Source organism: Aphelocoma coerulescens, chromosome 1A (genome assembly GCF_041296385.1).
Source record: "Aphelocoma coerulescens isolate FSJ_1873_10779 chromosome 1A, UR_Acoe_1.0, whole genome shotgun sequence".
Classification (NCBI taxonomy): Eukaryota; Metazoa; Chordata; class Aves; order Passeriformes; family Corvidae; genus Aphelocoma; species Aphelocoma coerulescens.
This window is the reverse complement of record NC_091014.1, coordinates 6,186,893-6,763,608: the sequence shown is the minus strand read 5'-3', so window position 1 is coordinate 6,763,608 and position 576,716 is coordinate 6,186,893. Positions and strand designations below refer to the sequence as shown.

General features: G+C 40.1%; 2 protein-coding genes and 1 long non-coding RNA gene across 11 annotated transcripts; 2 read left to right on the top strand and 1 right to left on the bottom strand.

Moving 5' to 3' along the window:
• The first annotated feature begins 9,425 nt into the window (after positions 1–9,425).
• USP6NL (USP6 N-terminal like) lies at positions 9,426–121,925 on the top strand. Of its 6 annotated transcripts, XM_069034783.1 has the most exons (16): positions 55,183–55,437; positions 61,735–61,808; positions 64,171–64,253; positions 80,853–80,892; positions 85,623–85,703; positions 93,825–93,932; positions 95,829–95,938; positions 98,173–98,221; positions 99,880–100,000; positions 103,257–103,351; positions 104,921–104,986; positions 105,074–105,173; positions 107,327–107,479; positions 112,479–112,524; positions 114,875–114,954; positions 118,335–121,925. In XM_069034783.1, exons 1-16 carry the CDS (start codon positions 55,380–55,382, stop codon positions 119,774–119,776), a joined length of 2,706 nt encoding a protein of 901 aa, XP_068890884.1. In that variant the 5' UTR covers positions 55,183–55,379; the 3' UTR covers positions 119,777–121,925. The 6 variants fall into 6 exon arrangements, with proteins under 6 accessions (XP_068890851.1, XP_068890871.1, XP_068890877.1 ...); XM_069034750.1 differs by lacking the exons at positions 55,183–55,437; positions 112,479–112,524; positions 114,875–114,954 and adding exons at positions 9,426–9,514; positions 14,562–14,651; XM_069034770.1 differs by lacking the exons at positions 55,183–55,437; positions 112,479–112,524; positions 114,875–114,954 and adding exons at positions 9,571–9,589; positions 14,562–14,651.
• A 48,287-nt stretch (positions 121,926–170,212) lies between these two features.
• Positions 170,213–176,239, top strand: LOC138121325 (uncharacterized). The gene is made up of 2 exons (XR_011156157.1): positions 170,213–170,298; positions 174,884–176,239. It is a non-coding gene; the product is annotated as an uncharacterized lncRNA (long non-coding RNA).
• A 600-nt stretch (positions 176,240–176,839) lies between these two features.
• Positions 176,840–552,381, bottom strand: CELF2 (CUGBP Elav-like family member 2). 4 transcript variants are annotated; one of them, XM_069034697.1, is made up of 15 exons: positions 552,136–552,381; positions 484,076–484,111; positions 307,253–307,449; positions 276,417–276,499; positions 253,171–253,219; positions 244,415–244,549; positions 233,929–234,008; positions 228,860–229,018; positions 226,570–226,633; positions 215,871–216,005; positions 197,374–197,505; positions 190,545–190,724; positions 187,627–187,770; positions 182,447–182,618; positions 176,840–181,152 (listed from the first exon to the last, which is right to left on the bottom strand). In XM_069034697.1, exons 1-14 carry the CDS (start codon positions 552,186–552,188, stop codon positions 182,491–182,493), a joined length of 1,575 nt encoding a protein of 524 aa, XP_068890798.1. In that variant the 5' UTR covers positions 552,189–552,381; the 3' UTR covers positions 176,840–181,152; positions 182,447–182,490. The 4 variants fall into 4 exon arrangements, with proteins under 4 accessions (XP_068890798.1, XP_068890805.1, XP_068890815.1 ...); XM_069034704.1 differs by having other exon boundaries at positions 197,386–197,505; positions 552,136–552,380; XM_069034714.1 differs by lacking the exon at positions 552,136–552,381 and adding an exon at positions 549,635–549,697.
• Positions 552,382–576,716: the final 24,335 nt, after the last annotated feature.

The following is a 576,716-nucleotide window of genomic DNA, read 5'->3' as shown; positions in this document are numbered from 1 at the left end:
CAAAAACAGACTGTCTAATGTTTTGTGCTCTGTATAAATGCCAAGTGTTTAACACATGGACACACAATGCTACCACCTGAAAACACTAAAATCTGTAAATCCTTGATTCTTATTTGCAACAGAAATACCCAGAATCTTTCAGTTTAAAGATTCTTTAAGAATCTTTAATGTAAACACTTTCTTTTCAGTATGGATGAACAATGACGAAGTGTGTTTTTTCTACTCAAAAATAGATAACAACTTTATAATCCTGAAAAGGACTAATGAGCCTGATCTTTTTCTACAAATGCAGATCCTGTTCTGGCACCTGATCAGCTGAGTAGGAGGTAAGTGTATATTTAAAGACTCGATACCACACAGACAGAGCAGATTCCTGTTTGGTTCTTGTACTGGTTTATATTCAGTTCTCAGTGCACTTGAGATTATATTTTCCAAACACTTCTCTCCATTTACTTCATCAAAGTCATTCAAATCTGGATTTTAAACCTGTGTTTCTAGCAAGTTGTCTGGAAGCAGATTCATTTACCTAATGTAAAGGTTAGACTCAGCACGCAGATTAAGACACCTAAATTTAGGTGTCTGCACGTAGGTGCTGACCTGTGAGGTGGCTGCGGAAGCTCCGGCGTGGCCAGGAGGCACCGGGGCTTGTTAGCTTGAGAGGGCTCCAGACTAACTCACTGGTGATCAGATCTGAGCAAGCACTTATGGAGCAATTTTCCAGTGTAATCAATGAAAGTCTGGACAGTGGGGCTTAGGGTGGCATCAGTCCAGTCACCTCTAAGTGTTGTATAATGAGCTGTCTCGTGCCCTCCAGCCCTTTGAGTGCCCTCCAGCCCCCAGAATGGGAGCCCTGACACCTGGTTTACACACAGACACATACATTGTCGACACAGGAACCTTAACCTAAGGTTAAGTGAGATCCATCCCACCCAAAGGGGATACCAGAGGAAGGGATCCTCTCTGCTAGCTTCTTGCAGGAATTGGGCTGTAGAGCAGAGCTCAGAGCTCTGGATAAGTAGTCTCACAAAACCAGTGGTTAGATTACACCTGTGGCCCCGTTCATCTACAGCTTGCCTGGAGCCTCTGCACATACCAGGCTTTTCCCAGCTCTCCCACAAAATCTAGACAAGAATTAAAAATGATTTCTTTATGGACAATAAGGGTATGGGGCAGGGGGGAGACCAATGGTTCCTTCTTCCCATGGAAAAGACCTGGGGGTGACTGATGCAGGACACAACATGGCTGTGCTTCTCTATCTCATTGCAGATGTTCCAGAACAAAATTATCAAGAAAAGGCTGATGCAGCTTGTGTGACACATTTTCTTGACTACATGGGAAGTCCAGGATGTATTTTAGGTGATGCATTTTGTGTCATTTAATTAACTGATACTGTAGCTATGTTTGCCCTGCCAGAGGATTTCTAAACTCTTTGTACCACCTAACTTTAATTGAGATACAGTACAATGGACTTACTCCTTTCTCTGCATTTTCCCAAATTCAGATTTCACCCTTTATCTTAACTGAGGCAGCAGCAGCACCATGTATTTTCCATTACCTCCTCCCCTGCTTCTAATAAAAATTCAATTGTGGGTCAAATCCTTGGCTGGAAAGAGCCTATACAGACCAGGATCTGCTGTGTATAAAAAAGTTACAAAAACAGGATGTGTTTTATTTGACTGGAGTGTACTTAATGGTCAGGGGTCGTTTTCATTTAAGACACATTTTTCTCATGGTTTTCAAATGTATTTTGTTTCTTAAATGACAGCAAGAATAAAATGCATTTTTCTCAGCATTTTTTCTTAAGGATCTCAAGGCACTTTGCTGGCAGTGAGTTGCTACATATTGCAGCTTCCCTACAGAGTGAATATGTCACTGCTGGCCTTATCTGCTTTCTCAGCTTTCAGGCTTATTTCCCTCCAGTGGGAGGGAAGACCCTGGGTGCTTTCCAATCTAGAATTATTAAGAGGACAGAAACACCATATTTTTATGTACTTTTTTTCCCCCTTTCTTTCTGTTACTTGTATTTTTCTTCATTTGTCTTCCCAAACTGAAAACTTGGTAATGAATTCTTCTTTTATTTCACTGGCATACTATTCTTCTTCCTTGTATTTAACTACTCCCCAGCAAGTCTCGGCTTTGCCCTGTTCCATTCATTCCCTCTGGAAGGGTTTTCAAGTTTTGGAAGTTCACTTCAGGAAGATTTCATAATAAGAACTTAAGGAAAATAATATAATCTTGCTTTAAAACACTTCCTTCCTCTGTTTTGCTGATAGATTATAACAATTCACAATACCATCTGGCCAGCAACTGCTACAGAACTTATTTCATTGTTTTAACTGTATTTGTTTCTTTTGGTTGTAGAGCCCATAACACAAGGTTTCCCCTGCTGCTGTTCTGTGATCAGACCCAGAGCACAACATGAGATCAAGACGTGCCCAAATGTCTGGAATTGGGCAAGAAATATCCTTGGCAAATGATCCATAGACTTACATGGAATTAGAACGTGAGTCCTATGGTGGAGGGCAAAATGCAGGTCTGCATTTTCCAGGTTGATCCATTTTCTAAAATTACAGGAAAATCTGAAGAGAAATCTGACCTTCCCCTCTTAGGGAGATTTTGTAGAAAATTCTTAAACTCATAGATTGAATTCAAAAGGAGAAAATAACCTGTTTTATGAATCCAGTTTAGACATAACTCAGAATAACGGAAATAGAACTGGACAAGACATTTTGAAGAACTTTCTACAATCCCAGTTTTGAGGAATCTCACAGAACAGTTTATGAAGTTGGGTAGTGCTCAAGTTCAAGTTTAGGAAGGACAGCCTCCATCCCAAAACCTAACTGACAAATGAAACATATTTTAGCTCTAAATTTGATCACACATGGGTTGGGAGCATTAGTGGTGATAGAGGGGAAGTAGAGCCTGCCCCCAGATCACCTGCAGCACTCAGTGAATGAGGGGAGTGAGACCTCCGGGTTTCTTGATCCTCCCTTCAAGCACATTTGGAGCACTTGTGAGTATCAGACTTTCAATACATAATTTGAGGCTTGATTCAGTGTGGATCACAAGGTGGTGCAATTTCAGTGAAACTACTGCTTCTTATCCTACAGCTGCTCATTTAATTCACTTGTGTAATTTTGAAAGAATGTGAAAATGAATTACTCAAAGCAATCTCTAGTGACTATGAATGTTCTTACAGCCCTTACCAGAAGGTGATTATGGTGTAAATGTACAGAGCACTCAGCAACAGGGATTCACTGTCTGTTCCATGAGCAGCTGCCAATCTTCAGGGTCAGTGCTGCCCCAGGCACAACCTGGCTAACCAGCATCATGATTGATGTTGCCTTTTTGATATAGATCTCTTGATCACCAGCTTTTTCATATAAGCTGTGGCCAGACAATAAAAGGCAAAGGCCAGTGTCACATTAATGACAGAGGGCGTAAAGTTCTTAGAATTTATTTTTAGTTCACCAAACCATTCTAGTCCTGAGGTTTAGATTATTTAAAGCAAACACTACTGTATACCCAACACATGATATTTTGTCACATGTTGCCTCAGTTCCACATGCTCATGTCACTTCCATGTGAACTACAGCATATTGCAAAGCTGTGCCGTATTCTTTTAATTTTTAGACTGAAGGATTTCAAATGGAACCTAACATAATTAGATTACATGTAATCTCTTCCCATTTTGATCCTATTCTCAAGAGTGTTTGCAAAGGAGCTTACTTGAGTCTTAAATGCACAACTTGAAATCACTCTGACAGAGATGAATGAGAGCAGCATGCTCTTAGGAAAACATCCTGATGTGCAGGACAAAACCTCGTGGCTTTATTCAGTGAAGTAGGTGTCTCCACTGGCAGTGTCTGCTTCAAAATCCTCAACACACAATTTTTTAAACTTCTTCACAAAACCTGTAACAAGTTGATTCAGAGTCTTCCCTTATCCATTTGCCTCCCAAATCAACACAGACTCCTATTAATACCTGCTTGTCTTGGGGCTTCCACAGAGCTGTGTAGTTTCTATTCAGGTGTCAGCTATCAAGATAAACTGCAGTTCAGAAGGGTTTTCAAACAGCCATCACCTTCCTGGGAGTACATTAAAAGAGATTATGCATTGCCAGACAGCAAGGCTTGTCAGGTCAGGGCAAAACAACATTTTAAGCCGATTGGCTCATATATCTCAAGGTATGTGTGTCCTTGCACAAATTCACTTTCCCCTCAACCCAGTATTTAAGAAAATCCACCTTTCATGATGTTGATCGAGCTGAAGTGTGGTCAGATTGAATCCTGCTTATTATCTTGAGGTTACAAAAGGAGAAATATCTGTGGATGTGATAGTAAATTACTGGATTGTAAGGAAACTTTGAGGAAAACAGCCTGTTATTTGGTAGTTGGTGCCTCACCTTTCAGAAAGCTCTTCCTTGCATAAAGAGGATAAAGCATGTTTACATTTCAAAGGTGTATGCTGAAAGTTTGGGAAGCTTCATCCTGCTTTACAGCCTCAAGCTGGCTTTCTTTGCCAAAGCTGAGGGGTGCCTTTATTAGTGCTGGTGGCTGTGTACAGGGACCTTGGCTTCCCTACAGGATGAAACGGGGCACCTGGTGTAAACACCAGCCTCAGCAGGATCTATGAGCACACCTTCTTCACCGGCCAGGAATGTGAGTAACCTCGTGTCCCTGTGTTTGGGGAGCCTGACCCTGGGAAACACAGTAATGGCCCTTCCCTGAGAAATGAACTCTGTTCCTTATGGGTGTGAAACAGCTTGAGAGAGCCTGGCCACCCTCTTGTTGTCTTCTTTCACTCTACGGTTGCCATATGGGCTTGGTTAGGGAAAAGATAAGCGCGATAGGACTTCCATGTCCCTGGCAAGCGATTCCTGCAGTTAAGGCTTCGTAGGAAACCTTCACGCTGCTTTACCCTGAACAGGAGGCTGACCGAACACAGATGGCTCAAGGCAGAGGGGGAAGAACGTGCTTGAATGCAAAGTCCAACTTGCATCCCCCACTTCACATTGTGCTACATAAATTCTACATGAAGCAGAGCTGGGAAAAGACTCTAAATATCACATTGCTGGAAAAAAATTATTTTGTTCTTTCACAAGCAGCTTTACCTGAACAAAGTGAATATATTTCTGCTCCATCAGTCACTCACACTTCTCTTTCTGCTGGTTTCAGCAGCAAATGGAAAAGGTCATAAAGATTTAACTTTTGCACTACATTAGACAAGTAATTACACCTTTTGCAGGATATACTATCACAGCACAGAGTATCGACACATTTTATTACAGGCTTCCATTTTCATTTGCTTGTGACTTCATGAAAATGATTTCCTTTGAGGCTTTTAGATTTGTTTGTGTCTAAGAAATTATTCTATTTCTGTTAACTTTGAGTTGCTTTTGACATTCTGGTGGTTATGAGTGAGTGATAATAAACTTTAATTGTGACTGTGCTCTGAATGCTGACTCTATAAACACTGTCATGAGATTCCTGGTTCCTTGTCTTACTGTAACTCTACATCAGATCTGCACTTTACAAAAATGTATCTTTCAGCTGCTCTCCTGGAAAATCACAATAAGGCACACAAAAGATGAAGCTGATGTTTTGTTTTGTTGAGCATCATTGCCAATAAGACCTAATCGTCTCTCTTATCTCTTCTTTTTCTTCTCCTGTTTTATGTTCTACTTTTCCTTGATTTGAAAGCTGTATGATTTGATTATAGCTTTTCCTCTCTTTCACCAAATCCCTTTGCATCCTGCTGTGGGAGCAGAATGAAATCCTGTTCACAAGAATCTAAAGCCCAGGTTCAGAAAAATATCCCGATTCATGTTCTAAAGCCCATCCCGTGCTCCAGTTTAGATACAGCCACACGTGCCTTCTTCAGCCAGGCTTTCTGGATTTTGCATTTGCCGTGGACAGCCAATCGTGCATTGTCTGTGTACTCAAGGTAGAAAAGGATATCTGGGAAGTTTTATGACATGGGATATACAGGTAAGTGACACATTTTTGGTGTTGTGATATTTTTCAGTTCACTGAAAAACTACTTGGTATTAAGACCTTTAAAAAAAGAGGTTTTGTACTGTGTAAGTGTATTAAATGTTGTTCTGTGTGTAGTTTTCATAGATAAAGAATACTGAAAGATAAATCAACATATAAAAGGAGAGAGAGAAGGAAATGAGAGAATATTGAAATAACAGAATAAGACAGAAGGAGGTGAATGGGAAAAGCAAGAAAATGCTAGAGGAGACAGAAAATTTGGGAAAAAAGGAAGGAGAATGAAGAAAATCTGTCTTGACAGACGAGGGGACAGAAATAGCCCCTTTCATCAGGCAGCAAGCACTGCACACATTCAAGTCTGATTCCCATGGCAGGAGCCACCAAAAGCAGGAAGAGAGGCCTGAATGGGTGAAACCTGAACCTCAACAAACCAACAGAGCTTGTGGACAATGGGACTGGCCGAGGGCAAGCGAACAATCCCAACTGAAAGGAAAACAGTCCTTTAGGCAGCCAGAAATAGTGAAGCAAAGGGCAAACCCTCCTGCTCCAAGTCCCACCCGACTCCTGCTTTTAACACAGCCCTTCCTATGTAATGCAGTGTCTCCATGGGGCTGATGTTCCCATGTAAGTGCAGGCAAACCTCTGCCTAAATCATCAGTTCTGCAAAGCTCCTGGAAATGTCGATGACATGATCAGGCAAGGGATGGGCTGGAAGTAACACCTGAAACCCACCACTTTCATTTTGGGGAAAATAAACAAAAGCAAACCCAGCAGGTGGTATAGCAGATAAGTGCATTTAAGCTTATAAAATATTGAAGTTTTGGAGCAGCTTTTTTGGGAATAAAGAAGTCACAGAGCTGCTCTGGTCTATTAAAATAAAGGCTTGTGGTCTTCCTGAAGAGACTGATAAAGGATTTAATCACTCTGGAGCTGCTGTAAATTGTGCTATCTGATCTGTGTTTAATAAATGAAAATGAGAGGAATTTACTACTCATATTGCAAATTTACTCCTGGTTGTAATGTTGATCCCTTGTTCTTCACCTTTTGTACAGCTCCAGGGCCTGGAGTTGTTACTCAGAGGCACGTGGCACTAAGTGGGTGTCTTATCCAGCTTGTGGGATGCCACCTCAGAGCTCCTGGTACCCCTTGGAGCTCTCTGCTCCCCACAGGTATCAGGGACTCTCCTCCTCTCACCTGGCTGCAGGTGTCGCCCTGGAGTTGTGTGCAGCTCTTCATGTTCAAGTCATGAAGTTGTCCTGCTGTGTTGTCCCAAAGACTCTAAAAATAACTTTTCTTGTAGAAAGAAGGAACAATTAAATGTTTTCCTTTACTTCCCTTGGCTGGGGCACGGAGGGAATTTGGAGCATAGGGAAAAGGGCCTGTCTGTGACCGTGCTGCTGGGAAGCATTTGGGCAGCCTCTCTCTTGCCTTGGGGAGCACAGAGAGAGTTTGGGATCATCATCCTGTCCTCATTCAGGACTGGGATGTCCCCTACTCCAGGAGGAACAGGGGAGGTTCTCCATTTCCATTCTGCGATGTGAAGCTGTGTTCTGTTCAACTCCATGTCTAAATCCTGCTTGTTTTCCAGGTTCCTGATGTTCTTAGACAACGGCTATGTGTTGGACATTGAGGACAATCTGTTGGCTACGTGAATGATCCCTGTCCCTCCTGGCCTGGAGAGTTTTGGACATAACACCGTCCCTTCTCTTGTGCCTGGGGGCTTGTTCACAGGAAACTGGCGTGGCATTTATCCTCTAAGAGCTTCCTGTGGTAGTCATTCCTCCTCTCAACTCACATACCCATGCAGCTAGGCCACAGGTGGGTTTTCTGTCCCAGCTCCTCATGTCTTCTCCACGCAGGTAAAACCACAGGTTACCTCATGGAATGTCCCCTCTCTCTCGAGCAGGAGCCTGCTCCTAATAGCAGAGACTCTGGTCTGTACCGGATAGGGCATGGAAAATGTCCTCTTTAAGCTCTTCTAAAAGTTTCTGGTGGCCCTCTTTAATTTCCTTTTTTAAATTCCAGAAATCCTCTGTCAGTCTTTCCATGGGTGAGATGTAGGCCCACAATGGGGCGGAGATAGTTTCTTCATGTATCTGGAGTCTGCCAAACCAGAATGCCCACTTTTTTTTCTCCCTTCTTCCATGCCAAAATTCCTAATGACTTGGCACATGACCACATGTTTTGTCTACACTGGACGCTGTCTGGATTATTAGAGAATCACTTGTTATCTGAAAAGATTATCTCCAGCACAGCTAATTCTCTCAGGCACTGGGTACTTTCCTCCATGGTGTTCCACTTGTCTTGGTGCCCTGAAAAGTCTTCCTTGCAAAGGTATCTTTCCCTCATACCTCCAGCCTCCAGAGGCTGAGAGTTCCTGTTCTTTTCCTGATCCTCGGGCCAACATCTGCATCCCAGGACAGGGATCCCAGTTACTTGGTTTCATTACCATCCAGTGCCACACTGTTGACCGCGATAAGTCTTGCCAAATACTCAAGGATTTAAGTGGAAATAATCTTGAAAGAAATAATTAAAATCCCTTCCAAAGGGAGGAATTTGTGGAAATTATATCACTTTCCTAATTAATTTTTTCTTAGTAATTGTTTTAATCAATCAAAAGCAGTGTATTGGTCTTAAGCAGTGTCATTTTCCGCTTTTGCCAGCACGTCACTAAGTTTCTTTTGGCAGACTTATTGTTAGATCATCAAAACTTTACGTATTGCTAAACTAGCCCTGATAACCTTCAATAAACAAAGGAAAGGATCCAAAGAACACCAAGGATCCAAAATTTATGGCCTTCCAAGGACATACTGGAGTAACCAGAAGACACTAGCAAAGACATTACAGTCTGAGCACTGTTGACTCTACTGGGGAAAAACTGATAAAAGGGCTGAAAAATGTGGACTAACTAGCACGAGGGGCAAGAAACCAATAAGTAATAGAATAGTAATTAATGAAGAGAATTATGCAATTTAGAAGCAACAAATGTTAACTTGTTTGCTAAAAATGTGTGAGTGAAAAGTTTTGGAAATGGAGTGCTTGTGGCTGGAGTTATCTGCTATGCACTCTAGCTGGGAATAAAGTAATGCCTGCCCCCCAGTGCTATAAAGTAAAAGTTTGCGAGTTTGATTTCTCCCGATGTTTTTGGTGTCATACTGAGGAGCCCAGAACTGGACACAGGAGAATGGGTGTCCATACCGAGGACCTTGGTAGCTCATGCAGCACAGCCAAAGAGTTTCTCAGCGACACGAGGCGTGTTTTGTGTTTTTCCCCCCTTTTTCCCCACAGGAGCTCGCAGCCCCGGCCAGCCACCTCGTCCCGAGCCCAAGATGGCGGCGGCGATGGGTCAGCCCTGTGGGAGGGGCGGGGACGGGGAGGGTTTCCATAGCGGCGGTGTCACATCGGGGCACTTCCTGGTCGGAGGCCGCCAGTCCCGGGGCAGCGAGTAGGGACGCGCCGCTGGGGAAGGCGGCGGAGGGAGGGAGGAGGCCCCGGGAAGAGGAGGAAGCCGAGCAAAGGTAGGGGCAAGCCGGGACTTTGCTCCGGCCGTTGTGTGGCCCCGGGGTGGCCGGCTGGACCCGTCCATTGCGGGGGTGCGCGGGGGGCCGCGGGTGTGTGTGGAGGTGCCGTGCCGGAGCCTCCATTGAAGCGGGCGGGTGCCTCCGGGCTGCGGGGAGGCGGGCACTACCATCCTCCCCCGGGGGGGGGGGGGGTGCGCACCCCTCGCTGGGCCGGGGAGGTGGAAGTGGCGGGAGCCGGCTCCCGCAGGGTGCTGGGGTGCTTGGATTGTTCCATTCCCAGCGGAGGGGTGCGTGCGTTTTTGGAGGTCCCCTGCTCTTTCTGCTGGGGAGGGGTCGGCGCGTGGGGGGCTGCGGAGGGTGCGGGACGCGGGGGGGCCGAGAGTGCTGGGGGACCCCGGGGGAAGCCCTGTGGAGATGCCCTTGGTCCCATTGTATGGTTGCAGTGAGGTTTGGCGGCGTGAGGGGCCGCAGTCAGAGTGGGGCTGGGGGAGCCTGTGTGTGTGTGTGTGGGCTTGAGGGAGTCACGGCTGTAGGTCGGACACTTGGGGCCTCCTTGGGGCCCCCCTTTTCTGTCCACGTGGGAGGCAGCAGTGCCGCCCTAGTCGGGAGTAGGGAGGATTTCGATGGCTGAACCCTTTAATGTGACTTTTTCGCATCGCTGCTCTCTCTGTACCTGCTCCCGCCTCTGCTTTTGGTAATACTTCAGGTATGTGGTGGGAAGTGCCAGGCTGGCAGCGGTGGGCTGGGGCAGAGGGCATCCTCCAGGCTGTGCTCAGCCCTGGGTCTCCATGGCCCTCTCCCACTTCTCCGTCTCCGCTGGGACTGCCAGCAAAGAGACAGTTATTATCAGGTGTTTCAGGTTCTTTCTGTGGCGTGGATGGCTGCCTGTAGAGAAACACCGAAGCCACTGAACTGCCAGTGAACGAGAGTCAAGTGGTGACTTAAAAGTCACTGTCTCCAAACTCCTTTACCAGTTGTTCACCCGTATATGCTCTAGAATAACTTTCTTTGTGCCGTTTGCTGCTTGGAGGAGGCAGCTGCACTGAAAGCTGGCTGTGAGGGGAGCTGGTTTTCAGCTTTCACTGAATTACAGTGGAGTGAAAACAAATCCACATCTGCCCTGTTCACAACAAATGTATCTTGTGGAGGATCATTTCAGTTAGGATAATTATATTAAATAATTGTTTTCTATGGTTTTCTAGCTTGCTGCGTGCCCTGCAATCTAGAGCTGCTGTGTGACAGTCGAAACTCCAACTCTGCCAGGCGTGTGTGTATTAAACGCAGCGGCCAATCAGCAGTGCCTGAAACTAAAGGCGATTTGCCTCAACGCTTTGTAGTGTAAATATTCCTGCTATGAACAAAGGAGGGTGTGTCGTTGGGCTTGTTTCATTTGTACTTCCATGTGCTTCCTCATCTGTGGCCAGTCAGTGATTCTGTGTAGGTTCTGAAACAGTGGCAATTTCACTTTGTTCTGAATTGTGCATTTGTGCTCTCTCGGGCATTTTGCTGAGCTGGGATGCTCAGAAGCTTGGTGCTATATTAGGGGGTTTTGTTATGTTCTTTTTAATAGCTGTGCTCTGAAGTGACTTAGTTTTGCTCCTTTTATACTTTTGTTGTTTCTGATTATAACTTTAAAGTTAATTCAGCTGAGATGCAGTGTAAAATAAGTAGTTAGTAGAACTGCCTTTTAACCAGCTGTTCCTCTGCCCTCTGATTATACAGCACAGAAACCACCAATTCCAGACTTAGTGTTTTGCCAGCCAGCTATCTGTGCAACTCTAAAACATAGTGCTTCTGAAATCTCTGTTTTCTGTGAGGGGCCATAACGTTTGGTTTAAAGAAGACGGTAAATGACACTAAAATACTGATTTGTGGAAGGCAGGCTGTCTTTAGACTGTTTTGTCTTTGTGTATTTAAGCAGTGCAGTTGCATGCTCCTTCTGTGATTCCTGGTTCTGGGGAACTGAGGGTATAAATTCTTAATGTTAACTCCTTAGCATCTAAGTTAAACAGATACTACAATAACACATACAGAGGCTAGACGTGAGCCTTTAATTGCCAACTTAAAGGAAAATCTTTTCTCTGGGTAGAGTCATACTACATAGAGTTACAATATGCTGTAATTTGCTTGCAATCTGGCTCCTGCTCATTATCCTGAAACAGAGTATTGGGTAAAAAAAGAGACCTGGCACCAGCTATGGAAACAGGTAGTTGAATATATTATGAGCATGTGTGAATTTGAAGTTGCAAAGAGCTTCACTCACTGGAGGTATTCCTTTCAAGTCTCAGCTGAAATGCCAGTAGTTTCACAGCTACTGAAGGTGAAACACCCAAGAGTGAGTAGTTGTGTCAGTAGAGGAAACATGGGATGGAATACAAGGGTTAGCTCTTCAGGAAAAGACAAAGATCAAAGGTATGTGTGGGTGGGTTGGTGGTTGGGTTTTTTTTTTTATTATAGCCTTGTTGATTGCAAGGGAAAGCAGAGAGGGTGTCAGGCACTGTTTTGAATTAAAAGTTTTTCCAAGATGGTGTCTTTCAGAAAGACACTCAACAAGTAATTTACTCTTTCTTTCTGTTTTGTAGTATTTGGTAGTGTTTCTGTACAGGAGAGAACCCTGCAAGCATTGAAATAAACCAGGTTGGCTGAGAAAACAAAGTGGAAACAGTTTGGTTTCTAACACACATCCCTAGGAAAAAGTGTTGGTATTGCAATGCAATAGATCGCAGGGAGTGTCTGATATTTGGTAGTGTTGACTTTCAATACTGCTTGCTATTGCTATAATCAAAATTACAGATGAAAGACAAAACTTTGCGCTTTTTAAAAACGTTATTTACAAGGGAAATGACATAAAACACACACGTAGGGTTATTTCAAAGAACAACGACTGAATTTACCAGAAGTCTGCATTGTTTGGTAAACAGATGCTAGCAATGGCTAAACAAAATATTTGGACACTGAAGGCAATACAGGAGTAGCACTTTATGGCTGGGAGTTGGAGGTCAGGTTGCTGTGGTGCACTGGAACATTCACTTTTCACACGTTTAGGTGGAACAGAGCTTCTCTATCATCCCCATCTCATTTCCTCAGTGTTACGTGACAAGGTTTTTATAAGCGACGAGGGTGCATAATTAAGCTATTATTAGCCTTAAGTGGTTTTCAGAGCTGCTGTTTTGTTTTTTCCTAATGAACAGCCTTTTCCTGTACATAGACTCAAAATGTCATGTAACACGATGTCTCAGAGGTAAAGTATTGTTAGTTCATATTTACAAAACTAAGGTGAGATAATGCCTTTGGAAAATCAAGTTGAATGGGAGACTCTGGTCTTCCAGTTGATTATGCATAAGATTCAAGAAGAATTTGGGCCCAAAGGTAGTGTGAAGCTGTGGTCAAAAGTGCTTTGGACCTGGTTTGAGGTCTCTCTGTTTGATCCAGTTGATATTCTTAACATAATAGGTGTTATTAGCCCAGTAAATAATTAAATGTCATGAAAGTTATATGTACTAATTTTGACACCAGTAATCAAGAGGAAGCTGACAAGGCTGCAGTTCTAATGATATGTTTTAACAGACACTTCATTTTTGATTTGGCTGTGTGTGCTTAAATATTTAATTTAGCAGACGTTCCTGGAAAGTTGACAGGACCTGCAGTTAAACTGTTCTTCTTCACTGATTGTTGCAGCTCATGGCTTTGTGTTCATCTCTGCTCGTTTAGAATGTTTGTGTGTGGATTTTTTTCAGCTATTTTCGTCCTCTACTGTGTCTCTTCCCTGTTTTACTTTTTCAGTACAAAAAAGTTGGTTGTAATTTTCAGTCCACAGCTTTACCAAAGGCTTCCTTTTGGCAGCTGGATTTCTTTTTTTTCGTGGTGTGTGTGGTTTTGATGTTTATGTTTTTTTTTTTAAATTGTTTTAGCAGTTGATAAAGGAATGTTCTTGTGCTGTCCTGTGGTTGTTCCTGTACTACTTTGCCATGTGCTGTAGATCTGTGAATGTTATGTGAAGTAATAATTTAGGAAAAGTTGCATCTCTTCTCATGTCTTTTTGCATTTTGCTTTGCTGTTTTTTAAGCAGGATCAGGAGAGTTGAGACTTGAAATCTGAGTCAGCACAAGATATTATCTGGCTGGATTAGCACAGGTGGTGTGGTTCAGCAGGTTCTAATTGGTTTTGAAAAATGGAAATTTATCACATAATATTCCTTAATTTACAGATAGTCTCTATTTGTGCAGGTATTAGATGAAAACTGGTCAAAGCTTAGTAGATATGTTGGATTTCTTCTTTTCATCTCAGCTGTGAGGTGAAGTTGCTTTTGTTTAACTGTTCTATCAGACTTGTATAAACTTGCTTTTAGCAGCAGGAGGGAGATTATATAATAAATTTTTCAAAATGTACTTGCTGTGCTGTCATTGTTGGAGATTAAGTCCTCTATATTTGTCTTTAGGGAGGGCCAGGCATATTGTTAGTGAATCCATATCTGCCCCGCTTGGGTATCCTTTTTTGAAATCTATGAGGAAGAGATGGAACTGTAGGTTTATAGTTGCTGGAAAGGGTAACTTTTTCAAGTTTTTTTCTGAGGAGGAAGTGTTGGATGTCCATGCCAACCTGTGCTTGTTTAGTAATCTCAATTGCATTTCTTGTGTTTTAAAGAGTGTTTTTCTGCATCCTCTTGCTAGCTGAGATTGTTGAAGGAAAACATTACTTTGGAATTTTCAGGTACTATACCCATATTGTAGTCTTGTACTTACTAAGTTTTTCACTGTTCCCAAGAGATAACAAACATTATTTTTTATTGCACATTTTTTGTGGCACATAAACACACAAGTTTATAATGTGATCGTTAGAAGAAGATGCACATTTTGAGTCAATAAACTGCAAAATATATCCATAAGCAGTAAAGCTCCTCAGTCATAGCAAACACATCTTTGTGTTCCTTCTTTAACAAAGAGGATGAAAAGATAGTAGGAAAGACTGTTTATATGTAAACATACATTCCAGTGATTTGAAGTTGAAAAAATTATTTGTATTTTTATTTTTCTCCCACCTTCAGGACATGTATACCTCTGAGAAACCTTCTCCAACAAAATACCTTGCTTCAAGACCTGTCTTGGATTATATACAAAGAAGTTTCCAGTCATGAGTAAGTAGATCTCTTTCCTTCAGAAGCTCCCCCTGTTGCCCCCCTTAGTTTGCAGTTTAAAAGAACTGTACTTCTGTAGAAGGTTTTGGGAGGTGGTTATTCCTCAAAAACATTCATACTGAGTTTTATGTCTTCAGTCCTGTAAAAATAACTGAATAAAACTGAGATTTGGCAGATGCCATTTGTAATCTGCAAACTTTTGATCGATGTGTGCTCTGTGAGACTTCTCTGTTTGTAGTCTGGTCTCATTTTCAAGAAGATGATTTCTGTAACAAGCTGATGTTTGTTTTATTCAGTATAAATAAAACATGTAACTCTGAGCGGAAAATGCCTTGGGTTTGCTAAGAACTCCAAAATTTGTGACTGCCTAGTGAATTAAAATAACTGGTAAAAATCCAACATAAAATGAATGGACTTCATTTTATAGGAAAAAAATAAATATCTTACTCAAATTCCAGTATAGAGATTTGATCCCAAAGGAATTTTGGCATGTATTGGAATGATCTGAGCCATAGAAAACTGTGACTTAGTATCTGTTATGGTGGAAAAAAAAACAGATGAAAGACACTGGAAGTTTTGGTTTAGGTCGTATCTGATGGGTAAGATAACCTCTTTTTAGTGAGCTCTTTTGAGTATTTGAAGGTCTCATAAGTTTTGCAAATGTGAGACTTCCTAATGCACCTTTTGTCAGCAATGTTACTTGGCCTTGCCTCATGTAGAAATAAGGATAAAACTTCATTTGCACAGGAACTGTATTTGTAATGTAGCTCAACTTCAACACAATTGTACTGAATGTGCTGAAGAAAAAGCATCTTGTTTGTAGGATAATTATATCCTGTGTTAGTAAAATAAGACCATTTGAGTTTCTGGGAGGAAGTGAGTAAAGAAAATTGTTGGTTAAATTTCTTGTCAAACTAAATGAAAAATGATTGTTCTTGACAGCTGGAAATAAAAAAGAATGATGAAGGACATGCTTGCTAAATGCAGCAGAGGAAAAATTACACCAAAAAAAGGACTGAAAGAATTGCTGAACTATAGGGTTCATGCTAGTGTAGACAGAACTATTTTAGTTTTTATAGAGATATGTCTCTACTTTCTTTCATATTGCTGCTCACACTTGTTTACTTTCTGATGTTTAAACCTATTTGCTGTATTGCATAGAGGACAATTTTCCAGGCAGTTATTCAAGTACCAGAATATCCTGATTTGTCAAACACTGTATATGAATCTTCATTTGTTTTACAGAGCTTTTCATGTGATGTCATTACTTTATGTAGAGTCGTAAACATAACAAATAACTGACTCATAGTTGCTGTGTTAGGTGTGACTTCAGGATGCTGCTGTGGTGATGTTGGTTTTACAGGCAGAGCAAAACACGCTTGGTTTTGGTCAGATTTTGAGCTGATTCCAGACTGGAGGGCTCAGCTGTTTATTAGGAAGAATGAAGACCCTTATTCAAATGCAAGACAACGTTTTGGCAGTACTTTTTGTGGTGGTGAGAAATGATGTTCTTCAATGCAGGACGCTGCATTCCTGTGGTAGAGTGGATGCTTAAGCCTGTGCTAAGTGATGGGCTTCAAGGGCACAACACAAAGTGCCACTTAAAAAAAAATGGTTTAGAGAAGATTAGATGTTTTATATTTGGCTGATGTTGAATTTCTTAGTTTATGGTTTACTTGAGAGAAACTTGAACTATAAGCACAGTCCTTAGTTTTATGTACTCTTTTCTAAATAGCTCAGTCGATAAGGTATATATCATGTCTTATGAAGCTGCATTTATTTGCATAGTTCTGTATATGTAAGCTTATCCACAAAATCTGTGGGCACCTGGAATAGCTAGATGTATTAAAAATGGTGGGAGTCTCTAGTATTCCTAACTTGTGCATCACCTAGTATTATTCAAACCAAAAATCTATCTAAAATGAAGTAATCTCAGCCTTCAGAAGGCCAGTAAAAACTCCAGAATGCTGTTATGTGCAGGCTACATTATCAAATCCTACTCATTATTTTCTTGTGATGTTCTTGATGCAATATATATTTCATTGCTCTTTGTGAAGGGCTGTGCTAGATTCTTAAGTCCTAAAATGATTAAAAATCTGTTTTCTAATATCTGTCCTAAATTTATTCACCGGCAGATCATACCTCTTTATTCACTAAGTAATTTTTACCATATAATATTTGTTGTTTACCATATAAAATCAGTTACATAAAACTTATTATTTTATTGATATAGCTTGTAGAATTAAATCTGCTAATATCCTGGTACTTATGAAGCACACAGATGCTTATTTTTAAGCCAATGATCAGTTTTGGTGGGTTTTTTTTTTTGAAAGTGAATGAAAGAACTACTTTTTTGTTTAACTTTTTAAATAGTTACCAGGTGTGTAAGTGCATGGTTTGGACCTTGTTGTGCTGGATTTTCCCCTGTGTTGGGGAAGAGCATTGACAGAATTTCAGAGTTCACTGTTTGTGGTGATAGTTTGTTGTAGGCCAGTACAAAAAATCTGTTAAAACTGAGGCTTTTATTTCTGTGGAATAGCTTTATAAATGTCTGTTTTCATAAATAAGTGTAAGACAGATTTGTATTTGAAATTCTGCTTTTTGATTGTGTGCCTTATAGGACACTGAGGTAATATGCTTAAAGGGTTTGTAATAGTATTAAGTGTAGCTAAGTGAAGTCGATTATTGATTTGTTTTGTATTTAAAGATAACTTTTCAGAGAAATCCTGGTGGATGCAGCCTGCCTAGAATGTCCCACCACAGAAAGAGTTGGTTTAATTTGCATTTTCTCCAGATGTTAACATTTAGTGGCCAGAAAATGTATAGTGTCATGATAAATTCTTAATATTATAAACTCAGCTCTTTATTTTTGGGAATTTTCCTGTGCTTTTCTCATTTGAGGAAAGGTCAGTACAGTGAAATTATTTGAGCTACTGCAGTGAAACTAAATGTTAGTGCACATTATTGCAACAAGCTGCTGACATCTTAATTTTTTTCCCCTTAAATGTATAAGATGCAGTGCCAACTTACAATACGGCATATTTATTTCCTGACTTTGTCTTTCTGCTTTTAGTTTTGTTTCTTACACACAAAAAACTTAATGCTGGCTGCAGTTGGAAGCTCACCTGCTTCTTTGTGCTTCACTCTCATCAATTCAGGTTTGCTTTCTGTTTGACTTGAGTGTAGGAGCTCATTTTGTGTGTTTTGTGAGATGCTGTGCAATGTAATCTTACATTCTGCAAATGGTTGGTGTGGCTTGGTAATGATGGGGGAAGTTTTTGCTTCACCAGTTCAAATCAAGCCCACAATGGTGTGATTAAAGGCTGCTTCTCTTTGATGGTTGGTTACATACCTTGACCTCTCATTACAGCTCTGGCTTTCTAGTTCATGTTCACAGAGGAACCTTATGGCTTTGAGATTTCTAAAAAAATAGATTTTTTTTTTCTTTCCTTCTGTGTTCTTGTAGTGTATGTAAAGAAATACTTTTGGCTGTCGATTTCCCTGTTCATGAACCATGAACTTGGGAATTAGAACAAATGTTAAGGTCAGCCATAACAGATAAAGATGCAGTGCTGTGGTGACTGCCTCAAGGCCAGGTTGGATGGGGCTTGGAGCAACCTGGTTTATTGAAAGGTGTCCCTGTCCATGGCAGGGGGGTGGAACTGGATGATCTTAAGGTCCTTTCCACCCCAAACCATTCTACATATTATTTCTGTGCTTGCAGCTCAGAAAAGTGTTCTGGGCATCTGTAAAGCTTCCTGTGCTAAGGAAAGTCTGTGAGTTAGGGCTGGCTCAGTTTTCCCCCCTCAACCCCGATCTCCCCTCCTGGTGTGTCAGAAGGAATCTGTAGTGAACTGAGGATCAAGTCAAACTGTTCATAAATACTGGGAAATAGACTTTTTGTTTGTTTTACCTGAAGTGTAGGTGGCTGTGCACTTTATGTATTGTGGGTGAAGTGTTGCAAATCATTTTAAAGCTGAATGATTTGGTTTAAGAGGCTTTGTAGTCATCACTTCTTTGCAGTGAGCTGAGATTGAATGAGAGAAAGGAAGAAGTCTAGATTCTGGTTCACCGAAACAACTGCATGCTGGGGAAGGAAAGCTTAGAAGTAAACTAAAATACTTCTATGATATATAATAATGAATAGGTAAAGGGTGTCAGATTGTTACACGCTAAGTTTTTGTTTTATTTTTGAATCATGAACCCTGAAAGCCATTCATAAAATGCAAGTTTGAAGCTACAGTTTGTGAAGTGTTTTCACAATTGTTGTGATTTCACAGCACAATTGTCTTCTAATCTTTATAAATACTGTGACTTGAGAAATAGAGAAGAAGCTATTGTGTCTCCTGGGTTATTTTTCCTGAAACTTGAAATAGTAATTCTCTATGAAAAGCTGAAGCTCTGAATAATAAAGAATTGCAGAATACAGGGGATAAAGAGCCATAATACAGATTTGAAAAAGGTTGCTTTAAAGACTTCTGATATGTTTATAAAAATTTTTAACAGATAAATAATAGTAACCCTCCTGCAACTCAGCTATGTGAAAAAGAAGGAAACCCACAAGACTCTTTAATAGTAAACTACTGTATATTAGTGATCCCCTAAAAATTGCTTCATTGATAATATCGGTATTTATTTAATATTTTCTCTTTTTTTTATTGAAGCTGTCAAGGGAATTTACCACTGTTACTGTAGTGACAGATGAGAATTTGGATCAGTAGTAGTACACTATTAACTTTTTTATAGTGGGATGTTGAAGCATGAAAAATACATGTTGTTGTTTGGCTCTGGAATCTTGTAGTAGAACTTGCCACTCAGTCTTGCTTCACTGTTCCTCCTCTGTGTTTTCTTAACTTTTCAGATCTGTTTTCTTGGGGTACTGCCCCTTTGCTGCTCTATCTCTTCTTTATGTAGTGCAGCTTGCACAGGGTGAGACTGTCAGCAACTGAGCTGGAGATAATATTCTGACTCAAAATACAGATTCAGAGGTCAGAATTAATGGGTTACAGAAACTTGTATGGTCTCGACAAAGAAGTTTTGAATGAAGTCTCATTAGAAAGATCTGGGCTGTAGGAGCCAAGGCTGAACTCAGGGTCTTAAAACTTCATGACCTCTTTAAAATGTTACCCATGCTGGTAATGGGGGCGGTGTCCTTTGCCTGCCTGAATTCCTGCATTCTTCCTTGCTACAGGAGCATTCATGGAGCTGATTGGAATTAGGTGGGGTCCCTAAGCTCTTGCCTAGGTAGCTGCATCCATGGGTGCACTGTTGCCATGCAGGGAGGGCAGTGCAGGGGTGGGGGTGAGTGATCCGTGGGTGAGACTCTGGTAAATGGTGTTTTTCCCTTGCTGGAAGTATGTATGGAACTATAGCTTAAGTTGTTCAGGAATGTAATAATCTTGGGCTTCCTCTATGCTAAGGAAGGAGAGGCATCTCCAGAGGACTAATCAGATCTTGGATGACCCAGTTTCTCACCAATACTGTAATTAAACTGCTCCTCTGAATACACAGGGTGCATGAATAGCAATAAAATATAAACCCAAATACTTTGCACAGAACTGATGCATCACATGGGGGAAATGCAGGCATGTTAGTAGAAACTTACTTGTTATTTTAATATTCACATTTTATTATGTCGGATTTCTTATTTATTCAATTGATGTAATGATGCAGCTTCTCAGACCCTGTGGATTTTTTTTTTTGCTCATAGTACAGCTATTTAAATATATCAGAACACAAATGAAAGGTTTTTGAAATTCATCTGTATTTAAACGGATTTTAAATTAATATTTAAATTTGTTTTCTAATCCTTCCTTTATTTTTGGTCACTTTTTAGGATATTTAGGGCTGGTAAGTTGTTGCCTCCCTTGCACTTAAAATTTATTTTTAGATCAAAGAGGCAGATAAGCAGTTTTTGAATTTTATTCTGTCATGTATTTACTTGAATGAAGTAAGTCTTCAATCTGTATAGTCAGAAGTGAAGCTGCATCTTTGCAGGCGGTTGCATTTACCAAAAATATATTCATCACATCCAGAAGCTGTGTTTGCAGGTTTTAAAGTCAAGTTCAGTAGTGTCCCTTTTTACAGGGCTTTGCTAACAAAGAGGTATTGTATAATATTTACTGTTTAAATTAGTTAATGTATAGTAGAGTTAAATTTGTAAAATTCTTTGCATACGTTTCAGATACATCTACTGAACATTTTTTAAAAGGTGTTATTTTTAAATTTATTTTTCCATAAAGGGAACTTCAAATCTATCTTCTTTCATTTGGGCTTTTTCCTGGCAGGTTGATGTGGCTTCTCTGTATAAGTTAGTGCAACATGACACCTACTTTTAAAGAGATGTAATTTCTGTAGACCAAGATGTTGGCACTGGCCAGAAACTATGGTTAATTTTGAGCTGACAGGAGAACTGTGGCAGGAAAATTGCTATCATTAATGTTGTTGGAATTGCAGTCTTTTTGTATGCACACACAGTTCCCCAAATGTGTCCTTTTTAGGCACTTCACATTTATTCTGTCATGTTTGTACTGGAAATTAAGGTTGGATTGTTTACAAATTATTTACTTTATGATATGCTAGCTGTGTGTGTCCAGAACAAGAAGGATGATAGAAAGATGGTTATGATAATAATTTATGTATATTTAAACATGCATTACATGTTCTGTTTGTGATATATATTTTATGTAATTATTTTCTCTTTATATTAGAAATTATATATCTACATAAAATATATTAAAAATTCTTTTATTTATGTGTTTATAAATAAAAGAGTCATCTTTTAACATTTGTCTGCCTCAGTGTTTTGATTGATGGCCAGTAAGGAGTGCTGAATTATTATGACTAATTGGCATACACAGGAGTACATGCCTTTGGCATGATAATATTCTCCCATTACATAGTTTTTTATTTAAACCTTAGTCTTTGGGCCTCTCTCTGTGCTCCCTTATCTAGAACATTGCACAATGATGCCTTTATCGTGGGTCTTTGGTACTCCTGCAGCAGAAGGAGTGAGTTGCACAAGAACACTGTAACCTTGTTCTCTGGAGTGAGTGTCAAGTATCTGCACTATGTAAGCAATTCATATTTCTGGGATCCTGTTCATCCTCTGATAAGTTGAGGGTGGTATTCAAGTACATTCCAAACGGGGAAGGATGCAGAAATTCCCAACTAAAATAGAGATGAAAAGCAACAGTTATAAATGTAGATGTTTGGGTGGCACCCCCTTCTCTGCATAAGGCACTGTGTAGTCACAGAACAATGTTGCAGTTACTGCAGGAGGACTTACAGAGGCTGCAGCTTTAAGCTCCCTAATGGTGGTGTTATTTCCTGTTGAATCAAAGAATTCACAAAACAGCTGAATCAGAGGAAGGATTAGAAATGGACTAAAAGAAGAACTTTCCCAACAGCAGTGTTAGGTGAGGTGTTCACAGGACTTTCCTTGCCTGTCGTGAGTAATGTTGATTCTCACTTTCCATACAAATGATTGAATAATATGCACCACTGCATAGGAAAAGGGAAGCACTGCTGCTCATTGGTGTAACTATTGCAGATAAGAAAAATAATTGAGCTGTAGTCTCATTTTATGTTGTTATTCATGTTCATATTCAAGAAACAAAACATCTGATTTAGAAGATGTGTGGTTATTTTAAGCTAAATTGACTGGGTTTCTAGAAAAACTATTCTGACATGCTTTACCCAACTTCTGATAGGAAACAACTTCTTTGTTTTGTAACACAGTTGGAAAATATTTGGGGTTGTTGCCAGAAGTGGGGTTATGCAAATAATGTCAGCAAGATTATTGGCTCCATATTTGTTTAAGTTTATGATCTTTTCTTTACTTAAACTATCCAGCCTGTTATCCTTTCACTGTTTACAAGGATGCTTGCAGATGTTTGTGGTAACAAAGCAGCTGCACTTAGGTGATACCCTATCAATCAGCTGATTTCAAGGCTTGTGTTAGCTCTCATTGCAAAGGACCCTCTCCCTTATAATTAAGATACTTTAATTCCTAAAATTATGTGGGAGGCTGGCAAGATAGCACTGGAATTTTTTCAAGGCTATTGGTAAACCTGGATGTATCCTGCTCAAAATTTCAGAAGCAAGCACAAAGCTGTGTAGAACTCCCAAGTTCTTCTGGTTTGGGAATTTGGTGTGATGTGTTGTTTTCTTTATTTTTCTTCTCTTCCTTTGTTTCCCAGTTTTATTTTGTGTAAAATAATGGTCTCCAGGACGGAAGGAATACCAACACGCTGTAGAGCCTCAGTGCTTTTGGCCAGGGCAGTCATTAATCTAACAGATCACTAATGTAAAAGGGCACTTTGTTTTAATAAAGCACTTTGGTTTGCCACAGGAGAGGATTCTTGAATGTGGTCTTTCTGTTTTAGCCTTGAAAAGCTCTTTGAAAACCTGCCTAATTCTGTGGTGGAGTGCTGAAAGCCTTACTCAGAGCTCTTTTGAGCACAAGTCAGACTTGCCAGAACTTTTCGGGACATAGGGAAGTAAGTCTCTCACCAGAATGTTCTGTTGCGTTCAACATAAAGCTTTTTCCTTCTCTCTCTTTTTTTTTTTTAGTAGACTTTTGTACAGCATTATACGAGGAGTTTTATTTTGTGATGCTACTGTGTCCAAGTTGTACCAATAGTACAATGGCATAACCTTCCTTCCCTGCACTCCCCCACATTTAGGTTTGGAGGTGACACTTGGGGACTGCAGCTCTGAGTTCTTGAAATGATGCTGTGCTACAGCTATGCTTGTGTTCAGGCTGTTTGACAGACCCTGCTTGCCTTGTGAGCTTCAGAGCAGTTACAGTTCATATTATTTTATATCTGGTTGCAAAATAGATGAGCTTTTGGCTTCCTTTCCTCCCCAGTTGCAGCAAGTTACTGTAAGAATGTTTGAAGGATGTCAGGGTTGGTCTTGGAGGACAGGAGAAAAGAAATTTGGTCTATTGCTTGATGTAAAAAGATGAGGCACAAATTGAAAAGTGACAATTCTGCTTTTTATTTCCTCTTCACTTCCTCCCCTGTGCCGACCCCCCCTTTTCTATGTCAGAAGCAGTGACAAAAATATTTGTAGGTATTGCTTTAAGTATGTGGTAGGAAAGTTTTCTTTTTAGAGCAAAGGCTAATGAGTCACTTTTAGTGACATTTCAATATTTATTTATTCCTCATGCATTAACACAAACTGAAAGAAATAATATTTATGTGAAACTCACTATAAGGCTCTTGAGTGGGTTTTTTCCCCTCTTCTTAATGCAATCAATCATTAAGTTGAACATCCATTTAGGAGAACTAACACAATCTGTGTTTTTGTTTTAACACCGTACATTCAGTGGACTTACAGGATGATTTAGCAAGGCCAGGTTACCTGGGTGTCATTGTGTGACACTTAACTGGTCAAGTTCAAGGATAAATCCACTGCAAGAGGGGATGATGGCACTACTTCTGTTCCTTTAGCATTGGTGTAGTGCCAGTGGGAGTTAAAATGCTGGGCTGCAGTGCCTGAATGTAATACTGGGTAGAGTGAGGCCCCTTCTTCTCTGGACCATGGCAGTTGTTGGCTGAAACTTTGCATGATTTTAAATTCTCTACAGCTACAGAGAACATAGAGAACAGGAAATACACTACAGTTTTCCATCTGCCAAAACTGGTACAATGTTCATAGGTTCCTCTGTTCTTTTCATGGAAAAAGTAAGTAAGGCATTCTTCATTTGGATAAAGTGATTGTCTTAAAAGTGAAGCTGACAAAAGAAGTCTCAGATGCCCAGGTGTTTCCACCATTTTTTCATTGATGAGGAAATAGGAGAACTCTTCAATAGTGGAAACGTGTATGTTTTTATGGGAAATAGGATTGCATATGAAGGAAGTGGGACCTGCTTGTTACATATTTGCACTAAATAAATCCAGTTTAAGAACAGAGGCAAAACAGAGATAAAGGTGGCCACAACCAGCCACTTAGTCAGAAAACATCTCAAATACAGCTCTAGCATTAACCTTAAGTAGTCACAGTTAACATGATTGTCGTATTCAAGCGCTAAGCTTGAATTTTTAAAATACGTTATTTAAAATCTGCTTTGAAAGACTGCATTTTCTGAGTGAATGTAGAAGGAGAGCAGGAGGCAGAAGTCTGATGGTGTTTCCCATTAGAACACAACTGCACGAAGCAAACAGACCCAGGTACACTTCCTTTTAAAGGAGGGTGGGTCCCTTCTGCTCTGTGTGACCTTTGGGTTAATGTCTGTTGGCTACTTTCAAAATGTTGAATTTGTTCTTCCTTTGAATGTGTCTCTTCATAATAGTTTTTTCATCACTAAGGTAGGCTGCATTTGTGGGATTAGATGCTACCTTAGTGTTAGATTAGCCTATTACAGAGTATTCAAGAACTTGTTTTAAAAGTGTTGATTTTTCTTGCAGAGACAGAAAGCCACACCATGTACTATTTGCTGCACAAACTATGCCTGCAAATACATGGGCTTAGTAAAAGTAGCGTGTATTTTGCAGTGGAGTAATAAGGTTTGATGTTCTTCCTGGTGCCTCTGTACAGCTGCATTTTATTACTTGGATTAAATATCAGTAGAAGTATACATGCAGTGAAGGATTTAATCACACTAACAAATAGCAGTGCATAGAATTTTCTAGTTTTTCTTTGCCTCAGGGAGGTACAAGATTATTAGTCCCATTTATATTCTCTTCAAAAGGAAGCCAAGTAAGGGTTTAAATTAAAAGCAAAGTTTTTATTTTTCTTCTTTCTTTGAATTGAACACACATTCACTTTTATCAGTCTTTGCCTGATTAATGAATGTACTTTGACTTCAGTATTAGCACATGTAGGATAGTAATAGTTTTGATTTTTGTTTAATATTGCAAAACTGAAAAAAAGTCTTTAATGACTAGTGTGGCTTCTTTCTGTGTGCCTAGGTTTGACAGAACATTTAATAATATCCTTTAGCTTAAGATAAATTAGTTGATTAGCACTACAGCCATGACCCAAATCCAGGCAGTGTAAAATTGCTGCATATTCTGTTTGAAATGCTGCAAGTGCAGGAAATCCTGCATATTATTGAGGAATATATATTTAAAATAGTTTTTGTTATTGTAATTGCAACTTCATTAATGTCTGACTTCTTTTTGAGACTTCTAGTATGGAACTTTTTTTTTGCAGAAAAATCTTCATTTGCACCTAAAACTGTATGAAAACTTGTCATCTAATATGAGGAAGACTGAGAAATTCTCTGGGGTGTGTGCATTCACTGAGATGAGATCTTGTACTACCATCCTCTTTCTTCCTCCTGTTTAAAAAAAACCCCACCAAACCTTATTTTATCAATTATTTGAAATGGACTACTTAGCTACAACCTTTTTGGGGGGGAGGGCGGGGCTGCTGTGGTGGAATTCCATATGCTTTGTTGGTGCTTTCTTGACCAGTTCATGAGCCTTAAGTGACCATTTGGCCTTTGAAGGGCATGGTGTGAGGGGGAGGAGAAAGCAATGGAACTAATTTGAAGATTCATAATAAGAATCTGTGATTCTATTCTTACTCATTTTCGTAACACTTTGTAGCTTGCTTAACACAATCCTAATCACATAGACCCAAAAGACATGAGTCTGTCCCCCTGTATGTAAGGAATTCTGCACTGCAGCCTGAGCTACTCCTTTTGCCACATCTCTATGGGTTAAATATCTAAGAGCTTCTGGAACCCTTTGAACTGTTGCTAAGCTGTGTAGTTTAGATGCACTTGTGTGTCTAAATCTGGTGGTACAGTTCTACAGAAAATAGGTGAGCAAAGACAAAGCAGTACCCTTACTTTTCTCATGGAGGTGACAGGTATAAAACACATTTATTGGGAAGAAAAAACCAAATTGTACATCTATACATGCTTTTTTCCTTTTAGTAGATTTTTTTTGGGGGGAGAGTGCATCAAGACCCATGTGAACACAAATTTCTGATACTGATCTCCATTAGTGTCTGGTGTCTGTTATCAGGGTGATAAAAGTGATCTACATGGGCATTGTGGCTCTCTGGGAAACTTGCTGTCTATCTTGTTATAGTCTAGATCTGCTTGCAGAATGTGTTGTAGCAAGAGCTGGGGGGATGAAAACTGATGCAAGAAGGGCAACAGTGAGAGCAACTGAGCAGGGATGGCATTGTGCAATGTGTAGTTTTCCTTCACTGTGTGCAGTAAGGTCTGTAGAATGTGGCCCTGTGTTTTTCTGTCTTCTCTATTTCCCAGTTACAGAATTTGTTTTTCTATTTTGGGTTTATAGGGTTTTTTTTCCTGGAATAGGTAGAATTAATTTCATTGACCATTTATTGAAGTTTTCCATCATCTGAATTTAATGAACAGCTTTCTTGTATGTTTAAAGTGTAAAGAAAAACAGACTTCATATTGCCAAAATATAACTTTACTTTTCCAGCCTTTAGATCAAGCTACTTTCTGCTCCCAAGAAGATGCCTTCTAAATAAGGCTCATAGATCTGCATCAGTTTCTTTTAAAAACTGCAGCCATAGTTTCATGCTTTAAAATTGGTAGCAAACCTGCTAGAAATGAAGAAAAAAATATTCCTAAGTGGATGCAAGTTCTGTTGGATTAAACAGTTACTGACTCTGAAGGACCATTGAGAAGACTGTGAGGATGTTTATCTATTTTTATGGATGCTTTGCAAAATGCATAGCCAAAAGCAGTTATTTTTGAAAAATGAGCCCCTGAACAATAAATTGAGTTGTATCACTGGTGCAAACATTTTTACAAGAGAGGCTATCACAATTTCACATAGGAATTGTTGAGAGTTGTTGAGAATTGTTAGATTTTCTTTTTTTTTTTTTTGCCTCTTTCATGCTTCAATGAATGATCTGTAGAAAATAATGAAGATTAAGAATTTAAAGTTTCAGAGATTTATGGGGACAGTAAGTTATTGATCTGGAACTCTAGAATTCTCTTCCAACCACAATAGATTATTTAAAACTTAATGAAAACTGTAGGCTTCAGTTCAGAGATTGGAAAATTAATTCAAAATATTAGTGAGAAACAATGGATAACCTACTTTATAGCAGCTGTAGTAATAATTTGTATTATGATATATTGCCTGTCTTAGAGCTCAATACCTAATTGTTTTGAGAAAATAATTTGAAGACCTGTTGTGACAGGAAAAGTCAGAGAGGAGTATCATAAAAAAAAATGTTTCTGTGGATAGTTAAGGTATTTGCCTTAGCTACTGGACAGACTTTATCTGAATTTATTGTTTTTGCAAAAAATAAGCTGGTTTTTTGTAAGGGACTATGCAAATGCTCGTATAATATACTCTTCTTTCTATTTGATATTTAAAGAATCTTTTCCCAGCTAATATGCTTGACGTGTATTTCCTTAATCCTTTTGTCTATTCTTGAAAACTTTTGTCCTGCATGTGAGATAGTTGATCCCGATGGGAAAATCATCTTCATTTTCTGAGCCCCTTTGCTAAGATGGGAGGGACGATGAAGCAGTTGTGCCATGTGTGATTTCTGAAACTGCAGCTTTTAAAGCAAACATTCCAATGAGTCATTAAGAGCAGCTGCCCTCACTTTGGATGGCACTGGAGTTTTTACAGCCCCTGTTACAGACAGCCCTGCTGGGACAGCCCTGCTGACTCCTACTGTGCTGGAACACCTTCCTGGTGTTACAGCCTAGAAAGGAGGGTCCAAAGTGCAAATGCACCCTGCTCTTTCGTAAATCCTTTTCTTCTTCCTCTAATGTCTTTGTTCTATCGCAGAACTGGAGACACCAGAAGAAGTGTTTTGTGTATTTATTTGCTTTCTGGAGGACTTACGGCTTGATCCTGCTCCCGTTGAAACATTAGTGACAGAACTGCCCTGGGCTGGGACCTTCCTGGTCATTTTGTTGTGGGCTCTCCATTCCCTGGGGTGTCAGGCCTGAAAGCTTGGCATCTTAACCACGTGTGGAGTCTAGCAGATAGGGAAAAGGACATAGTTCTGGCTATGGGGAACATAGGGTAGGGTAATGAAGCCAGACCTGCACAGGTTTCTGCAGAGATGTGGGCAATAATCTGTGCAGAATTCTGGACAGTTCAGGTTGGTATGAGATGGAAAAAGAACAGTGACAGTAACTTTATATTTCAGCTCAAATGTGTGCAAGGCTATTGTTCCTATGAATGAAAGCCCTCAAGCCATTGCAGTGGGTTGGGTTTTTTTCTGTTAGTAGCTTGTAAATCTTTCTGTAAATGAGGACACAACAAGCAGGCGCTTTTTGGGGTAGCTGCAGTGCTGCCTGGGAAAACCCCGAGGGTTCTTGATGGTTTTTTAATAGCCTAGACAGAATGCTGTGAATATATAAACATTACAGATTAGAAGAAGAGAGTAAAAGAGAAAATATTAAGTCTTCCTCAGACTTAAATTCTGATCTTCCCCACCCCCTGTCAAATACCTTTGACAAATACCCACTGAGCCATCCTTCTGCAGCATCATTTGTGCTGTAAATGTGTTATCTCCTGGCAATATGCTTCATGAAAAAGAACTGCTTCCAAAGATCAGTTAATTATAATTATGTTAACGGAAGCATTTTTATTCTGAATTATGATAGCTGACTAACCAGGATGCAGGTCATTTTTTTTATTATGCTTAGGAGAGATCAAGGGCTGTACACAGTGATCCATCCCATCCTGTTAACCGCTCCTTCCAATACCAGTGTATTTCATCAGGTTGATAACATGTGCATAATTTCTGTACTCCCTACAATTTTGAAGTCAAGGAAGAAAAGCAAAATCCAAGAACATCATCAAGCACATATTGCTTAGCAAGCTTGCTGTTGAAGAGGAAAAATGCTTGGCAGAGATCCATGTTGTATGCATTGAATATGTAGCATTACTTTTTTTTCCTCAAACAGAATCTTCTCAAATTGTTACACTAATTTTATGACATGGTTTCTTTGTGGTTCACCTTGTGTATCTGTGTCAGAATTGCAGTGAACTTCCATCTGGTGTACCCTTGCCCACAGTGGGTGTTTTGTCAGGATGTGTGGTCTGAGAGGTGGCAGTTGCAGTGACAGATTGTATGGAAGTATCAGTTGGTTAGTATCAGTCAAAGATAAGAGTGAACTATAACCAAGTTCTGACTCATGAATAACATATGAAATTACACAATTTAACTAGTTAGTGTGTTTTATTTCTAGAAGTCTTTTTGGTATTGCCTCTATCCTAAAGCACCTTTAGTGTTACTGTCTGGCTGTATGAATTGATTTGAAGAAAGACAAATAGCAGCCACCAAGCTTATTGTGTAATTCTTCAAGGTTTCAGTGATTTGTTGAAATTTCTTGTTTATCATGCCTGCTTCAGACTTGCACCATTTTCTTTACATTCCACATGGAATGTTGTTTACATTTTCCTGAATTAATTTTAAGGCTTTACCTGTTTTTTCAGTTTTTTCTACATGCCAATTGTCACAACAAAGAAGAGAGGGGAAACTACTGTGCATACCAACTTCGGAAACTGTTTCATGTTGAGGAAGGCAGGTGTGGGTGAAAATGACTTCCCATCTTGAAGTTCTTCTGTGTCTCTCTTTAAAAGAGAGGACAGGGACCTGTACCAGCAGGATAAGGGATAGTTGGGAAGAAAAAGGAATGACTTCCTTTTTGCAGTTGGGAATAGGTACTGAAGTGCTTAATTTCTTAATTTTAAAATAATTTTTGACAAAAGTAAGTACAAGTCATGCCTTCTAGTCCTTTCTTCTTTGCTGCCTCTGCTCAACTGTTAATCTTCGTCAGTCCACCATCCTCGCTTTGTTCCAGCACTTGAGAACGCTGCTGTAGAAATGAGATAATCAAGTTCATTTAAAAATCTGTTGTAGGATCTGTAAGGTGTATTCTTGCTTTGGAAGACCAAGTGGATGTCGTTACTGAATATTTTATTCAACCTTGCTCTCTTTTTTTTTCCTTCCTTTTTCCTCCTGTCCATAATATGTTTATATAAGGACTGTTGAAAGTTTAGTAGTTCTGTAGTAGTTGTGTTTTGTTCACCATGATTTTAGAAGGCAGTTTTTTAGAGAAAATTTGCAATGTAGTATAGTTGCAAGTAATGATACTCCTTTAGTTTTATATCTCTGACTTGAAAGTTGTTTGATTACCCAACTAAATAAAGAACAAACACATCATGGTAAGATAATCAAGGAAAAAGTTCTTCCAACAGCAGTTTTGAGCATTGGATTATTAAACAACGGACCTCCAGGTAAACCTTACTGCACAACCCTGCATTTTACATCTTATTTAAATGTTCTGAAATTATAGTTGTTCTGGAAGGGGCTGCCTGTAGTAATCTTCTCCAAACCTCTCTAGGTATAAAGTCGTTGGTCTTAAATCTGGAATTTAACTTTAGGTCCAGGAGTTAGAAATTATTCTTAATATAGAAAAGTTGAGGATTCTGTCTGTAGCATTTTGAAGAATCCTTTTTCGGGGAGGGGTAAGTCATAGTTGCACAGTGTGTCTACAAGCTTCCTCTTGGGTGGACACTTGAATGTTTGCAGAGTGGGAGAAGAAATCGGACAGCTTGGCAGGGAGAAGAATTTTACTTGTCTTTGTTTTGCCTAACCAAATATGATAGAACTTTGGGTTGCTCTTCCTTCTGGCAGAGATTAATGGGCAGGCTGCAAATGAGACTGACACAGCAGACATAGTTTGTCTTTCCTGTGCTCTGTGTGAGTCAAGAGACTGACATGGACGTGGATAAATACGCCAGTTAATCTTAAAATCTGAAATGCTCGTGATGAGCAGCTGGAAATGGAAGAATGGAAAGAGATGACCTCTTCCCCCCCTCCCAATCTAACACTTAAGCAATGGGAACAGAAGGTCTAAAGGCCGGAACATGTGGCCTGTGGTTTGTTTTAATGTTATGGTTTTCAGAACATGTATTTGGCTTCCTAAATTGATCTTGTGTGTGCAAGGCCTCGCAGTGCTGCGTAGGAATTTGGTTTTCTGAAGTGTTCACTGAGCCTCTTCAGGCCTGACAGTTATTTAAAGTGATCACATAAAACATGATTCCTCATGATTTTTTTGGGGGGGGTTAGCTCTGCAGAGGCTTTGACAAAAGGCACTTCTGAAGGGCCTTTGTACATTTTCCAAATGGCATTAAAAATTTTGCAGGGCACTTACAGCAGTCTGTCTGCCTAAAATTACCTGACAGAAGTAATGACAATACCTTTGCTGAAATAGTTCTCTGGGCCTCTGGTGGTGGGTGAGAGAATGCCTGAAATACTCCCAGGATTTCCGGCGTGCCTCCCAGTGTGTGAGAATTCCTGTCACGTACAAGGGTGTCAGAGGTTTCTGTTCGAGGGGGGGGAAAAGGAACCCAGTGACTGTCTTTAGCAGGAGCTTGCTTGTGCCTGATGGAGTTTTTGCAGGGTGGGTTTAATTTTAGTTCTGTCGGTGGGTCTGACGCTGGCTCTGCGCTGCACCGGCATCTTTCTTTAAGCATTATGTGAAATTTCATGAATTGAGACCGACTTGAAAAGAGGATGCAGCCACACTTCTCAGTTACTGAGCCTAGGGGAGCATGCTGCATCTGTCGGCAGTCGTTTCAAGGGGGATTTTTTTTCTTTAGCTACTTTGTGAACATTTCCTTTAAACTTTATTTAGAGAAATCGGTATGCGTTCTCTGCAGTAAATAACTCTAAAATGTTCTGTAGAAATACATTTAGGACTGCTTGTGTTTTTTTGCCTCCTTGTGCTGAAGTCACTTTAAATCCATCACCTCAGCCTGTAGAGTCATCAGGCAGAAATCTTCCTGTGAAGGTAGATGAGTTCTTCCTGCAGCAGTTTTGCTTGAGCATACTGAAGACAGCAATGTAATAAGGTGTAGTAATGAAACCTGTTGGAATTTTAGAGGAGCACCTTGTTCCTTTGATCTTGCTAACGAGCAATGATTCAAGTGCTACAGATTGTAAAGGATCTGGTGTCGCCAGCAAGACGGAGAACAGATGCTGCCAGGAAAGGTAAGAGCAGCTCTGGGATATATTCAGTGTTCTCAGTAACTTGCTGTGAATCAGAAATATTTTGGAGTTTGGTTGTACTTAAATTGCATACTTGATACTTAAAAATGTTCTTTGTTGTAGCATGTACAGCTGCCATAATTTGGAGTAGAACTATATTAAGCCTAATTATTATCGTTTTTGCAACTGCAGCTTTCCCAAAGAGAATCCCAGTGACGTTTATTATGGTGATAACTGAGTTTGTTGGCATCTGTAACTGTTACTGTTGTACTAAAGATTTCCTCTTTTTTTGTTTTTGTGGTAGAAACATTTTTGTTGTCAGGAGAGCTCAGGTTGGGAAAGTAGCAGCTGTGTTCTGTGTAATCACATCAAAATAGTTTTTAGAGTCTTAATGCTCTAAATGAGAATAAGAGCAAAAATAGGCTTGTGGAAATAAAGAGACTGGAAGTACACAGCTGCACTGCTGGTTAGGTTTTATAATTAGATTATATCTAGATTACAACTAACTTCAAAATCCAAAATGCCTCTTGCAAGTTTACAAAAAAACGGCTTGAGATAATCAATGATTGTTTGAAATTATTGATGTTAAATGCTGTTCTTGTTTACTTCAGTGTGTTGAACATTTGTTTTTTCTTTGCTAAAATAGTGCCATCCTTTGTGGTATCTGGCACATGTGTCTAATTAGGAACTGATTAAACACTTCTTTTGTCTTTCACATCTTAATATTTGCAACTGCTAAATACTGGGCTTGTAGAAGAACTAAATAACTTGTGGGGATAACTTAAAAATTTAATTCCTTTCTTATTAGAAGTAATTTTCTAAGACCAGTTTATTTTGTATTGAATAGGTTATGAATAATTTAAGATTTACAGCATCTGCCTGTTACTGTGTCATTTTTCTGCCTTTATGTGTAATGTGTGGCTATAGGCAAGTACCTTTATTTCCAACCACTCATCAATAACATGAGGCTGCTCTAATTGTAACAAGTCAGTTAATGAAACACCTCTGTAAGTAAACAAAAGGAGTGAATGTAGAACTGGGCTCAGCTGTTACCCTCTTAGACTGAAAGAAAAAAAGGCAAGCTTCCTAATTACTTCCTTAAATTCTGCAGTGATTGGTTGAACATCCTCTCCAAGAGTTGTATAATTTCATCCCAGTGAATTACTTGACCTCAGCACTGCTCACTGTTCATTTTTGATTTGTGCTGCCTCCAGAGAAGGACGAAGGGGCAGAAGTTCTGCTTGTCTGTTCTGCACATACCTCACTAACCAGGCAGGACTTTTATAGAACTACTGTAAGAACTGTTCAAAAAGATGTAACACCAAAACCCTTAAAAATACTTATTTTTAGGAACAGATTCAGTGGAATTGAAAGGGAAAGCTTTGAAAAACATGAGGAAATGCTCTTTCTCAGTTCTAAAGCTTTGAGGGTTTTTTTCCTGTTTTTTTTACTCCCTTGTTAAAAAGCATTAATTTTGGTCATTGTTTGGGTGGTATCTCAAGCTGCTACTAACTGAGCTAATTAGCTGTTAGCTCTTCTAGAAGCTGGTATTGCATTTTGACAAGCAATATTAAGATCTTAACATTAAAAACCATTCAAGTATTCTGAAGAAAACATTTACAAAAGGTGCAAAATGCTGACAGTTTTTGCTGATAAATACAGTAATTTGAGTAGACATTAGGTTTTTTTCTTCACACCATGCAGCATTAGGCATCTGGTGTACATGAAGGGCTGTATTCTGCAGAAATTACTCATTCTCAGTATTGTTTTCAGTAAATAGAAAAATGGACTTGTAAAAGAAGAGTTGCTAGGAAGCCCACTGTGAATGTGAGGTGAATCCATTGAGACTTGGGGGGGATGATGTGTGAAGTGTTTATGTTTACCAAAGTGTTTTCAAACTGGTGTTACTAAACTGTAAAGATTTTAAATCCCACTCCTCAAGTGCATCCTCCTCTTTCCCTTGAAAAAGTGTTTTAGTTAGAATATAATTTCTTGGGGGGTAAATGTTGCAAAGGAGCACAGTGTATTAATTACATATTTCATATATAGTATCAAGTTAAAAACTTCTTTAAGACTGAAGGTCCTAACCATGTAACTATTTTTATAAGTAGTACATAAGGTTGTGGGGGAAAGGATTCCTCTGCCCTCCAATTTTCCCAAGATTTATTTTCAGACTGAGGCTTAGAAGCACAGTTAATAGCCAAGAGAGTGTCTTTTTGCATCCATCATTCTACATCAGAAGCTTGTTATAAGGTCTGCAGTAAGCACAGCTACTATGGAGATGAAAATTCAATCCCTGCAGAAGAAATTCCTGCAGAATGCCATTTAAAAAAACCCTATTACTAATGCTTCATGGGTTTAAATGTGGATTTAATGGGGTAGCTGAACAGTCTGACAGAATTGTGGAATTTAATTTTGCTTTTTCATGGGCTAGTCTGTTTTCATTGTGGCTGTGACCTATGCCACAAGTTAAATTAAATTTAATTTTCTCTATCATAAGAGGTTGATAAATAGGTGGTTTACAAGACTAAATCATTCAAAGAGTTAGGCAGTGGGAGCATGAGTATCCACCTTGTCTCCCAGTGCAAGGCCCGTGCTTCTGGTTTTGTCTTCAGTTTGACTGTTGAGGCTAACATCCGAAAATCCCTCAGTAGGCCTGGGAGGCTTGCTTAGTGACCACATGAAGGGAGCTGAACAGTGTGTTTTGATTTATAATGTCTCATGTTTCCATACTTTTTTAAATGTTGTGCTGTTTAAAAATTGAATTACTCAATTTTTTTAGGAAAAACGTTCTATATTTGTTTTCCATAGTCTTCCAATTGCAGTGAAGCTGAGTGTGTAGAGTTTATTGTTTGGTTTTTATGGGTTTAATTTTTGGGAAACTAAGGGAAACTCCAGACCCTTACCATATTTAGATAATATCTGATTCGTTAGAGGAACAAATTACCACTAGTCATTTATTGTCAGAGGGTAACACTTTACATGCTCTGTAAGTTTAAAGGTGAATGTGAAGTTGTGAAGAAATATAAAAAGTTGCCATTATTTTATTTGTGAAATTGAAAGTCTGTGTTGAATAAAATGATAAGTCATGCCAGTATAAAATTCTCTTGACAGGCATTCTAATTCGAAGCTAAACATTTAATGAGATGTGAAACCTTCCTGAATTTTAAAAATAGTTCAAATGTTACTTTTCCTAGAGAAATCCATGTAGAATATAAATCTACTAATTATTTTCTTTTTTTTCCATCACTAAAATCGTGGTTGAAATCCAAGTTGTTTAAAATTAATAAAGAAATACTCATGTTTACTTCTTTCCTCCCTTCTTCCTCTTACAGATGGCTACAGCAGAACTTAATTGGCAACATCACCTTGATGTTAGGATATAAAAAGAGATGTTGTATTAAAACACTTCTAGCAGATGGGACAACTAAATTGAAATCACAGAATTAAAAAGGAATGCAGTATTTCAGTGTGAGAGAGAGAAATCTGAGAGAAAACTTTGGTTTGATACAATTTTTTTTTTTTATGGAATGCAAGAGGCATATGTGTGGTCACGTCACTGTTTGGGCCTACAAGATGTGTAAATTTTGGACCAGCCAAGGATAACTACATTTAAATTCTCCAGCAGTAAATGACACTTGGGAAGTTATTGCCTGGATTCACTGCACACAGTACCGTGGTGATACCTTGTATTTCAGACTTGACAAAAAATAGGCAGCGTTTTTTTGGTTTGTTTCTCTGGGCATGGACTAAGATGATTAGTTGCAAGATGGAGAAAACAAAATAAAGGTCCCACATGAAGTAGTCGTGGTGTTTTCTCTTTACCTTTGGTGATAGTAGGGGAAAAGTGTGCTCAAATCAAATGCATTCCCTTGAGGCATCTAGGGAAATATGGGAAACTTTCTTCAATCCCTTGGTTTTTCTCTTTGTTGTAACAACTTTGCATGGAAGGCTGAGAATTTTACCCCTTATGGGAGGCTCCAGGGTTACCCGAATTTCTTATTTTATTTCTTCATATAATACTGTTATAATCCAGGTTGAGTATTTTAACTGGTAAGTGCTGGATTAGAAGTAAAGGTTTCTCTAGACTCATAGACCTGTCCTTGAATTACTTCAGTTTTTAAAGGAGACTGGCTGGAAGAGCCAAGTTAATAAAAGTTAACGAGCTCTTCAGTGAGCTGCAAGCAGGGAGTTAAATGTCTTTTTTTTTTTTTTTTTTTTTTTTTTTTTTGTCATTAAATATGAAATTCTGCCCACAGCAGTCAAGATAATGTATAGTAGTCTGCAGCTCATCAGTACATGTACACAGCCTCAATTCATAATTTACCATGGCTAAGTTTCTACCAGTGTGACAAAATGTAACTGTATTTCAGCAGTTCTTCTCACATTATTTGTGTTAAAGTTTCAGCTGTGGTTTCACAAATAATTAGTGCCAGCACAAATGACTCCTCCTGCCTTGCCTGTGCTGCTCACTTTTCTTCTTCATCCCAGTTCAAATCCCCACAGTGCTTCACCTGCATTTGTGTAGCCATGCAGTGGTTTGGAGTGGGAAGTGGTACTTTCTGTTCTTGTTGAGTTCCTGTAACCTTGATCAGTTTAACTAATCCAGCTGCTGGTGCAGTTGCGCAGAGGTGCTTGTGAGCTCCAAGGAGGAGCCAGCAGTGGGGTGTGACTGAATCCATGGGGACAACCTTCTTTCAGTGTTCCCACTGGGTGAGGCTAGCGCGAAATGCTGGTGGGACTTCCTTCTGCTGGAGTATGAGGAATTCACCTCAGGATGATACAGACACAAGGAAATAATAATACAGTTGGATCACTGCACAGCTGGACACACAGTGACTCATCTAGAGTGTTTTTACCTAAAAGACACTCTTTCTGTGGCTGGCATTTGCTATGTCTCACTTTAAATAGTAGTAACTTTCATAGGATACACATACATTGTGGCTTTTCTGTTGAATTTCTTATCCTGACATTTTATTGCCTTTGTACTTTGTTTGAAATTTTATTCTTCTCCTTTGTGTGATGCCCACTACAGTGATTAAGAAAGGTCCTGGTACTGCTTCAGCATATGGAGCTGTTGTTAATGGCTTACTTTAGTGTCTGTGTATTTGGTTATTAGGTAGGTAGCATCATTAAACAAAGTCTTTAGATGCTGGATCTTGGGAATTGGTCTGTGGCATAACAAAATTAATACAGACAGTTAGAATTCATTTACCTGCGGAGGAACTACAGAGATAAGAAGCACTACTTGTTCTCTATTTGTGCAGTAATGTTAGTCACCTGAAGTGAGCTAATTTACAAGCAGGTAAGCACAGAAGAGCCAACTAATCTTCAGCTTCCTACCATGATTGTTATTCCACTATGTCTTGGGGTTATTTTTGGGAAGGTGTGACCCTAAACCCATGAATTCTCAACTGTAATATTCTCAATATTCCTGAAAAAAATTTTAGCGTTCTTATTTGTAGCACATGGGAAATGTGGGAGCTTAACATAAAATATTCCTATACAAGTAGGTTTGAAAAAGGAGGAAAAGTAGGGAACCAGTGCAGTTAGAGCAATAGAGAAGAGCACAACAGGTTTGCAGTGATGTTTCTGCTAGATGGGACAGAAATTCAGTTCTGTGTACATCAGCACAGCTGTTTTGGCATCAGTGAAACTGATCTGACTTGCTGTGTGTGGGGATCTGCAAACTCTGGCCTGGTTTCACTGCAGCAGGAGGGACCTGGCAGCTGGGTGGAAGGGGCAACTGTAAACAAAGTGCATCTGTTAGGTTCCTTGAAAGAAGAGGACAGTTAATGATTCATTCAAGTTTTTGCTTAACATTTGGGAAGATTAATGGGTTCCATGGTTTTGAGCTCGAGCCGGTAGGATGAGTATATTTGGCTTTCTGGTTTCAGTGATACTCCAGCTGTGACAATGATTCTGTGTTGCCTGAGGCATTTGTTCACTATGTTTGCAGTAGAGCCAAGATCTCAAGCCTGGATCTGAACATGGCAAAAAGGTGTTTGTGTCCTGTGCCTTTCCTTCTCTACTGGCTCTTGTGCTTCTATCACTGTGTGAATTTTACAAATAAGACATTTTAGTTTTCATTTGGAGACTTCTGAGAGAAGGTCGGGAAGCTCTGCCTGAAGGATCTAGAAAAACAAGCTTCATTCTCTGTCTTCCATTTTCATAATTCAGGCAAACATATTTTTCTGATCTTGACTTTTGGTAGGATGGCAATTGTGCATATGCTGTTTCAAGTCTGTACAACTTTTTTCTTCTTATTGACTGTCAAAGGGTAACACTGATGTTAGTTTACATGAGCAAGTAGTAACACATCATGTGCTGTTGAGATGTGCACACTTCAAGCAATGAGGGATCATCTAATTTTTTTTAATGCATTAAATTCTTAAGTTTTCAGTTTTTTATCATGCTTATGGAATTTGGAATCCAATCTTAAATATGAATGCTAATGTCCATGTTTGTTAATTAGGACGCTTGTACAGAATTTATTTTAAAAGCTTAAAAAGGTTACAGTTTTGTTTGTTAAATTGCAGTGGATACGATTAAGCAATGGTGCAGAGATAAATGCTAATAACTTTGCCTGTTTGTTTTCAGTAACTTAAAATGTGGTGAATATTTCAAAGTGACAGGGTCCCAGCTGGACATTTTCTACAACAGATAATTATAGCAGTTGGGTGGCTTAGACAGTGCTTTGGTGTATATTGACATTTCACAACTTCCCTGGACATCTTATCTGGCTTCTTCAAAGTATTTTTGTCCTGTTGAGCTTTTAGATCTTTTGGTATAGCTTGTAGGGAAGGCATCCAGCCTTCTCAAATCAGCTATCAAAGCAATTTTTTTTTAGTTAATCTTGTCTAACAGCAAATAAAAATATTGGTTTTTCAGTGGATTAGTTTCCACTATTTCGTCCTTCTGGTTGTAAGTCCAAGCAGTTTCTTCTAAAGGAAATTATCTGTCAGCATTAGTATTAAACTATCCATAAAAATGTTAATTTGAACTGAATTTCCAGATCAAACAGAAAACTTAATTCATGTCAGTTAATTAAATTCTTGGTGGAAATGAGAAAATAAGTACACAGATGCCCAAGACTGCTGCTGTCTCCTTGCTAATAAAGAAGCTAACAAAGCATTTTTAGCAGTACCTGGAGGGGGCAGGTCCTTGGTGAAAATTACTTCCTCAAGGAACAGATTCTACTCCCTTCTGCATCATGTCCCAGGTGATGCAGGTTTTTTCCCCTGCTGTTATTTTCTATAGCATTATTACATATCAACACACTGAAACAAATGAAAGGAAGTAGATGTGCAGGCACTTGATTGTGCACACTCCTCTCCAAGAGAAGAGCACGACCCCTGTGTCAGGTGTCGTGGTCACTTAACTCCATCCCCCAAGCCGGGGTATAAATCTTGGGACCTGCCAGCAATGAGGGCTCCATGTGTGCACGTGGGCTTTGGTGTAAGATGAGTCTGGGCTGACTGGCCACAGCTCCTGTGAGCAGGTTCTGACCATGTGGGAAATCTCATTGGTATTCAGCTCGTGGACTTTGGATGCTCTTGTTTGCCCGATACCACTGCTGCGTTGAAGGTGTTCTCTACTGCCACTGGGAACAGCTCAAGTGCACGCTTCACGTGGAATTGCCAGTTTGAGCAATAACTCTGCAAGATAGGATTTAACTGTTCCTTTAGTCTCAGGGTGTTCTGAAGACCTTGGGGGGTTTGTAGCTCTTAAGCCAGGTATCATCCTGATGCACACGGTTGAAACCGTACGTCCTTGGGGAGTGAAAGTTGTGTGCTGCAGTTGATATTTTTCCCTCCCTTCCCACTGTGTGTGTGGTAATTGGTTTTGTTGTTCGTTTGGTGTGTTGTTTTTTCTTTTTTTAACAGTGATTTTTTTGTCTGGCACTGTTGTGCTTTCTGAACAGCACATTATCACAATCTGGATGCTCCACTCCTATGGCACATTAGCTGTAGGACTATTACAGTCTAATGCAGATAGTAATGAAATGTAAGTGGAGTACTAGGAAAAGCAATCTCCTTATTTCCCTGTGCTTTAATTCATCATTGAAAAACAGGTTTCTATTGAAGGATTTAAAAATCAAATGTCTCTTTCTTAGCATTTGTGTTATAGTGGTGTAAGTGATGGCTGCACCTTCCTCTCCCTGCACCACTGCAGGCACCAGTTATATCTGAACATGAAGTGTTCAAATGTAACCTTTCTGCTTATTATTTTTCCAAAAGCAAATAGCAAAGTCCTGTAAATTTTGTGGGCAACTCAGATTGCACAAAACTTTCTGCATTTATCGACTGGCAAATATTTTTATTCCCTGGAAACTGAAGGGGATATCAGTTGTTTTTTCTTTTCCTAGTTTTTAGATGAGACTTTTTTTTTTTTTGAGATTTACCTAATATACCAAGCAAGATGAATATGTAAGCATTTGGAGGGGAATATGAATGTGAATAGGCAAGTTTCACCATATCACTATGTGTAAGTTTTTTCCCCACAATATTTTTGACTACAGGGGACTCTACAAGCCCTTTTTTATCTCCAGTTAGTCAGAAGTATCTTACAGAGGTTAAGGTTGAGTTTCAGGCTTATTTTTTAGAAATAGATCCTTCAGAGTTTTAATTAGTAATATTGGTTTACTGATTCCTGTCACATTTAGAATGGAAGTGAAGATCTTGTTGCTAAACCTCATTTTTGAGTGGGAAAGGTTATAGTGCAATTCATAGGTCTCAACTGGAATGTGAGAAATTGCCTTGATCTGAGACTTCCTCTTGCTGATAGAAAAGGAAATACTGTTTGTGCTAATGAAGGGACTTCGGTAACTTGAATATGCTGTGATCTCGCCTAGAGAAATATTTTCTGTTTCATTTAAAGTCACATTGTTTGGATTGGTGGAACAATTCTTCATCACTTTCAAGTGTTGGGTGTTTCTGGGATGCTTCCAGGGCTCCCCAGTGTGCAATATATTGCTGATTTCAGGCATTGCACTTTGCTGTGTGATATATAAATGGATGCACCATTGCTTTGTGTCCTAATTTTTCTCCTTCTATAAAGGAAAAACCTGACTAATCCTTTCCTTTTTCTGATGACAGCTGTACATTGAAAAGACTTTTAAATGTTTTGAAAAATTTCCCCATCTATGCTGCAGCTGCATGAAGTCTTGAAGCCACTGTGTCACATCACTGGGTAAAAGAAAATGTTGTGTTTGCAGACTGTAGTGTGGATCACACATTGCACAAATCAAAGATATGTTTTTGTCAATTCTGTGCCGTGAATTAGTACCCTGGCTAGGTTTTGAAGTATGTGGGATGAATGCTAGTCTGGAGCTTGCCAAATCTATAGGTGAAAAAAAAAATAAGCTACACAAACTCCAATTCCCACTTACTGTTTAGTTTTATAGGCGTTAGAACGACCTTCTAATCTGTGCAGTGATAATTGCCTATTTTACATAATATGTAAAACTTTGCAGTGGAGTGTTTGTAGTGATGGAGCATGTATTAAAAATCATTGTCTGGCAACTAATAAGAATGTAAAGCCATTCTATAAATAGTGCAGATAAGCTCTAAAAGGAGGAATGAGCAAATATACTTAGGTAAATTAAAGGACAACTGTGCTGAGGCCTGGGCTGGGCATTTAACATAGCAGTGGCTCATGGACTATGTCCATGCTGGCAGGGAGCGTGGCATTGGAGGCAGAGATGGAGAGAGGAAAGCTGGGAATTCAACATTCCTCTGCATTTGGCAGTTTTTTCCAAGGTAGATCAAACCTTGGCCTTATCCTTTGGGTAGACCATAACTTGGAGGTAGGAGTGCATCTCCCAGATAGTTGAACCTGGAAGGAATCCATCTTTGCATGCTTCTAAGTTGCTTCCCAGCACAAACTGGAGAACAGTAAATAGAGATGATCTGGAGCTTTGCTCCAAAGCATTCTTCCAATTTAGACTAAAATGCTATTTATAGGATTGCGTGGAACATCAGGAGTCTTTTATCCCAGATTTATGATCTTGGCATTGGATAGAATAGCCTAATGAGGTTTTTCTTGGAAATAACTGGAATTTCTGGTAGGCTTGATATTTCAGGGGCAGAAAGGGGATCAAGAGATTGTGTACCAAAGCACTGAAGACTGACATTTATGACTTGGGTTTTTATATGCTCTGCATCTTGAGATTAAGTGCTAAGTTAAAGGCAGAGTTTCTGTAGTGGGCTTACAGGGTAAGGTTTTGGTAGCTGGGGCTGCAGAGGTGGCCTGTGTGAGAAGAGGCCAGGGGCTGCCCCCTGAGTTGGACACAGCCAGACCCAGCTTGCTCCAAAACAGCCCCATCCTTGGCCAAAGGTGAGCTCATCAGTGAAGCTGCTGGCACCTCTGAGATAGGATAGTTAAGAGATGCTAAAAACCACAGTGCAGCAGTTGTGAGAGAGGAGAGAGAGAAAAATATGTGGGAATCAACTCTGCAGACCCCAAGGTCAGTGGAGGAGCAGGAGGAGGTGTTTAAGCATCAGAGCAGAGATTTCATTGGCAGCTTCTGGAGAAGACCATGGTGAGGCAGCTGTGCCCCTGCAGCCCATGGAGGTCCATGGAGGGAGCAGAGATCTACCTGCAGCCCCTGGAGTCCCCACACTGAGCATGAGGATGTGCCCTGACGGAAGTTGCAGCCTGAGGAGAGCCCATGCCGGAGCAGAAACTACGGCCCTGGAAGAAGAGCCCATGTCAGGAGCAGGTTTTCTGGCAGGAGCAGCAGCTCATGGGAAAGGCCCACCCCAGAACAGTTTGTGAAGGACTGTGTTCCTTCAGAGGGACCCCATGCTGGAGAATGAGAGCAAGTGTCAGGATTAAGGAGCAGCAAAAAACAAGTGTTCCGGACTGACCTATACTATTTTTAATTGCCAGTAAATTAGTTTCCCCAAGCCAAGTAGGTTTTTCTCATGCGGGTTAATTTGTGAGTGATCTCCCTGTTTATCTTGATCCATGAGCTTTTTCTTCGTTTCTTCTCCCCCTCTCCTGTTGAGTAGGAGGAGTGAGAGCTGATCAGTGGGCACCTGGCAGCCAGCCAAGGGTCAACCCACTACAGCAACACGGAAGATGTGGACAGACTTGAACTTTACAGGCCTCAGTTCCTGCGAGTTCTCCCCAGTCCAGGTTCCCTGAAGCTGCTGGTGAGGGCAGCCTGAGCAAACTCAGCAGCTGGGCTTTTCTGCCGTGGGTTGCAGTGCACTCACATGATCTTGTTTATCAGCTCTGCCCAGAGCAGTAACTTCCAGCAGGGCTGGAGACAAAGACCAAAGTTGTGGTCAACAAGCACTGTAAATCCAGGACTGGATGTCTGATTGATGTCCTCCTGCATTTTCCTTTATGCACCCTTAATGTACTCCTAGGTAAAATCTGTCTGTGTTAAAAAAAATATAAAAAATTAATAAGCTTTGTAGCATTTCCAGATACTGGTGTGTAGCAATTGGTTTTGAAACAGTATTTATTGGTATGCCAGTGGACTTTTTTTGAGCAATTTTGGCTTGTGTTAGAAATTCTAAAGTAATTGCTACCATTAGGAAACCTCAACAAATTATCCCTTACATCCTAGCTATGATATAATTTCAAGATCTAAGGAGCTTGGAGAAGAGATAATCGAATTAGAACTAATAAGAATACACTTGAATGTGAGGTGATTGCAGGGGGCAGGTGGACAAGGGGAAGCAACATTTATTTGACATATCTGAATCGTTCCTGCTTCTGTAGAATTGTCATTTAATAGTTTGGTCTGGGCTTTGTTTATTTGACTAAGCTGCCTTGGAAATTTCTGATTCTTTTTTAATTTAAAACAACTTTTCTGCAATATCTTTTATTTTTCCTCTCAAACCTATTTCTACCAGCCTTTTATCCGTTATGCAGCTTTTATCAGTTGAGCTCAGATTTCTGATTAGTGGAAAAACATTTGTTTCCAATTAAAAACTTAAAAAAACCAAAACAAAACAAACCAAAAAACCGCACAAAAGTCTTAGAGCTTCATAGTTGGGAATAATTTATATTAATACAAAGACATTACAGAATTGCTGTAACATGAAAACTATTTCAGACCTTTTATAACTTTAAACTATTTTTTTCCTCCACGATTAAAAATCCTGCAGATGAGCTTTTTTCCAAAGCATTCTTCATTCTGAGGCAAATGTGAGAAGTCCTTCAATTAAAATTTGGGCTAAATCCTTCAGTCTCATGTGAAAGGCTGTAAATATTTGGTATTGTATTTATATGAGCTAAGAAGCTTGAACTTAAAATACTGATGGCTGAATGATGTATCAGGGAACTGCCTGATATTGGACTAGTAATGACATACCATTTCACTGAGTTTTTGTGGTGTAAGAAATTTGCCTTGCTTGCCCTGAAGGGGCCATTGTAGCAGCTGTATCAGGCAGTCAGACCATCCCAGTAGCTTTTAAATATGGCAGTTCCCTGTGTCATATCCTCATATCCTTATAATTTGGAACTACCTAAAAGGGGACTATGAAGTTTTTAAAAATAAGCTAATTTATACCGTACTTGTATTCCTTTTGTGCGGATAAGTTTTTTCACAACTCTCAGTTCTGTGTTGGAGAATAACTCTGCTTTTCAAAGTTACTTGGAGTTCATAGACCCTTCACACTAACTTGTGCCACAGCCTATTCGTCTCCAACTTCTTCTGTTTCTTCTTTGTCTTTCCAAGAATGTGCAGTTGATTTGCATCTATATTCTGCCTCCATGAATTTTCCATTAGGTTCTTCTTTTTAAACTTCTTTTTTCTTTCATTTCAGCATTGCTTGTGTAAGCAGAGAGATACCAAATAGTGCTGATGTAATATACAGGTGTGAAGGAGGAAAACAGGTGCAAGATGGTGGGAAAATTGGAGCTCAGATTTGATGGAATGTTGTAATCCCATACCCTTTACTCATGATCATCCCTGCATGCTTCACCTTGACAGCTAGATGTATTCTAGCAATTTTATACATCACCCTCTTAGAATGTCGTTCCTTACCTAAAACATCACACTTCCTCCCCACCTCCACCCCTGGTTTCTGTATCCTCTTTTCTTGTTGTTTGCATTTGTCTGTCATTGGGTGTGACTTCTGAATTCTCGCTGCTCTGCTTCTCACGTCTCAGAAGGTGTTACATTACCGGAAAACAATTACACAGGTCACTGCCTCGCTGTGTGTCAGGGTGAAGTTTGCAGTGTCCAAGCTGAGCAGCAGTGCTTGGGCTGAACTTCTATCAGCCCTGGAGCTCTGAGTGCTGCAGCCTTCACCTGCATCCATAGCATCGGAATAGATTTGGACCTGTCAAGCAGGGGGAGCCTCTCATTGTATTTCATTCAAAGGTTTTTTTTTTTTTTATTTAGCAAAGCCTGATCAGCTGAGTTGCAAATCCGTGTTTTTGTCTTGTGCCTTTGCTTAAAATCCTGTTTACTTATCTGAAAAAAAAGTGACATGGTCTGTGTTGGAGCTGGTGATTCAGTGAAACATGGCCTGGGCTCAATAGCACCTGAAGAATAATGGCTGTTTGTGATACTGTTTTAATTGAGAGAGAACTTCCCCAGGGCATGCAGCTGACTCATTTTTCAGGGAAACCTGTCAACAACGTGTCTGAGGTGGCCTGATTGTTACCCTGGGATTAAGCAGCCTCTTGTACCTCACGCACAAAGTACTCTTTGATGCTTTTGTTTTTCTACGTTTATGGCACATGTTACCACAGTAATGTGAACCACTGTTCCTGTTGTCAATGCTTAGGTTTTGTGAGCTCTTCCAAAACAGTGGGTGTTGGAAATAAGAGTATGTGTGAGTAATTATATAGTGTTCAGTAGTTGCACCCCTGGAGTTTTCTCTGCCAGGGAATAAAGTGAGCTAGAGAAGAAGAAATTGTAGAAATTCTGCTCACTGTTTACGTGGAGTAAAGTTTGTACTGATGACTAATGCACCCTAAAAGCTGCTGTCTTTAGTGTGGATTATAGTAAAACAAACTTAAGTTGAAAATGATACTTCTTTTTTTTCCCCAACCTTAAGGGAGACTGAGTTGTTTGTAAATTCTTTCAAGAACTTGCTGTCATAACAAGAAGTTTGTCGTTAAACAGTTGCAGAAAACTCTAAAACAGGAGAAATATTTGGTACTTTCATTCACTTTCAGACTTGTGTGACAGCAGATGACAGCTTTACTTCTGCTGATGAGGTAAGCGTTGATGAGAGGCTGTTGAATTTTCATCCAGTTTGAAGCCCTTGGAGTGATAGCTCCTTATCCTTCCAAAGTTCTGTAATTGAAGGAGCATTCATTATGTTCATCCTGTTCATTTCCCATGCCATTGCTAGACTTTTTGGGAGTACCTTTGCAGAGGTGGTTTTGGTTTACTGAATAACAGTTCCTTGCTTTAGGAAGAGGCTTTGTCTGTGTTTGTAGTAACATCAGAAATGCAAAGTTGTCATTTTAACATGTGCTGAAGAAATGTCTTCAGTGGTAAGAGGGAACCACAATTCGTAACCAAAATATGTTTTCTCCCTTGCAAGTAATTTTGGGTTTAACTTCACTGATTAAAATTTCACTGATGAATTTGCTGAACTTTCATGTGAGGTCAATGGATTTCAGAATGAGCATTACACCTCATGGGAAGGTTTCCTGCCTGACCACTGTGTCTATCTCTCCCAAGTCAAAAAGAGGATTTAAAGGCCATGTAAGCATATGTAGAGCTTTGACCTCTACGTTTTCTCTCTGCAGCTGCTGGTTTTAGTTAGAGCTCCAAGCTGTTGGCTTGTGAAGGTTGTGATGTTTGGTTCATGCCTGGGTAACCAGTCAGCCTGGTTGCTCCTGGTCTGTCCAAGCTGCACAAATGAGAACTTGAACCCTCCCCAAAGTGCTGAATATCTTCGTTGCTTGTCTACAGGCACAGCAGACAGTGGGTGGATCTGTGTTTAAATCCCAGCTGGTGCTGTTCCTCCTTCTCTCTGATGGAGAGGACAGCTCATGTCTGCGCTAGGGGAGGGTTCTGCAGTGGGTCTGCTTTTCCCAGGGAACAGGACCCTGTTTGCCAGATGCAGCTCTACAAGCTCAACCAAGTCGTGACTCTTCCTGTGGATTTTGATTCTGTGAGGGATATGAAATTCGCAGAGGTTGAAAGTGATATTTTGGGAGTGAAATAGGTTATATGGGCTGGACTGGAATCCATAAAAGGCTTTATTTGTGTATTGTCCTAGAGCTAATGCTTGTAACCTGGAATAGGGATTTCCAAAGTATTGCATCAGTGTAGATGAAGTAGACTTTCTCAGTTTACTTAGTTTAAAACTGCTTTTTTTAATTTCAGGTAATTTTCTGCTGAGATATGAGAATCTGTGACAAATAGATTTTTCTGGGTTATGGGTGGTTTTTGTTTGGTTTGGCTTTTTTCTTTAACAGAGTTGTAGTGGTTATAAAGCAGATCTTCATTAGTAGGTTCAGTGCATTATTGACTTCAGCGTAAACAAATGGATTTTTTTGCTTGATGCCTGTGTATAAGGCTTAGACTAGAATTAACCTCATGTTTGTTTTGCAGTAGGAACTTGTTGAAGTATTCACAGCATGTGTTTGTAGTTCTTCCTTTTGCATTGGTACTGGAATAAAAGTACTGACTTCGAGAGAAGTAGCATTGAAAACTTGATGGTGGGTTTGTGTCACTGAAGTACCTCAGTGTTCATCTTCCTCTAAGCCAATAAAAAGTAAGTGTTACTGATAGTCCTGTTAATGCACTGATTATTAAAGTTACTGTTTCTGTGCAACAGCAGTATAAATTAATAACTGTCATCTTATGTCAACTCTGGATATTTGTAAAACGTTTTCAGAGTATCCACAGAATGAGCCAAATGGTGTCTCTCTGTGCTCTCTTACTTGAAGGAGATTTATAACCTCTTTGGAAAATTCTGATTAGCCTGTACTGTCCTTTAAAATCAACTATTCTAACAAATGCCTTTTCATTTTTCTTTTGTGGTCCTTTTCTGCTATGGCTTTGTGCCTGCCTCTCAGTGGTGCTGACATCTCAGTGTTGTCTGTACTTAAACTGGTGTCAGAGGTTGGGGAAAAAGAAAACCCTGACCTTTCTTGTCACAATGCCCTAAGTTTTAGGGATAGATTGCATCTAAAATCTACTTCAGTGTTTCCTCTAGCAAAAAAAATAAAGGTGATGGATATAATGAAGGCAGAAGGTTTTTCTGACTGGTGCAGTGTTCTGTAAACAGACAGAAAGTTTCTGATCTTTTTTCTTCCCCCCTTTTCCTCTGCTTTGGGTTGTTTTATCCAGTCTCTGAAGTTGTTTTATATTGACAAAGATTTTAACTGATGCAAACTAGATGGAGGCAAACAAATTCATACTGGTATTGCTAATTAGCAGTATGAACGTAACCTGATTGTGATTTGGTGGGTATGGCACTGGGATTTACTGCAGCCGCTCTGCTGGGTTTTCCCTCAGCTTTTGGGGCTGGGACCAGGCACACAGGACAGCCTTGGAAGCCCTAATTCCTGTTTTGCATGGGAAATGCCATGGCTGTTTACTTTGTTTTGTTTACCAGCCCTCAATCAGTGAAACTGAAAACAACAGAACTTTTTTGTCTACCACTAACTTCCTTTTCTTGCAGCAATGAAGAAACTTGCCCTGTTTCTGCTGCCCTTCGACAAACTTGTTTACCCTTCATCTGGTTGTCTCTTACTCTTCCAGCCTTTCCTGTTACTGCTTTATAAATATAAAAAACATGGATCTATTGCTGCCTGACACTTACGATGACTTCAAATGTTCAGAGGGGATTTCAGCATTTTTCCCCTCTCTAAAATGTCATTTTTGTTTTTATATAAATGAATGACAGATATTTTAAGTAGTCAATTATTCAGGGTTTGTTTTCAAAGCAGCTCTGTGCTATGTAGACATGACTAATACAAGCAGGCAGGTATCTAAATTTGCCTTGATGTCTTTCTGTGGACTTATTCAAACTTGCCACAGAGCCACCAAGAGAAGGTTTAGTGTCATATGAGCTTCTTGGTGCCATTCAGACTTTTCAGAGGATTCCTTTAGAGGATCCTATTTGTACTTAAGGTATTACTGCAGTTAAAATGTTTATTTTCTCAAAGATGAATAGCTCAGAGAGAGTAATTGAAGAAAGCTATTCAGCTACAGTGAACTGAGCATGTAACTCAGTTTTTGGGTTTTTTTTGTGAAATGCTTTAAGTATGTTAAGATGATAATTAAAGTCAAACAGAGAAAGGCCTTGCAGCTCCTCTCACTGTTACTGTGAGTTTTGATGGTTCCTTCAGTGTATCCCAGTGGTAGATGGAGGGATGCCTGAGATCCACACTCTTAGGTATGGATCACAACAGTCTGTCCAACAGCCTGTACTAAGTAGTGTAACTCATGTAACATGCTGTTGCTGGAATAAAGCAATAAATGCTTTTTCATCCTGCCACAACTTTCACAATATTCAGGATTTTGTTTTCTTGTTGTGTATTGGGGTGAAACTGAACTTAAAAGTATGAAAATGAATCCCGAGGTCTCCCCATGCAGAGGCTGTGCCCAGATAGACAGAGCAGTAGCTCAGCACCTGGGAGGCTCAGGTTCAGGTGTGAACAGAGGCAGCAGGGAGGTTTTCTCACGCTTGTGGGCAAGGACTCCTCATCCCTGTGTGCTTCATGCTGTGTCTTCCAGGAGAAGGCAGAAAAGTAGACTGGTAGTACATGTGCAGCTGGGGAGTAGAAGCTGGTGGTTTCAGCAGCTGCTCATCAGTTGCTTGTTTGTGAACGCTTCCTTTTCCATCTCATGCATGGGCCAGCGAGGTTTGGGTAGTGCCTGTTCAGCTGAGCAACAACTCGGTGCCAGCCCTGAGGCTGTGGGCACTGGGCAGATTGGGGGAGCTGCTGCTTCGTCCCCATGATGCTGTTCAAGTTCTACTCCTGCCACCTTGAGTCAGAGCTGGTGTTTTTCTGAGCTGGCTTGGAGCTCTTTAGTCTTGTTAAGTGGCAGAATAGCATCTATTACAAAAACAAACCCTCCTTTTCTTCCTGTTGTAATCAGTTAAATCGGCTGTGTAATTAAATGATGAGCTGGACTGTGGGTATGTCAGTGCATTCAAAGGTCATCTGTGTAGAAGAACAAACCTTTTTATTTTAGCCGGTATAAAATGATACCAATATAGATGAAATTTTATAACTAGAGAACTGTTGTAGTTTCTCTAGCCCTACAGAAGAAATGAACTGGTTCCTCAGAAATTAAAAGAGCTGCCTCCTTTTAAAAAACTTTATCTGGAGTCTGTATGAGTGTTGTCTTGGTGATGTTTTAAACTGGGAATAGATTTCACATCATTAATGCTGAATTTTAAAATATAAGTATTGTTTGCTTCATTAGTTTTGACTAATGCAGAGAGAAAAATGATTAATCAGGAGACTTAACATAATTAGTGCAGTGTGGCAACTGACTATTTAAATATAAGCCTGTTAATGTGGGAAGAATAGCTCTTGTTATGAAATGTTCTGCTTTGTGTCAGAATCTAAAATATTAGAACCATTTTACTCTTCAAATTGATACTGCAAATCTTACTGCTGTGAAAACATTCATATTCTAGCACTACTTATGATGTTTAAAACAGGAAATCTGAAATTATGTCAGAAATAATGTCAGAATTTCAGAGAATTTTTTAATGGTCTTTTGATTTATGTTGCTGGGAAAAAAAAAGATTTTTATATGTCATCCTGATATATGGCATTGGGAAAACGAAAAAGAAATTTATTGCAGAGAACGGCTATGTTCAATCTTACTGAAGGATCGTTTTGCTTGTTGTGTTTAGTAGCCTGTCATGGTTAAAAGAAGTATGAGCAGTGTCAGTGCACAGAAGGGATATTTTAGTTTTCAAAAGCCTCTGGGAACTGCAGGCATAATATACTTTTAAAGTACAAGGGATCAATAAAAAGACATTTCCAGCTAAATTTGCTTATAAATCATAACCAGTACCTGAAAAGCTATTGATGTGAAAGGATGCCTTGACTTATGTTAGGTTGAGGGTCAAATTCCTGAAATACTTCTGCTTTTTATCTGTCAATACTGCTTCTGAGGTCAAGCGTCTGATCTTACCATTTAATACAGCAGCTGATTTGCAGCACATTTTATTAAGACATAATTGTAAAGGCTAGGGCTGGTGCTGGGAAAGGTCATGGATTTCAGGAGAAGTGTGGGAGTAATACTCATGAGCCATAGAAGAAACAGATTATATGTTACAGCGGGATCAGTTTTAGACACAGTAGGAGTTCTAAGAAATGTAATCTTTTGGTGGAAGACCATAAAATGATTTCCATGTAGTAGAAAACCTCCTGTGTTTTTCCATGAAGGCTGTGTCTCTGCTGTTCCATGGCTGCTGGGTTATAACATGTTACAGACACAAGGCTTGCTGTGTCCCCTGGAACAGCGGGATGCAGATCTGCTCCCATCACCCATGGAACAGCTGCTTGGAGGGCTGACATGACTGATCTCAGCGCAGTGTTTGCATCTCCTGAAAGTGCTGCTCTTTCATAACAGTGAGAAAACAGAAAAATTGAAATGGAAAAGCCAGACACCAGCTACACCCTTGGGAAGAGGAGAACAAAGGATGATTTAAGCTTAGACATAAGACATTAGCTAGTTGTGGCACAAGTCAGACCAGTCTTTACATACTGGCAAGCCCCAAATTATACCCAGCTTGAGTTTTTACATTTAAGTCTATTAAGAGCTGCCATAAATGTTTCAGGTTGTGTTGACAGAGTTCTGGCCAGGAGGATGGGTTGTGCATTGGTTTTGTCCTCTTTTCCTTTCAAGAAAGGAGTATTGTTCAAAATTGGGCTTACTCTTTTCAGTGTAGCTTGTTGCAAATTGGCAATTATGGTTTCTTCTGGCTTTGCAGCTGATTATGTTAACCTTCATTAAATTAATTATCTTCTGGCCCATGACTACACACACAACACTTGGTAAAATGGAATTACAGTAGAACCCTGCCAGATCTTGTCACTCCACTTTGTAACCCTTGTGGGAGCTTGCATAAGGCTCAGTAGTGAGGTGATGACATGAGCATTCCAACTGCAGCTTCCAGCTGGTTAGGTGTAGGCATTGCTGATGGAGTGATCTAATTTTAAGGTGTACTTATTTACATGAAACACACAGAAAAACAAATTGCAAATTAGGACTAAGTAAATGGCCAAGCTGTATTTTATTGGAATATGTTCTTTTTCTGTTTTATTGTGGGTTTATTCTGAGTTTTCTGCTTTCATTGCTCCATTAATTAAAGGTGTTAGTAAGGCTATGTTATTAAAAATAAAATGATAGACATATTGCAATAACTGATAAATATTGGTAGACTTTCTGTAAGTCCTTTAGTCCATCATTGCTTAAAAGCAAGACAGAGTATTTGATTTAAATTCTATGCAATACATAGACTCCTAAATTTTCATTTCATGTTTTGATATAGGCTTCCTCTGGGGAATATCGCTTAGCAGGGCTGCCTGGTTTTCCCTGCTCTTGCTTTGAGTCCTTTGGGGATCACTTTAAAATTGATTTGAGTGGGTTTTTAGTAGCAGTTAATTATACTAATTTCCAAAGTGGCCATTTTCCATTGGTGACTGTGCAGTGTCTCATAGGGGATGTTGCAAAACTGCAAGAGTTCTGCCATAGTGAAACTTGATTTTTCATTAAGATGTGAGTTCAGTCACATTTCTTCAGGGAAGTTAAATCTTTACTTTCCTATTTTTTACCCATTACTCCTCATGTAAAACTACAATTTGGTCTACTCTGAATGGTAGTATTAGGGGGAGAGTGCATGTGTTTTGCTGTTGCAATGGGCTTTTTTGGTGCAATATATCGATTTTCATATGCATAGTGCAATATATTGTTTTTCAAAGAGTTTTACTCTATCTTTTAGCTTTTTTCTTTTCTTTGAAATAGAGAGAAATTTCGGTTAAGCCAAAATAGCTTTTCTCTGTGTAAGTCTATTTGAAAACACTCACAAAACCAGACATGCTAAACTTGAGAGATATAAGAGAAATACCAGAATAGATATCTCTAGTATAGCTATAGTGTGTGTATATATCTATATACATATATATAGATATGTACACCTGTCAGTAATATGGCTTATTGCTGCCTGGTTGTAGTGTGTGGTAGAAGAGCAGCAGTGATACTAAAAAGCAGGTTGTTTTCAAGTGGTGAAGGGGTGAGAGAGTTAACCTGTAAAAAGTGCTTGTGTTCACTCTGTGTGAGTTCTTTTCATCCTCACCACAAATATGCTCACAGATAAGGAAACAGAAAGTAGTTGGTTTTACAAAACCAGTTCAGTAGTTCTCTTATGAGCAAAGTGGAAGATTATTTCTGTGTAGCAAGAGGATTGCTGTTGTGTGTGTCAGCAGTAAGAAAATGCTGCCTTTGAGGGAAATATGCCTGGTGGTGGACATGGCACTGGCTTAGTCTAAACTCATACTGATTCCAGAGACCAAACTATTGACACCTGGGCTTGGGTGGGATCCATGGGCAGTAATCAGTGGTAAAGACAAAGGAGCTGCTGCTCATTTCCAGGCTTGGTGCTCTACCAGACGATATGGGGAGGAAGGTTAAAACAATTGAAGGAACTGTTCCTTTTTCAGTCTCTGGGGAGAAAAGAATTGTCTGACACACTTGCTCAGATCTCCTGTTCCTGGCATTTTAACACTTCTCTGAGTGCAAGAAAACCACAAAAGGGTTGAGGCTGGTAGAGACCTCTGGAAGTCATCTGGTCCAACCCCCTGCTCACGCAGGGTTGTGCAGAGCTGGTTGCCCAGGACCATGCCCAGCTTATGAATATCTCCAAGGGATGGAGATTCCACAGCTTCCCTGGGTAACCTCTGCCAGTGCCACGGGTCGTCTTTCAGCTGGCTTCACAAAGTGTCTGGTAGTGTATGTGCCCTGACTTGCTTAGATTAGGATATGGAGCTGGCTGGTTCTGGCTGCAGGCATCAGCAGCAGAATGTCTGTGTGAGAGAGCATGTGTGAGGGCTAGAGTCTGTTCAGGAGAATGGCTTCGTGTGTTTGTCCTGGGATATTTGGTATGGGGATCTGGTTTTCAGGATGCAGATGATTTCTACCAATTTGACTCCTGAATTTTTGCCCTTTTATCGTCAAAAGCGTTCTTGCCAGTTCCTGATGTCCTGGAGGCTTCAGGTCCCCAATATTATCTTGAGCAATAAAGGAGTTTTGATAAGAAAATATGTAAAATCTCCATCCTGCACATAGGGCATGCCAGTTACAGAAATCTAAACTGTATTTTTAGAGTTACCTAATTTCATGGTTTCTTAAGTAATAAGTCAGAAAGAGGGTACTTCAAGCCCCATTTCAAGTAAGTCCTTTCAGTAAGATGCTTTTCCTGCAGCACTTGGAAAACACCATTAAGAATTCTTGCCCAAGAGTATAACAGTGATGTGTTACAGGAGCCCTGGCCTCTGAGGCTGTTTGTTCAAATCCTTTTGTTTATTATGAGCTGGAATGCAGGGCTGTGGGCTGGGCTGGAGAACACCAGCGTGGTGCCTTCGTGACACTTGGCATTAACAAATGGCATCTTTGTTTGAGTCCCTGCAGCTCATGGAGCTGTAGAGGGGCTGTGTCTGGAAAAAGGAGCACGTGTCAAGTGGCTCAGTTGTGTGGAACAAATGCAGCAAGTGGAGGAGGAGAACTTTTTCCCTGGTCATTTTTGATAAACTGATTTAGAATATGGTCTAGAAGCAAAGAGACCATATTTAGTCTTCATGAAGACTAAAACAGAGCTCTACAAGGACTGGGAAGAAAATGACAGTCTAAAGACTGGTAAAGTGTTGTGTAAAATTTTATGTACTGGTCTTTAATTGTTTATATTGTGCTGTTTTACTTCTATCTTATGTCAAATTAGTGATAACTGAGTTTTAAATACTTCATACTGTTTATATAATTATGTGTAATGGGGAAGAAATGTAGCTCAGTTAACTTCTGGCAATACGTACTTCTGAGGAAGTGTTGCTGTGTAAAAGGGATTGCTTTTCTAACTAACTAGTTCACTTTATGTTAAAAGTTCTCTGTTTTAGAAGTTCTCTGCATGAAGAGAAAGTATAATAAATGATACTTAATGCCTTTTGTTCAGAGCAGGTTTAGTATCGATGGGCAGGTATTTACCAAGATTCTTCCTTTTGAACATCGTGTACCCAGAACAAAATACTATTGGGTGTACGTCATGGCTTTTATTTCGTTGTTTATGAATGAACTGGAAGGAAAATAAACAGCCTGAGTATTTAAGGGACTTTCTGCTATGACCAGAGACTTTGTTTATTGCTCTGATGTGTGCTTTGAATGTGTAGATGCATAGCATCTGGTGGTAGTGCCTGCAGACAGAAGTTTGTGCCAGTGCAGCTCTTTGTGCAATGGAATGTGTAATGTGCAAACAAGCAAGAATTTTAGTTAAGTAATGGGAAGGAAATTAACATCTTTAAATTTTTGGGTGGTTTTTAGAGTGCTCTGCAGTTGGAGAGACAGCGATGGTGAGTGAAAGGAGAAAAACAGGGAGAAATCTCTTTTCAGAATTTGGGATAAGGTTGCACAGGATGCTATTAGTATATTGAACCTCAGCCCCATGGAAAGAGGCATAGCTTCTGGGGGTGCTGGTCCACAGTGTCTGAACATGAGCCAGTGTGGGCCCAGTCGGCCACGAAGGCCGATGGCATCCTGGGCTGTACCAGCAATAGTGTGGCCAACAGAACCAGGGCGGTGATAGTCCCTCTGTACTCAACACTGATGAGGCCACACCTTGAATCCTGGAATCAGTTTTGGCCCCTTTATGACAAGAAGGACATTTTGGTGTTGGAGCATGTCCAGACAAGGGAATGGAGCTGTGACATGGGCTGGAGCTCAAGTCCTATGAAGAGTGACTGAGGGAGCTGGGGATGTTTATCCTGGGGAAAAGGAGGCTCAAGAGGGAAACTTACTGCTCTCTACAAGTCCCTGACAGGAGGCTGTAGCCAGGTGGGGGTCAGGCTCCTCTCCCAGGTAACAAATGATAGAATGAGATGAAATAACTTCAAATTGCATCGGGTTGGTTTAGACTGGACATTAGGAAAGATTTATTTCCCAAAAGGGTTGTCAAGCACTGGAACAAGCTGCACAGGGAAGGGGTAGATTCACCATCCCTGGAGGTATTTAAAAGATAATGTAGATGTGGCACTTGGGGACGTGGTTTAGTGGTGGGCTTGGCAGCGATGGGTTAGTGGTTGGACTCAATGATCTTAAAAGTCTTTTCCAACCCAAACAAATCTATGATTCTTCTTAAATTTATGGCACATGTGTAAGAGGCAGCTGATTATGCTGCTGCTGATACATGAGCACTGCAGTGTATCTCATACCTTCCTTGAGCATAAGGAACTCGCTGAGGCTCTCGGTGGAACTCATTTCATACTACCTCGATGAGGTCCTTGGCTGTTGTTACCTTTTCCAGGTGAGACACTGTCTAGTCATTTTTTAGACTGTTTTGGAGAGATTATCTCTAGTGAGTGTGAGTAACCCCAAAGACCCTTTCTGTAAGTCATATGACTACTTTTGCAGGGACTAGAGATAAGTGCTCAGTGGATTGCACATGGAGATCACTTTAAAAAAAGCTATGCCTTACTGGTTTGCAGTTCTGTATCTGAACAGGATTAGGAGCCATGTAGGATTAGACAAACAATTCAAAATACAGCTACTTAGTAAACCTTGTAGAACAGCAGCTTTTCTTTTTGTGGGAAAGACCAGTGTTTTACTGTCTTCTGGCTGTTTCTCCCTTGGCAGCAGCTCAGTTCTGCCAGGCTGTGATAAAAGCCAGGTGTAACTATGGGCTCTGTGTTAGCCACCCCAGCCAGGAGCAGCCGAGGTGCTGCCAGGCTGTCACAGGCTGTTCAGCTCCTCTTTGACTGCTGGAAACACAAGGGATAGTGCTGCCAGTTCGTGCTCCTTTATTTTGGAAAACTGAATTACTGCAGGAACTGCAGGAGGGATCCTCAGTGTTTAGCTCAGTGATTTAAGTGAATACTAAATTACACTGTTGTCAATTTTTTCCCCCCTGCTTTCTCCCTACCCCGACCTACAGATTTTAGGTGGATTACAGGGGGTCTTTGGGTCAGGATTCTCTGGTGTCTGTGGGTGCCTACATAGACACCTGCTGTTCCTCCCTGGGGAACAGAAGGGAGAAGATGGCACGAAAGCAAGAGTAAGGGGCAGGATCCTTCAGAAGTTTTGCTATAGTCAGAATTTAACTTTTACAACTATTTGTAGGCCACAACCTTGTTTTTTCTTTGCTTGTGTTTATTTTTACTTGAATCTGTTGTTTTGCTGTTAAATGTCACTTAGGGCAGTTGGTCTCTTCCAGGTAGTCTAGCATTCATTAACAGAGCATAGTGTTACGTGTTTTTAGTTTGCATTATATCTGTTGTTCCTGAGGAGATTCAGGACACTGGGAAATTTTCACAATGAGAGGAGCCATTGGAATAATCTCCCCAGGGAAGTGGTGAATTCCCAAAGATTGGACACTTAAAATTCAGCTGAACAGGGTGCCTGGACCATCTTGTCTAGACTCTGCTTTTGCCAAGAAAGCTTGGACTTAGAGGGTCCTTGAGGTCCCTTCCAACCTGTCATTCTATGATTGCTGCTGGGCAGAGTTTTAACCATACTGCTTGTGCCTTGTAAGCCTGACTGATTTTTGGGGGGACTTGAAAGTGCTGTTTAGCATCCCATCATTGAGAGATTTTATCATCAGGTCATTGCTAATATATTTCCCTATTTTTTAGTTCAAATCAGTTCTCCATACTACTTAATTGACTGTATATTAATGTCAACTTCAACTTAGATGGAATTGTTTCCTGTATAATCTGTAATGCTAACTTTTAATTAGTAAATTTAATCATACTTGTGTTGTATCTTTAACTGCTTTCACTGAGATAACACAATAAAACTGATAAGACTTTTGGATAGCAGTTATTTGTCTTCAATTTCATAGTGATGTATTTTCGTGCCGAAGACTTTTTTTTGTTCCCATATTTAGCTTTTACTTTATCAGGAATCACTGTGTAATTTATAAGTTTGAGATATTTAAATATTTCCTCTTATAAGAAAAATCATGTTTAATGCTTATCTCCCAAAATATAACCTCTTGTCCCTATCTCAGGCTGTTTTCCGGGGTTTCAGTATTGATGGATTAGTGAAGTATTGAACTATCTCAGTGCAGCTGGAAGGTTAAGATGATTCTGGCAGAAAGCAAAGAGGATTACTTTAAAGGCAATGAATATGATAATTTACACACTAAATGTAATTGAATTGTCATGAGACACAGAACATGCCAAATTTTGATTCACACATTGCTTATGCAGAGGAAGGGATGGTAAGCCATGGCCACGTTTTCAGCATATATCAGGAACTTGCTTTCTGGTGCAAATACAGTTTGGCATTCTTTTAAGCAAAAGTTCAAACTATTTTTGAGCTTGCACTCTTACTCTATCTGCATTGTTGAAGATCTGTGCATGTCCTTTTGAGCACATTTTAAAATAAAAATATAAGCCATTTTTAGTTTAAAAAATGTATCAACTACATACTATGTGAATGTACTGACTATTGTGTATTACAGTATTATCCACTTACGTTCAGCCACTCTTTCACTCTTTCTCAAATCTAATCTCTCTTTTGCCTGAAAGTTAGTGATAGGACTTTTCCCCTATTTCTTGAAGCTCAGCAGCAGGTGTACTTCAAACAAGGGAGCTTTTCCCCCACATCTGTCCATTGGAGAAGTGGAGATTAGGGTCAAGCAGTACTTAAATTTGCTGAAGGGAATATCAGGTTTCTAAGGAAGTTAGAAGTTTACTTTTTAAAAACCCATAATTGGTCTTCTGTAAAGACTTGTTATAAGCACAGATCTGTCTTACAAAAGAAAGCACAATTTAATTTTGGTTACAGTTCCTTTATCTTCTCACTATGAAAGTAAAACCAGGGTTCATCCACTGCGTTTTGTCACTGTTGATTTGGTAGCTTTAGTGGACATTGTCAGTTTAGTAGACACGCTATGCCAGCTAGTAAAGATTAGGAGCCAGATTGTTGTAGTTGTGCTGGAGGAGGAGATAGTGCTGAAATGTCCTGGCAGTGGTGTGAAGTTGTGTCCGTGCCCTTTCGCGGGACGAGGCTGGGGAGGGGCTCTGGAGGGCTGTGGGGGGGTGTGGGAGCTGTGCCTTGGTCAGAGCTCACGTGGGCAGCGGGGTCACAGAGCCCTGCAATGGCTGTGACAGAGCCCTGCAATGGCTGTGAAGCTGTGTCAGAGAAAGCACACCTGCGACCAAAATGCTTTGTGTCTTGAGTCCTCTTCAGGCTTAGGAATAAATGTGGATTTGGCACCTGGAAGCAGGGGAGGAGCAGTGTTCTGCTTGGACAAACCAAAGTGTGAGCGATGTGAAATTATTCTACTCACCTCATACCTTACAGGGAGGAAATTATTTATCTGTGTGGTGGCTCAGAGATGTAAAGCTTCCAAATATAGCAGATTGAATTATTTGTTTATTTATTTATTTATTTCCCCTCAAATAACTGTGTAAGTACATGTGTGCTGGTTCTGCCACACACTGGAAGAAATGACAGAGCTCTGTGTCCTTGCTAATAAACCAGGGGTAATATGATTGGGAAATGATGCTGGCCAGGAAAAGGGGACCAGGTGAGGGTAACAAAGTGTGACTTCTGGGGATCATAAATGAAAGATTTATAGAAGCAGCCAGATTTTCCCCTAGGGGAAGCTTGGGACAAGCAGTGCTGTTGTCTGAATGCTGGTGCTTGTGTCTGTGGTGGGTCTTGTGTCTGTGGCGGGTCACATTGAGGTTCTCTTTGCGTTCCCCTGGAGAAACTTGGAGTGAAAGGAAGCAGAGACCATGCTAAATCTAACAGATGTCTTAGAAGGCCACCTTGGCACAACTTCTTGTCTAAATGTGGAGAAATGTGTAGGCAAACTTTATTAAAGGAACACTAGGTTTGAACAAATAATTGTGTTGATGTCATACAGTAGAAAACTGTAATATCTGATCTGTTTTTCTGTTTCATGGCCCAGATGGTTGGTATGTACAATTCTTGAAGTTCGTTATGTTGCCATGAACTAGACAGTGAAGAAAAAAACACATGCTTGGAGTTATTTTTGTAACAGTGTTAGGTTGAAATATATTTTAAACCTTTTAAAATCTGTGCTTTATCTGAAGTTCATTGCTTTTTAATAATCAAAAGAAATCAACTCTTGAATCTTTCACAAACTTACTAATTAAGGCTGATTTACCTCATTGGTTTGATATAATTACATTTGGGATACTGAAGTACATGCTGTTGTTGGGTACTCGAAACAGCAACTTTTCCTTCCTTGGTGCTCTCTGATCCTGTCCATTTTCTAGAGATAGTCTCTGCTCAGGGAACAGGACTTACCAAAACTTGAACTCCACTCATGTACTAAGTGCTGCATCTGCAGTGTCCTCATGTCTAATGCTTACTCACACATTGTTTTTGTTCTTGCTTGTCAACCTTCCTGTTGTCATATCCTTACACTTCTTCCAGCTCGGGGTTGCCCAAGGTGCAGTTCTGACACTGTAACACCCCCCTTCCCTGTTTTCTGAGAAATAAGTTTTAGGCAATTTCTAAGAAGAAGCCATGCAGTATTTCTTCAGTATTCTAATACCTCTACAAATCCTGTAAATAGTTCACACATTTGTTTTAAGCCAGCAGTGAATGTTTCAGCTTTCTCTGACTATTAGAATGTGGAATTGCCAGCTCTAATGGCTTTTAGTACTTTCTTCAGTCCTTCATTTAGTGGGTTGTGCAGAATTATTTTTTTACTGTATTTAATATCTGCATTGGTGGAAAATCAGAAATATTCTCAACTCAGCAATTAAGATGCTGTGCAGTAACTGTACTTTGCTTTGAGCAGTATTCAAGACATGCACCAAGGTCATATTTTGCTTTGACACAATAGTTTTGGCATTTCTCCATTGAAGTAGTCTCCCTGAAGTTGAAGTTTATTTTTCAAGTATTTGGCTTCAGTTCTTTGTTCACAAGGGAGAAAATCTGAACAGCATTATTTTAATTCCTCTACAGGTGCAGATGCTGAGCAGGATGCTGCTATCAAACTTGCCCAGGAACGAGCAGAAATAGTTGCCAAGTATGACAGAGTAAGTGAACTTGTTAATAATTTAAAAGACATTTTATAATGAATTTTAGTAATATGTCTGTTTAAAAACTGAATCATTATTCCAGCTAGCTGTTGTTCAAAATACTCTGTCGGGTACTAATCTGATGTTTAATGATACACTGGCCTCTGGGTGAATTAAATTCTCCCTCCATGGGGGATATTCTGGATAATGACTCAATCAACTAATTTTTCAGGTGCATAGCAAGTTACTTTGGGACTATTTCAGGGAGTGTATTGTATTAGAAGTAGTGAAAGTGGGGTGTTTGAGGATGCTCATTGTATCTATTAGATCAGAAAGACTCTCATTTTACTTTTTATTTATTTGGTTATAGTAGTAGAAACACTGAAATCATTGCAGAAAAAGTAAAAGATGAGTGAGTTGTATGGTTTCTAATATTGTTACGGAGAACTAATGAAATGCCCTGGTCATGTCATGTTGTTCTTGGACCCCTGTCAGGACAAGCCTGGCACAGAGTATACCTAGACTGCTTACACTGTAGTCAGGTATTTTTGTACCACTTACAGACTTTATAAGTGTCATTGGAGTACTGAGCAATACTTGTGTTTGTAGAGTTCATGAAATGTTTTATTTGCCAGACTTGCTGGTGTTTGCACAGTGTGTGCAGGTGAGTGAGTGGATCACCTTGGAATAAAGAAAACATGCTCCTGTCTGGCCAGCTGACACCACACGCCCCTCAAAGCTTCTCTGTCACTGCCATCCTCAGCTGGGCAGGGGAGAGAAAATAGAACAAAAGGCTTGTGAGTTGGGATAAGGGTAGGGGAGAGATCCTTCACCAATGACTGTCACGGGCAAAGCAGACCTGACTTGAGGAAATCTGTTTAATTTCTTACCAATCAAATCAGAGTAGGATAATAAGAAAATAAAAACTGAATCTAAAACATTTTCTCTCTACCTCTCCCTTCTTCCTGGGCTTAACTTTGCTCCCAGTTTCCTCTACCTCCTCCACCCGAGCGGCGCAGGAGGATGGGGAATGGGGGCTGTGGTCTGTTCATCCCACGTTGTTTCTGTGGCTCCTTCCTGCTTGGGGGTTTGTCTCCTTAAACTCTTGCCTTTTTCCAGTGTGGGGTCCTTCCCACAGGCTGAAGTTCTCCATGAACTTCTCCAGTGTGGGTCCTTCCCATGGGTTGCAGTTCCTCATGAGCTGTTCCAGCACTGGTCCCTCCCACAGGGTCAGTCCTTCAGGCACAGGTGCTCCAGTGCAAGTTCCCCATGGGGTCACAAGTCCTGCCACCAAACCTGCTCCAGTGATGGGGTCACAAGTCCTGCCACCAAACCTGCTCCAGTGATGGGGTCACAAGTCCTGCCACCAAACCTGCTCCAGTGATGGGGTCACAAGTCCTGCCACCAAACCTGCTCCAGTGATGGGGTCACAAGTCCTGCCACCAAACCTGCTCCAGTGATGGGGTCACAAGTCCTGCCACCAAACCTGCTCCAGTGATGGGGTCACAAGTCCTGCCACCAAACCTGCCCCAGTGATGGGGTCACAAGTCCTGCCACCAAATCTGCTCCAGTGATGGGGTCACAAGTCCTGCCACCAGACCTGCTCCAGTGATGGGCTGGGCTGTGAGCAGCAGCAGGTCCACTTTGGAGCTGGCTGACTTTGTCTCTGTTGGATGTGGGGGAGGCGTCCAGCAGCTTCTCAGAGAAACCACCCCTGGAGCCCCCTGCTACTAAAACCTGGCCCCACAAACCCAGTACACTTCGTGTTCTGAGTGGTGGCCTGATTTCATACCCAGTAACCTGTGCATAGCCCATACCAGATGTAGATAGGGCTGAAATGGAGTTAAACTTCTGCAGACCTTTTGCAAGATTGGCAATTGGAATAGAAGAGTGGGACATGAATGAAGGCATCACTGAGGGGAAACTCAGTGCTGCATTGTTTGACTGCTGCTGCAAGTCAGCATGGACCTTAATTCAGGACTGTTGACAGGATGTGCTCTTGCAGGTGATTGTTCAGGAAAGATGGACTTTGAAAATGAAACGAGTAGAAGGCACTCTGTGGGGACCTTGATGGATTATTGTGGAGTTTAACAACAGGTGTGGGATTACTATGACTCTGGTTGAAATGTATTCTGTGTACAGCAGTGACCAAAAGATACTTCCTGTGATGAAAATTCTGTTCATAAGGGCTGGGAGAGGTGTGCTGCTCTCCTTTTTCCTGGCTGGTCAGTTTAGGACTGGTGTTCTCCTCCCCCTCCTCTAACTTCCTGCCACCATGTCCCAAAGGTTATGCTTTGAGTGGTTAAATGCTGTCTTAATTGTATTAATATATTGTGTCATAAAACATCATTTGGCTTCTTATTTTTTCCTTTCCCTTTAGGGACGTGAGGGTGCTCAGATTGAACCGTGGGAAGATGCTGACTACCGTCTTTACAAAGTCACAGACAGATTTGGGTTTCTACAGTAAGTAGCAAGCTTGGAAAGAAAATAAGATTAAAAGTTTGCTACTATTAATATTCAGGCTCTTTATTGTATTACCTATTTGGTGAAAGTATTATTATGCCTTTTAATAGATATTTTGGCAACTGCTGTGTAAGTGTTACTACTGGCTAATCTTTCACTGTGCTTTTCAGTTCAGTTTCTATCTGTTTTTTTATTTCTGTAATTTGATCCTGCATAGGGAATGGAATTCCTATTTTTAAAACAGGAATAGTTTAAAATAGTTTTAAAATCTTCGGGAATGAAAATTGATAGTCTACAAAAAAGATATTTCAAGCTGAATTGCAGATAAATTTTGGCTGTGAATAACTTAGTTGGATGTAAACAAACTTGAAGTTCTTGGAAGGATTTATAAAACTTTTGTTAAAATTTTTATTTTTCAAAAGATCCCAACACATTAAGGTTACTCAATGGTTGTATACAAGCAACAGTGTATCTCAGTCCTTCAAAGATCTTTTGGCTGTATGTATTTTTTAACCTTACTGAAATCTCTGCTGATTTGGGACCTAATGTTGAATCTTAACTTTAAGTCAGAAAATGCCAGAGTCCAGATGCAGTTCCCCTATATAGGTGCCTCCATTGTAACATAATCTGTTCCTTTTTGGCAAACAGAAGATTAGAGCATTAAATTGTATTAGGGTTTTTGTGTTTGGCATATGTAAATATCCAGCTTGCAGAAACTGAATACAAGCTGACTTGCTGCTTTTGATAATATTAGGACTCTCTGATGTTCTTGATGTTTGACATTTTTGTTTGAATACATGAAATGCAGTTTAAATCCAGAAAAATCAGTGATAAGTGGAAAACTCAGTAATAGCCATGTAATTTATAGTACTGAGAAGGGGGATGTGTATGTTCTGTTTTTTGGGGGCTTTTTTTCCCCTCTCTTCCTTCCTTTTTGCAATGTTACTGTTTTTACAAGCTGTCAGTTAAAAAGTCATCTTTACCTGCAGACTGCTTGTGCTTCATTGGGGTGAGTTAATCTGATGTGTGACATGCAGAGAGATGTGTTTTACACACAGAGGTCCTTGTGTTGGTAAACCACAGCAGCAGCACCACTGCCTGGTGGTGTAGCTGCAGTAGTAGCACTCCTAATAGAGAATGGATGTCGGAGTTACTTTATTTCTTGGGCAGAAGTAATGGAAGCCACCGCAGGGCTCACCTCAGACTTTGGTATCCTTGAGAGCTCCTGAACTTTCCCTGTTACTTGTATTGTGATACTTGCATTTTTATGTGTAAGGCATAGAAGGTTGTTACTCAAGTCCTCTCCAGTTGCTGCTGCTGTCAGTCATTACCCCAGACCTCTTCCCCAGGAACATCTTTATGCACCAACGCAGAATTAATTTTCTGTATAACAGTGAACTTCAAGGGATGAAAGCTGAAAGATTTAAATTACATAAAGACTGCACAGGTTAGCAGTGTATGCAGATAATCTCTTCACTAATTGTGCCTATTTGTAGCTTGTCCATGTCTTGTTACAGGGCAGACTTCACCTGGGAGTGTTCTCGAGGCTGCTTTATGATTGTTTAAGATAAATTCATTGCAAATGATATTTTCCTGAGAAGCAAAATCTCTCCTAATAGAAGAAATATCATTAGAATAAACATATCAACTGTCTTGCCCTGAAATGACAATTTATACTGCACTATAGATTTTAACTGTGGTCTGGGTCATCTGTGCTGTCATACTGGACCCTGCTGTGTCTGAAAGAAACTTCTGTTCTATGAGAGTTTGAAATGCAGCAGGACATACCAAAAGCCTCAAAAGGTTATCATCCCTGAGACCCACAATTCCTTACAACCTATCAGGTGTTTACAGTGTAAATTAGCAAACAGGCTGATGCACATTGAAAACAAAATCTGGGAGCAGTACCAAATTTACAGTGCCCTAGTTAATGTCTGCAGGGATTTGTAACCTTGCTTGTATTGACATCTTAAAATACTAAGTAGCTGAGAGATGTCTTTTATATCAGAAGGGTGCTGGGTGTGAGGAGCCAGACAGAAAATTAGGGCTTGTTTTCTCAAGTACAGTAGGCTTTGATTACTATCAGTAGTTTTCTCTTTTTCCTTGTCTGTGTCCCGTTTGCAGCTTTCCTTGGCTTTGTGAAGGGGCATTCAAAGTTCAGTTGATTGCTGATAGGGCAGAAAAGATAATTTTGAGGGAATGAAGCACTCAGGCTGCCTGTGTAACTTGCTACTGGGTAGAAGATGGGAGAATGTAAAGACTAGAGACATTAAAAGAGTAGTTTTGGTCTAGATCTGCAATTCTTCTGGTGTCCCAGTGTCCTTGTTTGTGTGTTAAAGTGGGAATTTGTAAACTTGAGGAACCTGAAGACTTAACACTTCTACTGTCTTCCTGCAATACCTGTAGAAGTGAAAAAATAGCTGAGTTAATACCTAATGAGTTTAGGGAACAAGAAAGTATGTTCAGTGAGAAGTACCAGAGCATTATAATAATGAGACTTATTTGAAATGAGTAAAGGGAAGTTTTAGGGGGAAGTTGGATGTGGGACAAAGGTTTTCAGCAAAGCTAAGCTGTGAAAAAACCTGTGGGGAGCCCAAGGGGACTGTCTCCTGAAATGTTTAACACCAAAGTGTACAGAACAAAATACAGCCATGAGGAGTTTGTTCAGTGGCACTGACTAAATTGTAGGAGCTATGAGCTACTCTGCTGAAAACATAAATTGTACAGTAGAGGCATGCAGGAACCAGGAAGAGTGAAACTCTCGTTACTGGCTAAAACGTAGAAAATTTGGCCTTTACCAACTACTGTTGTTGCAAGGCTATAAGAAACTGGTGGGTTGTTGTTTATTTAAGCCATGTGGTGTTGCAGGCAAAGCAGATTCAACTTGGGGATTTTTTTTTCATAACTTACTGCCAAATAACATGACATTGTGCTTGCTGATTTGGATGCTGGGTAGGAACACTCCAAGCTGTAACACTTGAACAGGCACCTAGAGGAAACACCTGTCTCCCCTCTGCCTCCAGGACAAATTTCCCTTGCTTTTTGTCATGGTTACCCTTGGATCACCCCAGTTCCTTCGGTGAGGTGGCAGGCAGTGCAGGAGCTCCTGCACACATTGACTTCTTTCTGCTGCTCCTGGCTTCTTACTTATTTTCACCTACTGCTCCTTGTCTTACATGTCTTTCCCCACCCAGGCATGGTGTGCCTCCCGCTGAGAGTACATCTCCAGTCATGCTCTCAGCATCCCCTTCCACGTGTCTCTTCTGTCTCTCCAATTAGCATTGTTCCTCTTAATTAATACAGTCTTTTTTCTGCCAAGTGCTGTTGGTCTTCCTCAGTGACACCTGGTATACATGGAATAGTATATTGAATTAATACAGCAATTAAGTAAATTAAATATTCCTATTACATGGAATAGCCTATTAAAACTTCACTCTTCACTTTTGTAATATTTCTTTCAGAGAATCCCATGTCAGGGAGCTTGTCTTAGTCATGACCACAAGTATTGACAGAGCAGACCAGCATATTTTATACAAGTGCAATGTGGTTACCAATAAACCTAAAAATATTTAAAGAAAAAAAAAAAGTCACTAATATCCCTTCCCCAGAAAACCTCAGTCATGGTCCTTATTCAGTGCAATTTATTTTCCAGTAAAAATCCTGCTGCTGATTTCATGTGACAGTGCAGGAATGCTGAGTAGTCAGGCTGATGTGAAAAGTGCCATTCAGTTTTAAAAGGAACATTTTTTCCTCTGAAGTCTAGCACCAGTGTCTGTATATACAATCTGCCACTGTTTTGATAAGATTAGATATTCTTTTCTAGAAAGTGCAGGAGATGGGTGCTTCGTGCTGTGCCTGTAGCTGATGGAAGTCTAGCAAACCATCTTGGGGGACTCCTGGTGGGCTCAGATAAGCCTTGGCCTGTAATAGATGACTTTTGCAATCAAGCATTTCAGGAATGGGAGAAATGCCGAAGATCTCTTCACAAATAGTCATAAAAAAACCCTGTTTTGGCTGTTTTTGGAAATGAAAAAGGCAGAATATGTTTGATATTCATAAAAAACAAGGGGTTTGTTTGCTCAGTTTTTTATTGTTTTTTTTTTCTTCTTATTTTTGGATATGTTGTATCTTTTTGGTCAGCATTGTGTGAATTTTGACCCTACACCCCCCAAAAAAGCAGTTCCTCTCTGTCCTGTCTTGGAACCTGGCTAAATTTTAAAGCAAATGTCATCAGTATTTTTACTGTGGACTCTTCTCTTGTCAGCCGTTTTCTTTACCTTGTAGATACTTCTACTTGCATTTTTTCTAGCAGTCATTGATAAGGGAATAATTTCAGGGAAAAAAACCTAAAGGAGTTTCTGAGTGTCTTGAAGCTCATAGCAGGCATTCCAGTAATGCCTCGGGATCTGGGATTTCCCCCTTCCCCTTCCTTGAATTCCTTAGTTGATTTTGGTGCTGCTTTGGAATGGTTAAAAAAGCTACTAGAATAAATACCTTATTCCTTTTGGTGGTGACAAGTTCCCTACTACACAACTAAGAATGTTTTAAAAGGTATTTTATTTTTTGAAACTGACAGTTTATGTAATATCTGTATTGATTTGTCTATTTAGAAGTGACAAGTTTATGAGTTATTTTTATAGCTAAAAAGTTATTAAAGGTCTTAAGACAGTAAAAGAAAGCAAGAAATTCAAATGACAGTCAATATTTTTATAAGTAAATAAGAATTTAAGCTTTAACTGACTGTCATTGAAGCACATACTTAAAGATGTATTTTTCTTGAATATATCCTTGTATTTATTTTTTGTGAAACTCTCCAGTTATCTACAAGAGCAAAACAGCTTTATTCCCTCCCCTTCCTCCCTGCCCCACATAATGTTAAGGTTGAATGGTCACAAGAGCATTGTCTGATTGAAGTTTGCAAAACAGCCCAAACTTTGTACATGATCCTGAAGTAGGGTAGAAGCTGAGAACAGCATTTTGCAATTGTGAAGGTCAACACCAGTTTAAAGAGCTGATCCTCTTCGGAGCCTTTCAACACCAGGCCAAAAGTCAGAGCAGGATAAGCCAGACTGCCTCAGTGTCTTCCTAGGATGGCACAGAAAGCTAAAATTTGAGCCAATCTGAACAGCATCTTCCTGCACTTAGGTCACCACACTAATATACCCCTGGTCAATGCACTCCAGGTCCTGAGAGGCTTTGGACTGAAATCTGTGAAGCATTAAACAACATCCCCCTGAGGAAGAAACATCAGCAAGGTTCATTTGTTTGGTACCTGTTGGAATTACTGATTTCAGTCCTTCAATCAGATGGTGGCCACGCAAAAGTATTTAAAAAAAATAAAATGTCCCACACGTTTCATTTTTAGCTGGCAATTAGAATTTACATTATAAGGTCTTATATAAGCATCTTTGTGTGTGTATATTCTTGGTGATTCTTTTATATTTCTCTCTCTGTACATCACCCATCTGTGAGGGAGGTGTTCAGTTTTCTTTTATAACAAAACTGTTCAAGGCCACAGTTTTGTTTTTCTAAGTAAAATAAAAATAATACTGGTTTTTGGAATTTAGGGCAGGTACAGCTCAAGTCCTCATTGGGAAATCTGGATTCTGACTCTGACTAATATATATTAAAGTGTTTTAAGTGTTCACACCTTAACAGTTACGAAGTAAAAATGGCAGAAGAAACTGCAATTTATTTACTGCAACTTTACAAGAACTTTTTGCTTTCCATTGTTCCCTGATGAATGCCAGTCACGGAATTGTTCTGGTAACTTTGTTGATGAGCTGTGAAAATCAATGCAGCCATGACATGATTCAAAAAATTAAAAAGTACTTTTATTTCTTCTGCCTGCACTGTAGGAGTTCTTTTCAGACTTCGTTATCATCAAGGTTTGTGTTAACTTAGAGTAATAATTGTTATCTTATAGCAGTAACCAGTATTGTCAGATTTTGTGTTCTGACTTGGGTGATTCAGTTTAAACATGTTTTTCCTTTTACTGCCTGCTCAGTAAATGGAAACTGGGGATGTATATTTACTGTGGCAGATGCTCTTATGGTGATAAATATTCCAGGATCAGCATAGTGAGATTGGGCAGATTGGAGGTTTATTTTGCAATGTTGTTTATGTGGGTTTTTATCCCCTAGAGAATAAAGAGTGGTACAATAGAACTACTAGTGGTAGAAAATACAGATGTGTTCTGCTCCTCACCCCATTCATGTGGCTCTCTCCAAAATTTGGGTTAGATTCTTGTGCTACTCTTACAGTGGCTCTGTTCTGATCCTGATGGAATTGTACCAGTTCACAGCAGCTGAGAATGTGACTCATACTCTTAGTCTTTATCCCATGAGCCTGTTAAAGCAGTGAACACGTTTTGAGAGTAGTTTGCTAATGATGGAGATTATCACATTGCCAGGGGCGTTTTTCAAATACCAGAATTTATTATTTCTTTTGCTGAGATAGAGACCTACCTGCTCTTTTCCATCAAACTTCACTCTTTAAAAAACCCTGCATTTTTATTAGCTCTAATGCATTTCTACAGCATGCTCCAAAAACGAATTAGGGGAGCAAGGAAAGGGAGAGCTCAGTCAAGGATTGAGATACTCCATTAAATGCCTCCAAATAAAACTATTGATTACTTTTTTCCTCCAGTGTTATTATTTTACCCTGAGCTTTTTGATAGGGAGCAATATGATGAGCAACCGTTTATCCCCTCTTGGATTCTATTTCTTGGTAATTTGAATGTGGCCTTGCTGGAAAATAGTCTTTATCTCTGAAGTATTCTGTGTGCATTCCTTAATATTTTTTTCCATGTGCCTGTTGAACCACATGTCCATAAGCAATAACTCTTGCACAGCACTCCCTGCTGATTTGGGTGGGTACACGAGTGAGTTCTCTCCAGATAAGAGCTGTAAGGACAGGTCTCTGAGGGTTCTTGGCAGCAGCAGAAGTTATGCTGAGATTTTGGGTAATAGCAGTTAAAAAAAGAAGCATGGTTAATGTAATTTGGCAATAATCAAAGTAGCATTCAAAAAATAGGCCTTTTATATGATTTTAGTTTCAAATTTTTAGTAGGAGAGACATAGAACCATCAGGGTTGGAAGAAACAAGCTCATTAAGTCCATCAGTACACCCAGCACCATCACTGTAACCCCATAACCACTAAACCACATCACCCAGTGCCAGATCCAGAAGCCTCTTAAACACCTCCAGGGATGGTGACTCCACTGCCTCCCTGGGCAACCTGTTCCAATGCCTGACCACCCTAAGAGTGAAAAATTTTTTTGTAATACCTGATCTAATCTCCTCTGTCTCAGCTTAAGGCCATTTCCTTTTAAGGCCATTAAATCTGCATCGGAGTTTAAGGAAGGAGCTCCAAGGCTGCTGGAAGAGTTGCAAAGTTACTGTTCACAGTGACATGGAACCACAATTCGTAATTTTCTAGGCACAGTAAATACTGCCAAACATGTTAAGTGATGTGGTGATGTGCTAAAATGGCAATGAAATGTTTATTCTGAAGAGTTCAATTATAAATGTGAATCTTACTGCATTTTATTTATCCTGGTCATTCAGCAGGGACTTGCTGTCATTTTCCTCTTCTCAACTTTGTGAGACAGGGTCAGACCCTCTTGTCGGGAGAGTGGCTAAACTCTTCCCTCCCTTGGGAAGAAGTGTGCCAAGTTCAGCCTCTTTCAGCTGCCAAAGTCAAATATTTATTAAAAAAAAAGTTCAGATCTCTCTTTTTAAAGAAAAGTTGTGTTTCTCTTCTCTTTCTCCTAAATATATGAATATGCCTCATTTTGACTGTCTAGAAGTTTTATGTGGCATTATAAAGATTTACCATGGGAACTCCAATGAATTCTCTTCTCTTCACTGGAGTTTTGCTTTATGTGTCATGGATTCTGCCTTCAAATATGTGATAACACTTGCCTTGACTGATTTTGCTGCGAAATATTCATTGCTAATCATATTGAGGAACTGCTGTTAAAAAAAACCCCAACCACAAATTTCAGCTCTATTTAACATTCGTTCCTTTTGCCCTAATATACCCTGAGGATATTATCTTTATTTAAGGAGAGAAGTGGTAGTTTTCTTGGGTTAGTAATTGAGATTCAGAATGCTTTTTTTAGGTCCATCTTCCTAGCATTAGACAAATCCTTTCTTTTTTTTTTTCCTTTGCATGCTTCCACAGGAACTACTTCTAAAATAATATTTTAATTGTATTTCTGTGTGACAAAACCTGTTTTGAAAACACAGCAAACCCACTGTTTTTCAGTTATGGAATTCCTGATAAGTTGAAATGAATCCCTGCTTACTATGCCATTGTGAAGTGGTGAGGCTGTGTCAGAGACCAGGGTAAATGGGTAGTTTTATTTAAACATCCCTGACAGTGGAAGAGTACATTGGACCTGCTGTAAAATTTCCTTAGTCCTGTCCATTCTGACTGAGTTTACAGCTCTGCTTCCTTGATGGACAATGAACATTTTTCTCTGAATCTGTCTGCACTCGTGGTAGTGGTTGTGTTGTGACTCTTCTCTTTGCATTAATGCATTTGAACTTGTGTTCAAAAGCATGAGATGTCCGTGGCAATTTGCAGTATTTTCTTCCTTAAAGCGAGGTCTTATTTTGCAAGAGCATGTGGTCAGAAGTGTTGCTTTAGAAGTTGTTTTGGTTACCACCAGGAACTCTTCAGTGCCTTTGTTGTTCACTTTTTCTCAGGCTTGCTACTTTCACAAGTATTCTTTGTCAGCCTGATGGTGAAAATTGGTTGTTTATTCAAAGCTGTTTCCGGAAAATTGTCTAAACCAGACCTAGCAAAGGGAGAGGAATCAGCCCTTCTCTCAGATAGTCACCTGTGAGCTTTACAGCTGTATATATTTGCACATCACTTGTGCATTTAGTGGTAGGACTTCACCAGGAGGAGGAAGTGCCTTGAAGTTACGTGTCTAGAAGTTACCAATGAATTTTTCTGTGATTTGGACTGTGAATTTAATTGTTTTTGCAACTGTATTTAAGATGATGTTCTCTTTATTTTTTGTCTTCCCTTTCCCCTTGTCTTATCATGGTGATCTAGTGTGTGGTTCTTCTCTTATATTCCCTTCATGCAGGTCCTTCCTGTGGAAGGAAGAAGTGTTCTGTTGTTATTTTGTGTAACTCAGAATGGTATGGTCTTGTTTTTCCTTCCTAAAACTGTATCACAGTGTTAACCCATTTCTTTGGCTTGGCTTTATTCTAAGCTTGTTCTTAGGACTAGAGTTGAAATTTGAATTTTATATCCATTCTTTCAGCTGAGGTAGTCCAGGCTGTCAGTGCAGCAATCCTCTGCAGATACAGAAGGAAATGAGGTGAATGCAATCCTGCAGATTTGATGGCAAACACAAAAATAAGCTGCAGGATAATTCCGCCAACTGAGGACAAATAATGTGTTTTTTTGTTAACAGCTGCTGCTACTTGATTTGAGTAAAAGATCACCCACTGTGTACTAGGAATTCATAAAGTACTTCCTTTTATGAAAAGAGCTATTAGGTAGCAGAACTGAAAAAAATGATTGAGTACGTTAATATAGTTTAATTTATACAACGTTCACAAAGCGATATGCAGTGGTTTTGAGTTACTGCTTAAGCTTTAAAACATAAGTATTTAGCATAATCATTATTACCTCGTATATTTCCTACTAAATTTTGCATTTATAGAAGATTAAAGTAACTGAATGTAGGAAATGGCCAGAGTGTGTTTAACTGGCACAGATTAAGGATGCTAAAAGGGGGGACAGTGTTTAGAAGTGCAAAGATGCTGCTACTCTAGACCCAATGAAGGACCCACCAAAACGGGATTCGAGACCACTGACGTTTATTTCCTGAAAGAAGCAAGTGTAGGTACATAGTGCTGTGAGCTTCAGCAGTGAACAAGTATATGTTGCTGGAACAATACCATCTTAGTTAATTTATGTTGGAATAAGCTTTGCATAGCGCAGGAATTTGAATGCAGATGAAGCTGCCAACATGCAAACCATGGATCGCTGTTAATTTATGGCGTAAGTGATCTGCACGGGAAGTAACCTTCAAGCGGTACTTCAAAGCAGGAGATATGTGTTTAAGGAGAAAATCCTAGGTGTTTTAGACATTTATCAAATGTAAATTAGAAGCAAGGCATTCTCTTTCATTTTGCCTTTTAGACTCTAGAGAATTTTAAGGTAGCTTAGACTAATTTTTTTCTTTCTAAAAAAGAGATTCTGAGAAGACATTTTTAACCTCAGTGTTCACTTATGTACAATTAAAGTGATATCAAAAATCACTAGAAATGCTGATGTGCTCAATTAAGCCTATTATAGATTTTCTCAAAGGTTTTCTGATTCCAGGCTGGGAAAACTTTCAAGTTTGCATATAGAACATGTCTTTTCACTAAAAACACAGGAAAACACATTTTTAGCATTTGGCAGTGAAAACACAGTTCTATGTTTTTTTCCTATGAATTTCTTGATAATTTTTCATATTGGAAGTAAAAATTTTACAGCAAAGTCATCTTCTCCCATGCAGCAGAGTACTTTACTAAAAAGTCACCATTTTGAGATTTAGTTGATTTTGATAAAACTTTTGATTTTATTTTATCTCTCACAGTGTGCATTGCTTGAGACTTTCTGGACAGGAGCTACATGTTCATGGCACTGTGCTGTGCAAATTGGCAGCGACATCCACAGAATCCACAAATAATAATTGCAAATAAAACCTAGTCACAAAATCACATGTGGTCCAACCTTTTGCCAGCATTAAATTCTTTCTTGCAGCATGTTTCCTGGTAATTATATTGTGGAATATCACATTGGCTTATCCCATATGTTAATTAATTGCTTTGGCTTGCTTATGAATTTTAATAAAACTTCTGAAAGCTGTTTTTTTAATCTGCTGTAGTCACTACCCCCATACTGTGCAGAGGTTGTTCGGTGAAAATTCCAAGTGGATGATTACAGTAGCAGAGCTCCAATTATTTTGAGAGACAGACTCAATCAAATTTGTGAGTTTGTAAGTAAATTGTGAAATACAAAGAAGGAAGCGAGCCACAGAATTTTGTATGTGAAAAACAACAGCTTTCTTACCTTCTCCTTAACATTTTCAGAAATCTTTCCCATATATTATTGGCTTTGAAAAGAACACTTTTGCTTTAATTTCCTTTCAAAAGCTGGAAGATTAAAGCAATATTCATAGTCAGGATTCCTCTGAAAATTGCGTTGAAGGTGTGATTCTGTTGCAAAGCGCTGTTGTACATATCCATAATACCACATATTGCCCAGACAGCTTTATGTGCCATGTATCAGACACTGAGGGGGAGGCAGACCTAATGCAACACGTTGTTATGTGTTTATTGCTGTAGAATTGGTTTCCTAGTGTGAATATACTCATTTTTTTTGTATCTAGTAAAGCCATAGATTCCTACAACTCACTCCTGACAAATCACACAATTTAAAACTGTACCTATTTGGGAAGATTTTACTTTTTCCTAATACATCTGGATACTGTAATGGTGGAAGTTGTTACTTAGCAATCTGAGTTTCTTGAGTTTCATGTTGTACAGCAAGACAACTCCATTTTTACTAAAGCTCTTTGTGTTCAGACCTGTCAAGTAGATTCTTCCCCTCATACCTTACCTGTGCATGATCACTCTTACGAATTTATTTCACATCAGTTTTGGTTTTGACTTTTATACCTTACTAATGTCTTTGTGGATGTTTCACTCAAAAATTTCTTGTTCATGAAAGCTTCAAAATGATACAAATGACTGGTTCTTAATTTTTTTTTTTATATTGCCTTTAAAGTGAGTCTCCTGGGTAATAGCAAATATGTTTTCCTCATGGATTAAGAAACTTAACAGTGCATCACAAATGACAAGCTGAATGCACAGCATTTGTTTCTTTATGGTTAACTCAGTGAGACCATGAAGATCAGTGTTCTGCAAAAAACTTATCCTATGTTATATTTAAAATGTGACACCAGATATGATTTCAAAATAGTTTTCATTTAAAATGAAACTCTGTGCAGTGGTACAAGGTGAAGCTATTGCACTTAGAGTATTTTGAGGACAACATGAGAAAATAACTGAGGAATAGTGTGAGAAAACTTTTTGCATAGGCACTGCTTTACAGGTTTTATGAGGATTAAACTTTTTTAGTGGTTGTTTTACACTGAGTTCAGTAATATAGAAATATTGAATGTAATTTACTTTTTTATTAGATGACTTGTGTATATCACAGTTATTCCCACAAATGTTTCCTAATATTGAGCCTCAAAGTTCTTCACAGTGCCCTGGCCAGTTGTGTCTGGGTTAGACAGACTAGAGCAAGTAAGAGAGGGTTTTTAAGCAAGTGCTGTGTTCTGAAATAGAAATTGAGAAATAAAAGTACTGTGTAGCAAAAGATTTTGAACATTGCAATTCTTTGGGCAATTAAGCTTTGTAGTATTTGTGGTCTTCTTGTGGTCAATTTTTGTCACTTATTTTTTTCCCAGTGAAAATTTTGTTGTCAGGTCTTGTCCAGCTTGTGACTATGAAGAAATGAATTGATCCTTTGGAATTCAGTGTTCTGGGGTGATTGGTATACCAAGGTTACTGATCATTGCACTAAATACCTTCCACCCTCAACTGAAGCTGCAAAGGACAGAGGAGGCTTTACATTTCTTAAACTTAAGCCGAACTAGAAACAGGAAAATTCTGTGATTTGAATCAGCAGGGAACATACTTGGGATTTAAATACAAATGTAGGAAAGGAATAAATCTGTTGAGTGTCTAATAGAAGAAAGTCTTTCCTTGTGTTTGTATTGAAAAAATACATCGAAGTGCTGTTTAAAGATGACTGATTTAAACAGCAGCAGTGGGTAGGGGACTGTAAGCTTGTTAAGTCTTAGACTTTTCAATTTATTTCGACTACCACTGTTACTCTAGGAGGCTAATTACAACACATACTGTAATGGTCAAAGCCATAGATCTGCATATGTAATGTTCTGAAGTGACAGATATTTATGCATTTGACATAGTTTCTTTTTTTAAGTTTTCTTGAAACATTCACGAAAAGCTGTGTTAGCCATCGTGGTAGGTTTAAAGATGTAAGATCCATTCATCCCTTACAATGCAATAAAAAAAGGCATTTTCATCAAGTCCAATAAATGAACTCTTGTGTCTTTGAACTTAGAGACCTTCTCACCAGAAGGTGGAAGTTGTTCAGCCTGAAAGATGGGAAGATGGCTTTGGGCTGGTGATGCAGATCACCACCAGTGAGGACCAAGGGTGGATATCCTAAGTTCCATTCAAACCTTGGAATCCAGTATTTACTTTCTTCTAGTGAGAGGTCTTTGAGGAGCCTCCTAGTACAATGACTATCAGGCAGCTTACCGCAGTTGTGATTTGATCTTGCAGTGTTTTGCAGCTCCTAGATGTGTGGACAGTATCTTCAGTCCTTTCTCTTAGTGCTCTGTCTCCAGAGCTGCTTGGCAGTGACAGGCAGAGCCCTGAGCTGCTGTTGGGATCCTGTATGGCTGCAGCTGGGAGCTCTTGTCTTGATGGCAAGGCACAGGCCAGGCGTGGTGATTCTTAATTCCTGGCTCGTTCAACAGCTGACTTGACCTAGTTCAGATTTTACTTTAGTGTGGACAGCAGAGTGTTAAGATCTTCTTTCTGCTAAGTGAGACCTTATATCCATGACTTCAGTTAAAAGCATCCCTGTGACTCCTCTTTTGGATATCCAGGATTGTATGGTTCCAAGCTAATTATGTTAATCAGTTCTGTTCTCTCTGTATCCCCTAAATGCATATGACTTGAGCTATTAAAGGAAAACAGTCATCTTAGGGCAGGATATGGCTATATTATGTTAATATTGTTTACTACTTCCCATTATTATTTGGTGAAGTATGCAGATAAACACCATGGAGAAATGCAAGTTTACATAGACTGGGAATGGTTGGAGAAGATTCATTTTTAAAAGAAGTAATTAAGGTGTAACAATATTAGATTGGCTTGGCTGGGCTGGGAAAGGAAGGGGAAGATGCATCATTATAAAGAAAAAATAGAAGGTACAATAAAGTAACAGATTCGTAGACATCAATTGATTTTGTGTCTGTTCCTACCTAATAATAAAAAAACCTTTTAAGATTCTTCTGCGTAGAAAACACATGCACTAAATGGAACTGTATTTATTTAAAATACCTTTAGGGGCTTGAGAGGGTTTGTGTGCCTGCTCTTCCTCTCCTTCAATCCTTGCAGGGTAGATTTTAATATTTACACATAAGAGTATGTGGGCATAGTTGGTGCCATCTCATTAGTGGAGAGGGAGATCTCCAGAACTCCTGCATGTCTGGCGAGTTACTGAGCAGCCCAGGGCAATGCATTTGGCTTCTGTGCTGTTTGCCTGGTGCTCAGCATTGTCTTGGGGAATAAAAACATGGATCTGCCTTAATGTGCTGCTGTGGAGTTTCAGTGTAGCTCTGTCGTATTAGTGCAGAGCTGTACAGCTCAAAAAATAACGAGCAATGTGGGCATTAATTTGATGTTGGATTAATTTAGTGTCTGCTTCCCAGGACGTGAGGGCTGCCTTTTCCTGCTCAGGAGGTTCAGCCATGCCTTTTCTTTGTGCATTGATGGTAACTCCCAAAATTAGCAGTGAGCAATTCCTTAATAAATCACTAAAACTCCTTCTCCCTTTGTGAAAAATAGGATTTGATTAATCTTTCATGTGATCAGCTTCCATGCCAGTGTGCAGATAAGCTGTCAAGTGGTACCAGTTCAGCAGAGGAGCTGCTGTGGCCAGTGTGAGTCTGCCGGGATGTGGAGCTGTCAGATCCTTGCCTTTCACGCTGCAGGCAGCACTGGAGGAAAAAGAGTTTGTTGTGTGCACAGCCAGCTGCTGGTGTGACCTCGTAGGGCTGCGAAGAATGAGGCTGCTGTGGGAGGCTCGTGGAGGGTAGGCAGGGCCTGCAACTGTCACTAAAGAATTGGAAATTTTAAGTGATGTGAGAAGGCCTAGCAGTCTTTGTACATCAAACCAGACACCAACCACCCCAAGCAGATTGTATTAAACTGAATTTTTTCTTCCCCTTTGCTTTTTCGTTCCACTTCAAATAAGCTGAATTTCTAGGTGATACTTGGCATATAAAGGGCCTGCTTTCAGTTACTTGATTTAGTTATATGAGACTGTGCACAAAACTATAATTTTGTTAACATTTACAAATAGCATTGACTAGAGGCTATTTCTAGTGTGTTAGATGTTGATCAGGAGTTTTTTTGATTTTGATGTTGTTCACCAGGAGAACTTTCAGGTATTAGTTAAGTGCTTCTAAATGAAGGAATTATGGTTTTTGCAATGCTGCTCAAAAGCAACAGTCTTTTGGTTTTAAAATTAATTTCTGGGCTGCGGACTGGAAACTTTGACTTGTGTTTGGTCTCTGTGAAGGTGTTGATGGGAGCAAGTTTTTCCATTGGATTAGGTGGTTCAAATGTATTTCTTTATTCTGTATTTTTTATTCAAATATAACTTCTGAATCTGAAATAGCATCTTATAAATAAAATGAGACTGAATACAATTCAAGCACTTTGCATCAGTGTTGTTGCACTGACTGAAGCATTAACTTCTGTAGCCTTCCCCAAGGTCACCCTTGCACAGGGTGGATGCAGGTCTAAAATACTGGGGTTTAATGGCCTCGCTATAAAAAGCTATAATGATGTAGGTATGAGGGTTTTTTTCATAATATCAAGACTCAGTAGGAATTTTTAAAAGTATTTCCAGTGTTTCCTGTGTTGTAGTCCCTTTTAAACATGGTTTTATTGGGTGTGTTATTTATCTGACCTCTAGAGCAGAAGGGAGTTGCTTCTTACGGTTGAGCTGCTGTGTTTTCAGAAGCTGCAGGGGAAGGCAGGCTCACTTGGCATCAAGATGGTCCAGTTACTTTTGAGAGCAAAAACACAAATTTCTTTGATAAGAAAAACAGAAGTTAGAGGCCTCAGAATGAAATGAAGGTAATGGAAAGTCTGATGATCTATCTGGTCAGTGGTTGCTTTTAAAGCTTTCAATTCCTAAACTGCCTTCTAGGCTTAGGGTAAGAACTAAAAAGACTTTAAATTTTAGTATTAATTAGGTACTTAGTAACAAACCAGATTTTTTTTCCTGCTACTTCTTCCTGGTTACTTAGAGTGAGTTTTGTAGTTTTGGGAAAATGTGAGTTAACTCTCCTAAGTCAAGCAAAGTCTCAGAGCCTTTCCTTGAGCACAGTGGTAAAGGAGGAAATACTTTTTTTTTTTTTTTAATTTGTAAATCAGCTAACAATAGTATGGTCAAATAAAACAAAAATCGTTTGGATTTCAGTTCAATAATACAGCAGAGGTGCTTTTACAGAAGAAAAAACCGTTTTCTTAAGCTATGCAATGTTTTTCTTAAGTTATGCAACTACTTTGATTTAAAATCCTAGTTCTGTACTTAAAAATATTAGTTCTTCTTTACAGTTCAAAATTCTTGTTCACTTGTTACTACAAATTGCTGCTGTAAATGATGACTTGTAAGAACCTATTCAGAAATGATTTTGTGCCAAGATTAACCAAGACTAATATAAACTTTATCTTTGTTTTCAGTCCAGAGGAGCTTCCTGTCCATGATGCGGTGATAGAAAAGGTAAGTCCACTGTCCTCCAGCTTTTTTTACTAGGAAGTAAACATTTACAGATGTGTAGCTTTTAACAATATAAATCATTGTGAAATGAGTTTTAGTGATTTGCATTTCCAAAGAAGCACATTCTAAGTCCTCTAAGAGCTGTTATCCTTGAGGCCACATTAACTCGCCCACAGATCTCTTGGGGCCCACTCATTCTTACATTTGCTCCTGTCAATGAGATGTGAATATTCCTTGCCCATTTTATGACCTAGTGAAGGAAATGGAGCTACTTAAGAGCTCACACCCGGCTCTGCCCTGAAAGAGTGAGAGCTGTGGTCCTGTGCCAGGAGCTGCCATCAGCTGTGCCGGGGGATGGATGATGTGAGCGAGGTGGTGGCACTGGCACTGAGGTGTGCACTGCTGTCCTGAGGAGTGTGGGGTGCTTTGCTGCTTTGGGAAATGGTGACAAGTATCCTGCTGCCACTACAGTGTGGTGACCTCCCTTGTAATGCTCAGTTGCTGAGCCGGGTGTGTTCTGGACATGCAGGCCCTGCTGGCAGCTGGCACTTGTCCTAGTCTAAAAATCCTGCTGCTGCTGCTGGAGGGTACTGGAGAAATAGTTTGACAACTGATGTGTTGGGAATGTGGAAAGCAATAAAAATAATGGGGAACTGAATTTCTGCCTGTCTGGGCCTAGTTACTGTTGGTATTTCCCCTTGGTCAGTTGGGTCTGTTGCTTTCTCCAAGACCAAATCAGATCAGAAAACTCAAGATAAACTATTTAAAGCTGTAAGTTTAAGTTAGCCCTCTTGGGTGCATAAATCAGTAGAATACATGGAAAAAGGATGGAATGACTTATTCCAAGGCAGCTCAGCTCCTTGAGTGTAAGAGCAGCAGTGCTTCGGAAAATTAATTATTTTGAGCTTCAATTATATACTGAAGCTAGTAAGAGATGCTTACTATAAAAGAATAGAACTTGTAAGTCTCTTTTGTTTTGCCTTGGTTCATGTGTGGTTTTGCATACACAGCCTGAAATAGTTGCATTTTCCTGCCATGTTTCATTACATTTAATAACACAGTGAGTGTATGTATAATTTCATTTCCATCAGAAGGACACAGCAGGGGGGTGAGTCTCTCAGCAGAAATATTAGGCAGCTTGCAGCTACTATGGTAAATGTATTTTGAAGCTCTGATTCACTGTGGCTTTGTAGTTAGCCTTAAATTACTGGTGGAAATACTGTCTCAGTTCTCTGTCCCAAATTTTGTTTGTGCTGTCTCAAAGTGTCAGCATAGAAACTGTATTTATGGAGTCAGTGTTAAATTGCAAGTCTAGTGTGGTTTTGTAATCATCCAGTGATGCTCCTGCATTAGACTCCTGGTTACACTCCTGATGGTATCCTGACCTCTGCTGGTCTGAGCTTTATCTGGCTTCTGTCAGCAGGGTTTGAATCTTTGCAGTTTTCGAGATACCATTCATAGGGATTACTGTGTTATGTTAATGTGGGCTAAGATTATGAGCTTTTGGTACAATGGCTTTTGAAGTCACTTACTCGGCAGAAGTATTTATGCTTTGCTTTTTTGCCTTGTGAATTTTAAAAAATATTCCTAACTCAAGTTTTTATTTCATTTGCAACTTATGTAGAAGGTTGATACCCTTGTGAATTTGGAATCTGGTCTTCAGATAAAAACAAACTTATGCTGGAATTGGCTGGGATTTCTGTGTTTGTTTTTGTGTGTGTGTATTTTTGGTCATAATACCTTTACTCTGCATTAATAGTTATAATTAAGGATTTTGGTGCTTCATTACTTTGCTGCACATTTGATGCCTTAAATGCATCAAATCAGTGTCCTTTGTTATGAACTACTTAACCTTGAGATGAATCATACAGCACATCTCAGCTAAAACAAGGGAGGAAAGGTTTTCTGGAGGAAAGGAGTCAGAGAACTGACCTCAGGAAATCTGGAGTCTGTGTCTGACTCTGATTTTGAAGGTCTGTGAAATGTTTCTAAGTCATTTTCAGTTTGTTAAGTTTTGTAATTTGATTTGATTTGGTTTACTTGATTATAAATTCTCTGGGGGACAGTTTAGCATGTTCTGTTTTTTTCTGAAGCTTCTGCTGAAGCACGCTTTAAGCCTCAGCCCCTGGCACACATGCTCTCTGGGAAGGTGGAATGCTGCACACGAGAGGGATGCTTGCCAACTATTTTTGCTTTCACTCATGCATTGTTTACTGACATGAGTAGGAGACCAACTCTGCTTCAATTAGGGATTCTGTTACTCTCAATGGCAAAAATGCTTCAAAGTGTAAAATGTACTCAGAAGACAGATAAATGGATTTTTTTTTTTTTGTGACATCTACATGGAACTTTTCTGAAGGAGCAGCAGCAGCGTCCATCTGCTCTGCAGTAGGCTGCCTCAGATCTGTCTGTGTTTTCAGTGTTGTACCTGTTAGACATGAAAGTGAACATAATTCAGGCAGGGAAAGAAGTAGCTAAAAGTTTTCAACAACTGAACACAGAAATAATTGCTATTTTGACTACAGTAGCATCACCTGAGAACAGGGATAAATTGACACAAAGACATAAAAGCTTGAACAAACATACAATTGAAGTGAGCTTCTGGCTCAAAAGACCAAAAATCTTGAAAGCAGATCAAACATACAAACAAAAAGACTATGGAAACAAAAAGGGTTTTATTTTTCTTACCAATTATCTGAAGAACTTGTTGAGGGCAGAGACCTTTCCTGACTTCCTGTTATTCCTGCAGTCTAAACTGTGCCTAGAGAACAGCTGCTTTAAGAGATGTTGAAAATGCTGATTCCTTAAAGGGGTTGCAAGTGTGAAGGAGAATCAGAAACAGTGTTGTGGTATCTGGGAAGCAATAGTTTTTCTAGCCTTCCCCTCTAGCATAACTCTTAAGAGACGTCTTTTAAATTTTTTTTAAAAGGCAAGTATTTGAGACAATACCCCAATACAGCCAGAACCTGAACAGGAATGTGGGCAGTTGATTGCAACATGAGTAGTTAGATAAGGTTGAAAGAGTAGGGGCACTTCTTTTCCCCATAACATTTTTATACTTGTGTCAGGCTTATATCATTTGAATTTAAACAAAAATAACTTGAAAGCCCAAACCAACTTATTTCCTGGATGTTTTGTGGACCTATCATAGTTGGGATGGACCTAAACATCATGAAGTTATACTCCTGCTAATGCAAGGCTTTGGGATCCTGGATTAAAGAAGTTCAGGAAGTTAAAGAAGCCCGCTTTATTACATTGATAGCTGAGAAAGAATGAACAAATTCTGATGGGTAAAAGCTAGAAGTAAAATTAGGATTCTGTTGGGACAGTAAGTAATAATTTTCTTTTATATTTTCCCCCAACATTTTGGATGCAATTGACTTTATAAATACTTAATGAAAGTATTAATAACTTTTCAGTATCATGCGGAGCTTTAAAATTAAACTTTTACATTGTTACGAGATTGGATCACTAGCCATGTGAATATCCTTCCTGTCTTTATTAATCCCTGGATTTGAAGTTGGAGGTAAGGGGGCTGTCCTTTACAATAAAACTAAATTCTTGCTTGTATTCAGCTTTGAAGAGAAAGCAATAGCCACACACATACATTTTTCTGCTTTAACCTTTCCAGTCTGGATCTTCCACTCCAAAGCTTTATGAGAGAGTTGAAGTAGTCTCATTAAAAAATGTAAAAACACACAGCTGACTATTAACTTTGTAATATAATCAGAGACACTTTCGAAAATGTAAAACTGAGCTGTAAAAATAATTGCAAATATCTTACCATTGGAGCTAACAAAATACAGATTTTTCACAATGTCATCCCAAAGCGCCTTGAAATTCTGTGGACTAAGGTGGCTGATTCCAAATTCTTGTTTGGTTCCCAAATTCGAGAAGTTGATGGCAACTGTAGCATATTTTTATAGACAGAAGGGCAATTTCTAAGGTAGTAGGGCTGTACTTGCTAGACTACTTAATGTAGCTACTTATTTTGAGAAGATGGGGTTTGTTTTTGTTTGATTCTCCTTCTATCACCTTGTTACTGAAATATTCTTGTCAGTGATAAAATTTGAGCAAATAGATCTTCAGATGAAATCCTGATGTTAAGTTACCTGGTAATTCAGGTGAAAATATGCCATGCCAAGGAGGAGAATTATGGCAAGGATTTCTAGCTTTTAATGTCTAGAATTAAAGCTTATTCCCACTTCTGCTCCTGCAGTGTCACTCTTGCATGCACTTCTTTTTGTTCCTTTTTAACTTTGTGCCTTTTAAGAAGGGATGGTTTGTGTGATCATCAGCAAACAGAAGCTAATTATGTTTAGAGCAAGTCTGGGTAAAGAAGATCATTTCAGAGACAACTAACTTTTAAGTGGCTTGCAGCAGAAATTATTTGCCTGAAATTTTACTGAGTATAAAAACAAATTGAAGTTGTTTTTTTTTTTTTAACTTGCCCAATGTATAAAGAAGAAACTTCTAGAAATCTTGTCCTCTTAACTTCCTCTTACAAAATACATTTCTTCCATAGTGCTGAAAATAAGAGTTTTTGCTTGGTTTTTGGTTGGCTGGTTTTTGGATGTCTTAAATGAACTGGTGTTACTCTTTGCTGTTCTCAGATGACTGAATAAAAAGTTCATAATGCTTTGTTAAACTTTTTCTTGTTATTTTGCAAAAAACATAAATAACTTTAAATGCATTCATTTTGGAGATATTAAAATTTTCTAATTCCTTTTCAGCAAAAGCACCTTGAAATTGAAAGAACTACAAAATGGCTTAAGATGTTGAAAAGCTGGGAAAAATACAAGAATAGTGAAAAGGTAAAATTCTGCATGCCTTTGTCATTGGCTGTCACTTCTGAAAGAATGTATAACCTGAAATTAGATTGCCTGTGTTTGATAGCTGAAAAAAAACCAAACCCCACGCTGAAAGAATAAGGTTTTTTGTTCTTCCAAAATGCAGTAATACCTAATAACCCAAGAGGAATTACCCAAAAAAATTGGTGCTCAAAAGCGAGGAATTTTGTTCAGTGTGTTCATGTGTGCAAAATAATCTGTAGGCAGAGTGGGTTATGTCAGGTGTGCCATTAAGTGCTAAGTACTTGTTTTAAAAGCTAGGTAGGGACTTCCATGTGAACAGTTTATTTGCTGGAATTGTAGTCTTGGTCATCTTAAAATTACAGAAGAATTTCGGCTGGAAAAACCTTCCTGGAGAGGCTGTATTCCCAACACTGGGTTCTTGGAGGGGGTTTCATAGCTGGTCTTGTGGCTGTTCAGTGGGTAATGCACAGAATCCCAAATTCAGATTCCTTCTTCTCTTCAACACAGCTTAAGACTTGCATTTTCTATCGGGGGTCCTTTTGATGCTGCTGATCCACCTGTACTGTGCAGAGGAGCAAGGACAGCTGTTACACATCCCAGGTTCCTGCCTGGATGACTGGCCTGGAAGACTGGCCTGGAATGTCACCTTACTGGCCTTCTGCTTAAGTAAATTATCTGTGTAAAGTTGAGACCTTTGAAGAGAGATATTGAGACGAGAATACTTGTTAGCCTGATGAGCAGAGAGCTGAGATGCTACAAGTAAAGTAGAGGGAGAAATTTACTTGGCATGTCCCCTGCTCATCCTGTCTGCTCACTACCTGCATTTTTTAGACTGGTGGCTGTGTCTTGCACTTTGCTTTTTGTTAAAAACCAAAGCCAGTGGTTGATCTCTTTCAGGGTATAGCTAAGAGTCTAGAAAGTCCATATCCTTAAAATATGATGCGAATGCATGAAAAATAGTTATTTGTTCCCAAAGTTTTTCTTACTATCCTACTTTCTGTCCTGCCATTTTCTCTGGGAGGAGAAACTTGGGGTCTTAACACTTGTGACTTTGTTTTGTTAATGTGGCAGTAAGGAGATTTTAAGATCAAATATGTTCCCAAGTCAAAGGGACAATAAAAAGCCTCTGTAACAGCTACTTTGCAAAGAGAGTGTTAAATATGACCTTTCAGGTAACACAATAACCACGTGTCATCTAAGCAGCAGTGGTTGTACTCTTCAGCCATTGGTGACATCAGTCCACGAGACACTGACTTAAATAAATAAGCCTCCCTTCACCAGGCATGCAGAAGGTATAGCAGATCAGCTGAGCAGAAAGAGTTTCAGTTCATGTAACAAATTATAGGCTGAACTATAAATAGTGGCTGAAATAATTCAATATGTTCATAAAGGGATGAACTTTGCTTGAGGCTAGGAAAAAATTTCACTCATTGTTGAACTCCAGTGGAGCACATGAGATTTAAAAAACAAGGGTGTTTTCCTTATTCTCTCTCATATCTTATGTGGTAAGTGAACCAGAACATACAGAATAAAGAATCAGCTGCCTCCTCCTCCTGAGCATCCAGTGGAAAGCCAGACATTATTTGTCACTTCTCTTTATGGAAAACCTGCCCATGTTCTTAAAGACAGTTTTTATCTGGAAGTGTGTTGGAAGAATGCACCAGCTTTCCATGCTCACATTCTTGAAACATGGAAGGAGTAGTTGCAGGAACAGTTCATGACTCTTGTTTTCTGTCTTCTCTTGACTGGATAAAGTGGTTAATGCTAGAAGAACAAATGGCTAAAGAAAATGAACAGCCTGTGTGTTACAAGACTCACTTCACCTGACACTGCCATGATTTCTGTGCACTCAGGCTGCTCCTGAAATCAGTATTCTTTAGAAACAGCACTGAAGGGAACATTGCAGCAACAACAACAGTAATAATGTTGTAGGATTATAGATTATAATTGTAGTGATGGCTTGGTTTTGGAAAATGGGATATTTGAGACACGCTTGTGCTCTTAGATAGGAAGGGAGACTCAGAGAAAGTGATGGTCTCAGGTATACAACAGGTATGTACAAAATACAGGGCTTTGGACAGGCTGTTTGTGTGAGCCTTCATAATATACAGCTAAGGGAGCTTTGCCTTGAAGGAATCTGTTCATACTGTACACATACTGTAAATGAATCCATATATTTGATTCCATTATCCCAAACTGTCATATGTTTAATTGAAAACTAGTTTTCATTCAGTACTCTTGCAGACCTGCCTATAGGCTGCTTCTCAACTTTTTTTTTCTGTCATAACTTCACAAAGAGAATTAATGAGAAAACATTAACACACTGATGTTGTGTTTGTGCATTTGAGATGCTTCAGTTTACATCTTCCCCTGATCTTCACTGTTGAAGAATATCTCAAGAAAGAGATGAAGCCTCTGGGAACTTCACACTGTTTTCTGGTTAGAATGCTTGTGCTTAAACCTTCTAAAAAAGAGGGGGTGGGGAATAGAGATTAGGAATGTATACCATGAGGAACTGGGAAAAGATGGAAGAACTGTCATATTGAGACCAGAAATCTGCGAGGCTCTGCCATGTTTGAGTAATAGTTTAGAGGTAATGAAATACGCCATAATAAAGTGTGCCCATGTACAGCTCTATAACAGCGTAGAATCACAGAGTCATAGAATGGTCTGAGGTGGAAGGGACCTTAATGATCATTGAGTTCCAGCCACCTGCCATACACAGAGGACACCTTCCCCTAGACTGTGTTCCTCAGAGCCCATCCAGCCTGGCCTTGAACACTTCCAGGGATGGGGCAGCCACAGCTTCTCTGGGCAACCTGTGCCAGGGCCTCACCAGCCTCACAGGGAAGAATTTCTTCCTTACATAGGATGCCCTTGATGTCCCTGGCCAGATTTAATCTCACCAGGTTTTAGCTCTCTAACCTGCTTCCTGGTGGCTTGAATGGTCTCTCTGTATTCCTCCAAACTGCCTATCCTTGTTTCCCCCCTGTAGGCTTCCTTTTTCTGTTTGAGATTGTCCAGGAGTTCCTGTTCATTCATAAAGGCCTCCTGATGCTTTGTCTGACTTGCTCTTTGTGTATAAAACTCCTTGATTCCTGTGTGGTTATTTAGGCATCTCTTTCAGTGGAGTTGTCATGGTTCTTATAGATACCACTCTGAAGTGTGTAACTGCCCTTGTGTCTTTGCATGATGGATATTTGTCAAAACAAAGCTTTCATCTCCCCATCAGTTATTTCTTATGCAGGAAGTGGCACAGAGCAGCAAAGTTTGTGTTTCAGTGTGGTCCTTCTCTAGTTTATGCTTTTATTTCCTATTTGTATTCTACTGCTTAGTGGTTCAGGGTATAATCAACCATCCACATAGTAAATCTTTCCTGGCTTAGTATGATCATAACTTTCAGGAAAGATTAAATAAAACTGTTACATGCTGTATTCCCATTTGAGTATTTCCACCAAAGTATTTCTGTCTTTCCCTGTTTGCCTTCATCTATCTGTGATTGAAGTTGCCTAAATTGAAGGGGAAAGGAAGAAGAGAAACAATCAGGGTAGCTGCCATTTCCAGCTGTTCTGGCATTCACACACAGTATAATAATCAAGTCTCCAGTTCGTTTGGAATCTGAACACAGAGCCTTAATGAAGAACCCTCTTGGCATTCCTGAGATTTTTGAATGAGATGGAACATCTCCTCTATTTGCACTTTTTCTTGTTTTATGCAACCCACAGAAGCTGAAGAACCTCTAAAGGCAGCAGGCTTTATAAATATATTTTCTTTTCATTATAAATATACTTTCTTGTGAGACTTCAGATTTTAATTCTTATGCTTCTCATCACTGATTCTTTTTGAGGTGGCAGAGTCCCTCTGCTGCTTGTGCAACTCTTCCTGACGCAGCCGAGAAAGTTTTATTTTCAAGTAAACCAGCTTTATATCTTGCAGGAGAAATGATGCCAGTTGCCACTCTTCAGGCCAGTGCTGTGTGACAGTGGCCTCATTTCTTGTCCAGAAACCAGTTGGGTTATGAGGTGGAGGTATTGGGGCTGGACAAAGGCAGGGGAGGTTGTATGTTTTCCAGGTGTTTTTTGCATGTTGGACATTATGGACCTCATTGAGACGATACTAATTTTTTTTTTGTCTTCTTGCTTTACAAGGATTTTAGTAAATTCTGTATATTCGATGTATTTAGAGGTCCAGTTTGTTTTTGCATGAGAAGCTCCTTTGAATTCCTGGGTGATAGGGCCTCATTTAGTGTCAGTTTCTCCTACCTACTTCAGGATCAACAGTACTACTAATAATTGCAAGAGTTTGACTGCTGTCCTTGGCTGAATATCAGCTTAGATGTGATACAGAACTTAAACCTGTATTTTTATGTATAGTTATATGTTTTGTTTTGAGCTATTATCTTAAGGAAGCTTTAATTCTAAATAATTTGTTAAAAATTAACTCTGTATTTCATCCTCCCTGAAGCAGATGAAAAAAGTAACCTCCTGAGTTTTCTATTTTCTGTTTCAATTATTAATTCAGAGATAGCAGAAAAGTAGATGAGAGCTTTGCAAGCATATAGACCCAACCAGCATTTCTCAGCAGATTTTTAACCTGGTATTACATAAGGATATAAAAGACAGCAGAGGGCACTAGAATGGTACTTATGGTAAAGACATTCAGCTAGCTAATAATCAGTTTGTTCATTTATATTTTCTTTAACTGTTTGGTGACTGAATGATTATCAGAAATTAATTTTGCAGTGAAGTGTGTGTGGGCTCCCCCCCACAGTCCCCAAGATGCAACACAGCCGTGTCATTTTCACAAAGCTGCAGCGTTGCACAGGGTCACAGAAAGGTTGGGGTTGGAAGGGGCCTCTGGAGGTCACCTTGTCCAGCCTCCTGCTGGAGCAGGACCACCTCCATCTGCCCAGGACCATGTCCTGATGGCTTTTGAGTATGTCCAAGGTTGGAGACACCACAACCTGACTGGATGACCTGTGCCAGTGCTCCATCACCCTCAGAGTGAAAAAATCTTTCCTGAAGTTCAGAGGGAATCTCCAGTGTTTCAGTTTATGCCCATTCCCTCTGGTTGTCTCACTGGGTACCACTGAACAGAGCCTGGCTCTGTCCTTTTTGCACCCTTCCTTCATCGTTATGCAAAAGACAAATTGATAAGATCCCCCTGAGCCTTCTCTGCTCCTGGCTGAACAGTCCCAGCCCTCTCAGCCTCTCCTCATGGCAGAGATGGTCTCATCATCTCTGTAGCCCTTTGCAATGTGTCCATGTCTGTCTCGTGTTGAGGAGCCCACAACTGGACTCACCAGTGCTGAGTACAGGGAAAGGATCACCTCCCTCAACATGCTGGGAATACTTTTGTCTGATGCAGCCCAGGATACCATTGGTCATCTTTGCTTCAAGGGCACTGCACTGGCTGCTGCTCAACTTGGTGTCCACCAGGACCTCCAGGTCCTTTTCTTCTGAGCTGCTTTCCAGCTGGTGACCCCTAGAATATTCTGGTGCCTGGGGCTGTTCCTTCCCAGGTGCAGGACTTTGCACCTCTCCTTGTTGAACTCTGTGAGGCTCCTGGCAGCCCATTTCTTCAGCTTGTTGACATCACTCTGGATGGCAGCACAACCCCCTTGGTGTATCAGCCACTCCTCTTAGTTTTCCATTGTGTATGAAATTTTTCACGCTTGTTTGCATGTTCTTCTTTGTGCAGTGGAACCTGTGCCATGACTGAGTGACATTTCTCTTCTCTGTATCAGATAGTGAAAGTCTTCGGTCTAGTGCTCTGCTGAGTCTGTAGGCAGGATCTAGTAATGACTTGGGATGACTGAGAGCTTTCCTTTGCCTCAGTAGAAGAATAGTTGGAACAGCAGAGTCAGATGAACACAGATCTAAAATAGTTTGCAAGAAGCTGTGAATGTTATTTGGGTTTATTCTGTCAGGTAGTGCCTTTCTGTCCTTTCTGCTCTTTTAAAAGTTATATTTGCAACTCATTTTTCAGACTTCTCTGTGAAAAGCACTTCCACAGTTCTGTGTCTCAGTTTTTACTTCCTGCTTTAAGGGCTCTTCTAGCATTTGGCTGTTTCAGTCTAGGCAGTGCAGGAGATGGGAAAATTGTAAATGCCAAGGACTCCTCTGAAACTGGAGGTTCTTCTCCTCCAGTTTTATTTTCCAAAAAAACCCTGAACATCTCCACACTTTGGATGGATGGTTTGAATTGTTTTAATTCTGTTTGGATAAGAAGCTATTATTATAAAAGCTTATTTCTGGCCTTTTGTATCCACCTGACCTTCTCTCAAAATACTAATTTATTCAACAGTAGTCTTGAGAGTTTATTCTTCAACCAGTTATCTTCATTAATAATCTTTTGCTCTTGGAGACATTTGCAAATGAGTTAAAAAATTATAATTAGCTGACAAAAGTGTTTGTTGTGAAGGTGCTCTGTTGCTGTACATGGGTCTGAGGAATAAACAGTACTACCCATCACTGAGGACATAGATCACTGCGTTTTTTTCCCCTAGTTTTCTTCCAGATTTCCAGAAAAGCTCCTGCAAATTTGGCTAATTTTGCTTTCCAGTAGACAGGCTAATCTCTTCCTAGGATGACTCCACTGCAGTTGGGGATGTCTGGCTTTCAAAAGACTTGAATTATTTCCCACAAACAGTTACCCTTGTGTCTGGGTTGACACACACTGGAATTCTGTGACCTGAGCTCAGGGTATCCATCTGTAGAGAAGGCTGCTTTGGAGCTCTGTATGTTCTTCTTCACCTTTACAGAAGAAACTGCACTGGCACAGCTATGCTCACACTACAAGTGTTGCTGCTTTAGCATTCTTAGTATTAAGGCAGCAAATTTTTCTTTATGAAGCACAACATTTTTTTTGTGGACAGTCTTCAGGATGGCTGCTGTATTTTATACAAGTTTATAATTTTCATTTGAAAAAGGAGCAAGGGAAGAAACTCATAACCTTACTTGTGCAAGAGTTACAGATTCTGCAATCCAGACACAAATCCTTGCTGGAATTAAAGACACCTTTAAAGAGCCGATATATTCCAAATGGCAGGAGGTTTGGAAATATACTGCAAAGAGGGGTTCATTAATTTTCCAAAACTGGAGATGTGAAATACGTGAAAAGAAAAAAAATCCTGTCTTTGAGGAGGACATTGCTTTTGAAATATTTCTTACTGCAAGCATAACTTTTTTATAAAAATGTTTAAAGGAAGTGGTAGCTTTCTCAACTGAAATTTTTAAGGTCTGACTTTCATTGTAGGATAAACACGAAGAAAAAATTGGAGAGCAATTGTGTGTGGTTTGTTCTCTTTTGAATCTAATTGTCTCCCCGTGTAATCATTAAAATAATGGTAAAAATATAACTTCAGAAGGGTTCATTTTCTTTGCCAGGGTTGCCTTTTTTATTTCCCTTGTCTTAGATATGTCTCCAAAAGATGGTAACACCTTTTTGTGTTTTTTGTTGTTTTTTTTGGAAATGTTTTAATATGCATGTAGGAGACTGATTATTAGTTTAGAAATAGAGTCTGAGATCTGTTAGCTTTAGCAATGGCACATTCTGTTTTTTTTGTGATCTCACAGTTTGTCTCCTTGCATAACATACATTTCAGCACACTGTCGCAGTTTTGCAAGAATTCAAAAATCAGTTCTGCTTTTGGTTTTTTACTGATAATTTTTAAAGCTTTGTGATTTTGCTGCTTGCCTTTTGCTATTTCTATTTATAGACCATAATTACAGTGAGTTATTTGTGGCTTATCCTGAAATAGTGTTGCTAAGAATCTGATTTTTGGGATCTAAATCACAAAATTTGCTCATCAAAGGTGATACAATTTTGACAGACCTTCCTACATGCAAAAGTCCTGACTTGAAAACATCACCTGGGAAGGTTTGGCCTGTGTGTCCATTTTGTCCCTGTGCCTCTGGATTCCATCAAGAGGTCCCAAATGGCGTTGCTGGACACGTTCCTCAAAACACATTGGAACACTTGGTCACCAGCAGGTCATCCCTTTCTTAGGGCAGTTGGTGTAATTGCATTTTTCTCTTTAGCATGTTGTGCATCACTATTCCTTTTATTCAGAGCATTGTGAATTGTGCTGCGTTTTTATCTTCTTTTCTCTTTTTGCAGTTTCATAGGAGAATTTATAAAGGGATCCCACTGCAGTTCAGAGGGCAAGTCTGGTCTTTGCTGCTTGATGTTCCTAAGATGAAAGAAGAAATGAAAGACTTTTATAATGTGAGTTTGTAGAATTTCTACTTAATTAAAAAATACCAGATACTAAAACTACACACTTTATTAAGCCTTTGCTGTTATGCAGTGTAAAAAAAATAAATTAGAAATTACATTGCACTCTATTGCTTGTTTCAGCTAGGAAAAAGGCTGTGTATTCAAAAGCTGAGCTGAGACTGAATGTGAATAGATGAGGAATCTTATGGAAGAAGATTGGTGTTGGGATTGGTGTTATCTAAATTTTGGTGTCTGTTACCTTCCTCATATTTCTCACTCTTTAGTCTAACAGGCTGCTCTTTCAGACTATTTTATTTTGTGTAAGTTCCTCAGTAAGAGTAGTGGGAGATCCAAAGTAAAACAGAGTTAATGCTGATTAATGTTGTTGCAGGGAAGAATGCCAAGTAAAATTAGAAGCATTTAAAAATAGGTGAAATAATCTTCAGAAATTATTAGTGTCATCTAATGCTCAGTACAAAACAAAGAAGTGTTTGTAGCTCAGATACAGAAGTAGAAAGAGTTTCTTCCATGTTATCTGATTTATTTGCGATACACTCATCTTGCTGCTCTCTGTTTTCCTGTTTCCTGAAATGATATTAACACTGCTCACTGCAAATGTCACAAACTGCACACCCTAAATTTAGAAGAATAATACACATTTGTTGTAGGTCAAATACCTTCTTTCAGTTCTCTTTGCAGGGGAAAGACCAGTTCTTAACCTTCTGTCCTTCCTGTTTCTCAAACTTTGGGTACCTTTCTGTTCTCTCACACGTGAAGCTGCCACGACTGCAAGGGCTCAGGGTGCTTCTTTTCCTATATTCCATCAAACCATAGGTGTTTAAAAACCAGAAATTTTCCTTTTGCTGCCTTTCTTGTTTGTCTGGGGGACAAATCATTCTGGGTGTTTAGTTTAAATTATATTGAAAGGTGCACATAGCTGAGATGTGGTTAGTGTTATGTTGGTTCAATGACTTACAAGTAATTTCTCATGTGCCTAAAGCTTCTGGTTGTGTTCAAACAGACTTGATGCATGTTACTGTTCCCTGTTTGATCCCTTTGTTATTACTCTTTTTGTCTTTACTCTTCTTTTCTTGCAACCAGAGTCTGTAGAGTTTTGCCTTTTGTGGTATTCTCTGATAGTCAGAAGTAATTTTCTGAAAATACCATATTGAATCCAGAGGCTTGCAAACTCAACTTTTACGGACAGAAGTGAGAATAAATGAATGAGTGTCAAGAGAAAATTATTTTAAGTGCAAAAAATAAGGTGTCAGTCTAAACCTGTGCAGGCTTCATAAGTATTCAATTACAAAAATGGATTTAATTATAAAACACTAAAGCAAGTGCTAAAGTAGACATACTCTACAGCTAAATTAGATTAGAACAGAAACACAGAGGAAATTACTAGAGAAATGTCCATTATCTGTACTTAGGTAATAAATGGCAGCTATGTAGCTGTTACTTCTGCTAGAGAAAACGACAGGGAAAGTATGAAAACCACACTAAATCATTTGCTTAAAGTCTAGACTAGAGCACTTGCATCTCAGGTTCTTGTTCCTGAGTAGCAAAATTAATTTTCTGTCTTTCTCTAGTCCTGTGCCTGCTTGAGAAATGGCAATAAGAAATTTGAAATGCTGAAACAGCCTTAAATATGGGCAGTGAAAAATTGTGTATTACGGGATTGGTCTTTCTACATCTTTACTCTGTGGCTGTTTCTGACTCACAGAATTTGTACATGTATAAGCTTATTTTGGGAGTTAAAACTGTTAATCTCATGAGTTGCTATTCTGTATTGTTTTAAATGGTGTGATGGCAATTACTTTAATATAGCTGTACAGTCAAACAGATTTCTGCTATTTTAGAGTTCACAACTTTAAACTTAAATTCTGTTCATTACCGTGTTCCCAGAAATTGAAGTGTCAAGCACGAGGGTCGTCGCCGGATATCCGGCAAATTGACCTTGATGTAAACCGGACATACAGAGACCACATCATGTTTCGGGACAGATACGGGGTAAAGTAAGTAAACTTCCACCTTCCCAGAGATTTTAGACTTTTAGACTTTTCTTTTGTGTTCTTCTTCTCCCAGTATCTAATTCAGAACCAAATAAAGCAGTATTTTTGTACGTGAGCATTTAATTATTTAGAACTGTAGGCCATAATGCTTTTGAATTTCTTCAGAATGGTTTGTTTTGTTATTTTTTGCTGCCACTAGATGAGGAATATTAGGCAGCTGGCATCTTTAAAAATGCTTAATAGTGAAAAAAGTGGGGATACAAACATCAGTATTGTTGCTTGTTTGCAGCATCAGCACCCTGCTGAGAAGAAGAGGGTATTTTTCCCCTTCTGTCTCTGTATTAGTTCAGGTTTTAATCTCCTTTTCTTGCCTAGGCAGATTTTATGGTAGTCTGCTGTTCTCAAAAAGCAGTACTCAGAGCTGTGGACTTCGATGTGATAATAAAAGTAACATTTTCTTCCATTGTTATTCTAGATGTTTTGTGGAAAAATTCTAAATCAGGGGAATTTCTGTGATGGCTGTAAGGAGGGAGCACAGAGCGGAGATTCCCAAGCTGAGACTATTCGTGCAGCCAGTGCAGTTCAGATCCATTTGTGCAGGGCTGTCAGTGCCTGTGCTGCTCGGGCCTCTCTTTGTTCTGTGCACACATTTTAGATGTCAGCAGAAGCTCGTTGCCTCATCAGTTTGGGGTTAACACAAACAGAGCCAGCTCCAGTCCCTGTGGCTGTTGTAACCGTGCCCTCAGAGTCCACAGGAAAGCCTTTGGCTGCCTAAAGCAATTTCACACTTGGAATAGATCTCAGAATTACTGTACATATATTATGCATTTCCAGCAATGCCTCAATGAAAAATTCAGAAATCATTTCACATAGCAGTGAAATAAAGTCCCCTGGGTAAGTCAATAGCTTGTTTGACTTTTAAGCAGACTCTATGTCTTTGAAGGGTCATTCTTTTACAGGTCTTTAGTGCTACCATCTAGTGTAAATAATACTAAAATCACCATTATTCTGTGTATGTAACTGTGAATGAGCTAGAGCTCCTATGCTCAGTTTCATATGGTCATCTGAGGGTACAGGAGGTTTGTGTGTACATTGGGGACCTGTTAGTTTGTCCTTGTAAAATGAAGCTCCAGCTTAATGGCTAGTACCTTGTTACACTTTTCTTTGGTTACTGAAGAATGGCTAAACTTCAGTTCTGCAAGAGGGTAAACCAAAATGCCATAATGTAGATGTTTTGATAAAATTCTCCAAGTATAAATCCTCTTCCCAAAAGAAAATAAGCACCTTCTGGCTTATGCTCTCTGGTTTTTAGCCTGCTAGTACATCTTTTCATTCATTGATTAGTAACAGGAAGAAAATTTCGCTGGACAGAAAAAGGACAATATGCAAAACTCAGCTGTTAAATTTTTACAGTTTTACTTGTAGATGAAAGTAGGCATTCAGGTATCCAGATTCTCTCCTGAACAGGTGACAAAAAGTAGCTGTGAGTTTAAAAGTTGATCATGAGAGCTCTCCACCATTACTTACATATACCACTTGGAAAGAGCAGAGTTGTGCCTGTTGGTTTGTTGTTGTTTGGGGTTTTTTTGTCTGGCTAAGGTTAGACTGTTTTACAGAAAGCAAAGGACCTCTACAAAGCTCTTTGTAATTCTAGCTCTGAAGTATCCAGAGATCAACAGAGGGCTTGAGTGCAAGATGCTGAGCCAGAGTTAATACTGTTTTTCTTCAGTTTGACAGTAGCAATCACTAGAGCAGACTCTTAAGTTTGGTGCCAAGATTAAGACACCTTTGTGGCTGCTTTGTGTATTTCACATCTTTACTTCTACATCTCTGTTTGGAATCAGTAACAGCTGTTAGTGTTCTGCAAGCACAGAAATCAGGTTTAGGGCGTTTAAATTTTGGCATTCAGAATAAATCAGTGTTTGAAATGTCACCCATGCAATGATTCACTTTACCTGTCTGTAAAAATGATGATGTGCCATCACTCTCTTCTAAAGTATTATTGATACTTTTTGAAACATTTCAACATGTAAAACATCTTAAAGGTGCTAATTATGAAATCGGCTTGAAATCAGAAGCACTTATCATTGTGAAGTGTGGTTTATCCTGTACTTTAGTGCTAGACAGGTTAAATTGGGAAAACATGTTTCCAAAATGCAGTTCACTGCTTCTATGTTTTTCTGTTTTTACAAAAGATAATACTATATTTTTTTCATTTTCTGCTCTTATTTCTTCAGGCAACAATCTTTGTTCCATGTTTTAGCTGCATATTCCATATATAATACGGTAAGTTGTGTTCCTTCACAGTTAAATCTGGTTCTCTGAATGTGCTGTAAGATAACTTGCATTGCTTCCTCCCTAGAAAACCAACAGACATTTCAGAGACCTTTGGAAGTACACAGAAATAAATAATCTGTTGATGTGTTTTGAGCTGAAGTTAAAATAAAGCATTTCAGTTATGAGTTTTATTGGACAGACTGAGCTGTGCTTACAATTCGGCTGAAGCCAAGGATTGTGTCTAATTAAAATAATGAATTTGTGTTGTGCTGGAGTGTTATGTGACTGATACTTCCCCCCATTATGTTATCTGCCTCCCTTTCATTTGAATGATGGGGAGGAACATACTGCAGAAAGATGCATGTTGGAGTCCACAGGTGTATTTCATAACCTGAAAGGTTCTAAAAATTTGAAATTAGTTTAAAAGGTTGCATCTTCTTTACATAAGCCCTTTGTCTTGGCTGCAGTCCTGGATGGGGATTTATTAGAGTGGGCTTTCCAGACTGTATCATAAGGGTTAGAAGCTTATGTGTTTTGCAATGTCTTTTGGCTGTATGCTAAAAATAGAAGAGAAAGAAACACCATCATGTCCACGTTTAACTGTGGTTTTAATGCACTGTCCCCTCATTCCTTGGGCCCATTTTGAGCATTTCTGTGTATCTTCCATTTTGTATCCATCAGCAACTCTCTAGAAGTCAATATCAATTATATTAGCTTTAGAAGAGGAAAGAGAAATTAAGCAGTTATTTGAATTAAATACTGGTTTGTTTGGATTTTTTCAAAGTTCTAGGAAATGTAACCTTTCTGTCTGGCCTTTTATGTCTTCTATAAAACATTGGACTTGTATTTTCAAGTTGCATGAATAATTATGCTTAAAATCAATCATTAAACTGTAATGATGAGAATATTATAGTGAAGTTTTTATTTTGCACTTCTGTTGTTGTGTTTTTCCTCTTAATGTGTAGCAGTTCTAATGCTTTGGTTTTATCCCTAGAACAAAGTTGTGCTAAGAATTTGTAAACCTGAAAAAACGTACTCAACAGTGAAGTAATTTTCCGTACAAATACTTTATTGATGGGGTTATCGGAACAGCTGAATGATAGTGACAGCTGGTTCCTGCCATAAAATTCAAAATTAATAGCAGAGGAAGTACTCAAGTTCAGTTTTGGAACAATAAAATTTTTCTTTGGGTTTATTAGAGTTGCTTGCTGTTGGGCTGATAAACTTGAGCAAGTTTATAGTTACAGGTCACTGTTGAAAAATCCTGCAGTTATCAGATGGTGCCCTGACTGTAAACCAGAACAAAGACAGATACTCTCACCCTCCATAAAACCCCCCAAATTACAGCTAAATGAGAAATGCATCCATTGGACAATAAGATGATACAGTAACTTGAAAATACTAGTACTGACAAAGGATTTTGTTCATCAGTAGTGAGTTCTAATGAGCAATCAATACTTCCAGGTTATTTTTCAGTTGGAGGGTTGTGCATCATCCCTTCTACCTGTCAATATTTTTAATGTTTAAATATGAAGTGTGTTTGGTGGGAAGCTTTGCCATCAGGACAGGCATCATCTTTCCTCCAGTACCCCAAGGAAAAGCTAAAAGCTCATGGCTATGAGGCTTTTGTTTCCAGCATTTTAATATTTCCACTGTATGGTTTTCAGGAAGTTGGATACTGTCAGGGAATGAGCCAGATCACAGCTTTGCTCCTGATGTACATGAATGAAGAAGATGCCTTCTGGGCCTTGGTGAAACTTCTCTCTGGTCCAAAGCACGCTATGCATGGTATGGAGTTTCATGTCAGTATATTTAGGTTTCAGCCTGTCCTATTTAAGCTGTAAATTATTTGAAAATGGAACTATACTGTTCTGATTGGTCAAAAATAAGACATAATGGGAGTTTTATACTTGAGGGAGGTATTGCATGTTACTGGAGCTCTCATCCGTAAGAGTAAGTAATGGTTTTTATATGTGATATCTTTCAAATAGTTCTTAATGAAAATCAGATGGTTTCCTCTTCTCTTATTCTCTCAGGGAATGTAACCAATTGAAAGCTGGTTATGTAGACATCTATATAGTAATAAAATAGTAGTGGAAACCTAATAGAGAATGTGTTAAATAATATTGCAGCTGTGCTATCATTTGGCAGGACAGGAATCTGCAGTAAAAAATGGGCTTTTGTCTAGGTATGAACTTCAGGCTTCTCAGTTTTATCTCTGCCTCACACAGAATTTCCTGCTCTCTTGGTAATGTTGTTCTTAAGTTATTGGTAGTTCTCTCTTTCCATGCCAGATTTATTATGATCTATGCATATTACATGGCTGTTGGTATGGAGGAAGTCCAGGAATTCCAAAACCTTTGTGATGTTACAGTTGTGGTGATTCACAAAAGCTGTGGTTCTTGGAAGGCTGCAAAAGTAAATGCCATCCAGAACTTGGGGTTTTAGCAAATTTCCAGCAAGCTCTAGCTGCTTTTCCCTGCTGAAGAATTTCTCATTCTGTGATATCTTCCTTCCCAGGCTTTTCAGTGTTCCTGAATGTTCTCCACCCCCAAAACAAAGGGATGGTTTGTTAGTTTGCTGTTTACAGTTCTGCAAAGCTATCAGCACTGGGGGAGGAAAAAAAGTGTTACCTGATGTCAGTGTCATTTATGAAATTTGAAATTTGTCAAATGTCAAAATATTTTCTTGGAGCTTTACACAATAAACACAGACTAAAAGCATCTTGCAAAAAATCTACAGATTTCATAATAATCCAAACCTGTGCAACTGCAACAGTGTAGAATATTGAGTTCCTCAAAACTCACAGAAAATTCTAGGTGTTTTGGGGGAAGTAAGTCAAAATCAGCTCCCTATTTACCAAATCATGTGCATGGTAAACAAAGATGTGATGAACAAGAGAGTGAACACAGACAGATTTGTTGCTTGAGATATTGCAAACCTCTCTCTTCTCCTCCTTCATTCCTATCACACACCTGCCAAGTGACATGAGAGGGAAGGAGGGAGCTTTGAGTTAGCCCAAGGCTTGATGAGCTCCTCCACAGGGCATATGAACCATTATGCCACAGCTTTATTAGACACATTGAAACTGTCTTGGCAGCTCCTGTTAGGCAAGTTTGCATTTATAGATATGCTGATAAAACTTTAATTATAACTCATGTGTTGCCAATTTATCATTTATTAAATGTTGCCAACTAGTCTAAGGTTCTGTCTTCAACCTGTTGGACTAGATAATCTCCAGAAGTCCCATGCAACCTGTATTTCCTGTGATTCTTAGAATGTATCTGTTTTAAATCAGTTTATGTCACTGAGCAGCTGTAAATATCACTGCAGATTGTGGAAAGAAAACTTTAAAACTGATTTAACTGATGTCATATTACAGTTTGCGCTTTCTGTGTTCTTCTTTGGAGATAGTAGCTTAAAGCACTGTTTGTCAACTCTTTAAAGCTTAAGTAACTTCAATTCCAATTTGCCAATATCTGTGAAGAAAAACTTTCCTAATTGCACTTGATGCCACAGACCCATCAGATGCCCAGAAATGGGCATCTCCCTATGGAAATCATGGGAGTGGGCTGAGTAATTCAATTGGAATCATATTGACGAGATTAGGATGGTTGAAAGCTCCTCCCCACAGACAAGGTTCTTCATGTGTTTTTCAGTTTTACCTGTGATATGGCAACCTGGAATACTTTTTGGGTGCAGCCCATTAGCCAGACTAATTTCTAATATAACACCACTTGAAATCAAGAGATGAATTTGGTCTCTGAGGTATTTCATATTGTATGTGAAGTCTCTAAATGATAAAAATACAGATACCTGACCCTGAAAATTATCTCCTTTTTTTGGAAGCTCTTTCCATTGATCTTTTCTACAGTCTTAAAAATTCAGCATAACGAGTTGGTGTATATAAACGTGAAAGAGCAACCTTCCATGGAAAAAGAACCTTTATTGTTACTGTTGATGGCTAATTAGCTTTGATGTAGTCATTCACTGTTTACAGTAAGAAAAAAACCAAATGCCTTGCCTGTGTTACTGAAATTTCCTAATATGCAACCTGACATTTAAGTATTGTAGAATTTGCATTTGTATCTATAAAATACTAAACCTGTGTGATTCTGAGGTAGTAAATCCTGTGTTTTAGTGACTATGCACTGAGTTACACAATTGCTAACTAGAAAGACTTTGCTTTTGGGTTTGGAACTTCTTTAGTTTTTTTGTTTTTTTTTTTTTTAAGTGGTATGGCTGCTATGGATCCATACTTGTTCTTCCAGTTTTCATACTGCTTAAAAGATATTTGGGTTTTTTTTACAACCTTTTTCATCCTAAGAATAGGGAACTGCTGTACTAGATCTATATAACCCAGTGTCTGTCTGTGATTCTTGGCCTTGTGTTATGTGTTTGCTCTAGGCCATTTTTTAACTCTGCTGATACCTCAGTTGGAAGGGGATCTTAGAGCTTTCCTTTTCCATGTATGATCACTAAACCTATTAGATGGGGTTTTTATGCCCATTGTTTCAGTTGTGTGAGCTTACAGTCTTTACTTATAGTATATAATCATGATATTTGTCTTGCTGGGATATCCCTCTTGTCTTTCTTATGGTCTTTTCTTCAATGCAGACAGTTCTAGTAGACACCTATGCTGTTTGCCCTTCTATCATGAATTTTCTGGGCTATAATTTCAATTTTAGTGGGTGTGGGTTGTGATTCGTTGTTTTGTTTTCTTTTAAAGAATAATTATAAATACGGTTTTCACATGATCTTATATTGGGTTGACTAATGTAGCACTGATGGATCTGCTGTCACTTGTCATTCTGATCTGATTATAGTCACTAAGTCAGACATCTAATAATAGTCACTACTATTGATTATAGCTATTTAGGCAGGAGGATGTGCATATCTGTATGGAAACATCAAAATATTGTTACGAATATCTGTTCAGATTCAGTGGTCTTATAGAAGGATAATGTTCTTGGAGTCTTAATGCCTTTTAAAATGTAATTTTTATAGTACAAATGCTTGTTAAACGGTCAACTTCTTTTCTTAGGTTTTTTTATTCCTGGTTTTCCAAAACTGTTGAGGTTTCAGGAACATCATGACAAAATACTGAAGAAGTTTTTGTCCAAACTTAAGCAGCATTTGGTAAGTATTTATTTCACTATACAAGCAACGCTACTTTACAGCTTTCTACCTTGTTTCAGTTCAGGTGAACCCACTAGATCAAGAATACTCAAACCTCAGGAAAAAATGAAAAGCTTTAAGAGGCAGATATGCTGTTGTTTTCATTATAGACAGAGTTATGGTGCACCTTGGCAGAATTATGGTAAAATTGGATCCTAAGAGTGAGTAGTTTGGATGTCTGTCTCACTTTGGACCTCTGCGTTAAGGACAATGTGTGGTTCTTCTATTTGGCCTTGTGGGAGCTGCTGTAAGCAAGCTGATGCTAGAACATTTTATCAAGGGCTTTTTGTGTGTTTAGCATTGTGGTTCATCTCTGGACAGAGGTGACTTTTATGAACAACCAGTTTTAATCTCTGTTTAAAAACTAACCTTTATAAGAGGGGTTAGTGGTCCTTTTAAAATACTTCTATTTTCATGAAGCTAAATGTAGAGTTTTATCTTTTCTGATACTCTTAAATAGAAAATAATATGCCTTTTTTTTTTCTAATATTGGCTATATTTATTCTAAGATGTAAATTATTTTTCTAATGGGAGAAAAATGTCCTTCCAGTAGTCATGAAGAATTTCCTTTTACAGTACATTGGTACTGCCAGAATTCATCTCCAGTTCTTAAAAGGTAGTGTTAGAGATGCTCACTTGCAACAACATCTTTTTCTTCATCTCTTCATGTGAGTGTCACTCAAATGAGCCAGTGTTAACTCCTGAAAGACAAAAGTAAAGCCTGCATGTAAACCAAAGGGATTTGGCCCGTTGCTTATTCAGTGTTTGTATAACTGAGTTCTTAAATTTGGTCCATAATTTTTGGAAAAGCTGAATCTGGCAAGCATAGAATATGATGTTATTCCACAGTTAAATTTAGGATTTCTTAACTTCTCAGCTTTTCCTTCAGCTTTTCCTCTAACTGTGCGAAGGACTTTGAAGAGCTCCATGAAGCTGCAGAGAAGCTTTACCAGTCTTTGAATGGGTGTCATACCACATGGATTATCAGTGCTCTAGGGGAAATTAGGCCCCTTAATTCAGAAATAAAATTCCATATCAGCCTACATCCTGTTTTTGAGTGGTCATAGAATTTGGTTGTTTTACAATAATTTCTGGTGCATATATATTTCTGTAACAAAGTCCTTTCAGCCTTTGGCATAAATTGGCAGCCTTGCTACAGAGAAATGAAAGACTTAATGGACCTAGTGCCTGAACTTGGGTTGCTCCAGAACACTGATTTATTTTCTTGAGAGAGGATTTTATCCTCTGCTACCTCTGTACCAAGAACATGATAAAAGTCTAGGATGTATTAATACCTTCTGCATTTCCAAGTGCATGTTCTTCAGGTGGTGAAATTGATGAAGAAAAGCTATAAAAACCAGAATTGCATCTGTTGGATTGAAGTAACAGTGTCTTATATAGTTTAATTAATTATTTATTGACTATTGCGTACATTGGCCTCACGGGGAAAATGTTTTTTCATGGACAATTCAATTAATTACTTGAATTTTTGAAAATGTTTTTCAACTTCTTTTGTTGTGTTGTTTGCAGGACTCCCAGGATATGCCCACCAGCTTTTACACAACCAAGTGGTTTTTCCAGTGTTTTCTTGATCGTGTGAGTATGTTTTTCTTTCTGTTGCAGTTTTCAATTGTGACTTGGGGTAGACTGTTTTCACAGAATTGCCTGATTCTGTCATTGCAGACTCCCTTTACATTAAGCCTCAGGATATGGGATATCTACATACTTGAAGGAGAGCGGATTCTCACTGCTATGTCTTACACAATTCTGAAACTGCACAGAAGTAAGAAATTCCTCAAACATTTGAAACCTAAACAGACGTTCAGCTAGTTTTGATCTGATTTTGTGTAGTTTGACCTTAATGTGTGAAAATCTTAGTTTCCCATTTGCCTTATGCTGCTTCTGAGGGATATTTTTCATTCCTTACGCACAAAAAGTTAAAAATCTTTGCTTTATTTTAATGTATGTATGTTGTGGATTGACCTTGGCTGGATCCAGGTGCCCACCAAGCTGCTCTATCCCTCCCCTCCTCCAGCAGGATTGGGGGAAGGAGAAAGCAAGATGGACCTTTCTAGACACCAGTGTGCAGCACAGTACTGTGAGGGCAGATGTGGGGAAAATTAATTCCATCTCAGCTGGGTCCAATGCAGTGTGATTGTCAAAGAAAAGTATTTATTAGTGTCAAAAAGTTATTTGGACCTGAAGTGAGTTGTATTGCTGACTAAACAGTGGGGTGAAGTGTGGTAGTTCCATGGTCTGGAAATGGCTTGTTAGCCCTCACAGGATTTAAATTAATTAAAAAAGCACACAAAGAATCCAGAGTGTGCCACTAAATGCTGAAAATCTACCAGCAAATACCTCAGCAACAAGGAATCACCAGTCTATGTGGTGATAGCATTGTTTGTCCAAGAATGTAGTTAAAATCCAGAGTTTCTCTAGTCTGCCTGTGTGACCTTCTCCATCTCTTGACTTCAGGTGAGGTAAAAATTGAGATTTTGGATAGAACTGTCTAAAGCATCTCTGCTTGGTTCCCCAAAGTGACTTAGCATCCTAAGTTCCAAAGGACCCAAAAAGATTTTGAAGGTGGATGTTGGCTTCTAAGTAGACTTGAGCATTTCTATGGATGATAACTTGTAGCTCGAGTTTGAGACCCTTCCTGTGGGATTTTGGTTTTCTGAGTGAAGTCACTTGACTCTCTGTAAATGCAGAGAGGTCTTCATGGGGCCTGCAGAATCAGTGTCATAATTTCCTTGCTAGTTTATCCTTCTTGAACTGTGGGGATGCTACCTCACTGTCTCACTGGGGTGTTCCCATGAGCTTGTTTACAAACTGCTCTGAAAAATGGAAAAGGTTACTTTTTACCTTACTGCACTTGAGAAAGCTAAATATTTAGAGGCAAATCATTAGGCTTAGCATTTTGGTTTTTCTTTATTTGCAAATAGACATCTACTTGGAAGTTTTTTGTTATTCTCCACTCTTTTAATGGGAAGGCCTGAGGAAAAAGTCTTGGGTGTGGATTTACTTGCTTAGTAAGTACACAGCAACTTCCTCCATGATCAAACACAGAGAACCTCATGGCAACAGAGGAGATGAGAAGCTGGCAGAAGACAGATTCTGATTTGTTTTCCAGTTTCTTGTCTACCCTCAAAAATGTGGATGGTATAGCTATCCAGTCAAAGTGTCATTGTGGAATACATGCCAAGAGCATTTTTATTACAGCCCCAAAACATTTTTTTATGGTTTCCATATTAAAATTATACATTCTGAAACTTTGAATGACATACAAATGATGGAAAAAGCGACATAGGTATGCAGTTACAGCCTTGCAATCCACATGACCTTACTGCTGTGTAAAAAGAGAAAGAAAAATAGTCTGATAACTGTAAAATGACTTTCAAAATGTGACCTGAATTTTCAGAGAGCCTGAAGCAACGGTTCTGAAGTGTGAGCTGCCATCATCATTTCATTGGGAGTTAATTCAGTTGTGAATGAGGGTACTGTAAACAGCGATTTTTAAAATGTTTTTCTGCTTTTCAGAGTTCCTAATAAGACAGATGATGTATGTTGTACTGATCTACAGCAGTGTTTGTAAGTTGAGGATGCAGGCTGACAAAGAAAGACCTGAAGCTGTTGGACATGAGAAGGCTGAAGGAGGATGACTTGTAGTTAGTTTTCTGCAGATGCCCTGTTTTGGAAAGCACTGTTCTAGGTAGAGAATAACATGTAGAAAGGATTTCCATGGTGACTTGCAAGTGAATTTTTAATGTATTTTTAGATCTCTGGTTGTAGAAATCTGTTATCTGCCTAATTAACAAGTGTTTTTCATTCTGCTTTGAAAACAAAAGCACCTAATGACTAAAGTACATTTAAACACATTTTTGAGTGTTCATTATCAAGATATCTTAATGTATAATGTACTGTTTTCTCCTTATATAGAGCATCTGATGAAATTACAAATGGAAGAGCTTGTAGAATTTCTGCAGGAGTCTTTAGCCAAGGATTTCTTCTATGAAGATGACTTTGTAATAGAGCAGCTCCAAAATTCTATATCAGAATTGAAACGAGCGAAGCTGGATTTACCAGTAGCTGGTAAGAAGCTTGCACATATGCAGAGTTAGATATTTGCAACTATTCACACATTGTTAATTTTTTAAATGTTAATTCATGCTGTTGAAAACTGTGCAAATATTTTCCTCTTCATCACTGCATACATTTGGGGAGTTTTTACCCAAAAATATTTTTACAGTGTAAAATCAGCACTTTTCCTTTCATGCATTTCCTCTTCTTTTGGTGTTTCGTTTACTGTTTTTAAGCTAATAGCAAAGCACTTTGAAAAATACCATCTTCTGGTAATTTTATTAACTTGAATTTATAAAACCTTTCAGATACAGGATTAAATATCAATGTTTCAAAGTGTCTGAAACACTACATTGTCTGAGAATCCAGACTGTTTTGTAGATTGATTAGATATGGACCAAACTTCAGGTCAGATAGGTTCTTCTGTTAGTCAAATCCAGATTTTTAATTTCTTGCAAGAGATAGACCTTCTGGGTGTTTAATTGAATAGTTTTCTTTGTTTCTTCTTAGCGTTTGTACTTTTTGGTTGCAGATAAGAGATGGTCGTTTCATATGGGCCCTACTTATGAAATGCATGGGATCTCTTCTTCCTCTTAAGATTCTATTCTCTTTTCTATCCCTATCTCCATAGTCTTTAATTAGAATTTTTCTTGTGATTACTCAGAGCCCTTTTACTTTATCCTTGCTAACTGTAGAAAAGTATGTGACAAAATGTTTTTTTAAAAATTACAAACATGGCAGAATTTACCTTGAATTAACTTAATCAAGCTGCTATGGTTAGCTTGCAGAAGTTAAGAAGTGTCAGAATAAAGATTGCCGATGTAGCATTGTTGTGATAATTTATTCTTTCATTAATGAACTTAATTTTTCTGTTTCTGTAGATATTATTTATTGTACACAGTATTGGGATGTGTCAGAACTACTCATCACAAATAAATACCTGTTTCATCTGCTTCTTAGCAGATCTGTTCCTATGGAGTACAAACACTTTCTGTATATTTGTTTCTTCTCTTGGTTCTTGTCAGCGTTTCCATTTCTCTTGCTCCATATTCCTGTGTTTTGCCCTCTTCCTGAACTTCTGTATAATCTGTCCAGCAGAATTTCTTCCAGCCACAGTAGGTGTAAGTCTTTTGCCTTTTAATCAGTTGCTTCCCCTTTCTCACCACAGCATTCCTGTTCTACCTTCTCTCCGTCTTTTTTCCCCAAGCTAAGTTTCAATCTCGACTTTCTCCTCAGAAGAAGTTGCTCTTTGTTGCTGCTCTTCAGCCATGTGCTGTCTCAGGCATCTTGTCACAGTGGTGACAAATATGAGCAACTGTGTCCTTTAACATCAGCTCCACACCACCACGTTACATAGATCATAGGAGTCCTGTCTCTTAAATCTTAAATACAGAGTTCTCCATGGTTGTGTTTGAGCAGTGAGGGGGTTATCCCAACTTCAGTTGTTTGTAGATGTGTAGACTTTTTTATGAATGTGTTAAAGTAAAATTCATCAGTGAAAAGTTCCACTTGAAACTGTGTAGGGGAAGAATTGGGAAAGATTTTTGTAGTTTGCTGCTTGATAGAGTTAGTTTATCTTCCAGCCTAGAAAATCATGTGCATGATAGGTCGTGCTGAGCTTTTCTGTGGAAAGTACAGAATTTACTGGAAATTTTCTTGATTCAGAAGGCAGAAAGTGTATTCCTAACTTACTTATGTTTTAAGGCCTTTGTTTTGGTAGAACATAAAATGCCTTCAAATGGAAGTTTGTTTGAGAATACTGTGGATTATCACAGAAAATTCAAGGAGGGATTTAGGTGACGTAAGTCACCCACCTTGTGACAGAAAATGTGAGACTCAAGGAGTCTTCTTGTGGCTACCAACAGCAAGGAATGGTGACTGTGTCTTCTTGCTGAGACACTTTGGCAGTGGGATACAGTTGTTTGATTTCATACTGTGCACACTTAGGTGTAACTTCTGATATGGTGAGCTGACAGGATGCTAATTGTTTTGAGCCACATTAATTTTTAATTTTGGTAGCTAAAGCAACATTGGTAACAAAATGTCTTTGTGTGTTGGTTTTTTTTCCCCCCTCAACATGAATGAGGGAAGTTTAATTTTAAAAAACAGGAAGATGAAAGCCAAAGGAAAGTGTATTTTGATGCTGGAATTGAGCTTTTTCCTTTTTGATTTCAAACTAGCCTGGACAGGCCTTTCTGTGTGGTATGCTTTTGCTAGGGGTAGAAGGGAACATTACTTAACCTTACACAGAATAAAAATAAAATGCCTTCATCCTAATCCTTGGGAATCTAGCTGATTTGTCTGCTCTTATCTCTGCTTGAGTGAGGCTGCCTCATTCGTTCTTCATATGAACTTCATAAGCCTTTGGTTTTATTTTATTTTTTAAAATTTTCTGCACTCTCTTAATCTTGGTTTTATTAATCACTGTCTTCAAGCAGTATTCTTTTACAGGTTCTGAACATTCTCTAGACATTCAGCTTTGCTCATGTGTTGTGGCAGGTTGATCCTGGTAGGATACCCTGTGCTGTCCTCAGCTGGGCAGAGGAGACAAAACAAAGCAAGACTTCTGCATCAGGATAAGAATAGGGAGGGATTGATCACTCAGCAATTGCTGTCCTGGGCAGAACAGACTTGACTTGAGGAAATGAATTGAACTTACCATGAATTAAATCAAAAGTAGGATAGTGAGAAATAAAATCTTAACAAAAACCTTCCCCCACTCTTCCCTTCTTCATGGGTTCAACTTCACTCCCATTTTTTTTCTACCTCCTCCTCCCCAGCAGCACAGGGAGGGGCAGGGAATTAGAGTTGTGATCAGTTCATCGTTTCTGCTACTTCTTTCTCCTGAGGTGAGGACTCCCTCACACTTCCCTTTCTCCAGCGTGGGGTCCCTCCCACAGGCTGCCAAAACCTGGCCATGTAAGCTCCATAGAGATGTCTGGCTCTACTGTCTTTACTACCTCGAGTCTTACTGTTTTTCTTCTAATTTAATCTAAAACATATGAAACTATTATATGTGGTACAGACACAAAAAATACTAGCCTGCTCATTTAAGTATTCACTGTAGCCTGAGAAAATAATGTTTATTTTAGTTTTCTCAGCTGAAATCAAAGCACTGCTTCCTGTCTTGTACGTTTTTTATTTTTTTCACTGAGCAAGAATTATACCTTTAAGAACTAAAGTAAAAATGCATGTTAGGAAAAAAGAAAAAAAATCTTCATCTTGCAATTGCATCAGTATCAGTCATCCAGGAATAGCAGTGAGCTAATTAAGCTCAGTGGAATTTTCCATCTGGCATCCTTTGTTAGGCTGTATAGATTTTCCTGCCCTAGTAGGGTAAGCTGCAGTAGGATATTAAAAGAGGTAATAACTTTCGTGTTACTTTAAAGTGGATGTCTGTTTATGTCTTACGTAGCTTTCTCTGGCTCACTTCCTCCATGGTTTCTCTCACTGAATTAAGGAGCTCCTTGTTCCCTTCAGAGCAGAGAAGGAAGGGACTTAGTTTAACATTTTCTCACTGATAAAGCCCCTAAAATGCTCAGCCAGAAAACATGGGTGTTAAGGGGATCTTGCTAATTTTGGATGTCAGTGAGCTGCTTTTGTCAATACCAGGGTTGTTTTGCATAAAGAAAACCATGGATTTTTCCTGCTTTCTGTGCTGATTTCTAGTTGAGTGCTGACCAGTGTAGGGTAGCCCATACTTTGCACCTGTAACCTCCAGAGGATGGCTTGGAACTCCAGTGCTTTTCCTACAGGAACCCAAGGTGGGTTCCCTCTCTTCCCATGATTCTGGAGATGGGGGCTGTGTGATAAGCACACCTCTTACTGGGAAGCTGTGGTTGTTGAGACCTTGGAATAGGGAGGCTGTGACAGCTGTACATAGAAACTGTTCTTGAAGGTACTTCTCTGACACACCCTCAAAAAGAAGAAAAGGCATTTGGTATTTTCTGGGTTGCCTGGAACATGATGAAAGATGTCCACATCGTGGCTGGTTCTTGAACAGCTCTCTCACCTAAATCTGTGTGACTTTACATATTCTTCTGGAGCCAGATCCAGTGTAGATTCAACAATCTCTTCCTTAATTCAAGGATGATGTTAAGACCATAATGAGAAGAACTTTCTTGGTATACACCACTGATTTCCAAAATTCCTCAATGCAAATTCTTTCCTTGTCTGTTATTTAAAACAGCAGCTAAATTCTATAAATGCTCACAAGATATGGATAGAATTTCCAGCTTTGCTGTAATTTTTTCCTGTAAGACTACATGAATAATGCAATGCTTAATAAACAATATTTATATATGGATAGATTTTTATAGTGTCTGACTTTAATAAACAGAAGTGCTTACCAGTGAAAGTTCCATATTAAAAATATGTTGCTGAAAACAGTTTATTAATCCAGTGCTTTGTAAACAAGACAGCCAGGGCCACCTTCAAGTCTTGAAGCCCCTCAGGTATGTTCTTGAGACAGTTTCTCACTTGTGTTTTAATATAAGGTGTCCTGAAAAGGGAAGGGCAGAGGGGTCCTGGGTTGGATTTTTAGCACTGGAAGTTTAATAGACTTTACAGCAGCTGAAAGCCTTAAGTCAGAGATAAAGGTCTTGTACCTTAATTTTAAAGCAATATTCGCAAATTTGGAATCTGTGTGTGTCCTTGTGATTAACACCAGCTTTAAACTGCAGTTCTTGTAGTTTTCCCAATCTTCTCTGTATTCAGGGAAAACTAGTAAAGTTTTAATCTTGCATTTGCCATAAATTTTTAAATGTTTATCTGATATTTGTCTTTGAAGTTAAATATTATTAAATTTATTATCAGTATCTTTTATTCACTTATCTATTTTACATAGTCTTCAGTGATAGTGGAGAAATGTGTACTACCTTAGTAATCTATTAAATATCATCTGGTCTCTCCTGTTAATGAGCCTTTTGACAGCCAAAACAATAGAAATACGTAATTCAGCTTGACTTCCTGTTACTGATGGTGTCTTTCTTTTGGTTGTGTTTTGTTTCAGAGGAATTTTGGATTTTTCTCTTGTACTTCAAGAATACACAAGTAGCTATTTCAGACAATGCACTTCATGTTTTAATCAACTAAACTATTTTTTTCTGCCTTGTTTCTTGTGTGATGCAGCTATTTTACAATACTGTGAACTAAAATAATACGTGGAATTAGACTAATATAGTTTGTATGTATCCTCAGCAGTTTTAGATGTTGGCTTTGCATCATTTAAAAATCTTTACTGTTTAAAACTTGCATGATCTTTAAACACATGATCCAGATGGTTGTGTTGCTCATTTCTAGTATTGCTGTTTAAAACTGACTTGTCAAGGAAGTATATTTTCTGGAAGAAATGTGGAATTAGGAATGTAAAGCACAATGGCTAATTTTACAAATTTCTTTTTTTGCAAGGGCACCTTACAGACATGCAGCTGGTCACCTGTATCTTCTGGCTGATGACTAAATCTGTTGAAATTTCTGTTGTTTATCTGAATGCAGATGTTTATAAAATAAGTTCTCCTTACTGTCAGTACTACAAAAGTGACAAAGCATCAGAGAAGGCAAAGAGTGCTTTTTGTTCTCCCTTCAAGTTGTCCAGCAGTATTTCGTTTAGCAACTCCTTTGCCAGTGATAGAGGAGGAGCAGAGGTTGACTTTCAGACAGCAGCTTGAGCTTCTAGTGCAGGCACTTAAATTTCTTTAAAATTCTCCTGGACTTGTAAACCGAAGAAGATGGGATGTCACTGGTGGAAAATAAACACAAAATTTCAAGATGTCATTTTAAGAGTTGTTTTTATGACCATTACCATCCTTGAAAATTGTGTTAGAACAGTCAAAGTGCATGTATTCTGGTGCTGAAATTAAGGACTAGACTGTTATTCACCGGAGAGAGCACTTAAAGCACTTTACTCCAATTACATGTCTGCTACTCGATGCATGAGGCTGTTAGTGCCTCCTGAAGCAATTATCTGTAAAAGTCTTGTAGTGGAGTTCGACTTCCACTGGGTGGTGGCCAAGGCTTGTTTGAGCAGGAGGAAGTCAGGAGGCAAACTTTCTTCTATATGACTTGTATTTCTTACCTTTTGGGGAACAGTCAGATCTGCTCATATTTGCTTTGCTCCTTTTCATGTCAGGGAATATGTTTGCCAACAACAAACAAGCATCTGATTGTTCTTGTTTTGCTTAAATTGTCTCTCTCCACTTCCATTACTCTCCTTCCTCATCCATTTTTCACCCTATTTCCTTTGTTGTTTGCTTATTTTATGCTATACTGCATAGAAGCCAACTAAGCCACTGCCTTTCTTTTAAAGGAAAAATAGAAAATCTATAGTTCCTGCTCGTAAATTCTGATACAAGCTATCATATTGCTTGTCTTTGGGAAAAGCCAGTAACTAAACTGTCTAGAAACCTACTCTGTTGAAGGAAGGAAGGAGAGAAGATGAGAGTAGAGATATTCATATCTCACAGGAATACTGGCAACTTGGGAAAAATCTCATTGCCCAGATCACTTCAGAGGACAAAGGGACATTTGGATGATTGTAGAGGTCAAAACAGTCACAGCTGAACTAGACAGCTGTGTCTTAATGACTAGTTTTAAAAAGCTTTCGATTCTTGTATGTAAACATCACAGATTGTATAGAAAAGCACTTGTCCCAAAAGTACTTCTTGTAGAAATCAGCAGTTTCTCCATTTCTCTGCCAGACAGATATATCCAGACAGTGAATTAACTCAGATCTTAGATCAACAAAACAAAGAGGTATTCAACTGAATTTCCTTGAAAACACCCAAATAAAATTTCGAGTTCAGATCTGAGGAGTTGGAACAGTGAGTTTAGTTGAAGTAGTAAAGGAGATGGTTGAAAATTGTATGTGAGGCTTTAGGCAGATTTGGAGTGGAAAAATGGTAGATAAAAGAAATGTGGCTTGAAGGAATTGGTGCTTTTGCATGCTTGTCTGGCAAGCTGTTTGTGTACCTTTTCAGGTAGAGATGCTTGTTGTGACTTGGTTTCTTTTGTTTGCATTTGCATTATGGTTTCTGTTCCTTAGCTTTTTGCTTTTACCACCTTTTTTCTTTCTTTCTTGCCAGCATGCAGCATCATGGGTTTCTTGCTGTTACTGCTGATAGTGGATGGCTTAAAGTATTCCCAACACAGTTGGCATGCTATTTGTGCATTGGAAGAGTGTCCCATTGTAGTCATGTGCATCGTGGTAATTTTGGTTATCCTCTACTTGTTTATTTTGCGAACTTTTTTGAACTTCTTTTTTTTTTTTTTAAGTATTTATTAGTTTCACTGGAATTGGCAACTGTTTGCGTGTGTGTGTGTATGGGCATTTAGGTATGGTTTGTACACTTCAATTAGAATTAAGTAGCCATTTTGCAGTTTCAAAAAAATTCCCTTTAAAAGGTGATTGGTTTGCAGGATGTCTTTTTGGTGGAGCATAATAGATCCTTACACAATTCTTTCCCTCCCAGTGCTTTTTATGGCAGAAGGTGATCAGTGCTGGAGCACCTTTGAACCAGAACAAGGCCTGTTCTGGTAGCCTTAATTCCTAAGTTGATACCTCCAGCAATGTGGCCTTGCTTGGTTCCACAAGCAGATGTGGGTGACTGAGCAACCAGTGCCACTTGTTTGTGTCCAAGGTCAAGTTAAATGGAATTCTATGGTAGTCCCGTGGCTAAGGTTCAACCTGTATTTCTTCTTTTCCCCACTGAGCCTCCTTCCACACGTTCTCATTGTTCTGTATTTTGTTTTCCCTGAAAGCACTAAGCTCTGGTGTTACCAGCCTATAAACATGGTATCATGCTGTTAAAATGTAGAGGCTTTCTTCTAAATGAACTGTTGTCTTGCACCACTTTCCTTGTTGCTCAGGATTTGAATTAGTGTTGAATTCTAACAATTTCACTACAGACATGGCAAGATTTCTCTGATAGTAATTTTGCAGCTGTAATTCGTGTTACAGAATATGTCATCTAGACCATGCAGCCCACATATGCCTGCTTGTAGGGTGTTCCTTTACCCTGAAATGAGTAGGAAAGGTGGTGCAAAGCAGCCTTGGTAGAATTCAATAAAAATGGCTGCAGTATTCTCACTTGGGTTTATTAGAGCTTAATTGTAATTAGGAAACCTTAAGTGTGTGAAATTAAAAACCAAAAACTCACACAAACCCCACCTTTATTGTGCAACCAAGTGTATTTAAAGGATCTCCTACTGCTCTGTAGGCATTTCTTAGAGTAAAAGCTGGGAGAAAAGAAATCAGTTCATGCTTTTGATGACCCTGGGCAAATGAAGGAAGCATTGCAGCTACCAGAGGAACTGGTCTTAAGATTTTTATATATATGACTAGAATATTTTAACTTCAAGTGTGGAAGAAAGTAAACACTTTTTCTAAAACATGTCTTGCATACAAGGACAGAAATTAAATAATTTAGAGATGTTGCAGAGCCATTTTCTTGTGCTATTGCATAACTACTTTGGATCTCCTGGAGGCTATAAATGGATTAGCAGCCTATAAAGATTAGTTTTGTATGATTTAGGTGGCAGGTTTTTGGTATATATTTTGTACATACCAGAGTATTTTTTCTTAATTCAGACTTCATGCTAATTTCACATTCAAGATTAGTAAGACTGAAAGCACTGCAATCTATGGTTTGAGTATCAGGAATATTTATTATGTGCAAAATGCACTTTTATTTAGGAGACAAGATCTTCAGCTTTGCCTAACCCTGTATTTGAGGATGCAGATGGAATTAAGTGATACAAATGCCTGTTGCCAAACAGAATCAAGTTCAGAAAGTGAACTCCTGTTCATAAAGACTAAAGGATAATTTTGGAGAGGCTGGTGCAGCAGTCAGTGTATTGAGGAGCTGTTAAATCACCCTTTTTTACAGCATCCATGCAACTCTTTCCGTTGTCCCCTCATCTGTTCTTCCAGTGGTGGAACACTCCCTTGCTGGCGAGTGCAGATCTGAGAGCCCTGTTCCAGATTTTAGCCTGATCTGGGAATAGTGGGGGCCCATATGGAAAGAGGCCAAACATCAGACTTAAAATTTCAGAGCTGCTCATTGGAGCCTAATGCTGAGGTTAGGCCCCACCATGTGCTATATGTGAAGTGAGGTTTCTGAAGTTATTTCTGAAGCAAAGGGTAGGTTTCCATATGATCTTTGGCTCTTAGGCAGAAAAATCAAGAAAACACTAGTTTAATTGTTTGGCAAAGCCAGGCTATTTCTATTAAGTGCTTTTATTTAGTTATCTTGTGGTGACACACAGCACCATTGTGTTCCTCTCTGCTGTCTTCCTGCTATGGCCTGGCTGGCTCAAACTCTGAGTTTTCATTTAGTTTATATAGCAACTGATCCGTGCTGGTAGTTTGTTATGCTGTTATAATAAATAACAGTGACCTTGGCTGCTGGCTTTCTTTAGTGTGTCTGTATCATGAGCCACTCATCATGAGCCTGCTCATGCCTGTATAAATGAACATAGCTCACTTGTAACCACAGCACTTGTCAGGGAAAGACATTTGTGTGTTTTCACTCCTGTGAACCCTTGTAGACAAACAAAAAGAATTTAAATTACAAATAGCTAGAAAGTGAGGTGCTAACTCAGATTATTTTACCAACAGCCATTTTATGTAATGTATTTTGCATAGCATTTAAGTAAGGGTAGCCATTCCTTTTTCCTCTTTACAGCAGAGCTTCTGCTGTACAAATAGGTACACAGTGAGTAGGATTTGTTTGGTAATGCTGACTTTAAAACTTTTTTTTTTAAATGCTGAACATCAAATGAATTAAATCTCTATTAATACATTTAATGGGAAGTGCATGACCTTTTCTTCTTATAATGGGACAGTAATGGATTACACAATTAAGTAAGTTATATGCAAGTAGATATGACAAAAGACTTTGGCTGCAATTATGAAGGGCGTTGACTGCTAAGGAGAAGGATTGCAGTAGAAGATTTGATGTGAGTTGTTTTGTGAGCAGCATCGAGTGCCATGAAACACTTCTTTATTGTTTCTGTATGTCAGTGTGGGTTGCTCTGGGTCCCCACACAGCTGATGTTTACCACTGGCTGTTACAATGTATTGAGCTCCAGTCTGGGAGAACTTTCCATTCATGTCCTTGTCCTGTAAATGATGTCCTTGTGTTTGGCAAAACCCGGCCACGGAACACTCAATTGAAACCATGACGTAGCTGGTATTGGTGTCAGCTGCTTCAGTTGTTCTGTATTGATAAAAAGCTGAACTGAAAAAAAAAAATTCTGTGTCTAGATTACTGGAGGTTTTTAATACTGAGGATGAAATTTTTAGGCAGGGAGGGTTTTAGGAGGAACAAGGTCTTAATTGTGCAGATGTTAATGAGGAGCTCCAGCTAAAAACTGAAGTGAGAGACAGTTCAAAGATGTCATCTGGGAACTTTGTGCATGTGAGGGAGGAGCTGATAGTGTAGCTTGCTAGAGGTGAACATTAAAAGATGAATGAATGGAGAACAGTCAGTTGGGAGAGGGATATTGGGAAGGATTTTTAAAGTGGACAAAGTAGTTTGCTTAATGTGACAATGTGAGGAGGCTTCCATACAGAGTAGGTACTGTAACCAGCATGTTAGAAAAATGGGGTTTTTTTCAGCAGTGTCATGACAGAGCAAAAGCTTGGTAAGATTGCATGAGCTGTAGGAAGGAAAAACTGGTTGGGATGAGAGGTTAAAGAAAATCTCTGTTTGATGTCAGTGTACAGAAGAACCTTTGAGGTGTCCAGCAGAATGGTGACCCAGAGAGAGGCCTAGTTAAGTTGTAGCTATTTTTGCTTACATGACTAAAAGGTCAAAGAAGGCTTCTGCGCAAAGGTGAATTTATGTTATTATTGGTCTTGTTTTAGGTAAAGAAGATGAATTTCCAAAGAAGCCATTGGGGCAGATTCCATCAGGACCTCAGCCTTCTGTGCTTAACTCCACTCCAGTGCTTAATGGACAGAACAGTACTGGTACACAAGCAGCAAGAAGGACAGAGAGAAGACCATCCACAGAAGAGGAACCAGAAAGTTCACCAAATGACCGAAAAAGAAACATTTCTGTGGAAAAGAAACCTTCCTTAAAACAGCAAAAGATTCAACCAATAGAGACACAAAACAGTTTGCCTAAGAGTGAGGTAGATACCAGAAAAAAGCCTCAACCAACAGAGCCAGACAATTTGAGTCTATACAATAATGCAGCTGCTAATCAAAATTCTAATGCTACTTCCAATACAAGAAGGGAATTTGTACCTAAGTGGAATAAACCGTCTGGTATCAAAATAATGGAAAAGACAATGCAACTCACTGCAGAGGTGAAAGGGAGGCCAGTAAACCATTTGGTTTTGGGCCCACCACCGAGTACTGGAGAAATGCAGCCTTTGAATGTAAAGCAAAAGGTGAGGGTTTTGGATGCTGATGAAGGTAAGCGAGGGTCTAATGCATCTCAGTATGACAATGTTTCAGATGATGAAACTGAGAATGAGAATGTTGTTGAGGAGATGCTTGAGAGAGCTCATCCACAGAGTCCTAGGCAGGTAGCATTTTCTAACAGTCCAAGAAAGCAAATGGAAAAAATACCAGCTCCTTTAAAAATACCCAATAATTACACCTTCACTTCACAACCCAGATCTCCAAAATATGCATCTCAGTCTGATGGCCCACCTCATGGACTGAATGTAAAACAGCCACTGCCAGGTTATAGTAATCCCCCTACTTACTATGGGAATTCTCCAAAGCATGTTTCCAGTATAGGCAGTGCAAGTTCTGCACCTCTGCATTACCATGGGAATCGACCCAGCCCCTCTGGAAGGCCATACCCTCCTTTTATATCAGTAGATTATTCCCCAAATAAACTGCAAATGAATTCCTATCCTGCCAGTCGCCAAAATCCTCTTTCACCAGCCCCTGCTCAGACAGAAGTTGGTCCTGTCGATGCTTACACCAGCAACTCGAGGTCCTCCCCAGGTGTCAAGTTCATAATCCCTCCAGCAGATTATTTACCAGAGGAGAGAAAGTGGCCAGATGCCACCTTTGTCTACAGACACGAACTCTACAGGCAGCCCTGGAGCCAAGACCTTAACAAAGGCCACTTGGATAATTTCCAGAAATACCAGCATTTTCAGTCAACACCTTTACAAGACCACAGTCTTCCTGCTGTTTCTGTGGATAGTCCAGTAAGATACAGGACTTCCCCAACCTTTGAAGAGAATGGTTCCCCACAGTACCAATATTCCAGCCCGTCAGCTCAAGCCCAACACTATCGGAACAGAACAGATGGATTGTCTATGCATGAATCTGTGCTTCTCTGAGAATCTGGCTGAGCTTAGTAAAATGGCAAGAACCAAAACCAGTTGAACAGTACTGTGTTAGTAGTAGTCCACCTCAATTCTCTGAAATGTGGATGGTTCATGTCAGTTCAAAAATAACGAGACTGTTTCAGAGATGTTTCAGACTTTGGTTGAAGGCTGGCGGAGTTCTTGGACTTGCATGGAAGCTACTGGAAGTGATCTAATGCACATAGACATAGCAATAAGCTCATATATGTCATGTGGTTCATGGTGTCATCACTCCTTACATTTAAATAACTTGTGTTACAATCCTTCTGCCTAAAACCTGTAACACACTGAAAAGTTTTATTTTGACTGACATTGTTAATGCACTGTACGGATTGTGTGTGTGCGCCTGTGTGAGTGTGCACTTACAGTACACAAACTCATATGGAAAAGAGCTAAAGAGTTTAAATGTAAATGCATTTAACTTTGGGCAAAGCTTGTGAAGTACTTTTATTTCATATTAATTTTTCTTTGTAATTTATTTGAGAAGCCATTCATTTTGAATGGGAATTTCTGTCATTTTTATACAGCTGCCTCAGCATCCCAGTATCTGTTCTGGGCAGGAGAGATGCTTTGGGATTATTAATTTAATCATATGTGAGAGTTAATTTCCTCTCCTTTGACTACTGTTTGTCATTTTCCTCAGCAGGAAGGAGCAGGCAGGCAAAAGCAGAAAGCCAAAAATGTCTCTCTAATCTGGCTAAGAAATGGTGCTTAAATTCAGGGCAGTGTTTAGGGGTTTTTTAGGTGCATCGAAAGTGGAGAACTTGTACCTTCTCACCCAAATCTACCTTCAGAATGTCATTCTATATGCAAAATACTGGAGCACAGTGAGACTAATGCCAGATACAGAAATGGTGCTGCACCCTTCACTTTTTGCCATGCTGTGCTGTCAGACTAAAACTGGTTGCAGGGCCAAATCTCACAGGTATCAGAGAATTGCACAGCTCCTTGACACCTCTGTGAAGTGCATGCAGGAGTCTGAGCTTTGCTCCAGGCTTGATATTCCCCAAGCTGTGTGAGTATGCAGTGTCCCCTCTCTTAAGCTTTGTCGAGTGGATTCTGTTGTGTTTTTGCCCTTTTCCCCCCAAATTGCTGGCGGGTTCGTGTCTGTGCTGGGCCCTGTGCTGCTGTGGTGTCGGGCTGCTCGCACTGCGCGGTGTTTTACACTAAAATGACGCTGACTGTTGTTAACAGGAACCTTAAACTCCTGCTAATATAAGTAATTCTAATTAGTGTTTGCAGCCTTTTCTACTTTGTGTTTTCCTTTCTTTGACTGTGAATTGGGGGTGGAATTAAAAGCAGGTGAAGTGGCACATGTAGGATGTAGTCCTGTGAGCTGCAGGACGCGCTGACCTCTCACCGGGAGCTGAGGCAGAGGAGGGTCTCTCCAGAAGAGGTCCTTGGAGTGCTGAACAGAGAGATTTCTCTAATGCTGAAGTACTAAACGTTGATATCAACACCAGTTTGATATGGTTTGGAAGGTTGTCCTGTTCCCTTTTGTTTTGTAAGGTTTGTTAACTGAAAACATAGAAATGGATATTATTTTTTTTTCCTTTAAAGAATGAGCTTTAGTGCCTATTATTGCTGCAGGTTGGCTCTGTAAGTTTTAAGGTACAGAAGTAAAACAATTTTTACAAGTGGAAGTAACATTTTCTTAGTTTGTTTCAAAACTTTTTTTTTTGTGTATATAACGTGTCTGGTGTAATTTTTAATAACTGGGCAATTTTATGTCTTAAAAATTGCAAATGGCAGTGAAGTAACTGTAGCCAAGCACTACACTGAAATCCTAAACTAAAATTGTGAAGATAAATATGACTTGGGCTTACTTTAGTTCTGATTGCTTACAGCAGCTTAGAAATGTATGTATATAATATTGTGGCTAAGTGTAATAATCTCAGTGTTTAATGATGGTTCTGTAATTCATAACGAGGCTGTACAATTTATTTGTGCAAACAACATAAGGCTCCAAAATATGTATCAGCATTAGTAAATACTGTAGATTTTTATATATAAAATATATACACACTATTTTCTTATTTCATCTGCAACAGTTTTATAACTGTGTACCCTATTTTGATGTGACTGTATTTTTAACATGTTAAAATAATAATAATTAAGCTTATGTTGTTTTGTCTTTATTCCTAATTATTTGATTAGCTCCAAACTGGACTTTTTCTATTCTCAGCACAAATAATTGCTTTTCATAAATGAATCATGTATATATATGATGTAGCCTATTTAATTTGTACATGTTTATTTTTATACTGAGCAGTGTGGATACAATCTATATAGTGCTTTTGCATTATTGCAGAAGCGGCAAGATCATTGATTGTAGTTTATTACACTGCTAAACCTTAGCCTATCATTTGCAAAAGCTAGGAGCATAAACTATGATCATAATTTACTGGGTTTTTTTGCTCTAATAATCTCACCCAATATCAGTTTGAAAGAGAATTGTTGGCATGAGGAATTTGCAAAGTTGCATTGATCAAGGTGCAAAATAATAGTCTGACTGTGGCTTCTGTCTCTCATGTGTTTGGAGGATGCTGTTGAGTTCTTTTTTTAAAAAGAGACAACCCAACCTTGTGTCATCTGTTCGTAGTACAAAATACATTTTTATTTTTATTTTCATTTAACTGGACAAACCAGGCTCAAGGTACAGCCAGACTTGAGTCTGTCATTCATACCAGTAACAAAACCCACTTGATGGAGTGAAGTGAGACACAGCTGTGCCAGTGCTGTGCTGATGGAGGGAATCATCTCAGTGTCATGGATTAGATATCCTCATAAGAGCTTTGCTGTCACTGTTTTCTTTGATCTGAAGACAGTGGAGTGGTAAGTATCAACATAAAATACTTGAGACATTTTTTTTCTTCATATGGTTTCATAATTTTCCACAATCTCTGCTTTGAGGTGTATAAACTGTAGGTTTCTTGTCCAAGTTAGTTTGTCACGTCTTTCCTTGTGTTTGGTGAGACAAATTCAGCATAGGGATTTGGAGAATTAACACAGAAGACTAAGTAAGGAGACATGTCTAACTTCTGTTTTGCAAAAATTTAGTGAAATTAGGCTAATTAGGATTTAAGAGGAAAAGAAAGGACCTTGAGTATATGTTGTGGTCTTCTGTGGTTGTTTATCCTTTCACTTGGATGCTGTGCTAGATTGGATCTAATGATCTCAGTGTTGGACTGAAGCGTTTCAGTCTTGTGCAGCGCAAATTGTTGTGGCCATGGAAGAAAGACAGGAAGGATCATGGTACTCTTAACTGTTTTGGTGAGTGGGATGTGATTGCATGATCCAGCTGCTTGCTTACCTGTATAACCAAGACATGTTAATGCACTGCAAGTGAAGACAGAAGCCATCCCTGCTCAGCTGATGCAGAGGAAGATTCTGGCATCAGATCTGGTGATGAATCGGAGTCTGAACACCCACTTGCTTGGGGACCTAAGGAAGAGAATCTGACCTCAGGAAAATTACCTTTCCTTCTCCCCAGATCCATCTGTGGCCAGTCTGTAATGCTTTAGGGAAGGCAACACTGAGGAAAGAGAAAACCTGTTTAGCCAGAAGTCTGTTAAGGAGGATATACCCTCCTAATCCTGCTGACGACTTCCTAAAGCATGATATTTGCCATTGTTTCAAAATTACCAGACTTGTGTGAACATGCTTGTTTTTCTCAGGGCCAAGATGTGTAAATGCCAGTTACCTCTGTTATATCTGTCAGCAGGATGAATCCCTTGTTGTAAAAGTAACTGTTCTGTTCTCACTACCAGTAGAAGTTTCAAGACAAATAGTGAGAGATTTTTAGAAATCATGGAAGATGCAGAAGTATCTTTATTGCTAGTCAAAGATACACCATTGTAATAAACCACAGAATAATTCCAAAATTAGATGCAAACAGTAAACAACATTGAAATGTCAAAAGACAGAACAGCCTTCCAGTGTGGGGAAGCAAATCCAAAACTTCCCTGAGGTACATACACGTTTTCCAGGGAGATTTCTCTCAAGAATCCTATCCTGAATTTCACATCATCCTCAATATGACTTTGAAATGGACTTGCAAATTGCAGACTTTTTTTTTAATCTCCCCCTTGGGTAGCATTACACTGCATGCACAAAGAAGAATACTATTTAAAATATGCCATCAAACGCCCACCGCTTCATTTCCAGCAGAGAACATTCCACTTTCAATACTTCAGTGAGAGGAAAATATAATCTTTTTTGTAGTCCTTTAAATACTGCATTTTTGTAAAGTTCTGTAAACGTAGCATAGTTACAGTTTAACAGCTACTTAACCAAGTATCATTCAGGCTCCTCTTTAGATGGCATGAAGCTACTGCATAATTTTCTGCAGTTTCTTTTTTTTTTTGGGCAATATTAAGACAGTCCAAATGCTTTTAGTGGCAGAGTTGCAATGAGGAGATGACTAGGCCAGCAATTGAAATTGGAAATACAATTGCAGTCATTTCAGACTAGCCTGTAAGTGGTTGCCAGATCTGGGGAAAGACACCATTTTCTGGGTTCTTCATGCCAAGAGAACTTCTTACTACAGCAGGGAACACGTAGGCCCCTCTCCTGAGTGATTTGATTCTCTCTGCTCACACCAGCTGCTTTTCTTCGTGCTTATGGAGTTAATATGTTAGTAGAAAATCAATGGTACCTTTAGAGTGAATAATCAGAAAACAAAGATATCTTGTTCTGACTTTTCTTTCTTCCCTTTTTTTGTTTGTTTTGCTGATTTTATTGTCAGCCTTGTCAAGGTGAGCTGTGCATGATGTGATTCTTTTGTCTTCTTTCTCTGATAGTGTGCCAACATGTGTTTTTCAGAGGCTTTGTGATGCCTTTTTGCTGCTGTTTCTGCTGTTTATATCAGAGGTTATTGCTTGCCTCTTCAGCTTTTCCTTTCTAGATTATGTGCAAATTAAGGGAAAAAAGAAATTATATTCTCAGTATTGCAGTTGGTCAGAAATTCTCCAGTAAGGTTTATTCCTGACAGAAAGCAATTTAATTTGGCCATTGGTGGAGGATGCTGTAGGGTGGAGGCTCTACAAGTCTCTACAATCCAAGGACTGAGGTTGCTTCTGCTTGGAGTCAAGCACCAAAAGCCATATTACACACAGGCCAAGGAAGCATTTTTTGCAAAATGCTGTGTTCTGCCACAGAAACATGCCAGCTTAGACTGGCAGGAGGTCAGCTGTAGCTCCAAAATGTTTGATTTGGTTAAGTAAATAACCCCTTGTTTCCTGGTAATACATTGCTTTTGTCAGATTTTTCTGCTGGAAATGAGGTAAGAATTGAAGCCTGGCCTGAGAATGGGGGGTGCCTGAGCACCTCTCCTTAATTAGGAGAACTTAAGTTGGCTTTTGGTTCAAACCATCCACTTTAATTGTATTTGCAAGTTCAACAGTATCTTTTAGAATAATTTTTGCTATTGTCCCTTAGAAAAAAATGGATCTTACTTGGGTTTTTTCAGTAACAAAAGTCTGTTAGATTACTTCATCTGATCTTTGCTTTCATTTTAAGCTTCCCTGTTCCCATATTTCCCCAAGGAAGACTCAGATCTGGGAATGACACCTTAGGTAGTCATCTCCAGTGCTACCATCAGGTGGATTGGATTGTATTTTCAGGCACGTTGGCACCCAGCTATGAGAACTGTGTTTTTGCAGCCCAGGTAAGTGGAAAAGTTTTACTGGTGGAAGGCCCCCCTTGAACCCAGTAGCAGTGTGTGTTTTATAGTAAAACTCACACAACTCTTAAGCAGAAGGGCTAGTTCAAACATGGTGACGCTTAACTGCCTTAAACCTTTGGGAGTGGAGTTCAGTACAAAGCCTCTTTCTAGCAACACCTGGGTTTTCTTCTGAAATTTCACAGAATCATGGAAGGAAATTCGGTATTCAAACAAACTGGGTACTGTGTTTATATTAAAGTGGTTTTAAAACAGCCCTCTTGGCTTCAGTGTTCCTTAGAGCCAGCTCGCCCTATCAACCTTTCAGTCTCCAGAGTAAGTGACTGCCTTAGAAGATCTTTCTTTGATGTCAAATAATGCTCAAGATGTTGAATATCCTTCATTTGTTCAGACTTTGTGTCTGGAACTCCCGAAACCTTTCACAGTGCTGTCCCTTTTTGTTCCCTAGGTTTTACAGTGTCAGATTTTTTCCATCAGAGTTTTTTCAGTTCCAGTAGAGATGTCCACCTGTTTGCTTCTCCAGTGAATGAGTTTTCTTTCAATTCTCATGTCAGCCTGTCACGAGCTTCATGCTCTGTGTCAATTCATTGCATTCTCCAGTCCATCTCAAAGGCTGGCTGCAAGTTGCAGCGCTGTCACTTTGCTTTGGAGAAAACACTGGAAAAGGGACAAGTACATGATTTGGAGATCATAAAACAGAAATTATGAGTGTAAAAGCCAATCACAAGCACTTTAGAAAGGCCTATCTGGTGGTTGTGCTGTGAGCAGCACCTCAATCATAAGTGATAGAGGTGCTTTTTTATTATCCCGTTAATTGGAAGGGCTGGGATGATCAGTGGCTGTGCTGAGCTCGTTCCCCCAGTGATACCTGGCTTGTGTGGGAGGTTGTGTCCATGATTTGACAATTTGATGCTGGTCAGCACAAAGGAGCAAGCCAGCCTTTATTGGATGGCTGAGCACAGAACTCTGTAAATATTTCACCACATACAGTGAATACAGAAGGAATAGTCTCTCCTTGCCATAGAATGAGTACACTGACAGCTATAGAAAGTAATTTGTGGCTGCTGGAGTTGTGCAGAGCTATACCTCCACTTTTTTGATGCTGTACATTGTGATTTTGCTGTGTAATTCGTAAAACTGCAGCATTTACCTCTGTTGTGGTCTTTGCCATGCAGGTACATCCAGGTGGGCAGCATCCATTCTGCCTGCTCCCATTGCTTTCCTGGTCTGCTCAGTTTCTCTTGGGCATACCAAGTCTGACAGGGAAAGAAATGAACCCCTTGTCTGCTCTAAGTATTCGTGGCTCCTCCTGGGTGATGGTCGCAGGGTTTATTTGGTTTGCGACAAAGCTTAGGAATATATTCAGTTTTCACATCTCCTGGTCCTCCCTGCTCTGTCCAAATTATGCCAAATACTAAAGGAGAGGCAAAAATAATGAATTCTGGAGTTAAACATCTGTGGACTTGACCTGCTGGAAGTTCTGCAGCTCTGTCTGCCTCACACAGAGGAAAGTTCTGGTAGCAAACTTCAGGCAAGGAACAAAATAGTTCTGCTCTTTAAATGCCATTATAAAACCCTACGATTTCTGTGACTGGGTGGGGTGTCACGCTGGCAACACATTTATCATTGTAAATGTTATGTCTGAAAGGCTTTGAAATGCTTTAAGAACGTGTGATTTTGGGCACATAAGCAGATCACTTTTATTATAACCTTCATGTTACACTCAATAGGGTTGGTCAGGTGATGTTTTTCCCTGTTCATTTAAGTGGTTTCTTACAGAGGCCTTTGAGTTCCAGAATAACGTTCTCTGCAACCCTGATAATTACTTTATTATTAACTGGAAGGCCAGACTCCCTTGTCTACCTCCCCTTTTAGAAGTGAATCATGTTCTGATATTAAAATGACCCTAAGCTGAGATCTCAAATTTCCTTTCCAGCTGGACTAATGGGGCTTGTAGGAGGGAAGCCAAACTTCCATGACTGCTAATTATCCTCGGATTGGATTAATAAAGGAAAATTACTTAACTACCCATCCAAAGATGGAGAGTTAGCTGTACCTTTGAAAAGACTTGTCAGCTGCTAACAAGGGAGTTGAACTGGATTTGCCCTTTTTAAAGATACCTTGGGTATATCCACTGAGAACTGTATGCAGAAGGATTCACCCTTGTGTGAACTGTCTGCTGGAAGGGCTCAGCAAAATCTTGGCTGATAAGTTGACTACCTCAGTGGGTGTCTCTGGAGCTAAACCAAGGACTGTGTTTCCATCTGTGAGCCTAACCCATAACCTGTGGAGGTCATTGGGGGTTTATCAGTAATTTTTAAGGGGTTTATCTTCAGAACAGGAAGGTGAGCTGGCTGAACTTCTGTCTTGCAATTCTTTAAGCAATAGAGTAGGAGTCCAGTGCTGTGGGGTTGGAATTGTTTCTGGCCATAAAAAACCCCACAATTCTCCTGCAGTGCTGAAGGACCACTCTCCATGATGGTGCTCCTGTGAGGGAATTGTATTTAATTGTTTTAAATTATTGGAGCAGGCCAAAGAATTGTGTCCACCCTCTCAAGTGACTTAGTGCTCACTATTCTTCACAGAATTTGAGGAGCCAATGTCCATGTCACTTAGAAAGGCAAAGAACTGTCTTTATATCCTAGGCATCTAACAGATGCTTAGTTTTACTATTAGCATAGCTGAGCTACTTTATAAAACCTCCCCAGCCTGCATCTTCTGTCTGACACTTCGTTGATAGTGTTGTTTATACGAAAAACCTGCAGCCCTTTTATTTTTAACTCCTGTGTTAATGATGGGGATGCTTAGGGAGAAATTCCCCCTGCTTTTTCGCCTTTGCTGTGAAAAAATAATAAATGCTTGTCAGCCTAACAAGATTTAAAGTGCCTCCCCTGCTCTGCAACATTTAATTCCTGAGGTGTCTTTGTAACTGCACTTTGTTGGGCTGAACAGAATTTCTCAAATATTTTCCATCTGATCATTTTGTGATAAGTGTAGTCTGACCTTTCGGACTTATTTTTGGCTCAAGGCATTGTTTTTTCAGTCACTGTCTGCTTCCTTTCTCTCCTAACTAGGAGCTGAATAGACCTGGAGGATGCTGGTGGTGCTTTGAGGTGGGTATACCTGAACCTCTCACTGCAGAGAGCTAACAAAAGAAAATGAGAATGGCTCTTTGAATTCAAAAAGCTTTATTAGAATGTCAGCTAGAATACTTAATTATCTTAATTAGAATTCAAAGCGATGAAGAGCATTCTTAAATATTTAAGCGCTCTCTGCCCTTGTCCATTAAGTCTCTTCCTGTGCAGATCTTTTCTTTCAATTCTTAAGTCAACCCAGCCATGTTTTTGGGGGTTATTGCAAGCTCTGAGCTGCCCCTCTTATCCACCAAGTGTTGTCCCCATGGGATGTTCACTCCCTGCCCCTCTCAGCAGGTTTTTAATCTCTGATGAGTCTTTCATTGCCAAGTTTCTGCTCTTGGCCCCTTCTGCTGCCAGCCCACCCTCTGCCTGTGGAGCTCTGTCCTGTGCAGGCTTGGGCACAGCCAGGCCAGGAACCTTCACCCTCTGCTGACTGAGCCCTGCCCACCCCAGTTTTTCTCTCCTTGACCATGGGAACTGAGAAACCATCTGGCACAGAACCACAGCAAAGGCTGGGGCAGATTTGGATGGGTCTTGCCTGGTACCTGCCCAGCCTTCCCTGCTTCTTGCTTGCAGCTGGAGAGTTCCTTCTATCCTGGGGAAGAAATCCTTCCACAGCAGATCAGCCCTACAAGACTGTAAATACGGAGTGCACAAGCCCACTGAGCTCAGCAGAACTGGGATGTTTATATGTGAGAGAATTTTCCATAAGCAAAGTGAAAAACCCATCAGTCTTTGCATGTTTGGTGCCTGATATTAAAAATTTTGGGCAGGTCTTCATAACTGTTACTGATACATTTCATGCTGGGTTGGCACTGTACAAACAGCTCTTCCTGTGTCTGATTTCCATTTTTCTTTTAAATTACATTTCTTTAATCTTTAATTTCATTCAGAGGTTTGTTTTCTTTGTTGCATACACACATGTGGGATGATGCTTTTATGTCTTCTCAGAAGTACTGAACTAAGTTGGTTCTCTCTGAGTTTCTGTGTAGGATACCAAATATTTTCCTCTCTTCAATATAGATGAACCTGTTGCTCTGCAATACATTTATTAATTCACAATGAAAACCTATTTTTTTATTATTGTTTTTATGGGAGTCTTTTCTGTAAAGATGTTGTTTAAAAGTATGTATTTGAAATGAGGCTTTTATTGTAGCTGCTCCAAGAGGACCCTCATAGCCTTGACATCTGAAGTCTTCCAGAAGCAGCTAAGTGGGCTGTGTTTGAAGTGGCAGCATAATGCAAAGATGTAGCAGGAGGGAAGTGTATTGTACTAATTCTAACAAACTTCAAGGAACTTATTATATCTATGAAAGTTATTCATATCTCTGGTTCAGAGGTCTCAGATATAAAGGAGCACTGAAATCAAGGACAAAGATGCCAACAAAAGCTTGTGGAAGATGGAGGACCCAGACCTATGAAAGTGAGACAACTTCTCTTGGGATTCTTTCAGAGAAATAACAATAATAACAATAATAAAAAGCCACTCAGCAACATCTCTGAACACAAAGGCTGAACAAGTCTCTGTCCTGTGAGACTGAAAGGATTATTTAATAGGTAATTAAACATTGTCAAGGACAGTTGTCATATGAGGTAGAATCTGTGTTTGTGGCTTTGGTTGCTGGCTCAGGTCATCACTTGTCCCTAGACAGGCAGGATCAGGCTGTGAATGCCCATTATATATAGAGAGACATTATTGACCTGCCTTGCCTGTGAGTTTGGGGTTTTTTAGCAGTATTTGATGTGGGTTTTATGAGTGACAGAAACTTTCAAGAATACATCTATTATTTGACTGTAAAAATGGGAACAAATAAAGGGAGCTTAGCCATCTTCCTGTTCTCTCCTTCTAGATTAATCTTAAAACTTAGAGCTGAAGAGCCTAAATATTGTCTAGAAGAATAAATTTCCAGTGTAGAGTGGATTTACAAAGGCACTGACTTCCAAAGAGCATTTGCTGTCTTGTCTCTGCAAACTATTGAAAATTTAACTGATGCTGTTTGATTGGTCACTATGCTACATATCACAGGTCTTTACAGGTTTTTAAATTATTTTTTAATGCCATATTCAAATACTTTGGCTCAATAAGTGTGTTAATATGAAGCACCCATGAAACTAAGCTTTTGTTCCCAAGCAAAGATCAGTGGAATCGAGACCTCTATGACAGACAAGAATTTGTAATGCTTTGGCTTCCAATTCTTTGTTGAAGTCTTCTTGGTTCCCAGAAGGATTTCTTTGTGTTTAGCTATGCTTGAATCAATTTGCCTGTATTGTGATCTTTCAAAAAAAACCCAAATCCAAAAGCCAAAGCAACAACAAAAAAACCCCATCCCCAAACCCAGCTTCTTTTGTAAAACTAATTTCTGATCATGTACTGCTCTCCCATCTGTTTGTCATCTACAGAAATTTTCACATGAGCATCTAGAACATAGATAAAATATTAAATAATATTGAGCTAAGAGTTAGTCCCTGGGGAAATCTGCTGGGAAAAGCCCCAACAATTCCTATCTCCCCCTAATGTGATTACATGAAGTTGCCTTTTGATATCAGTGTTTACAATTTTAACATTAATGTCCAACAATAAAGCTGTACCTGACACTTGGGATTTCTTTGTTTCAAGTTGCCTTCTTTATTATGCTGAATTCTTGAAGTTTATAAAGTTTTCATTGAATTTTGTACTCTCCATTATTATTTGTCTGTATTTTCAACCCGACTGAAACTCTTTGCCATTTCCTGCTCTGCTTTTAATCTTTTTTATTTTTACTGAAGTATTTGTACTTTTAACTATATGGATTTTTTGCAGATCACAACTTTTCATATGTCTGCTGGGTTTGGTTTTTTTTTTTTTTTTTTTTTGCTGTCAGGTGAAAGACCTTTATTTTTTTCCCCAGAAACTCTGTATTCTGTTAGGTAGCCACAGGCTATGTCCACAGTGCTGGCTCATGATAGATTAACTTTCCTTTCTCTACATCATACAGTGATTTTTGTAGAGTAGTTCCCTCTGTTGTCTCATCATATCTGGTTGTGTGCTCAGATGTCAGTGTTTTACTGATTATAACCCTGAGTATTCAAAGACCTCGGAGTCTGAGCCAGAATGTCCTGGAGGACTGAGCCATGGGGTGGGCACTTGCCCCTGAGGAGCTGAATTAAAACCTCATCATGATTTTGAGAGGAAAACAGCATTAAATACATTTCCTGTGCACCTGGGTAGAAGGTGTCTTTTCTGGCTCGTAGAGATATATAGAGATGTTATAGATGAGATACATGAAAAAAATTATCTATTTCTTTACCTATTACAGGTGTAAATATTTTAAAGACAATAGTCAGGTGTATGGCTCAGCTAGCATTTGTCTGGAAGGAGTGTCTTGCATACCATTTTGCATAATAATTATTTACACCCTCCTCCAGAGCTGGGAATGCACCTGCACTTGCCATTTGAGTGCACAGACAGTGCTAACAATAGTTGTGCCAGGAAGCTTTTCCTACCCTCATCATATTGCCAAAGGATTTATTATCCTTTACAGCCAATACTTCATGGACTTGTGTTATGAATGTTTGTTGTTTAGAATTTGTCACTGAGGAAAGGCCAATTCCAGACGTGACACTCTGGATTTGTGATGTCGTGCAAAGCTCAAGTTATTTTTCATAATTATTAATATTGCTTTGGTGACAGTCCAAAGGGGAGTTGTATCTGCTCATCTCCAGATGACCCTGTGGAGAATGAGCAACATTCGTAATGATTTTGGTCAGTGGCTTCTTAGCTGCTCTAAGTAATTTCAGAGCCCAGCCAAGGGATTTACCTTTCCATAAACAGATCCCACCCGCAGAAACTGTCTGAGCATGAGGGATCTGGAAGGACTGGCTGTTCCATCAGTGTGTCCAGAGTTTCCAGCACAGGAATCAGTACAGCCTGTCTGTAAACTGGGAAGACACCCCGGGTGGTGACATATAAAAAGGATGCAGAGCATTCCCTTTCTTTCAGAACATCTCTCTCTCCTGCTGGCATTGGGTGATGCATTATAAAGAGGTTGTGGGGTTTGGGTCAGAAGTTTTTCTGAAATATTATTGAATATATTTCACTGGATGAATTCAAATCAAAACAAGAGCTCAAAAAAACAACTGAAAAAGAACAAACCAGATGCTTTTCTCTTTTTTTTTTTTATATGAACTTTTAAAATTTCTTTTGTTCTGAGTCACTGAAAGCTTTGGATTTGCTATTTTTTGGGCAAGGGAGGGTCAGAGGACATGGACACAGACACACAGCTGGAGGATTTTAATTTTTAACACTAACCTTAAATATTACCAAGTTCAATAAAACCTTTTCAGTGGGGATTGCAGAATTTAAATGGGGCTTGTAGACCTGCAGCTGAGCAGGCTTCACCTTTGCTGATGGAAACAGCTGTGGTTTGCTCCTGCTCCTAAATGAGCTCTGAAAAGTAAATATTTCCATGGGGCAATAAAAAAAAAAGGTTTCTTGAGGGGGGAGAGAAATTGTCTAGATGCTCTTTTAGGAAGACTGGGTGATGTTTTAGCTACTGGGATACAAAAGCTTTAGGATCAGATAGCACCCACCTCTGGAGAGCAGACTGTGTTTGCCTGACTTGACCTCTGCACACACATCACCTGCTGACCATTGCACTTCTTTGGAAGTACCTGACAGACAGCCCCATTCCCAGAGGCCCTGAAGACTGGAGCAGATGGAGAATCTGTGGCATTTGTGGCATAAGAAGAAAAGCAGGTGTTGCTGCAGGCCTTACAGTGGGAAACATACCTGGAGTACTCCAGTATCCCAGGGAAACCCTGTATAAATTAATGGGAGGTTGGAGAATACCATGTGGGTGAGGAAGAATTGTTTGCTTTGGAGGTTACAGAACATTTAAAGCTTCCTCCTACCCCAAGCTCCTGGCATTTGTTGTCTTGCAGGAGAAAGTCCTGGGAAGAATATGCTTTAATACTGCCAAGGTAGGGTGATGCCTTTTCCTGGTCTTAAAATCAAGAGTCATACACGGTTAGAAGGGGAAAAGGGATTTTACCTTGGTATTTATTTTAAGAATCCTTAGGTGTACATGTCCAGGTTATATGCATCGAAATGCACCCCGCTGAATATGCCCCCAAAGATTGGGTATAACATTATAGGTTTTCCTAATTAGCATATCTATCCAAGATTCCCCAATGAGAGGCTCAAGTGAGCCCCCCCTCCCCAAGGAACCTTCCCCTGGATGGTTCTATCTTGGTTTACAGAATGTGTTCTGGAGAGGACCTTGGGCTCTGGGGCACACTGATCCCCGGCTACGAAGCTTCTAAAATGTTGAGTCTCTCAGCTTGACAAACAAGTCCAAGAATGTAGGCAAAAAGCACTAGGAATACAGAAGTTGTACAAGGGTATAACAGGGATATAAAAGAAAAGGCAAAAGATCTTCATGGCATCAAGGGGAAGACACCTGGACGGTTTCTTCAGGCTCCGTCCCTGAGGACAAGCCACAGAGTCAGGACAGCGATGTGAGTCCTCTCCTGTGCCAGCAGAATGATGGAGGAGGAGGAAAAAGGCTGTTCTGGCTTGCCAGTGGGGAGGAGGAGTAGGAGTATTTGCAGTGTGTGTGCTTAGGCATGCAGCAAACCTGGAGTGGCTCAGTGGAGCTGTGTTGGGAGCCACAGGCTGGTCCCAAGGCAGGCTGCTTTGGGAAAACATCTTCCCTGCAAGCACAACCACTCCACCAGGAGCTGGAGGAAAGCTGGAGGACATGCAGCAGTCAAACCACCTGCCCAACAAACAGAAGGAAGAATCTGGCACTGGATATGATGGACAGCCCAGGAAAGGGAGAACCTGTGATTCCCCTGACCCATTTGATCTTCAGATCTTTGAGAGGATTTTCCTTTGAAGACATTCACCCTAATGTTTATATTTGCTGTCACCTCATGTTTCTGCTTATGATTATTCACAGCAGCTCAAGGGTGACTCCAGCGAGACCCCTGGGTCCATGGTCACTTCCCTCAGGAGGTGTTCCTGCTCTTGGAGGCAGCTTTATGGTTCTTGGGGAGCTCAGCTATCTCCTCTAGAGCAGCTCACTGGGGGCCCAGGTGCTTTCTGCTCCTGCTCTGTCAGCAGGGATTTGAGGAGATGGGTTTTTTCCCTGGTGAAATAGATTGACTATGTTTGACATTTAAATTGTCATCCAGAATTAACTTGCCACTGAGATAACAGGAGGACAGAGCAGCTTTCTCTTCCAGCTATTCCTCCTTTCCTAGATTTTCCTCCAGAGATTTCAGTCTCTCCTCTGTATCCTTCTCCCTCTCCAACTTTGCATCAAGCCAGACCAAAAGAGCAGCAATTCCTATATGAACATTCAATTAGTCCCATATTTAAATCTTGTCACTGTGACCTAGTGAATTATGCAAGGGGCTGCATACCAGAAATCAATTGAGCTCTAATTCCCAGCCCTGGCACCAGATCTCTCAGCATATTGCTATAGGCAAGTTATTTCAGCACATTTTCTCTCTCCATTTCTTCCCTATAAATTGCACATGCTAACATTAGGTGATGCAGTGGCACCATAGATGTGCTGAGATATTTGGGTAGAGGAATTACAGCAGCACATCCCACTCTTACATTGTGTGCCCAGGTCTTTGAATCAGATGTTTATTTCAAAATGCATCCATAGCAAAACATTTGCCAAACACAGGATGATTCAGGCTTTGTCTAACTTCTATTAAAGATAGAAGGTCTGGGGAAAATCTTTCGAATTATCACATGAAAGACAGTTTAAGATGAAGAGAAGGTTACAAGAGAGTAAAATGCACAGTATTTTCTATCCCAAAATGCTAAGTTATCACTTACATGCAGTCCGGCACGATGGCAATTCAGAACCACAGGGGTCCTTATCTCCCATGGCTCATGCAGAAATTACTGCATATGTTGTCATCAAGAACAGACTGATTCCAGTGTGAGAGGATGCATCAGCAGGAAGGGTGGCATCACATGCAGGGCCTTAGGATTTTTGTGAAGTTTTTTTCCCCCTTGATTGAAATGTTTTTAAGAATGGCTTTGTAAAAAGCCAGCGCCAAGTCTACAGTGCTCTTCAGCGATGAATTCGTAATGCAAAGGAAATTTAAGTATGATAGAGAAAGAAAAGGTATGATAGCAGTTTACAAGCCTTTCATGTTGGTTTTGTAGAAACATTACTGGAGTACTTTGTCTCCTATTGCTCCTCTTGCTACCAACCTGGTTCTTCCCATCACACTGCACTCACAAGTTAATCGCTGCACTTTGGAGTTGTTATCCACTAATGGAGGAACACAAGTGATATGTGGCAGAAACTTAAATGTTATTTATATAAAAAAGTACTGGAAAAAAATCTGCTTGTGATCAGTGTTTCCTGAATGGTTTAAAATGTCATCTGAGACAAAGTTCTGTTCAGCTGTTCTCCAGTGTGGTATTTTTGTGGTGCAGCATTTGTAAGGCGTGGGAGAGCCAAAATGTGAACTCATGAGAGGCAAAGTCTTTAAGCTGCTTAGGTGGCTGTATGAAGTGTCTTGAAAAAAACACAGGGCAAGGAGGGAAGAATAAATCATGTGGTTTAAATGTCCTTAATTTTAATTAAAGATGGTAGCAGTGAAATTGGAAATGTATTTAGCCTGATAACTTCCCTTTAAAGAAGCATCCTTGGTGTGGCGTCCGGGGATCGAAGTTCACTGTCCACATTGCTGAAACCTCTTTGTGTCACACAGACCTTGTCTGAAATCAGCAGTTTATTCTTGGCTTCTACAGCTTTTGGCCTCTTTATGCCATCTTAATGCTACCTTGGTGAAGTCAAGCTGTTTGCACATCCTTTTCCTCCAGCCCTTAGTGGAAACTTTCATATGAATGTAAAATCGTTTGCTGTGAGGTGATTCATTGGTAGGATATGTAATGCTCTCATTGGTCTCTGAATGTTTCGGCCAACTGATAAATAATCAAGAACCTTGAATGTTCCTTTCTGTCTGTCTGCTCCTCAGAGTGCTTTGTTTGACCCTCAGTAATTTATGGTGAGTGCATTAAAGCCAATCACTGTAATGTCACAGACATGAATTACCACAGTATATTCTGTCATTTGGTGGCTTTTTCAATGCCAGATGACAGACTTATCCCAGTGCAGGGTGTGTTTGGGCTTGTTGTTGTTGTTGTTTTGATCCTCTGCATTTTTAAGTGTCCTGATTAAATAGTGAGATTGAACAAAAAATCAAAGTTTTAAATGTTCTTCCAAAATCCAAGTGCCATTCACAATGAGGGCTTTTTGGGTTATTGCTGGGTGGCTATAGCCCCTTTTTCATTTCCAACCTTGTAATCTTAAATCCAAACATTTTGACCTTGATACCTTTGTTACTGTTTTCTGATTGCCCAGGTGAATGCAATGTATGTCTGTGGAGCCAGGTCCTTGAGGGATAGTTCTGCAAATGGTGATTTTCTCCTGGAAGGTCAGTCACAGAGTCTCAGCCTAGGTTGGCCTCTCCTCCTTTTGCCTCCTGGCAGTGCTTGCATGCCAAATGATTGCACTCTTGAACCATGAACTCCAAGGCCTGTGCTCCCACTGCTGCTTGGCAGGAAGAAGTGATTTTCTGTATGGAATTAAAGAGCCTCCTCTCTTCCTCTGATTTAAAAAATCATTTTAAAAAGACTTTTCCACCCCACATCTTCTGAGGTTAGTGCTACACCCTGCAAGGCTGGCAGCCTCTGAAAACAATTAGAAAGAGACCCTTGAAGGCAGGATCTGGACAATCTTGCAAGAGACATACTTTTAATCTCATAGAAAGTCTTGGCACACTGGGTGAAAACAGGCTTTGTTCCTGGGATGAGAAATGATTAAAGCCAAATTCTATCTTGCAGCGATTATGGAACAGGCTAAAGTACAACGCAAGGCATGGCTAAATTGGTTGTCTTAATCCATGGTCTATTAGACTCTAAAATATCTCTCTGAATGGGGGAAGGAGAAATCATCCTTTTGGGTGTCATCTGCACACGTCATGAGCACCCTGACCTGACTTTTATCCCCAGGATTCTCTTTTTCCTCCGTCTTGACTTTGGCCCACTGCCCTTCCTGGCATCTGTGGCTGTCCAGCACCTGCTCCTGCCTCCACACACACAAACACACTTTTCACTGCCCACTCGCTTCTCTTGTGCAGCCTCTCCCTTTGCAGGCAGATGGCTTTGGGCAGGACATCCCACCCTCCTGTCTCCCCACGGGATGCTGCCTTATAATCTGGCTACACACCTACACGCTGCTGCCTCTTTTGGCAACCTTTCACAAAGCTCTTCAAGGACAAAAACCCCAAAATACAAGAGATAATCCTAAACAGGGAAGTCCCCCTTCCTCTCATTTAATCTCATCCTCACTACACATCAGAGCGAATACAAACCATTGTGCAGTAATTTTAACCTCTGCTCAGTTTCTGCCAAGCCTCATTGGTTTGAGCTGGCCAGCCCCCAGAGAGGGGGCACTGTGAAGAGCAGGAGGTTTCACACAGGGATCACATTTTATTTCTGAAGCAGCAAATCATGTTGCTCCTGGTTTTCATCAGTATCATTAGCCAAAACTATGGAATTTTGCAAAGCTGACTCAGGAGAGAAAGCACTGAAGATTGCTGGCACAGTATGTATTTACATATTAAGTGTACAGGGTCAGTTCCTAGGTGCCCAAGCAGAACCAAACACAAGAAATGTTCCTGATTAAAACTCCAGACCTCTCTTGTCAGCACTGCAACCCCAACCTCATACACTAGGTTCCTTTCCACACCTGAGAGTTGAGTGATGAAGGATTTGGGCTCCCTTAGCTGCCAGGCTCAGGTTTTATCCACCTCATCCTGCAAAAATACTTCCTAGACACCCAGAAAACACCTTCATCTGCTGTTCTTCATCCTCAAGAAGACTCAAACATGCCTTGGTTTCAGGTGAGGATATGCCTTTGTGTTGGCTGCAGGTTTGTTTGGACATCAGTAATGAGCGCATGCAAATCTGGGCAGTGCGGGGCATTTAATGTGCTTTATAAAACCATAAATCACTTAAGATGGGAACAAGGGAGCTGTTTTTCTAGCAGAGGACTTGACTGGCCCTTCTAAGTGGTAGTCTGTGCTTGCAGTCTGTCGTTCAGCCCAAAGCCATCTCCGCTTCACTCTGTAGACGTGGAGGTGAAATAAGGAGCAGAGGTACCAAAGGGCATTTGATCTGATGCAAGTCTATGTCCAAATTTTGAATGTGTTGGGTGGTTTTTTTTTGTGGTTGTTGGAGTTTTTGTTTTGTTTTCATTTTTGTTTGTGGTTTGTTTTGGTTTTGTTTTTTCTTAAGACAAGCCCACATACAGATCTTGGTCACTGAGATCTGTAGCAGTAACTACATGGGGACAAGCACGATGCAGAGCTTTGCTGTTGTGGCTGTACCAGTTTAATGTGGTCTGATACCCTGATTCAGGAGCTGTGGTGTTTAGAAGTCACTTGGCAATCAGTGGGTTAGTTTTCATCATCTTTGTGCCCGACAAGGGTGTGAGTGAGGAGGAGATGTGACAATGAGATAAGAAGAAGCTTTTAATTCATTTCATAGGTGACCTAAACTCAGCCCCTGTGGCCATCATGTCAATCCCACAGTCTTGTCTGCTAGATTACTGATGTAAGTAATGGTGACACATGTATTTATCGAATGTCCTTCTCTGTGGCTTCAGGAAGGACATCTCAGGGGGAGAAAAAAGTTACTTGTAGATTTAGTGATACTTGTCATCAGTTCTGTTTTCCATGAGCTGTGGTTTATCCTAGCACTGGGAGAGCATCTGATAGCACATGCCACAGAAATACAACGTATTTATTCTGTGAGGATCAGACATCTCTTCTGCTGCTGAGGTAGCAAATGTGCAGAATTGCTACATGCCTTACTGAAAATAATGAAAAATGTAGACATGGTGCCTGTACAGAGATTGGAAATCCCAAGCCTTTGTGCAGGGTCAGAGCTTTTATCAGGGCTGCACAATCGTGCTCACGCTCTCTCTCTCCAGCTTTAGATTTCCTCCCGTGCTGCAGCAGTTTTGGGAGGGGAGGTGATGTGTCCCATCTCCTGCTCTGAAAGAGGTGTCTGAGCTCCTGGGTCATGACAGAAAATCTGTGCAAAGCATCCTCCCCCGTGCTTCATACCTAAGGAAAAGCTGAGATTGATCAGGGAACTTAAGCACAGAAAGACCTAATTTGCAGATCCCAACAGGCATGTACATGACATAGATGCAAACCTGTGCAGTCCTGCTGAGATGACAACATTTCTGAGTGCAGCAGCAAAACTCCAGATAGCTGGGTAATTACAGTGGCAAAAATTATGTGTTTGTGGCCCTTTAGGAGCCTCAGGTGATAAATGTTCTGTGGATTGCACTCCCACATTTGAGTGCCCACACTTTGTCCAGGCATCCTGCGGTTCCTCGTGCTGTCAGTGACACCTTGGGCATGGTGTGTGCAGGCTGCTTTAGTTCTGAATTAACTTCTCCAAAGTAATCCCAGTTTTCCTGTCTCCTTTCCATAGGTCGGCCCAAGCTCAGCAGTGACTCAGCAGCACACCTGCCCTCACACACGTGACTGAACATCTCCTGCTGTTTCATCTCCAGCACTGCTACTTCCTAAAGTTAGAAGCAAATAAAAGTCATGCTTCACGAAAAATAAACCTTTATAATTTAGGTCTCTAGCACCACCTGGTCTTCCATCCTCTCCCCTAACCTCTTCCTGGATAACATTTCCCATGCTGATTGTATTAGTGTAGCATGGAGTGAAGTACAGTCAAAGGCTAATCTGTTCGTGATTGAATATTAGATTCCTCATTTCAAGAGGCTCTTACAAACAGCTTTTTTGTCAGACTGATGGAAGATGGCAAGGATGGAACAGGACTTGAGGGAAAAGTACATGTCTCTTCCCAAGGGTTTTATTCTCTTTTCCTTCATAGCTTTTACATTATGGCAAATAGTATAATTTAGAGTTGTAATTTCAAGAAAGATGTTCATTACTGAGAAGGCAGCTTGACCAAATCTTCCTCAGAAGGCACTTAATTGACAGTGTTTAGGACTGACAACACACCTGAGGTGGGCTGCCAGCAATTCATCCTTGAAGCAAAAGAAAAAGGAACAGAAGGACAAAATGGACAAAAAAAAAAAACAACCAAACCTGGAGGTGCAGGACCTAAAATGGAGTAAACATGCAACTGAATAATACTGATCCTCTGCTTCCTGAACCATCTTTGGAAGTGCATAAAATTACATATTAAAATCCATTAATTGCTAATTTTTGCAGGGTGAAAATCAAGGACAAACACTGCTTCTCCCCAGGCAAAGCCAGTCCTTTACCCCTTATGCAGAAGGTGGGATCTTTCCAAGGGACTGGTCCTTCCCATTCCTATCTTAAAACAACCCTCTGCTTTTTTTTCTTTTAATCACTTTTAATAGCTCTACGAATTTCTCTCCTCTTCCTACTCCCAAAAGAAAATGTTTGCATGCAGGGTAGAAAGGGTGGTGTCCAGAAGGGATCTGGCAGTTAAAGTTACACTGATTCAAGTAAATATAACAACACATAATACCTTTCTCCAACCACCACCCAGTTCTGGAAGGTCTGACTCTGATTATGTCTCTCCTTGCACTTTGTGAATCCTCTATATCTACATGTTTGCTGCTGCTCAGCTTCAGCAGTTGTGCTTTTTATGTTAGATAAAAGCAGAAAAAGATACACTCTGAATCCTGGTTATTTTTGTTTATCATGGGAGGGAGGATTAAAGATAAAGGTTCAGAACTGCCCTCTCCCAGAAAAGTAACTTGGTTTTGCTTGTGCTGCTGTCTAGAAAATAATGTGGGACTTGGGATGTTCATGGGAATATTGGGCCAAACAGTCGGCAGAGCAAAGGGTCTCTGCTTTGTCACCTCACAGTTAAAGCTCTTGCTGTGGATTTGGCAGGTGAAGGGGGGAGGGACCAGAACGTCTTCTGTTGTTTGTGTGCCACTTGTGTTTGTGTTTAACATAGGTTTTAACACTGACATCCAGGAGAAAAGGAGGTTTCTGTCCAAAGGCCCTGAGGAGATGGAGCTGCTTCCCTGCAAGCCTGGGTGAGGAGCCTCCAGGAGAGGTGAGCTCGCAGATGTGTCCCAGTGTGCAGCATCCTCTGTGAGCTTGCACTGACCTGCCTTTCTGCTCTGTGTGTGTGGTTTTTTGTGGGGGTGCCCTGATCCCTCCCTGTCAGCTGGAGGCAAGGCAGCTTCTGGATTTGCTCCCTGCAGTACAAAAGTCTCAAAACAAAACACGATGTCACCTAATTGTGAGAGCTGAAATTATTTATGGACCTGGCCTTTGGAGTCAGAGCTCAAACTTCTTTAATTACCTTTGGGGATCTGTGGACAGGATACCATGGTGATGAGAATAATATTTGGAATTCAAGTCTTGTCTAGTGTGCTTTAGCAGCTGGAATGGGCAAGCAGCTGATTATGACCATAACAGAAATAATGCCAAAACCCTGCATGCACAGAGTTTGGAGCATTGGCTTTTTAACCAGATGCATAAAACTCTGGTTATCTTTCTTAAGCTCTTCTGGAAACAAAATTTGGAAGGAAAGCTCCTGTTCAATATTCAATGTCCCTATGTAATGTAAATCTTTACCTATAAAGCTCTTCACCAAAGGAGGAAAGACTAGAATGTAAATTGTTGTCCTGATACTGCTATCTGGAGCATTAATATACATCCACTAAAACCCAAAAACTGAGCATGCAAATTATTCCCACTACAGATCCATACCAGCATTGCTGAAATTAGTCTGAATCTACCATTGCTTGATTCAAACTTTGTAAAATCTCTGGGGACAACTTAAATGTTTAAGGTGATTTGTTTCTCCAGGGAAGCCATCCAGATTCATTAGCAGACCATGGCAATTGTCAGAACTGATGATATCTGGAGGCAGTTGCTGTGTTCCCACTCACCTCTAAGGATCCACTGAGGCACAGCTACACAGGACTCTCCATAGGATGATGTAAGACTTGGAACCACAGACAGCCCACATTCAGCCAGATCATAGCAAAAATCTATCAGTCCCAGCCACGTGGGATTCATCTGAGCAAACAAACTGGTTGTCTAGTCTTGCTTTGGCACCACGGGGAAATTGGCACATTCAAGGCATGATTCATCTTGCCCTAAAGCTGATATCTAAAATAAGTCAGCTGAGCACGCTGTAAAAGTGCCTGTTTCCCTTCATGGTTACAAAGGATGGGAGGCTCAGTGAGGCACAGATGTCTCCAGTGTGGATGTTTTGAATTAGGCAAGATGAATCCTGTCTTATGCTGTATTTTTAAAAAATGCCTTGTGTGACGGATGCTCAGGTCTCAAATTGGAAGTACAAGTTCAGTTAAAAGGTACAGTGTCCTCTAGGGCCCTCGAAGAAATGCCTTTGCTCTGAGTTCAACCCTGACCCAAAGCCCTGATATATCTTTTCCCACTATTTAGTGACTATAACTTGACAGACAGTTCACTGTTTAGTCCTCTCTATCACTTTCCTTTAGCAGCTGAATTCAAAGATTTAATGGACATCTTTGGAGTTTACTCACATAACTCTAAAATTGTTTGGACCAGGTAGCACAGACATTTCCCCCTTCTTCCACAAAGAGTTCTAGGACTTGTAACAATGAAAACATGACTTTGCCCCAGGTTGCTGTTTTCTTCCTTTTATTTTTTCCTTTGTCTTGTATCATCCATAACACTGTGATTGTGCCACAGCTCAGAGGAGAAGTTTTTTTGAGTAGTTTGGAACATCTTGAACTTTGATTTCTAATCAATTTGCACTAACAGCTATGGAAACCAGTATAACAAGCCAGGCCTTTTCTGTCTCTTTCTCTTTCTTACATTTGGAAAAATAAATCTGAGCAGCAATGTGAGCCTTGTATAATTACTCTTCCATTTGTATTTCTAGACTTGTCAATCTGGCAAGCGTCACAGAGCAGGATTAAAAGCTTTCTCCTTCTCTCTCAATCAGAGATTTCATTTGCTTCCATGTTTTACAGTAAATATAATCAGTTCAGCAGGAGATGGTTTTGTTCTCTTCAGTGATGTCTTCCTTGTCGAGGGAATTCTTATTAGCAGCCCAGCTGGGAAGTCAGTTGACAGGAGCCCCCAACACCGAGTGCCATTGCAGCTGTAGGCAGAGTGAGCAGGGCTGGAGTCCCTGTGGGGCACCTGCAAATGTGTCTCCCCAGCAGGAAACTCAAAGATTTCTACTCCTCCATTTCTGGTTGGGGTTTAGGGGCTCCAAACGAGGGTTGGAGTCAGACCTCCAGGTGGGAACAGGGTGATGCCATATATCAGTTACTGCCAAGAGCAAACTGTGCAGATTAACCTTAGCTCCTGCTTAGTCCCAAACATGGGGTCTCTGGGAAGCTCCTCCAACCAGACACAGTCCACAGCCAGGGACACAGGGATTTTGCTCTTTTCCCCTGGGATTGGTCCCAGTTTGGTGGGAAGGGGAGGTGCTGGAGCATGGCAAGGCTTGGCTGTGGGATGGGGGGGCCTGGACTGAGGGCTGTCAGTGTGGATAGTGAATTATTTAACTCACTGTAGAGGAGAGAAATAAAGGAATTTTTGATTAGTGAAGAATTGTAGCGTGGGCATTTAGATAGCTCTGTTTAGACAGCAGCAGAGCAGGGAATTTAAATATTGCTTTCTGTGCATTTAAGCACCTGAATTCCACTGGCACCCCACTTAGTTTGTCCTTTTTTTCACCCTGACTTGCAGGCTCTGTGCCTTGATTTCCAAGACATAAACACAACACAAAATACAATAAAAAGAAATTGGAAACACTTTGGTTAAGCCTTGATGACAGCTGGTATGTAAATGCAAAGACTTCAGACTGTCTCTCAGTACAGAGCAACCCTTAGCACTTCATTGTTTATAACTTTTGCATGGTCAGACCCATGGATATGCCAGTGGTTCAGTGCTTTCACTGATTGCTTCATTTCTCAGCATCTGAATTCGAGAACAATGTCTGGTTTCATGTAGTGTAAGTCTTTTGCCAATCCTTCATTAAGCAAAAAGCAAACCTACCCCTAAGCCCCAAGGATTTGTTTTTTCCCCTTATATCTTTTCCAACAAGTTTAATCCCTTTATGAGGACAAGGTTGTGTATTTTTTACTTACTGACTTTGCAAAAGTCAACCTAAGAGTTGATATTTCTATTCTTTCCTGTTGTCATGACTAATAAATATTCTGTGGTGGGGCCTGAGCTGACAGTTGTGATGAAGAGATGGGGTGGCACAGAAATACTTGATCCTCTGTGGCTGTGCTGACAGCTGGTGTGGACTGGCACAGCTCCAGTGGAGATCTGGCCCCTGGTCCTGGATTCGTACAGGGAATCCATCTGCAAAGGCAGAAGCCATTTTACAAACTGCATTTTCCCTTCAGCCTGACAGGTTTTAATAGCTGATATCAAGGTGCTGTTGCACCATAGAAGGTATTGTAGAAACTCATAATTAAGAGCAACCTGACTTCATAAAGCTCTTAATTTAAGCCAAGAACAAATGGACATCAGAGGATGCAAGGGAAAAGCAGTCTGGTTTTCCAAGCAGGTGAGGTTTTCAGTGCTGTGCTGCTGGTATCCGAAGGAGAACGGTCGAAGTGAGGATCTCGGGAGCGCTCCTCTCCTGACAAGCGAGGAGAGGCTGCTGATGCAGCCGGGCAGCCAGCATCCATCCCGCCCAGCGAGGCCGCAAGCTGTTGCACAGCCCCTCGCCAGCCAAGAGCAGAGCGAGCCAAGCGCCAGCCCGGGAGCCAAGCGTGGCGATCCAGCTGCCGCTTTCGGGGAGGGGACGCGGGGCTGGGCGACTTCGCCGGGTTGGCAGCGGAGCCCGGCAGCCTTGGCCAAGCTGTGCCCCCGGAGTGCGCGGCCGCCGGCAGCGCTGCTGAGGCTCGGAGATAAAGAGGTTGTGCCGGGACCGCTTTCCACACAGCAATTAACAGGAAGAGACCGCACCGAGCAAATATTCCAATTGCGGATCCAGGAGGTGCCAATATGTTTTGCCGTTCCGCGATTGTGTTCTGGAGGCGGCAGCAGGGCTGCTGCACTGAAGGGTCTGTTCAGTTGGCATTTCTACTATAAACCTAATTTTTTAGGGGTTATAATTCGGCCGTTTTTAATTAACGAGGGGATTAAAGTTGGCACACGGGCACTCAAGCACTGTTTGTTGCTGGTTTAATTTATTTTTTTCTAATCCAATCTGTTAGGCCCATCTCAAATAATATTCTTTGTTTCCACTTGCTGGGATTGACTTTAAAGACCTTTAAAGATCTCTGTGCATATGTGTGTGCCTATATGTATGCGTAAGAGAAAAGAGATTTATCAAGGTGAAGAACCACATCAGAGAGGGTGAGCAGGTTGCTGAAAGATCCCACATTCCCAAAGCTACCATAACTCATAGCAACGATGGGCTGGAACAGGGAATGCAGAAGCAGTTGCAAATTTTTTTGCTGAATTTTGCAGAATGTTGTCCACTTGAGACATGCAAAAACTTTTTTCCAAACTTGGGCATCATTTTTATTCACTATACTTTGATAAATAAGTATCAGTATTGCACAGCTTCAAAAAGAACCAGGCAGCTTGCTGGTAAGTCACTACTAGAATACATTAAGCCATGTAAATGCAACGATACTGTAAGTAATGTAAATAGATGATGTTATTCTAAATCCAAAAAGTTATAGGGCCATAAACCTCTCAACATTAGAAAAATTTATTCCAGTTCTCTATTATCCCAGCCACTGGAAAATTTTTTTTCCTCATATTTAAACTGAATCTCCCTCTTACCTTAATCCTATTAATTGTCTTGTATGCCCTGGACCTGGAAAACAGACTGTCCCTTGTCTTTTTGCAGCATGCTTTTCATGTGCCAGAAGGCCATTGCCTCTTGCTCGTTCTTGCTTCTTGGGGCTTTCCAGCTTTCCCAACACAGCCTCTGAAAATTTGTCTATCTTTTAAAAAACTGTGTCTCACTTCTTTATAACTGGTCCAGCCTTCCTGGGAGTGATGAAGAGTTTGTGTGAAGTTTCAGCAGAGCCCTTGCTGCTGTGCCTTCAAGCTCAGCAACACTACACCTCTCAGTCCTTCTGCTCTTTCACAGATGTTTTCTCAAGCATCATCCACAGATGACCACGATACATGGAGTATGCTACTGGACTTGCCAGGAGGAATGGCACTATCTCTGCTTTTGTTCAAGTGCTTCACACAAACACCCAGGGGGAAGGGTCTGCAGCTGGCTGCATTTGAACCCTCGAGCTGGTGACTGGTGTGTCCTTTGTTGCTCATGAGACCAGAGCTCTGTGGTGAGTAGAGGGATAAGAGTGAACTTTAAATCCCTTGGACTCTAAACTGCTCTAGCAAAAAGCCTGCTGGCCATGTGAACAACACTTGCACAGTTGATAGAGCCCGTTCTTCACAACACAGACATCCTTTGCTCTTACCAAAAGTCATATTCTAGATCAGCAAGTCTGCAGGTTTGTCCCAGCTTTGGCCCTGGGGTCACTGAGCTGGTTTGGTAATCACCATGAACTACTTCCATCTGTCTGTGATGCCTGTCAGTTTGTTGGCCAGGGGCCATCCCAGCTGATGTCCATTTTCATCCTGTGGCTGCTCTCCCATCTTGGTAGATGGACCAAATGAAAATCCTCCATACAAAGCAGATGGGTAACAAAGGATTGTCACCTTTTAGTTCTGGAACTTAGGGTGGGTTTCAGCTTGGAGTGACACCTACATTAGCTCTCTCTGTATATGCTGAAGTCTTTAGTTCTCATTATTTTCAGTGGAGATGAAGCTGATCTAGAGAGCAGCACAGTCAGGGTGTGACTCCATTCAGAGCTGACACAACACCCAGAAGTCCAGAGCACTGTCCAATAAATGTTGCTGCCTTCTGCTCTCTGAATGGGAAAATTCCTTATGAAGCTTTGGGTCCTCTCTCAAATTCTTCTCTCCTGGTGGCAACTGGGTGGGAGGCAAAGGGCAAGAGTGGGGTGTTCCTTTCCTGTGAGGGCTATTTCTGATCTGGGGATTTGAGGAAGGGTATTTTTGGAGGAAGTGTGGCAGTTTGCACAGCCTGGGGGTTGTTTGTCTCCTATGAATGCTCTGCCCTGGAGCAGTGAGGCCGCAGTTTGAAGGGGTGCAGCAATCACTGCTCCCCAGTGTGATGGGTTTGTCACCCAGGGTAGTGCTGCTCCTGGGGTGTGTGTGTTTGTCAGTTGAAATTTTTCTGCAATTTTCTTGACAGGAGTGTTGAGTGACATGCATTCCCTCAGGAGATATTTCCATGTTTTTATTATTCTTCAGGCTTCTGTGACAATTCCCAAGTCCAGTTGTTGGAGCCTCAGGTTTGATAATCTGCACAAGGTGCCAGCAGGGATAATTTGGTCCTTCAGCAGCAATTATGTTGACTTCTGCAGCTCATGGTATGCACAGTTTGGGAGTGGGTTTCTCATGTAAAACCTTAAAACCCACAGTATAAACCTGTGCTACTGGGTGCTCAGTGACACCAGGCCTGGCACAATTTTTCTTTCCTGTGAATCCCAACAATGGCTTGAAAACGAAGATTAAAAAGAAAACGAAAACTGCTTTTGCCTTCTTTTTGGGTAGAGGTACATACAGGACTGAAATTTTCAAGCTTTCAGTGATACACAAAGTACAAAAACAATTCCAGGAATGCTGGCCAGTGGGAAAAGCACAACTTACTGTGAATTTCTTGGTAAAATCATGATAGTTGACAACACCAAGCAGCAAACAAAAGCTAGATAAAACAAACTGCTCTTCTGAGTAAGTTATCACTGCTTGCACTTCTCTGGACTGAATATTGACATGTTTTAGAAATACCTGGTTGGCTGTGAAAGTTTACTTGTCCCTGGACTTTAGATGTCTCTGATGACCCTGGTTTATAGTGAAGGGTTGTTGATGGATCATTCATGGAGTTGTTCCATCTTTATCACGGTGAAAAGAGAGGATGTCATGGTTTATCCCCAGCTTCTTGGGGTTTAGCCCCAGCTAAGTACCTCACAGCTGCTCATCCATTCCCACCCCCTGCCCCAATGGGGAGAAAAATTGGAAAAAAAAATAAAACTCATGGATTGCAATAAGAAGAGTTTAATAATTGAAACAAAGTAAAACGTAATAATAACAACATTTATAATGACAATGATAATAACAGTAATGAAGAGGAGAGAGAGAGGAATAAAATATAAAAAAGTGATGCAAAACACAATTGCTCACCACTCACTGGCTGATGTCCAGCCTGTCCCCAAAGAGCTGTTGGACCCCCCGGCCAACTCTCCCCCAGTTTATATAATGAGAATGGTATCCTGTGGTATGGAATATCCCTTTGGCCAGCCTGGGCCAGCTGTCCTGGCCGTGCACCTCCTCACTGGCAGAGCCTGGGAAACTGAAAAGTCCTTGACTTAGAGTGAACTCTACTTAGCAACAACGGCAGCATCAGTGTCTTACCAACATTATTCTCATCCTAAATCCCAAACACAGCACTGTACCAGATACTAGGAAGAAAATTAACTCTATCCCAGCTGAAACCAGGAGAAGCCACCTTTTTTTGTTGGTTTGTTTTTGGGGTTTTTTCAGCCTGAAAGTGCATCTACACCAATGGTTTGATTTTCAAGTTGCCCTGGGCCGTCTGTGCTGTGCCCATGGGTGCAGCTTCGTTTGTGTAGGTTCATTCCCCAGCTTGTTCCCCCCAACATACAGCTCTGAGGGTAGTTTGCTCCAGGAACTGCTTCTCACTTCTTCTCTTGACTCCACTGAGATTGGTCCTCTCTGTCCTTGCATCCCTCTATAACGCACCCTGAGGTAATTTTGAATATTTTCAGTAAATTGGGGTGGGATTAAATTAAGTTCTTCCTATTTCTGGCCAGAGGAAGAATGACTGATAGAGGTACCTGAGATGTGCCACCAACCACTATGGAAAAAGATAAAACCTACCTTATCTATTATTGTTGCTTTTGTTATTATTATTATACTGAGAACCCGCTGAGGCCCTCTTATTATGTTGTTAAAGTCAACGTTTCCCCTCTGCGCTTCATTCTCCAACTTGGGAAAAACACAGAATTTTTTGATAAAGTTATGCTGATAATGCTGCTAATTAGTTTCTCATCTTTAAAAAATATGACTGCAGGCAATTGGAGCGATCTCTTTGTTGCAGGACATTATAGGCTGAAATGTCTGGTTGCTTGATATCCTCTGCAGGGCTCTCACAACATGCTAATTTGTCCTTGCAGCAGAGTTCATTTTTATAGGTCTTTGCCACTCTATTTTGCAAATCCATTATGTCAAAATAGGATCAGTCATATGTGCACGAGATGCAGGCCTCCACCAACACATACAGAGATTTTTGTGCGCATGTTCACCTACAAAATACGTTAAAAAAATAAATCCACAGATATGTTTGTGTGCAGATATTTATGTACACACACTGATATATTTATATTTCATATTATTTAGTGAAATAAAATGTTTAATGAAATTAAATATGAATTTTTTATAATTATCTATAATATGTGCATACGCATGAAATTTGACATCTATTTAGGAACTCAGCATGTGAAAGGCTAATTTAACTCGTAGGGCTCAGCTCTTCTAGGGAACATTTCACTCTCATTTCACTTAAAATATATAGTTTACAGCCTCCATTCAACACATACAGATTGCAAGCTTAAGTTGTATGCTTGCCTATGCATTTCCTAACACTTCCATCTGAACACTCATTATAATTTACTTTCAATAACTATCATCTGTCATTTTTAAAAGTTGCATAATAATGTGGTTGGTTCATATGAAAAGTGATGTTTGCTCTAAATTTGGCTATGATTTTGACATTGCTGTTAGTATTTTTTTGTAAGCTTGACACCCACAAGCTGAAAAGACAGGTGGTAAGTTTATTTTTTTAAACTTCCATTTCAACACCTCCCCCCACAACTAAAAAAACAAAAAGTCACATAGAACATTTCCAACACATTCACTGGAATTTCTATATTCCTTCTCAGAAAAATTTCACTGAGAAAAAGGAGAAAGGCTGAGTTTTTTACCCCTTTGGATTAAAATTTGTACTTTTCAGTTGCTGAGAATTAAAAATATTCCTTATCCAATGAAAACCATCAGCTGAAAGATTATTTCTTCCCTGGTCCTGATGTATGTCCTGGCTTCTCCTTTTTGCTGAGTCTGTGCATCATTATACAAAATCAGTTTTTTTTCCTCTCTCCTTCTCCAGATGCTGGAGCACAGTAACAGAAGGGGCTCATGGTGTTGCATCTTCACACAGCTGAGAAATGGGAATATCTTGTTCTGAGCAGCACCTTGTGGCTCCCAGAGCTGCCAGGAGCTACATGTGAAATGTTCCAAACACAGAGTCTTGTGGCAAATATCCCAAACATGAAGTTCTGTGCCAAAAAATAAAAAAAATTCCTTTTGAAATGGCTGAACTGGGTGGTTTTTGCCTCCATCTTTTTGAATTTTGAAAATAGTACATGGAAAGTAATTTCCAGTGTTTGAAAATGTGTCTTCAGAGCATTTTCAAGAACACGCTTTGGAAAAGGAGCCATGACATCTTCCATTAAGAACAACCCCAACAGGGATTTTGAAAACTTTTTTAAAATTCAGTTTGTTTAAAGTTTTCTTTCTCTCTCCTGCCTTTGTCTTGGTTACTCTCCTGAAGAGCCAGCTGTGGCAGAAGGAAAAGTTTTGTATATCTTTTCCTTCTTGTTTTCCAAGAAACTTACAAGCTGGTTGTGAATCACACTGAAAATGATTCTGTTTTCATTAATGGGGCCAAAGCTAACAACAATCCTAAATGATGTTCTTTCTAGGACTGTCCCGGCCAAGAACAAACAAGCTTTCTTGTTTGGTTCAGTCCCTGCTCAAAAGTAGTTTCAGATCACATGGGAGCTTTTTTATCATTCTGATGGTATTGCTTCTATTTGGAATCTTCAAATTTTTTATGACAGCTGAAAATTAGTAAATCTCAGAGAAGGAAACATTAAACAATTGTGAACTTTGGGGGTGCTCTTTTTCTTCTTTTTTTTTTTTCTTCCCCTCCTTCTTCTGATTCCAAAATCTTTACTGGATTCTACTCAAAACTGTTACATCTTGTTTGCCCTTTTGAGGGTGCAAACTGTTCCCTTCTCCAAGCCCATGGTCTTGTGGTAGGTGTGAGGATGTGTGGGCAGGAATCTGGGGCTGGAAGGGGTTAATTTCTGTGGGGCCATGGTGAGTTCAGCAAAGGTTGGTTGTGACCTGGAGCAGTTGCCAGCTCTTCTGTCACAGATGTACAGAGAGTTGGTTGTGACATTTTTCAACTGTCAGGGAGTACATTATCCCAAATACCACAGGTAATTGCTCTTAGGCTTTGTTGTTTGTTTTTTTTTTTTTTTTTTTTTTTTTTTTTTTGCCACCAGTTTTCTGTTGTAAGGATAAGGATAGGGATAAGGAAGATCTGGTGCTGTACCCACATTGCCCTGGACCCAAGATGAGCTGTGAGGGTTGGGCATGTTGCTTTTTCCCAAAGCCTGAGACTCCCTGAACACATGGGAGCTGCAGGAATATGTCCCTTATCCAGGGGCACATTTGCACAGCTTGTTGGTGATGTGATGAGTGGTGTCCTGGTTGCCCAGCAGTGGAAAACATGGGAGCATGTTGAGTTTCAGGATCACTGGGCTGGCTTTGGATGAGATAGGACATGGACATTTGAATGCAGGGCACGCTGGAGAGGCTGTGAGTGGATAGTGATGGGAAGGATGACTTTAGGGAGTGCTGGGTTAGATAATAAACGGTGAGGCTGCCAGTAGCAGAGACAAAAGGGGTTTTTGGATGAAAAGGCAATTATTTAATCAAAGGGGAAGTGGAGGGGAATAAATACGAGGGGAATGACAGACTGGTGCTCTGGAGTTGCCTCCCTCTGACTGGTTGGACTCTGACTGCCTGCCCTACCTGTCAGCTACTGTCTCACACTGGCTGCCCTGCTGCCTCCACTGCTCCACTGCTCCTGCCTTTATTTCACCCAGTGGATTCTTGTCTTTAGATTGACTGGTTGGTTGGCTGTTCTTCAGATCACCTTCTCCATCAGTTCCCCCCCTCCAGCTTGTCATCACATTCATTATTTTCAGCCCCCACCGCCTCTGCTGCTTTTCTCCTGAGATGTTTCACTAGCCCTGGTTAGCCCTGAATTGCCAAATCCTGACTCAGCTTTCACCAGACAACCATGTTTTATATCTTTACTGGCTAATCATGTCCCATCCTTACATCCATTATGGCTGGGGATGGATGGGCAGGCACTGAAGGCCACCCTGGTTCTCCACAGGCATGGGAGGCTGGTTTGTGCTGAAACCCATCCCAGCTGTTCATCTTGGCCTTTCATTTTCACTCTGATACAGCTACAAGGACAGACCAACATCTCCTGGCCTCCATCAGTCGGGATGGCCTCTCCTCTGAGATCGTTAAGGGCCACTCTTTGTACCTCAAGGCCAGCCTGGTATAAAAAAGCCTTAAACAACTAAATCCATAATTTGACTTTAACTAAGCCCCCCTCTGTCCTCCTCTCCCAGTCTTGCTGAACTGGGGGCCGAGCCCACCTCTCTTCTGGAACAAAGGAAATGGGCAACGTCACAATGAGGGGAAGTCTACTGCAAATGATGGAAAACCTCTTCTAACAATCATTTGCATTTTTTCCAGGCATGAACCCCCCACCTTGGGCTCACAGGCAGCCCAGCACCCTGTGCCTTCTGTCTCACTCACCGTGGCCCTTGCACCACTGTGGGGCTGATTCCTGTGCCAGGCTGGGTGTCCCAGTGTGCCTGCAGATCTTCTTGGGCTCAGCTGGAGAGGGAGATGGGAATGTTATTTTTGCCTTATGTTGAGGAGTCTCTTTCACCTCTGACTAGTTCCCTTTGGAGGAGATTCTGTACATGAGGCTTCATCAGAGGATAAAAATCGATGCCTCCCAGCACATCTCCCACTCATGTACTCTGTAGCTGAGAGCTTCCTTGCTGGGGGATGTGGCAGAGAGCCTGGGCAAGACAGAGCATCCTTTCCCAGTGATGGGGGCCACCCTGGGCAGCCCACAGCCACCACCAGCATCTTGGGGTCTCGTCTTGGACCTGTCCTCCAAACAACTGCTACTTGTTGGTTATGCAGAGCAGGTAATTCTTGCATATCTATTAACAGCTAGAGGAAGGGCAGGAGATGCTTTCATCACTGAAGAGTGATGTGCTGTTTCTCCAGAGGGTTCCCTTGTGCAACACACAGAGGCTCAGGATTGGCTGACCTCCTTGTGAGCCCAGAGCAGGATGTTCAAAGGTCCAGGAAATCCTGGCCGAAGGGCTCAAGCTGTGATGTTGGGTTATGTTCAGAGGGAACTCAACATATTTAAACTGATCCTGCCATGCAGTTTCTCACAGATAAGAGTCCTCTTCCCTGGGCAATGGGTGCATGGGGTGGTTGGGTATTGCCTGGGTCACTAAAGGTGTTTTTGCCCAACTGCTTTCAGGCAGCAGGAGCTCTGCTGTGCTGGCTGAAAGCTGCCTAGCAAAGGATGTCTTTAATCTGTGCCACATTAACCATGGCCATGGGGCTTTGTTTTGTCAGGGCATGAATGGATGATATCAGGGCAGCCCACAGAACCATGCACTCAGCGGAGTCAGGTCTATCTGCAAGGCTGAGGGAGAAACAACTCCTCCAGCTCCCAGACTTGCATAATGGCTTTTACTTCTCTAAAGAAAATAGGCTGTATTTGCCAGGAAACTCACCTGAGCTACCTTTTAGGTGAAGGAATGAATGCCAAACACATTAAATACAAATCATTTGCTCATCTCTGGAAGTGTTCAAAGCCAGGTTGGATGAGGCTTTGAGCAGCCTGGTCTAGTGGAAGGTGTCTCTGCCCATGGCAGGGGGTTGGAACTGGAAGATCTTTAAGGTCCCTTCCAACCCAAACCATTCTGTGATTCTATTTTCATTTTAAGTCTGAGCCAATTATAATCATACAAAAGAATGAAGCATCAGGAATTAGAGCCTTACCTTCATGCCTGGCTGTGCAAGGTACCAGCTGAGAGTCCTTTGCAACTGAAAGCAAGGAAAAAACATCAGAAGGTGGGATTCCATAAGAGACACACTAGAGTGGGATTTGTGAGACCTGGACTAGCTGGTTGGTCTTTGCCATCTGTTTCCACTCTTTGCCTGACTCATCGCTTTGGGCTTCAGGTTCTTTGGGACATGGGATATCTCTTCCCATCCATCTGCAGAGTGTCTTGGGGCTCATCTCTGGGCTGTTGGTGTTATAAGCAGCATTTCCACTGCACTGAAAATACTGCACGTCCAAGAGTATTTTCAGAAATGGATGGAATCTAGAAGCAAACTACATTTCCCAATATTTAATCTGAACTTGGTGAAAACATTTTGCTTTGAACTGTTCCTAACTGGAAGAGGTCAGTCCTTTTAAAACAGCTATTTTTTATTTTACTTAAAAATTTCATGTAAAAATAATTTTCAGGTTAGGGAAGCTGCTTCTCTTTAATGTCAACTTCCATTTCTGTTGCACTGTGACCCTGGCACAGCCATTTCCAAGCTGCTTTTCTCTGTGGCTGCAGATGGCTGGGTGGCAGATGTGCTCTCATCTGACAAGTGGATGGATTTTAGTAAGGGAGTGAGAGATCCCCAGTAGCCATTAAAGTCAACGTTCATCACCAGTTACTTTATTCTAGTGGCTTAGAGAGTGCAATTTTAATTTCTTGAAGAAGAAACTGCTGTAATTCTGTGTCTCCTCTGTCATATGAGAGTGTGCTGGAGCTTTCATTAATCGCTGTAAGCTGCTGAGAGATCATAAGCAGGAAAGTGCTTGAAAGAGCAAAACAATCTAAACATTACAAATTTCAACAAGAAAAACTCAAAATCACTGTAAAAATCAACTTCAGAATTGAAAGTTATAATTATTTTATACTTCTTGTAACTGAGAACTTATGGATGGAAAAAAGAGCAGATTCAGCCTCTGAGGGCTCATGGCATTTGCTTGATTGCTCTCTCAGCTCAAGCCAATGTCATCTAAAATGTACCATCAAGAAGACATCAAAAGGGGCATTCTAATCAAAAGTGACCAAATCCAAGTTCAGAAATTACATCTGAATTCACATTTCAGCTCTGGGCAGCAATACTGTAAAACATCATGGTGATGGGACTTGGAAGATCCCTCCTGATGCTCAGTTTTTGTCTGGAAAAGACCTTTTAGAAGTTTCACTTCCATATTGAAGACGAAACGGGGGTGGAAATCCGAGTTTGCTTAAATTACCTAAGAATCCTTTCTTGGTCTTACTTCTCCTTCAGGATGTGGTTTCTAGTTCCAGAACAGCAACAGATGGTGAGGAAAACAGACCAGCCATAGAAGAATGGGAAACAGCACTACAGGAACTATACCCTTTATAACACCCATAAAGAGACCCTTTATGCTGCAAGGCTCCTAGGAGAGGGACATGTCATACCTGTTATTTATCTACTTGACCAGGACATTGACTTTTTTACTACAGGAGTCATTTTCAGATTGTTCCTAAGAAATCAGGAGGCTGTGGGCAGCACTGGATCTCCTGATCTGAAGGGTCTTTTTCCAGAAGAAAACTGAGGATAATATCTGGAGGCTCTCCTTTTAAGACCCCATGGCCAAAATCCCAATGGGAGAAGTTGGGCAATGTTTGTGGTTTTTTGGTGGCCTTTTCTTTTTCTTTTTTTAATTTCCTGTCCCTTGCTTAAATATGTTTGTTATTTGGAAGAATCTGCTAAATGGGCCTGTGCAAAACCCCCTCTTGGATTCAACTCCTGTGGTGCTGCTGAGTGCCAGGCACCAAGCACAAAGTGCACCATTTGTGCTGTGTCATCAGCTTCCTCTTTTGCTGGGGATTATTGCTTCTCCATGGCTGGATGCTTCTATCTTTTAAAGCAGAACAATCAGGAATAAAGTATGTCAAATGAGAAATGAACTATGAAGGACAAATATTTCAATTCCTGCGCAAACAACCTGTCCTTGCTAGCCCTAGATGATGGTCTGTGAGCAAAAAAGGAAAAAAAAAAAGAAAAACACATTATCCAAGTACCTGGATAAGCACACCGATTTCATGTTTATTTATGAAAAAGAGAGGCAACTCCTGGCCTGCAATCCTCAAAAGGATCATTGTCTTATCTAATTTGGTCTCCTCTGTAGGAAGCCTATTGTTTCCACCCTGTTTCCTGCTTGAAGTTTTGTCAGGTTTCCACTTCCCATCATGGCTGGTTCAACCATGCAAATGAATTCCTACAATTCTGCATGACATATCAGTTATTAAAGATTATGCTGGCAAGTCAGAACTTAGAAGATCATGTGTGTGGCAGGGTGTAAGCCTGAGCACAGGATCTGTGCCATCAGCTTGGTGGAGGTGGCCTGTCCTGTAAAGACCGAAGCCTTTTCAAAGACTGCAGGTCAGTCAGCCCTGATCACCAAAAACTTTGAAAGTCTTTGTCTCCTTGCTTTGGAGTGCCTGATGACAGGTCAATAGAGGAGATAAAAAGATCTGTCTGGGTCTCTGCCTAATTAAGAATTTACTGCTGCATCACATGCACTAAGTGCCAATGAGGGCGAACACAACATGTGTTTAGTTTATGACATTGGTTTTCTTTGTCATATATGAATACCCAGAAAATAGCTTAAAAAAAGATGAAGCAGTGATGCTATGAATAATTAAATCACACTGAACTAGAGGCTGGTAGCTATGTGACACTGCTTATGTTGGACGGGGTTTGGTCATTTGTGATTTGTAAATGCAAATATTGCTGACTCTGGGAGTCCTTTGTAAAGAGACCTGTTGCTTTTTTTGTGACTGAAAGAATAATACAGATAGATTTTGAACAGCTGGACTGAAACAGTTTTACCTGGCTCCCAGGCACAGGACGATGCTTCTGAAAGCTGCACTGCAGGCTCACATTTGAATGAGACTCTATTCTGGGAACAGAACAAACTAATTTCTCATTTTGCCATTTATTAGCCAATTGTGTGAAACCATTTTTCATGTTTTAATTCACTCTGCATTAGCAGGATGTTCATCTTTCTGACCCTCAGGCCACATTTTGCCTTACTACTTTCACCTCTTCAAAGAAAGGAGTTACGAGTAAAATCTACCTCTCCTCTGAAAATGGGGGACACAGAGAAGGCAAATGCCCACCTTGGTGAGCCTGGATGCTTTGTGTGTCTGGGGAAGCACATGCTGTTTTTTCTGCCCTCAGCCCTGGTGTACTAACAGAACTCAGCAACTGGAGCCTTTTCGCTCTTCTGCATTATCTGAAAGGAGTGATCATTAATTTCTAATTGTAGTACACACGGTGTAATCCCACTGCTGTCAGGCTGTGCTCTTGCTTACCCATGTGTAACCTCCAGGAGACACTTTATTACTCTTGATGGATGACCCTGGAATAGCTCATCTTGACTTTCAGATCCTAAGCTGCATTTACAGCCCTGGAAGATGAGAATCTGGCGGAGAAACATTTTGCTAGTAAACAGAGCAAATGAACATACAATAAACCTCTGAGACACAGTAATCCCAGAAACCCATGACACTGTTAGTAATGGGTCCCTTTCAAAGTGAAGCCACACTTCATGCCCCAAAGCCTCCAGAATTATGTTTGGGTAAACTGTAGACATCACATTCCTTGGAGGGCAATAGCTTGTATCTTCCATTTCTCTGATGCAACCTATTTTTTTTCCCTTTATCAGAGATGGATGTGGTTCCCTTAAGAATCCTCATTTAAGTAGCTTCAATCTTTTTTCCACTTTACACTTATTGATCTTCTGGGCAGAATGGGCACTCTGGTTAGTGGAAAATGTTAGGGTTTTGCAGTCAGTTTTTACTGTCAGGAAGGATTGTAGAATCACAGAATGGTTTGGGTTGGAGCGGACTTTAAAGATCACCGAGTTCTAGCCCCCCTGCCACGGGCAGGGACACCTGCTGCTAGACCAGGTTGCTCCAAGCCCTGATGGAGCTTTGTGTGCTTGGGTTCCTGGCTTTAAGGGCCAATGTAAGGTTTTGAGCTGTTTTATGGCATCCCTGGTAAGTGCTCCAACAGCACTGGGGAGCTGCTGATCTGCAGTGAGTTCTCTCACACTCAGTTTGATCTTAGAAACCAAATCACAGCTCAGCCGCCGTGGCTCAGGTTCACAAAGCATGTGGGATGCCCCCTCCCTGTGTGCTGCAGGGCACGCACCCAGGAGCTGCCTAGTCCTTCCTTGGGAGGAGGCACATCAGCATGGCAGAATCCATCCAATGTTTGGGGCTGCAGGGCCCACATCCCATTTGAGGGAGTGGGGTGGGATCTACTGCTGCTGCTGAGTCTTGTGCCTCGAGTTTACAGCTGTGATATCAGGACACTGTTGTAATTTTCAGTTTAGCAGTTTTCAGTGCTTTAATAGACTGTATTTCTGAAAATTTGCCTTCCTGATCTACAAGTGTTATTGATTATAATGTGTTGGATTGCAGCTGGAACAGTAATATACTCATAATGGATTTAAATTTTTTTTTATTTTTTATTTTTTAACCAGACTTGGGGGTTAAGTGGATACTACATTATTCTATTGTTATAGCTACAATATTATTTTTCTTTAACCAGGATTGTTTATTATGCAGGCACTGAAGCACATATGTGGAACAAATGAATCTGATATCAAATTAATGCTGCGATCAGGTTCCCCCCCCTTCCCTCTTTAGTTGCCATAACAATCTGTGATCTTGAAGCAACAATAAAATTAGAATTGCATTAAAGGTGTTTACATCATGTACACTCTGTATCCCATTATTGTTTTTCACTGTAATAAAAGTATTGAGTGTTTGCTTTGGAATAGAACACCATTACATCTCTTGCCTTGCCACGTCTCACATTGCTTTTTGCAGCCAAAACTTGTTTGTTTTTTTTGTTTTGAGAACAGAGAAGGTTATTCTGGGCTGGAACTTCTGGGGGAGGGATGATTATGTTTTTTAAGATAATGTTCATCTTTTACTTGTAGGATGCAATTCTGGGTGTGCTACCTTGGGATTTCAGAACTTCAAAGAATTGCATCTCTGCTTTTAAATGTGTGGCAAATCTCCACCCTGATGGTTGTGGAAAGTACATCTTCTAGTGGAAAGTATGTCTTCTAGCTCTTCACCTTACTGACAAAAAGCAAATTAAAGGAAGAAGATTTTGTCAGCCTGTGTGTGTGCGTGGGTCACATGCGTGAGTACCGATGTATGTATGAATTAACTTCCCGTCCTCACGACTGCACAAGCTTCTGCCCCTGGGGACAGAATGAAAGGAAAAACATGACAGATGTTAGTCATATTGCCTGGTGCATGACTTGAAAGTGCTCTGGTAGTTCAGCTATGAGCATTATGGAAAAACATTTATGGAATAAAGAGGCCGTTATCTCCAGATCTCAGCTGTGCTGGGCATCATGGAGCTCCTTTACTGCTGCTCCTATCCAGTTTGGCACATTATTCCATGCTGTGACACCTTTCTGTGTAGCCTTTGTAGATAATCCTTGTGATAAAGCTTCCTTCAGAAAAATGGAAGTTTTTAATTTTTAAATACATAACGTGATCACCTTATGCTGGACTTGAATAGAAATACCATGAGAAGATTTTCCTTCTCCACCTGCTAAGCCTGCTGTTCTCAGATGAAAACCACCCTTTGACTTTTTTTTTTTTTTGCAAGTTTAGCCTCTGTTAGGAACACAGGATCCATCTATTTATGAACACTGTATGTGATTATTTCCCTGATTAATCTGAATATAAGATGTACAGCAACCAGCTAATTCTAAAGCCTTTCCTAGTGGCCCTAACACACCTTTGAATCCTTTATTTCAGATTCCATATGACACAGAGGAGAATTCCTACACTGGGCACAGGGATTTGGTGGGGGGGGGGGCAGGATAAAAGAAAATAAAATGACATGTAGAATGAGAGAGGAATGTAGTTAGCTGTCATAAATCTCTGGAGACAAGATGTCTCCAGAGCTGGATTCATCTAGTGATCCCCTCACTGACTTCAGTCCTAAAGATCAAAGAGTGGTGGATTAAGTAGCATGTATTCTGCACTGATGTGCTGCTGTTTGCAGTGATGTGCTGCTGGGGATTAGCGAGGCAGGAATCACCTAAATAAAAGATCACAGCACCACAGTGCAATTCTGACTGGAAAGGACCTTGTGAGGTCCTAGTTCAACCTGCTGCTCAAGGCTGGGCCAGCTTCCCTGTTAGCTCAGCTTGCTTCAGGGCCCTGCGTACTTGAATTTTGAAAGTCTCCAAGGACAGGGATCTCACCTCCTCTCATGACTCCTGTTCCAGAGCTTAACTCCTTTCATAGTGAACTTTTCCTTTCTTGTATCTAACTGGAACTGTCCTTCCTGCAAATTCTCATGCCTGTCCTGTCCATGTAACTTTCTGTCCTTTTGTTGTAGGCTCCTGAGAAACAGCTGTCTCTATCTACTTTAGGCTGTTGAACGAAGCTGTAAGATCCCACCCTCCCCCGCTTCCCCTGAAGCTGTCTCTCCTCCAGGATGAGCAAACTCTCTGTCCCAGTATCACCATGCACATCATGTGCTCTGGCTCCCTCAGCATATCGGACAATAACCAAACTGGACTCACTCCAACCAGCTGATCACTCTCTTGGTGGCCCACAATTGTCCCCAGGGCTCCAGATGTGATCTCACAAGCACCAAATAAAAGTGGATAATCAATCCCCCTGGCCCGCTTATGTCGCAAAGGAGATACTCTGGGCTACCATTGCTACTGATACTGCAGAGCCTTTTGAAGCTGCTGCCAGCTGTCAGTGCCAGTGACCTGTATAAATGATGGCCTTAGGCCTGTTCTCACTTTATAAAGTTCATGCTGATCCAGGAAAAAAAGTCATTAATTGTTTCAAAAGAATCCAAAGACTAAGTGATACCGTCTGGGGGCTTTTACTCTTTACTGTGAACTGTCAGGATGAGGGCTAAGGTTTTTCCCAGCAGCTGGGAGTTTCCAGCTGCCAGTGACACTTCTTGGTCTGCTATGGTGACAGTCACTATGACCATACTCGTTGGCTGCAGAGGCTGCTGCCAGGGTAACTCAACAGAGTCACTTGGCTTTTGGGCATAGCTACCATGGTGACTCACTGTAGGTTCTGGAAATAGTATTGGACCAGCTCTCCCACATGTTCCTACCAGGCTTTGCACCCTCAGGCATCTTCTTATCCCTTGGTCTGGGGCTCTGACCTCACCCTCAGCATCATGCTGTAAGAGAGAATAGGAACAGTCTGAAATAGGAATGGAGGGCCCTTGCCCCACTAATGTTTGAGGGCTATGAGGCATCCCATAGGAAACCTGAGTCAAGTTGCTGACCAATGCTCACACTGGCTTCTGTGCTCAGGCAGTTGGGATATGGAGCAGTCTGCATCAGCTGCTCTTGGCAAGGGGAAGGGAAATGGATGGGCTTTGCTGAGGGCACTGGTGTAGTAGTGTGGCCAAGAGAGGTACTTCTAATTTTCATTAATGTGGCTGCTCAAATGTTTTTACAAATGTTGTCCTCAAGCTTTTCTTGGTATTGGTACTGGTGACTAGGAAGAGCCAGCTGGGGCTAGGAAAGGAGACAGGAGAGCAGAGGATGCCTTGTGCTGGCTCTTGGTTTGTGACCACACAGGGAATGTGCTCATGCTGTGTTGCACAGCAGAGGTGCCTCCACGGTACCTCCAATGTGACAGGCTGTAGCCCTGTCAGCGTCGCTCTGTGCCCAAGAAAAATCTTATTGGCCTTGCTTTGGAGAATGGAGATCCTTGTAGATGTGCCTATATTGTCTCCAAGACCTCAAATTTTGTTCTTGTGTGACAGATCCAGCTCCTTGGAGGTGTAGTGCTGGGTCACCTTGCCATCTCCCAGGGCATGGCAGACACATGTGTGACTATCAGACCTGTGAGCTTCCACATTTTAGAGCAATCCACATCATGAGCATTTATTGTTTTGAGAAATCACAGTAAGCCCACACTGACTACTTGATTACTTTGTTCTTCTGATGACCCAAACCACAAGGTTTGATGCAACACTTTGACATACTCAGAGCTGTACTTGTGCCTTCCTTTGGGTGACCTAGAGCAGCTCTGAGGGTACTCCAGTGATTTGTAACATGCCTTCTAGTTGAGGGCATGTATTTATTATGTTACAACAAATGAATGATTAATAGTTGCCATAGTGATAATGAGACCTTGAAGTCTTTGAGCACTACAGAGTCAAATGCAAGCCTTGGCACTCTTTGCTGCAAAGCATTCATGGTGGGGTCTTGCAAATAGAGGCTCAGGAACCACCATCACTTAATAACACTAACACCCTATGGAGAAAAACATTAAAAAAAATATCATATGCTTATTGAGAAATGAAAAAAAAAAATATGGGAAAGACTCAGTTCAAGTTTCTCACTGTAAAAAGACATTAAATATTTTCACAGAATCTACTTTTTCTTTTTCTTTTTTTTTAAATTCAATCGAAACCCACTGCTTTTTACTGCTAATCTTCCCCTTCTTCTTTCCCCCGGTACAACTTTGCTCACTGAAATGTTACATGGACAAAATATCTGCATTTGAAGATCCTGCCAAAGCTTCTCTTTAATTCTGGGCACATAAAAATTTCTCCAGAAATTTACTCACCAGCCACCAATAAGAAGTTTTTCAGGGATACAGAAGTTCTCCCACTGTTATTTCTTGATATTCTGTGAAGGAAAATGGCATTCAGACATCCGTGGGACACTGAGGTATATAAGCAGCTGCTGAAGATTACAGCTGTTTGTTCAAGCCCAGGTTGGCCACAAGCCCCTCTGTATTGGACAGCTTGTGCTGCACAGTGCAATGGCCAAAGAGGAGCTTGTTAGTGATGGCAGCTTGTGAAGTTAACCTGGGTGATATGTTCTGGCAGTCTCAAACTCATTCTCTAAAAATGGCAGTGTGCAGGAAGAGCTTTGGCTTGGTTATCCCCTACTGGATCCTGTCACTTTGCTGCAACATTTAGCCTGAAAATGAAGGATCAGCAGAAGTATAAATAAAATTTTGAGGGTCAGTGTGGCAAAGCCTTCTCCTTCTACAGGATGCCTCCTGAAATAATTTCCAAATGAGACTTTCATAACACACAGGGAAAAACAGAGACCAGACTTGGTGGCCATTAACTACTAGAAGAACAAATTAAATGAGAGGGAAGGGCTCTGAAACTACTGGGATGCACAGAAGCTTTGTTTGGCTTGTTGGTACACTCAGAAATTCCAGCTGAGGATCTGGAAGAGGAGTCAACTGATTTATCCAGGAGACAAAGAGCAAGGCAGGAGGTGTTGTGCCAAACTAAAGAACATACACAATATTGTTTGGCATCAATATGCAGCCATTACCCTCTGAGACAAAGGAGAAGTGGTGAGAAACCTTCTCCCTGTGTCACTTCTGCATCCCCCTGGTCTCTTTGGGGCTTTTCCAGCTCTGAAGCATCAGGATTCTGTACTGTAAAATTGATGTAAAATTGTCTTCCTTGCTTCCTTGGCCTGTGGTTGTGGGAATCTGAAGTTGCTGTCAGCTCTTTGGAGCACTGGAGTTTTAAAGACTGGGGATACCAGGAAGTCCTCACCTCAATATTGGAACGGGTTTTCCAGGGAAGTGATGGAGTCACCATCCCTGGAAGTGTTAAAAAACTGGGTAGTTGTGCCCTTCACAATGTTTTAGTGGGCATGGTGGTATTCAGTTGAAGGTTGGACTTGATGACCTTGGAGGTCTTTTCCCACCTTAATGATTCTGTGATTCTATGAAAATAATCCTGACACACGTAAACAATGTTTGCATGCTATTCCTGAGCTGTAAAATTTTCCAAGAAAAGGGCAAAACGACCACTTCAGTGAGAAGGTTTTTGTACAAGTTTTTGTTCAATTAGCACAACTTGATTTATTGGTAGCTGAACCCTCAAACAGCCTGTAATTACAGACCCACAACTGCATAGTAGGAAGATTATGAAGGTTAAACATATCAAGTCTTTGCATAAGAAGGAAGTGATCAATGAGAAAAAAAAAAGGAGAGTTAATGAGAGATAAAAGGATTCAGGAGTGTGGCAGATCAGTTTGTGCCAGGACACTCTGTAATGAAAGGAGACAGCCCAGCAAATGAAAGCAGAAAACCTTGATTTTGCTCAGAGTGCCATTAGAAACTTAGATGTAGTCTTCACAAATAAATCTCATTTTAAGGGCTAGTGCTCTTTCTTTTCTGTCCCAAATTTACCTGCTGTGTTAATGCAGTGTCCTCTCACATTCGTTGTTGAAAATTAATTACTCGAGTAATAAGGAGATATAAAAAAATCCCTTCAAACAGGTTATAAAAGGAGTTGTTTGTGCTGAAAGGAAGTTGCCCACTGCATTTTAAGTTTGCAGCATGAATAAATCTCTTTGTGTTCTCGTTTCAGTGCTTTCGCACACACTGTGTCCCACCATTGTGCCTAGAAGGGATAGGCAAATGTAGTCTTTTGGGTTGGCTAACCTTGTCCCAGAAGGATTCTTCTTAAAGACCATTTTCTGCTCTTTGCAATCTTAAATCCCATGGGAGGAGAAACTTCCTGTGCTGCCTCAGAGGCAGGCTTGCCCTCTATTACATTTCACTTTAAGGAAATATTTTCCTGATCTTCAGCCTTTATGTCTCACTTGCTTAATTCCTTCCCACTGCACCTAGTTATATTCCCTTGTACAATCCTAAATAATTAATCACCTCCTTCATTCATTTCAAACACTTGTTGAATACAGAGCAGAGACCAGGAATTACTCATAGGAAGAAAAAGAATGGGAACTAGATGAGAGAGGACAAGTTGAGAGGCGAGGAATGGAGAAAGAACAATGCTCCAAGCATAAAATCCAAGCTGCTGGTAAGAGTAAAAGGGATACAGGAGAGCTGCAGTGCCCCATGGCTGATTCATGCTGCTTACTTTTGCATATTAATTTGGAAAGGCATAACACAGTTCCTCCTGGGGTCTTGAAGTGCTGTGCTCAGAAGAAGGTACCCTTTGATGCCTGTCAGTCTGAAGCAGCAGCAGTGCACAGGCAGTTCCCCAGGCATGGCTGGGCAACTGAATGTGAAAGGGTGGTGAGTGCACCATGAACATAAACCCTGCAGCCATCTGGGTGCCTGAAAAGCCTTCAGCAGTGAAAACTGCCCAGGTTAATGCAGTCCTACATTTATGCTGAAGCAGAATTCAGGAGAACTTCCAGCACTGATGGTAATGCTCCTCACAAACTTGCTTTCCCAAGGACACAAGCAGATTTTGCTGCCCAAAATCCAGATTGAAGGGTCGTGTTTTGATTATTTATTTATTTATTTATTTATACCTTGAAAGCTGAAGATCACAAATTTCTAGGCAAGCACTGGAGTGCATTCCTAAGGCACAAGGGCCCCTTATCTGCAGAAGGCATGGCCCAGAGCACTGTGTCCATCCCAGTCAGGATGCTAAAGCCACGTCTCTGCACCAGGATCCCTTCCTCATCCTCCTTCAGCAGAGAATGAGCAGTTTCTTCCAGGGCATAATCAGTCAGGCTGAGGTCTGCCCTACATGTGGTGATACCTCTCCAACATTCCCAGTGTACAGAGATGCTCAAACAACCAAGAACTTCAGTTAACTGAACCGGAGGGCTGGCCATGCTAAAACTCTTATGTTGCAGTAGGCATTTTGGCACCAATTACCCCAGGCTGAACTCCACAGCCCCGGGACTGTAGGTAGGAACATGTCTGTACTTTGACAAGGACGTGAAGAGTAGTCAGCAAACAAGGGGATGGCCAACTGTTAACAGAACACAGTAAGGCTAAAGGAGCTGAAGAAAATGAGTCTGGAGGAGAAGGGGGCACTCTGAACCCTCCTGCTAATCCTGTTTGCTCTCCATGCAAAGCCACGATCCAGCTGGTTGGTGATGTTTCTATGAGTTGTGAACTTTTTATTTATTCACACCTGGGAACATGACCTCTCATCCAGGAGCTCTGTTCCACCAAGAGCGAATTTATGGCTGGCATCTGTTCCTGCAGGAGGCGCAGGAGGTGATTCATGGCAAAGAAATTACATTCTGACCCAGTGACAAGCCATTTTGCTGAGATGTTGAAGATATAAACAGGCTGTGGCACAATCACGGATACAATTTCAATAGTCGTGGTAGTGCTTACACTGCCCAGCCCACCCCCCAGCGCCACTGCTGATGTTCAGAATTTGGCTGCAGCTGTAACTGGAAGCAGGAATAATAAAAGGGAGATACATGGGCTGGGATGGGACTGTGCTAGGGTTTTCTTTTTATTAGAAAGTATATTTTGGCATAAAGGAAAGCTGTCTAGTAAGCAAGCATTCCCAGTCATGAAGAAGGTGCTTGGAACGGGATAGAGAAGTGGGACATCTCACATGGGAATTTGTGACAGTATTTACTGTGTAAGGCCCATGACCATGGGATCCGCTGGCTTGGAAGATGGTGTTTGCGAAAGAAAAAAGAAAAAACTTAACTGTCAGCAGATCTGCCTATGCCACCTAATTTTCTAGGCTTGTATGGCCACTGTTTGGGACAGGAACCTGGGATGTGGGAACGGGAGGAGAAAGAGTCCTCCATGACCTCTCTGTCTCCTTGCACATACACTGGTCAAGGTCTTTGCACCTTTCTAGCCAGCAGGATCTCAGTCCCTGACTGAGTGGTGCTGTTATTCCCCCTTTCCCCACCCACAAGTTTGCTGGAAACCTGAGGTTTGCTGAGAGTGTGTGGGAGAAAGGTGAACTGCAAGAAAAGCCAGGTTCAGGACAGGAGAGCAGGAGGCCCAAAACCTTGTGCCACATGTTGTGCTCATGCCTGTGGAAAGGAAGAATGTTTTTAGCTGCCTGCAGCAGACTGACAGTGGCTGACAAGGAAATGGATGGTTGTGCGGATTCCTGTTACTTGAAAGCACAAGGATCTTGGCCATCCTGTCAGAGCTGCAGCCACAGCTTTGTCATTATTGTGGACATACACAAGCACTGGTAGGTCTTTGGAGCAGTGAAGCATTGCCTGAGAGTGTTTCACAGCAGGGTGGTGAGCAGATATCACAGTTCTGATGCCCAGGTACTCAGAATGGCCTGTGTGACTAGTTACATGTGCCTGCTAGAGAACAACCAGTTTCCTTTATTAGCACCTTGTGGAGTTTGTTGTTTTATTTTCATTTTAAAGTGAAGGGAGAGGGGAGTGGGTGAGCTACCATAATGTGCTCTCCTCAGCCTCGACTGGCCTTAGATTCACCCACATGTAGAGGAGAAGTGCACCAAGGGTAAGTGCAACATTCACATTTCACACCACTCTATGTCCCATCCTAGGAATTTTGCAGAGGACCCAAAATTGATGAGGGATGACCAAGGATGGGGCTGTCACTCGGAGCAAGCTCAGCAGGCTGAAGGAGAGGGCCAGCAGGAAATGTGTGAAATTCAAGGACAAATGCAGAGACCTGCACCCAGGAATGAAGAGGGGCTTGCAGTGGTAAAGGCTGTGAATGGGGTGGGGCTGTGAATGGGCAGGCTGGGGAGGAGCTCTGCTGGAAGGGACGAGGGGTCAGCGTGTGTCCTGGTGGGAGGTCACCACAAGCCAGCAGTGAGCCCTGGCAGCAAACCAAGCCAACATCCTGGGCTGCATGGAGAGCAGCAGAACCAGGACAGTGAGGGAAGTGATTATCACCCTCCCACCCCACAAAAAACCTACCTACTAAGTCATGTGCTATACCACATCTAGATACTGCATCTAATTTCTGGTGCCTCCAGTGCATACAAGTAATGGACAAACTGGAGGGAGTTCAAGGGAGGACCACCAGCATGGCTGGGCAGGCTCAAGCTGTCACCTGCCAGCAGAGGCTGAGGGAGCTGGGCTTGTTCAGCCTAGAGCAGAGACAGCTTGGGGGCACCTAAGAGCAGCACACTACCCTTGTATCTTTGGGGAACTTCTCAAGAAGTTTTAGCAGGGCTTTTTGCAGTGGCATCTGGCAGGGGTGAGAGGCAAGCGGCATGAGTTGCAACAAGAGAGGTTCAGGCTGGATATCAGGTAAGACATGTTCACCATGAGGACAGTCAAATAGTGCAACAACTTGCCCAGTGAGTCTGTGAAGTTTCCTGCTTTTTATTTTGTTATTCTTTTGAACAGAAGGATCCATGGTCTGGGGGTATGGGATGCTAAAGTGTGTGGCACGGTTACACCAGGATCAGAGACCCAAGTATCACTAATTACGTGATACTTTTGCCACATCCACAAGAAATGTAAGCGATCACTTCCTAGGGATCCTCAAGGCCAAAAGCTGAATAGGATGAAACTAATGCCAGAGGTGCTCTATGGATCACGTAAGAACAAGTCCTCAGGGGTCTGGCTTTCCTGTCAGAGGGATATTCTGCATACATCTATCCCCTAAAAAGCAGTTCCAGTGCAGCTGGTGTTTTTATTGGTGTGGTACAATTCCCACTTAGGGCCTATGGGACATCACCTGGGGCTCATTTGTTAACAATAGGATTCACTGAATTTTACCTTCAGCTGTCTACAAATTAGACCCCTAGAGCTCAATTTTTCTTTAATAAATGCAGGAATCAATGCCATTTGAGTTCCCCTGGAGTATCCAACATGGCCCAGGTTCAGGAAAGTGAATATAGGCCTTAAAGTGGGATTCAGCTCACAGACTCATCCCTCTAAGCTTAGGGATCCTTAGCTGAGTATCTGGATGCACCAGACTCCTATGCCTGTACTATTTAGAGCCCTTGAAATGGCCTAGGAGAGCTGGAGGTCACAAATGCCCTATTCATCCTGCATCATGTCTGCAAGCCCTTGGAATCATAGAATTATTGAGGTTTGAAAAGACCCTTAAGATCATCGAGTCCAGCCAGCAATCCACCACCGCCCTTCTTTGCAGTGGCTGCAGCTAAGCAGTCAGCAGGGTATCCTTGGGCACTGGGGGCAATACTTGAAATCTCTACTGAGGAAACTCCATTTTGCTCCTCTTGTCCTCTTATAGCCACTGGAATGTCAGCAACACCTCCAGACAGCTCCCTCACTGCCTGGTCTTTGGCACACTACTTGAGGTGGGAATAATTCTCTGCAGGATGCATTTTGTTACCCTGAGTAGTGGAGATGGCTACAGGGTAAAGCAGCAGCTCTTGTCTGCTGGGCTGAGGTTGAGGCTCCTGAGCAGATGCATTGGTATCTCAACAGCTCTGTGGCCTGTGTCAAAGACACCTATGTGGCATCACCATGGGCTGAAACAGCACCTGTGCTGTGGCACAGATCAGCACAGCACCTTCCTCTGTTATTGCTGCTGCAGCATCAGGTCTGTTTGATTAAGGTTTATTCTGATTTCCAAATGACCTGTCTTCTCTAATAGGCCCCAGGTATCCCCCACTCCTCAGGTGCCACTGACTCTTCTCTGCTGCCTCCTTCAAAGCCACAAGGCTTGAACTCACATGTGCAACAATGAAAGCAGCTGTATCTATTCAGAGGAGGATGGTAATGAAAGGGTATTTTACCTTCATTCATGCTTCCTATTGACCTTTAGATAATATATCACATGTAAACAAACATGCACTGCCTTGTGGTTCCACACTAAATAGGCAGCTCTACCTGGGTGAGAAGGACAGGACAACTGCAAAAATTTCTTTAGGTATGTTTATTTTATCATTGAACTTAGGCTTTTGGAGATGGGAAAACTTCTAGTCATGCTGCAGAAAGAGAGGTAATATCTAAAATTCTCCTTTTTCACATACCTACATGCCAAGAGAAGGATAAAAGGGTTTCTGTTAACCTAACTCTGTAACAGTCTACTTAGCTAACCATTTTATAAAGCTGGGGCTGAGAAGAGGACAGAGAGTTCTGATCCACTGTCATGGACCTTCAGGAATATTTAAGCACACCAGCAGAATCCCAGATGGTCTGGGAAATGTGACATTCTCATGCACTGATAAAACACAAGAAGCATGGCCCAGCCCATGGTTGGCTAGTTTGACACTACTCTGGCAAAATAATGGACATATTGATATGGGTATAAAGACATTAAAAATGAGGTAAACAATTAATGCCAATCAACATGTTTTTTGAGGGAGAAAGGGTTGTCAAACTGGATTTCATTATTTGATGTGATTGTAGGTTTTGGCTGATAAAAGTAATTGCAAAGATGGAATATATTCTGACTTTTGTATATTTGACAGCACAACACATTCTGATTAAAAAATTAGCATTCTACCCTATCAATACAAGGCACATAAAATGGATTGAGAATGGGCTGACATGTCAACAAAGAAGCTGTCAAAGGAGACTCACTGTAGGAGAGTGGTTTTTTTTGGAGGGGGTCTGAATGCTATTGAGTATTTTCACTAATGACTTGGAAGTAAATATCAAAACTGCTGATGGCATTGGAAAATGTTGGAGAGGACTAGGAGTTGCACAAAAGTGCTCTCAGTGTGATTGTAAGGAAGCTTTTGAGTGGAAGAACAGGCAAGCAGGCCACACACACAGGAACCTGGAGTGCAATGCATCCCGGAGGGATTTCAGCATCCTAAAGGAGCAGCCCCAAATAATTCTGCCAATATGGTGTTTTGTGGCTTTTGCATGTTATTTTTGCAGGGACTGATGCAATCCCTGACTGTGTCATTCAGAGGAGTGGAGTAGGGATGAAATTTTTAATTTCTGCATGTTGCACCTCTTGATGTTGAAATAATGTTATCTGACTCTGGTAACCAGCCCAAAAGAGTGTCGGAAAAAAAAGAAAAAGTTGCAGAAATAGAGCACACGAATTATTCAGGGAGTGAAAAACCACAATTGTGTGTAGATGCTTCCAGAGCATGATATGTTTATTTTATGAACGAGGGATGAAAAGCAACTTGAGACCTGCTTATGAGAGCCTCATAATGGCAGATGCAGAAGGGCTCTTTAATGTAGCAGAACGGAGCAGAGTCAAAACCTGTTGCAGTGGCTAAGTCTGCTTTACACCCCCCAAGTTACCCTAAGAGTGATCTCTCCCTACAACACTGTGCTAGAAAGTTCTCCCTTTGTCTAGATTCTGTTGGTCACTGACCCTCTCCCCTCTCCCATCCCTTTTCCCACTGGCCACTGTTATGTCTCTCCTCCTTGCTCCTGCCCCCGAACCCTCAGACTATTGGCTTCTGATGCTCTGCCCGCCTTTGGGAGCTCTCGGGATAAAACCACGTGTGGGTTTTGTTCTTGGTTCTTTGTCCCTGCTCCCTTCGGGTGTGTTGGTTCCCTTAAGCACCTCAGAAGTGCACGCAGAGAACCCCTCTCACCTCTGTGTCTGCACAGACTGTGGGTGTGAGCGGCTGTGAGCGACCACCTGTGAAGGTGAGATCGTGTGGTGGGTGCTGGCAGAGCGCTGCCTCAGCGGTCCACGAGGGACCCCATAGGAATAAACGCAGCACTGATCTGCCAAAGCTCCCATTCAATAAAAACCTACAGAGAAAACATCTGCAGAAGCATGTGCAGGGATTCAGCAGATTGTGCACCTCTGGGAAGTGGTGGACTTCTGCCCCAGGTCCCAGTGCCTTCAGATTAAAACTGAAATGTTTTGGTTGTGTATTTGTTGATCAAACATGGGGTGAGGGAGGAACTTTGACCTACATGTGAAAGGTGAGATTTGGTGATTTACTGGTCCCCTCTATCTCTCTACTGAAAGCCATGGAGCTGTGAGGCCAATAGTTGAAGGAGATGACAGACCCACCAGTTTCTTTCCTACAGGGCTTCATCTCTGCTCTTCCCTGCCTCTTTCCAAATGCCCTCTCTCTGTCCCCTCTGTGGCCTCCATCCTGAGGCACTATGCAATGCTAAGAGTGAAATTTCTCAAGCTGTTGGTCGGAGGTACAGGAGATAATGCTGAAAATTTTTCCTGGTGTGTTCTCAGGCAGGTTTTCAGAAGGGAAAATGCCAGAAAAACTTTGTGCCAGAAGTCAGCCCACTTTTCAAACTGACACTGTCTCCTTTTGCTGGCAACTCAGGAATTTATGCATGTCCTGTGAGTGAGATGTCCCCAGAGCAGCCGGGGAGGCTGGGACATCACTCCCTGAAGTGCCGTCTTGAGGAAACAAATCTCTAAGATTCAAATGCTCCTTTGTTTATGAAATAAAGTCCACCAGACCTATTGCCAATTGTTTATGCTAAAGAGCACACTCCCATTAATGCTAATGGTGCTTTGGAGCATAAATCCTTGCTAATTGATATAGGAATGTATCCCAGAAGAGTTTACTTTACTGCTGATTTAGCTGATAGATATAAATGTGTGAGAGGGAAATATTAGCATTCATGTAAAACAATTAGGTTATCAACAGGGGCAAATGATTCAGAAAATGACTGCAACTTTCCAGTTCCCTTTAATGGAAAAAAAAAGGAAGTCTGCTAATGAGGAAAATCAGAGGGAATACAAATATGAGCTAATCACTGTGGTTACTTAATATTTGTGTTACATCAGCAGCCCTCAAAAACCAGGGCAGGGTTCTCACCTGAGCTCTGTGCTGATGTGGGATGGACAAGACCATCCTGCTGCCCACCAAGGCCAATCTTCCCTGTGACCTCTCTGGTGGAGCAGCATTTTTGGCTTACAAGGCTGACAAACCTGGCCACCAGATGTTGAGCTCAGTAACATTTACTAAATATGCATGAATAGAATGATACAAGCAGCAGATAGATTTCCACAATTTAATTTTTTTTTTCAGATAATATAATGGCATATGAAAAGTGAGGCAGTAATGCAGTTCAAAAGAAAAAAAGAAAGCAACCCCTCTCCCTCCCCTCCCCTCATTCTCCTGGATCTTTCTGCCAAAGGCTGACATTATTGAAAGTTTGATAAATACAAGAATTATGGGAATTTCCATAAAAATCAGATTGTTTAAAATCTACAATTTTGTGGCAAATGTACAGCCATTGAAGGAATAATTTTTTCAGCATACTCAACAGTTTTACCTATTCGATTCCCATTTAGTTCATGGGTTTTGATGTGAAAACGATTTTTTTAAGAGAAGGCTCAGATACAGGAAATGTACAGTAAGCCACACATCTTCCCCAAAAAGATGCTTTGACCTCCAGTGTGGAATCTGTGGCATTTTGAGCATATGGGTTTTCATTTTTTACTCTAAACCTATCTAGAATCAGGAGGAAAAAAAGTCATATACCAAAAAGTACAGTATTGTATTGTTTTATGGCATTTTCTGATTCACATAGCTATTTTTTGATTTTAGTGCAAAACGAAGCTCATCTGCTTATGCAATACAGAAAGAGATAAAAATTTCTGCATTTTAGAATCTTTTGTTGCAAGTCACTGAATGGCAAGACTTTTTCTCCCCACAGATTTCAGAAAGCCTAATTTTCAAAGTCTCCATTATTAATTAAATATCAAGCGAATTAGTTAACATTTGCCTGGGCATGGTTAAAGACCATGCACCCAGGAAGATTTCATATAACAAAAAGCGCCCAACCCTAGAAACATTTCTTTTTTCCATTTAATGCTCATAAAATTTTACAGACAACAGAATCCTTTCTTAAGCTTTATTTAAGAAATCGAATACTATTATAGTTCAATATATATAAGACACATCCAGTATTGTGTTCCTGATAGCAAGTGCATAGATTTTGTTAAGATATCATTTTTATATTTAATTTTTTTTTATTTGTTACTCAGTAGCACGTTTCATGATCACACGAAGGGATATTCCCAGTGATTTTGCTAAGAGCATGAGAGAAAAAACAGAACACAGCAAAGTAGTGAAACTACAACAGAGATGAGGAACAAAAACGATCAGGCAAACTATCAGTACAGTCGATTCCTGATAAGTGAATAATCTGATTGCTTGGTCACAATGCTTTATTCACTTATCAGGAATGATTCACACTACATTTTGTTAAAATGTTTTCCTTAGCCTAATACCTAAGAGTCACACTGGGCAAAGGCACACACACTCTGGCAGGCTATTCTTTAATCAGCAAGTCTTGTGACAGTTTGGTAATTTCCCATGGCGATACACATATAGCTAACAAAGAGACATTTTGCTAACACTGCAAGGTGCCTTACATAATTGAAATTAAAAGCATGTGTTTAAGCAGGACAAACTGTTCAGCTGCATTGCTTTAAGGAACTCATTTTTCCCCCACTGTTGAAATTAAAAAAAAAGAAAGAAAGAAAACCCTGTATCTTTCAGCCCTGAGTATTTAAAAGAAACCTAACTGCAGTATAAGTCTTTTTTTTTCAGCTGTATTTTTGGAAGAAAAGACCCTTCACAAAGCTCTAGTTTCTTTCCTAAGACCAAGTTTGGAGGAAAAAAAAAAGAGAAAAGTAAAAAAGAAAACATCCACAGCAAGCTAAAAAAACCCAAAGAGCAATTCTGATTCATCCATCATGCAAGTCAAGACTTACTTAATTGAATCCACTGGTGTCAAAATTATCCAAATCGAGATGATAAAATCTAGAGGTGTCAAAGACCCAGGATATAGTCTGACCATCGGGTTCTGCTTTCCTGCCTCGGCTTTCTGCTACAGGCTCCCGTGGTTTTAGATTAAACCTAGAGCTGTTTGGACCCCTGACAACAGACCCTGTGGGACGGCACTGGAGCTTGCTGGGGGCTCCAGACTCATCACTTGTTTGCTTCTCATGGAAACGGAAAAGTGAAAAAAAGAAAAAAAAAAAATTTAGAAAAATAGATCGAGCAGTAACAACCAGGCCAACTCACAAGCCACCAGAAAATTTCAAAAGTCTTCCAAACGCAGGAACCAACATTGCTGCTGACACCACACGGATACACCCAGTGCGCCAGGACCTTGTCGGACGGTATTGATGGGGCTGTGTGTGTGTGTGTGAGCCAAAGCCAGAGCGCCAGAAAGACCAGGGGAGAGGAGACAAGAGGGAGGAGTGTCGTTTGGGTCTCATAAGAGCACTTTTAAGTGGTCTTTGATTCCTGAGCATTACAGAAAGTGGGACAAAGGAAAGGGATGGGGGCGTATGGCTTGAATTCCAGAGAGCACTCGCCAGTGCTTCTCTCTCCTCCTTAGGTTTGGTTTGCTTGGTTTTGTTTTTTTTTTTCCCCCTCTCCAAATTGTAGGCTTAGTATCTGCGATCAGAGGAGAGAAGAGACTTTCTGTAAACCAGAACAACATAGATTTTTCTTTTGCAGCTTTTATTTCATCGCGGTAGACACCGGTTAGGGGAGAGCAGAGAGATTCTTGTGAGGAGGAAAAAATTATAGGAAATGAAAGAATAAAAAAGTGAAGAGCCAACTGTAAAAAGTAATGAGAAAAAAAGTGCTATGGTATTTCTTTAGTCCCTTTTGAGATTTGTGTAATACTATCAGCCAATGCTGAGAATGATCTGCTTTGTAAGCCCACAGCAAAAATATCACCCATTGGAACAACGGGGGATCTTTTTCCATCATTTATTTCTCCTTCTTTTAATTTTTATCTTTTTTTTTTTTTTTACTTCCACTGGCTTTAGTAGAAAGTTTTCCTGTGCTCACTTGGATTTTGTTATATTTTTAAAAGAATTATATGTATAACTGCACATAACAAGCTTGATCACCTGGTAGGATTTTGCAGGCTCTCCCAGCCCTAGTTAAGACGTGATTAGTTTCTAGGGAGAGTTTGAGTAACGCCATATGCCATCAGATTACTGTGCAGTTTGGAAGAAATCCCAAGGCTATATCCTCCTCTTCTTGAATGTTTCATATGCTTCTGTGAAGTAGTGGCAGAGTATTATTTTTTTTTAACAACTAGGAAGAAATGATCTCCATAATCCACACTTTCCAGACTGACTGAAATGTCACAGCAAAAAAAAAATCTTTTCCGGTGGCTTCTGTGTGTTTGTGTGCAGAAGGTTTTGCAGTTTGAAGGCTAACAAAAACTACCTTCAATAGGACTTTGCAGGAAACTCATTTAAAATGCTTCCTGCTCCAAGAGATTATCCAAGTGATAAGGCATGACTAGGGGGAGGAAGAGAGGAAAAAAAAAAATCAAAGAAACCAGAACATGTCTAAAATGTACAGATCCTCTTTTGCCCCCCAATCAGCTATTCACTTAGGTGGAATCGACTGTATCTTTTGTACACAACCAACAAATAGAGAAAAAAAAAAACAGGCACGTGAAACAGTGAGGTGTGCAGATGTATTACCAACACAGAATGACCACCAACAATACAACACACAAAGTAGAGAGACAAGTATTAGGAAAATGGTTTAATATTGGAGACAGAAGCAAAAAACTGCATCACACAATAACATACGTTACAAAAATAAGTCTGACTGTTTCAACTACACGGTTATGTTCACAATGAGGACAGAAGAATCAGAAAAAACTCTGATCTAAACAGCAAAAAAGCAAACCCCTAACGTTTTAACTAATACATTTATCCACGCAAAGTGACCGAGTACTCCTAATTCTAATTACCTTATTGTGTAACTGCACGATACAGAATAAAAAGTGAAACTTACCGCTTTTGTTAAGACAAAATTCTAAACACTAGATATAAGCAAAGGGAAAAAAAGAAATCAAGCCAAAGTTTTGAATTCTCGAAACAAAACCAACTCTCTTTCTACCATCCAGAAATCAAACTTGAAAATCAGTCATGATCGAGGGGGCCCACGAGAGTAAGCCACAAAAATTTCCATTTGTTTTTTAATCTCCAGTATAAAAAGTTCCACTGGTACAAAATGCATAAGTACAATCAAGTTGTAGAAATAGGAAAGCCTGCTTTTTTTTTTTGCTTTTTTTTGTTCTTTTTTTTTTTGGCTCAAATTCCATCAAACAACAAAATCCAAATGCATCAATAAAACAGAAACAATACTCAAATGGTCTTACAGTTTCCACTAGATTGCATTAACTTTGGCTTTTCTCAGACAATAGTTAAAAACTAGTTTGTAATTCTAAACAAAATGATAGTATTATTAATCTACAAACAACAATTCCCACAGCACGAAAAAAACACAAATACATAGGTTTGTTTTTTTTTTTTTTTGTATGACATTATCCAAAAAGGTAATGAAACTACAGGATATTTTTTTCCTTTTGTTAATTAGCACTTAAGATAATAAAAACAGAAACAGTAAAATGATTCCAGAGTAGCACAAGCCAAGGAACTGTAACCCCTATGGTGAAAGAAAGATGAACTTGTTACTCCTTTGAGGACTGCCATTTCATTGCAATTAGCTAATTTGTTTGAAAAAACAACTAGTCTAGTCTTTTGATTAGAATTTTGTAAAGCAATTTCCCTTGTTTTACTTCCTCTCTTATTAGGCCCTTGCACCCTTGCAGCTTTTTCCTTTCATTATTTTGAAAGAGAACTGGTAGATAATTTGCCTCCCAGGAGGCATATGTTTGGGTTTTTGGTTTTGTATTTGAATTTTATTTATTTATTTATTTTTTTTTTTTTTTTTTTTTTCCCAGAGATGGACACTTTTTCTAAGCAATGACTCATCTCAGTTGACTGGAAGTACAGAAACATTGCTCCTCTCCCACTGCTAAGCCAATGTCCCGTGGAGTAATTCAGGGCAGCCTGGTGCCAAGTTACACTGCCCAAGGACCAGAGGCATCACCGCTCTAGCTGGACTGGAAAACCCACAGGACACACCAGGGCATCTACAAAAGCTTTGGAAATTTAGACGGTGGGTACAATGAGAAAAATTAGTGAAACAGTCTCTAAACAATCCAAATGATGATCTCATATTATATATATATATATGTACATATATATAATATAACGTACGTGAGATGATACTTTGAATACGCACAATTGCTGCAAGTAGTACAAAATAGCCCTCAAAGGGTGTAGGAAGGCCCCAGCAGTAGTAAAAACATGAGAAAAGTATAGATCATTTATTTATAAGTGCATGTGCTATAAGAAGGAAACTTTTTTTGCATCACTAGAGGCTAGTCCTTTCCATCCCAGGGCTCTACATAAAGAAGCATTTAAGTTGGGGATGAGAGACAAGAGTGCACCAGCTGATGTTGCTTATATAGGGCTTAATTTTTAATTTTAGGTGGCTTCAGATATAACCAGATAGAACTAGGAGGTGGAAGAAGGTATGGCACTTTATGACCTGTAGCAGTTACTGCTGCTCACACACATTGGATTGGCAATGAATTCTCTAAACCGGTGGCAAAGAACCGAATTGGGTTGTTGGTCACTGTTTGTGCGGTAGAAACGCAACCTAATCAGACTTACAAGGCAGTGAAAAGGGCTACCAGCATTTCTTTTCTGGTTCCTTACAAAGAGCTTCCTCCAGCAAACACCCACATCAGTCACACAGATATTCCCATGGACCACTGGTACGAGTAAAGTTACTCCTCTCTGTACGAGTGTCTGCAGGAGTAAGCCAATATATTGCCGTGACAAATAATGGCAAATAACACCAAACATTACAGTGTATGTAAACTTTATCCATAAAAAGTAGTTTAACTGCAGTGCACACTGAATTTTCACCCAGGAAGATCTAGTGCATCTGATTTAAGCAAAAGTTCATTTATTTAAATTACAAAAATATTATTAATCTTTTTTATTTTTTTCTCCTCAAGATTTTCAAATGGTGGATTGACCGCTCCTGGCTGGGAGTGGCTCACACAATAGATAATTAAAGAATTGTTTTCTTTTTCTTTTATTTTATTAATACTGAATAGCATATTCCAGCAGCATATTAAAAGCTCTTTAAGAAAAGACAAAATCCCCAAAATCTAAAAAGGAAAACCACAAGTTAATTACGGTTTTAAATAATTTTAGTTATAGATACAGAAGAAATTTAGACAGCAGTAAAATATTTTTGTCCTTCAGATCTGCCCTGTGCATTGTTCTGATTTCAACCATGTATTAAATAAACCACAAAAAACTAAGTATATATATATTTATAGATATAGATATATATATAAAAATAAACAGCAAAATGGTGAATGTATAAAAGGTATTAACACTCAAGACAGCTCTGGGTGGAAAGGGTTAAAAGTTCAAAACTTTCTCACCTTAGAGGTTTCCATACAATATGAAGAAAATACATAGTGAGGTTTGCTTTCACAGCATTGATGTGTGCAGAGTGGTTAAAAAAGTGAAACATGGGCACTTATACAATGTTTTACAAAAAACATCAAAGAGAAATAACAAACAATAACAATTTCAGGCAACAAGACCACAGGATAGCAAGTTAACAAACTTTTTAACCTCTTTTTTTCTTTAAATATTAGGGATTTATACAAAACACATAATAAAATACCCATGTTATCAAATTACTTCACACAAGAAACACACTGAAGCTCTAGGAAGAAAGTACCTTTGGAATTTGGCACTATAGTTTCACTGATTTTTTTTTCTTTAAAAGAAAAACCGATCACATTTTGCTGAACACAAACACACCTAAATTGTTCACAATAAAAAAATGACATCAATGCGTCACAAGCCAACACAAACTTATTCTGGAATATTTTTTCATTTTCACATGAAATTTTTTTTTTTTTTAAGCAAACATCTTTTTTTTGTGTTTTTTTTTTTTGAATCTTCTTTTTGTTCTTGTTGTTCAAGTAAACCAATTTTAAACTTGTCTTTTTATAAACATAGAACACTTAAGACCATAAGACTCATGATGAAACCACAACTTAATTCACAGAAGCACCAACGTAACACATTTTACAGTAACCTTTCTTCTGTACATTGAAACAGTATAAAATATAGGTAATTTCATGTGCATTAAACCATGGATTGTCTAACTGTGAGTCAGTTCAGCAAAAGGTGACACAAGTAGGTAGCATTTGCCCTAAAACAGGGTAAATATTTTCTTATACTAATCTACAAAAAGTGGTTCTATATATATACTTTAATGAGAAAGTGAGCCACCTAAAATGGCCTTATCAAAAAACTTTACACTGCCTGAAAAATGTAAAAACTATTACAGACCTCTAGAGACTTAAAATCAGACAGTTTTATTTCTCAAACTGTTTTGGAAGTAGTCTGTTAGAAACCAACATTCTGTGCCTCTGGACACATATTGCTATTGTCACCAGTGACCAGGCAGAATGCCAATCCCTGTATAATACTTTCAAGTCTGTTTTTTTTTTTATTTTTTTTTTACGAAATGAAAAAAAACAAAACCAAAAACCAACCAAGAAAAAAAAAAACCCAAAACAAAAAACCCAAACAAAACAAAAACTCCAAGGAAAGAAGAAAACCAAAAACCAAAACTAAAAAAAAAAAAAAGGAAAGAAAGAAAAAACATTTTGCCACAGGTTGTTTTTAAATCCTATCATTAATTTATCTAATAATAAATTTCAGTCTTGCATGAATGCAGCAATGTTTTTTCACATTGACTTCCCAGAATTCATAGCTAGATGAGGTCACATGCAAATTTCAAAGGTCAAACTAGGTCAGTAGGAGAACCAAATATGATGTGAGGTCAGAAAGACATCAGAAACAATGACGGGACGATGAAACTTTTTTTTTTTTGAGACGCCACAGGGACATGCTAGGCAAACGATGGGCTAACGGGCATGGAGATGTCTAGGGAAAAAACAAGGAAGAGGAAAAAAAGTTACACAGAATCTATGCAGCACAAACAAAATCACTTTTATGGGTGCAGGAGAAAACTAATGCAAATCTTTTATCAGTAGAGCCTATGAGCCGTTCACATAATTTGCATTAACTTACAATACTTGTCAACAAGAACACAATGGAAACCCAAAAGAATCCATCTGAAAGAAGTCAGAGAGAATGGATTCCTCTTTGGGAAGAAAAGAGAGGAAAGAACCAGTTTCTACAAATGTAACAGAAAGGTACAGGGAGAGGGGGGGAAACAGGGTCAGACAACTGAACTTTAAACTAGGTAATGGAAACTACGAACAAAATAACCAGACAAATACAAACAAGAGGATAAAAGCATGAACTGTAAAGGGTGGAGGGTTCAACAGTGAAAAAGCGCCCATTCTTGGCACAATTACTCTAGAGACTACTTCAAAGGATCTAGCTAGCATAGAGAGCTGCTCTTTAGGTATCCAATAAGTTAACAATAGGCAATAAATAAATTCCATTATTTCTGAGGCAGTAAAAATTTTGTATAAAAATAGAAATGCTTTTTACAAATAAAATTTACAGGCCTGTGGCTTTCTTTTTTTTTATTATTATTAAATTTATCTCTCAAGAAACATCAAGTATTGTCACTCATTTTATTTTATTTTTTTTTATTTTAAACCCTGTAGCTTTAGAAACAGATCTCTAAATCTTTTTTACATTAATCCTTTCCAAAAAAACAAGAACTTAAAAAAAAATGAAATATAAAGACGACCAGTGTAAAATCAGACTAATATATAACAATATGTTGATTTGAACCGAAAAAAAATCAGATCTTCTCAAAAAACAAGTTGATGTAGTGGAAAGACTTGTTTCAATTTTTGTTGCAAAATAAGTGCTTCAACTGGCATGAGGCCATTTTGTTTAACCTATAAACTGCTGGTGCCACCCTGGTAAAATACGATCCATCCATAGAAAACAACTTTTATTGTGTGCTAATGGCACCAGGGTTCACAGAGTTAAATTGCACATTTTTTTGTGTGTGTGTGTGCTGTTTGGAATTTCAAGACGTTTGTTTTTGTTTCAAAAAGGAGATAAATTATGCTGCAAAACAAAATACAGTAACACAACTCAGTAATTACTTGGCAAGGAAATGGGAGCCAAGTGTAATAAGGACAAGTGGGGAGATGGAAGTGGTAACTGTAAAAATAACTGTCTCTTGGTGAAGGTTGGCTCTATGTTCTTTCTTAACCCCCCTGCAGAGGACAGGTTTGCTCATGGGACTTACCCTAAGAAAGCTAAAATAAGAGCAGTAAGCATCTGGGGTTAAGATCAGTAAGGTTTGCTGTCATTTTTGGAGCGTTTCAGCTGAACCTTCAAGCGTTTCATGCCAATCTGAAAGCCGTTCATAGCCTGGATAGCAGCTTGTGCAGAGACTGGATTGTCATAGCTAACAAAACCTGCGAGACACAGAACAGAGGCGGGAGAGAAAGTCAGCTCTAGGTTAGAACAAATGTCAGAAGGCATTTTGTTAGAATTTTATGATTGCTATTTATTCAACACATTTACCTCGCTTTCAATTAGTTCTTTGATCACATTTCATATCCTGTTTCCTTTTGCCTTCCTCTTTACCTTCATAATATTTCTTTACTAGCTGGGATGCAGTTGGCCAGTTTTGGTGCAATGCAGTTTCCATTCTGTTATTTATCTACCTACCTTAGAGACTGAAGATATTTATTACTGTGACACTTTTCAGTGTAGTTTCTACATACCTCCCACTCTATTAGGAAGTGCTATTTAGGCCAGTCTGCAAAAGGGAAGTGAAAACAGCAAGCCTGGTTACAGAATCAACCCCCAAACTGCCTAAACCCACTGGCAGACCTGGGTGTGAGTTCATGTGTGCTATGGAACACTCATCTCCTTGAAGTTGGCCTAGGACAGTTTCAATATTAGTATTTTGTAATTTTACAGCTCCTTCCAGTTCAAGATCTCAGGGTACCCTAGTGTTAGTTAATTCAGTCTCTTGGTCCTAAAGGGGTACGCAAACATCAAAATTAAGCAGTATCATAGAGACAATGGCAGGGCTTGATGAGAACTCCAGATCTTCTGCTCCTCGGTTGTGAGCACTAACTAGGAGGATAATGCTTGCTTGGGTAATTCAGAATGGCTGGCCTGGCTCAGATTTCTTTTCCCTGGGAGACTGAAAATGTTCTGTTCATAATATACTCGAATCTCCCTGATTCTGGAAGCTCAAAGTTCATTTTCATATCTGGGCCTCCCACTTGTAATTGCAAAGCTTGCCTAACTGCTGCTCTGCCTCAGCTCGGGCTAATTATTACTGTACTCAGCCTGCTGTTATGCATCTGCTTTGAAATGCTCCCTCTTCTTTCCACTTGAATTTGCCTTAACACATATCCCTTCACTCTCCTAAAGCATGGATGCCACACACTTTGTCTTCAGTCATAACACACAGGCTTCTTAGTGCCTCTCTTTCACCAACCAGCTTTATTCATTTGTGCTTAGTGTCTGTATACTTTTTGGATTCATAACCTCTTTCCACCATTACTTGAACCTATCCTTTTATGGTTCTTGCACTTCTACCCTCTTCCAATTGCAGTTTCAGAGTGTTATTACACCTTCCCCACTGAAAAAAATCCTCTCCCCTTATCAAGGTATCCTTGTCCAGCTGCTCTCCTTCATAGACCATCCCCGTGGCTTCTCCTTAAATCAACTTCACCAAACTATGTAAGTTAAGACTCTTCTCTGACAACTCACGCTAAGTTCTGTTCCTTCCACTCAAAACCACCTCTCACTTAAATTTCAGCAGACCTTCTCCTGGACAAAGCCAATATGTTCTATCCATTTCTGTGGTTGGTTATTTGTTACCACCTTAAGGGATAATAAATGTTCCTCCATACCTTCCTTGGTTTTAGTAACTCTTGTCACTTCCTCACTTTCTCCCGTAGATCATTCCTCTTAAGAGTTATTGCCAATCCTTCCTCCCTTCCTCCCTTCCTCTCCTCCCATTGTTTTCTAGGAGATCCTGTCTGTTCACATGACTCCAATCATTATCTTAGGTCTACATCCTGTGTCTCATTCTATCAGCTCTAGGATTGCCTCAGGGATAGAAAAGGGAACTACCACAAATTGGTAGTACTGTCCAGGCAAATGCTCCGCAGCTGAGATGTAGTTACTCCTACCTACCTTGACAATTCAGCATTTCCCTCTACAGCTTCCCTGAGCTTCACTTTATTGTCCTAAGTGCATTCAGAACAGTCCACTGCTATGAACTGCTCATCACTGTAGTAGCTTTCCTTCTTACCTAATTTTACCCACCTGGAAGTTAAGCAAGTGATCTAAACTGGTCACTTAGATGGCACCTGTGGATGGTGAATGAAGAGAAGGAAGCACACCCAGAGGTGGCTTTTCCACCCATCATCCATGTCACCAAATTAGACACCTTCAATGATGGTAGAAGGACAATTAGCTCAGGCTATGCTTACCTTACCTTCCAGGGAGGTGAGACCAGTTACCTCATTCTGTGTCTCTTTAACAGCTTCCTTGACTCAGACAGCAATTCAAAGATATAACCTCTGTGCTGCATCACTGGAATCAGCCCCTATCATTCAATTGTTATTCTGATTCACAATTTGTCTCTTTACACCGAATGCAATAGCTACATTAGCTTGTTACGCTCTCATCTTCTTCCTTATTGAGAACCTTCATTTATAAAGCTTACTGAGGAATCTGGCATTTCTTCCCTTTATTTGTATTTTTCTGATTGGACCCATTCATCACTTTTTGTCTGAATTTTAAACCACAGGTTACATGAGGTTGGGATGATGCTTCTTATCAATTCTCAAAGACCGTGTCAAGACAATTCTGATTTTTGTTTTAGATCTTTGGGTATCTCTATAATCAGGATAAATATTTTTAATCATTTGAGTAGCAATTTTGCTGTACGGCCAACTGCATTTCTGCACTGATGTAACTGGGTCCCCCCTCCTCTGCCTTACTTTTACATACCTAATTTTTCTTATTCTAAGGTTTATGAAAGGCAAGAGATAAGCTTGAAGAGTGAAACCCTTTGTCTGCTGAATCAACTAAAGCTCATGGAGCCCATGAGAACTCATGGAAGAGCACTTCCAGATGTAAACAGACTGTCCTGTCATCCTCATCACCATTTAATACTTCGAGCATTCATTTTGGGTTGGACAAGAAAAGAAAACATGCCAAAGTCCTTTTTTTGCAAAGAAAAGGAATTTTTCATTTTGAGAAGCAGTTTTACATAAAGATTATCACTGTGTATCACTGCCTTGTGACTCACTCAGAATGAACTTTCCCTTCCTATGTCTGCCAGTGGACAGACTTGGACAATTTTTACACTTTTTGGATGTTCAACCTGTTCTCCTCTGTAATTTGACTTCCTCCTCCTTTGGGCAGGAGATTGGAAACTCCAGAGTAGGAAGCTCTAAGCATGAACAAACTATTACTATTACTATGACTATTAATATTACTATTACTATTGGCAAAAAGACCAAACCAAACCAACAACTAAAAAACCCAAACCCAAACTGTACCATTAATGATTAACTGACCATTAATGATTCAGCAGAGAAATGGGTTCTTCAGCAGCACTATTGTCCTAGGTTTTGGGTGGGAGGACAGAGAAAATAATAAAGCTTTTTGAAACACAAATATGGCACCGAAACGACAAATAGATGATTCTTGCTAATAAAGCTGAGGAGGTACATACAGACTATGCCAGTACATTAAGCTAGCAGGACTAATTCTGGCTTTGCCTGTGATTTACAACATCACCAAGTCATCCACCAAATCAGAAAACTCAACTTCATCTGCCACTTCTACTTTTTATTTTTAAAGCAGAGCTCCCTCCCTGGATGCAGTGTATCTGGGAAGGAAGAATGAGAAATGGAAATAGCTGCCTAAAACTAAAAATACAGAGTATTCCTCCATCCATTGGGTGTTGACACCTCCATTTTCCCTCAAAGAAGATAATTTTGGTGCATCACTCTAAGTTAGGCAATGGTGTCCCACAAACCCAGGCAAATGTGTAAGAAGGTAATCAAAGAGTAAAAGAAAATGCACAAAATGCAAGTGAGGGAAATGAGCTGATTTGAATTGAGCCACCTGTCCAAACTAATTTACATTCTTTCAGCAGTCACCACAATTGCTGCATTTCGGTTAACGTAGCTTGATTTGACATTTCATCAAGATTCCTGGAGACCTCAACAACGATTTTGTAACCCCAACATACTAACAGAACTGGCTCCAGATCAATGGGGAGTCCATTTCAACTCCACTTTTCAAATCTGCAGGAGCCTCAGGGACTGCTTTAACCCAGAAACAGGCTGGACTATACAGGTCTAGATATGAATAATTTTTTGTAAAGCCCAAAGAGGTGAATGCTTCAAAAATGAACTGAAAGACTGTGGGAAAATGCAGAAAGAATGTCACATTCTTTCTATGAACTGAATCAACTTTCTAAGTGTACTATCCAGTCCTCTTTTGTCATATATACAGTTGCATTCCTTTACTCTGGGAAAGAATTGCCACTTTTAAGGAAGCTCCAATATTTTATGTCAACCCTTATAAAACTCATGTTTAAGAGATTCTTTCCTCCTCCTAGAACCTCCCCGTGTCTTGTTTAAGACCATAATTATTAGACCAATGTTTTAAAAGTTTGCCACTCACTTACATTCTCTGCTCCATTTCATCAAAGCACTGAACTGGTGCATCTCTGCTATTCCAAAGACATCGGCCTTCTTAATCAACCTGAAAACTATTTTTATACCAACATATCATCTCCTCTGCTGTGATCTAATTTTCTGACAGCTCAAAGTATTCTCTGGGAAACTTGACACTGATCTTGTGAGGCTCCCTTCATCTCTGCCCTAAGGTAAGGGAGATGCCACCTTCCATAACACACTGGAACCCATCCACAACAGCTGGAGCTGCATATCTAGACATCAACTGTCTGCAAAATATTCTGAACTACGTGTACACACCATTCAGTCACTAACTGCAAAATCTTGTACTTAATTCAGAAGAAAGAAATTCCTGTAATGTAGAAGTAATGGGTTAAACATAGAGCTTTTCTAAGTGGCTCAGCTATACAATAGAGAATAATTAGGTATCCATAATAAGGCAATTTAATAGTATACTAAATGACATTCCCCCACATAGGGCATAATTAGTTTCATGTACTTGACACATTCATGCGAGATGTCAGACTGGAAGATTATTATTGTTTTTTTTCATATCCAATTTTTAGTTAGAAGTAGTTTGTCTGTGTATCTTCCTGCTCATTTGAGGATTAACCGTCCATTATTTTTGGAATGAGTTTCCAGTATGACATTTCTCACATTGCTGTTAATTTTTTTTCCTGGCCCCTTTTCAGTACAGTGCATGTGGTTTTTACTATTTGATTTATTAAATTTGACATACCAAAGCACTTGCTCAAATTGGTCTGTTTGTCAATGAAGACTTTAGCAGAGATAACATTTCCAAAAGGCATAAACATCTGCAGAATGTCCTGGTCTCCAAACTCCTGGGGGAGGTGGTAAATAAAGAGGTTTGCCCCTTCTGGACCTTTAGGAAAATAAAATAAATAAATGAATAAAAGGAAGTATGAAAACAGCTATTACAAGTGCTACATTTAATCTGTTTTTCCATAATACTTACTGAAGCTGATGGTCAGAAAGCATTTCACTTTCCAACTTTGAAGGAACAAAAGCAAGTGGATCATCAAAGCAGCACAGCTGAAATGCAGCTCTTTAGAGCATCCCATCTTGAAAAGTATTTACTTTGAGAAGTGTTTATTTCATAACTCTACTACAGAAGTAATTAAATTCATTCTATTTCTTCAATTTACATGAGTGTCTTTCAGTATAATTGGGGTAAGAAAGCAGGTACAAAATGTATTGGCTCTCAAAATACTCCAAGAACTCCACAAGGAGTCCTCTGCTGCTTCCAACACCTGCATGAGTTTGTCAGTTTAATTCCAGTTGCAGGAACTTATGGAAATGGAATGAGGTGAGCTCAGATTTGAGTACCACAGATTTAAACTCAAAGGGCAAAAAATGATGGAGATAGGAATAAAAATAATAAGACAAAGCACACCTTGTGACTTGGAAGTCAGTGAAGTCAGCGAGAAAAAGACATTCAGAATTAAATTTGTACTGACTCATTTCAAAACGAGCTTTCTTCTTTTTTTTTTTTTTAAATATGAACTCCCCATAGAAAGCTCTGCCTCCTGGAAGAAGCTTTGTAAAGTGAGTCTTTTAAAATAGATCTAAATTAAGTAGTTGGGTTGAAATTAAAGTGGCTTTACACTAAGCTCAGTTTGCAAAGAAAGGTGTAAACTCAAAGGTGCTTTGAATACTTTTCTTACAGACAAAATTTGAGATATGTATTATTAAAGTTGTAGGTTAAAACATGCATCCTAGCACTAATAGGTTAATTTTTCCCCCTAGCTCAATTTTGCCTTTACAGCAACACACTGGAAATGAGCAATGGATGCCAGGAAGAGTGTGATATATGATGGAGCCAGACATGGCCTTCCCATGCAGGCTCCAGCAGCGTAAGCGGTACACAAATGGAACAAGCATTTCTGCTAAAAACACACCTAGAATAGCCTGATTAAGTATTCCCTTGCTTAATGGAACCTAAGCGTGCCTCAGATGTGATGTCCTTGGTTTTCTGGACAGGAAGAAGAAAGCGCTCATCAGATTTACAGAGTTCCTTCTGCAACAGAGCCTCACCTCTCCCACACAGAATCAGGCTGGCTGCTCTGAAGCAAAAGGTAGCAAAGTTTGCCCAAAGGAGGGGATAAATGAATTAGGTAAAAAAAAAAAGTTGGGGAGGTGGGGGAAAAAAAGATGAAAAAAACTTGTGACCTGGAACTTTTTTCTCCTTGTCACAAGTAAACTATCATTTTCAGCAAAAAATATTCTTTAAAAGTAGGGAAAAAATACTAAATAATATTTAAGAACATATGCACAAGGCAGTTCACTGTGCTTCAGCATTTAATATTTATACAGCATTTTTCTCTGGTACTTGTTTGTCCTCAACCACTCCAGACTCTTCACCATTCCATCAGAAATCATGGTAAGAGACAAAACATTGCTGTTGGTATTCAGTAGTGGAATTCGCTCACTTGAACTTAACTGCTTACTAACAGATACAAGATATATATCAAAAATACTGTATTTTAAAAAGGATACTGCCAATTCATAAAAATAAAAAATAAACCTAAAGCTGATTTGAATGCTTCTGAACAGGAAAAAATTTAAATAGTTGGAAAAAAATCAAACTCTCCTTCACTATGTATCTTGCAATGACACCAAAACATCAATTTTTTTCTGGTGTCAAATAGTCTATTGTCACTGAGCAAAAGGCCTGAGGTGAATGATAAATGCAGAAAACAAAAAAATATGGAAAAAAAGATTTTAACAAATCCCCCTTTCATTTTAAATAATCCAAGCTATTAGCAGAAAATGAAGAAAAGACTTCAGAGAAAATATACATTTTAACTCCAGTGTCCCTATACAATAACCAGTTGGAGGAATGCCAGATTTGTCTTCCTAGGAAACACATCCCATAACAGTACCAGATACCATTTCAAAAGAGGATAAAAAAAGATTTCTCTTGAGGATATTATACTAGGTTTATTTCCAAAGCTGATCCTTGGCAAGAACAGTAGTGACAACACAGATACAGTCTTAGAAAGCATGCAGTATTTTCCTGTCTTTGTAGAATTAGCTGGAAATTAGGAGGAGAGAAAGCAATGAAAAGAGAAGCAACCCCCCAAAATGCCAGGGAAGTATGAAGGGGAACGGAAGAGGGGAAAAGGGTAACCTCCTTTTTCCTAAACACCTTGTAATTAGTATTCATTTATTCTTAGCAATAACTTCCTGATGTTTATTTGCTGTTGGTGTGGGGAGAGGGGGGGCAATCATTCACTTAGCTGCTTCCCCACAAGACCCACAATTAAGCAAAGAACCACTCAAAGTGAAAACGGATCTTGTCATTAGCTCAAAACCTTAAACTTAATCAGATTAACTCCACTATGACAGAAAATGGAAATCAGAAGACAAAATTGCATCCACAGAGGGATGATTTTTGTTAGCAGCACCTTTTTATATGGGAGCTGGTAAATGCTTTTATATAAGGAAGGATGGGTGGCAAAGTATAACTTGAAGGACAGATGGTTGAAAAGTGAAACACATTAAAGGTTAAAGAAGGTGACAGTGCTAAGCAGGAGAAAACTGGAGGAAAAAGAAATCACAGATTAGACTGCTCGAGGCCTTCCACGAAGCCTCCATGAGGAAGCAGACGCGTGGCACCGCTTGGAGGGCGCTTACCTTCCTTCTGGCTGCCCGCGGCGCTCTGCTGCTGCAGCAAGCTCTGGCTGTAGAGGGTGGGCAGCGCGGCGGCCGCGTACTGCTGGATTCCTGAGTAGGCCTGGGTGAGCGCGTCCATCGTGCCGGCCGTGCCGTTCGTCAGGCCTGTTGCGCCGAGTCCTCCGTTCAGGGCCGCCATACCTGAGAGCATTTGAGCAACTTTACAAAAAACCCAACAATAGAGAAAAGAAATTGCACTTGTTCATTAGTGCTTTCCGAAAGTTGTTGGTATTATACGACACTGACAACGACAGCAGTGCATGCAGCTCGGCACTTCACCAAATGGGACTGAGGACAAAGAAACACGACTTTGGCATCAGGATCACTTCAGCACAAGGGTTGCACAGTCAAATGGACTCGCATGCAGCCTGCTACTGGCAAGTACTACAGCTCTGCGCTCCTGAGAGCCTCTCTGCTCATCCTCCTTGACACCTGTGCTTCTGCTGTGAGTGTCTGAGGCTGGCAGTGTGGGACCTATTTGACCAGTATCCTTGCGAGCTGGCCACTGGCAAAAGCAGTCTGCGAGGAAACCCACTCTCTCTGACCAGGGTCTTCAGCAAGACCACACCATATCAGAAATGTTTTACTTATACAGAGTGAGCAGAGAACCCTGATTAACTGCATTTTAAAACAGGTCTTTTTCAACCTAAATGATTCTATAATAACCCTCTGTACAATTACAGGCTTTGTCCCTTAGGCTTGTGGTAGAAAGATGGACTGCGATGCTCCTTGCTTCCACCCTCCTCCTCTAGTCACTCCAGTCACTCCACGAGAAATGAACAGAGTGACTAAAAATACTTCATCCAGACATCTTTCATGAAGAAACAAAAGCATTTGTTTCTAGCAATGTTTTTCTTCACACGGGAAGCAGTCACTTTTTTTTAAGTTACAGCGATTCTACATCCTGGTAAGTAACAGAGTAATTTAACTGGGATGGCTGTTAAAGAGGAAATTTCAGATGGGATTGCTAGCTGTGCAGAAAATGGCATCCCTCATCTATGCAAAGAGTGTTGTCTGCATAAGGAGTTGTACTACTCTGATTCGATGGTGGACAAACTCCCGAGTTAGAGCTTCCCTCCATTGCTTCTATTTCTCAGCGTGGCTCCTACATGAGTTATGTTGAAGTCAACAGTGCTAGCATCTTTCAGACATTCCAAAAAAGTAAATTTTCTGCTGGAAGTTGAAAACATGGCAGGGTTCAAAGCCCTGTTCATCTTCCACATGCCCAGCTTGTGTCAACCTGAGCAGTGACAGCCCATCAGGACTGAGAGTCAGGCCATGTTTTCTACACAATTAGCTATCCCAGTTCCCCAGTTTCCAGGTGAACAGCTCACAACTTAAGGGGCTTAATCAGGCCCCTCAAGGTACAGAAGACAAGTCACTAGAAAAAGGGGGGGGGGCACCCGGAATCACCAGCAATCATTTCTTAGACATTGTGTAATGTTTTGATTGGTAAAATGGTGGGTGAAGATGTGACTGGTGATGTCATATTAACACCCCAAAGCAAGGAACAGTAAAGAGGAGAGGGCTTAATTTTGTAGCAACAATAAGGGTTGGTATGTAAATTGTGGAAAAGTGGGGAAATTAAGCAGAGTACACTTTATAGTAAATTAATAATTAAATCTATTAGACTGGGAAACAATCTTCAAGGAAGATGGCAGAAACCTTATCACATGAGTAATTTAGAAATAGGAAGAATACTGCAGGGAATTATCCAGCATTGACAGAGGAGGATAAAGATGCTGACCCCAGTATCCTTCCACCTCTTATGTAGATTTGAAAAGCCTATTCCTATGAGTCTCCAATAATCAGGACAATTGTTCAAGTGGCACCTTTTAGGCTCCACCAGGGTCTGTGCCAATTAAGAGAATTGTACTGCATAAATTATACCTTTTGATCTTACTATAATTTGTGTGACTAAACACTTGACAGAGATGTGATATTCTTAGCCTTTCCTTATAAAATGTCTCACTCTGAAGACTTCTCTTTCGCCTCCACCCCACTTCAGAGCATTGCTGTACCCTGATGGGAGGTACTGGCTGCCACTGCTTTGAACAAAAATCTCTGTCAGAGCTCAACAGACCTGGGTATTTCTTGTTTAATGGTTCCATTATAAAACTGTATAGGGTTTGTGTGGTAGTGGGGGCAATACAGGGGTGGTTTCTGTGAGAAGCTGCTGGAAGCCTCCCCTGTGTCCTACAGAACCAAGGCCAGATGGACCCACCACTGCCCAAGGCTGAGCCCATCAGTGACAGTGGTAGCACCTCTGGGGTAACATGGTTAAGAAGGAGAAAAAGCCCTGTGCAATGGCAATTGCAGCTAGAGAAGAGAGGAGTGCGAATGTGTGAGAGAAACAGCTCTGCAGACACCAAGGTCAGTGGAGAAGGAGGGGCAGGAGCTGCTTCAGGCACCAGAGATGAGATTCCCCTGCAGCCCCTGGTGCAGCCCATGATGAGGCAGCTGTGTCCTGCAGCACATGGGGGTCCATGGGGAGCAGAGATCCACCTGCAGCCTCTGGAGGAGCCCACACCAGAGCATGTGGATGCCCAAAGAAGGCTGTGACCCCATGGGAAGGCAATGCTCCTGGCAGGACCTGTGGAGACGTGATTGCACTGGAGTAGGTTTGCTGTCAATACTTGCTACCCTGTGGGGGACCCACTCTGGAGCAGCCTGTTCCTGAAGGAAACACTATGGAACAGACCCACACTGGAGTAATTTGTGGAGTGCTGCAGCCTGTGGAAAGGGATCCACATTGAAGGAGCTGGTGAAGAACTCCCTCCTGTGGGAGGGACCCCATGCTGGAGCAGAGGAGCAGTGTGAGGAGTTCAACCCTGAGGAGGAAGGAGCTGCAGGAACAATGTGTGATGAACTGACTGCAGCCCCCATTTCCCCTCCTCCTGCACCAGTGGGGAACAGGAGGTGGAGAATTCAGGAATAAAGTTAAGCCTGGAGGAAGGTAGGAGTGGGGAGGAGGTGTTTCTAAGATTTGGTTTCATTTCTCATTATTCTACTCTGATTTGATTGGGAATAAATTGATTTGCCCAAGTCAGGAGTGTTCTGTCTGTGATGGTAGCTGGTAAGTTATCTCTCCCTGCCCTTAACTCACAAGCCTTTTGTTATATTTTCTCTCCCCTGCCCAGTTCAGGAGGGAGAGTGATAGAGTGGCATTCAAGATATTATAATAACATGAATAATAATAACAACAACAATATCAATAATAACTTTCATTATAAAGGATGTATAATATACAATATATTATATATTAGATATTACTACTACTACTAATTTGATCCTGAGGCTGACCTTAGTCTGCTCTGATGTTTTTGAACTTAGGTTTGTCACTGCTTGCATGGGTGTACACTCAGGACTGGTTAAAGTAAAGGCTCCTGATAAAGCAGCTTGTATCTCTCTTTTTATTAGTGTTGAAATAACTTGATAACAGAGGTAGCATTAGGATACCATGTTGTCTTTTGTGAGTCATCGGCCTATTAGATAAACATGCTTTGTGTTGCAGTGGGCAGCATCCTCCCCCTCCTTTCCCCTGGAATCAATAGCACCTTCCCACCAAGTGATTCCAGATCAGCCATCAGCCACACAAGCCGGCCCACGGCACTGCTCCTGGGAAGGGCACAGCTACTGCTGCCACAGCCCACGTGTGGCATACACCTCCCTCCCGAGCAAAACAGAGCTGCAGAAAGCACCCGACGCTTTCTCTGTTCTTACATTTTTATGAAATCTGCAAGGCCCAGCTGCTGTTACCTATCTTTGCCATCTCTTTATTATCTCTAGCAATGCACCTCAGTCTCACACTGAACTCTGGTCCCTTCCTCCCTTCTGTGAAATAACCTTTTGGAGCCTCTCATCTATGGCCTTCTACTTTTCTGAGTGTCTCTACATAATACAGAAGCAACAAAGCTTGGCAAGTCTAAAGGTCTCTCTCAAAGTGCTTTTCAAGCACCTTCAAATCGGTCATGAATAGTTTTATCTCTGTTTTACAGATGTAAATAAGGGGACAGAAAGGCTAAGTGACTGCCCTGGGGTCACACACAAATATTGTGTCATAGCTGTCCAGTATCCTGAAAGTATGGTCTTCCTTCTTAATTGCAAATAATAGCTTCCTTCCTCTTCAGTAATTTTTCCTCATAATTCATTTCTTTTTGTTACTTAGAATTCTTAAATTTACATGCTCAAAGCAGACAGTCTAATGTTTCAGCATTTAAAGTTTTAGGTGCTTCAAGAACAACCAAGAGAAGACTGAATCCTCACACTTAGGTACAGTTGCTGCCAAAACCTTGGAGACAGTTAAACTTACCATGCTCCACTTTATTTAAGGCCTCCAGACATCTTTTTAAAATGCTTCTCTCTACAATGACGGCACTATCAGCCTCCATAGTCCAGCTTCTTTTCACAGACCCAGACAAGATGGAGAAAACAGATGAAAGTCTTCTACTGAGCTCAGCATGGAAGACATTCTCCATGTGATTCTCACATGCAGAGACATGGCTTAGGCAAAAGAGCATCTCTTTGAACCTCTATTTAAATCAATGCCCAAGCCCAGTGCCACCTTCTGATTAATTTTTGGGTTAAGGTCTGCTTGACTTGTGCTTTGGATTTTCTAATTCCCCAATTAGAAGGATGTCCCTCAATTCCCAGTTTGCTGCACAGTTACTTCAGGAATGTCCATGTCTAGTGAATATTTTTCACTAGGCTGCTTATGACCATGGCATAAGCCATGTCAGCATGAAACATCAGACTTACTAAATGAGAGGTTTCCCAAAGGCAATCTCCCAGGTGGGTTTGAGTGTGAATAACTGAATCAGACATGGTCATCATGAAAAACCTCAGACTGTCATTAAAATAGACAGGGGAAATTATTGTAATTTGAGCAATGCTTCACTATCATCAGCATCATGAATACCAGAAAGTGATGATCAGTATCACCCTTTTGAGAGAAACAAGTGTCCTAATGCTGAGCTGTGTCATGGGGAAGCAGTTTCCCCTCTTTAGCTCTCTCTCATGTATGCAGATACATAGACAGACATACCCACGCACATTTTGTAAGCACTATACACATATCCATAAAAACATCCATGAAGAAGATTTGGGATTGCAGTCACTGTCAATACAAGTCCATGGAAGCAATGGTGACTTAAAGCAAACTGAAATTTGGTACCAGATTGTGAATACATCATTAATACTTCAAATGACACATGCAGATAAGTTTCCACACACATCACCTCAAAATACTTGCTGAGAAAATGTAAACTCTTTGCTTGCAGCCTAGCAAGGAGTGCTAAAAGGAGTGCAACAGAAGGGCTCCCACGCAAAGAACTCACAGGATTCACTCTTGCTTGGTCTTGATGAAGGGGTACATTATGTTGGAGTGCTCCAGTGTGTCTGGGTTCTTAGTACTTGTGGGAGGGGAGGAGTGGGATGCCATATTTTGCTCTTGATAATATGACCTTTTATAAACCAAGTGAAGCACAATGACTGTTAATCAGAAAGGACATTTAATGATGTCTTACTCATGACAGGGTTGATCTCTTACTACAAGAGCTCATGAGAGGAGAGGAGGTAAGTTAGCTTTCCATGCATGCCATGTCCAGTGGCTTGCTTTGACACTAATGGAATAATAAGAAAGGAAACTAACATTTGCCATTTTGGGACCTAATACTCACTTTTCCGCAGCTGTCCTTGAGCTGTATTTACAAAGAGGTTGTTTTGTGTGAAATGCACATGTCCTTGCCAGAAGCAAGTCCTGTTTTACACGAGACCCCATGCAACCATTCAACATTGCTACATGGACATCCATAAGCCCCCTTCCTTCCCAGCTCCCAACAATGCCAACCAGAGATCACAGAACAAAAAGATTGGGTGAGCAGCCAAGTAACAGTGACAGAAAGGACATCATGCAGAGCATCAGAGTGAGCAAGAGATACTGAGGAGGACATCCATTCCTGAGGGAGCATTATGATGGGTCATGGACTGGCAATGACCAAATAGATTCCTTGCATTGCAAAAGGAAATGCAAGGAGCAACAGCAGCTAAAGAAAAAAAAGAAGAAGGGGGGGAAAAATGCAGCTGGGCAAATCTTTTCAATTACAGGCAAAGGGGAAGTCATCATAGCAGAAACAACCAAAAAAAAATCCTTCTTCTTCAAGAAAATCTTCACCAAGGCTAAGAACAAGGAAGAATATTCTAACAACTACTGGCATCTACTTAGCTGGAGATGTCAGGGTTTGTTAAGATGTCATAGGATAGGTGTGTGTGCTCTGACTTTACAGGTGACTGACTGCATGTTCTCCTATACTTGCCAATTAAAAGCCAAAGACTTGCCTTCATTTTTAAAGCATGTTGCTCTCAAGTCAATTAGATAATTCTTACAGACATTTTAAAGGACTGCCTCCATGGCAAACATCTTTCTTAGCACTACTTTTCTGAGTGAGGTTTTGTACGATGGGGTGATACACCTGTTGTCAGACTCCCTCAATGAAAATGGAGCCTCTCCTATAACCTAGACAACCCAAAGCCCTGGTGACAATTCTTTTACCTTCCATATGTACTGCAAGAAGAGGAGTCTTTATGCAGGGACCCAAGGAAATTCACTTTGCAGAGCAAACTGTGTGAAACTAAAAGACTCCAGAACTATGCATGTACCATGAATGGAACTGGATCAATGTGACCCCCTTATTTGGTGTAGAGATTAAAAATCATATTATCACTTTACAATTGATAGTTTTTGTGGCATGATTATTGGGGAAGGCTGTCCACCACAGCAATAAATACTCACTGTTTACGGTACCTGCTAGTGCATTAATATTATTCAGTCCAACAGTGGCTCCAGCCAGTCCTTGGAGAGTACCCAGAGAAGTCAAAGAATTCATGGCCGCACCAGCTGTGGAATTAGCAGTTGATGCAGCCACTGAAAGGAAAAAAAAACCAAAGCAAAATTAAGGCCATAGTTTGTTTATTTTACTTAATCACAGAACAGCTTACAATAATGCAGAGCACAACAACAGGGCTACTTGCAAGGAGAAGGAAAAAAGAAAATGAGACCAACAAGACCAACCTTGCTCAAGGCATTAATAGTGTGATTGTTCATGGAAAGTGTTGATGAGTCTAGAACTACAAATATTAGATCACAAAATTCAGTATGGTACTATTATTTGCAAATATAATACCAAACCAGTATGTGTGGAATCAGACACTTTCTCAAAAGTTTGTCAATCAACCTAGCAACCCAGGCACATCAGCTAACCAGGCTTTTGGGATTTTGCCACACACCTCAAAGTCCATCATTGAACAAACAAGAATTCCTCAGTAATTTTGTCATACAACAGCTTACTGTTTTGGGCCACAAATGTTCTAAGAGTAAGCTTAATTATTCTAAGTGAAGACACTAAGCTCTAGGACCTTGTATGAATTTCATTTAAAGACCTGAAGATCAGAATGACCAGGAAAATACATTTTATTGCAGGCTTTTATCCTGGCCTTTGTACATAGCTAGTCATGTATATGCACCCCCATGATACTGCATGTATCCCCAAAAGCTCTGCCAGAGGGGCAAAGGTAGAGAAAATGTCCTTGATGCTACAATGTCAAGGGAATGATGAAGGTGGGTGAGATGAATCCATCTAAATTATGTGTTTAGGGAGAGAAAGAGACTCACTCTCTTGTCATAAGAAAGTAATAAAGAGTCATAATTTGGGATAGGTTGGGTGAACTAGAAATACCTGTCTGTCTCACAGAAGAGCCTTGAATAACCAGTGTAGATTAAACACTTAACTCACAGGTAGGTAAAGTTATACCAGATGAATCACGCTCATAAAAGCTGCAGAAGCAATTAAGTTTTTAGCTTGTCTCCTGAGCCCTACTTTCGTGTATCAGTCATAAAGCCTTCCTTTTTTTTCTGTTATAAAGTTGCATTATTTTATGAAAAGCGAACATTTAAAGTCAGAGTTTTGTTGATGATGTACTGGAGGCACATCATGTCTACACCATGCTTTTTTTGCTCCTATTCATTACCTAGCTATAAAATGGTTAAGACCACTTTTATCTTGATGTTTTTTTGGGCTGTCAAACACATCAGATTACTCAGTGAACCCTCAAGAAAGTGAAGTCTCTTGAGCTGACAGGATCCAGTAGGGAAAGCATGAGGTAACTTTTTCACTCTGTGGGTAAACCTTGAAGCTCTAACCTACAAATAACCTGCCTTTGCAACATTAAGACCCACCAAAGGCAAATTTTCAGACTCTTGGGGCCTCAAAGTACAAAGAACAGTCTTGCTGTGGGGGAAGAGAGATTTCCAGACTCTGTTATGCATTCTGCATTCCTTGTGTCTTAGCATCTGCGATGTTCACTTGAATAATTTTATATGTTGCAAATAGAAGCAGCTTTGATTATTCAATCTGTCCCCACAAAGCAATAAGAATCCAATAATGTCTTTGATTAAAAAAAGTAATAAAAGACAAGTAAAAAAGCCCACTTTTGTCAGATAATGTGGGCACGAACAGAAAGATATGAAAAAAATAAAGTGAATTCCCTTTGACCAACACTGGTCTGTGTTTCTGTCAATGCTCATTAGCAAATAATTTAAATGAAGTATAGAAAACTCACATCTGAAGGATCTGATTGGTTTTGACTGGACTAAATTGCATCCATTTTCTGTTTCAGAGGATCATTACCATTTTGTCTTGAGGAAACATATATTTAAGAAATGAGAGAAATGGGGACTAGGAAACTGCCTGTAAATTACATTAATGCTGGGGGCAAATAACTGCTGTGAACAAGAGCCATATGCTTATGGATTGCCAACACATCTGTTGGAGAAGGCAAAAAAAATCTGCTTAAAACCTTCCCTCTTGTGCAGCCCACAGTGAATTGTGGGGACTCTTACCATTGGCTGCTCAAACACATGCTCCAGGGATGGTCAGTATCTGGGGCCAACATCTCTTTTCTTTTTTCTCTATTCCCTCAGACAAATAAAGAGCAGGTGCCTCAGTGCTTCTCCCATTTGAAGCTGCAATGCAGATTATCTAGTTTGCCTGAATAAAGACTTGGCACATACTCACTGTACAATACTAGTTGCAGCCCTAAAGCACCTAAGGAACCAGTATTATGCTGTTGTGGTATTTCTTCTGCTTAGCAATGATCTGCCTCACAGATGCAGCAGGACAATGCTCTCTCCTCTTTGGCTTAATATTTCTTCAAGGAGAAAGAGACCGAACACATTGTGTGGTTTCCACTATCTTATTGAACAGGGGGTGAACAGAAATGAAGGGACCTCCTTTTTTTAGGGTGCTTGGAGAGGTCAAGCACCTTCTGCATGAAGTTTCCTGAGACACTCCACACTGATTGACTGAGACCTGCATCTCTGAAATGAAGACAAAGGCAGTGATGAGCTAAAATATTACCGTAAAAGGGCTGCAAAAGGTCCAAGATATTAAGAGGTGAAAATTTCTAACAAAATTCTGTATAAAACCAACAGATGAAAAAATGGTATGCCTTGTCCCCAAAACTGAAGGAAGATGAAACAAAAGTTAAAAGGTCCTACAAGACAAGTGTGAAGGCTTAGACCTTAGCTGAAAGTTTTACTTGATGTGCTCCCAGAATACATGGAAATCCATCTAGAGACAAGGACTATGCTTCTCCTGTCCTTTGCCATTTTCTAGTTCCTTTCAACTAAAAAATTGCAACATATATTAAACTGAAGGGAAAGAAGAAAAATCACATGCCTTGTGGTAACAGCAAATGACTGCAGTACTTTGGGGGAACCTGTATAACTCTCTTGTGTCAGCAAAACTCTCAGGCTCCACAAATGCTCAGAGTAATGGCAAAGGAAGAATAATTCACTGTCAGAATACTTTCTATATTTATGTCTTTTAGTTGTCCAGAAGACAAAAATAGATTGGCTACCTACATAATTTATAAATTGGGTTTTACAGGTTCCTCTGACACCAAATAAATGAAAAAAAAAAAAAAAAAAAAAAAAAAAAAAATCACAACTCCCTAACTCCTGGCCCTGCTGCACAGGACCATCCCCAAGCATCCCACCATGTGCCTGAGACCATTGTTCAAATGCTTCTTGAACTCTTGCTTCTTGAATGCTGTGACCACTTCCTTGGGGAGCTGTTCCAGTGCCCAACCACCCTCTGGGTGAAGAACCTTTTCTCTAATATCAAACCTAAGCCTCCCCTGGCACAACTTCAGGCCATTCCTTCAGGTCCTGTCACTGGGCACCACCAAGAACAGATCAGTGCCTGCCCCTCCTCTTACTGTGCTTCCTATGTTTAACTGATGAAATTTTTGCTATCAGCTTCAAGCTTCAAGCCAAGAAACTTGGCCTCTGGTTAATATATTCTTTGACAGAGTTGTTTTTCATACAGAGAAGACATTTTTATTTGGAGTGGTTGCTCTACACAATACAGATATTTGTGTTTAACTAGTAATGTTGCACTCATGGAGATTTTTAAGGCTGGAAGGAGCTGGCATTTTCAAATGTTCTCAAAACATTTACTTCTGCCTGTAAATGATTATAACACCTTTTAGGTCAGTGAATTTTTTTTTTTTAAACAGAAATATGAACTAGCAATGAGCCATTTCTCTTTTAAATTTTAATTTAAATAACACTTCAACACAATTCCTAAAAACTATGCCAACCTAGAAAAACAACAGGAATCAGCATAGAAACTTTTGGCCATTCTTTTGGCTAGCTTATGTCAATAGAGTCATAATGATTTACATCACCTGGATTTGCCTCAGCTGGAAAACTAGATTCAGGATAACAGCATCTAGGAAAGGCAATGATGTGTAAATATTTCTTTGGCTTTGCTACACACACTGTGGATGGAATTAATTTCCCCACCTTTGGCAGCCTTGTTGTTAGTTTAAGCTAGTCTAGTAAAAACTAGACTGTCTCTGAGATTTAAAGACCTCCAATTCAGACACCCTACATTTAGATTTCTATTTCAGGTTGGGCTGAATTGCCCTAAAGAGCATGCAGATGAGCTCAACTACCAGATGCTACTGATGCCTTTCCCAGTTTTCCCTCAAACTTCTTGTGCTTCCCTGGATAAAGCAATTGCTATGATTTTTGTTGCAATTTTGTTTTGTTTCTGCTTCTTCACAGTTGCTGCCTTGTCTCTTAGAAGGGTGTATCTTGGAGGCACAGGCACATTTTTGTCAGGCCTATTCACTTCCTGCACCTCAGACCAAGGAGTGCCCTTGGTAGAGCTCCTTGGTATACTGAAACCACAGACCTGTGTTTGTCTGTGGTACAGCCTTGGGCAAATCCCACCCCTCTCCTTGGGCAAATCTCACCCCCCTATAAATTGACCATGTCTCAGGGTCAATTTATAAAATGAATCATAGAATCAGAGAATGGTTTAAATTGGAAGGCATCTTTAAAGATGAGCAGTGAGTGATCTTCAACTAGATCAGATTGCTCAAAGCCCCGTCCAACCTGACCATGACTGTTCACCAGGGATATGGCATCCACCACCTCTCTGGGCAACCTGTGTCAGTGGCTCACCACCCTCAAAACAAAAACTTCTTCCTTGTATATAGCCTAAATCTACCCTCTTTTAGTTTAAAAGCATCGCCCCTTGTCCTATTTCTACAGACTCTGCTAAAAGGTTTGTCATGATCTTTCTCGCAGGCCCACTTTAAGTACTGAAAGGCTGCAATAGTCTCCCCAGAGCCTTCTCTTCTCCAGGCTGAACAACCCCAACTCCCTCAGCCTTTCCTCATAGGAGAGGTGCTTCAGCCCTCTGATCATCTTCAGGAATCCTCTTCCCTCAGTGGAGGTCAGGGTCTGGTAGGGCTGCCTGAGGATGAAGTACTAGATAAGCCACCCTCTCACTGTTGCACAATCACACATGTGCCACTATGATTTAGGAGAGACATGGTTTGCAGTGTGTAGTCAACCTCATTCTTTCCTTATTTTTTTTTGGTAAATATCTGAGTAAAAAAAGAATTCCAATGACTTCTCAGGAAAGTCGTATACCACAAAAAAACCCCAAATCTCTTGTAAGGAAACTCCCTGCTATATGTGCTAGCTTGGCACTATTTATGGGCAGTGTAAACTGTGCACTTCTCTGTTCCTCTCCACCTTGTCCTGTTCCCTTCCTCCTCTTCCAACATGGGCATGCTGTCTGGAAATGATAAACAAACTGCAAGTCTTGGAGTAAGATATTAAGCACATGAGGCATTACAAACATTTTAAGTGAAGTTTCTTATTGGAAACATTATTTTGGTTTCAGGGCAGGACTAACAGAGAGAATGGGCAAAGAAAAGCAAGGGCAGCTTCAGGTCTTTGCAGTCATGGAGAGTTGCTGTACACCTTGCCAACCCCATCCATGTGAAGAACAGCTATAATGTTTCTGGAGGAGAACCAGACTTCTGGTGCTGCAGGGCTTCAGGACAGCTCCAAGACTGGCTTAACTATGCTGGGACTTTGCACACAGAGATCCACAATTGTAACTGTGTCAGCCCTGCTGACAGCTTTGCTTTAGGCAGCCCTTGGTTACACTTCACAATTGCCTGTCACTACAAACACATGGCACAACAGGAAGCTCAGTGTTTACTCTGATATCAGCCACTTTCTTATCACCACTCACCTGTGAGCCTCAACTTTGTTCTTGCTGTTTTACTTAATGGAGAGTTTAAATAACTCTGTGTTCAAAGTACTTCTTTTGCTCCAGTTAAGACAAAGTAGTAGCGCAGCAAGGATCAATATTGCCCACAAATTTTAGGTTCAGCATCTCTGTGACTTTAAGCATGAGAAGTTGCAGAGAAAACACGTTCTCTTTTGGGACACACTCATGTCAGATCTTCATTGGCAGTTGTCTAAGTCCAGAATCCAAATACCAAATTTGGGTGTATTTTTGGTTTTCTGCTGCCTTCCTAAGCTCACTGACTGCAAGGGCCAGAAAAAATGGATCTGACTTACACTGGTGCTGACTAAATAGCTGCCATTCAGAGGGATTCAGATGGGCAGAACTGGGCAACATGAACCTTATGAAATTTAATAACGATAGCTGCAAAGTCCTACACCTGGGGAGGAATAATTCCTTTCAGTAACACAGCAGGGGATGGATGGGCTGGGTAGAAGCTGTACTGAAAAGGACCTGTGGGAGTCTTCGTGGGAGGTGACATGAGCCAACAGCATGCACTGGCAGCGAAGAAAGCAAACAGCATCCTGGACTGTGGAATATGAGATGAGCCAGGAGATCCAAGTTTCCTCTTTACTCAGAGCTTGTTAAATCACATCTAAATACTACATGCAGATTTGGGCTCCTTATTGCAAGGAGAACATTGATCAGGTGGAGGTGAGGTGGAGGTGGAGGAAGTTCAGTGGAAGGCCAGCAAGTTGGTCAGGGGCTCCAGCACTCATCCAGTAATGAGCTGGGCTTGTTCAGGCTGGAGAAGACATGGCTCCAGGTGAACCTAAAGCAGCCTCCCAGTGTTTAAAAGGAGGTCTACCATCCACTAGATAGAGCAATAGTACATGGTGGGAAGAGAAGTACATTGAAACAAGGGAGGTTCAGTTCAATATAATTAAAAACATTTATACTGTGAGGACTGTCAAGCACTGAAACAGATTACCCAGATTGCTCCATCCATGTCCTTGGACGTTTTTAAGACTGGTTTGGATCAAGCCCTAAGCAACCTGATCTCACATGAGCAGGGAGTTGGGCTACAGACATCCCGACTGACCTTCCAACCTCAATTATTCTATGGGAATTAGAGCAATGTAGGAGAAAAGTAGAGAAAGTCAGCTCACACTAAGGCAGAATGAAAGAAGGCTGAAGAATGAAGATGTGTTGAAAACTGAACAGTAGAACTGGTTTCTGTTCTTGGGTCTGTTTACAGAAACAGAGGATGACACTGAATATTCCACTTAACTCTCATCTGGGGTTTTGATTCTAGGCTGCCACAACTACACCGTGTGGCTGAGGTTTCCAGGGCCCAGTCTGCATCTAACAAAAGGAAGTTCTGACCTTGGGTTTTGCCTTGAGGTCTTAGATTCCTCTTAGATTCAGAAATGTGCAACAGAAAATAAAATCACAGTAGAAGAATGTAAAGAAAGGATATAAAGAAATTATATGAAGACAGTGAAGACAGTAAAAAAAAGAAAAGAAGAAACAATATTTCTAATAGCTCCTCAGTCAGTGACAGAAAAAGATTGTAAGTTTATAAGAGAATTATAAGGACAAAAGTAAAAGAAATATTAAACCTAAAGTAGAAATCTTTATTTCTTAATTTTAGCCAGATGAATTTAAAATCTTTGTTTAGTAGACAAAATCTCTTGGGTAAACAAAATATGCCTTTGTCCCTTTCTTAGTCCAAGAGGGACAATAAAGCTAAGAGACAACACTGGATTTAAGGATAATCAGATTAAGGCTGCGTTCTCTGTTTTCTTTCTAATCTTTTGTTGCAAAAACCAATGATGTTTGGAACTGTGTCTTGAAAAGTATATCTAAACATCAGGAACACCTGCTGGCCTGACTGAAAGACTAAAGATATTAGGCAAAGTTTAGTTGTGTTGGACAAAGTCTGTGCAAAGCTTCCGAATTTGGTTTATAATATCTTAGTTTGGGGGTGGTACTCTCTCAAACAGAGATGAATGGCATGTAGCTGGGAGTCCAACCTGGAATTAGGAGAGATTCTGGACAGATCTGATCTTATACATTTAAGGTCAATCGATTAAGGTGTGTTCTCTTTATGTAGCACTGACACCAACTGGTGGTTTTGAAGAGATGGAGGCCCCAGAGTCTTCTCCTAAACACAAATGAAATGTCTTATAGAAAAGGGGAATGATTCAAATATAGTAATGCTGGAGCTTATGAAACGAGAATTATAAACATGGTGTGGGGGAGAAGTAGGCAAGTCAATCATGGTGTCCATGTGACATTGCTCTCAGGAAATGCAGTGGTTTTTCTGGCTAAAATGAGCACATTCTATGGGCTCTGACTGCAGAAGGAACATTTTAAAGGGGAAGAATAATTAAGCAATGATAGAGGCATCATCATTATTAGATAATCACAACCCAGAGGCATTAGAAAACGTTGAGTGTCTCTAATCCCATGGGGTCTAATTATTCTGTGATAATAACCACACCTCCAAGTTTTAATTTATTCTTGTGGAGAATCTAGAGGGGGAGGGGGAAAAACAGGGACATTTTAATATTTTTGCTAGAAGAAGATGTAGTTGGCCTTTCACTAAGGCTCATAAGTATTCTAATTTAACTAGCATGTGTGATTGGCATTAAATTGTCTGCCCTTTACGGTGATCTCCAGCCAGTCGAAGTATTCACCCTCACACAAAATGGTGTTGTCCCTGTTGCTAGCAGGCACTGGTTCTGTTTCTCAGGGCAAATTTTGGCAAAGGTGAGATAGATTTTCCTGGTCTGGAGAGGTGTATTTTCCATAAGGTCCTCTGACAAACACATTGCCATTGGTATGGAGAAAGAAGTAAAAACTTGCACATTTTCTGGTATCTCGGAAGTGCTGTCTGACATGTCAGAAAGGAAGATTCTAGTAAGTTTAAGTGCTCTGCTTTTAAGTGCTCTGCTCTTGGATAGGATAAAATAAAAGTGACAGATGCACTCCAGGGAAAGAGCACCAGAAAAGCAAGAGAGCAGGAAAGAGTCAGGGGAAACAAGAATGACAATATAGAAAGACATATACCAATATCACAGCCTTTCTCTAATAAGTCAGCGTCCCTCTGCTTCTTCATTACTCACAGGTGAACTGTGCCCATGAAAGATTGTCTGTATCTTCTCAAGGAACAGGGAAAGAAAAGCAGCAGGGAGCAAAGGAGGAAGGGAAAGAGACATGCACTCAACATCTGGTCTTTTTTTTAAACTGTGTGCATGCATGTGCAAATGACAGCAAGCATGACAGAGAAGCAAGAGGAAGAGGAGAGGAAGAATCTTTCCCCATGGTGATCCTTCTGGTTCCAGCTTGCTGAAAACAGCTTTATATTTTACAAAGTCCTTTGTGAACATTGACTTATACATGAATGAAAAAACCAGAAAACATGAAGAGGTGAACCAATTCATTCAAATTCTTTGCAAATTCAGAAGCCAAGGTCTTCAACAATGGAAGAATAACTTTAGGCTCATAAATCTATACTATTCAGCACTGCATGGGTTTTTGAGAGCTAAGAAAGCTTGGGAGAAGTGAAAATCAGGGACACTCACTTTAATCACTTATTTATGTTAACACCTAACTTGACATTTATGATTGTCATGAAATTACAGTGTCTACACCACAGACCTTCCACAGCAGTGCAAAGAAGGAGGAGAAAACAGAGCATGTGAAAGTACTATAGGTATGGCAGACAAACTTATTAGCTGGTTATTTTTGTAGTTTTCTAGTCCTCTGTTCCCTAACTTTCCTCCAAACCTATCTATCTATCTATCAGAAGGGATTTTAACAAACAAGGGTTTATTGATTGTGAATCTAGGCTGGTTTTGTGAATCTTGGTGTTTAAGGGCACATTTTCCTATGAGATTTTGAAGATGGAGAGAGAGAGAGTAAAAAGCAAGTTAATATTCTGGGCCAATTCCACACTGATGCTTCTGTTTTGTTGAAATGCATTGCCCAATGAAGACCATCCACCTCTAGAGTAAACTACCAATTGTACCTCAATACTGTGCCTGCAACATGTTGTGCATTCTCCCCAGCACACCACAATGATGAATCGCCTTTGGTTTTGGGTGGGAAGTACTTTAGAGAGGCTTGGGAATATAATAATAATGCACAGTGGACTGGCTTGAGTTGAACTTCATAGCTGACCATCAGGTATTTGCAACTCTAACTGAAATCAAACCAAAATGAATCACCACAATATGAAGGAAACAAAGAAGAATTACTGAGCACTTACGACTCTGTTTTACTCAGTGGGGCCAAGGGCTGTGGCTGTGCTCATTGAAGCACCACTGAGTTCACATCAAAGCCATTTCTACAGGGAACTTCCAGCTGTGCTCTCATGTTTATTACAGCTATCTCACACAATTTGGAGCAGGCTATTGTTCCGAGACGCATGCCCTGATGCTGAAATGACCTGCATGTGGAGCCACTTCAGAATACAGCCACTTATAAATCACTTTCCAAAGAATTTCTGACCTAAAATCAAGAAGGCTCTACTTGAGGCCAGGGTCTCCCGCCTGGAGTACAGGTTCCTTCACACTGCCCCTGGTGTGCCTACAACATATTTGACACACTTTCAGCACTAAGCATTGACAAACAACACGCAGTAGCATCTCTCCATTAAACAGAAAGGAAAAAACAAGTGTCAGCAGAGTCCAAGGCTATCATTCAAAGTAAGCAATGTTTTTGTTCTACAAGTGCTTACCACATGCATATATGCCAATTCAGAATCTAGTACACAGGAGAGGATGGTCTGATTCATCTTCTTTTTCAACTCTCTCATATATCTGTCTTAAGATCAGGTAAACAGTCCTTGCGAGGTGTTCGTCTTTCCATTGCAACAAGATGTTTCTAAAAGACTTGTTTCCTTCAGACAGTTAGGAGTCCTATCCATGGTATTTTAGAATAGATATGAGCTAAACTATATATTGAAAATTTGAGTTTGTAAAGGAGTTATGAATCCTGAATGTGCAATTATTTCCATGGCAGATGTGTTTCTAAGTGGGGTGTGCAAGCACAGCCTTATTGCAATAGCACATCCACAAAATGCAGTTGTTCACCCCTGGGAGCTGCAGAACTCAAGGATTATCTTGCCTCATGTAAAATTACTCAGCCAAGTCCTTTGCAGAACACTTGTAAAGTCATATTTAGTTCACTGTGACACTGGTTCTTTTCATCCATATTGCACATTTTTGTTCTGCAAACAGCAAAGGCAGTTGAGGGTTTACTTTACTTGGTTTTAAACACATGCAGTTGTTGGAGATATTTTGTTTGTCCATCGCATAAAATAATTCAGTAGCCACATATTTGAGCAACTAGTTCTTTTGAGAGAATGTTGAAACAATTAGGTTAAGACATTAATAATAATAAATAGTAGAATAAAAATAAGTTTTTTTTATATTATTATTTTTTACTATTAATTCTAATTATTCTTCCTTAGGGAAACAGACCAGGAGTATCCATGGACACACTCACAATCCAGTACGATTGAAGGAACAGTGTTGGCAGTAGTCAAAAGCTCCTTCAAATGCATGAGTTTTTCTAAGATTTACATTATTTCCAGGGTATTATGAACTGCAGCATTATCTAGGTTTGTAACTTCTTGTAAGATACATTACATGTAAGCTCATATATCTACCTGTGTAGGCAAGCTGATACTATCATCTTTCTTTAGTAGAAAGCAACCCTGAATGAACTTCAAATAGTGCTTCCAACAGAAAGAAAAACAGCTCTTTTTTACAAACTGGGATTCTTGTAGCTTGAAATAGAGATTAAGAGTGGGGTAGAGAGACACTTACAAAATATAATGTATTGTACGTGTTATTTGTATACTGCAAGCAAAGTAAATCCTGAAATGTGCTAAGGCAATGGATTTAATACTTTAGGAAGATGATAATGTAATAATGTTTAAAAAACAAACATGTCTCCTGTTGAATTAGATCCTACTAATCCATGGTTTAGTACTGTCTGCTGCTTCCTAAAAGAAAAAACAAACCTAAAAGAATTAACTAGCACAATGCTTGACTGAAAATATCCATGTGTTTCTGTCCTTTGGTATTTATGGAATTCTGAGGAAACACCTGCAGATTTCTGTGACAAAAATTCATAAAATTGATAATGTTGATTCTAAAACAGATAAGAAGCTTTGCCAAAATGACTTCTGCAGTTGTCAGGCAGCCTCACACTGCTTCACAAAGCAGTTCTGCCCACCGTGAGCCCATTCAGCGCCTGAACCTCCCTGAGATCCTTCAGGCTGCACTGATGCACCTACTCAGAAACCCTTCTGAGAGGAGAATGTACAAAGACCTGTTACATTTTAAGGGACCAATATGCAACCAGGTCGTCCCAGCAAACTGATGGCCTGTCTGCTGCCATCAGCATCCTTCAGGTTATCACTGGCTCATTTTTCCAATGAGGAGACCAGGGAGAGACAATGCTGTTCCAGGGGGGCTCCATATGAATCCATCACCTCTCCTTTTACTGTACTGGGACTCTGGGAGATTCTTAGCCACAATTCCCACTCTTTTTGTCTTTAATTATTTAAGACATATTGAAGCATTATTAAAAATACAAATATAGGTCAAAAATACAAATATAGGTCAAAAATACATATTTTTGGGTCCAACTTGTGCTTGCATGCCTGCTTAATGGTGACCTAATTATCGGATGGGCTTAGTACCAACATATCTCTCCAAGAAGCAGCATAATCTCTGGGCACTAAGAGCAGTCAAAATCAATTCACTTATTTAGGAGCCTAACCACAGACTCAGAAACTTAACACCATGTGGGTAAGATCAGCTGACACACAACAGTTCAGAAATATCTTGTCCTGTCACAAATCTCCTTGAACTATGCAGTCCAATAACAGGCACAGGGAAGTGGGTGTGCTAAGGAAAGATTTTCTTCCATAGCTTCTTTGAAAACATATTCTTTTAAAATATTGGTGCTGAGATCAGGGTTAAGGCATTGAAATTCTCTGTTCTCCGAGCACTAAGGCAACAATGCTAATTATATCACTAGACTTAAATACAAAATTTAAAACCACACGCTTGTGTTGTGTGTGTGTGTACTGTACATACACTGTATTTTTAAATATTTATTTAAGCTATGTCTTATTTTTATCAACTGTATCTTTATCCTAAAAACAGTGAAAATGATACTAGGGAAGTTTTCTATGTTCTTCAAAACTAATAAAGCTTATTTCAAATGATTTTACAATAATGGAACATGCATTAATTCCACATGAAAAAGCACAAAATAATCAATTTGTACTGCAGAACGACAAGTGCCATTCTGCATTTTAAACCGATCTTTTCCTACATGAAACATCTACTTCAATTCAGTCTTTAGCAAACTGTCAGACCTTCCTACACACCTACTGGTAGGGTTATTTTTGGATCATCCTGGAAGCAAATCACAACTATCTCAGTGGGTGTACTGGCCTCTAACAAAATGTCACAGTGGCAGCCTTGTGCCACTGATTGGAGAAAAATGTATTGTACGGAAGCGAACAAAAAGCAAATCTTCTAAGAATGGATATTTGAACATTCTTCACTGCTTCTCAGCTGCAGCATCTTGTATATTCTGTAAAAACTCTACCTTTTCAACAATTGTGCTCACAACATGAACACCTTCAACTAACAAAGACAATCTTCATACTAGATTAGGGGGCAGAGAAAATAACGAGCCACGGATGATAGCTATAAGTTATAATTCTCTGCTTTGAGCAGAGGGAAAGAATGAATTAATTCTTACAGGAAAGACAGTGTAATCTTTTTTCTTTTTCAGTTTATTCTATACTTCACAGTCTTCCTTTTTTAGGGAGTGTTATTCTTCAATGTCAGCATCTGTCTGAAAATGAGTATTTTTAGACCTTTGTGCTTAGGAGAAATTCTTTTCTTCAACATTAAGAGTTAATGGCTGAATACTGATATACTATGACAAAAGTGGTGCTGGATTTTAAGAGGTCATTAAAGGAAAAACGTCTCCTTTCTCACTTTCTGCCCTATCAGTATTTTTTTTTCCAAAATATTTCCTCTCAGGTTTACATAGCAGATAAACCTATAGAGTTTTTTACTGAAGCATGAATAGCTAGTTCAGCTGTGTGAATAAATAATAGTTTAGAGAATCAAATAATCATGAAAATTTCATGGAAAATGAAGGCTGCTAAGTCTGAAACTGAATTAGCTTCTGGTTTAGCAATTCTATCCCCCCACAGCTCAGAAATTATATTGTGTATGTTCATGCAGATAAATTTGTATATATAATTAGATGTTTTGTCTCTTCATTTACACATAGTAGGGCTTTCCTAGTGGTTACTGAAAAAAACATTTATGTGTGAATTTGAAGAAACAAAATTGAAATGAGCTCACAGTAGCTGTGGAATCTCCATCCTTGGAGATACTCAGACCTTCACTGGACATGGCTTTCACCAACCTGCTCTGAGTGGTCCACATTTTACAGTGCTGTATTAGCCTTGTACCACCCAGGACAGTCAGAATACACATTATTACCCTAGGGAAAATTAGGGTAGTGGGTCAACTGAGGAAAATTAAATGTCAGACAGTGTTAGAGACAGATACTTTGATCTTGAGCTTTTATGTCCCTCCTTCCCACTCACCTCCAGGCATTCCCACCACCCACTGAATGAACCCTGAATGAATCTCCCCAGGCCCTGGAATAGCAGCCTCCCTGTGAGCTCTTTGCTCGGCGATCCATTTACAGGATGTGTCACGGACAGTCTTGGAGGAGAGAAGAAGGTTCCTGACACTAGCTGGGATTCATCCTGCCCAAATTGGGATATTTACAGTGTGGATACCTACAGCTGAGGTAGTCCCTCCAAAATCCCCTCCCAGTTAACAAGAAATGCAAACTTCCAGGTCCCCACCCAAAGGGAACTGAGACAAACTGGTTGAGACAAACCTGGAGTCAGGAAAAAGCTACCCCAGCCCAAATCCTTGTGTTATGGAATACTGCAGGTAACTGCCTTTAAAACAGTATGAAATGCTACTGGTACCTGTCTTTAAAACAGAAAAAGTATCCTAAGCAAGTGAAATGAAAATAAAGTGAAGAATTAATTAACTAAATAGAGGTGATTAAAGTAAATAAAGGAAACAATTATCATATCAAAATAAAAGACAAGAAAGATGATTAAATGAGTCTTCAAAAGACCCATGAGAAACTTGTGAAAGACGAATATGCATTTACCTGGTTTTTAGTCTTTCATGATTTCATTTTAATTTTTATTCACTACCATCTGATAATTGCAAGAAACAGTTACTTTAACCATAGGCAATTTAAACCATTTTAATTTTTTTTCCAGGGCCAAGAGACAAAAGAACCTATTTATTGCCTGAGGGGATTTTTACTAAAATGAAAGCTTAATCTTTCATGTTTTTTTAAGCAAAGGCTTTTAAAAAATCATTTCTAACAATGCTGTAGGGAGACACTTCCATGGGTATGCAAAATTGAAATTATAAATTTACAATTATAAAAAAATTAATAGTTTGGGGGATTGTATTGTCTCTGTTCTTTCTGAATGAATACTCTTTCAAGCTTAAGAGAAACTATTTAGCACATGGAGGAGAATGAGTGTCCTTAGACTCTCTTGTGGTCAAAGCTATTTAGTCAGAATGTATGAGAGAAAGATCATTGGAGTTTAATTTGTTTGGAAAGCCTCAAATATCAGCTGTCCTGCTGGCTCCTCACTTCATGGCCTATTTTTCTGTGTGGCCAATGCACTGAAGTTGGCCTGACCACTGTCTCCTCTGTACTAGCATGGTGCACTGATGGTTCCTAAACCTTATCTATGTAAAATTAACCTTCATGATGAATTTTAACTGAAACAACCATCTTCGGGGCCCTTATGACACATGTTTACAAAGGACAGAACAAGAGCTCTTGGTCAAAGATTGATTCAGGGAAGATCTTCAGGGGAGAGATATCTGGGTAGAAACATGGATATGATTTACGTGGCTGCCATGGTTCAAGGCATACTGGAAGTACACACTTATGCCCATCTCCATTCTGTTAAAGGCAGTATTTTGCCTTTAACAACAGCAAGAAAAGGATTACATTTAAGCATCTACCTTTGCACTGCCCCAAATTTGGGCTGTTTTTCTCAACTAAGAAATATTTATTTTATGCATTATCTGGAGAGACACAAACATTTCTTCCTGGCTTAGCACAGGCTTTGAAATCAGACAAAATAATTTACACTTATGAAACACAACAACTGAAGTGTTTTTTTAAAGGAAAACTAGACCAAAAAAATACCCTTAAGGCCTCCAAACATCCACACATTGAAAGGCAGACTTAAATGTTTTCTGCCAACATATTTCAAGTTTTAGTGGAAACACTTTGAGCTACTATGAAAAGCTTTATCAAACTAAATTCATTTTCCATGGAGCAGAGAAGAATCATTGAAGATATTATTCAGGTTTACAAAATCTGTAATAGGGTGGAGAATGTGGAACCAGATAAGGAAGGTTAAACTGAAGAACATTTTAACAAGGCTGGATTTTAGGTTGGTTGTGCAACATAAATAGGTCAGTGGACCTACTAGAGATTTTTCAAGCTGTCTAATATTAGAAACACTTGTGTACAGATGCCATCTATAAGACTTTCAAAGACAAGTGGCATTCTGAACGCACTATTTGAAAGGCTAAAGGTCCAGAATTTTTTGAAAATAACACAAGTTCAATGTGCTAGCCAAAATCATTAATCTCTTTGGAAAAAACCCTTGGTATCTGCACTACCATACCACCTGAGCAATAGGAAGCTCTAGTTACCCCAAAGATATATCTGCCCAGCCCAGTGGAAGCACCTGTCTACCATGGGTCTCTGCAGACCTGGGCATCAGATAAAACAACCTTCTAGGTACTCAAGGAGCCTCAAGATCAGGTTAAAAGGGAACAGCAGGTCAGACAGGCTGGTTAAGAAGACTGTGTTGGAGAGGGAAAGAGAGAAATGTGGGCCTTAAGGTTGAATCCAAGTTCTGTGTGTAGATGGCAAAACAAAGTGCATGACAGGAACATTCTGGTGCCACTTTGCGGCAGAGCAGCAAAGAAAAAAGGGAGTTAATTTCCAGCCCCCCTGCACCACAGTGCAGTGCACTGAGTTGCCCTGAGAAGTCTTGTCAGTATGGGTCAAGATATGTTTTGTGTGTCTTGGAAGGACAAGGCTGCTCAAACATTTATCAGCTAAACTGCAGAGATATCACAGAATATGCATGAAATGCAACATTTCTGCTTCTATAAATGGGTGGCATTTAGACAGGTGTAACATGGAAACACTGACACTGGGAATAGCCTTTTGCAAAGTGTTAAGTCCCAGCACCAGGACAGAGGGAAGAGATTGTTCAAGTTTGAAAGAAATACATCAGCAAGTCAGAATTATTTTCACCCAACCTGCTTCTCAGAGATGTTGCTAATGAATATTATTTTTAGGTAGAGATGAGGCTCATGCCACAAACCAGGAAAATTCTGCACAAACTTAGTATTAGTCAAGCTTCTTTCCATTTAACCTCTGTCCCAAACAAACAATAAAACTGTAATATAATGGGAGCCCTGGACAGCAGTAACACCCAGCACCACACGGTCCCAGTTCTACTGTGCAGAGAAGACTGTTTTCTTTACTGATGAGCTCAAACCATTTGCCATGAATTACTTTTTCATGGGGGATAAATACACACTTAAACAAGATTAAACACAAATGTTCTTTAGTGGTGTCTAAAATAATATGAATGTTTTTTAGAACAGCAATAAACACACTTTATGATGCAAATAATTACACCCTGCAGCCTTTATGTAACAATAAGTGGCCGGATTCACTACTCAGCTACATCACTGTAAACCCAGAGTAACTACACTGAATCAATATTTCTCTCTGTGGATTCTGGTGATCCTGAAGTGTTACCTAAGTCTGAATTTGCCCCAGTTTCTCTCTAGGCTTTTGTGGACATCAGACATGCATGGCTGGAAGTCCACGTGGTGGTCATGGAGGTACCTCCACCTCTTATCCTGTCCCTTTTCCCCCCATAAATCTGGCTTCTGTTTAGTGTAATGAAGTCAGAATCTGGCTGTGTATTCCTTGTGCATCTGATATCACTTCTGTAACTGTGTACTCAGGACCAGAAGAAAGCTCAACCGAGATCCAGGAAGAGAAGGAAAAAATAAAAAGGACTTTACAAAAATTCATGAAGGGTAAAGGCAGTACGTGCATGTGCTGGGAATCAAGCATCAGTATCTTGGGGATTAAAAAGAACCACCTCAGCTGATTTTCCTTTGGATGGGAAGAATTTGGTCATGTTCTGAATTTTTTGTGAAAAGTTAATTTTATCTTAAGTTTCCCATGCAAATGTAATTTTCATGCAGAGTCTGTAAGATGGGTCTGTTAGGCTTTAATGGCCCCTGAAACGAATCTGGAATGGTGAACATGTCCACATTGGACCACTTAAAAAAGCAGTTATTTGCTTAAAAATGACACCAACAAAAACGTATTCAGCTATTAAAGGTTCTTCACGATTTACATGAGCATGGAACATAAGACACAACATGGAATCAGCATTTTAACGACCATCTTCCCCTTGACTCCCATGTTTGTGAGTTGGAAGCAGGCACTCTGCTCTTACCGGGACTTGTGAGGGCTCCCAGAGCACCAGTCGTTGTGGAGAGAGGGTTTGCATTGGTGGTGGTAGCTGAGGTCTGGGCGGCAGCTGCTGCGGCTGCTAAAGTTGCCAAGTTCTGTAACTGTAAAGCGTTCATGCCTATGCGGAGAAGCGATAGGATTAATTAAGACAGGTAATCATCATCATCATAATCATAATCATCAAAAAGTGCTGTTATCAATGATCATGGAGCTTGGGGTGTACCTTGCCAATAAACTCTTTTCTAAATTCTTTTCACTCCCAAGACATCTATGATCTGGAACCACCTCTTACAGTTCCTGAAGAGTATCTCTCATCTCTCTACCTTGGAGTTGAGAGAATTTACCAAAGACACCAGCCTATACTTCAGGAAAATTAAACCTGGTTTCTGCCTCTTCTAAGGGAAGAATAGAATTAAAAGTCATTTAAACTCTGTGTGAAGCCCAGGCACAATATTATTTCCTGACACAATGGGGGATGTAAAGAAGATAGCTAGCATTTAAAACACATTCAGGACAGGGTCATATAATTGGGATGAATAAAATTTGTTTCCCATGTCTCCTCTGAATATAACTACTAAGGTTACACTGTGCAGTAGCCAGTAATTGTGTTCAATTTCCTTTTGATGGTTAATTTCTAAAAACATATATGAACTAAGTACATCAAATTAGTAGCAGCCTGACCACAGAGCCATCATTGAGACAAGGATTTTCAGGCTGTAGCTCTGGACTATGATATCAAGTCTACTGAGTCATCTGTCACTTCATTATTTTAGAAGATGTGGGGGAGATACACTGTCATTTTAGTGACAACCTTAAAGAAATGGAGGCATTTAAATAGCAGAGGTTTAATTTAGATGGCAAGCAAAAAAGGACAAATAATAAAGAGGACTTTTGTGAAATGGAAAAAAAAGATGATTAAGGAACAGCCAATGGCATACATTTGCTTAAATCGGAGGGACAGAACTTGGTCTCTCCAGAGGAATTCAAAAGAACATTCCTTTTACCTTGGACTAGATAAAGTACTTGGGAACTGACTCTAAGGTGAAATAGTTCAGTAACAGCTGAAGTGCAGATATAAAATGGGTGCTAGCATTAACCAGACTGGATCCTTCTCAGGATCCCCTGAGTAAGACCAGCTATCCCCAGGAGTGATGTTCAGACTGGGCATTTACACAAGGACGTGAGAAACATGGTTTGGAAGGTAGTGAGAGATCATGCTTTGGGTTTGGACACATGAAGGAGGTCTGTGAGGGCTTGAGCTCTCAACAGAGTTGAAAAAGTGCAAAAATGCAAAAGACTAAAAGAGTTTTATTATGTTCTTGTAGCCCTGAAAATACAAGTACACTCACAAAAGGTTAGGTAGGAAGAGCAATACCTTTTCTAGACTTAGTGATAGAGCTGGGAAGACTGCATGAGTGTTGGGGAATACTCAAGAAAAGCTTGAATGCCTAGAAACTTGTCTGATTTTTTCTGAATGTTAGTTTGCTAACAAGAGATATTACTTCTCCCTGCACACTTTGTATCTCAAACAGGGGAGCTTAACAACAACTTAGAGAAAATGAAAACAAGAGAGTTTAAATAAAATACTTGGTAAGTATGTTTGAGAAGAAAAAAAATGAAATGAACGAGATGATGCTTTCTCGGAATTCAGAACTCCTTCAGTAATGGAGAGTGATATTACTTTCAAACACATGTTTTGCAGACTCGGGTTAGTACAATCAACAATCTCCATAAAGAGGAATTCTTACTGTCACAGCATTAGGCACTGTGAAATGAACCTTGATATAAGCATCTATGTGTGAATAAATCCCCAAATTTAAACACAGCATGTTCCAACAGGCAGGTCAGGCCTCAGGTGAGCACCTAATTTGACTGAGGTTCTAATGTCGGTGTCTTGGTCAATGCACAGATTCAGTTCAGATGTTGGTGTTTTTGAAAATGTGACGCAATTACAGTGGTGGGAATTAAGATTTTAGTTGATCCAAGATACACCAATTCATAGCCTGGAGCCAGAACAAGACACTTGGAGAAATTATGTGACCAAGAAAGCTCTTTAAGGTTTCTTTTGGAGGCTAAGGACCATCTTAAAAGATAAGGGTTTTCTCAAAAACTACCAATCCAAACTATTTTGCAAGACACAGTTCAGGTAGAAATTCAGGTATGCAAACAACATTGTTTTATTTTTTTAAACTACTCATCTTACTTAATTGTTTACCTTGAGTGTATTTTTTTCCCACCAAAGAATTATCGTGCTTTGATAGTAAGACTGCAGACTATTTCAAACAAGATTTTGGGTATGAAGAAGACTTAAGCTGGGACCCAATTCTTTGAGAACAAAGCAGTCAGTAGTTCTCAAAATGAGACATGGAATTAATTTTCATCCTGGCCTGATACTGGTCCTCAATTATCATTTACCTTCCTGTTTCATAAGGAGCATAAGCAATTCAGCAAAGAATATCCAGAAAACACTGCTGGTCTTCACCGAAGCTGTATTTCGTGTCATCTGTAACAAGGACTAGGGAAAGCAGTGGGTTGCTCTCCTCCATAGGATTGGCTTTCTATCACCCACTGTTTAGTTACTCATCAAAAGGATCAGTCATAACCAGCTTATATTTCCTCTGTGTGGAGGTTTCTTTGGACTTTTAAATGGAATACATGGTAGGATTAAATACTTGTGGTGAATACAGAAGGGTTCTAGAGGAGAGCCTAGGCCAGACAAGGTCAACAGGCAGCAGAGCAAACAACTGCTCTCTGTACTCATGAATCACCCTTGCACCTCTGTGGATGCAAAACAAATACCATCATTGCCTCATCCCACAAAAACTTTTTTTTTTTTTAATAGTGGGACATTTTCTGTATAAGCACAGGAGGAACCCATCAATTTGGCAAATGAGTTTCAATGCCCAAAGAAGATGAACAAACAAGAACTTGGTGGTGATGAAGTTGTCTCCCCATCCAGTTTGTTTTACTGTAGAGGTGACTGTAAGACACTGGCCACAAAACAGCCTGCAGATGTTACAGGGTGTCAGCTCGGGTCTCTGCAGGACAAAAAACTGCTGACTGTTGTCACACTTGAGTAAGAGAAGGACAGCAAAGACCCCCACTGAATTGAGCACCCAAATGTGACTGTCAGCAAGAGCTCATGGCACACACTGTCACCCAGCATGCTCTAGAGTCCATTTTGTCAACAGTTTTATCACTTAACATGCATCCTCTTTAGGATCCTCTTTTGCTCAAATATCTGAAAAATAAGTCCTGTCATCACTGTTTCACGTTCCCCAGGCATTTTACCATTTCTGCTCTTCCTTTATTGGTTTCTCCCATCAACTTGTCAGGAGTGTCAACATCCCACTTGCTTGGACAAACTTGGAGGAAGGAAACCAAATGCTCTGAAGTCCAGACCCCAAAAGTACTTTGCTTTCAAATGGGGATTTTTGGTTCAATTGAACCTCAGCTGAGGTACAGTTCTGCAGTTCTGTGGGATGAATCTGCCCTCTCATTCTCTCCCCTTTCACACACTCTCTTCACACATTTCACATCCTACAGTTTTTTCAAAACAGTCCCAGATCCCGCAACAGAGCTGGACGGCAAATGAATAGATGGATTTTATTTGAAAGTGCTGCTCACTCAGCAAATGCACCTCTCTCTGAAGAAAAATGCAAATTGCTTAACGCTGAGGAACAGCCTCATAGGCAGAGCTGCACATGAAAAATGAAAATCCTCCTGTAGGGAAAAAAAAACCCCTTCTGGGTAAGGAATAACTCTTGATCTTCATGATGGAGACAATGTTGGGAATTAAAGGGAAATGATTAAAAACCTCAGAATCATAATACAGTTTGATTCCATTTTTAATAACATGTATTTACCAATGTGCTATCAGCTTGGCAAATATTCAAGATTGCAAGGAAATTCAACTTTCATTTTGTTATTTGGCAGATTAAAAAAACAATTAAATTATGTACAAAACAGATGCACAGTATGCCTTGCTTGAAACTTAAGATTTAAAAAAAAATTATTTATAAGGATAGGGGCATGAAAATTTAATTTAATGTTCACCTTAGGTAATTTTGTGTCTTATTGTTCACAGCAATTACCATAAATCTACATATCAATAAGCAAGAACAGATGTCAGTTGTTACAAGTGCTTGCCAATCAGGCCTGTTAAAAAGTGACAGATGGATGGTGATAGAACATTCTCATAAGGCCTATTAGCACATTCACAGGAAATTTTTGTAGTGCTGCACAGTCACAGATGCAGTTCTGTGAAAACACGGGGAAATTTGAGAGCACGAGATTTACATTTTACAACTTCTTGTGCTGCTCTGACACAAACTTTCATACAATGAAGTAATTTGCCTCGTTTCAGTCACTGCAGCTTTTCTCCTGTGATAACTGTAAATTTGGAATTATTGGATATTTGTAGAGGAGGGAACGGAGTCACAAGCCGTTCCTGAAGACTTCTTAGGCCTCATCAGCTCTTGGGTTTCTAAAACCATAATATAATCATATTAGGAAATAGCTGAGATTTGCTCACTGAACAAATTCCTAAAAAAGGAAGGCACCAGCTACATTTAGAGGCACCGTATGCATGGAGAGTTTCAAAGTCAGTGGTGATTATCAGAGCCAAATCTGATAGCTCATAAGCAGTTCCCACTGACTTGACTTCCTTTGCTTTGGAAATTTTATCCTTCTCAATTATTAGGATTTATTCCATCTGAATTAAATCCTGGCTGCAGCTTAAAAAATGTGGATTAAGGTAAAATTTATCATCTCCAGGCTAAAAAGCAACTATTTGCTAACACTGACATCAGCCATTTTGGATGCTGATGGTAAAATGTGTGGAAAGGTGTGGAGGGTGAGGCTATTCCAGCAATATTCTAAGAATTAAAATAGACAGGAGAGCTAAGTGCTACCTCCATCAAACCATGCATATTCTGTGGATACTTTTAGAAAGCTGCTTTGCTGAACGATGCTTGAGGTACCCTGACCAGTTACTGTTTGATTGAGCAAAGCCCTTAAAACAACTTTTAAGTCCAGAGTTGATTCTGCTCTGTTTTTTAAGAGTATGTGCTTAAATCTGACCGGAGGCTCACATAGAATGGTTTGAGTTGGAAGGGACCTTAAAGATCACCTAATTCCAACCCCCCTCAAGCTATGTTTTGACTTATGTAGGATAAAGTTACTCACTCAGGCTCTTGCTATAGTCAAAGAAGAGAGAGGGGATAATGAAATCATCTGATCCTAAAATAGAATCATAGAACCATTGACTCATAGAACATTTGAGTTGGAAAAGACCATAAAGACCATCTAGTTCCAACCCCCCTGCTATGGGCAGGGACACTTTCCATTAGTCCAGGTTGCTCCAAGCCCTGTCAGACCTGGCCGTGAACACTTCCAGGGATGGAGCATTCACAGCTCTCTGGGTCAGGGCCTCACCAACCTCACAGGGAAGAACTTCTTCCTAATATACATAATATTTTCCTAATATCCATAAAATAGATTAACCTCAGCCTTGGCAGGATGAATCATTACCTGGGAGTGACTCCCTCTTCACTGACATTGCAGGGAGATGGGATGCCTGCTTTCCAAACTGCTGAGGTTCAGCTGGATGAATTCCATCCACACAGGGGCCAAGGCAATAAAAAGCCCCCTCGCCCTCCGTTTACTGGTTATGGAAAGCCCACACAGAACTACAGATCTTGTGCCCAGACTTGGCCAAACAGCCAAGTCATGCACTTTTACCACCTGAATAAGCACGTCTCCTCAACTGCTGAGCACCGCTTTTTCCTCTCAAGGTGCCTCTCCTTCTCTGAGAAGGAGCAACGTATGGATTGTGAACGGGCTCACTTGCTGCAAATTCTGTCTCTCCAAAAATGCTGGAGTTGTTTAATTTATTAGTTAAAAGAAGAAGAAAAAAAGCTAATTTTGTGTGTTAAAATAACTAGGACTTTCAATGGAATTAGTGTTACAAAAGCTGAATGTTTTTGGTCCCTGAGGTCAGCATTTTCAAAACTAGAAGTTATCTTTAAGAAACAGCTATCTCCCTTGAGCTGGAAACAGTTTCTCGGTGACCTTTACTTTTAATATGATATCCCTAAAGAGGTCATAGCAGGAGAAATCCTCCTTCTGTATGGCTTTGCTGGAGTGAAGCCATCCAAGAGTCAGAGGATATAAAGGATCCTTTGGCCAATGCAAAAGTATAGAGCTTTTGTGCAGATGGTCCCGGCTTCCAACTGGTCCCTCCAGATCCAACGAGCCAATCCAACAATTAGAGGAAAATATTCAGAAAGCAGAACCTCACAGACTTTCTCTCATCCATCTGCTCCTACACACTCTGCAACAGGAGGAAATATGGCTTGGGTAGCCGAAGAAGGGTGGAATGGATTGAACAGGGCTCAGAAAAGGCCAGAAGTTCAACCCAAAACACAACCAAACTGTGAGAGAACGTGGACAGGACTGCAAAAAATATATACACTGGAAAAATATTAAAAGTCCCAGCTGCAGAGGGCTTAGGGATCTGAAAGACAAAGAAGAAAAGCCAGACCCATGGCTTCTCCTTGTGTTTAACCTCAGAAAGCAAAGTACACTCTCTATTCAATGAAATTAAGAGAAACCCTTTGTGTCTTTTATAAGTACTGTACATTTTTTTATGTCTTGAATGATTACACATACAGAAACATTGTTGTATGAACCAATATTTGTTCCTGCCAAAATATTTGACATTAATGGACAATAGAAAATCTTCCTTGACCTTATATTGTTTAAATATTGAAAACATTGAAATATTTTCTACAATCATCCTAGCAATAGTGAATCTGTTTACTCCATCTGTGTAGTAATTCCTGAGCTCTTAAACAGGCAGGTTGGCTCAAATAACTGCAGCCTTTAGGACCTGCTCCAGCACCAGCCAAATTCAATGCAAACATTCAAGCAACATCAATCTCCTTTGAACTAAGCTTCCCAAGCAATTTGTATATATTTGAAGGAGGAAATTTTGTTTGCTTGAAAGGTTGCTAGTGTTTAATGTAGCTTGCATTGTCTTTTACAGTAAGACAACCAAATCACATAATGTAATTAATCTACATTATTAGCCTTCCCCAAAGACAAAGTGCAGGCTGGACACTGAGGCTCGTGAGAGGCACGTGAGAGGAAACATTGCCTTTAAATTAGCATTAGCAGGTACCAGAGGAGGGGAGGAAAAGTGAGGAAGTGCTCACTATGAAATACACACATAAGGATGGCATGTCCTTGCATGTTTTACACAGGACAATGAAGCAGACTTTGGCAAGGTAGAATTAGTGCCTGTAATCAAGACCAGGGGATTACTGTAATACCAAAGGCACCACTGCCAGCTCTCCCAGCTTTATTACCAGTCTCAACATATTACATTGTTTTCTTTGGCTTGACTCATGAAGTAGAATGATTTCATGAAAATCTCGTTTTTCAATAGAAATGAGATAAAACTGAACTGGAGAATTAAGCACGGAACCTTAAAGCTTGGAAAGCTAAATGGCAAGCTACAGCTTTTTGTCTCCCAAATTTTAGGATCTCAAATTTTCATTAAACCAGTTTCATGATTTGCTTGGACTTCACACAATGCTGAATATATAGCAGGGCCAGTGGGCTGCTACAGCAAGAACAGTGTTCACTTTTAGACCTGGTGTTGTGTGCTTAATGTCTGTATGTTAGAGAGTTCTTGAGAAAAATTCCCATTTTTCTTTGGACTGTATTCCCAGCTTACAAAAAACAAACACACAAACAAAGAAACTACAATATTTTTCAATCACAAATGCCTAAAAATCCCACTCCTTTCACCAAAATCAAAGAACCACTGCTTTTGCAACATAAGAACTACTTTAGCCAGACTGAGGCATGGCATTAGGGAAAGGGAATTTAGGACTCCACACTGAAGAGCAGTGTCTTTGCTCTGCTAGCAAAGAAAATTGCTTTGATTTAAGAAATAATATCACTGAGCATAGAAAATAACTCTTCACATGTGCAGTGGGATGTGTGCTGTGCCTCTTCTGTTCTGTACAGAGACAACACAAGCTTTAGCAGTACAAATAAACACTTGCAGATCCAAAGGGCCCTAATTTTGTTCAAGGGGGTGGCTGTATCAGAAGTCCTAATGTAGCAAACCGTGACTTCATCAAGATTTAAGCACAAAAGAGGTGTTAGAGCCCTGACATGGAAGTTAGGGTGGAATTTCAATGGCTCATGCAGCTTTTGATCAAACTTTTAGTGTCTGAATTACATGGTAAGCACACCCATCGACTTCAAGGATAAAAGTTGCACCCCTCAAACACGAAGTTCAAAGAACTTGAAAGCTGCAATGACGGACCTTCTTTAGCACCTCACTCAATTGTGTCTGGATTTTATTCCTCACTTTGAAATGTTATATTAGTAGGCAAACTATATGCAACATGGAATTACATATTAGATTCTTTTTTGTAAAATGAACCTGTACAGCTTAAGTCAAAAAACTCTAGGCCTTTATAAATGTTCAAAGATAGCTTCAGCTGGTAATGCAAGCTCTTGCTGCAGACACAGGAATACTTTCTATTCCTTCCATAAAACATAATATACAAATTGTTAATACCAGATGCACTGCATGACACAGTACGGCCTGATTTCCAACGAGAGGATGTGAACTCTCAGTTCTAACAATGAAATAGTGCTTAGTCTTTGGCACTTTCATGTAGAGATGCAGCTTGGAGAACAATTTACCTTGTTACCTACAAATTACCTTACCTTTACTAATTTTACCTTGAACATAAAGATTTAAGAGTCACATGTTTTGGGGAAAGAAGTAAACTTCAAGCTGTTTTGATAACATGAATGTGAGATATAAAATACATTTTTTTCCAAGAGAGACAGTCAGTCATCAAATTATCCCACAGATGAGTGCATTAGCAATCGAATTTGCAGTTGAAAAAGTATGTCCCTTAAGTAACAATGATGTGCTGCTATGATTTCTTAAGATGACTTTCTTCTCGTCTCAAAACCCTATGATTTTCAGAGAATAAATCACATCCTGGATTGAAAGCCTATCCTGGAAATACTTGACTAAAATCCTTACTTTCAACAGAGTTCTTGAAGACAAAGCTGAAACTACACTAACAGCGAGAAATAGGCAACAAAAACTTCTAAGGTGCACATAACGCAATGAATATCACATTATTTTTCCTCAGTGTCCCAATTCTTTCATTTTGTAGACCTAACCAAATATAAAAACATTAAAACACAATCTTTGAGCTCAAAACCACTTCCAAAACTGCCAAGTGTAAAACTGTTTCTGAACTACTCTGTTCTGTTTATCATATTAAGATACATTATTTTGATGAAAAAAATGCTAGATTGCAAGTGTAACATAATAGAACCAGCAAGCACTGCCAGCAGGAAGGAAGAAGAGAGAATAATTCAGAGATATTGTCATCTGTAGGCCAATTTATATTGTCAGACAGTAGGTTCACATTATTCTCTGATGTCACTGCAATAATGGCATAATATAACGATTGAGCAAAGAATACCTGTGGGGTATAGCTATACAGTGTGGTGTGTATATATACTTGTTAAAGTGTTTCAGGCTTCATTCAAAGCAGAACCAGAAGCAGCAAAAGACCAAGATTAAAAAAAGAATGAGAAATGGTGCTCATAAAGGCTTCTGAATATTTTAGCCCTTGTTTTGTGATGATGAAGCAAGCATAATGTTGTATTTCATTGATTCAGTGGGCTCATGATTAAAATAAACTAATGTAGCAATTTAGGGGTTTTGTGATTCTTTCTTTTTTTTTCCTGTAACAAGAAAAAAAAGCGCTTTTTAACAGTTCCTCACGGCAGGCATAATGTGCATCTGTGCTCTGATTTACTGCACATGCTGCCTTCTCTAGCATCATGTTAAGTTAGGATATCAGCATGGTAGGTCACACAGTGGGAATGACCTTTTGCTAATCACTACACATCAGTTACTACTGGCACACAGCTCATTACTAAGAAACCCTCCAACTAGCTGGCTTTCAAATCTGCTCACACTTTGATTCTCTTTCCCCCTTTTCTTTCTTTCTTTTTTTCCTCCAGACTAAAGATTATACTTTTACATAAAATCTCTGTTGTGCAATTTTGCCAACTAGGGTTCCAAAGTCAAAAAGGCACCCAGTTAATTTTCTGTGATTATAAAAGGAGCCTGAAAATTCATACTGAAGGTAGGCCTGTAATCTTGGGTTTCATTAAAAAGGTCAGAACATTTTTCCTCACCACATATTATTAAAATGTTTGAGGGCTGCCATTAATTTGATTTTTCAGGACACAGAAATCTCACTGGAAATTAGAATGTAATCCTGCTGTTGCTTTCCTGACACTTTTCATAGGGCAGGATACGGCTGCAGGGACTAAGAGCTCTCCTGCAATTTACAATTGGTTACTTTGGCCAAATGGCAGGTGACTAATGCAAGACAAACTGTTTGCACAACCTGGGAGCACTGGGTTTAATTTCAGTCCTGAAAGAGGGGTGAAAGTGTTTCTATTGACGCTGAACCGTGAGCTGTCCCCTGCCAATACATCTGCCACATTTAATACGCAACACGCCCCCCACCCCCTGACAATGCGATTATTAGAGGTACAGAATTCAATAGCTTAAGAATACAAGACATAGCTGGAGCAAAATGAAAGGGTTTTTAACTCACCGGCCATTTGCTGAATGCCGCTGAAGGCACCCAAGTTACTGGAGGAAGTTGCTTGCTGCAGAAGCTGCAAATGAACAACACAACACAGCAATCTATCTAACAGTAATGTAACAAATGAAGATACAACTAAAATGAGCTATCATTTCACATTTGGAATATTTCTGCTTTCCTTTACATTTATATAGTCTCTTGCTTCTGTCTGCTGTTGGAATGAACATCCCTGGAGTCAATGCTGTAAATCCATATTAATGTCTAATCTCTATTAAGAAACACAGAGACACAAGGGAAACTCAATAACATGGCTGCTTTAAAACAATTAATCAATTTATTCTTTTTAACAACCAGGTGTTAAATCTATTTAAACCAACATAGTGTGACTAATTACAACCCTCTGTAGTCTAGTAGTTACCATAACTCATCTCTGTCAATCATGGTCCATTCCTCCCCACCCCTGTGAATTCAGTTTTTTCTTTATTATCTTTATGAATCAGGCACACAGATATTCATTAGACTGGTATTTGTATATATAGCAATTTAGCCTATCTCAGTATTAATTAGCCTACCTCAGTACTAACATATATTTTTAATTGCTGGGTAAATTGCTGTTTATATCACGATACCAAAGCATTGTATGCATGCAAATGATGTTATTTATACATACACAATACATATATATGGGCACATGTATTTCATAGACTCCTAGAACGGTTTGGGTTGGAAGAGATCTTAAAGATCATCCACTTCCAACTCCCAGGTCACAGCAGGGACACCTTCCACTAGACCTTCCTCAAAGCCCCATCCAGCTTGGCCTTGAACAGTTCCAGGGATGGAGCAGCCTCAGCTTCTCTGGATAACCTGTACCACCCACACAGGAAACAATTTCTTCTGAGCATCTAATCTAAACCTGCCATCTCTCAGTTTAAAATCACTATCCCTTGTCCTGTCACTAAATGCTCCTGTAAAAAGGCCCTCTCTAGCTTTCTTGGAGGCCCCCTTTAGGTATGGAAAACTCTAAGGTCCCAGAGGCTTCTCTTGTCCAGGCTGAACAGCTCCAACTCTTTCAGCTCTCTCTCCATAGCAGAGGTGCTTCAACCCTCTGATCACCTCTGTGGCCTCCTCTGGATTCACTCGAACATGTCCATATCTTTCCTGCACTGGAGGCTCCAGAGCTGGATCCAGCACTGTGGGTGGGGTCTCACCAGAGCAGAGCAGAGGGACAGAACCTTCTCCCTTGAACTGCTGCCCATGGTGCTGGGGATGCAGCCCAGGACATGTTTGGCTTTCTGGGCTGGAAGTGCACATTGACAGGTCATGTTAAGTTTCTCATCCACCAACACTTCCAAGTTCTCCTCAGGGCTGCTCTTGATTCATTCTCTTGTGCTTGGGATTGCTCTGATCCAGGGTCAGGACCTTGCACTTGGCCTTGCACTTTGTGAGGTTCTATTTGTCTTACTTGGAACCATGAGGAACCCCCAAGTTATCCAAAAGCTCCTCAACCAGACCTCTGACCTCCAGAGCCACAAAAGGCAGTGGCTCCCTCTCAGAGCTGTGATGAAGGGGAGCCTCTCTTGGCCATCCAGGACCTAAGACACGTGGCTGTGGATTTCAGATTTTCCAGCAGGGACAGCAGCTACCACCTGTTTCTCATCTTACAAATGGACCAAGGAAAATACCATTTTAAATTTATGGCTTTTCCTGGCCACCTTCACTTTCTGTGTGAGGGGATATGAACCATGCATGTTTAGCATTGACAGGACCATGCATTAAAGCAAAAGCCATTTCTAAATGAAAATGTGGAAATTTGCTGATTGAACCACAACATTCTAGTTTAGAGGCTGCACCATATGGATATGGCCCCCACAGTATTCAGTTGCCTATCTGTCCTCCCCTAAGGAAGAACTTAAATTTTATTCCAGCTATAAAAACCGGACTAACATTTAAAATCCCCAATAAAACAAATGGAATCAAATTTTATTTATGGCAGAGGGGCTGGAACTAGATGATCTTTAAGGTCCCTTCTAACCCAAGCCTTTCTATGAATCTATGATTTGTTTTGCAGCAAAAGGATACTTTAAATGTTTGCCTTTGACAACACGGACGCATCTTCAAAAGCTCATTCAGATTCCATTCTTTGTTATTTATTTTTAGGCCACGTGATAAACACACCCAGAAGAAGACACACTGTGTATCCTGGACAATTTAGCAGTGCAGGGAATTTACTAGAACTGATTTACCATGGTCCTAAAATAACTACAGTATAATACAGCCACCGCCTCTGAAGTGAACTTACAGCTAGATATTGTGGTGTGAGTCCTCCAAGACCTGTGAGGTTTCCCCAAGTGGCAGTATTGAGCTGTTGCATCTGCTGAGCCAACTGCTGCTGCAAACGCCGCTGCTCCTTGTCCTTTTGGGTGTCAGCAAACTTCACCACGATTGGCGAAGAGCAGCCCTGTGGTTGGACAGATCGGGAAAGACAGAAGGGTTAAATCACACCAGGTCACTCTCACCTTGTGAGCTCAGCCACGTCCTGTAGGGCCACTGGCACTGGCACAACGACATCGCTCACCCTCTCTTTGTGACTGGCATGTGTAGGACCACAAGGACTAAGATTTTCATGTTCTTAGGAAAAGAGGCTATGGAGAAATTATTGATTCCCCAGCTCTTTTTATAAAGCACCTTTCCTCAGGCTCTCTTTTCCTTCCAGCTATCAAAATTGCTGCCAGAGACAGCAAAGTGTACCAGTCCTCTTTAATTAAGCTTCACAGCTGATGAGATGGACGTGATGCTTTGTCTGCAGTCTGTTTTCGAGGCATCGCCAAAGGGAGAGGTGTCCAACCTCTGCGCTGCCAGGGACCACACAGCCAACACCGCCCTGCCACTGCGGTCTGGCTGTGCCGTCACGCTCGGTGCAGCTGGCGCGTGCCCCCTAAATAGACTGGGAGCAGCAGATTTACCTCAGCGCCCACCATCAGCGAGGCACCGGCCCTGTTCACACCAAGGACCCCCGGTCAATTCACCCACCTGCGGTCCGCTCCCAGGCACGCTTTGTATCAAGCACCCTTGAGATGTGAACAAAGGGCAGGATGCAGACCAAAAGGGACTAGTTCTGGTGATAGCAGCCCATTCCTGATTGCCACCATTTCTTCTATTGCTTCTATCAGCCTCTTGTTACATGGTATGGCAAGGCTGTAAGATGCCTTAGGAAATAGGGAAGCTGTAAGAAAGAGCTAGAGGTATGGTCTGCAGCCTACTCCTCACCCATGGCTGAGGGACCCTTGGGAAGAAGCTGAAGGTCACAGACCAAACGGACTTTTGAGGTAAACTGGAATTTCCTTAGGACTTCAAATTGGCCATTCCTGGGCAAAGTCACTGAGAGAATGAGACATGATTATGAAAGATGTCTCTGTTGATATCTCTCTGTTTCTTTTCCCTGCTAAGAAATGTTTCATATTTTAACCTTTCAAGTCTTCATTTTTTTCAGATCAAGAAAGAAAACTATATACTGCAATGATTCAGTTCTTCAAATTAATTCAAGCATTTTGTGAGTCATTGGAACTGTCAATCCATTTCATACTGCTTTTCAACTTCACAGCATCCAATGAATAACTTCCCTTGCCATGCTTTGTTATACTAATTTCTTGTCTAACTTCAATCTGAACACAATGGCAGGAGTGATAAGTGACTCAAGTCCAAAAAACAGAGCAGTGCTTTAGCCAAAGTGTATAGCGTGGGATGCAGAGCAGGGTTATACTTCACCTACTCTTCCCATGGCTGCTCTCACAACACTGTGAACATCTTCAGAAAAGTTCCTGTCCTCAATTCTTTACAAAAAGCAGCCATGTACCTTTTCTCTGAAGAACCTCACACCAGGACAAGTGATAAAAATATTCACAATAATGAGATGAAATGATGAAATAAACCGCAATAATAATAACAATAACAATAATAATAATAATAATAATATCTCATATAAATATCTCCCATCAACACTGTTCCTTTAGAATTATCTTAGAAAATCATCGCTTGTGGTTTATTATTCCACCTCAAATTCTTTTCCTGGGTGTTTCATTGTAAAAATGTCTTTCAGTGTTTCAGTGAGGAAGAAAGAAGATACATAACACTCCAGCAATCAAATAAAGATTATGAAGGAGTCAGCTTGTTACACAATTACCTCTCTCTAGTGATTTTTATACTAATATTAAAAATAAGATCATTAAGAAAAAAAGAAGAAAGAAAAAGGAGCCAGGGGGTAGAGGATGTGAGAGAGATTTTTCTGGTTTTGCTAATAAAAAAAAAAGGAAGCTGTTTCTATCTAATACAGGGTTTGGTAACACTGGGCTAAGAACAACTGGAACTTACTGCCTTCTGCCTGGATGTACAAGAGAATCAAGTCTACTTCCAAAGAAACAGAAATGAGTATCAAAGGAAGAAATATTATATGGTTATTCCAGTTTTCAGTTCAGTAGTTCAGCATTCAACACTACAGCTGACATATTTATGAATGCTTAAATGTCAGTAAATTGTATAAAAACAATATCTCTGCAATTTATGAATCTATAATTCATTTTTTCACCGCCTGCTCTATATTTCATCACTTCATCATTTTCAAGAAAGCAAACATTCTGAAGACTGAGATTATATCTAGCAAGTGGCTCTATATGAGAAAAGGGTTGTTATTGCTGCATCAAATTTACTCTGATAACAAATTAGTGTCTTCTACTGGTGCTGCATTTGATTGACTTAAACAAACAAACAAAAAAACTCCATAGAAAAGAAACAGAAGAGCAAACACTTTAGAGCAGCAATTATATTTTAAAAATCAGTTGATTTAACCAGGTCAGTAAGTCAGGTGGAAAGAGCAGTAAAAGAATGCGTTATTCTAAGAGATGTGTTCATCTGGACTTAACATCCCCATTGTTCTTTCTTAGCCCTCTTTGAAAATTCATCTTGGTCAGTGACGCATGCTAAAGAACTGAAAATAATAAAATAGGAAAAAAAATCTGTAGTAATTGGGTTGCAACGCAATTGTGTACTACATATCTTCCCCTAAGCCCACTTTTGTTTGCAAAAGAACAAGAAACCAAAGTGTCCAAGGATGACTGTTTCAGGCTGAGGGTTGACATGTAACACTAGTCAACCCAATTTAACTTTTCGCTAGAAGAGTATTGGCAAACGTGAGCAAATGTTTTTTTTTTTTTTTGCCTACAGGGTGTTTTCTGTATTATGCACTTCCATTTTCTAGCTTGAGGGGAAGCTTTCCAGCACACATACAAGGTGCATCTGCCTTCCTCATTCAATGGCTTCATATTTCCATGCCATTCAGTGCCATTTTCTCCCCAACAGCTGGTGCTGCCTTCATATTTTTCTGTGTGTTGTCGGGTTGAGTCCCTCCTCCATGGAGCGGGAGGTTGTATGGCTTCTTTCCAAGAAGGGACTCAGACTAAGCTCAACTGATGCAAAGACCCAGATGTTCAAAGTGCGAAATATTTGGAATTGCTTTGCCACTTTGGGGATCTCATTGATGATGTCTGTAAAGGTGTTGAGAAGGATTCTGATCCAAGGGTAACTATTCTACAGAACTAATCTCATTAAGAGTATCTCATCAAAATGCAGCCCCTTTTGGAGTGCCACATAAAACAGAAGAGTGGGAGAATTGTCTGGGAGGTGTTAAGTCTTTATTTTACCATCTTAAAGGCATCATTCGGAAGTAGAGCTGTGTAAAATTCATTTTGCTAGACAGAAAAATACATTAAAACACATGGAAAATATAGGTAAAACACAGTATTACCAATAAACATTTCCTTTTTACTTGGAATCAAACCCAGCAAAACATACAGATTGGAATTAATGGAGCAGTGCATGGCAGACAAATTACTACAGGTATTATTGCAGAGACTCAAAGAGGCAGTTTTTTCACAATAAACTGTCAGACTGCATAGACTGTATAACAGCAGCTTTCTAGTAAAGATAATTTCATTTATTCTCATCTCATTGGCAGATTCTCAACTAAAACTGTATACCCAGGGTCTAAAAATGCATTGCACTGAAAAGAAAACACATTGATTATAAAAGAAGCTCAACCAAATTCAAACGTGATGTTTGGAAAGACAATAGCTTTGCAATGCTGATATCATTACTTGTACTATACAGGAAACAGTTAGTGACATTTTCATGCACTGGCTTGAATTTTATCTTCTCCTCCTCCTTGTTCTCTGTCCACCCTCCCACCCCTGGTCTCCCCCCTTGGCTCGTTACACAAAGCAGCTCAACGACATGACGCAATAATGATTGTTTAGCACCCAGCATGCTTTGGGAGACTAGAGCATTGCAAAGGAAAATCACTGAGAGAAAAAAAAAAAAAATTTGAAAGGTCCTGGTGGAAAAAGAAATTTAAAAAAAAAAAAAAAAAAAAGAAACAAGTGCACATAACATCAATGCCACCTCTGAGAAAAATCATCACTACACGAAGATACAGTATACATAATACAGTATAACATGCACTCTCCAATGATAAGCTAGAAGATCCAGAGTAAGTAAAGATTTCATACTTGTGCCGTTTTTTGTGCAAAATTCTGAAAGACCATGACAAAAATCACAGACTGAAAAAAGTTTTGAGATTGCCAGACAAGCTGTGGCATTCGGTAACCACTCCAATGACCAGATCATTAACTAGCAGCTGAAGTCACATTAAGTGAACCAGTTTAAAGTTTTGAGTTGCTCATCATGATAAAATATGAGGCCATAGAGGCAGTTTGGAAGGGAATGAAGAGTGTTGCTTATGATGGGCCATCCACGATGGTGCTCTGCAGGAAGTGCCACACTCCAATATGTTCTGTCATCATTAGCATTTTTATTGGCTACATGAAGAAGGCGAAATAATATTAACTTAAAAAGAGATTCTATTTGCAGAAAAACACATGCACTAGTAACTCAGTGTGGCCACGTTAAACCTCTTGAGATTTTTCTCAGAGCAGTGCAAACCACAACACTTAGAAATCTATTTAAAAGAAGCTAAGATTTTTCTTTTGGGGGAACATGTGTTAAAAATAGAGGTAATTTACTCATCAGAGAGATACTCTGAGTACGAATGAGGAGTGGTATTCACAACATTTTTATTTTCAGCTGAATGCCACTGAAAACAGGATTGAGAGCTGTGTTTGGATACCACACAGCAGCCTTACTGTGCTCTTTCAGGTGATTGAGAAAAATAAAGCTTCACTAGACAGCTAGAGTGAACTGGTAAAAAATTTAAATCTGTGATTGTCATGTGTCTGATCTGATCCAGGAGAGCATGGCTTTACCATTCGCAATCATTTGCACAAAGAAAACAAAGAAAGGGCAAATGATACAGTACTGTACCTCCATGGTCTGAGACTGGTGCATGGCTTTGATTGCATTCTGTGCCATTGCCCTTGTAGAAAATGTGACAAACGCACAGCCTGTGGGAACAAGGGGACAGGGAGCAGGAAAGACAAAAAACAACAAGACAAAAGGGTTGGACGCTTGTTAAACCAACACAGTCTACGAGAACGGCCACAAGACGACACTGTTCTCAGTAGTACATAAAAATAAACAACTTCTCTAGTTTATTTATTGACAGTGCTGACTTGCTAATCTGACCATCGAAGAAAGAAAAAAAATTAGGTGGGGATGGGAGACAAGAAGGTTTTTTATTTAATTTTTTGGTTTGTTTTGGTTTTTCTTTCTTTCTTTGTTTGTTTTGTTTTATTACTGTTTTTGTTCTTTAGCCACAGGGTTTGAAATAAATAACGCTTTTATGTAGCCATAGTTAAATCTATTCAGAACATGCATTAACAATTGCTTGCTCTGGCTTTTGTGTAGGTAAACTGTGGATAGTGAATAAATGTCAGCATCACCGACAGCTGGACTGAGAATTTAATAAAGGGCTCCATAGCATCACAAATTACTGTGATGCACCAAGAATGATCATACAAATAAGAATGAGAAAAACTCCACCGTGTAGCCTGTGACTGTGTGTGAAAAGACTCAGACAAAATTCAGTAATGTGGGGGAAATCTCAACATTTAAGAAAATAACATATTAAAAATAAAAATCCTTATGGTTTTTGTTTCTCCGAGTCCTACGTACAAGTATAATTCTTTGAGCTGTGAAAGCTACCACCAGCTTGAACAATTCTGAAGCTATGCATGAATAACTGAAAAATCACTCCTTTTTTTTCCCCTCTTCAGCCTTTAAAATCATAATGAAAAGCCAGTAGGCTAATGCCTGGGCTATTTTCCCACCCTTTTACTATTGTCAGCCATACCTACACTGGGCATGGTGCAGGTCAACGTTTTTAGTGCATGACTCACTGCCCTTTTGCCTAATAAAAACATTTCCTCCTGAGATTTACATTTTATTCTTCATGCACCCTTGGGCATCTTAAAGAAAAAGACTGTGAAATTAATGCAGATTCAGGCTGATTTTGTAATAATACCATGGCACACTAAAAGCTTAGCTAAAGCAACACAGACTTATTTCACTTGTGATCTCTAATGACTTTAAAAGTGCATTGATTTTCAGCTCCCTTAGCCTTGCACAGTTTGAACTTAGGTTTCAGAGAATAATTTAGTGTTCCACTCAATTTCCTCAAAACATTATTATTATTACTACTTAAAAGATTTCCAAATGAAGCAGATCTAAGCACTGAGAGGCTAAAGCATATTGTCATTTTAGAGCTAATGCATGAAAGCTACATTCTGGCATCAAAAATACAATATTGTTGCCCCTGTGGCCAATGGGCAAAATAAACTATTTTGCAATCCAGCAAGCAACAGATTGTTTGGTTTACGCAAATCAATTTGAGGCATAGAATACCTTTTCTTTTTAGTTCTGTGTGTACCTGGTAAGATTATCAAGTCAAGACTGTATTCACATTTTAATCAAACAACAGTAAGAGAAAGCAATGCCTGATCATTACCCAAAAGCACTACATCTAGTCATGAAAATAAAGTCAATGCATTTTTGCATCATGCGGTATTTTTTTTTTTCTCTTTAATGTAAAGGCCCTTGATTCAAGAGAACCTAAGCTGGCTTAAGTACCTCTGGCTGATAGATGAGCATCATAAAATCAGAAATCAGAATGCTTTCACCCGAACTTCACCGCAGCATTGTGACTCTCTGTATTTCTTAGGTAACAAAACAGCTGATGATGTCTCACTACTGTTTAGCCTCACTACATGTTGCTATACTAGTCTTGTTCAGCAACAAATTTCTGTCAAAGAATATGATGTAACAAACCAGCTTTCTGTACAGCAACCTAAACAAAATGTGCAGTAGAAGGGTAAATAAACTACAGTACTTCTGCTAGATTCCGTCGTGCTGCGTACACTAAAATTAAAGAGGCACAAATTTACCATCAGTCTCAAAGTAACCTCTCTTAATACCATTTCTGTTATTAACATTAACAGAGGAAATAACACCAAGGGTTTTCTTTTCTTGTTTTGCAAATGCAGTTGGGGATGAGCACAAATAGAGATATAGTGGAGGGCAGGCAAGGAACCTCATGCAGAGCCTTGAATAATATTGTTGATAACGGTCAAGAAACTGCTTCATTCACTTCTTTGGCTCTCACTATCCAGGAGTGTGTATTATAGTGACAATTACTGAATGGAGGTTTCAAATGCATGAGAAGCATGTAAAATGTCAACAAAAATCAATAAGACACAGTTTATGCATTTATCACAATTTCTCCCCAGCAGTTCTGCTGTAAGTAACTTACTGAGAGATGTTGCAATTAGCAGGTCTCAAAAGCAATGTGAATCAGCAGAGAAATAAGGCTGCATTCCTCCCAAGATAAAGCAGACCCCCTTCCCTCCCTTAAGCTTTCTCTCTTTTTAACCACAGGACTCAGCTGTTGGGTACTTTCAGCGCCCAACACCACTGCAAAGCCTTCCTCCTCACTCCTCAGCCCAAAACCATTTGCATGGGTCTCGTTGCCTTTGTCATGGAGCAAAAAGACCTTTGTAGCAGATCTCTGTACCAATTTGAAAGAAACTTGTTCTTTGGGCAAGGGGAATGCCTGATGAATGAGGTTATGCAGCTTGAATATGAGCATTTGGAAGCATCATTCCACAGAGAGGATGGGACTGCATTTTAATTAGGGTTTGCCAGCCAGAGGCTACAAGGTTAGGTCCCCTTGTTATCTCCATTCAGCAGGCCATTTCCCACCGATGGACAGTGGCCATTTGCACAGCAAATTTCCAATTTACCTCAATAACATGGCAAAAACTCAGTAGACAATGCTATTTCTAAATTATTTGAAAACCCAGACTTTAAGAGGTTGCCAATAAATGTCCCAATTAAACATTTGTTACTTTACCCATCTTTCCAGATATTGCTACATGTATTCACATTCAAGGGTTATTTTTCAGCTACCAAACCTGGACACTCACACACAACATCTGTATATTTATTATGGGTGCATATGTATTTTATTATGCGTGGAATATGGGATCCTATATATTTTGTGTGAATTGTGGAGTCTTTTCCTTCATGACCAGACTGCCACACTGGAGGGAAGCTAAGCCTATGTCATAGGATTTGGTCTATTTAACTCAATCACTTTGCATTTATAATTTAGGTGTTCAGAAAAGCTGTTCTTCTGAAATGCTTGTATTTATTGCCATGGCCAATGGCAGGACCTTGATCTTCCTCTGTGGGGCACATATGCACTCGAAGAGGATGGTTTTATTGGGCACCTAGAATTTAATCAGAAGTTGGTGTCCAAGGACACTGGATTTCATTTATTTATGTTTCTGAAGGGTTGGGAAAACCCTTTCCAGCACACTCTGACTCACTGTATCACATGGGTGCAGGTGGTCTTTTGGGAACACACTGCCAGCTTTAGGACCGTAACTCACAATTATAAGAGGACAGGACTAATCAGATTTCATGCCTCATGGTGCAAGGAAACAAGAAAGATTTTTGTAGCCTCTTACCTCATCCTATGAAACATGGCATTGATTGGCATAAAATGGACCGAGGTCTTCTGGACCCATAGCTACAAGCAAACTATTCCTGTTCTACCCCACTGAGTCTGATATTCCATTATTCCGTTACTGGAGCTAGGGAGTTCTCTGGGAAGGAAAATATGGAGAGGGGGATATTTCTATAGCTAATGCCTGGAAATAACTTCATTTTGTACAACCAGCTACCTAGCTACACCAAAAAATAGATTGTTTTGTAAAAACAGCCAACCTGTAAGACACCTCGCACTTATTTATCAGCTCTGGTTTCAAAACGTCAGGGATCACTGACAGAAAGAAAAGCGGAGGGAGAAAGAAGATGTAAGAGTTTTAGCTGCTTCTCCAAGGCTGCCTTCTCACCCCCTACAGCAGATAAATGAGTGACTGGGGAAAGGCTGCTGGAAGCAATTTCCTCCAGCAGGCAGAACTGGAGTAAGGCACCCAGCCCTGGCATAGTAGAAATTTTAGAGCACATTATCACATCTGCCACATTGGCTGAGAGAACATCTAAACTCACAGGGTTGCTCCTTACCCCTCTCCCACAACAAAATAAAAGAGAATTTTGAAAAAGCAGTGAAATGTGATAGGCCTCCTCCTTGATCCTGGCCATCCCAGAACTAGGGCTTGCTGCTTGAGTGACTGAATGTTTGAAATATTTAAAAAAGCTCAGCTCTGCCCCATTTCAGCTCCTGCTTCATGTGATTCTTCTCATCTCAGGTTTTCCTAGACTGTTGAGAAACATTCAGTCATCAGTTCTTGCACAGCCAAGATCAATACCTGTGAGCTGCAAGTGAAGTAGAACATTTTTACATATGGAAGCCTCAGGTAAGGTTTATACCTAGACAGGAAAGCTCCCTCATGAAACCACCGTTGTCTACCAGAGGTTTTAAAGTGAGGCCAAAGGGAAATGCAAAATGCAGAGACAGTGTTTGGAAGTCTAAAAACATGTTTTTTACACAGAAGAAGACTCAAGAGATTTTCAAAGCCACCCAAGCAACCGCAGTGCTGCGAGTGGTGGCTGCGCAGCTGGTGCTGTAATGGTTGCCTCACAGCTTCCAAGTACACTGTAAACAAAGTTTTTCTTCAATTTCTGCGAAGAAACAAAAGTGAAAAGCTGCCAAATACTCCTGCAAGGAGTAGTTGGGATCCTCTGAGATGAAAGCTTCTATTTAAAGAGAAGATAAGGCTTGAATAAAAAGCTATGGAAATTGAAGTGTGATAAAAATAAGCGCTAGTTGGGTTAAAATGTTTCTAGCTGAGATTGCAAAGTAGACTTTTCCTTTTCTACACTGTGCTAATACAGCCCAGTCTGAAGGAAGGAACATCCTGGAAAACAGCCTTCTAATGAAGACATCACACAAAAATCTGTCTTGGTGGTTAAAATACATTTCATCTACAAATTAAATTGTACATCAAATTGTTTACTGTAGTGATATTTGGTTGTTAAGTATTACCTAAGACACACAATGACATGTCTGAGACCAAGTCCAACAATTCAGTCTAAATAAAATAATTTGAAAAAGCCACAGTGAAGCTCTTCAGTTTATACATATCAGGCACATAAAGGTTACAAGAGGCACGTCCTGTAACCATGCCTCAGCTCTTCAGCTCTACTGACTTGACTATTGACTGGATGACACGTTGTAGATTTTAAATTTCCTGAAGTTCATGTTTGCCTCAAGGCATTTCTAATTGGACATTCAATTACCCACCCTGCAAAGTACAGATCTCAGTAGGTGGAATTTACACAAACCCGGAATTACATGGGTACCAAAGACCACATTCTCTAACTGTGCCTTGATGATCTTCTTGCTGGAATAAAGCCTCTTGCAAATTATTTCATTTCAGGCTTCCCTCTTGGGAGGGATTGCTGCAAAACTGCAGTAATGGAAATCTGAGATGTAGTTACTGGCCAAAGGCCAGCAGAGACATTGGTCAGTTGGATGCGTTTCTTCCCTCCCAGCTGCAAAAGAGCTTCAGCAAGGGAAAACAAAATTAAATGTGCCATAGTGATTGGAAAAAATGAAAATGTTACCACATTGCAGCAAAGGGAATAAGACACTGAGGTACTTCTGAAGAGCTATTAAAAATACAGCACTTCCACTGTCCTCGTTTCCCACCACTTACTGATACACAATTCGGAAGGTGACCCCTAAACTAGGGTGTTCCCATAGCTGGCACTTCGTGTTAGTTTAGCTCAGAAGGGAGCAGTAAATATTCAGAGGAAAAAAAAACCCAGCATAAAAGTCTCCTCACCTATTCTTCCCTGCAATTAATTGGGATGCAAATACTAATTTTCTTTTACTAATTCATCAAGAAAACCCTTGAATCTCATAGTTCTGAATGCATTTTCAAGAAATTAAATTGCCTGACCATGGTGTAACTTGCTATTGCATTTCTAACCTGCTCTTAAAGCAAAGAAGAATGAAAAAAACAATCCTTGTAATCAATGTCTGCAGAAATGTTCACTCGTCCCATGTGCCTGGTGATGTTTTGTTAAAAAAAGTCATACAATTAGGAGCTTAGAAGATGTAGAAAAATGCATTTTGAGCTTTTTCACAATTTTTATGGTATAGCAAACTCTCTCTACATGTTATTAGCACATTTTTTCAGTGCATGCTATTAACCCAGTTGACTTCTTTCTGGTATCTGATATATAAATCTGCACTTAGCAATACAGCAGAATAATTTGCTATGTGGTGCTCCTATGATAAGGATAAGAGGATTTTTTTTATCATCATTATGGATGGTAATAATTCCTAGAGTGATACAGAGATATTGATCCACTGATCTAAAAAAAAGCATTTTACAAAGGCAGAGGAGCATCACTACCCTTACTTTAAGCACCAGGAGAACAGAGATGATTGAGTGACCAACTCACCTATGGTCAATATAGCACATCAGTGGTACAGCTACAAATCAAACTTGGGTATTTCTGGCTATTTTTGCACACTCCAGCTCTCATTGCCTGTCTGTCTGTGTTGGCATCTGTGGTCATGCAGACATTACATAGTGCTGGGAGTCAGGAGGTCTGAAAGTTTCCTTAAGCTGTTTACAATAAGTGATTTAAAATCTTAATCATCTGCGGCAGTTCACTTCTGCTTTTTCATGATAATGAAGCTTAGCACATGATATCACAATCATGAATTTCTGTAAAGCATACTTAGCTCTTCAGAAAAAGTGCTGGATTAAACAACCCTGCAGGCTGAATTCTTCTCTCTGAATAATGAATATCGTACAGGCAGTGGCAAGTTTCTTTAGATAGTCCACGAACCCTGCTCAAGAGGTGGCCAGCCCCCATGGCTGTTGGCTATCCCTGGTTTCTTTATCTCTACTACCAACAGAGTATTTTTATTTTTTAATACTTTTCACAGCTAGAAATTACTCGCTGCCAGCCAGCTAATTTCACAAGGACTATCCCAGAGCCTTTGGAAGGCAATACCTTTTGGTTGCTGCCTATTCTTGTAGCTGATCAAAATATAGCAAGTTACAGGTATAAACAATGGTTATTTTTTAGATGCAGGAGTGAGTAATAATGGGGGAAACATGACTCAAGCTAAAAACCCTCTCAGTTTCTTTAAAATTCTCTACCACTGGAGCTCTGTATCATTACTTTAGTCTCATTTTACAGCTGAGTTTCAAACAGCTGACAATAGGAATTTTGAGTGGAAAAGGTGATGGTCCATTATCAATAGTGACAGCAATGGGTGCAACTTTAATAAAGTTCTGTCAACTCTTAGTTAGGAACTACAACAGAAAGAACAAGTTCTGTCTCTCTCCCCCTCTCCCTTTATCTTAGCACTTACATCACACTCATCACAAAGTGTTAAATTTTCCCTTGATGCCACAGGATGGGATTTCTCCTTGCTACTGGAGCCCATGTGGTACAATACAACCCTAATCCTGCCTATGAGTTGAGAGCAGATTGTTACCCTACCAGTGGTAAGGTTGCTGTTGTAGTGTAGACATGGGCTAAAATAAAAGTCAGCTGAAACCTTTTTAGTCTTTACTAAGTTAAAAAAAAACCAAAACCAAACCCAGTCCAAACCAAAACTGTTCTACTGAGCAGTGGAACCTGGAGCTATTCCTTGCAACTATCTGCTGGTAATGCAGATTATTTGCCTGAACCTTTTAAGAAAGCTCAAAAGCTGGCATAAATACCAAGGAAGGTACTTTTCAAGCTCTTTTCATCTGAGATATCATGATGTGCACTTGTTATGCAATTGAAAAGAGATGCCAAACAGAGTTTACTGGACCACGTTTCCATCTCACTGCTGTGAGCACTGAACTGAGCTCCCAAAGGCTCTGGCATGGCAAGGTCAGTGTTTTCCTCAGACAGTGACTATTTTCCATTTACCCCTCTGCGTCTAGGAGGAAAGTACATCCAGACAGGTGCTGAGAAAACAAATACTGTTTGTGGCAAAGGGAATTAACATCTTGGAAATGGTAACATGAATTAAAATTCATTAAGAATTGGAACTCTTTACAAAGATTTAACAGTGTAAGTCCTTCCTCCTGAAGCAGTTTTTCACCTTGTGCTTTTTCAGTCAAGCTCCCTCCTCTGCAGATGTCCCTCAGCACTTTTCATTTCAACTGCAATACCAACCATTTTCCCAACGCTTTGCCTTATCTCATGGAGTGGTGGTTTTGTGAAGCTGATAAAAACCTGCCTGAAAACCTGGTTGGTGCAGCCAAACTCATTTTAAAGTGTGAACATGGGTGTGTAGAAAGCAATTCGAGTTTAACAAGGCATGAGGCATGAGGGCATGATAGAATATCAGTCGTGATTGTGACCGAAATGAACCCAAGTAGCACAGAGGATGCAGCTCTGCTGTGGTTGCTGGTGTGTGACCTACCTGCACTGAGATCTTCAGTCTCCAGCAGGAGAGAACAGCACATTAACTCTACAGCTGTGCTGGCCAGCACACAACACTGCCCTGCCTGATACATTGGAGACGTGGCTTAGGAATCTCAGCTCCTGATTGTCGTGAGATTGCTGTTCATAGCAGAACAAAACTACCCCACCAACCTCACTTACTCTGTTGGATTTCATAATCAGCTTTTCTATGCTCCTAATAAACCCAGTCTGTTGAATAAAAGCAAGCATGCAATGGGATTTTTATGGATCCCAGGAAAGATCCATTTCTTTGTTGGGTGATGCTGACAAGTCAATTAAATCTTTTTTGGGGCTCAAAACATCTGATGCTCAGATCTTGTTATTTCAGCAGTTAATTAGCTCCTTTCCCACTTGCGTCTTCCATCATCCCTTCCCTGTGCTGCTTACACAATGAAATCAGTAAAAATCAGAAATACTTATTTTGCCTCAGTGTTGGGTCTAGAAAGATAAAGGCAACACTCAACTCCATCAGTAAACATTCCTTACTGAGCTGCAGGAACCAACCTCAGACTCTGCCCTTATCTTCCCCAAGGCAAAAGCCATGATCATGAGGCTCTCCTTGCCTGAAGGGCCTGCTGCATCCCAGCCCCAAAAGTTTGGGGATCACAAAGCATAAATACACGTAATTTTCTTGGGGCTCCCTATTTATTGTCAGAGTGGCTTTTCAACAAGTCATTATTCAGAAGTACTACAGTAAGTGCTTTCAAGAAGTGCCATGAAAGATAGGAATACCTGCACTTCCTTTGCTGAAATGTATAGGTGTTTTATAGAAACTGGGCTGCCCACAAAACAAAAACCCCCATGCGCAGATTGTTGCACAAAATTCTGTGGATCCTATTGCCTACTAGAAACAAGTAGATCCAAAAGTAAAGAAAAAAAAAATCTAAATCTATACCCGTATCTATATGCAAAATGGGCGCTATTACTTTTTTCTATGGCTTTTGAAAATGTAATAAAATGCATAAACTGTGCTTTCTATGTATTTGTTTTTTTCTGTAGATGTGATGTTTTTCACAGCTCCACAATGAAAATTACTTACTCCCTGTGCCATTAAATGTCTGTGGCAGGTACCACAGCGTCATCCTGCACTGACAGATGGGACTATCCCAATTTCCTTTTCCACTCAACAACCCCTGGCACTGATGTTTTGAGAAGGTTCATGCTCTGAGAATAAATTCAGGTCCATATACCATGGAGTTAATATGTAGTTTGGGTCATCAAGATACAATTATCTTTCTTTTCAATAGGTTTTCAGAAGGCCTTTCCCTAAGGTACTTTTGCACTCAAAAGGGATCACTGGCTATTGAAGTCTTCGCTGCTTTTCATTTGCAAGTTCAGGCTGGCCACTTGACCACTCATGATGGTTATTCTTAACACCTCTGCCCTGGTTTTTGGGATGTGGTGGAGGCACAAGATTTAAAAGCTCTTTTTACAAACTTTTGTCCAGGCAAAGCTCTCAGGTCCAAGCTAACCTCTGTTTCTCAGATAAAGCAGACCTATGTTTTGCATATAGTTACAGAAAACACAGGAATGGAGGAGATAGTGCTACAACGAGGGCCAGTTCCCATCACCTTTATGCCTTCAAGCAGTCATTTGCGGTCCTGTCCTTTTCTTATTTTTTTTGGCCTTGTGCTACAAAGCAGAAATGGGGTCAGGGGAGCAACTTTGATTTTGTGAGAGCAGAAAACTGAGGGTGTTTTCTCAGGGTGCAAAGGAACCTTTGCAGCTGACAAACAGGGTGATAACACAAGTTAATATGTTGGCACCGAGACCTTTCTGACATTGGAAATAAAAGGTGATAATTTCAGTCACTGTGAAAAGTTCATGTGGATACCTTCATCACGTGGGACGTTTTACAGCGTAACCTCTCGCTGCAGACAGCAGCTCTGCCTACCTTGGCTGTGACATAAAGCTCCCAATTAGCACTTAAGGAAAGAGACTTTACAGACTGCACACTCACCTCGGCTCAGCCCATCTGGTCCCCGAAGGATTCGGCATTCTTCTATCTGGCCGAACGGCGAAAACATCACCCTGATATCATTCTCATTACACTTCTTCGAAACCATTCCTATGAACAATTTTCTGTCTTCCACAGCTAGAAGATAAAAATAATGAATGAGCAAAGGCCATTTCATCTTTTTCCTGTGATCAATGCTTCATTACCACATCAAACCAAGCTCCAGTCATGTGAGTCTGGCTCTGTAACTGAAGACAAGTCCTAAGGCAAACACTTTATACTTACAACCTCCCTCTCCCCCTCCCTCCCCCACCCCAAATATCTCGTTTTTCTCTCTTTCTCTCTCTGCTTTTTCTAGTGGTGCTCACTGTTTATATAACATATTAATTGGCTGCCTTAGTCACTCTGCATACACCTCCACTACATGGCTTCTAAAAGAAAAGTATCCTCTGTTAGAGACACTTTTAAAGATATCTTTGCATAGATTCTAATTCAGATAAATTTCCTCATCCCCTCATGTGTGAAAGAAATCATGATGGGGTGAGGATGAAGAAGGGATTGTGCACGTAATGATACAAGCTAATGAAAAATATTCCTGAGAAATGTTTTGAGAGCAGCTCCTATCTGAGCTTTCAATTTCAGCCAACTTAATGCATGGCACTGGAACGGCAGATGTGTAATGACTGCTCTGGAAAAAGAATGCATTAAATTTTTCTGCTGATTTTTTCAGTGCCACAGCCCTCTCCCCTTCAGGAGGACACAAGGCATATTCCAGGACATCACTTGAACACCCTTTGATGAGTGATGATGCTGAGTTTGCAAAAAAGAAAAAAACAACCATGAAAAAGGTGCTTTACCTGAATTATTGGTAGAATATTTCCTGCCTGTACTGTCACCAAAAAAAGCACAAGCTGGACTGCTGCAGCAGGATGCACACAGTCCTATTAATCAAACTCAAATTTACAGGTCTAAAGCTGAGGACTCTTGTCAAAATGAAAGAGGTCATCAAAACTTAATTCACTCTGGAAAGACTTAAAAATGTTAATGCAGCAACCCATCTATATTAAACCAAAAATCTAAGTGCTTATTATACAGTGCATACACCAGTGCTTTCTTCTTTGGAAATGGCATGTAAATCCAATTCCCTGTTAATGAGCAGACTGTCAGGGTTTGTGGGGAAGCAAAGAAGGAAGGAAAGCTTTACTCCAGAGAGTCTGCACTGCACTTACTTATTTCTATTATTGTGCAAATTATTTTTGTAATGAAGTATTTTCATTTCTGGGCTTACAAAAAAAAAAAAAAAGAAAAGAATCCTCCCTTGCTCTATAACTGTCTCCTGTATTAGTATGAGTTTGTCAAATGGAATAAATTGCAGCTGAGGAAGAAGGAACTGCGTCCATTTTTTTCTAGGACTTTATTTGTGTTATATTTCAACACTTCCAGTGCATTTAATAATTTCAAGAATAACAAGAAGAGGTTCATGTTTATTGATCATGAGAAGCGTTTGAAGTAATTTTCTCCTTAAATCGCTGACTTTAAAAAGTATTGGTAGCTTTTATACAAGCAAGCACCAAACCCATGCATTTTTCAGAACCCAAAACGGAGACCAGACCCTGCAATCCCGGCGTCTCACTCTACAAGCTTGCAAGAAAATTGGTGTGAATTTAACACCCAGGGGAAGATGTTTTCCTCAGCAGAGATTCTTCAAGACTGAACATTTTCATTCACACTTTATTTTGAGGTTCCACATGCAGGTGAACCCTTCAGAAAGGGTTAAGAAATGATGAATGCATGGGATGAGCCAGTTATATACAGATCAGGAGCTGAAAATGCATGATTGCAAATAAGACCTACAAATTGGGATATTTATATAGATATAAATATATAAAAATATATATGGAATTTTACATCTGATTCATAATATATAGCTGACCTTGATGCTGTTAATTATTATTTTAAGGGTGGGAAAGCTGAGTTGCCTTGCTCACAGCTACAAGAGGAGTGCAGGCAGCCACTTCTGCTGGTGAAAGGATGCCTGTAACTTAGCTGCAGACAATTCCTATATTACCTTGAGCAATCTTTTTGAGGAAGTCCCCTGGCCATCCTGTCCCCACGACAACAGCCACAGACTGTGGCCATGGTGCATGAAAAGTTTTGAGACAAGGGAACCACCTGGGCTGCCAGGTCTGGATTTCTCCACACCACAGGCTGAGGTCAGGCTGGGTGAAACCTTGGTGCCAAGCACATTTCCAAGCATTGCCTTCTGCTCTGTGTTACAAACCTCTCATTTTGTGTCTCTGTGTCAGCTAGGACCAGCCAGTTTAAATTTGGGTTGATCTTAGGCTTGAAATACAGTGTGCAGGTCTACCCTAAGGGTGACTAGGTTCCAACCTTCTTTTAAAAATAGCTGTTGGCTAAGTTGGACAAATGCCTGCCACAGGAGGCCCCTTGGGTCCTGCTTCAGTGCCAGGACACAGCCTCAAACCAAAGAGATTCACATGGACACTCAAAAGAATTGAGATGCAAACAGAAGGCTTTGTTTTAATTTTCCAAAAAGTAGCAGGCGACAAATTCCCCACTGGCCTCCTTCGGTTTCGCTAGTAAACCTATAAATATGCCATTTAACTAACATGATTTGCAGGTTTGCAGCTTGAGGGTGATTTTATAGTAAATTAAACATCCAGCTCCTGTGTACTGTACGTCTTAAAAATGCAGATGTCATAAAGAATGCTCAGAGTACAGAAAACATATTGATACGATGACGTGCTCTGCATTCAGTGCCATTAGTCAGTGCTGATCAGTGTTGAAGCTTAAGAAAATTGCTATTCTTTTTCTGGCTAGGGGCCCAGCATAAAAAACATTTAAAGTGACAATTGTCAAGATCAAAATGCCATGTTTTCACTCCATCTGATAGAACATCTGATATTATTAGGCTGGAAGAGTTTTTAACAATATATTCCCACACAGAGAACGGAATATTTTTCCACCTCAATAAGACTGATTTTCAGGATTTATTTCTGCATTTTTGGTCAGCCACTTCTTTCTTTCTAAAATGAATTCTTACCTGCCACACAGGCAAGGTTTGAGAATCAAACAGACAACAGAGTACAAGAAGTGTTGGTCAAATGTATTTAGATGTTAGCAAACTTCCCTTTGCATCTGCCAAGCCTGCGGATTTTCCTGTGCATGTTGGGTTTCTCCCATGGACTGCAAAATGAGGAGCCCAGCATTAAATACATTAAATAAATAAATAAATAAAGCACTGAGACTGGGACAGATGCTGCTGCTTAGGGAAAGGATGGCAGCCTAAACCCATCTGGCCTAACTTCAGTGACCTACAGTTTTAGTGTCAGCTCAACTGGCTGCTGGCAGTGCCAAGAGATCAGCTCCTCCAAAGAGTGACAGATCTCACCTCTCCCAGCGAGGTGGATGGCCTTTGTCAGGGCAGTCTCTCCCCTGCTACTGACAGATTACAGATTTTTTACATTGACTGAGTAGACTGACAGATGCTGTTACCTTCCATCCAACTCCCAGATCTTGGGCATCATGATAACACCTAGATGTCCTGAGCTCCAGCTGCAGGGACAGAAGGAATAAATGAGCTCTGAGGGACTGGACAAAGCTTGGGAGCTGTGAGTGCTTTGGGCAATGAGAGCAGGCAAAGAAGAAGAATGGGAGAAGGGCAACAGTGTGCATGGGCCAGCACTTGTGTGCACATATAAGCATTTCACTGCTGCTTGATAACTCTCTCCCACCCTTGGGGCAGGTTTCAACAATCCAAAATCCAGAAAAATCAAAACTTTTTTGGGTGTGTGTTTGATATCATTATTTCTGAACCTCACTCATGGGATTAGTTGAACTTTCTGACTTCTTTGCACCACTCTGTGGGAATGAAGTATATACAACAGTTTGGAAGTAGCAGGTAGGATGGGGTGGCTGATTGCCCCTCCTTAATGGAGCAGAAGCAGGCAGAAGGTCACAGTAAACAAGGCCTGAAATTCTATTTATAGGAAGGATGGCATGAAACTGCACAGTTTCTTGATTAACACATGATGGGGTTCACCTTTAATCCATCCTAACACATTACAAATGCAGGTGGGCTGTGCTGCCAGGGCAGTTCGAGTGACACATCCACTGCTAAGCCTGCTGGATTTGGGGTGGGGTTTGCCAGAATGCAGGGACCCTGAGTGATGAAGTGCAGATACCTGTTTTAAAATGAGTTGCTCTTGTAACCCTGTCAAGCTCTGCCACCACTGGCATGTGTGTCTGGGCATCATGTTTGAACCTGGAACTCTGCATTAGCCATCAAAGGTTATCTGAGATTAAGTCTGTCTCTGCTGGGGGGGGGAACTTTTCAAACTGAACTTCCTGTCTTCTGACAGCACTACATCCAATGTGCAGAATAACATCCTGAAGGGTTTAATTTTTTAGCTTTACTCAGTTTGCTTCAGTGAGGAGCACTTCTTGCAGGCTAAGCCAGGAGAATAAAGGAATAGAGATTATTTTCTGAATGCTACAAAATATTTAAACTCTGTAATAATCATGGGAAATCTCCCTGAAGATCCAACAAACTTTTCACTCTTCTAAATCTCCAAAATTCTGAAATATCAAAATTATAACTCTTTATTGTACATTTCTGAGGAGTCCAGTCAGATAAAGAGTGCATTTTCTCCCCAGAAGATGCCTTCTCTTTTAAGAAAATAGATAAATAGCTAATTATGTATAAATGGTGTGGAGGGTTTTTTTGTTTTGGTTTGGTTTTGGTTTTTCACTCCCATATAGAAGGGAAGGGGTGAAGCCAGACTTTTCATCCCTAGCTGTAAGCCTGTGAAAACCCCTTGCATACAATCTGTCAAAGTCACACCTGAATCTGGAGCTGCCTGCATTAATTATCAACTTTTCTATGTGTTAGTGCTAACATATGGCATCTAATTACTACCTCCAAATCGGCAAAGTTGTGCCACTTAGAATTTCAAAATTATTTTTTAAATTTTCCACTAATAAAATAAATAAAAACAAATTATAAGATTACTCAGTTACCCTCCTCCCTACTTTAAAACTTTTTTAAAATAGAGGATTTTGTCATTTTCCCTGAAGCAGTGATGCTTTGATCCATTTAAGAGCATACTGTCTGCAGGATATGTGCCTGAAAGTACTGACTGTGTTCAAATCCAGATCCAAGACATATTTAAGCATTTGCAAATTGTAGCATGTTAATGGCCACAGACAACTTAGAGTCAAGCAGGTGTTTGTAAGTTTTTCAGCATTAGACTGGAGGAACCCCCTTTGTTTGAAAAAGGGAAAATATCCTTAAAAGGATAAATACTGTGAGTGATGAGTCTGCTAATGGTGGAAAGTCAAAACCATGCTTTTTGGCAGAAAATCCTTAACCAAAACTTTGTAGATAGGTTAAAACAACTTGCACAAAGGTTATCAGACCAGACCTACTGGGTGATCAGACCAGGACACACTACAAAATTCATCATCTGCATATTTCAGAGATGCTACATTTGTCAGCAGTAAGAAGCTTTTCAGAATCCTCCTGGGTAGACAAATCAATTAAATCTGAGGGCAAGTCTTGCCCCATCAACTCGAGCTGCTAAAAGTTTGGTGGAAGAGATCAAGCTTTGCTTCATCTGCATGAGCAGAGAAATGACTTATACACATTGTAGGCAGGGAAGGACCTGCTGGAACAGGGTGCCCAGAGAAGCTGTGGAGCCCCATCCCTGGAAGTGTCCAAAGCCAGGTTGGATGGGCCTCTGAGCAACCTGGTCCAGGTAAGTAACGTGTGCAGGAGGTCTCCCTTCCATACCCATCTCCCAGTTTCCATGAGGTGAGTTTGGCCTTTGGTGCCAAGGGACAGAAACCTCAGGTGATGTAGACATCTAAGGGCAGGAACAGTGATGGAAAAGGAGGAGCATTTCATCCTGGTACTCTCTGGCTTGGTTGCTCATTCAAACCTTTTGCACAAGGGACTCAATATGGGGAGGGGGCATTTTATCACACAGCAAATACTGTTCTTTAAAAACCTCTGTGAGTTGAATGAGAGGACCTCTCCTTCCTCCCTATGGAACCTGAACAGGTCTATCAATCCTTCACACATATGTACAAGCTCAGAAGAATTGTAGAGTGTCCAACTTGTCCTACACATCTTTCCACAAGAAATTTTTGACCAAGAAAATTTCTTTAACCTCTTCGCAAACTGAGAAACACCACTTTACCTATAAAATCCACTGGGATCCTCCTGTGACTCAGAAATCAAAGAGATTTGAGTATTCCTCAAAAGCTCAACCACCAGGGATCATGAAAACCACGATGCCTTGGCATGTCTTCTTTCTTTTCCCCTTTGAACTTACCAATCTGGTTGAAGAGGTACAGTTTACAATTTGCTGTTGGCATGGATAATATACCTCCTCAGATGGATAGCCTGGAGCATATGGGAAACATGTGCCAAACAAACCTCCACATCCCCCACGCTGCTGTTTTTTCTCTTTCTTGATCTCCAAGCTGCTGGAAAGCTGTCATCCACTCCACGAACCCCATGCCTACGCCCTGCCTTCTGAGGAGCTGTACCATTATTACCATCATTGTGGTATTATTTTGCTTTCTGTTTCTCCAGTCAATTAAAAAAAAAAAAAAAAAAGTTCACAACCCCTTGAACACGCCTATCAAAAGTTTCCACATCCTTCATGAGTCTAAATTTAAAAAGATGTTTAATTTGACACCTGGAACCCCTGAACTGACAATTTGTTTTCCTCAAAAATACAAAGAATGGCAAGGAAAAAACCAAGAAAAAACCCCAATCCCTCATGAATTTCATGCTTGGAATAGATGCCAGAAAATAAGAGAGTATTCCCACAGTACAGGCAGGAGTTTCATGCAGATAACCCCAGACTAATAGCAGCAGCCAGGAGCCAACCTACCCTGCTTTCCAAGCAGGTGCTACTTGCAGAGAAAGACAGAATTTGCACAATTCCCCACAGTGTTTTTCCAATATGTTCAATCTCCTTTAGAAAGAAACACTTCAGGCAATGAAGAAGTAACTCACTGGGAGTCAATTTTGGCCCATTGCCTCTTATTTTTCTAATTTGCCAAGGAAATTGAGGTGAAATTTGTCTTTGAAAGAAGAACCCATAGAGGCCATACTTAGTTCAGAGGGTTCAGGCCGGTGTTCCTGTGCCTAAGGGATAATTGTGCCCACTGCTAGCACTACATACGAGGGACTGGAATTTGGATTCCAAAAGCAACGTTCTCCTTGACCGCAGCGGGGCCTGAAAAGTTCAGTTCTTCTGCCCATCCAGGTGCCTTGGCCTCTATTCTGAGCACACAAAGACAGCAAGAAATCACTGCTAAAACTCTTTGGGAAAATGCTCTTCACTCAGAGGGTATCTGGGCACTGGAACAGGCTCCCCAGAGCAGTGGTCACAGCACCAAGACTGACAGAGAGCAAGGAGCATTTCGACAATGCTCTTAAGTACATGGTGGGATTTTTGGGATTGTCCTGTGCAGGGCCAGGAATCAGGCTTTGAAAATCATTGTGGACAGATATCCATCCTCTCCAACTCAGAATATTCAATGATTCTATGACTCCAACCTGAGAGAGAGAACACCCCCTCCTGTACAAATCGGTGACAGCTCATATTTCCTGGGCTCATGGCCACTTTTGTTTGGAAAGTTATATTGGGAAACCTAGCATAATGTGAAGTTTTAATTTCCTTCCAAACTTCATAATCCTTGGAGAAGCCTGAAAAAGGGATGCACTACAATTAGCAAAAAAAGAAGCCTTAAAAAAGCCTTGCGGAGAGATTTAGAGCCCAATCATAATTTACATTTGCAGGTATGTAGATCTCTAAGTGCACGGCTTCTGCCCTGATTACTAATTAATGAGGTGCAAAGATGCCTGTTGGAGGAACCAGCTCTGATTATGTGGGCCTTATGGGAAAATGAAGCTCTTGCAATCTAAGAAGGCAGATGATATCTTTAACATATATTTTAGAAAATTACAGGAACAAATCAAGGGACAAAATATACACGTATATATTTTTAAAGAATCACACGCCTCCAAGTTGCGCTACCATTCGATTATCTTATTTCCCTGAATATATAAACCTGGCATGTTTAATAGACTTAGCCTGCCATCTATTTTGCATGTCATATACATCCACTTAGGCAGTACCCTAGTATTCCAAGTGGATATTACTGTCTTTATAGCATTCATTTTTCAATCGTTTTGAGGAATAAGTATACAGAGAGCTCCAAAGTGGGTTTCCCAGCTCATAATGAAGCATATGATTAAAACCTAAATTTGGCTCAGATTCAGAATGGCATCATTCTATAAAAAATGTAGTTTTGGCAAATGTTTAAGGCTGATCATGTGCTTACATAGTTTGTTAACACAGGTATGACTTTTTGCTTATTTTTAATTTTCAGCATTGACATTTTATCTCCATCTTATCGATCTCAGGTGCTCCCACATTAGCTCACTGTTAGGAGAACTCAAGGGAAGAATGGATGCAGTGAGGTGAGTCATGATGTACAGCAGGTACAAGGAAGACCTTTTTTGAGGACATTTCCTTCCTTCTTTAAAGCAGAAGATAACAGGGAGTTCAGAGCAGCTCAACACCTTCCCAACATGTCAGGTGTAGGGAAACTGCCTATCATTTTCACCACAAAAGAAGTAAAGTAATAACTCTCACAATGTTGTGCTTACTTTAGTTTAGAGAGAGACACAATTAAGTAAAAATAAATTAAACACATACCATTTGACTTTTCACTATCTGCGGGTTTCATCTGAATAGGATGATGCATCTAAAAACAAAAATGAAAGAGAGTAAGGCAGGTTGGATAGTTATAAAAAAATCAAGAGTCATGTTTTTAATGAAGGGCTAAAAAGAGACACAATTTAATATTAAACATGTTGAAATTATATAAATTCAAAATAACACTGTATTATATGCTTATAAGAAAAAATAAAATGGTAAAGGAGTATTTTATAATGAGGAAGATTAAAAAAAAAAGATCATTGGGCCCATAGGACTCATATAAATCTTTAATTTGCTGTATCTAGTTTCAGAAGACCTCTAAAGTTACAGCCCTCATTAGTTTATGGCATGCTTGGTTTCTGTTTTACCAACTTTTTTTCCTTGAGCTCAACCACTGCCAAAACCAAGATGGAATTTTCAAGTAATTTAAGAACTAGCAAGCATTTCAAACATACTCAGAGGAGTTGAGTTTGACAAATGAACTTTGCTTGTAATTAAAAAACTGTGCTGATTCTTCCAGGACTAAAGAAGAAGAGACCTTGATTCCTAAAATAGCTTCCTATAATTATTTAGTATCTGATCTTTTTGTTTTAGAAGACATTATACATTCATTCATAAAGCTTCCACCACAACATGTAACAATTCCGGCTTCCATAAAAACTCCAAATCCTCTTTCCTTTTCAACCTCTTCCTCCATTCATGTCCCTCTTACTGCAAAGGAAACCAACCCCTGTGTGCAGCTTCCCCTGCTGGACATTCCACCTTGGCACACTCCGTCTGGTGTGTCCTCAGCATTCTCTACTAAATAATTCAACACTGAACTTGTTGATAGCTCCAATAAAATTTCTACAAGTGGTCTTTTTGTTCTCTCAGGAGTAATAACACCACAACAGTTGGGCTCCCTCATGATCAGAGTGTGTGAGTTTTCCACAGGACATTGGTGATAGCCAGCCCTGTGGCCACTGTGGTGTGTTCAGGGAAATTTTATTACAGCTTCTCAAAAGCCTCCAGAACTGACCTCACATTGAGATTAAATGTGGGAGACGTTTAAGCTTGCAAGAATCCCCCCATTTTTATTTTCTTTCATGGGCTCTGCATAGTTGCTGGGATTTGACTGCACAAACCTCCCAGCAGCAGCAGAGCCACCGCCTTTTCTCTCCTCAGCAATTCCTTACCAATTCAGGTGAACAGGTGAAAAAATGTATGCTCTTTCTACTTTTGTATCATTTTTCAACACAGTGCAGCTGAGTATTGCCTGAAAATGTTAGAGGCAATTCCATTTTTTTAATAAAAGACTGGTATGACAAATTCCGGGAAACAAAAACAGCTGAGCAGGAGAGAACATCCATGCCCTCATAGCAAATGTGCTTTCAAAGCTGCACAGAAACCCACATCTGCATTACTTTTGGTGAAGTAACTTAACCACCAGGGAAAAAGTTGCTGGATTCTTTAGAAAATATAAAATATAAAATATTGCTGTGAATGTTTCTGTTATATTTACTCGAAGTCCAGAACGCTCCCTGGCCTTAAAAATCAATGTATTCCCTGTGTTGCTTGCACAACTCCCTGTGTCCTCGGGAAAGACATAGCCACAAGGTAGATGTGGTTGCTGGGATGCATAAATTTGCTTCAGTTTTAATAATTCTGTTCTCTTTGAATCATTCATTTCCTAAATGGACTTTAATAGCCCAGCACTTGTCTGCCACGACTTTTATTCGATCAGTTTTAAAGAAAAAAGGGAACTTCTATTGTTCTCTGTCTTCTTTAGTGCTTAAGATTTTTCCTGACATCAACAATACACTGGGCACTGCAGGAGACTTAAAATTCATGGGAATGTGAGGCAGCATTTCCACTCAGCAAGCACAAACAGAAAGAAGAAAAAAGGTGTAACTTGTTCCACAAGGCCATTGCAGGTTACTGGTGTCTCTGAGGAGCAGTGGATTGGTAAGAAAATAGAGGAAAGAAAGGCAAGTATTGAAAATTCAGGAATATGCAGAATATATGAGAAAAACCCAACCCAAATTCAGGCCTTTTGTAAGCAGAGGATCTATTGCTCTTTACAGCTGCATTTTTATGCCCCTAAGAGGAGATATTTTGAATAAAGGCTATTCAATTTTAAAAACCTCTCCCTTTTCAAACTGCCTGAACCAGAGAAGCCAACTTTAGACCAAATTCATGTGAAGAAGTTAGTTTTGCAGCCCATGGTCACAACACAAAGATCAGTTACCTGACAAGCACATTCACTGCATATCCAAAATCATCCTCTTCTGTTACACATAATTACCCCAAGTTCATTAACTCAGTAATCTGGTACACTCACGAAGCAAGAGGCAAGAATTTCACATGATGCTTCCACTGGGTTTTGACTTGATTTCAAAAGTTCCTGCTAAAAACTCATGGTCCAAATTCTCTTCACACCATCAAGCTGAATTTGGGAGTGATGCCATTGTGCTTAAAATTATATCGGTGCAAAACTAATAAAAGATCCAGCTCTGACCTGGAGAGTTTAAACTGCAGAACACCCCCAGAAAAATGGATGTGATACACAAACCTGGCTTCAGCAAAGAGGAAAGTGGAAAAATACCTTAGTGACAGTTTCCTAACATGAGAGGGCTCATGTTGAAGCTTGTTTAACCCTGACCATCACCAATTGATACGTTAACAACCTTTAACACTAGATTCAATAAAACATGCCATTTATAACCTGAAATGGGTTTTACAGAGTCACTGGTTCGCATCTCATTATTAAACTCATTGCTGACCTCTAGAGACAGCTGCCGTGACAATACATATTATAAGCTCTCTACCCATAAAATATTTAAAAGTAGGAGAAGAGAAGAGAAGAGAAGAGAAGAGAAGAGAAGAGAAGAGAAGAGAAGAGAAGAGAGAAAAGAAAAGAAAAGAAAAGAAAAGAAAAGAAAAGAAAAGAAAAGAAAAGAAAAGAAAAGAAAAGAAAAGAAAAGAAAAGAAGTGTGCAGTGAATAAGAAAATTAAAGGGGCAGAGACAAAAGCTAAATAGGTACTATCCTTTCACTCTACAATGAGCAAAAGAGAAAATAATCTGTGCATTTTGTATTTTCCCTGTATAACTGCAGGCTATAAAATAATAAAATAGCTGTGCTTTCCCAGGCCCTCCAAAAGATTATAGATGATATAAAACTGTTTCAAATTAGATGCCACTCACTAGAATCATGTCATCTACCGAAATGAAGGATTTCCTGTCTTATCAGAAAGCTGTTATTGTAGCTATACATCACTTATGGATCTCAAGGTAAGTGATTTCTCAGTATGTCATGTTGTCACGCAGAACAACAAGAAAAATTTTCTTCTTTTCTTGGAGGAATCTTTGCTTATGAAAATACAGTATTTATGAATGCACACTTACAATTAATAAAGAGGCTAGAATAAGAAAAATAACCTCAGCAAGTAATTTATAGACTTGAACATCATCCTGTGCTCAGAACACACCATAAAAGAGAACAACACAGCTCTCAGGCAAGTTGTGTCTAAGCGTGGGCAGCTTCCCCTGGCAAGCACGGTGCATGGGGATATCAAACCCAGGCTGGAGTCCGGGCTGTAAGGAACAACCTCTCCTCATCAATATTACAGAGAGTTCTACTGAACACACTTGTGCAGCAAGCAGGGCACAACCTGCCTTTCCTACAGGCGCTCTCTGTCCATTGGTCTCAAAACACACCATGCCACTGTTTTACAACTGAGAGCAGGCAAATGCCTGTTGCCCAGGGTTTCCAGTGCCTTGTGGCAGTGCTGGCAGCAAAGGGGGGGGGGGCTTCACTGCTGCCTGCACTGTCACAGAGGCCACCCAAAGCTCGGGGCCAAGCACGTCACTGCCTCTCCTTGGGTGCATCCCAAGCAGGGGTGCTGAGGCAGTCCATGGGAACCAAAAAGGCAAAGAAACAGTTGTCAAACATGCAACCCTGAAAATCCCCCTGAAATTAATGAGATTCTGGCTGCTGGCTATGTCCAGGGCAGCAGCAGGACCACACCATGGCCTAGAATTACAATTGAATAGTTACATCTTTTTCCCCCCTTTTCTTGAGTACATCTTGCTGTATGTAAACATAACTTCATTAGAGAAAAAAACCACAGCAAAGCAACCCAATGCATCTCAAAGGCATGAAACCTCTCCAGCTTTAGAGCCTCAAAGTCATCTTTTCAACAATAATAACAGTACCTATTTACATTCTTGTCAAAGCCATGTGACATCTGCATGGGAGAAAACAAGCCGACTAAGAGTCTATTTCTGGCAAAAATATTGCAAGGAAATTAGATTAACCTGGGTGGAATTCTATCTGGGAATTTGGAGTCTGTCGTGGTGATTAAGTCATCATTTCTGTCAGATTACTCTAATCGGCTGTCAAATACGATTCCACAACCCCATCTGTAACTTGGCATCCTCGTTATTCAGTCGATGTTACCTTCTGTATACAAAACAAACACCAAACAAGGAGGTGTGTGCAGTCTAGCATTTAGCAGAGTCATTAGCTGTGATTACTATTGTGTGGTTGCACATTGCACGAGGCGATCAGCTCATGGTTTGTTTTGTTTAGTCGGGGGATGCTTCAAATCAGGTGTAATCTTAAGCCTGAGGTGCCAGGGGTGAATGGGGAAGAATGGTCTCCAGGCATGGATGAGCATGGGATTGGCACACTCCAAGATACCACTGCATCAACAGCAACTGCTTAAATCACATTTCCGAGTTTTCAATATATTTTCTGGAAAGGCTTTTGGGCACCTGCTTTCCACCAATTTTCAGAAGAGAAATGGGCATTCAGATATTCTGGGTAGACTAAAGACTTCCTGTGAGCAGCAATTTCTGTGAGGGAAGCAAGGTTTGTAGGAGGAGGCAGTTGGCACTCTAAATGGTCTGTATTGGCTACTTTAGTAAGAGGTATTCTGTTAAACCTGAGTGCGTTAGTCTTACATAGGACTTTGGTGATTAAAAGCAGGAGATCCCTTTCAGTGAAGATGAAGGAGACTATGGGCTCATTTTGCTGCAGCTGTGTTGAGTCTGTGACATTTGGATACCCTCAGCACCTCTGAAACTCTTGCCACCTAGACTGTGAAAAATCTTTTTTTTCATGGTCCATTGCAAAAGTACCTTCATACATGATTACTACATCTATTAGCAGCTTTTATTCTCCATTCCTGCCACTGTGGATGCACATGCCTTGCTCCTGTCAGTCCTCGTGCCCTGAGGAAGGAAAACCACTCCACAAGAAAGGACTGTGAATGCACACAAACCTGCCCCCACCTTCACCAAGCTCAGTATGGCAGTCAAAGACCACCTCCTGACAGTCCTCTAAAGTTAAGCAGAATGTGACTTTTCACCATCAGAGTTGAGGGATTGTGTGTGGAGAATGTTATCCATGGCTCCTCACTCCTTACCATTCCTGTCATCATCTTTCTATAATCCTTTAAAGCAATCAGCAGATTTCTAGAGCTCTTAGCCCTTTTTTAGACCTGTCCCCTTCCTCCCTTCCCTGAAACCTGTCCTGGCAATAAGTTTCTAGCCATGACCCAGCTCAGTTCGTCCCTTACCTGTCACCCTCATAGACCACATTGCAGAGAAACACCATACAAAATGGAGCTAAACCTTCCCCCAAGCTAAGGGTAAATTTGAAGAACATGGGTTACTTGGGTAACATCCAAACCAAACAAAAAGCAATAGGATTAAATTATGACAGCTTGCATGTATCTTGTCATTTCTAGCACTTTGGGACTTGCTTCTTGCTAGCATTAATCATTGCTGAAGCCAAAGGGGATTTCTTTCATATTTTCTACATCTCAGAATTGTAAAATGTCAAGAGAGAATGTGGGAGAGAGAAGAAGAGACATTAGACTTTAATTAAACCCTAATATTCTTTTTGGGGGAAGGATTATAAATTCAGAGACTTTTTGGAATCAACAGGAAAACCAAAGACGAAGGAAATATTAAGGAGCAGCAGAGACAGGCAAAGAGCTCAGAAGAAAAGCACCTAAAGAGGTACCAGCATGAAAAACAGTGGGAAAAAATTATGCCCTTTGCCTAACTCTGGTCTGGAAATTAATTCAATGCTTTCTCCAAGCTCCTCATCCAATTAGTGAGTGAAGTTTAATTCGACCAGCAATCCAAGGAAAAAACAACACCAACCAGATCCCTGAGAACCTTTACTGAATCTGGAAGTCAGGAGGGAATGTATTGACCTACCAGAAGATTGGGGGAAGAAGAGAAAATACTTCACAAGAACCAGAGAATTAAATGATTTTCAGTGTCTTCAGAGACCACTGTTTTTCTGGACTACTATGTGCAGATACCTCTACACACACCCCCCCAGCCCCTCATTTCAGCTTTTAGCACCCCATTTTTCCATAGGATCTATCAGAAGAGCTCTTGAACACTCATTTCTCACATCATTTCATTGCCAACTGGTTTTGCTTTTTAAACCCCTGTGACTCACAAGTAATACAAGTTTCCCAGAAGTGAAAGAGGTATATTTTCCTATTGAAAAGAACTGTTTAGAATGACTTCTCTAGGGTCAAACTAACTTGAATTACGCAGTCAATATCTGGCTAGTGCTTTGGGAACTTCTCTGGGAACTGGGGATAATCTCCAAAGCCAAATAAATACTAGTGAATAAAAGAGGCAAAGGACAGCTCTCTGGCTCTCAAAAGAAGTGGCGTGGCACAGGTTGCATTTACACAGCTATACTTCTCCTTCCACCTGAAACAGGATGTCCATGTCCATACTGCCCAGTGGGAACGGTGTCTAGCCCATGTTCTTCCCCCAAATATGCCCACACACACAGGCAGGAAAGTGCCAACCCACACCATGCTCCTGTTGCTTCATCAGCACAGGCAGAGTTTTGGATTTCCAGCATTGGTTGAAGTCATTCACCTTCGTTTTTTCATGGGTAAAAGGAGGACAAATGTGCATTCATCACTTAGACTCTCACAAATAAATGTAAAGCAGTTGGTGTAACTGCCTGAGCAATGGCACAGCTAGAAGATTGTTTGCTGTCATCCTTTCATAAATCTCAATTTAAGGGATTTAAGCTGTGTTAGGCATTCATACAATTTTAGTAATAGAAGAATGTGATCTGTTGCTTGGCCTCCTAGATTACTGTCAGACATATATACATGCTTTTTTTTGGAGTGAGAGAGAGAGGGAGAGGGAGGGAGGGAAGAAGGAAGAGAGAGAAGCAAGAGAAAATGAGTATTGCTGGTGGGTGCCAAATATAGTTCATGCGGTAATGCATAACATCATTATTTTCTATTTAGAACACAGAAACAAGCATACAGCTTGCTTAAAACACATTGTTTTACCGGAGAACACTAAACCCACTGAAATTCAATGGCTTTTGGAAGCTTTCCAACTCAGTCATTTGCAATCCACTACACTCTGTGGTTTAAATTCAAGTTAAATTAAACATTAGTTACGGAGACTACAAACAATGCTGTGCTTTAAAATAATAAAAGAAAAAATAAAAACAATAATAGTAATAATAATAGTAATAATAATTAATCTAGCGATCCCTTCCACAGTCACCCCCACATGCTGCTGTTTGTCCTGTACACTTGCTAATTAGGCTGTAGCACTCAGTCTCTTTTAAAAGTTGTACCCTGATAAAGAAATTAAAAAGCTGGATATCTTAGAATTGACAACTTCACTTCCTAGTGTACAAATAACTACTGTTGCTCTTTTAGCAGTTCTCCTCCATTTATTTAATTCCTTAATTTCTTACCTCCCACACTAATGGCAACAACTCCAGGACACAGGCGAGCCAAACAGAGTGGAGATAAAGAAGGGGAGGTGTGGCCAAAAATTGTCTCTTCAAAATCACATGGAAAGCAAAGTTTTTAACTATCTTTTCTTCAAACAAATGAGCCTTTACAGAACCTATTCAATCCTAAAAATAGACATTAAGTGGGGTTCTGTAAATTGTTGGGAATAATGCCTTGGGGATATTTTGCATCATCCATGCTTAAAAAGCAAACCCATTAGACATCTGAGCAAAACATCAGATATTATTTTAACAGCAAGAGTTATCCATCTCATCGGCAGCAGCAATAACTTCTGTTGACATTTTGCCAATTGAAGTTTGCATGTCAATGGGGTGGGGCGGAGAGATAAAAGAAGTCTCGGTGACATTAATTGACTGGGTTTTAACCCCCATTCAAGGTAATTGTGAGGGGCAAAAATCGCTGTCCAGGTTTGTGAGCAGAAAGTGAAGCGCAGTGAGGCGGCGCCTTGTCCAGTGCCACGCAGGGAAGCGCTGCACGGCCCGGAATGACGAGCCGAAGGGAGGGAGCCAAGCTGTCCGCACTGCATCAGAGCCCGAGCTCCTCACGCTCTAATTGATTCCTGTCCTAACACCACTGCAAGGTACTCACTGCTGCTATCCCTTTCAGCAGAAAGGGCGATGGGATAAAGGCATAGAGGCTCCATGGGATGCATCTGGAGTTATTCCACAACTGAAGCCAAGGTTATCAAGCCAAAATCTTGTAATTTTATCATCAGGTATAGGTAAGACATAAATTAGCAGGTGTACTCTACACAAGCAGGGTTTTTTTTACAATACTACTCCCTAGGTACCCTACTTGAGAGGTAATGTAAGAACCTGAAGCAGTGATCCAGGACTGCTGGAGGAACCAAATGCCAGCCAAGCTGTTGTGGCTTTGGGATGTCAGCTAATAACTAATGTAGCCTTGTGCTGCATTGGGTGGATTTGCCCAGCATGACCTAAAATGCCAGGACTCAACTCCCAGCATGACACAAGCCTTCCAGTCAGTGTCCCACTGGACATGACTCAAGTGTTCTGAAGATGTACTTTCTTCCATCTCCCCAGTTGGGTGTTAGTTTCCAGAAGTCAACAGTCAAGCCTTTAAAGGGAGTACTTTCCCTTCAAATCTAAGAACATCCCCCCTCTCCCATATTAGTATTTGGAAAACAGAGCCAGAGTAAAGCCAAAACATGCTACCTATTAAGTCATCTTCTATGTAAAGTCTTCACATGGGAATAAAAGAGAGGTCCCTCAACCATCTCAAAAGGGGAAGGCAGCAAAGCAGAGGCTTGTTCTTGCTTGAGTGATTTGCAAAGGCAGATTTCACATTCCTCCCAGAAAAAGCCAGATTCCCTGCTTAGGGAGCACTGACTCCTGAGGGCGTATTCAGGGAATTTTGCCCTTCTCAGAATCTGTGAAGGCTCAAGATGAAGTCCCCATTTTAAAAAAAGATCTTTCTTGCTGCCCAATGAAAATATTCAAGTAACTCAGTCTGTGGTCACCATTTTAGGGTGCCAGTGTTCAAGCCTGATCCACAGGAAACCCCTCCCTTTCTACATAAATCCCTCTGATTCCACATCAACTTCTAGGATAATTTTTAGAACTTTGTTAAGAAAACGAAGAAATCCTCTACCCTATTGTCCTTCTTTCCCATAAACACAGTCCCAACCAAAAATAAAAGAAATTTTCTTTCAGGCTACCAATGATTGTGAAGACATTTAGTTTAAATGAAAGATTTTTAAAAACATGCAATGGCTTTTGTAATGCAAAACATAAACTCGGTTCTGAAGGAGGCCAAAGCACCCAGGATATCAAATGCTTGTTTTGCAGGAGTTTTATTTTAAGACTTATGCTGTTCTGTGCTTGCTTGTTCTCCTCTGTGAACTATGCTCTGGGAAAATACCATGTGATTATGCTCATCAATATCCTCTACCTTTGCCAAGCTGGAATTCAGGAGATAACCCTTTAAAAGGAATGACTAGCAACAGCAACATTTCAGAAAGACAAGAAACCATAGTCAGGGGATCCTCTGTTTCTTTCACAGTGTTATCTCATCTACACTTATCTTCTTAATTTTTTGCTTTCATTCAGTAAGAGAAACCAGCCTCAGCCACTCCCCTAGTTTTACATCACAGACTTTTCTGTTCATTTGCTAAGTGGATCTTCTGCCTGACTCTTTCTGCAGCATGGAAGGTCACCTTGATCCAACAACGCTCTTGGGCTCCTCGTCTAACAGAAACTAGAGTATTATTTGGTACAAAACTCAAATTCTAGGCTATGGGATTTTTTTTAATGTAAAGCTTTTTTAAAGTTCTGTTGGAAAGCTCTATTTGCATTACAATGTACCAGCAAGAACCTCTTATACCTAAAAAGTGTGATTGAGGCAAGTCTAAAAGAAGCCCCCAAAGCATCAAAATTATAAAATCTATTGAAATTCTACCTTTTAAATTAGAGAAAAAGGGTACAATATATAGAAAAAGTTGGCACTGATGATGTGGGGCCACTGCCGTTTTCACTTTTCACTTAGCAAAGGTACAGAGAAGTTCTGGGTCTGGAATACATGTCTCGATTCACAATTCCCTCCTCTCCAGAAGGCAGACAGGCAATTAAATTCCTCCCTGTTACCAAACACAGACCAAATCCAGATTTCTTCAAAGGTCAGACGTGAGCCCCAAACTACTTGTCAACAGGCATGCCTCTAAATATTGCAGGGAATAGCCAAAGCATTCAGGTAGAAAACAGGTTTTAAATGAAGACATCAAAAATCCTACTCTCCTGACTGAGATCAGCTGGCCTAAGTAGTACAGTTTTATTGTTGTACCAGCAGAGCCATAATATTTTACGCCAAATGAGGATATGGCTCATAAATTCTATTTAAGCTCTCCATGAGCTGGAGTTACAGGAATTTTCCACGACTATCCAATATCAGCATCCAAATAAAAGCTCTCAGTGTTATGCCAATAATTTGCAATGGCGAAATAATCTGGCTGTGGAGAGAGAATGAAAAAGATAGCTCAATATTTAATCCATCTTTGAAAACAGAAGGATACTGCCACGAGTCTCCAGCCGCAAGAACACACAAACACACACTGTCCACGTGAAAATATGAATGTCTAGTTGTGTATACATACAGTTACAAACACCAGTAAGAGTCACGTTGAACAACCATGTTATTTTTAACCACCCGTCGTATGAACTCATTCTCTTTAATTTTTTAGCATCTCTGTAGCTAATGTACTCTGCCAGTGCTTTCTCTGGGATAAGGAAAGTGGTTTGCATTCAAACTAAACATGCAGTATATATTTATAATGCTAATCTTTAGGAATTCCAATGCATTTGAATATTTCTGCCAATAGGTGTTTGGAAAGTTAAACAAACAAAAAATAAATGGACAACATTAGCAGAAACATATATTTTTGAAGAATGAGTCAGTTCCAGCTGGCTGTGGTGTTTGGATCGAGCTGTGATTAAGATTTCATTAGTAAAAGGGACAGTGCTAGGAAGAGTAAGGCCAAAATCAACCTGCCTCCACCCATCTGCAAAGCTCCAAACCAGCATCTGACCCAAAGCATGAATCTTAATGCTTGGGTCCAGAGACTGGGGCCCTTGATTCTCTTGAAAAAAAGCAACAACATGCTTCATTTAGTGACTATAAACGTCAGTATGTGAAAAGTTGTCTTCTCTTACTTATTCTTTACTGCTACTGTACTCAATTAGAAATTTTCTCTGTGCTGTGCCCCGTGAGTAACATCTTTATGTGCAACTTGCCTAAAGGTCAAAGAAATCTCTTTGCAGAGATGGCTTCAGGTGGAACAGCTGGAGGCCACGGAGAACTATCAGGAAGGTCCTCTGATAAAATCAACTGAGCTAAAAGCTCTTACATCATTCATCCTACCTGCTCCACAGGTAGCATTTAGAGCTACTGGGAAGTCTTGAACTCCTGGTTTCTTGGCATATGCTGCTTTTTCTGAGAGAAGCTAATGCAGCCTGAGGGTTGTTGCAGTGTCAGTGAAGCTAGCAGAGGGCAAGGAAAGCACAGGGGAGGAGGAATGGGTGGAGAAAAGAAATTTTCCCCATATCACACCCTCTATTTTTGGCTTTTGTGTCAACAGGGAGTAAGACAAGTAGCAGACAACGAGGGCTGTCAGCTTTCAGGCCACTTTTAAAGTGGGATAAATCCATGTCATTCTTTGCAAAATGAACAGGGTCACAAGAGGCAAGAGACACGCCTGCCTGAGCAACCCCCAGAGCCCTCCAGACACAAGTGTATAAGCACAGCATTTAGACAGACTGTAGCTCTTACTTAGCAAGATCTTTCTTTTTGGTTAATCATATACTTTTGTACAAATAGGAGGATTCTATATTTACCCAGCATAGCAATTTCTTTCACTTCTTAGCAATCGGAGAAATCAGAGATGAAAAAATCCAGCAGCTTGTCTTGAATGACTTGATGCCAACACAGGATTGCTGCCTATCCCATATTTTCTAATACTTTCCTACCCCAAACACCCGCAAGGACTGGGATTTAACTTTGTTTCTTTTAGAAGATTATTCTAATTGAACTGATACTGGATATTTTTTCTCGATACTTGATCTAATCTTTACTTCACCTCTTATGATGGTAAACTCTTGGTTCTGTGTACAACCAAAAATAATTCCCATTTGTCACTGGCATTTGGGCAATACTTGGCCCTGGAGGAAATAAATGCACCATCTTCATGGATGCTGCTGTGGATGCTGAGTGAGGTGCTCCCACAACAGCACTTATCCTCCTCTGTATTCTCTGCAATATTTGAAATGAATATCCTGTATAATAACACAACACATTTTCCTCTAAGGTATTGTCAGGAATTTGCCACAAAGTAATATTAGTTGCTGTCTGGTGGATACTTGCTCAAGTGATGGTCTAGAAAACAAACTCCCTTCAATCATTTGAGCCATTCACAGCTGAATGGAAATATAAAGGTATCACATCCCTCACATCTCTGCACAAGGCTGCAATCCCTCTGAGAGATTCTGGCAGCGGTAAGGAACATTGAGTGTTGTATTCTTGTGCACTTCACTTGTGGAGGTACCAGATTTTCAGTTCATAGGATCATAGAATGGTGTGGGTTGGAAGGGACCTTAAAGCTCTTCTCATTCCAACCCCCCTGCCACGGGCAGGGTGACCTTCCACTACACCAGGTTGCTCAAAGTTCTTAGTTTAAAACTAATCTTATCCTCTGATTAGCATCTTATTTTCCACAATCTTACTTTCTTCAACCCACAATCCTATGTTCTCTATCTTGAAATCAGTGATAAGCCTCTATTCATACTTTCTTAGAGACCATTACAGACTTCTAGTTATTCCTTTCAGACATGAGCTTCTTTTTTAGTTTCTTTCTCTGCTTTCTCCCTGTTTTTCTCCTTCAGAAGAGAAAATTTCCACTCACTGCAACTTGTAACAGTTGCAAGTGGGAATGGGTGAGCATTCCTAAGGTGAATGATTGAGGCAGTGTATTAATGAGATTCCCTGATACATTGCAAATTCCATTTGCAAAGAAGCAAAGTTCCTTACTCTAAGCCCTGCTTGCATACCCACCCCCCCGCCCCGTCTGAGTTACAATGGGGCAAGAGCTGGGATTGACTGCAGACTGCTTTAATGCCACTCTTAATGACAACTTGTGAAGATTAGGAAGTTGTCAGAATCAGATATCAGCAAAAGCTCCAGCTTGCTTTGTGAAGTCAGTCTGAATTAATTAACGGGTAGCTTTCCTTTGATATCGCTTTGATATTTGGCTGCAGCTGGATAAAAATCAACCACAAAGGAAGCTACATTTTGTTTACCACTGCTTAAGACTCTGTTTAGCTCAATGAGATTTTTTTTTCTTTTGCAGTTTTTGCTTTTTTAACTTCCCTGGCACAAGGCAGTAGATACAGGCTTTTGCTAATAAGTGGAGTTATGGTGGGATCTTTTTCAATGACTGTTTCCCTCTGCTCCTGCAGATAGTCAGGCTACTGTCTGGTAACAAAGCCACTACTGATGTCAGCTAAGCTAAAGGAGAAAAGATGGGCCATTCCAAAAGTGAGACAAATATTAGCTTTTCCCCCTCTGTTACCTATTAAAAGGTATTTGACACTTTAATTGTAGAATCATACAAAGGTTTGGGTTGGAGACGACCTTAAGGACCATCGAGTTTCAAAGTGCCCTGCCATGGGCACTTTCCACTATCCCAGGTTGTTCCAAGCTTTGTTCAACCTGGCTTCGAACACTTTCAGGGATGGGGCATCTACAACTTCTCTGGGTAACCTGTGCCAGTGCCTCGCCACCCTCACAGTAAAGAATTTCTTCTTAATGTCTAATCTAAACCTACTTTCTTTCAGTTTAAACCTATTCCTCTGTGTCTTATCAATAATTGTATTTGCCCTCTGCTTTACAGGGTGCTGATCACTTGCTCCACACACTGACAGCCTAAAATATAAGCTCTGCAACTATGTGTCTTCCATGACTTTCCAGGGTGGGAATTCACAGCCCATTTGAGCATCTCTAACGGTTTTGGATGTCTACCAAGACAATCACATTAATATGTCTCTACCCCAGATTGGTGCTTGCACCCAAATGAATCCCCAAGTATTTCTACCAGCCCCAGTGACCCTGCTGGCAAGAGGAGGAAGGATTTCTCTGCACACCACAGGGGAAGAGCAGACAAAGAAGTGGCTCTTCCAACTAAGTTAATGAAGATGATAATTTCTTCCAGAAAATTAGCAAAAAATCAATTATCTCTCTAGGTCTGCAAAGAGTGTTTTTAATTAGGCAGAATATGATTGTCCAAAGTGTGTTATTAGAGCAGGAGACTCAATCAGAGCACCCACTTTCACCTGGTTTTTGTAGTATTAGGGGGTTTTTGAGTACCACAGAGAAGACAGAACTTTTCCTCTCTTACCATGTACACTGTCCCATTCAGCAGCACGGTGCACCTGCCCAGTGTGGTTCATTACCCAGCTGAGATGGGGGAGAGCTGGCTGGGGCTACCTCAGCTTCCTGCACCACCACAGGAGTGCAAACACACAATGAGCCAGCATTACATCTCTTCAACAGCAATGAGCCACAGAGCAGAGGTGTTTGAAGGAAGCAGCACAGCTCACAGGGTGGGACATAATGGCAGGAGGATGCTGAACAAACAACCTCTCTGTTATAAACATGCCATGAGGCCCAGGCTCCTCAGTCATAACATAACTCAGATCCACAGGTGCCAAACATTGCTATCCAGGCAGGTATATGGCATCCAAGGGCACCTCTAATGATGTTGCTTCCTGATGCCTGCAACACTGTTTATGATCTGCCTCTCTAATTTCACTATTGTAGGAATAGACAGACAGCTAGGAAGGCTCCCTGAACTAGTTTTTCATTATGAAGACAATTTTAATAGCTCGTGTTGTGGTGCTAATGAGGCTGACTGAAGCACCTGTACTTTCTGTTCCAGATAACAGAAAACAGCTAACACCAGCAGGAGGATAAATAGCTGTTTAAGAGAGTGCCTGGGCTATTATCCTTAGCTAAGCACCCCACCTAAATCTTGGTGAGCTCTGCAATACCCTCGAGTACTCCAGTGATGGCCTCTCGATTTTCTTCAGAGATTTCCGTTCTGAAGTGCACAGCAAAGAGTTCTCCAAGTCAGTGATTTTTGGGTACCCAGCTTAAAAGTGATATCCTGTGAACTGATCCTCCACCCTCACTGAGTAAGATGCTCTAAGTTGGACAAAAAATTCTGGAGGGATTTTGCAAAGTGATGACCTCAACTGGTCAGAGTTATGGAAACCAGAGGTCTCCCAGTGACACATGCCAGAACTGTTTGGTCTTTAGGGGATGGGCTTCACATTAGTGAATTTTTCTGAGGTCAAGCCACTATTATGCATTACTTACTTTCCAATCCAATATTATTATACTGCAAAGCTGTGCAAAAAGAAAAAAAATTCCTGAACTACTCCCAGAGTTCTCTAAAAAACCTAGAGTGTATCTAACTGCTTTTGCAGCTGGGCCAATGTGCTCTCGCTTCCCAGCAGGAAAAGCAACAACCTGATATGGATGTTTAGGATCTAAACCACCTCACTGATGCCCATGCCCTGTGCAGCTCTGCACCCTCCTGACACAGCACAGGGCATCACTCCCCTGAGTAAGGCAGGTTGAGGTTTAGCCACCTTCTCTCAGTGCCTCAGCAATGAATCTTCCTGCACTTCCCTGTTCTTGGAGAGTCTCTTCCAAATCTTTGAAGCTTTTCCAAAGAATAAAATACTTACTAGAGCATGGACTCATTTCCAGATATCACAGTACTTGAGTCACTGCCCTCAGTAGCAGGCAACCAAGTGCTGTTCCTTGCTTTCTCTCACTCCCACAAGAATTTGACACTTTCATACAGCTGGACCAGCTTCAAGAGGAGAAACAGTGACCCCTAATCTTAACTAAGTCCAGTGGTGAAGGCTCTGTTAGGTCGATCTAAGCTAAATCCTTTCAACATACAAGGCACAGAGGATATGAACTGCATTCTCCCTGCATGCCAGAAAGTTACCCTAATGATGAGGCTGTGAATTTGGTGAAGGTGAATTTGACCCTCCATCCTTCAATGAGAAAAAGGGACAATGTAATTATGAACTAAATGTTTTGCTCGATTTAGAGAAGCTATTTTCACTTGGTCAATATTCTCCTCTCCCTGTGCCTGCACAACATCCACATTCTCCCACTAAGCTCCAAATTCAGCTACTTACAGAGATTTCACTGGGTTTTTAAGTCACTTTTTTCCATTTTATAAATCCAGGGCTGGTGATCCATTCTGTGTTTCACAGCAATGGTAGGTCCAAATCCAACTTTTCTACTAAGGTACCTGAACTTAGTGCAAATATTGATTTTCACTGAAGTGGTAGAGTCAGTGCAACATTTTTTTTTGAGGGGAAAGGGCAGGGGTAGAAGTGGTGTTTTTGAATAAACCCCCCATATTTCTTCTAAGCTGGGCAAAGTGTATCATTAAGTGGGTTTATTTGCATAGTACTTTAAAGGAAGGAATGGGCCAGATTCACTTTCTCAACATCATTCAGTGTATTAGAGCTCCCTTCCTAGGAACAGATGCTCTCTGGGAATTCTCCTCTTTCCCATCTGGTTATTTTTATCATTTAAGCAGTTCTATACTCTTTGGATCCTTCATTAAACAGCATTTGGCCATACTATATGGGTACTGAATTAGTTTAATTTGTCATCATAAATCAATCACTGCAAAGCCTTAACTAAGTTAATTGCTCTTTGAATTCCCTTTCTGTTTGTCAAAATCTCTCAGAGTCACTGATATATCATATTCAGGCTATTATTCAAGTCATATTGGATGATTACCTTTTTATTACAGGTAATTTTTACATAATGTTCATATCGTACTGAAAAACCATAAGGCTTAAAACAGAGAAGGGAACTGGATTTTAAAACACTGCTCCATAAAGGAGAGTGCCAGCACAGTCATCAGAAAGTGGCTCATGATGTTAAGTGAGAACCAGAAATATATTTGGGTTTTTTTTGCTCCTTGTTGGACAAATGGTATTTTATCAGAATGTGAATGAGGTTTCATAGTAAATCATCATGGGTGCCTGCATTTTGAACCAGATTATTCTAAAGGTTAAAAAACCTGCTAACCCAATTCTGCACAGCCCTGAGATTTCTCTCCCACGTTGACCCTCAAGCCCCAGGTCCCCAGACGGTCTGTGGCACTTCCTTGACCATACCAACACTGTGGCACTGAGCAAGAACAAATGTGTTTTACCTGAGCTGGCCCAAAGGGGGAAGGGAAGCCCCAGAGCAGAATGGCATCATGCCAGTGATTGCCAGCCTGGTGTAGGGTAGAACTGACCCTACTGTGAATGGGCACCAAAAGAGAAGAACAGCCCAAGTTCCTCTTCAAAGTTCATTTTTTTCCTATTCTACACCCCTAAATGGACTTTGAGGTTTCCTTACAGCCAGTACACAACCTTTGGGCAAAGTTCCCTCTAAGCCAGTCCTGTTTCCCTATGACGTCAAAAAAGTTTAATAAAACCAGCAGTGATTCTTATAATGTAAAAATTAAAAATGTTTCCCTTGACAACATCTGGCAAAAAAGGAAGCCATGAATATTTTACAAAAAGAAGTTCCTACGAACTCCACCTTGCTGTTAAAATATTGAGAGATTTCTCAGAATGGTATTTCTTCCTTGTTAAACCCTTAATCAAATAAATTCATACAGCTAATGTCCTAATTTCATGCCAGAACTTTAATACAAAAGGTTTGCTGCTACTTGGAATATGTATATCCCACTTGAAATAAGAACCACGTAAACCATGACTCTGTTAAAAGCATGGGAGTGCAGAGTGTGGGCTGTTAATTATTTTTGTGATAACCTTAAGTAGGAGGATATATCAAAAACTGTACATAAAGACAACAAATAACCCTTACCATGTCCAATAAATCTAACTTCAAATACAGAACAAAGACACCAAAGAGTTTTAGGCGTAGATTTTACAAATGGATGCCCATTGATTTCTGACTTCAAATAACCTCTGCATGACATTAAAGGTGCATTTATTCAGCTACTTGGCTCCAAGAATCCAACCAACATATAGTGCTCTTGTGTTACCCATCTGCACTTAACCCTTGCCAGGAAATCCTACCAGATTCACTTGTCAGCAAAAGAGAGCACACTGTTTTTAAAACAAAGTGTGTTAAAATTAAAACAAAAACCAAATGTCAGCGCCATGAAGGCAGTTAAAGCAGTCCCTGAATACAGCTCTTTGAGGTTTGCCCTCTATACAGAAGCCAATTTTCACTAAGCAGCAAATTAGAGCATGGGGGAACCAAGATTATTACATCTAACTGATGGTACAGTATAAATTTAGATGGGTGGAATTTATTGGATTACTCTGTTTAGGGAATAGAAGTTAAACACCTCTAACGAAGCCATGAGATTCTTAATGAAGATGAGACTAGTTAAGGCCTCAGTTCTACATCTCATCCCAAAGAAGCCCATTTCTAAGATCATTATTACATTCAAATTGAGTTTTTCCCTCTTCTCCCTTCTGCCTTTTGAAACAAAATCCAAATGAACACTCCAAGAAAACCTGACTCAAAGCTGAATAATATAAACCACATCTCTATGAGCTGTGAGGGTATCAGCAACCTGCTCCAATGCTATGTTTGAAAAGACACATCTGAAAATTCATGTTGTTCATTTGCAAGACATAAAAGCTACTTGTGATGCCAGCACCAAGTAAACAGAAGAGAACTGTCCCTATTTCGTTGATCAGTATCATATATCATAACAATATGCCTGTATTTGTCAAACATTGCATATCTTCTTCTCTGCCTAGTAGCAATCCTACATAACAAGTGATATCTAAATATTTATTTTGGGAAAGATAAAAGCTCCAATATATGACAAGGAATATTATGACCGACAGAGAGATTATATTAATCATGAGTAAAAAGATGATGTTTGATCCTACTTGTGCAGAAAGTTTTAAAATTTTTTTAAAAAAAATCTTTTAAATGAATTCTATCCTCAGGAAAATGATTAAAACCAGAAAAGCCTTGAAATGTCAGCTGGTGACATGTTTTTCTTCTTTATCTTTCTTTTTTGTTGTTGTTGCTGTGAAAAAAAAAAATCTGAGAGAATACAGCAAAGTGCATCATTAACTTCTTATTAATTTTATAATACAAAGGCAATTCAGTTAAAATAGTAGTGCTGCAACTTTAAATTACAGAACTAGCTTGGTATTTAATGAGAGATTTAGCACAGCGGGGTTTCTGTTAAATTAAGTTGTGCCTTCACATCACAGTGGGAAAACAGGTGTATATTGGTTTAGAATTATGGAAATGTTGACTAATTCCAAGGCTTGTAATCAAACAGCAAGGCACCCTGCAATATTTTCTTCCAAGATTCTGCATTAATCATTTATGTCTGGTCTTATTTTCTTCATGTCCACTAAAAGGGTGCAGCTCAAAGGAGCAGATCAAGCGCTGGTGTTTTCATGTCTGCGTTAAGGATGAGGTCCAGGCAAAAAGCAGAGATAGAGACATAGCACTACAGGCTTTGCTCAAAAACCTACTTAAATTAAACTGAACATGCAGCCTTGGAAAGGCGATAAATTTCACACTAAACCCCCACTTTTTTGGCTTCACCGGTGCTGATCCAAAACCTGCTTACCAAGCCACATGGAGCAAGTCTGCATTTAAGAAATGAAGATACTAAACCCAGAAATAATCTAGGCTCTATCATTAACACAGAGTTATTCTCCTCCATGCTTCTGCAGCAGCACGGGTTACACCTGGGTGCAGGTAAAACACAGACAAGTTCCAACAGCCACAGCATCCCTGCAGCGCCCTGCTCCTGCCTCTACCAGCTTTCCTTACCTTACACTAATAAATCACCTGCCTTTCCCTCAGATTTTCTCCCTGGGCTATTTAAGGATGCCTTATCTGATGCACGGTGGTATTACAGCAAAAGGGGAAGGCACAGATTCTTTTGTTTCCAGGAGACACCTTATTACTGAACCTCCTACTGATCATACCTCGCTTACTGGAAGCAAGCTGACATTGATGCCCAAATGAACCTGATCCAAATTCATCCCTTGTTGTAGCTCTGCCAGAATATTGCTTCCATTTGCTCTGAGAATATTTCACACACAGACCTATCCACTACCTATTCCTGCTCATTCGGTAAAAGCTGCTTAGCAGGCAAGAGGAACAATACAGAAATTGCAAAAATTCATATAAGGAGAATCCTGCTAACGTGAAGCATTTCCAGCATGTGTGCTACAACTTTAAAGCGTGCTTAAATGAAGTTATTTTGGGAATACACAGATGCAGCATAACAGTATCCCCATATACACTGAATGTCAGCATAGTGCATGTGCAAAATATAGAATCTGTTACATAATATATGCTGAATCATTGTGAAAGACAAGCACTAGAAATGCATTCAAGTTGCTTCTTTTTATTAGAGGCTTCCCTTTAAAAAGTAAGTATAAAAATTTATCTCATAGTAAAATCTAAACACCTCTGGCTATATCAGGAATATTTTTAAAGCCAAGGCCCCAGAGTCATGGGAATCCAATTTCCATATTTCCCTAAAAGAAAACTTTGTAACCTTACAGTCAGGACAGGAAAAAACAGCTTGGAAAGATAAATTTTAAATGACAAAGAGCTAGAGAGGGCTTTAGAAAAAAACCCAAATTTTGAATGTTATTTTAAAAACATCAAAAGGTACACTAGTGTCTTTAACTGCGGCCTGCTCATTAGCTGTGCAGAAGTGGAGGAGTGCTCAAGTAAGATGTAATGCAGAGCTGAGCCAGCTTTGCCACCTGTTTGTGAGGAAGTCAGAGAAGGAATCTGCCCCTCTGAGTTGCCCACTGGGATAAATAAGATCTCTCAAAACATAGCAACAAGCTTGGGGGGGCTCAGGGAAGAACAGAGAACAAAAACAGCTGGGGGAGCTGGGTTTGTTTAGCCTGGAGAAAAGGAGGCTCGAAGGGACCTTATCACTCTCAACAAGTCCCTTACAGGAGGGTGTAGCCAGTTGGGGGTTGGGCTCTGCTCCCAGGAAACCAGCAACAGGATGAAAGGACATGACCTCAAGCTGCACAGGGGAGGTTTAAGTTGGATGACAGAATGAACTTCTTCACTGAAAGGGTGGTCAAGCATTGGAACAGGCTTCCCAGGGAAGTGGTGGAGTCATCGTCCCTAGAAGTGTTCAAAACACAACTGGATATGGCACTTTGTGCTGTGATTTAGTTGACATCATGGTTTTTGGTTAAAGGTTGGACTCGATCTTGGAGGTCTTTTCCAACCTTAATGATGCTGTGATTCTAAATGGACCATCTATTTCTTAAAGGGGCAATGAGCAGATATTCTGGTAGAGCTTCAGAGATGCTATCTGGGCAGGGTGCTGCTCCAGCAGCTTGGGATCACCTCCATCCTACCCAGCCAGTCCACAAAGCCATTTGACTCAGCACGATGGAGACCAATTACTCAGTGAGTTGGTTTAGGTGCAACATTGAATGGGATTAGAGAGCACTTGTCCAAGGGCTCGGCCTTTTCTGGCGGTGGGGATGGGAACCAACAACTGGGGTGGCAGAGCCAGGGGATGCTGAGATTCAGCCTGAGCTCCAAAGGGGTCTCAAAGGGAATCGTCCCTCAGAGCCCTCCTTTCTCTCTCGAGGATGGCACAAGTGCCGAGACTCCCACTGGGAGGCCTGCAAGGTCTTGACACTGTCCCTTGCAAGGGCCAGTGGCTGGAAAACACCACTTGAAGTGCCTCAACTTTTCTCCTGTTTTCCTGTGGCTGGCCTACCTTTGCAAATGTCCTACCACCATTCCCAGCATTTTCATTACAAATGACAGAGGAATCCCTTTTTACCTTGGTGGCTTAGCAGGGCTCATGGGTAACTGTCCAACACACCTCTCTACACTGGTCATTTCCATGACACATGAGTTGGCTTTCCTAACAGAAAATCACTTGTGTAAAGTGAACTGGCCATATATAATTTTTCAAACACAGTGTCCAGTTTCACACACAGCACATAGGAAGTAAAGGAGATATTGGCCATATAACTGTCAGTCCAGTCAATGCTCTATTTATTTACACAGTGTATTTATTTATTTTCATGTCTGTAACCAGACACTACACATATACTTGACCACTTCTCCTACATCAAGAGGGAATATACCTCCATCCTTTACATTTTTTCTCTTCCATCCTCAAAGTATTCAGCAGAGAAAATGAAAACAGTGGTACAAGAAGATTTCAGAGTTAAGACATACAATTACCAGTGATATACATCTCTGTAGCCCTGTAATTTAAATATAAAATACCATAGGAAAACACCAAAGATACGGTTTGTACAACACAACCACAACTGTTCTGAATGCTGGTGCCAGTGGGAGTAGGCGCTGAGGAGAGGTGATGTCAGGGGACAGGATGGCACCGTGCAAAGAGCTACGTGGTAACACACTCCACAACATGCTGAGATGTGCAGCCACTGCATTCAGGTTGTTTAGAGACCATGAGGATAAGGGCTACATTTAACAACGCTGGCTGTGTTTTGTCTTTTCGTCTTCTCTCCCTTTTCAAACGTGAAGCCCCAGTGGTGCAGTGTTTTCCTGCCGTATGTTTTGTCTCCTTCCTCCCTACCCCTTAAGTAAATTTAAAAAAAGGATCCAAACTGCTCTTTGGCCACTGTCTCTAGTCAGCAGGAATCAGCATGCTTTCCAGCCAAGGGACTTTCTAGAGAACAGCAACTGCCTTTGAACATGATGCCATTGCTACAGGACTGGCACCAATACAGGACAGACCATCAGCTTAGCCACTTTCCTTGCAGAGATCAAGGTCATTTGGGGCACCCAGCAGCATTGAGAGCAAAAGGGCTATTTTTCTGGCAATAAAATAATTAGGATCGAAAAGTAAATGTACTCACCCCAGGTAAAGTTTTAATATTGTGCAGTGCATTCTGTGCCTCAAGAGCAGCTTTTCTTGTATAAAATGTTACGAAACAACAACCTATAGAGAGAAATGAAAAGCTTTCAGAAATTAGTGAGTATGATTTGTGAGAGTACAATAGGGAGAGAGAAAAAACAGTGGTTGAACAACACATTATGAAAGCTAGAAAAGTGAATTATCCTGAGGCGCCTCAATGACATGAATAAAAGAAAGCTTGTATAGTTTAAAATAAAAAGTCCCCCCCTGTGCATTGCATCTATAGCACACCTGCATTGTTAGTGAACTGTAATCACTTAGAAATTGTTAACCAAAATCCAATTGGCTTTGTACATTGTAAATAAGGTTATATTTTTCTGAAGGCTCCTCATTATACTTTGAATGTAAGTAACATGGCAGGCTCAAGCAGCAGGAATTCATTGTTACATCCCAAGCAGAAAATCAGGTTAAAGCAGGACCCTATTTAAAGGGCCTTATACAAAAGAGCTAAGGTTGGTTCCCCCCTTTCTTTGAAACCAGGCAGTACTGGAGGCAGGACACTCATCTCAGTTTCAAGAATGAAAAACAACCTACAGGTGAATTTGCCACTGCTGGGATAGTGGAGACTGCTGATGGTTGACAGCATTAACTCCCTGCATGTGTCGAATTTTCAGTAAAGCAGGTGGTTTTAGTTGTCTTAATCCTGTGGTTTCCCTTTTGACAGCATGGTCCAGCCAGGTGGTCTGTGGGACCAAACATGGGTTGCTGTCACTTTCTCCACTGCAAACGTGTGAAGTAGCTTTTGCTGCAGCACACACAAGCCAGGCAGCTCAATACCAGCCCCAGGGTCAGGTCAGGGCTCACAGGCAGATCCTCAGGGAAGAACTATAACGTCACAGGCATGGGACAAAAAGCAAGGACCAGCGTTTGCCTGTAATGCCCCATGGCAATGAAATCTGCTCCTTGACTTCAAAGATGAGATGTTGTCTGCAAATGGGGTGTTTGGTGACCCAGCTGCTATGGGGAGAGGGGAAAACATTCTGAGCAATGCTGGTTGGGGGGCAGAAGTGGCTACTGAAGTAAAACCTACTTCACATGAAACAGGATGATGCAGGTCTTACTGATGAATCAGAAAACAATCCTGCTCTCTTAATCACAGTCAGAGGTTTGTTACAACTCCAGAGAAATGTCAAAACCAATCAGTAAATAAAAGAAACCCTGGCTCATGAGCCTTGGTTCTCCCTTGGAGCGTGACACAGATAAAATAATCTGTGCTTCAGGCGGTGAGCAAAGATGATGCTTGTATCAGCTGCCTAATGTTGACCAAAGTGAAACATCCCAGCCCACCTGACATGCTTGCTTGTGTTCAACCCTGCAGCATCCCTGTAATAGCAAAGGACACGAGGAGAAGGTGTGCACAGCAGCACACAGCAAACCCTGGAAGTAACTGTGTGGAGGTGGCCCATACCACACCTTGGAGGGAAGGGCTGAATCCAGAATGACCCCTTCACTGCCCCTTGCTTGGCTCAAGCTGTGCATGGCACTGTGAATGCTCCCTCTGGCTCTGCAGCCAGGCCAGTGACAACCACTACCTCTGTAACAAGAAAAAGTGACCATGTATTCCCAGATGGAACACACAAGTTTATCCCTAATGCAGAAAATCACTTGCAGACATAGAAAAACATGGGCAGTCAGGTAATGCAGACTTAACACAGCTGAGAGAAACATTTTTCATACTGCCAACAAGTTCTTCAAAATTTCACACTTTACGATGGAGATGGTTTAGTAATTATTTCAGTAAGCAGAACATTGTTCGCAGGGATGTGTGCTAGAGACAGGCACAGCCTGTTAGGGTTTGTGTTTCCTTTAAGTGTTTCTAAATCTCCCGTTTCACTGGAAAATTCTGAAAATTTGAATTATTTTACCCCAGATGAAAATGAAAAAATAATCCAAGTTTGTGACATTTAATAGTTCAACTTTGAGACAACACTGCAATATTTTTCTATCCTGACAGCCAGCCCCAAGTCTATCTCCTATTGTTTCTTTGTTTGGTTTATGAGCTTTTTAATATAAAGTTTTTTAACCAGGAGAGAAGACTCAGAGGGGAAAATATCAAGCTGTAATCACAACTTTGCAATTTCCATGTCCTTTTCCATGGGCCCAAAGAGTTTCATTTTAGATTTCAGCTCTGTGGGTTCGTTCTGATAAGAGGAAATTTGAAATCTATTGGTTTATCATTCTTGGCACTACTTGAAAGAACTGCACTTGAAAGATGAATATGCTGTGAAATACCCTTTAACTGGTCATTTTTGGGAAGTAATAGCTCAGGAGAGAAAAATGTTTCTGTGAATGAGGGTGGGAAGAAACAGTAGCTTAATGGGAAACGTGCAGATGTCTCAGGCAGGTCATCGGACCCTGACAAAAACAGAGACTTCTAAGCTCACAGACTTATACATCTGAAAATGCACATGGATAAAATTTTTCTCAGGATCCATTTGGCTTATATCTTCTTAAATAAAACAAACCCCACAACAAGAGCTGGTTTGCTGTGGTTTGAGTAGAGTATGGACACTCACTTGTGGACACCTGAATTTGAAAGTATTTGCTACAGCGGTCAGAGCTGGACTCAAAAAGGAAAATAAGAGAACAGAGAGTAACAGAAAAGGCCATAGTCCATGTTTACCCAAGGAAATGCTGTAGCTTAGCCTGTGCATTTTCCAGAGGTGCTGCATCCATGTTACACAAACTGCACTGAAGATGTCTCCAGTGTAAAATCGTTTTAGGTCAGTACATAGAAAAAAGTACCTAATTCAGTTTTTTCTGCAGGAATATTGGAGGGGAAGATGCCTGTGTAAAAGGACAGGGCTAGTCTGTGTTTTAGGACTGGTAGCTGTCCCCTGCTTAAAGGCAAAGAGGCAATGATCTTCCTTCCTCCATTTTACTAAAGAAAATTTGATATTCAAAGACAAACAAGTGGCCCAGCTGGAAAAGAAAGAGTATGTTTCCTACTGAAAGAAAATAAAAAAAATACAACCCTCCCCTTCAGGCCCCATGCACACACAGTCTTTGCTTCATCACCGACAAACTCGACAGCAGCTTGAACCACAACTAGACTTTTCTGACACGCAAATAGCTCAAAGCCTGGCAGTGATAACCTTCTCCCCTCCTAGTCAGGACAACTTAAAAGGTGAATTGGTTAGTGGACATGGTTCTGCTGTTCCTCAGCAGCCCGAAATACAGCCCAGTTTAACTCCACATGGGTTAGTGTATTCTTGCCCACAGGCAGAGGAGCTCGTGCTGCCTGTCAGTACCTCCAGAGCAGCAAATCTCCCACGCTCTGCTGAGCTGGTTGTGCTCTACTTGGAACAGTATTTACTACAGCGTAAGGCATTTCTTCTTTGTACCTTAAAAAAAATGCTGAATGAATCATGCAGATCCCTACAGTCCCTTAAGGACATCGGCAACAACTTCATGGCTATCCTGCCAGATGCTTGAACAGACTGAATAAAACCTGCCACTCTGTGCTGCTCGGCGTTTAATGGCAACAAATGGGATTCCTGAGAAACAACAGCAGAAAACAGCCCCACTTCTCAAGGCATCTGACGAGCAAACGCTGCAGTGTGGACACTACAATGCTCAACTTCAACACCTCATTAAAAAAAGGGAAAAGATCTCTTACTTCAGCTTGTTTTCACTCTCTCTCCTCCTTCCCTCCCCCCTTCCCCTTTTTTTCTTTTTTCAAAGGAAATTTAGTGCCAGAGAAAGACCTCAAGGTCCCAGCCATTGGGAGAGAGTTGACACATTCAATTCTCCATGACACATTCAATTCACAAGCCCTTGCTCGGGCTGCCAAAGGCACCAATTAGCACCAGTGGTGGAGATTTTATTTATTTAATTTCTACAGAAACCTGTTTAGCAAGACAGTGACAGGGACAAACAGCCTCGTGTATGGCTAGAAACAGCTTTACGTGAGTCACTGTCAAAGATGGCAGCAATGGATTACAGGGGAATCAAGCCATGGGTTCACTGAAGCCCTCATTTAGAAGGGAGGAAGGGGAAAAAGTAGATCAAGTGGTGAAGACTTTCAGACTACTGTAGCCATGATTTTCTGCTGACAGTGAACTTGGGTTTCTGGAGGACATTGTGGAATTATGACAAATTGCAGTTTTCACCATGAAACTTCAAGAAATGCCATTCCTCCTGTAAGCAAGAGGATTTTTTCAAAGAGCTGTTAGTGACCCCATGTAATGGGGCTTCTCCTCCCTTGTGACTTCTGCTCTATGACCCAAATTTACTTCCCAGGAGAGCAGCCACAGCATTAATAGGCTGCAAGATCCAGCTCAATGACATCTCCAGGAGCTCTGCCATACCATTATTTCCTTCACTTTCTCCCAATTCAAACACAGACTAATTATGCCGTGAGAGCTGTTTACATTCCTAATTTTGAACAACTAACAAAGGGAAGCTCTCCTCCACTTGAAGATGTGGCTTACACAGTCCTCGCTGGCATTTAACGGCACTGGGATCTGTGTAAGAGGCTTAATCTCTCAGCCAGGATTTCATGCCTGAATGAATACGGCAACCTCCATCTTGCTTCGGGTGAGAAAAAGTCTTTTACAGCTCCCTAAACTGAATAGACAATTCCTGTGTTAAAGTTACCAAGAATTACACATGTGCATCAAGATGAGAAAATAACCCTTGGATGTGGACAGGAATTAAAACATGCTCCACAAGATGCTCTGAGGTTTTGATTTGCTTGAAGAAAAACATTCTGCAATCTCCCAGGCCTGAAAATTTAACTCTTGGGAATTAAAAGAGAAAAGATACAGGAGGAAAAAAACCAACCTATATTTGCTGGTCGGATTTATTAGTTTCTTTAGTTTTCAACTGTCAAAATTTGTCAGTTTGGATCTCTCCTGTGTTGTGCATATTATCACCTGCTGCCAGTATCTGAACCCTAACCATGGGGTATAGAAATACAAGAGCTTATCAGGGTGCCTGCAAAGCCTGCTACAACTTAAAAGTATGAAATTTGCTTTACCTTTTAGACTAATAAAATAAACACTTCAAAACAGCTATAATGATTATCTGATGATTGAACTCTGTATTCTTTTAGCAAGTAATGGAATCCTGGCAGACAAATTCAATTCAAAACACATTCACATTCAGGACATCAACAAAGTCATCATGTTGTGAATTGAAAATTCCTTTAACGGCCGCGTTTGAATTCTAAGGGGCTGACAGATCAAGGGACTGAAGGCCCTGGAAGGCTAAATGAGTGAAGTCCTGCTATGTTTCTTTCTTTCTGTGAATGAAGCTCACTTTTGTGTATGCATTTGCAAGCAGAACAGGTGCTGGCTCCATACAAGCCTGGAATCTCAATGGGGACAGTAGCTTCTTGTCAATCCAGCACAGTTCAAGCTAGTTTAAGTTAAGGAGGATTTCTTTTTCTTGTTTTCTTTCCCCATTCCAAATGTTTCTCTCCTGATTTCCACATTCACTCATCCACTACCAAAATTTAAACACTACACTAATACAGGGCAGGCTTTAACAAGGTCTCTTGCATTCCAGCCATCCACCCAAACTCTGGAATACGTGCTCTGTAAATCACAAACAGCTGCCTGAACAGTGTGATTTGCAACCAAACACACCATGACCTGTAATGTCATTTTCCAAAAGCCAATGAAGACATTAAAAGCTCTTTTCCACTAAAGCCACTGAGATGACCTGTTGCTACAAGGAGTTCAGGTGTGTGGTTGGGCAATGAGAATTTTCACTTTTGTTACATTTGGTGCAGTGCAATGGGAACCTTGCCTGGCATTTATTCTGTGCTACAGATGTTAGTGCAATTAGCTAACCTGCACTGGAGATGCTGGTCTAGTATTAGGAGAGGTATTTCAAGTCTTAGAGATTTTGATTGGGTCACTCCAGACAAAACCAGAGAAAACCGTGAACTGTCTGAATAGCAAACACAGCCATTTCTGACCAAGGAACCCAGAAATAAAAATCCAACTCTTTTTGAAACTCTGCTTATCAGAAGAAGGTGGCTAAGGCAGGGATGTGTTTTGGTTCCTACTTGCACCATCCTTATGCTCTATTGTCTATGGAGTCATGGGAGAGTAAGATGGAAAGGATTCACTCCCGAAGCAATCCCTGATAGAATTGCCGAATACAGCAGAAATCAACTTTTAATGATGCCGCCTCCCAATTAGCTCAGGTTTGCTAATAGTTTGATATAATTGGCACCCTGATGGAAACCGTATTACCAGTCCTGTCACCAGCCAGGAAACCACATTGCCACTCTAATGACAGCACATATTATAGCGATGCCACTTCTAATATTAATACATTAGCTGAATGTAGGAAAGGGCTCACATGTGAGAAGGATTCACAACTGGGACATGCCAAATTCCACCCTGTGCTCTAATTTTCCTCCTGGTTGTAGCATTCAGGGTGGCAGTGCCCCAGCCCCAGAGTGCCCCTCATTGCATTGCTTGCATTAAAGCACAAATGCTCCAGGCCGGTAACAGCCCCGTAAATGGCCAGTGAAAAATGATCCCATGGAGCTCAATTTTTTCTCTCCATGCCTTGCAAGTTATGACGGCCTTTCTGTTAATTGGCCACAAGTCCTAGTTTGCTGTCAGCCTTCAGCTGCACCGGGGAGCTCTTTTGGAGGAGTTGCACTCTGTCATTCCCATACCCTTGTGAATACAAATGCTCTCTATAAATGTCCTCTGCCTACAAAATGGGTTTTTTTTCTTCTTCTTTTTTCTTTTTTTTTTTTTTTCCTTTTTTTGACCTAGATTAAATTTGCTGCATTTTCAAGCCTTTTGGGAAAGCAACTAAGAACTAATATGCACCAGTTCATGTGCCACAACACTTCCCTACCCATTATTATGTAAATTTTGACTAAAGTGCGACACAGATAGAAAAGATATCAAGGGCAAAATTGCCAGAATCTACTTTTCTTGCTCTCTGAAATAAGCCACTTATATTAAACAGTTTTAAATGGCTAATAGCTGTACAAGTATCTGAAGAATTTCAATGTACAATTTTTCATATAGGACAATGACAGCTTTTGCAAATTCCTGAACTCTCCTGCTGCCTGTATAATGACTGGGAAGTGCATGGCCAGCATCCTGGAACCCTCTGTTTTACTTCTGAAGGATGTGGCCAACTTCCACACCTGCAGCTTGGCAACACTCATATGATATCTGCACTAGATGGTGATAAAGGAGTAAAAAAAAGCAGATGCAGAATTAGATTCTATACATGGTGGCAGGGTAAATAAATACACACAAATCAGGTTTATAGTATCAAGGCAATTTTATGTCATTACAAACTAATCTGTCCCTAAAGAAACCATCCCTGCGTGCTGGGATGGAAGCTGAGCTTTATTAGTCTGGGCTGAGTAGTGGATGAGAGACATTGCAACACAAACTCAGGAAGTGCTGTGAAGACAGAGCTGAGCAGTCAGGGGCACTGAGCCTGCACATCAGCACTGCACCAACACCCTGATCTGCAGGTGGCCTGGCCTGGAATGCTCCTCCTTTGCCAGCCTGTCCAAGTACCCACCCAGTGCAAATCCCTAGGGAGAGCCATTGAGATGGACAGCTGTCACCCAACCAACATCAGTGGGAAAATCAAAGCAGCAGCTCAGTGCCTCCTGTTGAGTTCATGTTTGGTGGGTGGAGAATGATTGGGATCTTATACATCAGTCCATATGGGTTACAATAAAGACTGTTGGTCAGAGCTTTTGGAAAAGAAATTCTCAAATAAATAGGACAGCAGGGGGAAATGGCATTCCAGCCTCTGCATCTATGAGGGGTGTCCCATGGGAAGTCACTGCACTTCCTGCTTGTAAAATACAGAAAAGAATATACACAAAATATGAGAATTTTTTTTAAACTGGAAATAGTTTTAAATAAGTCCTGTCACTATGTATCTATATTGTATCAAGAAAGAAATCTTGAAATTGGGGGGACATCAAAATGAAACTACAAAAAATGAAAGTACAAATAATTATTTCTTATGCTGCCTTCTTGTCATTTGCCCTTTACCTTTTCTTCCTTCTTTTCCTTCTTATTCTTGCACTAATGCTCCTTAATCTTTAATTCACTTTCTTCTTCCCTCAAATAAATTCTTTTTCTTTTCTTCCTAGCTGATGGTTATTGTTTCCCTTTTCTTTGGCCAGGTAACAATTGACTGGAGTTTACTGGCTTGAATTTACTGGCTTTAAAATGAATTAACATGTCCTCTGTGCAAGTTAACCCCTAAGTTTGACCATCTGCTAAATACATCTTTGGATGCAGTAGAGAAAGAGGGTTCAGAGAACAGATGCTAAAAAAAAAAATGGAAATACAAAATTAAGATGTCCTCCCTTATGAATCCATTCTTGCAGCAGAAAACTGCTGTAAAACTGTATTTCAGTTCAAAAAGACTCTAAAAAGATCATGTTTACATAAATTAACATAGGCAGGGACACATCTTTCCCTGATGTCATTTCAAATGCCCTATTGTCTCCAACCCTGGCACTCAATAGTAGCAAATCAAACTTCCTGCACATACATCTTACAGTCCTGATTTCCTTTTGTTTTTTCTTTCACTTGAATGCTTGAGAAAGATCACTGAAGACTGGCTTTTCCTGATAAGACTTCCAGATCACTGCTCTAATGAAACCTCTAATTGCACTGTGACTCTTGAGAAGCCATTCAAGTCCTAGTTCAACTAGGAGGCAACTCTGTAGTGAAAAACACTTGGAATAGAAGAGCTTTACTATAAAATTATCCCTTCAAAATAATCTTTGAGATTATTTTGATATATTTTGATATATTTTGATTTGATATATTTTGAAATAACTCTTTGAGAGTTATTTGCAATTTATAAACTTTCCCTGTCACTATGAAAAACCTATGTTTTGTACTGGAAATTATCTTCACTGGTTAAATGCCAAAGGCATCCTGGGCTGCATCAGGCAGAGCAGGACAGAGGAGTTGATCCTTGCCCTCTTCTCAGCCCTGCTGAGACATGTATGGGCTTCTGATCTCCTTCTTTTTCCCCAGCAAAGACATGTGGACATGCTGGAGCCTGTCCAGTGAAGGACCATGAAGATGAGGAAGGGTCTGGAGCACCTCTCATATGGAAAGCAACTGAGAGAGCTGGGACTGCTCAGACTGGAGAAGAAAACACTGGAGGGAGTAAAGAAGGTAGAGCCTTCTCACTGGTCCAGTGACAGGGCAAGAGGCCGTGGCCACAAATTAAAATAGAGGGAATTCCATTTAAAAATAAGGAAAGACATTTTTATACTACAGGTCATCAAACACTGGCATAGTTTGCCCAAACAAGTTGTGGACTCTCCTTCCCTGGAGATATTAAAATCCTGCCTGGACACAGCTCTGACAAACCTGATGTAGATGACCCTGCTTTTAGCTGGGATTGGACAAGATGAATCCCAGAGGTTCTTTCTGACCTCAGCCAGCTTGTGATTCTGTGAAATGGCAATGAAGGACTTTAACCGGCTTCTGACAACATCCCTCCTAACACAGCTTAACTTCCCCAAAAATACATTGCAAGCTTATTTAACTCTAGCAGACAATATCAGTTAAATTACTGTTTTATTGCTGTACCCATCAGATGGGAACCAGCTCTCAGACACTAGCAGATTTCACACACAAGATGAGTTTTTTCATAGCAAGAACACGGGAATTAATGCCTTTTTCTTTTTTTAAAGAAACAGAATCTGAAACCTTTTAGCATCTTCTAGTACCTAAAGGGGACCAGGATTTGGCTGGAGAGGAACTTTGCCAAGGGCATGTAGTGGGAGGAAAGGGAGAATGGCTTCAAACAGAAAGAGGGCAGGTTTCAGTTGGGTATTAGGAAGAAATTCTTTACTGTGAGAGCAGTGAAACAGAGGAACAGGTTGCTCAGAGAAGCTGTGGATGACTGGAAGTGTTCAAGGCCAGGCTGGATGGAATTTTGAGCAACCTGGTCTAGTGGAATGTGTCCCTGCCCAGGGCAGGGTGGTTGGAACAAGGTGATCTTTAAGGCCCCTTTCAACCCAAACCATTCTATGATTCTAGGATGATTCTATGAACATCCCAGCATGGCAGATATTTGCCATAGACACACAAGACAATAAAATGTCTTGTGTCATACCTTGTTTTTAGAAATATATCAATACATTTATGAATTCATGATTTGCATTTTTTTAAGTTGCGGTTTATCCAGTCCTGTTGTATCTGACATGAAGTTTTGTTTAAACCTCACTGACAGGTCTAAACCTCCGAGCTTGTGTTTTCTAAAGACAGCATCTAAAGCCAGAACTATCAGTACTAAGAGAAAAAAGAGGAAGAGGTCCAGAGAGAAGGAGTCATAAAAGAAGGTACACAGAGGAAAGACTGCTATTGCTGACACTTCACTCATTTACAAAACAACAAAACCTCAACCCTACCCAGAAACTTGGCAAGAATATTGTGCATGGGGTGTTTTCAACATTTAACTGGATTTGGAAGAGTTGGATACCATTTCTACAAGAGAATCTAAAATCTGACCTTGAATAACTCATTTCTAGGAATAGGGTGTTGAAGCTCTTCTGAAAATAATGTTCAATGCCCATCTGAATCTTTCGATGCCTAAATGCTTTTGAACAATCTGGCCTTTCATCTCCCTATGCTCTAGCTTTTCCTTGTAAAATAGAAAGAATAAAATGTTCTGAGCTCAAAGGAGTACTCTGAAGAAACCATGAAAAGATAAAAATTGAGGTAAAAAGACACAGCCATTGTAGTGACAATGAGTAACAGCAGAGCAGTATGTGCCAGCGCTGCTTCCATCTGACTCACTGCAGTCTGTCACACTTCCTCCAAAAGGTACCTTATAGGAAATGGAAGAAATCAATACAAGACATTTGAGATGGCTTAAAGGATGCTTGAGTAGCATGGGAAGAAATTCTATGATAAATGTTGCCTCTAAGTGCCCTGAACTTGAATCAACAAATAACTGTTTCCACCAACATCCCCCCTGCCCCGATTTGTCTGCTTTTGGCCAAGCCGCGGAATTGGGGGCTCCATTCTCTGCTGGTGGAAGAACTGGCAAAGCCTGCACTCTGCATCATGATTTGCTTCAATAGACACACTATTTTAATTGAGATAATTTTCAACTATCTATATTTTTTTTTTCCCCCTGATAAATATGTTTCCCCATCTCTAAAATTCGGGTCTAAATCCATTGTCTGAATCCGTCACACTCCCTGCTCCCTTTGCCCAAGATGCAGTCAAACACTTTCAACTCTTTCTCGACTTCAACATCATGAACCCTTGCACATCTTGTATTGATTTCTAGGCATTCACAGCTTCACTCTCACAGGGTCACAGCACATGTCAAATCTTTCCTGCATTGCACCTTCAAGCAGTGTTTCAACTAAGGAGCTTCGCTTTGCCTGAACTTGTTAGCAGTGACACATTTGTTCCCCAATTAAGCTTTCTTTATAATAATAATAAAAAAGAAATAGAAGTGATTCCTGGCAACTTTTCTATCTTTCTAGTCAGTTGAAACAATTTTATGCAGATGAAGATGCAGCTCCACCAAGCCTTTGAACTTTAAGCATCATCTTTACTTGGCTTTGAACTCTCAACAGGGCCCATGATCTTTCAAAGCAATGTACTCTGCTGTGGAAACTTCAAAAAAGAGAGAAAAAGGCATGGTTAGAAAAAAAAATGCAAAAGATAGGGGTTTTTTAAATGCTTGATGCTCCTGGAAATAAATAAAAAACCCAACTGAGTGGTATCTGAAGAAGTGTATTCGGCACTCAAGTGTTTCCCTAATTAATTGTTTAGATGAGTGCTAAAATAAATGCAGCAGCAGCAAAGATAAACAAACCACTTTAGTAATAAAGCCATATATTTGTGCAGGCACACAAAAATAAATGGCAGCACTTAATGAGCACAAGCAATGAGAACGAAGAACACACTTCATGTGGGGGACCTATGCTCAGAAAGCTCAAGCTCAAAGGTATTTGAGAGGTATCTCACAACCACTTCCCAACCTGCCTCTTGTTTGCCTCTTGCACAGAACCTTGTTTGGCACAGACTAACAGTGTAAAAATGCAGTGTCCTGATGAAGAATTATAGGTCACGTTTCACCTTGCCCGGGCAGCCTCACCAGGGCAAGGAAAACACTTCTGGGGAGAGACTGCTTGCTAGCCTAGTTAATTATTATTCCTCTTTATTTTTGTCTGATGATTAACTAATGTAAAATCAATGAAGGGAGATATGGAATAGATGTGTAACACGTACTTCCAAAATGAGAGAGAAAAGCTAAGATGATTCATACAGTCTTTTCCTTCTGACTGGAAAATGAGCTAGCAAAGTATAAATACTGGCGGAAAGTGTTATCTTGTATATCTAGGAAAGCAATTTTAATAGAATTATAAGACTGTTAGAGGCAGGAAAATTCAGCTAAGCTACTCTCCCAGAGAGGACAGCATTACACTTCCACACATAATTCTTCCAAAGTTTTATCATGTTCTATCTGTAGATTTCCCAGAATCAGATTTCCCATCATTTCCTGAAAAAAACTATTTTGAAATCTCACAAAAAATATTTTAAATATGCTTTTCACAGTAAACACTTTCAGTTTTGCTTAATTTCCTATTGCTATTTATGCCTTGAAGACCTTATGAAATAGTGCTATTACTTATCTTTGTGTAAATGATTTGACAAGCAGACAAAAACATAAAACCCCACATGCCATACAAATAAATATGTTATTCTCCTCAGAAGCCTTCATAGAACTGACTATTTATTTCTTGCAACTATCACCATGTATGTCCCAGAAAACTGATGAAAAAAATCTATTCACGAATGTTTAACATCTGTTAAAGGAAGGGAATATTGAGACCGTGTTGGATGATGCATAGGACATGTTGTAAATCTGTTAGTTAATACCAGCTCAGAGAAGTCCAAACAAGAGTACCATGATCTATAGGTCCTATGGCTCCCCAAAGATCAAGATGTGGCATTTAAACAGACCAAGATTTAAAATAAACCTCCAGCAGCCTATTTTCAAGTTACGACAAGAGAAATACCTGGCTCTAGAGGTATAGGCTGTATGACATTATTGGCAACTTATCAGGACAAGAAGAGAAAGAAGCTGGATGATTGGCAACTTAATCAGAGGGAGAAAGAAAAATAGAGAAAAGAAATAAAACGAGTGCCTAAACAGTGGTGTGTTGGCTCCTGCGGCTGTCAAAGGTGGCCTTGAGCAGGCAATGGCAGGAGGGCTTGCACTGAAGCTTGTCTGCAAAGTAGATGAAACTATTCAGTGTTCCTTGGCATCAATAGCATGCGGCTCCTGAATGTATCTAATCACATTTGGAGAAGCAGGATTCTGCATGGTGTTCTCTGCAGGTCACCATGGCAGCCACAGGAACATGTCCAACAAAATATCACGGGTGCGCAGCTTTGCTACCACAAAACTCAGAGAGTTTTAGAACAAAGTCCCCAGTCTTAACTGCAAGCTAAAAAAAAATACAAAATAAAATCTCTGAGTGATCGTATTTTGGTACCAGAGGTTGTTTAGTTAACTTGACAGTGTGACCTCATCGTTTATTCAACATGTTGTTATTGTGTAAAATATCTCTGCTGAGCATAAACAATGCAAAGTTTTCCTGGATGGGAGCTGAGAAATGGTGGGTTACAGGTTAGATTGTCAAACAAGCCTTGCAACCACAAGTTCTTACAGGGAACAAGCATCGCTTGCTCTTTTCACACAAAGCCCTACTCATAGGTTACTTGTATTTATCCACAGAGTACAGTGGATCAACAGAGAAAGTGCAAAATAATGCCCTAAAAATGTGAAGTTTCTTTTCCCACATGAAATGGGATACGGGCAAATAAGGATGTGGTTGGAGGGCAGTCCTGTTAATATTGAGGCCCCTATCTATTACAATGTTTTGGCTCCTGCTAAGACTTATTAGGCGAAACTTAAAGATAATTCCAAGCAATTTGAAATCCTCTATCAGACTCCAGAATTACTCACTCTTGCATTCTGTATGCCAGAAAGATAAACCATAATGTAGAGCAAAATTATTTCTGGAACTGCATATTGCACATTTTCACTATAAAGCATATCACAAGCTTTGACACAGAGATAACTAAGTGATTACTTGTCAACCTCCTCTCATTCCATCAGTCTTAAAAATTAGGATAAAAAAAGCTTTTCATGTGCAACAACAGGCTACATATTAGTCCTGCAGAATTGTAAAAAATGTGGAACTAAATATCAGACAAGCCCAATTTAAAATGATGAAACACTTCTGAATTCTAAAACAATTAGGCTAATTTACAACACATGGCCTGGTACACTGGAAGTTTTAATCCTTTTATTTTCATTTTTAAAAGAGGGGACATTTTTCCATGCTAGTCATAAATTAGTACAATCAAGACTTATTTATTTTTTTCTCTGAATACTCTTCAGGAGCAATTCTAACATCCCCTAAAGAGGTTTGTAGAAGATTCATATTTTACCTGGGAAGATATACATGGAAATAAATTACAGAGTTAGGAAAGGCAAACCATGACTCTAACTAAAGAAGAGCACCACCTCCTTTTTCTGTGTCTTTTCAGTGATGCTGTGATGCAAATTTACTCAGTTTTCATTGCTAGGTTCCTCATTTCTGCTTGCAAATCAGGGATCCTGGGGTGCTCTGAGGATTAATCAGATGAGGGTTGCAGTTTTCTCCTCTACTCTTTATGATGGTTCCTCCCAGAAAACACATGCATCTTAAATATTTCTGATCCCTCTGGGGGTGAAATTTAAACAAACACTGACATTGGCAATGCAGCCCTGCTTGATCACGGTACTAAAAAGTCATTATGTGTGTTTCAATATCCATTCAGTTATTACCAGTCTTTTAAAACAAAGAGAAAACTGGAGAAACTCTTTTTTCCTTACCACAAGGCAATGTTAGTGATGGCAGCAACATTGCTCAAAACCTACTCTGAAGAATATTTTGGCTCCTTTATTGCAGAATACTGACATTTAAAGGATAAAACATAAAACAAAAGATACAGGGCATTCACAACACTTTCAAGGCTTTCCCTTTTGCAACACACATGGACAATGGATTTTAAATGAAAGTTCTGTTTCTCTACACTTAAGGGTATTAATATTTTAGTGTGACTGCATCTGTGAATGAAGACATTCAAAAAGCCATTATGTTTTCAACTTAGGTTAATAATAAGGCTATTTTTCCACCCACTCTCTGGCACAGCTGTAATGTTCTTGGCCTCAAGTGGGAGGCAATGTGGAACAAGGATTAGCAAGATGGATGATATACAACATACAGTGCCAGTTCATATAAAATATTACTAGATTGGAAATGACTGTTTACTGTCTCAGTGATTATATGATCACTTTTTTTCCTTCCAAAGAACATACAGGATGTGACGCTCCTCTATGCCAATAAAGCTTAGTGCATAGCACCTGGGTAACGACAAATTAATTTTTGAGCTAAGCCTGATGAAGGGGTCAGCCAAAATCCTAGGCAGAGTTTATCCCCAGTACTATTTTACATGATGGAAAACGCATCCCTCCAATTCATCAATATTAGCACAGAAGAGAGATTATACAACAGAAAATAAATAAAATGGGGGCACTGAAACACCAAAAAAATGTTACGACTGTGTGTGTTTACAGTACAATAATAAAACATTTAATCTTGGGGGTTTGGGGGGGAGTTGGAAAGAGCGTCCCATAGCCCACTTCCAAATAAAATCAGTCAAAACATTTAGGAATGTACTAAACAGAACAAGCATAGGTTTGGCAGACAACAGGCTGGATAAACCAGCAGGGCTTTTTTCATTCAAGTTAGGTTTCCAAACCTGAGACCTTTGCATCCTGGAACTCAAAATGTCTCGCCTGATCTAGTAGACCCACCCCTCTTGACAAAGGCCACAGTGGCTCTACCATGAGCAGCCAGGGATGCTGAGCCCTGGATTCTGGCATTTTCATGTACAGTCTTACCTCAAACCAGAAACCATGTGGGTCAAGTGTTATGTCTGATCCAGCCATAAAACTTCTTTAACCACAAAGTCAACATGAGTTGTTTAAATACCAAGTGCTCAGCAGTTCCCACCCCTTGGACTACTAGCCACAGCCACTGCCAAAATATCAGCAATACTTCAGAATTGAAAAATGTTTTCTTTAATAATTTTAGTGAGAGAGCACTTTCACATGAAAGAGAAACAAAAGTGTTTTTAAATGGCAAAATCATTTCTCGTCCCTAAGCAAAGATCCTCTGAAAGCTATGTGCACAACCCAAAGCACCTCCATTTTCATGTGGTTTACTGATTTAATAAAACACATAAACAGGCTTATATCATTATTCTGCCAGCTGCAGATGATCTAGATTCACTGAGCAAACTATTCCCACAAAAATATTTTAATTGAAATTAATCTTAATGTTCACTCCTCCTTCCCCCACAAGCCAACATTGAGGCACTTTGAAATGCACATTAGCTACTTCAATAAATAAGTGAGCAATTCTTGGTTTTCTTAACCACACAGGGCATAAGTGGATGATCTCTTTGCATGCCGTGGATGATGAAAAAGACATTAAGTATTAGGATTTTTCCTGTTTGGGTAGCCCTGTGAGAGCAAGCCAAGTTTGCAAGCTTGCTCTCCCTATCATTTCCAAAGCATCACAGTTTCCATGAGCAGTGCCTCTCCCAGTCAGGTCACCAAAACCTCAGCCCTGTGTGCCCCAGCCTTTTCTTTTCAGGGCTTTGTTCCAATACTTGGAGCAACTATCCAAAGTTTGAAAGTCTGCTCCTTTGACACACTCGATTTGGCAAGTGTAGAAGAAATGCTGTTAGATGAGAAAAAAAAAAAAAAGAAGCGAGAAGTAGGCACATTCCCTTCTCCTACTCACTCTCTAATGATCTTTGTGCTATTTTCTTTTAATTCTTATTTAAAATTTCAGCCCTTTACAGTAAGATCAGCAAGAACAGACCTTTGCTTCACCAAAGATGCACAAAGCCCTTTTGTTGAGGACATGGGCCCAAAACTGGCGTCTGGGCCATGCAACTCTCAGTGCAGGCATACTGTCAATCCTTCTTGTTCAGCTCTGCTGTCAGTGTTTCAGGACAAAGATCATTCTACCAATCTGTTTGTACAGCATATTGTACAATCTGTTATGTGCATCTGCAATACAAACAGTAAATGATAATAAGAGCATGTGGACAAGGCTGGAGCCCCAGATTTAGGGTCCCTTTGTTATCTGTGGCTCATGGACCCTAGTCTGCATCTGCACTTTTGACTTGCTGCATGCACACAATGTACCATGGGCACTCGCCATGAAATCTAAAGACTGCCTATTCCCAATTAAAAATACCCAAATGGTGTTTTTTTTCCCCTTCCTCCTATTTCAAGGGAGTAATTCAAAAGTTAAAACCATACCAATGGGAATGAGACACCAAATTACCTTTTGTAATATCCTTCTCAAATACAAAACAAAGCCATGAAACTTAGGCAGAAAGAGGAACAGCTCATGCCAGATGTTACCTAACGAATGTTCAATCATGAACACTACATACAAATGTATGAGAAAAAAATGCCTACTCTTAAACAGATTGTTCCCCGAAATCACATCTGACTGCAACAGTAATAATGTTTCTTATCCTTACTAAATATTTGTCTTTTTTTTTTTTGAAGACAGCAAACCCAGCTGACATTTCTGCACAGAACGTGGCACTCTGCTCCTTGCAGCACAGATTGCCAGGCTGCTGCTTTACATGCTGATTTCTCTTTTGTGAACTGAGACCTTGAGTACTTTCACGGGGGAAAAGCGGATCAATGATTTTTTAAGAGAGCTAAACAATTCTGTGTAATGAACATCAGTTAACACGGGCAATTACTCTTTCTTTTTCCCCCCCAAAACAACACCACAAAAAGAAAGAGGAGATTGTAACTCCTTTGAATGGCCTCACTGACTGTACCAGAATGCCACCCGCACACAGAAATATGGGTGGGTGAAGCTCAGGAGTGACATGTGGCTTGTTAAAATATAAGATGCGTAGGTGAATAAAAACTTTTGCCATTTGATTCAGCCAACAATAAAGAGACTTGTTGTAGAAACTATTTTACTGTTTCCCAATTTTCATAAAAGATTGGTTCAAGCCCTCTTTCTTTGTTGCTTTTTTTGCTGAATGAATGGAGAATAAAAGAGTTTTTTTCTGCTAGATTTCATGTATTCGCTTTTTAGAAAATGCATGTGAAAGGAAAATAAAATAATATCAAACATAAAGGAGACGCAGGCTTCAATGGGATTTTTTTTTGACATTCAAAAATATTCTGCTAAAACATCCAACATATCACATTTTCTCCTTAATGGTTAAAACATAAGAGTCGGAAAACTATGGATATCTTTATCCATGGTTTAAAGCATGTCTCTGGCTATGTCCCTGTGTTTCCACACGTCTGAGTTTTCTGTTTATATCATGTGAATATGTAAATGCAGTTCATTTGCATTTCTGCTTTTATGTAGGAAGTCACACAAAATACCTCTCTGGATCTCATTGTGGCACATCTGTATAATGTAAGAGTGAGAGTCCTGAATTAATAACAGCATTAAAAATATCACCAGGATTATTCAATTAAATCCCTCTGCCATCACTGCTGTTATTTGTGGAGGGCTTCCAAGCCCCAGGATGGATCACCCTGAGTCTCTCTTCAACACCCAGACAATGCTTGGTTCCATCACTGGTACAGCCATGACCCAAACCCACTGCACTCAAGCTGGAAAGGACACTCATGCCAAAACCACACCTCTATGAGACACTTGGGAAACCATTGGTGAGAGGAATCTCCATAAAGAGCCTTGTTAAAGGGCTTGGTGATTCCATGCTCTGTACACACACCAGTGCCTGTTCCCAGCTCCCAGCCTGTTTCTGTTCAGCAAAGCAGTAAAGGAAATGCTTTCATTTTAATCACTTGCTGAAGTCATCAGGACTGTGTGCTTAGTTGAGCAGGGGTCTTTATGAGCCAAATATTATTCTTAGTAATAAGGAGACCTGGCAATACACTAGATGGAGCTTTTGATAGTAAGTAACATTAATTCAATTAAATCCTCTTACAGCACACACTCTCCAGCTAATGCAGTTTACAGTGAAATTTTCTCTGGCACTCATTTAAATATAATTGCTGCACTTATCTTGTCATGAGGAAATTTCTGAAGGTTACTTGTACTGTGCATGTGTAAACCTACAAGCTACACTGACCTTTAGTTTTGAGATTTTTTTTGAACTACTTAAACTGCAGAATCTAAATGATGATGATGATGATGATGATGATGATAATAATAATAATAATAATAATAATAATAATAATAGTAATGATTCTTACTTTCACACAGCACCTTTTAACTCAATATATACCCAAGCGAGAACTAGCAAGTAACAAAGCACAGAAAGGCATCACATGCTAACTGAAAAGGAAAGCTAAAACTGTTGGAAGTGAAAAGGTTGGAAGATGACACATTTGGAAACCTGAATTTTCATAGAGTGTTTTGCACAGTTCTTCTGAAAAACATGAAGGCGTTCTCCATGGAGACAATTTCATATTTACCTTTCATACACAAGCTGGCATTATTTATAGCTATGGGGCACTTGAGCACCACGCTGTGGCATCATCTTCTGTCTGAATCAGAAAAGAGGTTCACATCCATTGACCCAACAGACTGGTTTTGGTGACAGTCCCAGCTGTTTTCCTATAGGTAGCCAGTGATATACTGGAAAGCAGTCTCAATCACTTGCAAAACTGGAAAATGGGAGGTATCAGCCAAAAAACCCCAGTACACAAACCAAAACCCACCCAAACATGAAGTAAAGCTTCAGTGTGTGTGCACAACTACCCATCAATCCAAAGGCTTGAGAATTTAATGAAATATGGGAAGGACAAGTGTATAGATAGGAAGAGAAAACTGCTGAACATGATGGAAAAGAGCATTTTGGAAAGTCCTACATATACACAGCAGACATTTCAGGCCCTTTTCCAGGGTAAACCTTCCCCAACAGCTCTTTTTCTTGTCTTCTCTTTCTCACAATGAGAAGAATCCTCAAATTAGAGATCTACTCGATTTTACCCTTTGAAATAGAGAAGAAATAATAATTTTGGGTTGCTCTGCATGAAGCAGAGCACAACCAAGCAATGCACACCAAAGTGCTGACAGCCATGGGAAATGGGAAATACAAAATCTAAAGGGGAAAAAACAACTTCTGAGGCCACTCAACCTCTGTCCTGAGCTCAGCACTGCAAAAGGAAACCCTGCTGCCTAGTTTTTACTTCTCTTTATGCATGGGCAGGTGTTTGGAAGGGTGGGAAAGATTCGACATAATTTTTTTTGGCTGCCAAGTCTCACAAAGACTTTTTAATTTTTTTTTAGTATTAAATAAAAAGAGGGACCAAGGACCCTGCTTTCCCCATTTCCATCCTCCTGCTCAGACTCAGATGCCTGTCACATTAAGAAACATCAAGCGATTTTGTTCAGCTCTTATGGCACACAATAGCAGACGTTCAAGGGAGAATGGGGGACTGCAAAGCATTTTAAAACTCTTAAATAAAATGTGGGCTACAGTAGACTCTCATTCAGAAGCAACATTTTCCCTTCCACTGAGAGTTCCCCCACACTCTGGCGAAGTGAATTAAAATTGACACTGAGAAAAATCTAATTGAGCCAGAGACAACACAACACTTTTCACTATAGAAACTCAAGTCCTGGTGGAATTACTTGGGTTAATATAGTCCATTTTAAATCTACAATGATTTTTATATCCCATGATCTGCAAATAATAAAGGAAGATTGTTGTTTAAGACTCATTGTATTAATTAGGGGGAGCATAGGAATAGTTAGAGCTGGTGCCTTTGGGTCTGCTCCACACTTGTTTTCTAACTGCAGTTCTCATCAGATCCGATTAATATGTAAATAAACTAATGCAGATCTCACCTGGGCAGTGTTAACATAACAAAATTTTTGTGTCAACCAGCTCAGAGATTCACGCTCTGAAAACGAAGGGAGCAGATTTGATGTAGGCAAAATGACACCAGCACAGACATTACATTATTCTCTGCCTGCTCAAAGTGACTCAAAAAATTTGGGAAAAGTCCCCCCAGGCCTCTGTATCTCAATTCTTCCAGCTGGTAAAAATGGAGTGATGCTATTTGTCTCCCTTTGCAAAACACTTGGAGATGTCTGGCTGAAGCAGCAGCGCTGCTCCTTACGGTGCCACACTCATCCTTGCAGCAAAAAGTTTCATGCAGTATATTAAATTAATCTACTCCCTATTGTGGTACAGCTCCCTAAAATTGCAGTTGAAGGCATGACATCTTGAGCTACGAGGAGATTTTAATTATTGTTTGAAACATAAATTTTCCCAATTCAGTTGGGTGAATAAGAGACACGGTTTATTAGAAAACATCTTCCACCTCTTTACAGCTCTTCTTAGCCCTCTAAAAGAATGCCTGACTCGGATGCAGTAGTTATTTTAAATTAAAACCACAAGGTAGTAGACACTGAAGTTTTCTCTTCCACAAATAATAATGAATTTATGCACCACAGAGTTTAATCTGCAGAGTGAAAGTCTAACGTCCCACTTAAAACTGCATACTCATGGGCATAGATTAGACAGTAATTAAGTTCAGTGAGAAACTGAAAAGATCCACTGGAAACATTCAAATTTAATTTATTCACTGGCTTGTCTCAGAGTGTTTTTATAAGCAATTAGAAAGACACAGATTCCTGAAAATGCATTCTTTCCCAAGACAGATGGACCAGGAGATTTATATAGCATTCGCAGCCTTCCACCCACAGCTCACTGGCTTGAGTTAAGCTCAAACCAGGCTTAGAAGCCACTACCAGACTTTATCCTTGGGGAATTATTTGCTATCCTTTTGAAATATGCTGATGGTTACAGTGCACTATGAAACTGATATCTAAAAAAAAGTAATACTACAACTGGCACAGCACATCCTTTTATAGCATCTGTATCACTGAAGTCTGACACTGAGCAGGTTGTGGATCCTGCCAGACCCAAAACATGCCCAAATCTGCCCTCTTGCTACCCTGCTCCCACAAAAAAATATACAGGGTGACAAGGTCTGGTGCAGGGAAGATGGAAGTAATGAAATAGTAATTAATTTACACTGCTATACATATCTGCTTTTAATGCATTTCAAAATTATAAAGAATAGCAGACATCCTTTCAAGGCCCTCCTGGGGTTTAAATTTCATGTTAAGGACTAGGAAAATTGATGACATATTTATGCTAAAATTTTAATGTGGTCTTTAGCTTTTTATTGTGACCCATCATTGTAATATTTATGTCTCTCACATCATCTCAGCAGTGACAGAGAAATTCTTACTGCCTTGGAGTCTCTCCCTCTATCTTTTAATAAGGAAATCTTCCTTCATTGTGGGTTTTAATTTTAGGCTATTATTTATTTGTGCATATATGTGCACAGGCACTTGTGACTGATTTTTGTGGGGTGACAGGAGCAGAAGATAAAAGCAATAAAATGCTGTTTTTGCAGTGGAAATGAGAGATTTGGAAGATGCAGTACAGCTGAAATCCATGCTCATAAGGCTACTCTCCAATTGCACTTCATTTTTGACACTTCTCAGTTGTCAAATGTTTTCTTACTTGGAGCCCCTTGACAAAGTGTGTGAAGATTTCAGACCAGTCCTCAAATCCTTTGCAAAACCTCCTCTTGTGTTAGAACCAAATGATTTTGATATTAGAACTGAGTAGAATCAGGAACACTACGTAACAAGAGAAGGGTTGTGTGGTTTGTTTTGAAGCCATTGTCCTTTAACAAAAACTCACATAACTTTTTATGTGACGAGCAGATTAATACTGTATGTTTATTCATGTCATAGAAAATTGGAAGAGGAAAGAATTTCAGTGCCACAACGTCATAAAATGGTCGAATCTCATTGATGTGAGCGTTAATATGCAACTAAAGAAACTGGATACCATGAATATCAAACTGACAGTATCTGGAACTTTTATAGATGTATGTATTTTAAACGTAGGCAGCAATCTTGAAAATACTTAAACATGCCTGTGTTTTATGTCTGAGTATTATATCTATTGATTAATTCCTGCGTGCGAGTGTGTGCATGACTTGACTTAGATTTTTTCATGCATTACGATTTTCGCCTTTGAGATTATATATTTGAGAAACTGAGGTTTGGCATATTATTCACATTCAACAAAGCAATTTGATTAGTTGTTTTTTTCAATTTTGCTGAAAGCTCGGGCTGTTTTAACTGCCTGCCTACGTGTTTTTTTTCCCCAATGAAGTGATGTCATTACAAACAACAGATTACACATTTATATTTTAAGAACATTTGGGACTCTCTTTTAAAGATGTTCTAAAATATTCTATAAATAAATGCTGAATGATGTGCTGAAGTTGCCAACATAATAGCATGCCCAAATTGAAGTTTTAAAAGTCCTTTTCAAACACCGCTTTACTGAACTTGCCTTTTCCCCAAGTGTTTATCAGACATGAACATTAGAGAGAACTACAATTGGAATATGAAATCCTGCTCTTTTCATGGCTGGTCTGCACATGGGTTTTCTACCAATTCACCTAAAAAAATCCATGTAGTTAAAGTTTATGCATTTTTTTCAGCATAGATGTAATTAATAATGTGCTTACACAGTCTTAGCTTAATTTTTAAAATTAATATGCAGTTGTAAATCATAGTTAAGCTGCTATGAAACTGCAGCCAATGAGCCCCAAAGTGATCTACTTTAATCCCTTCGAGATGTATTGTTTTTATTAACTTCTTACAGCAATACCTAGAGTCGTCATTTCTGGACCAAGCTCCCACTGCGATAAATACCATAAAAATAGGGATGGAAAAGATACCTAAAAAAAAAAAAAAGCTTCATTCTGCTACAGCTCCAGTCATTCATATGCTGTATACAGGAACTTCAGAAACAAGGCTTAGGCAAGGTTTGTGTGCTGCCTCTATATTTAAATACTACAGCTGAAAAATCCTCTACCCAACTCTCCCCACGACCCTCTACCCTTTTCAACCTGCAACCACAGCCCCCTGCTCCTGTTACAGTGTCTTCATTAATATCTTCCACTACTTCTGCTCTGTCTGGCTGGGTTGGGTTTGCTGTGATAATTTTTGCTATCAAAGGGGCTGACTTTCTTGCCATTGTCAATGAAGGGAGTATACAGTGAGACAGATTTATGTGGGCAAGAGGTTTGCAGTCAAGTACGCAATGGGATGTTATCCTCATCCGCTCCCTCTCTTCAAAGCAATGCAAAAATATCAGGGGACACCAATCTCAGCCCCTCTTCATGCTGGACATAGCTAAGCCACTGACAGCTGTGTCCATTGCAGCCTTGGCATCTTGTCCTGTTTATGGGGTGAAATGGCACTTGGACACGGGGAGTGGTCGTGTCACGTCCTGTTCCAGTTGCATTATTTCAAAACAATAAATGGAAGGGAGCAAAAGAAAAGTTTCTTTTGGAACTTTTCTCACTGCTTCTTCTGGAAGCCATTCTCTGCTCTGAAAGTGGAGAAAGAAAGTTTGACTTGAGAAGTTGAATTTTTTTTCTGTTGGCATGCTGTTCCTCAGTCTTAAGTCTACGCTGTGCAGTCCCTGGGTTTAATATTAATTGAAAGAGCTTATCTATTCCTGCCTTTGGTATGCACTTCAACATACTGCAGAAACTTCAATTGTATCCCCTTATAACTTTTTCTTTCCAAACCAAGGTACAATCCTGTATTCTTCCTCAGCTTTTCCCCTTTTAGCTTTCTTGTAAGTCAATGTTTGAAGCCCTTTACAAGTTAACCTTCTTAGACCTTTCACCATGGCTCAACCCTTCCTGACTTCATACAAAATCATGCTGCTCTTCTCTGGACCTCTGCCCTTTTCTATAGAATGGTACTAAATATTGGTAACTGTAGTTTAAGCATGATTAAAAAAACCCTTCTTTAAGTGGCGCAGTATTTTCTTGAAAGCTCTATTCAATGCTTCCATTCAAACAGCGTCGCATTTTCTGTGCCTTTTTGACCACACAGACACAAAACATCATCTCAGTCCTTTTATGAAATGTGCACTCTTCGAATCCTCTCCTGCTCTCAAATCTTTGAAAAACACACTCATTCAACACATATGTTCGCTCAAAATAAAATTTACTCTTGCTCATGGTTCATTTTACCCAGCAGAATCTCTTTGTATTGGATTGTTTTCTCCAGGTTATCAGGTGGCTTCTCCCCCATCTAGTCCCGTCTTCATGATCCAAAAAGTTGGATAACAAGTTGGTGGTTCATTCTGTCAAAGCCATTTACATAGAGAGTGAAAAAGTATTGATCTCCAATAACAGTCCCTGTTGCTCTCCAATCATCATCCCCTCTCTTCCCCTGGCCCACAACCTTTCCCCGTTCTAATCTGCCCTCGATCATCTACCCAGCTCCTTTCTCCATTTCGAAATGGGCCCTTCTCTGCTTCACCAGCAACTGCATGGATTAGTCTCCCATGTGACACTGTGTGAAATGCCCCCGGGAAATCCAGCTTGATTAGATGATTTCAAACCTGTCTACTTTCACAGAAACTTCTTGAAAAACTCCATCAGATTTGTCGAGTAGGAATTACCTTTTATAAAAATTAGCTCACATCTGGAATATATTCTATAATGCTACTTACAACCCATTCAAAATTATAGATTTAAGATTCCTTAAGGTTTAAATTTAAACATCCTACAGTAAGAAACTTTAAGTTAAAAATTCAACTTTATCATTCACACTTCTTTCCCATTGTACTTGTATTTAATGACAACATCTGGATTTTGCCAGTCTTTGTTGCATGAAATTTCTTATAGTGCACAACGCACCAACTAAAAAAATAACATGCAAGGCACTTTTTAATACAGTGCAGGAAGAGATTTCAAGTCTGCATAGTAAAAAAATATCTGTCAGCCACCTTCACGGAAATTTAGTCTAACACACAGATGCACAGTGGCTGTGGTCACATGTTGTGCCATTTCAACAGCAAATGTGCTCATGGTGCAACTCATCTGATCTCAAAAGCTAAACACTGTTCACGTGGGCCAGTGAGAGCATTCAAAACACAGAATAAGATACAACGTGTAAAGAAACCCTGGCCCCTGGTGTGCTGGCTGAAGGGAGCTTTTAGAGAGCATCTAAAATAATTTTGCCAAACACAAGGTATTGAAATTGCCTGAAGGAGCAGAGGGTGCAATTGGCTGGCTGGTGTTGCAAGGGCAGGCAAGGAACAAGGAGCAGCAGGTCTTTGCTGCAGGTTAGGACACTCAGGGTGGGGCCGTGTGACAAACCGAGTGCCACAGCTCTGCTGCTGTGCAGGACTGCCCAAGTTCCCTTTTCTCCTACTTTACTGGGCACTGTGAGAGGGACCTGCTGGAGGAAAGGAATTGTCCCCCCTGCCTGCACCAGACTATTTTGGAAGGGCTAAACTAAGGCTGAAATGGTGCCCAAGCAAGCAAGGTAACTTCTGCCTCCTGTATGCATATCACTCTCTCTCTCTACATACACATGACTATATATACCTATATGCCTCCTTGCCCACCCACTCTCTCCTATATGCAGCAGATTCCTCTGCTCGCTTCCTGGTAGACTTAAATTACCATGTTAAATAGGATAATAATAAACACTGGCCTTTAACTACAGTACATCCTTGTTCACTCAGCAGCCTCCCTCTAATCTGATAAAGGGACTGTAAAAGGCTACAAGCAAATACAGAGTCAGTTGTCACATGGGTGCCTCTCCCTGCTTTCTGCATTGTGATTCCTATGGCAGCAGAAAGAGATTCAGGCTCACAAAGATGGTTTAGGGGATCTTGATCCCTACAAGAATTATCAGGTATTGAAACAGGGGCAAGGTGCCAAAAGGACATAGTGGATCTGGCCCAAGACTCTTCTGCTGTGTTTCAAAAGGCAAAAGCAGCCCTGTGCCATCTGCTTGCTTCAGCACTTGGACTCTGAAACCAAAGTACCCAAGGAAATCTTTCCGGCTTAGGAAAACAGCAGGAAGAAGAGAGATCTCGGTGGCAGTGTGTGCTGCCTGCACACAGAGTTTGCTGCATTTGAGGCATTAGAGCAGCTCTTTTTAACAACTACCCTGGAAAAAAGTCACCTACCCATCCAGAATAAATTATATAAAGGGAGCAAGGTGGATTGGGAACAGAGAGGGCTGATCATCTGCCCAGACTTTGAATCCCCTTAGCCCCCAGAAGCCAAAAGTGACATTTATTTCAGTGGTACAGAATTTCCTGCCCTGTTTTTTTTTTTTTATTTTTTAGTTCTTTAGTTTACCTAATCCCCCGGATTTCTCTTGTTGCAGAAAGAGGAAGAAGCCTTACAAAACAACAGGGGATAAAAACAAAGTCAAATTACTTTGCTGAGGTCTTTCACACATCCAAAAGAAGCAGAGAAATGCAAACTCTGGAAAGCATGAGCAATTTCCTAGAATGCACCCATTCCTGAAGCTCCCAATTAATAAAGCCAATCTTCAATGTTTGCATTAGTATCAATACATCTGTGGAATTAAGATGGCTTTCCTCTGGTTTTCCAGAGTGAGGTAAACTTGGCTTTCTACCTGTCTTCCTCCAGCCTCAGCTTTGCAGAGCTGGCAAGCAATACAAAAAAGGAGGAAAGACATGAACTAGGCCGTCTGTCGTTGGAGGGTATGAAAGACAGTCTGAATAACAGCAGGAGAGAGAGAAGCAGCCTATGGTTATTTTTGACAGAATTGGGAGAGACTCAGATTGCAGCTTCATAACCAGTTCATCAGAGAAAAACTCTGTCCAAATTAGAGGAGCCCCTTTGGCCAAGCTCACAGAAATACACAACCCTTGTCTGAGAGGAGAGAAATCTTTTGAAAATCAAAATGCTTTTCTTTAAAGAGCAAAACTGAACTGCTCCCCGCCCCGTGTGGTGTAGTAACACCAACTTGCATTCCTGTCATTGCAACTCGTGGCTTGCAGCATAAGCAGAGAAAATATCTGTGTGACACCAGGCTGTGAATGTTCTGCCTGACACACAGTCCCAACCATGCAATGAAATGAAAAATGCACTTTTTTCTACCTTACCCTACCACATGGTCCCCTTGATGGACTGTTCTACACAACTGGAGGTGATACAAAGGCTGAGCAGGCAGAAAAATGCCTGGCACAACCCAAATCCACCCAGCTCAAATTAAATAAAAAGGGTTGTTTTGTGTGGGTATTTACACATAAGAGGAGCATGGAATTTGACTCCACCTCAGACATGTGATTTTTGGTGTTGTCCTGTACAGAGCCAGGAGTTAGACTCCATGATCCTTGCAGTTCAGGATTTTCTATAATTCTGTTATCTCCAAACAAAAAATGAAAATTCAGTTTCATTATTAAGTGCCAATTAGATAGCATACATGAAGTATTTCTCATGCATTGTGATGAAAAGAAGACTGTAAGATGTTCCTCAGGGCAATATTTTGGTTTGTTTCTAGCATTCTTAACAATCTTTCACACAGAGTCCTTTGTGCTACTGGATTAAGAAAATAAAGATCATTCCTAGTCAAGAGATAGCCACAAGAAACTCAAGAGGTTTCTAGAAACCTTGCTGGCAGATTCAGCCAGGAGGAAGGATAGAGCCAGCATGGAGATATACTCCTCCAAGGCTTCCGAGGGAAAAGCTGACCACCAGAGGAGCTTGCTGCTGGTACCAGAGAAAAGCAAGTCTGAAGGTTATTCTGCCTGTCTTCAGGATTAATTTCATTTACTCATTAATTAACATATAATGCCTGAAGTGACAAGTATAATCTCTGCGTGGCTGAAAAGAGTCCAAGCAATAACCATCCCCAAAATCTAGCCACCTTTCAAAAAGGATATTGTGTATGGAGACTACAAACATTGATAATTCTACAATGATTTGCATGACCTATGCTTCATACTTATGCCTTTCAGCTGCCTAATGGACAGGTACACTGATTTCCAGAAATGGGAATCAATGGGTTTCTTCTGTCTGACCACAATATCAGTCTCACTTCATTTACTGCTTAGTGGGAAGGCATTGCTGTGACCCAGGAATCAGCTCTGTCCAAATGGATGAGTCTCAAAGTTCAGCATTTTACTGGTTTAAACTAAGGAGGAGTTTGCTCATCCATAGCAGCCTGGACTGCAGAAAATCCAGTTGTTTGACCTCTTAAAGCATTACAAGAAAAAGACATTTGGTGAGGGCTCTGTGCTAACACAGCAGGGGGGTACATGCTACAATACATCAATCCTGGGCTGGAAGCAGAACTACACTGAAACACTCCAACCAGACATACCTTCTGCTTCTGAATCACAGAATCATGGAATGGTTTGGGTTAAAATGGACCTTAAAGACCAACCAGTTCCAGCCCTCTTGCCATGGACAGGAACACCTTCCACTAGAGCAGGCTGTTAACACAACATAGCCTTGAACGCTTCCAGGGATGGGGAAGGGAAAGAGTGATCTAGTACAGACACTTGATTAGCAGGAAGGTACAGTGAGCAGGACCCCCTCCCTGACACTTCCGTGAGACCAATGCACCAAGCCTTTTAACCAGAAGTGAGAGATGCAAGCAACCCAAAATGGACCACGGTCACTCAAAGTACCCGACTGCTTAAACTGGGCAGCAAAAAGAAGGCACTGAGAGGATCCTCTGCCTGGTACCAGGGCAAGGGAGATATGCTGAGCCCTGGCAGTGCTTTACCCAAAAGCACAGGAGCGCCTGAGGTTGTGCTGTGTGCCTCCCACAACGGCAGCCACCTCTCATCTCCAGTGAGGGCTGTTTTGCATTGTTAACTTTGCTGCGAGCCCACAAAATTGTTCTGTGATATTCTCCATAGCATGTGTGCTCTGAAGGTTTTTAGAGTCAGTGGCAGGAGTGCAGTATGAAGGAGCAACTGTCTAGCAACCTTACAGCCAGGCACACACATGCACATCCAGGTCTGCCTCTGAGCTACGCTAATCATTTTTAACGGTAGCAATGCTCTCAGGTACCAAACCTGAATGAAAATACACAGCTAGGTAGGGAGAAAAATGCATTCTGTGAAACAAAATACTCACTTTCAGTTTACATGTAAGCACGTATCACACTTAAACAGCTATAATACACAAAACTCTCCCACACTTAAATAAGCACAGATATACGTAGTGAAAGGAAGCAATATAGTTAGGGCCAAATACTTTAGATGTGTATAGGGGAAATGCAGGTAGGAAAACTAACCCTTTCATTTACAACAGTATCAGTGCCAAAAACCAATCCTTTAACGTGACTGCAGAAAAAATTTTGGAAAAAGAGCAGGGTGACTGTAATTTTTATTGCTGCTGGAGCAATGATGTGGCAGGAACCCACCACTATCATTTTTCCCCTTTGTATCCTTAAAATAATTCCCACCTGGGGTGCAAAGAGAGGAAACGAAAGGAAATAGAAAATTATATTTTTCATGAGCTAATCCTGGGAAGAAACTGCTCAGATTTCCACATTTCTTGGCAATGATAATTTAAACAAGGAGAGCGATATTTTGTTATTTTTTTGCACAGTTGGAATGCACGCTTCCAGAATACAGACAATTAAACTTCAATTTAAGAAGAGGAGGGAGGCAATATCCGATAGGATTCAGGAGTCCTTTCCTCTTAGGACTGCTGCATAACTAAACACAGCATACTACAAAACAGAGAGCCCAGATGCAAACCTCTTTGGAAATGCTGAAGGCAAGCAAGATAATCGGGAAAACAAACAAACTGAAAGCAAAGAGAGCTTAACTACTGTACCTTTACTTTGGGGAGGGTTCTGACTTCTGTCTCGGAGAACATTAATCTGGTAGACAGCTCCATAAGGCTCAAAAAGTTCTTTTAACTCTTTTTCTGACCACGAACGGGGAATCTGTCCAACAAACATCTTAATGGCATCTGGGTCTGGTTGGTCTGAATGATCCAAAGCTCCATTCATCTTGTTAGCTGTGCCGTTACTAGAAAGTGGAAAAGAAGATTAAAAAGAGAAGGCAAGTTAGGAGACTACGCAGTTTTCATGTGCACTAGATGCAGAAGATGATGTCAATTGGCACAAAGCAGAAAAAAAAAATCAGTATTTAATTAATAGCATAAGTATTACGAACAAAAAACAATGCTATTACATTTTTCATTGAGTCTGGTTTTCTCTGCAGGCTGCTGCTTAATGTCATTATATAAGATGAGAGCGGCACAACACAACCCGGGACTTCTGCATTTTAAAGCAGAGGATAGTGGCAAATAAGTGCAGATTTCTCTCCATGGCTGTTGTAAACAGAACTGCAGTGAATTCTCACTAAACTGGCTACTGGCAGAAACAAGGCAGTGCGTGTGTCTATGTGTGTGTGTTTTGTAATAAAGTCACATGAAAGGAGTATGAAACACTTGGCAATCTGTCAGATGACTAATGCAAGATGCCAGCGATGAATCTGCAGATTGTGTGAAGCATCCATGTGTGCATCAAATTAGTATGATATTGCCTAGAATGGAAAACACTCCAGCTATGTGGCTGGTTGCTGCCGATTAGTTGCCTACGCTCTTTAAAAAGGAAAAACAGTCTGGAGAGACCCAGTTTAAAGCACATTGTTTATTGCTGCCATAAAAAAAACAAAATTCAAAAAGAGATGGCAGTGGCAAAACTGCCTACTTCATTGTGGAAATTAAAACGCTGCTTCAGAAAGTTTTTTTCCCCTGCAAAAGGAGATCAAATTTTTGAACACTTTCACCCCCTGTAAATTCTTAGTCTATCTGATCTCTCCAGATGTACATCCTACATCCAAGTTCAAAACAACCACACTTTTTCAGGGGAAAAGAACTTTGGAACAAAAAATAATCTGATCTGGGAGACAAATGATAGATCACGGTTTAGGAGGATTTGTACTCTTACGCAGAAAATAAATAATTTTAAATACTGAACAAAAGTAAAAATAGATCACTCCCTTTGCCCCCCTTGCTCCCCTCCTTGCATTATTGATAATTAAGGACAGTAGTTCCAACTAATTACTTGGCTAGAAATTCCATAAATGCTGATGATTTTTGGATGCTTCAGTTTCAAGAAAGAACACTAATGATGCATGAATTTTCCAGCATCCCCCACCTTTCCACCAGGGAGAGGGGGCAAATGGCCTGTATGCAGCAATGTCAGAAGCTGATCATGGCAGAATTCAGGCATTTCAGAGCCACCTGCCACTTTCAAAAAACTTGGCTTTAATTAGAATTTCTCCGTTTGATGATTGTTCAGGAGTGAATGCCCACCGGAGGACTTGGAAGAGCTCAGAATCTGCACAACCAGATGAAAATCATATTTTACATGTGAAAAAAAAATATCTAAGAGTGGTGAGAAGAAAACAACCCTGTGCAATTCCCCTGTCTCACAGCTATAACCTGTGTGAGGACAAATTATTTAGTTTCATGTGTTTCATCTCCTTGAAAGCATAATTCACCTAAACACATTAATATGCCCGTATTAACTTTAGCACTTTCCCTGCTTACAGGCAGGAAGGAGAAAGTTATATTGAAGGCACATTTTACACCACCAGCAAGAAGTTTGATCATCCCTTGTGAAGTGCTTTCAACACAGATCAGCAGACAACAGCATTTATCACACTCATAAATAGCTAAAATTCCTATCTATTCTAGTGGGAATCTTGCCTGAGGAAGAGACTCTAAGATTTGGTCCAAACTTTTATATTACATTTCATGTACAAATATCTTGTCTTGCAAATGCTCTTCATTTTGAGTAAGTTCTACAGGTCACAAGTACAACTGCAGAAATTGTGACTTAGAAAAGACAATACTTAAGCCAAACCAAGCCAACCATCCAAACAACCACCCCCTTAAAATTGCCAAGAAACAGAAAAACCATGACTGACTCGAGTGATACTCCATGGGAACAACTTTCAAGACTTTCACGGAGCAGTAGGCACCTACGTGACACTTAAACCTCTCGAAAATCACTCCATTATTTCTTTGCAATTCCTATTCCTTTACCTAAAACCCAATCTGTCAAACAACCTCCCTAGCAGGGAGGTTGAAAAATCCCTGACCCATAGCTTAAAATAACTGGGGAAAACGCTTATACATTATTTTGAAAGAAAAGGTATAAGTTTAGTTAAGCTCCCAGCTCTGCCCTGAGCTTGGTCAACTTTTTTCTTTCAGAAATTGACTTGACTTTTCACTTCATTTATTCTCTGTGTTGTTTGCATTGAGAAAATGTATTGAGTTACATTTTAAATTATGCCCTTCATCTGTTCTCTCTGTTGGAGCCCTTCTTTAAGAAATCCATACACAATTGCTACTTCAGCCCAAAATTACAGCTAGGGTCATGCTTAATAAAGAATAACAAGTTTATTCCTTTGTTTTTTCCTTTACCAAAATCAGCTTTACAACCAAGAGCCCCAGAATTTCCATTGCTAATCAGCCAGCTTTTTAGGAAACCACAAAGCCAAACACCAATACCTGTTTTCTCAGGTTAATGGCCCCATTAACATCAAGTTCTTGCTTTGAGCTAAAGGTTTAGGCACAGGCCAAGCTCTCTTCTAAATTCACAGAATGTTTAAGCCCTTTCTTTACTTTGTTTGGGACCAAAGTTGAATTGATCAAATTCTTTAAATGCTTTATTGGCTGAAGTTGGTTGAAGGCTCTAACTCAAGGCATAGGTACCATAAACTATGATGCAAAGCTCCAGGGGACAGGTTTTGTCACTCACTGCCTGCATTAACTTGAGTAAGTCATTAAAACTTCTCCAGACTAAATTCCACCGTCCATTGACAGCTCTATCAATCCACTAACTCCTGCAGAGTTAGGGAAAAACCAAGCATAATTTAGGCTTTTCTTTATAATACTTTTCTACCACATAGTAGGGACTTGACTGAGCTGCCAACATTTTGGGGGTTTGACAGACAAGTTCAGGCCACAGAGAGGGCACTCATTTCTGCAAACACAGCCGGGCTCCTTCCTAAATTGTATTTCCTTTGATTTCAGTGCAAACTAAGGCTCTCAGACACCTCATAGGGGGAATCTAAGTCTGACTTGTTGGGATTTTGAGGAGCCCATGAACACTGTTGCAGCAGTGACACTTGCAGAAGTATCCTCACCCAGCTTTGGCAGCTGGAGTAGGACTAGAGCCAGTGCAGACAAAATGAACAACTGAATAAAACAGCAGAGAGATAACAATGGGAAAAAACCACCTATTGTATAGATTTTATGGATCTGATCCCTGCAGTGTACTTGAAGGCTCCACTGAGGAACAAAACTATACATCATACCTGCCTGATGGTTCAGTTGTTACAGAGCTTGTTGGTTCCATACAAAATTAAGCCAAATATTCTTGATCCTTTGTAAATGATCTCTGCTAAAGATGAATTCCATTATCTTCTCCCAGCTTTCATCTTCACCCAGTGGACATTACTGCTCTGCACTAAGACCTCTTGGCTGCTAACAGCTGTAGGGTTTTTACTAATTTCTCTTTGCCAACACAGTGGCTCTCAGAGGAAGTGTCTTCTTCCTTCCCTCACCTCCCCTTCTCCTGTACCCAAGAAGTTATAAGACAAAAGAGAACTACATGTAAAACCTTCCAGAAGGAAGCAAAGCAATTCTTGTGAAAGCTTAGGACTATTTCTTGAAAGCACAAGTGTACAGAGATAGCTGTGTCTAGGGGACACTAATGAGAATGGGATCCCTTGGCACTTACTGTCAGTACCCAAATGATGACATAGATTAAAAAAAAAAAAAAAAAAAAGAAAAAAATTAGATTATTTGGCTTGCTGGCTCTACACTGTAGCAATCCTTCCCTCCATGGCCAATTTAGCCCACTGGACTCAGGGGTGACCCAGCACATCATCTTCACTGACAAGGTGTCATCTGTATCACAGAGAGCAGCCTGAGGGCAGAGATTAAGACACTGAGTTGCTGGCTGCTTGTGGTTGCTGCCAGAGCATTCTCTCTCTCAATTTGTGCCAATTTTTCTTCTAATAACCTAACTACCATTCCATCATTTCAGCAAGCTGACAGGGCCACTCTTGAGGAGCCAGAGATTGTTTTAATATCCCTGCTGCTTCAGCAGGAGCACCGGAAAAAAACCTAGTAGATGCCCTCTCGGTCTCTCCCATTCATATCTTTAATTACTGCAGGACTGCTAAAAGTGAACTGACCACTGAGGACAGAGAGGTAGCCTTCCAAAATAGCGTCTGAATCAAAACAGACTCTCTTAAATTCATCACCATTAAGAGCTTTGGCATTAATCCACGTTCATTTCCATTAATGATCCCAGTGTCAAGTCAGGTGCTGAAAAACAGCTGTTAATGGGGCCAAACGGAGTTACATGAGACCTGTTTTCAAATCTATTTTTAACCCTACCCAGAACCTTCATACTGTTCTTTTTTGGTTAATTTATATTGCAATCCTCACCCTATTATTGTGGTTTTACCATTTTGCTGAGGATTTGCATTTTTCATGTTCCATGGTCTAAGACATTCAAGTTCCCTCTAAGAGCCAACAGAACAAGAACATGATAACAAACGAGTTCCAAATGTAATGACAACTAAATCCAACCCAGTGCAGAGGTATCTACAGGCACCAAGGTTTTATAGTAATGAAGTATTTACATCTGAGCTGTGGCATCACTGCCAGGATATCACACAAGCTGACAAAAGAGACAACACCCGTTTGAAGGCTTCTGACTGCTGTCAAGAGAGACAGCCAAGCATCATCTTACTGTACTCCAAAGATCATAATTGCTGGTTTATGAGCAAATTTTATCTAGAAGGACCCAAAAGGGCTTTATAAACTCATTGTTTAGAGAGGAATGACTTCATCGTAAGGTGACAGACGGTAGCTGTTTAATGACATGGAGCATTATCACACAACAATTTCAGCCAGGAAGGATAGAACAATACCGTACACAATTGAAAACTGCAGGGGGTTGCAATTTATAGACACAGAAGGTAATTACCTACATTGGATTTTGGCCAGCAAAATAAGGGCCAGAACCTCTGACAAATAGAAAAAGAAGCTGTGCAACATTTTTAAGCCGTAAATGACCAGGTCTCTGTGTTTTGGGGGAAAAAAAAGTCATCTCCAGATGCTTTCTGGCCCATCAGCATTTTCGCAGCACACTTGCTCAAAAGCAGCTCGAAGGAAAGATGATGTTTCAAAAATCATTAACTGCTTCTGCTGTAGCGTGTTGTCGACAACAGTTTTTGGCAGAACTGTTAGACTCTAATAACACTTATAATTATTATTAAGTAACACATATCCTAAACAGCAATTGCTAAATGACCCTGAAATCATGCCCAATGAAAAAAACCTCAGGATGTTCAGTCCTATGTAGGCAGTAAAGTCTACAAAATAATTATCACCAGGCTTCCCTGCACCCATCAGCAGGGCTAACAACTGAGCAGCTGTAAGACTTGCAATCCATCTCACAGCCCCATAAAGACTTTAACAAAGAGATGAGCAATTCTTCATCCACCCAGCAGAGAGCAACCGCACTTGCACTCACACACACATGAACTACACGAAAATCCTGATGGCTTTAATACCTGACATACAATGCTCAGATTTCATTCTTCTTGGTAGTTAACAATACTCAAGTGCTCGTGTAAGCACTCAGTGGTAAATGTAAAGATGTTTTTCCCTGTGTTGCCGCCACATTGACAGAAATTATCTCTAAACATGTAATTTTTCTTAAGACAACGAGCTACTTTTTACTGCCTTGATAATTCAAAATTTACAGTCATTTTTCTGGTGAAATCAGTGATTTCTTGTAGCTCAGCTTTGCTAACTCTCTCCATGTAGTAGATCATACAAACCATAGTAAACCACTGTTAGTATAGGGAATACTTGTTTTCTGATTAATTCCAAATTTAGTACATGTGATCACTTTAACACCTCAAATGCAAATCTTAGGTAAGGTAAGGAGGCATCATTTTACCCCAGAGGGAAAAAGATCTGAAAATCTGAGGGGAAAAAAAAATTCCTACCTTGAAAATATTTTTATGGGTAAGAAATTTGGGCTGGGAGAAGGAGCAGCAGAGGGAAGTTGCCTTTCAAGCAGATAGGTCAGACTGCATGATACTAAGGGCAATATGAATTGGAAAAAGTACTGAACAAAATACAGACTAGAGAAACATCAGAAGGGAGCTGAACCCACCTGAGATAAAACATGTTATTTCTTAGAGGTATAGATGCAGATTCCTCACCACTATCACAGAAAGAAATCAAGGATACAAAAGGAAATCATAGTAAGAGCTACATTAAAATGCAGTTCCCTTTTCAGCTGGAGGTGCACATACACTCCTTTGTGCTTAAAGGCTTCTCGACTTCCTAAAATTAGCCCACAGAGTTCTGCTCACCAAACTTAAATATTCACCTCCAGAGGTGGGTGGCTCTTCAGGTGTTCAGCCTGTGTTCCTGCACTGCCTCTATTACAAACCAGTTTGATTTAAGGCAAGGGTTTCAGCCTAAACCCTGGATACTCCTTGTGTACATGTTTAAACCTACCAAAAGAAGTTATTCTAATCTCGTGCTGTTAGTAATTCTTCCTGAAACCATAGAGTCAAGCAACTTTGCAAAAGCTTTGGACATCTGGTATATCACACCTTCAAAAAAATCCCCCTTACATGCAAACACACCTTAAGAAAAAAAAGTCCTACATGTTTCAGACTATCTCAACTCTTACTGCTGCTGTATGGACCTATTTTTTATTCTTTATCATGCATATTATTTTTTAGAACATGCAGTAGTGCTTAATGATGTGCGTGTGCTGTGAGTGGAGCAACTCATACGAGTTAAAATATATGTAAACAAGAGTGAACGAGCACAGAAGTGAAAGCAAACAGGGAGGGGAAGAGGTTTGTTTTTTAGAGTCTTCTATTTTGGAAACCAATTAAATACCACTGCTAGTTCATCTAATAGCGGAAGCAAACAATTAAACACACCATCTGTACACGTCTGAACTGGGCAGCATCTTTTTGTTTATGCTGATAAAACTTACAGTGGCCTATTTTCAGTACCTTTAAGGATTTGCCTACAGTGGCCTATAGATTTTACTAAACTGAAACTAGTAGAAGCTCAACAGCCAGTGAAAGATGCCTGCCCTTCAATGGCTGAAGAAAGTCAAAGCCACCCCACCCCGACTGCTTTGAATTTGTTTCCCCTCTTATTCAAGTACAGACAAGAATCACAAATTTCTGGGACACATGATAAGAATGACTAAAAGTAAGTACTTGAAGATATAAAATAAGAGCCTATGTAAGCCCCAACCTTTGTTCTTCCAGGCTGCTGTAGGCTTTGGGATATAATTAGTTCAAGGTATGATGAGGTCTGCTAAAAAATAATGTTCTGCAACATAAAGCTCAGCTTAGGCAATCACCCAATAATTCATTTTTGCTTTCTGGGCAGAATTTGTTCTATACATGAAATGCTTAAACAAGATTGGGTCTATCTTCATCAGGTGTAAGGTAGGTGCATTTCTAAGGAAAGTCCCATGAGAGTTAGGACAGAAAATCACAGAATGGTTTTGGTTGGAAAAGACCTTAAAGACCATCTACTCCAACTCCCCTGCCATGGGCAGGGGCACCTTCCACTAGACCAGGTTGCTCTAAGCCCCATCCTGTCTTTTCTTGAACACCTCCAGTGATGGGGCATCCACAGCTTCACTGGGCAACCTGTGCCAGTGCCTCAACACCCTCACAATGAAGAATTTTTTCCTTATACCTAACTAAACCTGCCCTCTCTCTGTTTAACACCACTCCCCCTTGTTCTATCACCATACGCCCAGTGAAAAGTCCAACAAATACCTAGGTCATGAGTTTTAAATATCTGTTTTCTGTTGACCAACTCCCAGATGGGCACCTGCACATCTGGTTTTGACCTGGAGAGTTTAGGATTAACAAAGGCTTCTAATTTATAATTTGTCTGTGTCTAAACTAACCTCTGTTATGGTGACTACTGCAACTTACTGTTCCACTCTTCTTGTGCTCCTCAGCAACTTTCTCATTTGTAATCTCTTTGAGGCATTAATATTTGTGCTCTGTCTAAAAGGGGCTCTAATTGAAAAGGGTTTTTTTCTATCTGCATCACTGTAAGCTGGACAGTAACATGAGAGTGAGCTTATGCACCTGAACAATTCCATTATAATTTTGGAGCATGGATTGATGCACTTTTTCACATGAAGTTGAGCCTGGAGTAGCTGACTACTCAGTATTAATGGTGTGGATTATTAATGCCTTGCCTTGCTGATTACACACATTTGCAACGAAGCACTCTTCTTCCTTCTGTGTGGCAGGAAACATTTATCAGTATTATTTTTTTAAAAATCACAACAGTTATTTGATTACACCCAAATGCTTATGTATTGGTGACATGTCAACAACTGAATTAGAATAGTACCAGGCTTTTAAAATTCAGGACATGTAGAACCATCTGTTTTCTTGTCAACAACCTCAGTCTCTCTCTCCCTATTCCAAACACTTACTGCTCCAAATTTACAAAGTTGCTACTCAATTCCCTTCTTTCTTTGCCCTCCAAAAAACTTCAAAGATAGCAATGAAGGTTTCAAAGTATTTTTTTTCTTTTACTTGATAATTACTGACATGACTATTTCACCAAGTTTTGTAGCCAGGCTGGCAATTTTCTGCACGTTTTTATGAAATTTGCAAGGTCTTATTAGTTCATGGCAAACTCTGTCCTGGAGTCGAGATGGAGGGCATAGGAAAGGTGTTCTCCAAACATTTGTTTTGAAATGAAGCCATTTCTGTGTGCTAAAATCAACTGATTATTGCAAGAAGTCATTTACAGTCCAGTGTTTTTCAAGACTGGCACTCATGTGTGTACGTACACAAATGCTCAGGCCTGGTTCCAGCTGAGCTCTACAAAGTGCAGGGAATGATTTTCATGGGCCCAAAAGCCCTGTCCAAAGAGAATGAGGCCCGTGGCTGCTTTACCTGAATAGTTTCCTTAAAAAGGGAATGGAAGATCACAGCCCTGCTTGTGTTAAGGGCACAGCCAATTTTGTTTAGCCAGTTTTGGTTAGATCTCAAATAGACCATTAGAGCAAGCTGTGACATTCAATTTTCTTCCTTAAAACAAAAAATTCTATCAAGCTCAGCCATGCTCTCCCCTTTTACAAATCTGAATATAAGAAAAGATCATTGTCCAAAGTGTGATGCAATTGTGATTTCAACAAGTTGAGCATCATTATAGCAAAATCCCCCTCAGCTGATTCTTTTTTTTTAAACCATTTCTTCATTTTTTTGATGCCACATCTGGCATATAGAATACAGATGATCATTTGTTTATATATCTGTATAAATGCCTCTTCCAAACACAGCCAGATGGAGCCTTTCAAAATCAAATTAATTTCAGATTAATTCACTCTGGACCCACTCCAGTTTCATGACTCTTTGCTTTGAGGCACCATCTAAATTGATTTAAAGTCACGAACTTAAGAGAGCTCAAGTCCTTAGGTACAGAAAAACAGAGATCCTTCTTGCATATTGCAAGAGTCAGCAAATCAAAAGAGTCCATGATCCTAAGTTTTGTCTCCTTAAAAAACCCCCAGCAAATCAACATAAGAATGCCTTAGACTATACAGTGCCAAATTCATATATAATAAACTTCATATTTCATTCCAGAAAAATCACTTCATAATTTACATCTTCAGTGCCTCCCTTGCTGAGTCCAATAAAATTTATTGCTCTAATTAAAAAGCAAAATAAAAAAAAGCGCGTTACTCTAAACCTTGCAATAAGCAGTAGTCATGGAAAGATAGGAAACAGGTAATAAAAATCTTCACTGCAAGGGATTTATCTAAGGAACTATAAACAAATGTAGCCTGCAAACACTGTGGACTTGCATACTGTCAATCCTCTGTGGATGCCTTTATTATCTCACTTGTTTCAATTGCAATTTGGGTTTCCATGGAGATGTAACAGTCAACTCTGGAAAATTATAAGATAAATGTCAGGCAGTGATAACAGTGTTAATGAAGCTTCATTGACAAGCAGAACTATGCTTCAAATAATAGGCATATTTCTATTAGCATATGTATAACCTGTCCAGAAAAAGAGAGAAAAAAAATCCCAACAACAGGGAAAGACAATATTAAAAAATTAAAATGAAATTGTGTATATAGATGATACAAGACACACAATGGAACGTCGCATCTATGTGAAAGGATGAATCCCTAACAAACAGAAGAGATGTGTATTTGAAATTTAATTTCCTGATTCCTCTTGAAATTTTTGCACTCAGCTATCAGGCTGAAAAGGCACTTTGCTGACACACGCAGACATATTCCTGCATGGTGTGACTCTTGTTTCCTTACAGCGAGGGGCTGCAAGGATCTGCTTCACCAGGCACTTTGAAGCTGCGATTTCATAATGCGCAAATACAGCTGCAGTGGGCTGTTAGAAAGATGCCGACCTCAGTGGAAACACGAATAGCGCGCAGACCAGCGCGGCCTCCAGAGCTCTCGGGTGTCGCTCGTGCTCAGAGCGGGGTGGCTGCTCCACCACATCTTGATACATGATGAGTTGAACTGGGGCAACAGCCGTGAGCACTTCAGATGACAGCATGGTGTGGTCTTGATCTGCTTCTGTGCTAACCAAGCCTGTAAAAGCTGGAGAAGCTGCCAGTCATCTCTGAAGGGCTGTAGCCAACTTTTTTCTTCTGACAGATGGAAAGGTTTCGGTGAACTGGAGGTCAAAGAGGATTTCTGCAGAACAGAAGGAAATGCAGCTCATCCTGCTTTATTTCAATGAGTCAAGCTCTTCATTTGGCCAGGGCGGACTTCCACCCTGCCAAGGGAAGGCAAAAGAGTTTGGCTACTCCTGTACTTGAGGGTTCATTTTGGCAGTCTATCAGAGGCCAGGAATAGGGCAGGAGTGGGGCAATCCTACCCCAGAGAACGACACAGAAATTTTTGCAGGTGGATAAAATGTGCTAAGATATTCACTGCCTATTAATGAGGCAGTATTGCCTCTGTCTGGACAACCAAGAGGTGCTAGAGGTTGGTCCTCTCTCTACTCATCCCACTATCTGGCCTTGGGAATTGTAGTCCCTTGCCTGCCTGTGTAACTCTTTCAGGTAGTGTCAATCCTCCCATCTCCTCCTCCTCCATCTTTGAAAACAAGGTTCTGGTATTAGAAGAGTGTTAGAGGGGCTACAGATTAAATGCTGAAACTGAAAATCAGGATCAGGCTTGGTTCAGCAGTAGAGGAAGGTGAAATCTTAAACATACAAGCAAAGAAGAAAATCTTCTTCCCTCCAAAGGCTTGATGTTAAAGCATGTGAGCAGGAAAAACTTCAGGAACTGTGGGGAAACTCTCAAATGTAACTGGGAAGTATAACCTGATGAAGCTGTAGCTCAACCAAAAATCTGTATGTAGGACAGGAAACAAGCTGACTTTGCCATTTCAATGAAAAATATAGCAAGGGAAGCGGGACTGCAGGCAGAGTTGTTTTGCTCTTTTTCCCCTCCTCTCCTCAAAACACCTCTGCTCCTCCTACCTCGTCTAAATTCTGCTTGTTTAGTAAAGGAAAACATGAATGTTGTCTGGAAAACACTTCCCAGGTCTTCAGGGAGAAGTCATCTTTATTCAGACAGGTTTTAGGGGGCAGAAAAGGGAGTTGTAGAAGTGCCCAGTCTTTCTGCTAAGCAGATCTCAGCTCTGATCAGATTGCTGGACAAATACAAAATCAATAGAGGGGTTTTTTTATAAATTGCATTACAAGGAAACTTAAAAAAATCCAAAAGTTTCCCTTTTTCTGACTCTTTTCTAACTGCTCCTCAATATAACAAATGAGAAAAATCTAAGTACCTCATTAGATTGCCACTAAAATGTCAATAGTTAGAAAGTGATTTTCCCCAGTGAGTTTTCAATATACTTATAACTCACTCTAGTGCTTTCTGGGGGAGGGGGAAAACATCTAAAACCTCTAGTGGTAGTTGATTCTATGTAGCAGCACAAATATCCCTGCCAGCTTCATGGAAGACAGAATAATAAGTAAAACTTGAGTCCGGCTTCAACTTCAGATGGGCAAGGCTTACACGCATCTGCCAGGGTCAAATGGTGGCAGAACCAGCTCCCACCAGACATGCAACCACAATATGTAAATTAAAGAAAAGAAACTGGATGTGAAGGCAGAATACTGAGCAATTTTTAATGGAAAAAACCAAACGTGTGCCGTGTGGAACGCATTGTACGCACTGCAAAACAGGCCAATTTGTCTTAATTTCTCACTTATTGAAATCTCTAAATTCCACTGCAATGTGTTTTCTAGCATCTTCAAAGGATTCATTTTCCTTTGTATTTTGGGTTACAAACAGTTTTACTTTTACATCCAAAGAGAGCCCTGCTATACAAGAGGTCAGTAGCACCAGCAGACAAGTAGTCAACAACAAATCTGAGCTTTTAAAGTAAACCCTCATTATAGTTTAAGATTTAATTTAGTCCCTTATTTTTTCTCTATTATTGCAAATAAGATGTTTTGCTCTGCTGGTTGTGCTGTTCTTTTGAAGCTCACAAGAAAATAAACAACTACACATAATTAGGAAAGGAGCAACTCCCCCCTTAAAGGCATCATTCAAACAAACAAAATGAGAAAAACTGGTTTAAATTTTCCTAATAAACATATCCTGAAAAAGCCTAACAAAAATACACCCTAGCACACACACATGTACACAGACTTCCCAAGTCATATGGCAGTCATTTATGGGGACACATCTGACTTCAAAGACCTTTTAATTGTGAGTTTGAAGGGCACTCTGTGCAAATGCAGCATTGGGAAAACATAGAAAAAAAAGAGAGCTGCCATTCTGAACTGTTTTGCCAAATGGAAAAGAGAATACAGCTTGAAAAGTTGCCAAAAGTCCATGTTTTTAAGGTCATCATAAATAATTGCAGAAGGAAAAAATTAAAAGGTTGAGATAACTTCTAAAATGTAGTCTTTGGACAAAATCTAATCCTAGTGGATATTTATTTGCTCTGGAGGTTTTATTCACAAGCAAAAATGAACCCAGGTCTTAGGGATTTGCTGGCACTTTTACAGAAGAAATGGGAAAAGAGGAGATGGGGAAAAAAAACCAGAAATACCATCCACATAATTTTGACGACCCCATAATATACAAAGACTCTTAACTCCAATACCCTTGTCCAAGAGAAAAGGTAGTTAAACAGTTGTGGATATATTTTTAAGCTCCTTGTAACATGCTCGACCTGTGGAAACTTGGCCAGCTCAGGTTTGGCTGGCTGTCAGCAGCAGTGTGAAACGCAGTGTGATTTATAGAAATCTCTGTCATCACACCACAGGGTTAATTTCTTTCCTTCTTTTTTCTCCTTCCCTCCTGCCCCTGAAAGTGGAAAACTCTTATTTGTGATGACAAGTCTTTGGAAAGCTGGAGGATTAGTAACACCATGTGGTTCCCTAAGATCTCTAGCCCTTTTCCAACTGTTTTTTCATATAAACCTTCTCTGTATGGTCATCGGCACCTTCTCTCAACAGATGGGAAAAGGGAAGAACCTGCCCCAGGGCAGTTGGAGGGACCAGGATGCTGGCAATGGAAGAATACAGACTTGAAGCTCACAGGTCTCAGCTGCCTGATACAAGAAACCAAGGGGAATCCAAGCATCAAATATGGGATTGTAATAATATGAGCATTTATTTTAATGATTTGAAGGCTGAACCTGCTGGGCTTGTCACTGTAAGTAAGAGATATGGAGAAAGAAACGATGAAGCCTGAATTTTCATTCTGACTGCCACCACCGGAGAGCTGTGGATTTGTGCTCCTTCTGGTCTAAGGCAGGGAAGGATATCTGTGCCCTGTGCCCACACAATAACTTAGGATAGGCAGCCACCAGCTGGGCAGCAGGTCAGCTCTCAACACCGAGCACAGAGCTTCACTCGAGCAATTTCAAATTCATTGAGAGGGGTATTACTCACAGATTATTTTAAGGCACGTCAGTTTTCTTGCTATAACCATCCTTCAGAGAAGACGAAATCTAATAGAAGAACAAAGCTGGGAAGTGTGTCTAATGGTACAGAGCAGAGAACTATGCAACAAAAAAACCTGTTTCTCAGCCACACTCTTTCATAAGTATCTTCCCTTTGCTGTGTTTATCTCCCTCACCTTTGAATTATGATCCCATCCCAACAAAGAATTCTAAAACACTCAGAGGAAACCACTACATAAATGCCAAACCATTATGTTATTAAAGGAAAAAAACAACAACCCTTTCATGATATATTTTTTTAACTTGATGCAATTCTAATTTTTCTTTTAAAGGCGGTGTTTGAATATTATGAAATACAGCAGAAGTAAAGTACTTTCCAAAGCCACTACTACTATTTGCATTGCAGGAGCGTCTCTGAGGCCCCAAACAACGCTGCCTGCTTTCTAAGTAGCAGACCTAATTTTATTTGTAAGCCCAGATTTTTTCCTAATATTTTCATATGTTAGGAAACATGACAGGAACTCTCAGACTATCTTAATAGACAGTCAAGAAATAAAGGGGAGAAGGGGACTGTCAGAGACTGAAATATTATATTTTATGACTTAAACATTTTCTTAAAGGACTTTTAAAACTGTATTCCAAAAGCTGCAGAGAAGGCTACCACACCCTGAATGGGGCCCTGACTGAGGCCTGACACTGCTCGATGATGAAGATAAAGTAACAACTCAGGGCTGGGGACATTCACAAAGCACAAGCTTAACACCTCCAGGATGAGGACCACAGCCCCAGGGCTATCAGCTGCCAGGCTTGCACAGACTATCCACCAAAGGGCCGAAGGGAGGAGAGGCTTTGGGTGTGTGTTGGAAAAGCCTCTGGTCAGAGGCGCAGTGACTGCCCATCCTCCAGCTGTGCAGAGGAGCCCAGCTGAGGGGTCCTCACCGGGGGGAAGGAAACTTATCTACAGCAGGAGGGGGTGACATGGCCCATCACAGGGGCCCCCCTCAAAGGGGGCCTCAGACCCTGCACCAGAGATGATGCAACAGACCCTCAGTGTTGCAAGGGACAGTGTGTCAAGCTAGCCCCTGTAAGAAAGACACGTGGGCGTGCCCACCTGGCACAAAGTGTATATTAATCCATGGATTTCTGTACTCTTCGGCGTGTGGCGGCGTGTGGTGGCGTGTGGCACCATGTAGTGGCGTGGCCACGGTGGCAACAGGTGACCCTCACCACCAGCAGACCAGATGGAGGGGAGCAACGAGACGTCACTGGGACCCTCGGATGGGTGATACGCTTCCACCTAACCCCTGTCACCTCTCCCTGTTGCCCCACCCCCCATGCACACTTCCTTTTTTCCATTTCTTTCTCTCTTTCCTCTTCCCTTATCTTTGCCTCTCTACTATTAAATAAAATACATCAAGTTTTTGGCAACAACATCTAACCTCGTTTGGTTTTAATCTCATTTCTGGGGATATTTTGAACCTTCTAAGTTCTTTCCAGTTTATGCACAGAGACAGCTTGCTTTGCTTTTGTGGGTTTAAATCGGATTGCAACAGGGACGCAGCAGGTCTGAGTTCACTTAGCCTATAATGTCTGGAATTTTTAATTTACTGGTTTCTACCAAGCACCTTCATTAATGAGCCCAAGATCTTTAATGCTTCTTTAATTGTCTGTGCTTCCATCTTTCCATGATTGGACTGAATATCAATACAGTTGGCTGAAACAGTTGCCGCTCTACTAGAAGGTCAGACAGTCTTGGGGGGTTTCCTGGGCAGAACGGGAATGTATTCCCTGAAATTTCAAGGTAGAAGGGAATGCAACTCTAATGTGCCAGCTCACATCTCGCATTACGCTGTATTTTCTAGGCATTTATCCAGTAGATGCCTTGCTATCCTTTCTTATTTAATTCAATGATGCATTCTTCCATAGACTTGCACTAGGGCTGAGACGTTAATTAAAACTACCTTGAAATATTAGCAGCTACATAGCATTTGATTGGTAGGAGAAAAATAGTTGGGTATGAAAATTAGTATTAGCTGTTAAATTAATTATTATAAAAATTAAAATAAATTCTTATTCAATAAATTTTAATTGCCTGGGGCATTTTTATTAACAACAGGGATTAGCAAATATAATATATACAATACATTGTATAAGTAACAGAGAGAATAATCAGGGCTGACAGAGTACTTTTGCTTGTTTCAGAACACATACACAGCTCACATGGAGAAGGAACAGATTACAAGGAGCTTCCCCGTAGCCACACGCAGCTGTAAAAGCTCGGAGTCAGCAACGGCAGCGCACTGACAGCTAAATCAAAACTATACATCCTTGAGGAGCCATTTCGTCTAAATCACAGCTTCTGATTCCTCATCTTATGTGGTCAATGGGCCTGCATTTCTTAAAAATGGGAGCACTGGTGGAGGTAGGAATGAGGCTTCAGGAGAGCTGTTTTGGTGAGCTCTGTTCCACAAGTGCTGCAGAAATGTACACAAAGCTTTACAAATGACCTCATTTTTACTAGGAAAGGACAGCTCAGCTCTGTTCTACATTTTCCTGAACTGAAAGGAAGGCCCCACAGCCAAACTGTCATGTCTAATCATTGTGTTGCTGGAGAGTGTTTAAAACAAACAACTTTTTTCTGGTTTTTTCCCTCTCTCTTAAAACAAAGCCACAGAGCAATTGTTGTGTTTTCAGAGAGTGGGAGCTGTGTTTTTTATCACATAGCCAAGACACCAGAACAGCAATTTTTCCCAGTGCAATGAATGAGCTTTATAAGGATAAATTTTCACCTCATTAATGATCTGAGCTGATTATTCCCTTCCCCCACTTTTCCTTTTAGGTCATGGATCAAATGTGACCCACTTTCCTTGAATGCTTTCCCACCATCTATTTTTCCCATTAGAGTAGAAAGCCAGTTGCTAAGGACACATTACAAAGCAGCCATGCAACCACTAAATATCTGCCCCCCAAACACACACACACACACACACACTTTTCTTCTCCCCTGCCTTTATGATATTTCCCCCCTCTCATCATCTACAAGATCCCACTTTACATTCAGGAAAGCCAACAACAGAACTGCTTATAAGGACAGGCTTAGCACGAGAATAGGATTTTCTAATGACTACAGAGACTCCCGGGGCCCTTCATATTTAAAAAAATATAAAGACAGCAGCCTTGGTTTTTAATTACTCCTAATTCTAAATCTCATGGCCTTAAACACAATAGCTCTTTCAACTCGGAAAAAAAATGACACTAATCAGTAACAGAGTCCCCTGTGCAACCTGCTAGTCCTCTGCTGGCATTGCAATGCTTGCACTGCTTTGATTTTTCAAGGTTGACCAATGAGTCAGCAAAGCCAAGACAACCTAAAAGCATTAAATCATGCAACTAAAATGTTTCTTTCCAATACAGCGCTGGATGGATTGCAATTAGCAAGGGGAATCAGTACAAGGCAAATATTGTAAGAGCAGAGAGAGAGAGAGAAATAGGGAATTAAAGGAGATGGTGTTCATTTTGCAACAAATGAGCCCCAGAGTTAAGGTATTTGTGGTTTAATATAGCCCCTCTTACCAACCAGGTAAGGAATGTAATTAAAACGCATTAAAGTTCAGTTGCTGAAGCTCAACAGAAACAAAATGAAGATTTAATTCATCTGCTCTACTTCCCTCTGAGTAGCCAACTAATATTCCTACTTGGTGCAAAGTCCTGTGAAATGGAAGACTTGTGTTGTTCTGCAGTGCTTTCTAAGAAAATCCTTCTCCTTGGCATTTATAGAAGAAAAGATGTCATTCCAAGTGTCGCATTGAAAAATTAAACAGAACTATGTAACACTGCAGCTACTTGGATTTGTCTGACTGTTTCAGCTTTCCATGTCATTTATTACACTTCCCAGTAGGATTGTGCAACACCTTGGAGTTTCTATAACCAATACCTCATTCCTTTAGCAAACAGAGGTACACTATATGATTAAATGTTTCATGTATATAGATTCACATCTAAATTACAGTTACACAGTGGACAAGATTGAGGATTTGGTCACAGCTGTAATTCTACTTCATGCCACCCACTCTTTTTCCACAGAACATCCACAACATACTTTCTCCTTTCACAGAGATGACAGAAATCATAACTGCAATGGGATTTTCCATTTAGCAGGACGATGAACATGTACATCAGACCTGAATTGCACCACTGACACTGTGGAAAGATTAGAGTCACGAGCATCCAAGCAAAATGAACCGTAAATACAATTACTGTTGAACTATCAATGAGCAAACTAAGCATGGATTTCAAGCAGTGGCAGTCTAACAGCCTCCTGAAAAGAAGAATAAAATTCTGTTGATTGCAGGAGTCCCTGAATTCAGACAAAAATCTCCAGTTTTGGATTGAAGGAATAATAGTCTGAATAACAGACTTTTGCTCTCAATACCAAGTGAGTTGCCCACAAGAAAGACAACCCTGACATATGGCTGAGGCTTCCAGACACCTCAAAGAGAAAGTCCATCAAGCTCCTTAGATGTGTATTGAAAGCATGGAAAGTTTCCATTCCCTGGAGGAAACTGAAGGGAAAAGCCATCATTTTTCCATCTGAAGAAAGCAACCAAAGCTATTTTTCTGGACATTGGAATAACCTTCTGTAAGTTTGACCAAATTTTCTTCTTTACACTAACCCCTATTCCTCCACTTCCCTTTGTATTCACAGGGTTTTTTTCCTATCACTTCTCTTGAATTGTCCTTAATACACCTTTTATTTGCATTTAATGCATTTGTTCATCATTAAACTGATGATTCCACTAAAAATACACTAATAAGAAAGGCAACCATGGCATCTGGCCCTTATTACTGCATCATTTCTAGACAGGATTCCGAAACCAGATTAAGTGACAGCAACTTCAAAGTGTTTGAACATCAGGTTCCTAGCACCATGTTTTATCATTTCTGAACACTGCTTGAATTCCCAACAGCTCCCTTCCAGTCCGAATAACTGTAACCCAAAAATAAATGTGCTGTAAACTGTTGATCTCTTTTCTCTTGACTGTTTTGTCAAATTGCTTTCAAGCACCTGTGATATTCTCCAGCTGCCACTGCATGTTGCTCGTTTGCTTAACTTTGTAAGAAGAAACGCATGAGTCACATGCAGGAAAAAGTCATCTTATAATTCAATCCTTCCAGTAGCCAAGGCAGAGCTGTCCTCTGGAGTGAACTGGTTATCTGTTTACTTGATGAATTCTGAAAGACACTCCACTTCCATATCCCCCAGTTGCCAACAGTGGCTGAGCTCCCACCAGAGCTCCTGTGCAAATCAAAGTAAGGACAGCGAGGCATCAATTTTGCCACTCAGTTCTATTCTGCAAGAGATGCCAGGCAGCAGCATTCAACTGCTCTATTTTGTTGTTTAGTGCCTTGCATCATCATTCCACTGGTATATACAAGCAGTGACTGTTTTCCAAAGGGAGACATAGGGAGCCAGGTTACAATGCAGAGAAGAACACTCATTACTGTAAATTAAAATCCTTAAACAAATCACCAACAGTGAAACAATCTCTGCTTCGATTACACTGTTAGCTAGCACATCCCGGCTTTTCTTGCTTTGGCCAGAAACACTGAAGCCATGATTGATCTAATCTGTAATCATGTTGTTTATTTCAAATTAGAGATAATATAAAAAGCATAACAGTGAGTATATGTATATTCATAGCACCACTGCACACATCCAAGAGGAACTCTATTTTATCCCTGCTGCTTTGCATTTTAGCCTCATTTCTTCCCTTCCACTGTCTATGGTAAATACAATATTTGCTTTTAGAGTTCTGACTCTCCAGGGATTATAAAGGAAAAGTACTTAACAGAGAGATTATCTTTCTGGTGTTGCAATGTACAAATGAAAATTGTTACATTAATGGCACTATACAGTCATGTTCAAACACCATTAAGTACCTCTCCAGAAAACCAAAGGAAAGGGAATGATGAACTCCAGCATAGTTCTGCCTTGACTTGCAAGTATATTTGTGTTTCTCCCTCCTCTCCATGCAAATGACTCTCTGGAAAGGAATTTCCAGACTTTCTTTTCCTTTCATTAACACTTTATAGCCTGCAATAAGAGTAACAGGAAATATTAATACTTAGGAAGCACAGAAAGCAAATTCTCTGAAGAATGCAAGGTCTGTAAAACTGAAATCGAAATTCTGCACAAATATGGATTTACATCATCAGCTCAAATTGAGGCCCACTTTCGCACATACAAACCCCAACCCTGGGTGTCTGCTTTCAGTTTAAAAGCATGCAACAAACTGCCTTCAAGAACACATCAAGACACACTACTTTGTTCTGTTGTAAATTTCTCTTCCTCCATGGGTTTAAGGCTTATTTTTAGCTGCTTTAAATCTGAATGGGTCAGATGTATATCTGCTAATGAGTATTGGTAATTAAGGTTTCAAACCACACAGCAGCAATCCAACACTTTCATGTTGCTGATATCTCTCTATATTTGTGTATATTTTCAGAGCAATGTCTGAGAGTCCTATTTGATTGAGTTTCATTAAGTTCTTCAAGGCTAAAGTTACTTGTGAAAGCTCAAAATATAAGTAAGCATAGATTTTTGTCCTTTTATTCTTTGCAAACCTTTGCAATTGTTCTATATATTAGTCTTTCACTTAGCATAAAAATTTAGAAATTTATATTCCAAGACTATAAATTCCAGTTATAATTTTTGTTATATTTTGCCATGCATTAAAATGGAAAACATAAAAGATTATTGAGATCATTATTAATATTATTTATGTATTTGAGTGCTTAGAAATACTACAGCAAGAACATTTACATGTGCTGAAGAAGCTTGATTATAAAGCTTGGCTAAACTTATTGGAAAAGCTGCAATCATAGCTCAGTTACTTCCGAGAAAACGTTTTGGGAAAACTCAGCATATTTCATTTTTCCCTCTTATAATTTGGAGATATGTGTCTAGCTTTGTCAAGTGCTTTGAAAGAGCATGTGAGAAAACTGGGAGTTTTACAGGTGCGAAATATGTCAAGGAATGCAAAAAGAAATGCTCCCCTTTCCCACAGATTTCAATTTCAGTCATTCACAAGAACTGGCCAGGCCTCTGTGAGGTCTGCTCAAACATAATTTCATTTGTATGTGTCTGCTACCCCCTGCACAGTGTAGGAAATAAAGAAGAAACGAAAGAAAGCCTCAGCATGTTCCTGAAATTAATTTTCATGATAGGAGCAATTGAGTCCATCTACTAAGGTACTTATAATTACATTACATTGCTACTTGGAAGAAAAATGGCCAGCTATATTCTAAGAAAATATTAACCCCATCAGCCCAATCACAAATCACTACATTTAATGTATTCTTCCTTTTATTAAGACCCACAAGGTGCCCATTAGAGGCACCTTCACTGCCATCCTAAATCACTTCTAATTATCAGACGAGCAAAAACACGACGGAAATGTTATTTCACATCTTCGAATGAAAGGCTCTTTGCTCCAAAAGACATGTCAGCACTGGATGATTTACTCCATGATTTTGTTTACTGCCTTCAACTTTCATTAGTGTTAAAAGAGCTAAGATTGTTTTTCTGACTGCTGAGATTTCCTAGGAGATAAGAACCACACAAACACTGAACTCTCCACCGCCTGCAGTGGGCCAGGGAAGATAAAAGGTGAAAGGCAGGGTGCAACCTCCCATGGCTTTGCTGTTTTGGGTTGTTTTGTCACAGTTCTGGCTTTCTAGGGAATGGAGATGGAAAAGGGCAGGAGCTGTGCCATGGTTTCCCATGCCTCATCCTACTCCTGCCTTGCCCTCTTGCCCCTCTCCTGCGTCAGGTTTGCTTCAGACTCGAGGCTTTTCGTTTATCCCACATTCCTGCCGTCCCACAACAAAACAAGCAAGAATTTTGAACACATTAAGTGCCTGAACTTGTTCTTTTATTCCTGGTTAAGTCTCTCATTGAGGTTTTTGTGTTCTTCTAAAGAGATTGAAATTAATGCTTGATAGATTTTTAGCAAAATATGTATTGCTACCTAATTTTCACTCTAAGATTTTGACTAAGCTTTCAAAAATACTAGGAGCATTTTTCAGGAGTAAAACCTTCTAGCTGAAGAAAACAACTATTTCCTAAATCATCCGTCACTGCAAGATTTATACATGTTTAATCCCATTCAGACACATTAATACCCTCTCAAACTAAAACAAAGCAGCAAAGTATGACAACAACATATTACTAACAAGAGGGAATTAAAATAATTAATCTGGTGTTTCTCTCCTGGAATTTTTGTGTGTGATGGCATGACAAGTCCCTGAGCATCCTAATCTCATTGGATCTGCTTTGATTTAGGGTTTGGAGCAGATGATCCCAGAGGTCTGAACTTACATTACTTAGTGGTCTAGATATCAGCACCCTGCAGAAAATTTGAAGAAAAAGGAGGAAATGATTAAGGAATTAAAGTGTATTTCCTTGGAGGAAAGGGATTTTTTTTTTTTTTAATCAGACTTGATATGATTTTTTCTTTGTAATATTGTTTATTCCCTAGGGGTTTATTCACTATGCCATTATGCATAAGTGAAGCCTGATTCTCCCACATAGAAAGGTGGTACAGACATTGATCCCTCCAAGCCCAAAAATGCTACAAACTTCCAACACTTTGCATTTCAGCTCTGTGCCTGCTGCTTGCTCAGTACACACATATTGCAATGTGTGATCAGGAAGCCCATGATACCCATTCGATCATGGGAAGCAAGAGCTGGAATTTCTGGGGATGGCACTCATTTTCTCTGGCATTGGATGAATCATAACTCTTCAATATCTAGAAGAGCTATGATCCTATCTATCCATATCAGAGATGTAACATACACCTTCTATTTAGAAGCTCTGTACATGATTCATTACCATGACACAGATAGATAAGAGAATCTATGGCTTTATTATCCAGGAATTGTACTATGGTATGATATTTTACTAGAGGAAATGCAAACATTGTTCTGCTAAACCTTCTCTGTGCCATTCTGCAATGTTGTTATTAACATTCACACACAACAATAAAAACTTATGGGCATTCACAAGCAGTTGTTATATCATTTATAATACAATGATAAAGCTGAACACTATAATTGTAATTTGTCAAAATAGAAAAAAGGGAAATAGAAACAAATAGAAACCAAAATCAATTTTTTTAACCATGAGGTACCAGAAAAAGAAGTAGTTTGCCATTAAAATGATGCAAGTGGTGTGCATAGAAATCCTGAAATCAAAAAGCCAAACACTGAAGCCAAGACCGTTGATCTGCATCTCCTCAGCCTATGTTAGAGTGAATGATTAAAAGCTTCTGTTTGAGGTGACTTACTACAAAACAAAGTACATGAAAAAATACTTTAGTGCTTCCCACTGTGACCGCCCTCATATTGGTGGGTCAGGAAAAGAAGGAAGCCAGATTGTCCAAAGCTTCTCATTTCGATTGCAAACTAAAAATGACTTCCACAACTTCCTTCTAGCTTTTGGCCACTTGTCAATACTTTACATTTATCATTTTTGCAAGAAATGATGAATGATTTCTAGGCTGAAATCATCCACTGAAAACAGTAAGTAACAAGCTATGAAATTTAGTTAACTCTCTTTCACCGCTCTTTCTCCAGGGCTGGCCCTGAGCAGGAAAAAAAGCAGGTTGCCAAAGAATCAGCTTTTCTGGAGCCTGTGTACTACATGCAATTCAAGCATCAGTCCAGAAAGGGAAATGCCTCAGTTCAGAAAGCACCGTAAGGGAATACATTTCCTGGCCTCATCTTCTATTTCAGCAGCTTGGGAGCCAGAAAAACCATCATACTGGATGTCCTCCTTATGCACACAAACAGAATGGACAACTCTTATGTATATATAAACAAAAGAAGGGTCTATAAATCATGTTTTCTAAATATCATTTTGTAATCTGCTTCCACTTAGAATACACAGTACAGTCCAAAAGTGAAAAGATATACCTCATTTTTCAAAAATGAAAGGCAGCGATAACTTATTTGTATTTAATCTGTTGCTTAGATTTTTAAAACATTGTGAGAATTATATCCAAATAAATATTTATCACTGTAGTACACCTTCCTCTTGTTGGTTAGCCTGTAAACCCAAACCATACCTTAGAAAGATCTTAACTACGAACAAGCATCTCAGCAGTTCACTACACATGGAAGCAAGTCAAGCAAAAACCAAATCAAGCATCTCCCATCTGAACAAAAATCTGGTGCAATTCACTTCAAACACGCTTCTCTCTTGGCTTCTGAAACACCACTTTGCTGCTCTCTTCTTGGTCCCCAGTTGCCTCTTTGCCAAATGTTACACGTATTTATAAGAGGTTAAAATAGAAACAAAACACTACCAACAACCAACCAAGCAACCCAACACCGCATAAGGGGGAGGACAAACAGTGGAGCCAGACGCAGCAGCTTGCTTTTACTGTCTCTTTGCTCTTGGGAAAATGCAATAGTGGCTTCTGAATATTAATTGAATAAGGAGCCGTGTAAATTCCAGCTGTTGCCCTTGCACTGGGGTCTGGAAGACGGGTGTTTTCTCAGCCCCCCGTTTCATTCCCGGACTCCCAGAAATGCTGCACATATGTAGCCCTGGAAGTTGCACAATTTAATTCCGTAATCCGTCTGCGACACTCCAGCTTCTCTGACTCCAGTGGCACATCAACATTGAGGAAACTATAACTGGGATAAGAACCATATTTAGGGAGGCTCTCCCCTACAAGCTGTGGGTACATAAGGCAATAAAGGGACCAGGTTGTTACAGAAGAATGTATGATGCAACCCCCATTTTTGGGGGAATGTGTTTAACCAAGCTGAAAGGCCATCAGGGAAGTTTGCTGGACAAGCATTGGCTCCCTTGATTTTCATGGGTTTGCTACCGAGTTACTCAAACATAGGGTGCTCCAACACAAGTCATCACTGCAGATGATGTCCATCATACAGGATCACCTGGAAGGACAGGGCATCACAACTGGGGACCATGTACATCCAGACTCAGGATCTGGATGAGGCGTCAAACCTGAGGGAGCACGAATCTCTTAGAAGTGCTCACCACCCTGCTTTATGGAAAGAAGGAAAGGGGGAAAAAAAAGACAAAAGGGGTTCTTTTAGGTGTCCCATGGTGAGTCTTTGCATCACTGACCAGGTTGAACTTTAAAGGACATGTGGAAGTACCAGTAAGTGAAATCAGGAAAGTCTTTAAAAAGATTTTTTAAATGGTCGGGGTCTTTATCATGTCACATTTTCTGGGCACTAGTACAATTTAATTTGATTTTAAACTGTACTGCTTGATGAAATGTCCTGTTCTTTAGTTCAGTGAAGTCAAGACACAATAAATGGATTTTTAATGGACGAAAGTTCAATTTCTCTGGCAGCAGAGACACATGAGGAAAAGGGACACAATGTACAAATGATGCACTCTGTGCTGACTTCCGACCCTGACCATTTCATGACAGGTATAAAAATGAAATACTGGGGGTGAGAGGAGAGGGAAGAAAAAGGAGAAAGCTTTAAAAGGCAGCAATGCTAACAGCCAAACAGCATATAAATTGTTTAGGAACAGAGGCTGATTTTCGGTTACAAAAATAGTGCAGCCGAAACAAAGCTAAGAATGTTATTTTTCTTTTTCTTTTCTTAATCTTCATTTTATATGTTAGCTACTATTTCTGTTCAGTGTTTGGCTTTCTATTTCAGAGTGTGTGATTTAGTAAAGTCAAGAAAGGTGTTCGGAAGGGGGAGAAATGTAATGATATTATTAATCTCTGTATTATGTGGTAGAATCCTTGGTAGAATATATGCAGATAATTCTCTTCCTTGTTTTTATTCAGCAGGAAATTAGTTCACCATTAGAAACATGGTTCAAGGCCATGTTTCCTCAGTCCTGTTGGAGAAATGAATCAGGACACAAAAATAGCTCTGATGGTGCTCGTATTTATCAGGACTTGACTGAGCTGCAGTAATTAAATAATGAATCTTTGGAAATATGATGCTCTATATCTAAAGCTCTGAAAGACCATTACAAATTATTTGAAAGCTCCAAAAATACTTCAAAAATCAATTAAATGTTATTAAAACTAAATACAAATTAAAGACCAAAGGACCAATTCCTGCCTATTTACCTCAGCTAGTTCAACTCCAACTTCAAAACCTCCACTCACTTGCCAGATACAGATTGTGGCTTTTAACATACAATGTCAACAGATTGCAACTGCTTACTCCTGCTCAGTGGCTCTGGGATAGAAAATGCTATTTTCAGTGTTTTCCCAGAGAGGAGGAAACCATCAGCGTTTAAAGGTATCCCCACAAATGTTTATGTTTGAAGCACTGTCACTAAATCTGCCATCAGAGGACTTCCCACAACCTCACTTACTCATCATGAAGCAATATTTATCTTCCAGCTTCTCCTGGGAGGAGATACTCTCCTGTTCCTGTTGTTGAACACCACTTGTCTCGATAATTAATGAATTTCCTATCACCCACTGCTCCTGCCTGCTGCTCTGCCAGATGCCCCTAGCCCTGCTGCTCCGCTCCTCCTGATTCCAGCGGTTGTGGGGCTTTGGCGTTGGGTTTTTCCATCTCTGCATGCAGCCAGTGCCATTTCTCTCCCTCAAACACTGCTAATTTATTTCAGCAGACAAGACATTGGGCTCACCCACTCCTGGGAAAGCTGACCTGGGGCTGGCATTGGCATTTCATTGGCCACATAAGAGGCAGTGGTGTCTCTTGCCCTCTTCCATGAATGCTGATGGCTTTTAAGGCACCTTCTCATCAAAACTTGGTGATGAGGGAGAAAATTTGGTGCTCTGAGAGTGTTGAGCATGTCAGATCTGGAATGAACTGGGACTTTCAACAGTGAACATCAATAGCACAAAACCAATTTTGGGGAGTTTCTTTTCATTGCCTTAGAACCCCCTGATTACTCAAGATCTTGTGGTCTCACATGCCCCCAAAGAATACCCCGAGGTTCCTATTTGTTTAAGGACCTGTTTTCTCTATTTGATTAAAACATTTTTGAGCTTTTCAGCAGAATAGTCATATTTAGCCTTAAACCTTCATTTCCCTAACAACTCCTTCCTCCTTCAAATACATACTGTGCTCAATTACAGTAAACCCACAAACATGAAGTTCCCTTTTCAGATGCATTCATTTGCATCTTGCATTAAATGGTTTATAATAGAGCCACATCATTCAAATGTTAACTGAAAATTATCATTCTTAATTCTCTCCCACCTTTATAAATTTTTCAGCTCACCTGTCTTCGATTATGAAATGTAGTCTGGGTACCTTTATTTTATTTATAACCAACAACGTGCAGAAAAGCTATGCATAAGCTCTGTCAATATTTTTATGAGGTTTGGTGTCTCCCCTTAGAGAACTCAGTGAAGTTTTTTCGTGTTCGCAGCTAACTTCTTCACAGAAACAGTAGTGTCTTTTCCCCTGCAGTCAGAGCCAACAGCAACCTTTAAATTGCTGAGGGAAAGACATTTTGAGGTTTGAGAAACACTGTGCAGAAGGCACAAATCGCTGCCATCCTTAGAATATCTTTGTATATCCTAACCACAGGGAGTTCAATCCTGAATTACCGCAAAAATATTGTGCCAGGGGCTCCCTGTGGACCTCTAGTCCAAAAATAAGTATTGATGTAATGTGCACCTAAGAGTTCACAAAATGCAGGAGCTAGAAGTGTCTGGAGCAGTGGTGATTCTTAGAGATGCTCTGGCAGTGTTGCAATATCTCTGTTTCCAGGTAGAACGAGAGAACTGCACAAAATGAAATAAAATTAATCATTAGGCTAAGTTATGCAGCAAGTTCTAAGCCTGTTGTAGACAATATTGTGCAGACATTATTGCGGTGTTTTATGTTAGTACGAAGTGTGGACAGAGTCAATGAATCCACACTCGTCAGCAAATGCTAAAGTAATGCAGAGACAGAGCACTCTGGTGTGCTGCTACACCAATGAGAGAGGAATTGCCCATTTTTGCTGCAGTGCAGCACTACTGCAATCCTGATATCCTTAAATTCTAGACAGATGAAACCCACGGACATCAGAGGAGACCACAGTTTTACAGAAGACCGCCAGTCTTTGCTGTCACCCTTGATGAGAGAATCAGCTGGGAGAAACATCAAGTAGCTCCCCAAGATCCAAACTATCACACATTTTTGGTTTAGAAATAGCTTATAGTGGAGACTTGCTCCATTATTAGTCTCCTGTGCCATTTCAGTTTAAAGATGATGGGTCTCCAGAACACTTAATCTAGAAAAGGAAAGTGTAACACAGTGTACTAAATATTTCACCCCCTTTAAAAAATAAACAGATTAAAGAAAACCTTCACATCATTACTTTGGACCTAAATGAAAACCAATTCCTTAAGAGCTCCAAACATCCTTTGTAATGGTATGTTTTGCTTTACATCTTAAACTTTCCAACTCTGAGATGAAGGTGGGAATTGCACATCCAGGAAAAAGTAAAAGGGATAATATACACACATTCCACAAATGGATTCAGTTATTCCCTTTTCTTTCAAATGGGCAAGTGTTACTCTTAACATTAGCAAAGCCAGCAATTTCTACAGAAATGCAGCCAATCAGTACATTCCCCACTCCAAGAAAAAAAAAGGAAATATTGATGAATTTAAAGTGCATTTTTCTCCTAGTTAAAGGCTGCACGTGCTCAGACCTTTAACATCTGCGTTTCCCAAAAGGACTCATTTTCTCTGGACCATCAGATTTTGGTCATATGTTGTGCCATCTAAAACATTCAGAGCACAGCACTGCGTGTATTCCACGACTGGGTTCTCCAGGCAATCAGGTGTAGTTCTGACTCATATTCTCCCAATTTTAAATGAGTCTGCTTAACCAAACAGTACTGATGTAGTTAACTGCTGGAAACTTAAGCTCAGATCCCAGTCCCACTAGTCTTTAGATCAAATAAGAAACAGGTTAAACTGGCATCCTCGCCATGGACCAGACAGTGATAAAAATTAGTCTTAGGATTTCTGTCCAGATACATTCTAAACCCTGCCAGACATAGCTGTCTATTGAAATACATATCTAAGAAAGTAAATTAAACAGAGTATTCTGCTTCCAAGCTGATGTGCAATGCCTATCCTAAATCACATCTCTATCTTAATTCTGCCCACTTGTCTTACTCCTGACTCTCACACTTAATCCCTCAAAGTAGCTGAGTTGGTCTCCTCCCTGCCCAAATACCACGTCTCAGAACACATGCTGACATGCATAAAAAATACTAAACTTTTTAGCTCAGAAGATGATGTATGGAGCTTCTCAGAGGCAGTAAGAACTGGCTTTGGGGCTGCTACTAGGAAGATGATGGAACCTTGACAAAGCCATACAAACCAAACCCATTAAATCTGGGATGCTATGAATCCCAGACTCCCTCTCTTCCTTCTGCAATGCAAGGTAGGACTGAGTAGTTTAAAGTCAGCACCTAACACATGGTACACCCACATGAAAAACCCTTTAAACCTTCAAAAATCCAAGTGTCTGTAGGCAAGAGCCTCTTGGAATTACAGTAATGAAGACTGTGACTGGGGTCATATTCTCCCAGCATAACTTCTGCCAAGAATTTACTGATATTAGAACGTTGTTGGAAAGAAATTTATGGAGGAATTGCTTTTTGGATTAATCTTGAATTAATAAATAATAGGTACCTTTGTGAGATAGCTGTTTAGAGCTGCATACAGCTGGATGAAAACTAGCACTATGGTCCAATTTATTTACCATTAGTTCCTTTCTCTCTCTCTCTCTCTCTCTTTAAAGTCTAACACACAATTTCAGAATACTGTGAAAGCCTCCTTAATTTGCTTCTGTATTGTGTAAAACAGATGTCCTGCCTTTGCAAACTGATTAGTAAGTGGTTTATATTATTCCAGTGGTTGTCATCGTTATTGCAGAAATGTTGAGTGAGGCTGCTGTCTGCTGCTTTTAAAAACATCTAGAATGACAGACTGCCTCTTTCAGAAGGGATACAGGTGTGCAAAACACACTTTTCTGGCGAAAACAGACCAAATAAAATTCTACAAATCAGCCCATCATATTTCAGTTAGAGGGGTATCTTCAGGATCACAGTAGATAGAGTATAAAACCAGCATATATAAAACTCTGAACCATGACTCAAGACCTGGGTCTTATTCCAGGTCCTTGTACACTACTAGAAATTTGGTCTTTGACAAATCCTTTTCCTGGCAAAAAATCTCAGATGTGTTGTCCTAGTAGCACCTAAAACATTTGAGGCACCCTTCTGTAGAGCCAACTCTTCTTCCATCAGCTGTGAAAAGCCACTGATGGATGAACATTTACGATCGCTACAAGTGTCTACAAGGTCCAGCTGGGTCCAGCTGGGGTGGGTCTTGTCAGGAGTTGCTCAGGCAGCTTAACAATCAAATTAATTGTTTTTGTTGGAGAGGGTGGAACAAAGTCTGGGTCTCTTATGTGTGGACTGAAGTTGATTGAGCTCTCTGAATACTACTGCACTAGAAATTGATGCTAATTATAGCTTTAAAAGGTTAGATATGTTAAATATGCTTCTAGATGTCCTGACAGTTTGAAAAGCAAAAAGAAAGGTGGGCATTTAGTCATTCTGAAGACATACTTCACTGCTGGCTCATCCCATAGGAACCAACGAGTTCTTCCTTTTCCATGTCCAAACTTAGAGTGCAACGAACGTGGCGACAAATACTTATATCCTGCAAGAACCTCAAATTACTACTTCAGTTGTTGCAAAATACATCCATGAGGTTTTTGCTTCTGCATGATGTGACAAAAAATTCTAACTTGCTCACTTTGGGTCCCAAGTTATGCAAACCTCAAAACAAGGGCATTTCATTTGGGGTTTTTTGGTTTAACTTCACACAAATGGTTCTTAAAGCAGGAAGAACTGACCTCGGCCCTTTTGTCAGCATTCAAATTTCCTGACTGCATTGTTAAACAGAGAGTGCCTGTGTCAGCACACATTCACAGGGTAATTTTGGTTGGAAGGGACATCTTGAGGTCACCTGGTCAAGTCAGCCTCACAGCAGGACCAACTAGATCAGGTTGCTCAGGGCTGTCCAGATACTTCAGTATCTCCAAGGACAGTCAGTCCCTCTGGGTTCCTGTTACAGTGTTTGACCACACCATGGTGAAAATATTTTCTTGTATCAAAATTTGCCTCTCCATGCTAACACCTTGTGCTTGTTGCCTCCAGTCCTATGTACTCTGTGCACCTCTGGGAAAAAAAAGTTTTGCTCTGTTGCATTTGTAACCTGTCAGTAAGTAGTTCAGAACACTTTTAGGACTTCCCTTTCCCCTTCTCTGCCAGGATAAGGCAGCTCTTTGAGGTACTCCTTCTACATCATGTATTCCAGATCCCTAATTATCTTGGTGTCCCTCCACCAAACTCCCCCCAGCAGGCCTTGTACAGTGTCTTGTCCTGGGGAGCTCAAAACTGGACACAGTGTATAGATGTGGACTCACAGGTATCAAATGGAGAAACAATCCCTTTTCCTAACGTGTTGGCTACCCTTTTAAGACACCCTAATATTGTTCTTCTGTGCTGCAAGGGTGCAAAACTGACTCCTATGCAACTTTCTGTCCAGTCAGACCCTCCCACAGGGCTTTTCCTGCAAGGATAATGATATTTAAGTCCTGTGGAAAGATAGACATGCACAAAAGGTTGGACTGCTTGCAATCATTGTTAGAATCAAAATAAACCCGTAAGCACAATACCTAAATGTCTGTATGATGAGATCAAGGGCAGAAGATCATAGAATCATTTAGTTTGGAAGGGACCTTTGAAGACCATCTTGTTCCAACACCCCTGCCATGGACAGGGACACTTTCCACTAGCCCAGGTTGCTCAGAGCCCCATCCAACCTGGACTTGGACGCTTCCAGAGAATGGGTTGTCAACAACTTGTTTGGGCAACAAGACGCCAAACCAAAACGAAGTGTCTCAAGTACACAGCACTAGATAATTATATATTATAAAATCTGGACAATTTTTTTTCACCAAATACCTCACACACAAAAGATACAATTCAATTATCTTGTCTTAGCCTCTAATTTGACTCAGAAATACACAGACTCTATTATTTCAAAGTCACTTTAGGACAATAACATTAAGACAAATTATTCATCTCAAGACAAAGCAGAAGACACTCTACATCCCTTATGCAGACGTGAATCAAAGGCCCAGATTCTGATACACTCTCCATCTCTGCAGATTTTCAAAGTACAAGCACAGAGCCAAACTTGGATTTTAAAATGAGTCACTCATAACCAGCAGTTCACAGAATTTTCATCTTGAAGCCTTTCAGAAGTATCTTTAAAAAAAAGAAAAAGCATTTTCTAAAATACTTTGACAGAATTTTTATCTTGGGACTCCAAGAAAGCATTAGGAGGTAAAATCTCAATTTTTCTACCACTACAAATGTTCTCCCAATTTTAAAGACAAACAAGCTTTCCAGTTACATACAAACACAAGAATAACTCTAGCTGCTAAATCAAATTTCTGATACAGAAGAAAATAATCTTCAAAATGTATCGGAGCAAGCCAAATGAATGCAGTCCTGCCTGCAGAGAACTAGAAAAATTCAAGAGCATTGTTGTTTACCTCAGATTACCAATTTTCTTTAGAAAACCAATTTCTCAGTGAGACTGCAAACTTGTCCATCTACTGGGATAGACTCAATAGGGGCAAATATAAATTTTCAATCATTCCTTAATCAATTGAATTTTTGGTGTTTTTTTGGTTTTTTTTTGTACTTTGATGCATGTTACAAAATTATACCCATGAATTATTTTTGCTCTTCCCTTCTGTTGTTAGCAGCTAACCTGAGCTAAATCACAGGACTGACACCAAAATCTACCTCCTAATATTTTCCTAATCTAACCTGTTCCAAGATCAGCCTCTCTGCAGATGCATGTACACATGTGTGTGTATGTGGTATAAAATACACTCAAACAACCACTTCCACAAAGAGCATACACCTTCTTGGCTGCCAAAATTCTGACCCTTTTTATTTCAGACTAGGAGAAAGAAGCTTTTCTCTAGACATTCTTCTACTTGTAAACAACATACCTTTAATAAAAAAAGCCCTGAAATTTAAAGGCTACTATAAAAAATGTCAACATTTTAACTACCCTTTTGTTTCAAACAGCACATGTAGCCAGCCTAGCCATTTCCGTGCAGCCATTAAAGCCGAATGCCTTTTGAGGCAGAATTCTATGAATGCGCTCTGGCTTATAAAAAATGTATTAGATGATAGCTCTGAAAAAGGCTCTGAGGCGTAACATGGTCTATCATGTTGTGCATGCATGAGTTAGCTTTTACAAGATCAGAACCAGAAGCGAAGATGAATGCTATTCATTGTAAGCCCAAAGCTTTGGAAGTTCAGTATCGCAGCGCTCGGGGGTGAGTACTAGAGCTATTCAAAAAAAAGGACATTCTTTAAATGTTTGGCACATTTGCCCATCCTTGGTTCTTGATGGCATGGAGCTGGGCTGCAGCAGAACAGGCAGAAGGCCACTGCCTGCTGACCACTTCTCCCCGCTCCCCACAGCCCCACTGAGCTGAATTTGATACGAGAAGGTCAGCAGTGTTCTTGTTAGTAGGTTTTAAAAAGTCAAATATCACTTGACAGAAGAAAAGCAATGACTTCACACCGGGTGTAAAGAGGAACAATTCTGGCAAGGACTCATCCACTTACTGTCAAAGAAAATTACATACAATTTACTATTTTGACATTCTGGAGTGTGTTCGACACATTATTAGGATTTGGAGGTCTTAAAGAGAAGCAAGTCAAATGAGCATTAAACTAAATGGATTTTCTTTGATGAAATAATGATAAATAATAATACAGATAACTTTGGTTGTTTGCAAAATAGCTTGTTCATAGTCAGCTGCCCACATTATTTTGAAAATATCCTGAAGATCAGGACAAACCTTTTTTCAGCTGCTGGATGCTTTAAGAAGCTAACAATGAGTTATTATTCTTATTATTCAAACTATTACATGTATTAGGTGACAACATACCTGGACAAAATTGCACAGAATCCTGAGAAAATGTACCTTTCAAAAATTATCTTTGCATTTTGCTGCTGACTCCAAGTAACACCGGACTTCAGCTGACGAAAGCCTCAACGTGGCAATGTCCCCACAAATATACCCTCCTTAGACGTCTCCTCTGTGTTTTCCCTTGTGAGCCAATCGCTCTTCTTTGCCACCAAGCTGATGTGTCAGCTGTGACTTTCTGAGTAGCTCTGAGTAATGGGATCAGCTAATGTGCGGCACATGGAGAAATTCCATATCATTCTCCTCTCTAAAAATACCACCGGCTGCCGCTAGAGCTACTCAGCAGTGATGAATAGCTGAAGGGACAAGCAGGTCTCTAAATTTGCTTCATATCTGACAGGCCTTCATCAGATATGGGTAATGGATCCTACTTACTCCAAACTACTGTATACTGCAAGGCACTTTCCCACCGCGTGAATACATACACTCAGTATGGGCTTCCTAATGATCGCGATTTTTTTCTTCCCCATTAAGTCAAGATGATTACACATTAAAAAGCTGTTAGTAAATTTTGAAACGTTACTAATTCAGGCAAAAAAGGCATGTTTGGTCTTCAAATGCACCTCCACGCCTCTATCAGAGAAGGTCTCAATTGACTTCTAGGGATTTGCCTCGAGTGTTGAAAGTGTGCGCATCTTATAAATGCACACAGCTAATTATCTTCAATGACTTTAGCAGATTCACTCACTTAATACACGGGTATGTCTTTCCTGGGTATACAGCATTACAGAATTTTATTTCCTGAAGGTCATTTGATGACTTTATGTGATTTTTTTTGGTGTTTGTGTGTGTGCATTTTTAATAAGGTCCCATTTCTGAATCAAGAAAAAGAGCATTCAGTGAGACAAAGCGTATTTACTGCATATCTAGGGATCTCCAGATTGGCAATTATATCATAATTGTTTTTAAATTCTAAAAAAGGGGGTGGAGTGGGGAGGTAAGAGATAATTAAGTCACATGAACAGGACCCAAATTGCATTTGCTCTCATTTTTATTGTGAACAATATCAGTTTAATTGAATCATCTGTAATTCTTCTTACTTATTTTTTTTTTTTTTTTCAGCCTGCAGGAATGTACACGAGACATTATGAGAGGCTGGCTGGCAAATGTCTTGAGAGCAGAGATTGCAAGTATCCATAGGATTTGCCAGAAATCAGCAGACAATCTGTGTGTGTGAGTGCACAAACGTGCCAGGAAGGCTGGAGAGGAGGGATGGCCTCTGGCAAATTGATGTCTGTCAGCTAGCAAACCTTGATTTCACTATTATGTTACGGTTCACCACACAAAAGCTTTCAGCGAGCATCAGCTGTGCTACACACACACACACACACACACACACACACATGCATACTCTCATACACATATTTTTATATATATATACACACTAGCTGCCTTCAGTCAAGCTGGCCTGTCATATTCAATGCATCACTGAAACAATGGAATGGGCAGAGTCTCTCCTAACTTGATTAGCAAAGCATTTTTTCGGTAATAATTGATTGAGTAACATTCATTTCTGTGTTTTTAATAAAGAGAAAATCTTCATGATTTAAATGGCTTTGGTTAATGGAAGGGACCCCTGCTGATCTGAAATCTGAAATGGTGCTTGCAGTTAATGCTAGAACTACAGAAAAAGCTAAGGAAAGAATAATAGCACCTAATCCGTAATCTTTCTAGAGCACAATGAAGGATTCCAGCATTGAACCAAAACACCATCCTTAAAAAACTGCATTGCTGAATAAGAGTGGAGCAACTGATGTCATCCACCTGGAGTTGTGTAAAGCATTTGACACTGTCCCACACAACCTCGTCTCTAAACTGGATTAGATGGATGGGCCCCTCAGAAGATAAGAAACGGGCTGGATGGCGGCACTCAGAGCTGCAGTCAATACCCCGACGTGAATGGGGACCAGCGACGAGTGGCATTTCTCAGGTATCGGAATTGTAACAACCATCTTGTTTGGTGACAGGGACAGTGGATTGAGTGCAGCCTCAGCAAGTTTGCTGCGGACACAGAACTGTGCGGTTGACGTGCTGGAGGGAAGGGAGAACATCCAGATGGACCTGGACAGGTTGGCCCATCTAAACCTCATGGAGTTCAACAAAGCTGAGTACAAGGTCCTGCATGTGAGTCAGGGAAATCCCAATCCCAAGCACAGGCTGGGCAGAGAATGGATCAAAAGCAGTCCTGGAGAGAAGATGTGGGGGTGTTGGTGCACAAGAAGCTCAACACAACCCATCAATGTCCACTCACAGCCTTGAAAGCCAGACGTGCCATGGGCTGTACTGTAAGGACAGGGACCTGCTTGAGCAAGTCAAGAGGAGGCCATGAAGATGCTCAGAGGGCTGGAGCACCTCTGCTATGGAGAAAGGCTGAGAGAGTTTGGATTCTTCAGATTGGAGAAGAGAAGGCTCTGGGGAGACCTTAGACTGCCTTCCAGCACTTAAAGGGAGGCCACAATAAAGCTAGAGAGAGGCTTTTGACAAAGCCTTCCAGTGACAGAACAAGGGGTAATGGCTTTAAACTGAATGAAGTAGGTTTGGATTGGACATCAGGAAAAAATTCTTTATTCTGAGGGTGATGAGGCACTGGAATATATTGCCCAGACAACCTGTGGGTTCCCCATCCCCAGGGGTGTTCAAGGCCAGGTTGGACGGGGCTTGGATCATTCTGGTATAGTGGAAGGTGTCTCTTTATGGTTGAAACGAGAGCATCTTTAAGGTGTCTTTTAACCCAAATCATTCTATGACACCCTTACAGATAGCCATGCATAATTCTCTCTTTACAAACTGAGTAACCTGGCCAAGGTAATAACGTAGGTCTGAGGCAAAGGACTGAAATTAATCTGGGTCTGCTGAGTCTCTTAATAGCCCCGTAACCACCAAACACTCTGTCCCTCTCTCTTTTCATTACAACTCACTTAAAGTGCAAATATTCGACATTGGGCTGTGGCATTCTTGGTTCCCCAGATAGTAAGCAGCAACCCAGTGAAATCTTTAAAATAAAAAGAGCATTTCCTTCCTTTCCCTTGAAGAGCATTAAAGATTATGGGAGTATTTTTACTTCCCTAAAACACTTTTATGAAAATTTTGCTGGTCATTGGATAGTTTTGTTTCTTATTCAGTTATAAAATATGAGGCCAGATTTTGCTCTCCTTTACACCAAAATGAATTTAATATAATGCAAAGCAGAAGAGGAAATTGCTACCAGCTCTGCCAGCGTCACTGCTCAGGTAGATTAACATTGCTTCTGGCAGTCCTAGAAAACTGTGCAGAGCCAAAGTCCACACCATAAATAGCTTCTGTGACAAAGGCATTTTGTAAGTGACACCTTTAATGATCTGGCTATTTATAGGTTTCAAACCAGGACAAATGATGGACTCCTTGGCAGCTGTTTATCCTTACCCTTGCTTAGCGTATGGGGAGGGAGGAGGAGAAGGTCTAAGCATATTTTTTCACTTTTAGCCTCTGCTATCAGCTACTGAGCAAGGACTACCTGCAGAGTGGACTGATGGTGAGCAGGATGACGTGCAAAGCCTAGGAGCCTGCTGGGAGCACTGACATGCGTACCAACAGGCTGCACTGGCAAAACAAGAGATCCTGGAATGGGTTTTCAGTGGTGTTAAGCACACCCAGCCCAAGCTAGAGCCAACATGGTCAGCTCCCAATTAGCTACCTGGAAGATGCAGTCAGGTATCAGAACTGTTCAACATAAACAATCCTGACAAAATCAATGGAGTCTGCTGGATGTCGAATGGCCTGCAACACTAGGTTGCTCATTTAGGTGTCTAAATGCAAACCAACAGATGACAGGCTCTTTTGAAGCTGAGTCTTTTGAGTCTCATTCCCCAAACCCTTAAAGAAATGATTTGACATCTCTTTAGTTGCAACAAGGGAGCTCGAGATGCAAGGAGTAAACTCATGAATGCTTCTGTGCTCTGAACACCTTGAGGGCTGATTTGTACAGATACTCCAGCCTATCAAACCCCAACATAAAACTGCTGCCAGAAAATATTCCTTGGCTTTCTACACTAGCAACTATCCAGTTGTTTCATTAGACTGGTCACAGGCTAGAAAAACCTCAAAGGCCATTGCTATAAACACTCCTGAACAAACCTGTAGGATGGACAAAAGTGGTTCTTGTAGAAGAAATACTGGAGTGAGTAGTAGTTAGAGAACAGCTGCAGAACAGGACATTAAGTCAGCTCTACTGCAGTCGGAATGAACAAAGGCTTTTTGCTACACTCTAATACGCACACATAATATGACTTGCTGTATTAGAGTCTTTAGAAATCACGATCCTTCTTATATGAGGCAGTGTTGCTCGGTAAGCAACGTGGACAAGAGCCCAAAAATCAAACAAGCACGCTTCTAGATACTCCAGTAATTTGCCATTTTACTTAGCTTAATGAATTTTACAGTGCCTAGGAGAATAGAGATGATGGGTTACGAACTCAATGATATATCCTCAGATGCCACTTAGAAAGGCAGACATAGAGCACTCTGCGCTGTTCTATGTTTACGGACATGCATAAATGTGGTGTATATATATACACAAACACATATGTGTTACAAATGTAGATATGTGCATATATACTTACGTAAGAAGCCAGGTTCTAAATTCTGAAATAAAACGTCATTAGGCATGGTTACAGTACAAGCTTGATCTCCCTAAGATACTGCAAACAACCCTCAAATCACTCCCAACTCTGAATAGCATTGCTCTTTTCAGTGTAATATTTAATGCAGTTTAAGCAGAGCTGGTAAGATGAGGGTGCTACAGTGAAGAGTAATAGTGGACAGGATACACAGAATATCAAAACAAAGTGAAATCAGAAAAGAAGTCAGCCTGTAACAAGCTATGTTAATATTTGCTTCTGCCTTTTTTTCTGTAGGCAGATGAAGATGCTGATACAGATCATTAATGCTCTTAAATTGTCATCATGTTAAGGTCAGTAGTAGTGTATTAGGTTGTTGGATCATGTCATCGTAAAATGCTCCTGAAGTGTGCTGTACCTTTTTTCTTTTCTAATGTCTGGTTTCATTCACCCCTGACTACCTTTGTTCTATTCCAAATTATGACAGAGATGGATTGAAGGAAAATGAAACAAAGTCCAGGGCACACCTGCTGCACCAAATCCTTGAAAAGTGTTGAAGAGAACATTTGCAGAGGGCCCTTAACTGCAAAAACCAACAAATATACCAAAGCCCCATATATTCCCCCTTATTCCCCTTTTTTCTCTCTGAAAACAGAAATTGCTTCTTGAGAAAACCTTTTTAATCTGTGGTAATGGGGTTCCAATGATTTATGGGCTTTGCAGACTGCTGCAAACCCCCCAAATCTCACCCAAGAAGAAAGAGAAAGGAGCCAAGTCCAAAGGTGATCATTGGCTACAGAGAACCTGGGCATTGCACTGGGTGGGGCTGGAACAGAAGCCCCTGAAATGTTCAGGGAACCAAGGAGGCCAATTCCCAGCACATGAGAGTGGCAATGTCTGAAACAGGCTACATGTGTGCTCTGAGGCTGCTCCTGTGCTCCTGTAAACAGGGAGACATGGCTCCCTTGGGAAAGGGCATGCTCAGGAGAGATGCTTCTAGCCATGGTAAGAAGCAGTCACAACAAGGGACCAGAGGGACAGCAGAGGACCACTGGTAAGAGCAGGCTGCAGACATGATAGAAGGACACTGAGAACCCAGAGGGTTTCTTGTCAGTTTTCCAGGAACCCAGAAACCTGTTGCCTGAAAGAACTCAGCCCTCAAAACTCATAGTGAGAAATGGAAAAGATGTTTTTTGAACATAAAATTCAGATTTTTTGGAAGGCTTGCTTTAAACAGACAACCATCAGATCCTGATTGACTTGGGCTCACAGCAGAGCAGCATTAGCTCAGTACTGAACTCACTATGTGTTGCTGGCTGCCATCAGCAGATGTATTTCACAGGTGTTTAGATTTGCTCACCCACATCTAAGCAATTTCATGATTTAAAAATCAAAGCCGATTGACTGAAACAAAAAGTTTGAAAAAGTCTCATTTTTCAAGCTTATTGCAGAAAAATACTTTGTCTGCTAGGAAGCGACTAACAATATGCAGAAATGATTTCCCCATTTCAGGAAAAAGGTGAAATCTCAAAGTGCTAAGAACTGCTTCTGATGGTCCAGACGGCATCCCTTCTAACCCCATATTCACTTTCAACTGTAAAAGCCTTAATGAGTAAAGCATCATAATTTCCAATTTTAACCTTCTTACTCTCTTCCCTGAGGTAAGAATGCAAAAATAACATCAGCTGGCTTCATCCAATGTCTAGAATTTCTGCTTCTCTATATAATGCTTCTCCATATAATGCTGTATCATGACAATATTAATTCACCATATTTGAACTAAAAGGTGGTCACAGTACCCTCAGGAACCCTAGGAAAATCCACAGTAAGATGAAGCACCACTACAATCCAATCTGAGAAGGATCTGTCCAGTAATATTGTACATCTGTATCTCAGCTGTGGTTCCTCACTCTGCTTAATTAAAATGCTCATTACCTATTCTTTTAGAACTTTCAGCATCTCTAGACTGGCTCTGTACAGTATAACCTTGGGTTTGAGAGAAGATGAAGGACTGTCATAACTTCAAATATCCCAGCAGAGAAGCATCCAGTTGTAACCCAAACCACAGGCAGTCTTTGCATCCAGTGCAGTGGACAGACAACTTCAGCATAAAATGCACCACCAGTGATGGCCCTATCTGGTATTCAGCACACAATTTTATGGGGTGTATAAAACAAAATCTGAAGCAAAGAGGTAAATACAATATTGAATTTATATTTTCAACTAAAAGGTTCTTTCTAATTTGATACAGAGAAACAAGTGACACTGGCTGTCTGGCAGCTCCCAGTGGTTTAACCACAGCTTCATTACTAGGATTGGGACGCAGCATTGTTGGATTAAGCTATTTCCAGTATTATTCACTTCTGCTACAGAACTTTGCATGCAAATACACTGTCTTGACTGTTATGTTCTTAAACTACTGTTGTGATAAGCTCTAATTCTTAAAACTTGATGCAATTTTCCAGTTTGCTCCTGACACTGCTCCCATGTCTCCAGCCTCTAAGTTCATTACTCATTCTTGTGATGTTTCTTTTGCTGCCTAGGATTATCCCAGAGTTATTTGGCTATAAGAAAGCAAATGAACTTGAATAAGAGGTCAAAGGCTAAGACTGACATAAGCTGTCTTGGGTAAATGACATAACTTTACCTAACTAACTCTTTCTCCACAAAAATGCAGTCACAGCATAGGCAGAGCCACCTCTTCCCCTCCAGTGTAGCTTAGAACAGGCACACCAGACCCTCTCAGCAGTCAGGGAATCCATTGCTTGGGCTCTACTTTCTTTCCTTGACTTTACTTCTCTTGAGGTTCAACGTTTGCCAGGCTACAATAAAAACCATCCTGGGTCTGCTCCCTACGATAACTATAAAGAATCCTGCAGGTATGACCAAACATAAGAAAAATGAATCAGAAGTTACAAATCTGTGGATGATGCTCTGAGAAAGGCTGAAAAATGGTTTGGTTTGGGTTGTGCTTCTCTTTGCTAGATAAACCCTCTTCTCTCTTTGAAGCAGCCAGCAAGTAACTCATAACACGCAAAAGTGTCTGACTGCGGCGGAGGAAGAACTCGACCCTTGGTCCAGCCAAGGTGGCTCAGCTTTGCTTGAGCCACATTGGAAACAAGCACAGAATTCTCTCAGCCTTTCTGACTCAAGCTCAAACTGTTAATTTTAAAAGACCAGAACCAAAGATCTTGTTCGCAGATGATTTTCAGCTGGAGCCAGCAGAAAATGGTAAAGGAAAATAAAATGTCAAAACTTTTGATTCATGTCTCTCAGTAAATGTGTTTTGCTGTAATATCACTATTTTATTCAAAAATCCTGAATTTAACTCTTCCAGCTTCCCCAAACTGACACAAGAAATAATGATTTTCCTCCTAAAGATTTGTTCTTTAATCACTTTAGTTGCTATCTTTTGCACACTCAGGAACGGTGTTCCCAGCACTGACATCAAAGAACAATGTAATTGTTGTTTACAGAATATTGTTTCTCAGCAGAGAAATCTCTGGATTTAAAGAATCTGTGTGGATTACAGCATTTTATATGTCTTCTGACTGATTGGCAAAAGTTTATAATGGCTTGTAGCATTGTGAAAAAACAAATCAAATGGAAGAGAGCGGGTGCTCAAATTAACTCCTTAGACACCTTGCTTTTAGAAATCATTCAAAAAACACTGAACACAACATTATCTGAACTTAAATACAGCCTCAGTATACTTTGTTGGCAGTGACAGCCAAGATCAATATTGGAGACCAAATGCCAACAATAAAAGGGTATGTCAGTCAGTATTTCACTGACTAACTGCCCTTATCTGAAGCTCTCATGCTTCACTGGGTGAAAATACAGCCATTGATCTTAGTGTCACAACTCAAATTCTTAATATATCAACTAGTTTACCCCCCTCTCCCCTCTGCTTCTCAGCTGAAATTCTGGACCACTACTTATTTTTATGATCAATATTTCTATCACTCTCACATGAACTAAACTTCTATTATATTAACCTTTAAGCACAATTTTTAACATATCTGTTTGGCATAATGTCATGTGTTTTAACTCAACATCTCTTTTACAATTGCCAGAGATAGAGACGAAGTTCAGGTTTCTTAAAGCATTTGTGGCAAAACTACTCTGATTAGTAGATAAATCTACCCCGTGCAATGCCCGAGGAGCTCTCTGTGGCTGTGGAGGTGTGCTTTCAAGGATTCAGCTTCCCTTTCCAGGAATTCACAGCTCAGCTGTAAGAATTTTTCTCTGAAAAGTTTTTCTTAGCAATTGATCTGACTGCTTTACCTTAAAGCATTTAAATGCTGGAAATTAGCATGACAAAAATCCAGCCATGCAAACAGTCCTATGTCTGAAAGAGACTGACTGTTCTGCTATAAACAATCCCGAGTTCTAGGAAAGATGTTAAAGTATGCAGTGCATATGGATCAGGTCTCTGGCTTGCTTGGTGGTCTCTGAATTTCACTTTTCCTGTTTGCAAATTGCAAATATGAAGTACAGCCTACTTTGGTTAATTACTTTGGATTTACGAATCAATGAAACCATATTCCAGAAGTAGTAAATGTAATTCTCTGATCTACATTAAATGCTCTGTGAGATTACTCATTAATAAAGTAACTGAAGTTAAATGCTCCAAGATCTTTAAATAAAAAAGCATTAGATGGACAATAAAAAATATATAGACATTGTAAGATATATTACTGTCTTAGGGAATAAGTTTTAAACTAAAAAAATGAGGGAAATTGTTAAAAACCACAATAAAACTCTCTCCTTGTCTGTTACCGTAACATAACACTCCTCACTAGCTCATTTACTCAACTTAGTGAAAATTACAGCAAACTATTACTCCTGTCTATCTTGGAACTATTACAAACAGGGTAATTCCTTGATTATTTGATTATCAGAGGCAGAATCCTTGAGCTATGTGTGGGTTTTACTGCTCCACAGACCTTTTCAATCTTACTTTAAGAACTACCAGAAACTAAAATCAGTGAGAGACACTAAGCAATGCAGTCAAAGACTATTTTATTTTTTTTTAATTATTATTATTTAAAGGTTCAGTGTATTATGTTAGGACTACAATTTTAATGCAGAAGTTGATGTCTCCCAAAGGAAATCATTCTACCCCAAAATGTTTCATCAATTATTGCATTGTTCCATCATTATCCAAATTGTCAAGGCAATTTCATTATAAATCCCACATAAAGTAGCACTAAGGGGTAATGGCAAAATGGCTTTGGTCCCTGTAGGACCATCTCAAGAAAAATAATTTCAGGCAGAGTGGAAACAGCGCTTTGTTCTTGTGCTGTGGGAGGGAAGTTTTTCTTTCTTGGCTATGCCTCCACAACACAAAAAATCCACACAAACAGGGACTGCTTTAGCAAGAAGCAGGGAAAACTGCATGCTACACACAAGTTAGTTCATTTAGGGATCCCACAGCAATGGTTTAATGATAACGGTGCTGATTGGAGATGGATATGTAAAGAGGCTTAATTTCTCAGCTGCAGAGAGCTCTTCAAGGAAAGAATGTGGTGGGAGGATAGGAGGGGAGAAGAGTGTGTGCCCACGGGCCAGCGTGCACAGACGGGTAGGATGGAGACGCCCGTGTGCACACAAAAAACCTCTCAGTTAGAGTCAAAATTTTCCTTTATCTGTCCAAAGCTGTGTATTTAGCATTAGCACACAGACTTCAGAAAGTAAGATATCTGGGTGGCTTTCTCCAATGGAAGATAAAAAGGTATAATGAGAGGATTTCCTTCATAGCGGGGAGAAGTAATGAAAATACTTACGTTTTTTAATTAATTCTGAAAAATTAAAATATTAATTGCACAGCATTCTTGTACATAGGTCAGGAGGAAAAAACACATTGACCTTGTTTATGGTTAGAAACATCTTTTGGGTGAAGGAGTTGCAGAAAAGGTGCACAGTCAAAAGGAAATATAAATAAATGAAAGGGTAAGGAGAACTCTACAGACCATGAAATACCCACTCATGCACCAGATAAAATAACCCATCTCTCGACTGCAAACAGTTCAGAAGAAACTCAAAACATAAATATACAAATAAAGTGATCCTGTTTTAACTGAGGAACACAAAAAGAGGCAGTAAAGTGGTTGCTGGTTGGGGGAATTTTTGTTCTATTTCTGGCTCTTGTAGAAGGAAATTTACTTCGCTTCTCTGTGCCACAACAGAAGAATAGGAAAAATGACTACAGGACTGCCCAAGGGAATTTTTGAGGCTTACTTAACATTTAATGAAGGGTTTGAGGTTTTTGTGTGAACACCATCACAACATCAACTAATATTAATTAAAGGCCAATTTTTATATGGCTGAAATATGACCTTCATCCAGCTATACTTACTATAGTTTATTGCAAAGATATCTGCTGCCAACTTTACAAGTCACTCAAGTTCACTCCTTTAAAATATTTTTTTACTAAAATTCACTAATTAAATTTGCCAGATTTTTAGGCCTTTATTACTAGTTATAAATAAAAATTCCTTTTATTTCAATGTTCCATGCTGCAGAAAGCCTCATGACATTTTAAGTGACTGGATCAATGAACACTAGATTCTTAAATGATTTCTGCAGTTCTGAAATTTCTGTGCCTTACCAATTCAGCCTCTCTGTCCTTCTGCAGTACTCATATCCCATGATATGAGTAGGAGACACAGGATTTAAACCTCATATTAGGGGCAGCACTATATTCTGGATATAAAATACATCATCAGTGGCCACATCAGTATATCAGGCCATCTCATCAGCAAATACTAAAATAAATAGTAAAAATTAAACATGTAAATGGAGTAGTGATAAAAATTAGTCAGCTTGCTTTTCTTCCCTTTCTAGATAAAAAATTCCTAATATGGAGAAAAACAAAAAAATGTTGTATCTGAGAAGAAAACTCTTACATTTGCTTTTCTATCCTGCTGTTCATCTTTAACTGCCAGTACAGGAAACATCAGTGCCTTGGTCATACTGTCCCTTAGCCTGCTGTCTCTGCCAAAGGCAGTGCCACCCCAACCAAGAGAATTACACAAAAGCTCCTGTGGTGTTAAGTCCAGTGTGGCTGGACCTTCAAGAGGACTGATAGAAACTTTTCTGCCTTCCACCTTACAAGACAGGCATTTCATTTTGGCATACAGATGTAGATTTAAATGGGAAAAAAAGAAAAAGAAGAAGAAAAAAAGGAAACAAAAAGACCAAACCCTTTCTTTGCCCCAGTTAAGTACAAGTCCTACGTGCCACTGTGCACACAGACCAACGTCCTCGCAGCCTCCCTTTGCTTTCAAGTTACTCTTCCTGTTTACAGAGAGAGCACAAGTATGAAACCAAACCTCAGAGTAGGATGTTAGAACCACACTCAACATTTTGCAAATCAACTTCAGGTCAGCTCTTGTTTTTTTGAGTCATTAGGGTTTTCCCTTACTGTGCTCAAGGCCTTGGAGCTTGTTATCATTGACTGCCATAAAGAAAAATACTTAAAAATAAAATATACACATTATAGCTACGGGTTCCATAATCAGGGAGCAGATTCCTTGTTGGTGGTAAAGGTTCATCATGGACCTGGTACCACATTCTCAGTTGGGCCACTCCAAAACACCACGACTTCTATGCATTTCCAAATCTCTCCAAAATGTCCACTGCTCTGGAGCACCTGAAAGCATCAACCTGTTGGAGATTTTTCAGCATTTACAGCAGCTAAAGAGCACCCTGATGAATACAGTTTAAATATGGGATCACTGAGGGAGAGAGAGGAGAAAATAATTTATATTGAACCAACTGGCACTGTTCATCAAGATGCTTCACGTGATCCCTTAAAAGCACTTTTTAAATTTTAATTTGAATCCAATTTTAAATGAAAAAAGTAATACATGCAGCAATTAGATACCAGTAGTGTGTGACAGGTCACTAATCAAGAGCAGATTGCAGTGAACCAGGGAGAGAAAGGAAAGACAGATTACAAAATACCAAAAAAACGAATGTGACTGTCATTGATGGGATTAACTCTCTCAGATCAGAAGCTGAAGCAAAAGGCAAAGTTGATATTTATTGTCAACTCCCCATCCGTACTTGTCACATGAAATGGTTGTTTTGCCAATCTTTTTTTTCTGGAAAAAATATTTTGAATAACTAAGAAACAATACTTCAAAGGGATAAAATCAATTCTGACATGGTGAGACAGGCCTCTGTCACAGGTGATAAGAAAAAGGACATTAAAAAATGTAGATATTTATATCACATGACACAAAGCACTTTTCTACAGACATGTCCAATTTGAGTTACTTTATTGCACAGTTAAGGTGATGGCATATGTTATCATTTTTCCCCAAGAGCAGAAAGAGATACTTACATTTCAGCATGTGAAATATGCTATCACCAAGCAGGTTGGAAGGAACTGTATTCAATTTCTACAACCACATTTTCATGAGCTGGCATTTCAAGCACCCTAAGCAAAGGGTGAGCACACTGAAATTGAAGGATTTCAATTCTCTGGTTACAGGTTTTCATATTTGTTTTAAAGAAGTGCATAATGCTTCTGATAACTTTTGGTCAAGTGGGGCATTGAATTTATTAAATTTCCTTTTTTTTAAATAAAGTGAGTTTAAAACCTACTCTCATGCTTATATCTAGGAATACCAGAATGCTGGAATGTGGAGAATATACTCTATTTCTAAATGCAAAGCATTGAGAGCAAAACAGAAATCCCTTTAATTAGTTCTTAACTTGCTTTTTGAGTAACACATATGCACGGGTTTCAATTGTATTTTCTCTTATTGTTAGTACTTGTGAACACTTGTGGTTCATTGACTGAGCCTCATTACCCCTGGAGATTGTTTGTTCATCTGTTTGTCAGAATTTAATTACTGGAGCACAACCACTGGTATAAGGATGTTCACGGAAGAGCCCCTAATATTTTTCTCTTCTCCATCTAATGTAGTCTATTTTCTCTCTAAAAAATTGCTCTTAATCAGCTTGTCACTGTGCAGAACAACACATTTCTTATGAGAAGGAGGGGGTCTATCAGAGGCACAAATGCTGTTCTGCAGCCATCTCTGAAAATCTACTTTCTCAATCAGATGGATGAAAAACTCACCAACTCCTGACTTTTTTATTCAGAAAGTCAATGGCTCTGCTGTACTCTCTGATCACAAACTCTGCTTTCTAGCTGCATTGCTGAAGCAGAACTCCCCTGAAAAATGTAAGGGCAACACTACAGGTGACAAAAAGGAATCACAGCTGATTTCTTGGAGGCAGCACTGTACTGCCCACTTGTGCTTCACCAATAGTCTCCTCCCACAGCCCCCAAAACAGACTCCTTACAAATTTAGTTTGCAAGACACTTTTTGTGCAATTCTCTCATATCTCTACAGTCACAAAGATGGCCCTACTGTATCTCTGAATGATACACGTGCATCTGTATATTCAAACAAACAAGAAACCAAAGCTCACAGCTTCACCCTTTTTCACCTCAGAAGAAAACCACAGGTTCACATTTCACTGGGCTGCCACCCAGCTTGAGTACCTGTAAATATGTACCACAAAAATGAGGGCAAAATAAGTAAGAACCTGCATAATATATTTCACTAATGGAATGGCTTTAAGGCCTGAATTTCCAAAATCTAGACAAAGTATGAAGTTTTGCCAAATCCCTTGAAAAACTATTTTCAAATAGTTTCAAAGCCTTTATTCATAAGCATTCAATAAAAATATTGTATTAACTTTTTCCTCTTGGACATCCTCAACTAATGAAACACACTAAATCTTAAAAGACATCAACCTGTAGAAAATGAATGGTATTTCAGTAAGACATAACTATTCTTTCACCACAGTTCTGACTGTCTTCTAGGTAGGAAGATCCATTTTTACCCTTTGCTATCACACATTCAAGCTTAACAAAAAAAAGTCAGAGACAGTATTAACACACGTCAACAAGTCAAAGTGAACCATTTTATATCCACAGAGAGTATAGTTTAATTCTTCATTTTCTTTAGCACTTATTGTGGAAACATACCTCTCAAACAGAATCCGAACCGGTGTCTTGCCCCTATTTTACAATCACCATAAATGAGAATGGTCTCCTAGTATTGCTGTTTTAATGGCACTACTTAGCAGCATTCAAGGGTGTAGAGTAGGACTCAAGAGGCTGAGAATCCTATTTGAATGCATAATAAAGAAGCATCTGAAGTTTTACTAGGTTTATTAAATTGTTTATGGCTATTTTGATAGTAGCTGTTAAATTAATCATCCTAAAATAAAATAAAAAGGAGAGAGAAAAGAATAGGTAACACTGGCTATTACCACAATTTTAATATGAGTCTAATAACAATGCTACACTTTATTTTAAAAGCCCTGATTCTTGGAGTCTTATTTATATGAGTATCTTGGCTTTCATTTTCATATAAAACAGCCACTGAATAAAGCTCAGAGTGACATGAATTGTTAAGGTTCAGATATCAATAGGCAACTAAAAAGGATGCAACTATTTAAAAAATTTCTCAGTTTTTAAGCCTCTGAAAATCTTGCGATGTCTGATTCATGAATTTCAGAGTGGCTACACTGACATCTCCACTTCAAAGCTTTCTTTTTTCACCATATATCTAGACTGCAAAAATTAATTTCCTGAATCTTCTGAGTCATTTAATTTAACAATTTAAGAAGATAAACAATGCAGGCGGCCCTTCCACTGCCCGCTGCGGCGAGTCAAATTGTGCAGATAAACAAAATGATTACCAGGGCATGCAGGAGGGAGAGAGTCAAAGAGTTGCCTTTACTGGTTGGTTAAAAACACAATCAAATTATTGCCAAGTAGCATTCTGCACTGTCTGGTCTCAGGGCAATTTGGAAATACAAGGAAATACCTGGTGCACAGGACACACACACACCTGTATGGGCATGGGAGGAGATGGAGAAGGAAGGGGATAGCTCAGGTTTACCTCAGGCTTATTTTCCATCCCAGAGCCAGAAAAGCCATGGTCCTGCAAAGGTTCATTGCAACAGCACAGATACACCTATCCACTCCTTAAAGGTTTGGGTTTTTTGTTTTTTTTTTTTTTTTCAGGCTCATTTGTTTTCTTAATAATTCAACCCACATATTTGTGTTTCTTCCAAAACAAAATGATATAAACTGGAAACATTTTTAAAAATTCTCCTCCACAGCTAATTACTGATGCTGAGGATTAACATTCTGTGGCACTTCAGCTTTAGTTACTTTCCCTAATTAATGTCATATTTGCAAAGATCTATAAAAACACTGTTTAGGTAAATGATGTGCATTCATTAACTATTTAGAGCCTGTGTATATTTTTTTTAAAGTATTTGGAATGCCTCTTGAAATTTCTACTAACCTTTAAAACCTCAAGGGATCTGTAAGGGCTTTAAGTAAATGCCAAAATTTCATTAGCTGATCAGACAAAAGGTGCTTCTGTCAGGCATGTTAACAGCCCTTCAAAAATGCAAAAAATGCACACATGTATTTATTTCTAAATATTTACATGTGAAAAATTTGATCCTCGCGTGCAAAATAAAAACTGCTGTGACAGTGTCTTAAGAGTCACCACACAGTAACAACATCTAAGCTGTTATTAATAGGAGCATTTGGGTAAGGGTGGTTTCCTTGCTTTGGGTGGGCAGACAAACCATCTCTGGTATTCTTTTCCTGCACCACAGAGCACAGCCACAAGGTGAAGGCATCTTTTCTGTGTATCTTTGTGTAAACTGTGAAACATGGAGCAGCTTTTTTGGTGACAGAGGATTTTCTGAAAGCTGAGACATACAGATATTGCCACTGCAACAGAGTAAGATGTTTTTTTGAAGGCTACCTGCCTATTTACAACCCTTGTGTGGGCTTGGCTGTTACAGTTTGAGCACTTGTCAGTAAGCCAGCTGAACCACAGGAAACCCTCAGTACTTGTCCTGGCCTGTTCAGCTTAAAATAATTGTTGACATTTCAGTAAATGCTTTTCTTGAGAGGGTTAGCAACCAGCATCACTATGGTCCCGTCAAGGCTAAGGCATCCTTGGGATTTTTATAGCAAACATATCTTTTTGACCCTGGTTTTTTTTTTCAAAATGCATTTTTACCATTGTGACAAAAGACAGTGCTGAAAAGGGAGAAACTGCACTAGGCATGAGGAAGGAGATAACAAATCCCATCCAGACCAGATGGTGTCAAGCAGGCTGGTTTTTAAGGCTGTGATGATGCCTTTGGGTCGTGGAGCCAGACAATGACCACAGGTCCTCATGCACATGTCAGCATTGCAATCCTGTGTGATGGTTGTGGGGCGTGTGCTCAACACTGCACAAGTGAAATACCAAACTGTACAACAAACTTCTTCTGTTTTTTAGGTTTTCTGGAGGAAAAGCTGTGTGCAGTCCTGACTTCTGCCTGGAACAGGGCACATACACAGAGGGAGGAAAGTCACTCTAGACAGGTCCCTCTGTCCTCTCTAACTTCTGCCTCCTTGCAATGGTTAACAAAACCTGTTACTGTTTGGCAAAGAAGAAGCTGTTTTAAAGACAAATTTTAGGACCAAGTTCTCCATGGAGATAGACTGTAACTGAGAGTAAACCCACTTGCCAGTGCTACCACCAAAGACAAGAAGACCACCATGAGATTAAAGAACATCATAGTCCATCTCCTACAGATTAGAAATACGTTTTGTGATAACTTGTAAAATAAGCATCATAGCAGGACAGCTGTGGAAACAGGAGTTGTCCCCCCTGCTGTCTTCCCCTCCAACTCAGTGCAACTCCTTTGGTTCATCTGAGGCCCCACTACCACAGCTGGTTTCTGTGGGGAAACTCAGCCAGTACAAACCAGTTACAAACCAGTCCACATCCCTAACACCTTATTCTGACTGTACACCACGCTTTGTCCCACGTGTGCATGCTGCTGTATGTTGTATATGTTGCAAAGCAGGTCCTCTGGAGATTGCAAAAAGCAATGGCAACAAAATCAGTTCTGATGAGAAAAATTAATCACATGCATATTTGTAGGACTGAGTCTCACACAGTACAAGCTGTAGCTAGAAATGAAAGAAAGTTAGTGAAAAATATTAATTTATATAAGCGTGAGTAATTAAAAACAAACACACTCTTAATTTTCAACCTTTGGAATATGTGGAAAATATTCTGTAAAGAATGGGAAAATTTAGCACATCATTTACCATCTTAAATGCTTTCCTCAATAGAAACAAAGGACACTGAAAGGTATTTTAAAAGACAGCAGAGCTTGTGTCTGACCCAAGAAAGTAGGTAGACCTCAACTGCCTGTTAATCAAAGAGAACTAAATGAGAAAAGAGATAACTGTAGCAATAAGGGATAGATAAAATGAAGAGCCTGAAAGATTAAAAGCAGATCGAATTCAGTTATTACTTTTGCAGAAATATCAAAGCTTAATTATGCTGTTTTCACACAAAGTTATTTGACTTACTGTGGAATTTAAATGAATGCAATTAATAAATACAAAGTATTCAGTTAAAACTGAAGCATGGGGAACCTTTCTACAACTGCGGCTAAATTGTTGCAGTGCTTTTCCACCCTCCTATATAATTTGTATCTTGAATATATTAGCTTTGAGTTAGGCATAAAGAATTTCATTATTATCAGTCACATTATAAAAGCAGGCTCTGTATAAACATGTTGGTTTGCTCTGGCAGATGCATGTAAGATAGGCTGCAAAAATTCAAGTGCAGGATATAGAACAGCACAGAGCAATCTCCATAAAACATTCCCCTCTTGATCACCCTTTAATCACAGTGTCTACTTGGTTTCCTTCTCAATTTCTTTCCTTCTTCCATCTCTTCTACTAAAACCCCCAGAGCAACACATGGCTGTGATGGTTTTAGTGGCACATTACTTGGCTGGGACCCATTTCTAAGTACTCAACACTCCAAGGGACAGCCTCATCATGCCCAGGAGCTGATTTTCACCTTCTTCAGCAAACTGACACCACATCACCACAGCATCATACCACCTTCACAGCACTATAAATAATGAACTGCACAGAAATCATCACTCTGTTCTTCTGTTGTACTCTCTCCTTCCACTGGAAAAAGCAAACATCACACCTGACTGCAAAGCAAGACAGCTGCAAACCAAAACCAGCCTTTAAAAATATCTAAAAATTAAATTTTATTAGTCACTTGAAACACATATGATCCAAAGGCATCTTCCAGTACTATAATTGCTGTCTTATTTAAAATCATTGAGAGGTCAATCTGACAACTGCAAATCTACTTTTGTTTTTCAAAATGACTCACAGAGAGGGGGGGGGAAAGGTTGAGGAAGAGAAAAAAGTTAAACCAACTCTACCTAAACTCCTTGCAAATCTCTAAATACATTTTCCTCTGCTCTACTTTAAAAAATCTCATTCTACTTTCTACACTACAATAATACTTTCTTCTTGCCATTAATATTGTGTTCAGTGAAATGCTAATATTTTTCAGTTCACTGTCAGAGAGAACTAAATCTACAGCAAGCTAATCTGCCATAAAGTCATGTTTTATACACATGACTACAAATTGAGTTTTACACTCCATGGAAAGCAATCTTCCATCTTTAAGGGTATCATGAGACAGAGAATTAGATCTATTCTTCTGGCATTACTAAATCATAAGATGAAATATAATTTGACGTGCAAATGATATTGTAAACCCAAGGCAATGAAGCACTGAGAATGTTTTTAGTACTAAACTTACTTGTTTGCTCAGTATTAAGAGTCTTTTTGAGAAAATTAGCATCCATTTATAATGGAAATAGCATTACATAAACTTTTTTTTCCGTAACACAGGTCCTAGTCTAGAGACTGAGAGCTTGTATAAATTTATTTCTAAATTGGGCATCTGAGTTTAAACATGTGTTTCTCATCTTTTAAGCTCCTGAGATGTGAGCACTGGGAGTCTGTCACAACTACAACTTCTATTTCAGACACTCAAGGTAACGTGTTTTGAATCTGGATGTATTTAGAGCTGCTTTCACTTGTCAAGTTTCCAAACAACTTAAAAATAACCATCTAATGTATTTTTCGGTTTACACTGGCAACAGGGTTTTGGTCACTTAATCCCACTGAAGAAGGCACAGGAACACTGACAAAGTGCTTATGGAGATGATTTTTCAGGTAAAAGGAGATACCACTGGAAGGGCTGTTAAGTGCTGCCTCCCTACAATAGTAGATGTTATCTTGAAAGATGGAAATGATCCCTCCAGCAGCAACCTTGCCACTAACTTAGTTGTATTTATAATCCCATTTTAGCAAGATCTGGAGGGGGACCAGTTTCTCCTTGTAACCCTTTGGGTACTCGAACTCAAAATGCCTTAATACAGTGCTGTCATCTTCATCATGAGTTAAAGAGATGCAAAGATGTCCCAATATTCATATTCTGGCCTTGCTTAACTCTATTCTTTGCCAGTTTAAACCCAGTAATCCTAGTTTAAACCAGACAGGTCAGTGTCCCCTTTTGTACCACCATATCTGCATAAAAATGAAAGAAAGGAAAAGGCTTTCTAATGCTTTTTCATAAAAAAAGACAATAGTATCAGACTGTGACTGTTAAAACAACACAAATGTTGTCCTTCAGGAACTATGTTATCCATGGTTACTGGTTACTTGTGGTGTTCATTCCTTTTCAAGCCAGACGAGGGAAAATTACATCAAGTCCACCTTCTATTCTACTGTGGTGACGTCCTTACATGTTGGTGTTCTCTTCCATACCTCCAGAAGAAGCAAGTGGTCAACAAGTGTCAATTCTTACCTGAAAAAGTGGCTTTTTGCATTAACTTCTAAAGAAACAATCCCCGTATTTTGATGATCTCCTTCAACAAAAGACAAAGACACTCCCACTTTTGGAGGTGATTGCAAGCAGCACAACCTGAACTGCAAAGCTCCAGCTGGCCTCCAGCACTGACTCCTGGCTCTTTGGGGAAATCAGCCAGGCAGGGCAGTGGAAGGAGAACTATTATAAGTGACTCCATATCACTCTGCATCCATTGCTATGCTAATTTGTATACAGAATAGGAAATTATGGCCAATGTCAAACACTGCATTTAGTTTGCTGCACATATTGACATTGATGGAATTGTATCACATGGCATCCACATCACCAAACACATTCCTTTTCCTGGAGAAATGAATGAGAAAATATTCCTAATTGAGACACACGAGCACCTTATGGCATATTAAACACTTGGTACAAACAGCTCTTTGATGTTTATATAAAGTGTTTTTTCAAGAATAAACAAGATCATTCTTTCACTAAGAGTAACACTTTGAACTTAAAATAATTCCTTTCATCAGAAGACTGTGGAACATTTTATAAAGATGGTGGAGCATTATAAGTATAGTTTTATACAGGCAGAAACCGAGGCCAAGAGAGATTAAGGGAGTTATTTGAATTTTTCTCAGACAGTTAAGAATACAACCCATTTATCCTGATTCAAAACTGTATTTCAAACAAGACTGTGCTGATATAAAAGAAAAAATTTAAGCCAAAATGCACCTCTCTTTGACATTGTCTTAGAAAGTTCTTTGTAGAAGTCTGAAGAAAGGTCTAAACACAAAAGTCAAGCATACAGCATCCTTTGTCCACTTGAACTTAGATGATTGTGAACATTTTTTTTCCTCCACTTTCTAAAACTTCTTAGAGGCAACACCCATTCTTCACCTCTTTGCCAGAAGGTATTTTGCCTGTGGATATGATTAACATGTATGTATTTAGGAACAGAGACACAACACGCAGTGTAGGCTATTAAAAGACTGTGATACTTTATAGATGGGTATTATGCATTCACATGCAAAACAATTACAGAAAGAGAATTGCTCAAATAACAAGCACGGCAGATCTTGAAAAAAGAAATAGATCCAAATTTCAAGTTTTTCTTTTTTCAGCTCTGAAAGATGATGCATGTGTTCTCTTCTAATAAATTTTAAGGAAAGGAATCCCGAATGCTTGGTACAAAGGGTGGAGGAGGGACAGTGAACAAGAAGAAGAAACACACCCTAAAGCTGTTCAGTTGTTACTTTGTTAAATCCTTTCCACTCACACAAAACTGCTATTTTGGTGCCCCAGGTCACAGAAAAAAATCCTGGGGTTTTGAGAACATTTGGACACATGGAGGGAGGAAAGGAGGGCGAAGAAAGGTGGCCAAATGGGTATGTGGGCAAAGATGAGGGCAATCAAATCTTACGCTTTATACTGTATAAGAGGAAGGCTCAGCTGTGAACAGAGCTTTACAATTCTGAAAATTCAACCAGCAGAACCCACTCTTAAGCATCAGGTTAAGGTCACTACAATTACAAAGATATAAAAAGTACTGGCCCACTTCTGGCAAAAAAAAAAAATCTTATTTTCCTCCTCCCTCCACTTGCTTCTCCTGTACTTTATCCTTTATCCTCTAAAACTGATTGCATTTAAACCATAATATTTTGTATATTTTTAAAAAAACTTAATATGTCTCCCATATTTTCTGTTGTTTGAACAATCAATTTTAAGGTAATCATGGTATTTGTGAGCTGAAGCACAGCCTGCAACTCTGAATATTAGAGCACCTCTGCTATTCTTACTGAAAGGATCATATACAGTCTTACTGTAAATATGATGATTTTCACAGATTCTTATGCTGGCATATTTAAGTTGTAGTTGAGAAAAGTTGATAAACAGGTGAAGACCATGTCAAATCAGAACTAGGGTTTTCTTTGATAACTCTGGTTTCAAAGGATGGCTTTGGGAAGATACAAGAAAAAGAAGGCATCAGTAGCATAAATTATAAATATTAAATTGTTTGGAATTCAGGGTATTTCTTAGCTGCTCCTATTTTTCCCCTGTCTACATTCCTTAAGGAGCATGCATGAAGGCTGCAGCTGCAGACTGCTTTATGTCTCAGGCCAAAACTCTCAAGAAGAAAATCCCATCTACTTCAGGCTATAAATAAATGAATTTCTCGATTCAAATAGAGACATCATAAAGTAAAGGGAAACCCCCCCACAAACCAACAAACCCAAACCCCATCTCTTCACAACAGTTACTGCCCAACTTGTTTCAGTCCAGTTCATTGTTATTCACACCCATCCTTTTCTATAAATATTTGTCTTGCATTTGTCAAGACTTATATTTAAAAAATGAAATTCTATTTGGGGTTTTACAGTACGGGAGGCTATTACATATACATTATCCTTATGTGCATGATTGGGGAGAATAGATGATTTGTGAAGTTATCTATTATGGGGAATAATCAAGATTAATGAGCCCTATGGCACTTGCTGAATGCCTCCAGAGATTTATTACTCAGGTCGTTCGTTTTTCTTGTTATGTTGGTGCTGTCAAGAGTCCTATAACAAATGCAAACACAGACGTGTATTAATTGCAAATGTGAAACAAGGCTACTGTGATGTTGCTAAATACTCACAGCTCTGCTGTTTGTACAGCATCTTTACTGGCTGTAGGATTTCTTATCTGCCAGGTTTCTGATTAACTTTCTATTATGGTGTAAAATGCATTATTTTTAAATGCCTAAAAAGATAGTGGGAGGGAATTAAAGAGGAAAGGGAATTCTGTTTCCATCTTGCTCTTAATAATGCAAGCTTTGGGCAAAACTGAGTGACAGGACCTGGGCTTTTCCTGAAAGGCTCTGCAGACAAACCTGGAAGACCTGATTTAGGTACCTTTCAAGACAAGACTTTTCAAACTCAAGTTATTGTGGCAGAAAATAACTTTCTTAAGGGGCATGTGAGCTCTGTCTGAAGATGCCTTTATAACATGCATCTGTCAGGATGTTAATGCTGCTTTCATCTGCTGACATTCCTGTTTTTCTGAGGAGGTGTCAGCTGCCAGAAAACTCCATAGTATCAACAGGAGGATCACTGTGACCCCTGAGCCTATTAAGATATTTAGTAAAAGCTCAGTGTGTTCTGGGAAATTGAAGTAGATGCACTTCTCTGAATATAAAAACGCTCAAGAACTGCTCCTCATTTATTTTAAACAGTCTTTTTCCTGTACTGTATCTCCTCATCAATGCCATGGAGCTGCACAGCCATCAGGAGTTGCCACGCTTAACAGACCCCATCCATCCTGAATGGACAAAATTACAATATTAAAAAAAAAAAAAAAAAAAAAAAAAAAAAGCCACTGCTGGGGAAAATACAATAAATGGCAATAAATGGGAAGGATAAACATTACCTTAAATATTCCCAGCACTGCATTTAAGTTCAAGCAATGCAACACAGACTTAAATGAATGACAAAGTAGTTCATGAATGCTGAGGAAATAACAGCATGTGTATCCTGGTGTCACAACATCCGCAGCTTTACTCCCAGCGGAAGCAGTCGCTCTGCCAGTTTTCTTCTTCATTAACACTGATGTGGACAGACACCTTATCCCTTCCAGCCTCCTCCCACAGGATTTGCACAAGGGCCAGTTCCCAACTGCAGAAATTCACAGGTCTCTCCTGTGCTCTCTGGTGTGAGTTCAAACCAGAAGGTGCAGAATTTTCATGTTTATGCATTCATATACAAAAACACGTTTCTACCTCCCAGGCAGATGTTTTTCTTATTCACCCTGCTGGCATCAACACAGAATGTGTGGGATGATGCTAATAACTCAGCACTATTAATGTACAGGAGGGTATAATAATGTAGCAGCAAACAGTGATATCATGAAAATATATCTAGTTCTCTCTCAAAATAGCCCAATATATGAGGACCTAAAAAGACCCGCCAAATTCTTCCTGGTGGAAAAGAAATTAAAAAAAATCTATTTAAAACAAACATGTAGATGCAACTTCAGGTTTGGAAGTCACCATGTTACAGTTTGAAAACATCTGGGAAAGGCTACAAGAAAAAATAAAATCTTTCAACACTCACTATTGTTTTATTTTCACTTACATGTTTTCTCTGGGTTTTGTGGAATCAGGCTACTAGGCTAGGTCAACATTCATTTTGGCATTGTAAAGCTGTTCACATACTTTTACACAGCTAGTGCTGTAATTTAAGTAGCTGTTAAAAAAAGATTTAATCCTCTTTATTAGTCATATCTTAAGTTAAAATGCATCATAGTCTAGCTACTAAGCATTGCTCCAGGAAGAGAAGCCCTCTGTCTGTCCCTTGGAAAATAATTTGCCATAAAATCTCAAATCCTTCTCTTTCTGTGCTCCCTACTCCTTACTTTCACAACCCTCCAGATTCAGAAGACAAACGTTTTTGGTGAAGAGGTTGTTATGCTTTTGTGAAACCTGCAGGGGTGCTTTGGATGCAGCACAAGAGGCATTAGCAGTAGAAACAAACACCTAAAAATGAGAAATGTAGCAAGTCCTTTAAAAGGACTGGAATATTCTTTTCATTAAATATCTACAAGGACTAGTTTTAATTTGGATCAGAAGCAAAATATAGCAAGGGTTTGTTTAATTTAGGTCTGAAGTTGGTACCTAAGTAATTTGCCATGCTAGGGGAACAGGGTCATGTAAGATTTAGAAATGCAAATTAGAGAGTCAGCGCTGATTTGTAATCTGCTTTCATTTCTCTTTTAAGATTATGAAAAAAATGCAAAAGCCTAGTGATATACAACAAGGAAATAACAGCATAGTCCCAAATGATTTTTTTAAAAAATTAGCTCAGATAGATGTGCATTTATTGTCAGATTAAAAGAAAACAAGAAACAAAACCAAAATGCAAACAACAAACAAACCCCATGTTATTAAACAGCTCAAGAACACCAATGCAGTTCTTTGCCTTTGGGTGCTACTCTGCCTTACAATGAAACAAATTTTTGTGTACTTGCTCCCCAGACTGATAGGTACTGTCTGAACAGCAATTTCCCCATCTCCTTAAGTGTTAACCATTTGCAGCAGTAATTTGTATAACTTCAGGCAGTAAGTTAACATGAGGCAGCTCTTGCAGAGAAAATTCAGGTATATGGAAAAATGGAGACAACCATTCCTACTTTCATGTACACAGTGTTAGCAATCCAGGGGAAAACCTGTTCTATCTGTTTAGAAATCCTGGAGCAGAACTGCATCTATTAGCAGGCTGCCAGTGGACTGTGGACGCCCAAAGGACTAAGACAGTGGCAGGCAGATTTTGTCATGAGCCAGGCAAGGTATCATGCAGTGCAGATTGGATTCCTGAGTCAAAGACGAGAAGAAGGGACAGAATCATTCCTAAAATTCACACTCATTGCCAACTGGCAGAAACGAGATCGTTTCTCTTTAAAGCATCTTCTTTCAAAGACTTCTCAAAGTGTGAACAACTCCAGATCAACCTTCCCTGATAAATTGTTATGGGAATATCTACCAATTTAAGATCTTGTCCCTATCTTCTCCATATCCTCCCGTAAGTACGTGGAGGTTCCTCTGAAGCCTTCTCCTCTCCAGGCTGAACAAGACCAGGTCACTTGCATGGCACAACAGGAAGACAAGAAGCAACATATACAAGTTAAAAGGAGAGTATCTTACTGGATAGAAGGAAAGATATTTTCCCCATGAGGACAGTCACCCATTGGAACAGGCTGCCCAGAAACACTGTGCAGTCTCCATCTTGGGAGGTTTTCAAGACACAGCCGTATCAGAGGCTGGAAACATGGTCTGATTTCACAGCTGACCAAGCTCTGAGCAGGAGGTTGGACTGGAGATCTCCTGAGTGACCTTCAAACCTCAGCTACCACGTGATCCAACTACTAGCAACAGCAGGAGCAATACCTTATGAAAATGAGAAGTGACAACAGGAAGCCATCAGATCATGAGGGGATGAAACCGAAATATCAGAGAGTATGAAACAAGGGAATTCTTCTTCCAGGGGCAACACAACCTTATCTCATGCACCTCAGCAGCAGCTGGGTCTTATGTGACAGGATAGAAAGTATCAAAGTTTTTTGATTTTAATAAATTATACACTACTAGCAAAGAGCAATTGTCTTGAAGAGGCTAAAGGTCATCAGATCATCTTAGATTTAATTCAAAAAAACCTGTCCCACTTTACTACAAATGGTGATTTGCAGCAATTAGGAATTGAGATTTCTTTTTGTCTGAAAATGCCATATTAGATGCAGGAATGAGTGACGGATATTTTGTAGTGCCTGATAACCTAGGCACCCTAAGAAGATACAAAATTTCCCTGTACCTAGAAACAGAGGAGAAGCCTCAATGTAGGTTACATCAAATTGCAAACTCAGCTCACACTTTAAATATGGTAAAGTTATTCTGGAAGAGCTGATATTACATATGCATGACAAAACCATAAAAGAGAAAACTAAAACAAGCTAACATACATTTGAAGGGAAAAGTTCTTCCACAGTAGCACCCTCCACTCTTTAAGATATGCAATTAAATATGCAGTTATAAAAGTAAGAGTCATCCCAAACATCACATCACAGTAGTTGAAGCTACAGAAATATTGTAGCAGCCCCCAAGGAAGTGCAGTTAGAGTAATTTCACATTCACAGTAGCATCTGCGAGCACCAATGAGGTCAAATTTTTGCAGACCCTTTAGTTCTGCTTCCATAGGAGAAGTTACTGCAGACAGAGAAAGGAAAGCCCCACGAGTGAATGCTAAATGTGTACTTTGGAACCTCTTCCCATTCAAATGACTTGCAAGACAGAAAGTAAATTATAAGCAGCCTGAGATAATAGCTTCTAACTTGTAGCTGTCGGCCAGTTTGATTCCAAGGTTCAAGTACACATTTTAAACACCTTAAAACCCAGATAAGCTGGTCAGACACCACCAGAGTATCTTCACTCTGATGTGCTTAAAAGTCCAAGGGCCATCGCTAAATAGCTCAAACTTACGAATCATCTCCAATCTACATAAGTCAGAGTAAAAAAAGTAATTTTTTTTTATATCCTCAAACTATTCCCAAAATCTAATCACCGTGTTACTCTCAATCATTTTAACTATGTCAATACTTTCACTACAATTCAAACCCTATGATGGGGCCACACAGCTGGCAAGACTGACCATGGAAAACATGAACCACGTGGCACTGGAAGTGCAGAAGGCTCATACATGCCAGAAGGGAGCTTGCTGTGATTCCAGAGATAGACAAATCGATGACAAGAAGACATGGCTTATTCAGCCAGGCTTCATTTCATAAAAATGTTTGGAAATTCAGAAATTTTATAACATTTGTTATAATGTTTGTAACAACATCTCTGCAGGCTGGCTGACTGCTGTCTCTGACTCCTTAACAATGCATAATAAAGCCGTATTTAGTATATGTGTATTTTTCAGTTGAGAAGTTGATGCAATTAGCAAAAGTGAGCAACTAAAGATAAAGAATAGCAAGCCAGCAGATGCAGAGGGACTGTGCACACAGCCCTGACTGCTTGCAAGTATTCAAATCATAAACACAGGTCCCTCCACCTTTGCTGTGCACATTAAAATGGATATTTACAAGACTGACTGGAAATATTCAACTCCTTTCCTGAGATACCTAACGACACCACCTAAAAGCACTACTGCACAAAGAAATAAGGCTTATAAGCCATCTAATGCTAATTTATTTTTCAGTGCTATCCTTTTCATTCTGTGTATGTCCACATCTGTGCTATACTTTCAGGCTGTGTATTGCAGTTTTCAGAGCAAACATCACCCTGATCAGAATATACCACCTTATCTTTTAACTTTGCCTTCTTTCTCCAGGCATCCTGAGCACAGAAGCAGCAAGGATCATGATTCCACTGCAAGACATAACCTGTGTTTCACAGATGGGAAAATTAAGGCGCTAATGCTCAGATGGGTTTCACCGCGCTACAGAAGCCTCAGTAAATGCCACATTAGAAAACCAGACACTTTCCCTTCTTTCTACAGTCAATAACAAGAAACAAGGGGACCAGACATCCCTGCCAAAGATTTTTAGGTAAATGGACTTCTCTTTCAGGTTCTGTGAGGTGTGGAGAGTATTAACCCCATTTTACATACCTTCTGCACAGAAATGCCTCTAGGGAGAGTGGTAGCATCAACCAGACACTTCTTTAACCGACCTAAAAATGTGACTTAGCCCCTGCAGGACTTTCCCCACTGCTGTGCAGTAGGACAAAAAAACTATTAAATCTGTAAACACACCCCATCAGAGAAGAAGTGCTAGGTCACCAGCAGATAAAGGAATAAAAGCAGGATTCAACTCCCAGGCTTCAGTTTCAAATGCCAGATCATGTATTTTTTAAATCCTCTTTAGCTTCTATATTCATCTTCATGCCAAATGGTACAGTCTGACTGACATTGACCTTTCATGTATAGGAAGCTACAGAGAGAAATGATGTGGTCATTAAATTCCTAGTTTCTAAAATTTTGGGTGGAATTAAGATCCAATACTAAGTCAGTTAAATAAGATTGTCAAAAAGAATGAAAAACTGACTAATATATATTAAATATCTGTCCTTTTCTTCCATTTTTTTCCCCCCAAGTTTTCCCATCTATTCTTGGCCATTAGAAAAAGGTGGTAAACATAATTCACGATTTTCTCAGCCAAATCTATGTTCTCTGTCACATTGTGAAGAAAGGACATTTTTTTCTTTCTTTCAGGTAGTTTGATGGAATAAAGAAGAAAAAGTCTTAGAAAATGTCTGCCTAGAACTGACAGAGGTAAAAAAACTGTGGGCAATCCAAAGAGAAAGAATATAGTGAAAGTGCTGCAGAGCCTTTAAATGGGAGCAAGAGCTTTGAGCCTGGTGCACACAGGTCAGTCAGCACTTTCAGAACTTAAGAGAAGTATTTTGAGAGAGATGAAATAACTGTACAATGATGCTGTGGCAGGCACTATCTGTTTCATTAGAAAAAGAGATGAAAAATGTTTTGATCGAAGTTGTTTCATCTTTCTATACTTGCTATAGCAAGTATAGAAACACAGAACAGAAGGGGATGTAGTCCCAGCTTGCAGCACTACAAAACTGACTGGAAGCATCAGTAAATTTGGATGATTTGGGGTGCTTTTCTGTTATTTTGTTTTTCTGCCTTTAAGTATCAAATACTACCTACGGCCACAGTCTGTGTTCATCTTGAATACAATTCTGCTAAATCTCATGGCATATATAACATTGGGATCTTACATGGTCTTAAAGGTACCACAAGCCATGCAAAACCCCCCCACAAACAACAACAAAATAATTCTCAGAGGACCCTTGGGGCTTTTACCACTGTCCATAAGTAAATTGAGGCACAGACACACAAAAAGTCCTCCCTAAAGGATTGTGGACTCTGCAGGTGGAGCTGCAGCTACAACTCACCAGGCACTTCTCTCCTGTTCATTATCCTGGAGGCTTCACCTTACAGGTTGGTTCCCAAAAAGTAATCCTTCAAACCACAGATTTTCATAGCTTTTATTAATTTTTAGGGCTGGATTCTTTACAAACAACAACTGAGGCAAAAGATAGATTGGCAGCCTACCATACTGAGCATTCACTGAAGCAATGGTTAGAGTGTCTGGGTGTGGGGCCACTGGGAGATGCAGACCTGGGATGCAGTATCCACCCCAATCTAGAGCAGAATAGACCCAAAGTGATGGAGATGCTGGGTCTGGTTTCAGTGCTGCACAAGGAAGGGTTATCATATAATAGAATCACAGAATGGTTTGGGCTGGAAGGAACCTTAAAAATCATCTTGTTCCAAACCCCCTGCCATGGGCAGGGACAGCTTCCACGAGACCAGGTTGCTCCACGCCTGGTCTAACCTGGCATTGAACACTTCCAGGATGGAGCATCCACAAGGTCACTGGGTAACCTGTTCCTTTGTCTCACTGCTCTTACAGAAAAAAATTCTTCCTAATATCTAACCTAAACCTGTCCTCTTTGAGCTTAAAACCATTTCCTTTTTTCTTATCACTGCATGTCCCTGTCAAAAGTCCCTCCCCAGCTCTCTTCAGGCCCCCTTTAGGAAGTAGAAGGTTTAATAAGGTTTCCCCAGAGCCTTCTCTTCTCTAGGATGAAAAAGCCCCAACTCTCTCAGCCTTTCCTCATTGAGAGATGTTCCACTCCTCTAATCATCTTGGTAGTCCTCCTCTGGAATCACTCCAAGAGGTGTAGCATGGTACTTCCCCTCATCCCATCCTTTAAATACATGTAGTTCTATTTATTTACTACCCCAAACCCCATGACTTAATTCCTTTTGTCTGTGCTGCCCAATACAACAAGATCTTGATCCCTTGTTGGAGCCCAAGAGCTGTCGTAAAACAACAGCTTTAATCTGTTTTATCCAGTCCTAGTGAATGAAGTTTTAGCAGGTATTTTTTGCCTGCTCTGCCAACTAGATACTTCATAAAGTGAAACAGAATCTCTGATTCCTTCAGGGCACCTGCTTTCAATTACAGGAAACATACGGCACCTTCAGATTTTTCAGCTTTCAACATCTGTGCTTCGCAGGTACGATTTGTTGCATTCAAATTACTGCTAAAGCTGCAGAATGATGTCGAGCTTTCAGGGACATGCTTGGGAAACACTAGAGATGGACAGAAAGTAATGGTTATTTGCAATTGCTTTTTAATGACTGATTAATGCCTGTTCTGAACCAAATCCTTTTAAACTGTTTAGAAATCTCACCTTGTTCCTCTTGGAAAGTCCATTCAGCCTCAGCTTGATTAGAAACATCACCTCTACCCTGTAGCAGACAAACATACTGGCACTGCTATCCAGCCAAATGCACCAGTCTCACACCTCACTCTGAAAGATAACGCTATAAATAATACCCCTAAAAGGGAAAACAGCCTGTTCTATCAGTCAGGCACAGCTGGTCACCACGCTGGGATGAGACAGTGACAGCTACAGGTTTAATTCAGCACTAGGTTAAATATGTCAGTCAGGGACACACACATGCACACAGATTTATACTCTCCCACCTTTTCCAAACAGCACTGGTGTGTACAAACCAAACCAGCTCATCTGAGCAACCCCTCAGGACTTCTCCAGGCTGGTGCGGTATGACTTAAACCTGAGTGTCTGTTCCTAGACACATCCAGGTGCACTGATGGCAAGAATCTCATATTAACCAACACCATGATGCTCCCTGCTCCTGCTGCCAGCCCAGCCTGCTGGCTCCTTATTTCACTTATTATCACATCATGGCCAGTGCTTGCCAAATCACACAAGCTAAAATAGAACTTCATTACTGCTTCTACTGGGTCTAGCTCAGGAAAAACTTGCTGGTTCTATGGAACACCAGCCAGCAGCCCCAAGGTCTAACCAGGAGACAGGAGGAGGTAAGGAGAAGCAGCAGAGTGAATGCTGAACACTACTGTTATGAGGAAAAAACAGGGGGAAGCATTTTCTAATCTAGACCTGAAGGAATGGATTTTCATGGATGGATGGATGACAGATCTGTGGCAGAGCAGGACTCATGGGAATACAGTGTGGAATATACCCTCCAGGACCAAATCCAGTTGCTTTACTATATACTAAAGGCTACTGGAGTATTTAGGTATTTATACTCTTTATGTTGGTATTCTTTTATGAATTAGAACTACATTATATGATTTCATGTTTATTTACAAGGATAATCTTTCTCCTTAAGGTGAATTTAGATCCAGTGGAATTTCACTGAGCATAAAAACACAGGAGATTACTATGGAGGTATCTGTGCTGAAGGAGTGCCCCTCCTTCACCTGTTCACTGTGTAAGCAGCTCATAGGGCTGTGTATGTGAGAGAAACTAGGAACAGAGAAGAAATCAATTATGCTTAGAGAAACCATGTCTTAAGAGGATGCTTTTAGACTTGAAAAAACTTAGAAAAGGAAACTAGAAAACAACATGGGTTTAGCTAATGTAAGGCAAATCTCCCAAATTAATGCACACCAAATTTCCAGTCCGTAAGTCTTTCCTCTTAGACCGGTTAATTTTGTGTAGGTTTGTACACAATAATAAGCAGAACACTGTGGCACCTACTAGTTTGTTTTACACCTTTTAACTTGGATTCAGCTCTGGACTCCTGTTTCCTCCAGTTCTATTTCAGGAGACTGAAGCAGTAGGGTGGGATCCAGGCTCCTCTTTGCATTCCAGGCAGGCTACACCTCCTACATTTGGTTCAGGACTTTTTCCTAATTTAATTATGTTTGCACTTGGATGTAAGTTAAGTCACAGCTCAGCCATTAACTGTGCTCTGCTATGGCACCCACCCTCTATATTTGACTTCACTAACTGCCTAATGTTTTGCAGTGAGTTTCTGATAAGTATGTGTTTGCAGATTTTCATGACAGACTAATAACACCAAAGGAGGCTCCAGGAACGTTTTAAGTAAATATTTTGTGTATATTTTCTCAACAGTGTCTGCCTACCAGCACCTTCAGAGCTACATAATCTTATCTAGAACACATTTGCATTCTGTTTGCACTAACCAATGTGGTCCATTGCTACTAAGCAAACTATTACTTGATTAAAACATTATGCAGAATGTAGTTCCACGACAGACAGTCATGTGGTTCTGAAGAGGCAGCAGTTTCTATTTCTGTCTTGCAAAATTCTGCTTGCCATCATTAGGTATTTCTTCATTAATCATAATGAATAATGAGTAGACGAAGGCCTTTACCTGGGCCAGGAACTTCTTAAGGTATTTTGAGAAGCTATTTGTTCTCCTGCCTTTGTCTTCTCCCTTCTCTATTGTTATTCCCTATTTAGGCCTAGGATAGATGCCTGGAATGTAGGTCCAGCTGCAAATGATTTGAATTTGCAACAGCTTCAGAGCAGGCATCTTCTCTTACTGTGTCCAGAGATGACAGAACATCAATTCAGGGAAGATGCTCGAGCTTGGTGGAGAGCAGATGTTAGGCATCTTTACTTTTTCTAGTAATTTATTATATTGTCATCTTTTCGGCTGCTATCAGCAGATGGTTTAACAGTTTGGAGTGGTAGCCAAACTGAAAAGAATTGAGTAGTGCCACTGAGCACATCAGATAGACGAGACCTGATCAGGGCATTATCTTCTCATCCAAAATATGAAAATAGAATTCCACACAGCCATTTGGACATGTCTAATTTGGTGTATAACAATGGTACAATCTAAACTATAGCAGTCACCTATATATTCCATATATGAAATAAATTTAAGCTAAGCTAGTTACTAGTAACAGCTGTGAAAGCACAGGCTCTGAAACTCATCTGCTGCAGACAAATCTCTAATCTCTTTGGCTCAGATTTATTAAATTTATGTGTGTGGGATTTCCTGTTTAGTCCGTGAAGAGAAATAATCATTTTAGAGGGCAATTCAGACTTCAGGTGGACTAAAATGGAGGTAGAAATGTCTTTCCATTGACTATAGAGGCATCCTAGGGCAACTGCAGATAAATACTCTCTATCTGTAAAAGAGGATAACAGCTTTGTCACAGCAATATCATGAAGATGAATAGAATACATATGGCTTAGAATAATGATAGCAATTATCTACCTCAGTTAGATAAAATTTCTTGTATTCTGTTCAACTTGCCTGCTAATACTACACCAATACACACCTGCTCTGTAAAGAAAAAGCACTCCCTTTCTATTTCAACAGTTTAACGTGTTTCTACAAACCCAGCACCAGAAAGGACTCCTGTGTCACCCAGCCAACAAGGGTAAACCCAAATAGTGATCTCATTCATGTCCTGTAGCCCAGTGATGCCAGTAATAGGACACAGACTTTGTGCTGAGCTTGCACACCCCCAGCCCCAGGCATGTCAGGTTTGCCTACACTTGTATTGCCCAACCTGGAGCTTCATTTCAGCTGCTTTAGCTGTGGCAGCAATTTCCTTAATGGTCAGGTGGCTATTGCCCAGTATATTTTGCTTTTGCTTGTTGTCGTATAATGATGTGGTTTATGTAGTAACTTGAAGTTACTCTGCACAGGATGAAATATTTATGATCCCAACAGGTAACAACAAAGTGCAGAGGAACACAGACCTGGTATCCTAACGGAGAACTTGGAACAAGCAACACAAGGTACAGTGCAGAGGAGTGGAGGCACAAGCAGGTATCAGACAGGGCACAGACTGATATTCAAGACCCCAGGGCTACAAAAATTCACCTAGAGCTGCCTAACAAAACGAAAATCTGTGGTTTTAGGGTAAGACAGAAAAAGCATCCAACATATATAAGACAACACATACATACTGAATGTTGCAATCCAAGGGAGAAAGAGTAAGGTATAAAAGAATGTTAGGAAACATAAAAAAACCCATTAAAACGGCCAGAAGTAGAACTCAGAATGGGTATTAGGAAACCACCAACATCATGCTCATCATGGCAAAGAGGAAAAAGAAACCCCCACTATCAGGGTACCTCTCCCAGTGAAGCCCTTGGTATCTGCCTACTTGCCCTATCCACTTCCCAGCTCCAAAAATTAAAGCTCATTGAGTAGGGGTGAGCAAAACACTTTGGATAGGAGTAGACACTCAGAAATGTGTCTATATTCATTTCAAATGTATTATTGAAGCTTTCCTCCCCCATAACAGTGTTCTTTCTTTTCTCTTAATAAGTAGATCTGGATTAATAATAATAATAATAATAATCTTTGATAAGACCATTAAGATTTCAATTACACTAACAACAAGTTTTGGCCTCTTACACAGGGAGCACATTTCACTTGACTGTAAGAAGATCTTGAGTCCAAAAATGTTCAATATTAAAGCTAGCCTCTTGCCTTCATTCCTCTTCCAAGACAGCCAGACTAGAAATTCACAGTTCTGACCAAGAAACGAAAAAAGCAAAAAACCTACTAATTTTTTAACATGAATGTGACCAGTTTCTATCCATTACTGTCTTGTGCTCCACTGTAATTATTTACTCTTTCCATATGTACTTGCACAGTGATCACACTCCTGGTTAGGCACTGCAGAGCCTAATCAAGACAAAATCTTTCTAGCCTCAACTTGTAGGAGAGTCATGGCCTCTTACATATATATTTTTTTTTTTCCCCACAGAGGAAAACCCAGCACAGAAACAGAGCTTATTCAGGAAGTTTACAGCAAGACCTGATGTGACAGTTAGGAGGAAAAGCACAGCCACGACAATTTTATGCTGATTTCAAACATTTGGGTTTGCTGGAGTAGTTGTTGAGTAGTAACAAAACAAATTGAAAATACTATAACAATCATGATAATATGTTAATAGTTTTAATTGAAGTAATTTCTGCAGACAATAAGAATTATACCCTAATGTGTTAATTAATATGATTAGGAAATGTTGTGAAAATGAGTATGTAAAATGATATCACACAGTATCTGGAAAGGCCTGTACAGGGGCTGGCTCCTCTGAGCTCTCCTCGAGGTGAGATTTATGGACATTAACACACAAGGCTTCAGCAAGGTAAACAGCTGTTTCGATTTTAGTTATAATGAACATTAACTCCACATCCCCATTTCTGCTTAATTAAACCTCTGCCTCTGCAACCGATCAAGAGCAAACAGCAAAGGTAACAGGCACTAATTGGGCCCTGTGCAATTTCAGCCTCAGCTTCGAGCCCAAGTGGTCTGTCTGAACCAAAAAACTCGTGCAAAATATAAAAGTTTCTCTGCTGCTCCTCTCTCCAGCATTTCCAGCGATTTATTCACTCAAAGCCAAACAATGTATATGCATCATAAAAAAAACCCAACCAAAACACAAAAAAAACAAACAAAAAAACCCATACAAAAGCACTGCAAAAGGTACAATGTGAAAGAATAAATTAAATGCCTTTTTACTGCTGTGGAGGTTGTCACTTCCTTTTTATTTCTTATACAACGTAAATTAAAAAAAAAAACCCAAACCCCTAAGAAACTCACAAAAAGGCTCTCAGGAAACCTCCTGCTGGACATCTGACAGCCAGCTCCTTGGCATTTTGATTAATCTTCACCCTCCCCAAGAGGTGATCACCACTGCATCAGCACAGTGTTAACCACAGAACCAGCTCATGGAAGAGAGAGAGAAGGAGGCAGCAAGTAACCTGCTCTTTAAATGCACATAAAGCCCCCACAGGATGCAAAGAGAAAGCCTCAGGAACCATGGTGCTGTGCCCCAAATATGTTTTGAAGAGCCCACAACCTCCCTGTACAAAATGTCCCCCTGTCCTCCTCGCAACGTGTGTCAGTCAGCACCGAAGCGGCTCCATCTGAGAGAAACTGGATGTGACAGAGCATAGACTGCTCCTACCACACTTACTGAGGGAAAAAATTAAAATAGAAGAACTTATGCCCCAGAGGACACCAGATAATTTCACATTATTCTGGTAATGAATCTTTAAGACAAGATAGAATAAGAAAATGGTTGAAATACCTCAGCCCCTCAGATGTGGAAGTGACAGCTGCAGCTTTTCTTGAAGTGCCTCACTTCACGAGCATGCTCCTCAAGGTTTCTTTTCGACCTACAACCTTTATCTGAGCTTCCTTTGTGGCTTAGCAATACAAAAACTGTCGTTTAATCGTTACGCTGAAACCATTCGCTCCCTGGTTAACTTTTTTTTTTCCACAGCTGAAAGCTGCGAGTTCACAAATGTAGTAGGCAAAAGCTAGGGAAAATACCCTGTGGTTCTCTACAAACACACAATAACCTTTAATACAAAATACATTTTAACTTGCGGTGCAGTAATAGGCAATTGGGATTTACATGCACAACGAGGTTCATCTTCAAAAAGCACCATTTTGTAGCTCTCTGAAGGAAGTGGTAAATACTGTGCATGCTCTCGCCCCTACACGGGAGGCTGGCTACCTACGCCCTGAACTGAACGCAGACCTTAAGCATAAATCCCTTAATTGCTCATTTTATTTGATACCCAAGTACCTCATGCTAATAAAGTTAAGCATTAAAGAATTACAATGTGACAAATTATACGCCCATCTCATAAAAAAAAATCTCTGAAACAGAGCCGGGTCTGAAAGGCTCTCGACAACGTACAGCATATGGCTAATTTTAGATGATTCCTCAATCACTGGAGAGTTTGCAGTGTACACAGCCAAGCCAGCTCAATCAACTGGCTTCTATCTCCATGACTCCAGGTCACATTATCTCATGAATGAACTGTTATGTAGGTCAGTCAAGAGTCATCTAATTGAATGCACGTTTCAGCCTTGGCATTTGTGCTCTAGATATCAAAGCTGTAGACAATTGGGTAAGTCAAAAGAAAATATGAAGGAAGGGGCTGTTATAATTAGGCTTTGTTTCAGACAACAGGCATGGGAACAGATGCTAGCAGAAACTTGCATTTAGCCATTTTCGTTTTAACTGGATAATGCAGGTGGAAAGTGCAGGAGCAACAGGCTCAGTGGTGAGGAGCTTTGCTGGGTCACAGGTTGGAATTCAGTCACAAATCAAGCGCTGTCCTGCAGACGTCCCTCAGCTTGGCTGGGAGGTGCACTGGTCTCAGCTGAGGCATGTGCCAAATACGTGTCTGCTTACTTGCAGTAACTGAAACCGCTGAGTCTCTTCACAGAGGCCCCTGAGTGGTCAACAGGAAGGAATATTTTTGGTTGTTCCCAAATCAAGGTGGATTCTAGACAACAACAGAACTGAAAGTTTCCATTCTCCATCACTAATCTGAGTCATGCTTGCACTTACACATTTTAAAGAGCAAGGTCTTCAGGGAAACTTCCCAGAATGGCTCATGAACTGTTTATTTAGCTTTGCAAGCAGAAAGCTGATGTAAAATACACTAGAGTAATAATCCTGGTAATATTTGGGTAAAATGAAGACTATCAGACTGAAGATGCATGATGAAACTAAAGTGAGAGTTCTTGCTTTATAGAAATGCTTTGACAGACATTTCTTTTCACTTCCCCTTCAATCCAAGCTATTCTAATTTAGACACAAAAACAAAATTGCAACTGATTAAAATTGGGTTGGCGGTAGTTCCCGTATGAGGAAGTACACAGCTCACAAACAGATAAAAGCCAAGCTGTCTAAATGCAGCCCTGCCTGTACTTTATAACAGTGACCCAGCAGCTATTTACTACTTATTTGTGTATTTTCAATTTTCAGAAACAGCTCACAAAGGATTTTCTCCTCCTTTGTGCTCCCCCAACTTTAAAAATAATTTCTGGTGTACAAAGGGTTAAAACTACTGAAGTGAAAGCAAAATGCCCAAGGCCAAGTTTTCCTGCAGCCTGTGTACTTGGTTGCATTTTCATCTCCTGTGTCCTGACAGCTGTTATCTTCAAGTGTGCTTCGACATGCCCACTGCTGTTCCAGCAGTTTTTTTGTTCAACTCAGAGCTTGCTTTTAAGAGCTTTAAAACCTTGATGCATGCAGGTTGTAGAAGGGGAATGCAAGAAATAACACCTGTTATATGGGAGGTATCTTTTCCTGTGCCCCACCTGCTTCAAAATGTTTTTTTTTTTTAAAGATTCCGAAGTATTTTAAAAAAAATAAAGTAACCCCCCATATAGCCCTTTGTAACCTGTTCTCCGTCTCCAAAAAAGCCTTTGCTCCAATGTTCTCATGTCCCAGCAACAACTGCTTTGCACTCACACAGGGTGACTCCTAGGAGGGCGTAAAAGTAGCTACAAACATCTGTTAATTAAGTTTCAGTTTGCACAAGAGATGGGTAACACACGAATTTTACAAATGGATATGTTGAAGCACACAGCACTGGATAAAGCTGGCCAACTTCAGTATGAGACAGAAGGAGATTGAGTTTCCTTGTTCTGGCTACTATTCTTGCAAATAAAATAAAAATAAAATAAAGGCTATATAAGTGCACCTGAGATGTTGCTTTCTGCTTTGCAAAAGACAAAGTCAGAATAATTTTTCAGAAAATAAACACAGCTATCCATACAAACAAACCCCCCCAGAAACTATTTATTGATGAATAAAATTGCATCAGGTCCAATTTGCAAGACAGAGTATTAATGTATTTTTAATAGCTGAACCAAGGGAAGGTCATTATACAAAGTTTTAATTCTAGTACATTAGTGTTGCATTTATACATTAGCAGTTAATGTGATAATGTCAAACTCTCCACTAGTTGTGACATCATAAAAAATACAGGCTGGTTTACATTATTTTGGTTAAAAAAATAATGAGAGCTATTATTAAGCTTTCCTTCTCCAGCCATTGGGAGATTGTTTATCTTGCTGTATCAATTTTACATGCAAGATGAAAACTATAATGGGAGGGCAACAGATGTGGAAAATGTAAATCTTTGGTAAACTGCACAATCAACAAAGGCAGAGAGGATTTTGCTGTTGTTTTTCAGTTGTTGTTTTGTTGGGTTTTTTTTTGCAAATGAAATAATTTTAATGCTCCTTGACCTGTAAATGCCATTTTTAATGGAATGAAGGAAATAAATTAATAGCAGTGAAAAATCCAAAAATGAATGTGAAAGTCAGCTTGAGGAAACAGCCTCTTCAGCAGAGATGTTTTTTGGATTCTTGAAAAGTCACATGCAAAGTTCTGACACTCAGCACTGTGGCAGTAGGCTGATACTGCTCAATGCTAATTTTGGATAGTTCAGGATCAAAATTCAATGTGTTGAGTCCAGTATGCAGACATTGTGTATATCCACCAAAGGCAAAGTATCCTCCTAGGATTAGCACTTACAGAACAGACTATTTCCCTGAAGATCACACCTAGATCTTCCTACACATAGCTTCTAAATCAAGATGGTTGTTTATTATACTATAAAAGTTTTAGCTTCCCCCCTTCAGCCTGTCTTCCTCATTCACTTTCTATAGATTATCATTTAGCAACATGATAATTTCCTGAAGGTAATTACCTGGCTGCAATTCAAGACATTCATAAAAATTGCAGTTTCCTTTGGCAAGTGGCTGGGCTTGTGAGGGGTGGAGGCACGAACACAGGGCAGAAGAACCTGTGCAGGCTCTTGCTCTTCTTTTGGTTCACTTCTTGCTTCCTAAAAGTGCTGTTGCCCCACACAGAGGTTTGGCAGAGGCCCTGCGTTTCTCAGGAGTTACCTGCTGCCTCTGGGACTGATTTTTTTTGCCCCCAGAGCTAAGGCAGATGATCTGTAGTGCAGATGATGCAGGGCTCTGCACAGCTCAGCTGTTGGGAAGCCCTATGGTGTGGTTGGGGCTCATCACCTCTGCAGGCACATGGTGGCAATTTTGCTAAACCACATCCTAATGAAAAAAGAGAAGCTAGGTCACAGTCTTTGCTTTCACTAGTAAGCAGCTGGGGGTTTTGTTCCTTTCCTGACATTTTGTCTTCCCTGTAACTCTGTCACCTCTTCTCAGTGGTTGGCCTGATTCACCATTGCAGCTATCCCAACTGAAGGCAGGTTTAGCTTTGCTGTAGTCAGACTGAGAATAGTAGAGAATTTTGATCACTGTGTTCAGGGCAGCATGAAGCTGATTAGAGCAGAAATCCTCAAACATTCCTGAGAACAGTCACTGGTGACAAAGATGCCACCAAAAATGGGACCAAAGCAATGTTGGATCACACCTGGGTTTCTTCATCTTCAGATGGCTGCATCTGTGGCCCTGACTACCACTGATCACTGCCTTTATTATTTTATTATATTATGAAATGGCTTTTCCCCAACCCCCCTAAAAGCTATTCATGGAAACCATGTAAGTTTTCATTACAGTTTACATTATCTTTCTTATGATTTTCCTGCCCCATTTCTTTTACTCACACTGTTAAAAAACTGCCATACCTTCAGTACAGTAACTGTTTATAGTTGCTTTATCTTTCAAATACTTTCTATTTTCTCACAGTTTGGTTTTTTGTTTGTTTTGGAAGCAGGTGCTTATAGGCTTACAGATACAGTGAAGTTGCATCAATGTTTTGAGGACTGTTTGAATCTCTAGTCACTTTAACTGCATAGGTGAATGGAATATTTCAAAGAATTCTTCCTTTTTAACAGACATCCAGTGTTATCATCCCTTCTTGTAGGCACTGAACTCATGTCGCTATCACTCTGGAAGAGATTACACTAATTCTCTTGTCTGAAAGAGTATGTAGGCTTATGCAAAATAAAATAAAATTTATCAGTAAAGAAGCAGCTAACATATTCATGGTGACCACTAAACTATTAACTAAGCATGCAAATGGACAGCATATAATGAAAGACCTTATTTTGGAACAATTTATGCAACTATGAATATGTAAGTTGTGTTCTCATGTTTGACCTCTGCTTACTGAAATGTTGACAAGGACACATATTCTGACTGCAAGTCATGGTTTTGATGCATACAAAAATACTCAGTACAAATCAAAATCAAAACTGGAAGGACACAACCAATTAGATTGCAGGGGATCCTTGGGTTTCCCTTTTAAAAATGGGCAAAGTAAGTTTTCAGTCTATGTGGCTTCAAAGAAAAAAAAAATTAAAACATGAAAGAAAGTTCCGAAGACAACAAAATATATATGGTTAGATTTTTAAATTCTTTTGTGTCACAGAAATCTTGCATTTCTCCATCAATTTTAAGACTTCTAAAGGCATGATACTATTTTTAATCACCTGAACTTTGTAGTACCTTCCCATTTTGCAGCTTGTTTTAGGTTTCTCTAAGCTCTTTGATTGTTTTAATTTGCAGGGACACATGAATAAAAGTTTTCTTTGCTAAACACAATAAGCATGATCCAACCCAAAGATCAGTGCTAAGAGCTGTTTTATGTCAAAGTCTGACAAGGAAGGTGCCCTGGTGGGACTTATTATGGAAGAATTGTGCATATTTTAGTTTATATAGCTTTTAAATACACAGCTTCATGGAAATGCAAAATTGCCCCCTGCATCCCTCCAGAAGGCAGCCTGAGGTGACTGCAGCTGGGCTCCCAAGGCACTTGCAGGCAGGTGAAGAAAACATGTAGACAACAGTGTATGCTACAGAATGGTGCATCTCACAGCTCCTACCTCCAGTACTCCAGTACTGAGACAAGCAAGGTGATTAATATCATGAAAAGAAATCAGAGAGCAAGAGGCTAAAAGGGAATAGAATAAAATAAAAAAAAATTAAAAAACCCCAAGCTACATTTATCTGTCTAAGTCCCATCCAAACCCAAGCTGCACAAACTTAGTCCTGGCTCCTTTTACCCTGAAAGTTTTACATCAGAGCTATTTGTTGCACTGGGGAAAATGCAGCTGGAAAAGAGATAAGAAAGGCATGAAAATGGAAGGCCTATGACAACCAAGCTTGGCTTTGTATAAGGATCACGTTACACTGGATAAATCAAGTGTAATGGTATGCGATTGGAGCAGGTAAAGACAGGAGCACTAAGGAGTACAGCTGTGGTTTAATGCTTTCCTTGGCACGCTGGCAGCAGGGTTTCCTTATCAGCCCAGGCTCGCTGACTATCACAAACCTGAGCTAACCGGGAAAAATTTCCATTAACGAATATTTATAGGGCAAAAGGTTAACTAATACAGAAAAGTGGGGCTTAACTCACTGCAGAACACAGGCAGGAAAAGAAATCTGGAAAAGTGGAAAAGGCTGAATTTTGGTACAGAGCAAATGCTATAAAAGTTTACAGAAAAAAATAAATCACTTGGACTCAAAATTGAAACTGAAAGCAGGAGGTTGCATGATGACTTCAAGAAAACACTGAACATTTCTAGTGAAAATTGAGATTATTGAATATCCAACAATGGCCAGCAGAACTAGGTATTTTAAAAGGCCCTGAGATGAGTCTGAGCACTGGTTACTTGCTGTATGAAAACTGAAAAAAAATATGTATCTTTTAAAGATTATATATTTAAGCTCCGCATTATTTTGGGAAGGACGGAGATAATAATGGTGATTGTAGAGAATTATATTGGTAATTCCTCCCCATAACTAACAACTTAGATACAGGACACAATGATCAACTATCATAAAAGGAAAAGATTCACAAAACTTTACAAAACTAGGATACTTGGGATTGGAAACCTTTTGGAAATCAGTAAATTGATAAAAAAAAATTCTTACTTTAAGCTTTTAAAAGCACAACTTGAATACAGTGCATTGAAGGCTATAAGATTTTCCAATTTTTAGCCCAAGGCTTTTGACAAGTTAATAAAGAAAGGGGAAATACCACATTTCTTTTTTTCATTAAGGTGCTTATGCACTTGAAATAAATACACAGCACATATCAAACTTCCTTTTCACTCGAGTATCTCAATGGTTACTTTTTTTTATAAAGCCTATGATCTTGCAGTGAAATTAGTAAGCAGAAACTCATTACTGCATTTACCAAAAGAAAAGTTCTAACTGATGAGGCCCAGATGGGAAGCTTGACATTCATACTGTAGTTTAAATCTAAATGCTAAAAGCAGGAAATCAACTGAAAACTCAGTTTGGTTGCGTTTTTAACACCTTCTTGCTAAGCCTAATAGTTTTGCACTGTGCAACACAAATTACTGGGCAATAACTGCTCCACCACTGCCTGAATTCTGACAGATGGATTGAAGTTCCAACAGCAGTATTTAAAATTCTGAATTTTCAAATAGTTTACATATTGCTACATTGTCTCAAAGCTACTGTGGTAAACTGAGAATTAGGTTCGTGTGTGAGTGAAAAAATCATAGAATTGTAATTGGAGATAGCTGTATTCATAGGAAAGAGGTAGGATTTATGTGAAAATACAATACTTTTGGAAAGTTGGAGAAGGATAAGCTGTTTACACGTTATTAGATTCCTGAGGCTTTGACACAAAAATTGTCATTTTGCAGGGGTTCTGCAAGGCCTTCCCACCACACCAGTGCAGTAACAACCTCCTGTCCTTTTCACCCAGCTCTGCAGACCTTAAAGCTCAAAACGAGCACAGGTACCAAGGAAGGCACATGCTCATGGTAGCAACCACCTGTGCCATGGTGCATTCTGTCTTCATGCTGGAACAGAGCTTCACACGTGAAGGTGAAGTACACAGCAGCACGAGACTCTTGTGAGTCACCACCACAGCAGCACTCTCCTTTTTTTGACCCCAAAACATTTAGATTATGGGAAAAAGAAGTTCCCAGTGTATTGCACCCAACAAAACTGCTCTGTAAGCTGATCCAACATACTTTGAACAAGGTTTTATGCAGGAAAATGCCCATGAGCTGAAACCTAAATCTTCCTGGAGGCATGCACCAGGTCTTCCCTTCATCTGCCAAAAAGCCAGAAAGGTTTTGAAAGAAGGGATAATGCAGGTGTTTTCTAGTTCTTTATATTTTCCTGTTCCTTCAGCAAGATTTTGAAAAAGACTGAGGCTTTTGCTAGCTGCAAGAGCAAGAAAGTCTCTGGACAGGTCTTTAGGAAAGAGAAGGCATTCCATTCACCAAAGTCTCAGCAAGAGCAAGACTGTCTCTCTCAGCCACGCTGCTGCCCCTCCCTGGACTTTCTCCTGTATAATTCTCACACACAGAAGAGTAGAAAACTTTAATCTCTCCCATTGCACAGCACCATCAGCCCTGAAAGACCCCCAAAAACATCAAGGAAAAAAAAGAACCTGAAAGTGCAGAAATATAAAATGAATTAATTATTTCAAAACTTGAGTATTTAAAGCATCACTCACTTTTTCCCCCTCCAGTTAATGAAGGAACAGGCAAGGTGAGCTGCCCCTGCCAGAAGATGGAAACCCAGCAATTCCCCTGGACTGTCCCTTCACCTGCAGGGTCAGAGACAGCAGAGACAACCCTGAGCTCAGGGCCTGATCCAGCAGCTAATATTGCCTCATCTTAACAAAAACACCCAACAACCGACAGACATGAACTTTTTTCTGACATGCATCCCTCCCACAAACACCAACCTCAGGCCTACTATGACTCCAGTTATCTGCCCCGAGCAGTGAGTTTTTGTAAAAGTCCACTCTAATGCATCACGAAGCAACAATTTTTAGCACAAGAGCAAAACTCTTCACCCAATCTGGTCCTTCTTAAGATTATTTCCTCCTACAACCAAACCAACTCATACACCCTCATGTGGCTACAACCTCCTGACACAACTTGAATGCTACTGCAAAAAGTTTGGCTGCCTCCACAGATCACCTACGACACTTGTGGTGGTTGATAAATAAGAATGTGCTGCACATGGCCCAACAACAAACCCAGGGACCCTGAGGAAGAACAGCAGGTGCAGTGTGAAAAACAGAATAAATAAAGTAGCAAGTTTTATATTGAGGTTAAAATTTAAAATGTCTATTTCAGAGAGGCTGCATTAGGTTTATGCTGCAAAGCAAGTGCCTGATGTTAGTACACTGGCTTTTCAAGAACTATATGTAAAAATAAATTATGTGATTCAGTTTAACTGAAAAAGAAACAAGCACAGAGCCACAAAGAGACACAATCGACCAGCAAATTAAATATTCCTTGGTGAGGTAAACACAGAATATAAAACACAGCCACCACCCCAAACAAGCCCAAGGAACTCTTATCTCAGTGAACCCAGACAGCAGCATCCGTCCTCGTCAGGAGCTATCAGGAAATCTGGCTCACCCTGGTCCCTACCTGGCGGCAGCAGAGCAGACACATGCAAGGCATGGCAGACAAGAGTTCAAGAAATCATACTCAATACTACTCACATCCAGCCTTCCAAAACCTCCCACTGCTTCCCCATAGGAAACCAGAAGTATGACACTCACTCCTCAATTTTTTTTTCCCCCAATAACGAAGTTTAGCACTTCTGAGAAAAACCCAGAATAATGTTGCTGCAGAAAGTGCAAGTAAATAACAAGCAGTATCTTCCAGCCCGCAGGGTAGTAAGTTACACCCAGAATCCTATTTAGCACTTTACATAATTCACAGTTTCTCTGGTTACATACTTTGTCAAATATGACATCCAGCTGGGAAAGTTGGTCCACCTCATTGTCATATGGCAGTTGCTTGCTTTATATCATCCAAATATCAATTAAAAAGCAAAAACAGAATTGTAAGGCTGCTATCTTCGTACTTTCATGTCACACTTGCATACATGCACACAAATACTCGCTGTCATTCAAAGAGGAAAAATAACCCTGCCTGAAATGTAAACCAACTTTACAGTGTTAGGCAGCAAGTGTAATTTCCAAAAACCTTGAAAAAGAGAACAATGAACAGATATGCTTAAACCCTGTGTCAGCTATTTTAATGGTGTGGTTTTTTAGATAACAGAAATTAAATCATAATATGCTGTCAAACAACAGATCTAGATCTCAGAAGTCAACATGTTGGCATTTAAAAAATACAGCATATGGATATAAAGCCTTGGTGGATACATATGCGCTTAGCAAATATTAGAAAAATCAATCAGAATCAAAATGCAAACTTGCTGAAATGACTAGATGCGTTGTGTTATTATTTTCTAATTCTAATTGCTTGATTTCATTCATCAGCATTTATATATGCACCAGTACACTACTGAGGCAGTTAAAATTAAATAAATCCCATTCTTTTCCTCAGAAAAGTAATGGACTTTAACAGTTGTTTTATTGCAATGAGAGATATTAATATGTAATTCTGCTCCTAACTCCAGGTTATAATCTAAGTGGATCCATTGATCACTTGCAAAAGGCAACAAAAAGAAAGTTTTGTTTGATGCTGAGGGCAAATGAAATCCTGACCAGACTGTCCATTAGTGTCAGTGGAAATCCATCCAGTATCCAAGTACTACACAAATATTTTGCCAATGGCTAAGTCAGAATCGTGGCATACAAAAAGTAAAAATATACCAGGAAAGGCCACGTAATGAATGTACAACAAACCCATGTTGCTCTACACGAATGCAGCAAATTCACTACAAAGGATTTCACAAAACAAAACAAGCATAAAAAAATCCAGATGAAAAGATATGTATCAGAGGAGTTACCTGAGGTTTCTATACTATTTTTCATGCCTAGGTCTCACAGCAGGTTACAAGTGTAAGTGGAATCATCTGTAACCTACAGATGGACAGAATAAGGTTAACTAGGGCAGCAGAGAAAGTCAGCGATGTATTCCACTGTAAAAAACTGCCTCTAACATGTGCTGTATTAACAAACAGCCTTTGGAAAAAGTAAATTTGACACCCATGGGGGAAAGAAAAAGTTTAATTAATTAGTGGGGTGTACCACTATCCATTTAACGCATGCAGATCCCCATGGTTTAAATTTGGAGTTACATACGTGTATTGTATACACACAGAGTGAGGCAGTTTAGAGGGAAAAAAATGGAAATTAGATGATGAAAAAAAAATGTGCTCCTCAACTCATGCTCTAAAATGACTACAAAAGAGTAACAGCTATGAAGTATTTAAGAGTCAACATTAATATCATTAGACTTCAAAGGATATCACCTTGTCAGTGCCAGCTTCTTGCATTGATCATCTGCAGAATGAGCAGCTTCACATCAGTTTGTTTGCAGAAGCTTCTTCCCAACCACATCAGCCAGAAATGAAACACTGGAATCCTCTAAAAGCCATAAAATGCCCTTGCAGAGATCAGCTCTGCACCTTCTCAAGTCCACCCCTGTATTTCTCAGGAACCTTGTAAATAATTTAATATTTCCATGGGGAGAATAGGAACGCTCTTTAAGAACAAGAAGATATTAAACACTAACAAGGAGGTAAGAGGCTTTTGAACATGAAAATCATATATTTGTAAAGCCTTCTTCCAGTTTTCACATACTCTTTTCTCCATCTGTAACTGCAGTTGGTGGAACAACAGTAAACATTTAAACTGCATTGCATTATTGTGCATAATAAGAGCTTGACATTTTTATTTTCTCCAAGGAGAAGCACTGCCTATATGCTCTCTAGTGGATGAACAGGGTTTTTACAAGGTCCCTCCTTCCCCCTCCTTTAAATGTGATCAAATATGAATTGAAAGGCTTTTATTCTGCCAGAATCCCAGTCCAAGGTTTTGTGTTTCTCTAGCAACAATGACACACTAACAACTGAAGCAGGGCAGAGAGCAGCTTCTCCTCCATCTCTCTACTGCATCAGGTGCCATTTGTGTCAGGGGAGTGGGAACACCACACAACTTTTGACCTGCACATTGTCAAGGACCAAGGGTAAATGTATTAGTATGAAATTCTTTTAAGACATGTTTTGAAGTGTATGTTTGCCATGGGTATCCATACAGAGGCAATTCCAGAATAGCACAAGTAACTACATTCATCCAGAAATCAAATATCAAGTTACTATGGTATGAATTCACCCAGGAGGACTTCTTTCCATGCTCCCTGCCTTGCATCCCTTCTGCGCCACACTTCTCCAGGGCTCAGAAGTCCCAGCTGGAAGGAAGGAGGCTGTTAGCAAATTGTTTCCTAGAAAGAGTTTGTTTTCCACACTGAAAGCCTGCTGGGGAGGGATGCAAGGAGAAGGGAGTCAACTGTGACCTAAATAAAGGCCACCACGGTTTCACAAAAAACTGCTCCCTCACACAACGTAGCCAGCAGTTGGGAAGCTCATATGACGGTTCAAGACTAAGCACTGCTGCAAAAATAGGTATCTTTGCTTTAACCATCTCTGGGTAAACTGAAGGCTTTAGGCTCCAGGAGCAATGGCCTTTCCTCAACAGTCTGTTAAAACAAGCTACCCTAAAGATAATTAGAGTTTTTCCCATTTTAGCAGAGGAATTCTGCAAGAAATCCTCTCCCCTCCCAGACAGCAGGTGCACAGCCTGCAAGAGCCCATTTTCCTTTAGATTGGCTGTATGCATCACTTCTTAAAAATTTATAAATCACTTAGCTTTCCAAGAGCCAAATTCCCAACAGAGTAACTGGAATTACAGCCACGCTAGCAGTAAAGGAGGAGAGAGTTTGTTAGAGTTGGCATAATACAGTGAACTATACTATAAATTACTTTAGGAAATGGCTGCTAATGCCCTTTCTGTGCAGGCTTGGGGGATACAACTCTCTCCGCAGTCCACTTCTGTGGAAATTAAGGAATTTTAGTCATCTGAATGGAGGATATAGGCTTCTGCTCATCTGAAAGCATTTTTTCCCACCTAGAGGGCATAATCACCAATTACATCTAGAGAACATAAATTTAATTATTTTTATTAGCTAATATGGTTTCTATCAGCAAGGAAAGAAAATGCACTCTCAGAACTAGCATCAGAAATTAGCATGTTCACAACAAACAGCCAATCCTTGCTAGAGGAGGGCACTTCTTGGGACAGGTCCTTAGAGCTCACTGATGGAGAGGTCCTGAAGGAGGCTTTGATGAGCAGTGAAAAAACCAAAACTGCAACAACAAAGAAAACCCTGAAACCCTTCTTCGTTCCTTCTCATCTCACCTCTTCTTTTCTTCTTGACTCTGATTTCTGAATTTTAAATGTCTTCAAAAATATATTTTTATATATTGTGCATTCTGCACACTGAAAGCCATGTATCTCCTCCTTTTTGGCTTTTGAAGTCTGGCATTTTTGTAGACTGCCTTACTCCAGGACTTCAATTTTGTTTTGCTTTGAAAATATTCATTAAAACAGCACATTTTTAAAATGCCTCTCTCTCTTGGTTTCTACCCACATCCCTAGGTCTTTCCACAAGTCATCTTGCCCCATCTCAGATGCCTGAGGCTATGTAAATCACACTGTTGGCTCCTCTAATCAGTGGACAGAAACTGGTCCTTCAAGGCCATTTTTCCATCTGCTGTACACCAGTGGCTCAGGAAGAGATGAACATCCAGCCCTGGGGTGCCCTTTCTCCTCGACCAAGGGGCACAGAAGAACCCAAGATTACAGACTCAGATTTCTGAGTTGGCTGCTTGAGCCAGGGCCAGTAATTCCTATTTTAAGCCCTAAGTGTCTATGAGCCACTGCAATACAGGGATCCATATGCAGGAAACCACCTCTGTAGCATAACCAAGCACAGCATTGGGTGAATACCTACAGAGCTGTGGGGAGATGGTGCTGCAGCTGGGCAAGATGGAGTTCTGCTAATTGCCACCACAGTATCACCCAGAACAGCAAAGAGACATCAGTGCTGGTATTCTGCACTAGGCACGGCTCTGCTGGGGCCAGGCATGTGGGTGGTTCACTCTGCAGCCCCTGCCATTGTGTCTTTTGTCAGCATGACCCATGGCAGCCAGGATTAAAGCCTCTGAAAGCAGCACAGACACAACCCTGGCTCTATTAAGTGCCAGGAACCACTTGTTTTGCATTGCATTCTCTAGAAAATACAACCATCCATCAGGTTTGTCTTTTCCTTGCAAGCATCTCTAGGGGAGAGGTAGAAACATGAGTGCTGCAGTGTGACCTTCCTCCAGCTTCAACTTTTTCCCCTCTCTTTACTTCTCCCTAGCTCTGCTCCGGAGAGGTGCTGCCCAACCCAAGAGCTGCAACCAAAGCTGTGCTGCAGCACCTGTGTGCAGGGTGAATCAGCACCTTTCCCCCCAAGAAGAGGCTGCTGGGAGAGCTGGGGCACTTACATAAGGCTGCAGTAGCTCAGGAAAGTTGATGTCAGAGAGATGAGGCAAGAGCAGCACTGGCAAAGCTCATCAGGAGACGTAGATGCCTCTCGCAGTGGCCTTGCCAGGTAACCCTTTCTGGTGAAGTGCACAGGCCATGCTGTCCTCATCTCTTTACAGCAAAGCCCAAATGACTTCCAGCCCTGTGTGAGGCAGTGGAGTTGGAGCTCCCTTTCCACTCCTGGCCATGTGCAGGAAACAGCCGCTAATTGTTGAACAGCTCTGGGGTGATAAGGGGGGCTGACAACCCCTCCAAGGCATGTCCTGGCTCCTCCACACACCACTGAAACTGAGATGAAGGGAATCAGGCTGCACCTTGCTATAGGAGCTGTGTTACTCCTTAAGCATCCCTGAAGGCATCATTATATCCACCGTCATTAGGGCTCTCTCTGCTCTATGGGAAGGGAAAGGTGACTAACGACTGCCATAGGAGAACATCCAACTAAGTGCTGCACCTTACCCACTGCACTCCAAGCTAAAGCTGGATCATTTGAAAACACCCAAACTGTCAACCCTCTATCACATATTATTTTAATTGACTGCCATTTCGGAAACATCTTCCAACATGGGAGTTTGCATCCTACTTCCAGTCTGCAAAGTCATCACAAATCCTCCTGAGCGTTTTCCATTTTTCATATTCCTTCTCGGTTTTTAGGTTTTGCATTTATATGTATTTCCAAAACCTCTCTCAAAGCTCCCCTCAAAGGGGGCTGGAATTTGCTACTCAGAAGCATGGCATGCATATTTGTATAGAAATGCTGACCCCATTCACAAGGGACTGCTTGTGATCACTAAGACAAGAGACAGGAGGATTTTCCATGTGACTTCTTCTTTTTTGGCTTGTATTGGTTTTGAGTGGTTTTGTATTTTGTTGGGATTTTTTTAATCATATCGTAGTAATCACAAACCCTGGGAGGAGATTTACTATCTGCATTACTGTCTCTGAGGCTGCCCTTTTTTACACCTTTAAACACATCCAGAAAACCTGTTCTTCACTCCCTGACAGGATCTTTCTGCTTCACCACTCCCAACATGTTCCTTTTTTATCACTCCCTCCCCCTTCCTGCTCATTTATTTTAGTACTGCTTCCCCAGGACTCTGCAATTCCTCAAACTGTTCCTTTTGGAGGGCAGCACCTCCTTGACTACACTAAAATCCCTCTTGAAAACACATCTGCTGAACTGCTTGTAAGAAATTAGTCCTGAAAATTGTGTCTCTCTTTACATGCATCTGTGTGCCAGTTTTGCAAGCCCAGATTCACCTACCCAGGTGCACCCTAGACTTCAGCTGGGAACAACGGATTGAGAGTGGGGGGAGAAACACCTCTGGTGGAGCATTCTGAACACCTAAGGTTTAATGTAATAGAACTATTAATAATACATAAGAAAAGAATTATCCAGAGCTTCTTAGAAAAATCTACAGCTCAAGTCCCATTTGAATCAAAGAAAGATTTTTTTTTTTCCTGTTCACTGGGACATGAATTAATACCAAGTACATAACCTACATTTCCAGTTGAACGTGCAGCGTAGCATACAGCCCTCGCTTTATATTTTAGTTCCATCTTCCAAGTATAATCGTCTTAAACTTGCACTGAAATGCACTTGTCATTTGCTGCCCATTGTGACAACCGTCAAGGCTTTTTTTTTTTTTTTAAATCCTGTTCCCTGTTCTGTTGTTCTGAGTCATTAACCCCATCTCCAATTTTAGTATTTACAGCCCTAAATTGGATGGATGGCTTGTTTTCAGCACAGGAGCCCAGATCGCAATTGCTGGTGTCTCTCGTTCTCATCATTTTCAGCATGATGTGCACAGGGTTGAATTCTCCAAGTGGTGGGAGGCAAAGTGCTTAATGTACAAACTGGACCACATCCTCAGCCCTGGACTCAGCGGGGCCCTACATCATTAATATCAGGCACTTAGTTAAACGCTTTGCTGAATCAGCGCCAACAGCCCAGAGCCTAAAAGCCCTGAGCACCTTCTTTAAGAGCAGATCTTCTCCCCACTCCACTCCAGTGCAACTGAAAAGTTTCCAGCACACATGAACTTATCTTTGCTCTCTCAAATGGTGTCTAATTCAAGCTTCTAATCTTGCAGCTTTTTATCTTATTCATTGCTCCCTGAATGTGGAATTCACTATCTGTTTTCAAAAGGGAAGTAAGTACAACCACTGTTTCCTAGACAACAGAAGAGCAAAATTAACTCTTCCCCCACCCCTCCCAAAAGAGAGACAGAAATGTTAAGTTTTGCTATTAACCACACGAAAGAGGAGCTACCTCTGAAATAACTGAGGTTATAAAGCAGTGCATGGGGGGAAAAGAGAGTGCTGTGATGCTATGTCACAAAAACATACCTTGCCTTTCACTCCACAGATTTTCCCAAGCAAAACACAATTAGCCTCAGCTACAAAATCTACAGACTCATTTTGACATATGGTAATTAGAGCAGAGAAAAGAAATTCCAAAAATTTTCCTCATCTAGCATGGGTAAAAATTCCTGTTTTTCAGCAGGGTGCACAAATAGAAAATTACAGTTGACTGCCTTTGCATGACATTTCTATAGACACCAGCAGTGATCTCTTTTCTGACTTCACCTGTGACACCCACCAAGGGAATGGCCTGAAGTTCTGTCAGGGGAGGTTTAAGTTCGACATCAGGAGAAGGTTTTTCACCCAGAGGGTGTTTGGGCACTGGAGCAGCTCCCCAGGGCAGTGGTCACAGCACTGAGCCCGACAGAGTTCAAGAAGTGTTTGGACAATGCTCTCAGGCACCAGGTGTGACTCTTGGGGTGTCCTAGGCAGGGAGAGGAGTTGGACTCAATGTTCCTTAAGGGCCCCTTCCAACTCAGCATATTCTGTGATTCTGAGGTGTAAACCACAGAATTGCAAAGAAACAAAGTGCAAATTAAGCTGAATCTACCCTGTTGGTAACTCTGATGGGTATTCATCCAGCAGGATTACTAGTCTGGCTAAACTTCTCTGCCTTTATAACCTGGAATCCAGTAATGCCTCATGCTGGGGAACCTGTACCTGCTTTTATATTACTACCTCATGAAACTGCTGGTCTGCACTGCTCTGAGGTGACAGTAAAGGGGAATAAGCATTTTTAGACACCAATAAAACAAAACTATTTCAACTTGTTTTATATTATAGTGCTTTGCAGTTAGTTTTATGGAGCCTTGAGAATCCTGAAGTCCTTTCATTCAGGTTGTGTTCTGTAGCCATTTGCTTGGGTTGTGCCTTACAGCCCAGACCTGAGTGATCCTTGAGACAAGCCACAATCAAATAAAGGCAATTTGGGGGAATGTTTATAAAAGACATGAAGAAGAGATTAATTTTCTGTGTCAGGGAAAACTCTGGAGGCACCATACAAGTCCTCTGCAGGTATGTATTGTGCAATAGCACAGTCTGCAAGCGTGGTTCATGTAGCTCGTGGATGTTTTAGAGGAAAACATCTACAAGATAAAGAGCATATGCAGAATGACTGGAACAGGAAACATAAGAATGCTCTATAGAGTTGTCTGGTTGAGAACTTGGTTATATCAGCATCTCTTGAGTTTCCCAGGAGTCAGTACCACATGGTGTCTGGTGTGAAGGGAGATAACATCTCTTCCTCTAATACAGACATATTTGGGGTTTTTTGCTCCCTTCCTCCAGCCCCAGTGTACAGCACAGAAAGCCATCATGCTTCCCAGCCTCTTTCCCTTTACCAAAAAGGTTCTTGCTTGGGTAGAGCTGCATTGGTAAAGGAGGAGAAAAAAATAAACAACAAAGGAAAAAGAAAAAAAACAAGTGTATGTTGTGAAGGAGGGAAGAAACAGGTTTCTTAATAGTTACTTACTCATGTGGTGCTTAAACACATGCTTGGACACAGCACATTCACTCATATAAACTGTATTATAGCACTTGTACCTGTGTATGTTCAGGCATATTTTCCTCCTTTCCAGGCCATGCAGATCTGCAAGCTGCCCTGAATGTCAGAGACATCCATGGAGGGCTGCAGATAAGAATTTTAGACTTAAAAGTACAACTCACAAAATGCATTATTTGGCTGTCAAACCAGGACTTGCTAAATTAATGAAGCATTTTAATTCCCAGATCAACAGAAGCAAAGTTAATTTTGTGAAAGTGTGCTAGATTCCAAACCTATTACTACTAAGACTAACTTAAACCTCATCTACATTCTTCAGGGAACAGGAGAGGAGAATAAACAGAGGTGAAATTAAGCACAAATGTGAACTGGTATTTTTTTTGACTGCAGTAATTTTGAAGAAAGAAACTTAGAGGCCTGTTAGCACTAATTCCTAATAGACTGGTCCATTTTCCTGCAGCCTACCAGATGCCATTTTCTTTATGGACATTTCTCTTTTTTTCCCTTTCACCCTACAACAATGAACAAATGCATTTGGTTTTGCAGAGGTTAAGCCTATATTTGCCAAATTATTATTTGTCTTGTATGAGCTGTTCAGACCTTTCATGGATCAGGGTCCCCAGAATTAGGTTTTGTACAAACACAGTACAAGGAAATGGTCTTTTTTCTACAGATCTTGCACAGTCTCAGGTCTCAAATGAGTCTGAAATGAGAAACAAATCTACTGAGTAGAAGAAAGAAATGCAGAACTGGATGTATAGCTTTCCTTTAAAGGAGCAATACTTTATAGGTAGAAAAGGTATGAAGAATTTGGTGTTCTAAGACAGATGGTCGTGAGAAAGGGGGGCAGTGATGAGATGAGATGAGACATATGATCTCAACAGGCCAGGAAAAATTTAATTTTGAAGATTTGCCTTGCACTGTCCTTGTGAGTCCTGAGCTCACTGGCTTGGAGATGGAGGGATGGAAAGGCCCTACTCTTTCCAGCACTGCACAGGAAATCATCAGACAATTTGGCAGGCAGGAGACTTGGTTGACATGAAGACAATGAGGTTCAAGTTTCTCACTCAAATCAGGCCAGTCCAGACAGTGACACACTTGGTAACTTGCAAGCTCACCTAGATCCATCTCTTTTTCACCTGCTTCCACCCCTGAGCAAAGCACTGTTCCTTGACAGAAAGCTGGTGGACTTCTACAAAACCAACTGGGTAACACAGACTTGACATTTTGCAGTGAGAATATTTTCACCAGAAGTTCCCAAACCACATAAACTCTAAGTCTCCATCCTTGCTTCCAGCATTTGATAAAGAGCTTCTGAGACAAGCCTGCATTTGGGATGCTCCCTTTGCTGTTCCTGAGCCTTCTGCTTTGTAGGTGGCTCTAGGGCTCAGCCTGGACAAATGGATCAAATGGGACCAGCCAATTAACACTACATTTTTCACCTAGCTTGACTCCTTACACAAAAATCTGGTCTCATTTCTGTGCAACACACGGGTGTCCCACCAGGCCCTTCAAAGGGAAAAGCCTGAGTAAATATTTGACAAAGCCAAGATTTATAAGCCCCACTCAGGCATTTTGATCAATGGATGTCTCTAGATAAGAAAAAGTGGGACCTGAAGAGACAAATGTCCTTCATGTGGCAACCATGGGAGAATCATTATTCTTTTTACACTGCATTAATCCTACAAAAGAAGGTACTCACAAAGATACTTTTAGGCATAGAAATCAAGATCTGGATTCCCTCTACAGACACCAGACAAAAAGCTTCTCAGATAGAATGCAGAGCACCAACATTTTGCTCCAATAAGACATTTCAGAACTGGAGCCTCTCATTCTCCAGTGATTATGGAGGATGCCAAGAAAGATAATCCTCCCTGCAAATACCTCCAAAAGCTCCAGGCTGGGTTGAAAGGACAGTTTTATATTAATATGAGAGCACAGATTCAACTTTGCTGTGCTTCAATATCAAATTTTCTTTACCAAGACATTGACATACTTCATAAAACCATTCAGAGCTCCTCAGAGAAAAAGCACTAAGTTAAAACTAAACCATCACTACTCCCATAGAAAATGAATATGAGACTTAACAATGTATTTCTGTGCTTGCAAAAATGGGTAGGAAGACTAAAATAATTGTCCTGATTTTCAGTGTCTAACTTTAGACACCCAAATTTGAAAATATAGGTCATGTGACAGTCTATACTATTTAAATCTCATCCTCTGGATTACTGCAACATGAAGCCACCTTTTACTGTTCCTGTAGTTGTGATTTCAAAATGAAACCTGTTCATGGTAAGAAGTAGATTTTCCCTGCATTAAAATGTTCTGCAAACTCATCATCATATTCATCAGCAGTAAGAACGACAGCAACTTCAAACTTGGTGCATTTTATTTTGGAGAATTAACCATTAAGAAAGGCCTCTGTGTGCCTGGAAATGCAGAACCTTTGCCAAGTTTATCAATAGACAGAGGCAAAATTGCTGTCAACCTGACCTGGACAATTGCAAAGGGTTCATTATTCATGCTCATTCAATTTCTGGCCGTTTTGCTGAGACAAGGATGATACTCGGTGCCAGCTGAGATGGTGGTTTGGTGATGGACACTTTCCCACTATAAACTGGACCACATCCACTGGCTTATTTCATGCACTGAACAGCTGTTGCAAGAAAAAAAATATCCTGATCCAAGCCAGTGTCCCAGAGGTAAGGGATCCTGTAAAATAAAATGGCATGCAGATGTAATGTTCATAAAATTACGTTTCAATTTAAATGGTGGCTTGGGAATAGAGAAATACAAAGACTCCTTTTAACCATTTGCTTTCTAGCTTTGAAAATAGCCAAGCTCATACAACCTTGACCCCAAAAGCCCAAAAACCTGTGCTCTCACGTGGTTTGCTACATGAAGTTTCAAAGGAGAGACAGACTTTCCTAAGTGTGTAGCTAAGATGCAGAGGTAAGCAGGAAAAGCTGCTAAAAACACCCCTTATAAGTAGGTTTGAATGGTACTCTTAAAATTGCATTTATGGTGAACCATAATATTTTAAGGGTGTGCCACTACAATGTGACCATAATCCCAACTCTTTTGTATTGATTGCATAATAAAGATATATGACAGCTTCTTGCAAACATTTGCACTCATTATTTCCCACTATTATTCAGGTCAAGTGTCTTTATCACTAAAGCTGTAGAATAAACCTTATTTATTTTGGTTCATCTGTTTGCTCCCTAGAGAGAAAGCGGCACACACAATTAGAAATTTAGGAAAACCTATTTTGCTTGCATTTTCTATGCATATTTAAAGAACTTTCCAAGAATACAACAGCCGGAAAATGGGAGAAATCACATTTCCATTGAATCATTCATGTAGTTCTACGCCTTGAACATAAACAATTTCTTCTTTAGTCATTCTTATTTATATAATAGACCACCTGTCATACTGCAGCAGCATCACAGTAGTTTCCAGAAGTCCAGTAATGTCAGAAGCACAGGAATACAAGAATCCTCAGCTTGCCTATTTACCTTGATTTTAGAAAGCTGAGTACATATGACAGAAGCGGAAAACACCCGAAGTGAGTATTGTCATGCTGGAAAATGCCTACCCTGTTGTGTACATCCTTCTTACCACTCTGGTTTTCATACACTTGCCTGGTCACTCATGTACAGCTGCTGAGGTACAATCTGCTCTAAAGTTACACCTAAGGTTTTGCCTTTTTCTATGAATTTTTAGGGATAAAGAACTCTTGAGCAGCTGAACTGCAGATGGACTTTCTTTGAAAACATCTTAGTGATGTCCTTGCAGATATCCTGGAACTCAGAAGCCATCAAGTGCCTTCTGAAAATGGGGTTGGGCCTCCCACGTGGTTTCTGAGCTCCAGAAACACAACCTTTATCTAAGTGCAGTCACATATGGTTGTAACTGTTTGTACCACTTTGCAAGGAAAAACGACGCAAGAATGCTTTAATTACCCATGCAGCATATTGCATGCTTATATTAATGATGCCTTTACATCTGCAGCACAGAAATAGGAGGCACAAAGAGGTTTAGAAATGCTGTAGGTTTTCGTATCACAGCATCAGCCACAATGTGGTTTCTGAACGGACCAGTCTCCAGCTCCTCAAAAATCCCACTCTGTGGAGTTTCATATAGTGGCATCCAAAACTCAACTGAAAGGTTCTTATTCCTTCTGAATCCAAAGACCTGTATAGGACATAATTTTGAAATAGGGAAAAAACCCTGAACTCAAAAGACATTCCCTCCCCCAGCATCTGCTAGTTTGTTTATCTGCCTCTGCTTGAGCTGCTTGGCAAAATACGAGGCATATAATCCTGTCAAAAAGCAAACCAAAGTCCAAGTCCATTGAGATGGCAAAGGACCAAGAGGCTGGGAACCAGCCCTCTCCTGGCTTCTGCCAGTGCCATCCAATGAGTCTGGATGCATCTCCTGTCATTCAGGTGTGCTTTATATATAATTTTTCACATTCCAACAATTTTTTTTTTTGCTTGTTGTTTAGACTGTATGCTTGCTAAAACAGGGATTTGTGGGTCTTTGTAGTATGATTAGATAGGGTGAAGAGGAAAAGCAGCCCATAGGCATCCTGTGGCCATCAACGTGCAAAAAAACCAATAGTTTTCAATAATCCAGTTCACCTTCACCAAGTAAAGATAAACATCAGAAAATTAAGAGAAAAAGAAAACTGCTGCTCTTGGTTGCTCTAAAGCAGTCACTGAAGACAAAATCAAACATATAAGGTCCTGGCTTTGCTAAGATAGGGTTAATTTTCCTCCCAGTAGCTGGTACAGTGCTGTGTTTTGACTTTAGGATGAGAATATTGTTGATAACTCACTGCTGTTTTCACTTGTGGCTAAGCAGGGTTTACACCAACTCACAAAGACTTTTCGGTTTCTCACACCTCCCCACCTGCCATGAGGCTGGGGGGGCACAGAGAGCTGGGAGGGGACACAGCAGGGACGGCCAAGTGGCCAAAGGGATCTTGCACCCTGGATGGTGTCATGCTTGGTGTATAAACTGGGGACAAAGCTGGTTGGGGGCTGCAGTTCAGGAACTGGCTGGGCATCGGTCAGGTGGTGGTGAGCAATTGCACTGTGCATCACTTGTTTGCTATATTCTTTCATTATTGTAATTTCTTTTGTCCTGTTAAATTATCTTAACCTATGAATTTTACTTCCACGTCCTCATTCTCTCCCCCATTCCACTGGGGGCAGAGAGGGAATGAACAAGTGGGTTAAACCACACTCTCTAAGTTGTTCTCTCTTAGATTTGCAAAGTGTATGGATCTTCTTAAACTTGGGGAGAGAGAAGAGAAGCCAACACACCCCAGAAGTAAAAGATGCGCAGGAGCTGTTGCAATGCACATAATATTGGCTGGATTATCTTTAGGTCTCATATACAGTCAACACAAAAGGAATACATCTTCCACAAAGGCAAACATTCTCTTCCAGGGTTGTACTTGTTTAACATCCACTGCTGAATATTAGTTGTTCCCCACATATTGCAATGACACAGTGCAGTTAAGCAAACACTACTACTGCACAAGAGGGTCAGTTTTAATACAAGCAAATGAATTAAACTAGACATAAGCAGGTTATGAAATAATGAGATAGTTGCCAAGAATCAAAGGAGAGATTGAATTTAACCATTATTAAAATGACAAAACTTGGGATCACCAACTGTAAACAATTTTCACCACCTAATTAAACAGCCCATTAGTGTTTTCAAAAGAGATGGCTGGCGGTGGCCACTCAGAAAAACTGTTGACTTTGCAATGGTTTGTGCTCTGAGTTAATGGAGTTGATTTCAAAGAAGCACTTCCCCTATGCAATTCATTACAATCGCATCAAATCCTCTGTGTAATGCTGTTCACTCTGGAATCCAACCTGAGCCCATAGCGGCCAGCACTGGGGCTGCACCCGACTGCTGGGTAGCATCAACCACCCTGGGCATGCAAAGAGCACAGGAGGAGGTGAGAGCACTGCCCATCACCTCAACAACCCTGCTGAATTAAGATTACTTACTGTGCAAAATAATTTTATATATATATAAATATATATATATATATATATGCATATTTAAGAAGCTGGGCTTAGGGGCAAGGAAGAAACAAGGAGCCACCACTACACATGTGATTTTGATTTCATTCTTACACTGAGTTAAATAATACTAAATGACAAAGCAGAATCTAAAGTGTGTGTTATAAAGTTACACTGCCAATGAAAAATGAAAATCCCTAGAGAAAAGTTAAATTCCCACTGACAGGGCATTTTGCAGTTGTGGAGAATGCTCCTGTCCAAAGTTTCTCAGAAGTCTCTAACCACCCACTGGCATCAATTTAGAATCAAACATAGAATAATTTTGGCGTGAAAGGACCTTAAAGATCATCAAGTCCAACCCTACTGCCACAGGGCAGGGACACTTTCCACTTGCCCAGGCTGCTCAGAGCCCTATCCACCCTGGCCTTGAAAACTTCCAGGGATGGGACATCCATGGCTTCTCTGGGCAGCTTGTTCCAATGCCTCACCACCCTCTCAGTACAGAATTTCTTCCCAATACCTGCATTCCCTCAAAGCCATTCCCCCTTGTAGTCCTGTTCAAAGTCCCTTGTTCAAAGTCCCCCTCCAGCACTCTTGTAGCCCCTTTTGGTACTGGAAGGTGCTAGAAGGCCTCCCAAAAGCTTTCCCTTCTCCAGGGTGAAGCACTTTCTCCACTTGTCTTCTAGTGAAGGGCTTAACCAAGACATCCCGAGTATGTGTGCAGTCCCAGTCGCCGAATGCTTCAGTATAATTTGTGGCAGAAAACTCAAGCAATGCAATTCCCTTCTGTGCCACCACCCATGCCAGGAAAGATGAGTAGAGCAAGATCTGCCTGTGGCTCGAACAAGGTATTGTAAAAGTTCCCTGGCTATCCATAGAGAACAAAAAATTAAAGAGGGTGAAGATTTGTTGAACTGTTCTAAATTATTGCGAGTCATTGTTTAGAACAAGCTTTTTCCTGTCTTTATCTCTCTTAAATAGAACTGTATCTGAAAATATATTTGTTTATGCAAATTGGACATCCTTCTCCTATTTGAATTAGCACCATAAGTACATTCTGTATCAGTGCAGACATACTCAGTGTATTTAATGTCAACACTACTAGCAATGATGGAGATTGGAAATATTGCTCTGCTTGTTGGCCATGGAATAAATTTGCCAAACAGAATCACTGTAGCTCTAGAGTTTAAATTAATGCAAGCAACACTGTTATCAGTCGTCTTTAGCCTGCTGCTCTCAGCTTCTAACAGAAACATTTAGGAATAGGAAGCATTACATCTGGCTACAGCTGCATATTACATGGTCCATTGAGACTTAGATGCTGATGGCTGAACTGAATAACAAACAGCTGGGTATAAATGCAAAGATCAGGGAATCATAAGAAAATGCTTGTATAGTATCTTTGAAGCCTCAAACACAATGATACTGTATTAATGCTATTAGCATCACAGAATGGAATAGCCTGAGGATCAGCATTCAACTCCTTAAGTGTGGGGAAGCACCAACTTTCAGGCAGGTAGTGGCAGACTCCTTTCTGACTACTGTAATATTTATATTCAAACAGTGTACTTTATTAAAAATTTCGTTGTGAGACTAACATCAGTCCTGTCTGCACTGCCTGGCAAAAGTTAGCCTTCCTCAGGAGTTATGGGACATAATTCCTCTCCATCCTTGGGAAAGTCATGAGAATCTTTTAAAATTAGCAAATTTCAGTGCCATTGGAAATTTATGATACAGATATCTGAAATGGGACAAGCTTGATTCAATGCAGGCACAAGCCAATTTATTGAAAATTAAGTTTCACTCCCCCATATGTCTAAAAATTGCTAAGAAGGAAAACCAAGTAGAAGAGTTTTGGTGTGGCCACAGCGATGGGTCTTCCCAACTGTCCTTCAGGTGCTCCCAGAAGCACAAGCTGCCATGCAATCCTTGCAACTCAGCAGCTTCCACTGGAAGAGGATTTTATTTTTGAGATAAAGAACAAATGAGTGTCATTCTATTAAATTTACTATACAGACTGCACGTTGTCAGGAGTGACACGAGACGCGACTGCCTGGCCTACAGAGCAACAGTACAGAAAGCATAAAAAGACCTCTCGAAGGCAACTGAAGAACAAAGACAAAAGAAACTGAGTGTTGCAGAAGAGAAGACCTAAAAATTGTCACTAATTGGCAAAAGGGAAGAAAAAATAGCTTGTAGGCTCTTTTATAAATAGACTGCTTGTTCAGTAAGTGAATGTGAGTAGTCTGGACTTGTAAAACCTAGAAACCTGTTTTCCTGCCTAATGGGACATCCTACAGCCCAAAGGGCACTTTGCTAAGTCTTGTCCATCTCTACCAGAATTAGGAGGGAGGGGAATGCCTGGGGAAGGGGATAAGTACACAAGAGGAGCGAATATAGGTGTATAACAAGAAAAAATGAAGAGCATCTCTCCTTGTAGCTTCTCTCATAGAACACGTCTCCCTGTACTGAAGGTCTTTAGTGGATGTTCCCATCTCAGGACAACTGCCACTCACATTTCTGAAGTAGTTTAAATGTCAAAGAGATCTCCCCAAAGACTTCCTGAAAGCCCAAGGAGACATAGTTTTGATTCCTCAGACAAGACTGAACAGGCTTGAAACTGCTTTTTGGATTCCAATGGAGGAACAAATATTCAGGAGGATGCTGGAGATGATTTGTTGAGCAAATGTAATGCTGGGTGGTGTTGCAAACAGAGAAAGAAAATACCTTTCTAGTCCGCCAGAGTTAAGATGGCAGACTTACGATGAAGAAGAAAGAAAGAAAAAATGATTCTTTAAAGGGAAATGGATAGTTATACAAACAAATCATAGTTCTTGAGCCTCAGGAGATGACAGAAAAGGTGTGAGGTGACATGGCATAGAACACCACACATAAGAAGCAGGCAGAAACACAGAACTTTACATCTTGACAGAAATCCATCATAAAATTAAAAGCAAAGTGGGTTATTTTCACTAATTGGAATACCAGCACCCTTTGATCTGTCTGGGTCTTGGTATTATTATGTAAGAAGAAATTCCCACCACGATGCCAAAGTGGGTTTAACTTCAGCAAAGAAAGTTGCTTCAGCTTCTCTACTGGAAACAGCCTCTGCCAATGTTGAAGACAGCTCTGAGAATTCAGAGCATTAAAGAGGCTAATGTACTTGAGCTTTGTTCTAATTACTTTTCTTAATAAGTTTTGCTGGACCACTAAGAATAGATGCTGTCCTGGGAACTCCAGCACTCAATCACCACCGTGTTCTGTGCATAACTTGCAGCAATCAGGGAGCAGAACGTGGAGGCAGAATTACCAACTTGGGCAGCAACTGCATAAAGTATGTGGCTCTAGCTGCCCTTATTGTCACCTGACTGCAATATGATGTTGCCCAGAGCCCTTTCCACAAAAAGTTAGATGGTCATAAACAGATATCTAATAAGACTCATACTATTTCACCCAAATTATTTTTAAAATTGATTTTAACAATAACCTAGGAAGAGCAACCAAATTATAACTTACTTTAGAATAATAAAAAACAACCAGTTTGAAAGGAAAGCAGTGAATATACACTAATTTTAGTCCAGACTATTTCTGCTTCTAACAATAAATTCCTACATTCCTGCATTTATTCTCATGGATTTAGAGGCATTCGAGAGCATCCCTTATTTATCTATTTATTAGCACTGATGTGATCATTCAACACCTCTGTGCACACTCCTCAAAGCAGTAAATAATAGAACCAATAACTGCATGTGCCTTTCTATCAAAAGGCATTTATCTCCCTAGTATCAGAGAGAAACTCCACTTTCAGAGAACATTCAAATGCCCCACTTGTTGGAGGGAAAACCCCACTCAGAACTGAAGTTCATAAGAGGGAAATGAATGCATGGGTGTTATGAACACAGGTGATTGATGCACTATGATTTCATTAATTTCTACTCTAAAAACCATACTACAGGAGATCAGGATTAGCTGTCTCCACCTGGAAACTTTTGTATAAGTTTCCAGGGCTTGTTTTACACAAAAAGTCAAGGATGTGTGTTCTCCTTTCTACTTCCAGTTCTTCAGCTACTGGAATGAAGATGGTAACGCTGATGTAGGGAAGAGGTCCTTTAGTGAGATGTGCAGTTTGAGCACCAGCACTAAAACTCCTTGGTGTCCAGGAGAACATCATGAAAACAGAATTTTCAGTACTGTTGTTTTCCTCCTGAAAAACATGGCTGCTCCACAGCATGGTGTGGTAGGATGTTTCAACACCCATGTTATGATCTGTCTAATAAATCTTTTAATGTTGTCACCAATTGTGAATAAAATCTCAAATCCATGAAAATATTGTAAATAAGCAAACAGAGTAATTACTCCAACTTTATTTATACTGATCTGAATTACAAATTTTAGTTTGACTAGTTTCAGTGGCAAACCAGTAGAAATAACAGCACTAGCTTGATTATCAAAAGGCCTTAATTTTCAGTGAGAAATGCTTTACTGCAGACTAACAGTGCTGGTTTCCTGTATCTGAAAGCTATGGTACTGGGCCTTATGGTTTGATTTTTATAAGCCTTATAATGAGGGTGGAGAGGATATACATTCCATTCTTCAGCTGCATTTTTGTTCCACAAAGACTGCAATTTTCAGTCTCTTGAAAATGTAATTATAGATAATGTTTGCATCAGTGGGAAGAACACAATGAGCACATGGGGCATGAAAACTCCACTCCAATCACATCCTCTTAGGTTACGAAGCTTGTCTTCTGCCAAGAGTGGAGGCATTTCAACAAGCTGATGTTCAGTATGAAAAGGATTGTGGTTTATACTAACCCACACATTCTGCTTTTACTTTTCCCATTATTCTACTCTTTGCATGGGGAACCTAAATAAACCAGAACAAAGATTAATTGGAGCTATTTTGAAAATTTGAGGTCTATAAAAAAATTTGAAATACAGTAGCTGAAAATCTAGAGGTGTACACCTCAGTACACCTTGTTCAAATGATCATGCCTTTTGCAGTTGCAAAAGTGAATTTAGATCAGAACAGATAGAAAGTGAAAAGGTTGCATGAGGGGAGGTCACTTTGAGACAAACTGACCAGCTTCAGCTTAGAAATGAGACTGAAGGCTGCTTCAAAGCTAACATGATCATGAATTTCAGAAAGAGAAATCAAGTATTTGATTTGTTCAGAAGATCCAGAAGAGTAAACTATTTTAGGGTAAAATATGTATCTGATATTAAAGAAATAAATCTGTATCAGAGTGCTGCTTCATGTAAGTTAATCACATCGTAAGCAAAAGTGATTTGTCTTTCTCCATTCAGCATCTACCTCAGTAGTAAGCCAGAATAAGTCTGAGATGCAAGTGACCTTGATGCTACTGTGGTGTTACTTTAAGCATATCCATCCTTTGGAGTGCATTGAGCTCCTTGACTAAGAAAATAAACCCACTTTCTAAACAAGGCTTTACACAGAGGAAGAACCTACGCAGTGTTCCAAAGTCCCAGAGGTGTGAGGGCAGGCGGACCCAGAGCTTGATCCCACAGAATATTCCACCCAGCACAAGGGATAAGAACTGAGGGCATTCAGCCAGCAGAAAACCTCCTCTCTCTAAAGCCCACAAGTTAGATACAAGTGTTTTGATGTCATTAAACTTACCATCGTAACAGATCAAGATGACTTTTTAAAAAGAATTAAGAAAAATAAAAATAGGAGGATAAATTAACACCTTTAAAGCCCTGAAGGCAAATCAGGATAACCCCAAAACACATTGTTATCAGCCATAACTTTCTCTCCCTTTCCATAACTTTCTCTCCATTTCGTAGAGCACTGTGATTCTTAGTGCTAGGAGCCAGTGCTTGCACTAATTGTGAGTCCTAGCATGCAGCTACCAAAATACTTGTCTTCCAGCAACCCCGGGGAGAAGCACACAGTTGTGTTTCATAAGCAAAGAGGAGAATCAGACTTAAGCTCTTGTCACACTGAATATGTCCAATCAACATAAATTCTTTGTCTTTATTTGTTCACGGTGCGTTTGGATCACAGATACAGAGCGCTTTGAAATCAAAGGGAGTCTGCCCATTGACTCAACAAGCTTTGGATTCAGTCCTTAATTTATTTATAACAACCAGTCTTTCTGGAACCTGAGTATTTGAGCTGATTCTAAACCACTTGTTTTCATTGAGTTTTACCACCAATTTCGTTGTATAAAAAGTCAAGTGCTTAGAGAAAAAGTTGTAATCTACTGAGGTCTTTGTGTCTTCCTGCTGCATGTATTTATATACACCTTGGTGCTGTATATATTTACTGTAAAGGGGAATGCTGTTAATAATAGAAGTCTCACCTAAACACCTCAATGTTGAAGAAATTTCTCACAAACAAAGTTTGTCAAAGCTATAATTTAGGAGGATTGCTTAAAATTTGATTAAATTTAAGTCCTACTGAGCCTAACCAGGTCTTTCAGTGCTCAACATTCCTGGCTGAAACTCCCCAGCTTGTCACACAGAATTAACAGATGCCCTTGAGAAAGGCATGTTACGTTGATCCACAGTGATTTGCATTGGGTAAGTAGGGCAAATTGTGGTTGTGGGAAAAAAGAAAACAACATGATAGTATCGTATCTAGTTCACAACTGTAGTACAAGACTGTTTAAAAAACAGAGCTGAGACAACCTACTAAAACATCCACTACAAAAATGCAAGAAAAAAACTACTATACTTTGTCAAGCAACAGATCCCCAGAAGACCTAGAAAATCACAGTCAGGGCTGATAATTCCAGTCTGCTGGGTCAGTGAACACAGACCAAAAAGGTTGGTCATGCTTTCTGGGACTTTCAAAATTTGAACCACTGTCTGGATAGTAGGAATATAAAATCATTAAGCACTTCAGATCTAAGTTCTAGGTGGTTCTCCAGGTTCAATAGGTTTCTCTTACTTATCAAAGAAGGAAGAAAACAAAGTAAATGTTTTGCAGATATTTGTAGGAACTTCTTCCACCAGAGAAGCAGGGAAGGGATCACAGTGGTGTTTTTGTGGCTATTGAAAGGATGATGATAAAGGAGAGCAGAGCAGGGTGGTTCTTAACTTGCAAGGTAGGAAAGGGCAGGGAAAGCTTCTTGCTTGCAACATGGATGGTCAGAGCATGCTGAAGGCTCCCAGCATTTTAAATAAACATAAGCAGGGAAAATTGCATATTTCAGGGACAGAGAAAAACATGGCATGAAGTGGTAAGTGACTGGAAAAAAGAGTCTTAGCTATACTGATGGATTTTTAAAGTGCTACATCCTAAGCTTCTCCACTGATAAAAAAAATTCAGCTAGATCTATGAGGGTTTTCATTATTTACAGCATATTATAGAATTGAATAAAAAGACTTTGTTTGCTGTTCTTGGCAATGTGATTATTTGCTGTTAAATATTTACACCTTTTTTTTTTTGCCCAAAGAGTTTTGGGAAAGGAGAGGGAAGCTGATTTATTTCTAAGTTTCCTTGAAGCCTTCCAGGTTCACATCCAGAAACTATCAGCAGCAATTTTGCATTTTCTGGGATTTGGGGCTTTGTTAAGCTTAGAAATAAAACCTTTATTCCTGTTAACACAAATGATGCTCCACTTTTTAAATACAACATTAATTTTAAATGATTATTTTCTCTGCTAAGTAATCCTGAATGTGCTTCTTATATGAAAGCCTTGCCTAAATACATACCTTTTTCTGCTCCACAATATTCATTTTACCCAGAGGCCTGGCATCTCTCAACTCCAAATTCACTCTGTATATGTGGCTTCAAACCAAACAGGAAAATCAGAGGCCCGACTGGCTGAAGTCAGCAGCAGTCCTCTCCACTGCCTTTCCCACTTGAGAAGAAATGGAGAGCCTAGGGGTGCTCAGAGACTTTCAAATACTCTGAAGGCCAGCAAAGTAAAGAAGTCTAAGCATCCCCTGATGTGGAGGTGAGGACAGAGAGAGCAAAGAGGCACAGAATCAGCCAAATAGTCTCTAGCTCCTGCAGAGATTCCAGGTAGCAATATGGGCATCTTAGCAAGCTGAAAATTGTTCCTTTCTGAATTCCAGCGTGTGTCTCTTGCTAGGATTGGCCTGCTGTTCATCAACACAGACACACAGGCAGCAACGAGGCTGCTGCAGGACCTTTTCCCAAATCCGATAAACTGTGCATGCGGGGGAAGAAGTGACCTGAAAGAGCCTGGAATAATACTTGGAAAACACAGAGATCAGACAATGTTCTTGAAGACTCTTTGGGCCACACTGAGCCTTGTAAGCAATATTTCTTGCTGGAATACAGGTTTCGCTCCTCTGCGAGTGTTGGTTTCAAAGGAAGGCTTTGCACAGGACATTGAAGAGTTGCTGCTGTCTTACATTCCAGTTAGAACTCTATGTCAACACCTACATGGCTACATTGAAACAGTCACTGCAGAAAGAAAAAAGTCTCAGAAATACCCAGAATCTGACCCTAAATCATTTTGTTCTACAATACATACTAAAGTATATATAAAGCTTCATCCTATTCCAGTGAAATACCCCAGGAACAGCACAGACATGAGAATGGCAAAAAGAAGATACTGAAACTTTGAGATTTTTTTATTCTACGCAGCCTTGTCTTGAAGATAAATATATGTGGTCTACCAAGCGAGATACTAGGCTGCATTTAGGGGACAATGAAATCAGGCAAACCCAATTGTTTTAAAAAACTGTAATATAGTGCTAGTCTTTCTTCGACTATATCTGAGCATAGTTATGAAGCTGCTGCATTTACTCTCTGCTCCACAGACAACAAACCAACTTAAAAGGGGAAGTTGTACTCTATCTTCTGCAGCCAAACAATAGAGATATCTGTGAAAGCTGAGAGCCCTCAGGCGTTGAGATGAATCCTTCTCTCTGGCAAAGGGGAAAAGATTTGAGAAGAACAGTAGAACCCCCCTGCCCCAACCTGAGATGTGTGAACATGCCTCAAAAGAATACCTGCCAAACTAAAACTGACTTACCTTCCACTTCATCATCGAGACAGAAACCCTGCTAGCAAGGTAGAACAGTATCTGAAAAGTCATTTGCCTCGTGTTTCCATGTTGAAGTTCACTCTGAGTCGAGCAATGAGAAAAAGGCTGCAAAAACCACATCCACGACTGCAATTCATCGTTCAGAGCTGGACAGCCTGGCACGGGATGCAAAGCCCAGAATTATGCATTCCTCATTCAAGCCAAGCTCCTGGAAACCCATCGGAAGTTTGGCTTGAACACGGACTGCAGGCTATAGTTGGTAATAAAACATCAGATAATAGTGCTTTACGTGTCCAGAGAGGTTCTCTTTTTCTAAGAATTGCTTCACTTGTCATTGATTTTTCCACATCCTGAAAAATTAAATGCTAATTTTATTCCTTCCTCTTCCCCCTGGTGCCCTCCCACTCAATACTGATCTCTAGGAGGAGCTGGCAACACTGAACCTGCTGGAAAAAGCCAGTGCTCACCTGGCAATCCTAAAAATTCAGTGCTTCGAGGAAGAAGTTGAATGACGTGGGTCAGTTTAGGACAAGGGGAATGAGTTCTGCATTTTTTTCCTGGAGAGATCATCTAGATTATCTGTGGTTATTCCTTAATTTGGCATTTCTGATTTTGTCATCAAGTCTCAGAATATCTCCCCAGTCAAGATATTTACTGGAATCAATTTTAAAGACTAAATGCTTACCTAAAGTAATAGTCACTGGGATTTCCTGAACTCTTTTTTTCTCTCTCTCTCTTTTTTTTTTCTTGTTTGTTTGGTTTTTGTTCTGGACAGCAGCAGTTAAAAGTAGTTTGGAGGGCCATTAGAATATGAGAAACTGGTTTCTAAAGAATAAGATCTTGGAAAAAGAAATTCAACTGAATTAAGAAAAAACCTGAAAGTTCATTCACTGACTAATGAAATTATCAGCTTTTCTATATGTTAATAGAGAGACATTGCAGATAAAATAAAAGATTATTTTTATTCCTGTGGAAGACACAACAAGGAGATCAACTTTTCTAAAATTCATGGTGAAATCAAGACAAACCACAGCCATCTGACTTGCAATTTCTAGAGCATCTTGTACGAAAACCAGGTATAGAACAGGGTTTTCTTTAAGTGATAGCCACTGGGCATGGATTGTGTTTGACAACATTTCAAACTCCTAACGCTTGTTCTACTTTCCATCTGTGGTGAAATATAAAAAAAAATATTAAAGCATTTATTGATAAAGGGCAGAACCAGATGTCTCTCTCACTAGCAATGAATTGCAGGCAAAGGCTGACAGAGCCAAGCAATTGAATGAGCCAGGAAAAAAAAAATAATAAAGAGAAGAAGGGAATAGATCACTTGATTTTGTAGATTTTCAAATGCAGTTATCCTCTCCCAGAAGCTAATAATTTTCAACTACTGGGTCTGTTTCAGGCAAATGAAGTGCACTTATCTCCCACTGGGCCAGGCACCATCACTGGACCAAGTGCCCCTGGAGTCAACAACACAAGTGGTGCATCAAGCAAGCTGTAGATGTTTGGGGTTTTTTGCATCTCTGAGCAATTTAGTGGTGCAAAGCTTTTGAGGAGCAAGAAATGGGAAGAGTGCTTACATATTAAGCAAGAAGACATTGTCCTGCCTTTGGATAAAGACAACGATAGATTTTCATTATTTTTCAGGGTTATGAAATAAAAACTATCTCTTGTAAGCTGTGACTTGCAATCAGACTGAAACTGCTTCAAAGCATACAGGAGGTAGGAAAGCACAGCATAACCTGGGATTGAAAGGGTTGTAGCCCTCCTGTCATGGAGATACGCAGCTAGACACACCAGCTGAAAGGTGTTTGTATCTGGATATCCCTCTCAAAATCTCCACTGTTGTCTAGGAGTGAGTACATTTAAGTGGAAAGACACTGAAAAAGCTGTAAATTAATGTTGCAATGAATTGCTACCTTTGACTGCTGGGTCAGTGTTAGGCTTTTCTGGCAGGACTACATTTTCTTTGTCATGTTAACCCACAGGGAAAAAAGAAAACAACAACAACAACAACAACAACAACAATAATAATAATAATAATAAGAAGAAGAAGAAGAAGAAGAAGAAGTAAAAATCAGTAAAATCAGTAGATAACTAACATCATTTTCCTGAAAAAGCAATAGCTACATCTCTGGAATAACCATGGTTGTAAACTCTAAAACCCCAGGGTAAGATCCACACAACAACTGAAGAAATGAACAGGGATGTGAGAAACATAAACTAAAATACTCAGGTTGCTGTTATTGTTTCCCTGGCAAACCTGAAGTGGCTCAGTATGCATAGGCTGAGGGGAAATCAAGGCCGTAAATCCCTGCATGCTCCTTTGCAGGGGATGAGTCCATCCTTGATGCAGTGGGGAGCAAGGTGAGCTGGACACAGCTGGGCACGGTGTCTCCTTCCAGGGTAACCTGGACACAGCTCTCTGCTTCCAGACTAAGCTGAGCAGAAGTGGGCAGGAGCACATCCCTTCGAGCCTAACTAAAGGCTGGAGCACTCACAGGCATGGACTAAGTCTCTCCACAGTACTAAGCCCTAAGTCCTGCCCTCAGCTATGACAATATGATGTCCCTGATAGTAAGTGATGGGTAAACTCACAAAATATGACTCAGGAGGCCAGTGCAGGGTCTTTCCCACAGCTCTTACACCAATGTTTGTTTTGGAGCATCACTTTTGAACTTGGCTTTAAGTATTGCCACCATTTGGCAGGCGAGGGAGAAGCTGTCCCAGGGCAGAGAACACACTCAAGATACACAGCCTTCTTCAGCTGAGTCGTAAGAGGCAAGAGAACGCAGCTGTTCTCATCCATATAAACTATTTTTTTATATTTGTGTAAATTAAAAGGAAAAAAAAAATCACCAAACAGGCACTATTGGTACAGTAGGCAATTCCTTCGTGAATTGGCTCATTTAGGCATTCATTTAAATACAGTAATTAAGATTTAACACAAAACAGAAGCTGCTTTCAGATGTCATTTTGAAGGCCAGATGATCTCCTCTTTATTAATATTATAATTTTAAACTATTGTCAGCTGAATTTTCAAGAATCAAGCTGTGAGCAAAGAGAATACACTACTGAAGTGTGTCCTATTTACGTAACCCAGACTCAATGAGAATGCGAGATTGATTATAAATCTGTGATACAGAGGATGGAGAAACTGCAGAACTAAATCCCAAGGTGCTTTATCTGGACGTTAGGAGGGAATTTATACCTTCAGCATCTGCCATTCACCTTTTCTATTTAACACTGTATGGAAGAACATAACAGCGTTTAAGGCAACGTATTTCTGAAAACCTTTATGAAAAAGCCAGCAGCTTACTGCAAATGAAAAATGAAATCCTGAAGGGAACACAAGCACTTCTCCTCCTTTCCACAGCCATGGAGAATGCAGGAACATGTTGGAAAGCAATTAAAGTATGATGATTCTAAAGGGGAATAATTATTTCACAATTACTTGAGAACATTACATTTATTGCTCCAATTAGTTTTTATTTTCCAAATAGGCATTCTTGTTCCTGCATTTTTCTTGTACCTATGAAGGTTTTTCTTGTTCTCCCACTTCTTTGCTCAGCCTTGCTTTCTACATGTATTCCCTATTTTCTGACTTTAGCCTCTGGTTAACCTTGCCCTGCCACCAGTTTGTTTTAATCAAAGGAAATCATGTTAGGAGATGCAATATACTTTGCAACTATATGAACATACAAGAAATAATCCACTATAGGAAACACAGTGTGTGGAAATGGAGAAAAAGAAAACCAAAACATCACCTCTCCACTTTAGAAGGAAAGTTTTTTTTATACACTTAAACCCTAAAACAATGATTTCTCTGTAGAGTGTTGTCTTGCCAAAGTGTACTTTTTGTATTCCAGGTGCTTTTAAAAATGAAAAGATTTTGTACACCTTTCCCCTGTATCGGTTTGGCCAAATATTTTTATATTAATCCATGAATTAATCATGAAATTTGAATAGTCCAAATGCTTGTAAGATATCAAACATCCTAAAATGCCAATGAAATATTTAGAGTTATCAAAGTTGTTAGAGCAATCATAACTGATGATTAATTTGGATGATGAATACGTGTGGGGGAGGCTTAAAACTTGTGAGATCGTATCATAGGAAGTGAAAGATATATTTAAATATTGATGTGCTGAGAGTTATCGTAGGTTAACTTCTGAATGAGGTTCTAGAAAAGATGATGGGGAGAAGGACACCATGAAATTGTAATTACTTAATAGACATCCAAAGATTTATTTTCCTTTCCGAAGCTTTCTGAAGCTCCTTGGCAACAGTCAAAAATTTTCCTCTTTTTTTTTGCTTTCCTTTTCCTCAGTAGTGGCCCAAGGAATCTGTCATGCAAGTAACTTAATTAAAAGTCATAATACTTAAAATAAAGCTATTACTGAATCAAAGTTAGAACAAAATACTAGTATAAGGATGAGACTATGGTCTTAAAAATACCCAACTATCTATTTTCAGTTAGCAAACCATGGTTTGATATTCTAGATACAAAAAAGACCAGATAGTGGAAAAATTATTTTTGACAGGATGTTGAGTTTCCCTGCAATGAAGTTTAAAGACATAAATTTGTTATCTTCAGTTTTTTGCTAAAACAAGTCCTATATTGCAGGTTTAGTGCAGAAAAGGAAGTTCTGGATTTTAAAGTGCAAGCATGCCCTGTGAATGATGGCATTTCTTATTTACTAAAGAACACGTACAAACAAAAAGTATCAAAAATTGATCTTCACTGGCTTTTTAATCAGAATATTGCACGTATATCTGATTTTTCTCATCTTGGATTAGAAGAGAAAGAAATTCAAAGGCTAAATATTTTTTTACATTATTGCCTTGTAACCCATGCAGTTGCATGAGCACTGTTGAAGCACAATGTATTTTACTGGCATTATGTCCAGCTACCAAAAATTAAAGTAAAATTTGAGTTTGTTTCATTATTAACCAACACTTATACTCATTTACATTAAAGATAATACCAGACACTGAAATGTGGAACATGGAATGGAAAAACCTTCGTTGCTACTGCGGAAATCAACATGGGGGGGTTACAACGATGAGTATTTAATCCTCAAAGCAACCACTTCACAATCATACAGTTGGCATGTACATGTAAGCCAGTGAAATCAGCAAATTACACTGAACTCAGATTTTATAACCTCACTTAGTAACCATTAACCCTCTCCTACCCTCTCCAAATACACACACACATTACATCTATATGTTTCACCTACATACATCTGTGTATTTTCCTCAGAACTGCCTCTTCCCCGCAGTGCACAACAGCAGTCAAACAATTCCTGGTACTTCCCAAAGCACTAACCAAGCAGGGCTCTTTGCAGGCATTTACCATGGTTAGAGCATCCAGCTTGCCATCTGCCCTCAAGAACAGAAGTTCATGCACCTTTATGCTTCATATTCTAGAGTATCTATTTTCCAATGCCATGTCACTAATTAATTTTTTCTAGTAAATTGCCATTCAGTAACTAACCAGGTACACTGATGCCATGCATACCTTTTAATTATATAGTCATGCTCAATGTATCTGATGTTCTATTTTATTTCCGTTTAGCAGTACAGTAACAGCAGGAAAATTTGAAAGGAAGCAACATTTAAGAGCCATTAACATTCTCACAGAGGTAAAAGCGTTTTAACTTTGCAATTATCAAGCTCGTAGTTAACTTCCACACTAGGTATGCACTGAAAGTTATTCCTGGAAAAATTCCCTTTTTCTCTCTTGTTGAAAGAATGGATGATTCTGAAAATAAATCTCTTTCCAAAGAATTTTTAAATGTGCAAAGAAGAAGTGCAAGTGATATTGTATGCTACCAATTTCCCAAAACATCTGATATGCCACCGGCATATTGAAAAAAAAAAAAAAAAAAAAAAATCTAATTTTGCCAATTTGTGCTGTGAAAGAGAAGTGTTATACATATATTTTGCTAATTGCCTCACCCTAAAATAGGAAATTCCTTTCTGCTAAAGACTGAACTGAGCTACATGGAATGGCTGGAGCAGATGGCGAGGTTAAAAGTTTTGTGCAGCATGGTAACTCAGAGCGTGCTCTCGGATGCTCCGCACCAGCCCGCTAACGCTGCTGGCGGCTCGCCGCTCGCCTGGGGGGGCAGCTAAAGGGGAAGGTGCTCGTGTGCCCCTGACCCCTGATGCGTAATCAAACTGCATCCTCGTCAGCACTGATTAGTTCAGAGAGCTAGGGACTTGCAAATAAATGTATGTCACCACTTGGCTAAGAAGGACAAGATAAAGATGGTTTCAAACAGCGAATGACAGAGTTTTAGAAAGACAGTGTAGCAAAGCTCCCACATACAGCATTTAGTTTCAAGACTATTTTTGCTAGGAATAGAAGCTCCCTGAGTTATTGGCAATTTAGCCTCAATATTAATTTGCATGCATGACACATGATCCCTTCATACCATCTCCACAATTACTGAGATCAGCAGCAAAGCAAGGTCTGGTTAATACGAGGAAGCACATAACATCACAACCACTGCTGATACAGGAGGTAAAGTTTTTTCCTTCAAGAGATTACTTAGTCACCCCTCCCCTGAAAAATGCATGAGCAACCAGCACTAACCCTACAAGGATGTGTGCGTTGAACAACTCCATTATCAAACTTCTGTATTTTGAGATCCATTTAGGAGCTGACATTTCTCTAGACTAATTTTTGTATCTTTGGACACACATTAGGATCTGCATCTAATGAACACTGACTGTGTTTCAAGCTGTGTTAAAATATATTACAGATGCTTCGCAGAGAAGTGGAATATGAAGAGAGTGATGCAGAAGAAAGAGTTTGACGTGGTACTCCCCCACCTCGAGGGGCAAGTTGGAGATAAAGTTATATAAGCTTAAGTGACAACAGGGCATCATCAGCGATAGTTAATAGTGCCTTTGAGCTTGGAGATGTTTGTTAGCAGGATCTTTTCTGACTGCCTGGAAGGACAGCAGGTAGAAAGTCTAATCAAAGCTGAGATGATGAAGACAAGACAATGCTCGGTTGTGGCAGGTCCCTACAGACGGCTGCAGAGCAAGAGATACCAAGATTCAGCTGCTACTTTGTACCCTAATGGTCAACCCTCTGCAATTTTTCTGCAAAACGGGAGAAACTGACAACACTTTTACCAAAACTGACTAATGCCAATAAAACCCGGGATTTTACAATGGGAAGAGCAAAACACAGCACAGAACTCTTTCGAATTTAAGATCACAAATTTAAGACAAGAGGCAGCATTTACACGCTTCACTGTCCTTCAAGGACTGTAAAAATAGTGTAAGTCATCTGCACCAAGTAGCTTCCCCCCTGACTCCTGCTCCTCTCCCACACACTCGCCAAATCTCAGCTGTCTGAACAACTGGCCACGACTGAATGTCTCCATGCAGAACACTGCTGGTGCAAGGGAAAGCATTCCACCTTAGAGAAAGTTTGGTTGCCAGTAAAAAAGGCAATAAAAGTCTGAATAGTCTCAGATGGGGGCACAGTATGCAACTTGATTTGTGCGAATTGCAGGTGACACTCTCTGCTGCACACACGGGTTTATTTACACTTGTAACTTAAGCGCTGCCTCAACCAGAACAGCTTCAGTACAGAGTCAATGCCAAAGCCTCTCGCTTCATTCTAATGTAACTTAAACCACGTTTGTTATCCTGATGAAAGAAGAAAAAGCAACAAAATAAAAGATATTTTGGATACTGTAAAAAAAAATGCAGCACAGTCCTCACACTTCGTATCTTTCAGCAAATGTCTATTTCATAATTTCTAGCTTTTACTTTTTCATACAAGGCTTAGATTACCTGAAAATACCTGTCAATTGTCAATGCCCAAGAGGATGATAACAGAAACTTTCAGATCGAGATTAACAGAGCAGAGCCGGGCTAGGGGAATACTTCTCCTTCTGAAATTCCAGCATTCAGCGCCTTCCAATACATCTCATCCCCACTTCAACTGCACGTAAAACAACCATCCTCACCCTAATTAACACTCGCTGTACCAGGCAGCTGTCGGGGACGGTATGAAAAAAAAAAAAAAAAAGCCAAATCCTTGCGTTCTGCCTGGTACTCCCAGTGGATGCTTAGTATTTCATCTGAATTTGAAAACTGATGAAGCTTTTGCAGGGGCATTTTTATTCTTCCGGGAAGGGGTGAGGAGACACGGATGGGTCCGGGCTGGGTGCAGGGGACAGGTGCCTATGGAGGGCTTCGCTGGGCACGCAGGGGAGAGCGCTCAGCTACGCGCGACCGATGCGCGTTTCTCCACGTTGCATCATCATCAGCGGCAGCCGATAACCCCCCGCTCTCGCCCCGCGCCCGCCGGCACCGACCTGCGGGACACCGCGGGAGGGGGCACGACACGGGGACCACCAAGTGACCTGGGAAGGGGGGGCTGGGGGTACGAGTCCCCATTCCCCTCCCGCGCAAGGGCGGGCGGTGCGGGAGGGACCCGGCCGGAGCTCCGCGCCCCGCGGCGGGGGCTCGGTGCCGGGCGGTACCCGGAGCCGGGGCGGGGGGGGGGGACCCGGCGGCAGCCTCGCCGCCACTTACATTCTGTCAGAGACCAGCAAGCGGCCGTCGACCATCATCTCCGGAAGGAAATCCAGCTTGAACGAAGAAGTCATGCTGGGCTCCGGGGGCGCCGCGGCGGTCGGCGGGAGGATGCGGCGGGGCGCGGCGGATCCCACAACTGCGCCGGGCGGCGGAGCGGCAGGCACAGGTGCGGAGGCCTCCCCGCGGCAGCCGCCAGCCCCGGCAGTTGTCACATTTCTCTCCCCCTCTCGGTTTTTTCCGCCAATCCCCTCCGAAATCGACTGCTGAGGCAACTGTCGGTGGAGCGCCAGGTGCTGAGCGGGGAGGCGGAGCCATCTCCCCGCTGCGGCTCCCCGTTAACCCCTGCGCCCCCGCCGCCCCGGGAGAGGCCTATTGCCGCCGCCGGGCCGGGGGCTGCCCGCCCGGGGCTCTGCGGCTCCGCCCGGCCCGGCTCCGGGGGCGGCGGGACCCGCCCGGCGCCTCCGCAGCGCTGCCCGGCCCCGCGCCCCCGCGGCCGTGCGGGCTGAGCCGAGCCCCGCCGGGCAGCGGCCCCGCGCCGCGGACAGCCCTGGGCGGGCACTGCCGGCCGCACACGCCAGCGGTTCGCACGGGCACGGCGCTTCCCAGTGCGGCCGGAGCCAAACTGGGAGCACTGGGAAGGTTTGGTCAGGTTTGGTCAGGTTCTGGGTGCACGTTGTCTCCACTCAAACTCCTGCCATTCAGACCTTGGCAGTCTTTTAAATGCTCAGAGGGATGTTACTGGCTGGCGAGAGGCTGGTAGTAACTCTGTCCTCACTGATCAGAAAGAAGGATTTAAATAACTAATGACGGCAAATCCTTGCTCATGGCTGTAACCTCCCAAAAACCCATTCCCAACCTCGCTGCTCTAAGAGTTGGCCGCACTCAGAAGTGTCACCACCAAGACGCACACAAAATTCCACACATACAAATAGCTGGAGCACCCCCCCCCCCCGACACCACCGCCCCCTGAAAATCTGTATAAATTTTCCTTTCCATCTTCAAGACCTACTTGCTTCAATACAAAGCCGCTCCAGGCAAAAGAATATTAACATATTTACGAAGATTACTGGATGATCTGAGCAGTCTAGACAGACAGAACGTTCTTCTCCATTGTGTGTGCTTCTCCATCTGAATCTCTCTCTAGGTTTTATAATTTGATTTGTTATGGATAATCAACACTTGCAAAAAGTAAAAAAAATGCAAATTAAAACCTACTATGCTTAAACTTTTCAAAGAGCATGCTAATATAAAAATTAAATTGACCCATAAAAAATGTGTTATCAGTCAGGCCACGTTTTATTTAAATTTTGACCAATGTTGATTTCATAGGAAAAAAAATACAGAATGGGCAAATGTTTAGAGTCCAGTTTATTGCACTAAGAGATTTTTCAATTTTAAACAGTTAAAAGAAAGAAAAAACCCTCAGGCTGCTAAAATTTTTGCCTACTTTGCAAGTCTAAAGAAAGAAAAGGTTCAATTGGCCCTCAGCATAATCCCCGTAGGACAGCTGCAATCCTGAACAGATATCTATAGTGTTATTAATCTGCTCTGCTCTATATGTTCGCATACTGTCCTCATCACCATGGCACCTAAACATCCACGTAGAAAGGCACAAGGCAAAGCTATGGCTCCTCTTTTCTAAATTCATGGTAATTCCTTTATGCCACCCATCCATCACAGTGTAGGACTGACTATACAGTGGATAAAAAAATTGAGAGCAAAGTCCAAATGAAAGGAAAAACCAGCACAACTTTCTCCAGCTGGATGTAGCCACCTGGTTTTTGATCTGAGGCCTCCATGGTGGTTAATCCGGCCCAGAGCAGAGTTGGATTAACTTTCAATTTCAAAATCTTGCCACTGCAGAAGGGACAGGTTTCAGCTCAGGAGAAATACAGGCAGCTCAGTGAGGATGAAGATATTCTTTTAACTAAGAAGTCTCCACCCCCACTTCTCCCTGTGCGGCTGGATCTGCACCTCTTCATCATGAGTTTTTTTGGTACATGCTAAATCTAAGGGACTTCAGTCTTACCAGCCTGTCGCTTCTAAGGACCACAGTCCCACTGCTGCTAACTGAAAAGTAAATCCACGCTTCACACAGGATGCAAAGAGGGAGGAGGAGAGGATCACAAATAATTTTGCTTAAAATCTGCATACGGAATAGAGAGATCCTTATAAATTTGCCCCATTTTGCAAGGTGTAAGTGCTTAAAAATGCTTCATTAAAACGTATGTTCTTTTGAAATATTTATTTTCCTTTTAATTACATGTGAATTAGCTGGAAGAAGCTGTAGGGAAGCCCTCTTACTGACTTAAGCCTTCTCAGCAGTTTGTTAAATTCTAGCCTCAAATCCCTTGAGGGAATAGTGGATTCAAAGCAGCTTTTAATCATACTATAAGGAGGGTGAAGTAGTATGTAAGTAGGTCATAGAGAAAGCATTACAAGTGCATAGGTTATTGCTTTATTTAACAACTACAGTGTAACACACTTTTCAAAGCACATTTGCTTTTGCCATTTAAAAGTTAGAAGCAGGAACAGGGTCAAATGCAAAAAGAAACCCTCTCCATGAAAGATACCGAGATACGGAGAGCTTAGAGGGAAAAAGTTCATTCGAATAATTTGGTTCTCAAACATAAATTATGTAGTGTCTACGTATGAATTAACTCTCGATGGCAGAGGGTAAGTGGTAAGAAACAAAAAACCCTGAATGTTTCACACACTGTTACAGGCTCAGCTCTGTTATTTGTTACATTAATGCCAGCTTCTTGACCAGCACATGTGTGCAAATAGCAACTTTTATTAAAAATTAAGGGAAAAATGGAATCTCTGATGTGTTGCTACAGTACGGAGGGAAATGGGGAGCGAGAGTGGCAAGTGAAGCTGCATTAATTTTCACAGCATAAATCAGACAATGGCTCTAAACACTGGCCTAGAGGAGCTGCATTATTGCTACCCGCCAATATTAAGCTTTTTCAACTGGTGGAGCATATGGCAGTTTGAGGGAGGAACCAAGAATTTGGAATCATCAATTCTTGGGCTTTAATCCTATTCCAGCTACAAATGCTGCCTCCTATCCCTCCTCCCCTCATTTGAGAAGCCCAGACCCTGTTTGGCTTGTTTACCCTTTATCCCTCAGTTTCTCCATCCGAGTGGGGCAGATGAAGCAGCTCCACCTCACCTTTGCAGATTAGTCACTGTTCAAGCGGCTTTTCAAACACAAAGCTACACGCAATTTCTCCAAACAACTCAACCTTTGAAAATCACACATCTCTTCAGAGAAAAAAGAAAACAAACCAAAAAATCCCCACAAAAATTTCATCTGCAGAAGGCCAGGACTGAGCAGTGACTTGTTGTGTGTATGAGCTCACTCTGACATCACTGCCTGTGGCTTCATACAGCAAGTGACAAAGAGAGCAGACACCCCCTTCCCTTCCAGATCCTTCCAGAGCCAGATCCAGTGTGGAGTTCACATCACGTCCCCTCTCCACAACCCCTCCTCACCCATTAATTGCCATTCTTCTAATCAACTTGCCCCCTAGTTTTGGGCCAAGGAAATGCTCCTGTTGGAAGCACTTCAAGGGAAAGTTTCTGAATGACTTCACTCTCTCCCAAGCCTGGAAGGCAGTATGAAGAGAGTTCAAATGCTCTGCTTTATTCCCCCCTAAGCCAATGAACATGCTCGGGATTCAGCTTATCTCTGGCATCAAAGCAAGTTTCTAACAGAGGCAGCAGAAGCAGAGCTCAGCGATGGCAGTGTAAATTTGGAGTGGGCTCAAATTACTCCAGTGGAATCACTCAGGATCTTCCACTAATGCGAGGGGGAACAGGAATCTGGTCCAGCTAGGGTTAGTGAATGCAAACGAGGTGTTTGCTATCTTTCACAAAGAAATAACCTTCTAGCCAAGCCATGAGCCTGGAAGTAGTGGCGTGACTAAGAGCAGGCAGTACAGCACTTCGGTTTGTGTAATGGGATGCGAGCCTACCTCCCTATAAGGGAGGGAGCCCATCAGCTTAACTCTTAGTAGCAGACTTCTGGAAGGGCAAGAAGGGGAGGGGGCATGAAGAAAAAGCAGAGCAAAGCACAAGTGACAAGTGGCTTCGTCAACATGAGCACAAGTGACACAAACACTTAGGCAGAACTATAGAATGGTGTAAAAATCATTAACAACTAAAGCAAAAAGTGGTGCATTTCTTTGAGTCATAAAAAAAGTAATGGACCCAAATTCTATGCCATCTTACCATCTGTGAAGGTTTTGATTAGCTGGAGTAAAACTGTCTTTGTCAGTTATGTCTAACATTGGAATAAAATTTTGCATTATGAAGCCTTAACCTTTCAGTAGGGATTTTGTAAAATCCAAACACACAACAGTGTTCCACTCATTCTGAGAAATAAAATAACTTGCATATAACTGAAACCCTTTTAAAAAGAAAATTAAAATATTGGGTAAAGCTGATCAATGAATTTTAAGTATTGAAATCTTAGCTGCTTGTGAGGCCCCCTCCGCTTCCGTAGGCTACTGTAGCTCATTGGTAATCTTCAGAAATAAACGTCATTTAAAATTATCCCTGTGAAAAGGTACCTCAAATTAAGCATTTCTAGAGCTTTCACTTGAAGCACATTGATATTATGTAAACTTGGTTGCTATAGTAAAACTTCCCACTCACTTCTCCTTTTTTTTTCCCTTCCTATTTTATACCAGTGATGAAGTGATTTCATCCCACTGTGGGTAAAGGGCCTTTGTTCCATTTTGTGGGTAATAACTCAATCTTTCCGAAAACAATTAGGCAACATATCACGGCACAAAGCAGATGCTACAGGGAATGGAGGGGTTTTTGGAAAGGCCTTTAATTTGGAGGAAAACCCTCCTTTGTGAACAGCACCAAGGCACATGGGATGGTCAGTCATCACCCTCAGGTCCAATCCTGCACAGGTCTAGTGCTGAGCAGAAGCTGCCCAGTACCTTCTGCTCCAGTTGGACTGTTCATGAGCTCAGCACTACATTTAGAGAATAGTGAAGTAAAGCAGTGACAAGAAAAGTTTTGCAAGACCAAGTCTTACTGTCCTGTTATTTATTTGCAGTCCTGTTGAAGAGCATTGCTACTGATCCACAGGTGTTACCTTTGTGTCAGTGCCTTGTGCATATAGACACAAGACCAAGGCTTTTGTCAGCCCCGTCTTATCTTGATTTGGCAACAGACATTGACTTTTTTTCATTTTTCTTCTTTATTTTTTTATGAACTACCTTATCTTCTCACCTGCTGACTATCAACAACCACTACCCGAAAACGAGAGAAACTGTGGTACTGCAAGCACTGGGCAGACCTGATTTCCTGCTAGAGAGCAGACATGTTAGTTATGGTAAAAAAAGAGACCTTTCCAAACAACTCTGGAAGAGGGAACTGAATATTCTTGGATTTGGCTATTGTATTATCTTCATGTGAAAACCCATAAGCTCGTATGATTTAGGATAGGAGAAATCACACATCTCGTGCTCTTGTCTGTGTTGCTCCATCCACACAATATGCAAATGCCCTACCTATGCCTTCAAAGAGCAGAGGAAAAATCCCATTGTAACAAAAATCCTTCCTCCCTGCCAGCTACACCCACAGGAAGAACTAATGGAGACTCAAAAATCTCTCTCATTTTGTATAAATTTGAGTTTTCTGGACATTTTTGCCCATCTGGAGAGGCTGGCTTTTGGGAGAGATGCAGGACTAGGGAAGCGGATGGTGAGGATGGCCTGGATCAGGAGGTGATGCTGGAGGGTATCTCCAACTCCAAAAGCCACGGGCAAAGGTAAGTGTGAAGTTCTAATGTGGCATCAGCAAAGAAAAAATGTGGGTAAGGGACATCAAAAGAGACAAGAAGCCGAAAGGAGACTTATTTTTAAAAACAAAATGTAAAGACATCTGAGGGGTTTATTACAATATCTGCATTAACCTATTGCACTCCATTTCTAGCAGCAGGATCCTTATGAGCTTAACCTTCTTCCTCCCTTCTCATTCACTTCTACCACGTTTTTCTCTCTTTTGTACTGCAACTGATTGGATTTCACCTTTAAACTCAAATTGTGGCATCTTTAAGGTAGGAAATTTCACAGGACTTCTTTTTTAATTTGTTCATGAAGTGCCTAGCTTACATGTCAATCCTCAAAAACAACAATCGCCTTGAAAATATGCAAAGTAGCTATCTTTGTTTCCCAGACAGAAACCATTAAATATCAGACATGAAGGACATAACGAGAAGGCTCCTGCAGTAATTGTAAGGTATTTGGATGTGCAGAAAATTGCACCATGCCTGGTTTTGCTAGTTTGGGGTTTTTCCCCCTTAAATGAACAGTGTAAGAACTGCCACATAAGCCAGATCAAAAGGTCCACCTAGTCCATGACTCTGCCTCTGATAATGGGTGGAAAGAGAAAGAGCATGAGTATGGCAAGTGCACTGTGATCCTTCACACCTTCCAGCAACTGGTGGCTGAGGGACTTCCTGGACTCAAGAATGGAATCTGAACCTAGATGTTTAACAAGCTCAAGTCACTGATTCAGTTTTTCCACAAATGTCTGAAAGGAACATTGATGAAGTCACATGTTTATTTCTCCCAGAGATACCTGTTAAATGTGGTGTTCTTAACAATTTCAGGGATTTGGGGCTCAGTACAACAAGCAGGAACACTGATTTTGTTTTCTGAACCAAAACATTTAACCCAACTTAGTGTTTAACATAAAATGTTTCACTTTGAAAGATCACAATAATTCATCTGCAGCTTCTAAAGAAAAACTCAACCCCTTGATCCAAAAACTTTGTAAGGGGAAAATGCTGGAACCATGAAGTTCCTGGGACAGGCATCTAATTTGGCATTGTTTTGTTAGAAGGGCTCTTTAGGAAAAATTTTTGTCACTTTGGATTGCTTTATTCAGGGGTGGGGGTTAACTGAGTTTAATGTATGTTCATCAGCCGTGCACAGACAAATCTCCATATGATTCATTGGAGCAGCACTGCAGAACACCTGGTGTTGCCAATGCAGTTCTGTTAGTGTTTTGTTATTTTTAAAGGGGGTTATATAACTCTCTCATTAAAATTAAATGTGGGCTGAAATGATGCAGGCAAATTCTCAAGCTTCAGAGTGAGCTTCTTCCTCACAGTTTAGCAGAAGATAGATCTTTTTTAGGCAGGAGGAAAATGAAATCAAGAGGTTGTACTGTTGAATTTAGAGTCTCTAAAATTTTAAGTTTTCTGATAATTCTCTGTTTCTTCTCTAGAGGCCCTCAACACCTCAGATGCTGACCTGCAGCTTCTAGGGAGGGCAGGTGCAGGATTTGAATTTTAAATTCGCTCTGTAGCACAGCTATGCTATCATCCACAGGTATCTACTCGTGCAAGGCTCAATTTCCAGATGATCTGTGTTTGAATACCCTTACTTTTCACTCCTCTATTTGTAATTTCCCCTATCCTCTCTCTGATTTTCCAGAATTTTTTCCCCCTTCCTCAAACTCTCTGCTCTCTCTTCCTTCTGGTGACAGACTGTTGTCTGGCATCCTCAAAGGCTGCTCTTGAGGCTGACCTGCTGATTTGCTGCCATGGGAACTCAGGAGCAAGGACAGCATTTACCCCTCACACACCGAAGGGCACAAGCAACAGTTCCCTGTGCTGCCCTTCTCGCTGGTTAAAGTTTGCCCTCCTCTCTTTCACAAGGGACATTGGAAGGCTGTGCCTTAAATATCAATAGTGTTGCAGCCTCTGCAGTGTCCAGCAGCAGCTGAATTATTCGGAGGAAGGTGGAAAAGTCTAATAGCTGATGTGAGCATGCAAATTGCTTTTCAAAACTAGTGGAGAAAAAGCTTGGGCAGCAAAGCATCAGAGTTGAGAAAAACCCTCTCTCATGTAATGGCAAAAAGTGTTATATTCATATAAGTGCTGTATTTAAAACTTCCTGAGCAATTTTATTGGTAATCTTATTCCTTTGAATCAGAGAGAGTTAACTTAAAAATATGTTGTTTTAACCCAAATAATGGATGCAGGGTAACACATCAGCACACTGAGTATGTTACAGGGAGAGACAAGCAAGTAGTTGTCTCCATCCCCCACCCCCAAACAAAATTTTGGGTGTTTTAAATGAAATAGAAGGATGATTTTTACTTGGCTGCATTTTACAGGGCAGCTTGTGATCCACGCTGTGTCAGCCTTGTCAGTGCACTGGCAGATTTACAGCCCCATGGTCCTTTCCTACAAGCACAGGCTCATAACAGCCTAATCCAGTAATGTGGGTTTAATGCACAATATAATTTCACAAACCACCTAGAAAGTGAGTGCAAATCTGGAAGTCGGTGCTTTCCGGAAATGTCATTTTAGTCATTAGTTTAGAAATGCTGAAGATGGATCTGATTGATATTAGCCCACAGAATGGTCACTGATCCTTACACTATCAGAGAAAATAAAGTTGTGCGTGAGAACAGCTGAAATCCTTTCTTACATCCCGCTTGAGCTGATTACTAGTTATGCTATCTCAGTCTAAAGACTGGAGTGAGAGATGAGAAAATTAGAGTCCAGATCAAGATTTACACAAAATTTGGGAGAATTCCTGCCCACTTCCATCCAATAAAGATAGTTAACCTTCAGTGCATCATTAACTTGCCAAGAACACTACTAAAGCGGCTTTAATTGACACATTTACTTCTGCTGCAGGGTGAAATAACACAGAAGCAAGAAGCAAAACAAAACATTAAAAAAAAAAAAAAAAAAAGATTTTTACCACAGCAAGACTCTTAGAGGGGGAAAAAACAAAAAATCCCGTTTTTATTTCCTCTGTGAGGATGCCAGCAGTCTTGTTTCATAAACTCCAGTGATTCATCACCATCCCAGGCAGCCAATCATTCCGCAGGTCAAGTAGAAATGGGCTGTAGAGCCAGCAACTCCTGCTGCCCCGATAATGCATGTCATTCCAGGCATGGCGACATGCTTTCTCAACAGCTGCCATTTTCAGTTACCTTTTCTATGGCTGACATACAAGTAAATGTGTTGGAAGCAGTAAAACAGTCATAGGAAAGCAGTTGCAAAGATAAATAGCACCTGCACGTGATAATCTCTAATGTCATTAGAAAAGAAAGAGGGATGTGTTTTGAAATAGCATTTCTCTCCTCTGAAAGCATCCCTTGACTTGGGGGGGTTATGTGTGTGTGTGACTGAGATGGGCGGTTCTGTAGGTTTGTTTTTTTTTCTTGAATTAACATCCAGACGTTTGTCTTGGTTATAATCTTAATAGATAGAACTAGGGGAAAAGGAAAAAAAAAACCCCAAAACCTAACAACAACAAAAAAACAAAGCAAAACCCAAACACCCAGCATTAAATATAAAATCTTTTTGCAAGTCACTTGTGAGAAAGATTTTGTACAGCTGGATTTTTTTTTTAATTCAGTAATGCTCACTTTAAGAAACACAACTGCTCTAATTGAGGGAAGAGAAAAAGATTTTCTTCAGTCATTTCTTTTCAGTCTTTATTCCTTATCATCTCACTTAAATTTCCTGAACTACTTCTTCAGTAACTGTCCTCTGAATCATATGTAGTTGAATACTGTTTTGCAGATGGAAACCGAGTGGGAGTTTTGAGGGCACAGGATTATAGAAATACACACCCTCAATGAAAAATGTTTAAATTTAAGTGCACACGTGTATGCGTGCACACAGATATATGTGTGTATTAGAAACAGAGCACGTGTAATTTATGTACATGTACCATGTAAAGTGCCTGTGCCTGGACAAAAATGGAGAAAAAACCCCCCAACTGATCCAAATAACAGTGCTGGAACCAGATTTCAAATGCATAAGATTATCCATATTAATTTATGGTAATCTACAAATGAATGCAGCAGAGACAGTACAGGTTATCCAAAATTGTACTTGCATTTATTGAGAGACTACCACAAAATATCTTCATGACAGATTTAGTTGCATCTTCTAATACCCTCTGAATTAATATCATGCAAAATACAAAGTACAAGCTATGTTTCCCCTTTGAAATGACTGGCTCTTGAAATGCCAAAGGAAAGCCAAACGTTTCTCTCCACACAAAGTCCTCTTAGACATCTTGCTTTCAGATTTCATCAACTTAGGTGTTTTCAGGGCTGTAAGCAGTGAACTTTCCATCAGCAGCATCTTCAGCTAATTAACCCTCCTGATTACAATAATTAGTATTGATTCACTCCTGAATGACTTCTTAAGTATTCAAGCACAATCTACATTTGCAGTAAAACTTCTAGATATGAATATTAATTGAACACTCGCTTTGTTTTTCAGCCCCAAAGGTATAGTTTGCAATCTTATATAGAATAGAATCATAGAATGGTTTGGGTTGAAAGGGACCTTTAAAGGTCATCTAGTTCCAACCCCCATGCCATGAACAGAGACAGCTTGAAGTAGATCAGGTTGCTCAGAGCCGTGTCCAGCTTGACTGAATGTTCCCGGGGATGGGGCAGCCACCACCTCTCTGTGCAACCTGTTCCAGTGATTCACCAGCCTCATTGTGAAAAATTTCCTCCTTATATTTAGTCTGAATCAACCCTGTTCTAGTTTAAAGCTCCAATCCCGTGTCCCATTGCCACAGGCCCTGCTAAAACTTTCCTATAAGCCCCCTTCAGGTACTGAGAGGCTGCTCTAACATCTCCCTGGATCCTTCACTTCTCCAGGCTGGACAACCCCAAGTCTTTCAGCCTGTCTCTTTAGGGGATGTGTTCCAGACTGACCATTTTTGTGGACCATTTTTCCTCTGGATCCAATCCAACAGTTCCATGTTGAAGACTTGTTGAGGACTCCACATGTGGAAAAAGTACCACAGGTGGAATCTCATGAGGGCGTGGTTGACCTCCCTTGACCTGCTGGCCACCCTTCTCCTGATGCAGCCCAGAATACAATTGGCTTCCTGGGCTGTGAGTGCACATTGCCACCTCACATCCAGCTTTTCACCCCCAAGTCTTTATCTGCAGGGCGGGTCTCAATCCCTTCATACTTAAATTTGATAACAGAAACACGTCAGTCTCATTCTGTTTTAACAAAGAAAATATTAGCATGTTGATGATTGTGGTTCATGAATATTAAAGTAAGTAAATAAATAAAGAAATACACACAAAGACTCCAGGCTAATAAATGAATATAATTCAATTCCATTTCCCTATGGAAGCATGGAAAGCCAGGTCCCAGGCTAAGACTTATCTTGCTGTTTCTCTAACAGGTAGGACTGAGGGTGTTCGTTTTGACATCACACCTGGTCATTGCAAGAACAAATAACAACTCATGTAGAGCCTGAATTACCTCTCTTAGCTCTGTTGTGGAAACAGATGTTGCCAAGTTTGACAACTGCGAGGCACCACATTGCTTTGTGAATGGGTGAGATTCAAAACAGGCAGCACTGAGGACACCTCCGATGTTCAGGCATAAGATCTCTAAACCTACACAGTCTTTCAAAAGCCAATACTTTTGTTAAACAAGCTAAGAAATTACTTGTGTTACTGCTTTGCTTCACCTTTGATGTTAATAATAATTTTTATGGCTCAAAAAGCAATATTTCAGTAAATATGCATAGAGGGTTTTTTTTTTTTTTAGCAAGATTCACACAAACTAATTCAGAAATCAGTCTTTGATGTGAATGCAATGTCAGAAAATACCCTTAGAAAAGAACAAAGTAATTTTCAATCCAAGACAAAAAAATCATAGTATATGTATTTTACGCAACATTTTATCTGAAAACATAGAAACTACGGCAAGTTTGGTAGGAACTCACCTGTGAGCAGAGTGCTTAAGGAACAATTTTAGTATTGAATAGTCCTTAAAAGTGGTGGTTGGTTTTGCTGCCCAGGTGTCTGTTGGTGGCTGCTACAGATGTGGCATTCATGCTTCTCTGGGCCATCACTAAAGGGGCATTTCCCCGTAACTGAGAGTGAGGGATTCACTTTATTGTCACTCACAAAGGGCAGTAGCTGCTAGAAAGCTCAGGCTGCTGCAACATGACATGATAAAAAAATAACTTTGTAAAAATATGCCACTGTTTCCCCCCTCCAGTTCTGGTGGAGCAGAGCAGTTATGAATGAGTTAATGTTTGTCTCAAAAGAAGTTCTCCCAAGGAAGTGAATTATGTCATGGTCCCATTATATTAAACACCATCCTTGCTTTCTTCATGTTTATGTACAACACACAGCATGCAAGTACTACCTGATAATCCATAACCTCTTGGCTTCTCAAGTATTTTATGTGATATTACCTTTTTGTTCACATAAACTCTTTGCTATTGATTTACACCATCTCAAGACTCAAGGGAAGAAGATACAATGACAAAAAAAAAAAAGCAAAACAGCATAGAAGTATTTCGTCTCCCCACAAAACATTTTTGTGCTGAAATACATGCTTTAGAGGGCTCTGACAGCTACCGATATATCCTTAATGTCTTTTTGGTTTAAGTAAGGGGTCCAAGAGACCCCTCAACCCATATAAATCATGCTCTAGAGTCCAGTTTTTAAAAAAACACAAAATCTCTACTATTAATTGATCAAAGCAAAAACCAGAAGCCACTGATAAATATATCTTTTCTCTCACAAAATCATTAAACTTATTACTAAAAGCAGTACATTTGCTTAACATGTAAAGTATTTGAAGACTTTAAACAGTTTAAGAAACTCCACAGAGTGATGACAATTCATTTTATTTAAGACACAAGCTGCTGTCCAAGTAGTAACTCAAAATTTTTCAAAAGCTTTGTAACAATTTCTTCTCTCAATGTATAAGGTTCACGAGCATTTTGCCAAATTCAAACCCAAAACTCTTAACTGTTTTAGTGCTAAACTATGGTTCTCTAAACAGAAAGATAATTTAAGAAATGTCATATGAATAATTTGTTTGATTTGGGGGTAGGAATCATTCAGGTAAATTATTCTGTGTGACCTTAAAAATTCTAACATATGCTAATAGCTGGATTATAAAAATGGAAAGTAGCATGGGCTTTGAGATCTGATTTATCATTTTTATTGCATTTTCATTACCTAAACAGAATTCGAAACAGTATCTTCAAAACAGCACTTAAAGTTGATACGATCGGGCATAAAATCAAGCAAGGGCACATTTGGCAAGTATGTATTTGCCAGATTGACAGCAGTATTGTAAGCTTTCAGAATCAATAAGTTTTCTCACCACAGTTAAAGGAGAGATTAGTAATAAATCTGCAACTTAATGCAATAGCCATAATTGTAAGATGCAAACCTCCCCCTCCCTGCACTATTAGCAGCAGATATCAACTGAAACAACCACCACAAAACAGGCAACACACTTTATATTCTACTGTACACACAAAAACATTAAGGGAAATGAAAAAGGGGCTGAGAAAAGGAAAGGAAAATCCCCCGAAACAACCCAAACCACCCCATCGCCAGACACACATTAAGCTAGTTTGACAACACCATTGTTCAGCTGTCCCATTGTCAGACCAAAAGATGTATTCAATGCTACAATGTCTGCTAGCAAATAAACAAAAGACTACATTTTTCAAAGCGGGGTGCCAATTCCAGCGTAATTCTGTGTGTGTGTGTGTGCGTGTGCGTGTCTGCGTGTTGTGTGCCTCTGAAAAGAGTAGTCGATGCTGGCCCCCCGCTAAACCTGGGAGCATTATTAGCAAATAGATGTGTAATCCCACATTATAGGAGTATTTAGGTATTTTTAAAACATCTTCAAGCGGTAGAGACGAGGTAAAGCATTAGTAACTATTTACATAGGCTAAGTGAAAATTAAAGTGGTATTTAGGGCACTAGCTCTAATATGGAGTCTCCCTGAGCTTTTTCCATGCTTATTCCATGCCCAGTGCATAATAATGAAGCAGGCAGAAATATTGCAAAGGAGGTGATAAAAGAAATACCAGCTCTCTTTTAAGGGGAGAAACAACAACAAAAAGAGAAAAGATAAATATATTTATTTTTCCCCTCCTTGCCCTCTCCGTACATTTGTCATTATACATGAAATGTGCGACCTGAACTAGTGAAAAATGCTACTTGCACCCAGCAATGCCTGTCTTTTCCTTTAAATAGGGAAACTACTTAATACACAGCACGGTTATAGTTGCAGCGGGCCCAGGCAACTCGAATGCACGCGTTAAAACAAAGGAGACAACATACCTTAAAAGCAGCTCCTCATTTCTCATAGTAACAGCGGATTTGGGACAGCGCATGCTTTCTGCACCGATATTCTCAACAAAAGCCAGTTCAGAAGTGCGCTCAAACATCAATGCCACAGTAGCTACTCACTAATGGCTACTCTTTCTCTCTTTCTCTCTCTAGTCAGACGCTGAGTGGTGGAGCAAAGGGGCCCCTGCAGATTCACTAAGCAGAAATAATCCTCTCTGACAAGTTATGTTGTCTGGGCATATTTTACATTAATGCACTGTGCTGCCTATAGGGGTCTTGTTTGCGTTCACTCTAGCCTAGCTGGTGTTAGCTCTCTTAATTACCATCCAAAAAAAAAAAAAAAAATTAGCAACATTCCCCCCTCCCCCATGAAAACAAAAATAATAATGTGTATGTATGTGTGTATATATATGTATATGCACATACATATCTCTATGTATAAAACTGAAAGAAAAGGGGGGGAAATCTATGGGCAAATGAGGAAAAGCTTTCCCCCTCTAGAAAGATGCATGCTTGGTATGGATCTTTTGTTTGCCCTGCGAACTCAGTGAATACAGTGGCAAAGAGATGCTGTGGCTCGTGAGGCTTGTGCACTTTAAGGGAATTGGGTTAGAGGCTCTTTCTGGGGCTCTGGAGTCGCAGCTGGAGCTTTTGCTGTCTCCCTCCTTCCTTTCCCTGTTCAAGGCTGAGTGGCTTTATGGGACCTGCCAGCTCACATCAGAGGGACTGGGGAGTATTAATGCAGGCACCTGGGGATCCTCCTCAAGTTTTCAGTTTTCCTTGGCAATTTTAACCCCCCCAGAAAACAAGTCAAAAATCCCTCCAATTTTAACCCCTCCGAAACACAACTCGGTTACCAAGTAACTGAGTTTGCTTTAACCCAGACCCTTATGCTTGGCTTTGGCACAGTTCTCGCAGACGGGGAAGGATGTTGCATTATTCAATGATTTACTCACTTCCTATGTATGAAAGGAGCTATAGTGTGACACAGATTTCAGGGAAACAGCCTCTTTGGCCCTATTTGGGAGATCTGCCATGTGATTTGTAGGAGCAGGTTGTGGTCTTCCCAGTTGCCAAGGTAGTCAAAGAGAGGCTTCTTTTCACATCTTGGTTTCAGCTTCTGCTGGGTAAATCTTTAAACTGTGCAGCTACTTTTGAGGAAGGAGAATGGTTTGCTTATTTTTTAAATTATTTTAATTTTTTTTTAAATGTACATCAGATACTTGAGGAGGCACTTATTTAGTAGACTGAAAAAGTCAACAAGTCCTTGATGCTCTTTTCAGTCAAAAGCTTTTCTGCACCACTGTGGCAGTAAAATGCATCTTAAAAATGACTGTAATTTCCTCTCAGGTCAGGTTAACTTAAGGAGATGCAAAACTCAATAAACACGAATTGTCCAAAATTGACAACTTGTCAAAAAGTCCAGTCAGGCTAAAAATTGATCTGGACTTCAAAATTTGAATTCAACTTTCACGGACTTTTGGCTATGTCTGTGGCTGGTCTGATGCTCTTTTTCTGCGCTATATACTACTGCCTTAAAATAGACTGCTACCATATCCTGATGCAGTGCTACTGCTGTTAATTCCTTAACAGAAGTTGGTATTTAGGGACTTGATCTTTAAACTTGAGTCTGGGAATGAAGGCAAAGAGAGAGCAATCACCAGTATAAATACACTGGTAGCAAGATCTTGCCTTTCTGATGGCAGCTGTAAACTTCTATTAAGGTCATAAATTGTTTGCAGCAGAAACAATCCTTTTGTTCTACACTTCTCATTGAGCACTGTGAAACCTTGGGATTAGTTTCAGTCACTCTGATATAATATTTGTCAAATGACTAAAAGACAAATTAAAAAACAAACCAGGACATAATCTACTTTTAGTGGTGTAGAGAGAGAAACGGCAGCTTGGGAAACATGGGTATCATGAAGGACTGCAAGTCAAGGGAAGACAGGTTTCAATTTGCTTCCCTTTTCATCTGCAAAACATGACCGGGATTCTAGTTGCTCTTGCAATAAAAAATAATAAATCATTTTAATGATTAGCAAGTCAAACCAATTCCATGTTAAAATGTCATGCTCCAAGGTCAGCTGGGACAACATAGCTTGTACTTCATGCTAAAAATATCTGAACAGTCATGGAAGGCGGCCAGGAAAATACTCAACCAACATGACAAATCCCATACCTCCTGCCCCAAATACTAAATCCATTACTACCATTTCAAGCATGGCCACCAGCACTCCAGATTTCAGCTCCTTTACTGTTCACCTCCAAATGACTTCTGCCCAGCAAAACTCACCGTGGTGCCCGGGCTGCTCCAGAGCAGTCTCAGGCTGGTGAGGCTGATGTACGAGCAGCAGCAGCAAATACCAGGGTATGCTACAGAGTACACAGCTGAACGGGAAGTGTCAAACAGTCTGATGAACTGCTACAGTTTTCAAAAAATATGGCAAGGATCAGCATCTTAAGACACTACCAGCTGAGGGAACAAAGCTTTCTTTTCAGGCTGGAGCAGAATGGCTCACACAGAGCCCTTTGGTAGGGAATCAATGGGCTTCTGTTGGGCGGCTCCGCGCAGTTGCAAGTTCTTGATCATTTCTGCACTTAGAAAGAAGGAGAAGCGGCAGCAGTAGGAGATAAAGTGAAGTATTATGGAAGGACTCATCTACAGCCAAAAGAATAAATAAAAAAAAAAAAGAAAAGAAAAATCTACAAAGCAGTAACACAGACAGACAAAAAGAACCTATGCTTTCTATCACATGTAATGAAACGTCTGACACAACAACATCTGCAGAGGGATCACAGCTGCTGAGGATGAGAGGGAATATGAGTATTATTTTTCAATTGTAAGATGTACTAAGCAGGAGTGCCTTTAAAATAATATGGCTGAAGGGAAGATTAAACCAGATGCACAGGGCTATCTGGCTTCATTCAGGATGAAAGTCCAGCTGTGGAGTTTAAATCCAACATTTAATATGAAAATTGATTGTAGATTCATAACTGATATGCATATATTGCAGAATGCTCTGCACAAATTACATACAGTGGAAATTTAATAATTTCATTGCCCTGTATTTAATGGAAACCCAAGCCTTCCACGTATGGCCAATGAGTTTGCTAAACTAATTATGTGATGCTGCAAATCCTTGAAAGGCCACAGGAATAACAATCATTTACACAGGAAAATGATCAAAACTTCAGAGGCAAGCCAGTAACAACAACTGATTATACCAATTAAAAATATGCCTTCTGCTCTCTACTTCTAGTTCAAATTATTCCTTGACCATTCCATTTGCTTACAGTATTTAAAAAATATTGAGAAGCCCAAAACATAGTGATGTTTTGCTACACTAAAAAAGTGTTTCTACCAGCCAAGCGACGGACTACATTTTGGGACAAAGAAATGGTGGACAAGTGTCCAGGACAATGGACCAAAAATCGTGAGTGCAATTGTGAGAGGAATAGAAAACCTTGATTCATGTGCCCATTTTACCAAGTGTCCCCATGTCAGATCTCATGCAAACCAATTAACCTCTTGCTCACATCTCCATCTTTAAAATGAAAAAATCCAATAAACTCCAGAGCAGTGTGACCATAATACAGAACACTGCAAGATGCATAAATCAGTGCATTATTGTGGGTTGCACAAACATTTAAAATACGTCTTCTCCTCACAAGAGGTACTTGCAGTCTAAGTTGGTTATCTGCTGTTCTGTGCAGTTACTTAGGCTCAAATCACATTTGTTTTGTATAGGTGTGAAAAGCTACACTTTAATCTGATAGCATTTTACTGTTTTAGGTGGTTAAATCCCACCTTTGAAGCTGAGCAATTAGTCTAAGCTAGTCATCTAGGGTTTCTCTATTGTCACTGAGGGGAGATTAGTTATACTAAAGAGCATTACCACATCTCTCCATTGACTGCAAAGGGATTAGATCCCTAACTTTTAAATGCATATATTAGGCAAGACGAATCCCACCTAAGTGCCTAAAGCAAAGGTGAGAATTCCCATGTTCCTGTTTCAGCTTCACCAGCGTATATCTATCCCTGTGCTCCACAGCACTGCCATTGCCCTGGGCACCCTGTGGCTGCTGTGAAAGTGCAGCTCAGACACCTTGAGCCTGCCTGGCACTTCCAGGTAGCTGCAACCTGCCTGCAGGATGTCTGTAGCAATCAAGTTATACGTGGGCAAGACTGCCAGGTCTGAAACAGACTGGTCCAGAGGAGGGGCATGAAGATACTCAGAGGGCTGGAGCACTTCTCCTATGAGGGCAGGCTGAGAGATCTGGAGTTATTTCCTCCTGGAGAAGAGAAGGTTGAAGGAAGATCTTACAGAACCTTCCAGTGCCTGAGGGGGCCCACAAGAAATCTGGAGAGGGACTTTGAACAAGGGCATGTGTGATGGGACAAGAGGGAATAGCTTTACACTGAGAGAGGGCAGGTTTAGATTAGCTATTAGGATGATATTCTTTCCTGTGAGGGTGGTGAGACACTGGAACAGGTTCTGCAGAGAAGCTGTGGCTGTCCCATCCCTTGAATTGTTCAGCTTGGATGAGGAAGAACCTGGTCTAGTGGAAGGTGTCCTTGCACATGGCAGAGTAGGATAATGATTTTTAAGGTGCTTTCCAACCCACACCATTCTGTGATTCTGTGACCTATAATATGTTACACCTATGCAAAATTTGAAGTAGAAAGGAAATTGGCCTCAGCTTCAGAAGTGGAGTCTTTCCAGCACGCTTTCAGAAAGCAGACAGTTCATTTAGGTATCTTCTCCTAAAATCTAGAAAAATGAGTAACTCATTGCCTGCAGCTTTTGTGTTATTGGAAACACAAACCCAGGTATTGTTAGGATAATTTTACTCTAGACCACTTAATTGGTGAATGTGAATAGCAAGGAATTGGCTGTAACTCAAAAGGCTCTATCTCATCAGGCTTTACCTCTGCTCTAATTGAAATTTTTGTTCATTTTTACCTAGAACAAATTATCAAACTTTTGTCTCTGCTTCCTCTGTTGATTTTGGTTTTTGATTATACAGCCTGTAACATAGTTGCAGATGGGAGATCAATTGTTGTCCTCAGCTCCAGCAATCTGACATCCAGGATACTATTTTTATCAGGAGAGCAGAAACACTGTGACATTTACTATTTGTATTATGCACATACATACAGGTGGAGATGTTTCTTTGCTGTTCCAGGCTGTGAAAACACAAGTCACAGAGACTCAGTTCCTCACATCTAAGTATCTAAATACAATTTCATGGTGAAATCATATTGATCAGCTTTAGAGCCATTCATGCAGATGTGGACAGGTACTACCTCTGTATGCCTTGTGTGTTTTAAACATACTCACAGGATCTTTGTGCTCAGGAGAAGGAAGATTAGTTTCAAACTCTTGCAGTAGAGATACAACAAATCACTTTTTTTTTTTTTTTTTTTTTTTTTTTTTTTTTTTGGTCAACAAAACCAGTCTAAAAATTTGCCCCATCTCCTTTTGTCTGTTTTGGTAGATATTTTAGATTATATGCCTAGATTTTCTGTCTGTGTCATAGGGGCGGCAATTACTTACAGACTGTTGGTCTGCATGATGCAAAAGGTCTTTTCTAACCTTTTTCACTTGGGAGTATCCAAAGAGTATCATGAAAATTAAATAGCAGAAAAAATAGGCAGAAAACACAGGAGTACAAAATGTTGCATAAATGCTGAAGATTAATACTTGGACAGCAGGGGAATAAAAAGTTTTGCATTTAAAGTATATAGCAGGACCGGTACCCACTGCTTCTCTGTGATAGAAAAAGTGTGTGCTGCCTCCCTCGAGCATTCAGCAGCACTGACTCTGCATCTCAGCATCTGGGAGACAGAAGGAACAATCCCTTCCTTTTTACCTAAAAGATGTGCTCCAGTGCTACTCCCACCCTTAACAAGGAAGGGGGCAAAACTCAAGGCTTGTGCAGTTCAGAAATTCTAACAGAGAAATACACTTCAGTGTATTTTTAAAAGACAATAAATCACTTGAAACAACTTACAACTGGCCAGGCTGTGGTTGCAGACATGGCTACTCTACAAAGGAAATAAAATATTTGGAAAGATCTACATGTCGTAAGAACATCTGGCCTGCAACTAAAGGGGAGGAGGAGATAGCTGATCAAAAGAGTGAAGAGTAGCAGAAGAGGCAACAGAGCACCAGATCTGAGAGAAAGAGAGAGAAAAGGCAGAGAGAGAACAAACACAGCTGGTTACAGAACCATTTATTTTCTACTTTAATTTAAAATCTATTTAAAGCATAAGCAGAACCTGCTCTGTCTAAACAGGAATATCTTTATTTTGCACTTGTAGTAATGCCAAGATCATGACTTTAATGATGTGGGATATCAAGGACCTTGTGTTCTTGGGAGCATAATGCAAAGAAAGTGAACTTGCACAATATATACAAATGTATGAGCTGTTTGTGTTAACATATATCAATGAACATGAAAAATGTTAATAATTACAGATGAGAATTTAATGGCTACTCATCCTCTTAAGCAAAAATTAGAAATAGAACCACATTTAACAGTTCTATTGAACCTATTTTAAAATGATCTTATGGTGCTCTACACAGAAGGTTCATTTCACACATCCATGAAATGCATCCAACAAGGAGGGATGAAAGTGGATATTTAAAAACAAGCTCTCACCAGAGAGAGTGATGCTGACCAGAAACTCACATGCAACTGAAAAAGAGAAAGGAGTTTAATTTCTGGGATCCAGAATCTAGATGAGTGGATGCATCTACCAAGAGAACATTAGGCAATGAATGGGATGTAATAAGTGGACCTTACTCCTACCCTATCCAAGATGAAATATAGGCTTATGGGAAAAACTCCTCAACCCCCAAGTTTCCTGAAAAGGCAGGTAATATGGCATTGTCCTATATGGAAGGGAAACAAACTGAAAGTTGAATGATTCAAATCAGATTAAGTGATCTTTGGTTATAAATACTGGTTGAGAACTCTTGATTCATTATCTGATAATAGATTTTCTATTTAAAAATGCTCTGAAGGGAAGGAAATGTATCAGTTCTATAGAGTTGCCATAAAAATAAAACTAATAGCTACAAAATAATTTTTACTATTTTAAAAATGAATTAGCACAGACACTTGTTTCCTCAGCTGTTATCCTCACTAATTAGTTTTATGTCAAGGTTGAAAAATAAAATCACCACACTTTTTTAATACTTTAAACTCTCTACCTAACATCTTTTGTTCAAAGGATACTCTTCCTTCCTTTCTTTCTTTTTTGTCTTTAAAAATCTATTAGCATTGATTAAAATGGAAGAGCTGGGATATAAATCTTCAGTTAGATTTACAACACATTTTTCTTTGACCTTTCTCATGTCATCTGACACTTGACAGTTTTGTGCATGATGTTAAAAAATGACTAGTGATTTTTCGTGGTTCTAAATGCCCAAACTCACAGAGTTTTGTAGGGCCTGTAATTCAGTGTTAAGATCTTGGTTTGTGGGAAGTAAGAAATAAATCAGATCCTGTGAAAACACCTAGGAGATGGATGCATTTCAAAACCTTTGGTGAAAATTCTCCACAAACTGAGAATCTAGGCTAAGGAATTCCTTAAAATGTCAGAGCACAAATTTTTGAAGAAAGAGGTATCTTTATTAAAAAAAAAAAAGTGTCTTTAGCAAAGATCTTTACAAGGGGATTGAGTGCACCCTCAGTGCAGGTGACACTAAGTCAGATGGGAGTGTTGATCTGCTGGAGAGCAGAAAGGCAGAGCCTGGACAGGCTGGATCAGTGAGCTGAGGCCAGTTGTTTGAGATTTGACAAGGCAAAGTGTGGAATTATGCCCTTGGGTCACAACAACCCCACACAGTGCTACAGACTTGGGGAACAGTGTCTGGAAAGCTGCCCAGTGGAAAAGGACCTGGGTTTGCTGGTTGACAGTGGCTGAACATGAGCTGGAATGTGCCCAGGTGTCCAAGAAGACCAAGGGCATCCTGGAATGTGCCAGCAATAATGTAGCCAGCAGGACATGGGCAGATTGTCCCCCTGTACTGGGCACTGGTGAGGCCACACTTTGAATCCTGGGTTCAGTTTTGGGCCCCACACTACAAGAAGGACATTGAGGGAGTGGAGCATGTCCAGAGAAGGGAACAGAGCTGGGGAAGGGTCTGGACCACAAATCCTATGAGGAGCAGCTGAGGGAGCCGGTGGTATTTACTACAGAGAAAAAGAGGTTCAGAGGTGACTTTCTCACTCTACAACTCCCTGACAGGAGGGTGAAGCCAGGTGGGGACAGGCTCTGCTCCCAAGTAACAAGCAATAGGACAAGACAAAACAGTTTGTACCTGGGAGGTTTAGATTGCATATTAGGAAAATCTTCTTCATGGGAAGGGTTATCAAGCATTAGAACTGGCTCCCCAGGGAAGTGGTAGAGTCACCATCCCTGGAGAGATTTAAAGGACATATTGATATGGGATTTGGGGACATGGTTTGGTAGTGGGCTTGGCAGTGCTGGCTTAATGCTTGGATTCAATGAAATTTTCCAACCTATGTAATTCTATGATTCTAAAGTCAAATTTGCTTTATTAGTCTGTCATGCAACTAAAAATTAAACATACATTTTTTTAATAGCGAGCTAACTAGGGAGTATTGCTTAAGAATATCTTGCCAATGTGGAGTGTCTAGATACCAAAACCTCGCTGAAGCAATGGGAGCAACACAAGGAGTCAGGAAAGTCCACTCACAGACACCTTTTTGCCACAGCAGGTAGGCTGTGCACAGTAGCTCGAATCTTTCAGTGGATGATGTAAATGTACCCTCAGCCACAGAGGGAGAAAAGCTCAAGCAAAACTAAGCTGTCTCATAAAGATACAATCCCAGTTTGTGATCAAACTGGATCTTAATTCTGAGTCCCAAAGTGATGTGCTTTGCATTCCAAAACTCCTTGCATAGCCAGTTCCTTCAGACATGCTTTGGCCATTTAAGATTGGGAACTTAACAAAAAAGCCCAAAAGTATAATCAGTCTCCTTTGACTTCCAATTCAATTCCAGTTAAACCCACCATGGATCTCCCTCTGAGGAGGCAAGAAGCATAGGTGAACTAGGGTCAACCTCAGCATCTCAGCTGAGCATAAATAACTGGATGTGAGGCCTCTGTGTCTACTTTGTCCAAAAATTCTTTTGCCAGAATAATATTTATGCAATGGCTGCCGATATGGCAGTGGCCTCCTGTCTTAAAATGGGCTGTGCAATGCTGCCCTTGGTTCTTTCTAACCCTGCTGCAGAAAAGAGGTGTGTGAACTACAGATGGACGAGTTGCAGCTCCAAAGAGCCTTGAGATTGCCCTCTGTGAAATGATAGGAAATGCAAGAGACATATTCTCAGACACCTTCCACACCACACAAGTGATAAATGCTTTTCATTCAAAGAAAAAGGCCTAAGATCAGCCATGAACATTTTATGTACCACCTCAGCATAGCCAAACACCACCAGACTTCTTACCATCTCGTTTCCCATAACCAGATGCTCAGACAACATTTGTCAAAAACAATTTCTGTGTCATCAGCAGTGGGTTTCTCACAACACTTACCATGTTGCTCACCTGACAGGCTCGTGGAGCCCCAGGAGAATTTCTGAAATGAAATGGCGGTGGAGGGAATGGCTGGAGGTCTGAAGAGGCACACAATAAAATGAGTAATTTGCCTGATCTCCTTCCAGTAAGGAAATACTGCAAAGCTGCAGGGAGATCTGTGCTTTTGGGATACCTGGCTGTGTTGTTGAATTATTTGGCACAACCCATGGTCAGTGCATGCAGCCCTGTGGGGCCCTGACCACGCTCAGCCAGACAGGGCCCTTCAGCGCTAGCAGAGTGCTTGGTGCTTCAGCAAAACCTGTGCTCTGATCTTTACAAGTGCCAAGAAGTCTGTTAAAGTGTTTATGTATTGCAACATTAAATGCTTGGTAAATTGCCACATCATTTTGTGCTTTCAATGCTCCCAAATCCACATCATTCATCTTTCTCCTGCAAGGCCAAGCCACGCCAAACTTGCTGAATGCACTTAGCTCCAAATTAACACCCTGTAAAAACAGTTCCTCCCTTCTTCTCAAATGCTGTTATATGTAAAATCTACACCCAAAGTTAATTTCTTGCTGACCTTGTGCTGATTAATGCAAATTAAATTACATGCTAATTGCCCCAAATGGTTTGCATGCAGCCCAGAAATCAGTTCTTTTTGATGGTGGTAAAACATATTTGTGATTTTTTACACAATGGTTACATTAAGTCATTGTTAGTCTTACAGCATCTTAAAAAGTCAGATGGTTTTCTGGCATCTTTTAGAAAGCAAGAAAAAAAATAACCTAGAAAAAAACATTATTAAGTTCTGATCCAGTCTTGTAGAAACCTCACTTGTACCTCATGGGAGGAATTTTATGGCTCGTTCAGAGCTCAGACTCCAAGATGCATTTTACAAAACCTTGAGCCAGTTTTGTTAAACCCGTCATCCCTAATCCCCTTGTGCTTGTCAGCAGAGCACACAGGCACTTGATTTTGGACGTATGATTTGATAAGGGGTAGGGGAAAAAGGGAGGGAAACAGGGACTGCTATTTTAGATAGACCTCACAATATTCTTGCAATTTAAGAGAGAACAAGGAATATTTCAGTGATGCTGGTGATGCTGGGCAGAGAAGCTCTTAGAAAGGGTTTGTGTGTTGTGTTCCAGGGTGTCAAGGTTGTTTTGGTACCAAGTCGAAATCCCAGTCATCAGATCTGATGTTTGATGGTTTTCTGGGGCTCTGGTTGGCATTTGGCAGGGGGATCAAATGCAACAGCTTAGACCCTCAGTAGTCCCAGGAGTGGCTGACATCTACACTACAAATACATTTTGCATTTACATCCAGCAGTGGGGATAAAAAGTAAAATTTGATTGATGTCATGAGGAAGCTAGGGAAAAAAAGAACCCCAGTCATGGTGTTCTCCAAGAGAACAGTGTCTTCTTCACAAGCTCTGATATGAGTTGTCACATTCCACTCCATAATTTATCCCAAAGTAGGTATACAAGGTTATGCCCATTTTATAGAAGAAATGTGAAAATAGATTGCCCACATGCAGAATGAGGCAGGGCTGAAAACTGATTTTGCTGAGAGAAGATGAAAGCACTCACCTGAACACTCAAGTCTAAGGAGGATTTAAGCCCCCTCTGTCCTATCCATGGGCAATGCATGCCCAGACCATAAAAGCACAGACCAGCTACTCCACATGCTCCCAGCCACGAAGAACATCCTTAGCTTGACAACAGAACATGAGACGTGGCAGTAAACAGCCCAACTTCCACAATATCGAGGCTATGAACATTAGATCATAGCAAGGACAAGGGAGGCTAAAGACACACACCATGGTTATTCCTATTCTAGTCATCCAAGGAATGATCAAGTAGGACAAACTGATAAAAGATGACATATATGTGGTAAACCTTAATGGATCTGACATCTAAGAATATTCACTCACTTGGTTTTTTTTTGTAGTCTTTTCCATTATTGTTCCAATTTTGATACAATTTCTCCCTTCCTTCCCTAATACCCGTGTCCCTGTTTGACCTGATTTTGGTAGCAAGTCTCCTCCTTTCTTAGATGTTCTTGACTTTGTCTTCTATTAGAAGCTAAGGCTGCCAAAATCCCTGCCCCCTGCACTAAAGAGAGTACAATTCACTTGATTTAAACTATGAGTTCAAAGAAACTTAATATGCAATACCTGTGCAATTCTCCTCAATTCAGAGATGAAAGTGTGGCCACCACCACCAAGAGCTCTGCTCCACAGCACCAACCCTAAGGGGTCTGTGCTGTTGAGTAATAAAAGTATTCCCTCTCCAAAGTGTCTCCTGAGCAGAGATTGTCTTGTCACACTCTGTTAAATTATGTGTGATGGGTCTGTCTCTAGGATTACTCTGTAGAAGAGACAGCTTGGAGGCTGCCAGATTCATTAAACATCTTCAGTGGGACTTCATGGGGGCCTTTCACTTACCCTGAACAAACAACAAACACACCCTTTGTGCTCAAGAACAAAGGGAGTTTTTGCACTTTTGTTTGATGTCAGTCACAACTGGAGATTAAAGCTTCTGCTCTGTGGATTTCAAAGTTGTCTCCCCCCTCCAAAGCTGCTCCTCTCGCTTTTTGCTAGGCACTTCAAAAAGGTTTACAGCTATAAAAACCCAAACGGAACAATATTAATAACAATCAGCTTCAGAAACGCTACGTATTTTTGGCATTTGAGTGCATTTCACTCATAGATACGACTGAGAAAACAAAGTGCAGGAATAATATATGCAGGAACTCTGTTATTCTTAATCACATTGAATCGGGGACTGGAAAATTGTATTTGTAAAAAGGAATTTCTGTGTTAAGATTGAAGCATGGTAGGCTCTGACCCACTGAAAAAAGATTCATCCCTTCTGAATCAGGATTTGGGGAATAACTGTTTTTGTTTTCCTAGCAAAGGATGTAAATGGGGAAAAGTATTAAGCCCCCACAAAACCCAAGTCATGGCTTCTGTTAAAGCCTCTATGCTCTGATGAGAGTCAGAGATGGATGATCACTAGCATATCCTACAGATGGCTTAATTTTGGATGCCATTTCTGATCTGTGCAGTATGTACCTGTCGCTGAACATCCCTCTTTCACAAAAAGCATCCTAAACTAAGCAGGAAGATGTCTAGGGAAAGCTTACACCTCTTGTCATCTCAGGGACAACCCAACAAACATTCCCATCTAACAGAGGAACTTCAGCAAGAGTCCACCACCCTCATGTGTCACTCCAGGATATCTAAAGGGAAACAAGGAGAGCTGCTATGAAAGGTGAAAAAATAAGAATAGGTATTGTCCAGTCTGGGAAAGAAACAAATCACATCAGGAAACCAAAAGAACTCTTTGGAATGAACACCCAAAATTAATGCTTTGACTGTATAGGAACCTCTTTCTCACCTCTGGTCTTTAATGCTTAATAATTTTTAGAAGTAGCCACAGGAGAGAGTGACTGATGGAAAATTCCTTTCAAAGCAAAGGACTAAGTGTTTCTAAAGTTTATCTGGGCAAGAAGGTGCACATTTTACCTCTCCTGGATCTAAAGCCTCTTTAAGGACTGCATGAGTATTATTTTATGGTTCTTATAATTTTGCCATCATCCATCAGCAAGGAAAAACGCCTCTGCTTCCCACCTAAAACAACAGATTTTATGAAACATGGTTTGTTGTTTTTTTACCCCTCAAGTCATCTTTCTATACTGCCTTTGAACTAGGTGTCTGTTCAGTCTTCTAGATCTTTCTCACATTGACACCACACCCCCTGTATATTTATTTCTTAGAGAAGTTGAGCTATATGACTTGTTACACACTTTTAACCAGATGCCAGAGTACGGCTGATCAGAAAACATATAAAGATGCATGCAGTGATTTAAAATATGCCAAACAAGAGGTTAATAGAAGCACATGTGGATTTGATTTCTCATTTGAAGTCCTTTCTGTTCCAGTCACGTTTAGAAGTGTTGAAACTGTCAAAAATTTTTGATATTTAGAACTTCTTCTGGGGCCTTACACAACTCTTTCAAGAAATACCATAGGAAACTTTATAAAGTTGAATGATTAGGGAATGACTGGGCAAATCCTATGAGGGCATGATTTTTGCTTGCCTGTTCTTGCACTGGTCCATCTGATGGCACCCAAGTATTTTATGTACAGCGTATGGGTTTTCTGATTATGCTGTATAAAAAAAAGGCTACAAAACATATTTAAAGTTCTTCATTTTTGATTATTTAAGATAATAATAAATATAAAATTATTAAATATATTAATTTACTAAATAGGAAGAATTAATTTATTATATATATTAATTTATTTAGTTAAATATAAATTTAACAATTAATCAGAGGCCCACCTTAGTTCAGTTGTTTAGTAGTTCCAGTATGAAATGATCTAATTATCACAAGCAGCAGTAAACATGGTTAAACCCTCGATTTTGTGTCAGCATACTCTCCTTTGGACATAAATTATGCAGAAAGCCTCACCAAAAGTTATGAGCTGATGTGTATTGGTAGCACAGTGCTGTAATGCACAGCAGCCCCATCATTAATATTAGGCTTGCTTTAAATAATGAAACAAAAATAAAAATGTTTCCCAGAGGACACAAACCATAAAGATGTAAAGTCAGAGTGTAGGCAAGAAAACAAGTTGTGTAGTTCAGAGCATCTTCATAAGCATTAAGCAAGCAGCCAGGGGATGTACTCGAGGGGTTTCTATTCCACAGGAGCTTTCCCATTCACTTCTGTGTAGTTTAATACTGGAGTTGATCATATTGAAGTTCAGTTCATTGGTACAATCTAAGGCAATTTTACAGTATGCAGGTCACTCTCATGCTGCAGAATTCTTACTGTACCAGAGTGTCTTAATCTCCTTTCTCCAGTTCATAAAACCAAACTGGGAGGGAGAGAGGGAAAGACTCAGAAATGGGGACAGCTGTTATAGGTATGGGGCTAGGAAATGACCCTGGACCCAAGCTGCCCACTGATGGCAATTCAGGGAAGGGAGATGGCAAGTGGAAGGAAAAAATGGGAACACACACAGAGTGAGGGTCATATCCTGACCAGTCAGGATGAAGCCAGGGAGGGTAGACAGATCTGGTAGGACAGAAATGCTCAGAGACCCCACCATTTAAATGCTTGCTGAGGTGGAAGTACAGGAGTGCCAGTAGAGATATTTTGCAAGAAGTTTTCCAAGATCATGTATGACTTCTCTCATCAGCTTCGTCAGCTCTCATTGTTTCTACCCCACTGCACTGCTAACCATGAGCACAGGATACTCACACAGAATAGATGAGAGCTGGCACCCCAAGTTCTGTGTATCACCAATGCTTGGGTGGCCTTCAAGGTTGGCCAGGTGACTGTCCCCCTGGGCTGAAGTGCCTGTGGCTAGAGGGTGTCCAACTGCTCTCTGTTTTATCAGCTCTCAGGGCTGGAAAGAAAACCTTGCCACGTTTATGTGCTTGGATTGAGGCACACTGCAAGGAAATAGGCAGACAACAGCACAGCATGGAAAATCCAAACCTTGGCCTTAGTGCCAGGCAGGATAAAAGACATCCTATGCTTTTCCAGAGTCTGAAATTCATACACCAGAGCTCACTTCAAGAAGTCAAAGGGTTGTGGCCTCAAGGAAAGGGTTATCTAACATTTCATAATAGTAAAAGAATCTATTCCATATTCTGCCTAGCACAGTTCAACTTTGCTTCATTGCAAAATTCTTTGAAGCCCTTGACCTCTGCTTTCTGAAACAGATGAAGAGTAGGCAAACATACATTCAAAACAGATTATGATATTCAGCTGCTCCTAGAAAATTCTCTATGCAGCAGCAGTTGATCAAATTATTTTCATTATATCATTTGGTCACAAAGAATAGTGACATAATTAGGGAGCTAAATAGCAACAGTTTCCTTCTGGTAAATTTGCTGTAGCTAATTTTGTTAATAAGACTGATAATTGTTTTACGCTTGTTCGATATGTTAAGTTTACCTAATACTAAAACCAATCAGAAACTTTAAATTAATTTTTGTTTCATTTCCAAAGGAATCAATGTCATTATTAATCATGAAAGGAGTGCCGAGTCAGAGGATGATAAATCTCCTTTGGGCTTATTTGACTTTCATATTTATGGTTTGGATAAGGTTATTATGAAGGAATTTTCAAGAAATGATTGAGGAGGAGAGTGAGCTAGGAAATACTATGCTTGGAAGCTGTGCTACTATCAGCTCCAGGAAAATGCATGCAACCAGTCTGATTTCTTTAAGTTCTGCAGACTTAAGCGTGGCGAAAGTGTTCAAAACAAAACAAACTGCTCAGACTGCCAGGCTGCAGAGCTCTAAGATGTGCAATTTTCAAACCAATATGCTCAAGAGTGTATTTACAAGAAAGCAGGAGAGGAGATCTGGGGCATAGAACTGATGGGATTTTGCATGCCTGGCACTGGTAAGTTTGCTTTTAGAGCATTTTGAAAAACATTCACTCACACTACTGTTGCTTTTGTTGCATTTCTAGCTTCACTGCAAAAAAATTACCAGGCAGCAGCTATTTTAGCTACACTTCTACAAGTGACTCTGTGGTAATGCAGTGAAATGTCCTGGATAAATGTGTCCAGTTTTCACAAGGCCAGTGCTGCCCACATCGCTTTTTACATGCTTTGACAGGATAAGGTCAATGCCCACTGGCTCTGTGAGGAGTGGAGGATGTCACTGGCATTGCTGCTGTCACCCTAACGCTCCCCCTCGGCTTTGGGAGTGGCGGTCCTTGGTCCCTGTGCCGAGGAGCTGCACGCTCACCCACTCACCATTAACTCCATTCTTTAAGAGACAGCACAAACAGTGCTCTCAGTTTAAGTGCACTACTGGCTTTTACTATTGTCTTGAAAGGGAAAACACATGGCATGTTGTGCTGGGATGTCGGTAATTGGATTTTTTTCCTAGAATTCATCATGCTTTCTGCTGAAAAAAGGTTTTTAATAAAACCTGAAAGCAAATCATGCTTGAGTTTCGATCTGAATTCTGCCTGTATCTTTCTTTGGTTATTGAAGTAATCTCCCCAGCTTTAAGATCCATGAAGTGTGTAGCAAGTTCTCTTCTCCATCCGTCCTGCTTGAAAACTGTGCACACAGAAACAAAGCAACAAAACCCAGACACCCCCTTGTCTCTTACAACTGCCTGCCATCAAACCAGCTTTCAGCAACCTGGTTGGTGGATGGTGTCCTTGCCCATTGCAGGAGGGTTGGAACTAAATGATCTTTAAGGTCCCTTACAACAACAAACCATTCTGTGATTCCACCTTTCTATGAAGCACCAAATAAATGTTTTCTGAACATATATAATGGAACACATTTCACTGATAAAAGAACAGAATGTAAATTATATTAAAATAGAAAAAAAAAATCATCAGGAGTCTTACAAAACCATCCTTTGTCTTTCCTCGTATCTTTTAAGAGACAAACCTATCAAAGAAAAATGTTATGATAATGTATTACCATGCTGAGTTAATTGTCAGTTGCAAGTTACTTAAGTGTACCTTAATGATATGTTTAAAGACTTATTTTCAACTCTAATAGCTATTAATGGTAGCAAGAGAAAATGAAACCAATTTTCCCTAACTTAAAGTGGAGCTCTATTAAACATAAGTGAACAAAATTCTAAATATAACAAATTCTTTAGCTAATGGGAACCCGCACTGTCCATATTTCAGTCTAGCTACATACTACTTCCCAACATCACTTACATAGAATCATGCAGTATCAAGCACCTCAGTGTCACAGAAGTTGGATTCCTTTCTTCAAAGGCTATGAAATCATTCCCAAAGACCAAAATGGCTGAAGGGAGAATGAAATTCCCAGAGGATTAGTTCAAAAATGAAAACCCAAGGAGACATTAAACCTGGTTTTGAAGGATTCCTTTCTCCACAGACAGAGAACAGAGTTTTACAGGTAGTTGACCTTATGGACACAAAGCCAAATATAGCTTAAAATTCCTAATAGCATTCAGAACATCCAGAGTTTAGAAACTCATCAATGAAATATTTTTGGGTGCCACAAAGTCCATCCCCAAATAATTTCTATTTATTTCAATTGCTCTGCTACACTCTTCTATCTGCTTCCAGACAAATGAGTGGGTTTTGCTTGTCTTGTGTGATTTAAAAGAATATTACAGTCTTGAATCATTTTTTGTCCCATAAGTCGAGCAATATGACCAATTTAAGACAGAAAAATCATCAACCTAGCTGGACCTTCTGTCCTGGAAAAGCCATGGGTGTGAACAACTAATTGCAAGGTGCTTGCACATTTTTCTACAAAAGATGTTCTTTCCTAACTCATAAATCAAAATAATTAAGATGGAACCTTTTCAATGGGAAATGGCACAGATGACAGCATGACATCTTCTGCACTATCCCATGCTGGTCTTTCAAACCTGATAATTTTATTAAAGTATTTAAGTGTCCAATAATTTCATAATAAAACACACAGAGAAAATTGTTAGTAATGTGAAAATCGGCCCTTGCCAGTCATTACAGGTTCAGCAACTTTCCTTTACATGACAAAAAAAAATTTTGTACTTTCATTACTGATTTTCTTCTTGCATTAGCACTTCTGAAACAGGCCTGTGAAACCTAATTCCCCCTATTCCATTTTCATTAAGAAAAAAAATTGCAAGTCATCTTCTGTACCTTGGGAGCAAGGTACTCGTTAGGAAAAGCTGTTTCACTCAATCATCAGGTTTCAATATTCTTAAATTAAGCTACTCCTAAATCTTACGGCTATATACTTCACTTCAGTAAATTCACTCAAAAGAGGGAGATTTTTAATGCCAGAGATGCTGCAGTGTTAAATCTTCTTTGTGACTATTCTGTTGTGCAACATCCCAGAAATGGGGTACAAACCTCCCAAATGACAGCATATGCTTTTTTTTATGGATTTTTAAGGCTCAATTAGTTTTTTTTTTTTTTTTTTTTTCTTCTATGGCATTTAAAATCAACCATCATATATAAACAGATAAGCTCGATAACCAGATGTCTCTACATGTACACATCTGAAAGAACATACATGTAGTTGTTTGTTGCTGCCCTCTAAACAAACAACACAAATAGAAACCCATGGTAGAGTCCCTCTCTTACTTTCCCAAAAAACATCCAAAGAGAAGGTGAACTCCCCTGAAACTGAACAATCCTACCATGTGCATGTGGTAGGAGGTAACACATGCTGGAGGCAATGGTGACTGGATGAAAGAATAAATAATGAATGTGATTCCTAGAAGTAGGGCCATACCCATAGTTTGTTTTTTTTTATTGGGAATAGAACTCTGTTATTTTTTCCATGTAAAAGAGGGCAACATATATATGCTCCCAGTATTCATTAAGATTGATGAAGTAGATAGTAGTCGAGCAAGACTTCCAGCATTACCTGCCAAATTGCCCTCCTCTTTGAAAGGAAGGTCTCACCTGAGCAAGGATTTGAAACTTGGATATTCACATTAAAAAATCTGATGGTTTTTTTAACCAAGCTTTCCAGGTCCATTTGGACTCTTGCTGGTGTGAGGCTACAAAAAAAAAAAAAAGGATCAAAGTTCAAATGTTCTTTCCTATGGAAGCCTTTAGTAAAAGGAGTGTGATTTATACAATTTCAAGACAAAGCAGCGTTCACACTCACTACTGCTATTATCTTTAAACCCTTGCCAAAAAAGCTGCAGATTTTCACTCGTGAAGTGAAAGAACAGAAGAGAGGAAGGAGGAAATGTTATGCTATGTAAACAAATACTCTACCTGAAGGGGAATAAAAAAAGCACCAAAACTGCAGTCAAATATTTACACTTGTGAAGATTCAGGCAAAACATCAAATCAAGCTGTACTGTTAAGAGCCCTGTTCTCTTCCTTTCTTTTTTTTTTTTTTTTCTTTTTTTGTTTCCTTTTGTATGTCCTTTCCTGCTGCTCCTTTTTGCAGTGAGAGCTGCAAAGAAAGATCATCTACAAAGTCACAGAGATGGAGCTGGTGACTGGCTGTGGACTCACACCAAAGTGTTTGGCATCCTAGGTCTTTGTTTTCTTTCTTGTGTGTTTTATAAACTGATTTAATTATTTGGGAAGCCTCATCCTTCCTTTAAAGTAAATAGTTTGTAAGATCTAATTTTTTTCATTGATTTTTGTTTTGTGTGGAAAACTAAGTCCCAAACCTTTGGAGGTATGTCAGGTTGTATTTCAAGTAGACATTTAGTGCAGAAAAGGTCTGGAGTGAAGGTGCCCAAAATACTATAGAGTGTTCTTAAGTTCATTCTGTAAAGTGTCTGTGTGTCTGATAATCACAGTAACACAAACACTCTCCTGCTGGAGTCTGTGTCTACCACCTAACTTCAGAGTAATTGCTCCTCAGCTGGGGGGAAAAAATGAAGCAAACAACACGGTATTATTATTAACACAGAGGCACTAAAATCAATATTTCATAATGATATCAAACAGTTCTTGACAGAGGGTTATACTCCTCTTGACCAAACCAGCAGCAGTATTTCAAAATGGCCAAAAGAATTTGTTTTAAATATGTTTCGGGGAAATAAAATAATAAACAAGTATTTCCAATTGTTTTCCATCACAATCTATTTATTTTCCTTATCATTTCTATTTTTAAAAACATCACCAAATAATTAAAACATTCAAAAGAATATATTTAGAAGACTGTCACATAGAGGATGACATCTTACAGAAAGGACTTCTCTGTATATACAGATAATTGAGAGTTTCCATACCACCACGTCTGTCTGTGTGTTTTACTCTGAAACAAAAACTAATTTCATAATAAGCAACTGGAAACAAGTTTCAGTGGGTCACACTTAAACCCCTTTCATCTCTCACCAAATCAGTCACTTGCTTCAAAAAATACTTAATTGCCAAAACAAAACCATTAGTAATGTCAAACATTGTCTGTCCACACTCTCCTTCTGGTGCATCAGCATTCATCTGCCTGTCTCACAGATTTTCAGATGCTCTGACTGTCCCCTCCTGTTAAAGATCAATGAAAGCTACAATCCCTCAGAAGATCTGAAAAATCTGAAAAATTAGGGCTTCAATTGGGCAGCCCTAATTAGTGGATACTTCTTAAATATTGGGCATTTCAAAAGTTTCACAGGAGCTGTGTGCACAGTTGCCACACTTAAGTATTTTTATTTTTTTTTTACTTTTTATGTTTTAGTATAGGAGAACTAGCAGCTTTATCAGCACTAGAGAAGTTAAGGATGAAATGCCTATCAGTGCTGCTCTGCATAGAAGAGCTGCAGACATAGACTGATCTGGTTTTTTTGCAACATAATAGATGGGATTTTCCATAGAGCCCCAAGAGGCACGAAAGCAAACGAGGAGCAGTGACACCAGCTGCCCTACACAGTGCACACAAGTGCTCACAGCAGACATTTTGCCCCATCCACATTGTCTGGCCTAAAATCTGAATCCTTCCCCTGCACCATCGTCAGATGTACCTATGGCAGAAGCTCCACACCCCAGATTCCTCTTTGCAGAGAAAGGGAGGCCACTATCCCTCTTCTGTCTGCAGCAAGGAAAAGGTTAGTAGATTTTATTTCATGCTGCCTTGAATAAACCCACTCCTAGAAAGGGCACCAGCACAATTTGAAAGTCACATGGGCAAAGTCCTGTGAGCTTCCCTATGAGCCCTGCAAAGTAGAAAACCCTATTTGGCACTGAAATATATATGGGCATTGCTCCCACTCACACACATATCACCTCTGTGTTCCAGACATCATGTGCAGGGAGCTGAATATAGGTGTAAATTCTTTCCTACAGCTGCTTTATATTCCAGAGAGACATAAAAAAGACTTTAATGTAGAAGATAATCACCCTTCTCATTCCCACACTTGTGTGCATATTATGTGAACAAACTCCTGAGAAAAACGTGTTATGGATGCTTTATGTGTTGAGCAGCTTTACTGTTACCCACAAAGCAGCTTTACACCAGTGTCAGTGATTTTTTTTGGTATATTAGTTTTATTATTGTAGCCCCCATTGTCCCTCCTCATGCACAAGGATCACCTTAAAGACCAAAGAGCCTACAATCTTCCTTAATTATATCAGTATAAATAAGATCAGAATTTTGTTCTGTTGCTTCATTTCCCAGTGCACTCTTAGTGTCGGTTTAGGTAACTTTTCAAGCGATTCTTCCACAATGAAATTCAATGGATTTATTTAAGTTCAGTATGTTTTAATATTATACTTTCAAGAAAGGAGCAAGCCTGTTTCCTCTGGTGGGGTTTATTTTGTAGTGAATGGGCACTCTTTAACATCTTTGTTGGCAACACAGACAGTGGATTCAGTGCGGCCTCAGCAAGTTTGCCAACAACACCGAGCTGTGTGGTGGAGTTGACACACTGAAGGGAAGAGATATCCCAGAGGGACCTGGATGGGCTTGAGGGATGGAACTGTGCAAACCTCATGATGTTCAACAAGGCCAAGTGCACCTGGGTCAGGGCAATCCCAAGTACAACAACCACAGGCTGGTCAGAGAATGGATTGAGAGCAGCCCTGAGGAGAAACTGGGGGTGTTGGTGGACAAGAAGCTCAGCATGACCCAGCGAGGTGTGCCCACAGCCCAGAAAGCCAAATGTGTCCTGGGCTGAATAAAGAGAAATATGGCCAGCAGGTCGATGGAGGTGATTCTTCCCCTCTACTCTGGTAGGGTCTAGCCCTGGAAGAAGGACACATCTCACCTTCCCAAAAAGGACAAGTCCAGAGGAAGCCATAAAGATGATCACGATGCTGGAGTACCTCTCCTATGAAGAAAGGCTCAAAGAATTGGCATTCTTGAGTCTGGAGAAGAGAAGGCTCCACGGAGACTTTACAGCACCTTCCAGAACCCAAAGGGAGTCTATAAGAGAGCTGGAGAAGGATTTTTTACAAGGGCATGAAGTGACAGGACATGGGTCAATGGCTTCAAACTAACAGAGGACAGATTTAGATTAGATATTAGGAAGAAATTCTTTACTGTGAGGGTATTGAGGCACTGGCACAGGTTGCCCTGAGAAGCTGTAAATGTGCCATCCTTGGAAGTGTTCAAGGCCAGGTTGGATGGGACTTGAAGCAACCTGGGATAGTGGAAGGTGTCCCTGGCCATGGCAGGGGTTGGGAACTAAATGATCTCAAAGGTTCCTTCCAACCCAAAGTATTCAGTGGTTCTATGAATTACAACAATGTGATAAATGCAAAACTTTCACTTTCTGTGGAAAAAACCCCAAACAAATAACCCAAACAAACATTCCTCCCCTGAAAGCTCAGTTCCTCATCTCAAACCCCAGGATTTATATTCCCCCAACTATTCAAATTTTATCCAGGTATCCCGATACTTCACTACCCATGAAACCTAAGGGAAATTATACAGTGATTGGCTTCACAGTTATTGCAATTTGACATTGTGCTTTTCAACCTCCAGGGTCTCAATTCTTATTTGAATTACACAGATTAGGTATAGTGGCACTAGTGAAATCACTGTCAATTTATAGAGATGTTAAACTGAACAGATTCTGCCTCAAACCCAACTGGTACAGAGACATGACCGTGTCAGTGGAGGCTGAACCTCTATTTGTACACTATTGTTATTTGGTGGACTAAATTGCTTTCAAATTGCAAAAACTCTGTTTTTAATTTTATTAATTTAGATGGATGTAAACATTTAGGCAGTAAAGAGACATTTGAATCATTAAATATTCTCCATTTTCTTATAATCGGATTAAGAAGGAGCATTAGATCTTTTGAAGCTGCTCTGAAGTGAAAAAAGAGTTATATATGTAATGCATCATCAAACCTGATGGTTTATATAATGCAGCTACTCATTTCTTCAAATTATCATGAAGTTAAAAAAAAAAAAAACAGTCAGTCTCCACTTTTTACTACCTGTCTTAACTGCTTAATACTTTCAATAGTCATTCGCTAGATCTTCTCATTCCTACCCGCAGCAGTGAGGAGCAAAGCAGCCTATATTAATCTCATTCAGGCATCTCTTACTGCCACTTATGTAACTGCATTCTAGACAAGCAAAAGGCTTTTGGAGTCTGAAAGTCATCAATATCTCATTTTTATCTGTGCTCCAGACATGAGGAGCATCACTATGTACGGCTAAGAATAAAACCAGCATGAGAAATAACAATCTGGCCTTTGATCTGTTGCAAACTCTTCTCTGCTGCAAGGCCTGATTTTTGCTGTAATTCTAAAAATAGGTCTATGAAGCATGAACCCCAATTAGATAGCTAAAACAAAACCCAACAAAAAACCTAAAAAAAAACCCCCCAAAAAAACAAACCCAAAAAAACCACCAACGGAAAAAACCTTAAAAACAACCCAAAACCAAACCAAACCAAAACCAAACCTAGCCTGCTATAGAACAGCTACTGCAGATTATTGCAGTTATTTCATGAGTAAATCCAGCACCAAGAAAGTGCAATTCTGGCATAATCACAGCAGGATTTGTTTACTACATCCCTCTCTGCATTCTGATGAAAATAACATGGTAAAGTTCATAGAACTATCAAAAAACTTTATACTTTGAAAACTGGAAAGTGAGGGAGCAGTCGCAGGGATTGTCACTGACTTAGTAAAGCCTTCCTTTCCCCTGAAGCGTGTTGACTTCACTCACTGTGTCTCACTCCTCAGGCTTTGATCCTGACAGCATCTCTCTAAGCCAGGCTCCCTAATTTTACCGGGTGTGTGCATACATTCATCTTCAAACTGTTGATAAAGTACATGACTGTTGTCTGGATGTGATCTTAGATCTGCAACTTCTTTGTAGGGCAGGTTCATATTATAATCATGCAAAGCAGCTTAGAAACAGTGTTTTGAAGAAAGAGATCTTAATAATTAATTCTGTCTACATAAGTCCCCTACATCACTTGTAAAATCAGTATATTAATTAGCGCTGTTTGTGGCAGTTTTACAGCAACAACAGCTTTCTCTCCCTGGTGCACTTGTAGGAAAGCCTTGTGTCTCTGCACATCCTTCTTTCCTGTGATTGCACCCCCAGAACACCTAATAATTTTGTTTTAGAAAACCACAGCATTTGAAAAGCATTTCAATGAAGTTTCAGTGCTCAGTAATTGGTAAAGACTCACCAGGGTTTAGTTATATTCCTATGCCTACACCTGCATCTCTACCCAAGACAGTAAGAGTCACCTGAAAGACACTTGTTACAATACAAACTGGTCAGCAGCTAAATCAAAAATAGCTTTTATTAACTGTCATTTCAGAAGGATTCCATTTCATCTGCAAGGACTCTCATGTTTATGAACGTACCACAAAACCCTGAAACAGTTTATGTATATTTATGTCCATAAGTTGCTATAAATAAAAGAATTGGTTCTTAGACATAACACTGCAACGGCTCTTCTCCAGCAGCCTTCAAAAATCCCCATCATTTTAATTGAAGATGCCTTTTTTTTTTTGGTTTGAGTTTCCTTAAAGCTGTATAATGCAAGAGAAAGAAGTTGAAGGAAAAATGTTTGCTCAGTTCAAACAGCATCACATGATGGTACGTTCAGGATGGCATGCCTTTGAAAAGGCACAGTCAAAAGTCTGAAGGCTTCAGTATATTCTTCATCTAATATCTGTTTTGGATGGGACTTACAAGAGACACTCTGCGCTTTGATCAGGGAGTTATATTTAGAAGAACTACATGAGCCAAATTATTTTTCCAACAGATTCATGCCTTGTTTTCTGTCCACTGACTACCCCAGTAGGTCCCTGGATGGTGATAAATGAAGGCAGTTGCTTTAAAAAGCAGGGAAAAAAAGAAAGCATGGCCCATCACTAATCAGATAAAGCAAGAGATTATTTATACTGAGGATGTACTGTTTTCACATAGCTTCAGAGGCCTCAGTTTCTCAAAACACTGCGCTCATCTCTAAAGGCAGTGAGACTTGAACAAATGCTGACATGCTTTGCTGAAACATGGCCTTGAACCAACAGACAAATTAAAAAAGTGCAGAAGACACCAGGCATCCTTTGAATTTTATTCCTACTTAATGGACAGACAGGCAGAGGAATAGATAAGATACGTGACTGGAATGTGTGAGGAGCTGGGAATACGAAACAGAATCTGGTTCCAACGTCTTTTGCAATACTACTGGGATGCACTATTTTTTTTTTTTTTTTTTTAAGATAATATATAAATCTATTATGGTAAGTCATGAGTTTTGTCACATTGCAATGACTAGCAGGTGATTCTCATGGAAATGAAAGAAGTATGTCTTACATTTTTAATCCAATGGTAAATGGCCAAGCTACCATTTTACCCTGTTCTCCACGGCCTGAAAGTTTTGCAGAATGTCAGGACTGCTGGAGTTTTTACAGTCAGTTGTCACATTGCTGACTGTTACAGCATAGAAGGACAAATTCTGACATGACAGGGAGTCATCTCAGATAGGGTCTTCAGAGAGCTCATTGTTGCCTTCTAATAAACAGAATGTTAAAATTTCCTATCTACCTCTACATGAACAGAACCTTGTCTTAAAACAAGGGACCTCTTTCAGCCTATGAATCCTTGGATATATTTTTACTTTGTTGTCCCTCTTTAGTCTCCTAATTCCATGGATTCCTAAAAAGACAGTTTTAAAAGATCTGGGGATTTTTTGTTTTAATGTAATTATTTTTATAACCATATTAAGTAAAATGAACGAGCTCTTAGAAACTTGTCTGAACCACACATTTAACCACAGGTCAGAAATGTAAAAGTGCAAACAACACACGTACACACAAATTGTTCAAAGTCTGAGTTGCAAGAAAAATTGACAGCAATTTCATACCATAGCTGACACTGAAATATGGTAGTGATTAATAAATTTTAAAAAAACCCCTTCAGTAACTCTGAAAATCAAATTATTTTTAAAATTATCTCGAACATTTACTTGAATTTCTTGGCACAGAGAAATCACCTGAACTATTTATTTTAGTGGAGCAACAACACTTTAGAGCAGCCTGAGGATGTGACAGGTACAAGGTCTATTATTACACTTGGATTTAACCAGATAGAACAGCTTTCAAAGTACATTACTGATAAGGGATGGTTTGATACGAACAGCCTAACTTTATTAGAAGCTCAGCTGATTCTGAGGCCCAGAAATAAGGCAGCTGAAAATCCCCCCTGTTATCTTTGATAACTTCAGCGCTATATAAAAACAGGAGACTGATGAGATTCTGATAAATAACAACCAGCATTAGAGGAAGGAAATCAGTTATGTACATTGTCATGAACAGATTTCCCAGTTGTTGAGTATGAGGATATTAACTTTCTAAACATAGGCAGATTTGAAATCCCAAAGCAAGGAAAACTTAAATATTTAGAAGCACTGTAATCCCAATATGATATTAAAAAAGGAACAGAACCCCCTCTCTTTGTCTCAAGCCTTTCCAAGCTTTTATGACAGACCAGCTGAGGAGTTTCTTACCTTGCTGTCTTCACAGCATGTACTTGGAAGCTCAGTTGGATATGGTTATTAAATGGTTCCCACCTTTAACAATCAAAACTCCAAAGATCCATTAAACAGATGAAGTTAAAGACGACAACCTTAAGTGTGAAACATTAAAAAAAAAAAGAAAAAGTTGCACTCTTGACTAAAGCAGGCAGAGTTACTTACAAGGAAGGCTAATCCATTCGACCTGCTAAAGCTATATTTCACATTTGATTAAAAACATGCCACTCTAAGTACACAGAAAAGGCTGGAGCATGACGGAGTCGGGCCACTCCTGCTCTAGCCAATATTTTCTGTGAACTTGCGGGGAACTGGCAGAAACATTAATCTTCTTTCCATCCCCTCTCTCCCCCCGTTAAATCTGCTGCTAGGAAAACACTCTCTTGTGAAGCCCATGGGGAAGATGTCCCCGCTGAGACAGGATAAAAGACTCTTACATGACTCTTACTAGCCTGTATGGGTTCATCAGTGGCTCATATCCAGGAAAACAATCTTATAGTCTGTTGATCTGTGAAAGAGCCCTCCACAGACTGCAAGCAAGGAGCCAGCCCCATCTAGTTCCCACTATAAACACACCTTTGCAAAATAAATATGTGACTGGCTCTTTGTGGCAGTGGTTTACTGGATTCTGTTATCGCTGTGATCACAGAGAGGTAAAAAGATAAAAAGGATTGTTGAAAAATATATCTTCTTTTTTTTAATGCCCTGTACATTCTTAATTCTCTTTTAAATTCCCTGGTGTTGTAGGATGCTAAATGCACTGAAAATTCAAATTGGCATCTAGCATCCAAATCACTGAAAGAAGAAGTGCAGCAGACTAGAAAATGAAAGAAGAAGCCAAAAGGCAAAAAATTCTAAGCGCAGCTGCTGGCATATTTCCCCCTTCTCTCCCCTGTTTTGCAAGTCACACTATTTTCTAATTTGCAAGGAAAGAAATTAACCTGTAACAGAATGTCACAGTCTCTGCCACACAACAGGGGTTTATTGCATTTAAGCTTCAGAAAAAATTAATTGTAACTTGCAAATAAGAAGTGTATTCTCTTAATGATTTAATGGCACCAACTCCTTTTCTTGTATTGTTTCTGTTGAAAAATGGAACCTATTTTACAACAACTAAAGAAAATTTTCCCAACACTTGAAATACATGTTTTTTCTTTTATTAATGGAGTGTATCTGGGCCACTCCATAATTTAATCTCTTCTTGCATTGCCAAAGTTTCACATCCTTTAATCTGGTGTAGTAAGAAATGAATTTATTACTGGATAGTACTGTCTTGAATAGAAAATGACAGACATTGGAGCATTTTGGGGATCACAGAATCACAGAAAATTTTGGATTGTAAGGGACCTTAAAGATCATCTTGTTCCAGTCCCCTGCCATGGGCAGGGACAGCTTCCACTAGACCAGATAGTTCAACACCACATCCTACCTGTCTTTGAACACAGAGTTGAAGGGATGTATCTCAAAATCAAGTTTTACATATATTTGGCCTGCATTGTCAATTTAAAAAAAAAAAAATAGTGAAGATCTCAGCAGGCTGTTGAGATTGCCTAAGAGAGAATACACCTGTTTTGAAATGGAGCTGATAAGACTTTGAAAACATGAATAGCCTATAGACACCTAATTATCCCCAATGCTTTTGGTCAGATGCATCTTTGAAAGGGTAAGATTCTACTATTAGATGTGTGTTCATTTCTTAACAACGATTCTGGGAATTTGTAAGAGTACATACAAACCCCAAAGCAACAAAAAAACCACCAAATCCTGGCACAAGAGGACAAGATTCGATTGAAAGGAACTCATGGTCATCCTGTACTACTTCAGGACAACACTAAGTTTTTGCAGATTCTTAGAGCTGGAATAATCTAGATTAAGGCAGAATAATCCTCAATTTCAGCCCACTATTTAATTATGCAAACATTAACAGTGGGACCAAAGAAAGCAGTGTATGAGGAATCTCAAATATGCAAACCATATCAGAACTGCAAAGATCTCTGTTCTAGGCCTCCACACTACAAGCAGAAAAATAACACATCCCCCATGACCCACCCTGAACAAAACCAGCCTATTTTGTGCGTGTCTGATGTTTCATAGTTATTTGAGGTAAATTTTTCATCTGTCAAAGGGATCAGTGATAGAGAAATGGGGCAAAACTAATTTATGAAACAGATAAGACATCTATTTCTTTTGAATTTGTATGCTTTTGTCTCTATTATCCACTATAAAGGGTAGTCTTGATTCCAGAATGTAACCCCCCAATAAAGTTAAGACCTCCCCTTTCGTCTATAAAAGAATTAAATTGTTTTGATTCAGCTATGAGTTCCTGTGAACAGAAGATAGATTTTTCAGAAGTACTTGAGTTGCTAAATCCTCTGGGAGCCACAAATTTATTGGTAGTGACTAGGATACGAGCCCCTAAATGCTTAAATGTTTTTCTGCTATAAACACAAGTTGTTTTGAAAACTGTACTAAATCCAGTGCTTCCCTTTCCGTCTGTGAAATGTAATTGCTACAGGCTCACTGGAGAGAGGATATTTACTGGGCCACAGTTTAGTAAAGCTTATCTGCACAAACACACAGGTAAATTAAGGTGGTTTGACTTGGGAAAGAAACACCACCTTTCGGTTTTGTCATTACACTTTCAAATAGAAGGTGCAGTAACACTGTGGGATGAAGCCAGTATGGGGCTTATTTTGAAGGTATAGAAAACTAACAAAAAAACCTCAAAGAGGAAATAAGGAGCAAAATGGTGGAGGGGGAAATTATGCATTTTAATTTGGGGCTGTTTCTCTAACGGAATAAATTCAGTCCACCACATCCTATTCTTATAGATTTTAATTTTACAAAGACGAGTAAAGAGTGAAGTTTTCCATCAGGGCATGCTGTCAGACAAATGATAACCCTGTGTATCCCCCGCCCTACTTTAACTGCATTTTCAAAATCCTAGTGTCATCACTTACCCAAACAGAATATATTGCAATACCTGAGATATTGCTGGGTCTTTTTTATAGCTTTAGTTGCTCAATGATCATTTTCCTCCAGCTTGTAAAGATTATCTATGCATTCATATTCCATAATTCTACCTTTCAGAGCTATAAAGAGTTTAATTTTGATTTCTTTGAAGCCAACTTCATGAAAACTGTTTGACCATAAAAACTAATTAGCAAAGACTCTCGGTGTTAATCTTGTGCAATAGACTATAGCTGGAGGATGCAAAAAGACCATTTCTTCCATAATAACTGCAGCATTTAATCATCTTAAGCTACACAGCAATGCAAAGGTAATGACATTTTTATTTTATCTTTTTATGATGGGACTCATCAATACCACTCTCCATTTTCATTTTTTTTCCTAACATCTGCTTGCAATATCCAAACAAAGTCTCTAGAGGATCATGCAATCATTTTCAGATACTAGTACACTGAAAATGAGGATTTTGAGATCCCAAGAAGCATTGATGCCATGTAGTCTAATAGTATAAACATTAGCTCTGCCTTTGAATTACTTGCATTACAGGCAGTTAAAAAAGACCTCCTAAGAATGGTGCAAGACAAAGGAGTTGGCTCTATTCTCAGAGGCAAGAGAACTTCTGTTTTTAACAATGAGGGTGGTCTTTGAGCTGAAAACAAACATGGAATGCCTTGGGTTGGAAGGGACCTAAAAGATCATCTAGCTCCTCCCTTCTGAGGGGGGTTTGTTCCATTTGTGCCAAGTTGATGACCCAACTTTCAAGGAACTTTCAAGAAAGAAAATCTTGAGTGGAGATTCTGATACAACACACATCCTGGGTGACAAACAATTTTCAGCAAATAATAGCAACGTCATTCCTGGCTGACTAATCCTCTAAGAGAAACCAAAGAATAATGCTGTATCAATCACAATCCTTCTGTGGCTCGTATCACCCTTGGAGACTTAAGGAACTAAAATTGTTTAACAGCAGTTACCTGAAACTGCCTTCCTTGTTCATAAAGACCAGAGCAGTTCAAATCTGCAAGCTTTGGTGGCTGCATCAGTACTTCTTAGGGAAAATCCTGAGAAGCTTCACTAGCTATCATGCAAGTCCTACGTTGCTTGCAATCAATTCTTTTTATTGTTTGATATTTGCAAAGTAGCAACAGTGTTCTGCACCAGCAGGTAAAGGCATGAAGAGAAATTCCTTGTCACAAAGAGATTGCCATTTAGATACACAGTGTACTGACAAAGGAGAGAGTAATGGGAAGCAAAGAATGAGTAGAGTAATCGAATGATGCATTTAAGCATACATTTTGTTATCTCTGTGGGATTTTATGTTTGTTTTCTTTTTGACTTATTGAATTCGGTGCTCATACTTTTCAATCATTCATTAGCTAAACAGTTCTCTTGTGGTTTGAGTAGATTACGAAATGAGGACTGGGACAAGCTAAAACTAGGAAAAAGGTGGGTATTTTGTTAAGTAGAGGCAGCTCACATCACTTCTGAAATACCTCTTGCTACTTACCCATCAGCATTTACCAGGGATCTGCCTGATGGAGGCTTTGCTCTCCAGAATTGGTTTGTTCTTAATGCCAGTCAGTGCAGCCTTTACAGACAACACCACATCCTGCAGACACTGCAAGTTGCCCAGCCAAAAGCCAGCCAACCAAATCATTGGGATTTGGAACATAAAATGAACATAGGCAGAGTCTGTCTAATTAACTTGACAGATCATGGAAAATGGGTGATTTTTTTTAGCATCTGTCAGTCTATTAGATATTATTCTGTGAGACAGCATAATGGAAAGGATTTATGGAATTGTTTATTTTTTTCCTTCTCATAAAGAGTCAAGGGGCAAGTTGGTTTCATATGACTTCACACCTCTTCAGAGAAGGTGTCCACTGACTCCGTAAGTCTCAAAGCTTATTTTTCCCCATTGAGTAAGAAACAATCCATACAAGCTATTTTAAATATCCTCCTTGGGAAGATATTGCTTATTTTCTCTAATGAGCATCAAAAAAGCACTGAACAGCCATTCCAGATGAGGACATCTGCAGAACTGATGTCAGTATGCAGGTACAACATAGTGCTCAGATTCATCTAATGTCTCAATCAATACCCCATGGCAGTCACGGGTCAGCAAAAGTTTCAAGTACAAAAAAATGCCAAATCTACATAGATCCCTTCAAGTGGAGGTATCTGTCATGTATTTAATAATTATTCACTAGAAATCTAGAGATGAGGAGGTATTTGAAATATGCAGTGTTAAGAAAAAAGGTAAAATTAAACATACATAAAACATTTAGAAAATTTCAAGTATTTAAGGTGGATAAATTTACAGGTAGACTTTTCATCGTGCTGCCCTAATTTAAAGAAAGTTAGCAGTAAAATGAAGAGGTTAAGTATGCAGAGCTAAGATGACCTGACAGTCTCACAGCTGGGACAAGAAAATATTTACAAGAGTGATTTTATCTCAGTTTTTAGCAACTATGGAAGTAAAACTTCTCCCAGGCAAGGCAAGCAGATTTGGCCCTTTTCTTCAGTATGAAATGCAGAAAAAAAATCTATTTGGAAATCTAACATGGATAGCCTTAATTAGCCAATCAAGTTGTACTTGTAACTATATTATATATTATAATCTCTTGGGACAAAAATCACATTTCTCTGTGTGCTTGTCCCTTACTGGGAAAAAAAACTATGCCAACCCACCAACCTGACTCTTGTTAGTTTTCACCATCCCACTATTAGAATATTGCAATGAAAATGAAATCTTCATTCTAAAAATACAAGCACGGTGTACATTCAGAGTCTCCAAAAGCAGGCTGAAATATTGTTAGTCAATATTATTCCTTCCTGTTGGGGCAAAATTCTGTGTAAGTTTTACGACCTCAGAATGTCAGCTCAGGTTCAGTTCTGACTTTTAAATGCCAGTGATGCCTGATCACCTTTCCACATTGCATTCACAAAGAAAAAAAAGTTTTCAGGACAGTACAGGTGATTTAGATACAGCTTAAAATGGAAGACACTGAAGTCACCTACATTTATATTCAATGCTGATGTAAACCACAGCATGGAATATTTCCAGTTGCTACACACAAATCTGTCTGGACATTTGGTGGACTCTCCTGTCCATACCTTGTTTCAGGGGCCAATTATCCACAGCAAGATGATTGTCATTATATGCCAAGAGGTCCTCAACAAGTGCATTAGACTGCATAAGTGGGAAAGCATCCTCATATTTAGGGTAACAGTGTCCTTTCAACTATTTTTGTAACATTTTATTTCAGATGCACTCAGAAGTAAATCAGTAACCTCAGAACATGCTTATCCAACAGGTTTGGGACTCCTTCTCGAAGGATCAGTTTAATTAAGTGTGGGGGATTTTTTTAATCTCATTTCATAACACTGTTTTTTTTTATGAAGTACAAAAAAATAACTTCCAAAACAAGTGTCTCACATTCTGAAAGCTCTTTTTGGAACATATGGTCTTATCCTTCAGAAATTATGAGTTCTCTTGACACAGGCTGTGACAATCAAGTTGCACATGAAGTACTGCTATATTATAATTACTCAGTTATGCCAGGCTTTTCAACAAAACTTTCCCAGAAGTTCCTGTCAGTCAATTTTTAAAGTGCATTCAGAGATTTGAAGCTTTAATGAGCCTTGATAGAGTTAAGTAAAGGTCCCACCCAGCCTGTGAAGGCAATCTCTGCTCCATGCTGAGCATCTTGGCAACAGTGAGCCCCAGGCGACAAATACCAAGTCTCAGGCAACTTCCAGAGAATTCAGAAAGCTTCAAGCTAGAAACAAAGTAGCCCATGAAAATGGCATCAATGCACTCCCATCTCCTGGGAACAGATGGATCCATGACATAAAGCTTTGTGAACTGAGAATCGAGCCAGGCTGGAAGCGTGGTACCATGTTACAAACTCTGCTTGCATTTCCTCAACACCTTCCTATAAAAAGACTCATTATTGACATTATGTTAATACATTTCATGAGGGTCACCTCGTAGCCTCTTAACTTAATAATGGAGTGAATTTGGCTGGTGTATTAGCTGGGGTCCATGTGAGTAGCATTTTAAATCTAAATCTGAATTTAGTGCATATGGAGTTTGCATCTTTTCCAGATCAATTTTGTACAACCTCAAACCCTGTGTTTTAAAGAGCTGTGCCCAGTCACTTCTCAGTGAGGTGCAAGGTTTCTGATTTTCTCAGCTCTCTCTTTGCCATTCTCTTTCCAAAATCCAATGACTCCTCTCCCAAGGCTGCATAGGAAAAACCAGAAATGCTAAACTCTGACAACTTACTTCAGCACAGCAAACAAAGCTACATTAAGCATATACATCACCCTAATGAAAAGTAAATACAGTTCAGGGCAGGGCATATTCTGAATAAGCCTCTGATCAGAGGTGCTGCCCTGGCCCATGGACTGAAGCTGCAGAAAACAGTCAATCTTCAGCCACCGCCTGGCATCGCTGCAAACTGGATCCACAGATGGGAGCTCTTCATGGGTCAGCAGCCTCCAAACCTCCCACTTCGCAAGATGCAAATAGATCCTCTGAACACACCGAGGAGATTAGCAGAGAAATAATTCCAGCCTGTGGCCAGATATTCATCCTGGGGACCTGCCAGACTTTCTACTTAGCCAATCCATTTTTAAAGACAGTGTCTTATTAGTGCCTTACAGTTCTTGAATTACTTTGTCGAGCCTTTCTAATGAGACAGCAATCTGTCCAAGGGAATTAAGAGAAGTAAATGATAGACCTTTACTTTCTGATTTGATTACACAGGTGTATTCAAAGGTTAGAGGAATGACAGCAGACTGGAACACAGGAAATCTTACTCTGCGCAGTTGTTGGCTACATTATTTGAGGGAAAAGTCTTGCAAATACCAGCATTTTGGCTTTGAAGAGAATGATGATCTTTTCTTCTACCTCCCCTAACAGGGAATAGCTACAGTATATTCACCTTCCTCTTCCAGTGAACCCCAGTACAACCTTCAGTCTTACATTATAGAATGTATATTTTCTATATTCATGTGCAGTCTAAACAAATTCAAACCATCTGCATCAGCTCTTCTTGTCCCATTTGCATTTTACTGACCTCTAATTAAACCAGTTCAGCAAGGTGCAACTCTTACATGCATTTTTCTATTTCTGCTTCCTAATATACAAGCAATATCAAGAAATAACAAATACTCCAAGAAAGGTAATTATCTTCTTATTAACAACTAATAGGTATAGGTATTAACAACTAATGCTCAAAACCCCATGACACATCCTCACTTTGCCATAGTCTTCAATTCATATGCCTTACTCTTGCCAGATGGTTCACCAAATGTTACCACACAGTGGGTCACGTACATCACTACAGTGTATTGTATTATTTCATGAAAATGAAAATTATAATCCCAGTCTCACTGAAACAATGGGAAAGACAAAACTGAAACTTTTCTCCCTTAACTCCACTTGTCGCCAACATGGACTTATCCATGGGAACCCTGATCCATAAGTTCCCTTTGAGTCAGCAGTGAAAACAGACAGGAATGATTCATATCACTCCAATATGGAGCTGTGGGATGAATCCCTTCACCTGAGAAGGTGGAGAGCTCGAGCTTGGCTTGCTTCAAAGCCAAGTAGGCAGAACACAAACACCAGCTATGAATCATGCAAGTGGGGAACCACACGGAAACTCAACATGTTTCCAATGGAACTGAGGCTGTTTGCATTTTCACTTCCAGACCAGAAAGTTTAGAATTTATATTTAAAATTTTTATTGCATGCATTTCCCCTCTTCTTTTTTAGTTGATTTTTTTTTCCTGTGTATACTTCTCATAGAAAAAACCAGTCAGAAACCTCCATTCATAGATAAATTGCAAAGCAAAAAACATCTTCAAAGCAACCATTTTATGTAAAGCACAACAGAAAGGATACACTGGAAATGAGAAGCTTCTAGCAGAAGAGCGTGAACAGGACCTTAATTTTCACTCCTCATGTATAATGTGGGTCCTGACCTTCAAGAAGAGGGTCCTGTTTGCATGAATTGCGCATTTGGGTCATAGCCACGAGGCATCATGGTTAAAACAGCACACCCTGTCCAAGCTGCTGCTGCAGGAGCATCCTCCAACAGCCTCCCCAAGACACAGCATGTGGCTGGGTTCCTTCGGTCTGTGGATGTAGGGATTTGTGAAAAAAGACTGTAAAAATCATTCCTAGCTGGCAATTTTCCTCTAGCATCAGGAGTGCATCCAACATGCAAGAATTAGATGTGCTTTATTTCTGTTTATTATCTTTCAGTGTAGAACTCTGTGCTTCCTGAACCCAAGCTCTTCCCCAGCAAACTCCCATCAGCTGAGCAGTACCATGTGGCTGCCCTTCTCCCCAGCTCCCTAGTCATGGGAGCACAAGTCACAGGTTATAGCATTAATCTGTGCAACCTCTGCCCAAACCTTCAAGATTCACACAAGCTCTGGAAGAAAGAAACCATGCCAAAGCAGAGAAATTTCTCTGCACCACATTCCTTTGATGCCTTCCATCAATCCAGCAACATTTCAATAATGACATACTGTGTGCAGACACAAAAATCCACACTTTAAATAGTAGTCTTGTTACAAATTTGTAAACATAGCTAAAGAGCAATAATACCTCCCTTCGCTGCTTGTTTTTGGAACAGCTGCTGTCACTGTTGCAGACCATCTGCAGACAGGAAGGTAACTTAGCAAATACCTCCCAAATCCTTCTGCTTAATGAGCAGGTAAGGAGTGACAATCAAAAACAGAGCTGCAGCAAGAGATGCTCATGCTTCTGTGTTCCCACACTTCTAGCTCGTATGGCTAATTTAAAGCTTTTGTTGATGAATTTGACCTGGGCTGGTTAAAGCCAATACTGCTCAGCTGCCCTGTTGCTTGTGAAAGCATTTCCATGAGCACCAGAGGGATGCAGTCTAACTCAATCACTCGCTCTTCAGCCTTTAAAATAAGTGTGGTTTTATTTGTAATTATGAAGATCAGTCATTTGCTCCCTCTGATGATTACTCTCAGAAGTTCTAAATTCACTGCTTGGCTTGCTACTGAGCTCTCCTGAGTTCACCCTCCAGATTCTGATGCAGGGCAAGACATCCTGATGGCTCTGCAAGGAATTAGACACAGACAAGCTCAAGGAAAGGAAAAGGGCTGGGATGTGTAGAAAAGTGCTTGTTGTATGGGCAGCAGGAGGCAGCTCCAGGCGTGGGAGGTGAGAGAAGGCAGCACACTGGGAGTGGGAGAAGGCTACAAAGAAAGTCAGCTTTGAGAGAGGAGAGTGAGGAACATAAGGAATATCACAGTGTGTGGGATGAGATGAGAACAGAGATGTAGGTTTTTGGAGAAGTTTAAAACAATTATAGGTTTTTACCATGGGAGGTTCTGTTTGACTAGATCAGAGCACTTGCTTCCTTGTTACGTGCCTTGAATTGAAGCTTTCTTTGAAAGAGCTTGCTAACACTATTCCATACATTCAATTAACATTTTATTTAAATGCTTTAAGATAGTTTCTATATATATATTAAAGGCTTACTGATGAAATCTTGAATATAATTTACATATCTAAGTCGCATTTGCATTCAATAACAAGACAACTTTCCAGTATAGAGCATGCCATCAATAGTCCCCTTTACTAGCATCTTGCTGAATTTCCCTAGCTGCAGCATTCATTTCAAATTCAAAAGGCTACAGATTTAACTGGGGAAGAAAAAAAGGAGACAGTGATATCATCAATGATAGTCATCTTTTCCAAATTTTAGGGGAATGCATTGCAGAGTACCATTTTAACATGTACATAGTTCATCCACCACTTGGACATATCCTCAAGAGTTTCACAAGAGACACAAGCTTATTTTTTATTTTAGTATTTTTTGCCATTAAAAAGAAGAGGAGAAAATGTTCATACATTTCCTACAAATAAAGCACAGTGTCAGTATATTTCCACAGTATATCTGCATACTTCCTTAGGGGATTTTTCATTATAAAATCATATCTCAGCTATCAAGTCTCAGCACCATAAAGCACATATGGGATATGTGATAAAAGCCCTTTTTTCTTTTCTTTCTAGATTTTTTTTTTCAGTCAGGAAACACCGGTAAAAGAGACTGGTGGTTGAAGCAGATTTTTTTAGGAAAGCACATTCTGAGAATTTCTACATGTAATGAAGTCTAAAAAACCTGGTGTGAAAAGTAAATGATGACTGATGCATTGATGCCTGAGAGCAGCAGCCCACTGGTGAGTGTTGCACAGGCAGTGTTGGACAGAGGAAAATCGTGTGCAACTGTCTCTAGTTACTCTGAGATGTTCTCACACTGCAGAATAATATCAAAGATGGGTTTGATGGAGGTTTTGGGATTTCTGTTTTGTTTTGTGTGTCTTTTTCTCATATTAGTGTGATTTTTCTCATCTTAGACTTGATGCTTCACCATAAGATTTATAGAGACCATAAATCCTATAAGCCTCTAGAAGGTCAGAAGAGACCAGCTTTGATAAGTACAGAATATGGGGCAGAGGAGAGAGAATTTGTGGCCTTTCCTTATTTATTGGTAGTCATTGTTTCCTTATTTATTGTTTTTGTAAACTCTGTACACAATTCTTTAAATCTGTGCTTTGTCTTACAGAATGAAGTTAATACAAAGCTAAATTTATGAAAGGAAACATTTTTGTTTTTGGTTAATCCAAAGAAAGCATTTCAGCTGAAAGTCAGAAGAAAACTGGACATTCCTATCTCTTGAAAAGGTAGAATAGTAGGAGTTATAAAAGTCATAAAAGCACAGAAAACAAGGATGGAAACATTGCCTTATTCTCTGAAAAGAGAGCTGGGGCTGAGAATATTTTCTCCAGATATTTCTTTCCAAGACTGCTTTTCTCAACTTTGCCAGCCTGTTTTACACTGCAGATGCTAGATAATTCCAGATGAAGAGACAAACCACTGGCTTTCTCCTGAACAACATCTCTTATGCTGCTGTGAAGATAAACAGCTCCAGCCCCATGTTTTCTATTATCCAGAACTATTAACAAAGCCCCACAGCACTCCACAAGCTAATAAAATATCACCTACTTCAGATAAAAAATTGAAAAACTCCTAGAGAACAGCAACCAAACTCACATGCCAGACTTTCAACATCTGCCTGAGCTTCAAATTCTTTCTGAAATGGGTGAATAACTAAAAATGTCTGCTAGGTCCCTGGCACAGTAAGACGAATTCATGATGGGAATTTTTTTCCCATTTATGTCACATTACCTGATGGAGCTGCTGAAGGAAGTCAATCACTCACAAGACAAAATGGAAGGCAGAAGAAATGAGGTTGAGTCTCTGGCTGCCTTGCTCTTACTATACAGCACTAAAAGGAAGTACAGCTGACAAAGGTTTTCTCAGGCCTTTAAAGAAACTTCTAATTTATTTATTTTTTTTTAAGTCTCCTCAAGTCCTTGCCATTCATCAGACATGCTTTTTTTTTACAGAAAGACTTCAAGCAATCAGTCTAAAACCCCTGCATTAATTCTGAGAGGTTCAGGGACTGGAGAAGTACTGGGGTTGTGGCATGAGTTCATGCGTAGCTCCACCAAATCAATATCCCCTTTAAACCACATTGCTCTTTTTCACCTTGCAAGTTTTGAAAGAGAAGATATAAGTTGCTGCTTTAACTGAATGTTTTTCTCATATGATTTCTTTTCCTATTTCTCCATGTGCTGCATTATCCCAAGGGATTCTGTGGGGTCTTTTTTCCTGCTCCAGCTACAGAACTGTTATTTCCAGAGGCATTCTCCATAATACAGAGGGAAAGCATCAGCACTACATCATTTCTGTAGAGGAAGGATAAAAAGAAATGTCAATTAAAAGTTTCTGCTACTGTACATTCAATTCATAGTGGAATGAACACTGTCTTTGGAAACAGGAGGCAGCTGTCAAACACAGCTCTGGACACAAAAGTGCAGCTCCTCTGAAGAATAGGTCATGGGGGGAAATCAATAAATGAAGTACCTTCATCATTAATCATTTTCTGAATTTTTAAATCAGCCAAAATATTTACAAGCTGTCCGTCAGGTTTCTTTTATTTTCCAGTGCTCAGCTTGCAGCCCATGCTTTGGTTGCAAAAGTTTCTGCTGATACCAGGACTGGCTGCACCATGCCTGGAGCTCCTCTGGGGTCAGAGGGGCAATATCTGTTCTGTTATTAGAGAAATTACTCAGGGCAATTTCACAGTTCAGCAAAACAGACTTATTGCCTGTATGCACTGTGTGTGCATGCCTTAACGAGCACTTAAAGCTTTTCTACTTCTGTTCCTTCATGCAAACATTCATCTTTAGCAGCCTTAGAAATGTTTGTGAGTGTGGCTTCTTTTCCTACTTAACTTTAACGAGGAATTACTACCTTGCATATAATAAGATTTCTAAGGAGTTGGACTTCCCATCTCTGCTATAAATTCAGACACAAAAAAGTAAACTCTATGCTTTAGAGAAAAAACCAAAAAAAAGTAACAGGTGGCTTTTTAGTAACCTGATTACTTTTATTGTCACATTCTGAATATTCAGTGTTAGCAGTAACGAGCTTCTCTTGCAGACTTCTTTCCAAATTCAATTGCTCTATCCCAGTTATCTTTGCAGAAATAAACAGGGGCAGGACCAGGGAAAAACAATGCTATTTCTGCAATATTTTATTTTACTTATTCTCAATGAAAATGAGAAGGTCTTTTTTACAGCTGCACAGCCTGTAATGTCAGATCCAAGCAATCAGCTAAAAAAAACCACCCCACAGTCACTTTGCAGGTTTGAAATAAAAAACAAAAAAAAAAAAAAGAAAAAAGAGAAAGAAATCAATTCATGTTGTCACAGCCTATCTTGAGTCATATTGTCTCCAACCATTGATAGAAAATGAGAACATCTGGGGATTCAATTACTCATGACATGAATAATAATATTTCATTTTTGTTAAATGAAACTTTATGGTTGCAGGAACTTCTGCTTACTGCTCCATGCAATCCTGGAGTGAAAGCTACCATGGACTGCAACAAGCCACAGTTCCTTTGGCATCCATGAGCACATCAGTGCAGGTGCATCAGTCTCCTCCAACAGAAAAGCTTAAAAAAAGAAACTAAATTTTGAACAGCTATTTAAAAGATGGGCTCTTGAGCTCCAAGCATTGAAGGTTTCCTAAATGTCACAGACACCTTTTAAGAACTTGAATTAATAGCCTGGTTCAGAAAAGCACAGTTATCTTTTGAACCAAAGTCAGTGGCACCTGCAGTTGTCCAGCACTTTCAGTTAACAAAATCCCTGCCTCTAAATAGTATTGGAGCCATTTAGGGCCTTCTTTTAAGCTTCCAGTTTATGAGTCTCAGTTCATGTTTCAAGAGGGTGCTACCAAAACTGAGTTGCTATGTGTTTATTCTTCTTTCTTGATCAAGTAGAGCTGTCTGCAGTCTTAGTGGCAACGCTGGGATCAAATCAGAGGATATTCATCTCACAGCAATGAGTAAGCAGCAATACTCATGCTAAAATTGCACTGACTTGTGCAATCACTTTGATATCAGCAGGACTGTTCTCCAAAATTAAGTATATGAGCCATTGTAGCATTTGTATCTAAAAGTTTAGAAGCAAAATATACAGAAAGGGCTGAAATTTCTCTGCTTGTAGGGCTGGCTTTTATTAGTGGCAGGTGAAGCCTAGCCTCTTTCTTTCTCCATGGGCATTCATTAAGGTTAGATTACAGCAAAAAGCCATGATTTGCAGCTGCTTTACATCACAGCTTTGCAGAGCCTTAAACATTCCCTGCACGAAATGATGTGGAAGCTCTAAAAGTTCCAAAGGGTCTGGATGAAAAATATTTTCCATTATAGCCCAGCAATGAGAAGAACCACAGAAGCACTTTGCTGCTGTAGAAGTGCTGTGTAGGGCACAACTTGCAAAATGCACTGGGAGAATGTACACAGAAAGTGGGGTAGGTCCTCTGTGGCTCCAAACTGGCAAAACCTCCCCACCATTAAGAGAATTACCGCTATGAGACACTGCTCCCAACCTGGGAGTTTGGGGCTCAGAGCCTACTGCTGACCACAGAAAAAACCTTAGGGGCTGCCTGCTTCCAATGGCAAGACATAGGCAGAAAAATGGGCATCATCTCACAGAGGCAATTTCAAGTCAGCACCCTCAAAAAATAAAAAAACCAGGCAGCAATTACTGCTTGCAGGTCTCGTGTCTGGCTTTATGCAACATTTCTAGTCCCACTGTGCTCATTGCCTTTTAAAAATGTGTAACATTTATGGACTCCAGTAAAAATGTTTTTAATATAATGTAGATGAAGTATAAAGTGTTAACCTTGAACACCAGGGAATGTGTTAGGGGTTTTTTTTTTAAAACCTCTTTCAATAATTTACTGAGAATTGTCTAAGATTTGCTTTCAGTTTATAGCAAATCTTTTGGAAACATTCAAATAGTCACAATTTTTGTAAATGCTACAATAGCAGTGATTTCATAAATAAAAGCAATACTCAGGAGGCAGAGAATGTTGAAGAGAACATTAAACCAGAGTCTGCTGTCTTAGGAACAGCAGTGTGGGTTTCCTGACATTGCTCCATGCACATCTCTTGCTACTGCTTTTCTGGGACCAATGGCAAGGATGATGCTAAGAATTCTGTATATGAGCAGTTCACTTCTAACTATTTATAATACATATGATATAATACTCTATCTTATATAATATATGACACATGCCTTGTTCATGCTACACCAGAGGTACTAAGATAAAGCTCCTCTGCCATGTTAACAAATCTCCCCTTGACTGAAGTTGCTGGTTTGCTTCTCCAGAAGCTGATATGTGTACGTTTCTCTTCCCCCCCAAAATGTATATTTACATCTGGAGTTATTCCCACAAGTTTCATCCTTTGCACTGACTTTCTAAATAAAATTATTCTGGTGGTTTTAAGGGCTAAATCCACACTTAAGTAAAGGATAGGTACAAAGCACTAACTTGGAGCACAAGTATTTCAGCTGCGCTGGGAAATAAAGTGAGGAGGGGGAAACAGGCTTAATATTTTAAGTTGGTTTCATTTGCTGCTTCTTACATTGGAATGGCATCTCAAAATCCACGTGTAATGGTCCCTTTCTCTACCTTCATTCAAACCCCTTTTCAAAGGCTCATTTTTTGATCAAACCCAAGAAATACCATTCTTGTGTCAGTCAAATGTTCTCCACAGGCCAATGTAAATTTAACTTAAACCAGCAAGATATTGCAGTGCTATTAAGTGGGACAGATAATGAACCTAAATAACTGCTCAATCTTGTTAGTGTGGCCCTCACACACCTTCTGTGTTTCTTCAAGCCCTGCTGCTTAGCATTCATACTGCCTGATTTGAGACTAAAATTAGCTTATAGGAATGCGTGCTTTTTACAAGAGGTCTTCTATTTGTTCCATAAAGTATTTAGTACTCTTTAGGCACTGTATAAATAAAAATAATCGTGATCTTGGAATTCACCTTCAGCAATGGAAATGGAGAGATCTAAGTCCTTTCATTTCTACTGCACATTATCCTCATTGGGCACGTTTAGCAATGCTTTGTAAAACAAGTTAAAAAGATGCTTGGAAGTCTGGTTAAGGTGAATAACAGAAAAAAAAAAAAAAAAGAGAGAAGGGAATATGTCTCTAGTTTTAGAGCTTCACAATAGGGAATAAAAACAAAAGCTCTACCAGACTTTTAAGATAAAAATCTGCTGTCAAATTCATTAACGTTTGTGGGAGATGCCTACACTTGCTGGGTAAAAAGGGTTGTGGGTTCCAAAACCAGGACTCTGAGTAAAATCACTTACACCCAGTTTTAAGATTCAAAGGCTACATATAATTAGGAACCATTTCAGGACTGCTGTGATTTCTGAGGGCTCTGCACTGTGAGAAGAGTTTCTGCATTCTGGGTCAGAGCTGTATCACGTCCAACAATGATTTCTGTCTGACTTTCCCCCCTCCTTCCCAGGATCTATATTTAGGACTTAAGTATGAAATATTGAAAGTTTTTTTGAGGTTAAGCATACCAATGTCCTCAAAACTCCAGCAGGCATCAGCTTACGTCACTTGGCACTTTAACACTTGTAAAAGTCAGGCTGTTCACCTTAAATTAAAGCTATCATCAGGTGTGACATCTAGTCTGTGCTATTCCCCCAGGCTCCATTTTCAGGCAATGGAGGAAGAAAAACAATTCCCAAGGTTATTCACCTTGTCCTGAGGTGAGGCCCCTATTTCTCTCCATTTCTCCCTGGTTCTTTTGACAGAGGACTTCTGTGATAGCTAAATTTAGTCAACGTGAATCCTGCCACTGGTATCTTAGTAATTTTTGAATGCAAGTCATCAGTAAGCACATATGGATAATCACCTCTATGCTCCTTAGGCTCCTCTTAAGATTTTAAAAATGTCTCTTTAGAAAGGGATCAGATTGCACATAAGTGTGTTTTAAGATTATCATTAGCTGTAAAAAACATATTTCAAAATAGCTGTAAAACAACAACAAAAAAAGACCTATTGACAGCTACTACAAGGAATAGCTCCGTGCTGCATTTTAAGGATCTTGACGCTTTACTTCGGAAAAATAAAAATTAGAATAGTGAAGAGACCTTGTGTATTATTTCCTCAAAACCTCCAGATATGCTTACAATAACACCAAACCTGTTACCATCCCAAATAATTACTCTAATTTATATTCCAGTGCCTCAAAGACCAAACACCATCAGGGCATTCCTCTACAGCAGATATAGTGGGTTATAGGCAGTCCTGCTTGCAGTACAGAAAAGCAGCTCAAAGGTTAGATGAAAGAAGTAATGCTTTGAAACGAGGCAAGGAGAAAGGTCAAACATCAGATTTTTTTTTACTTTTTTTTTTTTTTTTGATAAGGGAGTGATTAGTTAAGTTCTCATCTCATTTCGAAATAACTACTTTCTTTAGAAAATAGAAGGCATCCAAATTATGGAAAATCTGCTCTTTAAGACAGTTGACTTGAGAACATTTAAATATCGAGGACTGGAATCTTTTTCTTTTCTTTTTAATGGTGTGGTTTAGGAAAAGATAGAAGATGATATCATTTCCAAAGACTAGCTCTGGATTACTGCATATAGTTTGACATTCAAGATATTTTAATGTTAGCAGCACTGCCTGCCATCCGGGATGAGCAATGTTTTCTTGACCAATTATTTATAAGCCTCTAAAACAAGAGTGAGTTTTGAGAAGGAATTTATTTGAAGGTGGAAAGCGAAAGTTCTCCATTAGAAGAGAGGGTCACAAATGGACTATGCCAAATACCTGCTTTATATAAGGGAGAATAAAGCTTCAGTAAATATTTTGTGGAGGTATGGAAAATTCTGTCATAGTTTGGCAGAGACATGCCTGGTGTAGGCAGGTGGGCGTTCAAGCCTGACATAACTGGCAAAGCAGCACTGGTGACATGAGAGGACATGAAAACATGAGGGTTGAAAGGTATGACCTGTTGTTCTCGAGGGAGAGAAATTGCTTGCCAGAAGATCTCAGCTGGGAGGGAGCCAAAAGAGCAAACATGGAAGGTAACCCCAACTCCCACCGTCTGTGCAAACCCAGTGAAGACAGCAATTGAGATGTGAGGTTGGTCTTTAGACCATGCCCCTATTACTGTCAGGAAAAAAATCTTTTTCATTTCATAGTAATTAAAATGCTCATAGATGTTTTATTAACTCACTCTTCAGAGCCACAGAGATTTTATAATTCATCCAAGCACTTACAAGTAGTTACTTGTGTTAGGCTGTCAAGACAGAAATGATTCAAAACCTTGTGTACTGAGCTTCTTGGAAGACATATCATTCCCTAACACAATGGTATTAGAAAGACTGCTGACAGATAGTGATCAAGAGATTTCATTTTGCTTGTCATATGGTGGGCTGTCAATTCTTCTTTTTGCTTTAGATAAAAGCTTAGTTGCATTAGATTTCAATAATGGTGAAGTTGCAGGTTAACATTTTTCAAAAGCACCAAAGTGACTTCAGTACTTAAATTCTATTTTCAAAATGCTGTAGACACTCGAGAACAGAACTCTCTACAGCAAATGGAACTTAGACATTATTAAAGAAATTTATGGAGTGGTGGAGAATAAAACCCCAGCTCAAGAGGGCCAAAGTTTGCACCCTACTCCAGACCACAGGTTTAAAATATATTAAGTTTGTAGATTACTAAAATTAAAGGACAAGTTAAAGATTTCCATTTTCATTCTGAACACGCTTGTTTTCACATTAATGTATCCACTGCAGATTTCCTCCCACGCTTCTAAAAAAATTTCAAAATGACAATTTTAAGGTGGCCTTCACCTCAAAATACAAGTTTCCCTGAGTTTTGCTCAAGATTTAAGCAGGTGATTCAGTGATATTTCTACAAAATTTTCCATGAAAAATATATATGCAAATAATTAGCTTGATTTTTTTTCATAACAGCTTAGAGAAGGAAGTGACCATTTAAACTTTACACCCCTTGAGTCAAATGAAAAATTGAACCAGTACACTAAAATGGAAAAGTAGCCCAGATTTTCCTTCTGTTAATACTAACCTAGTATTAAGCAAATAAATAATCCATGCGGTTAGTCTATATTTAAAATATTTGTTCTTCTTTAAATATAAAGTAACTTTCACAGAAACAAACAGAAGTGGCTAGAGACTGAAATAATTCCTTTGAAATTGAAGCCGAGTATTTTCTCCTTTAAGCTCCAAACATCATCTCCCTCATGCCCACAGGGCTTCACACTGTGCTCCAGGACTTCAGCGTGTTCATTCACTGCTCCCCTCCACTGCTGAGCTCAGAGGCAGGTCCAGGAAAGGCTTACCAGCTTACAAGCTGAGCTTCCCCAAGATTTTGAAGTTTATCTCCATTCATTAATTGTCATTTTTTAATGGTGAATTTCTCAAGTTAAACTGTATTTCTTCTAATACTTTAAGTTTGCTCTGTCATTGCAGGTACCGACTATGAAGTGTTGAGAGCAAACACAGTTTGAAACAGAACTGCCATAGCAGCTACAGAACATCTAAAAGGAAAAAAAAATAGGCCAGACCTTTATTAAATTTTAAAAGTATGCCTTCGCTACACTCTTGTAAAGATCCAAATAGGGTATTCAAATCTCTAGGGATCACCAGTATAATTTCTTTATCATGTTCCATTTAAAATTTAATTATGTAGTCTACAACAAGAAGTATCTGAGTACTCTAAATAGGTCATGCAATGAACAACTTAATATTATTGTAAAGTTTTCCTTATGAAGATCTCTTCTTTGATGTGCTGTTGCTCACAGAAAGCCTTTCTTCAAAAAAACAATATACATTCATAGTTATAATAATGTCATTTAATATAAAAATTGTAAAGCTTCTTTATCACATTTTAAGTTTGAATTTTCAATTCATTCTCAAGCCTGAGCTTCCCGAAATCATCAGAAATAACTGGTAAATTAGAACTGACACAATATAATTGTACCGAATATTTTTATATCTTTCTACAGGCAAAGTTAATCTATTATCTTTCCTACTAAATTATGTCCACCAACTCACATTTTTCTATTTTTGCCTAACAGTGATACACATACTTCAGTGGCAAGAAGAAGGGTGATTTCTTCTTCCTCTTAAATATAATCATTAGAGAACCATCAGCACTATTTAATGAAAAATGAGTATATTATAATGCCACCATTTACCAAGACAATTTGTTATATTTGCTTTTTTAAAAACAAGCACATATGTAACCTCTTTTGGTTACTACTGAAGATGAGAAAATATTCAAAATTTACTCCTCAATACTTCTGACTAATTACAGGACTTTATGTGAGCAAATCCCTAATTCCCCCTCTTTAATTGAACTATAAAAAAATCAGAAGGACTTTTTGAGGATTTTTTTGTAATGACAGCAACAACGACAATAAAAAATTAATGCCACCAGTGCCTAAACTTTCTTGACAGCCAGACAAAATATTCCAAGTACAGACACATCTGTTCACACTTACGTCCTTTGCAGTGAAAACCCTTTCACCAGATTTGCAAGTGCATGAAAAGGATTTGAGCAATCCTGGCCACAAATATATTCAAGAGTCATTACTGCTCTGGGAAAAGGCATCATGCTTGCCTGGGCAAAGGAGAGCTGGATTTCCAGTGTTACAGGGGACTTGCTCTGCCCCACTGGACAAAATACAGTGATGGGAATCCCAGCAATGATGGGAAAGTGGTTATTAATTTTGTCATTTCAAGGTGCAACACCTAAAATTTTATAAGCTGTAAAGTGGTTTCAGGGTGAAGGTGTCAGAAGATGTGGTGTTGGTGGGGAAATTAGACTATTTTGCTGCTATGAATTAATAATAGCAAAACAATTCACTTGACATTTGAAAGGAGAACAAAAAATATTAGATTAATACATCACAACATAAGATTAAAAACCCCAAGGAGCTGTTTGCTTAGAGGAATGCAGGAACAGGTGAATCCTGGAGAAGGCTGGAGGACAAGCCAACCTGTGCCTAGCTGGAAACATTTGTTTTAAATCATGACAAGATCATTTAGTTTAATATTTATAACACAATTACGATGCCATGTGCACATTGCTGGTATAATCTGATTTTACTTGTGACATCTTGCTGCAGTTGAAATTAAAGCCTTGTGGTAATAATTCAAAAAGCACATTTAGACAATCATTAATGGCAAGTATGAAACGGGATGTTTATTCAAACACTTATGTGTCTCATTTTGACTTTAATTTGAAGTGGAATTCATTTCTGCAGTATAAGGACTCCATGTTTCCAGTATATTAGTCCTACAATACCTCACCAAGTGCAGTGAAACTGGAAATATTTTAGCACTAAAACCAGTAAAAGATACAGCTAAGCATCAATACTGAGATTCCTGACTAAAGAGGTGGCTACTCTGTTGAATCCCAATTCTTTTTTTTTGTGTGTGTGTGTATGAAGAAATGCAATTATTTTTCAAGGAAGATGAAAAAAATCTTTGGTGTCAGGTAGGCCTGATCACTGGTCAGCACTTCAAACACATGGCAAAATTTCACCAGAATATTTGCTTGCACAACCACGGAGACCAAGTGACAGTAAACCATAAAAAAAATGTATCTTTTAAATGAACAAATCATATAAACCACACAAATTTGTAGAAACAGAACAAAGAGGTACATTACAGAGGGCGAAGTGATCATAGATAGTGAAAATATACATTTTTACAGCTTATCAATATTAGAAAGTCAACTAATATACACCACACACCCCCTAAAGAAAGGCAGATATTTTTTCTCTGCCTTAGAATCAGAAGCAACTTGCATGTATTGCCATGCGTAAAGAAAACTGTCCTTCCTGTTGAAATATTCTTTTTAAATTATATATTGTTTGAACTACAATGCTGCTTTAATCAGAGGATAGCAGAACCCCCCCAAAACCATAACCCCACTAAAACCTCCTGCACCTCAGAGTGCAAAACCAGTGGCAGAAGATACAAGTGGACTGAGAGCATCTTTTTTAACTCACCAGGCATCTCTGCTAAGTGACAGATTACCATATCAGATTTTTTTGTTTCCCTTCTCTCCACCCTTTTCTCTGTCTGCATGATTACAGCATTTTATTGCCTCCTCTGACAATATGTAGGCAGGTCTCTCTTCAAAAACCTCTCTCGCAGCCTGGGAGTCTTGTCTAGTTCTATTATTTTATGAAAAGCTTTCTCAGCACAGAAGAATTTGGTCTAAGCTGCTTTCCTGCCTTCCAGATGAAAATGCCTTAAGATCACAGCGTTTCTTTCCTCCTACCTCCAAGTTTCCCTCCTCTCATCCCTCAGGTGAAATGTAAAGCAAAAGCCAAACCACCTGCCATGGGTATAATTGCACAGCTGGAAGGAAGCCACAGCTGGGATTTTTCTCATCAGGTGCACAACTGTGCTGAGCCTCAAAGCAACTTCAACCTGTCGCTTTAAGCTGTGTGGGCTTGGCTGTGCCAGTATTTCGGTGTAATTTGTCTGTCTGTGGCATGCAGGGAGAGTTCTCCTCTCTGCACCCCAGTTTTCAGTATCCCAGCAGTTTTCCTTAGGAAAAGGATCATGTTCTGGCTCCAAAGGTTGTGCTTCTTTCAGCACCTTCTAGACACTGACACACAGATGCAGTTTAGAGGAACTTGCTTACCTTGGTAATGTTCCAGATAACTCTGTGGCAGTCTCTCTGAAAGACACAAAGGGAGGAAAACTTAGTTTGTGTTTTAAACAGCTACAAAATTTTAAAGATGCCTTTATACTGCTTGTATTTTATAGGAGTGCAGACACACATCCACAGCTCCGTACGCAAACGCGTCACTGGCGGATGCGATTCCCCCCGATCGTATACAAAAGAACGTGAAAAAGCAGATGATGGAGTGTGATCTAAGGATCTCATCAGAATCAAGTTCTCTGTGGTACAATTACTCATTTTTTTGGGCATAAAATTATCACAATTTCAAATGCCAGCACTGCATGATCTTACATAGACAAAACGTAGCACTGGGCCAATTTTCCGGTGGAAAATGTTCCCTTTTATTTCAGTGCTGCAGCAAAAGCAAGGCATTAGACAGTTCTACAATCAGGTTGTGCACTGAGAAACTACTATGCTAATGTTGAATCTTCTTATGCTGGTCTGAAACAATAGTTATTTTCTGAATTTGTGACTTTTCATCCAGTTTACTTGTCTAAAAACCTTTTGTGGGTGTGCAATTTATTTGAAGGAAGCTGAGTGCGAGATAGTGGAAGTGGGCTGATGTAGTGGTTTGTCACATTAAAGCACAATTAAATACATTACCATTACCTATGTACACAGTCCTTAAAATACATCTCAGATCTATCACCAGTGTGTGTCCTTGTTTCCCTCCCCAGCACACTTGCCTAGACCTTATCCAAGCATCAGGAAAATAGCTGGATATCTCTGTTTCTCATTTCTCTCCCACACATAGGACCTTAAAAAGCCAGCAACAAGGCATGAGGGGACTCATTGTCTTAGATTTGACTGGATGCCCATCTCATTCTGCAGTTTTCTTGTGCAGTTATGAAATTTATGTCCAATATATAAATTTGCTGCATGAAAGGCAACTGGTGAGTTCATACCCTGTTTGCCTCAGCTGAGATGCAAACTGCAAAATTTCACCTCTGTCGAAGGAACTTATGGTATGGGACAATTCTCAGCCTAATATTTTATTATTATTATTTACAGCTGAGGAAGAGAAAATCCTTTCATTCTCTTTTAGAGTTGGAGGGGAACTTTTTTTGTAAGGGCAGGTGGTAGTAGTTAAGATAGGTCCCAAAATCTTTCTTGCTGTAACAATTTCCAAAGCTATGGGCCTAGTGATCTCTTTGTATGGAACCAAACCTATACATTTTTGTTGCAAGAGTATGAACCTTTCCCCATATTCTGAAGTCACTTTTCTTGATGGGGGCAACTACAGAGTTAATATATTTAAACCACAATAATTCAGAGCTCCTCTTCAGGAGATCTTTCTAGATCCCCCATAGTTTTTGGCACTATATGAACAGCTATGATGGTATAATTGTTTTAATTATAAATGATTATTTTTATATTGGATATCACACAGTGACACCAAGGCTTTTTCCTTAATGGTTACTGGCAATTGTAGCCTCCATTACAGTGTCAGAGGAAATGAAATGGTCCCTCTAAACATGCCTGGCTTTGCATTTTCAGTGTCTATCTCCAAGCTGTGCAGTTTGCTGGGCACAGAAGGTTGCCTTAAACCTCCCAGTGCTTTGCTTCAAAAGGCACAGATCAGAACTGTGTTTGGTGGTTGCAAAGAAGATTAAACAAGAAATAAAAAATGGCTCATACTCTTTTCTGGCATGCAATATTCAGCAACAGTCCAGCAGATATTTAAGCTCCCTCAGAAAAAAACAGTTCCCACCCCAACTAAGGCAGACAGGTAAATATTTAGCAGGTGTCTGTGATGAACAAAGTCCATGATATAAATGACATCAAAGGTGACAGCCAGGAGCAAGAGGAAGTGAATATAAAGAGATAAGAAAATGAAATTAGAGTGGATCAATACAGACTCGGTTTCTATGGGGTTATTTGATACATCTGTACATTTCAGATATTTTATTTTCATTAAACTCCTCACATTGGTATCACACCACCTTATTTTCCAAGCCCTACTCATGATTTATACAGTTCAAAGAATTAATATGATATTTTTTGTAACCTATCAAAGAACTGAATCACTAAATGGTTCCAACAGTCAGGACTTTTCCCCTTTCCACCGTTAATCCCAGACATCATCTCTTTTCATTGAAATGCTTTTTTTTTTTGAAGGAAAGAACCTGGATCTGGGTATCTCTTTGTTTCTTCTTCTAAAGGGGCTCCGTAGCCTTTAGCTACCCATTACTGTTCTAATAACAGAATGGCACAAACCTTATTGGTTTAGGGTATGGCAGCACATTTTATAAAATAGCAGTTGCTCATCCAGCTTAAAGAGACAACCCGGCAAATCATGGGTGGGTATTGCAGGAAGCATCAAGAAGCAGAATTATGTAGGTTTAAAAGGGAATGTTAGACTGGAACCACACTCTCAGCTTCTGAGCAGAGCAGTGAGTGATTGGTGCATCCAAATTTCTAAAGATTTTCATTCTTGTTAAATAACCCTCTCTACAAGAGATTGTGGAAACAATTATTAAATAGTCGATGCAGTGGTAAAAAAATCTGAATGTGATCAGAATGTTAAACAAAGACACTGCAGATCTTTAACATATAAATTTTTAATGTAATTAATTGTGTTGCCAATTTCACATTTAGTCAGATCAAATTCAATTTTTGAGCAAAAATATGTAAGGTAACACTTTTTGAAATACAGATCCAACTCAAATAAAACTCAAACTCACAAGTAAATGAAGTCTGATTACTTCCCAACTGTCTGAAGATTTCATTGCTTCTCACCAGCTCAGTAAACACTTATACCATAAAAACACATTAACCCCCCTTTAGATTGTGAAACCAAAAATATTATTTCCCCAGAAAACAAACACAATTATCCCCCCTATGCCATTGGAAGTAAATGGAACATGGGCTGCTGAAGATGGTTAATGTCCACTGTAAGTGTTCCTATAAATATCAGGAATTGAAACACCACTCTATAAATATATTTCATGACAGTTTAAAAAAGAAAATCTTTTGGAACAAATTGCTCATCAAGAAAACCCTTAAAGTTTATTTAAAGATAATAGATACTCATTCTGTAGTCATTCAAGAAATCGAAACTAGATTTGTATAACCAATTTTCAGACCCCTAGTACTCCCCAATGACACACACAATAAATATAACTCTGAATTTACTGTATGTAGAGGAAAAAAAAATTCTTGGATGAAAACAAGAGGATAATACTCAAAGGGAGAATGAATATAAGATCATGTATTTTTACATCCTGCCTGTGATATGAAAGGATGACCTTGAAAAAGAGTGAGGATGGAAACTTGAATGCTTTGTCAGATCTGCCCTGAATTCCACTGAAATCAGCTCCAATGCAAATGGGATGAGCTAATGCACAGCAGTGCTAAGGCTGGGAGAGGACCAGGCTGAAGACCCTGGAAAAGCTGTTACAAGGAAGGTGACATTATGGAAGAGCAGGGCAGTATTTACAGGGAGGTCATTTACAATTTCCAAGCATTTTGTGTTCAGCTGCAAAGGGCAGATTTGGGACAACGTCATCTGTACATATGGAAGATGTAGGTGCTGTTGAAACCAGGACAATGCTGGGTGGGAGGTCTGCACCCCAAAATATTACACCCTCCCATGGGGTCTTCCAAAGAAGCAAAACACAGGTTTACCAATTGTTTCTGAGACCTGTGAGGAGATTTGACCTCCTGCAGAGGCTCTGCACTATCGAGAGGACCACGTAGCTCTTATCAAAGCCCAGAGAGCCAGTGTGGGTGAACCAAGCACCACACACGCAGTTTGTCATTTCTCTCTACAGGCTGAGAAATCCTTCCTGTAGGATTGGAGTAGGATGTATACCAAAGCAGAAAAGTATAAATATTTTAGTCAAAACCTTACAGAGAAGTGGAAGTGGGAAGATCTGCATAAAGATCAGCAAACAGACTTTACTGCCTAATAGTTCTGTTTAAAAAGAGTTGTTCAGGAAAAGCTCTTCATAATATCTGGAAAGTGTTGTGTTTATATTAAATGTTTTGTTCACTGAGAAATCATATGGTGCTCTGCTCTCAGAGGCTGACTGGCAGCTGTTGTTACCCACCTACATGCAGGATTTGGCACAACACAGCTCTGAAGTTTGACTCTGCAACACTTTGCAGGTTGCCCAGAGAAGCTGTGGCCGCCTCATCCCTGGAAGTATTTAAGGCCAGGTTGGACAGGGCTTGGAGCAACCTGGGGCAGTGGAAGGTGTCCCTGCCCACAGTATGGGGCTTGGAATGAGATGATCTTTAAGGTCCCTTCCAACCCAAACCATTTGATGATTTTTGCTGTGTTTCTGCAGAGATGTAAACTGAGGCACAAGAAACAGGGCAGGTTTTAAAGGGCACCTGAGGTCATTTGATACATACTGGGCTAAATGCACACCAGTAACCTGAGCAAGTACTGAGTTCAAACCATACAAGTCAAGACTACACTGAGAAATCATCTTTTAATTCTGCAGGATCATGACCCTTCATGATTTGGAAGCTTTAGGTCTCCACCGAGAACAATTTTTGTTCTGAAAAGGAAAGCATATGGATTCTAGCTAAGCAATCTGTCAGGGCGCTGCGGAAGATGCAAAAAAAGGCAGCAACACATTCCTGCAATCGTGTTACCGTTCTTCCTTTTTCCATCTCACACTTTGGGGAGAGGATAAAGCCCGCCTACGGCACACAAGGCACATGAGGATAAGGGCGAAGCTGGAGAAGGGATATGTATGGTGTGATAATAAGAATGCAGATCAAATGCAAGCAGAGAAGCCCCAGGATGCAGAACAGGGGATTCTTCCAGTTTGGAAAGAGGTGAGTTCTAACCCTGAGTCCTAATCCTGAGGTCTTGGTTTTAGGCATTAGAGCCAGCGGTCAACACTTCAACAAGGAGGGTTAAAAGATCCTGTCTTCTCCAGGACAGGTGAACATGATGCCTTTGATTCCCTGGGATGTACAGAAGCAGTAACTTCCATTACTTGTGCTCATTTTTCTTAAAGCAAAAAAACCCCCAATAGGTTAAGATGATATTTCTGATTTGGGTAAAACATTCAACCCTTCACTAAACAGAGTCCCACAGCTGACACAAGCATTGATCTTACTGGAGGGGATGTATTTGTAAACAGAAAAAAGTACATGTTGAAGAGAAATCAGTTATTTTGGATGATGACTTGAAAAGTTATAAGTTTTTTTCCAGGAACATCCATTGGGCATAACTGGATAACGCCAAGGGTGCGGATGTGTGTGACAAATTGCAATAATGTTGATAACTAGGAAGTTCTACCTTGAGATATCTCCATAACCACGAGTTTTTCTTTGCCCCAGGGGCAAATCTGACTTGCCAGAACAAACAACTCACCTGATTTTTTGACCACTCTTTCCTGGCTCTGCCTACACACAGGCACTGCACCACTGACTGAGCAACACAAGAAAATCGGGGTAGAGAAGGCTCCAAAATTTGTTGTTGAACAACACCCCTCAACCAGACCACCAATAAAGCTTTTCTAATTGTAGGGTCCACAATTGCAGACACATTCTCTGCTCCTAGACATGCATCAGTAATGTGGCAAGACGGCCACTAATTGTCAGTATAAAGCAGAACTAAAGAAAAGTTTACAAAGGGATAAGAAGGATTCTCCACTCAAAGCAGGGGAGAACAGATGAAGAGGAACTTTAAATTAGCTTTAAAAGGAAGGTCGTATCAGGAGGAATATAATTACTTAGTCGGAGCTTCACCAAGACTTGGGAGTCAATGCCTCTACTCTTTCAGAATGGTGCAGTGGGATTTTTAATGACCACAAATGGTCAGGATATTGATTTCACATTCCAGGTGAAAAATGGAACCTCCAAAGACACATTGTTGTCTCTGCTCTTCCTAAAATCACATTGGGGACTGCGTCTGCCTTGACTTGGAAGAATTAATAGTGTGTATTGAAATACCATTGTGAGACACAAGATATTTCACTGGTCTTAAATTGGATAGTTTCTCAGATTTGTTAGCGTGAAGCAACATAAACTGGCTACATTTGGATAAAATATAGGGTTTAAATTCTGGATTCAGTTTTGCTGTGATTAATTTGATAGATTTCAGAGAAGGTTTTGTTTTTTCCATATACATGCTTTTTACATATCTTTTTGGTAGAATTGTTCCCTATGCCAACTAGAGATGAAAATGGTCAAAACCAATTTCATCTTTTAAAACCCTTAAACTATTGAAAACTACCAAGCTTTCAAACTGATACTTCTGTAAATATTCTTTCACACAGTAAGCAGCAAATAAATACAATGCCATTTTAAAGCTTCACACTGAGCTTAGCTACCTAACAAGGATCACACATTTGCAGCGGAAATTCTGCATAAACAGTCTCTGAATGTGCTATTTAAGTACAAGCTAAATAGTCTTTTTTTAGGAAGTGATGTAACAAGTTCATATGTAAAAATCTATTTCTATGCAATGTGACATTCTGGAAGATTAGCTGACTGAGATAAAGGACATGAGCAAACATGCTTGTTGTTTTCTCCCACGATTATTTTTAAAAGCCTCATTTTTCAGTATTCTAAATTTGCTACTTCTGAATTTTTTATTCCTCCCTAGGTATGAGGAAGGAAATCTCTATGTATTCAGTGATTTACCTGCCACCAAAACTGTTCAAGTCCAGTGTACATCCTGTGTACAAATAATACCCCAAATAAAAGCTGCCTTCATCATTGTGACTAGTTTATATTTTATAAAAAATTAGGTTTTTATTTAACCTTCACCCCAACGTCTTTGAAGACAGCAATATTTTGACTTGCAAGTCAAAGCATAATTCAGGCCAAATTCTCACTCCTTGCAATTTAACTACAACTCCCAGCTCAGATTTTGGCCCCTAGTCTAACTACCTACCAAAGACATCAGATGAAACTTCTCTCTCATACATCTTTTGCTCTGGTATTAAAGAGCAAGATAGAAATTATGGAAGAAACACAGCAGTGTCTATTTTTGTGACTGGTAATGGGGGCATGGATGGGATGCAATTCCAGGGTCATCAGGGAGAAATGCCAGGGCATGGAGAAGAAATGAAGAAAGATCCCATTCTGGTGCTTTGCTCCAAGGTCAGACCCTGCCTTCATAGATGTGGCTGTTGCCATGTTTTCTCAGGCAAGTGTTGCATTTTGAAAGTTAACAGCTTGGAAATGAAGAAAAAAAGCACTATGGGTACAGGATTTGGCTCTCTAGGACACAACAAGCAGCAGGAAGAACATGGGGGAGAATCCACCATGGTACCAACTCCAACACCCTCACCCTGTTAGTACAGGAAGAGAAAGAAGTGATGCACAGGCAACTGCCTCAGGGAGCTCAGTAGGAGGCAAATACCCTCTGTCTCTCTCCAAAATGAGAAGAAAGATCATCCAAAACAGAGGAGATGTTCCTCCCCATATGCTCATTGAACCTGCTGTAATCTCCCAGGGTAGAAAATCTTACACATTTGGTATTTGACTGACCTGTAGTTCATGCTACAGTGCCACTGGTGCAGTGTTACTTTGCCACCACCTCTTCTCCCTGTGCCAAGCAAAGGAGGGAAATCATACCCAAAGTCTCTGCAGCAACTTCAGGTCAAATTTAGTTGAACAAATACAGAACTGCAGGAGCATTCTGGGCCATGTGCTAATTCTCCAGAAGAATTACAGAGTCATAAAACAGTTTGGGCTGGAAGATCATCCCATGGGCAGGGAACCTTCTACTAGACCGGGTTGTTCAAAGCCCCATCCAGCCTGGCCTTGAACACTTCCAGAGATGGGGCAGCCACAGCTTCTCTGGGCAACCTGTGCCAGGGTCTCACCACCCTCACAGGGAAGAATTTCTTCCTAATACCTGATTATAAGTCTACCCTCTTTAGTTTAAATCTGTTACCCCTTCTATCACAACACTCCCCAATAAAGAGTCCCTCCTCTTTCTTTTAGATCCTCTCTGGTACTGGAAGGTGCTATAGGGCTGCATGGAGCCTTCTTTTCTCCAGGCTGAGCAACCCCAAGAAGTCATACATTCAGAAGGTTGCATGAGATATATGCACAAAGACACAGAAATTATTCAAGTTCTATAGATGGTGATAGCCTAGATTATTTCCTTAGTTTCTGACATGTTGTACAGGGCTTCAGTAAGTATATTCTGATATTCAAAACTTTATCTGACTTGTGCAGGGTGAGGGGCCCAGTTATGTGTACCATTTACACAAGTGTCCTTGTGGTGAGCCATTGATTGGGTCAAATGTTGATGTCTTCAGTGATGTAATGCTAAAAAGAAAAAGCCACCCTAACAGCTGTTTTCTATTGAATGCCCACACCTCACTCTTCCTGCCCATATTTCCCTCACAAATCTCACAATGCCAACAGTTCAAAACTCTGGTGTTCCCTGATGCTAGATGCTTTCACTAATATACACAAACTTCAAGCCACTCAAAAAGTTTGGAGGCTTTATTTAAACTTATTTCAGAGAAGTAACTCTTGATTCTTTGCCAAGAAATGCCAAGCTTGGAAATGGCATCTCATCCCAGTCTCAAAATACTTTACTGAAGCTAAACAACTTGGATACTTCAGCTATTATGTATTCAAATAGTTACTCATTTTCTTAGCTGATGCAGACTGGGCTGAGACAGCCATTTGGGGATCTCTGAAGTTTTGTGAAGCTGAAGGACTTCTAGAACAAAGTGAGATGCTAAGTATAAGTACTTTGGGAGAACTAACATAAGTTAGGAAGGGGATGGTCTTGTTTGCCCAGTTCAGTATGCAAAAATACAGGCCTTGGCAACTTCCAGGGAAAAAAACCACTAGTAAAACAAAACAACCTAAAAAACCCCTCAAACCAACAAAAACACCCCCCAAAACAACAACCCCCCCAAGAATTCCACAAATCTCCAGGCTTTGGATGAGTGCAGGCTCTTCCCACTTTCAGTTTTGAGAGCGGTGCACTCTCGCTGTATTTTTCCACTCAGAAGGAGCAAGTTCCAGAAATTCCACAAGGTCAACTCCGGCTGAAGTTCCACACTGTAGGAGGGATGCTGAGCATGGCCACACACTGTACCATGGGCAGATGCAAACTCCTCTGCCTACACTGCCAGCTATGGAAACAGAAACCAGCTCTGAAAAATGCTGCTGCTACCTTAACCCTGACTCTGGAGAAGCATTCAATGGCTTTGGAAAAGCCCCTGCTCTTCTACAGCAGAGTTTTTACCGGATGGATACAGGAACTACTGAAAACAGCTTGTCTACCTGGAACACGAGTATAGCCAACATTTCCTTTACACAACTGTCCATATTGTTTTTTCATCCCCCTGCTGGAATAGTTACTTCCTTTTTCTGGTTGTTAGTCAAGGTAAGTTTACTTCTTAGCTCCTTTCTGTCCTGACATCTCCTCCTCATAATCTAAAATACAACGATACCAGGTTGAAATATGGAACAGGAAAAATGTAGAAAGGACTCTGGACAAGCCTGCCAGCCATCAGTCCCATTAGCTGCAGTTCAAAACAGTCCTCATATTATTTCCATAAATACTGCGGTATCTTCTGGAGTATCGCAGCACAAACTGCAACAGATGTTGGATGCTATTATTTCTTCATTCTTGCTCATTTGTTTTTCATCCATTATTTTTTTGCCCTCTTTTTTTTCCCTCTCACCACCTGTCCTCCCACAAATCACAAATGTTAAAAACAACACAGTCAAGTTCTATTCTTACTGGCCCATTTACCACTGACCAAAATTAATGGGACAGGAGAAGAAAAGAGATTAAGATCTAACTCCCTGTCTTATTCCTGACCTTAAAAGGATGGGTTGAGTTTATTTTTGACAACCCTAACCAGAGAGAATAAATCTGCTGAGCTGTCCACCTCAGGAAATTGAAGTACACAAGTACCATTGCTCTCTAACAAGTTCATAAATGTTACTGAGCAATATATCGATGGTGCTGTGAAATTATGATATAAAGTGTTTTAAAGTGTAAGTTACCAGTGATATAAATCTACAAGCAAGCCCTTTTCTCCCCAGCCACATCCAAACCCAAAGATGTTCAGATAGTACTTTAATGGCAAAAACTATTAGGCTGCAATATGTAGCAGGTTCATCTATTAATCATCAGACCATTTATGTTCTGTAATTCTACCACAGTTAAATAACATGGACTACTAAGTACCTGAATCGGCTATTAGCAACCATTCCTGCTCATTAAAACTCACTTATTTAGACTTTAGCAATGGTAAATGTAACCAGCCCCGGAGGAGTGTCACAGTGCTTGGAAATGGCACATTAAGCTTCATTTACCCAGCTACACTTGAAGGCAGAGGGGGAAGGGAAAAATATGGTGACAGTCCATAACAAAGCTCAGAAGCTTTTTGAAGCTGCATTAAGAAAATGACAAATCTTACAAAGAGAGCCATAAAGCTTCCTCAAGTACAACAGTTCGGCAAGGAGCTATTTATCATAGTTTGTTGAAAAGACTCCTACGTTTGATACTATTGGACTGTGAGAGATGATTATTAAATGTAATTACAGAAATAGCACAGAAATAATAGTTTATTGCAGAGCATAAGCAACACTGTATTAACAAAGAGGAGTGGGGAACATGTTCAGCATTTGCAATGGTATCATTAACTTTTCTGGGAACACATACACAAATGTATACACATTTGATTCCATGTTGGCTTCTACTAACCAGAATTATCCTTCAAGAATTTCTGATCTGGGTCAATGCATCTGTCTATACTTGGAGTGAGAAAACAGGAGCCAAAGTGGATTGCTATTTGGGTGTCAGCTTTTATTCCTTTCCTACTTAACAGAGATTTATTAAAAAACAATCACATCCTGCTGTCAAGAAATACTGCTCACATTTGCTTATTAACAGCCCTGCAATAGATACATTTTTTGCTACAGTGCTGCCATTTGAAGTGAATAATTTATTTAGAACATTCCAGTTATCACAAGATTCTCCACGCAGTAAAACAACAAGTTTTGATTTCTTATTGCTACCTGCAGGAATGAGTTTAATTTCTATTATACCTACACCTCGCCATGTTTGCTTGTGTACCCAGCCATCAATTTTACCTTTTCTTTTTGGTGAGTGATTCCACCCAATTTCTTTTCACTCTTGAATATATCTGCCACTCACTTCTTCTGCACTGTTGTCCCTCTTGGTGAAACTCCTTTTTTTCAAACCGTACGGTTCTTTCAGAGAGCCTTCTCTACTGATTTGGGGTAGGCATCCACACTTTTCCCAAACTACAAAGACAAAAAATCGTAGAAGCGCAGCTTCTTACAACTGAGGCTATAGTTTGTGCCAACAAGCAGGGCAAAAAACCAACCCTATCTCAGCAGTTCAAAAGATCCCTTCTGGTCCACCAGGTTCTAGGCTAAATTAACTCTGCTGCTGGCCCAAGACTGACACATTTTGAAAAACTCTGTTTTGGAAAGAAGGCATTCAGTGACAGATGGGCTTTATTTATTTTTGGGTAAAAGGAACAGCTTAAAACAAGTTGGGAACATGGGAGAGCATCCTGGCACATCAAGACAAAGGCTGAAAACATCTGACGTACTAAAGAGATGCAGAAATTACCATCACAAGACGTTCATTGGTAACGTGGTGCACACTGACCCCTGCTCTTTCAGTAATGACCTGTTTTGGAGCAGGAAATGCAGCCAGTAGTTTTGAAGCTCGGTAGCTTACTTTAGTTCACTCTGTAATGACAGCTTAATGTATTACAGGCAAGGCTGCACTCAAAAACAGGAGCTGCGTGCACTCAGCTGAAAGAAAAAATTGAGGCTGTGAATCAGGTGCAAGAGAAGAAATCAAACTCTACCTTTAGGTATTCCCATTTCTGGATTTTGTTCAAAACAGCATTTTCACCTTGTCTAAAGACTCATGGGTTACATTTTCGAGGGGTTTGAATCTAAAAAAACTTGTGGATAGATTTCTAACTAAGATTTCCAACCATGCTGAAGAATCCTCGGGAGCTTCGTACTGATTATATTGAGATGCTAAAGAAAAAATAATCCCGCTAGCCATCTATCTGCATCAGAAGACAGACAGAGGCATTCGGGAAAACCTCCCCTGGTCACACCACATCACTGGTGTAAAAGAAAACAAGTTTTCCTTTTGAAGGTTTTTGACTTGTTTGTAACAGACAAATCATTGCAGCAGCACTTTCCAACTGACAATTATCTTGCCATAATAGCTGTAAAAATAAAATAAAATAAAATCATCACGGATGGAGTTTGAAGTAGGAGACCTAAATGATATGTAACTATATTCATAAAACTGCACCTCTGCTCAAAGTTGCTCTGCACACTACACATATGCCAGGATCTCTTAATCTGCTGCTGATGTGCTGCATATTGCGGTCATGTGCAATTACAGTTAGCTATAATTAAGAACAATTACTACTTTTATTTCTCCACTTGTTCTTTAAAAAGCACAGTTGAAATAAAACTTCCCACTTCCCCCCCCCCCCTTTTTTTTTTTAAGGTGAATATAATTATACATCCCTATAACATCTCAAATAATTAGTTTCTTCTGGAAAAAATTTCATTTTAACTGTCAGATCTGCCATCCATAGTCAATAGAACACACTGTAAAAAAAATTCTATTATTAACCTTTTTTCACCTTGTAAATCTGCAAAAGAACTTGAAGAAATTGAGGGATTCATTGCTTGAACATCGAAAGACCAAATCCAGCTAACACCCCTTCCCCAGCAATACCTTCTTAATCATGTTGAAAAATTATTATTATTATTGTACTAGCTAACTATAACAATAATAAATTAAAGCTAGATATAAAAGGTATTTGGCATCTCTCTATATTTTATAGGCTACTTTCCAGTCCTATTCTCATAAAAGAATCTCTCTACTGTATCTTTGTTTAGAATCTTCCCGTGATTACTAACCATGCAGACTGCAGGGAAAAGTAATTAAGTTTAATAGAAGCCACCCTCATTTTTGAAGCTGCCCTCAATTTAAGCCATAGAAGGAGAGTAATTAAATTTCATGCGTGCCACAGCTTTTAAATGAAGATATGGCATGTAAAATTCTCTCACTCTGTAACGTGTCTTTTCCGAACACTGCAGAGTAAGTGTTGTGATGCAAAAAGATAACAAACTACAACCACCAAGTCATGTTAAGCTTTCTTTTTCTACTGGCCATCCCTTCCAAAGGGGGAAGGCCTTTTTGTAGATTAAGAACAATGTAATCTAAATCACTGGAATTGGGAAGCCTGCAGTGGCTTGTCCATCCTTTGCCCACCTTATCTGCTTTGATTAATTTTAGGTGAAAGTCTTGCAGCAGGGCCCACCTTTTACATGTTTTTAACAGATGTAACAGGTTTCCAGCTACAGGAGAGACTTCTGGTGCAGACATCATTTACCAAGAAGTTCCTCCCGCAAAGTAGCTGGAGTAGAAGCAGGGACTAATGACATTAATTTCCAGACACAGCCACAGATCTCCCGTGTATGACTTCAGTCTTAAGTCACCAGAGGAAAAAAATAATGAGATTAGAAAAGGCTCCATTATTTTCCCAAACAATAGTCTTACTACTTTTACATAAAAATTCAAATTACAAACCAGGACTAATGAAAATATTTCACCCTTGCAAAGAGGAACTTACTGAATGGGGAGCTCTGACACTCAGAGTCATTTCCCTTCCCCAGCCCTGCAGGCTCTCTCTATATAAACAAATGTTTCCTTGCAGAGAATCACAGAAGTTTTGTCAACTGCTTTAATATAAATAGGGAATTTGAAGGCTTGAATTACTGTGAAAAAGGGAATATAGATGCCTGAAAGCCTTTGTTCAGAAGGTTAGACCGAGATCCTAAATTTATAATTAGTTCACAAAAGGGCTCCCAAACTTCTTCCACGCAGCCTCCTCTCCTGAACACACTACTACTAGGCTTGAACAAAACTTCTCTGCTGAAAATGAGACTAGATCTGAAAAGACAAAACCTGAGACAGATTTTCAAAAGTCTTTGGGTCCAAAGGCTCCCCCAAAAGATGAGGGAGTGGGGAAAAGCAGAAAGAAAGAAAAAGGAGGGGAAGTAAAAGCATAGAGAATAAATAGATCCTCTGTTTCGGTTTTAAAACCCACCACAAATCTGCCATGTACTTTCTCAAGAGAGGGGTCGAATACCTGTCTGTACACAGGTGAGACTCACTCACATTTCCTCTGCAATCATTTCTTTACCAGATTATCAAAAATGAACTCCCATAATAGTAAACAAGAGGCAGCCAGGGTTTCATGTCTGTCTCCCTGACAAAGCCCATGATTCCATATCCATTAATCCACAGACTGTTCAATAAGCAGATCTGCACTTCAAATCTTGAAGCCATTGCTACTATAAATTGCAAGCAATTTGAGGAAAAGAGACTGAATTTGTAGCTATTTTTAGTTTGAAAGAAAGAAGATATTTGTTTATCCATACCATGACTAAAAAAACCTTGGATTTTTTTTGGTTTTAAAGTAACAAAATAGTGACAAAATTGCTGTTTAAATTATAATTTTTACTCAATTATATATTAAAGTGATCTTACCAGATGCTGGAACTAAAGCGATATGATTTTGCTATATTTATATCTAAGCTGCAAAACATTTCAACATTTACAAAGAGAAGAAAGTTCCCTGTTAATGCCAGGAGAAGAATAAACTCAAATGCCATTGCACATGATGGCTCTTAATAGCTGGCACGAGGAGAGGAGAAATGTCTCTATAACAACAGTATCAAGGAAACGCACGTTGCAAATATCACATCACAACAAGAAAATTTTAATAAAGGGTTTGTGGAGAGTGCTAACATGAGGACATAACATCCACATGCTCTCAAATGCTCAGGATGGATGTAAACCAAGTCAAGCAGTGGTCTATTTCCTCCTCTCCCCTAATCTGAAATGCCTCTTCCCATCCAAACCACCTGCTGTTCATGCCTTCTGCTTTTCTCACACATTTCCCGATCAATACTTAGGCCCTTCTGCTGCTGGCTACCAAAAAGACAACTCCCACTCTCCTCTAATATGCCCTCAGGAGCTTCAGCAGAAATGTAGGTTGTGGGCTGGCTGGCCAGAACATTAGGGAGAAAAAAATTAAACCAAACAAAGTCAAATCTTCAGGAGCCTCTCTCCTCAATTCCCACCCACAGTGATTGCTAGGCTTAAAATACAGCACCCATTCCTCATCTCATCCTCTCTTTGAAGGCTCTGGGTATCATGGGGTCCTGCTGCAATTGGCAAGTGCTCCAAATGTTGGTGGGATGCAGCTCAGCCTGTGATGCCAGAGCAGCAAGGCTACCCCAGGGCACCGGCATGCGCTACTCAACTGGTTAAAAATTGAAACAGAGCAAACGGGAAATTTTCTAACAAATGCTTTGAGATTATGGAGCACACGTTACAGCTGTAACCACCCACAGTTCCCTCCTACAGAACAGAAACACTGACAGCAAAAACCATTCACTGCAGAAGCTGAAAAATAACAAAAAATGCAGCAGTAAGGATGAAATTGAAGGCTGTAGGTATTTTCTGCAAGAACTTCTGCAAAGAAAGAGAGGAAGTTTGCAAGACACAACAGAAGAGAAAGCACAGTCTTGGTTTGCAAGTTCATGAGATGTGCCAGGACTGGTGCGCAGACCTGCACTAGTTATGGTGCTCATCACCCATTTCTCACTCAAAAAGGAAATTATATGTTACTGTAAAATGCTGCAATAGTGGGTGGGAACAGAAGGACAGCCTCTTCTTTTTGTTATTAAAAATAACTAAACTAGACAAAACCTCAGATAACCTTAGTTAAAAAATTTTTCAGGTCTCCGAGGACAACAGAGCAAAGAGCAGGGATTCAATGTGCCATTCAGCAGGGAGAAGGGCTGAGCCTTCTGAAATGCTCTTGAAAAAGAAAAAAATAAAAGAAAAAAAAAAGCAAAAGTACATGCTTTCCACCATGGAACTAATTTTTTTGTGTTCACTACTTGCAGCGATCATTCAGCTCTATGGATCAAAAAAATCCTACTTCTACCAATGTGCATGGTCAATCAGCAGGATATTCTGTTTCAAATATGAGATCTAAAGTTGTTTCTTTGATTTTTTTTCAGAAGTGCGACATAATTTTCCCCTTCTCCCAGTGCCAACCATGTTCAGGTAAATGTTACAGCTTCTGCAAGTGCAAATTAAAGACAATTATAACCTGGCTAACCTATTCTGTCGTTAAAATGCCTGGCACAGTTCATTTGCCCGTGGAGTGGAGATTTGCTGCTATGATATTCACTTGCGTAGGGAAATGCTCATCTTTAGATGCTGTGGACATGCTGATTGCTCTGGTCGAAGAAGGCAAAAATGGAAGTGCTTTATTTGCCCCTGTGGGAAGGAGCACTGCAGTGTAAGAATTTATTGTCATGTTAGGCACTAATACCATTTGAGGAAATAGCTTCCATCTGCTCCAAAAATAGCACCACAACGCATGTGTATTTAGGAAAATTAAAGATTTATCTTTCTGGTATCAAGTGCTTGCAGTGACCATACCACCTGGCTGAGGGAAAAAATAGGACCAATGAGTTAAGGGTGTTAATAGACACACCTTAGGGGCTATTTCCAACTGATATTAGGGGCTCCTTATGTATGGGATCCAACTTAAGTCATTGCACCTCCATGGCAGTGGAAACTGGGTGCAACTCACAGAGCTGTAAACAAATCAATGCCAAAGAGAAAAGTACTGAGAAGAAGGAAAAATAATAATCAGCAGAAGTCCTTTAAAAGCAGTCTCAAATGCAGAGAACAGAAACCTCCAGCCCAACCCTCCTGTCCACAGCAGACAGCTCAACAACAGCTTATTTCCAGATGGGGAGTCTGTATTAGTGAGAACTCCCTACAGTTGCTTTATATTATATATAAATTATAGTCGCTTTTTGCCAGAAGCAACTCTTTTTGTTGCATTTACAGACAGCACAGAGCACAGCTACAGCTTTGAGGTGATGCTGTAAGTGTTTCAACAAGGAAAAAAAAACCAAGGAATGTTTCAATAGAAGTAAAAATTTCCTTATTGAAGTTTTATCCTATTTAAAGTCTTTACTTGTTTAGGTTTAAAATTTTATAGTAGGGACAAAAGGACAGGGACATTTTCCCCCAGCTCAATTCTTCAGGAAGGAGGGGAATCAGAGCAGCTCTGCCATGCTGCTGAGAGGTGCAAAGCTTTAGATATTATTAGTTTATGAAGCCATGGGCAAAGCTCCTCATATACAGAGGGTGTAGGAGGTGTGGAGTGCACTGGCCTATTTGAACAACTGGGCCATATCAGATGAATGAGTTGCAACCAGCTGAAATCCTTAATAAAGCCCTGATATCCAAGCATTCACTTATGTTTGTGGACCAGATTGCCATCAGTGAAATTCGAGCCAGAAGACAAATCCCACAAACAAAACCCCCACTCCTTTCTCATTGAAACATGACCTTTTCATTTCACAAAATGTGTGTCAACTTAAATCTTGTCAGCCCGACCCCAATCTGTCCTATTCCCCTATTCTGTGGAGCTCTTTGCAGAAGCCATTCCCACCCCAGGCTATGATCTCGTCAGATCTCACAAGTGAAACGGGGCCAGGTCTTTCCAGGACTGCAGGAGACACCTCTGAGGGAACCCCAGATGCTTCAGGAAGTTCTTGGTGGTGACACTACACGTAATATCGCCTTGAATTCACACCAAATCCGTGCCCCACAGCAACGCTAAGGCCATAAGGCTTCTAAACCCCTTGAATTTTAAATAGGGAGGACTACAAATTAGAATCACTTTTATAAACTCCAGAGACATGCCCCTATATGCATGACAGTGACAGTTACATTATCATGTCAGCTACTGAAGTTCTCACCTCATACTCTGTTACTCTCAACATACATGAGATTTTGCCATCTTTCTTAAAAAAAAAGAAAGAAAAACCCCAAACACATGATAAACACCCCCAGAACCCAGCAAGTTGAGTGTTGTTCTTGCTTTTTCCCTACCAGTGCTGAGGTTTATCTCCATACTTCCACATCTTTTCCTGACAGAAGTCTCCATGGCCCTTCTTTGTTTTACTTCCAGTAATGAAGAAGAAATAAAATTTCTTCTATGTTTAGATGTCTTCTAGTCTGGTTTACTCCTATTACTCGGTTCACAGTCACCTCCTCTTGCTTTTTTACTTGCCTTTTACATCATATTCCTCTTCCCCAGCTTGCTTTATTCTGGAAGTTCTGGTCTGTCTTCATACACTTGCCTCCAGAAATACAGTTTCCTATTTCACCTCCCCTACCATCAATCAATAAAATTCAAACACAAGTATTTTATCCATTTCAAAAAACTTTTTTAGTACAGGCTGTCTCATAAAGCCCAATTTTCCCCCAAACCATGTCAGCAGTGAACCTTGAATATACATAACAACCTAGTGCACAAAGTACCAATATATTGTAATATTCTGCTAAAACAAATTGGCACTTCAATTACTTCTTAGTTCATGTCTACATGCCACAGACTACTCAGATAGAAGTTGTTTTGACATAGACTGAAACCTCCCTCTTATTCAGCAAGTGGCAAGAACACAATGTCCCAGAAAATAAGGCCAAGCATGAAGTTGGTACATAAGGAACAGTCAGTAATTTTATGTGTGACTCTCTGATAAGGACTTAGGACAGGTATTAGCTATACTGTTAATGGTTTTAATCTTTCAGTGCTGTTTATCTGAAAGGTTCCCACATCACTGACTTGGGGTGGAGAAAAAGATTAAACTAGCAAGTATAACAGAGCTTGATCCTTCAGAAAAGAACTTTCAGCAGAAAAAGAAAAAAACACTGGGAAAAGATTGATTTTCAAAGTGAGGAATGGAAATCATAAATTCCTGTACTCTGTTTTAAAGTGTTTTCTACACCAACAAAAGCCCAGATCTGTCTTGTTGAGCTGTATAAAGCAAGCCAGCACATGTGAATTGTAGCATTTTTAGCTATCACTAAATAAGCTCTACTTGTTAGGTTTCTAATCACAGGTTTTCCACTGTTTTCTTTGGTTATTATGTCAGATGCATTCACAGGGATCTCAAAGAACAGTTGGAGCACTGCAGATATAGTACGTGTGCTCTCTGAAATTTCATTATGTATAGATTAACACCTCCAAACAGGCACCATCCCACACAATGGCAGCCAGAAGTAGAGAACAACAACAAAAAAAGCAAAGCCATAGACTTCAGACTGAAATATTTCCTTGTCTTAGGTTTGTTTTTTGAGTTGAGTTTACATACATGAAGAATTAATACTTTCACACGTAGTTTTTTAACAAGCTGTAGATCTTTCTTTTCCCTATTATTTCCCTGAAAAAAACAAAGATTTTTATCCAATGATTAGGAATTGAAGAGATAAACAAAAACAGATCATGCCTTCACCAGCCTCCTGTGTTTTCACCAGGGAAAAATCACTGAGAACTTCACAAAACTTCCACTCTGACGGGTGGCTTCAAGAGCTGAGAAATAACTTGTCCAATCACAGTATTAGCATTCACAGGAAGCTCCAGAAATTGCATATACACACAGAGGGTTATTTAACTGCACGTTCTTTCATTTCCCCTGGATGAAATCACTACCACACTACAAAGAGATGTAATTAATTGGCACAGCAAACACACACAGATACACACAGGCAGCACCAGCCTGTCTGACTCTCTCCCGTGCTCAACCACTTTAAGCGCACAGACCATTTAAGTGGGGGCATTTCCTTGCCCTCCCCATCTCCAAAGTCCATCCAGAAATAATAAGTGACTCTGAATTTAGTTTTCCAACTGAATTTTGTGTTCAAGGTAGCACTGCTCCAGCTTGCACTCATTTTGTATTGCAGAATTGTTGATGTTGGAAAAGAACGTTAAGATTATTAAGTCCAGCCATAAACCCAGCACAGGCAAGCCCACCACTAATCTATGTCCCCAAGTACCAGATGTCTTTTAAATCCCTCCAGGGATGGTGACTCCACCACTGCCCTGGGCAGCCTGTTCCAGTGCTTGACAACCCTTTCAGAGAAGAAATTTTTCCTAACATTGAAGCTAAAACTCCCCTGGTGCAAGTTAAGGCCATTTTCTCTTGTTCTATTGCTTGTTACTTGTGAGAAGAGACCAACTCCCATCTGGCTACACCCTCCTGTCAGGGAGTTGTGGAGAGTGATAACGTCACCCCGAAGCCTCTTTTTCTCCAGGCTGAGCCTGCCCAGCTCCCTCAGCTGCTGCCCATAGAACTTGTGCTCCAGATCCTTCCCCAGCTCCGTTCTCTTCTCTGGACATGCTCCAGCCCCTCAGTGTCTTCCTTGACATGAGGGGCCCAAAACTGAACCCAGGGTTTGAGGTGTGGCCTCACCAGTGCCGAGTACAGGGGGATGATCTTATTATTAAAGACTGAGGCAAAGAAGGCATTAAATACCTCAGTCCTTTCCTCATCCTTCACCACTGTATTTTCCCCGGCATACAATAAATGATGGAGATTCTCCTCAGTCCTTTTGTTGTTGCTGATGTATTTATAGAAACATTTTATTGTCCATTATGGCAGTAGCCAGATAAATTTCTAACTGGGTTTTGGCCACTCAGATTTTCTTCCTGTATAACCTCACAACAACCTTTTAGTCCTCCTGCATTGCTTGTCCCTTATTCCAAAGGTCACAAACTCTCCTTTTGTATCGCTGAGTTCCAGCTAAAGCTCTCTGTTCAGCCAGGCCAGTCTTCCCCACCAGCTCATTTTCTGACATATAGGGAAATCCTGTTCCGGGGCATTTAGGATTTCCTTCTTGAAGAAGACCAGACTTCCTGGTCAAATTTGCCCCTCAGGACTGCCTCCCAAGGGACTCTCTCAACCGATATCCTAAACAGGCCAAAGCTTGCCCTCCAGAACAGTTCTGCTCATGCCCCTCCTTACTCAAAGAATCTAAAAGTATCATTTTGTGATCACTGTGCCCAAGATGGCCTCAGACTATCACACCATCCACAAGTCTTGTGAGTGTTTACAAACAGCAGGTCCAGAGGGGCACCTTTCCTAGCTGGCTTCCTCACCAGCTATGTCAGGAAGTTCTTCCACGCACTCCAGGGACCTCCTAGACTGCTTCCTCTCTGCTGTACTTTATTTCTGGTGTACACTGGGGTAAGTTGCAGTGCCCCATGAGAGCATGGGCTAGTAATTGTGAGACCTTGTAATTGTGAGACCTTGTAATTGTGGGCTAGTAATTTTCCCAGCTGCTTATTAAATGCTTTGTCTCTCTCTTCACCCCGTTTGGGTGGCCTAGAACAGAAACACACTAGGACGCCTGCCTTATTGACCTTTCCCCTGAGTCTTACCCATAAACGCTCATCCTGTTATCGCCAAGATCCAGACAATCAAAACACTCCCTAACCTATCCCATCACCTCTCTTTGCTTGTCCCTTCAGAACACTTTATTGCCATGCATTGCAGTGCTCCAGTTGTGCGTGTCATCCCACCACATTCCTGTGATGGCAATTATGTCATCGTTTTCCGGCTGCGCCTGGTTTCCAGCTCCTCCTGTGTGCTGCCCATGCTGCTGATGTTGGTGTAGATGCTGTTCCTATTGGGCTACTGATCCCACCACCTTTGTGGAGAGAAGCCCAAACTCCTCTGTGACCATTCTCAGGCACTTCCATGGTTTCTAAAACATCAATTGTGTTTTTGCTACCACATAGATTTCCATGCCCTGAGAAGGCAGAACAGAGGACCTCACTAACACACTGTCCCTCAATCATTGGTGTGCTACCCCTGGCTTATTTCCTGTGAGCCTGATTTTATCCCCTTCCCTCTTCAAATCTAGTTTAAACTTCTCTTAGTGAGCCTTGCTAACTCCTGTGCAAAGTTCCTTTCCCCACTGGGAGACAGGTGTAACCACACTGTTTCCAGCAGGCCTTGCCTAATGTAAACAGATCCATGATCAAAACCCCCAAATTCTGCCAGAAATACCAGGCTCAGAGCCAGGTATTGATCTGCTGGCTCTTCCTATTTCTTCCCACATCATTCCCTGGGGTTGGAAGGATAGGGGAGAATGCTACTTGTGCTCCTAGTTCCTTACCCATTTGTTCCAAGGCCCTGAAATCTCTTTCAACCACCCTCAGACTTCTTGTTCAATTTTTTTTTTTATTGTTGCCTACCTGAAAAATCAATACTGAATAGTAATCACATCCTGGCTTGTACCAGACTAGGGAATTGTTCATCCCCCTGTGCTTGGACCCCACAGAGTGCTCAGACAGAGAACTGTGCCATATCTGCTCCTGTGATCCAGCTAAACACAAAGGTGGGAGAAAGACAAGGGATTTGGTGAGTGGCAGAACCAAAGGGGCCTCGTTACCCTTTGATTTATGTGTCGAAGTTGTCCTCCCATACAAATTTTTGAATACCTAATACAGGTTGAAATCCTGACTTTACCTTGTACAGGCCACTTTTTCTCCTTTGCAATGCCCGCTATTTTCATGGAAGTGGCAGAAATTAAATATACCTGAGACCTCTCTGCTTGTCAAATTTGGTTAAACTGTGTTAACTGGTGTAAAAAGCCATAGAGACAAGAGATAGAAAAATAGGGGCTGACAGATAATTCAACTATATAATCCCTGCATCTTCAGTGAATGGGAGGGAGAGAAAAAAAGAAAAGAAAGGAAAAGGGAAAGAAAATAATATGAGAGAAAAAAAGAAAAGAAAGGAAAAGGGAAAGAAAATAATATGAAAGAAAAGAGGGGCACTAAAAAAACCCTGGCTACCACAACATGTCAGGAATAACCACACACCAGGTTTTTCCTGTGGTCAGTCATTTAGATACAAACCCTTCATTGCAACATTAAAGGATGAAGAGTTGTTTGCACTGAAGGAAGGCAATAAAACCACCCCAAATATGAGAAGAAGGGCCAAAACAAACCAAAGCCAGATCTCAAATGCCACAGGAAAACCCAAAACTCTTCCATGACTGACAGCTGACAAGCTTTGGATCAAGCTGACAACCAGTCAGCCTATGATCAATGCTTTGGGCTGACTATGATGAGTATAGCATCAAATAAAAAAAAAATTTAAAGCAGTTACTGTAGCTTAAGTATGAACTCTGCACATGCAATACAGCCCAGCAATTTTACCTGGGGACCCCTGAGCCCTAAAAAATAGTGGCTACCAAAACTCCACACATGTGCTTAATTTTTCTTTGCTTGTGCTACAAGATTTCACCTCTGATACAACAAAGCTCTTAAGCACGTGGTTAACTTTAGGCACTCAGCAACTGCAAATGAAGGGGAAAAAAATAAAAAATGCTTGTGCACTTAAGAGCTCATGATTTGTTAATCTTGCTGCTGCCTCTGGGCCTTTGTGAAGAGAAAAAACATCTGAAAGAAAAAAAACCCCACCAATTTTAATTCTGAGCTTCTCTATGAATATAAAGTTGGTTGCTTTGAATTCTGTCATAAACCATTACATTTAAGTGTATAAAATTGTACACCAGGCAAACAGGCCTCTTTATTCCCTCCACTTGCTGTGGATGTAAGCAGAGGATCCAGCCTGTGCACAGAGCTTCTGTGTGAAACCTCCCACCAGCAGCAAGACTCCAGCATCATTTTTTGATCACAGTAAATCAGCAGGACAGCTAAAAATCTTTGCTGATGGTAAAAAATAAAGGAAAAAAAGGGGAAAAAATCCTAGTATTTGAAATCCAGGCCTGATCACAGAAAGCTGCAAGAATTTACCCCAATTTCGAAAGGATTTGCCAAACAGGAGGCTCATGCCTTGGTTCAGCCTCTCACGCCTTGGCTGGGCCAAGACATGCCATCTGCTTCCCAGCAGCACTTGCTGGAAGTCTGTGGGAGTTCTGCATCCAAAGTGACAACGTGATGTGGCCCATTGTCCTCCACAAAGCGAGCGCCTACACTTTTAATGGATGTCACTTCAGGCAGGCATTTTGGGTGAAACAGAAAAGAAAAAAAAAATTAAAAATACAGCTAAGTGAATTTGGAGCTGAGGATTTGATCTGCATTCATTAGTCATCAGCATTCTCAGAGATAAAAGGTGATCCTGATTAACCTGCAGGAATTTTGAGCTATCCCCACATGCACCTTGCATTACTGTCTCTTATTTCTGCTTCATCTTAGTGGGTGCTACTCTCTCCTCCATTCACTGAGAGAGAAGAAAGGTCCATTCAGGTACATTAGTAAAGACAGAGATTTAAGATGTGCAGCTATATCACCATGCTTCAAACTTAATAAATAATCTACAAATACTTTACCTGGCTGCAAAATTTCCAGACATGGAAAATTTCCAGACAATGTGTTTTATACTTCATTATTTCCAGGTAAGTCTCTCAGAAAGAGAAGGTTAGCCCATACAAGCATATATCATGCTGATACAAATACATATTCTGTTCTCCTATTAGATTGATTTCTAAATCAATTTGAGCAGTGTAAATTATTTTGGTGAAGTATACATCATTGCAAAACACATTATGGGATTTCCTGTGCACCTAAAGTCAGACAAAATGCCCTAAAGGATCTTGCTTACACAGTTTGGAGTTAAACTCTCTCTTTAATTATTTTTTCTTTTTTCTTTTGTTTGTTTGTTTTTAAATTTATGCTTTGCCATATTCATCATTGCTTCCCATCAATGCAGCTGACATGGGTTATTGCATTACATATGCCAGCAGACAGACTCCTACCTCTTATAGACTGCTGCCTACATACTACAAATGTTTATTATTCTCAATGCACCAAGTGCCAGCTGAATCAATAGTTCAAAAGCCTTGTTCAATTCAAATGGACTTTACAAAGTACTGCACTGTAATAAACACACACAGGCAGAATGTTTCCCCAATTGCTTACATGACACAACACTTATCGCATAAAGTAATACAATCACCAGGTTTTTTTGACTATGCAGAGTCCCAGTTAAGTCAAGAATGAAATTATCCCATTAATCACAGATGAATGGGGTGTATTGACAATGACATACAGTAAATAAAGTGATAAAAGAGAAATACTGTGACAAAAATCCTCACAGAGATCACTCCTAAGGTGTTGGGCACTGTAGTGATTTGGACTGGTCTCCATTTCCTACTCAGCAAAATTTCCTCACATTAAGGGTTTTATAGGTTCCGGAGAGTTTAAAGAACCATCAAGACAAAAAATGTCTACTAAATTGCAATGAAAGCAATAAACTTTCTTCTCTTGTGCCTAGATCCCCTCCACATCCCCACTAATTGTCCTGCTTCACAAACCACGTTGTTGGTTTGCGTGAAGTTTTACTGCACCAAGACCAGGAGCAAGAGGTATTCAGCACCAGGATAGGCACTCTCATGGACTGAAGGAACCAGGCAAAAGGGTGAGACTTCCAACACGACCTGCAATTAAGTCAGTCTGGCTTATGTATATAGAGATGATGGAAGATCTTAAACTTTTGCTCTAAATTGTTTTGCATCATTGAGCTCAATCCATGTTCAAGCCCAGCTGAATGTTTAAAGTAAAATGGATCACAAACATCCTTAAAACTCAAGGGTTTTCTCAAACTTATTCAGGCTTTATTAAAATTCCATGCAAAATAAGAATAATAATTACCACAGGGCAATTAATCCTTTCTTTTTCCTGTTCTATTAGCAGATTTCAGTCAAAACAGAGCAATGACTCCAGCTCTTTAAATAGTTGGCAAAAGAGTTATCAGTGTTATCTGCCAGGGATGGCATTGTAAGTACCAGCCTGCCCACTTCCTATCAATCAGATAGTACTGGCAGAGCAATAAAGAAAGAGTGAGATAAGAAGGAAACATCTGTCAAGCAACATCCCAGACAAGCGAGAAAGAAGGAAAGCAGTCTGGAAAAAGAACAGTATAACAACAAAAAATTACCAGCAAGTAATTTTCCCAGTGTTGTACATTCCTTTTTCTCGCACTCTATGAATAGAAATTGGTCAGATAGCCCCAGTAGTGAGTTTGCTATTTGAGGCAACTTCTGGCTGAAAGGATTTTTTAGTGACAGATCATGTCTGAGGAGCCACACTTTGGCTGGTTTGACAGCTTTCAAGGCAGTTTCCCAGCACTCAAGCCACTTGAAGGAGTCATGACACTTCACATTTACAATGTACACGTTAGATAGCAGCAGCCAAGCTGATGTGCACAAAACACAGCAGTCCTTCCCTCCAAGGAAAAAAAACGACCTCAAGACTTCGGTCACTTCTATGGGCACTTGAAGCACTAGAATGATTACACCCTTTATACAAAACTAAAGGCAGAAAAGGTGATGTCTAGAGGCATCTCTAACAGCTGCATGGAAAAAAAAAAATCTTATTTTCTTGAGGCTGTTTTGAGTAGCCACAGGATGAGCAGGCTGTTGAGTGCCTTGTGGTTATCACAAAACATTTTGGGTGGTAGTGGGAGAAGAGCTTGAGTTGTCTAACAGTAGAGATTAAATGTTGAGAGATCAAGAAAAAGAGGCAAACTTCATTCTGATGTATGTGAAAAAGATAAATGTGACAGAGATCTACACAATATTCTTTGAATTCTCAAGCTCATTTTATTCAAGTTTATTTATTTGCATAAGAAGCCTTTTAGGGCTGAACTCACTATAGCACAGGAAAGGTGGGTCTGATAAGTACAGGGAACTGTGTTGCCTTTTTTTCTTTTTTTTATAATAGTTCTTGACATATTTATTTTAAAACTAAATATCCTAAATACTAATAAACTGAATAATTCCTAAATAAAGTAAAAAGAAAAAAATGCAATATGTAATTGTCTGCTAAACTGGGGATAGCATTAAGTTCATGTCCCTTGCACTGTCTTCCTTCTATCACTGGCCCTGCCTTATAATATAATTAATCTATTATGGAAATCATATAATTTAATAAGAAAAAAATTCCACCCCAAATTAAATAAAACACTACCCTCTACATTGCTGAGTTTTCTCCAAATTTGCTTTTGGTTAGGACGTAGAGAGGAATCTCTTATGAGTGTCACTAGCTGCTTACACATATAAATAGACTAAATGGGAATGAACAAGAGAGGGTTTTTTTCTCCCTTTCAGTTTATAAGGAAACAGTTCATAAATACTAGAATACAAGGCATTTTAATTTAAAGATGATAAAAACAAGGCATGAAGTAAACCTAAATTTGAACTGTCAGCTCACCCACACTGCAAGACAGAAACCACAAGAATTTCAGGCTGGGGTTGAATAAGATTTCATGCTTACCCAGGTCAAAGTCATAAAATTTTTAAATGTATGTTTTGGAAAGACAGAATACAGGATTATCAGCTCCTTCACTTTTATTGCAAGTCCCATGGTAGCACTTAGGAGGATGCTTTTTTATTTTTGTTTTGTTTGCTTTACAAATAAGTTTCTAAGATTCCCTTTAACTGAGAGGAAAAAAAACCAACCCTCAAACCAAATTAGCAACTTAACATCCCTGTATACCTTCAAGGATTTGAAAGACCTTCTTCCCAGTTTCTTCTGAGGACCCATGCTGTAATGTTTTGGTGACATGCTCCTAACAGCCTCATTACCTGTGCTGGAATGGGTGGATTGCAGTCCTCATCCAGATAATGCCTGCTTTTCTCAGCACATTTTTGGCTTTGCTATCACTTGGGAAGAAGGAGGTATTTTTCCTGGACACTGGAGGAAGACAGCAGCTGGTTTTCAGAGTGACAGTATTCCAGGGTGCACCCATGGCTGTGACCCTGGATCTGAGTAATGAGAGACCTGGACCCTGGCTAGCTGCAGAATGGGTGCTGCTTGCAGGAGTTCAACAACTTCCAGCATCTATTTACTCCTTGTTTAAGAGTCTGGGATTGCAGTAGACCATGAGTGTCTCTTAAGACACTCATTCCTCAGAGTTTACTGGGTTTGGATTGCTCCAGTGTTTTCTACCTCAGGGATTTTCATGTTTTTAAATGTTTGCCACAAAAGGCCACAGCTGGGAGTTAAAATATCCATTTTGGGTTCCTCCCTGCCTCACTCCAACTCCTTTCCTCTTCCCTCTTGAGGGGGAAGTAAAAGCAACATGGTAGCTAAAAAAGTCCTGCATCCATGGGTCCTTCTTTGGGTGTGTTATGGGAAGTGACAGTGTTTATTTTCCATTAGGAGGAAGTGCATTGTTGTGCATGGAAGGAATTAATTGCTTTCCTTTGATTACCTAAAGGCTGACCACCTGTGGGTACAATCAGCATTGTTTTCCTCTCTTGATGTAAACAAGAAAGTAATTGAAAGCCTGATGTGCACCCAGCAGTAAAAAAACAAGTAGGAAGGAGCAGGTCTGGTGCAGCGCTTTGGCCTGTCTTACTCTTTCCAGTTGCTACAGATAAAAGATTTAGCATGTAAAACGAGAGAAATTTTCTTACAAATTGGGGTGATCTCAGTTACCAAACTGACATTATGTTCTTGAAACAGTCTGAAAAAGCCTGTTGTTCTCAGAGCCACAGAGTCACATTCAACCATAGGTAGGTTGCAAAAAAATACTTCAAAGCTCAACCCAGGATCTTGCTCACTTGGAGCTCAGCCAACATGGGACTTGCAGCTACATGGGACCCTCGCCTGCACCTGATAAAAGGTGAGTTCTCAAGCTTTTCAAAAGTTTTCACAAGTTTTTACAAAGTAAATTACACAAGGGTACTGAAGAATTGTAATTTATACAGAGGTTGCTGTGGAGAATTAGCCCTGGAAACCCTGAATAAACCCTGACACTGAAACATGTTCACAGCAATAAAAACAGCAAGACTGAATGGGTGGTAAGAAACCCAGCTCTGTTTCTTTCCTGGCTCCAGTCACGTATCCTATAGTCCAATCAAGTTAAATGGCAAATTCAAGTGGCTGCTTCACATCATAATCTAAGAGAAAGAAACTAAATTATTTAAAAAATACAGATTTTGCACAAAGAAGTATTTACTGATGAGTGTTATTTACTCAGTCAAGGATCTTATCATCTCCAGATACAGTATCAGTACTGCCATCCCATCTATTGGACAGTACATTTTCAGTGCAATGAGAGAACTGTGAAAAAACCCTCACATGGAGATTTCTTGGGAGAAAGTCAATATGTTTGGATATGCAGATAATGTCCGAGCACAGATTGGGTAACAGCAAAAAACCAAACCACTCTTCTTTTATTGTCTCAGCAGCCAGCCAGATGGATGGGATCTTTCACCGTATTCCATTCTGGATGCTTTCTTTGAGCCTTTCCTGCATCAGCAGGGGAAGTTTCCAAAACATAGGCTACTGGCACATGACTCAAAAGTTTTGCAATACAACAAATTCAATGAGAAAACATAGAAAATAAATTATCATCCAAGTGGACAGTATCTATTTGTTTTCATTACAGCTCAGAGTAGCCAGGCTGCAAGAGTTCTTTCTGCTGGCAAGTCCTAATACCCCACTTCAGTGTGGACATGGTGGGAAGACGCTGTTTAGTCTTGAAAGACACATTCAGCTGTGCGAAGGGGAAGGTGGGGAGACCACCTGGATCACAGGAAACATAAACACAGAATAACCATATTTACAAAGCCCCGTGAGAAATGGGATGTTTTGTTCCACAAAAGGAACTTTTTAGCACAACGTTGTCTACACAGAACTGGTGAAGTTTCAGGCACCAAGTTACCACAAAGTTATGAGACAATTAGAGAGAGCCCGAAGACAAGAGAAATGGTCCAAGTTCCAAATGCTATGACCTACAGGTAGCAAAAAATGGAAGAGCTGGGGTTGCTGTGATGATCTGGAGAGTAGATGGGCAAGGGAAGCTTCAACACCTTCAAAAGCTACAGACCTGCTTCTGTGTCTTTCAAATACAGGAAAGGTTTCTACAAAAAGAGAAGAAAAATATGTTCTCTGTGCCCAGAGTGACGGGAATGCAGAATTCACTTAACATTTAGTAGCAAATGTCTGACTTGCATATTACCAGTGTCATAGGTAGGCATAAAAGTTAGATCCCAGTAAACACTGACTTTCCTTATGGTCTGTGCCCCCTGGAGCTTTATTTCACATGCATGAAGTCAAATCCTACAGTCCAAAGAAAGTCTTCTTTTATAGGATAGCAGCCTAAGAGCATCAGAAGTGTTTAGGTTTGGCAGCTTAGCAGATGTAGGGAGGCATCTACGATGCAGGCAGTGGAAGGGAAGAAGTAATTAATCAGCTGCAGCTCAAAGATTTTCATGTTATATATAGGACAAGATTCACAAGGAGGTGAAAAGTTACATGATGGCAGGGGCATTTTTTTTTACATTGGAAAACTAAGATACATGGAAGATGAATTTCTACAAAGCTGAAAAAAACCCCTCTCTGCAAATCTCATAGAATAAAATACAGAGTTAGAGGAGTAGTTAGAAGAATGCACAGTACCCAAAGATGAAAGTGATCTTAACATGCTGCCACATACACAAGACAAAAAAATCACAGGTCAACAGTAAATACATTTTTAATCTTTCACAATTATTAAACTGGTCTGGATATCAATTTGTAACACAGATTAATATAGATTCTGATCTGAAATTCTTTTCATGGCTGCTGAAGCAGTAACCATGGACAGGACAGCTGAGTTATTGCTCATGCAATGGCAAGTACATACATCATATTTCACCTAGCATGATTGTTCACTGTTCTGTCCAATACTACTCTCCTGCCAACACTGAATTTTTGCCAGTTATTTTTCCTCAGCTGATTTATTCACCCCAAAGCCAGATCTTTTAGCTAAAACAAAATCAAAGTGAAATCATCTGCTTCTCCAATTTCAACAGCTGTACATTCCAGTTTTGCAGAGAAGGAGAAGAGAAAAAAGTATCCTGCTGGATACTTTTTTATCTACTAAAGGCAAGACACCTTACAGCTAAGAAGCACCTTCAACAAGCATGGGTAAGTCCCTTACACTTTTTAGAAAACAATCAAGTTACAGGTCAGTGAATCAATGTTTTCCTCACTGAGGTCAATACTGAGCAGTGTAGGATTTGTATAGGCAATCAGGTAGTTGATTAGATGCAGTGGTGATCACTAATGCTTAAGCTATTTACATTTGAGTGACTGTTCAGGGAATGTTGCAAATGCTGTCTTGTTGGAAGGAATCACAGGGTGAACTTTTTATAAAATGCCCTTCTGACACCTTGTGCTTAGAGCTTCGACTAAAAATATTTAATGTATTTTGTGTTTGAAATACCAAGATGAAACAGACTTTAATTCCTTTCTGGACCAGGAATTCAGAGAGAGGTCATAATAGATGGATGTGATTAGAAAAAGAGATGGGAAAATTTTGAAGCAAAATCTTTATGAATATATTATAAGTTTACCTCACTTATATTCCTATAAAGCAGCAAGATTTTAGGCATCTCAGTTCAACAAGCGAAGCAATTACTTAGGTGCAAGTAGCACCCTCTGAAACACGTCTGTGTTGCAGCTGCATTCAAAAAATGGACAAATTGAGGCACAGGAAATTAAATTATTCTACAGAGATCACAGACACCGTTTGTGACATTTGACATGGAAACCTGACCCTGAGTACCAGCCTAGGAACACAAGCCAAGAACTTAAGAAGGGTTTGGTAAGACTCTCAGCATGCAGGCGCTTACACGCAGGGACCTCTTCACCTTTGGAGGAGAATTACACTTTTAGGTAATGCCTGTGTCCAATTTCTGCTGAAGTCAGTTACACACAAATAAATGACCCCTTTAGTTCCACACAGAGGCTGGAAAGAGTTTAAAAAAAAAAAAAGAAAAGAAAAAAGCGTGTGGATGGAAGGAAGGAGACAAAGGCCATCTTGCAGCACAAGGAAACAGAACAATTAAGTTTTACAAACTCCCTTTTCCCCTGCACCCCCCATGATTAATGACCATGCTTTACTTGCCTTAAGGAGTGGGCCCAAGGCTTGTGTATCAGTTTTTACAATCTGTTTTTAATGTGGAAAGATAATAACTGTGCAAAATGGAGCAGGCTGTATAAAAATTCTCTCTGCAAATGTGATTACACATAAAACCCATAAAAATTGTACAAAGCGATAGATGAACCAAAACTGAACAGCTGTAGTTTTTCATTATTTTGGAACTGAGCAGAAAGAGTGTATGTATGGAGAATGACTTCAATTTTTTTAATCTTCTGGACTTAATTGAATTATACATCTGCTGGGAATTTAAAATTTCAGGAGGAATATCACATTTCTGCTAAATTGAATTCTATATTGCTGAAATGAAGAACTGTCTGTGAAATATTAGCAATAACGTTGATATATTTCAATAAACCCCTAGCAGTATAGTTCAAAATAATGTGGCACAGTTATACAGAGATACACATACATAAAACTTATTACAGCTAAGATCACTGGTAACCTCAAGACATTTTTAGCCCAGAGGACAAATTAAATACAGTGTCATGGCTGTTATGTTTATATTAGGCATTAGAGAAATAAATTAATGATTTAACCACTTCGTGGCTGCTGCAGAAACAATTCTTGCACGGCTCTGCTCTATTTTGTAAAATGTTTTTATTTCTGAAGAAGAGAAAAAAAAACCAATACCAAAATCCAAACCATGGATCCAAGTGTTCCAATTCTAATACAGCTGGAGAGTTCAATATTGTCTAGGGGAAAAACATTGAAAGAAAATGTGCTTGGACAGTTCTCAATCAGTGCAGCACATAGATGAAAGTGAACGGATGGACTTTGCAGACAACACACAATTTTGGACGTGGCATTAAGCACTACCACAAAAGCATTTCTTGAAAGATATATCAAGCTATTTTATAGTGTGAAGAAGTCATCTTAAAACTGTTTAGTTTTATTTAAGAGAGAAATAACATGGAGGGAAATGGAGAAGACTGGTAAAAACCACAATGAAGATTAGCCATGCACCTCAGGCGACAGAAATAACTTCCTGGATTCACTTGAATGCAATACCTGCTGCTGAAGTAGGCCCTGGCCCTTGTAGGTTCTCCATCACAACCAACCCCTTTAGTACTACAAAGGCAAATGGTTTGCACACAACCTTGGTGAATCAGAACAATCTGAGCTGTGGCAGGATTACTTAAAATCCTGCTGCTGACCAGTTCAGCCCTGCAAGAACTTTGGGTTGGGGCATTCCCTCCCTCCTGTGATTTCAAAGAAAACAGTCGAAGGTGTTATAAGCTCCACGGGGAACACCACCAACATGGGAACATCTGTGGCTGGAGCCAAAATGCTGCATTTTGGGGTGATTCAGTGCATGGTCTGATTGAGCAGGTGCAGTTAGACCTGACCTTGTCGGTCGCAGGTGAATAAATTCCACTTCTACCCTGCGTGCTGCTGTCTGCACGCCCCATAAACACTGCAGAGTTAAAACAAAGAAAACCACCCCTCAAACGCTGGATTATCTGCAGTGCGTCAATATGGCTGCTACAAAGAGCCCAAATTGTAACACATCTTATTAAATACCCTGGCCAAAACCCAGTTCTCTTATCACGTAGTGTAGTTTAAATAGAAGGTGTCATTAAAAGAGTTGCGTTTACTTGCTGAAGAAAAAGCAAACGAGTAATGTAAGACATTGCCAGCACTATTGTTAAACATGCCAAGTTTTTTTTTTTGGAAAGGGTCAAGAAAGCTTGCTAAATTCTCCCTGAAGACACACATATACCAAAAAAAAAAAAAAAAAAAAAAAGAAATTGCTATTGCAACAGAACAACTTAATTAATAAACATTGATTGTGCTCATTGACTGCTGCAAATTGTATTAAATATTAACAACAACATTTTGTATATTTTATATTACTCATGAAAGTTTTATACCTTTGCCCTACAGCAGCCGTAGATTTTACATAAGCTTGCAAAGCAAGTGACAAACTCTTAAGTAGTGCTGGGCACTTCTATAAATATTAGCTGCACATTATTATAAATAGATATAATGCCTTAACTTGTATCTGTCTATATTGTGAGGGTGGTGAGTCCCTGGCACAGGTTGCCCAGAGAAGCGTGGATGTCCCATCCCTCGAAGTGTCCAAGACCAGGGAAGATGGAGCTTTCAGCAACCTGGTCTAGTGGAAGGTGCCCCCATGGCAGGGAGGTTGGAACTAGTTGGCCTTTAAGGTCCTTTCCAACCCAAACTCTCCCATGACTGATGATAAGAAGGTTATTTTCAAAACCAACAGACTTCAAGCCTGGAACTGCTGCCTTGGAACTTGACAGCAATGCCTGAAAGTCCCAGGCTGTGCAGTGGTGGAGCCACTGGGCACTGAGACTGCTGCCAGGCACATCATTTCTGTGATACCAGCTCTGGCTTCACTTTGTCTTGTCTGGGGCTATTATGTCTTTATTGATCAGGGTTGTGGAAAACCACGAGTGTTGGCTGCAGATCTGGGGACACACTGGGGACAGTGGCCATGCCGTCACTTTTCAGCAAGGTGCCACACTGTCCTTGGATGGAGGGCAACCACAAATGGGACAGACAAGCTGTTCAAAGACTATGGATGAAGGGGCATCTTCACTGACCTACAAAGAAGGAAATTTCTAAGAAAATAGCATTGCTTTTCACAGTGGCTCACCACCTCTATGCTTTTCATTAAAAATCACTTAAAGCACTCCTGCAAACAGCCCAGCTTAAAGCATCCATCCCTGCAGAGGACAGGAACAGCTGTTAAACAGCACACAGCCATGCAATACAGAAAGATTTTACCACAGCAACAAAAATACTGTATCTAATCCAAACTGTGAGGGAACTGAGATAGGGAAATCATTATCCTTTCTGGAACGCTGCCAGGACACGGCCAGCACGTGTGAGTGTGTTAGACACCCACCATCTTACCAAAATAAAGAGGAATTCTACTGATTATGTGTGACCAGGCCTTAAAGCATTCATATCTTGGAGAATGATAGCTGAATGGAGTGTTCTTTTTTCTATTATCTTAGCCTTTTTTTAATGGCAGCAATTGGAAAAATTGTGCTGCTAACATGTTTTTTCCAAAGGCATAGTGTTAATGGAGAAATAGTGGCATCCAGGTTTTATTAATTAGTCTGGAAAAGCAATTTAGATGATGAGACATCTGCAGATGACAGTACCTCATTTCAGTCTGTTTTCATAAATGGAAGGTTTCTCTTCTCTCTTGCCTCCAATACATCTCACCTTTAAATTATTGTTCTTTTTGTCTGTCTTTTTATTTTTTTTAAATAAAATAGAGACCAAAGAATTAAAAAACACACTAACCTCAGGTGGAAATTATATCAATTAAAGTTTTTTTTGTAACGAGTACAGATCAGAGTCAAAATAATTTTCTTTTTCTTTCACCAATGTAAAAACTTTGAAAATCAGACATGAAAGATTTTGAAAGGCTCAGGTAACCAGGCAAGGGATGTCAATGACTTTGGATTTCAGCTTTAAGCAAAATACAAGTTAGTCTCTCTTTTGAGGCACATTCCTGTTCATGGCATTAATTCTACAAAAAAGCATTTTTAAGGTGACATCCTCAAAAGAGACGGGACAAACCTACACCTTGGTGATGGGGGATTTTTGTACAGTCTAGTTTACTTTTTGATTTTCCCGTGCTTCATTTCACAACCTAAACATTCCATTAGGGAGTATTTCAGCCCTATCATCTAATACTGTCCAAAATTAGGCAGAGACAATTACACATCACTTTTATAATTAATGTATATAATTTCTGAGGAGCATAGAGACAAAAAAATATTATACCACGCTTCCCCCTGAAAAAACCTCAAGCAATAAACCACCAAATAACCCCAGAAAAAGTCAAACACTGTGTCCATTCCTGCTACTATGTGATTCATTATGTCTTTTACCTACTTCCACAAAAATATTAGAAAATATATTACTCCCTACTGCTCAAGAACTGAAGGGGAAGTGTTTCATATAAGCACATGTAGCAGACCAGAGGGCATGCTCCTTCCTGCCAGAGAATTTGACAGGTTCAGTAAACTATTTATGTACCTGTACGCAACACCTCCAGACACAGACAGTGAACTGAGTGGATTCAACCATCTTTCCTACTGGCCTGTAAGTAAATTAAATCTGCATCTTGACCATGTTGCCTGGAAGAGGTTATTAAATTATTTACAGGGCAATAACAGGTAACTGCACTTTACAGCAGTTTGTAGACAGCTACTGTACTGCTTTGAACTAAGAAAATATGGACTGTAGCAGCCAGGATTCATTAAAAAAGAGTAAAAAAATACCATGCAAACCCAGAAGTATTTCTCCCCATGTTTTTCTCCAAGGCTCCTCAAGTCCCTGTGTCATAGCTATCCTTGTCATATAGTCAGCAGAACACGTAGCATCTGAAAACAGGATATTGCTGGAATACCATCTGATCTTGGAATTTGAAGGTTGCCCTGTTTTATCCTTAGAGCCCATTTTCAGGGACTCAGGTTACCTCTGTCTCCCCTTTGCCTAACACTGGCCTCCTTTTTAAGCTTTTGAGTACGTTCTCAGTTTAAGTGTCAAGAAGAATTGGAATATGAGTAGCAAGAAACAGAAATCCTGACCAGGTCAGGAATTTAAGAGTCTAAAACAATTTGTCAGGAATGTCACTTTAAATAGACTTTTAGCCACCTGAACAAATGTCCTTGGATGCTCTTGCTTTCTAAAGTTGCCATCTTCCTTAAAAAACAGTAGAAAAAACACCAAAGTTATTTTCTTGTGTCTTCACTCTACCACACCTGCTTTGCTCCAGACAAGCATTTACCATTGGAAGATACTTTGGGACACTTTTTGCATGAGAAATTTCAAGTGAAGCTGTGCTGTAGCATTGTATAGGCAGGTAGGTGTCCACATGCAAATCCACGTGCTCCACAGCAGCCAGCTGGAATGGGCCACACAGGGATTTACAGAGTTCTTGGAGAATTAACACGCTGGTACAGGATGCAAGAATTATCAGGGCGATGGAAACTGCGAGTGCCCAAAGCCACAGGAGGAGCCGAAAGTCCCTGCTGGCTTTCTGCCCAGGATTCAGGGCAGGGAATGGGTCACAATAAACACAGCTAGCACAGCTCTGGCTGACAAGCAGGGGCTCCTTTTACTTAGTGAGGGTTGCTGTTGAGCAGCAAGTTGCAAACAAATTAGGGTTTCAGATTTGGATTCTGTTAATTAGATGTATCCCTTGCTGTATGTGACCACAACACTGGACACCCCAGCTCAGAGCTTATCCATGCTTGGCTTCCACCAGCTCGCCCAGTGGTGAGCCATTATGGGCTTTGGCTTTCTTACCTTCAGTTTTGCAGCTTTATATTCCTAAAAGTGTCACTGGCAGGCATGAACTGTGGTTCTCATTCTGATCACAGCAGAATCCCAACCCTGCATGTCAAGTCACCTGCCATCTCTGTATAGTGCATTTAATTAAGGAGCATTGTGTGAAAGTAGGAGCTGGGAGAAAAAAAGTTGAATTTGCCCTAATTGCACATCAAAATAAAAAATTATGCTTATTGAGAGAAATCAATGTAAAAGCCCTTTCTCTGAAGAGTGAACATAGGGCTAAACCCTTGGGCTCATTTATTTCAATCAGGAAGAGAAATGATTGTTAAACAAAGTTCCCAAAGTTCAATTTTTTCACTTCCAGATAATAACATTTTCCCACAGCGATGCAGAGGGCTTGTGCTTTTCCATAGTACATTTCCTGGAAAGTTTATTTGCTTTTAAGAGAAAATTTTTGCTGGCAAGAAACTATTAGTTTACTCTTTGAGAAAATATTTCAAGAGTTTCCAGGGTGGGATAGATCCTCTACTCTGGCTGACCACAGAGGAAGCATCATCTTTTTTGCAGCACGTTTACATACCTAAATTCTCCTGTGCTTTGTTTTTTTAGATATATTGGTGACATACTAGGTGTTTGGGTGTTTTTTTTTTCAGGATTTGAAGAAGTATTTGAAGGACTATAAATAGTACATGTTTCCCTCTCCTGTAGAAGATATGTACCATCCCCTTAGATCATATAAACCTTCCCCTCCCATCAGTAAAAAAGCTCCCACCATGACCAATGGATTGCCACTTTGCCCAACAGCAGCTGTTCCAGTTTGAAGCAACATTCCTTGTTTTAATACTCCTTGCTCTTTTCAGAGCAAGCCAGAGAGTTATAAATCCAAATTTTGAAGTTCTGGAAAAGGAAAATGGAAGAAGTTTTATGTGATGTGTTATGCACCCTAATCACAAAGACAGACAAGGCTAAAAGATGTGGTGAAGGCTTCAGTGCAAAGCACACACTTCTGCTCTTTTACCTTTTCCAAAACTTAAAGTATCTAAAGCCCTTGAAGGGTTATATTTGGAAAAATCAGAAAAATCATACAACAGTTAGTGAAATCATTAATTAAAATCAGGTATCATTATACCTTTTCATTGGCATATAAGCACAACTATCTAAGAAACACTCTACAATGATAAAAATTGTGTTTTAGTTAATTAGATATTCCTACTTCTCAGGCAAGGTCCTCTATAGTGAGACACATCTCAATTCTCAATTTAAACTCTTTGGGTATGATATTGGAAATGAGTGCTGAAAACACAGTAATGGATTGAGTGTGGAAGACAAAAGACTATGAACAGCTATGAGAATTGAATTTACTCTCTTTGCAATAAGATTGTTTTATCTGCCTGGATTCACAGGACTTGGTTGAGAGCCGGGTGGGCTTACAGGTGTTAAACTAGCCATTGCCAGGCTATCAAGGCTTCTCCAAACGCAGAGGAAATATTTTTCTACTTCACAGCAGGAGCTGCATGCATGAAAAATCTCAGGCAAATTGGATTTATCTGACTTTACTTTTCTTCTTCAGTGAAGATGTGGAAAGATGATGATTAAGCAAGCAGTTTCCTCCTACATTTTCATTCCAAATTGTTTCCACAGGCTCAAGTCTCAAATGACATGTGCCTTTTTTGGCTTGTCTAATGCTGGAGTAAGTAGATCTGTGCATCCCTCTCCACTCCCTGAAAGACTAAAATTAGTTTTCAGGGCTTGAGATTGCCTGGATGACTTAGATTCCACTTCAGCTTCTCTTTTGCATAGCTAACTGCAGTAATGTTCTTTTCTAGGACAGACTCGCTACTTGAAATTTCTAAGATTCATCACAGGACTGAAAACAAACCTTTACATTGGGTCCAAGACAGAGAAGTTCATAGGAAAGAATAAAACATTTGCCTTCAGATTGTTTGGGACTGACTGCTACAACTCCATTTTAGAGAGAGGACAAAAAAGAAGTAGCCTCTCAAATTGCAACACATTTTAAACTATTTGCCCTTTGGCCTGTTGGTGGATGCTGGATGTTATAAATGCAGCTACACAGGACAGCCCTGATAAACACAGGCTGCAAGCCTGCTGATATCTGTCTCTGCAAGCCACTTAAATAGCTCTGACTTTGCTTTTGCAAAGTATTAGCATTGATGAAAACAGATCTAAAAAGTTAAAAAAAACCCAACTAAAAACACCAAACCAAACAAAACAACAAAAAACCCCCCAATAATCCACTCCCCCCCTCAGTCCCAATCCAACAGGGAATTTAATTTTCCTCTCTTAAATATAAATAGCTTTGAATCCCTCTCTGAAAGGAACACAAGCTGTAGGTAAAAAGTAAGAAAAAAGATTCACCATTAATGAATACTGCATGAATGTACTCTCCTTTTTAAAATCCTCTCCTGCCATGAGCAAGATTTTATACTAAAAACACCCTTATCCTGAAAAACACAAACAACACAATATTATGAACTAGTGGATTTTTACAACTGAACTGTGAGCACTTCAGCTCAGGAAATTAAAACAAATATTATTTAATATTAAGACTCCTGTGCTGCTTAATGACTTAAGCCCAGACCTACACATTAAAGCACCATGTAGAGTCTCCACTCTGTCAGAAATTGTGTACATCACTCACTCATGTGCTTCAGGTATAGGTATTGGACTATCTTGCTTCTTCAAAACTGAGTATCTGCCTCAAATTAGCTCACCAGGAAGGGACAAGACCACCTGTAGAAGGCTAACTGGAGTCCTTCATATACCCACCTCCCATTCCCAGGAAACATGTTCTAGCTACAAAAAATCCCTTCTGAAACACATCTTCTGATACAGAACCTATCACTTCTTAATAGGAAGATGTTAGCAGCTTCAGAACCGACATATATTATCTTATTTTAAAGACATGAAACCCCCTACTTGTGCTAAAATTGCTTCTAAGTGACAAACATGAATAATCTCCAAGGACTTTTGCCTTTTGCTTTTCAATGATTTCCTTATACTCATTGCAATTTATTTTAATTAAATTGCAATACGCACTGAATTTAGGTGCTTTTGTACAGAGGCCAGCACAGTAGCAGACAGGTCTGTCTGGGTTTTCTGAACCTAGAAGTTTACATGAGAATTTATAGAAGGAGACACCCCGTTTATATATCTATCCACTATTTTTCTGAAGAACCCTTGAGCAAAAAAAGAAGAAAATTACAAAGTAAAGATCTAATTTTAAAGAAGGTTTGGCAGAACACGCAACAACCAAATCATCCTCTTTGTTTTAAGCTGTCTTCAGGGAGTGGATTTTTTTTGTGACTGTGAATTACTGTTTTTAATATAAAACTGTAATCATGTTAGTTGTTTGCACAAAGTAATGTAGCTGGCAGGAGACACTGTTCTGTCCAATCCAAGGACAGCATCCCTCATGTCCAAAAGTCTTTTGTTCCTACCTTGCCATTGGAACTGGCATAAACAACCATGGAAAAAAACCCCAAAACATAACACACCTGTTCTGTTCTTATTCTTAAAGCACAAGGAGAACTGTATTCATTCATATTTTGGAGGATAAACTGGATTTTGACTGAATCTACCCTGCCCATGAAGGTAAGAGCACATCAGGAAAGCACTTTTATAACCCCGTGCAATGCTAATGAGTTATGTCTTCATAATACTTCATTGCTATCATCCTGTTTTTCTACTACTGAACAGAGGCCCCCAAGATACTAAATAATTTCTCCAGGGGTCACACAAGATGCCTATTGCCAGCTTGGAATGGGAACCCTGATTCATATGGATTCCAAGTCCTATACCTTGACCTAGTTTGATCTATTGATTAACCATGTAGCTTTGTCTCTTTATCAGTCAATGAGCAATTAAACTCTGGTCCTTGAAATGAAAGGAGCTGAATACAGTTTAAAGGCAATCAAATAATCCAAAGCTATTTGGTTATTGCTTCTGATATTTGTTCTGGAGGAGTAATGAAAGTTGGAAACTCTAAAAGGAAGGTTTGGGACTTCCTCTCACTTTAAACACTGTGTCAAGCCACACATTAACACATGCAGGACTCCCGGGTAGTAATACAGAAAACAGTTGTATGGCATTGCCAGATTTTCACTAAGAAGAAAAAAACAACAACAAAATGATCACAAAGTATTCTGCATGACAAAAATTTGGACAAACTGGCTTGATCTTTTCTTGACGAGGGCATTTGGGAGAGCTCTCTGTCATGAACAGGTTTCTTTTGTTTATCTGTGCTTGTTCTGCATCAAATAAAATACTAAAGCCAAACAACACTATTGGCAGTGATTAATATTAATTTTATTCTGATAGCCTTGCAGTTTCAGTGGCTAAAGAAGGTCTTTCCTGTGTACTTGGTTTCCTCTGTGTTGTTTCATAAAGCTATATAATCTTTCTATAGCATGGACTTTAGACCGAATATTTTAGTTGTTGTGCGGTCTTTTGTTTATTTATTAAACTTAAGAGCCATTGCTGCCAGCAGTCTAAAGAAAGAGAAAACCTCTCAGATTTTGGAAGCCCCAGGTCAGACCTGGAGAAAGGCTAATAGCTTCTACAGAAGAAGAAGAAGCAGACAAGTTCAAAGCCTGTACTTGAACCAGATACTTCCTTTAGATTAAAGAAGTTTGATTTAGTTTTTGTTCAGGCCTCAGCTAGGTACTGCAAAGGGAGCCTTTCTTTCAGTTTTCTTTCAGTTTCACCCAAAGTCAGAAAAAAAAGACCTGTATTCATGTTGGGAGAGAAATCTCCAAAGCAAGAAGACACAGACCCCTGTCCAGAGATGTCTCCTCGTACCTCTGCTTGTCACTCTTCAGACTGCTTTACTTGGCTTTCACTGTGCAAAAATTAGATACATCCTTTCTAATTATTTTTCTCTGGATTGTCACACATGATACAGAACAGAGCAAGGCCCTTGCAGAGAACAGGTTGAGTTCACCTTGGACTTCCATGTCTAACTTAAGGCAATAAAAGGCATCCAAGAAAGAGTTATTGATTTACTCAGATTTTTAAATTCTTTCCCAAGTAGCACAGACTATTCACTGCTTTTGGTTGCCCTCTAACAATAACCAAAGTGACATGTTAGCCACAAGGCTAAGCAAATGTGAAGTGATGTGAATAGCTTTTCAATTGTTCATTGTCTGAATAACGGCTTGATACAGCAGAACTGCAATTACAGTTGGAATTTTGCTCCATGTCCTTTGCCTACATTTTTGTCACCATGCCTCATTTGATCTGAACACTTTGAGCTCTCACGCTCTGGGATTTCTGGATTCCTACCCTTAATCACTTACAACTTCATGGAAGTCAGAAAGAATTGTGTTTGGTGGAGGGAGGGAAACTTCTGAAAGGGGATAGGGAAGTCCAGTAAAATGCGATCTGGTTGTGACCCCTCTTTGTTTTCTACTTCCATATCACTCGCAAAGCTTTGTCCCAACCACTGAAAACCAGCACAGACACATGCCTGCTTCTCAGCCATTCTCAAAGCCATCAAAAATAGCCTGCATAGCTGTGGAGAAGCCCTGTCTTTATTTTAAAGTTGAATTTGAACTACTGGAAGACTGACAGCTCTACAGCTGGAAATTACTGATGGAGTCCACCACTGACACAGGCAGCAGTGAAACGTAGCTAGAAGCTCTGAGTTTTGGAGTAACCAAAAATCCCTCTTCTGAGGCAGGGAAACTATTTTTTGTGAAATATCAACCTGGGACAGGACTGAGATGGGCCCCATCCCTGAAAGTATTCAAGGCCTGACAAACCTGATCTAGTGGGTGGCATTCCTCCCATGGCAGGGGGATTAGAACTAGATGATTTTTAGGGTCACTTCCTACCCAAACAAAATAGGATTCTATGAGACATCATGTTTTTCACAAGGCCATTACATCCAGCCTGAGTTCTCACCAGCTGGCCTCTGGGAAATTTTCTCAGATCCATCAGCTTGTGAAACCTCTGATGGGTAAAGCTCTCCAGCTGGTTTGGCTTCTGCAAAGGAAGATGGTTGAATTAAAACATCTTCTGCTACCAAACATCAAAATACCACTGTAACTATTTTCTATTTTTCAAAACATTACTGTTGGACTGTTAGTGGTTTGAAGCCAAATATTTCATAGTTCCTGCTGACCAAATCATATTTTCATACATCTCTGATAATTTCTTCCATCTGAATTTAGCACTGGTGCTGCTTTCTCACCTGCTGAGAAGGCCAGCACAACATACAGTACTTGTTGCAGTTAAGTTGCCCAGCATTCTGTGAAGTTCTTCTATAACCAAGACTTGCCTTCAGTGGAGCCTCCAAGCATCCTGAAATGCAGCAGTCCCATCAAATTACTTTCAGGATCTGTTCTACCAGGATGATTTCCTGGCAGTGACCAGTAAGGCAGCAATGTCTTGTTGGCTGCAGATTTTGACGCTGACAACTGGAATCAAGTCACCTTCCTTGGTGAAGTGGTTGGGCTCACTTCCAAACCACTCCGAAATACGAGCGGGATGAGCGGCAGTGCACGCCCACACGGGGAAGAGGGAAAGCGAAGAAATCACTGAGCAGTGGCGGTGCAGCACCAGGGTCAGAACACAAGCATTAACCCAAAGTCACAAACACTCCCTCCCTGTCAGAGAGAGGGCTCTCCACGGGCTGCGTGCGGGCAGCCGGCGCCGTGCCACATGCGGGGCCATCGCGACGGCGGGAAGCCCATCCTGTGTGACAGCCACGTCACTTCTGTGCCACATGCCTCTTTACACCTGATCACACTTGTTGACACACGTGCCAAGGCAGAGGATTTGAACAGGTGAGGAAAGGGAAGGGACCGAGAGCTGGTATAAACAAGGCTGCCAAGTTGACATGCTGCATTACAGCAGGGGCTTGAGGAGTCTTTCACTCTGCGTGTCCCGAGGATAAATGAAAAAAGCATATATGCAGTGCAACTGCTGACATGGACTGCACTCACATGCCTGACTGAGGCTGGCACTGGCTGTCAAGGGTAGAGGTCATCTGGCACCAAAATAGAAATGAGGAGCCAAAAGCAGCTAGACCTTAGGAAGCCTATTTGCTTTCATACCGATGGCTAAAGAAAAGTGCCCAAAAATGGATAACAATTCCCTCAAGACATCCTTCTCTGTGTATTACCTGCAGTGGGTGACAGACAACTCTGCTACAGCTGGTAATTGGATCTCAGAAAGTGTCCTGTGTATTTTCCCTGCTATTTACTAATATTCATTGTTTGCAGGAGAGTAGCTTCCTACAGTTCTTCTTCTTTGTTAACAGTGAACACAAAGCAGCAATGCCATTTAGACAGAGGTCATCATTATGGATTCACCAGTTCTGCCCATTTGGGCAAACTTGCAGAAACATGACTGTCTGCAAAGTTTTCCCCAAAATATATCATATTGGCCAAACTTCCAGAAACGTGACTGTCTGCAAAGTTTTCACCTAAATACATAATACTGATGTGCTTTTTGTTGGTTTTTTTTTAAATTTATTCTTCAAGCCCTAGAAGTATGTGTCGCTTTAAAATGGACAAGACAGCTGTGGGGTTGGTATTAACAAATACATTCAACTTGCTTTTCACTGGGTGGTAAATTCCTCAATTTCTTCATGTATCAAATTTCTCCATAAAAATGGAAACAAAAGGAAAAATTCCAAAAATTATCTAAAAATCTGTGGGCCTAGCATACTCAAGTTGTAACAGACAAATATTAGAACCAACAATAAGTCATTTACTCTCTTCTCCCTCTGAGCCTGGCAGAAGACCTTCTTACTGTGCCATCCAAAGGACTGGAAACATTAAACTAAATTAAAGCAACTTTTCTTCCTTTCTCCCCCTGGATAAACATGTTTTCATAAACCGAGCTTTTAAACATTGCTAGTCCTCACCTAATAGTAGTCCTACAGATAGGATTTAATCTGTAGATAGATTTTGCTAACATTAGAAAAAAAAAGCACAAACAAAACAAAACCCAAAGCCACAGCCTTTCAGTTCACAAGCAAAAATCATACTTCCATGCCACAGATTTTGTTATTATATAGAATTTTATCATATATGATACTCTCACTCTCTCTAGTTATATATTATGCTATTAAATAGAATCATCACTCAATGATTAAAGCAGAAATTTTGGGCTAGAAAGCCAACCTGAACCAAAGAAGTGTATTCTGCACAGTAGATCTATGTTATTCACCCTTGTGGGTGAAGGGAGTCTGGGACTGAGCTATAAAAATCCACATATTAAAAAAATAATAGTAGTAGTAAATAAGAATATGTTTGAGATGCCAACATCTACAGGCCTAAAATGAGAACCAGGTCTGATTGTGTTGAGTACTGCATAAAACACACTGCAAGAGAAACTCCATCTTTTGCAATTTTAATGGAAAAGAAGAAAAAAACTGGAAGGGAAACAGCCAGGGGAAAAAAAAAAAAGGTGAAGACAGTCACTACGTGACACATACCAGGCAGAAGCTAAACCATGACTAGATGGAATGAAGGCAGCTGGGATTTTAAATCATCTATATTTATTAGATCATATATTGCTAAGATTACTGTCTCATGGGAAAAAGAGGTGAGAGACGTAATAACGCCAGTGATGATTAAAAAAAAATCCAACTTGACATTCGGAGTCCAGGCTGAACATGCAGTTAAAATAAGAAGCTGGTGTTCCCTTACATACTCAAATTCCTGCAATAGCACACTAAGAAGTTTGAGCCATCTACTCCACAGCTTCAAAAGTCTCAAGTAACTTTATTTTCCAGACACTAATACTGTACCATCACAGAAATTTTAGTGCCCGTGCAAACTACAAGGTGTTCCTGCAGTGCAGCTTGTCTTAAAACACTAAAGCAAGATATGTAATTTGACCATCCTTTAAGAGGCAATTCTTTCCCATCCTGAAGCACAAATAGTCTAATTAAGCCTGTAATTTGGGAGACTGCTCTGTTATTCAGAAATGCATCCCTTCTACAAATCAAAACTGTAAATTTGGAAGGAAAACTACGCTTCCTATGAGGTCCCCTTTCAGCAAAATAAAAACTGTAGACAGAAAGAAAATTCACAATTTTACTAATTTTCTGGTAGTTGTCCTTCCTGTGGTGGAGGTATTAATTAGAGCCAACCCCAGGGATTTAACTTTTAAACAGATATAATTTAAACCTCTCCCTCTTGAAAAAAATCTAAACCTTCCAAGCTTTCCAGACCAATAAAATAGGTGAAGAGATCAAATAAAAAAGGCTTTTTACCTGAGATGTACTTAATGGTGTGATTTTATACAGAAAGAAAATCAGTTTTACTTGCCAGGATCTAATCCAAACATACATGCACAATGTATAGCAGGAAACTTTACTCTTCAGATATATGATAGCAAATGCATGTACTATGATGTAACAATGTGTCCAGAAAGCTCAGAATATTTACTTTAAAATACTCATAATTGGCTATAAAGTTTGTCTTTAAAAGATGCCACCAAAAAGCCACAAAGATAGCAACGCAGCTTGGTATTACTTTAATTTTGATTTAACAGTGTGCAGCTCAGCACAAAATCTCATTCTGATTTCACTTCAATAGTGCAGAACTTGTCATTTAATCTTACTTCAATAAAATATGCCTGACATCAAGATCCATATACATTGCTTTCAATACTGCCTATAAACACATCTCTCTGCTTTGTTTTAAATGGAACCTCGGGGTACAAAGCAATACAACACAGAAATAATTGTGCCATTTTATGGTTGTGAAAGCCATGCAACGTTAAAAGCACAGCTCAACAAATTGGAATGATACAAACATCTTTATTACATACAACTTTAAGAGATACATATATTTTTAAATTCATGTCCTTATGATGAAAGAGCTAATGAAGAGATGAAAGGAAAACAGAGGTTATTTTCAGAGAATTAAAATGCTCAGCACGGCCCAGAGACAGCAATAATATAAAAATGTATGTCTAGGGACTTAGTAAATTCACCTAAACAGGCTGGCATCTGCATGAATGGAAACACAATTGCTTTTAATATCAAGCTGTCAGCCTGTTGTGTTTCATAACGACAAAGGAAATTCAAACAAGACACGAGAATCGCTCCGTAATTGCAGTGGAAGCACAGGCAAATGCTGCCTCCATTTTATTCAGTGCAAAATTGCTGGAGTTTACGTTGCACGGCAGCCTTTTCCATTCTGACAAAGTTCAAATAATAATTAAAAAATTAATAGTAAAACCACCAAAAAACCCCCTCACAACCTGAGATGGACCTTTGAACTGTCGGTAAGAGGCATTTGTTCTACACACTGCCCATGGTCGGAAGCTTAGAGTTACTAATCCTTTTTGCCTGAGCACCTTTTCTTTGAATCATTATGTTCCTAGAGGTAACACCAATGCCCACAGCCCTGGAGGAAAGGGCTTAGCTGGAAAGCTGCAGCTAGAAGAGGGAGGATAACTTTGTGTGTATTGCAGCGGGCTTTTCTCCACAAGACCTGGATTACCATTTTCATTTTTGACAGAGGATTTCCACATCACCTTGGGCAAGGTACCTAATTATACCCATTCATAACACGGTAACAACCATTCCCTTTCTCTTTTGCCTCCCCCAGCCATACTCTCACACAGAGGAGCACATGTTGGATAATGCACATTAGCTGCCAAGGACCACAAATCCCTTTGTCTACTTCCAACCCTAAGCATCAGGTTTTCAGTCATCAACTCACTTGTGTGTGCACTCAGGGTCCATCAGGACAACTGCTGAAATATATGCTAGAGCAACTTTTTCACTTCTTCCTGTCTTTCTGTTGTTTTTTTCAGATTTATTTTTGGTTTTGTTCTTTTTATAATTTTAATTTTTTAAAAAACTAGTCTGGTGGAATTAAGAACAATTAAAAAAAAAAAACCCACCCAAAAAGAACCCCAAAAGACAAAATTACAAAGAACAAACTCTTGTGAAAATTTCTGGTGGAAATTGGCCCCTCACCACAAGACAGGCATTGAGGTGCTGGAGCATGGGCAGAGAAGGGCAACGGAACTGGGAAAGGGTGTGGAGCGCACAGCTGATGAGGAGCAGCTGAGGGTATGGGATTTGTTCATCCTGGAGAAAAGGAGGCTCAGGGGGGACCTTATCACTCTCCACAACTTCCTGAAAGGAGGTTGGAGCCAGGATGGGGTTGAACTCTTCTCTGAGGCCACCTGTGACAAGGAGAAATGGCCTCAAGTTGCACCAGGGGAGGTTCACATTGGATATTAAGAAAAATTTCTTCACTGAAAGTGTGGTTAAGCCCTGGAACAGGATGTCTAGGGAAGTGGGGGATTCACCACTCCTGGAAGCGTTTGAAATAGTGACTGGACGTGGCACTTTGCAGTATGGTTTAAGGGGCATGGTGGTATTCAGTCACAGGTATTTTTGTTCAAACGTGGAGTCCTTTTCCAACCTGAATGATTCTGTGATTCAGCCTCAGTGTCCATTCCCCAGTCTCAGTTCTGGACTCCATTTATTAGGTAGAAAATGACAGTCCTCCTTATATCTCCTGGGGGTGATATGGACATATACTGGCCCAGAGCCATGGAGCACGGTGGGATCTTGCTTTTCTCAATACCCTGCTGTACCCATCACACACCTTTCAAGGGGGATGTTTTCCTCTCAGTGAGAAATGTTTTCCCTCATTCACTTGCTCCAGAGTATGAACATCGTATGTATGTATATAGTCAGTTCCACTATAAAAGATAACTACAACTTTGAAAAAATGAATCAGAAACTGGTTTGATGTAAGATGACATGGAGTCCCTCTCTGCCTTGGACTATACTTTTCTCAGACATAAGCAAACTCTAGACTCTATCATCTTTCCTTTTCACAGCCCACTCAAGTCCAACAGATATAATTATGTGCAAAGTGTCTGTGATTTTTAAGTTTCTGACTATGCCATCATTCTTTGAAGCAAAACTGAGCTGCCTTTGCATCCAGCATCCCCCACAGCTCTCATGAGTCAGTGGAACAACTCTCTCTGCATCCTCACAAATCCTACCCCATTTAGCAATAATTTGTAGCCAGTTACAGAGAAGATCCCTTTTTCCATTATACCACTTAGGAAAAAACTGTTCAAGAGACATTGATCAAATGTAGATGTGATAAAAGAAGTGACACTGTCTCTTTTACCACAATCCTCCATACTGTTTAAATTGAAATAACTCAGATTTTCCATCTTAGATTTTTTTTTTCCAAGAGAAAGCAGCAAGAGAATCATTGTTTTGGCCTCAAGGCATTCATCAAACCCTCTCATTTCTTTCTGGAGTTCAGCAGAGTAGCCGCTTTATCTGCTGTGTGATTGGATAGATTTTTTTCCCCAGGAAGATACTTCATTTTAGTGTATATGGAAGGTATATTGCACATAGAAACCAGGGGAATAGAGTAGCAAGGCACTAAATCTATCTGCTAAAGAACATTTATTCAAAGACAACCACAAGGCTCAATCTAATTGACAATTTCTGCTTGTGGCCCATGATTAAAATACAAAGGCTGCTGCAGGTAGGAACTGGAAAGAACTAGTGCTGCCATTGGGAAGAGCTTGCACAAGAGCTGTCACGACCAGCAGTTATCACCAATTTGCTTTTAGCACCTAGTATTAATCAAGATGTGATGAAAAAAGGCTTCAACTCAACAGCAGGGTGGAATCCAGGGGATGAAGGTGTTAGGGAGAGCAGGAACAGGGGTTTTGTTACAAGAATTCTCTAGAATGTATCTTGGATATCCTAAATATGCTTGTGTAAATTGCTGGGTTTTACAAAATGCTTTAGGAACGCTAAGCCATACATCGCCTCTTACTGCTCTGTATGACCTCACCAATTCAATGAGATTCTGCATGAAGATTTTCTTCCTTTTGTGTCATCTCTGTGAAAAGAAGAAACAGTAGGCAGAGGACTTAAGAGTCTATTTCTGTTTTTGAAGAGTTCTCTGTCAATTAACCCCAACAGATGCTAACTATGCCATGCATTTGCTGTGACTCACCGAGTGAAGCATTTTGTGAACCCAACGGTTGAGACAGCAAATATTTAATACGTCTTAAAGCCAGCAATCAGTGGAAAGGAGATGTGGTTCACTGACCACATTCATCCAAGAAAATTCAAACACTTCACACTTGCACCAGTTTCTTACACTGCTGGAAAAGGTCCTTGTGTTCTCACACGTTCCTCTCTGAATGGTGCATCTCAGTGCAAATGGTGGTGCCCCCTCCCAGTTTAATGATGTACGTGCCTGGACATTAGTCCTGTCAAACTCCTTTGACAGGTAAATACCTGCAGCACAAGCACTAAAAATACAGCCAATCCTTCATGAGTTGAAGGGCTTGCTTAGATATTGATGTCCAACCAAACTTAAAATGAATAACAGTATATATGCTTGCCTTTTTTTTAAAAAAAAAAGTGAAAAACTGAGCCTTCACCAACTGCTAAAATATATTTGCCAGAGTTTCTGGCAGATTTTGAAAATCACACTGAGCTTAATGGGGCCACTGTCTGCTCAGGCAGCTCTCTAAAAATCACTGTAAATCACACAAAACACACACAAATAAGCCATGTAAATGAAACTCTTCTTGTGTTCATGTCTTCATTTGACAGAAAGAAATTGCAGTCAGGCATTTGACCAATAATTACATGAGTACAAATCTCTAATACAGAGACTCTCATAAAGAAAAAAACAACCTGAACTAATGTTGCATTGGAGCCACGACTGCAGTTACAGAGTAGCTTCACTTGACCCAATTTAAAAGGTTTTTGTTGTTAGACAGACATATTTATGTGTTTTTCAAAGTCTAACCTAGTTTAGTGGGCTCAGAGCTGATGCTGGCCTGCTTTTAATGAAAGTTTTACTTTGAAAGTTCGGTGTCTCAGTCACCACTGAAATTTAACTACAGATGATCTGAAGCTGTAACGATTTGTGACTTTCCCTTTTATATTTTAGCTTGCGAGCTCCACATGTATGACTTGAGATTAACTGGTTCTTCTCAGTGCCTAAACTGTCTCTACAAGGTTATTTTCCCCTGCTTGATGGGCTAATACAGCTACTACATAACCAAGCCACCCTACAGGACCATACTTAGGGGTCTGCCATGTGCATCCTGCCCAGATTTGTGATTTAACATAAATTTAAATTAATGTTTGGAGAAGAAGATGGACTAAGGGTGGTGAGGAGATGAGGGCAGGAGAAGAGAGACTTCCAGTCTAACTTCCCAAATGATCAGCGATAAAGGCTATAAGGAGAACCTGCTGGAGGAGAAGGACCTATGCTAGGAGGAGTTTCAAAGCCCTGAAAAATCAGGTGGAAAATGTTTTATTACCTTTATGTAGAAACTTCCTTGCACCCGTCATCCTTTATTCCAGCTTCAAGACACTGACCAGGGTTTTACAGCTACTTTTTCAAGTCTTTCATGTGCAAAGTTAAGCGATTTAAAAAAGTTTATAATTTCCTTTACTTTTAATAAGAGTTCACTTTTTAGGAAGTAGAGATATGCAATTTATTGGGGTTTTTTTTTCCTTAAAATGGGTTAACTGCAAAATGCACACACAAATACTTATCAAAAGACTTAAAGCATGGAAAGTTTATCTCTGTACTCACTAACAGCTGCAACTATCTTCATTCATACACATTTTTGAGAGGAAACCAATTATGTCACTGACTTACTCACCTCTCTGAGGACTCTCTTCCCTCAGTTAACAACCCTTGATAGATTATTTGAGGAAAAGAGAAGGGTTTAGTTTGTACCCAAGAGTACCCAAGAAAGCTGGAAGGTGATTAGAGTGAGGTTTGAGAGTTCAAAGCAAAATATGTTATTTAATAGCATATAAAATCATTTCTGTTCCAAGACCTAATTAGGAATGTGTATAATGAATCCTACCTACTCTTCACAGAGTACCATTTAATTCCAAGTGTTTCGAGCTTATTTGTGCTTTTTAGACATGGGCTGGCATTGAAAAGACAGCCATCTCCTCTGGAAAATACATATGATTACATTGCTGCTTTCAGTCCCACAGCCTACTGTAAATAGCATTTATGGAACTACTGTAATCCCACATCATCTTTGAGCCTGTACATCATGTGCGTGCATGTGTATCCATGACATGTTTAAATCTAGGAGCCAGAATTTATTTGTGCTTTGGCAAGTGCTGCATACCCCCACCTAAGGAGTGTCCTTACATTTATTTATGTATGTGGGCTTGAATACCTGCTCATGTTTCAGCAGACCATTCACAGAGGTGCAAGGAGTTATTTAGACAGGAAGGAAATTCAGTTTTACCTTCCTTTACACCTCACATACTACACTCAGGCTACATTCACAAGATCTTCGCATCCCTGGCATGAGTCAGAGGTTGTGCTGGTCCATCCTGTGCCAGCACTCACTGTTACTCATCTTGGGCATCACCAGCTGAGGTCTCCAGGAATTCCCCAACATTTACCTCTGCTTATCATCCTCAGAAAGTCCTCCAGGACTTGTTTCAATTCTCAGATCTTTCCTCTTTGCCTTCTTCTTTCTAAGCCTTCTTTTTCTCCTCCTCTTCTTCAAGATCATTTCTTTCTAAGAAACACATCTTTTCAGCCTCCCTTCTGGAGGCCACAAATGTCTCATTTTCAGTGGGTCTCTGAGAAACCTGGTCCAGTGGAAGGTGTCCCTGCCTGTGGCAGGGGGTCTGAAACTGGTTGAGTTTTAAGGTCCCTTCCAACCCAAACCATTCTGTGATTCTGTGAAAACAGTTTATGTGCAGAAGGACAAGAAGTGATCAGCTTGCTAATTGATGCATCAGAGCCATCTCTATTAATTGGAAGATTTAGCACATTCCACTTTTTCCTTAAGTCTGGGTGTTCACAAAAATTTACAGCCAGCCTGTAGCAGTTGCTGAGAGGAAGCAACAGACTTTAATGCTTGGCAGTTCAAAAGTTCAAATCTGGACATTCACTCCCCCACATATCCCAATTATCTTGCTCATGTTAGCATTAATGATTTTTTTTTTTTGGCTGCAACTGTTGTTAGACATGTATTAACTCATCTCCTGCAAGTACTTCACTGCAAAGTCACATGGTTTGGAGCAGGATAATGATAAAAATCTGTTTGTATTTGACTATAACACTTGTTTACAGATTACTCGTGTGTTGATAAGATTGTTGTTCTCCGATGTTTTTATTAAGAGGTGTAAGGCAGGCATTAATCTCCTGATTTATGAGCATCAGCACTATGTATTAACTCTCCCTCTGCTAGATAACCTGTTGAGCTGCTGCTACATTTCATAAGAATCCCCACAAGGCAGCAAGCATAACTCATAAGCTAGATACATCCCTCCCCTCCAAAATACAAAACACATTTAATCATGCCCACAAATATTAGCTTTAGCTTTATGTAAGCCTCAAATGAGCAGACAAATCTTACTATCACTATTTGAAGTCTAAAACACTGGCAACACTCCCAAGTAAGTCACTGTGGTTTTGGAGAACACTGTGAAATTCAAGCAAAGCAGTAAAACACAGCCTGCCCCAAACAAGCAAATATGTTCCGCTGCCAAACCAAAGTTCGCAAGAAAGTTAAACACAGGATTAGAAACAATTAAGATTCACAGAGAAGAAATGTCAGGAGAGGTTCATAACCTAATGAAAGTGTACCTCCCCAGATTGAGGGCTGTTTCTGGTATCATATGCCTGTGTGAAACTCAATCATCAACACTCTTTGAAGTCAAAAACAGTTAAAGGTGGCCAATGTCTCGAAGGAGATGCCTTAGCAAAAAAAGTCTTAAAAACGTCCCAAACAATGTTGTAATTTTGGACTGTGCAGATCATAAAAAACCCCCCACTAAACCAGTACTTCGACTAATATCAGGATGCAGGAAAAAGACCAGACTCTCTTAGGAGCTCAAATGCCAAAACTGAGAGCATGACGTATTTTTGAATCACTAGCCATCACTTTTCTTGTCTCAGTGAGTGCCAGTGAGCAAGAGGATCATTCGAAAACTTGGCTACAGACCCTCATTTTCATTTTGTTTCTTTTAAACAAATACTTCAGCCTAACAATCTCCAGGACAAACACAGCTAAACAAAAAAAAATCCCCACCCAGCACCGCCTGATTATTAAGACCTTGGTTTGGCATAGAGCTTTCTTTGACAAATAAAAGCATAAATATGTTGTCTTCCTACATAATCTGGAGACATGCAGCTAAGATTGATTAACACTGGTATGGAGTCTTAAAAATAACAGGTCTTTAAAACAGCAAACCATGAGCATAAGAATACAAAGGAACTAGAGTTAAGCTATTTTAAATGATTTCAAATCTTTGCCTGGAGTACACTGTCAGAAACCTTTGCAGGCTGATTTCTTCTGTGGGTGTTGGGCAGGAGTTTTATTTGGTTTCTATAGTACACATTTGAAAGGATCATGAAAATTTGGCCCAGAAACAGGACTGATACTTCCCATTTGGAATCAGGAAACATTTATATTACAGATAGCCCAGACTGAGGAAAAGACATCACAGCTGAAGCAGAAGTGAAAGTTTGGTCAGAAGCTGATGTGGATTTTAGAAGAGTAGTTTCTCTATCACTGCAAAGTCAGAAATATTTGTGTCATTCCTGTTTCAAAAACTCATGGATTGACAACCACAAAAAAAAAAAAAAAAAAAAAAGAAGGCCTCGACACAAGTTTTAAGGTTGTGCAATAATCTTAGAGGTAAAGAAGGATCCACAATATGATTTTATATAAATTTTAAAGGAACATATTAGCAAATTTCTGCATTTTTGCCTTTTGATTGAAAAAAAGCTTATTGACTTTATGTGCCTTTGTGTGCACATGAGCATCTGTGCCTTTTCCCTGTGTATTTACAGACCACAGATCCCCAATCACTTAATCATTTTTCTTACAGCCACAGAAAGTTTTAATGATGAAAACGGACAGCACAGGATTCATTATCTGTACTCCTAAAGATTTCCCAACACCAGGATAATGGGCAACACCATATTGCCCTGTGACAACAAATATCAAACATATAATGTAGGACCTTAGGCTGTTACTGCTGTTTCCCACCTCCTCCCACCACGGACAACACTGCACAGAAAATTGAATTTCACCATTTATATTGTTGCTCTCTCAAACAAACAAGAATCATAATAATGAATGAAGATTTGAGGGGAAGAAGAAAAATAGTAAACCCCAATTTTTTCTAAACTTTACCAGCCATATTTATGCAAAAAGTTTTGATTCTGTTTGAAGTTAAAAGATGTACTTTTTCCACAGGAGGGAAAGGGGGAAATCAGCTATTTGCAAAGAAGGAAGGGAAAGCTGCAAACAGCGGGAGTTTAAAGGGGCAATTGAGTTAAGAATCATTCCTGCAATTTGATTCAGTTCACCACAAGCTTAAGACCCACTCAAAGGTTCAACTCAGGTTTTGATTTGACCCCTCAAATTTGACATTTACAGATTTAGGTTGACTATTCTGATTTCAAAATAAAATGAACACCATAGTCCCTTTCCACCCTGTTTAGGAATCAGATGTGTAAATATAGTCACATATGAATGTCAGCTTAATCCTTCCCATGTTTTTTGAACTTCTTGTTCAGCTTCTGAGATGCTTGGCAAGGAGATGGTAATCTCAAAAGTACTAAATTGTCTTAAGCCTCCTGAAAATAGGCAGTCAAGTAAAGACAGAAAACCTCTCAGGCACACTGCTTCAACAAGGACACTTTTAACCCTCTATAACATCAACAAGTTATCCCCCAGTTCTCCAAAAAACACCCAAAATCAGAGCCACTCCCCTCCCCCTGAAAAACCCTAAAATAAAACCCATGCTAAAGCAAATGAAATAATCAAAAAGATAAAGAAAATAAAAATAATGGAAAGGGAAAAAAAAAAAAAAAAAAAGCACCACAAAACAACCCTAACACTGCAACCACCAGAAATAGCAAAAAATCCCAAAGCAGAACCCCCCTGCCCCCACCAAGTATAAATCTGCATCTGATTCAGCATGACAGGATCCAACCAAGATACACTCATTATCCCCAGAAAAAGAAAACAGATTTCAAGGACTTCAGCTCTTCCAGAATAAATTTTTCATCCCTAATATGTAAAAATAATGTAGAGAAAAAATAACTTGCAATATTAAATGAATAAACCTTGGTTGAACATACAGGTCCTTCCACACAAAAATGGAACAAATTTAAAACCAAAACTATATATCAAGGCTCTCTGTGCACATAATGCACAATATTTTAAGTCCACTATCCAGCTTCAAAAAATTTGAATTACAACCTACCAAAGATTTTGTGATCTTGAAATCTTCAGGACCCTGTATTTTCTGGTCAGCCTAATATAATCCTTTACCTCAGAGAGAGGTCTGCATTTAACTTTGATCACCATTGCATCAAGCTCCCAGGAATTAAATGAGAATCTTGTTACATTAAAATAAAGTTGTTTATAATCAGCCATGCACAAGCTGTTGGTATGGCTAGCTGCCACACAAATCAAGGTTAAAACAGACCAGGCTTACAGCTGAAATATAACTAATATGACATTATTCCTTCAGACATTTGGTTAGGCTGACAAATTTGTAACTCTGTAATTTACACAATGTCCCCATGACATGTGGCAGTACAGCTATTGTGTATGGAGATTTTTATCATGGGAAGGGGGAGGGAGAGAAGTCCACACTTTCCTTATGCAAATCCTTCCCACAGCAATGTCAGAATACATGCTGACCTGCTAAGGTGTACAATTTACCTATCTGAGAGTACAAAAAGTTCAAATGGTGATGGATAGTTGTTTTAATTCAACGCAAAATTACCCCTTGCAACAAATTGCTCCAAAAAGTGGTTAAGATACTGTATACAATGCTGCTATAAAAAAAGTGCATTCTTTAGTAACATAAGGCTTGAAAGGTTTGCTCTTTCTTTTTTTCACGCATTGCATCAATAAAGTAAATGTTGTTAGAATTCAGTAGTAGGAAGGAAAATTCAATGAGTAGGATTTTAACGCTCTTGTATAACACAGCAATTGTCTCATTGGATCAGACAGGAGTTTGTTTTATGTGACCTTCCATCCCTAAGAGGTACAGAAACCTCCACGGATAGTGATATGTTGCCAAATAAGGAAAGATTCTCCTTGACCTCAGACAGCAGTTGGCCAAAACATGAGGACTTGTATCCTTCCCCATTTTAATCCTGTCTGATTGTAGATGTTATCATCACCCTTAAAAATATATATTTTTCCAAGTCTAAGGATTTGGCCTTCAGAGTATCTACTGGCACAGTCGCCTGTGAGCTAATTGCCATGTGGGTTATTGGTTTTAAATCTTTCACAGGATTTTTGTTTCTCCTTTGTGTCATGAAAAAGTTCAGAAGCCTTAAGTCACCATTTCTGAGAAGTGCCGTCTATTCTGTGCAACTCTTTGCTTCTGTAATTAAACACTCCCCAGAAGAGAGCCCTCCTGGGTCTGAAAGTTTTTGCTAACTCCTGCTGGAACCCCTTGGTTCAAGCACATTTTTTACCATCTTCCTAAAAGAATTCAAAATTGGCAGCTCCTGCCAAGGCGATACAAAGATACCATATATAGGTAACTGCTCTGTTCCAGATCATCACATCTTAAGGGCCTGTCATACATACTGATTATACAGCTTCCTCCCTGCAAAGCTGATTTTATTCCACAGTGCCACACTAAGCTTCCAGCTGCTGGAGAAATAAAACATGCACAACCCTTTGCTGCAGATCTCGTTCTGCTTCCCCATCCCACTTTCACCACGTAGATTTGTGCAAACTTCCTGTGTGGTCTGGCTGCTGGTGTGTATTACAAGAAAAAATGGGGGGAAGACAAGGATAAATGCAGAACTTGTTCTTTCCTCCAGACTGTCATGTTTTGTGATGTTGCAGCCTGGACCCCAGCACTGTTTCATGTTCGAATCCCAAGCTCATGGTATACATGGCTCATCTGCATCAACACAGTTTATTTTCCTCCTGTTGTTACAGACTTCATTTTCATAATAACTGCTTAAATTTAATCCACCACGTGAATTGCCCATAAAGGATGTACAATCAACCTTGTAATAACTTGCAGAGACATTAGTGGGAAAACAAAGCAAAAATTTGTACAGTCAGATTAATACAGGTACACAGTACATTCAAGCTGGGTTTCTGTACATTAAAGGGCATTTTGTTTTAAGGCGCTTTATTTTTCTTGAACAGTGGTTATGATGTTTTGGGGGTTTTTTGATTTTTTTTTTGTTTGCTTGATTGATTTGGTTTTTTGGTTTTTTTTTCCCCCTCTGGAAATTAACCGAGGTCTTTTCCTAAGCACTTTTCTGCTATGATGCATGCCCAGTAAATATCTGTAATTGCAGCAAAAATAATTCTGGCCAAGGTAATTTCTCATGTGCCTGTGAATAGGACAGAGTTATGCCTCCTGGAATGGGACCTGTGGCTTCATCCATGCTCATTCTTCTTTTTACCTGTATTCAACAACACAAATGTGAACAAAATTTTCTTCGCAGCAGATCAGATTTTTTTTTGGGCTATTTTGTCATGGCAAGAATAGTTTCCTATTTCTGTTCCTGGACACTCTGCTGCGCCTGGTTGAACAGTATCTGCAGATACGATGAAGAAGAAAGGATGTAAACTACAATAACTGCATCCCAGACTCAGGTAGAAAAATTCAGATTGTTGTTTACTATAGAAACTACTGCTACAGAAGGTACTTTTAAGTTAGGGGACATCTTGTGAGTAACTTGCTTTTTCTCTTGGGTGTGAAGAACTGAAACTGCTTTTAAATTCTTCTTATGAAAACATTTAAGAGCAAAGATGTGAGAGGAGACCACAAAGTCCACATGAAATAGTGATCTAGCCAGTTTTGAGGCATCTTGCACCAGGACTCTGCAATTACACTTATAATAACTGCATGCATTATGTAAGCTCTCACTAACCACAGATTTTAATGAATCTCATGCTAACCAGAGCAACTTGCTGCCCATAGATGTAGCTGTGACTCTCAGTGAACAGCAGGGAGATCTAAACTCAGTTAGGAAAAGTCCCAGAGCTAGATGTACGAATCATGTTGTTCTGGGTTAAAAATGCAAACAGCTTATGCAGGAATGAGAAAAAAAAAACCAACAAAAACCAGCAACCAAAAAACCCCCAAAACCAAACCCAACACTCCCATCCCCACCACATTTACAAAAATCAGGAAACTTTCAGCTCAAATAGGTAGCAAAGAAAATACTTTACAATACAGCAAACTTGGATTCTCCTATCGCTGCTTCCCAATGATTTAAAGTTCATATGCAACTTATGCAGTTAGTTTATTCAGCTTGTCTGCAGCCTACGATGTCATAGGTCTAAGTTTGTTAATAGATTATGGTAAGTTTATTAGTCTACTTGAAGGCTAACTAAAGAGCAAAGAGTTGGGTAATCTGCTTCTTTTAAACACAGGAAAAAATAACTAGAAAATTAAAACTTAATGTAACCTTTTTCCCAAGAGCTTATTAGAGTCCAGGCTTCTGATAGAGTAAAACTGGGCATCAAAAACACAGGCTGGAATAAATCAATACAGTAAGTACTTTGACCAAGACATTTTTTTCTTCTATTAGATTCAGAAACTTTATGTATAAAAAGAAAGATGTTAGGCCTCCTGCAAAACACATGGGCTCCAACTCCCAGTTACTCTGTCAGTAGATCTTGCTCAATGGAGCTTTGTCAGTTTGAGTCAGCTGGAAATCTAACCCCAAAAGTCACATAAAAGACCCTGCCAATTAATTCCTCTTGGAGTCAATGAAAGTTTACATCAGCATTTAAACGCTTTTCTCCCCATCACCCTGTTGAGACTTTTAATATCTACCTCCCCCTTCCAAGCCTGTAATTCTTCCCAGGCTACATAAATCCTTTATTTTGGCATCTCCAGCCGAAACCTGACCCCAGTCAACAACATTTCGCAACTCTTGGAAGGTCAGTTCTTCCAACAAGGAGGAAGTCCAAGGGCTACAGAGACCTCCACCAGTCTCTGCAGTGCCAGAAGCACTGAAGTTCTTCCCCAAGACCAAACCAGGGCAGAAAGGATGTCCAGCTGATATGCCAAGTTAGCCAACAGTCCCAGCACCTCTAACGACAGGGCACATAAAAATTAAGGTTCAAATACCTAACAGGAATCATGGACCCAGTACTTCTTCAAATAAGTTGTATGGAAATTTTTGCAAATCTCATAGTAAGTAGAAACCACCTCTGATTAATATGCAGTAACCCCTTGCTTGCTTAAAACAAAGATTAATTACAGCCTAAGAGACCAAGTTATCAAATTCATCCCAATGCTTGAAGGTGATTTTAGTTACTATTTGCAAAATTAGGTAGTCTCAGCTTGAGATCTGCCGGTGCCTCCTAGTTCAGGATTAGTGGAACGGGTAGTAGTGCTCAGGTGACACGTGGAGATTAATTAAACTGTGGATTTATAGCCTATTCTTTGTGGGGAAAGGTCATTAAGTCCACATATTTTTCAGAACTGAAATGTCCACTGCTTCAAAGGCTCAAGTCTTTCTATAACATTACTCTTGTCTTTGGGACCCGGAAACCAAGAATCCAATACAAAACTCAGAATCTTAAAACTAAAGGAAAAAATCCTAACCTCTCCCCCCTTTAAAGCTTTCCATAGTATTTTACAAATCCTTGGGTGGAATATGTTTAATCATTCAAAAGTCATACCAAAATTTTCAACTCTAACTAAATCCTGGTTCCATTAATCTACTAATTTATTACGTAAATGTACTCAGCCATTCACATATGTTAAACTGAAAATCAGTCTTCTACTACTGAAGAGTATTGCAAAATTACCTGAACAAGTACATTAATTCTTTAACAGATAAAAATTATCTATACACCATGTTTCTAGGAGATAACTGGCTACAGGCAATTTAACTTGATATCTGAAGAAGAAGGAAAAAAAAATCCAGCACGAATGACATGAAAAATTTTCCAATAATCTGAAATCCATCCATTCCACAAAAGAGAGAGTACAACTGTGATAATCACTGGAACCTCCCAATATTTCTACCTTTAGAAAAATCTTAACTTTTAAAACTCAGTTTTAAAAAACAAATGAACTGCAACAGAAAACTCAGTGTCTGCAAGTCAACAGGTGTTCAGTAACAAAGTGGTCCACTAATACCAGCTTGGGATTGATTCAAGAACAAGTGTCCTACAATGAATAATCACATAATTCTTCTATGTTCAAGGAATGCATGGGCTTATGCAGATGAAGAAAAGAAAAAGAAGAATTTCTTTCACTTGTGATGAAACATGAGGAAACACACACACAAAAAAAAAAATCTGACAAAATGATATAAAAATGCGATTAATATGAGATTAGGTTTGGAGTTTTTTTAATTAAGGAAAATTAGAGTATAATCAGTAGAAGCACGTTCAGCTGCTCATATAAAAAAGGCTGGATGGTAACACTTAGGTTATGACAAGGGGTTTTTTAGTGCCACAGAGCATTTTTCAGGAGTCTTAGAGCACCTGAAGTCTGAACAAGTTTGTTGGGAGACACTGATACCCACCAGACAACACCCAAAGGGAATAGTTAGAGTATTTTCCTAAGAGATAAGAAATTAATCTCTTACACAGGTCAAGCAATGGAAAATCTTAGTAACAAAGACTACAAATCTCTCTGGTTTCACCTTCCTTTTTTCCCTCCTCGGTACAGCATCTTGAGACTATCAGGAGTGCAAGAGAACTTTAATGAATCTCTCTTCAAAAAAATCAAAGCCTAACAACTCCCTGGAAAAAAAGCTGGTGAGCACAAGGAATTTTGTGGCTCTTCCTTGGTGCTGTCTTGCAAAGGCAGAAATAATGAAGAAAGGGTTTTAGTAAACCAGCAAGGAATTAGGTACCCTCAAGAGAATTAAATTCTATTTTCTGTTAAATAAATTATTGTTATGAGGGCAGGTGATGAAATGCCCAGCCCCAAGGCTGAGCCCCCAGTGCTGTGAGTTTTATAGGACAGAGCTGTACATCTCTATAGCCGTGAAAATCTTATAGCCAAAGTAAATAAGACAGGTATTAACAGGTCCATTTTACCTCTGGGAACTGGGGCACACAGAGATTACCTAACACTTCCAAACTAACACAGAAAGCCTGGAAAAAGAATGAAATTATAACCTCATCTCTCAAGGACAGTGTAAGGCTGCCACTTCCCGGTTACCTTTCCTGTGTACAGGCAACTTCCTCCTTATATCAGTTCCACCAAGTGCAGAACTAGACAAAGCTTGAAATTTGAATGGGTGGTTTAGCAAAGATCTGGAGGAATACATTAGGACTGCCACTGATTTAAGAGATGAAGATGATGAAATTGTAGATGAAAGTCAGCATCATTAAGTACTGTGTGCAGGAAAGGATGATTCTGCTTTTACCTGCATCCTGCAACATGTGCACCCATGTAATTGGATGTGAGTAATCACCAGTCAGGAACAAAATTCTTGGGTATAACAGGTGAATAAACAACACAACCTCCATCTCCTGTCACGAGGAGGGAACCTGAAGTCAGTGGCTCAATGACTTAGCAGGGAATCCACTCCAAATACTTCCCATGTGTCCCAAAACACGCATGCAAGACAAATTTACGTGCAAAAGAGCCCTTGCAATGCACTTCCTTGTTAGCAGCTGTAATCAGTGAGCCAAACCACAGAATTTCTTTGTTGCAAGATGTTCTGGACTCAAAGTTAAAACTGCAAAGCCAGTCAGATCAATTCATGGAGGAAGCAACCCTCAAGGAAAAGCCATAACTGCTGGCACAAGTCCCTGAAGTGCAGATCACTGGTGGCTGGTAGAGTGTTACTACACCTCACTGTTGCAGATGCTGGCTAGGCAGCTGTGCTGCTGGTTCAGGTTCTAGGGGTTAGGGCAATTTAAATAATTAGGCAAAGGAATGTAGCAGCAGTAGTAAGTAAACCTCTTTGTGAGAGATCATTCACTTGAACTGGATGTTTAAATCCCCCATAAAGCACCTGGAAGATTTAACAACTCATGTCCAAATGAACAAGATGTAATGAGCTTGTACACAGGCTTGATATGAAAAGTGGATTGTTTTTAGCAAAACGGTGGAGAATAACCTCTTATTGAAAGGAGTGATAGTGAATTTTAATCAGGGGAAAATAAAGATGAAAGAATAAATCTGCACAGGCTTAGAGGAGGACTGCATGACTTTCTCAGCCATCAGCAATGGATGCAGGAATGTGTTACATCCTAATCTGCTGGTTTCTGTTTTCTTTACTTGCATCATCCCATAGATGCTGCCTTTTTAAGAGAAAAAAAAAAAAACCCCTAACAAAAAAACCAAAGAAAAGCTGCCCATATTGTCCTTTACAAAGTGCAGAGGAAGCACAAATAAAAAAACATGAAAAAAAATTTGAAAATTCATACTTCAATACAGCTGGCCCTAATTTTTCATCCCCGTATTATTCACTTGAATGATTGTAGAGTTACACATTCAAACTGAAAGCAGAAGAATCCACACTATGTTTTGCTGCTCATATTTAGCTTATCAGAGCTTGGCAACAGCCAGCATCCCCCTGGTGATTCTCATCTGTGTCATGACTTGGGACGTGTGTAACCCGCACTAACACTCCTTTCAATGCCATCTCTGACACCATCTGCATTTTTGGATTAGTAAACTGGAAAACCATTTCTCAAATGTGTTTTTAGTTATTAAAAGATACACACACCCTCCTTCCACGCTTTTTTTTTTTTTCTTAAACCAAACATATTGTGGCAATTAGGAGGGAATTTGTATTCTCCACTGACATCTGAAATTCCATTTTCTGTATTTCATGGTGGCGATGGAGTCCAGCATTGTATCCCAGGGCCAAACATTCGGGGCTTGCTTCCTTTTGTTTTTTGAGTACTGGCTGAAGAGAATATTGTCCAGGTCCTCAGAGTAAAGCTCAAGTGAAATATTTTCTTTCTTTCTTTTTAGTCCTTTTTCTGAGCAGTTATATGTTGGGGGTCCATGCATGAGCTGGTCTGTTCAGATACTGAATACAGAATGTCTTATCTTAAGCTTTGCTCAATTTATTGTTCTGTGCCCACGGCCAAATTTGAGCTGTTGTGCCTACTTTCCTCCCCCCTTCCCCAGTTTGAACATTTTGAAGCTATTTAACCCACCTCAATTCCCAGGCAATCACAGGGGTGGATGTAGGGATAGGACTATTTGCCCAAAACAGCTCATAATGCACACACCAACACAGCTGAAATTGCTCCTCCTGGGCTGATTTGCCAAGCATGAAAAACAATTTTTTTTTTTTCCTGAAAAGCCTAACCATTAACAGGCTGTTTGGATGGTGTGTGTGGTGGAAAAAGACATTTTGGAGAGAACATTTGAATTGGTACATCCGCCTGACACAATGACGTGTTGCAAACAAGATGTTCCCAACTCCACCAGCCAAGTTGGACGGGCCGGTTCAATAGGACTTGTAAAATTCCTGTCATCTGCATGCAGAGCAGACACTGAGGTTCCCTGCTTCCCAGTTCTGGGGGCTGACCACTCCTCTGAGTAAAAACTCCTACTCTTTCCTTGGATTTCACCTTGAGGTTGCAAAGTCAAGTTAAAACTGACTTTTAATTTTTTTTCCTAGCGATGTGCCATAGAAAGGTCACATATTTCTTCAGACAGGAATGCAAAAGGGGCACAAGGTCTTCCCTGCATAGGTAACTTATGTGATTTATAGTGCTGAATTTAGCCTTGTTGGAGCCAAATTAAGGCAGAAAAGCAACAGAGGAGATGTGGCCTTGAGGAATTAATTTTTTTTTCCTCTTTTTGTGGCTCTCCTTGCCAGGCTACTGCTCTGCTTTTGCTGCTGTAGGGGCCCAGAGCACAGGATGCTTCAGAAACCATTGTCCCTGTCACATATAGGAACAAAACCACATCCCAGAAATTCTAAACAGGGATTAGAGACTTTTTGGAATCAAGGCAGCTGATTTTGGTCCCTCTCATGCACTAGGAGGTCTCGATCCCAACTCCCATCTCATTTTAAAGATGGTAAAAAAAAAAAAAAAAAAAATCCATGTGTTCACTTTTCAGTAACTTTAGTACTCAGACCACTCTGAATAAATCCAGTGAAAGAAAATGCACATTAAACTGTGTTTAGGGCTCTTGCACCCAGAGGAAGTGGAGACTTATCAGAAATTATTGCAGCTCTCACTGTCCTGCTCCAGACAGACACAACCAAAGAGGGAGGCCTGATGTAATATTATATATACACACATCATACTGCCATTTATTTAATACCTCTGCTAGTTCTCCCAGCTCAGCTGGGTGAAGTCCAGCAAGATCCCCTGTCATGCTCCAAAACCACCTCTCCCTCCTTTTAGGCTTTACCACCAGCCACAACCTTGTCTGTTGTTATATTGGACCTTTCCCTTCATTATTACCTTTATTCATAGGTCAAAGGATGTGCTCCCTGAGGGTCTGGGGAGCAGGGCAGAGGAGCCAGAGCTCAGCTGACATAGGGTTAACCAGCACCAAGGCTGCTCTGAGCCCCTGGGAATTATTAAGTCCCAATGTAAATATTCCCACCTGCTGCCTCCACAGGATCTTCATCGCTCAGTCTTTTCCCAGCTAATCAAGCCTCAAACTGTGATGGAGTCACAGAATAAATTATGGGGGTGCAGAAAATAAACAAAAATGAGGATTTACCAGTATAGGACACTAGTTTAGAGCTGGTGGTGGCATTTGCTGCATCAATTCATTTGAGTCTGAAAAAATTGGTTTGTGACCTAAAAGAAACACACAGAAGCATTCCTCTATGTCTTATAAATATTAGCTCCAGGATTCTTTGGGGACACACTAAAGCCAGGAACTTCAGAGGCGTCAAACAGCTTGGAAATTGGCCCACAGAAGAGGAACTAAAATTTATAAGAAAAAGTAGAAGTGGCATTGCAGTTTAATAAGTCACAAGCCATAAGAGCTCTGTGATGACTTTTACCTCTTTTTTTTTTTTTGTTCAGTGTCATTCTGCTCATATTACATATTGCCTTTTCCCACCTCTTAACCTTCTGCATCTTGCAGTGGAGCTGCACAATGTCACATCTGTGCAGAGTTGCTGTTCTAATCATACACAGAAACTACACAGAAATGTCCAGACTTAATCACATCTTTGACCTACTCTGTGTCCATACAGCTGCAATCTCCACATTCACACTCAAAGTTGGGAAACTTCAGGCATGCTGTAGGGAAAAAGTGCCAGGGAGATATTTCTTTTACAGGCATGTAAAAAATGGATTTTTAAAGAAAACAGGATTCTTCGAGAGGGCAACATTGTCTCCTCCTTAAATCTTCTTGACTTTCATGTCCTCGGTGCCATCTTTCAACTCAGCACAAACCTGGCATCACCTGACCTGTCTTTCAGAGCAATCAGAAATAGTCTCACAGAGCTAGATAAAACTTAAAATAATTCCTAGAATAGCTCTTCTGGAGCACACACGCTGTAAGGCAACACAAATGGGACTCTGCAAAAGCACTTCAGTGGCATTCGTTGGTGGTGAGTCACAAAAGCCACCCTGGCTCTGGTCCAGTGCAGGGTGAGCACCCAGCCCAGATGCCCCTCTCAGCCCTGCACTCCTCCATCCCTCACAGCCCTGCTTTTGAGCGAACATGGATTTTGGAGTTAAATAGGAACTCATCATTCTGTGCTGACAGTCCCAAATGACTTGAAGAATAAAATAAAATAAACTTGCAATAAGCCTGCTGTGCCAAGTCTCATACCACCAGCAAGGAGAGAGGTCTCAGTCCACAGACCTACACAGAGGCTCAGAAAATGGTCAGAGAATTTTAAACTCCTAAAATAGAAAGTTCAGTGAGGAAAAAAGCCTCAGTCATGTAAGTAGACTTTATATTTTGACTCTGAAATGTTGTTTTTCCTCTTTCAGTTCAGAACAAAATAAGTTCTTTAAAAAATTGTATCAAGAAGCTAAAGTATACTTTAAAATATTATTATTACATATATAGCATAATAATATCACAATTCATACCACCCAGTCCTTGTAATTTGCTCAAAAAAATTATTAGGTGCAGCTTCATGTTTTGCAAAAAAGCTGAGGGGTATCTATGCAACTTTATATTTAAGTGATTTTTATAATTTTGCCATCTACAGTCCCAGATGTTTCCAATGTCTTGCTGAAGTTTCTGCAAACCATCTGCAAACTTTTATATGTCTGGATTCTCAATAAGGCAAAACCAGGCACTGACAGCAGCATTAAACACAGACACTTAACACCGTGGATCTTCAATATCTGCAGCAAGAATTAATGGGGATATTTTTTTCCCCCCTTATAATTTTTTAGCAGTTCAAATTACAGTTTTTCACTAAGCAAATTAAAGAAATCCAAACATTGGTGCTGAAGATAAAAAAGTTGCAGCTTTTAAGTGCCAAACACATGCCTTAAGAGAGGCAACAAAGTGTGGAAGTTTCAGCAACAACATGAAACAAGCACTTTAGTCCCCCTTCCTTCCCCCAAGACTATTTTCCACTTCTTGATCAACTTTCATGCTGTTGGTTTTTGCTTCTCTGGAGTTTCCCATTCATTTCCATGCAGAGCACAGCAAGATAAGCAGAGAGTTAATGCTGCAGTTGCAACTGGTGTGAGCCTTTACTATTAGCTTGAATTTACAGAGCAGTCTCTCCTTAAAAAGAAATTTAAAAACAAAGAATTGCTCACTGCACTGTAACACTGAGAAGTATATTTAAAAATTCTCTCTCGGGTCTCTCTAAACATCTGTTCAAAGGTTTTGCTGTATCTTAAAGGGGTCTAATTACCAGAAACTCCTTTCTTACTTAAGCCCAGGTCTCGCATTTCGATTACAACTCAAGCTCCAGTTAATTTAGGGCTAAACCCAAAATGCCTGTACCAAACAGAAGAAAATATAGGCCTACCTTAAAACTTTCCAGCTCTTCAGAGGATCCAAGTCAGAGATTATAGACACCATTGTAGTAATAACAATAATAAAACACGTATATTAAAAACAAAAAAAAAACACAAAAAAAAAAGGAAGAAAAACCACGGCAGGGAAGGCTAACCACAAAAGCAGCAAGTACTCTACTCAGTGTGGGAATGACAACAAACCCAGCACAGCTCTTCCTCCTTCTCAAGCTGATAAGCACTTGTCCCAGCTTCTCTCCACCCCCAAAATCAATCTTGTGCTATATTGCTTCACAGTCCCAGTTTCATTTCTTCACCACTACCTTTTAAAGCCCTTGTAATCTGCTCCAACTGATCAAATTTGACCTTTTTGTAGTCCACTTTATTCCAAGCACAGCCCTCAGTTAAATCTCTCTTTATTAACACCGTCCTTCTTGGCTTTCTTTTGGAACAAACACAGCTCAAGCTCGAAGCCTCCAGTCTTTGCCAGCAATCATTTACAGATTACTGCAAGCTGCAGTCTTCTCCTTTTGGGTATTTTCTTCTACCTCTGAGGTTTGTTTTTATATTATTTTCTGAGGGTTGTTGGTGGTCTCCCTTTCCCTGTTCTGTGCAGGTTGGAGTTTGACACTTTTAAAGGAGGGACTTTCTAATGCAACTCCTCTCCCACCCTTCCCTCCTCCCCTTGTCCCTCACCCCCATATGGAGAAACAGACACATGCATTAAAAACAGTTCACAACCTTTAGATTACAGAATAATCTTTCCCCCCCCTCTGTTCTTTAAATCTATTAGAGTTGATAGACTTAAACACAGATCTGTGCCTGAAATACACTGATCTAAAGCAAGACTGCTATTATGGTGGAATAATAAAAAGTCTAATCATGCAAAGCCAGATGTAACCCTTTGGATGTTTGAAAGGGGAGAAGGTGCCTCTATAGTTCCATTAAATAAATTTCTTTTTTTTGCTACTTAAAAAAATAAATGATAAAGCATCTTTCAGATTACTATGGTGATTTGAAAAGTTGTGCAACTGCTGATAGTGTGTATTTGCTTAGGAAAATTGAGTTTATTGGCTTCATTTGTGTTTCTGTAACACTTTTGACATTGATTTCCCTCTATTTAAATATTTCTCTTGCATTTGTTTCCCTTCTAAATCTTTTCCATTCATCCTGCAAATGACTGTACCTCTCCTTGAGTTCCACCAATTCATTAGGATTTCTGGAAATTCCCGAGTTAAAATTCTTTGGGGGGAAAAAGAAAAACAGTACCTCATGAAGTGTTCAGTCAGAACCGAACTACCCCAGTTGGCAGATACTTCCACTTTGATATTTATATCACAGGCATATGCTCCTAGCTTCCCTCTGCCACCAGTTCTCTCTCTCTCTCTCTCAAAAAAAAAAAAAAAAAAAAAAAAAGTTAAGATCAGCCCTTGTTTGTTAAAAGCAGTGATACGGTGGTCACATAGAGATTTGGGAGACCTGGTCGTGTGGGACACACTCATGGAAAGATCATAAAGAGTATTAGAAGACATAATAAAGTTTAAAATCTGCAACTGCCTCCTTCTTTGGTGAGATAAAAGTGAAGTTGTGCCTAAACCATTTCAGGCTCCCTGGTATGCTGTAGGCTGGGTTTGGGCAGCCTGAACCCCCCCCTTGCTGGCTTCACAAAGGCCCCACAGTCTTGCCCTGGCCAGAAGGTGACACTGAGGCTTCCCACCACCCAAAAAAAGAGAATGTGACCATTTTGCCTGCCAGACAGCAGCCAGCTGATAGTGGTCAGACAGAAGCAACCAGTTTTAAATTACCCAGACACAAAATGCCTTCTTTACTCAAAGGCCAGAGCATCACTGACCCCTCGTTTAGGAGAAACACTGAGTCATCTCCTGCCTCCCTCCCCACCTCAGCCAGGTGAAGCTCCTGGCTCAGCATGAGGGGCCGTATCAGTTGATCAGTTTATCAAGTCAGGCCTCAAGTTCAGACTTCAGAATTTTACATCTCCCCCTAGGCAATGCTTCCAGCAGTTTTACTTTGTCTCAGAGGGGTGTAGCGAGGACAAACACATCAGAGTCAGCTGATGGTGAGATTGCAGGTGCAGATCTGGGGCAGGAAGGTGGAGGACAGCTGGGGGTTACAGATGTACCACCTCCCTCTTAGTACCAGTGGGGCACAGGGTGTTTCTCACCTGATACACACATATCTCGGAGCAATTCTGCAGAGATAAGGCTTGTATCCTGCTCTGGAAACTTTGGGCCCTGTATTTATTTAAGTACAAGAGGTGGGCAAGATGCTTGTAATGGAAAATTAAATCCAGTTGTTTCTTTGTGGAACTGAGGAAATTTCCATGCTTTTTAGCATGGAAAGAAAATAAGAAGAGATTGGTCAGTGTTTCTTTTTTCCTCCCAAAAGTTTGTAAACCACTGTTATAGAGGTTAATCCCTCATTTGAGGCTGGGGAGGGCATCAGTGCTTGCAGCACACTGCCTTTTCTCTTTCCTCTCTACCCTATAGCCATTTGCTGGTTTTAGAGCTACATTCACCTATTTTCCCACATAAACTTCCCATTGAATATTTCATATTGTGCAAACATACTGATGACCAGGCTCTAATTAAGAAAGGCTTCAAGCTTAGCCTCCAAGGAAAACAAAAATCAAAGTACCCTGACCTCTCCTGTCACACTGACAAGCCAAGTTTGTGTCCTTGTCACATCCTGTCCCTCCACTGTTGCAGGTCAAGGTGAGAATGAGGCAGATGCTCTGTCTTTATACCTCACTCTTTATACCCAAGATGCTCAGTGACTCTTACTCTGTTCATCCCAAAATTCCACAAACTATGTCTATTTAGAGAATTTAATCTCTAACAAGTACAACTTATACTTTCCATAGATACATTTTTCACTGTCTTCCCACAGAAAGTGCTCTATTATTTCCACCAACACAGCCACATGAAAACTATCCTGTCGGAGTAAATATGCTTATTCCTTTCCCTTTTGCACTTATTGTGTTTGTTAATATTTTTTCATCTTAAATTTTTGTGTTTGGAACGAAAGCCATGTCTCCATTTTGCAGGACCTTGCTGGCATTTTGTCAGCTTTTCCTACAACACTGAGGACAGCAACTATAAGCCTTCCAAAAATAAAACTACAAGATCAAGTTTAGCACAGAGGAACTTGCGACAGGCAATGGATTTTCCAAAACAGCCTCACGTGTTTCATACAGCATGTAGCTATAGTAGGAGAAAACAAATAAAACAGAAACAGAAACTCACTGTAAACTTTAACTCTTGTGCTTAGATAGCAGACTCCAGCCCAGATTTTAGCTAAATGTTTTTTCTGTTAGGGCTGAGGACTGTATCTTCAAAACTTTTATTTTTATGCCTTGAGTAAAGAGATTTCCTATGATCTTTAGCTTATTTGCCAGGAAACCGCCAGCACATCTGTGAAATATTACTTAAGCAAATTTATTACAGTTAGCCAGAAGCCAACAACCCCAAAAATTTTCTCTACCTGCTGAAATCCAGCCTATTCTGTAATTTGGGTCTTTCATGCCATAACACGTTCCTCCAGTGAGGACTTATCAGTTCTCAGTTAATGTGATAAAGAAGTACAAGCTTTCCAAGATTTTGAGTCATGTTAAAGTAAATATATATATATACTTTTGAAAACAGCATTCCTGTATACACACATACACAAAAGGATTTCTAAGCAATGTCATCATCCTTAGTTTAGACAGCTGTGGAGTCAAAAAAGTTCCAGATCAGCTAGCTACAAACATTTGAAGGTCAAGTACAGGACAAAGCATTTAAAAAAGCAAAAGCAGTTATGGCTACTGAGCATTAGAAAGATGATTTTATGTCATGAGATTTTTTTTTTTTCCTCCCAGCTCTTTCTTTACCAGAATCCTATTGGACCGAGAACTTCATGGTGTTGGGCAGGATAATAAACCAAGTATAGTAAGCAGTTTGGGTTTGTTATTTAATCTTCTTTCAAGGGTGTTATCTCACTCAAAATATTTTGGGAGCCAAGGAAGGTCTGCCAGAGCACAACCTTTTAGTCAAGGTGCCCAGCAGCCTGGTTATCAGACAATAATAGAGAAATAAATAACCTCCTAGCATCTTCCCAATACATATTTTCCATTGCTCTTTCATACAAAGCAATATTAAGTTATTTGAAAGAAATCTTGGTCTTTTACCAGGAAAACCTTACTCTGCCTGGGGAGCCTGTTGTTAAACAAAAGCTCAGCTATTAAAGAGTGGCCTCCAACTTCAGGGCTGCTGTTGGGGGCTGATAAAGGCTCTTCTCCAGACTGTCTCATGCTGTCCCTCCCCATCAGCCTTGCCACCCCCCTGCCTCTCCTCCTAGTCCCTGATGCCTCGCCTTTTAAGCAATGGAGTGACTAATTGAAAATGCATTCCAGTGCTTTACAAGCAGCTTTTTCTTTCCTGCTGACCAGCCAAATGTTTTAGAGTTGGCAAGATGCTGCTTTAACTTGGGAACTTGAGCATTGTTCATGGCCTGGATGTGTGAAAAAATTCTGGCTGAATTCAAGAATCCTGATGGAAAAAAAATAATTAAAGATCTTACTCCTAGAACTGGTATAAGTGAGTCCAAGTATTATTATGAATATTTAAACCTAGTCCATTTTCTCTTTGTGAAATACATAATTTGGGAGACAAGAAATTTTAAGTCCCAAGTCTAAGAAATTCCCGAAGTCATGCACTGGTGCTTGTTCAGAACCAGAGGAAAAGCAGTCACAAACAGGCATAAATCCAGCTGATAATTACCCTTTGGGAACTGGGAACTGTAACCAAAACACCCTGGAGACAGCAGTCACTGATTCACGGCAGGTCAATGGCCAACTGGGCTGGGATTCAGCATGCCTTATCACACACTGTAACTTAGAAGTTGGCTTCATGCAGCAGCTGCAGAGATTGAAGGGTTTTGTTTCCTCGCTGATTGTACAAAGCCTGCACTTTAACAGTTAATCATTAATCTTAAATTGCATAAATGTGTCTCATACTTATCGACTTCTCACTTTTACAGTCTGCAGAGACAAACTTTCAAGAGATGGTATTTTTTTTTTTTTAATCCTGATTGTGTTTTTAATGGATTTTCAAGTACTTTCAGGTTTTGCTCATGACAACTGCTGCAATAAAAGGCCTCACGAACAAAGATGTGTTTTGTGTCTATTCACCTAGCAGAAAATCACTATTACGACATACTTCATTATGAGAGAAATGCTTTCCAGCCTCTCTGAGGAGACAGTCATCCCCAAACTCCCATCAGCCTAATTTTTTTTAAGGTGTTTGTAGTTCACTTTAAGCAGGATACGAGCCAAACATTTACGTCCTCTGCTGAATTTCTCTTTACTGGCCAGCGGGAAGGTTTCTTCGCTCTGCAGCGCTGGTGGAGTGAGAACACTTCTGTAGTCTGAGGCAGGGCTTGCCCTTCCTCACCCAACAGAAAGAATGAAAGAGAAGAAAAGCTCCTTGTATTTGCCAGACATGTTCAAAAAGAGCTCCTTGCACAGCCCAATCTGCTTCTTTCATTCCATTTGGCAGAGTCAGGGGTCAGATTTGGTGGAGAGGAGAAAAGCAGCCGTTAACTGTTCCAGCGCCACAGCAGACTGAGGAGCCAAAGCTGACACTGTCTGTCTTTTCATTTCCATTCTTCTGGTGTCAGGTCATACAGTGAACACCAAGAGGTCATTATGGAGCCTTATGAAAAGGTTATTGTTCAGGCTGCCTTCATAACACAGCCCAGAAAATAAAAACTTTGGTAATGACCTTAATAAGCTCTTTGTTGTGAAGACCATGTTTTCACACGGACCACAGCTGCATTTGTACAGCCCCAATGCCATCTCATGCAGCACTGAAGAATGAATCTAAGAGTAATTAATTTATGCTGAATGCACACTGTAAAATGTTTAGGAAACCATTTCCAAAGAGACAAAAGAAAATTAGTGGCTCCATGTCCATATCTGTCTTTTAATAGGCTCTTCAAATATTTGGCTCTGGTTTTCTATCCATCACAGAAGTTCAAGGAATAGGAATGATTATTGGTAAGGGACTAGGTGGAGATACTCAGTTAATTCCTCTAAATGTCTTTCTTCTTGACATTGAGAAAACTATTTTTTTATCTGTGCCCTACTTTCCCATCTGGGAGGGACAGACACCACCCTAGCAATCTACAGAGCAGAACACTAGGAACTTAATAGAAGACACAAAAATTGGCAGCTTTATGAAATTCCCTCCTTTCCAAGACTGTTTTAAGTATAAATCAACTGAAACACTGGTTCGTCATTCAGTGTAAAAGAACATGATCTGTTGAGACAGATGGCTTCTACCACTTCAAAAATTAAAGAGTTGCTGTAGCAAAGTAAGGAACCCCTGAAGCTTTAAAAAAATCATCTATACCATATCCCTTAGAATGAAAATAATTTAAAATCTCCAAAGTCCTAGAGAGAAATAAGGGAAAAAATAGCAAAAGGGAATAATTATTCAATTAAGAAAATGGTGAAATAAATCTTCCATTTCTGATATTCAGAATTATTAAAGTATATTCAGGCACATGATTTTGAAGGTGTCAACACAAACACCTATTTTATGCACTGAGCTTATATCTTTTAAACAGAGAGACACAAGGTCCCTTGTGACAGTGTGCTTTGCTATTGACCCAAAGATGATGACATGCAAGTAGGGAAGGAGGAAATGCTTCAGATGCCAGAGCAATCTCATATATACATCCCAAAGGCATTGAGGAGCACCCTTTTAGCCTGTGTATGCACCAGCACAGGCTGAGTTTACGCCTGATGCTGGTCAGGATTTAGGATTTGCTGTACTCACTACAGATAAAACTGTTTCATTTTCCCTTCATATTACAAAGGCTGGGAGAGCTGACAAAACAGGAAGGCAACATTTTTTGCCGTAACAGCTGGCAGGAGATTTTTATGGAGACAAAAACCAATTAAGTGTCCTGATTCTGGGCATGTAACTCCCCTGGAGCCTTTGTTTAGAAGCGCTTATCTGCTTGCATAGGCACAAGCATCTACAAATCCATGTACAGGTGTGTGTGTGTATCCAAAGGAAGCACCACAGAGTGCACTGAAATGAGCTGTTGCTCTCCTGAGAAAAAACCCAACATGTTATTCCTGTGAAAACAGTACAGAAGAGAGTTTCATAACAGTATTACTTCATCAATAGAAGGCTGGAATTAAATTCAGTTCTAAAGGACAGCATATCCATAAAAAATGTTCACTCTAAAGGTCCTAATTCAGGGAAAGTCAGAGAAAGCTGTTTTTTTTTTTTACATATGCATGGAATGCAGTTTACATTTATTATCTAAAGAAACTTCCTTAGTTTCTGGAAAAGCAGAGACACATTTTTTTCTCTTTCTGAGGACTACTAATTTTAAAAAAGACCATCACCTAAACATTCATTCATTCTCACACTGACAATTGCTTTACTTCCTACATCCATTCATAAAACTTTTGTATCTTTCAAAGCATTAGTAGCTATTGGAGCCCAGATTAAATTATTTATGTACAACAGGTCATAGTCACACGCATAACTTGTTTACAGGAGATACTTTCTTTCCATTCAAAAATATTCAAAGTCTCATGCCACACTTTTCTCTCTTGCTGACCTCATTTACACAAGCCCAAGCACGTTAGTGATTTTTCTCCCAGACAAGGCCTAGGCTGTGATTCCAATAAAGACAAGCACAGGTCCCCATGTTGAAAATAAAACATTTTTATTGCTTTCTAAACCTCAGGCATAAACATTCATTGCTTCATCTGACAAAATCCAACCAATAAAGACTGCAAAAAGAGTGAGATTAATAGAAGCAGCTTTCTAGAACATTGCACTACCCTCTAGACACTAGAAGTACTGAAAATTGCACGTCTTAAAGTTTGGCCTGTAGAGTAGCAAGGAAAATACCCTTCTTTCCTCTTTTGGGTGTTCAACCTAAGCAAATCCACACTTCTCTGGAAGCTGCAGGACCTAATACAGGCTGAGTCCCCCCAGTCTGAATTGGGTTTGTTGCTAATAATTCATAGAGTGTCCTTGGGAAACATCCTTCATTTCACAGATTCCTATTGTCAGGCAAGAAGAGATCAGTAGATCATAAAGTCATAGAATGGCTTGGGTTGGAAGAGACCTTAAAGACCCCTCCCTCCTCCTTGTTCCAACCCCCCTGCCATGGGCAGGGAACCTTCCACCAGAACAGGTTTCTCAGAGCCCAATCCAACCTGGCCTTGAGTATTTTCAGGGATGGGGCAGCAACAGCTTCTCTGGGCAACCTGTGCCAGGGCCTCACCACCCTTTATAGTAAAGAATTTCTTCCTAATATACAGTTTAAATCCACCTCTTTCAGATTCCTACCTTACATTTCACTGCTCCCCCATCTGACAGAAGTTTAGAGGACTGAATTACAAATTGTCTCTGTTGCTCAACAGCTGGGAAGGAGTTCAGTCTCTGCCTGAGGTAACCAGGAGGGGAAGATAGTGCTGCTTTTCATGGTGGGTTCTTCAGATAATTTATATTTCTATTTTAGTTTGTAGCTTGTCTGCAAATGAGAAGTTCCAGCTGCTGCTAATAATTCCTTACCCAGTAGTTTGAGAAAGCTTTTTCCTCTTGCAGAAAAAGCTGTCTAGTCACTAACCAGGTTGCTTTTGGATATTCCCAAGCCTTTTTTTTTTTTTTTTTTCTTTTTCTTTTAGTTACCATCTCCTTAAGAAGTAAGTAATCTTCTTTTCAGATTATAGATGCTACATCTAAAATTCATTTTCATTTCATGGGGCCAGTTGTGAATTCAGGTTTCATGTTGACATTATTGATGTCACAACCTGGCCTAACACTTCTCCCAAATCAAAATCATCCAGCTGAGCCCCGTTTGGGTATTAATGAAACTGTTAACCTGTGCTCTGCTGGTCATGAATAGCCACAGTCTTCCCTAGACTGCCAATGGATGCAAAGTACAAAGCCTTGAGTGCCACTTTTCCATTGTAATGCCAGAAGAGAATGGAATTTTTAAAGGAACTCCTAGCTTACGTTTGTTACATTCTCATTAGCTAAATATTTTTTGACCAAATATTTTGTATCTTTTCTCATATTTCCCCTTTTGCTGACAGACTGAGCAGCCTGTGCATATGTGGGGAAGTCCAGCTGCCTTTTTTGAACTGACATAACCTTAACCATGGCCACAGTAGGGCAAATAAAAATTCCTCTTCAGTGCAGATTAACCAAATCTACATATTTAAGATGATCCATTCACAAGAGATGTTTCTAGATATCTAAACTTCTATGAATTTGAAACAAATTTCATTATTCTTAGGTGATATGAGCAAATAATTCTGCTATGTTTCAAATACAGAACCAAAATATTTGTCACCCAGGATCTAGATAAAAAACATTGCCCACCCCTTTCTTTCCTGCTGAGCTATTGAAAACTTTATCTCTGGATAGTAATGACCTATACCAAGAGTTCATATACAGAAGGAAGTATGAAACTACTTTAGAAGAAACTGTTTTAAAAGAGTACTCAGCCCAGCATGGAGAAGCAGTGTCATTTTTTATCCTCACCTGTACCTGCTGAATGTTTGCCAGCTCTTGCAGAAGAAAAAGCCTACTTCCCAGCTCCCACCTGGCCCCTCTCCCTCACCATCAGAGGTGATTTTAGTGAAACCACCTGAACTGATATTCCAAACTCTTGTCTGAGCAAAATTGCCATGGGAAGCTGTCCTGACCTGGATGTCAGGACAGCTTTTGGACACCTGGAAAGGAAAAACAACACTTAAACATTAATATAGCACAGAATCTTTACTTTCTGCTATAAAATCTGGCACAAGACTGGAGGAATAGTAGCTGCAACTTTGTCAGCCATCGAGTTTGGCAGAAAGGAGAGCTTTACCAAGATCAATGAAGTGTTTCAGATCATGATTTATTCTGGAGGCCTGCTTGGAGGAGGAGGAAAGGGAAGGTGCTCTCCCCTCTGCAAGCACTGCATGTGTATTTATTGAGAGCTATCATCTAAAGCTGAGGGACTAAAATCAGTGTGTATGGACACTCTTTGAAAGACTGCCAAAGGCTTCAGAAATAGGAACATAAATTGAAGGTGCACAAAACTGCAATTGAATCTATCTCAAGCAAATACAATTAAGAAAATAACCTAGTGGATGAGAAATATATTGGACTTTTAGAAATCATGTCATTTTCAATACTACAAGAAAAGGGTTCCTAAAGGCAGGAATTCCCACATTAAAGAGTGATAGAAGAAGCACTTTGAAGTAAATAGGCTATCCCAGAGCCAAAGACTGTTAGTGCCTTACCAGCATCAATACAAGTATGTGGCAATAAATGTTCACAGTCCCCTGAGCTATAGCACTGCTGTTTGCTCCTGGCACACCTTCAGCTTCTCCCACTTGGTTGTAGTCCTGACAGCCACCCCCTGCTCTGCCTCTGGCTTCTCTATTACAACCTGATATATTTCATAAATTTTCATTTTCCCCTATTCCTCCTTTTTCCCCCTCATTTTCTCTTGCTGTATCTCTACCTATCTAAAATTGCTGTCCATATTACTGAGATGGCATAAGCTTTCAGCCAAAGGTATCCTCTTTCCTCACTGTGGAATTATGATAATCTAATAAACCATGAATAAAGAACTGTCTATTTTCCAATCAGTTTCATTCAGAATTCTTCTCCTTTGGAAAATTATCTCTTTGAAAGCACCAGTATGTGAATGACTAGCAGGTATGTACTCAGTTTGCTGTACTGAATGTAATTGTGTCATGATCATTCATCCTTAGGCAGCACTAACTTCCAGTCTAGGGACAAATTCATCTTTATCCAACATAATGAAGTCCAGGAGAGACATTGTTTGCATCGAGCACAATATCATTTATGTTTGAAACTTAAAATCCCCAAACAAATCATCATCGATTATTTGCTACCAAGTGCATGGATATGGTAGCCTTGAGTCAGAAAATGAAGTTATTGAATCCTAGAATGAGCTGGGCTGGAAGGGACCTTAAAGACCATCAACTACCAACCCTGCCACCCTGGGCAGGGACACCTTTCACCAGATTGCTCAGTCTCCTTTCCCACCTGCCTTGAACATTTCCAAGGATGGGGCCATCTCCTATCACACCTCGATTCTCCTCCAAGTATTACTGACTGGTGTTTATGGAATAACACATCCTGGGGATTTGTTATCTTGCTTGAAATAGTTGAGTGGAGTGTGCTGGTTTTGGCCAAAACCAGCACAGGGGAGACACCTTTGCATCACCACGTCACATCCCTGAAGGATGTGCACTCTCACTCCTGCCACTGCAGGTGCAGGCTGTGGGTTTAGTGCTTTTCCTGCCACCCATGGTCCATGACCTTATCAACCTGCACAGATCTTCACAGCACCCAGCCTCTGGGCACTTCCTATTCCACTCATTCATTAATTCCACAAATGAGTTCCATTTCAAGTGCTTTTATTATGGCAAGTATATTTTACGTTTTACAGAGACCCATTTTTCAGATTACTCTTTTTGAGCAACCTAGTGTGACCTCTTGGCTGTCCCAACTTTGACTAGAGACCTTCTGAGGTCCCTTCCAAACCCAGTTATGCTATGGTCCAAAAATTTTCTCCAGTACTTTTATTTTTTTTTTCCCACTCCAACCTTTTTAGACTGTTTATGGGTAGAGATACTAAAACTGTTTATTCAAACCAGCAGTCTTTCAGCAAGATAACTGTACCAGATTTTTTTAGTATAAATTCCCAGTTCCTTTGATTTTAATTCATGGTACAGAAAGGAATTAACTCATGTAAGCTATAAGAAAATGTATGTCATTGATGAACAGGTAAAATTTTGAGTTTGAACTGCCTGGACCTTCACATATCCTACTAAAAAAGCTAGTCTAAAATCCTCTTGGCTGTTCCAGCTATGATTTGACTGAAACACGAGCACTGTGTGTATGGTCTACCAGCTGAGGATCAGGCTGTCAGTGGGGAATGGAGGGAGACTGATCTCCAATACATCTCAGCCAGGTTATGTCTTTCACAAACCTGTACATCGGGCCTTGTCCCAACATTCCTCAGTCACTGAAATGTCTGCTGTGCTGTGACTGCAGCCTGCCAGAGCCATCCTGATCTGTCCTGCCTGTCACTCTCCAGCTTGCCACACTACTGAGATAATAGGGGGGGCGACATCTGCTCCCCTGCATCCTTCTGGGGCTCAAGGAACAAGAGATGTGGTGATGAGATTATTAAAAGAAGGGAAGAAAAAAGGAAAACAATGGTGTAAGGCACATGTTGGGATCTTTTGAGGATTGTGCAGCAGCTGAGGCCCAGGGATCTGGGGGATGAGTCATTTCAGGCAGACACAAACTTTCCTCACCACTTCCCCACCTTACATGAAAGGAAAGGCGGAAGGAGCCAGACCATCTGGACAACTCTGTGGGAGCAGAGCCTGCAGAGAGGATTGGGCCGCCTGCGATGCTGAGCTGGAAACAAAGCAAAACATCTTGCTCTGCAGACCTTCCTGAGCTCACTCATCAGCAGCCGTCAGCTGACTTTATATCAACGAGCACTTGCAGCAATTAACCCTTATTATCACTCTCCAAATGGGAAAGAAGGTTAAACCAAAGAAGAACAAAATATTACGAGAAGGGTGACATGAAATTAAATCTGTGATAGTGTTTCAGAGCCTTTGCCATTGAAGCCAATGGAAATTCGCCACAGAACACACAGCATAGGTTGGAGAGTGCTGTAAGGATTTATTGTGTCCTACTGTTGTCACAGTACTATAATATATCCACAAAGGGTTTAGAAGTTAAATATGAAATGGAAATTCATAGGACAGGCAACTAAACAAGCAGGATAATATGCCACCAGAAAAAGTAGATGTGCAGGGCTTGTCAATTTGTATGAAAATCCCAAGACATCTTCTTCATTGATCAGATTTCTATTGCTACACAAATCTTCTGTGCAGATTACTGTGAAGTAGTCAAAATTAACATTTGTTCCTTTATTATTAGACTACAAAATTTCAGCTTTCACAGCTTCCCCAGTTATCACTTTCAATTAGCCCCATTACCCAATCTAACTATTTTTTTTTCCTAGGACGATTTCACCATTTTTTTTTCAGCTTTGAATTACCCAGCAGTAAAACATACAATGGAGACAAACTGGCAGATTTTGTTTAGAGTTATGCTATTTATTCAGGAAAGTGTGAACCTATCTCATACTATACACAGCCTAAAAAGAAAAAAATGGCTTAAAATTTCTGTAAATGTTACCAAATATTTTACCACACCTGTTTCCGCATGAAATGTTCTCTCACACACCCCAATATTTTTTGCCTATGAAAGTTGTTAAGGAAAGATTTATTCTAATTGAAACTAGACAGTGGTTAAGATAAAAATTGTTGGCTAAAACTACAAACTACTCTGTTTCTGAAAGGAAAAAGGACCTTTCCACAGAGCTAATAAATTACAGAATTTCTAATGTAAAATTCCTGTACTCAGTTATTTCAAGCAGATGCATGTAAGTAATGTTGTAAGATGTTGGTTTCATCAAAATCATGATGTGTACTTGATGAGACCAGGTCTGTTAATTTTAACTTTTTGACATTCAGGCTTTATAAATTATATCTGTATAATTTTGGGAAATTGCAATGGAATATGACAATCATCACAATTTCCCTCTCCTGGATTGCTGCAGAAAGTGGCTGTGTCCACCCATACCCATCCAAGTAGATTTGGAATCTCTTAATTTAAAAATTAGTGGTGGGAAAATTGCTATATAAATAAAAAAGTATTTTAATTACCTCTGGAATGATCAGTGCGAAAAAGGTTTTAAGGTACTAGAAAGCTTTGGAGTTTTAAAACAAAGAGAACACAAGGGTCAGAAAAATATTAGAAATAATATTTAGTTTTAATGAATATCATAAGATGTATTTCTCAGAGAAAACATTCATGGCTTCATATAAAGTATCTTTCCTTCTAACAGACGCGTTAAGTTATGATGTAGAGAGGGTCCCTGCTGTTCAATATAACAAGAAATGAAAGTTCAGGTATGTGCCATGATAGAGGCAACTTTCTGTTGTCTCTAATTTGGCAGACATATAGGAAATGTAGAAGAGATGTAGATAGAACATAAAAGCCTCACCATGAAGCTGGGCACTGGTACACCTCAAATCTTAATTAGTATATTGATTAAGTCTATAAAGATGGTGTCCTGTTAACAAAAAGGATATGTTATCCATCCTTTGCCTATTGTAGTGCTGTAGCAATTCCAGCAAGCTTAGCATATAGATTTATACACTTGTCTCTACAGTCCATTTATAAACAAGTAGCTCAGAGGATTTAGCTAACCCCCATCTGGTTACTTGAAAAGCAGGAGGGCAAAAATATCAGAGTAACAGAAATAAAAATAATTTTAACTGGTCTCCATCTGGCAATTTTAATAATGGAAATGCAAAGTTGTAAAATGTGCCAGCTATCCAGGCTTTGTGAAATAAAGAAAAATTGTGCTTAAAAACATTTTAAAAGTCAACACAGGTTAGATAAGAGTTTAACTGAGGGTCGACTAACTTCAAAATCACAGAAATCTACGTCACAGTTTACCCTAACACAGAAAAAGCATATTTCCTCCTAAGTATTGGGGCTTTCAGCATTTCTTCTGGGTTGGAGACAGAGGCTGAGCAAGGAGATTTCTAAAATATCTCCTTCTGCAACCAAGGATGTGACATTAATTTAAAATTCTAAAACTCTTTTACATTCTGAAAAAGATTTTCTTCTAGTTTTAATATTTGGTAACTGAAAGGGTTAAGATGACTCAGGAAGGGACAGATCTTGCACTTATTTGAAAGAATAAAAGAGAACAAACACTCACTGACTACTTTTAGTTGAATCCTACAAACCAGATTTGCATACTCCATTAGGAAACTTGGATGCTGGAATCATCAGTGCTACAACATTTAATGCGATGTATTTTCAAAGTTAGTCTAAAACCTTTGCACAGCAGGTTTGGAATGATCATGGTTTGCATTTTTCTTCTTTTTTTTTTTCGTTCTTCTCACTTCTCACTTTTGTTTTGTTTCACTTTGAATACTTCACAGTGTTTGTATTTTGAAAGCTGGCCTATTTTCCCTCACAAAGCAGATTCAGTTTGTGGTATAAATGCTAAATCAGCATGTGTCAAACTTGTTAAACCTTTTTTATCCCAGGCCTTGAAGGACCTGATAAAATAAAGCTGTAAAGATATACATTTTAATAAAACATTATTCATGCACTGTTAGTCCACAAAATATTCTCATGTAATATATAGAAATGAAAAGCAACATTTCTCTGGCCTAAAGCTAACTTTTTATGACTCCCTTGGTAATTTTTCCTTCTTTAATACTACTTTATTTATTTATTTTACAATAAGCCTTCAGAAAAGGGGTGGCATTTTTCTCAACACTTTTGCATGTGTTTTTTTTCCCCTGACCTTTTACATCATCTATAGAATAATTTAATAGGGATGTGGAAATCAGACACAGTAACTGCTGGAAGCAATATATGCTGATCAAAACCCAGAGAGGGCAGCTCTGTCGAGAACACAACTGCAGTTTTGTGGTTCAGACACTGGCTTGGGAGTCACGAGATCGGGGTTTTCTTCCTTAATCTGCCTGACCTCTCTGAGTGATACCAGCTCTCTGTTTGCTCAGCAGGAATGATAATATTTACATTCTCCTATTCTTTTGTCTATTTAAATGATACGTGACTTGAGAATCCTGCTGTCTTTTGTAGTGCTGGTACATGGTGCAGTTGTTTCAGCTGATGTTTTCAGGTGTTACCATAAGGGGAAAATGCACATCCAAGCATCCCGACCTCATGTGTGACTGCACACCTGGAAGTCTGAGAAAAAAACCCTGAGACAAGGAGGACCCCAGTCCTGGCTTGTAGGCAAAGCTATGCCTTTGTGTGCTTAAATACTGGAGCATGTGGTTTGGTTTTACATTTCATTGGATCATAGAATTATTTGGGTTGAAAGGGATCTTAAATAACACCAGGTTTCAACCTTCCACTAGACCACGCTGCTCAAAGCCCCATCCGAGCTGGCCTTGAACATTTCCAGGGATAAGAAATCCACAACATTTCACAATCTGCAGGCCCTTTAGTGCACTGGAGTGTCTCAGGTGTCCAATACTGGCAGCGTCCTGTAGGCTTTCTGAAGATGCTGAAAGGCTCACTGTGTTCAATGACGTAGAATTATCTCTTGCTCTCATTCAAGGCATCTCTTTTGTTGGTCTGGTTTTCATCTTTTTGGGCCCTTTTCAGTTGTGACTCACATCTGTCTGCCAGCCATTTATTCAACTGTATCAGTGAACATGAACTCTGTGATACTCGCAAGGACATCATCAGATTTCCAGGCTTTGGGAATGAATACACCTACAGGACCTCCAAAATTTGATCCCTCAGGTGTCTCTTTTAGTGACTGGTTTTTCTAAAAAAGGCCCTCTGTTAGAAGAGCAGCTACCATAGAGAATTCCAGCCCCACTAGACCTAAACTTTTTTCCACACTCACTGCTTTGTGGAAATCAGTACAACTTTCATGGATATTTCCTTCCTTTTGTCCTTGCTGACCATGCTGTTGCTGACTGAATGACCAATAGTCCAGATTAACATCTGGATTGATAAAGACTTCTTCAGGAACAAGCAAAGAATTTTTCTTCTGAGGCAGTAACAACCAGTCGCTGTGCAAATATCAAGGACTGTAGCTGGGTTACCTACAGATCCATAGAAAACCACAAGGACTGCAGGAGATAATTATCTTTAATACAGCATGACAAAGTATAATTTTCTCTTATTATGCAAAAGATGAAGTGTATGGAGCAAGAGGCAGAACTGCTGTTGGTAATGTAGTTCATCTCCTCCACTGTAGGCAGAGCACAGAGCAGCTTATTCTTTCTTTTTCTCCCCATGCCTGAGTGTATTTTTTCCTGTCTTGAAGGAGTCCCACTGTTCTTCCCTGCCTTCCACACCTGCTCTCTTCTTCTTTGCTGAGCTACAAAGTAAAACAATAAACATTCAAGGCACAAAAATTCACACTGTTTGGCTCCCAGTACTCAGAAACTGACAAACTGAGAAGGAAGAACGTTTTCTAACTGAGCCTTGAGTTCCTCCTTCAGCAGATGAACTGCTCAAATATAAAAGGTTTAATCTGTATTCTGCCATATCTAGAGGTATTTTGGGCTGAGGATTTCAGTGGGATTCTTTCCAAAAGAGCGGGCAAGCAAGGAGTGCTGGCTGGATGTGCAAAAGTGTGTAGAAAACAGTCCTAGGGTTTGGGAGGTGGGTTTTGCTGCACTGGCATGCTGGGAGATTAATGCAAGCCACTTAGCATCTCCTTCCTCCCCCCTTGCTGTGCCGTAGGTTCAGGAGGAACAATGACATTTTTCTCCTTTGTGCTGATTTGAAAGCTACTGATGAAAACTGCTACTTAAGGATTAGTTAGTAATGTACAGAGGAAATTCTTGGAGGGAAAAAAAAAAAGAACAGTAAATATGCCTTTCAGTCCAAATGTATATTGCTTTTTTTAGGGCAGGTAAAAAGGTGCCTTTCCCACAAAAATGGCATTTCCAGGAAAAAAAAAAAAAAAAAAATCATTTTCACTACATTACTTTTTTTTCCCCTTCCTACTGCAAGAACATGTATGGAAAATTTCTGGCAAGTTCTGAAAACAAATTAATTCCTTGTTTTGATAAACATATATTTATACAATGGTTATAAAATTCACAGGCAAAGATATTCTTAAAAGGAAAGATGGGTTGATTTACCATATCCCTGGTAGTGAATCTGTTATTACCTTTGCTGCTTCTCAGAGAAATCTCAACAGGTCATAATGTTCCACTGTGTGTCTTAGACCTGAAGGAGCAAGGGAATTCTCATTCATTTAAAGACACTGCAGTGCTGCCTCCATAAATCCACTCAATGGGACAAGATGTAGGCCTAGCTCGATGAGGCAAGGATAGTGTTTTATACCAAGTTTTCAAGCTTCATTCTAAATAGTCATTGATTTTGTGGGTATACATCAGATTTTTATGTTCTTCTGGATATCATCGTCTACAATTTCATCCTTTACTTTACAAAGTGCACCGATTGAGTGGCACCCAGATTACATCCTACGACATCCATCTACTGTGGTTTAGGATCTTGCTGTAATGCAATAAAGCACTTTTATTTCATATAAAGAATGATTTATACTGAAGTTAATGCCTTAAGTGCAACACATCCATACCGGGTAATGTTATCACAGCATATATTTCTTCTCTAAGAGTTAACCTACAATCCAGCTTGCTTTTGCAATGAATGTTTGCATAATGTAAAACAGCCACTTTGATACTAATAGAAATAAATGGCTGAAAGAACACAAAAAATGGAGAGCTTTTGCTTACTATTTAAATTCTTTCAAATAGCAGTGCTGTGTGAAATTCTAATACACTCTCTGCAATAGTCAGACAGTAAAATGGTTCAAAGATTAGAAAATCCCTTAAAAATGTAATTAATACAGGAGCACAATTCTCAGTGGTTTGTAAGATATGATGCATTTGGTGTAGCAAATAAAACATAGCATAGGACAGTCATCCACGTGTATTATACTTCTAATCCATTAAAATATGTACATAGATTTACTGTATTTGCCTTACAAACTTTGTATTTTCTGGTCTGGATTTTGAAGAGTGATGTTTAATTTAATTTTCTTTGCTGTTACTGAGTTTTTTTAGTTAATTTCTTCAGAAAATTCTTACTTTTAAGCTGACAGTAATAAACCTGGAAATTAAACATGCAAGAATATGTCCTAAAAAAATGTTATCTTCATGATTCCTAGTATAACAGGTGAAAAGTGACAAGAGGGTGTTGTCTAGTTCAACCTTCTAATCAGTCAAGGTCAAGTTTACTTTTCCATGGGCAGTGTCTTGGTTTTGGTGCCTAAATTTTCATACTGATATTTGGTTAAAGGTTCAAGACTAGAAAGATGCTCTGTTTTCAGCACTCAGCTGCATCCTGAGCAAATCTGTGCATTGTTGCTTTGAAATGATGGTGTGTTTCCTGAGGGATCTCAGCTTCTGAAGCCATTATTATGTTTCTGTCTGCTACATGAAAGTTTTGTCATGAGACAGTGTTGTTTTGCTCATTTCAGAGGAACTCAATTTTTAAGGATTTCAAAATTGTCAGCACTCCTGAAAGTTTTACAGTCGCCTGAAGTTACTTTGCATAAACACTAAGATACAGTGATACACACTTAATACACACTTAAATAGTTAATACACTAAAAACTTCAGGTCAGGGCAAAAAATCTTGTGTGAGAAGTCTAGAGCCATCTGGAACACACTTCATAAACCTTGTATTTCTACTTTTCAGTTCTATGCAGTGGTCTTAATATTTTCCATAACTTTATGTCCTATAATGCAGTTTCTGAGTCCAGTAAGGAAAAGAAGAATCAAAATTCTGAAAAGGTAGTTTCTACAGTTCTCCTAACTTGGACAAGAGTATTGTTATGAGACCAAGGAAGCTACTATGCCACTAATTTAAAAAAAAAAATCACACTGCAGACTTTCACAACATCAATAAAGATGAAAGCCTCCATAAACTTTATTGAATCTGAGTCTTCAGACTTTGAAGATATTTATTCAGGCCAAATAATTCTCATAAAGAGAGTGCCTGGCCAGAGTGATGAACAATATGAAGTAGATAATTGCAAGATTAAGTCTGAAAGCACACCCAGAAGCCTAATTCCTTTTCATTGGACACCATGGAGACTTAAAAGGATAATATTAAAACAACTGGTAAGTCAGCAAAGAGGAGGAAAATTAATGATGGAAAAGAAATTAGAAAATAGATGGTGTTTGGGAAACCACAAATAATTATCTATTTAGAACTGCATTTTGGGACTTACTATGTCAGTGTTACGAGCATGGTGACAAAGTGCTGGGGTGTTAGTAAGGAGTAGAGTTAAAAGGAGGCAGACACAGACTCTACATATCAGTCAGTCCTTCGTAGGGAAGAGGCGTCTGTGGCACTCAGTGATCAGCAGGACCAATCCAGCTGAGAGACAGAGCATTGTGCTCACAGCTCTGCGCTGCTTCTGCTGCCCAGCACTGTAAAAACCCGAAGGAGCCTGGTCAGGCTTCATTGCTGGACCTGCTGTGAGAAGGAGCTTGGATGGATAAGGTCCCTTCTAGCCTGAATTAACACAGGAACCTATCCATGGTCTTAGGATGCCAAGGGAAATCTGCCTTGGACATCACTGTTTGACACAAGGTTGGAACACACATATGTGAACTGAAAGCCTACTTAGAGTTGCACCTGAGAGAGGAACAGAAGAGAGGGGGTAAGACAGACCAAAAGTGGCCTCTTTTCGTCTTTCTTAAGTGCTTTCAGACCTTAATTATAATATGTTCAATCTGACACTAATTCTGTGTGAGCTGCTGTGGAGTGGGTGAACAATACTTTCCATTAAAGTGTCAGGGTCAATGATATGGATAATTAGCTATCTCTGTGGTTCAATACATTAATTTTCTCTGAAGTAGTAGTAAAACATATGTTGACTCTTGGTAACCTCAGTGTAGGTGTTGCAACCTTGTAATGGATGTGGATGCAATAACCTGCTTGAGCTTGTCTACTTGAGACGAGGTGTTTTCTTAAGTGATGATGATGAATGCTGCTCTTCTAGGGAGTCAGGGAATGTCATTAAACCAGCTAATATTTTGCTGCCCTCCCATGCAGAGCTAGTATTGCTAAAGGGCAGCAGTGCTGTCAAGTCCTTATGGGCTTGAGCAGGGAATAAAGCAGAGAGAAAACAGGATGAAAAATGTAGATAAAGGGCCTAAGGTGAATTCAAGCCTAATACACAGTACGTTTGAGTTGTTTTGTTTGCTTGCTTTTTTCCCTTTCTCAGTAAAAGTAGTTCAATAGTTATGGGGTTTTTTTATCTGTAGAACCCCCCTCAACTCTCTCCACACTCCTCAGTCACTAACAGAGTTCATAGTCTATCAATAAAAGCTCTCTAGACCTGGAGACACCAGGCAGAGTTATTAGTTCTTCTCCAGCTTATTCCAAGGTGCCAGCGTTCAAAATGAAAATGTACAGACTGCTGATAGCCATGCCAGAACCAGGGAACTGCACACATCTATCCCTGCATCAGTGTCTGCAACCACATAAACACAAACCAGCACATCCAAGGATATCAAATTGAGAATAAATGCCTGTGCAAAGCATTTTTGTCTGTGACAGGCCCTTAGGAACAGAGGGCAAATTCTCTGCTGATGTAATTATCACAGTGTTGTTAAACTCCATGGACCTGTACCAGTTTAGAGACACATGAGATTTGACCCCATTACTTTATTTAGTGACACTTATAGTAATTTCAAATTGTCAAGTCTGCACTGCTGTATTTCAACAAGTAACACCTTTAAACTCTGCTAATAACTTTTCCTCATCTAAAAGTTGTGCAGGCAATTGTCTTTCTTTTATGATAAAACTTAAACCTTGAAAGCAGATGATTTTTGAGTTTTCTATGCAGCTGTTTATATCCCAAAGAACTCCAACACAGTTTAGAGACTCTGAGGCACAATTATCCACTTTGAGAAGATGACTGCTGGTGGGAGAAATGCAACAATCATTTTATTGAGATATGAGCCAAAATCATTAAGATAGGAAATACAAACAGCGAGGTTTCTCTCCTTGACACTCTTGGCAGGTGGAAAGATCTTGTTTCTTCCTCTCACAAATTCAACAAAACCCAGCAATGTCGTGTTACGTTTTGTGACTTTTGGAGAACGGATTTGTTCTCTGATGACTTGGAAGATAACATCTGTTATGAGGAATCACAGGGTGTCTTGGCGCATAGAAGTGTCTTTTTGGCTCGTCCTCATGGTAAAGGCTCCAGGCTTGGAGCCAAACAACTTGGCTATTTCAAAAGATGTGGTAAATTCATATCTGATGCTGCATAGGCTCATTTGTAGACTTATCTCTCTGGGCTGCATCAAAAGAAGTGTGACGAGCAGGTTGAGGGAGGGAATTCTCCCCCTCTGCTCTGCTCTCGTGAGACCCCACCTGCAGTGCTGCATCCAACTCTCGGACTTCCAACGTAGCAAGGACATGGACCTGTTTGAATGAGACCAGAGAAGGCCACGAGGATGATCATAAGGATGGAGCTCCTCTCCTATGAGGGCTGGCTGAGAGAGTTGGGGCTGTTCAGCCTGGAGAAGAAAAGTCTGCATGGAGACCTCGCTGAGGCAACTTGGTGCCATGGGCAGATAGTGACAGGACAAGGGTTTAAACTGAAAGAGGGGAGGTGTAGTTTAGGTGTTAGGAGGGAATTTTTTCATGTGAGGGTGGGGAGGCAGAGGTTATTCAGAGAAGCTATGTCTGCCCCATTCCTGGAAGCGTCCAAGGCCAGGTTGGATTGGGCTTGGAACAATCTGATTTAGTGGAAGGTGTCCCTGCCCACGGCAGGGGTTTTTAAGGTGATTTTTGAGTTCTCTTCCAGCCCAAACCATTCTGTGATTCTGTGATTCTATGCGTTTCCCTGCGAAGTGGAATGTGCTACTGTTAGGTGAAATCTCTTTCCCCAAAAGACAGTTGCTAATTTCAAAGAAGCAAATTGGAACAGATCACATGTCAGCAAGGGAAGAATGGCCCAGTGTGGACTCTGGTGGCTAATAATGGTACTGAGGAGAAGAAAACTCTTTAACAGAATACAAACCTCTATTATACAGAGATCTGAAGCAATCTTATGGAGTTAAAAATATACTGCCTATTTGTGACTGCTGCTGTATTGCTCTTCTGATGAACACAGTCCTGTCTCCAAGCCAAACTTCTCTAAATGGCAGGTAACATACAAAAATTCCAATTAGAGATATTCTAGGGTTTAATTTCTCTTATTGCTTTGAATGGCACAGATGATGTTCTGCGCTCATGTGATCTTGAATTGTAAGATGAAATATACTTCAGTGTATCATTATTTTTGCAAGCTTTTTAATATTCCCCTCTCATCTCCAACCAGTCTGGTCATTCAGTTCCTCTGTAATAAGGAGACAATACAAAATTGGGCTTCTGTACTTCTGCTAAAGCATGACCCAAATTCATATAATAATACTAGTTAAAACCCAATAAAATCCTCTGACTTTACCTAAAAGCATTGTAAAGTGTTAATGTGGACTCCTTTTTGCATGCTCAGTTTCACCACTGGGCAAGGCTGAAGAAGCCCTTCCTGTGTCCTCTGAGCAGTCACCTAGAATTCAGAATCAGAAAATCTTAGAATATGTTGAGTTGGAAGGAACTCATCAGGATAATCAAGTCCAACTCCTGACCCTGTGCAGGGCACCCCAAGAATCACACCCTTATTAAACTTCATGTGGTTGGTGATTGCTCATCTCTCCAATTTGTCAAGGTCTCCTATTTTGCTAGCCAGCCTAGCCAGCACTATGAATAAATATTTCAAGATACCCTTGCTATCATTTTTCTCACATAATACTGTCAGATATTCCTCTGAATAAACTTTAACTGGAGAAAACTGTTTTGTCTTCTGCCAATGTCCTGCTTATCCATTGTGCACTGAATGCTTTCAGTTCATGACTCTGAATGGTGAACCTTTGTGCTCCATCGTGTTAATGTATTGGAGAAAAAAGGAAAAAATGTACAGAAGGAACATCAAGGGGTCATTCTTTCACCCTAGGCAGGATTAGCTCTCTCTGAACTATTCTTAATACATGTTTATCTAAACTGGCCTTAAGGTCTTTCGTGGACGAGATTCAGAATCTTTTCAGGCAACCTGTTTAATTCGTTAATGGTTTTTACCACTAAAAATTCTTCCAATGTCTTACCTAAATATCCCTTACTGCAATTTAGAGCACATTATTTCCTGTCACATAGAAAATGGGTACCCGTAACAATTCAATCTTACCCCTTTCTAGCCACTTTTAATGTATTTGAAGACTACTAATCTTGTCTCTGCTTGGTCTTTTTTCTTGAGGAAGCCATCCCCACTCTTTGATTTCTAATAGGTCAAGTTTCTACACCCCTAATCACTCTGCTCTTCCTTTTACTGATGCAAATATTTCTTGAAATGCAAACTGCAGAGGGAACACCACGCTTCAGCTACGACTTCATTCATACAAAATAGAGCAGAAAGATTATGTCATGTATTTTACAGAGATTATTTCTGCTTGTACATCCTATAATAGTATTTGGTTTCTCTGCAAAAGTGCCACTTTACTGATAGTATTAATTTCAGAGATCCTCTCTTATCTTATTCTCCATCACTGCTCTTTTTCTGCAGAGCTGCTGCTTAGCCAGTTGTTCCCTGAAGTCATCTTAGGAGTTTCAGACTGAATGTGCAAATTGTTGAACTCATTTGGAATTCTCACCCTCCCAAGTGGTCGGGCCTCTTTTCAGTGACTTGGCATCCTCTGTCCTAATAAACATCCCTTATTTTCTTCCACATGGCTTGAGTACAAATTTCCAGCCATTTCCTTGTCCATTTCATAGTAGTTTAATCCAGCCAATATTTTCTTTCTTATTATGATAGTGTCAGGTGAAACATTGTCAGATACATAACTGAA

What these genes read in the sequence shown, in the direction of transcription:
- USP6NL (XM_069034783.1), top strand. Translation starts at nt 55,380, where the DNA reads ATGAAGACTAAAACAGAGCTCTACAAGGACTGGGAAGAAAATGACAGT. An exon ending in AATACAAGAATAGTGAAAAG is followed by an intron (nt 85,704 to 93,824) that starts GTAAAATTCTGC and finishes CTCTTTTTGCAG; the next exon opens with TTTCATAGGAGAATTTATAA. An exon ending in CCAAACTTAAGCAGCATTTG is followed by an intron (nt 103,352 to 104,920) that starts GTAAGTATTTAT and finishes TGTTGTTTGCAG; the next exon opens with GACTCCCAGGATATGCCCAC.
- CELF2 (XM_069034697.1), bottom strand. Translation starts at nt 552,188, where the DNA reads ATGGTGTCTATAATCTCTGACTTGGATCCTCTGAAGAGCTGGAAAGTT. An exon ending in ACCAGATGGGCTGAGCCGAG is followed by an intron (nt 234,009 to 244,414) that starts GTGAGTGTGCAG and finishes TTGTTCCCACAG; the next exon opens with GCTGTGCGTTTGTCACATTT. An exon ending in ACCAGTCTCAGACCATGGAG is followed by an intron (nt 229,019 to 233,928) that starts GTACAGTACTGT and finishes GTCCAACCACAG; the next exon opens with GGCTGCTCTTCGCCAATCGT.